The following is a 529,370-nucleotide window of genomic DNA, read 5'->3' on the forward strand; positions in this document are numbered from 1 at the left end:
GATCACAGTCTCACGTTACCAATGATCGGCTCCAGGATGATCAGTCTCACGTTACCAATGATCGGCTCCAGGATGATCACAGACAGTCTCAAGTTACCAGTGATCGGCTCCAGGATGATCACAGTGTCACATTACCAATGATCGGCTCCAGGATGATCACAGTCTCACGTTACCAATGATCGGCTCCAGGATGATCACAGACAGTCTCACGTTACCAATGATCGGCTCCAGGATGATCACAGACAGTGTCACATTACCAATGATCGGCTCCAGGATGATCAGTCTCACGTTACCAATGATCGGCTCCAGGATGATCACAGACAGTCTCACGTTACTAATGATCGGCTCCAGAATGATCACAGACAGTCTCACGTTACCAGTGATCGGCTTCAGGATGATCACAGACAGTCTCAAATTACCTGTGAGGACCGTGACAGAAGACGCCTGTGTGACGCTAATCTCCTACCAAGAAGTCCCCACAAAGTCCCACTGATGTAATTTCAGGTCCTGATGCCTATTTCTGCATTGAGGACCTGAAATTACGTCACGGCTTGCTGTGATTGGTCGTGTCGCGGTCACATGGGCGGCACGCAACCAATCACAAGCCGTGACGTAATTTTAAAAATGCGCGCGTCTCCTGCCTCCCGTGACGTCACGGCTTGTGATTGGTCGCGTCGCCCATGTGACCGCGACGCGACCAATCACAAGCCGGAACGTAATTTTAAATTCCTGAATGCCTAGAATTAGGCATTGAGGACCTGAAAATTACGTCACGGCTTGCTGTGATTGGTCGCGTCGCGGCCACATGGGCGGCACGCGACCAATCACAAGCCGTGACGTCACGGAAGGAAGTAAAAGCGCGCATTTTAAGCAAAGAACGCTGCCGGTTCCCTCGGTGAGGTCCAGGCTGCGTCGGAGAGGTGAGTATAGCAATATTTTTTATTTTAATTCTTAATTTTACACATTAATGTTGTTTCGATACCGATACCACAAAAGTATCGGATCTCGGTATCGGAATTCCGATACCCGCAAGTATCGGCCAATACCCGATACTTGCGGTATCGGAATGCTCAACACTACTGATGAATTAAAATTGTTCTTTTTGGGTCCAAGGGCCACCGACAGTTCATCAGACGACCCCCAAACTCTGCAGCCACAGTACCCTCTGAAGACAGTGAAGCATGGTGGTGAAGCATCATGACATGGGCAGGTTTCTCTTACTATGGTGCCTGACCTATTTACCGCATACCAGGGATCATGGACCAGACCATATATTACAATACTTGAAGAGGTCATGTTGCCTTACGCTGAAGAGGACATGTCCTTGAAATTGGGGTTTCAACAAGACGACCCTAAACACACCAGGAAACCAGAAAAATCTTGGTCCAACAAAATTGAGGTTATGCAATGACCAGCCCAATCCCCGGACCTTAATCCAATAGCGCACTTGTGGGGTGACATCAAAAATGCCGTTTCTGAGGCAAAGCCAACAAATGCCAAAAAATAGTGGGATGTAGTCCGAGCAGCCTGGGCTGGAGCAACAGGTGACAGCGGCCAGAAGTTGGTGACTCTATGCAACATAGATGTGAGGCAGGTCTAAAAAACTGAGTAACAACTAAATATCAGGTCAGTGATTCCAAGGAATGCAAAATCCACAAAATAATAGATATTGTGAGTTTGTGAAGACAAATGCAGACGCTGCTGTTTATTAGAACAGAAAAATGCTCATTATTTGTTACTTTCTGTAAAGTAGTTCTAAATTATCTACATAACAGTGAGCAATGGTCCCAATGCTGGAAATAACTAGGAGAGAGATTGCGTGATCACTCATGTTTCTGATCACGCGGCTGTTATTTTGAACATTACTGTATGTACATAATATATTGGGGAGATATGCTATGAAGGGGTGCCACATTAATGTTTAGAATACTTATGAAGTCTATGGAGAAAAATACTTCAGCATCGGCTTTTTAATGGGTGTGTGCCATGATATTGGTGAAATGTTGAACCTCAAAGGCCACAGAGACCTTTGGGACTTTGGCTCACCTTCTGCCTGTCTTGTGTTACAATACGTTTTGGCCAGTAATATTGAATTTCAAACAATGTGGTGAAGGTATTAGATTGTGATCTTCTGGGGACAGGGATCATGGGAGAGTTCTGACACTGTGTGGGTGAGAGCGTTCCATCACCTTTAATGCCTACCAGCAAGTATCCTCTAAACATCTTGTGTGTCTTCACCCGCCACCATGACCCCTCAAGCAGCAGATTATAATTACACCTTAGTTCACCTCTAATAAATGATTTATTCTGTGATTGGAGCCGGAGTCACCAGATGATCTCACAACCACAGCTGTTTGCTCTGTATCACTGCAGCGTCTATCAGAGTCGACTGTTTCATCTTATCTTGCAGTAACGGGGTCTTGGGTTTGGATTGGCCCTGAGGAGACATCTTATTCTGGGGTGTTGCCATTGGCTCCAGTGGGTGAAGTCATCATACGAGCCGGTAAGCACAGAGGCTAGAAATATTTCTGGCGCCTCACAGGCCAGTTTCAATCTATGTTCACAAGGCAGCACTCAGAGGATGGATAAAGAATTAGTGTCCAACCAATGTAAGGAGCATGGGCTTATCACACTGCTGACTCTTCAGGGACACTTTAAGTTACAGCTCAGCTCATTTATTGACAGGTTGTTACCAGGCCCAAGCCACATCCATCACATGGCTAAGTTGATCTCAACTTCTCCATGACAAGTTCTGTGGAGCAGAAATGCCACTATATTTTGTGGCCTTTTCAAAAACCTGTTTTCATAAGGTCAAGATACTGATTAATAAATAAGTCACCTAAAAAGAAACTATTGTGGAATAAAATGCACCAGAAAGGCATGGATATAATTAAATGTGGGTCTTGAGATCTTCAGGCCAAGGTTTTGATGGGGTAGAGGATCCTGATGTCACTGAACATGGCTGTTTGAAATCCATGGTGAAGGATTCACCATCACAGTAAAGTTTAGTGGATGAGACATCATATCATTAGCTGCTGAACATATTCAAGTGTAATCGGAGAGCTACCTTTAGGTCCAGAAATATTTGGGCAGTGACACAAGTTTTACCATTTTAGATGTTTGCCACGACATATTCAAGATCCAGTTCTATAACCAATTTAGGCTTAAAATGCTAACTCTCAGCTTTAATTTGAGTAGATTCACATCTTAATTGGAGGAAGGGTTTAGGAGTTATAGCTTTTAATATATAGCTTCCTCTTTTTAAAAGAAACAATAATAATTAGACAATTATTTCAAAAACTCTTTAATGAGCTGCATGGGCTTTTATCTTGTTAATTCATAATCAGTTAAGCATGTAAGAGGTCTGGAGTTGATTCCAGGTGTAATATTTGCATTTGGAAGCTGTTGCTGTGAACCCACAACATACGGGCAAAGGAGCTCTCGATAAGAGAAACAGATCATTATTAAAAGAAATCCATCAAAACAGAAATGTTAGTAGCTACCAAATCAGTGGTTTGGTACATTCTGCAAAAAAAGTGCACTGGTGAGCTTGGGAACTTAAAAAGGCCTTGACGTCCATGAAAGACAGCAGTGGTGTGTAATCGTAGTATCCATCCCATGGTGAAGAAAAACCCCTTCACAACATCCACCCAAGTAAAGAACAATCTCCAGGAAGTCGATGTCTCAGTATCTAAGTTTACCATATAGAGATTTCATGAGAACAAATGCAGAGGGATTGCCCCAGGTTGCAAACTATTAATCAGCTGGAAGATAGAAAGGGAAGATTAGACTTTGCCAAATGCCTAGTTCTGCGAAAGAAAAGCAAAGAACAACTTGTACAAGAATGATGGTAAAAAGAAAGTCTGGTTTGGAGCGGCTCCTGATCCTCTGCACATCCTATGTAACACATGGTGGAGGTTGTGTGATGACGCGGCAAGGCAGGCATCAAGTGGCCCCGGGTCACTAGTGGTTATTGATCATGTGACTGAAGATAGAAGCAGCGGGATGAATTCTGAAATGGCAGGGTGATTACTTTCTGCTCAGATTCACCCAAATACAGCTTGGTTGATTGGACAACGCTTCACAGGACAGATAGACAATGATCCAAAACATCCTGCGAAAGGAAAGATTCTGATATGGCAGAGTCCTCACCAGATCTTAGCCCATCTAGCTGCAGAATTGACACAAACAAGCAACATCTAAAGTCACTGCAGTAAAGGCAGCAAAGCCTCACACCGGAGGAAACCAGCGATGGTGACCTCCATGGCCTCCAGGCTGTCAGTGCTGCAAAGCCTCACACAGAACACCAGAGATGATGACGTCTGTGGCCTCTAGACTTAAGGCTGCAAAGCAAGGCAGTGGAGTGTGAATCAGTGTCCAATTTGGTGCAGTCAGAATAAAATAGACCGACTCCTAAAATATATAATAAATTGGGTACAGTATTTAAATTCAGTATGTGCTGAATATTTTTTCCTAATTTGGGAGTTATGAAATGTCCTATAAATTTCTGTTCTGTTCCTGATCTCTGCTTTTAGTTGAGATGAATCTGTGCTGCACTTTATGTCCATGCTCAGTAGTAAAGCTCCTCTACAGATCAGAACAATAAGCCACTGGCAAGGAATGCCTGCAGCCCTGCACTCATCTCAAGAACTGCTTGTATGAACAAGAAAACAGGATTAAGGCAAGTACTTCTTAAATATATCTAAACTTGCAATAAACTGCATAAATCTATACTCCAGTGAATGTTTCTCTTCATGTTTTAGTTTGCTTTTCCTCGGAGCTCATGTTCGGAGAGGTTAGTTGATCTGATGCTCTTCATGTTAGCTCTGCTAGCAGGTTCAGTTTCTTTCTGGGGTATGATTCAGCACAATCTTCCTCTTTATAGACTGAACCATCATGATGTGAAACATTTACTGAGCTGTACCCTGGGAAACACCCGAGATTGAAAGTGCAGAGTAAAGCTATCTAATGACAAATAAAATGTTTGTAACATTATTATTACTATTATAGCGCCATTTATTCCATGGTGCTTTACATGTGAGGAGGGGTATACATAATAAAAATTGCTGATTCTTGGTTTAGGAAAGTATGGATCTGGGAAATATTTTTGAGTTGAAGTTGGCAGGAAGTGGAAAGGGCTTGGATATGTGGTTTGAAGGAGAGATAAGTGTCAAGGATTACCCCGAGGCAGCGAGCTTGTGGGACTGGGGAGAGTGAGCAGCTATTTACTTTAATGGATAGGTCTTGGGGGAGTCGAGTGAGATGGGGAAAGATGATAAATTCTGTTTTGTCCATATTAAGTTTTAGAAATCTATCGGAGAAGAAGGAAGAAATAGGAAACAGACATTGTGGGATTCTGGTTAGTAGGGAGGTGATATATGGTCCAGAGATGTAGATCTGTGTCGTCAGCATAGAGATGATACTGAAAGCCATGAGATTCTATGAGCTGTCCCAGGCCAAAGGTGTAAATGGAGAAGAGCAGGGGCCCTAGGACTGAACCTTACGGGACTCCGATAGATAGGGGGCGAGGTGAGGAGGTGGTGTGTGAGTGGGAGACGCTGAATGTCTGTTCTGTTAGGTACGACGAAATCCAAGATAGGGCCAAGTCAGTGATGCCAAGAGATGAGAGGCTCTGTAATAGGGAATGGTCCACTGTGTCAAAGGCAGAGGACAGGTCTAGGAGGAGGACAGAGTAGTGTCGCTTGGCTTCGGCAGTTAATAGGTCATTGGTGACTTTAGTTAGGGCTGTTTCAGTGGTGATGCGGCCAGAAGCCAGATTGAAAGCAGTCGAAGAGGGAGCAGGAAGAGAGGTGGGAGGACAGTTCAAGATGGATGTGGTGTTCCAGTAATTTTGAGGCATAGGGGAGAAGTGATATGGGGAGATAGCTAGATGCTGAGAATGAGTCAAGAGAGGGCTTTTTAATAATAATAATAATAATAATAATCTTTATATAGCGCCAACATATTCCGCAGCGCTTTACAGTTTAACAGTTCCAAACACAACAGTCATAAGTAACAACATTAACAATACAATAATTAAAGCAAAATAAGATGACCCTGCTCGTGAGAGCTTACAATCTACAATGAGGTGGGGGAGATACAAAGTACAGGCGTGTATTTATAATGATGTATTTACAAAGATAGTCCAGCCATCTCCAGGGGGTGGGGGATAGATGGAAGTAGTGAATGGGCTACACACACACAAACATAAAATGACTTTGATTAGGGAACGTGATAGGCCGCTCTGAACAAATGTGTTTTGAGGGAGCGCCTAAAACTATGCAAATTGTAGATGGTCCTAATATCTTGGGGTAGAGCAATCCAGAGGATTGGCGCAGCACAGGAGAAGTCTTGGAGTCAGGAGTGGGAGGTACAGATTAGTGCAAAGGTTAGTCGAAAGTAGTTTGCAGAGTGCAGTCGTCGGTTAGGCCGCTAGACAGAAATGAGGGAGGAGATGTAAGGGGGTGCCGCACTATGGAAAGCTTTGTGGGTGAGTACTTTGAATTGTATCCTGTAATGAATGGGCAGCCAGTGTAACGACTGGGGAAGAGTGGACACATCTGAATACTGATTAGTTAGATGGACAGGATAGACTGGAGAGGGGAAAGTCGAGTAAGGGGGAGGCCAATTAATAGAGCATTACAGTAGTCCAGGTGGGAGTGGATTAAGGCAACAATGAGGGTTTTTGTTGTTTTCATGGTGAGAAAAGGGCGTATTCTAGAGATGTTCTCTAGGTGTATGCGGCACGAGCAGGCAAGGAATTGTATATGGTATGTGAAGGTGAGATCGGAGTCAAAAATAACACCCAGACAGTGCGCCTGCTGCCGGGTTGTTATTATAGTGCCACCCACTGAGAGGGAAATGTCAGATTTAGGGAGGTTAGTAGATGGCGGGAGCAGAAGAAGTTCAGTGTTGGAAAGGTTATTATTATTATTATTTATTGTTATAGCGCCATTTATTCCATGGCGCTTTACATGTGAGGAGGGGTATACATAATAAAAACAAGTACAATAATGTTAAACAATACAGGTCACGACTGGTACAGGGGGAGAGAGGACCCTGCCCGCGAAGGCTCACAATCTACAAGGGATGGGTGAGGATACAGTAGGTGAGGATAGAGCTGGTCGTGCAGCGGTTTGGTCGATCGGTGGTTACTGCAGGTTGAAGGCTTGTCGGAAGAGGTGAGTCTTCAGATTCTTTTTGAAGATTTTGATGGTAGGCGAGAGTCTGATGTGTTGTGGTAGAGGGTTCCAGAGTAGGGGTGATACGCGAGAGAAATCTTGTATACGATTGTGGGAAGAGGAGATAAGAGGGGAGTAGAGAAGGAGATCTTGTGAGGATCGGAGGTTGCGTGTAGGAAAGTACCGGGAGACGAGGTCACAGATGTATGGAGGAGACAGGTTGTGGATGGCTTTGTACGTCATGGTTAGGGTTTTGCACTGGAGTCTCTGGGCAATGGGGAGCCAGTGAAGGGATTGACAGAGGGGAGAGGCCGGGGAATAGCGGGGGGACAGGTGGATTAGTCGGGCAGCAGAGTTTAGAATAGATTGGAGGGGTGCGAGAGTGTTCGAGGGGAGGCCACAGAGCAGGAGGTTGCAGTAGTCAAGGCGAGAGATGATGAGGGCATGGACTAGGGTTTTTGCAGATTCTTGGTTGAGGAATGAACGGATTCGTGAAATATTTTTGAGTTGAAGTCGGCAGGAAGTGGAAAGGGCTTGGATATGTGGTTTGAAGGAGAGATCAGCATCAAGGATTACCCCGAGGCAGCGAGCTTGTGGGACTGGGGAGAGTGAGCAGCCATTTACTGTAATGGATAGGTTCGTTGGGGGGGTCGCGTGAGATGGGGGAAAGATGATGAATTCTGTTTTGTCCATGTTAAAGGTTGAGTTTCAGATAGAAAGCAGACATGATGTCGGCCAGTCACTGGGGTTCTGTAGTATAGCGGGGGTAAGGTCGGGATGACGTGTATAGTCATCCGTAAAGATGGTACTGAAAGCCAAATCTGTTGATGGCCTGTCCAATTGAGGCTGTGTAGAGAGAAGAGAAGGGAGCCAAGGACAGCCCTGAAGTACCCCGACAGCGAGAGGAAGAGGAGATGAAGTGGAGCCAGCAAACAAAACACTGAAGAAGCGATCAAAAAGGTAGGAAGAGAACCAGGAGAGAGCAGTGTCTTTAATGCCTAGTTACTGGAGCCTAGAGAGTAGGAGACGGTGGTCAACAGTGTCGAAAGCTGCAGAAAGGTCAAGAAGAATGAGCTGAGAGTAGTCACCATTACATTTTGCTGCCAGAAGGTCATTGGTCACTGATGAGTGCAGTTTCTGTTGAATCTAGGGGGCAGAAGCCGGACTGTGAAGGGTCTAGGAGGGAATGAGTGGAGAGGTAACGAGTAAGGCGGGAGTAGACTAGGCGCTCCAAGAGTTTAGACATAAGGGGAGATTGGAGACTGGTCTGTAGTTATTTGTGCAGGATGGATCGAGAGAGGGTTTCTTTAGTAATGGAGTAATGATAGTGTTTGATGGAGGATGGGAAAATACCTGAGGAGAGGGAGAGATTAAAGATTATAGTTAAGTGAGTTGTGACGACTGGAGAGAGAGACTGGAGATGTGAGGGAATGGGGTCAGTAGTGCATGTAGTCAGACGAGAAGAAAAGAGGAGCCTGGAGACTTCTGTCATGGGATTAAATGTGGAGAGTGAGCCAGGAAAAATGCCGGGATGGATGGGAATCACTGAACTTGGTGGTTGGGAGCGGATATCCTGACGGATGTTATCTATAAGTTTTCACTCCATTCAATGTCAGCAAGCAATGTGAGTGGTAATCATACCATTCAACCTCTGAACTGAACTATCTTGCATGTCTTTTCACTCCATTCAATGTCAGCAAGCAACCTCAATGGTATTTAAACTCAATCTGTCTCTGGCATTGAATCCTGCATGTATCTAGATTTGTTAGCCATCTTAGCAAGCATTTGTTTTGGTATGTAGCTATTGTACTCCGGCTTGTTTCTTATGCAGAGAGGTATATAACTGTTTTCACAGTGGTTTATGATCCATGTTGGCCTGGACATTTGTTTATCTGTTCACTACATTTATTGTGTCCTGCTGTCTCAACTTAGATCTTCCTTTTTTTTCTCTTGTGCAATCAATCGAACTAAAGGCCCCGTCTCACACAGCGACGCTGCAGCGATACAGACAACGATGCTGATCGCTGCAGCGTCGCTGTGTGGTCGCTGGGGAGCTGTCACACAGACAGCTCTCTCCAGCGACCAACGATCAGGGGAACGAGTTCGGCATCGTTGAAACTGTCTTCAACGATGCCGAAGTCCCCCTGCAGCACCCGGGTAACCAGGGTAAACATCGGGTTACTAAGCGCAGGGCCGCGCTTAGTAACCCGATGTTTACCCTGGTTACCAGCGTAAATGTAAAAAAAAACAAACAGTACATACTCACCATCTGTTGCCCGTCAGGTCCCTTGGCGTCTGCTTCCCGCTCTGACTGAGCCGCCGTAAAGTGAGAGCACAGCAGTGACGTCACCGCTGCGCTCTGCTCTCACTGTACGGCGGCTCAGTCAGAGCGGGAAGCAGACGCCAAGGGACCTGACGGGCAACAGATGGTGAGTATGTACTGTTTGTTTTTTTTTACATTTACGCTGGTAACCAGGGTAAACATCGGGTTACTAAGCGCGGCCCTGTGCTTAGTAACCCGATGTTTACCCTGGTTACCAGTGAAGACATCGCTGGATCGGTGTCACACACACCGATTCAGCGATGTCAGCGGGACCTCAACGACCAAAAAAAGGTCCAGGCCATTCCGACACGACCAGCGATCTCGCAGCAGGGGCCTGATCGCTGGTACGTGTCACACATAGCGAGATCGCTACTGAGGTCGCTGTTGCGTCACAAAACTTGTGACTCAGCAGCGATCTCGCTAGCGATCTCGCTATGTGAGACGGGGCCTTAAGAGCTAGCCTCCTATTAATTTAGACAATCTCCTCCCTGGTCTCAGCCTACCACCCTACCCGTGCTCTCCGTTCTGCTAATGACCTCAGGTTAGCATCCTCAATCAGAACCTCCCACTCCCGTCTCCAAGACTTTTCACGTGCTTCGCCAATTCTTTGGAATGCACTACCCAGGTTAATATGATTAATCCCCAATCCCCCCAGTTTTAAGCATGCCCTAAAAACTCATTTGTTCAGACTGGCCTACAGCCTCAACGGATTAACCTAACTATCCCTGGATGGCCCATTCACAAAACTTAAACCATAATCAGGTTCCTCGCATCATGTTCTCATGCACTTCATGCAGTTAATAGCCTCTGTGTCTGTACTGCTACATACTTAGGCTGATAACTGGTTCATGCAGCTTTACATGAACACCCGAGCCTTACACTATGGCTGGTCCAAACAACGAAAGCAATTGTTACCATCCACCTCTCGTGTCTCCCCTTTTCCCCATAGTTTGTAGCTTGCGAGCAGCAGGGCCCTCATTCCTACTGGTATCTGTTTTGAACTGTGATTTCTGTTATGCTGTAATGTCTATTGTCTGTACAAATCCCCTCTATAATTGTAAAGTGCTGAGGAATATGTTGGCGCTATATAAATAAAATTATTAATATTAAAGTGGGAGGCCAGGTCATCAGCACAAATGTCTGTGATAAGGGCTTGTGCTTTTGGCCAGAGGAGGGAGTAAAAGGTGTCAAAAAAGTTTCTTGGGGTTGTTGGATAGTGAGGACATCAGGGTGGTGAAGTAGGTCTGTTTGGCGAGGTGAAGGGCAGAGTTATAGGTTTTTATAATAAATTTGAAGTGGATGAAGTCTTCTGGTGTGCGAGTTTTCCTCCATAAGCGTTCAGCACTCCTAGAGTATCGCTGGAGAAATAGAGTTTGCAATGTGAGCCAGGGCTATTTTACTCTGTTTGGAGGTTCTGAGGGTGAGGGGAGCTACTTGGTCCAGGGCTTCTGAGTGTATCATTGTAGTGGTGTACAGCCAGATCAGGACAGGAAAAAGAGGAGATTGGGGACAGTGATGAGTTCAGAGAGTCTGAAAGTGTATGAGGGTTAATAGCTTGTAGATTTCTGACTATGGTAGGTAGGAGTGTGCTGGGGTAGGCGAGGATTTGTGAGCGTGAAGGAGAAAATGTTGTGGTCAGAGGAAGCAGTGAGTTATTTAGGTAAGAGATTAAACAGAGCCGGTCAAAGACAAGGTCAAGGGTGTTGCCGTCCTTGTGTGTCTGAGGTTGAGAGCTGTGAGAGGCCGAGAGAAGTGATTAGTGATAGAAGTTGGGATGCAGATGTGGAAGTGGGGCTGTTAATGGGGATGTTGAAGTCTCCCAGGATAAGGGTTGGGAGTTCTGAGGGCATAAAGTGTGGCAACCAGGCTGAGAAATGGTCCAGGAAGTGGGTGGGTGAGCCTGGGGGCCGATATATGACCGCCACTCTGAGGGAGAGGGGACGAAAGAGCCTGATGGTGTGGACCTCAAAAGAAGGGAATGAGTGATGGAACATCTCTATACTATAGCACCTCTCTCATGATAATATCTACAGAGATCCTCCCCCTGGATCTACAACAGTAAGTACTGAGAACCATGTAACTGATGAATTCTAGAAAAGGTGTTGAATGACATGAATACCATTCAGGCTGCCTGCTATCATTGAATGGAGTGTAAACACATGCAGGGTAGTTCAGTTCAGAGGTTGAATGCCATGATTACCATACAGGCTGCTTGCTAACATTGAATGGAGTGAAAATACATGCAAGGTAGTTCAGTTCAGAGGTTTTTTGAGCATGGATGTGATTGAGGCATGTTTAAAGCTTGAGGGGAAATACCACTTGTTTGTGATAGGCTGAAGAGATGGGTTAGGGTTGGGACGAAGACTGGTGAGGTTTGGAATGAAGTGGGATGGGATCGGGTCAAGTGCAAAGGTGGTGTAATAATTATAGGGGATAACTCAGGAGACTCTGCGTGGAACAAGACAACTACAGGACACAGTTTTATAAGTGGTAAAGTCTATATTATCACACGGTGATTCAAACGGGTGCAGAGAGAAACTCAAGTCCACAACACTTGGTGCAAATAATAAACGCAGCTTAGCAGTCTATAGGAAACTTCAGAGGAAAATGCAATCAAGCAGAAAGTCTATGAAGCACAATTATTCTTGAGGATACTTGACACGAATAAATCCTTGTCTTAGTCCAGGCACAGATAGATATGCTTATTAGGCAGTTCAAATCATATCTTAGCTCAACCAGGGAGGCCTGGTTAATAGTCTCAGGTTATTGCAAAGCAGCAACAGTTACATGTCCAGCAAATGCAGATGGAAGTAAACACGAACAGCAGATGAAGGAGGATTAATGGAAACTTGTGTATGCAGCAGGAACTCAGAGCAGAGTAGCAGGATCACCACACAGGTTCACAGGAGCAGGTGTATAGCCAGGGAGTAATCAGAGGTCAGGAGCTGGATGCAAGGCAGAATACTCTAGCACAGACTGAAGGCTGGGGTGGAGTTTTATAGCAGGAAGACACAGTGCACATGAGACCAAAGACGCCATCTTGGAAAAGGGCAGTAATGCACAAAAGGTAAAAAATGTTCAGAGTCCTGACAGGTGGTGACATGTGATCTTGAGATTAGAGTGGAGAGTATGGTAATATATGGTAATATGTTATCATCTGTGCTTTTGATTTTTGCAAAGTTTGTTTTATTTCTATTCGAAATCCCACATGATTCCCAATTCTTGCAGGAATTACAATATAACTTTTTTATGGGACAAAATTATTTTGAGAGTAAATTCATATGATTACAAAATGCCTAAGAAGCTTCCTATGAAGTCAGCGGTATCTGAGCATTTCACATTAACTCAAGATACAGAATTGTGTCAGTGTATGAAAGCTGAAAGCAAAGGCTGTTCTCTCCGTATCAACCCATACTAAGGCCACGATAAAAATGCTCCGAGAGCTTCCAGTCTAAAAAGACTGACAACGCTTACACTCAGAAGTGTTCAAAGCAGTGAGTGAGAAAGATCACAGCGACACCAAGAAACCAGTGTCCTGCACTTCTCGCCATGCAAAGGAGGAAAGAGAGTCTTGGACATCAGTTAGAAGATATTTTGTAAGTGACAAAGTGTTATGACTTTGTTGTCAGGTGTTCCAGGACCAGGGGCTCCTTTCCTGTCCCTAACTCTAGGGGCACCTTAGCTCGCCCTGTTCCCAGGATTATTTCTGATGGTGACTATGCCGGGATCACATACCTCGCCTTAAATCCTGAATCTGCCCTCAGTCTGTAACCTTCCCCCACCCAGGGAAGACGGAGTAGTAGTGTACCGTAATACACCAACCGGACTACAAGGTAATAAAAACAGGTGTAACGGAAAATACCAATCATTAAAATATACCCACACACATAACAGAGGATGCATCAGGGAGTGGCTAAATCCACCAAACGCCTTCTTAAATAACCTAAAGCCATGCAGCAAAAGCTTTCTCTGATGATGAGATTTAGCCAGGGCACAGATTATATAGGGAATGGCTAACAGTGAACAGCTGAGCGCCTTAATGGAGGAAAGCTTCCAGGAGCTCTTAACTGAGATTAACCCCAGCACTGATGGATGAAACCTGCACCATTTATTATGAAGGTGAAGTGCTTCTAATCTGTGCCCGAGTACGATAAATCAGATGCTTCGGTCTTCTGGCTCCTCTCTGTCACCTAAAACCCAAGATAGTACCCCCCCCCCTCCTACAAGAGACTTATGGAATCTCAGAACCAGGTTTATCAGGGAGTGCCACGTGAAAAGACCAGATCAGCCTGGCTCCATGGACGTCAGATGTTGGTACCCACATCCTCTCTTCAGGACCATATCCTTTCCCGTGTACTTGATCATAAAATCATAGAATGTTAGAGTTGGAAGGGACCTCCTAGCTCATCTGGTCCAACCCCCTGCTCAAAGCAGGATTCACTAAATCATCCCAGACAGATGTCTGTTCAGCCTGTTTGAACACTTCCATTGAAGGAGAACTCACCACCTCTCGTGGCAGCATGTTCCACTCATTGATCACCCTGTCAAAAAGTTTTTTCTAATATCTAATCTGTGTCTCCTCCCACTCAGTTTCATCCCATTGCTTCTAGTCTTTCCTTGTGCAAATGAGAATAAAGATGATCCTTCTACAATGTGACAGCCCTTGAGATATTTGTAGACAGCTATTAAGTCTCCTCTCAGTCCTCTTTTTTGCAAGCTAAACATTCCTAAATCCTGTAAACATTCCTCATAAGACATGGTTTTCAGACCAGTCATCATTCTGGTCGCTCGTCTCTGAACGTTGCTCCAGTTTGTTGATGTCTTTTTTAAAATGTGGTGCCCAAAGCGGTAAACTCTCCCCAAGGTGTTATCAGTCTACCTAAATCTCTCAGGTGGTGCTGTCATGGGAGAAGGGAAAAATCTTTGTTACTTACCGGTTATGGGATTTTACAGTGCCCATGACAGCACCCTTAAAAAAAAAAGTTTATTGGTGATGGTTGTTTTTACTAACTGTCTGGAGGTCTCATGCTCTGAAACCCAACTGATGCAGAGGTACCGCCTTTTTATTTGGTAGATTTCCTGCCCTTGATGGGCAGATCCCCTCTCTCAAGTGGTGATGTCATGGGATCTGTAAAATCCCGTTACCAGTAAGTAACTAACATTTTTAACTGTGGATGAGGCCTGTGTACAATCGAATATATACTCCAAACAATTTCAAATTCAGATCTAGCCTGCTGTATCATGTTTGTAACAGAAAAAATTAGTTGTTTTTTTTTTTAACGTGCATGTAGTCTGCAGACAGCTGAATTTCACTGCCACAAAATTACAACGTGGGATGTGGTGGGCTGTATCATGTTTAGCAACAGAAATTTTTTTTTTTAACGTGCATGAGCTGTGCAGACTGGCTATATCATGGTAGCAACAGCCAAAATATTTTCTTTTTACTGGGCAACAGCTCAAATCACAGAGCAATGTCACCACAGCACTAAATGACAAGGCCTGGGATATCGCGGGTTGTTTCACATTTAGCTAGTGATTAATTAATTAGAATGCTATAGTCGTGCATGGAGCACAATAGAAACAGTGTATAACACACTTGTAGGACATGGGCCCTGCTGGCTTTGTCTGTGGACCTCTGCAATGGCCAAGAAAAAGTGCTGGAAGGTAAATTTTACAGCCACACTGGACAGTAGCGCACTACACTACCTGACTGATATACAATCGCCTAACTAGCTAAAATCTTGCTGCTAACAGTGCCAGCATCAGGAGCAGCCTCTCTGCGCTGTATCAGTGTCAAAATGGTGCTAAAACAAGATGTTCTTTATATAGAGAGGGACATGTGATTTCAGTAGACAATGACACAAGCCGTTGTGTCAGGGCATTGTGGGTGTTTCCTGCGCTAGCTGCAATGTGCGCACAAAAAGTTAGGGGGGAAAAAATTACTGGTTACAAGAGCCTCTGAGCTCTGCAAACCCCATCCCCTCATCAAGCACGTGCCAAACGCTCATCATACACCACCATTATTCCAGCTGTAAATGCTTTAGTGACACCGCAAATATTGTCCCGCACTTTTACCAAATGTTATCAATTTTTCACGATTTGATAAAATTTTGCTCGGGTTTCAGATCACGAATCCGAATGTGCCATATTTGTGCTGAATTTATGTTCGGTGTTCGTTTTCCGAACAAATTCGCTCATCACTTCTTATAACCACATAAAACGACAGTGGTCATAATTGGCCAGTCATTAATGTGCAAACCACCTTCGGGGATAAAGGGGTTTAACTCCTTTCTGCCATATGACGTACTATCCCGTCGGAGGTGACCTGGGACTTAATTCCCAGTGACGGGATAGTACGTCATTGGTGATCAGCCACGCTCACGGGGGGAGCGCGTCCGATCGCGGCCAGGTGTCAGCTGATTATTACAGCTGACGTCCAGCACTATGTGCCAGGAGCGGTCACGGACCACTCCCGGCACATTAACCCCTAGAACACTGCGCTCAAACATGATCGCAGTGTTCCGGCGGCATAGGGAAGCATCGCGCAGGGAGGGGGCTCCCTGCATGCTTCCCTGAGACCCTCGGAACAACACGATGTGATTGTGTTGTTCCGAGCGTCTCCTCCCTGCAGGCCCCGGATCCAAAATGGCCACGGGGCTGCATCCGGGTCCCGCAGGGAGGTGGCTCACCAGCGCCTGCTGAAAGCAAGCGCTGGTAAGCCTGCAGCACTGCCTGTCAGATCGTGATCTGACACAGTGCTTTGCAAAGTGTCAGATCAGCGAACTGACACTATATAGTCATGTCTTCCCGGGACAAAATGAAAAAAAAAAAGAAAATCCTAGAGTAAAGAAAAGAAAAATATTGTTCCCATAAATACATTTCTTTATCTAAACAAAAAAAACCCCAAACAATAAACATATTTCGTATAGCCACGTCCGTAGCAACCCGACCTATAAAACTGTCCCGCTAGTTAACCCCTTCAGTGAACACCATCAAAAAAAGGCAAAAAACAACGCTTTATTATCATACCGCCGAACAAAAAGTGGAATAGCACGCAATCAAAAAGACGGATATAAATAACCATGGTACTGCTGAAAACGTCATCTTGTCCCGCAAAAAACAAGCCGCCATAAAGCATCATCAACGAAAAAATAAAAAAGTTATAGTCCTCAGAATAAAGCGATGCAAAAATAATAATTTTTTATTTATAAGTTTTTATCGTATAAAAGCGCCAAGACATAAAAAAAATTATATAAATGAGGAATCGCTGTAATCATACTGACCCGAAGAATAAAACTGCTTTATCAATTTTACCAAATGTGGAACGGTATAAACGCCTCCCCCAAAAGAAATTCATGAATAGCTGGTTTTCTGCCTCACAAAAATCGGAATAAAAAGCGATCAAAAAATGTCACGTGCCCGAAAATGTTACCAATAAAAACGTCAACTCGTCCCGCAAAAAACAAGACCTCACATGACTCTGTGGACAAAAATATGGAAAAATTATGGCTCTCAAAATGTGGAGACGCAAACTATTTTTGCAATAAAAAGCGTCTTTTAGTGTGTGACGGCTGCCAATCATAAAAATCCGCTAAAAACCCGCTATAAATAGTAAATCAAACCCCCCTTCATCACCCGCTTACTTAGGGAAAAATAATAAAATGAAAAAAGGTATCTATTTCCATTTTCCTATTAGGGTTAGGGCTGGGGCTAAAGTTAGGGTTAAAGTTAGGGCTGGTGCAAATGTTAGGATTACATTTACAGTTGGATTAGGGTTAGGGGTGTGTCAGGGTTAGGGGTATGGTTAGGGTTGGGATTAGGGTTAGGGGTGTTTGAGGTTAGGGGTGTGGTTGGGTTAGTGTTTCAGTTAGAATTGGGGGTTTCAATGTTTAGGCACATCAGGGGCTCTCCCAACGCGACATGGCGTCCCATCTCAATTCCAGCCAATTCTGCGTTGAAAAAGTCAAATGGAGCTCCTTCCCTTCCGAGCTCTGCCATGCGCCCAAACAGTGGTTTACCCCCACATATGGGGTATCAGCGTACTCAGAACAAATTGTACAATAACGGGTCCATTTTCTCCTGTTACCCTTGGGAAAATAAAACAAATTGGAGCTGAAGTAAATTTTTTGTGAAAAAGTTAAATGTTCATTTTTTGTAAACATTCCAAAAATTCCTGTGAAACACCTGAAGGGTTAATAAACTTTTTGAATGTGGTTTTGAGCACCTTGAGGGGTGCAGTTTTTAGAATGGTGTCACACTTGGGTATTCCCTCAAAGTGACTTCAAATGTGATGTGGTCCCTAAAAAAAATGGTGTTGTAAAAATGAGAAATCGCTGGTCAACTTTTAACCCTTATAACTCCCTAACAAAAAAAATGTTGGTTCCAAAATTGTGCTGATGTAAAGTAGACATGTGGGAAATGTTACTTATTAAGTATTTTGTGTGACATATCTCTGTGATTTAAGGGCATAAAAATTCAGAAGTTGGAAAATTGCGAAATTTTCAGACTTCGCCAAATTTCCATTTTTTTCACAAATAAACACAAGTTATATCGAAGAAATCTTACCACTATCATGAAGTACAATATGTCATGAGAAAACAATGTCAGAATCATCGGGATCCATTGAAGCTCCAGAGTTATAACCTCATAAAGGGACAGTGGTCAGAATTGTACAAATTGGCCCGGTCATTAACGTGCAAACCACCCTGGGGGTAAAGGGGTTAAAAAAAAGGTTTTTAGGAATATTAAAAATTACAATCACCCCTGGTTTTTCTCAAGAGTAAAACATATACAGAAAATTATTTAACCTGTAAACACTATAAAAAATATATATATATCAAACCGCCAGAAGTCGGTCAGTCACCGCTGAAAACTAATACAATAAAAAGTGATCGAAATATCGTGTATTCCCCAAAATGATGTCAGTAAAGACCTTCAGCCTGAGCCACAACATAACCTCACAGCTCAAACTAAGGGACAATTAAGTTACAGCCCTCAGAAAATGGAGATTTTTTTTTTTAAATTTCTTACAAATTTCTAAAAAATGTTTTTGCTAAAAAAAAAATTAATACAGATTTGGCATTGCCAAAATCCTACTGACCTGGACACCAGAATGCCAGCCGATTGTTACTGCACACGCAAAAGAGGATAGGGACGCGCATGAGCAGGACCAGTGGAGCAATAGACTATGGGTGAAGATGTGTAGCCACTAACCTTAACCCCTTAATCCCATTGGACGTACTATCCCGTCAAGGTGACCTGGGACTTAACGCCCAGTGACGGGATAGTACGTGATATGCGATCGGCCGCGCTCACGGGGGGAGCGCAGACAATCGCGGCCGGGTGTTAGCTGACTATCGCAGCTGACATCCGGCACTATGTGCCAGGAGCAGTCATGGACCGCCCACGGCACATTAACCCCCGGCACATTGTGATCGCAGCATTCCAGGGCCATAGGGAAGCATCGCGCAGGGAGGGGGCTGCCTGCGTGCTTCCCGGAGACCCTCGGTACAAGTCGATGTGCTCACCTTGTACCAAGCATCTCCTCCCTGCAGGTCCCAGATCCAAAATGGCCGCGGGGCTACATCCGGGTCCTGCAGGGAGGTGGCTTACCAGCGCCTGCTCAGAGCAAGCGCTTGCAAGCGTCCCTGCAGTGCCTGTGTGCTCGCTGATCTGACACGTGCACTGAAAAGTGTCAGATCAGCAATCTGTCACTATATAGTGATGTCCCCCCCTGGGGCAATGTAAAAAAAATATATATATATTTAGAAGTGTAAAAAAAAAAAAAATTCCTAAATAAAGGAAAGAAAATATTGTTCCCATAAATAGATTTATCTAAATAATAAAAAAAACAATAAAAGTACACATATTTAGTATTGCCGTGTCCGTAACAACCCGACCTATAAAACTGTCCAACTAGTTAACCCCTACAGTGAACACCGTAAAAAAAAAAATGCTTTATTACCATACCAACGAACAAAAAGTGAAATAACGCGATCAAAAAGACAGATATAAATAACCATGATACCGCGGAAAACGTCATCTTGTCCTGCAAAAAACGAGCCGCCATACAGCATCATCAGCGAAAAAATAAAAATGTTATAGTCCTCAGAATAAAGCGATGCCAAATAATTATTTTTTCTATAGTTTTTATCGTATAAAAGCGCCAAAACATAAAAAAATGATATAAATGAGATATCGCTGTAATCGTACTGACCCGAAGAATAAAACTGCTTTATCCATTTTACCAAACGCGGAATGGTATAAGCGCCCCCCCCCCAAAAGAAATTCATGAATAGCTGGTTTTTGGTCATTCTGCCTCACAAAAATCGGAATAAAAAGCGATCAAAAAATGTCATGTGCTCACCGCCGGAGCCCGCATCAAAGAGGGGCTTCTGACCTCGGACGTACTATCCCGTCCAAGGCCAGAAAGGGGTTAAAACAAAACAACCTCAGAATTGTGGGGATTATTTTAGCAATTTTATCACAGTTGGATTTTTTTACCCGTTTTTCAGTATATAACATGGTAAAATGAATGTTCTCCGTCATAGAAAATATAACAAAAATCCTTGAGGTCGCTCATGTCCTCCTCCCTTCTTTCTTCTCTGCACCATTTGTCGTGAGGAGACAGGAGATAGCATTCAAACCGGCCTTTATGTAAAATGGCAGTGACAAGAGATTTGACGCAGATTAATTACAATGAGCGGATCCCTCTTTATGTCCAGGCAGCTGAAGAGGAGGTCTATTGTCTAATGAGCGAGACAGGAAAGTGGATCAAAGAAGATCTGACACCTTTACAAATAGCCACGGTCACTGCAGTTACAATAAGTCAGCTCAGAGAGTACGTCTCTGCCAGAAAATATAGAGTATTGGATTTTCTATCCATCCGATATTAATGAGACGTACATTTTCTGCACTAGGCAAAAATACACATATTTTCTTATAATTATAACCCCCACCAAAAGGCCTCAAATCCATAGGGGCCATGCTAGGCCATGTCTGGTCTCTGAGCATATGTACAATCCTGATACGACAGATGACATCAATCTCAAGCTTCTGTGATCGCTCTATGAGGAGTTATTGCATAAATCATGAAGGGCTGAGTCCGGCCCACAGCCGGGACCTTGTGAGGTGATCACGGGGGTGTGTGGGTGGGACTCAGCGTCTGATAAAAGATCAATCCCAATTATCATCAGTGTTCCTGCAGAGAGTTACATGTCATGTATGCAGGGACCCTGTTTATCGACAGCCAAATCAAAGCGCTCTCCTTCAACTAAACTGAATCGCCTCTGCGATCGGTGTAATAAGTTCTTCTGTTAATCCCTTTTATTCTATGTAAGGCCAGGTTCACATTGCGTTAAAGCAGCCCGTTCAACACATAGCATTGACGGGCTGTGTGAACGCTATAGCATACACGCCATCGCGTTATGCTATACCGCTAGCGCAGATCATTCATCTGTGCCAGCGGTGACGGAGCCTCAGACGCTGCAGCCCGCGTCCGAGACTCCGTCACTGAATGACGGCACATCGCTAGCGTATGCGATTATGGCATGCGTTGGGGATGCGCCCGATAATAGGGGTTAACGGATTGCATTACAACGCGTTATGCCGTGGTGTAACGCAGTCCATCTAACGGACTGCATTAACGCAATGTGAACCCAGCCTAACGGTTTATGCTGTGTTGTTTTGTCCCCCTTGCAAAATCTTTTGTATATTTTTCAGAAACACTGCCCCCTTTGGATTATATATAAAATTTAATAGTTCTGTAAACTACGCCTTCGAAGGCATAAGTTACCATAGGTGTCTAATCAACCGAGACGAATGGTGGTAACAGCGAGTGGTCTGGGGTTATCGAAGAGTTAGTGGTGACCTTACCAGGGCGTATACACATATTCCATGTGTTGGAATCCGGAGGTGTATATACCAAACGCTCCCTGTTTTCCGATAGCCGGCCCAGTGGTATGAACAGGATGCGGCCTTCTCCGTTGATCGTTGGCCAGAGATCACAGCGGGTGGTACTCGTGCCCTTCCCGGCCTGTGATATCAGGGATTTGTGGGATTAAGTCCTGACGAATTGATATCCTTGACAGTTTCATTGAAAATTAGAAATAGTCTCGCAAAGTACAATCCACCATACGGCTGTAACAGAAAAATAATAACTGGCCATGAAATTAAGGAGTTAATGTCTATGGATGTAGAATGGGAGATCCAAAAATATCTAGCAGGTGGAATGTGGAGGGGATCACATAATTGTCTACATCATCTCCATTTTAAATCTTTTTTTTTTGGCTTTTAGTAGGTTTTGACATTTTTTGGCCAAATTCTTCAACATTTGGCCGTTCATGAATTTTTGCACACAATAAAAAATGCTCTTTATTTCTGTCTTTATACGTTTTTGTTCCTTTTTAACGCATGAAGTCACGTGCTCCACTAGAATGCTGCAAAATATGCAGCAGAAATTCAGACGTGCAAAAAAATCTCTTTAGGATGATTGGAGACAGTTTTGCAATTTCTTTCACACTTTTTAAAAAGTCACAATTGATGAATCAGTCGAAAACACCTGGAAACCCCAAAATCGCCCACAACATGAAAAATTACAAAAATAGGTGCACACTAAATAAACTAAAAAAACAATTAAAAGAATGACGAGCAAAAGAAAAACCGCAAAAAAACAGACAAAAAAGGCAATAATCGCCCAGAGTGCGTAGATTGTGGATCAATTCATCCTTGGAAGACAAAGATCTAAACCGAAGTCCCGATTGTAACCGGAGAACGAGAAAATAAACAATTCTGGACGTAAATTAGGACACCCCCCCTTGTAGCTGCTTCACCTGTACTGACACAGAGATCTGAGCAGACCTGGACACAGCAGAATCCCAATCTCAGAAATACATACATGATGTGATGATTATATTCCAGCAAGGACACAAGAAAACAAACTACCAGTACGGAAACCCAGTATATGCTTCTCGTACTGGGGAAGAGCAGCAAAATATAATCACAGAGGCGGTGGTAGCAGCACGCCATGTCTTCAGAGCCCAGTTGCACTGCTGCTCAGGTCAGGATGGCAGGATGTCCCTGCGGCCATACAGACATCAACAGGACTTAACCAATAGAGCGGATGTCCCTGCGGCCATACACGGACCATACAGACATCACCGGGACTTAACCAATAGAGCGGATGTCCCTGCGGCCATACACGGACCATACAGACATCACCGGGACTTAGCCAATAGAGAGGATGTCTCTGTTGCCCTACAGACATCAATGGGACTTGGCCAATAGAGAGAGGATGTCTCTGCAGCCATACAGACCTCACCGGGACTTAGCCTATAGAGAGGATGCCCCAGCAGCCATACACAGACCATACAGACATCAATGGGACTTAGCCAATAGAGCGGATGTAGAGCGGATGGCCCTGCGGCCATACACGGACCATACAGACATCACCGGGACTTAGCCAATAGAGCGGATGTCCCTGCGGCCATACAGACATCACCGGGACCTAGCCAATAGAGAGGATGTCTCTGCCGCCATACAGACCTCACCGGGACTCAGCCTACAGAGAGGATGCCCCAGCAGCCATACACGGGCCATACAGACATCACTGGGACTTAGCCAATACAGAGGATGTCCCTGCGGCCATACACGGACCATACAGACATCATCGGGACTTAGCCAATAGAGTGAATGTCTCTGTTGCCATACAGACATCAATGGGACTTAGCCAATAGAGAGAGGATGTCTCTGCGGCCATACAGACCTCACCGGGACTTAGCCTATAGAGAGGATGCCCCAGCAGCCATACACAGACCATACAGACATCAATGGGACTTAGCCAATAGAGCGGATGTAGAGCGGATGTCCCTGTGGCCATACACAGACCATACAGACATCACCGGGACTTAGCCTATAGAGAGGATGTCCCTGCGGCCATACACGGACCATACAGACATCACCGGGACTTAGCGAATAGAGAGGATGTCCCAGGGGCCATATATGGATCACACAGACATCACGAGGGACTTAGCCAATAGAGAGGGTGGGCCTGGTCTACTCCAGTCTTTATCTGCACACTGGTGGAATTCACTCTGGAAATACTCTTGTCGATTCCTACCATTTAGGTCAATTCCCACCATATATTTTACATAAACAAGGGAAAGTAACCAAAAAGCCCAAAGAACAGAGTACATGATGCGCACCAAATTTATTGTGTTTTGAACACTTTCTTTTCTCAAGAGTCGCTAAATGCAAATTCTATTAATTTATGGATCTTATTGATAAATCACATAGAGAGTCTGAGAATTTCACTAGGACTTTGCCGGTATAAACCAGGAGCTTGATGCAGGACACACAAGAGGTTCACATCTCGTGTGATTGTAGGAGGGCTGGGTGACTATACCACCGATGTCACTCCAGGAGCATCATATGGCACTTACGGCTCTGGCACCAATCGTCTGCAGTTATGGTCCATGCTCATGGAAGACCTTACTGTGATTTTGGCAGACCATCATAGTATAGAGCCTGGCATAGCTTAGTACGCTATAAAATAAAAGATAAGTTTAGCAAATGAGAAGATGTACTGGGCAAGGAAGATCATGCCGTCAAACTCAAATCGAGCAAAGGCAGTCCCACGATTGCAGTGAAGAGTCAACCAAGCAACATTGCTATCTTTACAGTGTGTTCCTCCTTGGTTTAGCAAGACTTACAGGTTCAGATTTTTGCAGATGAACCTTCTAGCCTAGGCTTCGTGGGCCTCTGTATGTTAGTCTCTCCACTAGTAAGTTCTACTGTGGGATTTCTCATGCTTAACAAGGGTTGAGCTTCGACTGAACCTCTTGCCACACTCAAAACATGAGTACGGCTTCTCACCACTGTGGATGCGCATGTGAATAGAAAGATGCGAGTGCTGTATGAAGCTTTTGCCACATTCTCGGCAGGTGTAAGGCTTCTCTTTTGTGTGGGTTCTACAGTGGGTCACCAGGTAAGTGCTCCGGCTGAAGCTCTTCCCGCACTCTGCACAGGTGTAGGGTTTCTCTCCTGTGTGAGACCGTATATGGTTATTATAATCAGACACCTGAATAAAGCTCTTGCCACAGTCAGAGCAGGCGTAGGGCTTCTCCCCGGTGTGAATCCTCTGGTGTCGGATGAAAGCTGATTTGCAGGGACAGCTCTTTCCACAGTAACTGCAGATGAACAAGGATTCTTTATGGGGTTTCTCTAAAGTGTTGATAATAGACATATTGTCAGAGGCCGTGAACACGTTATTGTACGTCGATTCCACAATGTCATTAGGATATTCTATCTCCTCAAACTTGGTGACCTTTCCATTTACAACAGAGTAATGATCTTCAGAGTCATCTAATTGAGTGTCCCTCACATGGTCGGGCTGCGGTGATGGACATGATCCCTCTGGGTTCAGGTTCTCACTGTTCTCACTCATCTGGTTTACTTCTTGAGAAGGTGAATAGTTACACTCAATTTTTGGACTTTTAACACTTCTCATTTCAATGCCAGTTTCAGGCACACCATTGTCTGATGCCTCCATTTTTCCTACATCAGGCCCCTCTTCATTGTCCTTGCCCGGTTGCTGGGACTTCTTCTTCCATATAAATTTCTTATGGTGCAGCAATAGTGGATGATGATCTTCTCCTGCTGTCACGTCAGTGATCAGGTATTTTTCTAACGTGATTCGTATGGGTTTGTGGACAGTTTTCTTACTGTCCTTGTGAGGTTTTCTACAATTTGCTGCCAGTTGACCACACCCTGCTGCATCATCTGTTTCAGATTTGACATGTGGCGTTTCCGCTCTAGGTGGGGATTCGGGTGGTTCATCCTGGTCTGGGACTGTTCCCCAAGTGGGTGGGTTGTTATGGGTGAATTTTTGAGGAATATCTTCATTATTTTTCTTACTGAAGTGAAGCGTTTTCCTCCTGTGGGACTTCTTATGTTTTACGAGGGTTGAACTCCGGCTGAAGCTGTTGCCACATTCAATACAGATGTAGGGCTTCTCTCCACTGTGGATGCGCAGATGCAGCGAGAGATGGGAGTGCTGGATGAAACTTTTGTTGCATATACTGCAGGTGTACGGCTTCTCTTTTGTGTGGATTCTCGAGTGTGTCACCAAGTAAGTGCTCCGGCTGAAGCTCTTCCCGCACTCTGCACAGGTGTAGGGTTTCTCTCCTGTATGAGACCGGACATGGTTGTTGTAATCAGATACCTGAATAAAGCTCTTGCCGCAGTCGGAGCAGGCGTAGGGCTTCTCCCCGGTGTGAATCCTCTGGTGCCGGACATATGCAGACTGACAAGGACAGGTTTTACCACATTCTGAGCAGATGTAAATCTTAGTGTTCAATTTCTTCTTGAAGTTTGATCCCATATTTCCAAATTGATAATGCTTGTCGACAACTTCATCATAGAGATTTGCCTTGAGATTCGTCTGATTGTCACTACTGTCTCTTAGGCCAGAACCTGCGGACCCCACATTTCGTTGGCTGAATAAACTATCAGAGGTACCGGAACTTTCGGCCTCTGCACTTTGTTTTGACACAGATTTCTCTGTTTCAGCTTTGGAACAATTATTTGAGGTTTCAGTTGCAAGACTTCGGAGATGTGCGATGATGCTGGTGATATCACTGGGACTGCGTTCCTCCTGGGTGGCTTTATCCATAGAGCTGCTTGGGGGAGTTTGGGGAAAATTACTGGAGTTGCAAACGCCCCAGGATGAATCTCTAGGAAAGCCTAAGGAGACATCGTTGTTCGTAATTGGAGCTGCATGGGACATTAACTGAGAGGGTCCCAAACCATGCTGAGCAGAGGTTGTGGAGGTGCCCCCTGAAAGAGAGAACGAGACATTGCTAAGTAACGTCAGAGCAAAAATGTAACCCCACTCCTGATGTAATGTAGTGCTGCAACACCTACACTCTGTAGATAGGAACACTACACGTACAAAGCCACGGGCCCCGAGACTGAACAGTCTTTAAGGTTTAACTCCTGACACACAAGTTCTTTCTTTCCCTTTGACCCAGTCGTGAGACATCTTGTCTTTGTATCAATAGTTGTAGTTTTGACTTCCACCGTATGATGGGAAACATCCTAACCAGGGTAAAATGGCGGAAAGCAATGTCATCCTACAAATGTGCTTTGCTTTGCTTTTTTATTTGTTCATTGTGCGGCAAAAGTGACCTGATGCGATTTCTGCAGCTCAGTGCGATTACAGACTAAAATCTCCAACAGTTTTAGGCCATGTGCACACGTTAAGTATTTTTCGCGTTTTTTTCGCGTTTTTTCGCTATAAAAACGTGATAAAAACGCGAAAAAAACGCTTACATATGCCTCCCATTATTTTAAGTGTATTCCGCATTTTTTGTGCAAATGTAGCCTTTTTTTCCGCGAAAAAATCGCATCGCGGAAAAAAAAGCAACATGTTCATTAAAATGCGGAATTGCAGGGGATTCCGCACACCTAGGGGTCCATTGATCTGCTTACTTCCCGCACGGGGCTGTGCACACCATGCGGGAAGTAAGCAGATTATGTGCGGTAGGTACCCAGGGTGGAGGAGAGGAGACTCTCCTCCACGCACTGGGCACCATATAAGTGGTCAAAAAATAAGAATTAAAATAAAAAATAGCGATATACTCACCCTCGATGTCTTCCCGCCTCCACTGCACGCTGTCGCTTCGGTTCCTGTAGCTGATGTGCGGCGAAGGACCTTGCCGATGACGTCACTGTCCTGTGATTGGTCGTGAGCGGTCATGTGACCGCTCACGTGACCGTGACGTCACGGAAGGTCCTGCGCGCACACACCAGCTATAGGAAGACGAACGGACGCCGCTGATGAGATGTCTGGGTGAGTATAAGCATTTTTTTATTTTTTTTAAACATTCTCTCTTTTACTATAGATGCTGCATAAGCTGCATCTATAGTAAAAAGTTGGTCACACTTGTCAAACAGTATGTTTGACAAGTGTGACCAACCTGTCAGTCAGTTTTCCAAGCGATGCTACAGATCGCTTGGAAAACTTTAGCATTCTGCAAGCTAATTACGCTTGCAGAATGCTAAAAAAACGCGAAAAAAACGGAAAAACGCAAAAAAAAAATGCGGATTTCTTGCAGAAAATTTCCGGTTTTCTTCAGGAAATTTCTGCAAGAAATCCGCAACGTGTGCACATACCCTTATAGTTTAGTGGCTTAAAAAAATTCTAACATTTGGAAAAAATATATTTTGTGTCACCACTTTTTATATATGGGCCTGGGTAAGGGCTTGTTTTTTTGGGGTGCATACGACATTTACATTGCTTTTGTGTGTGGGGCAGGTCTGTGCGGTGACCGTAAAGCATCAATTCTAATTTTTCTTTGCAACGTTTATCATACGGATTAATTAATTTTATTTCTGAAGATCAGACTTTTACAGACCCAGCCGTATCGAACGTGAATTTTTTTGTATTTTGTTTGTTCATTTCCCAATTTGAAAATAAATACAATTTTAAATATTAAGGTGTCTGATTCATATAATTTATTTTTTATTACTTTTCAGTTATTTTCCCACCCAGACTTGAAGTACATCCTGCATTAGGTGTTATTACTATACCAAATTTTGGCATCGGGGGTCTTCATTAGTAGCTTGGTTACCATGATGACCCATTAGTATCTTATAGTCACGCTGTGGGGGGTGGGATGGACACTGGAATAGACATCTACTTTGATCAAAACACTAAAATTCTCTCGAAGATTGACTGCGGCACTGATTTGATTTAAACAGCTGGTGCTTTATAAACTACTAAGAGACTAGGTTAACCCTAAAATTCGTACACGCCAGTCACCTCCGGATCTGGGCACAGAAGGCATTGTGAATGCCGAGATTACAGTCACCTCCAAATCTGGAGGCAGAATGCATTGTGCACGCCGAGACGCCAGTCATTCCAAATCTGGGGACAGAAAGCGTCGTGCACAACAAGAAGCTAGTCACATCCGGATCTGGTGTTGCATGTCATGCACACCGAGACGCCAGTCACATCCAGATTTGGGGACAGAAAGCGGCATGCACACCGAGATGCCAGACACATCGGGATCTAGGGACAGAAGGCGGCATGTCCACGAGATACCAGGCACATCCTGATCTTTGGACAGAATGTGGTGTGGCCTCAAACATGGGAATGGCACACAGATGACCTCGGTTTTGTTAAACACATTAAGACCATGACATATACAAGGAATACCTGTCCATTAAGGGGGTCACCTACTCACCAGGGAGTCCATATACAGCAGCTCCACCGGCCATCTGCATGTTGCTGGCACAGGACACAACTCCCTTTTCTAACATGGAGGCTGGAGGCATCTCCGGGTGTACGGCTGAAGCCTCTGTGCCTGGAGAAAGAATCAACACTCAGAGTCTTCGAAACGTGCAATGTAATGGACCTCCACAAAGGAAAACACTTCTCCCACCCTATACAGCATTAGTGCAACATTACCAACGTACCGAAGAAGGAGAACAAACCAAGGTCGAACATGCCATCATCCGGTCCCTGAAGAACGCCATCGGCCATCGTTCATAGCATCCATGCAAACTCTACTGAGGATCTCACAGAGCTACAAGAGTCCTGCGGGCAATTAATGATCAGTTATCAGACTAATGGTAACTCACAGCACAAAACAGTCAATCATTGTGGACCTCACCAAGTGGCATGGTAGAGTTGTCAGCATGTGATCAGACCTGTTGGGGGGGGGGCACATGACAGAAAATACTGCATCATAGCAGCCATACACCACATGGCCTCCCACTGACCAACTATACGTGGCCGGGAAGAGGCCGGCACTCATCATAAGGCAGCCTCAGACAAAGAGGAGCCAGTTACAATGCAGGGCAGTTGTAGTCAGTCACCACCATCAGATAATATGGTCTGGTCTTCTGGGTTCAATGGAGCATCACAAGATAGGATAAAGGGTTAGATAGCCCCCAGCCATGCTAAGTAATATCATGGTATGAACCCCACATTTCTGTGCTGCTACCGGGACAAGGAAAAAAAGATTTTCTCTTGTTCATATCTAGTCTATAAACTGATCAATACTTTGATAACGCCCTTTGTCAAGGGACAACACCGGAGAGACCACGCAGCACCACCAATTGTCAAAGATCACAGCTGGGGAAAGAACTCAACACCCACACTGTTACTTTTGTGTCACAAACACCTCTCTGCTGCCCCCTATTGTCCGGACAGTTACGCGATTGACAGAATATTAACGGAGAAGGCCACAGGCTGTTTCCACTACTAGGCTGGTTATTGGGAAACTAACAGCACGCATATGCTATATACCTCAGATTCCAACGTGTGCGAGTGGGTATAAAATATATATATATATATACACACACACACACACACATACACTGCTCAAAGAAATAAAGGGAACACTAAAATCACACATCCTAGATATCACTAAATGAAATATTGCAAATCTTTATTCATAACATAGTGGGATGTGTTGAGAACAATGAAACCTAAAAATGATGAATGTAAATCACAACTAATATCCCATGGAGGTCTGGAGTTGGAATGATGCTCAAAATCAAAGTGGAAAATCAAATTGAAGGCTCATCCAACTTCAGTGGAAATGCCTCAAAACAAGGAAATGATGCTCAGTAGTGTGTGTGGCCTCCACGTGCCTGTATGACCTCCCTACAATGGCAGTGCATTGTCCTGATGAGATGGTGGATGTTATCCTGAGGGATCTCCTCCCAGACCTGGATTAAGGCATCAGTCAACTCCTGGACAGTCTGTAGTGTAACGTGACATTGGTGGATGGAACGAGACATGATGTCCCAGATGTGTTACATCAGATTCAGGTCTGGGGAACAGGCAGGCCAGTCCATAGCTTCAATGCCTTCATCTTGCAGGAACTGCTGACACACTCCAGCCACATGAGGTCTGACATTATCCTGAATTAGGAGGAAGCCAGGGCCAACCGCACCAGCATATGGTCTCACAGGGGGTCTGAGGATCTCATCTCGGTACCTAATAGCAGTCAGGCTACCTCTGGCGAGCACATGGTGGGCTGTGCGGCCCTCCAAAGAAATGCCACCCCACACCATTACTGACCCACTGCCAAACCGGTCATGCTGAAGGATGTTGCAGGCAGCAGATCGCTCTCCATGGCGTTTCCAGACTCTGTCATGTCTGTCACATGTGCTCAGTGTGAACCTGGATCATGGGGTGCATTAAAAGAGGTCTGGATACACATGATGAGAGCATTATACTGCCTCTGTACAAATCCCTAGTTAGACCGCACATGGAGTACTGTGTCCAGTTTTGGGCACCGGTGCTCAAGAAGGATATAATGGAACTAGAGAGAGTACAAAGGAGGGCAACAAAATTAATAAAGGGGATGGGAGAACTACAATACCCAGATAGATTAGCGAAATTAGGATTATTTAGTCTAGAAAAAAGACGACTGAGGGGCGATCTAATAACCATGTATAAGTATATAAGGGGACAATACAAATATCTCGCTGAGGATCTGTTTATACCAAGGAAGGTGACGGGCACAAGGGGGCATTCTTTGCGTCTGGAGGAGAGAAGGTTTTTCCACCAAAATAGAAGAGGATTCTTTACTGTTAGGGCAGTGAGAATCTGGAATTGCTTGCCTGAGGAGGTGGTGATGGCGAACTCAGTTGAGGGGTTCAAGAGAGACCTGGATGTCTTCCTGGAGCAGAACAATACTGTATCATACAATTATTAGGTTCTGTAGAAGGACGTAGATCTGGGGATTTATTATGATGGAATATAGGCTGAACTGGATGGACAAATGTCTTTTTTCGGCCTTAGTAACTATGTAACTATATATGTAACCTGCTTTCATCTGTGAAGAGCACAGGGCGCCAGTGGTGAATTTGCCAATTCTGGTGTTCTGTGGCTAATGCCAAGCATCCTGCACGGTGTTGGGCTGTGAGCACAACCCCCATCTGTGGACGTCGAGCACTCAGACCATCTTCATGGAGTCGGTTTCTAACCGTTTGTGCAGACACATGTGCATTTGTGGCCAGCTGGAAGACATTTTGCAGGGCTCTGGCAGTGCTCCTCCTCTTCCTCCTTGCACAAAGGCTGAGGTAGCGGTCCTGCTGCTGGGTTGTTGCCCTCCTACGGCCCCTTCCACGTCTCCTGATGTACTGATCTGTCTCCTGGTAGCGCCCCCAGCCTCTGGACACTATGCTGACAGACACAGGAAACGTTCTTGCCACAGCTCGCATTGATGTGCCATCCTGGATGAGCTGCACTACCTGAGCCACTTGTGTGGGTTGTAGAGTCCGTCTCATGCTACCACGAGTGTGAAAACACAACCAACATTCAAAAGTGACCAAAACATCAGCCAGAAAGCATTGGTACCGAGATGTGGTCTGTGGTCCCCACCTGCAGAACCACTCCTTTATTGAGGGGGTCTTGATAATTGCCAATAATTTCCATCTGTTGTCTATTCCATTTGCACAACAGCATGTGAAATTGATTGTCAATCAGTGTTGCTTCCTAAGTGGACAGTTTGATGTCACAGAAGTTTGATTCACTTGGAGTTAGATTCTGTTGTTTAAGTGTTCCCTTTATTTTTTTTGAGCAGTGTATATATACATACATACACACACACACACCTCACCCCCCCCCAGTACAGTCACTGCCAGCTGCCTGTCACTGCCAAAAAAACAAGAACCACTTGCTGCCAATACCATTCAATGTTTATACAAGCTGACTGGAGGCCTGGTTCTGGTGGCAAATGGCTTCGGGCCCAGTTTACAGAATGAAAGGAACAGAACTATTACATTTTATATTTAATCCAGAACGATAGGCAGTGTTTATAAAAATATAGAAAAGATTTTACAAAGGGGAAAAAACAATACAGTATAAACAGTTACATAAAATAAAAATGGATTAACAGAAGAACTTACTACACTGGACACGGAGATGGCTCAGCTAGCGGATGGAAGCAAATTGATCAATAAGTTTTGGTTAATGGGATCGAGCCTACACTGATATGTATCTTCATCAGCATTGAACAGAGATCATAATTCACCTTGGCCTTTTATCAGCACCTAAGTTACACCCCCCTTCCCCCGTGACCATGATGACCTCACGTGGGCCGGGTTGTGAGATGTTCTAAGCCCTTCAGGATTTTATGAAATTCCAAACATTAACAATATCTTTATTCCTGACGACTGCAGAAGTTCAAGTTAATCACTATATTTTTTATCGGGATTTTACCTTTCCATAGTTAATAAACAAGATATGGCTGGTGTCGGTTATCTGGCCACTATTGATTTGGGCTTATAGGCAGGTGTCTTAGTTATGAGAAAATATGCACATTCTTGCCCGATTAGACCTGAAGTTGAAGAAGTACAGTATGTCCCATAAATATCAGATGTATACAAACCCCAATCTCTCTATCTAGCCCCTGGAACTGGGTTGGCTACCAAAGATGTTTTGATGAAAGGCCCCAAGAGGGCAGGCACCAGGTGGCCCAGAGGCTGCACTGGACCCCAGGAGGGAGGGCACCAGGTGGCCCAGAGGCTGCGCTGGACCCCAGGAGGGAGGGCGGGCACCAGGTAACCCAGAGCCTGTGCTGGGCCCCAGGAGGGAGGGCAGGCACCAGGTAACCCAGAGGCTGCGCTGGACCCCAGGAGGGAGGGCGGGCACCAGGTGGCCCAGAGCCTGTGCTTAACCCCAGGAGGGAGGGAAGGCACCAGGTGGCCCGGAGCCTGTGCTGGACCCCAGGAGGGAGGGTGGGCACCAGGTGGCCCAGAGCCTGTGCTGGACCCCAGGAGGGAGGGCGGGCACCAGGTGGCCCAAAGCCTGTGCTGGACCCCAGGAGGGAGGGAGGACACCAGGTAATCCAGAGCCTGTGCTGGACCCCAGGAGGGATGGAGGGCACCAGGTGGCCCAGAGCCTGCGCTGGACCCTAGGAGGGAGGGCAGGCACCAGGTAACCCAGAGCCTGTGCTGGACCCCAGGAGGGATGGAGGGCACCAGGTGGCCCGGAGCCTGCTCTGGACCCCAGGAGGGAGGGAGGGCACCAGGTGGCTCGGAGACTGCGCTGGACCCCAGGAGGGATGGAGGGCACCAGGTAACCCAGAGCCTGCGCTGGACCCCAGGAGGGAGGGAGGGCACCAGGTAACCCAGAGCCTGTGCTGGGCCCCAGGAGGGAGGGAGGGCACCAGGTAACCCAGAGCCTGTGCTGGACCCCAGGAGGGATGGAGGGCACCAGGTGGCCCAGAGCCTGCTCTGGACCCCAGGAGGGAGGGAGGGCACCAGGAGGCTCGGAGACTGCGCTGGACCCCAGGAGGGATGGAGGGCACCAGGTAACCCAGAGCCTGCGCTGGACCCCAGGAGGGAGGGAGGGCACCAGGTAACCCAGAGCCTGCACTGGACCCCAGGAGGGATGGAGGGCACCAGGTGGCCCGGAGCCTGCTCTGGACCCCAGGAGGGATGGAGGGCACCAGGTGGCCCAGAGCCTGTGCTGGACCCCAGGAGGGAGGGCGAGCACCAGGTAACCCAGAGCCTGCACTGGACCCCAGGAGGGAGGGCGGGCACCAGGTGGCCCAGAGCCTGTGCTTAACCCCAGGAGGGAGGGAAGGCACCAGGTGGCCCGGAGCCTGTGCTGGACCCCAGGAGGGAGGGTGGGCACCAGGTGGCCCAGAGCCTGTGCTGGACCCCAGGAGGGAGGGCGGGCACCAGGTGGCCCAAAGCCTGTGCTGGACCCCAGGAGGGAGGGAAGGCACCAGGTGGCCTGGAGCCTGTGCTGGACCCCAGGAGGGAGGGAGGACACCAGGTAATCCAGAGCCTGTGCTGGACCCCAGGAGGGATGGAGGGCCCCAGGTGGCTCGGAGCCTGCGCTGGACCCCAGGAGGGAGGGAGGGCCCCAGGTGGCCCGGAGCATGCTCTGGACCCCAGAAGGGAAGGAAGGCACAAGGTGGCCCAGAACCTGTGCTGGACCCCAGGAGGGAGGGAGGGCACCAGGTAACCCAGAGCCTGTGCTGGACCCCAGGAGGGAGGGAGGACACCAGTAACCCAGAGCCTGTGCTGGACCCCAGGAGGAAGGGAGGACACCAGGTAACCCAGAGCCTGCGCTGGACCCCAGGAGGCAGGGCAGGCACCAGGTAACCAAGAGCCTGCGCTGGACCCCAGGAGGGATGGAGGACACCAGGTGGCTCGGAGCCTGCGCTGGACCCCAGGAGGGATGGAGGGCACAAGGTGGCCCGGAGCATGCTCTGGACCCCAGGAGGGAGGGAAGGCACAAGGTGGCCCAGAGCCTGCGCTGGACCCCAGAAGGGAAGGAGGGCACCAGGTGGCCTAGAGCTTACACTGGACCCCAGGAGGGAGGGCACCAGCTTATATACCTATGACGTATAGAAGAGCATTTAGAGTCCACTTCCTCACAGTGAAGCTGTGTGCCGCTGCCAGGGACCGGAGGACAATACTGTTGTAGTGCACCACACTGTTGTGTTGTAACTCATGATGAATCTGTGGGCCGAGCTTGGTCACTCCCCTCCCTGCAAAGTTCCACCCTCACTTCATTACAGAACTTGATGCTCAAAAACATATAAACATCAGGCAACATTATAAAATTGATCAATTCTCAAAAATAAAATCAGAAACACGAGTAAGGCTACTTTCACACTAGCGTCGTGCACTGCTCGTCGCAATGTGTCGATGTGGAGAAAAACGCATCCTGCAAAGTTGTCTGCAGGATGCGTTTTTTCCTCATAGACTAACATTACCGACGCATTGCGACGGTTGCGTCATGTTTTGGCGCACCGCCGTCACAAAAAAAGTTACATGTAACTTTTTTTGTGCGTCGGGACCACCATTTACGACCGCGCATGCGCGACCGAAACTCCGCCCCTCCTCCCCGGACCTTACAATGAAGCAGCGGAAGCGTCTTAAGACTGCTTCCGCTGCCAACGTCAGGCATTTTCTTCACAGTATGCGTCAGTACGTCGGGCTGACGCAGCGTGACGGCCCCGTACCGACGCTAGTGTGAAAGCAGCCTTAGATGAGTAAATTATACTTGTACACATCACCGGTGAACGGCTGCGGACAGTGAGTACTGCATGGGGGGGATGAGCCATGTGCGACCTGAGCGAAGGGCGGGGCGAGACTGAGCTGTAGATTCACGCGGACCCTTACAGTCAGCCCCACATCACAGACGCTGAGAAGGGGCAGACCGTGACTATTGAAAAAACACCTAAAAATGAAATATTTTTACTTTATTCCATTGTAATATTGGGCAACAGAAAACGGTAAACCCAGAGAGTAATTAATATTATTGTGGCCACAAATATATCCGGAAGGAAAGAACATGTGCCAGGACAAAAGCCTGAACACCAATCACCAAAATATAGAATAGACTTTATTACGTACAAATGTGTCATAGAGAGGAATTAAAATCCATAAAGACCTCTCCGGAGGGAACGTTTCACCCTCACATGGAACATATGGGATTAATTATATCTGGGGAAATGAGCGAAAGAGAGAGATCTGACACTACAACCTCCATTGAAGTAGGACCCCTGCCATGAACAGGTAATTACCACAGGGAATCTGATGAGAACCAGCTAGCAAGCCTAGGGTTCGTATACTCAGAGGTAGAGAAGTACTGGGGCTTCCTTTGTGCAAAGGAATCTCTGGAGCCAGTGATGAATATCGGGGTTTGCATGGACCAAATATTTATGGGAGATGTTTTCTATAACAGATGCTGAAAACATAAGATTCATAACATCTCCAGGGAGGGGCCCCTCCCCTCTCACAGAGACAGAGCTGGCAATCTAAGAGTCTCTTGGAAACAGAATTGTACAGTGGACATATGGGAAGTGAGGAAATTACATATGGCTGAGAAGGGAAGCCCAGACTCCCTGCAGTGCTCAGCTGACTGAAAGTGAATATCTATTGTGGAGAAACAGAAGTAGAGTCTAAGATTTGAAAGGAAACGAATAACTAACATTTAGAGGTAACTGGATGTCTGCACCTAGTCAATGGGAAGTTATGAATATTGTGGTTTGTATACATCAAATATTAATGGGATATAGGTTTTCAGCGTCGTAGCGAGGGTACGGACATGATGCACTCACTAACTTTGCTGTGAGTTAACTAGAATCCCTCCAATTAAATAACTGCCAGATGGTGCAAAACCGGTCATGTTTTGTCTCTGAGTAATGGTAAAAATCATGATAAAAAATATATGTCAGAAATATATCCTGCCTGTGACCTCCAGGGACGGAGATATCCTGGAAATGTCATAATTTTTGGAAACTGAAGCCACATCCCATGACCAGCACTGTTATGAGTCATCAAGAGGAGATGTATGGGTAACTTAGGTGCTGATTGGTCATGATTCACCTTGACCTGTGTTCCTGCAGAGAGATAAATTTCAGTGCATGCATGATCCCGTTCACCAGGGCCGCCATCAGGGCATTACTGCCCTTACTGCTGTATGGGACCCGATGAGCAGCGGTACACAGGGGAACCTGCAGGGCCCCGCCTCTTGTGCTTCTGCTCAATGGGCCACACCATGCACTAATGTGCTATGCGCTGCAGGCCTGTAGCGCACACGTCGGTGCTGGAGCCCTGGAGCTTTCTCGGAGTTGTGCACGGTCGTCTAACCTTGACGGCGACGCAGCTCCGACTCCCTCCACCCCTCCTTGGACTTCTGGTCAGGTGTCGTCATCGCGTACGCACCGACATGTACGAGGACACTGTGACCAGAAGTGGAGCTGCGCCTGCTGGGGATCGCTTATGAGGCAAGTACGAAAAACGTTTTCTTTTTAATAAAATGAATTAAATGGATGAGGAGGGGGATTAGGGGGCGGCTGCACATGATGGAGGAGGACTACAAATGATGGAGGGGGCTGCTAATGATGGAAGGGGACTACAAATGACGGAGGGGGCTGCTAATGATGAGGGGGCTGCTAATGATGAGGGGGGCTGCTAATGATGAGGGGGCTGCTAATGATGAGGGGGCTGCTAATGATGAGGGGGCTGCAAATGATGAGGGGGCTGAAATGATGAGGGGGCTGAAATGATGAGGGGGCTGCAAATGATGAGGGGGCTGCTAATGATGAGGGGGCTGCTAATGATGAGGGGGCTGCTAATGATGAGGGGGCTGCAAATGATGAGGGGGCTGAAATGATGAGGGGGCTGAAATGATGAGGGGGCTGCAAATGATGAGGGGGCTGCAAATGATGAGGGGGGCTGCAAATGATGAGGGGGCTGCAAATGATGAGGGGGGTTGCAAGTGATGGAGGGGGGCTGCAAGTGATGGAGGGGGGATGCAAATAATGGATGGGGCTGCAAATAATGGATGGGGGCTGCAAATGATGATGTGAGGGAGGGAACTGCACATAATGAAGTGGGGGAGGGGACTGCATATGAACGGAAGGTGAGGGACGGGAACAGCAATTGAATTGAACAGTTCCTGTGTATAATGTCACCGGTGATCACTGTATTACCTGCACGCTATATACAGAGCTCGTGTGTATAATGTCACTGGTGATCACTGTATTACCTGTACACTATATACTATATACAGAGCTCCTGTGTATAATGTCACTGTGATCACTATATTACCTGTACACTGACACTATATACAGAGCTCCTGTGTATAATGTAACTGGTGATCACTGTATTACCTGTACACTATATACAGAGCTCCTGTGTATAATGTCACTGGTGATCACTGTATTACCTGTACACTGACACTATATACAGAGCTCCTGTGTATAATGTCACTGGTGGTCACTGTATTACCTGCACGCTATATACTATATACAGAGCTCCTGTGTATAATGTCACTGTGATCACTATATTACCTGTACACTGACACTATATACAGAGCTCATGTGTATAATGTCACTGGTGATCACTGTATTACCTGTACACTGACACTATATACAGAGCTCCTGTGTATAATGTCACTGGTGATCACTGTATTACCTGTACACTATACACTATATACAGAGCTCCTGTGTATAATGTAACTGGTGATCACTGTATTACCTGTACACTATATACAGAGCTCCTGTGTATAATGTCACTGGTGGTCACTGTATTACCTGTACACTGACACTATATATAGAGCTCCTGTGTATAAAGTAACTGGTGATCACTGTAGTACCTGTACACTATATACAGGACTCCTGTGTATAATGTCACCGGTGATCACTGTATTATCTGTACACTGACACTATATACAGAGGTCCGGTGTATAATGTCACTGGTGATCCCTATATTACCTGTACACTGACACTCTATACAGAGCTCCTGTGTATGTCACTGGTGATCACTGTATTACCTGTACACTATATACAGAGCTCATGTGTATGTCACTGGTGATCACTGTATTACCTGTACACTGTACACTATATACAGAGCTCTTGTGTATAATGTCACTGGTGATCACTGTATTACCTGTACACTGTACACTATATACAGAGCTCTTGTGTATAATGTCACTGGTGATCACTGTATTACCTGTACACTGACACTATATACAGAGCTCCTGTGTATAATGTCAGTGGTGATCGCTGTATTACCTGTACACTATATACAGAGCTCCTGTGTATAATGTCACTGGTGATTACTGTATTACCTGTACACTGACACTATATACAGAGCTCCTGTGTATAATGTCACTGGTGATTACTGTATTACCTGTACACTGACACTATATACAGAGCTCCTGTGTATGTCACTGGTGATCACTGTATTACCTGTACACTATACAATATATACAGATCTCCTGTGTATAATGTCACTGGTGATCACTGTATTACCTGTACACTGTACACTATATACAGAGCTCTTGTGTATAATGTCACTGGTGATCACTGTATTACCTGTACACTATATACAGAGCTCCTGTGTATAAAGTAACAGGTGATCACTGTATTACCTGTACACTATATACAGAGCTCCTGTGTATAATGTCACTGGTGATCACTGTATTACCTGTACACTGTACACTATATACAGAGCTCTTGTGTATAATGTCACTGGTGATCACTGTATTACCTGAACATTGACACTATATACAGAGCTCCTGTGTATAATGTCAGTGGTGATCGCTGTATTACCTGTACACTATATACAGAGCTCCTGTGTATAATGTCACTAGCACCACCTTGTATGTGGTATTAACCGCTTTCTGCCATTGGATGTACTATCCCGTCCATGTGACCTGGGACTTAATTCCCATGGACAGGATAGTATGTCATACACTATCAGCTGTGCTCACGGGGGGGGAGCACTGCCGAATGTCAGCTGATTATCGCAGCTGACATCAGGCACTATGTGCCAGGAGCGGTCATGGACCACTCCCGGCACTTTATCCCCCAAAACACTGCTATCAAACATGATCGCAGCCTTCCGGTGGCATAGGAAAGCATCGCGCAGGGAGGGGGCTCCCTGCGTGCTTCCCTGAGACCCTCTGTCCACAACTCCTCAGTCCACTCCCTGCAGGCCTCGGATCCGAAATGGGCGCGGGGTCCTTCCAGGTCCTGAAGGGAGATGGCTTGTCAGTGCCTTCTGAGAGCAGGCGCCAGCAAGCCTCCAGCACTGCCTGTCAGATCGCGGACATAACACAGTGCTTTGCAAAGTGTCAGATCAGCGACAATGTAAAAAAGTAAAGAAAAAAAAAATTTACACTGTGTAAAAATATTTTCCAAAAATCTCCTAAGAAAAAAAAATATATTGTTCCACTAAATACATTTCTTTATGTACATAAAAAACCCAAACAATAAAAGTACACATATTTAGTATCGCCGCGTCCGAAACAACCCGACCTATAAAACTGTCCCACTAGTTAACCCCTTCAGTGAACACCGTAAAAAAAAAAAAAAAAAAAAAACACGAGGCAAAAAACGCTTTATCATCATACCACCGAACAAAAAGTGGAATAACATGCGATAAAAAAGACGGATATAAATAACCATGGTACCGCTGAAAACGTCATCTTGTCCCGCAAAAAACGAGCCGCCATACAGCATCATCAGCTAAAAAATAAAAAAGTTATAGCCCTCAGAATAAAGGGATGCAAAAATAATTATTTTTTATATAAAATAGTTTTTCATTGTATAAAAGCGCCAAAACATAAAAAATGATGTAAATGAGATATCGCTGTAATCGTACTGACCCAACGAATAAAACTGCTTTATCCATTTTACCAAACATGGAACGGTATAAATGCCTCCTCCCAAAAGAAATTCATGAATAGCTGGTTTTTGTTCATTGTACCTCCCAAAAATCGTAATAAAAAGCGATCAAAAAATGTAATGTGCCCGAAAAAGTTACCAATAAAAACATCAACTCGTCCTGCAAAAAACAAGACCTCACATGACTCTGTGGACCAAAATATGGAAAAATTATAGCTCTCAGAATGCGGTAATGCAAAAAATATTTTTTGCTATAAAAAGCGGTTTTAGTGTGTGACGGCTGCCAATCATAAAAATCCGCTATAAATAGTAAATCAAACCCCCCTTCTTCATCACCCCCTTAGTTAGGGAAAAATAATAAAATAAAAAAAATGTATTTCTATTTTTCCATTAGGGTTGGGGCTAAAGTTAGGGTTAGGGATTACATTTATGGTTGGGGTTAGGGTTATGGTTGGGATTAGGGTTAGGGGTGTGTTTGGGTTAGGGTTTCATTTAGAATTGGGGGTTTCCACTGTTTAGGCACATCAGGGGCTCTCCAAACACGACATGGCGTCTGATCTCAATTCCAGCCAATTCTGCATTGAAAAGTCAAACAGTGCTCCTTCCCTTCCGAGCTCTGCCATGTGCCCAAACAGGGGTTTACCCCAACATATGGGGTATCAGCGTACTCAGGACATATTGCACAACAACTTTTGGGGTCCAATTTCTCCTGTTACCTTTGGTAAAATAAAACAAATTGGATATGAAGTACTGTATATACTCGAGAATAAGACGACCCGAGTATAAGCCGAGACCCCTAATTTTGCCACAAAAAACTGGGAAAACTTAATGACGAGTATAAGCCTAGGGTGGGAAGTGCAGCAGCTACCGGTAAATTTCAAAAATAAAAATAGATACCAATAACAGTAAAATTAATTGAGACATCAGTAGGTGAAGTGTTTTTGAATATCCATATTGAATCAGGAGCCCCATATAATGCTCCATACAGTTCATGATGGGCCCATAAGATGCTCCATACAAAATACGCCCCATAAGGTTTATCATGGGCCCCATAAGATGCTCCATAATAAAATATGCCCCATATAATGCTGCACAAAAGTTAATAATGGCCCCACAAGATTCTCCATAGAGATATTTGCCCCATATAATGCTGCACAAATGCCGATTATGGCCCCATAATAAGATGCTCCATAGAGATATTTGCCCCATATGCTGTTGCTAAGATAAAAAAAAAAACATGACATACTCACCTCTCGTCGCTCAGGCTCCCAGAACTTGAGATATTCACCTGTCCTCGTTCCACCGCTGCGCGCCGCTGTGTCTTCCGGATCTCTGCACTGACGTTCAGGCAGAGGGCGCGCACTAAACACGTCATCACACCCTCTGACCTGAGCGTCACAGCAGAGGATGCGGAAGACGGAGCCCGGCGGTGGAATATCTCCGTGCTCCCCCATTATACTCACCTGCTCCCGGCGTGGTCCCATGTGACCACTCAACGCTGGAAGAAGCTGTCAGTGCCTTGAGACCATTGGAGATGCAGGGACTGCGCCGGGAGCAGGTGAGTATGTGACAGCCGCTGCTCCCCCTCCCCCACCGACAATGACTCGAGTATAAGCCGAGAGGGGCACATTCAGCCAAAAAAAATGGGCTGAAAATCTCGGCTTATACTCGAGCATATACGGTAAATTTTTGTGTGAAAAAAGTTAAATGTTCATTTTTTTTTAAATATTCCAAAAATTCCAGTGAAACACCTGAAGGGTTAATAAACTTGAATGTGGTTTTGAGCTCCTTGAGGGGTGCAGTTTTTGGAATGGTGTCACACTTGGTTATTTTCTATCATACAGACCCCTCAAAGTGACTTCAAATGAGATGTGGTCCCTAAAAAAATGGTGTTGTAAAAATGAGAAATTGCTGGTCAACGTTTAACCCTTAACTCCCTAACAAAAAAAAATGTTGGTTCCAAAATTGTGCTGATGTAAAGTAGACATGTGGGAAATGTTACTTATTAAGTATTTCGTGTGACGTACCGTATTTTCTGGCGTATAAGACGACCCCCAACTTTTCCATATAAAATATGGAATTTGGGATATGCCCGCTGTATAAGACTGGGGTCATCTTATACGCCCAATCATCTTATACAGCGTGTGGTTCCCAGGGTCTGGAGGAGAGGAGACTCTCCTTCAGGCCCTGGGATCCATATTCATGTTAAAAATAAAGAATAAAAATAAAAAATATGGATATACTCACCCTTCCGAGAAGCCTGGCTGTCACCGGTGTAAGCGTCTGCCTCCGTTCCTAAGAATTGCAGAGCGTGAAGGACCTTCGATGACGTCACGGTCAGGTGACTGGCCTGTGATTGGTCCATGACCGCTCATGTGACCAGTCACCTGACCGTGACGTCATCGAAGGTCCTTCACGCTCTGCAATTCTTAGGAACGGAGGCAGACGCTTACACCGGTGAGAGCCAGGCTTCTCGGAGGGGTGAGTATATCCATATTTTTTATTTTTATTCTTTATTTTTAACATGAATATGGATCCCAGGGCCTGAAGGAGAGTCTCCTCTCCTTCAGACCCTGGGAACATCCAGGATCGCTCCCTGCACACGCCGTACCCGGCGTATAAGACGACCCCCAACTTTTGGGACAACTTTTAGGGGTTAAAAAGTCGTCTTATACGCCGGAAAATACGGTATCTCTGTGGTTTAAGGGCATGAAAATTCAAAGTTGGAAAATTGCGAAATTTTCAAAATTTTCGCCAAATTTCCATTTTTTTCACAAGTAAACGCAGGTAATATCAAAGAAATTTTATCACTATCATGAAGTACAATATGTCACGAGAAAACAATGTCAGAATCACCGGGATCCGTTGAAGCGTTCCAGAGTTATAACCTCATAAAGGGACAGTGGTCAGAATTGTAAAAACTGGCCCGGTCATTAACGTGCAAACCACCCTTGGGTTAAAGGGTCATTCTAAAAAAATATATACGTTACTCATTCCCTTAAAGAAAAACAAATAAAACTATACCCGAAAAGAGTATTGTATATTTTAAGAAATGTTTAATAGAGTAGAGTAGGGCCCGGCCAAAAGAATCGACCTTGTTGTGGTGGTGGCTTAAAAAAAATTATTTTGGCCAAAACAAGAGCAGCTGTCTATTGATGTGATCTGGTGATGGGAACTGTTAATAGATTGGTGAAGATGTGTTGCAGAAGATGAGTTTTTCCATGAGTTGACTGTGAAACTGTGGATGGTTCGAGGTGTGGAAGTGGGGCTGGGGTGGAGCCTGGGCAGAGTCTCAAGGGGGCCTGGAAATTTTGCCAGTATGGGGCCCCAAAATTCCTAGTGGCAGCCCTGACGTTCACTGGATGTTTCCAATCAAAGCATTCTCCTTCGCTAAGCCCAATCATCTTGGTGACCAGTGCAGTAAGTTATCCCGTAAACCCCTTTTATTTTCTGTCATTGTTTACGCTGTATTGTTCTGTCCCCTTTTTGAAACCTTTTGGATATTTTCTATAAACATTGTCTATCATTCTGGATTAAATATAAAATGCAATAGTTCTGTTCCTTTTGTTCTGTAACCCGCACCCCGAAGCCATACAATACCTACCAGAACCTGGCCTCCAGTCAGCCTGTACAAAACACGAGTGGTGGTGGAGGTGAGTAGTCTGACAGGGGCCGTATCGGGTATATATACTCCATGTGCTGGAATCAAGAGGTGTAAATACCATATCTCCAATAACTGGGCGAGTACTGGAAGCCGCGGCCTCGTCCGTCACTTGTGTAATTGTCCTAACGACTGGTGGCGGCGAGTAGTCTGGCAGGGGCCGTACCGGGTATATATACTCCATGTGCTGGAATCGGAGGTGTAAATACCATACCCCAATAACAGGGCGAGTACTGGAAGCCGCGGCCTCGTCCGTCACTTGTGTAATTGTCCTAACGACTGGTGGCGGCGAGTAGTCTGGCAGGGGCCGTACCGGGTATATATACTCCATGTGCTGGAATCGGAGGTGTAAATACCATACCCCAATAACAGGGCGAGTACTGGAAGCCGCGGCCTCGTCCGTCACTCGTGTAATTGTCCTAACGACTGGTGGCGGCGAGTAGTCTGGCAGGGGCCGTACCGGGTATATATACTCCATGTGCTGGAATCGGAGGTGTAAATACCATACCCCAATAACAGGGCGAGTACTGTAAGCCGCGGCCTCGTCCGTCACTTGTGTAATTGTCCTAACGACTGGTGGCGGCGAGTAGTCTGGCAGGGGCCGTACCGGGTATATATACTCCATGTGCTGGAATCGGAGGTGTAAATACCATATCTCCAATAACAGGGCGAGTACTGTAAGCCGCGGCCTCGTCCGTCACTCGTGTAATTGTCCTAACGACTGGTGGCGGCGAGTAGTCTGGCAGGGGCCGTACCGGGTATATATACTCCATGTGCTGGAATCGGAGGTGTAAATACCATACCCCAATAACAGGGCGAGTACTGGAAGCCGCGGCCTCGTCCGTCACTCGTGTAATTGTCCTAACGACTGGTGGCGGCGAGTAGTCTGGCAGGGGCCGTACCGGGTATATATACTCCATGTGCTGGAATCGGAGGTGTAAATACCATACCCCAATAACAGGGCGAGTACTGTAAGCCGCGGCCTCGTCCGTCACTCGTGTAATTGTCCTAACGACTGGTGGCAGCGAGTAGTCTGGCAGGGGCCGTACCGGGTATATATACTCCATGTGCTGGAATCGGAGGTGTAAATACCATACCCCAATAACAGGGCGAGTACTGTAAGCCGCGGCCTCGTCCGTCACTCGTGTAATTGTCCTAACGACTGGTGGAGGCGAGTAGTCTGGCAGGGGCCGTACCGGGTATATATACTCCATGTGCTGGAATCGGAGGTGTAAATACCATACCCCAATAACAGGGCGAGTACTGTAAGCCGCGGCCTCGTCCGTCACTCGTGTAATTGTCCTAACGACTGGTGGCGGCGAGTAGTCTGGCAGGGGCCGTACCGGGTATATATACTCCATGTGCTGGAATCGGAGGTGTAAATACCATACCCCAATAACAGGGCGAGTACTGGAAGCCGCGGCCTCGTCCGTCACTCGTGTAATTGTCCTAACGACTGGTGGCGGCGAGTAGTCTGGCAGGGGCCGTACCGGGTATATATACTCCATGTGCTGGAATCGGAGGTGTAAATACCATACCCCAATAACAGGGCGAGTACTGGAAGCCGCGGCCTCGTCCGTCACTCGTGTAATTGTCCTGATGATTGGTAGCAGCGGTGGGCTCTGCCTCCATTCCACTCACATACAGCTCTGACAAAAATTAAGAGACCACTGCAAAATGTTCAGTTTGTCTGATTTTCCTCTTTATAGGTATATTTTTGAGTAAAATGTAAATTGTTCTTTTCTTTTATGAACTTCTGACAACGTCTCCGAAGTTCCAAGCAATAAATTTTGTATTTTTTTTTTCTGAAAATGGGAAGTGGTCAAAATAACAAAAAATACATTGCTTGCAGACCTCAAATAATGCAAAGAAAACAAGTTCATGATCATTTAGAAACAACAATATTAATGTTTTACCTCAGGAAGAGTTCAGAAATCAATATTTTGTGGAATAACCATGATTGTTAATCCCAGCTTTCCTGCGTCTTGGCAGCTTCCCACCAGTCTCTCACACTCTCCTGGGTGACCTTATGCCACTCCTGATACAATAATGTCAGCAGTTCTTCTGTGTTTGATGGCTTGTGACCATCCATCTTCCTCTTGATTACATTCCAGAGGTTTTCAATGGGGTTCAGGTCTGGAGATTGGGCGGCCATGACAGGGATTTGATGTGGTGGTCCTTCATCCTCACCTTGATTGCCCTAGCTGTGTGGCATGGCGCATTGTCCTGCTGGAAAAAACAGTCCTCAGAGTTGCGGAACATTGCCCGAGCAGAAGGAAGCAACTGTTTTTCCTGGATAACCTTGTATGCGACTTGATTCTTCACAAAGAACAAGCTGCCTAATTCCAGCCTTGCTGAAGCCTCCTCAGATCATCACCGATCCTCCACCAAATCTCACAATGGGTACAAGACACCGTGGCTTGTACGCCTCTCCAGGTCTCCATCTAACCATTAGAGGACCAGGTGTTGGGCAAAGCTGAAAATTAGACTCATCAGAGAAGATTACCTTACTCCAGTCCTCTATAATCTAATCCTTATGGTCTTTGGCAAACTTCAGCCTGGCTTTCCTTTGCTTCTCATTGACGAAAGGCTTTTTTCTAGCTTTAAATGACTTAAAGGGAACCTGTCACCCCTAAAATCGAAGGTGAGCTGCGGCCCCCGGCATCAGGGGCTTATCTCCAGCATTGTGTAATGCATTCTGTAATGCTGTAGATAAGCCCCCGATGTATCCTGAAAGAGGAGAAAAAGAGGTTAGATTACACTCACCCAGGGGCGGTCCGGGGCCTCCTATCTTCTTACGATGACGTCCTCTTCTTGTCTTCACACATCGGCTCCTGCGCTGGCGTACTGATTTGCCCTGTTGAGGGAGGAGCAAAGTACTGCAGTGCGCAGGCGCTGGGCCTCTCTGACCTTTCCCGGCGCCTGCGCACTGCAGTACTTTGCCCTCAACAGGGCAAATCAGTACACCTGTGCCGGAGTCGCAAGGTGAAGGCAAGAAGAGGACGTCATCGCATGAAGATGGGAGGCCCCGGACCGGACCACGACGCCCATCAGACCGGACCACAGCGGACCACCCCTGGGTGAGTGTAATCTGACCTCTTTTTCTCATCTTTCAGGATACATCGGGGGCTTATCTACAGAATTACAGAATGCATTACACAATGCTGGAGATAAGCCCCTGATGCTGGTGGGCTAAGGGTACTGTCTCACAGTGGCACTTTGGTCGCTACAACGGTACAATCCGTGACGTTCCAGCGATATCCATACGATATCGCTGTGTCTGACACGCTACTGCGATCAGGGACCCCGCTGAGAATCGTACGTCGTAGCAGATCGTTTGAAACTTTATTTCGTCGTTAAGTGTCCCGCTGTGGCAGCATGATCGCAGCGTGTAACAAAGGTGTGCACGATATTCCCAATGTCCCGTATGACTTCTACATCGCAACTACGTCATGAAATTATCGCTCCAGCGCCATGCATTGCAAAGTGTGACCGCAGTCTACGACGCTAGAGCGATAATCAAGCGACGCTGCAACGTCACGGATCGTGCCGTCGGAGCGATCAAAGTGCCACTGTGTGACAGTACCCTTAGCTCACCTTCGATTTTGGGGGTGACAGGTTTCCTTTAAGTCCTGCCTCTAGGAGCCTGTTACGACCTGTTCTTGCCGTGAACTTCACCCCAGCTGCCATTTGCCATTCCTTTTGTAGGTCACTTGATGTCATCCTGCAGTTGCTGAGTGACAATAGAATAAGATGACGGTCATCCCGGTCAGTGGAGAGTCGTTTTCGCCCTCTGCCGGTCTGTAGCTTTGTTGTCCCTAATGTCTGCTGCGTGACATTATTGTAATGGACTGCAGTCTTAGAAATTTTAAGGATGGAGGCAACATGACGCTGTGTCCCTCTGCTAGTAAAGCCAGAAATTAGCCGTTCTTTTCAGCTCCTTTGGCATGGTTGTTATTTTTTCATTCCTATTACTTTTGGGATATTACTAGCACTTGTTTTGCCATCCAGCTTGTCCTATTGCAGGAGGATTGTGAACACCACAGCAGGGTATTTTCCTTCGTTAAATGAGAAAAAAGAACCTGAAGAGCCACCTCTTCCGACAAGCCTACAATCTGCAGTAACCACCGATCGACCAAACAGCTGCACGACCAGCTCTACCCTCTCCTCCTGTATCCTCACCCATCCCTAGTAGATTGTGAGCCCTCGCAGGCAGGGTCCCATCTCCTCCTGTACACTGTGAGCCCTCGGGGGCAGGGTCCTCTCTCCTCCTGTACACTGTGAGTCCTCGGGGGCAGGGTCCTCTCTCCTCCTGTACACTGTGAGCCCTCGGGGGCAGGGTCCTCTCTCCTCCTGTACACTGTGAGCCCTCGGGGGCAGGGTCCTCTCTCCTCCTGTACACTGTGAGCCCTCGGGGGCAGGGTCCTCTCTCCTCCTGTACACTGTGAGTCCTCGGGGGCAGGGTCCTCTCTCCTCCTGTACACTGTGAGCCCTCGGGGGCAGGGTCCTCTCTCCTCCTGTACACTGTGAGCCCTCGGGGGCAGGGTCCTCTCTCCTCCTGTACACTGTGAGCCCTCGGGGGCAGGGTCCTCTCTCCTCCTGTACACTGTGAGTCCTCGGGGGCGGGTCTTCTGTCCTCCTGTACACTGTGAGCCCTCGGGGGCAGGGTCTTCTCTCCTCCTGTACACTGTGAGCCCTCGGGGGCGGGTCTTCTCTCCTCCTGTACACTGTGAGTCCTTGGGGGTGGATCCTCTCTCCTCCTGTACACTGTGAGTCCTCAGGGGCGGGTCCTCTCTCCTCCTGTACACTGTGAGTCCTCAGGGGCGGGTCCTCTCTCCTCCTGTACACTGTGAATCCTCGGGGGCAGGGTCCTCTCTCCTCCTGTACACTGAGTCCTCGGGGGCGGGTCCTCTCTCCTCCTGTAGACTGTGAGCCCCCGGGGGGCAGGGTCTTCTCTCCTCCTGTACACTGTGAGCCCTCGGGGGCGGGTCCTCTCTCCTCCTGTACACTGTGAGCCCTCGGGGGCGGGTCCTCTCTCCTCCTGTACACTGTGAGCCCTCGGGGGCGGGTCCTTTCTCCTCCTGTACACTGTGAGCCCTCGGGGCGGGTCCTCTCTCCTCCTGTACACTGTGAGCCCTCGGGGGCGGGTCCTCTCTCCTCCTGTACACTGTGAGCCCTCGGGGCGGGTCCTCTCTCCTCCTGTACACTGTGAGCCCTCGGGGGCAGGGTCCTCTCTCCTCCTGTAGACTGTGAGCCCTCGGGGGTGGGTCCTCTCTCCTCCTGTACACTGTGAGCCCTCGGGGGCGGGTCCTCTCTCCTCCTGTACACTGTGAGCCCTCGGGGGCGGGTTCTCTCTCCTGTACACTGTGAGCCCTCGGGGGCAGGGTCCTCTCTCCTCCTGTACACTGTGAGCCCTCGGGGGCAGGGTCCCATCTCCTCCTGTACACTGTGAGCCCTCGGGGCGGGTCCTCTCTCCTCCTGTACACTGTGAGCCCTCGGGGGCAGGGTCCTCTCTCCTCCTGTACACTGTGAGCCCTCGGGGGCAGTGTCCTCTCTCCTCCTGTAGACTGTGAGCCCTCGGGGGCGGGTCCTCTCTCCTCCTGTACACTGTGAGCCCTCGGGGGCAGGGTCCTCTCTCCTCCTGTACACTGTGAGCTCTCGGGGGCAGGGTCCTCTCTCCTCCTGTACACTGTGAGCCCTCGGGGGCAGGGTCCTCTCTCCTCCTGTACACTGTGAGCCCTCGGGGGCAGGGTCCCATCTCCTCCTGTACACTGTGAGCCCTCGGGGGCGGGTTCTCTCTCCTGTACACTGTGAGCCCTCGGGGGCAGGGTTCTCTCTCCTGTACACTTTGAGCCCTCGGGGGCAGGGTCCTCTCTCCTCCTGTACACTGTGAGCTCTCGGGGGCAGGGTCCTCTCTCCTCCTGTAGACTGTGAGCCCTCGGGGGCGGGTCCTCTCTCCTCCTGTACACTGTGAGCCCTCGGGGGCAGGGTCCTCTCTCCTCCTGTACACTGTGAGCCCTCGGGGGCAGGGTCCTCTCTCCTCCTGTACACTGTGAGCCCTCGGGGGCAGGGTCCCATCTCCTCCTGTACACTGTGAGCCCTCGGGGGCAGGGTCCCATCTCCTCCTGTACACTGTGAGCCCTCGGGGGCAGGGTCCTCTCTCCTCCTGTACACTGTGAGCCCTCGGGGGCAGGGTCCTCTCTCCTCCTGTAGACTGTGAGCCCTCGGGGGCGGGTCCTCTCTCCTCCTGTACACTGTGAGCCCTCGGGGGCAGGGTCCTCTCTCCTCCTGTACACTGTGAGCCCTCGGGGGCAGGGTCCTCTCTCCTCCTGTACACTGTGAGCCCTCGGGGGCAGGGTCCTCTCTCCTCCTGTACACTGTGAGTCCTCGGGGGCGGGTCCTCTCTCCTGTACACTGTGAGCCCTCGGGGGCAGGGTCCTCTCTCCTCCTGTAGACTGTGAGCCCTCGGGGGCGGGTCCTCTCTCCTCCTGTACACTGTGAGCCCTCGGGGGCAGGGTCCTCTCTCCTCCTGTACACTGTGAGCCCTCGGGGGCAGGGTCCTCTCTCCTCCTGTACACTGTGAGCCCTCGGGGGCAGGGTCCTCTCTCCTCCTGTACACTGTGAGCCCTCGGGGGCAGGGTCCCATCTCCTCCTGTACACTGTGAGCCCTCGGGGGCGGGTTCTCTCTCCTGTACACTGTGAGCCCTCGGGGGCAGGGTTCTCTCTCCTGTACACTTTGAGCCCTCGGGGGCAGGGTCCTCTCTCCTCCTGTACACTGTGAGCTCTCGGGGGCAGGGTCCTCTCTCCTCCTGTAGACTGTGAGCCCTCGGGGACGGGTTCTCTCTCCTCCTGTACACTGTGAGCCCTCGGGGGCAGGGTCCTCTCTCCTCCTGTAGACTGTGAGCCCTCGGGGGCAGGGTCCTCTCTCCTCCTGTACACTGTGAGCCCTCGGGGGCAGGGTTCTCTCTCCTCCTGTAGACTGTGAGCCCTCGGGGACGGGTTCTCTCTCCTCCTGTACACTGTGAGCCCTCGGGGGCGGGTTCTCTCTCCTGTACACTGTGAGCCCTCGGGGGCGGGTTCTCTCTCCTGTACACTGTGAGCCCTCGGGGGCAGGGTCCTCTCTCCTCCTGTAGACTGTGAGCCCTCGGGGGCAGGGTCCTCTCTCCTCCTGTACACTGTGAGCCCTCGGGGGCAGGGTTCTCTCTCCTCCTGTAGACTGTGAGCCCTCGGGGACGGGTTCTCTCTCCTCCTGTACACTGTGAGCCCTCGGGGGCGGGTTCTCTCTCCTGTACACTGTGAGCCCTCGGGGGCGGGTTCTCTCTCCTGTACACTGTGAGCCCTCGGGGGCGGGTCCTCTCTCCCCTGCACGTGTTGTTATTATGTACACCCCCTCCTCACATGCAGTAAATGCGCTATAGTAATAATAATGCGGGCGGATGAGGCCAGACATGGAGACAGGCGGACGGCTCCAGCCCCGGGCAGCGGTCTCCTCACTATTGCCGGCTGTATGCGGTGTACACGGAGGCCCCGGCCTGCTCTCCGCCCCTGCGGTCTCACCTGCTCCGCTCTGTCCCGCCGGGCCCGCACGGTGCCGCTCCTGTCAGTCCGGGGCCCTCCCGCGCCTCCAGGGGCCCCTCTCGCCTCTCACACACTCCAGGTTTACAGCTCAGCTGAGTCTCCGCACAGGACACAGGGAGTCACGCTGCGTCCTGGGATTTGTAGTCCTTTCTGCTCCTGAGGTTAAGGACTACCCAACTATCCGGACTACACCACCCAGAAAGCCTGGCGCGGAGAGCTCTGACAGGTGGTAACCGCAAGGGTCGCCGGGAGAAGTGTTGGAAGTCACTTGCGCTATAGAAGTATTGATTTCCGTAAAACTACAAATCCCAACATGCAACGCGAGCTCAGAGGCGGTGTCAGGGAAAGTAAGTGGGTGGAGACACCGCACCGGAAGAGGCGGAGCCACGCGGCACTTCCGATGAATGGAGCCTCCCTGTGCAAATCCCATCAAGGTAATAAGAAAGGTAAAAAGGAAACGTGCGGCAGCGACAGGAGCCCGTGCGGGGAGGCCGGGAGACCCCGCGTGTGCCGGAGGGAGGGGCGGAGGGTTAACCCCGTGTGTGCCGGGGAGGAGGGCGGCGGAGGGTTAACCCCGTGTGTGCCGGGGGGAGGGGCGGAGGGTTAACCCCGTGTGTGCCGGAGGAGGGGGCGGAGGGTTAACCCCGTGTGTGCCGGGGAGGGCGGAGAGTTAACCCCGTGTGTGCCGGGGAGGAGGAGGGGCGGAGGGTTAACCCCGTGTGTGCCGGGGAGGAGGAGGGGCGGAGGGTTAACCCCGTGTGTGCCGGGGAGGAGGAGGGGCGGAGGGTTAACCCCGTGTGTGCCGGGGAGGAGGAGGGGCGGAGGGTTAACCCCGTGTGTGCCGGGGAGGAGGAGGGGCGGAGGGTTAACCCCGTGTGTGCCGGGGAGGAGGAGGGGCGGAGGGTTAACCCCGTGTGTGCCGGGGAGGAGGAGCGGAGGGTTAACCCCGTGTGTGCCGGGGAGGAGGAGCGGAGGGTTAACCCCGTGTGTGCCGGGGAGGAGGAGCGGAGGGTTAACCCCGTGTGTGCCGGAGGAGGGGCGGAGGGTTAACCCCGTGTGTGCCGGGGAGGAGGAGGGGCGGAGGGTTAACCCCGTGTGTGCCGGAGGAGGGGCGGAGGGTTAACCCCGTGTGTGCCGGAGGAGGGGCGGAGGGTTAACCCCGTGTGTGCCGGAGGAGGGGCGGAGGGTTAACCCCGTGTGTGCCGGAGGAGGGGCGGAGGGTTAACCCCGTGTGTGCCGGGGTCTTGCTCCCTGGGTGGTCTCTTGTACTGACTCTTCTTCTTTGCTGACAGCCTCGTCTCCAGTCCTAGGAAGAGGCCATGAGTGAGCGGCTGCCCGGCGCACACGTGTGGGACCCGCCCGGCTCCGATGATGACGATGGCTGCCCCATGCCTTATACAGGTAGAGATGAGCGATGTGTAAGTGATGGGGCGTGCGGGGGAGGGGGGAATGAGGGGCCGGAGCCAGAGGGGAGAGGTGAGGGGCCCGGGGGAGTAAGAGGGGCCGGGGGGAGTAAGAGGGGCCCGGGGGTAAGAGGGGCCGGGGATAGGAGGGGCCGGGGGGGATAGGAGGGGTTCCAGAAGTAGCAGATTTCAGCAGTTAGACATTGTAGCAGGCTGCTCCGTCCTCTGCAGCTGTTGTATTCGCCCCTTCTCAGCAGTGCAGGCTCGCTTCATTTATCACATCCTCGATTGGGCAGCACCGTCCACTGAGAATTCCTGGTCTGAGAGGGTCCATTAGAAATCTCTTCAGACACATCACATAGGAGACGCCAAGACTGCTGTGTGTACGTCACATAGGAGGTGCCGAGACTGCTGTGTGTACATCCATAGATGTCGAGACTGCTGTGTGTACATCACATAGGAGGTGCCGAGACTGCTGTGTGTACATCACATAGGAGGTGCCGAGACTGCTGTGTGTACATCACATAGGAGGTGCCGAGACTGCTGTGTGTACATCACATAGGAGGTGCCGAGACTGCTGTGTGTACATCACATAGGAGGTGCCGAGACTGCTGTGTATACATCACATAGGAGACGCCGAGACTGCTGTGTGTACATCACATAGGAGACATCGAGACTGCTGTGTATACATCACATAGGAGACACCAAGACTGCTGTGTGTACATCACATAGGAGACGCCGAGACTGCTGTGTATACATCACATAGGAGACACCAAGACTGCTGTGTGTACATCACATAGGAGACATCGAGACTGCTGTGTATACATCGTAGGAGATGTCGAGACTGCTGTGTGTACATCACATAGGAGATGTCGAGACTGCTGTGTATACATCACATAGGAGACGCCGAGACTGCTGTGTGTACATCGTAGGAGACGTCGAGGCTGCTGTGCATATATCGTGGGAGACACAGAGACTGCTGTATATACATCATGGGAGATGCCAAGACTGCTCTGTATACATCACATAGGAGACGCCGACACTGCTGTGTATACATCATGGGAGATGCCGAGACTGCTCTGTATACATCACATAGGAGAAGTCGAGACTGCTCTGTTTACATTGTAGGAGACGCAGAGACTGCTGTGTATACATCACATAGGAAATAGATCAATGGCTGCACTCAACTGTACTAAAGCAAGGAAATGTGCGATACATGAAATGTGAATAGCTTAACGGCTTATGAAATCTATGAAAAAACACATGAGATGCTTAGCACAAGATTTGGCCAAAAAATGTGAGCCCATCCACCAAACGTCAAGATAATCTCAGATCGGATGGGTCCATTATGCTATTTAGTACAGTTGAGTGCAGCCATTGATCTATTTGCTATGTAAGTCTTTTTTGGTTATGCACCTGTTCAGACTAGATTGCTGTTCAGTCAGTTTACCTATATGTACATCACATAGGAGACACCGAAACTCCTCTGTATACATCGTAGGAGACGCCGAGACTGCTGTATATACATCGGAGGTGCCGAGACTGCTGTATATACATCGGAGGTGCCGAGACTGCTGTATATACATCGTGGGACACGCCGAGACTGCTGTGTATACATCGTGGGAGACACCGAGACTGCTGTATATACATCAGAGGTGCCGAGACTGCTGTATATACATCGTGGGACACGCCGAGACTGCTGTGTATACATCGTGGGAGACACCGAGACTGCTGTATATACATCGGAGGTGCCGAGACTGCTGTATATACATCGTGGGACACGCCGAGACTGCTGTATATACATCGGAGGTGCCGAGACTGCTGTATATACATCGTGGGAGACACCGAGACTGCTGTATATACATCGTGGGAGACACCGAGACTGCTGTGTATACATCATGATTACACCAATCAGACAAACAAAAACACAGGTTGAATGGAAAGTTAACCCCTGTGCCCGTTAGGAGATGTTAAAGCCATAACGGTCCCGTACAAAGAAATATATAAACCCATAAATAATATGTACAAATCAGACCTCAAAGTACAAAAAATACCAAACTTTATTAAGAACCAGAATAACAAAAGACAACAATGATGGTGACGTATACCAATGCAGATGACACCATAGACCTGAGGCACGTGTTAAAGTCAATTATCCCTGCTGCCATATATATAAATCTCCCATAGAGGATCAACTTGTTACGCCCAGTGGCATGTTAACATAGTACCCATAATGTTAAATCTCTAATATGGCATAGTAGTGAATACTGAAAGCTATCATGCTGCATTACCTCAAGTCTGATGGTGCCACGTCCCCTACGCGCGTTTCGGCCGCGTGAGCCTTCTTCCGGGGGAGTGTATACATCATGGGAGACGCCGAGACAGCTGTGTATACACCGTGGGAGATGCCGAGACTGCTGTATATACATCGGAGGCGCCGAGACTGCTGTATATACATCGTGGGACACACCGAGACTGCTGTGTATACATTGTGGGAGACGTCGAGACTGCTGTGTATACATCATGGGAGATGCCGAGACAGCTGTGTATACACCGTGGGAGATGCCGAGACTGCTGTATATACATTGTGGGAGACACCAAGACTGCTGTGTATACATCACATAGGAGACGTCAAGACTGTTGTGTTTACATCGTAGGATACGCCGAGACTGCTGTATATACATCGTAGGAGGCGCCGAGACTGCTGTATATACATCGTAATAGACGCCGAGACTGCTGTGTATACATCGTAGTAGACGCCGAGACTGCTGTGTATATATCACATAGGAGACACCGAGACTGCTGCATGTACATCACAGGAGACGCCGAGACTGCTGTGTATACATCGTAGGAGACTCCGAGGCTGCTGTATATACATAGTGGGAGATGCCGAGGCTGCTGTGTATACATCACATAGGAGACGCCGAGACTGCTGTATATACATCACATAGGAGACGCCGAGGCTGCTGTATATACATCACATAGGATATTTACAAAAATGTAGAAAAATTTGCCATTTTCAAACATTTCCCTCAGTGTATCCAGTTCAAATTACTAACACTGACCTACAAAGCCATCCATAACCTGTCTCCTCCCTATATCTCTGACCTAATCTCCCGATATCTTCTCTCACGTAATCTCCAGTCCTCCCAAGACCTCCTTCTCTCCTCCACACTTATTCGCTCCACACCCAACCGCCTCCAAGACTTCTCCTGAATATCCCCCATCCTCTGGAATTCTTTTCTCCAACACGTCCGACTATCAACCACATTCGGATCCTTCAGACGGAACCTGAAAACCCACCTCTTCAGGAAAGGCTACAGCCTGCACTGACCCCGCTGCCTCCCCACCACTACCGGAGCTACCGCCTCACCACTACCGGAGCTACCGCCTCACCACTACCGGAGCTACGGCCTCACCACTACCGGAGCTACCGCCTCACCACTACCGGAGCTACCGCCTCACCACTACCGGAGCTACCGCCTCACCACTACCGGAGCTACCGCCTCACCACTACCGGAGCTACCGCCTCACCACTACCGGAGCTACCGCCTCACCACTACCGGAGCTACCGCCTCACCAACACCGAAGCTCCTGTAACCCCCGACCTACTGTCTCCTTCCCCACCATCCTGTAGAATGTAAGCCGGCAAGGGCAGGGTCCTCGCCCCTCTGTATCAGTCTGTAATTGTTAGTTTACTGTAACGATATCTGTAATTTGTATGTAACCCCTTCTCATGTACAGCACCATGGAATCAATGGCGGTATAGAAATAAATAGTAATAAATGACCGCCAATACGTCTTTTAACTGACCTGAGATATGAGAGAACAGCCTCCCCATACAGGTGACAATCCTGCAGCTGTCGGCTGTCCACTATAGCTGACAACTTGCTGCATCAGCCACGATCAGTGTTTGCACCGTCCAACTCTGTTTAACCCCTTAGATGCTGCTGTCAATAGTGACTACATCATATAAATGGGTAACAGAGTGTGGGGTCTTCTCCCTCTTTATCCCAGTTGGTGCCCTCCGATCATGATTTTGTGGTCCTGATGTTTGCGATTGGCAATGATCATGACCAAATAGCGGCCTTAGAGTCTGACGGCTGTAGTAATCTGTTCAGAAGTTACCGACATTTAGGTGGTAAAAATACACAGTCATTTGTCATGTCACTTTGCATTAATTCCTGTAAAGCACCTGAAGGGTTAATAAACGACCTGACAGCCGTTTTCAATAGGTCAGGGGGTGCTGTTTTTAAAATGGTATCACGTTTGGGGGTTTCCCAATATATAGGACCCCTACAGGCGATTCAAACATGGATAAGTCCCTAAAAAAATACAGTTTGTAAATTTCCTTGAAAAAATGAAAAATTACAGCTACATTTTTAACCCTCATAGAATGCTAAGAAAATAAAATAAGATTTTACAAACGGTGCTGATGTAAAGCCGACATGTGGGAAATGTTATTTATTAATGGTTTGCTGTGGTATGACCATCTGGATTAAAGGGATAATCATTCAAAGTTTGAAAATTGCTAATTTTTAAACATTTTTCTCAAATTTCGGATATTTTTTATAAATAAACACAAAACATGTAGACAGAAATTGATCATTATCATAAAGTATAATGTGTCACGAAAAAACAGTCTAAAAATCACTAGGATATGTTGAAGCGTTCCAGAGTTATTACCACATAAAGTGACACCGATCAGATTTCAAAAATCTGGCGCCGTCACTAAGGGGTTAAATTTTGATGCCCATAAAACAGAAGTTCAGACCTCCCAGAAGAGTCAATCGGCAGCATCACCCCCAGACGGCAGCATCACCCCCAGACGGCAGCATCACCCCCAGACGGCAGCATCACCCCCAGACGGCCGCATCACCCCCAGACGGCAGCATCACCCCCAGACGGCAGCATCACCCCCAGACGGCAGCATCACCCCCAGACGGCAGCATCACCCCCAGACGGCCGCATCACCCCCAGACGGCCGCATCACCCCCAGACGGCAGCATCACCCCCAGACGGCAGCATCACCCCCAGACGGCCGTATCACCCCCCAGACGGCAGCATCACCCCCAGACGGCAGCGTCACTCCCAGACGGCCGCGTCATCACCCCCCAGACGGCAGCATCACCCCCAGACGGCAGCGTCACTCCCAGACGGCCGCGTCACCCCCAGACGGCAGCATCACCCCCAGACGGCCGTATCACCCCCCAGACGGCAGCATCACCCCCAGATGGCAGCATCATCCCCAGACGGCAGCATCACCCCCAGACGGCAGCATCACCCCCAGACGGCAGCATCACCCCCAGACGGCCGCATCACCCCCAGACGGCCACATCACCCTCAGACGGCAGCATCACCCCCAGACTGCAGCATCACCCCCAGACGGCAGCATCACCCCCAGACGGCAGCATCACCCCCAGACGGCAGCATCACCCTCAGACGGCAGCATCACCCTCAGACGGCCGCATCACCCTCAGACGGCAGCATCACCCCCAGACGGCCGCATCACCCCCAGACGGCCGCATCACCCCCAGACGGCCGCATCACCCCCAGACGGCCGCATCACCCCCAGACGGCCGCATCACCCCCAGACGGCAGCATCACCCCCAGACGGCAGCGTCACCTCCAGACGGCCGCATCACCCCCAGACGGCAGCATCACCCCTAGACGGCAGCATCACCCCCAGACGGCAGCATCACCCCCAGACGGCCGCATCACCCCCAGACGGCCGCATCACCCCCAGACGGCCGCATCACCCCCAGACGGCAGCATCACCCCCAGACGGCAGCATCACCCCCAGACGGCCGCTTCCCATCCACAGCGTGTTACAAAATACTTTTTTCTTGCTGGGATGTTAAAAGGGTTAAAAATTTTAGCAACAAGTTCTCATTTTTTAATAAATTGGAAAATCTGTATTTTTAGAGACCACTTTACTTAAGAAGTGGCGCTGAGGAGCTTGTAGGCCAGAATACCGCACTGTGGCTTCTTTTACACTTGCCGTATTGCTGCAATTTTCAAGGTCTGCCGCAATAATGGACCGCAAAAAGCTTTCGGATCGCTGTTTTCCAGGTTCCCAATACTATAGCAAAAGTATTGGGGGAAAAAACAGCGGTCCGCAAAGCCGGAAGTGACGGCGCACCGCAATAACTACCTTCCGTTGTTTTTGCGGCCCCATTGATTTACAATGGGGGCTGTGTCCGTAAGCAAGCTCGATCGGGGTTCACGACACATGTCAGGAGCCGGACCTGGGACCTTACTATGGGTAAATATTGTTGATAATTCATGCATTTAGGGGAACAGCTAGGTTATCTTCAACATATGGTATGAGTACCGCCTTACAAGTAGTAGGGAATGCAACTGCTGCAATTGTAGTTGGAGACATACCTTGTTCATATGGACACGTTGCCATCTAGTATTAAACATTAGAATCACCCCCTGAAATGCTGATTTATCCCGGTCTGATACGTTCCTCCGTGTGTCAATTTTAACACTTTGGTGTGATTCACACAATTGTAATTTTAGACCTATGTATTTATTGACTATGTCATAAAATTTGTTATTTAATAAAGACAATTGTTAGATTTGAACTTTGGTATATTATTTACTCAGTTTTCCTCCTGATAAAATTAATAACTACCTTCCGTTGTTTTTGCGGCCCCATTGATTTACAATGGGGGCTGTGTCCGTAAGCAAGCTCGATCTTTTTTCACGGCCGTAAATACGGCGCATGTCTCTCCGTGGAATTATTGCAGCCCCTTTTTTACGGCCCCATAGAAATGTATTGGGGCCACAAAGTCACAGCAAGTGTAAAAGAAGCCTAACAGTAAAAACTGCAGCCCTCCAAGTGTTCCCAGCCACATCCAGAGCGTTTGTGGGAGGGACCTGTAATGCGATGAGCTGTTAACCTGCAGATACGGGGTTAATAGTGCCGACTGCTGGAGGACGTGAACGTTCCTCTTCCCGGCAGTCTTTTAGGAGCTGCCGGCGCGGCTTCAGTCAGCGGTCAGTGTATACCAGCACTGACAGCCGGCTCTGCAGAGCATCAGTGCATAGCCAGCCATCAGTCAGTGATGGGGCGGTTACAGTGGCCGCTGACTCGGTAGTGGCCGGTGACTGGAGCCACGCGGCGGACTACTGGTGGAAATGAATGTTCTTCCTCCGGCTTTCACTTGGCTCCCGCAGACGGCAGTAAGGCTCGGTGCACATTATCCTGCACTCTGCTCTGAGCCCTTACACCAGGGCTTCCGTCTACCGTGATTTTGACAATACTGCTGAAGGAAGACTCCCTGTAATGAGGCAGATGGTGCTGTTTTGCACTTAGATCTGGCTGTGTCTGTATTTTAAAACACAAAATTGTACTTAACGACAGTTCTGTGCAGAAGTACATCTCTGTAAAGCAGCAACAGCGGCCAGACGGAGTCCAGAGTAACTCAAGTGAATGACTACATCAGAGGTTTAGATGTAAACCCCGAGGTGAGTGCTCAGCGTAGAGTGCAGGATAAATGTGATCCTAAACGTTCTGTACCCAAACCGCCCCCAATAAAACCTACTCTACTGACGGGCAGAAGCCCTCGCTCAGGTCTGTTCTCTGTTAGCGGGAATGCAGAGGGGCGTCCACATTGCTGGCCACACAAGGGCTCTGGAAAACCCATGCGGGCTCTGCTACTTTTACTCACTAAAACCACATCTATTTTTGCATCTCCATATGTTCAGAGCTTTACATTGTTACATTTGGCCGAGTCTTGGGTTTGTACTTTGCGCGATAAGTTGAAGTTTTTATTGATACAATTTTGGGGACAAAATATTTTTTAAATCGATTTCTAGGAGGCAGAAAACTCCAAAAGCAGCAGTTCAGGAATCATGTTCTCTGTTCACTGTGGGTGATAAGTGATTAGAAGACTTTCTTCTTCGGGTCGGTCCGATTACAGGGATACCAGATTTATTTGGTTTTATGTTTTGCTTTCTTTACACCTGCGAGTGCGACGCTGGCAGAACGCCGGTTATATCCCGCTTTTGGTTGGGCCTCACAAGCCACCGTAGCTGGCAGACCCGCAGGTCATTGTGTTACATGCCATTACTACCATTGGGTCCCATAACCACTTTGTGGGGAAGCAGATGGGGCAAGAGAGGGCGGCCACTGCCTCACATCGTCCGAAATGGCGCCATCGCTATTGATCACGGCATCTAGAAGATAAGGCCGTCGGGCGGGTTACATGGAGATGGCATCGTCCACACCGCAGACAATCAATTATAAAAATGTTATTTCTATAGCGCTGACATATTCTGCAGCGCTGTAGTTGGAGACATGTACAGAGAATAAGGACGTTACCCAGTAACACGCAGATCACCAGTCACCGGAGGAGCGAGGATCAAGTCTCGATGTCGCAGGTCCAAGGCAGCGCTCAGCACTGGAGTCCAGGCCCCAACCCCATATGACCGCCCACCGTAAATTTATGGTACTGCTCAAAGCCTGCCCCCTCTGCTGAGCACTCCTGCGCCCCCTCCGCTTTGCCGAACGTTCCTGGACTCTGCCGCCGTCCGCCCAGGATGTACCAATTCATCTCCTTGGAATTGTACATGAGTTCTTCAGCTGTCATACGCTTTATGAATAGCAGTCATTCTCCTAAACTGGACGCACGCAACATGTCCTTTACTGTGTGTGATGCTTCCTTGTCCCCAGAGCCTTCTGCAGTTCTGCTTCCATCAGTAAGAACTTTATGTACATGAAGTTGTGAAGAAACTTCTATCACTTGTTGTGACTTATCGATCCAGGACACTATTGTAGGTGTTTACCATAGGACAACTGGACAGACTAGAGATATTTATGAACTCTCTTTACATATACATCAGATACCTCTGTTCTCAAAAAAGTACAACATAGTGATCATGGGAGATTTTAACTATCCAGATATTTTTTGAGAATTGAGGTAAAAGTGATGGGTCCAGAAAATTCTTATCTTCTCTCGCTGACTTTATCTTTCAAAAGGTAGAAGAGAGAACAAGAGGATCTGCCATCTTCTATGATTGAGGAAGTAAAGGTGGCTGGGAATTTAGGAGGCAGCGATCATGCTATCCTCGAATTTTGGATTGCAAGAGGAGGAAGGCCAGTGAGGACTCTTAAGGATGGACTTCAGAAAGGAAGATTTTATTGGACTCAGAAAGAGGGTAGGAAAGGTCCAAACGGCCAGATGTCCTAAAGGACAGAAATGTCCAAGAAGGACGAGAGATTTTACTAACTGAAATTCTCACTGCACAATCAGTAACAGTGCCGAAAAGAAGGAAGAATTGGAAGCATTTAAAGAGACCAGGATGGATGAACACAGAACTTATCACTTGTTAAAAAGGAAAAATAAATATATATCAAATGGAAAGAGGTGGCATATCTAAAGAAGAATATAATGCTGTATGCAGGGCAAGAGTTAGGGTGCGTGTCCACAGTCCGTAATGACGACACTTTGGACGGAGCAGAAAACCTGCTCCACCCAAAGCTCCGCCACCTTCTGTACGCGCGGTGATTCCGGATGTGTTCATTGCACACATCTGGAATCTCCGCACCCCATACATAGGACCCTGTTATTTACCTTGCGGCGACATAGCGTCGCAGCAAAGTAAACAGACAGGCTGCGTTCTAAAATGACGCGCCGCATGTCTGGAAACGCAGGGCTGCCAGATGCGTGCTCGCACGCATAGTGGAGATGGGATTTCATAAAATCCCCTCCACTATGCTGTAACATCTGGACGCTGCGGATTGAACGCTGTGGTTGTATGCAGCGTCCAATCCGCAGCTAATCCAGATGTAATTCGGCATGTGGCAACATACCCTTAGAAGAGCTAAAGCCAGTAATGAAGTGAGGCTTGTAAGGGAGATCAAAAGCAATAAAAAAGGATTTGGGGGCTATGTCAAAAGAAAAGTAAAAGATGCTATAGGATTTTTACAGAATGAAAAGGGTGAAGTGGTCACAAATGATGTTGAGAAGCCGAACTTTTAAATTCCTATTTTGCATTTGTGTTCTCTAAGAAAGCAATTGTAACATCAACTGATCTTCACGGTGCCATCAAAGGAATAAAATAATCCACATTATCCATAAACAGAGTTTTGGTGAGGGAACTCTTAGCTAATTTACATGAATTTACATCTCTTGGTCCAGATGAATTGCATCCTAGGGTACTGAAACAGTTAGAAGAGGAAATTGCAGAACCACTTGCTAGAATCTCTGAAAAACCCTTTAGAACAGCAGAAGATTGGAGAGGGCAAATGTTGTCCCTTTCTTCAAAAAAGGTAAGAAGACAGAGCCAGAAAATTACAGGCCAGTGAGCCTTACTTCTATACCAGTTGTAAGGATTTGGAGGAGAACCCAAGAGTGGACCCTCTGGGTCGTGACTCTAGAGCCCCCGAGGATGAGTGGACCAGATGGAACCACCCCCTATACAGGGAGCGTTAGGAGCAGGCCCAAGGGGGATGGAGACGCAACAGCTGCAGCCAAAGGGACAGCTACTAAAACAAAAGAAGAGGAAAGTAGATAGACTGGAGGGAACAGGAACGGAAGAATACATGTATCTGGAGACTCAGGAGAGGGACACTTAACACCACAAAGCTGCAAAAGAAACAAAGAGAAAGGACTAGAGAACTGGGCTACAAACAGGAGGGGCTGAGAAACGGAAAACTAGCGTAGGACTGGGAAAGGACAGGTATGATTGGGTCACGGGTAAGACAAGGCTGGGAAAGAGGGCAGACACAGCGTAGACACAGAGTGGGCAAGACTGGAACATGGAGAAGGCACGGCGGAGACACTGGGCTGACAAGGCAGGAACGCAGGGCAGGCACGGCGGAGACACAGGGCAGACAGGAGCAGAGAAAGGTACTGAGACCGGGGAGCCTAGGACATAGGTACGCTGACGAGAAGTACAGAGAAACCTACAAAGCAAAGGCGTTTTACCTGGGAAGACGCCGGGAAGAAATACCCAATGGGCGCCGCCATGTTGGGGCGGAGCCATCGGGTTGCGACCTCCCAGGAGGCTGTGCGGCGCAGGAAACGTGACTGCGCATGCGCGGAAGAACTAAATGCCGCGACCCAGAGAGGGGAGAAGCAGAGCGGCGTGGGACAGAGTCGGGAGCGCCGAGGGATAGAAGAAGGCAGGTATGTGCGGTCGTAACAGTACCCCCCTCCTTACTCCCCCTCTTTTTAAGGCTGGAGAGAAATCTCTTCATGATAAGAGGAGCATTGATGTTCTCACGGGGCTCCCAAGATCTCTCCTCAGGACCAAATCCCTCCCAATCAATCAAAAAATAGGTCCTCCCCCTAACAACTTTTTTGGCAAGGATATCTTTAACATTAAAAATACCATCAGAAGTACTGAGTTGTGGAGAGTGAGGGAGAGATGGGTGGAAACGAACTTCTTAAGCTTAATATAGTGAGAAGATAGCCAAGTTCTATCACCGGGAATATATGGAGGAGCATCCAAACGCTTTTTGTCGGCAAACCTCTTCATTCTACAGTATAGCTAGCACTTTCGAGAGCCTCTTTGGTCTCACTCCAAATTTTAGAGAACTCCTGGGACAAGAAATCTGCCACCAGTACCCCCGAGGTGAGAGAAACAGGAAGAGGAATGCCCGGATGTTGATCAAAGACCACAAAGAAGGGAGATTTGGAAGAAGATTCTCTGGGAAGATTGTTATAAGTAAACTCAGCCCAAGGGAGAAGAGAAACCCAGTCATCCTGATGAGCATTGGAAAAATGTTGCAGGTATATAGTTAGAACTTGATTAACTCGCTCCACTTTGCCGTTGGATTGTGGATAATACGCGGAAGAAAAATCCAGGTTAATCTTCATTCGTCCGCAAAGAGCTCTCCAAAAACGAGAGGTAAATTGAACTCCACGGTCAGAGACAATATGCTGCGGGAAACCATGAAGACGGAAGACTTGATGTAAAAAGATTTTTGCCAACTTGAGGGCGGAAGGCAGACCAGGCAAAGCAACAAAGTGAGCCATTTTGGAAAACCAATCTACAATAACCACGATGACAGAGCAATTCAAGGAATGGGGCAAATCGGTGACGAAGTCCATGGCGATATGGCTCCAAGGGACGGAAGGCACTGGCAAAGGATGCAGGAGTCCCGACGGAAGCTGTCTGGGAACTTTGTTCTTGGCACAAGAAGGACAAGAAGCTATGAATTCCAGAGACGTCTTGACGGAGGGACGGCTACCAATAATGCCAGGAGATAAGGGAGAGTATCTTCTTGACTCCAACATGTCCTGCGATCTTGGAGGAGTGTCCCCAACGTAAAACTCTCACTTTGTCTTGATTCAACACCAAAGTCTTGCCAGGAGGCGGAGAGACCACCCTCAGAGGAGCAAGGGTGACTATTCTTGCAGGATCAATGATATGAGCCGGAGAGTCCTCTACGTCCATAGGCTGAAAGGATCTAGAGAGAGCATCCGCCTTGACGTTCTTATTTCTGGATCGGAAATAAAGCTCAAAATGAAACCGTCCGAAGAATAAAGACCATCTAGCTTGTCGTGAATTAAGTCACTGAGCTGACTGAACATAGGCCAGATTCTTGTGGTCTGTGTAAATGATGAACGGCTCCTTCAAGAAGATAGCGCCACTCCTCTAAAGCTAACTTGATAGCCAATATTTCCTTATCTCCAATGGAATAGTTCTGTTCAGGGGAAGAGAAGACTTTGGAGAAAAAAACACAGGTAACTAAATGGACAGAAGAGGATCTTTGCAAGAGAACTGCTCCGGCTCCGAAGGATGATGCGTCGACTTCGATGATAAATGGTCTATTTGCATCTGGGCGATGAAGCACAGGAGCTGCAGCGAACCTCGGCTTTAGAGTCTGGAAGGCTTCTTCAGCTTCAGAGGACCAAAGATTGGAGTTGGCTCCCTTGCGAACAAGAGCTGAAATAGGCTTAGCAATCGAAGAGAAATGAGGAATGAACTGTCTATAGTAATTGGCAAAGCCAAGAAAACGTTGGATTGCTTTTATTCCAAGAGGACGAGGCCAGTTAAGAACAGCAGAAACCTTCTCAGGATCCATCTCCAGACCAGACTCCGAGACAATGTATCCAAGGAAGGGCAGGGAGGACTGCTCGAAGATGCATTTCTCAATCTTTGCAAAAAGATGATTCTCCCTTAATCGTTGCAGAACACGATGTACATCTCGTCTATGAGAAGAAAGGTCCGGAGAGAAGATGAGAATGTTGTCTAGATAAACCACGACACTGGAGTAGAAGATTTCGGAATACATCGTTAACTAATTATTGGAATACCGCAGGTGCGTTGCAGAGGCTGAATGGCATAACCAAATACTCATAGTGACCATCGTGAGTGTTAAAGGCGGTTTTCCACTCGTCTCCAGCACGAATTCGAACTAGATTGTACGCTCCACGCAAATCCAGTTTGGTAAAAATTTACGCTCCTCTGAGGCGATCGAAGAGTTCAGGAATGAGTGGTAGTGGGTATTTGTTCTTCACCGTAATGTTGTTTAGGCCTCTATAATTAATGCAGGGACGAAGTGAGCCATCTTTCTTCTTTACGAAAAAGAAGCCTGCTCCGGCAGGAGAAGAGGATTTGTGAATGAATCCCTTTGCAAGATTTTCTTGAATATACTCCGACATGGCTTGCGTCTCAATAGGGGAGAGAGGATAGATTCTACCTCTTGGAGGGATAGCCCCAGGCACGAGGTCAATGGGACATTCATAGGGTCGGTGTGGAGGTAAACCTTCAGCCTCCTTCTTGTCAAAGACATCCGAGAAAGCACTGTAGACACAGGGTAAAGCAGAAAAGGAAGAAGAAGAGACACCCACAGGACGCACCGGCAGCAGACAACGTTCCCGACAGAATTCTCCCCAGTGCAAAATATTACCATTATGCCAATCTAATAAGGGCTTGTGATTCTGTAACCAGGGAAGACCAAGAAAAACAGGATGAGAGTGACCAGCTAAAACATAAAATGCAATTTACTCCCTATGCAAAGCCCCTACTTGAAGCTCCACCTCATGTGTAACTTGCGTAATGGTCTGCTGTAACAGTTTACCATCCACGGATGCAAGGAATAAAGGACTCTCCAAGGTTTTGACAGGGACAGAAAATTTTATGATCTCTTCAGGTCTAATAAAATTCCCTGCAGCGCCCGAATCCACATAAGCATCTAAAGAAAAGCCCTTACCAGAAATGTGCAATAAGACAGACAATGTAAGAGGTTGAGAGGTGTCAAAAACACCTAGGGAGGCCTCTCTTACCTGACCTAGGCGGAGAAGTTTTCTGGACATTCAGGACAGGACCGCAACAGATGAGAGGCACTCCCGCAGTAGAAACATAACCCTTGAGTACGCTTCTCCTTACGTCGTTGTTCAGACATTTTGAGACGGTCCACTTGCATCGGTTCTGGTGCGGACGCCATGGAGGAAGTTCCGAGCTGCGGACTGAACGGTTTGCGGGTAGCAGGGGAAGGCCGAAGAAGTCTCAGCTCCCAGGCATGCTCCTGGAAACGAAGATAAATACTGGTAGCCAAGGAAATCAAATCCTCCAAAACCATAGGAGTGTCCCGACCAGCTAGCTCATCCTTTATACGCCCGGAGAGACCTCGTCAGAAGGCTCCTACCAATGCCTCATTATTCCAGCCTAAATCGGAGGAGTACGAAACTGAATGGCGTATTGGCCCACAGTTAAGGATCCTTGATGGAGATAAAAAAGAGCCTCAGTAGTAGAGGCCAGACGTCCGGGTTCGTCAAAAACATGACGAAAAGTGTCTGAATTTTTAGAGAATCGGGAGACCATGGGATCGTCTTGCTCCCAGAGGGGATTAACCCATGCCAAGGCGTCACCCTCCAGATGGGAAATTAAAAAAGCTATTTTAGCCCGATCGGTAGGGTATTGCTGGGGCAGAAGTTCAAAATGAAGGTGACATTGATTTAAAAAACCCCAACATAATTTGGGATCACCATTGTACCGTGGAGGTTTAGCTAAGCGGGGAGGTGGGTGAGGAGCAGAGGCCGAGGTAGAGGCGGCCGTTTGCAAAGAAAGCAGCCCGTCGTCCACCGAGGCCATGTAGCTAAGAATATGAGCCTGGATATCATGTTGCTAAGCAAACTCTTGCTGTAAGCCTGCTAATTGGGAGGCGTTACCAGGGTCAGAAGACTGGAGCGAGGAAAGACGAGAGTCCGTAGCCTTCATGAAAGACATGATACGTGTTATGATCCTAGTGGTAGAGGATCTCTGGTATTCTGGCTCAGTGTGCAAAAAACATAGAACTGCTCTAGGGAGGTGGAAACTGGGCTAACCGCATACCTGATCCTGACACACAACTAGAAGTAGCTGGTGAACGTGCCTACGTTGATTCTAGACGTCTCGAGCCAGCCGGAGAACTGACTACCCCTAAAGGGAAAATAAGACCTCACTTGCCTCCAGAGAAATTAACCCCAAAGATATAGAAAGCCCCCAACAAATAATAACGGTGAGGCAAGAGGAAAACACAAACGTAGAGATGAACTAGATTTAGCAAAGTGAGGCCCACTAATCTAGAAAGGCAGAAAATAGAAAGTAAACTATGCGGTCAGCAGAAAACCCTGCAAAAACATCCACGCTGAGTATTCAAGAACCCCCGCACCGACTGACGGTGTGAGGGGAGAATATCAGCACCCTAGAGCTTCCAGCGAGCTAGAAAATCACATTTTGAGCAAGCTGAACAAAAAACACTGATAATGCAAATGATCCAAAGTATGCAAACTGGACTTAGCTTTTCTTGCATGAGACAGATGGCAAGGAATCAGGAGGAGACCAAATAGGACTGAATACATCGATACCAGGCAAGAGACTGAGTCCTAAGGAGGACTAAATAGGGAACACCCACAGATTAATGGAACAGCTGAAGTCCAGGCCTGCAGAAAGACATGACTCATACACTACCATTAGTGACCACAAGAGGGAGCCCCGAAACACAGCTCACAACAGATACGGGTCTGGTTCTCCCGCAAAAAGAGTTAGTCTCCAGCGGGGTCCATGGCCTTTGCTTACTGTAAGGTTTCGGAGAAGAACCTGAGAGTGGACCCTCTGGGTCTTGTCTCTAGAGCCCCCAAAGACGAGCGGACCAGATGGAACCACCCCCTATATACAGGGAGCGTTAAGAGCAGGCCCAAGGGGGATGGAGACACAACAGCTGCAGCCAAAGGGACGGCTACTAAAACAAAAGAAGAGGAAAGTAGATAGACTGGAGGGAACTGGAACAGGAACGGAAGAATATATGTATCTGGAGACTCAGAAGAGGGACACGTAACACCACGAAGCTGCAAAAGAAACAAAGAGAAAGGACTAGAGAACTGGGCTACAAACAGGAGCGGCTGAGAAACGGAAAACTAGCGTAAGACTGGGAAAGGACAGGTATGATTGGGTCACGGGTAAGACAAGGCTGGAAAAGAGGGCAGACACAGCGAAGACACAGTGGGCAAGACTGGGACATGGAGAAGGCACGGTGGAGACACTGGGCTGACAAGGTAGGAACGCAGGGCAGGCCCAGCTGAGACACAGGGCAGACAGGAGCAGAGAAAGGTACTGAGACCGGGGAGCCTAGGAGATCGGTACGCTGACGAGAAGTACAGAGAAACCTACAAAGCAAAGGCGTCTTACCTGGGAATATGACGGGAAGAAATACAAGATGGGCGCCGCCATGTTGGGGAGGTTGCGACCTCCCAGGAGGCTGTGCGGCGCAGGAAACGCGACTGCGCATGCGCAAAAGAACTAAACGCCACTACCCAGAGAAGGGAAAAGCAGAGCGGCGTGGGACAGTCGGGAGCGCCGAGGGATAGAAGAAGGCAGGTAAGTATGTGAGGTTGTAACACCAGGCAAGATCTGTGAACACATTATTAAACAGCATGTATGTACAGTAAGTACTCAGATAAGAATACAGTAATTAATCAGAGCCATTATGAGCTTGTAACAAACAAGTCATGCCAGACTAATCTAATTTCATTCTATGATGGAACCACTGACTGGGTGGATCAGGGAACTGCAGTAGATATACTATATCTTTACTTCAGCAAAGCATATGATAAAGTATCTCATACTATCTTTATTGGAAAAATGACCAAGTATGGGTTTAACAAGGCTACGGTTAGGTGGACTCGTAACTGGCTCAGTGATCGAACCCAAAGGATGGTCGTAAATGGTTGCATATCCAATTGGAAGAGGGTTTCAGATGGGGACCACAAGGCTCTGTCCAGACCCCAGTGTTGTGCAACATTTTTATAAATGATCTAGATAAGGGAACTGAAGGTAAGCTGATCAAATTTGTAGACGATGCAAAGCTAGTAGGGATAGCGAACACTAAAGACAGAGAGAGGATTCAGAAAGATCTAGATTATTGTCATAGCGCCATTTATTCCATGGCGCTTTACAAGTGAGGAGGGGTATACATAATAAAAACAGGTACAATAATCTGAAACAATACAAGTCACAACTGGTACAGGAGGAGAGAGGACCTTGCCCGCGAAGGCTCACAATCTACAAGGGATGGGTGAGAATACAGTAGGTGAGGATAGAGCTGGTCATGCAGCGGTTTGGTCGATCGGTGGTTACTGCAGGTTGTAGGCTTGTCGGAAGAGGTAGGTCTTCAGGTTCTTTTTGAAGGTTTCAATGGTAGGCGAGAGTCTGATGTGTTATGATAGAAAGTAAGCTTGATTAATGGGCAGCGACTAATAGAATGGTATTTAATAGGGAGAAATACAAGATTCTACATCTGGGCAAGAAAAACGAAAATTACATTTACAGAATGGGAGAAATAGAACTAAGCAACAGCACGTGTGAAAAAGACAGGTATACTAATAGATCACAGACTGCATATGAGTCAGCAGTGATGCAGCAGCAAAAAAGGCAAACACAGTTCTAGGATGTATTAAAAGAATGAAAAATCTACAAAGAAGAACTAGGATTAATGCAAATACATTTTATTAAGTCAAAGAACATACAAAATGACATTTCAATAAAAGGGAGATGCTAGAACAGAGACAAATCTAACCAAGGGTTGAGGTGTGCAATATTAATCAACTGCTGTCTTATCTCAGTAAAATTTGATCAGCGTATAGATAGCTTGAGACAAAAAAAAGACGCCTTCCATTGATTTAGGACATATTGTTTGCTTTTGTACTGAGCAGCATCCATAACAGAAGATTGGGTATACAGTGCTTATAGGAGGAAACACTCTCACCTGAATACACAGTGGGTATGTGCATATTTTGTGTTAATGGGTGGATAAAAAAATCCTACAAATAAGGAAATCCCACCGTAGATACAAGTGAGAGCTATCACACCATTAGTAATGGCATAATATGCAGATGGTCAGTATATTCAGACCCAATATTAGCGCACACAGATTCCAATAGAAATGCAGTCACAGCGGCATATTTACCCAGGGAGAGATCAAAGGTGCCAAGATCATCACCCCTAACGCGCGTTTCCATCTGGCTTCTTCGGAGAAGCATAGAGTCTAGGTCACGTGACGTAATTCTCCCCCTCTACTCCTCCTTGGTCAGGCCTCATCTGGAATACTGGGTCTAGTTCTGGGCACCACATTTTAAAAAAGACACTGAAAAACTGGAGCAAGTTCAGAGAAGAGCGACCAGGATGGTGAGCGACTGCAGAGTATGTCCTACGAGGAACGGTTAACCCCTTCCCGACATGCGCCGTATATATACTTCGCTGCTGGAGCTGCGTTCCCACAAATTGTCTTATATATACTGCATCATGATCGTGTAGCTTCACACTGAGCGCCATCGCAATCAAATGCAGGTCTCGGCTTTATATTATGGAAATACGCCAAAACACAAAAAAAAAACGATATAAATGTGGTATCGCTGTAATCGTACTGACCCAAAGAATAAAGCTTCCTTATCACTTTTACCACATGTGGAACGACTAAAAAAAACAATTCCTGACTTGCTGGTTTTTGTTCATTCTGTAAAGAAAGTGATCAAAATAATGTTATGTGCCAGAATTGGTACCAATAAAAACGTCAACTCGTCCCCCCAAAAAAACCAAGCCCTCACGACTCAGTGGGCCAAAATATGGAAAAATTATAGCCGTCTAAATAGGACGATGAAAAAAAGCTTTTTAGTGACAGCAGCCAAACATAAAAACCCGATATAAATCTGGTATCTCTGTAATCGCACCGACCCGAAGAATAAAGTCGCCTAATCACTTATACAGCAAGAGGAACGGAATAAAAAATAAAACCAATTCTTCACATGCTGTTGATTTGTTCATTCTGCCTCCTAAAGATCGCAGTAAGGCTCAGCGCACATTTATCCTGCTCTCTGCGCTGAGCGCTTACAGCGGGGTTTCCGTGTAAATCTCTGAAATAAGTGGTTCAGACAGATCCCCCCGGCAGAAGATTCCCTATAATGAGGTAGAGGGAAGCACTGCGGACGCCATAGGACCTGTGATCTGGAGGTGTCCATCTTTTTAGGATTGCATAAAAGTGCGGTCCACTACAGTTGTGGGCACTCCTAATAAGGATAACACTGAACAGAGGCCAGACAGAGTCCAGAGTAACTCTGCTGCATTATAGTGAATGGATCCCTCAGGGGTTTCATCTGAATCATGTCACTCAGAGATTTAGATGGAAACTCCAATGTAAGTGCTCAGCGTAGTGCGCAGGATAAATGTGATCCCAAATGTTATGCAAAATGTTCCCAATGAAAGCTTCAACTCAATCCACCAATAAAGCAAGTCCCCACTCAGGTCTGTCACCTGTCAATGGAAATAGAGGGCTTCCACGTTACTGGTAGTACAAAGGCTCTGGAAAAGTGAAATGGCTCCTCTCCCCCCAAAAGAAATTCAGTAAATTCTGAGCTCCCAAATCCAAAAGTTCCCCACCCTTCTGAGCCCCACAGTGTACCTAAACTACATATAGCGTCCATGCTTAACATTTCGGAAGCGATGAGAGCCTGCCTGACTTACTGGTGCATGTCTCCAGAAGCACGTGCTGAGCATAGCGTACTGGTCACTGCAACGTACTGGTCACTACAAGGTACTGGTCACTACAACGGCAGTTGGCAATTTTCAGTCGGCAACATTCATTGCTGCTTTTTTCTGGAAAACACCTATGGAGTCAAAATTGTCACCACACCTGTACATAAATTCCCAAAGGGGTATAATTTCCAAACTGGGGTCCCTTGAGGGGGGATTCTGCTCTTCTAGCACTTAGGGGCTCTGTATATGGAGTCCACAAACTACTCTATGAAAATCTGCGCTCCAGGAGGTAAATAGCGCTCCGTCCCTCCCGCGTATCGCCATATGGCTAAGCAGTACAGCCACATGAGGGGTATTGCCACGTTCAGTAGAAATTGTGGGACAAATTTTGGTGCCATTTTTACCCATTTCACAATGTGAAAATGGAAAATCTGGGGCTAAAACCAAAATTTGGATGGTAATTTTTTTCTTCACTTCTTCCAATGGTATAAAATTCTGTGACACACCTGTGGTGTCAGTATGATCACTGCATCCCTAGATGAATTCATTGAGAGGTTTAGTTTTTAAAATGGTGTCTCTTATGGGAGATTCTGCTTTTCTGGCACCTCAGGAGCTCTGCCAATGTGACATGGCACCCCCAAATCAGTCTAGCAAAATCTTAACATTATGGGGCTTCTTCCCTCCTGAGCTTTGCACTGTGCCTCAAACGTAGTTTTCGACCACCTATGGGGTATTTGAGTACTCAGGAGAAATTTTGCAAGAAATTTGGGGGTATGTTTTTCCCTGTTAACCTTGTGAAAAAAGTTTGGGGCTAAAAGAACATGCTCACCACACATATAAATTCCTTTAAGGGGACAGTATCCAAAATGGGGTCACTTGTGGGGAGTCTCCACTGTTTACGCACAGAACATTCCATCAAAATCTGCGTTCTAAAATGTCACTCCATTATTTGAACCCTGATGTGGGGCCAAACAGTAGTTCCCCCCCCCCCCCCCCCACATATGAGGTATCTGCATAGTCAGGATAAATTGTACAACAAATTTTGGGGTCAATGTACTCACCACACATTTAGTTAAGTTCCCTGAAGGGTTTAGTTTCCAAAATGGTGTCACTTGTGGGGGGTTTCCATTGTTTAGGCACATCAGGGGCTCTCCAAACGCGACATGGCAACTGCTAATTATGCTAGCAAATTTTGCATTCAAAAAGTTAAATGGCGCTCCTTCCCTTCCGAGCCCTGCCGTGCGCCAAAACAGTAGTTTTCTCCCACATATGGGGTATCTGCATACTCTAGAGGAATTGTACAACAAACTTTGGGGTCCATTTTTCCTGTTGCTCCTTGCAGAAAAAAAATTGGGGTCTAAAGTAAAATTTTTGTGATAAAAAGGTAAATGTTCATTTCTTTTCTTTCACATTCCATTAATTGATCTGAAGCACCTGAAGGGTTAATAAACTTCTTGAATGTGGTTTTGAGGACTTTGAATGATGCAGTTTTTAAAATGGTGTCACTTTTGGGTATTTTCTTTCTTATAGGCCCCTCATTGTTACTTCAAATGTGATGTGGTCCCTAGAAAAATGATTTTGTAATTTTTGTTATACAAATGAGAAATCGTAAAAATTGTCTTTCACAAATTGTGCTGATGTAAAGTAGACAGGTGGGAAATGTTACTAACTATTTTATGTGAATTAACTCTGATTTAAGGGCATAAGAATTCAAAGTTTGAAAATTGCAAAATTTTTACCAAATTTCCGATATTTTCACAAACACAAGTCATATCGAAAAAATGTTACCAGTATCATGAAAAACAATATGTGATGAGAAAACAGTGTCAGAATCACCGGGATCCATTGAAGCTCCAGAGTTATAACCTCATAAAGTGACAGTGGTCAGAATTGTAAAATTTGGCCTGGTCATGAAGGTGCAAATAGGTTTGGGGTGAAGGGGCTAAAGGATCTGGGAATGTTTAGCTTGCAAAAAAAGAACTAATAATTATAATATCAACTTTATTAAGGAACAGGTAAAACCAAATACATAAAAAATGAGACACCACAGAGAACAGACACAGCTGGCAGGGATGGCTGGAAACTAAGTGGCTAACATAGAACAACCACCTCCCAATATGATATTAAGGCAGATAGTAATAGCATTCAACCAGTACCAGAGTATAGCTACCGATATGGTGACTGACAAAAAAGTGCAAATCATACAATAGTAACAATTAATAAATATTCACAAATGTGATGTAGTACCAAGTGGTATACTATATACTATAAAAGTATGTAAAAGGCATCAGTCAACATATCGGAAAGCATAACATACATCCATTAGTAAATACCAGGAGGAACATATTTACCTAGTAGGTGCCACCAGCCAGGGACCCGACCACACCCGACGCACGTTTCGCTAAGGAAAGCTTCGTCCAGGGGTGGTGGGTAGCTGAGAAAGAGGCTTATTTATATCAGTCATTGGCCAATGACAGGAAGGCAAATTGCCTCCCCTTAAAAAACACACAAAAATTTAATGATCATGACCTAATAACCGTCACATATTATAAATTAACGGCGGACACAAATATCATATTAAAAAAACATTATATAAACCCATATAAACTGTTTTCAGCGACCACTAACAGAATCACTTCCTGAATGTCTAGCTTAACTTCCGGGTCACAATCAAAGAAGGGTAACCATAGTCATAAGATGCATTCTCATTGATAAGAAGAGTCCAAATGAGTAGGTATATCAGTCCAGCCTGTAGCCGTGGTGCTAGAGACAAAGCAGGTAAACAGCAGAAGGAAGTCCCAGGAAGACTGCAGGTTCAAGAACGTCCAAGCCATATATGACACAACATGCAAAATAAAAAATACCGCGAACACCAAAAGTGCTAGAGGAACGAAAGAAATATATGTTATTATATATTATTATATTATTATAATGATGTGTAAAAAAAAAAAAAGTGGGGAATTATAATATTTTGATATCAACATAAGAAGAGTAGAAAATATATATAAGGAACACATAACGTGCATAAGTGTGTAGGTGTAAACACACGTGAATAAATTAATAAATATGGCATGGAGTATCCGGCCAGATTTAATTCCAACCATGGCAGTCATCCTATAGTAGGAAATGGTGAATGGGGACAATGGCGAAGAATAAGCCTCTGAAAAAACAAAAAAATAAATTATTAATTAATTAAGACACATAAAAAAGACACATAAAAAACAATAACAAGCTACCCACGAGACAGAAGACTGACAAATAATAAAATATATATATAAAGGGAATATATATATATATATATATATATATAGTAATAAAAACATGAATAAAAGCAAATATAACTACAACCTCTACTTGCAAAATGGTGGTAATAGAACACAAAATGACAGAATAAAGACCAAATTATAAAAGGAGGTAAGTCAATAGTGTCAGGGGTCCAAAACTGTTTTATGTTGGAAGAAATGGGACGAAACTATTATGATCATTTAGGCCATATGGGGCAATGGTGTTTAACTTAAAAATCCACTGCGACTCCCTTTGCGCCAAAATCCTCTTCCAATTTCCACCCCGTGTGCCAGGAAATACCCTGTCAATTCCTCTCACTTGAAATTTCGATGAGTCACAACCATGAAACTTATGAAAATGGCGTGGAATAGTTTTCAAACTAGTGACATCTTCAACCTCACTGGCAGCCTCAATATCCAAAATATGTTCTCGAACCCGCCGACGTACCTGGTGACTTGTGACGTTGAGTCCTTGTATACGTCGATCCGCCATGAGGATGGTCTGGACGCTGTCAAATTCTTCCTGGATATGAGCGGTTTGGATGTTGATCTATGCCAATTTATTCTTAAGGCACTACGATTTATACTTACCCATAACTTTTTTATGTTTGGTGATGCCCTCTACCTACAGCTCCAGGGGACAGCTATGGGGGCGTCTTGTGCGCCCTCGTATGCTAATCTCTTCCTAGGGCTGTGGGAGAGGGCTATATTCCAAACTGATCCAGTCTTTATGCGAAAAGGCCATTTTTTGGGGCCGGTACATAGATGATGTACTGATGATCTGGCATGGATCCAAATTGGAACTGGAAGGTTTTCTTGTTGAGTTAAATCAAAATAACATTAATGTTAGATTGACGCACAAATCAAGTCAGACTCAGATTGACTTTTTGGATATTCTCATCCAGGTGGATCATGAGGGATATCTACAGACAGACCTATTTAGGAAGTCCACCTCCACAAACACTCTTCTTCATGCATCATCTCAGCATCCCAGACATCTTATACGTAATATTCCAACTGGACAGTTTCTAAGAGCTAGAAGAATTTGCTCTAACGAATCAAATTTTGCCAAACAAGCTGTTGATCTACACCAACGGTTCTTGGATCGTGGGTATAAACATCGGTACATTCATGAGGCCCACCTACGGACACTTAGGAGTAATAGAACCGAATTACTGAAGAGACGCTCTGACAGGCCAAGGCTTGATTCGAAGGTAAGATGCATATTGGACTTTCACTCTAGAAGTGATGAGGTATATTGTTGTGAACTCTGTTTTCAGGCTCCCTCTTGTGGTCACTGGTGGTATGGTGTGACTTTTGCTTTGGGCTCCCCCTGGTGGCTTTGTTTGTTATCCTGCTGGTCTCTGGCTATCAGCTGGTTCGTTATCCTCTGGGAGGTTCCTATTTAGCTCTGTTTTACTTCCACTTGTTGCCGGCTGTCGATGTAATCAGTGCTACTCAGATTCCTTCTGACTACCTTGCTCCCAGTCCATCCAGGACAAGCTAAGTTTTGTTTGCTCATTTTTTGATCAGCAGTGTTTATCATGTTGTCTTGTCCAGCTTGCTAAAATGTGATTCCCTCGCTTGCTGGATGCTCTAGTGGACTGAGTTTCTCCCCACACACCATTAGTTGGTGCGTGGGTTCTTGAAATCTCAGGATGGATATTTTGTAAGGGTTTTTTATTGATCGCATAGACCCCTGCTCTATTTTCTGCTTTCTAGTACTAGTGGGCCTCTTTTGCTGAATCTGATTTCATCCCTACGTATGTGCCTTCTTCTTACTTCACCGTTAATATTTGTTGGGGGCTTCTATATCTTTGGGGATTATTTCTCTGAAGGCAAGCGAGGTCTCTCTTTCTCTTTAGGGGTAGCTAGTTCCTCAGGCTGGCTCGAGACGTCTAGGAAATTTTTAGGCACGTTCACCGGCTACCTCTAGTTGTGTTACATAGGTTCAGATTTGCGATCAGTCCAGTTACCATCTCCCTAGAGCTTGTCCTTAGTTTATTCACTTGCTGGTCTATTCGTGATCCTCAGCCACTAAGGATCATAACAGTATATGCTATTTTGGCCAAACATTGGAATGTTCTACGATTGGACAATACTATTGCCAAGATTACTGATACTGTTCCATCCGTGACATTTAGAAGGGCAAACAATCTCCGTGACAAACTAGTTCATAGCCATCATAAAAGAGCCAAAGACAAGTACGTTTTCAAGTCCAAAGGCCCAAGTTGGGGCTGTTCTATGTGTGGTAAATGCGTTGCTTGTAAAAACATCATGACAACTAAGGATTTTGTTGACTCTTCTAATACTAAAAAGTATGTCATTACTCATTGCATTAATTGCACTACCATGGGCGTTGTTTATTATGGGACATGCCCATGTAATCTTATTTATATCGGCATGACATCTAGAGAATTACGTCGGCGGGTTTGAGAACATATTTTGGATATTGAGGCTGCCAGTGAGGTTGAAGATGTCACTAGTTTGAAAACTATTCCACGCCATTTTCATAAGTTTCATGGTTGTGACTCATCGAAATTTCAAGTGAGAGGAATTGACAGGGTATTTCCTGGCACACGGGGTGGAAATTGGAAGAGGATTTTGGCGCAAAGGGAGTCGCAGTGGATTTTTAAGTTAAACACCATTGCCCCATATGGCCTAAATGATCATAATAGTTTCGTCCCATTTCTTCCAACATAAAACAGTTTTGGACCCCTGACACTATTGACTTACCTCCTTTTATAATTTGGTCTTTATTCTGTCATTTTGTGTTCTATTACCACCATTTTGCAAGTAGAGGTTGTAGTTATATTTGCTTTTATTCATGTTTTTATTACTATATATATATATATATATATATATTCCCTTTATATATATATTTTATTATTTGTCAGTCTTCTGTCTCGTGGGTAGCTTGTTATTGTTTTTTATGTGTCTTTTTTATGTGTCTTAATTAATTAATAATTTATTTTTTTGTTTTTTCAGAGGCTTATTCTTCGCCATTGTCCCCATTCACCATTTCCTACTATAGGATGACTGCCATGGTTGGAATTAAATCTGGCCGGATACTCCATGCCATATTTATTAATTTATTCACGTGTGTTTACACCTACACACTTATGCACGTTATGTGTTCCTTATATATATTTTCTACTCTTCTTATGTTGATATCAAAATATTATAATTCCCCACTTTTTTTTTTTTTACACATCATTATAATAATATAATAATATATAATAACATATATTTCTTTCGTTCCTCTAGCACTTTTGGTGTTCGCGGTATTTTTTATTTTGCATGTTGTGTCATATATGGCTTGGACGTTCTTGAACCTGCAGTCTTCCTGGGACTTCCTTCTGCTGTTTACCTGCTTTGTCTCTAGCACCACGGCTACAGGCTGGACTGATATACCTACTCATTTGGACTCTTCTTATCAATGAGAATGCATCTTATGACTATGGTTACCCTTCTTTGATTGTGACCCGGAAGTTAAGCTAGACATTCAGGAAGTGATTCTGTTAGTGGTCGCTGAAAACAGTTTATATGGGTTTATATAATGTTTTTTTAATATGATATTTGTGTCCGCCGTTAATTTATAATATGTGACGGTTATTAGGTCATGATCATTAAATTTTTGTGTGTTTTTTAAGGGGAGGCAATTTGCCTTCCTGTCATTGGCCAATGACTGATATAAATAAGCCTCTTTCTCAGCTACCCACCACCCCTGGACGAAGCTTTCCTTAGCGAAACGTGCGTCGGGTGTGGTCGGGTCCCTGGCTGGTGGCACCTACTAGGTAAATATGTTCCTCCTGGTATTTACTAATGGATGTATGTTATGCTTTCCGATATGTTGACTGATGCCTTTTACATACTTTTATAGTATATAGTATACCACTTGGTACTACATCACATTTGTGAATATTTATTAATTGTTACTATTGTATGATTTGCACTTTTTTGTCAGTCACCATATCGGTAGCTATACTCTGGTACTGGTTGAATGCTATTACTATCTGCCTTAATATCATATTGGGAGGTGGTTGTTCTATGTTAGCCACTTAGTTTCCAGCCATCCCTGCCAGCTGTGTCTGTTCTCTGTGGTGTCTCATTTTTTATGTATTTGGTTTTACCTGTTCCTTAATAAAGTTGATATTATAATTATTAGTGCCGTTGAGCATTTTCTTTTGGTGTGTATAATTACTACTGCTTGGCTTAATTAATTTTGCTACTTATAGGTGTTTATTGCAAAAAAAGAAGTCTAAGGCTACTTTCACATTAGCGTCGTGCACTGCACGTTGCAAATCGACGTTGCAGCGCACAGACGCATGCTGTGCAAGCGCCGCTCAACGGGGGCAGCGGATGCTGTTTTTCAACGCATCCGCTGCCCCATTGTGACGGGCACGACGCACCAAAAAACGTTACAAGCAATGTTTTTTGGTGGCGACGGTCTGACGCAACCGTCGCTCGAGGGTTGTGACGTGTGGCAATGCGTCGCACTGCGTCGCTAATGCAAGTCAATGGAGAAAAACACATCCTGCAAGCACTTTTGCAGGATGCGTTTTTTCTCCGAAACGATGCATGGCGATGTGCAGTGCACGATGCTAGTGTGAAAGTAGGCTAAGAGGAGACTTAATCGCTGTCTACAAATATCTGAAGGGCTGTCGCAGTGTAGAGGGATCATCAGTATTCTCATTTACACATGGAAACACGAGAAGCAATGGGATGAAACTGAATGGGAAGACACAGATTAGATATTAGAAAAAACTTTTTGACAGTGATGGTGATCAATGAGTGGAACAGGCGACCACGAGAGGTGGTGAGTTCTCCTTCAATGGAAGTCTTCACAGAGAGGCTGGACAGACATCTGTCTGAGGTGGTTTAGTGACTCTTAGATTGAGCAGGGGGTTGGACACGAGGACCCTGGAAGTCCCTTCCAACTCTGACATTGTGGGATTATTTGTCACCAGAAAGGACACATTCCAGAAATCTGGCCGTACTTCTAAGATTGTAGTTTTGATCTTTGTTTAGTCCTTTTTGTAAACTACTTTCCCATATTGTATAGTCTTTCAGTGCCCGTGTTTGTGGCATCTGAACCAGGCTCGAGATTCCTTCTTCTGTGACTTTGTTTAAATCAGAGCGATTCCACCGTCGCCTTCTGTGGAGTTCTGCACTCGTTTCTCTCTTCTACTATTCCTCTACTACCATGGTCTGCACAGATCCTAATGTCACGTGTGTGTTGGGCCTCGTCTGCAACTTAGTAATCAGGTGAGCTGCACATCAATCTAGCTGCAGCATGTCCATCCTTTATCTCTTCACCCACTGATCTCAGTTGTGTTATCACTTCTTCCATTACATTTATTGCTTTTCTTTGCAGCGTCTTTTTGTAGTTTCTTTAGCATAACAACTTGCCACTTAGACTTGATCCTACGTGCAGCTCTCGCAGTTAATCCAAAATGCCTCTAGCAGTGTTCTCCAGGTCTCATGTCAGTCAGTTATAACAGCTCTTAACTGACTTTTTGCCTTGTCCCATTCTTGATTATTAATCTGTGATCTATTTAGTAATAACCTCCTAAAGGTCTCAATATATTCAACACCAGACATGTACAGGAAGAAATGAAGGGCAGGCACCAGACGTGTACAGGGAGGAATGAGGGGCAGGTACCAGACGTGTACAGGGAGGAATGAGGGGCAGGTACCAGACGTGTACGGGGAGGAATGAGGGGCAGGTACCAGACGTGTACGGGGAGGAATGAGGGGCAGGCACCAGACGTGTACGGGGAGGAATGAGGGGCAGGTACCAGACGTGTACAGGGAGGAATGAGGGGCAGGTACCAGACGTGTACGGGGAGGAATGAGGGGCAGGTACCAGACGTGTACGGGGAGGAATGAGGGGCAGGCACCAGACGTGTACAGGGAGGAATGAGGGGCAGGTACCAGACGTGTACAGGGAGGAATGAGGGGCAGGTACCAGACGTGTACAGGAAGAAATGAAGGGCAGGTACCAGACGTGTACAGGGAGGAATGAGGGGCAGGTACCAGACGTGTGCAGGGAGGAATGAGGGGCAGGCACCAGACGTGTACAGGGAGGAATGAGGGGCAGGTACCAGACGTGTGCAGGGAGGAATGAGGGGCAGGTACCAGACGTGTACGGGAAGGAATGAGGGGCAGGTACCAGACGTGTACAGGGAGGAATGAGGGGCAGGTACCAGACGTGTACAGGGAGGAATGAGGGGCAGGCACCAGACGTGTACAGGGAGGAATGAGGGGCAGGCACCAGACATGTACAGGAAGAAATGAAGGGCAGGCACCAGACGTGTACAGGGAGGAATGAGGGGCAGGCACCAGACATGTACGGGGAGGAATGAGGGGCAGGTACCAGACATGTACAGAGAGGAATGAGGGGCAGGTACCAGACGTGTACAGGAAGAAATGAAGGGCAGGCACCAGACGTGTACAGGGAGGAATGAAGGGCAGGCACCAGACGTGTACGGGGAGGAATGAGGGGCAGGTACCAGACGTGTACAGGGAGGAATGAGGGGCAGGTACCAGACGTGTACAGGGAGGAATGAGGGGCAGGTACCAGACGTGTACAGAGAGGAATGAGGGGCAGGTACCAGACGTGTACAGGGAGGAATGAGGGGCAGGTACCAGACATGTACAGGGAGGAATGAGGGGCAGGTACCAGACGTGTACAGGAAGAAATGAAGGGCAGGCACCAGACGTGTACAGGGAGGAATGAGGGGCAGGCACCAGACGTGTACAGGGAGGAATGAGGGGCAGGCACCAGACGTGTACAGGGAGGAATGAGGGGCAGGTACCAGACGTGTACAGGGAGGAATGAGGGGCAGGTACCAGACATGTACGGGGAGGAATGAGGGGCAGGTACCAGACGTGTACAGGGAGGAATGAGGGGCAGGTACCAGACATGTACGGGGAGGAATGAAGGGCAGGTACCAGACGTGTACAGGGAGGAATGAGGGGCAGGTACCAGACGTGTACAGGGAGGAATGAGGGGCAGGTACCAGACATGTACGGGGAGGAATGAAGGGCAGGTACCAGACGTGTACAGGGAGGAATGAGGGGCAGGTACCAGACGTGTACAGGGAGGAATGAGGGGCAGGTACCAGACGTGTACAGGGAGGAATGAGGGGCAGGTACCAGACATGTACGGGGAGGAATGAGGGGCAGTTACCAGACGTGTACAGGGAGGAATGAGGGGCAGGTACCAGACATGTACGGGGAGGAATGAAGGGCAGGTACCAGACGTGTACAGGGAGGAATGAGGGGCAGGTACCAGACGTGTACAGGGAGGAATGAGGGGCAGGTACCAGACGTGTACAGAGAGGAATGAGGGGCAGGTACCAGACGTGTACAGGGAGGAATGAGGGGCAGGTACCAGACATGTATGGGGAGGAATGAGGGGCAGTTACCAGACGTGTACAGGGAGGAATGAGGGGCAGGTACCAGACATGTACGGGGAGGAATGAAGGGCAGGTACCAGACATGTACAGGGAGGAATGAGGGGCAGGTACCAGACATGTACGGGGAGGAATGAAGGGCAGGTACCAGACATGTACAGGGAGGAATGAGGGGCAGGTACCAGACATGTACAGAGAGGAATGAGGGGCAGGTACCAGACGTGTACAGGGAGGAATGAGGGGCAGGTACCAGACGTGTACAGGGAGGAATGAGGGGCAGGTACCAGACATGTACAGAGAGGAATGAGGGGCAGGTACCAGACGTGTACAGGGAGGAATGAGGGGCAGGTACCAGACGTGTACAGAGAGGAATGAGGGGCAGGTACCAGACGTGTACAGGGAGGAATGAGGGGCAGGTACCAGACGTGTACGGGAAGGAATGAGGGGCAGGTACCAGACGTGTACAGGGAGGAATGAGGGGCAGGTACCAGACGTGTACGGGAAGGAATGAGGGGCAGGTACCAGACATGTACAGAGAGGAATGAGGGGCAGGTACCAGACGTGTACAGGGAGGAATGAGGGGCAGGTACCAGACGTGTACAGAGAGGAATGAGGGGCAGGTACCAGACGTGTACAGGGAGGAATGAGGGGCAGGTACCAGACGTGTACGGGAAGGAATGAGGGGCAGGTACCAGACGTGTACAGGGAGGAATGAGGGGCGGGTACCAGACGTGTACAGGAAGGAATGAGGGGCAGGTACCAGACATGTACAGGGAGGAATGAGGGGCAGGTACCAGACGTGTACAGGGAGGAATGAGGGGCAGGTACCAGACGTGTACAGGGAGGAATGAGGGGCAGGTACCAGACATGTATGGGGAGGAATGAAGGGCAGGTACCAGACGTGTACAGGGAGGAATGAGGGGCAGGTACCAGACGTGTACAGAGAGGATTGAGGGGCAGGTACAAGACGTGTACAGGGAGGAATGAGGGGCAGGTACCAGACATGTACGGGGAGGAATGAGGGGCAGGTACCAGACATGTACGGGGAGGAATGAGGGGCAGGTACCAGACATGTCCGGGGAGGAATGAGGGGCAGGTACCAGACGTGTACAGGGAGGAATGAGGGGCAGGTACCAGACGTGTACAGAGAGGAATGAGGGGCAGGTACAAGACGTGTACAGGGAGGAATGAGGGGCAGGTACCAGACATGTACGGGGAGGAATGAGGGGCAGGTACCAGACATGTACGGGGAGGAATGAGGGGCAGGTACCAGACATGTATGGGAAGGAATGAGGGGCAGGTACCAGACATGTACAGGAAGAAATGAGGGGCAGGCACTAGATGTGTACAGGGAGGAATGAGGGGCAGGTACCAGACGTGTACAGAGAGGAATGAGGGGCAGGTACCAGACATGTACAGGGAGGAATGAGGGGCAGGTACCAGACATGTACAGGAAGAAATGAGGGGCAGGCACCAGACGTGTACAGGGAGGAATGAGGGGCAGGTACCAGACGTGTACAGGGAGGAATGAGGGGCAGGTACCAGACATGTACGGGGAGGAATGAGGGGCAGGTACCAGACATGTACGGGGAGGAATGAGGGGCAGGTACCAGACGTGTACAGGAAGAGATGAGGGGCAGGCACCAGACGTGTACAGAGAGGAATGAGGAGCAGGTACCAGATGTGTACAGGGAGGAATGAGGGGCAGGTACCAGACATGTACAGGAAGAAATGAGGGGCAGGCACCAGACGTGTACAGGGAGGAATGAGGGGCAGATACCAGATATGTACAGAGAGGAATGAGGGGCAGGTACCAGACGTGTACAGGGAGGAATGAGGGGCAGGTACCAGACATGTACGGGGAGGAATGAGGGGCAGGTACCAGACATGTACGGGGAGGAATGAGGGGCAAGTACCAGATGTGTACAGGAAGAAATGAGGGGCAGGCACCAGACGTGTACAGGGAGGAATGAGGGGCAGGTACCAGACGTGTACAGAGAGGAATGAGGGGCAGGTACCAGACATGTACGGGGAGGAATGAGGAGCAGGTACCAGACGTGTACAGGGAGGAATGAGGGGCAGGTACCAGATGTGTATGGGAAGAAATGAGGGGCAGGTACCAGACGTGTACGAGATGGAATGAGGGGCAGGTACCAGATGTGTACGGGAAGAAATGAGGGGCAGGTACCAGACATGTACGGGGAGGAATGAGAAGCAGGGGCAGGTACCAGACGTGTACGGGGAGGAATGAGGGGCAGGTACCAGACGTGTATGGGGAGGAATGATGGGCAGGTACCAGACATGTACGGGAAGAAATGAGGGGCAGGTACCAGAGGTGTACAGGGAGGAATAAGGGGCAGTTACCAGACGTGTACGAGATGGAATGAGGGGCAGGTACCAGACGTGTGCGGCGAGGAATGAGAGCAGGGGCAGGTACCAAACGTGTATGGGGAGGAATGAGGGGCAGTTACAAGACGAGTGCATTGAGGAATGAGGAGCAGGTACTAGACATGTACAGGAAGAAATGAGGAGCAGGTATCAGATGTGTACGGGAAGAAATGAGGGGCAGGTACCAGATGTGTGCGTGGATGAATGAGAAGCGGAAGCAGGTACCAGACGTGTACAGGGAGGAATGAGGGGCAGGTACTAGACGTGTACGGGGAGGAATGAGGGGCAGGTACCAGATATGTACTGGGAGGAATGAGGGGCAGGTACCAGATGTGTATGGGGAGGAATGAGAAGCAGGAGCAGGTACCAGACGTGGAGGAATGAGGAGCAGGTACGAGACGTGTATGGGGAGGAATGAGGGGCAGTTACCAGATGTTTACAAGGAGGAATGAGGAGCAGGTACCAGACGTATACGGGGAGGAATGAGGGGCAGTTACCAGACGTGTACAGGAAGAAATGAGGGGCAGGTACTAGACATGTACGGGATGGAATGAGCTGCAGGTACCAGACGTGTACGGGAAGAAATGAGGGGCAGGTACCAGATATGTACTGGGAGGAATGAGGGGCAGGTACCACACGTGTACAGGAAGAAATCAGGGGCAGGTACCAGACGTGTGCAGGGAGGAATGAGAAGCAGGGGCAGGTACCAGATGTGTACAGGAGGAATGAGGGGCACGTACCAGACGTATGCGGGGAGGAATGAGGGGCAGGTACCAGACGTGTACGGGGAGGAATGAGGGACAGTTACCAGACGTCTACAGGAAGAAATGAGGGGCAGGTACCAGACATGTACGAGATGGAATGAGGGGCAGGTACCAGACATGTACGGGAAGAAATGAGGGGCAGGTACCAGACATGTACTGGGAGGAATGAGGGGCAGTTACCAGACGTGTGCGAGGAGGAATGAGAAGCAGGTACCAGACGTGTACGGGGAGGAATAAGGAGCAGGTACCAGACGTGTACGGGATGGAATGAGGGGTAAGGGCAGGTACCAGATGTGTACAGGAAGAAATGAGGGGCAGGTACCAGACGTGTACAGAAAGAAATGAGAGGCAGGTACCAGACGTGTGCGAGATGGAATGAGGGGCAGGTAAAAGACGTGTACGGGAAGAAGTGAAGGGCAGGTACCAGACGTGTAAGGGGAGGAATGGGGGCAGTTACCAGACGTGTATGGGGAGGAATGAGAAGCAGGGGCAGGTACCAGACGTGTACAGGGAGGAATGTGGAGCAGGTACCAGAAGTGTACGGGGAGGAATGAGAAACGGGCAGGAAATAGATGTGTACGGGGAGGAATGAGGGTCAGTTACCAGACATGTACAAGGAGGAATGAGGAGCTGGTACCAGACGTGTACGGGAAGAAATAAGGGGCAGGTACCAGACGTGTACGGGGAGGAATGAGGGACAGTTACCAGACATGTACGGGGAGGAATGAGAAGCAGGGGCAGGTACGGGGAGGAATGAGAAGCAGGGGCAGGTACCAGACGTGTACGGGGAGGAATGAGGGGCAGGTACCAGACGTGTATGGGGAGGAATGATGGGCAGGTACCAGACATGTACGGGAAGAAATGAGGGGCAGGTACCAGATGTGTACGGGAAGAAATGAGGGGCAGGTACCAGAGGTGTACAGGGAGGAATAAGGGGCAGTTACCAGACGTGTACGAGATGGAATGAGGGGCAGGTACCAGACGTGTGCGGCGAGGAATGAGAAGCAGGGGCAGGTACCTGACGTGTATGGGGAGGAATGAGGGGCAGTTACCAGACGAGTGCGTTGAGGAATGAGGAGCAGGTACTAGACGTGTACAGGAAGAAATAAGGGGCAGGTACCAGACGTGTACGGGAAGAAATGAGGGGCAGGTACCAGACGTGTGCGGCGAAGAATGAGAAGCAGGAGCAGGTACCAGACTTGTACGGGGAGGAATGAGGAGCAGTTGCCAGACGTGTACGGGGAGGAATGAGGAGCAGGTACTAGACGTGTACAGGAAGAAATGAGGGGCAGGTACCAGACGTGTACAGGAAGAAATGAGGAGCAGGTACCAGACGTGTGTGGGGAGGAATGAGAAGCAGGGGCAGGTACCAGATGTGTACAGGGAAGAATGAGGGGCAGGTACCAGACGTATACGGGGAGGAATGAGGGGCAGGTACCAGACGTGTACGGGGAGGAATGAGGGCCAGGTACCAGATGTGTATTGGGAGGTATAAGGGGCAGTTACCAGACGTGTACAGGAAGAAATGAGGGGCAGGTACCAGACATGTACGGGATGGAATGAGGGGCAGGTACCAGACGTGTACGGGATGGAATGGGGGGCAGGTACCAGACGTGTAGGGGAAGAAATGAGGAGCAGGTACCAGATATGTACTGGGAGGAATGAGGGGCAGGTACCAGACGTGTATGGGGAGGAATGAGGGGCAGTTACCAGACGTTTGCGGCGAGGAATGAGAAGCAGGAGCAGGTACCAGACGTGGAGGAATGAGGATATAGTTAATTAGAACAGAGCCACATATAAGTCCTCTCACGGACAGAAAAAAACTCCCAAGCAATATATATAATAAGAAGAAAGGAGTCAACAAGCTGCCAATTTAGTCTAAAGATTATAACATTTATTAAATGATATCAAATATTTTAGAATTCAAGTAAGCTGATGATACAAAACATCCAATCATTAAAGAATTAACAAATGCATCACGGATACAGGTAACAAGAACCACACATCACACCTATACCAAACGACTTGAGGTCACAGGTTCACTGGGATAAGTATGCTGATAGTAAAACACTAATTGCCCCACTGGGAACCGTTAATAGTGCAAGTATATAAGAAAATCTAGGACTGGACCTCACCCATATCAGTCGTGGTGTGTACGTGGAAACGCCAGCCCCTATGCGCGTTTCGCGTAGGCTTCTTCCGGGGGCCGTGAAATGAGAAATGAGGAGCAGGTACCAGACGTGTGCGGGGAGGAATGAGAAGCAGGAGCAGGTACCAGACGTGTACAGGGAGGAATGAGGGGCAGTTACCAGATGTGTACGGGAAGGAATGAGAAGCAGGGGCAGGTACCAGAAGTGTACGGGGAGGAATGAGAAACGGGCATGAAATAGATGTGTACGGGGAGGAATGAGGGGCAGTTACCAGACATGTACAAGGAGGAATGAGGAGCAGGTACCAGACGTGTACGGGAAGAAATGAGGGGCAGTTACCAGATATGTACGGGGAGGAATGAGAAGCAGGGGCAGGTACCAGATGTCTACGGGGAGGAATAAAAAGCAGGGGCTGGTACCAGATGTGTACGGGGAGGAATGAGGGGCAGTTACCAGATATGTACGGGGAGGAATGAGAAGCAGGGGCAGGTACCAGACGTGTACGGGGAGGAATGAGAGGGGCAGGTACCAGAAGTGTACAGGGAGGAATGAGAAGCAGGGGCAGATACCAGACTTGTACAGGGAGGAATGAGGGACAGGTACCAGATGTGTACAGAGAGGATTGAGAAGCAGGGGCAGGTACCAGACGTGTACAGGGTGGAATGAGGAACAGGTACCAGACGTGTACGGGGAGGAATGAGGGGCAGTTATCAGACGTGTACAGGAAGAAATGAGGGGCTGGTACCAGACGTGTGCAGGATGGAAAGAGGGGCAGGTACCAGACGTGTACGGGATGGAATGAGGGGCAGGTACCAGACGTGTACGGGAAGAAATGAGGGGCAGGTACCAGACTTGTGCAGGGAGGAATGAGAAGCAGGGGCAGGTACCAGACGTTTACAGGGCGGAATGAGGGGCAGGTGCCAGACGTGTACAGGAAGAAATGAGGGGCAGGTACCAGACATGTACGGGATGGAATGAGGGGCAGGTACCAGACGTGTACAGGAAGAAATGAGGGGCAGGTACCAGACATGTACGGGATGGAATGAGGGGCAGGTACCAGACATGTACGGGATGGAATGAGGGGCAGGTACCAGACGTGTACGGGAATAATGAGGGGCAGGTACCAGACGTGTACGGGGAGGAATGAGCGGCAGGTACCAGACGTGTACGGGAAGAAATGAGGGGCAGGTACCAGACGTGTACAGGGTTGGAATGAGGAGCAGGGGCAGGTACCAGACGTGTACGGGGAGGAATGAGGAGCAGGTACCAGACATGTATGGGTAGGAATGAGGGGCAATTACCAGACGTGTGCGGGGAGGAATGAGAAGCTGGCGCAGGTAACAGACGTGTGCGGGGAGGAATGAGGAGCAGGTACCAGATGTGTATGGGGAGGAATGAGGGGAAGTTACCAGACGTGTACGGGGAGGAATGAGGAGCAGGTACTAGACGTGTACTGGAAGAAATGAGGGGCAGGTACCGGACGTGTACGTGGAGGAATGAGGGGCGGTTACCAGACGTGTGCGGAAAGGAATGAGAAGCAGTGGCAGGTACCAGATGTGTACGGGGAGGAATGAGGAGCAGGTACCAGACGTGTATGGGAAGAAATGAGGGGCAGGTACCGGACGTGTCTGGGGAGGAATGAGGGGCAGTTACCAGGCGTGTGCGGGGAGGAATGAGAGGCAGGGGCAGGTACAAGACGTGTAAGTGGAGGAATGAGAAGCAGGGGCAGGTACCAGACATGTACAGGGAGAAATGAGGGGCAGGTACCAGACGTGTACAGGGAGGAATGAGAAGCAGGGGCAGGTGCCAGACATGTACAGGGAGAAATGAGGGGCAGGTACCAGACGTGTACAGGGAGGAATGAGAAGCAGGGGCAGGTACCAGACGTGTACAGGGAGGAATGAGAAGCAGGGGCAGGTGCCAGACATGTACAGGGAGGAATGAGGGGCAAGGGCAGGTACCAGACGTGTACAGGTGTCGGGGTCGTAACGACAATATACCCTCATTCACCAGTCATTCCAAATTAAACTATAAGCATGTGGTACCGGGTAAGAATGAGTCAGACAGGTAGCTGGTTCAATCTCAGTGCATGCTCATGTGACTATATGTGTCAGCCACAGTCATACCAACTGAACTTTATTTTCCAAATACACGGTACTAAAAAGGAATGCAATAGGCGGGGTTTAAGCAGTATACGTCTAGTGCTCAGTCCTTCTGATTCGTCGGACGTCTCCTGGTGGATTCCTCCTCTTCTTTCTATTTCCAAGTTTCGATTTCAGAAGAAATGAAACTTTAACCTTTCAGATTCTAAACGAAAGTGAAGAATGAACACTGGCAGCCATCTTTAATACAATTACATTTGCATTAACAAGGGAAAACTTATTGTTTCACAGTATAAGATATAAAAGTACAAAAAGTATATAAGAAAATATATTTTCACCTTGACACAGGGAGGAATGAGAAGCAGAGGCAGGAACCAGATGTGTACGGGGAGGAATGAGGTGCAGGTAGCAGACATGTACAGGAGGAATGAGGGGCAGCTACCATACGTGTTCGGGGAGGAATGAGAAGCAGGGGCAGGTACCAGACGTGAACGGGAGGAATGAGAGGCAGGAGCAGGTAACAGACGTGTACAGGAAGGAGTGAGAGTCAGGGGCAGGTAACAGACGTGTACGGGGAGGAATGAGAGATAGAGGCAGGTACCAGACGCGTACAGGGAGGAATGAGGGGCAGGTACCAGACATGTACAGGGAGGAGTAAGAGGCAGGGGCAGGTACCAGACGCGTACAGGGAGGAATGAGGGGCAGGTACCAGACATGTACAGGGAGAAGTGAGAGGCAGGGGCAGGTAACAGATGTGTACGGGGAGGAATGAGAGGCAGGTACCAGACATGTACAGGGAGGAATGAGAGGCAGGGGCAGGTACCGGACGTTTACGGGAGGAATGAGATGCAGGGGCAGGTACCACATGGGGAGGAATGAGAAGCAGGAGCAGGTACCAGACATGTACAGGGAGAAATGAGGGGCAGGTAACAGACGTGTACAGGAAGGAGTGAGAGTCAGGGGCAGGTAACAGACGTGTACGGGGAGGAATGAGAGATAGAGGCAGGTACCAGACGCGTACAGGGAGGAATGAGGGGCAGGTACCAGACGTGTACAGGGAGAAGTGAGAGGCAGGGGCAGGTACCAGACGCGTACAGGGAGGAATGAGGGGCAGGTACCAGACATGTACAGGGAGAAGTGAGAGGCAGGGGCAGGTAACAAACGTGTACGGGGAGGAATGAGAGGCAGGTACCAGACATGTACAGGGAGAAGTGAGAGGCAGGGGCAGGTAACAGACGTGTACAGGGAGGAATGAGAGATAGAGGCAGGTACCAGACATGTACAGGGAGGAATGAGAGGCAGGTACCAGACGTGAACGGGAGGAATGAGAGGCAGGAGCAGGTAACAGACGTGTACGGGGAGGAATGAGAGATAGAGGCAGGTACCAGACATGTACAGGGAGGAGTGAGAAGCAGGGGCAGGTAACAGACGTGTACAGGAAGGAATGAGAGATAGAGGCAGGTACCAGACATGTACAGGGAGGAGTGAGAAGCAGGGGCAGGTAACAGACGTGTACAGGGAGGAATGAGAAGCAGGGGCAGGTAACAGACGTGTACAGGGAGGAGTGAGAGATAGAGGCAGGTACCAGACATGTACAGGGAGGAGTGAGAGGCAGGGGCAGGTAACAGATGTGTACGGGGAGGAATGAGAGGCAGGTACCAGACATGTACAGGGAGGAGTGAGAGGCAGGGGCAGGTAACAGATGTGTACGGGGAGGAATGAGAGGCAGGTACCAGACATGTACAGGGAGGAGTGAGAGGCAGGGGCAGGTACCGGACGTTTACGGGAGGAATGAGATGCAGGGGCAGGTACCAGACATGTACAGGGAGAAATGAGGGGCAGGTACCAGACGTGTACAGGGAGGAATGATAGGCAGGGGCAGGTACCAGACGTGTACAGGGATGAATGAAGGGCAGCTGCGGGCAGGAGTGTGGGGGGTACAAGACATCTACGAAGAGGATTGAGGTGCAGGCACCAGATAGGTAGGGTGGAAATGAGGGGCAGGTGGGTACCAGACGTGAACAGAACTGGCGGAAATGAGGGGCTGGTGCGGATACCAGATCTGCACTAATAGGAATGAGGGGCAGATGCAGGTAACAGACTTCTATGGGGAGGATTGAGGGTCAAGTGTGCGTACCAGATGTGTACAGGGAGAGGAGGGACAAGGGGGCAGGTGTGGGTACCAGACATGGGTAAGATGGGATGAGAGTCTACACCTTCATTCATTGGAAGATTTTTATTTATTTTTGTTAGAATTTGTCAATTGATCTCACCTCTGCTGGCAATTTCCACGTCCCCCGTGTGCATAGGGGGCACATTAATATGCTGTTCACATATCCTGTTTTCAGATAAATGTACTTAATGGGAAATGCAATTGAAAGTGATATTCCGGTCTAAGTAGGTTATTTACAGAACAGTTGATAAATGCAAGATCAATCTAACACCACCTCCATGTTAGCCAAAATGGCTCCATTCTTTCTCATGTCTTTAGCACCATTGACTATACATGGCAGTAGCATCTTATTATCTATCACAAATTATTTGTTTTCTGGATCTTGGAAAAGAAGCCAAACAATAATGGAAAAAAGTAAAAAAACAACGTTGTGGTAAAGGTCAGGGTGAGGTACGAGCAGGGATGCGGGTGGTAAGGGAGGGCTGAGAGTAGGGATGCGAGTGGTAAGGGAGGACTGAAAGCAGGGATGCCGGTGGTAAGGGAGGACTGAGAGCAGGGATGCCGGTGGTAAGGGAGGACTGAGAGCAGGGATGCCGGTGGTAAGGAAGGGCTGTGAGTAGGGATGCCGGTGGTAAGGGGAGGCTGAGAGCAGGGATGCGGGTGGTATGAGAGGGCTGACAGCAGGGATGCCGGTGGTAAGGGAAGGCTGGGAGCAGGGATGAATCTCAGCTTTTTGTTAGTGACGTCTTCCTCTTTTGTAGATTCTTTTGGGACTATGAATGGAACTGAAGATGAGAGCTCGCTATATATTCAGCAGTGCGGTGTGCTATTGGATTGTCATGATGATGATGATATTTCGCAATCTGCTCCTGGTGAAGAAATTGAGGAAAGTTTCTTTGAGTCTGAAAAGAAGCACGGATCAACATACAGTGGATCAGTCAAAGCGGGCCCCAGTACCAAAGGGGCAAGTAAGCTGTCTAATATCATAGCTCATCTACAGAACTTGGCCAGCAAGCGTGAGTCGTCCCGCATGGAATCTGAGATTGAGGAGGAAGTCGCCTTTCAGATGGGCGAGAGCTCTTTTGCCTACGATACACATGGTATTTCTTTTGAAGGTCATGGTGACAATCTGGCCTCCCCTAGGGGGCGCTCACACTCTTCTGATCAACGCTTAAAAGCATTTAAGGCAATTAAAATATTACAGGACACGGACTCAAAGGATAAAAAATATATCTGTGTGGAGTGTGGTAAAACTAGCCGGTACGAGTCCGCGTATCTGCGACACAAGAGGACACACACTGGCGAGAAGCCGTTTACTTGTGCTGATTGCGGAAAGTGTTTCCGGAGAAGTTCTCAGCTAGTGACTCACCAGAGAATCCACACAGGTGAGAAACCCTACACTTGCCTGCGCTGCGGGAAGAGCTTCAGCTGTAACTCCACCCTGGTGACCCATCAGAGGACCCACACAGGCGAGAAGCCTTACATCTGCATTGAATGTGGAAAGGGCTTCATCCACAGTTCTGATTACAACCGGCACCACCGAGTGCACCGTGGAGAGAAGCGCTACACCTGCAAGGAGTGCGGAAAGAGCTTCAGCCAGAGCTCCTATCTGGTCATCCACCAGCGCATCCACACTGGAGAGAAACCCTTTGTGTGTAACGTTTGTGGAAAGTGTTTCAGTCGCAACTCTTCACTTGTGACACATCAGAGGGTGCACACGGGAGAGCGACCATACACCTGTGCAGAATGTGGAAAGAGCTTCCGCCAAAGTTCCCACCTCCTCATCCACCAGAGAACGCACACTCCAGACAGCCACCTGGCGCTGCGTGCCATGATGTGAGATCTGGGGCTGCCTGTGGTTAATGGGGATTATTGGGGTCACCCCATTCCAAAGATGATTTCATAAGAAAAAAAAAACCTGTCACGGGTGTAATCCACCTGCTTGATGAGCTGAGTGCTTGAATTCCAGGTGCTAATGGAAAGTAAAGGAGACCCCGTCCCCACAGTGTTCTCACTTCAGGCCATACTCTGCAGTCTGTTGGGACAGACAAGAGCTGGTTGCCCCCTTCCCGTCCCGTCCCCCTCACTATTTATACTTGATGGGTAGCCTACGCCTGTGTGTACTTTGGGGCGGACGCACCGTTCCTGCGCTCTGTAGTCCTGATTGCATGCCGCTCTTTCAGCCCGTGTACCATTTCTGCTCCAATCATTTCTCTTTTAATGTTTGTCCTATGAGGTTGTGTTGCGTTCCATGATGGACCTGGTGCTCAGCACGTTCCCCAATGTAAGAGGAGCATTATTACTAAGTTCTCAATGTCTCGACTTCCTGGGCAAATGCCTAAGTAAGGATGAAGATGGTGGGGTTCGTGTAAGAGGATATGCACCAGGTGCCCATTGCTACTGCCACAGTCATATGGAGTCTGACAACATCCAGTGTTCACCGAACATGAGACGCTGTAAGGGACAGCATGGCGTCCTGTAGATTTTATCCTGGGGCTTCTCATTCACAAACATTTTACAGAGTTATGGGTAGAGTTCTGAGGTGGGAAGATAAAGGTGAGTGTCTGCACCTACATATATGTCTGGGAAGAGGCAGGAGGACAACCCAGGACTGGTCAGTTGTTTACCACCAGTCTGTACTTATCACCAACCTGGTGCGTTCATCATGGAGGAACTTGTCGCTCCCATATTCTCCAGATATCGTAGCAGTTTCTGGATGTGCTGACCATAGACACATCCAGGATGCAGAGACGTGGGCGTTGTGGAGGACATTGGCTGCATCTCCGGTCTAGAGTGAAGGATCGCCACATGACACTATTATTTATTCTCTGATTATTCGTTGAGGGTGAAGCAGTCACTGCCGGGGCGGCTGACGCTCCCTGAACACTAAGACTGCTGTCCGTGCCCGCTCGGTGTACAATGTCTTCTCAGAAGCACTTTTATACTGTGATTGTTGTGTCATTAAAATATGTGAAATGACGACTCTGAAACCCGGGGTCGGAAACCATAACTCGTGAGGATGGGATCTTCTTTCTGCCGCCATACTCTCCATGACTATCACTCCAGTATGAGCAGCGTGGAAGCCCCATTCTACAACCAGGAGTGGCCTCGTGTTAGGTGTGATGTTTGGGGAGAGGGCCTGGCTCATTTGTGTAAGGGCCGGGCGTCCTGTAGACACTCCACTTACTTTACCTTATTCAATTTAAAGCATTAAAAGGATGCGAAGCGCGTAGATTAGCAGGACTGTAAACCAAACCTCCGATACTTCAATTTCCCTGACTCCGTCTCCACAGCACCACTCACTACTGAGCATGTGCATAATGTGCAGCTCTAGGGTATAAAACCGCACAGCACGAGACGCTACTGCGCATGTGAATAAAGTGCAACTCTGGGGTATAATACTGCCAGCACCACTCACTACTGAGCATGTGCATAATGTGCAGCTCTAGGGTATAAAACCGCACAGCACCAGATGCTACTGCGCATGTGAATAAAGTGCAACTCTGGGGTATAATACTGCCAGCACCACTCACTACTGAGCATGTGCATAATGTGCAGCTCTAGGGTATAAAACCGCACAGCACCAGATGCTACTGCGCATGTGAATAAAGTGCAACTCTGGGGTATAATACTGCCAGCACCACTCACTACTGAGCATGTGCATAAAGTGCAACTCGGGTATAATACTGCCAGCACCACTCACTACTGAGCATGTGCATGAAGCGCAACTCTGGGGTATAATACTGCCAGCACCAGTCACTACTGAGCATGTGCCTAATGTGCAGCTCTGGGGTATAATACTGCACAGCACCACTCACTACTGAGCATGTGCATGAAGTGCAACTCTGGGGTATAATACTGCCAGCACCACTCACTACTGAGCATGTGCATAAAGTGCAACTCGGGTATAATACTGCCAGCACCACTCACTACTGAGCATGTGCATGAAGCGCAACTCTGGGGTATAATACTGCCAGCACCAGTCACTACTGAGCATGTGCCTAATGTGCAGCTCTGGGGTATAATACTGCACAGCACCACTCACTACTGAGCATGTGCATGAAGTGCAACTCTGGGGTATAATACTGCCAGCACCACTCACTACTGAGCATGTGCCTAATGTGCAGCTCTGGGGTATAATACTGCACAGCACCACTCACTACTGAGCATGTGCATAAAGTGCAACTCTGGGGTATAATACTGCCAGCACCACTCACTACTGAGCATGTGCCTAATGTGCAGCTCTGGGGTATAATACTGCACAGCACCACTCACTACTGAGCATGTGCATAAAGTGCAACTCTGGGGTATAATACTGCCAGCACCAGTCACTACTGAGCATGTGTATAAAGTGCAGCTCTGGGGTATAATACTGCCAGCACCAGTCACTACTGAGCATGTGCCTAATGTGCAGCTCTGGGGTATAATACTGCACAGCACTGGTCACTACTGAGCATGTGCATAAAATGCAGCTCTGGGGCATAATATTGCACAGCATCGGTCACTACGGAGCATGTGCATAAAATGCAGCTCTGGGGTATAATACTGCACAGCACCGGTCGCTACTGAGCATGTGCATGAAGTGCAACTCTGGCATATAATAATGCAGAGCATCGCTCCTCCACCTCCTGACAGATACATAGTGATATATCCTGCAGATGATCACACCACTGCCCTCTCTTTGGGCCGAGCTTCCCATTACTCATTGTCATGTTCTCCGATGCACTCTCTTTCCTGGTTGCGGTGGTCTTTAGAGACGTTAGAGAGATGTTTACATCTGTCTCGCCCTCTCCGCAGCTGTCTCCATCTCTCACACTCAGTCTCGCCCCCTCTGCGGCTGTCTCCATCTCTCACACTCAGTCTCGCCCCCTCTGCGGCTGTCTCCATCTCTCACACTCAGTCTCGCCCCCTCTGCGGCTGTCTCCATCTCTCACACTCAGTCTCGCCCCCTCCGCGGATGTCTCCATCTCTCACACTCAGTCTCGCCCCCTCTGCGGCTGTCTCCATCTCTCACACTCAGTCTCGCCCCCTCCGCGGCTGTCTCCATCTCTCACACTCAGTCTCGCCCCCTCTGCGGCTGTCTCCATCTCTCACACTCAGTCTCGCCCCCTCTGCGGCTGTCTCCATCTCTCACACTCAGTCTCGCCCCCTCCGCGGCTGTCTCCATCTCTCACACTCAGTCTCGCCCCCTCCGCAGCTGTCTCCATCTCTCACACTCAGTCTCGCCCCCTCCGCGGCTGTCTCCATCTCTCACACTCAGTCTCGCCCCCTCTGCGGCTGTCTCCATCTCTCACACTCAGTCTCGCCCCCTCTGCGGCTGTCTCCATCTCTCACACTCAGTCTCGCCCCCTCTGCGGCTGTCTCCATCTTACACTCAGTCTCGCCCCCTCCGTGGCTGTCTCCATCTCTCACACTCAGTCTCGCCCCCTCCGTGGCTGTCTCCATCTCTCACACTTGGTCTCGCCCCCTCTACGGCTGTCTCCATCTCTCAAACTCAGTCTCGCCCCCTCCGCGGCTGTCTCCATCTCTCACACTCAGTCTCGCCCCCTCTGCGGCTGTCTCCATCTCTCACACTCAGTCTCGCCCCCTCTGCGGCTGTCTCCATCTCTCACACTCCATCTCTCACACTCGGTCTCGCCCCCTCCGCGGTATGTCTCCATCTCTCACACTCAGTCTCGCCCCCTCTGCGGCTGTCTCCATCTCTCACACTCAGTCTCGCCCCCTCTGCGGCTGTCTCCATCTCTCACACTCAGTCTCGCCCCCTCTGCGGCTGTCTCCATCTCTCACACTCCATCTCTCACACTCGGTCTCGCCCCCTCCGCGGTGTGTCTCCATCTCTCACACTCAGTCTCGCCCCCTCTGCGGCTGTCTCCATCTCTCACACTCAGTCTCGCCCCCTCCGTGGCTGTCTCCATCTCTCACACTCAGTCTCACCCCCTCCGTGGCTGTCTCCATCTCTCACACTTGGTCTCGCCCCCTCTGCGGCTGTCTCCATCTCTCACACTCAGTCTCGCCCCCTCTGCGGCTGTCTCCATCTCTCACACTCAGTCTCGCCCCCTCTGCGGCTGTCTCCATCTCTCACACTCAGTCTCGCCCCCTCCGTGGCTGTCTCCATCTCTCACACTCAGTCTCACCCCCTCCGTGGCTGTCTCCATCTCTCACACTTGGTCTCGCCCCCTCCGTGGCTGTCTCCATCTCTCACACTTGGTCTCGCCCCCTCTACGGCTGTCTCCATCTCTCACACTCCATGTCTCACACTCAGTCTCGCCCCCTCTGCAACTGTCCCCATCTCTCACACTCGATCTCTCACACTCAGTCTCGCCCCCTCCGCGGTGTGTCTCCATCTCTCACACTCAGTCTCGCCCCCTCTGCGGCTGTCTCCATCTCTCACACTCAGTCTCGCCCCCTCCGTGGCTGTCTCCATCTCTCACACTCAGTCTCACCCCCTCCGTGGCTGTCTCCATCTCTCACACTTGGTCTCGCCCCCTCTGCGGCTGTCTCCATCTCTCACACTCAGTCTCGCCCCCTCTGCGGCTGTCTCCATCTCTCACACTCAGTCTCGCCCCCTCTGCGGCTGTCTCCATCTCTCACACTCAGTCTCGCCCCCTCCGTGGCTGTCTCCATCTCTCACACTCAGTCTCACCCCCTCCGTGGCTGTCTCCATCTCTCACACTTGGTCTCGCCCCCTCCGTGGCTGTCTCCATCTCTCACACTTGGTCTCGCCCCCTCTACGGCTGTCTCCATCTCTCACACTCCATGTCTCACACTCAGTCTCGCCCCCTCTGCAACTGTCCCCATCTCTCACACTCGATCTCTCACACTCAGTCTCGCTCCCTCCGCAGCTGTCTCCATCTCTCACATTCTGTCTTGCCCCCTCTGCGGCTGTCTCCATCTCTCACACTCCATCTCTCACACTCAGTCTCGCCCCCTCTGCGGCTGTCTCCATCTCTCACACTCCATGTCTCACACTCAGTCTCGCCCCCTCTGCAACTGTCCCCATCTCTCACACTCGATCTCTCACACTCAGTCTCGCTCCCTCCGCAGCTGTCTCCATCTCTCACATTCTGTCTTGCCCCCTCTGCGGCTGTCTCCATCTCTCACACTCAGTCTCGCCCCCTCTGCGGCTGTCTCCATCTCTCACACTCCATCTCTCACACTCGGTCTCGCCCCCTCCGCGGTGTGTCTCCATCTCTGACACTCAGTCTCGCCCCCTCTGCGGCTGTCTCCATCTCTCACACTCAGTCTCGCCCCCTCCGCGGCTGTCTCCATCTCTCACACTTGGTCTCGCCCCCTCTACGGCTGTCTCCATCTCTCACACTCCATCTCTCACACTCAGTCTCGCTCCCTCCGCAGCTGTCTCCATCTCTCACATTCTGTCTTGCCCCCTGTGCGGCTTTCTCCATCTCTCACACTCGATCTTTCTTGCCCCCTTAGCGGCTGTCTCTTTCTTTCACACTTTGTCTCTATCGCTCGCTCTCTCCCTCTCTGCGGTTGTCTCTCTCTCACACTCAGTCTCGCCCACTCTGCGGCTGTCTCTCTCGCTCGTTCTTGCCCCCTTTGTGGCTGTCTCTCTCGGTCTTGCCCCCTCTGCGGCTGTCTCTCACACTCTGTCTCGCTCCCTCCGCGGCTGTCTACATCTCTCACACTCGGTCTCGCCCCCCCTGCAGCTGCCTCCATCTCTCTCACTCGGTTTCACCCTCTCTGCGGCTGTCTCCATCTCTCACACTCGGTCTCGCTCCCTCAGCGGCTGTCTCCATCTCTCAAACTCGGTCTCTCTCCCTCCGCTGTTGTCTATCTAACATTCGGGCTCTCTCACAGTAGGTCTCTCTCGCTAGGTCTCGTCCCCTCCGCATCTGTCTCTCTCACAATCTGTCTCTCTCGCTCGTTCTCGCCCCCTCCGTGGCTGTCTCTCTCTCGGTCTCGCCCCCTACGCCGCTGTCTCTCACACTCGGTCTCGCTCCCTCCGCGGGTGTCTCCATTTCTCACACTCGGTCTCGCTCCCTCCGTGGCTGTCTCCATCTCTCAAACTAAGTCTCTCACACTCAGTCACGCTCCCTCTGCGGCTGTCTCCATCTTTCCCAATCGGTCTTGCCCCCTTTCACAGTTTTCTCCATCTCTCCCACTCGGTCTCGCCCCCTCCGCGGCTGTCTCCATCTCTCACACTCTGTCTCGCCCCCTCCGCCGCTGTCTCTCACACTCGATCTTGCACCCTCCGCGGGTGTCTCCATTTCAAACACTCGGTCTCGCTCCCTCCGCGGCCGTCTCCATCTCTCACACTAAGTCTCTCACACTCAGTCACGCTCCCTCCGTGGCTGTCTCCATCTTTCCCAATCGGTCTCGCCCCCTTTCACGGTTTTCTCCATCTCTCACACTCGGTCTCCATCTCACACTCAGTCTCGCCCCCTCCGCAACTGTCTCCATCTCTCACACTCGGTCTCGCTCCCTCTGCGGCTGTCTCCATCTCTCACACTCGGTCTCGCTCCCTCTGCGGCTGTCTCCATCTCTCACACTCGGTCTCACCCCCTCCGCGGCTGTCTCTATCTCTCACACTCGGTCTCGCCCCCTCCGCGGCTGTCTCCATCTCTCACACTCGGTCTCTCTCGCTCATTCTCGCCTCCTCCATGGCGGTCTCTCTCGGTCTCACCCCCTCCGCCTCTCTCACACTCGATCTCGCTCCTTCCGCGGCTGTCTCCATCTCTCACACTCGGTCTCTCACACTCGGTCTCTCTCGCTCATTCTCGCCTCCTCCATGGCGGTCTCTCTCGGTCTCACCCCCTCCGCCTCTCTCACACTCGATCTCGCTCCTTCCGCGGCTGTCTCCATCTCTCACACTCGGTCTCGCCCCCTCCCCGGCTGTCTCCATCTCTCACACTTGGTCTCGCCCCCTCTGCAGCTGTCTCCATCTTTCACACTTAGTCTCTCACACTCAGTCTCGCTCCCTTGGTGGCTGTCTCCATCTCTCACACTCGGTCTCGCTCCCTCCACGGCTGTCTCCATCTCTCACACTCGGTCTCTCACACTCGGTTTCGCTCCCTACGCAGCTGTCTCCATCTTTAACACTTGGTCTCTCACACTCGGTCTCGCTCCTTCCGCGGCTGTCTCCAATTTTCACACTCGGTCTCGTCCCCTCCGCGGCTGTCTCCATCTTCTCCATCTCTCACAGTCGGTCTCGCCCCCTCCACGGCTGTCTCCATGTCTCACACTCGGTCTCGCTCCCTCCACGGCTGTCTCCATCTCTCACACTCGGTCTCGCCCCCTCCGCGGCTGTCTCCATCTCTCACACTCGGTCTCGCCCCCTCCGCGGCTGTCTCCATCTCCCACACTCGGTCTCTCACACTCGGTCTCGCTCCCTCCGTGGCTGTCTCCAACTGTCACTCGATCTCGCTCTCTCCGCGGCTGTCTCTATTTCTCACTTTCTGTCTTGCCCCCTGCGCGGCTTTCTCCATATCTCACACTAGGCCTCACCCCCTCCACGGCTGTCTCCATCTCTCACACTCGGTCTCTCACACTTGGTCTCGCTCCCTCTGTGGCTGTCTCTCTCACACTCGGTCTCGCCCCCTTAGTGGCTGTCTCTCTCTTTCACACTTTGTCTCTATCTCTTGGTCTCTCTGCGATTGTCTCTCTCACACTCGGTCTCGCCCCCTCCGCAGCTGTCTCTCTCACACTGTCTCTCTCGCTCGTTCTCGCCCCCTCCGTGACTGTCTCTCGCTCTTACCCCCTCCGCGGCTGTCTCTCTCACACTCGGTCTCGCTGCCTCCGCGGCTATCTTCAGCTAACACTCGGTTCCGCCCCCTCCGCGGCTGTCTCAATCTCTCACACTCGGTCTCGCTCTCTCTGCGGCCTTCTCCATCTCTCTCGCTCGTTCTCGCCCCCTCCGTAACTGTCTCTCTCGCTCTTACCCCCTCCGCGGCTGTCTCTCACACTCGGTCTTGCTCTCTCTGCGGCTGTCTCCATCTCTCACACTTGGTCTCGCCCCCTTCGCGGCTGTCTCTCTTTCCACTCGGTCTCTGTCACTCGATCTCTCCCTCCGCGGTTGTCTATCTAACATTCGGTCTCTCTGAACGTTGGTCTCTCTCGCTCGGTCTTGCCCCCTACGCCGCTGTCTCTCTCTCACACTCGGTCTCTCTCACTCGGTCTCGCTTCCTCCGCAGCTGTCTCCATCTCTCACACTCGGACTCTCACACTCGGTCTCGCTCCCTCCGAAAAAGTCTTCGTGTCTCACACTTGGTCTCGCCCCCTCCGTGGCCGTCTCCATCTCTCACACTTGGTCTCTCACACTCGGTCTCGCTCCCTCCGAAAAAGTCTTCGTGTCTCACACTTGGTCTCGCCCCCTCTGCGGCTGACTCCATCTCTCACACTCGGTCTCGCTCCCTCTGCGGCTGACTCCATCTCTCACACTCGGTCTCGCTCCCTCCGTGGCTGTCTCCATCTCTCACACTCTGTCTCGCCCCCTCCACGGCTGTCTCCATCTCTCACACTCGGTCTCGCTCCCTCCGCGGCTGTCTCCATCTCTCACACTCTGTCTCGCCCCCTCCACGGCTGTCTCCATCTCTCACACTCGGTCTCTCACACTGAGTCTCGCCCCCTCCGCAACTGTCTCCATCTCTCACACTCGGTCTCGTCCCCTCCGTGGCTGTCTCCATCTCTCACACTCGGTCTCGCCCCTTCTGAGGCTGTCTCTCTTTTACACTCGGTCTCTCTCGCTCGTTCTCGTCCCCTTCGCGGCTGTCTCTCACTCACACTCGGTCTCTCTCGCTCATTCTCGCCTCCTCCATGGCGGTCTCTCTCGGTCTCACCCCCTCCACCTCTCTCACACTCGATCTCGCTCCTTCCGCGGCTGTCTCCATCTCTCACACTCGGTCTCGCCCCCTCCCCGGCTGTCTCCATCTCTCACACTTGGTCTCGCCCCCTCCGCAGCTGTCTCCATCTTTCACACTTAGTCTCTCACACTCAGTCTCGCTCCCTTGGTGGCTGTCTCCATCTCTCACACTCGGTCTCGCTCCCTCCGCAGCTGTCTCGATCTCTCACACTCGGTCTCATCCCCTCCGCGGCTGTCTCCATCTCTCACACTCGGTCTAGTCCCCTCCGCGGCTGTCTCCATCTCTCACACTCGGTCTAGTACCCTTCGCAGGGGTCTCCATCTCTCCCACTCGCCCCCTCCACGGCTGTCTCCATCTCTCACACTCGGTCTCTCACACTCGGTTTTGCTCCCTACGCAGCTGTCTCCATCTTTAACACTCGGTCTCGCTCCTTCCGCGGCTGTCTCCAATTTTCACACTCGATCTCGTCCCCTCCGCGGCTGTCTCCATCTCTCACAGTCGGTCTCGCCCCCTCCATGGCTGTCTCCATCTCTCACGCTTGGTCTCGCCCCCTCCGCGGCTGTCTCCATCTCTCACACTCGGTCTCTCACACTTGGTCTCGCTCCCTCCATGGCTGTCTCTCTCACACTCGGTCTCGCCCCCTTAGTGGCTGTCTCTCTCTTTCACACTTTGTCTCTATCTCTTGGTCTCTCTGCGATTGTCTCTCTCACACTCGGTCTCGCCCCCTCCGCGGCTGTCTCCATCTCTCACACTCGGTCTCGCCCCCTCCGCGGCTGTCTCCATCTTTCACACTCGGTCTCGCCCCCTCCGCGGCTGTCTCCGTCTCACACTCGGTCTCGCCCCCTCCGCAGCTGTCTCCATCTCTCTCACTCGGTCTCGCCCCCTCCGCGGCTGTCTCCATCTCTCACGCTCGGTCTCGCCCCCTCCGCGGCTGTCTCCATCTCTCACACTCAGTCTCGCCCCCTCCGCGGCTGTCTACATCTCTCACACTCGGTCTCGCCCCCTCCGCGGCTGTCTCCATCTCTCACACTCGGTCTCTCACACTCGGTCTAGTCCCCTCCGCGGCTGTCTCCATCTCTCACACTCGGTCTAGTCCCCTTCGCAGGGGTCTCCATCTCTCACACTCGGTCTCGCCCCCTCCGCGGCTGTCTCCATCTCTCACACTTGGTCTCTCACACTCGGTCTCGCTCCCTCCGTGGCTGTCTCCAACTGTCACTCGATCTCGCTCTCTCCGCGGCTGTCTCTATTTCTCACTTTCTGTCTTGCCCCCTGCGCGGCTTTCTCCATATCTCACACTTGGTCTCGTTCCCTCCGTGGCTGTCTCTCTCACACTCGGTCTCGCCCCCTTAGTGGCTGTCTCTCTCTTTCACACTTTGTCTCTATCTCTTGGTCTCTCTGCGATTGTCTCTCTCACACTCGGTCTCGCTCCCTCCGCGGCTGTCTCCATCTCTCACACTCGGTCTTGCTGCCTCCGCAGCTGTCTCAATCTCTCACACTCGGTCTCATCCCCTCCACGGCTGTCTCCATCTCTCACACTCGGTTTCGCTCCCTACGCAGCTGTCTCCATCTTTAACACTTGGTCTCTCACACTCGGTCTCGCTCCTTCCGCGGCTGTCTCCAATTTTCACACTCGGTCTCGTCCCCTCCGCGACTGTCTCCATCTCTCACAGTCGGTCTCGCCCCCTCCACGGCTGTCTCCATCTCTCACACTCGGTCTTGCTCCCTCCACGGCTGTCTCCATCTCTCACACTCGGTCTCGCTCAGTCTGCGGCTGTCTCCATCTCTCACACTTGGTCTCGCCCCCTTCGCGGCTGTCTCTCTTTCCACTCGGTCTCTGTCACTCGATCTCTCCCTCGGCGGTTGTCTATCTAACATTCGGTCTCTCTGAACGTCGGTCTCTCTCGCTCGGTCTCGCCCCCTACGCCGCTGTCTCTCTCTCACACTCGGTCTCTCTCACTCGGTCTCGCTTCCTCCGCAGCTGTCTCCATCTCTCACACTTGGTCTCTCACACTCGGTCTCGCTCCCTCCGAAAAAGTCTTCGTGTCTCACACTTGGTCTCGCCCCCTCTGCGGCTGACTCCATCTCTCACACTCGGTCTCGCTCCCTCTGCGGCTGACTCCATCTCTCACACTCGGTCTCGCTCCCTCCGTGGCTGTCTCCATCTCTCACACTCTGTCTCGCCCCCTCCACGGCTGTCTCCATCTCTCACACTCGGTCTCGCTCCCTCCGCGGCTGTCTCCATCTCTCACACTCTGTCTCGCCCCCTCCACGGCTGTCTCCATCTCTCACACTCGGTCTCTCACACTGAGTCTCGCCCCCTCCGCAACTGTCTCCATCTCTCACACTCGGTCTCGTCCCCTCCGTGGCTGTCTCCATCTCTCACACTCGGTCTCGCCCCCTCCCCGGCTGTCTCCATCTCTCACACTTGGTCTCGCCCCCTCCGCAGCTGTCTCCATCTTTCACACTTAGTCTCTCACACTCAGTCTCGCTCCCTTGGTGGCTGTCTCCATCTCTCACACTCGGTCTCGCTCCCTCCGCAGCTGTCTCGATCTCTCACACTCGGTCTCATCCCCTCCGCGGCTGTCTCCATCTCTCACACTCGGTCTAGTCCCCTCCGCGGCTGTCTCCATCTCTCACACTCGGTCTAGTACCCTTCGCAGGGGTCTCCATCTCTCCCACTCGCCCCCTCCACGGCTGACTCCATCTCTCACACTCGGTCTCGCTCCCTCCGTGGCTGTCTCCATGTCTCACACTCGGTCTCGCCCCCTCCGCGGCTGTCTCCATCTCTCACACTCGGTCTTGCTGCCTCAGTGGCTGTCTCCATCTCACACTCAGTCTTGCCCAGTCCGCGGCTGTCTCCATCTCTCAGGCCGGCGTCACACATGCGAGTTTTACGGACGTAAGAGCGCAGAAACTACGTGCGTAAAACTCGCATAACATACGGCACAATGCTTCTCAATGGGTCTCGTCCTATCAGCCGTATATTACGGTTCAGTATTATACGGCTTTCTACGGCCGTACAAAATCACAGCATGCTGCGTTTGTCAGCGTATTGCGCAAAAAAATCGCCAATGAGGGGCGAGAAAAATACGGATTACACACGGACCATGCGTGTGCATTGCGAGAAATACGCAGCGGTGTTAGTGAAAAGCCGGTAATTCAATTGTCAAACCCGACAGGATATGAGACATGATTACATACAGTAAACCATCTCATATCCCCTTTTTTTGCATATTCCACACTACTAATGTTAGTAGTGTGTATGTGCAAAATTTCAGCGCTGTAGCTGCTAAAATAAAGGGTTAAATTGCGGAAAAAATTGGCGTGGGCTCCCGCGCAATTTTCTCCGCCAGAGTGGTAAAGCCAGTGACTGAGGGCAGATATTAATAGCCAGGAGAGGGTCCATGGTTATTGGCCCCCCCTGGCTACAAACATCTGCCCCCAGCCACCCCAGAAAAGGCACATCTGGAAGATGCGCCTATTCTGGCACTTGGCCACTCTCTTCCCACTCCCTGTAGCGGTGGGATATGGGGTAATGAAGGGTTAATGTCACCTTGCTATTGTAAGGTGACATTAAGCCAGATTAATAATGGAGAGGCGTCAATTATGTCACCTATCCATTATTAATCCAATTGTATGAAAGGGTTAAAAAACACACACACATGATTAAAAAGGATTTTAATTAAATAAACACAGCGGTTGTTGTAATAATTTATTGCTCTCTCAATCCATTTGCAGACCCTCGCTGGGCAAAACAATAAACGCACAATATACATACCTTCTGCTGACCCGTCTCGTCCCACGAGGTAATCCATCTGAAGGGGTTAAAATAATTTACAAGCAGGAGCCCTGCAAATGCAGCTGTGCTCGTGCCTGTAATCCCCGGCGAATGAAGGAAATGTAGGTCATTGACCTACATTTCCTTCAGTTGCGGTGATGCGACCCTGCTGGATGTTCTTATGAACTGCAGCCTGGGAACTTTTTCCCACGCTCCAGGTCATATGAGGACATCCACCAGGGGGCGCATCACCGCAACTGAAGGAAATGTAGGTCAATGACCTACATTTCATTAATTCGCCGGGGAATTATAAGCAGGAGCACACAGCTGCATTAGCAGGGCTCCTGCTTGTAAATTATTTTAACCCCTTCAGATGGATTACCTAGTGGGACGAGACGGTTCACCAGAAGGTATGTATCTTGTGCGTTTATTGTTTTGCCAAGCGAGGGCCTGGAAATGGATTGAGAGAGCAATAAATTATTACAACAACCGCTGTGTTTATTTCATTAAAATACTTTTTAATCATGTGTGTGTGTTTTTTAACCCTTTCATACAATTGGATTAATAATGGATAGGTGACATAATTGACGCCTCTCCATTATTAATCTGGCTTAATGTCACCTTACAATAGCAAGGTGACATTAACCCTTCATTACCCCATAGCCCACCGCTACAGGGAGTGGGAAGAGAGTGGCCAAGTGCCAGAACAGGCGCATCTTCCAGATGTGCCTTTTCTGGGGTGGCTGGGGGTAGATGTTTGTAGCCAGGGGGGGCCAATAACCATGGACCCTCTCTAGGCTATTAATATCTGCCCTCAGTCACTGGCTTTACTACTCTGGTGGAGAAAATTGCGCGGGAGCCCACGCCAATTTTTTCCGCCATTTAACCCTTTATTTTAGCAGCTACAGCGCCCAAATTTTGCACATACACACTACTAACATTAGTAGTGTGGAATATGCAAAAAAAAAGGGGATATGAGATGGTTTACTGTATGTAATCATGTCTCATATCCTGTCGGGTTTGTGCAGGAGAAATGAAAAGCCGGCAATTGAATTACCGGCTTTTCACAGATATCGCGCTGTAGTAAATATAAATACAGACTATATATATATATATATATGTGTCTCAATGACATATATATATATATATATATATACTGTATATATGTTTTCCCGAACATTTGAGCACATAAATCCATTAGATGTCTGTTTTGCAAGCCTGCGAGAAAATATCGCAGTACGGATGCCATACGGATTACATATGGAGGATGCCATGCACAAAATACGCTGACACACCCTGCCTACGGATGACATACGGATCACTATTTTGGGAACATTTCTCCGTATTACGGCCGTAAAATACGGACCGTATTGTCTTACGCCGAGTGTGACGCCGGCCTCACACTCGGTCTCGTCCCCTCCGCGGCTGTCTCCATCTCTCACAATTGGTCTCTGACACTCGGTCTCGCTCCCTTCGCGGCTGTCTCCATCTCTCACACTCGGTCTCATCCCCTCCGCGGCTGTCTCCATCTCTCACACTCGGTCTAGTACCCTTCGCAGGGGTCTCCATCTCTCCCACTCGCCCCCTCCACGGCTGTCTCCATCTCACACTCGGTCTCGCTGCCTCAGTGGCTGTCTCCATCTCACTCAGTCTTGCCCCATCCGCGGCTGTCTCCATCTCTCACACTCGGTCTCGTCCCCTCCGCGGCTGTCTCCATCTCTCACAATTGGTTTCTGACACTCGGTCTCGCTCCCTTCGCGGCTGTCTCCATCTCTCACACTCGGTCTCGCCACATCTGCAGCTGTCTCCATCTCTCACACTCGGTCTCACCCCCTCCGCAGCTGTCTCGATCTCTCACACTCGGTCTCATCCCCTCCGCGGCTGTCTCCATCTCTCACACTCGGTCTAGTACCCTTCGCAGGGGTCTCCATCTCTCCCACTCACCCCCTCCACAGCTGTCTCCATCTCACACTCGGTCTCTCACACTCGGTTTCGCTCCCTACGCAGCTGTCTCCATCTTTAACACTTGGTCTCTCACACTCGGTCTCGCCCCGTCCACGGCTGTCTCCATCTCTCACACTTGGTCTCTCACCCTCTGCAGCTGTCTCCATCTCTTACACTTGGTCTCGCCCCCTCCACGGCTGTCTCTATCTCTCGCACTCGGTCTCGCCCCCTCCACTGCTGTCTCCATCTCTCACACTCGGTCTCGCTCCCTCCGTGGCTGTCTCAATCTCGCACACTTGGTCTCTCACACTCGGTCTTGTCCCCTCCGCGGCTGTCTCCATCTCTCACACCACATTCGGTCTCACACTCAGTCTTGCTCCCTCCGCAACTGTCTCCATTTCTCACACTCGGTCTCTCCCCCTCCACGGCTGTCTCCATCTCTCACACTTGGTCTCGCCCCCTCCACGGCTGTCTCCATCTCTCACACTCAGTCTCATCCCCTCCGTGGCTGTCTCGTTCTCTCAGACTTGGTGTCACAAATCCCACCGGATATGTCAGGGATCCCACCAATATGTCACGGTTCACAGGAAGGATACCTTTATCATCCCGACCACTCACACCAATTGGTCATGAGACGGGGTTGTTTGGTTGCCCCTGGTTCTTTCTGAAGGGGATTTATCTATGTGACGGGGTGTATGGCAGAGCAAGAAGGGACAACAGGCCAAGGGATGATTCCACAGATTTATTATCCAGAACGCTGGAACAACACATGCAGGTAGATCTACAGAGTCCACAATTAGTCCACCGGAACCGGTTCGGGGCACTTCCCGATAATCTTTGTGCCAGCTAACAAAACAATAGTCCACACGAGTCCAAGGGATCCCAAAACAATCCCACAAACGACGAGATATGTCCTCAGCTCAAGTCTCGCCCCGTTCGCTTCCGCAGTCACAGATGGACATGGGGTCTTGCCTCAGCTAACAATCCCCACTCCTCCTTCAAGGATCAACTCACATCTGATCTCAAAATAAGAATGGCTTGTCTGAGCTCCTGGGATCCGCCCATGAAGGGGGTAGGGGTCACACCTTCTATTCAATGCTTGGGTCCATCAGAAGATTCTATTCTGGTCGGCTCCGCTTAGGGTACTGTCACACAGTGGCACTTTGATCGCTACGACGGTACGATCCGTGACGTTCCAGCGATATCCATACGATATCGCTGTGTCTGACACGCAGCAGCGATCAGGGACCCTGCTGAGAATCGTACGTCGTAGCAGATCGTTTGGAACTTTATTTCGTCGCTGGATCTCCCGCTGTCATCGCTGGATCGTTGTGTGTGACAGCGATCCAGCGTTGCGTTCGCTTGTAACCAGGGTAAACATCGGGTTACTAAGCGCAGGGCCGCGCTTAGTAACCCGATGTTTACCCTGGTTACCAGCGTAAAAGTAAAAAAAAAACAAACCGTACATACTCACATTCCGGTGTCCTTCAGGTCCCTTGCAGTCCGCTTCCCGCTCTGACTGACTCCCGGCCGTAAGGCAGTACAGAGCACAGCGGTGACGTCACCGCTGTGATCTGCTTTCACTTTACGGCGGCACTCAGTCAGAGCGGGAAGCAGATGGCAAGGGACCTGAAGGACACCGGAATGTGAGTATGTACGGTTTGTTTGTTTTTTACTTTTACGCTGGTAACCAGGGTAAACATCGGGTTACTAAGCGCGGCCCTGCGCTTAGCAACCCGATGTTTACCCTGGTTACCCGGGGCCTTCGGCATCGTTGGTCGCTGGAGAGCGGTCTGTGTGACAGCTCCCCAGCGACCACACAACGACTTTCCAACGATCACGGCCAGGTCGTACAGCTGGTCGTGATCGTTGGAAAGTTGCAGAGTGTGACAGTACCCTTAGTCTACCTAGTATGTACATTTGACTAGCCACCTGCTGTGAGGAAGAATGGCTATTCCTTCACTAGTTGACAAAGCTTAATTACATTAAAGCTTAGGGCTGCAAGTATTGGGGGAAGGAGACATTGTTACAGGTGACTCCCAGCACAAGAAAATACATAAATTACAGCTAATAGAAACCAGAGAACAGTTACATACATCAAATGGCATATTTTCAAATACAGGACAGGGCAAAAGTACATATCATGACAATCCCTTCCCCTCCCAATTTGTGTACGTACTAGGGACCTCTACAGGTCGCTGGTTAAGTACACACAGGCAGAGCGTAACTTACATGTGGCTTCATGCAGCCACGAATTGGCATCTTAGCTCTCCCACATCATTGCCCAGGAGAACATCTGCAGGCAGACCACCCATCACCCCAACCACACATCGCCTGACCCCAAAACCAAAGTTCAGATCCACAGTGGCTGTGGGAATAGTGCTCCATTGTCTACCAGCCAGTTCAATGACATTCCCAGGTCCTCTATGGATTGCCTCAGGCCGAACCACTCGGCGATCAGCCAGTGTGAGGAAAGCCCCCGAGTCACAAAATCCAATAAGTCTCTGTCCATCCAGCACGACCTCCTGCAAGTGCTTACCTCGATGAGCAGAAGTCGTCATAGCTGCAGGTCGCACACCATAAACTCCTAGTGGTGCAACATGGGTGGGTGAGGCACTAGGCCAGTCCTCACGTAGTGGTGACATGTATTCCTTCATGGCACTTGGCTGTACATAATTAATAATACGACTGGGTACAGGATCAATCCTCATTTGAACAGCTGGGCAGGAGGCTTGCAGATGCCCCGGCTGCCCACATCGATAGCATCTGTGCTGGGTCTCACTCCATCCAAGGCGTCCTCTTGGGCAAGGAGTAAGGGAACCTGGAGGCCGGCTCCCACCTGAAGGTGCTGGAGGGGTTTGAGGACGACTCCTCCATGAGCTGGCTGGGCATGAGGCCTGCAGATGCCCCGGATGCCCACAACCATAACACCTGCGCTCTGCTACTTCCTCTCCTCGTCGTATTCCAGAAAACGCAGTAGAAGCAACTGGAGGCACATTTACACGGGTATCAGCATGAGGTGGTGGCTTAGAGGAACGGGGAACAATGGGGACAGAAGAACTGGGGGCCACCGGTGTTGTGGAGCTGGTAGGCCTCTCTTCATCCTCCAACAGAACCCTCCACTGAGGCTTGATGGTGAGAGCCTCATCAGCGAGAGATGCAGCTTCTTCCACTGTCGCTGGTCTCCTCTCACGCACCCATTCCCGGATCTCAGCAGGGCACTTGAAGTAAAACTGCTCTTTTAGGATAACCTGGAGGAAGGTGTTCCAGGTTAAGGCCTCCTCTGCCTCCAGCCAGCGATGACATATTTGTTTGAGTCTATGAGCATATATCTTAAAAGACACTTCCCCATCACAGGCTAAAGTACGGAACTGAGTCCTATAAGTGTCTGGCGTCACAGCATAATGTTCTAGAATAGTCTGTTTAATCTCTGCATACTCACAGTTCCCCCGAGGGTCCATAGCTCTATAGGCTTCGGCAGCTCCACCCTCTAAGAGCTCCACAAGATGTCTGACTCGCTCCCTTTCCGGGACTTCCATTAATCGACACTGATGCTCAAAATCCTGGAAGAAGCCCTCAATGTCACCTGCAGCCTCATTAAAGGGCTTGAAGTCTTTGCGGGACACTCTGGGGAGTTCCCTCATGGTGGGTGCTGGGGTTACAGTCTGTCTGGAGCTTCTAGCTGCTTCCAAAGCGATCTGCCTCTCCAGCAATGCCATCTCCTGAGCTCTGTGAATGGCCTCCCTCTCCCGAGATCTGTGAATGTCCTCTCTCTTATCGTCTATGGTGGCCTCTTCTCCCAGCAATGCCAGCTCCTCCTCGTACCACACAACCCACTGACTTTTTTGGGTATTTACCTCCGGCTGCAGTCTTTCCTCCATTTGCTGTGAGGATCCTTCCTCAGCGTCATCTTGCAGGCGAACTCCTTCCAAAGCCTCAATTAGCTGCTCCTTGGAGAGTCCCTTAAAACGGACTCCTACTTCACGGGCCTTTGATTGTAGGCTCCCCAAAGTCCAGTTCTTGTACTCTGCGGTGCTGGTTCCCGATGTTGGGCCATTGTCCTCCATTACTTCTGCTCTGATCCCGCTGCTTGCCACCAGTTTGTGACGGGGTGTACGGCAGAGCAAGAAGGGACAACAGGCCAAGGGATGATTCCACAGATTTATTATCCAGAACGCTGGAACAACACATGCAGGTAGATCTACAGAGTCCACAATTAGTCCACCGGAACCGGTTCGGGGCACTTCCCGATAATCTTTGTGCCAGCTAACAAAACAATAGTCCACACGAGTCCAAGGGATCCCAAAACAATCCCACAAACGACGAGATATGTCCTCAGCTCAAGTCTCGCCCCGTTCGCTTCCGCAGTCACAGATGGACATGGGGTCTTGCCTCAGCTAAGAATCCCCACTCCTCCTTCAAGGATCAACTCACATCTGATCTCAAAAATAAGAATGGCTTGTCTGAGCTCCTGGGATCCGCCCATGAAGGGGGTAGGGGTCACACCTTCTATTCAATGCTTGGGTCCATCAGAAGATTCTATTCTGGTCGGCTCCGCTTAGTCTACATAGTATGTACATTTGACTAGCCACCTGCTGTGAGGAAGAATGGCTATTCCTTCACTAGTTGACAAAGCTTAATTACATTAAAGCTTAGGGCTGCAAGTATTGGGGGAAGGAGACATTGTTACAGGTGACTCCCAGCACAAGAAAATACATAAATTACAGCTAATAGAAACCAGAGAACAGTTACATACATCAAATGGCATATTTTCAAATACAGGACAGGGAAAAAGTACATATCATGACAATCTATATCCCACTTCCCAGTTCCGGTTTGGAACTTACAGCTCTGTGGTGCCCTCCTTACCATCAGGTCAGTCAGGGTACTGCACTTAGGGTAATTGGTCGCCATAAGGGCTGCCTGCTATGTACTGGCGATTGGGCATGCTGCAGTGGGGGCAATATAACTACTCCTACTCAGGCGGGAACAATAATTATCAACGCCTTCAGTCGCTACAAAGACTCCCAACTGCACAGAACAAAGTATGCTGACACCAGCTCCAATTATCAATTGTTAAAGGGGCCGGAGCCAACCCAAATCAGTAGCTTAATTCACCTCAGAGGACGCGACAGGTCATTATAGAACAAGAAAAGACAAAGTAGTAATTTTATATTTTACTCCAAAACGGTAAGCAGTGTTTACAGAGGTATAAAAAGTTATTATAAAGGAGACAAATCATATGTATAATACAATTACAAATAAAACAAGGATTAAAATTGAAAAGAACACTTACAGGTCGTTATGTCATTGCATCATCATGGCTGGCCGTGTGCTGAGGAGGGGCTTCATCTAGATGCATCACATATCTGTACAGCAGCGAGACCCCTGACAAAAGACACTGCAAGACTGCTGTCTCACTAAGTTATCTCCCAGCCCAAAACCCAGGCACTCCCCCTGTAGTGACCTCACGTAGAGGCTGAAACCTCCTCTTTACTTGGAGCTATGGCAACTATTTTATGCCTAGCTCGCTGTATGAATCTCGTATACTAAATACACAATCAGGATGTGCCCCACATCATGGGGATTCTTTTAAGTGTAAACACGGAGTAATTAGATGACCCGCTTATGGAGAAATCCACTCTTTGCGTTTAGCTGTTAGCGGGTTCAGTGAGTTATAGATCTATCGATGGACATCTGGAATATATAATTCTTATATCTCTAGCCTGGATCAATGCCCCTATATATCACTTTAATAGAACAAAGAATCTCAGGCTTTCTGAACTAGTTTCGGCCAGTACCAGATGGGAGGGGGAATGGGTAGTTTTACAGAGTCTGGTATTTGCAGCGTAGAGTTATATAAAATCTTGTGGGAGGAGGGAAACTGAGGGGTTTTGAATTACACACACAGGCAGCAGGCAGAGTGAGAAGAGGGGGGGTTGGAATGGCCCACAGCGTGTGTCTGCCATGGAACTTTCTAGAACTAAACTCACAATATGGCATTTTTACATTATCGTGACACCTCCCCCTTTTGGACTGTGCTATGAAGGCCGAACCTCTCGGTACTCCTCCATGCGCACCTCAGCAGGATCGCGCCGTGGGACAACCCATCTGCATTGCCATGCTCCCTGCCCATTTTGTGCTTGACTGTGGTTCCACACATGGCTTGTAGCTAGCGCAGAGGGTGGTGGTCTGTCACCACAGTGAAGTGCGACCGTACAGGTAAGGCTGCAAACGTTGCAGGGCCCAGACTATGGCCAGGCACTCCTTCTTGATGGTGAAATAGGCCACTTCCCTCGGCAGAAGCTTCCGGCTCAGGTACAACACGGGTGCTCTTGGTTCCCCGAGTCGACCTGGCTGAGCACAGCACAGAGGCCAAACTCACTGGCGTCGGTCTGCACCAGGAACGGTTGACTGCTTTCAACACAGGAGCGTTGTACAGGGCTGTTTTCAACGCCTGGAAGGCCCCCTCACTGCCGTCAGTCCAGTCGACTATTTGGGGTAGCTTCTTCCTGGTGAGGTCCGTCAAGGGTTTTGCCAGGCTACTATAGTTATGTACGAAGCGCCTATAGTACCCTGCAGTGCCCAGGAAGGACATCACCTGCTTCTTGGTCCTGGGGGTGGGCCTGGACACGATTGCATCCACTTTCCTAGGCACTGGCTTTATGGAGTTCCCGCATACTCTGTGCCCAAGGTAGTGGACCTCTCTCATGCCCATCTGGCACTTTTCCGGCTTGATGGTCAGACTGGCTCGGCAAATTCGCCTAAGCACCTCTTGAAGATGCTGCAGGTGTTCGTCTCAGGAGAAACTGAAGATGGCAATGTCATCCAAGTATGCCACCGCTTCTCTATTCCCTGAAGCAGGTGGTTGACGATCCGCTGGAAAGTGGCAGGGGCATTCTTCATCCTGAAGGGCATGACCGTGGACTTGTACAGTCTGAAGGGTGTGATAAAGGCGGACTTTTCCTGCGCCTCGGGCTCAGGGGAATCTGCCAGTATCCTCGACTCAGATCCATTATGGTCAGATATTTTGCACCAGCTAATCGCTCAAGCAGCTCCTCAATGCACAGCATTGGGTGCACCTTAGAGGCTGTGATGGCGTTGAGCCCCCTGTGGTCCAAGCAGAATCGGGTGGTCCAATCCTTCTTTGGCATGAGAAATACAGACGAGGCCCATGGCCTCTGACCGATGAATCACCCTCAGCTGTAACAGCTCATCGATCTCCTGGCGCATAACCTGCTGCACCTCGTCAGAGATCCGATAGGGTGTTCGCCGTAGTGGGGCATGATTCCCGGTGTATACTTCATGGACCGCTAACTCAGTCTTTCCAGGTCGGTTAGAGAAAAGGGCCCGGAAGAGTTCCAGCATGGTCCGCAACTGCATCCACTGGAGTTCAGTTAACAAGGCGTTTACCTCCACGTCCTCGATGGACCCACCGGCCTTGGCTTGTGCCAGCATGTCCAGTAGGGGGTCTTCCTCCCCATCTTCAGGCAGGCTGCAGACCGGTAGGACGAAGGCTTTACGTTCGTGATGAGCATCATATTGACGTGCAAGGCCTTTCGCCTACCCCGAGCGTGGTCAAGCGTGACCACGTAGGTGACTGGATTCAGCTGTTGGTGGATGACATACGGACCTTCCCAGGCTGCCTGAAGCTCCTTTGGTACGGGGATAGCACCCACACCTTTTGACCCACCTGGTATGTCCGCTCCCGGGCGTTCTGGTCGTAACAGTGCTTCTGATCAGCCTGAGCCTGCGTCATGTTGTCATGCACCAACTGCGTCAAGGTCTGCGTTTTGTCACAGAAGCGCATGACATAGTCCACTATGGACACTTTAGAAGGGTTCGGCTCCTCTTCCCAGGATTCCCTTATCAACCCAAGGGATCCTCGGACTCGCCTGCTGTACAGATGCTCGAAGGGGAAGAACCCCGTTGAGGCCTGCGGAACGTCTCGGTAAGTGAACAGCAGGTGTGGGAGGTACCACTCCCCGTCGCATCCTTGGGTCTTAACCAGCATACGTAGCATCTGTTTAAGGGTACCGTTGAAGTGCTCACACAAGCCATTGGTCTGTGGGTGATACGCACTCGATACCAGACGCTTCACCTGCATTCTCTTACAGAGAGCCTCCATTAGGCGAGACATGAATTGGGGCCCTTGGTCGGTAAGCATCTCCCTGGGAAATCCTACTTGTGAAAATATGGCCAACAGTGCATCCGCCACCTTATCTTCCCTAGTTGAGGACAGAGCCACTGCCTCTGGGTACCGGTTAGCGTAGTCTACCACAGTAAGGATGTATTGCTTTCCGAAATTGCTGGGGACGGCCAGCGGGCCCACAATGTCCACCGCGATCCTCTGGAAAGGCTCCTCTATCACTGGCAAAAGGATCAGGCGACCCTTAAAAGCAAGCCCCGCCTTCCCCACTCTTTGACAGGTTATACAGGTGCAGCAGTAGTCACATCTGTCCCCATCTTGGGCCAACAGAAGTGTCGAGACAGCCGGGCCTTAGTTTTGCTGATCCCCAAGTGTCTAGCGAGCGGGATCTCATGGGCAATCCGCAACAACTCACCCCTGAATTGGTGCGGGACGACCAGCTGTCTTTCCCTCAACCACTCCTTTTGGGATTTTCCGGGTACTGTCTCCTGGTACTGTTAATTCTGTCACACTAGGGTGCGACCCGTCTTAATTGTCTGCTTCCAAATTGGGTCTCTGAAAGAGATGATACGTGCACGGAGGAAAGAACACAAACACACAGTAGATCATGTGTCAAATGCTTCTCGCCTAATTTATTCGTCAGCAGAATGCCTCCTTTTATAAGAGGAATCGGGCAGTTACATTACATCATGGAGTTTTCTAACATAACAGTTATCAGTTCACAATTATCACAAGTAACTTTTGATTGATTATATTGTTTGTTGCTTATTCTGTACCGTTATCACCCTAATGACCTGTTCTAGGCCAGGTTGGCATCTGTCTATGCAGGCACTCTACTGATCTTCAGTTTGGGAATGATCTCCCTACAAACAGGTGTATTTACTCTTGATAACACTAGGTGAATTACAAAGTCCATCTAGACATTGGTATATCTTGGCACATCCTGGGATGGAATAATAAACAGAACTAAGTCTTATATAACAGTGAAACAGAAAAACCTTAAAGTGACATGAATCTAATATTCAGCAAAGCGTCCATATAAGTTTGATTCCAGTATATCTTCATATGCCATACATTCTCCCCTTAACAGTCCCCCCTTTGGAGATATGCAGAATCAAACCCTAATCTCGTCGAACCTATCGATCTGTCCTCCTGGCCTACCTGACTCAAAATGCTGGAACCTGGCTAACTAATTTTCACCGTGTACACGAGACGGTCCATCTCTAGTAGATGGACCCCCTCCTAACGGACTTTGCACAGGAGGAAGTCAGATCCTAGTCTCTCCCTCATCAGTGTGCTTCAAGTAGGCATATTCCGAAGGGTGTGGATATGGCATTCCTTTCATGGGCTCACAGCAGCATTTTTCATCTATTGGATCTTCGAAATCAGCATGTATGGTCATCATCACTTTGGTTTCCATGGTCCTCATCATCATTTTCTTAAGGCATGTAGCTATGCAGGTAGAGTATTAAGGCTAATACAGTTAAAGCAGATAAAATAGTTATTGAAAACTTAATGGCTCAATAAGTGCCTTTATGGCATCCACTGTATGTTCTTATTTATGGGAATGATGGGTTTAAGCCCAACTGCTGTCTCATTCCTGGCTTTGAATCCATCAGGTACCCCCTGTGTGCCCCCACTGGTACCTTTTTTTGCCACCATTCTCCCTCCCAAGTTTAATACTTGAACCTAGTACATATAACCCTTGGTCATTCTCTGAGGGGTTGTCAATGGTAAGGTACAGGATTATGCATCCCTCCTTGGGGCAATGAGTTGCAGGAATGTGGAGTATTGCAACTGGAAATGGGGCTTTGGACAGGGTCATGCGGGTTAATAGGCTGATTCCCCACCTGTCTCTGCGTTGCAGGGCCTGGACTGGTTGATATCCCCAGTCACTTTCACCAGTGTGCCACCCAACAAGTGACCAATTCTCACAGTTTGAACCTTCCCGTTTCAGCAGTGGTGACACAGATGAATTGTGTGTTTAGCCAGATGTCAAACTGTGCCATGGGGCCTGGGCATTTTACTATGAGGCAATAGTCAAATTGATATGTTACTCTTGGGGTGAAGATATTACACCAAAATGTCACTATACCCTCCTCATGAGTGACTACCCCTTGGTGACTGGCTACCCCTTGGGCTAGGTGAAGGATAAGTGTCAGACGGATGAAGAGTGGCAATCGCCACTGGACTCTGGGTCTGGCATCTGCTTGCAGTGGGAAGCGTGGACCCATGGACTGCTGTGGTAGGAGACCAGACTTGGAATGGGCTGTAATTTCTAGGTTCGAGGGTACATCTGTTGAACCTCTTGGTGAGGAGGAGTCAGTCATCAGGCAGGATCTGGTAGGCACCTTCTAGATCCTCAAGATCTGGGATGGATGGAACTTGAGAACAAATTTAGTCACATGTCTTATTTAACAATAAACTTGGTCTGCATATAGACAACTGTAGATATAAAAGGTATAATCCTAAGCTGTGAATATTAGTAGGATCTGCTAGTGTGTGTGTGTGCACATGCGTATGTGAGACCCAAGGGAAAGACTAAAACTCTTATGCTATAGCTCCACTGTTTCCCGTCTAGCATTAAGTATGTAGGGTCTTTTGTTCGAGGCCTTCAATTTCCCTTGTTCATCTTTAGGCGTGTCCTTGGATTACTACCCAACCTCCTAGAAAAGAATCAAAAACTTATTCATGCATAAGCAACAGCCTCTCCCAGGACTCTGGACACGGCTAGGAAGTTGCTTGGAAGGGAACATTTTCCTGTGACCTCAGTTGTATAACATTTTGTATTACCTCCCTGCTGTCGTAGCTTTTTGGCATCTGGAAGGCTTCTGGTCACCCTGGGAAGAAATCAACACACACGAGCACATACATTCCTACCTGGAGGTAGTTGTATGAAGTCAGTTTGCAGTCATTGAAACGGGTAGAGAGGCTTGGGCATGTGTCTATGGTGCATTGCCTATACTATCTGTGTTGTGCAATGTGGAACATGCCTGAGTAGAATCCAGTAAGGATCATTGTGAAACCAGGAGTGACCCTCTCATCTACCAGAGCACATGTATCCTTGGACCGGTGCATTAGATTGTGAGCCACTTGGGTCGTCACAGAGCACAAAGATCTTGGCAGACACACCCGCTGTCCCACCCTCCACAAACCTTCATGGTCCCGAGTACCACTCTGCAACCAGACCTTCGACTCCTTCCCGGTGGATCCCCGAGACAAGAGCCTGCAAGATACTTAAGGCCAGCTGGTTATACTCAGCGCTTACCATGGTCTGTAGAGGTGCCCCAGGGGTCTCGTGTCGCCTCACTCTTGCAGCTTCCTTGGCTGCTGGGTCCTCCTTGTTCGTGCCTCATGCCTCGTTGGTAGTGAGCCTTCTGTGTGCCTTTACCTTGACTATGGCAACCTTTTTCGGGAGCAGTAGTGAGTCCATCACCTGTTTAATGAGGTGCCAGTGTTTGACAGGAATACCTGCTGCTGTAAGAAAACCTCTTGCCCTCCATATGGGGCCAAAGTCATGGGTCACTCCCAAAAGATATCTTGATGTCACATTAATGTTATATCGTTCCCCTTCAGCCCCTCTAAGCGCCTCAATGAGTGCCGTCAACTCCACCTCTTTTGTGGACATGTGAGGAGGGAGTGGTTCTGCATTTATTACCTCATGTTGTGTGACCACTGCATACCCAGCGTAGAGCCGTCCATCCTTTCCGATGCTTCTTGCACCATCTACAAAAATCTCAACATCTGGATTAATGAGAGGTATACGAGAGACATGTGAGAAAACTGCAGTTTCTTGAGTCATAATGGCTATACAGCTTGCAAAAACACAGTGCTTTACTAGTACTCCTCCCCCCTTTTTAATCCACTACCTCAGTATAGAGAGTAGCTGGATTAAAAGGAAAAGAAAAATTATTTACTGGCACATAGCCAAAAATTTTAAACTTCAATAACTTTTTTAACTAAGCAAAAACAGAAAATTTTGTGTATAGGGCAACATGTACTTGGCACATAGAACCTATGTGCAAATTTCTGACAGTTGGCAGTGTCCGTACTTTACTGGGCGTCTTATCTTAGATAAATTTTCATTACTCTCGGAGTTCTTGCTTTTAATTCAACAATAGCACTTTCAGTTTCCTTTAACAATTTCTTTTACCAATTCACAGTGTACACTCTTTACAACCATACATTTGTTCCTACTTATCGACATACTTCATACATTCTAAATCAACATGACATTACCCTCTACTCATCTGTCTGGGTGACAGAGACAAACAGTTCTACATTCTAAACCCACAGAGGAGAGCAAAATGTTTTGCAATTTGGATATAATCTTCTGGTTTCCGGTTGTTCAGGGGACACTTGAAAGGTATGTTACTGGGATACCAGAGATTATTGTCCTCTATCTGACTCAACAATGTTCCAGGGGTCCACAGAATGGTCCCGTGAATGTTAAGTCGGAACACTTTAAAGTTGGGGCACGACATTTACAGAATATGTGCTGGGGGTCGGCCTTTTATAATATTCCAAGTAATCCTAATTCCTATACACCATGCAAATACAAAAAGTCCCAGAAAAACAAAGGCAAAACCTTCAGGACAATATAGATTAACGTATTTCAATGGGTGTTCACAATATTTAGTACTATTTTCCATATGACAAAAAACATCAAAACCTATATACGTATGCGTGTTAGAAAGGAGCTCTGTTTCTAACACATATACGGTGTGAAAAACCTGACCGTCTCACAGAAAAGTGCAGTGACGTTAGTCAAACATTAACTAAACAGTAATCATGGACTTCGGATCTCACACTACCAGAGATATCTGTACAAGTAAAAGCAATTACCATTCAAGGAATTCTCTTCCTACATGAACAGTTTGTAACACCTAACTTTACAATTCTAAAGTATGCAAAACTAAACCGGTTAACTAATCTCACAACATTTATATACAGAATGAATTCAAAACTTTAACCATATGCTTCCTGCCGGCAAACCATACACAATACAAACAGACTAAAGACAGCTTAAACCTGGCACTGATGTCAGATACTGCGAATCCCTGACAACAAAACACTTCACAATTTACCAATCTATATGCCAGCCTGATTTGTAGAGATAAAAAGTTTATACCTGGGCAAAACACACTTTAGGTAGACATGGAGAGAGCAATCACTCAGTCACATCAATACGGTAATTGTAATTACCCTTCCACCCTTATAGAATAAAACCTATGAACTTATGCTGCAGCCAAAACATCATCACCATAGCCAGGTGATCTCCGGTGGGCATCCGCAAGAAGTCACCAACCACTTAGAGGTTGTAAAATCACTCAGAGTAACCAAGCCGTTACTCCCACTTGCCCCTGGGAGAGACACAGTTCAGACTTCTGCGACCATCGGTCAAGCTGAGAGCAGGACCGGAACCAGAGTGACAGTGAAATTGCTTAGTACGTCTCCCTATCTTTTTCCAGGCTGGCTGAGGTAGTACCACATATGCAAACAAACAAAACAGCAAAGCAGAGAGGCAAAAACAGATAAGGCAGACAATTAAGGAAATCGTGACCAGGGTGGGTTTTTGGTGCTAGGACTTGTCAGAACGGTCACTATGTCCGAGTCTGACAGCCGACTGACCTTTATCTCAGCACGGAAACACTGGAGGGTTATAGGTAAGATGAATGATTTTCTTACCTAGTAGGAGGTGCACTTCTCCACCCTCGAGTGGTCCGGTCCAAGATTGGAGGTCTTCTTTGCGGCTGGTCAGGTTCGAACTTTCGTCCTAGCCCCACGTTGGGCGCCAACTGTTAATTCTGTCACACTAGGGTGCGACCCGTCTTAATTGTCTGCTTCCAAATTGGGTCTCTGAAAGAGATGATACGTGCACGGAGGAAAGAACACAAACACACAGTAGATCATGTGTCAAATGCTTCTCGCCTAATTTATTCGTCAGCAGAATGCCTCCTTTTATAAGAGGAATCGGGCAGTTACATTACATCATGGAGTTTTCTAACATAACAGTTATCAGTTCACAATTATCACAAGTAACTTTTGATTGATTATATTGTTTGTTGCTTATTCTGTACCGTTATCACCCTAATGACCTGTTCTAGGCCAGGTTGGCATCTATCTATGCAGGCACTCTACTGATCTTCAGTTTGGGAATGATCTCCCTACAAACAGGTGTATTTACTCTTGATAACACTAGGTGAATTACAAAGTCCATCTAGACATTGGTATATCTTGGCACATCCTGGGATGGAATAATAAACAGAACTAAGTCTTATATAACAGTGAAACAGAAAAACCTTAAAGTGACATGAATCTAATATTCAGCAAAGCGTCCATATAAGTTTGATTCCAGTATATCTTCATATGCCATACATTCTCCCCTTAACAGTACAACCTCCCTCGTTCCCAGAACATCCTCTCCTTATCCGTCACGGAGGTGGGCTTCTCGGCAAGGTGTCTCAAATTCTCCAGGCTTGCATCTGAGTGCAGAGCAGCCTGGAACTCCTGGCTAGGGACAGCTAGAAGCGACATCAGGGTCCCTTCCCCACGGGAACCCTCTGGGACCTGCTCTGGGTCCAACTCTGGTTCAGTCACGCCTGTGCCTGAGGAGAGTCCAGAAGGCAGAATGTTATCTGCATTCTGGGCACTCTGACTGCGGGTGACAGCAGCTATGTAGGCTGTCTCCCCGGGGATTTCCACAGACCCATCAGCCGGCGCTGCTATGGGTACTACCTCCCTATCCACCCTGTTATGGTTCTCAATGGCAAGAGAACATAGCCCAGCAAACATAAGAACTAGCTCTTGGAAGGATGGAAACTAAACTGACCATGAACTAAACCTGCCGCACAACTAACAGTAGCCGGGTAGCGTAGCCTGCGTTTTATCCCTAGACGCCCAGGGCCGGCCGGAGGACTAACTAATCCTGGCAGAGGAAAATATAGTCCTGGCTCACCTCTAGAGAAATTTCCCCGAAAGGCAGACAGAGGCCCCCACAAATATTGGCGGTGATTTTAGATGAAATGACAAACGTAGTATGAAAATAGGTTTAGCAAAATTGAGGTCCGCTTACTAGATAGCAGGAAGACAGAAAGGGCACTTTCATGGTCAGCTGAAAACCCTATCAAAACACCATCCTGAAATTACTTTAAGACTCTAGTATTAACTCATAACATCAGAGTGGCAATTTCAGATCACAAGAGCTTTCCAGACACAGAAACGAAACTACAGCTGTGAACTGGAACAAAATGCAAAAACAAACAAGGACTAAAGTCCAACTTAGCTGGGAGTTGTCTAGCAGCAGGAACATGCACAGAAAGGCTTCTGATTACAATGTTGACCGGCATGGAAGTGACAGAGGAGCAAGGCTAAATAGCGACTCCCACATCCTGATGGAAACAGGTGAACAGAGAGGATGATGCACACCAGTTCAATTCCACCAGTGGCCACAGGGGGAGCCCAAAATCCAATTTCACAACAGTACCCCCCCCCTCAAGGAGGGGGCACCGAACCCTCACCAGAACCACCAGGGCGATCAGGATGTGCCCTATGAAAGGCACGGACCAAATCGGAGGCATGAACATCAGAGGCAGTCACCCAAGAATTATCCTCCTGACCGTATCCCTTCCATTTGACCAGATACTGGAGTTTCCGTCTGGAAACACGGGAGTCTAAGATTTTTTCCACAACGTACTCCAACTCGCCCTCAACCAACACCGGAGCAGGAGGCTCAACGGAAGGCACAACCGGTACCTCATACCTGCGCAATAATGACCGATGAAAAACATTATGAATAGAAAAAGATGCAGGGAGGTCCAAACGGAAGGACACAGGGTTAAGAATCTCCAATATCTTGTACGGGCCGATGAACCGAGGCTTAAACTTGGGAGAAGAAACCCTCATAGGGACAAAACGAGAAGACAACCACACCAAGTCCCCAACACAAAGCCGAGGACCAACCCGACGCCGGCGGTTGGCAAAAAGCTGAGTCTTCTCCTGGGACAACTTCAAATTGTCCACTACCTGCCCCCAAATCTGATGCAACCTCTCCACCACAGCATCCACTCCAGGACAATCCGAAGATTCCACCTGACCAGAAGAAAATCGAGGATGAAACCCCGAATTACAGAAAAAGGGAGACACCAAGGTGGCAGAGCTGGCCCGATTATTGAGGGCAAACTCCGCTAAAGGCAAAAAAGCAACCCAATCATCCTGATCTGCAGACACAAAACACCTCAAATATGTCTCCAAGGTCTGATTCGTCCGCTCGGTCTGGCCATTAGTCTGAGGATGGAAAGCAGACGAGAAAGACAAATCTATGCCCATCCTAGCACAGAATGCTCGCCAAAACCTAGACACGAATTGGGTACCTCTGTCAGAAACGATATTCTCCGGAATACCATGCAAACGGACCACATTTTGAAAAAACAGAGGAACCAACTCGGAAGAAGAAGGCAACTTAGGCAGGGGAACCAAATGGACCATCTTAGAGAAACGATCACACACCACCCAAATGACAGACATCTTCTGAGAAACAGGAAGATCCGAAATAAAATCCATCGAGATGTGCGTCCAGGGCCTCTTCGGGATAGGCAAGGGCAACAACAATCCACTAGCCCGAGAACAACAAGGCTTGGCCCGAGCGCAAACGTCACAAGACTGCACGAAGCCTCGCACATCTCGAGACAGGGAAGGCCACCAGAAGGACCTTGCCACCAAATCCCTGGTACCAAAGATTCCAGGATGACCTGCCAACGCAGAAGAATGAACCTCAGAAATGACTTTACTGGTCCAATCATCAGGAACAAACAGTCTACCAGGTGGGCAACGATCAGGTCTATCCGCCTGAAACTCCTGCAAGGCCCGCCGCAGGTCTGGAGAAACGGCAGACAATATCACTCCATCCTTAAGGATACCTGTAGGTTCAGAATTACCAGGGGAGTCAGGCTCAAAACTCCTAGAAAGGGCATCCGCCTTAACATTCTTAGAACCCGGCAGGTAGGACACCACAAAATTAAACCGAGAGAAAAACAACGACCAGCGCGCCTGTCTAGGATTCAGGCGTCTGGCGGACTCAAGATAAATTAGATTTTTGTGGTCAGTCAATACCACCACCTGATGTCTAGCCCCCTCAAGCCAATGACGCCACTCCTCAAAGGCCCACTTCATGGCCAAAAGCTCCCGATTCCCAACATCATAATTCCGCTCGGCGGGCGAAAATTTACGCGAGAAAAAAGCACAAGGTCTCATCACGGAGCAATCGGAACTTCTCTGCGACAAAACCGCCCCAGCTCCGATTTCAGAAGCGTCGACCTCAACCTGAAAAGGAAGAGCAACATCAGGCTGACGCAACACAGGGGCGGAAGAAAAGCGGCGCTTAAGCTCCCGAAAGGCCTCCACAGCAGCAGGGGACCAATCAGCAACATCAGCACCCTTCTTAGTCAAATCAGTCAATGGCTTAACAACATCAGAAAAACCAGCAATAAATCGACGATAAAAGTTAGCAAAGCCCAAAAATTTCTGAAGACTCTTAAGAGAAGAGGGTTGCGTCCAATCACAAATAGCCTGAACCTTGACAGGATCCATCTCGATGGAAGAGGGGGAAAAAATATATCCCAAAAAGGAAATCTTTTGAACCCCAAAAACGCACTTAGAACCCTTCACACACAAGGAATTAGACCGCAAAACCTGAAAAACCCTCCTGACCTGCTGGACATGAGAGTCCCAGTCATCCGAAAAAATCAAAATATCATCCAGATACACAATCATAAATTTATCCAAATAATCACGGAAAATGTCATGCATAAAGGACTGAAAGAATGAAGGGGCATTTGAAAGACCAAAAGGCATCACCAAATACTCAAAGTGGCCCTCGGGCGTATTAAATGCGGTTTTCCACTCATCCCCCTGCTTAATTCGCACCAAATTATACGCCCCACGGAGATCTATCTTAGAGAACCACTTGGCCCCCTTTATGCGAGCAAACAAATCAGTCAGCAGTGGCAACGGATATTGATATTTAACCGTGATTTTATTCAAAAGCCGATAATCAATGCACGGCCTCAAAGAGCCATCTTTCTTAGCCACAAAGAAAAAACCGGCTCCTAAGGGAGATGACGAAGGACGAATATGTCCCTTTTCCAAGGACTCCTTTATATATTCTCGCATAGCAGCATGCTCAGGCACAGACAGATTAAATAAACGACCCTTAGGGTATTTACTACCCGGAATCAAATCTATGGCACAATCGCACTCCCGGTGCGGAGGTAATGAACCAAGCTTAGGTTCTTCAAAAACGTCACGATATTCAGTCAAGAATTCAGGAATCTCAGAGGGAATAGATGATGAAATGGAAACCACAGGTACGTCCCCATGCGTCCCCTTACATCCCCAGCTTAACACAGACATAGCTTTCCAGTCAAGGACTGGGTTATGAGATTGCAGCCATGGCAATCCAAGCACCAACACATCATGTAGGTTATACAGCACAAGAAAGCGAATAATCTCCTGGTGATCCGGATTAATCCGCATAGTTACTTGTGTCCAGTATTGTGGTTTATTGCTAGCCAATGGGGTGGAGTCAATCCCCTTCAGGGGTATAGGAGTTTCAAGAGGCTCCAAATCATACCCACAGCGTTTGGCAAAGGACCAATCCATAAGACTCAAAGCGGCGCCAGAGTCGACATAGGCATCCGCGGTAATAGATGATAAAGAACAAATCAGGGTCACAGAAAGAATAAACTTAGACTGTAAAGTGCCAATTGAAACAGACTTATCAAGCTTCTTAGTACGCTTAGAGCATGCTGATATAACATGAGTTGAATCACCGCAATAGAAGCACAACCCATTTTTTCGTCTAAAATTCTGCCGTTCACTTCTGGACAGAATTCTATCACATTGCATATTCTCTGGCGTCTTCTCAGTAGACACCGCCAAATGGTGCACAGGTTTGCGCTCCCGCAGACGCCTATCGATCTGGATAGCCATTGTCATGGACTCATTCAGACCCGCAGGCACAGGGAACCCCACCATAACATCCTTAATGGCATCAGAGAGACCCTCTCTGAAATTCGCCGCCAGGGCGCACTCATTCCACTGAGTAAGCACAGCCCATTTACGGAATTTCTGGCAGTATATTTCAGCTTCGTCTTGCCCCTGAGATAGGGACATCAAGGCCTTTTCCGCCTGAAGTTCTAACTGAGGTTCCTCATAAAGCAACCCCAAGGCCAGAAAAAACGCATCCACATTGAGCAACGCAGGATCCCCTGGAGCCAATGCAAAAGCCCAATCCTGAGGGTCGCCCCGGAGCAAGGAAATCACAATCCTGACCTGCTGAGCAGGATCTCCAGCAGAGCGAGATTTCAGGGACAAAAACAACTTGCAATTATTTTTGAAATTTTGAAAGCAAGATCTATTCCCCGAGAAAAATTCAGGCAAAGGAATTCTAGGTTCAGATATAGGAACATGAACAACAAAATCTTGTAAATTTTGAACTTTCGTGGTGAGATTATTCAAACCTGCAGCTAAACTCTGAATATCCATTTTAAACAGGTGAACACAGAGCCATTCCAGGATTAGAAGGAGAGAGAGAGAGAAAGGCTGCAATATAGGCAGACTTGCAAGAGATTCAATTACAAGCACACTCAGAACTGAGAAAAAAAAAAAAAATCTTCAGCAGACTTCTCTTTTCTCTCCTTTCTCTGTCAATTAATTTAACCCTTTTGGGGCCGGTCAAACTGTTATGGTTCTCAATGGCAAGAGAACATAGCCCAGCAAACATAAGAACTAGCTCTTGGAAGGATGGAAACTAAACTGACCATGAACTAAACCTGCCGCACAACTAACAGTAGCCGGGTAGCGTAGCCTGCGTTTTATCCCTAGACGCCCAGCGCCGGCCGGAGGACTAACTAATCCTGGCAGAGGAAAATATAGTCCTGGCTCACCTCTAGAGAAATTTCCCCGAAAGGCAGACAGAGGCCCCCACAAATATTGGCGGTGATTTTAGATGAAATGACAAACGTAGTATGAAAATAGGTTTAGCAAAATTGAGGTCCGCTTACTAGATAGCAGGAAGACAGAAAGGGCACTTTCATGGTCAGTTGAAAACCCTATCAAAACACCATCCTGAAATTACTTTAAGACTCTAGTATTAACTCATAACATCAGAGTGGCAATTTCAGATCACAAGAGCTTTCCAGACACAGAAACGAAACTACAGCTGTGAACTGGAACAAAATGCAAAAACAAACAAGGACTAAAGTCCAACTTAGCTGGGAGTTGTCTAGCAGCAGGAACATGCACAGAAAGGCTTCTGATTACAATGTTGACCGGCATGGAAGTGACAGAGGAGCAAGGCTAAATAGCGACTCCCACATCCTGATGGAAACAGGTGAACAGAGAGGATGATGCACACCAGTTCAATTCCACCAGTGGCCACAGGGGGAGCCCAAAATCCAATTTCACAACACCACCCCCAACATTTCAGGAGCAGTGCTACTTATGGGGCAGTTACCTTCCTCTGTGGCACTGGTCAGTTGCACGGCATCACCTTCACAGTTCCCATGCATCTCCCCATTTCCCTTAGCACCATCACGTGCTCCTGTTAGGGGTTCCTCAGCCATCCCACCCTGCAGGATGACGTGGCTGAGCACTCCTGCACCTGTGAACACATCATCCTTGGGACACAAATGGTTAGCAGGTAACACATGCACATTTTCATCATCCAGATTATCAGTATTACCTTCAGCATTTTCAGAAAATTGATTATCAGGTACATCGTTAATCGGTAAAGCCTTGTCAGGTAACATGCAATTTCCCATCGCTATCATCAGCATTCGATCGGGGAGGGGAGGGACATAATATACAACAATCCGCCCCAAATCAGTCCCCAATAAAACATCAGTGGGCAAGTTATCGGACAGTCCCACTTCCTTCACCTTGCTCCTGGCACCCCAATCTATATTGGCCCATTGGCAGGGGACAGCGGATACCCCCAATCCCGTTGACAGTCAGGGATTTCCCCGGAATAATCTCTTCAGGGGCAGCCAGTTCGGGTCAGATGAGGGTTCGTTCAGCCCAGGTGTCCTTGAGGCCTGTAGCGACATGGCCCCCCACAGTGACGTACTGCATGTTGTCACAGACCCTCCAACCGCCCCACCCACCAAAAGAACTGCTGCATTAGGCCCTGGGGCCTTGGCTGGGGGGTTCTTCTGCTTCTCCGGACAGTTGGTGCTGATATGACCAGTCCGTTTGCAGGAAAAACACTGGCGAATGTCGGTGGTAGGTCTGGGAGCTGTTGGCAACAGGGAGGCCCTCTGGTGAGTTGGCTGGCAGGGTTAGGCTAGGTTGACATTGCGTTAGTGCAGTCCGTTCAACGCCTGCATTATACGGACTGCGTTAACGCAAGTGCCAAAAAAGATCGCGTTATGCGATCGCGCTAGCGAAGATGCTCTATCTGTGCTAGTGGTGACGGACCACGAAACGCTGCAGACCGCATCCGAGGGTCCATCACAGAATGATGGCACATCGCTAGCGCATGCCGATTATGGCATGCGTTGGTGATGCGCCTGACAATAGGGGCAGCGTTAACGGACTGCGTTACACCGCGTTATGCCGCGGTGTAACGCAGTCCATCTAATGGACTGCCATAACACAGTGTGACCCCAGCCTTACTGGCGTTGGTTGCAGGATTACCCCCTCTCCAGCTGGCGGTGACTGGCTTCTGCACTTCCGATTTACGGTTGGCCTCATAGGCATTGGCAATCCGCGCTGCTTTAGTCACGTCTTTAGGCTCTCTGTCCATCATGACCTGTCGCACCTCAGGTGGGCAAAGATGTAAGAACTGGTCTTTAATCATCCAGTCCCGCAGCTGTGCAAAGATGGTCACTGACAGTCCTTGGGTGCACTGGTCAAAGTGGGTTCCGAGTCCATGCGCCACATCGCTATAGCTGTCGTGTGGGCCACGTTGGAGGTTCCGGAACTTTCTACAGTAAACCTCAGGTGTAAGCCGGTACTTTGTTATCAGGGCCTGCTTGATGGCCTCATAATCTTCGTCTTGGTCTGGAGGGAGAGAAGCAAACGCCTCCAGAGCTTTGCCTTTTAGCCCTAGGGTCAGGTATCCTTTTCTATCACAGGAAAGTGCTCTGGCCAGGGTTTTGGGAACTGCTCGTTGCTGGACTCACTGCTCTGCATGGTCAGTGGTACGGCTCTGAGTTGGGCCAGCTGCAGCTCATGTTCCCTCCGAGCTTGGGCCTCTCGCTCAGCTCTCTCCACTTCCCACTGGGCTCTCTGTGCCTCTCGCTTTTCCGCTTTCTCTTGGTATTGCTGGATCAGCTGCAGACGTCCCTCATGTTTGTCGGTGGGGAGTTGTTTCAAGGCCGCCATCAGGTGGGGGTCCAACCCACCCTGGTTGCAAGTATGGCCGGCATTCAGTGCTTGAACCTCTGCTGCAGTACCATCTTCGCGGCCATTGGGCTCGGAGACCGCTTCAAATTGCACCAGTTCCATGACCAATTGAGCCTTGGTTTTGCCATGGGCATCCAGGCCGTGGTACGTGCATACGCCAACAAGAGTGACCCTCTTCTGCTGGGTGTACCAGGCTTCTCTTTTTGCGGCCATCATTGCCAAATAAAAGATTAGAAAAACAAAGAGAAAGGGAGGGGGTAATCGCAAGTACACACAATTGTCTCAGGACTAGAAAACACTGAGCTTGTTCTCCAAAACTTTTTTGGGTCAAGTCCTCCCAAGAATTGTGCAAGTTTTTAGTGAGAGGAGTAATTTCTCAAGCCCGATCACTAATGCTCTATGATACCACTGCTCTGCCATCAATATGTCACAAATCCCACAGGATAGGTCAGAGATCCCACCAATATGTCACAGTTCACAGGGAGGATACCTTTATCATCCCCACCACTCACACCAATTGGTCATGAACTGGGGTTGTTTGGTTTCCCCTGGTTCTTTCTGAAGGGGATTTATCTACATCCCACTTCCTAGTTCCGGTTTGGAACTTGCAGCTCTCTGACGCCCCCCTTACCCTCAAGTCAGTCAGGGTACTGCACCTAGGGTAATTTGTCGCCAGAAAGTTATCTCACAGCCCAAAACCCAGGCACACCCCCTGTGGTGATCTCACTTAGAGGCTGAAACCTCCCCTTTACTTGGAGCTATGGCAACTATTTTTATGCCTAGCTTGCTGTATGAATCTCGTATACTAAATACACAATGATCAGGATGTGCACTCATTGCGTTTAGCTGCTAGCGATTTCAGTGTGTGATAGATCTATCGATGGACATCCGGAAAATATAATTCTTAGATCTCTAGCCTAGATTTGTGCCCCTATATATCACATTAATAGAACAAAGAATCTCAGGCTTTCTGTACCAGTTTTGGCCAGTACCAGATGGGAAGGGGAAAGAGTAGTGTTCACAGAGTCTGGTATTTGCAGCATAGAGCTACAGTTAGGTCCATATATATTTGGACACAGACAATATTTTTCTAATTTTGGTTATAGACATTACCACAATGAATTTTAAACAAAACAATTCCGATGCAGTTGAAGTTCAGACTTTCAGCTTTCATTTGGGGGTATCCACATTAAAATTGGATGAAGGGTTTAGGAGTTTCAACTCCTTAACATGTGCCTCCCTGTTTTTAAAGGGACCAAAAGTAATTGGACAGATTAAATAATTTTAAATAAAATGTTCATTTCTAGTACTTGGTTGAAAACCCTTTGTTGGCAATCACTGCCTGAAGTCTTGAACTCATGGACATCACCAGACGCTGTGTTTCCTCCTTTTTGATGCTCTGCCAGGCCTTCACTGCGGTGGTCTTCAGTTGCTGTTTGTTTGTGGCCTTACTGTCTGAAGTTTAGTCTTTAACAAGTGAAATGCATGCTCAATTGGGTTGAGATCAGGTGACTGACTTGGCCATTCAAGAATATTCCACTTCTTTGCTTTAATAAACTCCTGGGTTGCTTTGGCTTCATGTTTTGAGTCGTTGTCCATCTGTAGGATGAAACGAGGACCAATCAGTTTGGCTGCATTTGGCTGGATCTGAGCACACAGTATGGCGGCTCTGAAGACCTCAGAATTCATTCCTGTGTCACATCATCAATAAACACTAGTGACCCAGTGCCACTGGCAACCATGCATGCCCAAGCCATCACACTGCCTCCGCCGGGTTTTACAGATGATGCGGTATGCTTTGGATCATGAGCTGCACCACGCCTTCGCCATGCTTTTCTCTTTTCATCATTCTGGTAGAGGTTGATCTTGGTTTCATCTGTCCAAAGAATGTTCTTCCAGAACTGTGCCGGCTTTTTTAGATGTTTTTTAGCCTTTTTCTTCTTGATGCTTATGAGTGGCTTGCACCGTGCAGTGAACCCTCTGTAGTTACTCTCATGCAGTCTTCTCTTTATGGTAGATTTGGATATTGATACGCTGACCTCCTGGAGAGTGTTGGTCACTTGGTTGGCTGTTGTGAAGAGGTTTCTCCTCACCATGGAGATTATTCTGCGATCATCCACCACTGTTGTCTTCCGTGGACGCCCAGGTCTTTTTGCATTGATGAGATCACCAGTGCTTTCTTTCTTTCTCAGGATGTACCAAACTGTAGATTTTGCCACTCCTAATATTGTAGCAATTTCTCGGATGAGCTTTTTCTGTTTTCGCAGCTTAAGGACGGCTTGTTTCACCTGCATGGAGAGCTCCTTTACCGCATGTTTACTTCACAGCAAAACCTTCCAAATGCAGCACCACACCTCAAATCACCTCCAGGCCTTTTATCTGCTTAATTGAGAATGACATAACGATAACGAAGGGATTGCCCACACCTGTCCATGAAATAGCCTTGGAGTCAATTGTCTAATTACTTTTGGTCCCTTTAAAAACAAGGTGGCACATGTTAAGGAGCTGAAACTCCTAAACCCTTCATCCAATTTTAATGTGGATACCCTCAAATGAAAGCTGAAAGTCTGAACTTCAACTGCATCTGAAGTGTTTTGTTTAAAATTCATTGTGGTAATGTCTATAACCAAAATGAGAAAAATGTCGTCTCTGTCCAAATATATATGGACCTAACTGTATATAAATTCTTGTTGGAGGAGGGAAACTGAGGGGTTTTGAATTACAAAGGCAGCAGGCAGAGTGAGAAGAGGGGGGTCGGAATAGCCTACAGCGTGTGTCTGCCATGGAACCTTCTAGAACTAAACTCACAATATGGCATTTTTACATTATCGTGACACTTGGTCTCTCACACTCGGTCTCGCTGCCTCTGCAGCTGTCTCCGTCTCTCTCACTCGGTCTCATCCCCTCTGCGTCTGTCTCCATCTCGGTCTCTCTCTCTCGGTCTCTCTCAAAGTCGGTCTCGCCCCCTCCGCTGTCTCTTTCTCTCTCGGTCTCTCTCATAGTCAGTCTAACCCCCTCTGCGGCTGTCTCTCTCTTGCTCTCTCACAGTCGGTCTCGCCCACTCCGCGGCTGTCTCTCGTTCTCTCGGTCTTGCCCCCTCCGCAGCCATCTATCTCTCACAGTCGATCTCTCTCTCGGTCTCGCCCCCTCTGCTTCTGTCTGTCTCTCTCTCGGTCGCTCTCACAGTCGGTCTCTCAGTCTTGCCCCCTCTGCTGCTGTCTCTCACATAGTCAGTCTCTCTCCCTCCGCTGCTGTCTCTCGGTCTCTCAGTCAGTCGGTCTCTCTCCCTCCGCTGCTGTCTCTCTCTCGGTCTCTCAAATAGTCGTTCTCTCTCGCTCAGTCTCGCCCCTTCCGCTGCTGTCTCTCGGTCTCTCTCACATAGTCGGTCTCTCTCCCTCCGCTGCTGTCTCTCTCGCGGTCTCTCACATAGTCAGTCGGTCTCTCTCCCTCTGCTGCTGTCTGTCTCTCGGTCTCTCACATAGTCGGTCTCGCCCCCTCCGTTGCTGTGTCTCTCTCTCGGTCTCTCACATAGTCGGTCTCTCTTTCTCTCGGTCTCTCTCACACTCGGTCTCACCCCCTCCGCTGTCTCTCTCTTGGTCTCTCATAGTCAGTCTTACCCCCTCTGCGGCTGTCTCTCTCTTGCTCTCTCACAATCGGTCTCGCCCCCTCCGTGGCTGTCTCTCTCTCGGTCTTGCCCCCTCCACGGCCATCTCTCTCTCACAGTCGATTTCTCTCTCTCTCGGTCTCGCCCCCTCTGCTTCTGTCTGTCTCTCTCTCGGTCGCTCTCACAGTCGGTCTCTCAGTCTTGCCCCCTCCGCTGCTGTCTCTCACATAGTCAGTCTCTCTCCCTCCGCTGATATCTGTTTCTCGGTCTCTCACAGTCAGTCGGTCTCTCTCCCTCCGCTGCTGTCTCTCTCTCAGTCTCTCACATAGTCGTTCTTTCTCGCTCGGTCTCGCCCCTTCCGCTGCTGTCTCTCGGTCTCTCTCGCTCAGTCTCGCCCCTTCCGCTGCTGTCTCTCGGTCTCTCTCACATAATCGGTCTCTCTCCCTCCGCTGCTCTCTCTCGGTCTCTCACATAGTCGGTCTCTCTTGCTCGGTCTCGCACCCTCCGCTGCTGTGTCTCTCTGTCGGTCTCTCACATAGTCGGTCTCTCTCGCTTGATATCACCCCCTCCGCTGCTGTCTCTCCCTCTCGGTCTCTCCCTCAGGACTGGCGGTGTTGGGTTTCTTTCTGATCCATTAGCCTGTGGTCTGCTCCTCTAATGGCTCCGCTCCCTCCTCCTCCTCACTGAGTGCTGAGCAGAAGCCACAGAGTAAACTTTCCTCAGACACCTGGGCGTCCTCCATCTGCTGCAGCCCAGAAAGCCTCTGCTGTAGCGGACCCCCTGGCAGTAGACCCCCAGTGGCGGACCCCCTGGCAGTAGACCCCCAGTAGCGGACCCCTGGCAGTAGACCCCCAGTAGCGGACCCCTGGCAGTAGACCACCACCTATGGATACTGTGAAGCCTCCGCCAGACGAGGGAGAGGAGCAGGCTGAGAAGGCTTCCGACCTCACGGTGTTTGCCGGTAGCTCCACTCTGCACGGGATCAGCCACGTCTTCCTGCCGGGTGGGGTGACCCCGAGACGGGTGTTCTGGGCGTGCGCCTTCCTCTCCTCGCTCAGCTGCTTCCTCTTCCAAGTGGTGGACCGCATCATCTACTACTCGGAGTACCACCATGTCACCACGCTGGACGAGATGGAGAGCAGCCTCATGACCTTCCCGGCCGTCACCATCTGCAACTACAACAAGTTCCGCCTGTCGCGGATGACGACCCGAGACGTGGAGAACATGGGCGCGATCCTGGGGCTCCACAACCACATGGACGAGCTGCGGGGCGTGATCCAGAACGTGAGCGACCCGGAGGCCCCCTTCTCCCTGAGAGAGTTCTACGAGCGAACGGGCCACAGCATAGAGGACATGGTCCTGGAGTGCCGCTACCGGAACCGAGAGTGCGGGGCCAGCAACTTCTCTGTGGTGAGTGCGGAGCCGGCGACTTCTCTGTGGTGAGTGCGGGGCCGGCAACTTCTCTGTGTGAGTGCGGGGCCGGCCACTTCTCTGTGTGAGTGCGGAGCCGGCCACTTCTCTGTGTGAGTGCGGGGCCGGCAACTTCTCTGTGTGAGTGCGGAGCCGGCCACTTCTCTGTGTGAGTGCGGAGCCGGCCACTTCTCTGTGTGAGTGCGGAGCCGGCCACTTCTCTGTGTGAGTGCGGAGCCGGCAACTTCTCCGTGTGAGTGCGGAGCCGGCGACTTCTCTGTGTGAGTGCGGAGCCGGCCACTTCTCTGTGTGAGTGCGGAGCCGGCAACTTCTCCGTGTGAGTGCGGAGCCGGCGACTTCTCTGTGTGAGTGCGGAGCCGGCAACTTCTCTGTGGTGAGTGCGGAGCCGGCCACTTCTCTGTGTGAGTGCGGAGCCGGCCACTTCTCTGTGTGAGTGCGGAGCCGGCCACTTCTCTGTGTGAGTGCGGAGCCGGCAACTTCTCTGTGTGAGTGCGGAGCCGGCGACTTCTCTGTGTGAGTGCGGAGCCGGCCACTTCTCTGTGTGAGTGCGGAGCCGGCCACTTCTCTGTGTGAGTGCGGAGCCGGCCACTTCTCTGTGGGAAGACCCCTCACTTCATACTGCAGGGGGCACTGACTTTTCTGATCCGAAGGCCATAATATCAGATTTACACAGGGCAAGAGCCACAAAAAAGTAACATGGGTATTACCTGCCCATGGAAGGGGTCTGTATGGGGGGGTCGCACCTGCCCATGGAAGGGGTCTGTATGGGGGGTCGCACCTGCCCATGGAAGGGGTCTGTATGGGGGGGTCGCACCTGCCCATGGAAGGGGTCTGTATGGGGGGTCGCACCTGCCCATGGAAGGGGTCTGTATGGGGGGTCGCACCTGCCCATGGAAGGGGTCTGTATGGGGGGGTCGCACCTGCCCATGGAAGGGGTCTGTATGGGGGGGTCACACCTGCCCATGGAAGGGGTCTGTATGGGGGGTCGCACCTGCCCATGGAAGGGGTCTGTATGGGGGGGTCGCACCTGCCCATGGAAGGGGTCTGTATGGGGGGTCGCACCTGCCCATGGAAGGGATCTGTATGGGGGGGGTCGCACCTGCCCATGGAAGGGATCTGTATGGGGGGTCGCACCTGCCCATGGAAGGGGTCTGTATGGGGGGTCGCACCTGCCCATGGAAGGGGTCTGTATGGGGGGGTCGCACCTGCCCATGGAAGGGGTCTGTATGGGGGGTCGCATCTGCCCATGGAAGGGGTCTGTATGGGGGGGGTCGCACCTGCCCATGGAAGGGGTCTGTATGGGGGGTCGCACCTGCCCATGGAAGGGATCTGTATGGGGGGGTCGCACCTGCCCATGGAAGGGATCTGTATGGGGGGTCGCACCTGCCCATGGAGGGGTCTGTATGGGGGGTCGCACCTGCCCATGGAAGGGATCTGTATGGGGGGGTTGCACCTGCCCATGGAAGGGGTCTGTATGGGGGGGTCGCACCTGCCTATGGAAGGGGTCTGTATGGGGGGTCGCACCTGCCCATGGAAGGGGTCTGTATGGGGGGGTCGCACCTGCCCATGGAAGGGGTCTGTATGGGGGGTCGCACCTGCCCATGGAAGGGGTCTGTATGGGGGGTCGCACCTGCCTATGGAAGGGGTCTGTATGGGGGGGGTCGCACCTGCCCATGGAAGGGGTCTGTATGGGGGGGGTCGCACCTGCCCATGGAAGGGGTCTGTATGGGGGGTCGCACCTGCCCATGGAAGGGGTCTGTATGGGGGGGTCGCACCTGCCTATGGAAGGGGTCTGTATGGGGGGGGTCGCACCTGCCCATGGAAGGGGTCTTTATGGGGGGGTCGCACCTGCCCATGGAAGGGGTCTGTATGGGGGGGTCGCACCTGCCCATGGAAGGGGTCTGTATGGGGGCGGTCGCACCTGCCCATGGAAGGGGTCTGTATGGGGGGGTCGCACCTGCCCATGGAAGGGGTCTGTATGGGGGGTCGCACCTGCCCATGGAAGGGGTCTGTATGGGGGGGGTCGCACCTGCCCATGGAAGGGGTCTGTATGGGGGGGGTCGCACCTGCCCATGGAAGGGGTCTGTATGGGGGGTCGCACCTGCCCATGGAAGGGGTCTGTATGGGGGGGTCGCACCTGCCTATGGAAGGGGTCTGTATGGGGGGGGTCGCACCTGCCCATGGAAGGGGTCTTTATGGGGGGGTCGCACCTGCCCATGGAAGGGGTCTGTATGGGGGGGTCGCACCTGCCCATGGAAGGGGTCTGTATGGGGGCGGTCGCACCTGCCCATGGAAGGGGTCTGTATGGGGGGGTCGCACCTGCCCATGGAAGGGGTCTGTATGGGGGGTCGCACCTGCCCATGGAAGGGGTCTGTATGGGGGGGTCGCACCTGCCCATGGAAGGGGTCTGTATGGGGGGTCGCACCTGCCCATGGAAGGGGTCTGTATGGGGGGGTCGCACCTGCCCATGGAAGGGGTCTGTATGGGGGGTCGCACCTGCCCATGGAAGGGGTCTGTATGGGGGGGTCGCACCTGCCCATGGAAGGGGTCTGTATGGGGGGTTGCACCTGCCCATGGAAGGGGTCTGTATGGGGGGGTCGCACCTGCCCATGGAAGGGGTCTGTATGGGGGGTCACACCTGGCTATGGAAGGGGTCTGTATGGGGGGGTCGCACCTGCCCATGGAAGGGGTCTGTATGGGGGGTCGCACCTGCCCATGGAAGGGGTCTGTATGAGGGGGTCGCACCTGCCAATGGAAGGGGTCTGTATGGGGGGGTCGCACCTGCCAATGGAAGGGGTCTGTATGGGGGGTCGCACCTGCCAATGGAAAGGGTCTGTCGCACCTGCCCATAGAAGGGGTCTGTATGGGGGGTCGCACCTGCCCATGGAAGTGGTCTGTATGCAGGGTCCTACCCACCGCTTTGTACTGTAGAAAGGAGCATGGGAGCAGCGCTGTACATTGTGAGTTATGTCGAGTGTCTGGACGCCCCCCGCTGTATGTATGGCCGCCTCCCCACCCACCCGCTCACAGTCTGTGCTCCAGCACCGATCCCCTCCAGCATGGAGCATGACCAGATGTTGGGGGGACTGACTGGCGTTGTGGGCTGAATGTGGCCCCAGGTGACTGAGCACCCCGCTTTACAGGCAGATCCCCCATTATTACACCCATTATCTGTAAGAGTCAGTGGGCCGGCCTCGGGTGGAGATGATATCGGGACATTATTCTGTCCTCTTTTATGGGCTGCTGTGTGCCCAGGAGGAAACATTCCTGGAGTGAAGGGGTTTAACCCATAGAGCTCCACACCTTCTCATGCCTCCATCTCCACCGTACAGATGGCAGGAGGTCACCGGGGGGTGTCCGTGTTTTTGTCCCCGCTGGGGTCCACTCCACTTTATAGGATTCAGTATTCTCGGGTCTTAGGAAATATTTACACCAGGCAGATCTGCTGCTCGAAACTCCTCGAACACTTGGCTGAAAGGCCGATGAACCTCCCCGATCAGATGAGGGGGACGTCACAGGGACTTGTATCATGCAGAGTAAGAACAGGGCACAGGACCTTCCATCTTCTGGGACTGGTAGAGACCCTGTGATAACAGGAGGGGGGTCACACAGATGCCACCAGTTGTTCGAGGACGCAACTCCGCTGCCTCCAATCATCACAACAATATGTCAATGACTGACGAGTGATGGACGAGGCCGCAGCTGCTTCTGCTACTCGGCCGATTATTGGGGGAGTCACAGTGAGCGTATGGTATATACAGTGGCATGTAAAAGTCTGTGCACCCCTGGTCAAAATTACTGTTATTGTGAACAGTTAAGCAAGTTGAAGATGAAATGATCTAAAAGGCCTAAAGTTACAGATGACACATTTCCTTTATAGTTCAGGCAAATAAAAATGTAATCTTTTACATTTTAAAATTGCAAAAAGGTAAATGGGCCGATGCACAAGTTTGGGCACCCTGCATGATCAGTACCTAGTAGCGCCCCCTTTTGCAAGTATCACATTTTGTAAATGCTTTTGGTAGCCAGATAAGAGGCTTCCTATTTTTGTTTGAGGGATTTTCCACCATTCTTCCTTGGAGAATTCCTCCAGTTCTGTGAGATTCCTGGGTCGTCTACCATATTTTGTGGTCTAGTCTCAGATTATCAATGATGCTTAGATCAGGGGACTGTGAGGGCCATTGAGAAGCCTTCTTCTTGCGCCTTTTGAGGTCGTCTATTGTGGATTGTGACTTGTGTTTAGGATCATTCTCCATTTGTAGAAGCCATCCTCTTCCGCTTTTCACCTTCAGCTTTTTTACAGATTGTATTATGTTTGCATAACCATTTTGTTGAAATGTCATTGAATTCATTCTTCCCTCTACCCATGAATTGTTCCCGTTGCCATTGGCTGCAACACAACCCCAAAGCGGGATTAATCCTCCCCCACGTTTAACGGTTGGCGAGATGTTTTTTTCATGAATTTCTGTGCACTTTCTTCTTCCCATATATCTTTGATCATTGTGGCCAAAGAGATCTATTTTAACCTCATGGATCCACAAGACTTGCTCCTAAAATGCATTAGGCTTGTTTAAATGTTCCTTTCCATACTCTGACACTGAATTGTATGGTGAGGATGCATGAGAGGCCTTCTTCCATGAAGCAGGGATCTCTGAACAGTAGAACAATGAACCACAACTCCAGAGTCTGCTAAATCTTTCTGAAGGTCTTTTTCAGTTAAGTGGTGGTTCTGATTTGCCTCTCTAGCAATCGTACGAGCAGCTCGCACTGAAGTTTTGCTTGGTCTTCCAGACCTTATCTTGACCTTCACTGTTCCTGCTAATGACCATTTCCTGGACGTCCCTTGTTATGGACCTGGTGGTTAGGAGCACCCGGAATGACCTGATGAGTAAACTCAAAATCGGAACTAGCTCTGGGAAGTGGGAACTCTGCTGACCGCAAACTCTACTCCTATCACACACACTAGAAATAGCCGTGGAGCGTACCTAACTCTCCCTAGATGCCTCTTCACAGCCTAAGAGCTAACTACCCCTAAAGATAGAAATAGAAGCCTAACCTTGCCTCAGAGAAATTCCCCAAAGGTAAAGGCAGCCCCCCACATATATTGACTGTGAGTTAAGAGGAAAGTCACAAACACAGGAATGAAACAGGTTTAAGCAAAGGAGGCCAGACTTCACTAAATAGTCAGAGAATAGAAAAGGAAACTATGCGGTCAGCACAAAAAACTACAAAAACCACGCAGAGTATGCAAAAAGACCCCCACACCGACTCACGGTGTGGAGGTGCAACACTGCACCCCAGAGCTTCCAGCTAGCAAGGAAATATCATGATAGCAAGCTGGACTAGAATTTAGCAGTACTAAGAAATATATTCAGGCAGCAGTAACAACAAATGAACTAGCAGGGACTTAGCTTCTGCTGGAGTAGACAGGTCCTCAGAGAAGTCCAAGAGAGATCTGAACCAATACTGATACATTGACAGCTGGCATGAAGTAACGATCTGAGTGGAGTTAAATAGGGAAGCCAGCATAGCAATAAACGAGAGCAGCTGATAAAGCCAACCTCAGTGACCAGCAGTTCCGCTCGAAGCCACCAGAGGGAGTCCAAGAGCAGAACTAACCAAAGTACCATTCATGACCACAGGAGGGAGTCCGAGAACGGAATTCACAACAGTCCCTCCTGACAGCACCATGGAGGATCCTCCCTTATAGGGACAGGAAATACACGAGAGGTTAAAAGTCCCCTCACAGAAATACCTTCGGTTCGCCCTAAAGATAGGATGCAGATGTTACTGGAGCGGCCCCCAGACGCAGGACGGTGGGGTACTCGGTACCGGGTCTATCAGTTCTGAGGATGTCACGGTGGCCTGACCCGGTCCGTGGTCCTGCTAAGGGGCGCCCAATAAAAGGTGTAGGTGGTGGTGTAGGTCGCAGTAAATAACGAGGACACAGGGTTGCAGTCTCTTTACCTCTTTACTGAAGGCTTCGGCATCCGCAATCCAGAGCACTGCTAACAGGGCTGGCTGAGACCGGCCGGTCCGAAGGCACATCCAGAGTTCCCTTTACAGGTGGAAATCCGTGTCCTTCCTACCAGCGCCTGTGTGTTGTAGTACTTCCCTGCTGAGCACCACGGGATAGTCCTCACAACTGTCGTGTATGTTTCTGTTCTTTCTCTCCGACCCCCAGATGATATGGATAGGACGCACCCGTATGACGGGGTAGGCCTGGAGTTATTTTATAGGGACCCTAGAGATGCCCCTCTCCCACAATTGCCTCCGTTGTCTTCGTTAGGTGTAAAGGTGAGACAGCCAACCTGTAATTAACTGCCCAGCCGTAGTTCAAAGTAATGCGTGGAGTCTCTTACTTTCTCGGCGTTCCGGCCGCCGGCTACGCGCCTCAGAAGGATGTTGCTGATCTTGAGAAATGACTCCTTCTGGTTCTATCTCCTTTGTGCTGTGATCCCGTTTCTCACTTCTCCACAATATGCTTCGCTTCGTGTCCTTTCTTAGGAGTCTGCCGCTATAAGGCACAGGCACGACTCGGTAACGATCTGTCCCTTTCTAGGCCTCTGTCAGGATCCCACCCCTGACAGGTCCTCTCTCGAGCTCTTCCCAGCTACTTTCTTCCTAACTTCCTATCCAACCCCCAGTTTTACCCATGTGTGAGGAGTGGCCTAGTAGATAGGACCTTTTGCTCCCCCTGGCGGCCTGAGTGTGAAGTGTAATGTGTGTCTGTGATACCTGCAAGGTGAACTCCTTAAGTGCCATCAGACGTACCATCACTCCCCTTAGTGGCGGAGCAACAGTACTGCAACGACCAGGACTCTGGGGCGCTGCATTTCCACTTTCAATTTTGTGCTCTTCCATTTGGTCTCGCCTCTTCTCCTCGAGTATTTACAAAATTAGTGGCCAAGATCATGGCCTACCTGAGACGGAAAGACGTGGTTATTGTCCCATATTTGGATGACTTCCTACTGATATCCGCTTCAAAAGAGGAATTAAAAGAACATCTCTGTCTGGTGATCTCTACTCTAGAAGGTCTAGGTTGGATCTTGAACCTAGAAAAATCAGACCTGTTACCCGGAACCAGGAAAAAATTTCTCAGTCACACTAGACTCCAGACAGATGCTCTCACAACTTCAAGGAGAGAAGCAAGAGATGATAAAGAGCAGGATTCGCCTTCTGCTTTGGAACCGAACTTCCATAAGGACATCAATAAGCGTTCTAGGAACATTGACGGCCTGCATATTCTGCGTTTTGGTGGGGTCCGTCCCATACAAGAGGACTACAGAGAGAGATCCTGTCGGCCTGGGACAGAAAACAGACATCCTTGGACAAACAGATCCATCTATCCCCATCATTAAAATCATCCCTGACATGGTGGGCCAGTCCCAGGAACCTCTCGCAGGGCGTGCTGTGGATTCTGTCACCTTGCATAACAATAGTAACGGATGCAAGGAAGGATGGGGAGCCCATTTGGAAGGAAGATACTACCAGGGAAGCTGGCCCCCACACATCAGGTGCCAATCCTCAAATTTCAGAGAATTACGGGCAGTCTGGGAGACCCTGAAGCGAAATTAATCCTGCCTGCAAGATCAACATATAAAGGTCATGTAAGACAATATGACAACAGTGTCATTTCTGCGCCACCAAGGAGGCCCAAGACACCGGGCACTCCAAGATCTGTCAGCAAAAATATTTACGTGGGCAGAAAGAGTAGCCTTGTCTGTATCCGCAGTTCATCTCCAGGGGTCCAGAAACACAGTGGCCGATTTCCTCCGGAGACAAAGGATTCAGTCCACCGAGTGGGAATTATCCGGAGAGGCATTCGATTATCTCTGTCATCAATGGAGAACTCCCAGCTTAGATCTTTTTGTGACCAGAAAAAAACGCAAAAGTCCAGAGGTTCTACTCAATCCGGCAGACCACCCGGTAGGGATCAATGCCTTAAACCAAACATGGGGGGAGGAACTGCTGTATGCCTTTCCCCCCACGCCTTGATCCCAAGAGTCCTCAGGAAGAAGGCGCATTAGTGATGTTGGTGGCTCCATAGTGGCCAAAACGAAGCTGGTTTCCTCTACTAAAGAAAATGGCCCAGAGAGGTCCAATCCGGTTGCCGGAGAGGGAAGATCTGCTGTTCCAGGGCCCAGTTCTTCATCCAGGCCCGAAGAAATATTTAAACCACTCTCCATAATCTTTGAAAATTCTTGGAGAACAGGAGAAGTCCCAGAAGATTGGAGAAGAGCAAATGTCGTTGCTATCTTCAAAAAGGGGAAGAAGGTGGACCCAGGGAACTATAGGCCGGTGAGTCTGACTTCCATAACAGGAAAGATCTTTAAACAAATTATCAAACAACATGTATGTACGTACCTGGATAAGAATGAAGTGATTAACCAGAGTAAGCATGGATTTGTAACTAATAAGTCATGTCAGACTAACTTAATTTCCTTCTATGACAGAGTCACTGACTGGGTGGATCAGGGAAATGCTGCAGATATAGTATATCTTGACTTCAGCAAAGCATTTGACAAAGTATCTCACACCATCCTTATTGAAAAAAGGACTAAGTATGGAATGGACAAGGCAACAGTTAGGTGGATTCATAACTGGCTTAGCGATCGGGCCCAAAGAGTGGTCGTAAATGGCTGCACTTCCAGTTGGAAGAATGTCTCAAGTGGGGTACCACAAGGCTCAGTCCTGGGTCCTGTATTGTTCAACATCTTTATCAGTGATGAAGAAATTGAGGGTACGCTAATTAAATTTGATGACACAAAGCTAGGAGGGATAGCTAATACTACAGAAGAGAGAGAGAGGATTCAAAAATATATAAATACACTGGAGCAGTGGGCAGAAACTAACAGAATAGTTTTTAACAAGGAAAAATGCAAAGTACTACATCTGGGCAATAAAAATGAAAAAAGCATTTACAGAATGGGAGGGATAGGGCTAAGCAACAGCACATGTGAAAAAGACTTGGGTATACTAATAGATCATAAACTGAACATGAGTCAACAGTGTGATGCAGCAGCAAAAAAGGCAAATGCAATTCTGGGCTGTATTAACAGAAGCATACAGTCTAGATCACGCAAAGTCATTATTGCCCTCTACTCCTCTTTGGTGAGACCTCATCTGGAATACTGTGTCCAGTTTTTTGCACCACATTTTTAAAAAAGACATCAACAAACTGGAGCAAGTTCAGAGAAGAGCGACCAGAATGGTGACCGGTCTGCAAACCATGTCCTATGAGGAACGGTTGCAGGATTTGGGAATGTTTAGCTGCAAAAAAGAAGACTGAGAGGAGACTTAATAGTGGTCTTCAAATATCTCAAGGGCTGTCACATTGTAGAAGGATCATCTTTATTCTCATTTGCGCAAGTAAAAACTAGAAGCAATGGGATGAAACTAAATGGGAGGAGACACAGATTAGATATTAGAAAAAACTTTTTGACAGTTAGGGTGATCAATGAGTGGAACAGTCGGCCATGAGAGGTGGTGAGTTCTCCTTCCATAGAAGTTTTCAAACAGAGGCTGGACAGACATCTGTCTGGGATGATTTAGTGAATCCTGCTTTCAGCAGGGGGTTGGACCAGATGACCCAGGAGGTCCCTTCCAACTCTACCAGTCTAGGATTCTATGAAACTTCAGTTATCTGCATGGATCCTGAATGGAAGATCTTAAGATCTAAAGGTCTCTCCGACCAGGTGATCTCCACGATCCAGGCTAGCCATTTTGTTTGGAATGTGGTAGCTCTTTCATAGATTCATCCTGGCCTGATATCCCAAAGATCCTGGATTTCTTCCAGGTGGGCTTTAACAAAGGATTAAAACCAAGCACACTAAAAGTACAAATTGTGGCCCTAAGTATTTTTTTCGATTTCCCCCCCTTCCCCGGCAACTCCCCCTTGGGTAATGCATTTTTCTAAAGCCACACAAAGATTAAGGCCCTCAATAAGAAAATCAGTCCCGCCATGGGATTTAAATCTCGTACTCAATGCATCATGTAAGTCTCATTATGAGCCGATAGAACTCATTGACATTGCTAAACTTACATTCAAAACGGCTTTTTTTGTGGCCATTACTTTGGCCAAGAGGCTAGGAGAAATCCAAGAACTATCAATTCAGAACCCATATATTCAAATCTATGATGATCGCATAAAGGTACCTTCACACGAAACGACTTTGTAACGATATCGCTAGCGATCCGTGACGTTGCAGCGTCCTGGCTAGCGATATCGTTTAGTTTGACACGCAGCAGCGATCAGGATCCTGCTGTGATGTCGCTGGTCGCTGAATAAAGTTCAGAACTTTATTTGGTCGTCAGATCGCCGTGTATCGTTGTGTTTGACAGCAAAAGCAACGATACCAGCGATATTTTACACTGGTAACCAGGGTAAACATCGGGTTACTAAGCGCAGGGCCGCGCTTAGTAACCCGATGTTTACCCTGGTTACCAGCGTAAAATGTAAAAAAAACAAACAGTACATACTTACATGCGTCCCCCGGTGTCCGCTTCCCACACTGACTGAGCGCCGCAAAGTGAAAGTGAAAGCACAGCACAGCGGTGACGTCACCGCTCTGCTGTTAGGGCCGGGCTCAGTCAGTGCAGGAAGCGGACGCTGGGGGACGCGCTGGTGAGTATGTACTGTTTGTTTTTTTTACATTTTACGCTGGTAACCAGGGTAAACATCGGGTTACTAAGCGCGGCCCTGCGCTTAGCAACTCGATGTTTACCCTGGTTACCCGGGGACCTCGGCAACGTTGGTCGCTGGAGAGCGGTCTGTGTGACAGCTCTCCAGCGACCAAACAGCGACGCTGCAGCGATCGGCATCGTTGTCGCTATCGCTGCAGCGTCGCTTCGTGTGAAGGTACCTTAACTCTTAAGACTAAACCCCCGATTTTTGCCCAAAGTAGTTTCCCCTCGGAACCTAAACCAGGAAATGGTACTTCCATATAGTACTTCCCTCTTTCTGCCAAAATCCAAAAAACCCAAAGGAGAAGTTCTTCCACTCTTTGGATATTAGATGGGCAGTCATCCACTATCTCGAGGCAACCCGAGAGTGGAGGCAGGATACAAATTTATTTGTACACTACGGGGGAAAAAATAAGGGAAAGAAGGCCTCAAAACCTTCCTTAGCTAGATGGATTACAACCACCATTTCCCTAGCATACGAAACCGAGGGGTTACCCATTCCGGTAGGATTAAGGGCCCACTCTACCAGAGCAGTTTCAACCTCCTGGGCCAAGAGGGCAGGGGCCTCGGTGGATCAAATTTGTAGTGCGGCTACTTGGTCTAGCCTTAATACGTTCTGTAAACATTATAAGCTGGATACTCTGGTGGGGGATCAGTTGTGCTTTGGCCGTAAGGTTCTGCAGGCTGCAGTCCCTCCCTAAAATTCAGAGTACTTTGGTATTCTCCATGGTGCTGTCAAGAGGGACATCCTGGAAAACCAGAATTAGACCTACCAGTAATGTTGTTTCCAGGAGTCCATCCTGACAGCACAGCCAGTTCCCTCCCTTAATTTTGTATTTGTGATGTTAAACTTGTACAGAATTTGAATAAGTAACAATTGCATCCATCCAGATGGTACATGGAAAATCACTGGGGATGTGAGTGGGGAGGGGACTTTTAACCTCTTGTGCATTTCCTGTCCCTATAAGGAAGGAAGGACGTCCTCCATGGTGCTGTCAGGATGGACTCCTGGAAACAACATTACCGGTAGGTCTAATTCCGATTTTTATTTAATTACATTTCGAACTGAGGAAAGGACAACTTGAAAACACTGTGCTCTCTTCTTATAGCCTTCTCCTGCTTTGTGGGCCTCCACCATTTTCCTTTTCAGAGTGCTTGGCAGCTGCTTAGCAGAAAATATGGTCAATTTTTATTTTTTTTTGGGCATAAGGTTAGAGGAGGCTTGGTCTTTATAAAGCTGGAAATTTGCATCACCCGGCCTTTCCTAATGATGATGGACAAGCCATAAGCCTAACAGGCTACTTAAGGTCTGAAACCGTGGTCAAAGTTATCTGAGCACGCAAATCTCCATGGGTGCCCAAACTTTTGCATAGGCCCATTTTCCTTTTCATAATTTTTAAAATGTAAAATATTACAATATTTTTTTCCTAACATACAAAGGAAATGTGTCATCTGTAACTTGAGCCCTCATAGAGATCATTTCATCTTTAACTTGCTTTCACAATAACAGTATCTTTGACCAGGGGTGCCCAAACTTTTACATGCCACTGTACACTTTCGATTACAACACATAGAATATATACATACATACACATTATACCCATATGTACTTAACCCAGTACGGTCGCTGCCAACTCCACAATAACGAAAAGGAACTACCGTAACTGCCACAAGTCGTTTATACAGGCTGATTGGACACCAGGTACAGGTAGCGTATGGCTTCGGAGTGCGATTTACAGAGCAAAAGAAGCAGAACTATTAACTTTAATCCAGAAAGGTAGGCAGTATTAATAAAAATATACAAAGATGATACAAAATGGAAACATAATATGGTATATACAATTAGATAAGATGAAAAGGATAAATAAAAGAGAATTATTAAACCTGATGCTTCAGAAATGGCTCTTATTTTTATGGAGGGAAGCGCTCCGAATGTGATTCGCTGTGAGTGTTCCACTTTCTCAAACTCAAATTTTTATCAAAAGGTTAGACCCATGTACCTCCCCTTGGTGAGCTCGTATGGGGTCTGGTTGTAGGTTGTGCTAGGTCTTTTAGAAGTTTGAGATCCCCAATTTACAGGATATATTTTCCCTTGGTGGTCCCAGGTGGTAGATACTGTCGTCATGTTTCCTATCGCGATTTTATCTTTCTATAGAAATGAAACATGGGACTGATAGCATCATCCTCTCTTTATATTAAGTTGTTCTGCCGGTCTTACAGTGATGTGAGTGAATGTGTTATGTTCATACCGTCCCTACAAAGCCGAAAATATATCTCCCATAAATATCAGTTGGATGCAAACCCCAATATTCATCACTTTCCACCGGTTCCAGAAAATCTGGGACCAGTGCTTTGAAAAGAGGATGCTCTTGCCTCCGAAATGTAATTATCCGCCACTGTATATATGAATCCTAGCCTTGGTGTCTGGTTCTCAGAGCAGATCTCCTGTTGTAATTACCTTGTCAGTGCAGGAGGTCCTACTCCAGTGGAGGTTGAAGTGTCAGCTTTCTCTTGCTTCCCCGGTTATAATTATTAGTTTCTCACTTCCCCAAATATAATTAATCCCATATGTTCAATGTGAGGATAACAGGTCTTTGTCTTGGGCACACAATCAGCATTGTGAGATACAGGTGAACAATCCCAAGAACCGTTATTGCATGCAAACCAAAAGGTCCATAAAGCAATCCACTACACTGAGGATAAAATAGTCCAGGAACAATTATACAGTCCAGTAACAGGATAAATGTGCCAAATCCTCCACTTAGAGATAGATATAGCGGAGTAGCTCCAGATACTTCTCCATATAGGAGCCTCCAGCAGTATTTCCAGAGTAATCATGGTTTCACCACAGCTCTCTGGGGTGCTGGCCTTAGCATCAGCATCTCACAAAGAATCTACCTTACTTGTCTCTCATGTCCTCCTCAGGCCCCCTCCTAATATCCAGGGTTAGGAAGACAGGTTTAATGGATTTCAGCCTCCAGACCTGGGAAAGTGCCTCAGAGATCAAGGAATTACATGGGTGTTATTTGGAGAGCAGAGGGGTCTTGAATGGACAGTCAGGAAATGTCAGCAGGGGTTAATCAAGGCATGGACACATTCAGGCTGCAGATGGTAACTGAGCGAATTCAATTATCGGACATTTTGTAAGGTAATTAAGACTCTAGACAAGACAGGAATACACAGAATGATACAGAGCAAAAAGACAACACTCCTAAAATCAGTTAAAATATGACCATAGACAGGATGATTCCCCACACACCATATCACGCCATCACAACCTCTCCCCCTTTTAGTAAGTGAGCATGCCATGAGACATACACAGACCTTGTGCATGTGTCTGCACAAGGAACCTGCGCTTATAGTCAGGAGCAATGATGAGGGCAGTCTTTAATGCTGAAAAGGCCTCCTCGCATGCAGTCGTCCACGTCGCATTCTTAGGCATGTTCTTGCGGGTCAGGTCGGTTAGGGGCTTGGCCAAGGTGCTGAAATTAGAAACACATTTTCAATAGTATCAAGCAGTTCCCAAAAAAGCAAGTACCTTCTTCTAAGTCTGGGGTCTATACCAGTTGCTAATGGCTTCCACCTTGGCAGGCTCGAGCCTTAGGGTCCCACCCCCTACTCTATGCACGAGGTACTGCACCTCAGCCATCCCTATTTGGCATTTATCGGGACGAATGGTCAGTCCTGTAGTCAGAATATGGTCTAGCACTAGGCCCGAGTGTGTAAGATGTTCCCCCCAGCTTGTGGTAAAATGTCAGTCATCCAAGAAAGCACAGGCAAAGTCCTGACATTATTGGATCAGTCGACCTACAAGTCTATGGCATTTTTCATCCTGAAGGGCATTCCCAGGAACTCAAAAAGTCCAAATGGAGTAATGAAGGCCGGTAGGCAGCCTGCTAGATGGGGCGTTGAATGGAGGTTTCCACATGGTTGCTGGTGATGTAGTCCACCCTGGTTTTGAGAAGAAAGCAGAAGCCCTTGATCTTAATACAGAGAAAATATTGTCCTTTTATATATTCGATAAATGGGATCCCAGGGGCACTTGTCCCAGGGATCCTTCCGCTTGGGCATCCTGGAGGAGATCGGGGGAATTCTCATCCTCAGAGGTATCACTGGGGGGTGACAGAGGGCTAGAACAGGTAAAGATCAGTTGTAATGTTGTTTCAACATGTTGAAGTGAACGGTCTTCTGTTGTCGACCACAAGGGTCCTGGGCAATGATGGAGTGTCATTAACTCTCCTGACAACCTGATAAGTGCCTTCCCACATTGCATGAAGCTCGTTGGCAGGGAAAGCAATAATCATGAGCACCTGTTGTCCTTCCATAAATTCCCGGGTCCTGACATTAGGGTTGTACCAGACCTTTTGTCTGGACTGGGCCATTCGCTGGTGTTCTTTAGCCAAGATAGCAAGCTGGATGAGACGGTCTTGCAACTCTACAACATAGGGAATGAAACTCCCTCACAGTGTTTCTTCAAAAAAGTGAGAGGCCCACGGACCTTACGGCCAAACGGTAGTTTGAAAGAAGAGAACCCTGTGGACTCTTGGGGAACCTCCGTATAGGTGAAGAGGACAGGTGTAAGGTATTTTTCCCAGTCCTTTTCAAAGTCAGCAGCATATTTTTTTAGGGTTCCATTAAATCATTCCGTTAAGGTACCGTCACACTAAACAATATCGCTAGCGATCCGTGACATTGCAGCGTCCTGGATAGCGATATCGTTGTGTTTGACACGCAGCAGCGATCAGGATCCTGCTGTGATATCGCTGGTCGTTGATTAAAGTTCAGAACTTTATTTGGTCGTCAGATCGCCGTGTATCGTTGTGTTTGACAGCAAAAGCAACGATACCAGCGATGTTTTACAATGGTAACCAGGGTAAATATCGGGTTACTAAGCGCAGGGCCGCGCTTAGTAACCCGATGTTTACCCTGGTTACCAGTGTAAAATGTAAAAAAACAAACAGTACATACTCATCTTCTGATGTCTGTCACACGTCCCTCGCTGTCCGCTTCCTGCACTGACTGAGCGCCGACCGTAAAGTGAAAGCAGAGCACAGCGGTGACGTCACCGCTCTGCTGTTAGGGCCGGCACTCAGTCAGTGCAGGAAGCGGACGCCGGGGGACGCGAAGGTGAGTATGTACTGTTTGTTTTTTTACATTTTACACTGGTAACCAGGGTAAACATCGGGTTACTAAGCGCGGCCCTGCGCTTAGCAACCCGATGTTTACCCTGGTTACCCAGGGATCTCGGCATCATTGGTCGCTGGAGAGCGGTCTGTGTGACAGCTCTCCAGCGACCAAACAGCGATGCTGCAGCGATCGGCATCGTTGTCTGTATCGCTGCAGCGTCGCTTAGTGTGACGGTACCTTTAGTCTCTTGGTCAGCGGGTGGTATGGGGTGGTGCAAAAGGCTTGACTACCACAGGTATACCAGAGGGACTGGACCAGGTCTGACATGAACCTTCACTGCTGTAATACTGGACAAGATTCAGGTTTAGTGATGAGTGAACGTGCTAGGATAATGTCTTATCCGATCATTTCGGCGTGCTTGTATATTATGTTATTCCCTGCGGCTGCATGATTTGCAGCTGTTAGACAGCCTCAACACGTGACGATTCTTTAACAGCCACAAACTATGCAGCCGCAGGGACTCGATCATAATATACTATGTATACCCCTCCTCACATGTAATGCGACATGGAATTAATGGCGCTATAATAATAATATACGAGCATGCTCAGATAGTCGGATAAGACGTTCTCTGACCAAGTTCGATCATCACTACACAGGATATTGCGTGGCATAGTCCACCACTGTCAGAGTGGGTCAGAGGTCCAGTGATGTCTACACCTACACGTTGAAATTGTTCTTTAACTATGGGCAGGGATTGCTCCTGGATGCCGCATTTGCTGGCACACATCGCAGGTGCGGCAATTTTGGGCTACCTACTGCGAGATGCCAGGCCAGTAAAAACATTTGGTGAGTCTCTTTTCAGTCTTCTACTCCCTTGATGCCCAGCCAAGGGGATGTCGTGGGCCAGTTGGAGTAGCTGTGCCCTGTACTTCTGAGGGACAGTGATTTCCCTGGTCGCAGTGTAAGGGTTGCCCTGGTCACTGACCTTTGTTACTTCATAATACAATCCCTTTTCTTGGGTGAAGCTATCCCCATCGTCTCCCACATGCCCAGTTTCTGACCTTAGCCTAAGGTCCGCCAAAGTGGTGTCACCCTCTCTCTCTTCTAAACTCCTCCCAGTCCCAAGACCCTCCTGATTTAATAGCAGGGAATGTATTGCTTGCCAACTCTGATGGGAGACATGGTGGCTGCTCCCTGTTGAGCTCCAGATGACGTGGCCCTTGAATGGACTGTAGTCATTGACGGCGCCCACAAAATGGCACTGTAACGCCCCAGTGTTGTTTCCCAGGAGGATCTTTGCGGAACGTCCTCCCATAACTCCAATCCAGCACAGGTTTTCTCCATAAATATAATCCAAATGCACAGAAACATGTTGTATGTATTGGGGGGTCCCCCCGCCAGGGTTAAGATGCGGGTCAACATTACCAAACTCTCCTATGTGTATCATTATCAGCTGTGGCTCATAGATAAAGCTGCTGCTTGGAAACAGAGTTTCATTCCTGGGGAAACCCGATGGCTGGAGATGTGAAATTAATAAATTAAATGTGAACTGTGCGCTGAGCAGACAGAAGCGGCCCCGGCCTGAAGGAGGACAAGGAGCAATGAAGACGTCAGGCGAGTATAGAAGCTGGGACAAAGCAATGACAGGATGTTGGGGCTGAGCCCTCAAAGCGGGACAGTCTCATGAATCTGGGGCGGCTGGAAGCCATGCTATAGCCTGCCAGAGTTCCATCTGTCATATGGTTCCTCAGGAGGTTCCAGAAAAAGCTGGCATCAGAAAATTGAAATTCATGATGTGCTGCGGCCTGATTATAGGTGAGCAAAAAATTGTCAGGGTGAACTACCCAAAGAGGGAAAAAGACGTCTGCAAAGACGGAACCTGGGAATTGTAAACTGCGTTACTGCCACCTACACTGTACTTCTCTTAATCATTCTCATCTGAACTATTGTAACTCTATAAATCGGCCTCCCTCTTACCAAACTCTCCCCTCTCCAATCTGTCCTGAATGCTGCTGCTAGGATTATATTCCTCACCAACCGTTACACCGATGCCTCTACCTTGTGCCAGTCATTACACTGGTTACCCATCCGCTCCAGAATCCAGTACAAAACTACTACCCTCATCCACAAAGCACTCCATGGCTCAGCACCACCCTACATCTCCTCTCTGGTCTCAGTCTACCACCCTACCCGTGCCCTCCGCCCTGCTCATGACCTCAGGTTAGCATCCTCAATAATCAGAACCTCCAACTCCCGTCTCCAAGACTTTTCACGTGCTTCGACAATTCTCTGGACTGCACTACCCAGGTTAATACGATTAATTCCCAATCCCCACAGCTTTAAGCGTGCCCTTTTGTTCAGACTGGCCTACCGCCTCAACGCATTAACCTAATTATCCCTGTGTGGCCCATTTAAAAAAAAACCCATAATCAGGTTCCTCTCATCATGTTCTCATACACTTTATGCAGTTAATAACCGGTTCATGCAGCTTTACATGAACACCCGAGCCTTACACTATGGCTGGTCCAAATAACTAAAGCAATTGTTACCATCCACCTCTCGTGTCTCCCCTTTTCCTCATAGATTGTTAGCTTGCGAGCAGCAGGGCCCTTATTCCTCCTGGTATCTGTTTTGAACTGTGATTATTGTTATGCTATAATGTCTATTGTCAGTACAAGTCCCCTCTATAATGTAAAGTGCTGCGGAATATGTCGGCGCTATATAAATAAAATTATTATTACTTCTACACCGCGTTACTTTGCTAGGTGAAGAGAGTGGGGCATCAGACTGCGCTGCTCGCCTGTCAGGATAATGTACCAGTAGATGTAATAGAGAACAGACTTTATTTCTACGCGTTTCGTGGTGATCACAGCACTTCCTCAGGACAGTCTGATGCCCCATTCTCTTCACCTAGCAAAGGATCATCACATCGGGGCTTGCAGCAGCCGCCAATGCTAAGTGCGGTGGTTGTGTCTCGCACAACCATAATAGGTGAGTGAATTTATACTATCTCTCACGAATAGACCCTCTATCTCGGATAAGATCCTATGTGTGCTCTATATTCCTTCTAGCTACTTTATACCGCGTTACTGCAACCTACACCATGATCCAGATTGGATTTAAAGGGAATCCGAGCACATTTTTGCCAACTAGAGATAAGCCTATTATTCGGTCGCCCCTAAACAGTGCTCACAAGCATAGACGGCTGCAATGACCCTGACATGTATGAAGACTTATTGTAACACAGCCGTCATTACTGATGATTCCGTGCAACCCTGGATGCCCCAGATGGATGAAGTAGTGAATGGTTGTGGATGGCTACCATGTCCCAATAAAGCTGAAGGAGATGGTGGAGTCATGTTTTGAGTAGTGTAAGAGTCATGTCGGTTTGGTAGTCGGGGGCAGGTATATCTCGCCCAGGTATTTGTCCTATGTGAATTAGGCCGCTCAGTATCTTCAGGATACCGAGGGGTTAATAAGTGCAGGAATAAAGGCTGACCAGCTGGAGGTTTCAGGTGTCAGCCTGGGGCACACAGAATGCCTGTCTGTGTGAGACAACCGTGAGTGAGAGCTGTGCTCGTGACCTGTGTAATGTTAGCTGGGTGGGAGAAGCCCCCCAGTTGTTAGATAGGAACGTATTTGTATAGTTAGCGCCGGACAGGCAAGGATTTATTTTTATGTTTTGTTTTCTGTATTTGCTTTCACTTTAATAAACCTGACCGGAGGTCAGTCTACTTGGAAACCTGCTGTCGCCTCAGAGTTTAATGCACAAACCACGTGACCTTTGACCCCAGCAAAGGCGATCCCGGAGTGTTTTGTTACATTGTGGTGGAGAACGCGGGCACTCCGTGGCACAGGCGACAGTATGGAAGACGTGGTGAAAGCCCTAGTACAGTCCGCTGCCGTACAGCAGGAAGCTAATCGCTTGATGGCCGCACAGCTGAAGAAGTTGGTGGACGTGACGACTGCAGACCGCCAGCTTCTCCAACAGGTGGCGCAGCGCTTGGTGAACATGCCTGAGGTTAACCCGGAAGCAGAGTCCAGGAGAATCCATGTGAGTCGGTACTGGCAAAAGCTGACCACAGAAGATGACGTCGAGGCGTACCTGACAACGTTTGAGCGGACAGCGTTGAGAGAGAAGTGGCCGAAGGAACGATGGGCCGATCTAATTGCTCCGTTTCTCTCCGGTGAGGCCCAAAAAGCTTACCATGACTTGGACCCGGAAGTCGCTCAGGACTTTGAGAGGCTGAAAGCTGAGGTCCTGGCCCGGCTGGGTGTGACGACGGCTGTCCGTGCACAGAGGGTACATCAGTGGACCTATCAGCCAGATAAACCGCCGCGATCGCAGATGTTCGACCTGATCTACTTGATAAAGAAATGGCTGCAACCCGAGGTACTGACAACTCCGGAGATAATCCAGCGGATCGTTCTGGACAAGTACCTGAGAGTACTACCACCGGTGCTGAAAAAGTGGGTGAGCCAAGGAAATCCCGCGACAGCGGATCAATTGGTGGAGCGTTATTCCGTGGCGGAAGGACTTCCTGATGATACCGCTACTACCCGAACTGTACCTCCTCCTCGTGGAACCGGTAAGACTGTTCCAGGGACTGCGGGGGAAGGAAAATTGCCAAAAACTGTGGGGGAGGAACACGGGACTGCTCGCACCCCGAGATCAAGGGTGTCAGACTCTGGTTTCAATAGGGGGCCTGTTAGGTGTTTCCGTTGTCATGAGAAGGGCCATGTTTCTGCGAACTGTCCTGTTACCACTGAACCCATGCAGTGCGATGTTACGGACTCTAAAAAACGCATGTCTTTGGTTACACAGCTAGTAAGTGTGAATGCGGGTCAAAATGATACAGCGAAACACCTGCGTGAATTGTCTGTAGATGGGAAAAATGTTGTGGCATTGCTAGACTCTGGAAGTGTGGTGACTCTGGTGAAAGCCAGTCTGGTGGCACTTCCATCTGGTCCGTCTGATAAATTTTCTGTAACGTGTGTGCATGGTGACACCTGCTCATATCCTACAGCGGTCATATGTATCTCAACTCCCTATGGGTCTGTGCAACACAAAGTGGAACTCGTTCCCGCATTGTTACATGATATAATCCTGGGCAGGGATTTTCCTCATTTCTGGCAGTTGTGGGAGAATCAGTTGCTCCTTCACGGTAGCTGTAACCGTGAATCTTCCCCCATGCCATTTGGAGGTCCCGAGTTCCTAGACGAGACCCCACAGGAAGGTGTTGCTGGGGAGGTTATTGAATCTAACCTTCAGTTCCCCTTCTCAGTTATGGCGGGGGAAACTGAGGAAACTCAGCGAGAGGCGGAGGCAGACAGCCATCCAGCACCCTGCCTACCCGATTTGGGAGTCCAGGTGGATGACTTCCACAGCGAACAAATGAAAGATCCTACCCTGACTCAGGCTAGGAAAAATGTAAAAGTGATAGATAGCGTACCCGTAGAACCTGGCACTAGGCTAGCGTACCCGTACATGGTTCTTGAGAATGATTTACTCTACCAGGTAGAGAAAAAAGGGGAAGACACTGTGCAACAGTTAGTGGTACCCAAACCTTATCGGCGGAAGGTACTGGACCTGGCCCACGGACATATAATGGGGGGACATCTGGGGGTACAAAAAACCACAGAAAGGATATTGCATTGTTTTGTGTGGCCCGGAATACACAATGATGTGCGTAACTATTGTGAGTCCTGTCCAGAGTGCCAAATCTCGGCACCTAAACCTCGGTTCTGTAGCCCTTTGGTACCACTCCCTATTATTGGGGTCCCGTTTGAGAGAATTGGGATGGATTTGGTTGGGCCCCTTCCCCGGTCCGCACGTGGGCATCAACATATCCTCGTCATCATGGACTATGCCACTCGTTATCCCGAAGCCATCCCTTTGCGTAACACTGCTACCAAAACGATCGCCAAAGAGTTGGTACAAGTGTTTAGTCGGGTGGGAATTCCAAAACAGATACTCACCGACCAGGGGACTCCCTTTATGTCAAGGGTGATGAAGGAGCTCTGCAGGCTCTTACAAATAGACCAGTTGCGTACGTCTGTCTATCACCCTCAAACAGATGGCCTGGTTGAGCGGTTCAATAAAACCTTAAAACAGATGCTCCGGAAGGCGATAGACAAAGATGGGAAGAACTGGGATTACTTGTTACCCTATTTGCTGTTTGCCATTAGGGAAGTTCCCCAGTCTTCCACAGGATTCTCGCCTTTCGAGCTATTATATGCCCGTCGTCCCCGTGGACTGTTGGACGTCGCAAAAGAAACCTGGGAAGGTCAAGTCACTCCCTTTAAAACGGTGATAGACCATGTAACGCAAATGCAGGACCGGATTGCTGCTGTCATGCCCCTTGTTAGGGAACATATGTTACAGGCCCAGGGAGCCCAGAGGCAAAGTTATGATAGAGGCGCCAAGGTCCGTACGTTTGCACCCGCGGATAGGGTGTTGGTCCTAATCCCTACGGTGGATAGTAAATTTCTGGCAAAATGGCAGGGCCCCTTTGAGGTCATGGAACGAGTTGGAGAAGTGAACTATAAAGTGCACCAGCCTGGTAAGAGAAAACCAGAGCAGATTTATCATGTGAATCTGATAAAACCCTGGAAAGACCGCGCTGCCCTAACAGCGGATCTGCCCCGTCCAGTTTGCTCACCTACCATACCGGAGGTGCAGATTGCCGAGACTCTCTCTGAACGACAAAAATCTGAGGTTAAGCAGTTTTTGTTACAGAACCAACAGTTTTTCTCGGAAAAACCTGGCCAGACTAGGCTAGTGAAACATGAGATTGTCACAGAGCCTGGTGTCACAGTTCATGTGAAGCCGTACCGGATTCCGGAAGCACGCCGTGAAGCCGTCTCCCGGGAGGTGAAGGCCATGTTGGACTTAGGAGTCATTGAAGAGTCGCACAGCGCCTGGTCCAGTCCAATCGTGTTGATACCTAAGCCGGATGGCTCTATACGGTTTTGCAATGACTTTCGGAAACTGAATGCGGTTTCTAAATTTGATGCCTACCCTATGCCCCGGGTCGATGAGTTGATCGATCGGCTGGGTAAAGCCCGATATATTACGACCTTGGATCTAACAAAGGGGTACTGGCAGATCCCTCTGGCCGAGGCGGCCAGAGAGAAGACGGCATTTGCTACACCGGAAGGACTGTTCCAGTATATCTACATGCCGTTTGGACTTCACGGAGCCCCAGCAACGTTCCAGAGATTGATGGATCGAGTCTTGAGGCCCACAGGCAGTACGCCTCTGCCTACCTAGACGACATAATTTACAGCGTGGACTGGGAAGCTCACCTCCGGAAGGTACAGGCGGTGATTGATGACCTGAGAGACGCAGGCTTAACGGCAAATCCTAAGAAATGTCACATCGGCCTTGAAGAAGCCCGATACTTGGGCTACGTGATTGGCAGAGGAGTGGTTAAACCCCAGATCGACAAAATACAGGCAATTCAGGGCTGGCCGCAACCAGTGAACAAGAAACAAGTTCAAGCTTTCCTGGGCATTGCCGGCTATTATCGCCGGTTCATACCCAACTTTGCGGCCATGGCTACCCCCTTGACGGATCTTACCAAAGGGAGGGATTCCGTCATGGTAAAATGGACCTCAGCGGCTGAAGAGGCCTTCCACAGTCTGAAACGGGCTTTGTGCTCTCAGCCCGTACTAGTGACTCCTGATTTCAGCAGCGAGTTTGTGGTGCAAACGGATGCTTCTGATACTGGTATCGGAGCTGTACTTTCCCAGGTAAGGGACGGAGTCGAACACCCGGTCCTCTACCTCAGTCGGAAACTGAATGTACATGAGCAGAGGTATGCCGTGATTGAAAAAGAGTGCCTAGCCATCAAATGGGCTCTCGACTCCCTCAAATATTACCTGGCAGGTAGGAAGTTTAGGCTGGTCACGGACCATGCCCCTCTCAAGTGGATGCATCTCCACAAGGACCGTAATAGTCGGGTAACCCGGTGGTTCCTTGCTCTGCAGGCTTACTCGTTCACGGTGGAGCACCGCCCCGGGGTGCAGATGGGGAACGCTGATGCCCTGTCCCGAGTACACTGTTTCGAGAGTATTCTTGCTCGACCTGAGTGGTCTGAGCAGGGGGGGAGGATATGTAAGAGTCATGTCGGTCTGGTAGTCGGGGGCAGGTATATCTCGCCCAGGTATTTGTCCTATGTGAATTAGGCCGCTCAGTATCTTCAGGATACCGAGGGGTTAATAAGTGCAGGAATAAAGGCTGACCAGCTGGAGGTTTCAGGTGTCAGCCTGGGGCACACAGAATGCCTGTCTGTGTGAGACAACCGTGAGTGAGAGCTGTGCTCGTGACCTGTGTAATGTTAGCTGGGTGGGAGAAGCCCCCCAGTTGTTAGATAGGAACGTATTTGTATAGTTAGCGCCGGACAGGTAAGGATTTATTTTTATGTTTTGTTTTCTGTATTTGCTTTCACTTTAATAAACCTGACCGGAGGTCAGTCTACTTGGAAACCTGCTGTCGCCTCAGAGTTTAATGCACAAACCACGTGACCTTTGACCCCAGCAAAGGCGATCCCGGAGTGTTTTGTTACAGTAGGAATCATGGGGAGAGCTGGTCTCCCCTTTATGGTCTCTGAAGTGTGAAAATGACCTCTGGAAACGTACACTGACAAGCAAAAGGGTAACAATGGTTTGACCTTCTGACTTTCAGGCTCCATATCTCACCATCCACTACTGCTTCCAAAGTGAGACCACCATCATTTTATAGACAGTCATCTTTTCTATCTCATACATAAATTTGACTTGCAGCTATTTAGCCTATGATTATGCAGATTCTCGTCATGTCGCCGTATTGTTACTGTTTTTGTCCTGGTGGTGGAATAATCTTTTTCTTCCTGTATACTACAAATCACAACCTGTTCTAACTTTCCATAATAGCTCCATGTGTTATTAGGTTAATTAGAAGCAAAAGGTCACTGGTTCAAATAGAGGAGTGGCCATGAAAAAGATTTCCCAAGAAAAGAGACAGCATCATCTAGCTCATCGATAGTCGTCTCTCGGCCAAGAAAATTGCCAAACTGCACCATGACAATTCGAAGAATGCAAAATGAAGTCTGTCCATCGATTCAAAAGTCAAGAGGAGGAAAGTGAAGATCTGAGGTTGTGATTCCACTGCTGCCACCACTTGTGAAGATCTGAGGTTGTGGGTTGTAATAATCGCCAAGCCAGGAATAACAATGTAACTATTTTAATTGCTTAATGATTTTACAGCAACTCCAGGTAGATGGCCACAATGCAATGACCACCGTCCACAAGATCCCAACCCGTGGCCGGTAATTCCACTGCCCTCCTACCAGGAGATACCCACTTTCTCCCAACTTTTAGTTGGCCCACAGCTTTTGTATCTCTTGTCGGTATACTCTGCAGTCATGGCCCGTGTTCCTCCGGATGATGGATACCAGAGCATTCTCCACAGAAATGGGGAAAGGTAGGGGGAGTTAATCCCTCATTGTTCTATTGTACAATTTCTTACTTGTCCTTCTAGGTTTGTAGACTAGTAAACCACAAGGGGCTGATAAAATATGTAATCAGGCATTCCACAAATTAACATACAACAAGAGGCAACGTACAGGCTCATATGGCCAATGGCTCATGTCCCTTGACCTACTGAACAATATGTCTGGCACAATTTAGAATAAACGCAGAGTTGTCAAATTCCGTCTCCTTCGTAATTAGCCCCAGAGACTGCTGGATACTGTTGTGGGTCGCTGTTGACGGGCCTGCCACACGTGATAGTCCTCAGATCATCCTTCTCCACTTGTTGGGATAGGCCAATTGGTATTTCTTTCAGTACAGACACAAATGTAAGAGGTCTCACCTTCATAAGAACAAAACTTTGTATCACTCAGTTTCCTCAAATCATATTTCGTGTCTTCCTTGCAAATAAACTCCACATGTGTCTCACTGGCCTTCCTGTAAGCCCCTATTCCTGACTTGCTGGGGATGTCCTTCCACGTAGCCCTGTTTGATTAGCAAACCAATAATTGGCCAATCTTGCAGCCTCATCCAGGCTGAGTGGTCTTCGAGCAGCCCCCCTTTATTTGATGTCACCTGGGAGCTTGGACATAAATTGTTCCAGCATGAATATATCCAAGAGATATTCTGCTTCCCGAGCCCCCGATCCTTCTTTCCACCGAGTACAATCCGTACATAATGTGATTGCAAACTCCCGGTGTGTGTGTGCATCGGGCTTGTCAGTCTCCCGAAACTTCCTCCGGTAGGTTTCAGGCGTGATGACATACCTCTCTAGTAATGAGCTGCGAACGGCAGAATAACATCTCTGATCCCTAGAAGACAAGTTATTAAAGGGAACCTGTCACCCCCAAAATCGATGGTGAGGTAAGCTCACCGTCATCAGGGGCTTATCTCCAGCATTCTGTAATGCATTCTGTAATGCTGTAGATAAGCCCCCGATGTATCCTGAAAGATGAGAAAAAGAGGTCAGATTATACTCACCCAGGGGCGGTCCCGCAGCCGTCCGGTCAAATGGGTATCTTCACTCCATGACGTCCTCTTCTGGTCTTCACGCCGCGGCATCGGCGCAGGCGTACTTTATCTCCCTGTTGAGGGCAGAGCAAAGTACTACAGTGCGCAGGTGCTGGGCCTCTCTGACATTTCCGGCGCCTGCGCACTGCAGTACTTTGCTCTGCCCTCAACAGGAAAGACAAAGTACGCCTGTGCCGATGCCGCGGCGTGAAGACCAGAAGAGGACGTCATGGAATGAAGATGGGAGGCGCCGGAGCGGACCTGAGACGCCCATTGGAGCAGTACCGCCCCTGGGTGAGTATAATCTGACCTCTTTTTCTCCTCTTTCAGGATACATCGGGGGCTTATCTGCAGCATTACAGAATGCATTACACAATGCTGGAGATAAGCCCCTGATGCCGGTGAGCTTTCCTCACCATCGATTTTGGGGGTGACAGATACCCTTTAAAAACTTCTCTTGCTTTTCCAGTGAGGCCAACGCTCAGAAATCAGTAGTATAATAATAGTAGTGTAATACTGCTAGTGCCTGTAATCAGGAATCAGTTGGTGCAGGCTCATAAGGTCCGACTGTGGTAAAGTCTGGAGTGCCGTAAGTGGCCTGTGCTGTGATGTGTGTCCAGCGACAAGCGGATGCCGTCCATCTTGGAGAGAGAGACTACCTTCATAGTAATTAACCTGTGCCCATGGATGAAGAATACTTTTGTGGTGGCTGCCGCCCAGATGAATATAATGCGGCGCTGCTGGACAGAATTATCAGCTTTTTTGGATTCTGAATTTCCATGTGAGAGAAAAGGATGGCGGGGGGTGGAGTTCCCACTGAAGTAGGGGCGTGAAATTCCTAATACTTTTATACAAATGTGGTCTTCCTTTTGTCACCCAGACATATGTGTATAAGGCTATATGCCCCTCTCAAGTAAAGTTTGGAAAACAAGTTATCTACATATGATTGGTTGAAAAGGTCAGGTATAAGGGGCAAAGGGTAAGGATTGTGAACTGTGAGTGGATTAATCTCTCAGGCATGGACAGACACAAACCTCCATCTTTTTCTTAAAATAGACCTCCACAGTGCCTGGATAGGTGGATGACCTCGTACCACCGCTGGGCAGACTCATGAATATATCCTTCCAAGTAGATCAACTGACCGAACAATATATATATATAAATAGTTTGTAGCCAAAAAAAGTCAAATATACAATAGATCAATGGCCAAACTTATATGTGCTAAAAAATAGGGAAATGTGAAATATGTGAAATGTGAACAGCATACTGGCTTATGAACTTTATGAACAAACACATGAGATTTTTAGCACAAGATTTGCAAACGTTGTGAGCCCATTCACCAAAACGTCAAGGTAATCTCAGATCGAATGGGTAACTACACTGACTGTCTGGTGTGAACACTTACCTATGGTATCTGAGCTGACTGCCTAATGTGAACACTTAGGGTACTGTCACACAGTACCATTTCCATCGCTACGACGGTACGATTCGTGACGTTCTAGCGATATCGTTACGATATCGCTGTGTCTGACACGCTACTGCGATCAGACACCCTGCTGAGAATCGTACGTCGTAGCAGATCGTGTGGAACTTTCTTTCGTCGCTTGATCACCCGCTGACATCGCTGGATCGTTGTGTGTGACAGCGATCCAGCGATGTGTTCGCTTGTAACCAGGGTAAACATCGGGTAACTAAGCGCAGGGCCGCGCTTAGTAACCCGATGTTTACCGTGGTTACCAGCGTAAACGTAAAAAAACAAACAGTACATACTTACATTCCGGTGTCTGTCCTCCAGCGTCTCAGCTTCTCTCCACTGTGTGAGCGTCTGCCAGCCGGAAAGCGAGCACAGCGGTGACGTCTGACGTCACCGCTGTGCTTGCCGGCTATGGCGCTTACACAGTGGAGAGAAGGAGAACGCCGGGGACAGACACCGGAATGTAAGTATGTACTGTTTGTTTTTTTTACGTTTACGCTGGTAACCACGGTAAACATCGGGTTACTAAGCGCGGCCCTGCGCTTAGTTACCCGATGTTTACCCTGGTTACCGGGGACTTCGGCATCGCTCCAGCGCCGTGATTGCAACGTGTGACCGCAGTCTACGACGCTGGAGCGATATTCATACGATCGCTGCGACGTCACGGATCGTGCCGTCGTAGCGATCAAAATGGCACTGTGTGACGGTACCCTTACTTGTGGCTAATGACAGGGTAATGCCTACTTATATAGGAGGCTCAGAACCAATTGTGTTGAGATGTAATTAAAACATGGAGAAGGGCGGGACGTTCAAGTCAGAAAATAATATATAGTATTATGCTAAAAATCTCATGTGTTTGTTCATAAAGTTCATAAGCCAGTATGCTATTCATATTTCACATATTTCACATTTCCTTGTTTTTTAGCACAGATAAGTTTGGCCATTGATCTATTGTATATTTGACTTTTTTTGGCTACAAACTATTTATATATATATATATATTGTTCGGTCAGTTGATCTATTTACTATATACTATTTTCTGACTTGAACGCCCTGCCCTTCTCCAGGTTTTAATTACATCTCAACACAATTGGTTCTGAGCCTCCTATATAAGTAGGCTTTACCCTGTCATTAGCCATAAGTAAGTGTTCACATTAGGCAGTCAGCTCAGATACCATAGGTAAGTGTTCACACCAGACAGTCAGTGTAGTTACCCATTCGATCGGAGATTACCTTGACGTTTTGGTGAATGGGCTCACAACGTTTGCAAATCTTGTGCTAAAAATCTCATGTGTTTGTTCATAAAGTTCATAAGCCAGTATGCTGTTCATATTTCACATATTTCACATTTCCCTGTTTTTTAGCACAGATAAGTTTGGCCATTGATCTATTGTATATCCTTCCAAGGTCTGCCTCACTGGAAGAGAAGGGTTAAACCAACGAGATTTAGGAAATTTACCTCATGGCCTGAAGATGATAACAATGATTTGACCGATGCAACCGAACAACATCACACGAGTCCTGAATGCATTCTGAAGGACATCGGCAGCCATCCAGAAAAGCCCTCATCTCTTACTGGACTGTGCTTAGCTAACCTTGGCACACCTAACACTATGGCTGTGCGCCCACGTTGCGGATTAGTCTAAGGAATGTTTTGTGCGGATTCTGCATCTCTTGGCAGAAAACGCAGCTGCAGATTTGTCGCGTTTTTAGTGCGGTTTTGCTGCGGATTTTCTGCGTTTTTTACCCCTGTGGATTTCTATAATGGAATGGGTACAAAAATGCTGCAGATCCACAAAAAGGTGACATGCTCCTTCTTTTGATCCGCAGCATTTCCGCACAGAATTTTCCGGACCATTAGCACAGCATTTTTTTACATTGTACTGTAAATCACTTGCGGATCTGCAGCGTTTCTGCGCGGAAAAAACTGCGGATCCGCAGGAAATCCGCAACATGTGCACATAGTCGAACTTTGCAGGTAGAGAAGGAAAAACCAGGAATGGATCCAATGTGAAACACTCCTACTTTTATAAATTCATTCTCGACCTCCACAGTAAAATGACTTTGTGAGAGGAGAGTTATCAAAAGCCAAAACTTCAATGGGAAGAGACATTAAAAGCCCAGTTTACAGCAACGTCATGATCAATAAGATTCAGGGCAGAACCTGAATCCACAGCGGCGGCAGGTGTAAAGTATAACCCCACATGACCTGAATGACCACAGAATCCACAAAAACAAGCTGTCTGGATGTCTTCACGGAGCGTAAGGCTATGTGCACATGGTGCGGATCTGCAGCAGTGTTCCATCAGGTTTACAGTACCATGGAAAACCAAATCCGCTGTGCCCAAGGTGTGGAAAATACTGCGCGGAAACACTGCATTGTATTTTCCACAGCATGTCAATTCTTTGTGCGGATTCCACAGCGGTTTACACCTCAATAGGAATCCGCAGGTGTAAAACCGCAGGTGAAATCCACACAAAAAATGCAGGAAATCCGTGGTAAATCTGCAGGTAAAACACACTGCATTTTAACTGTGGGTTTTTCAAAAACAGTGCGGAAAAATGCGCACACAAATCCGCAACGTGGGCACAGAGCCTTACAGTATTGTGGTAGATCTGGGGATTTATGGTGATGGAACATTGGATGGACACATGGCTTTTTTCAGCCTTGCTAAGTTACTAAGCTGATGCTCCTAATTCTGCACCTCCCGGGGTTTCTACAAGCACCAATTTTCATAGGTTCACAAGTTTCATCTAATAGCGAGGAAGATACCTCCACCGTTACATGTGTCTCTATTTTTCAGGCATCTATCTAAAATGTGTCATAGCTTCCTCCAGGGACTGAGAACAAGGACTGTAGACCAACATGTCCTTAATCTGGTCTGAAAGTCCTTGGCCGGACTGACTCCGATGATCAGGGTCATTGCACGAGGTCTCTAGTGCCCATCGTCTAATCTCTGAGCAGTAGTCCTCAGCTCTATGGCCTCCCTGAACCACGTTTCAGATCTTTGATCCAGCCACAGTGAATTTGCCAGGGCCATTATACATGAGTTGTGTACATATAATCCCTTGAAACAACTTATTTATTCCAATACTAAACACCTACCCAGTGAAAACAATTGGTTAAATCCCAAAATCAAACCATAGACCAAAAAATATAGACAACCCTGCAATAATCCTGCTGCTGCACCTGCTTGGCACCCTAAGAGAACGAGGACTATCCCTCACTGCCCTGTAAAACCCTCCCAAGGCAGGAGGGAAAGCAATATAGATGAAAGAAAGATGAAACAAATGAAGGAAATTCCCAGGCAGCAGTTTGACATAAACCATCCCCTGCAGGTATTCTGTAGATCATACGGATAGAAGAGCAATAACTATAAAACATTGATCATCCGTCCCTATGACAACACCTCTGGAGAGATACTTTTGTTAGATACCTACCTATCCTGGCCTATAACATGATCATATGCTCAGGGATTCAATTCACTATATATATACAAAATTTCAGTGAATATAATAAAGAGTAGACTTATCCTAGACAGGATGTGCCCCAACGCGTTTCCCCGTTGTCATGGTTTATCAGGAGACGTGTGTGATGCTAGCGATGTATATAGCTATGTATGTATGTATGTAGCTAGATATAGGATGCCATGATGAATAAGTAGCATGCCTGGCCATAACTAAATTGTCCACCTCTTCCAGGGAGGAGCAATAGCCTGAGCCCACGTCGTTTTCTGATGAGGATGATTCTGAAGTATCTCGCAGAACCCCCTTGTCCGAATATACAGCAGACGATATGGGAAACACTTCAGCCCTATCCCTAAGTGATGTTTCCCCTGAGAGAGATTTGGACCTTAAGTTCTCCACCTCTGCTCTGATGAGGGTTCTTAAGGTGGAAGAGAAGTCTGGGGTCTCATTAGCCACCGTGTAATTTATACATGCCTGGCATAATTTTTTGGTCCATATGCTAGTCAGATCCTGCCCACACACAGCGCAGGCTCTGTGCTTCAATTTCCCTTTACATTTTCAAGGTGGATCCGGAAGAGCAGGCAAGATGTCATCCGAAATGTCTCCTTTAGGGACTGTGGAATCTCCCATCCTGGTAGACCTGTGCTAACTTGTCCTAGAGTCTTTGGACCGGCGTGCCCCGCTGGAACGTCCAGAACTCCTATCCTGGTGCAGTCGCTGCTGTTGCTCTGGCTCCAAATGCTGCTGCTGTGGCTGTCACTGTGGAGAGGGCTGCTGTGCATCCATCTCTGCACTGGTGCCCCTGTCTGGCCAGTGATCTACCCATAAGTATTGTGCCTGTAGGGGGATTTGCCGGTCGGCGTCTCCTGCAGCTTCCGGTACCAGCCCTCGGAAGTGAAAGGTCCTGGCCGTGTCATCAGAGCATGGCTTTCGGTTTCTGGCCGTGCTCTGTGCCCGGCCGGCATGCAGGGCTGCCAGGTAACCATGCGGTGATTGTGCCGCAGACTGCAGCACGACTGAGGATTGAGACCCCACCTGGCCCCCTCGCTGCGCTTCCAGTAACTCCGGCAAGGTCTGGGACTTGCTCTTCTTTCTTCTGCTGCCGTCTTGCAGGTGAAGGTTCCCCCTTCAAGGACAGGAAACCACTAGTGATGAGCGAGTACTCGTTGCTCGGGTTTTCCCGGTCATGCTCGGGTGGTCTCCGAGTATTTGTAACTGCTCGGAGATTTAGTTTTTGTTGACGCAGCTGCATGATTTAAGGCTGCTAGCCAGCCTGAGTACATGTGGTGGTTGCCTGGTTGCTAGGAAATCCCCACATGTATTCAAGCTGTCTATCAGCTGAAGATTTCCTGTCCTTGAAGGGTGCATCCTCTCTCTCATTGGTGCTGTCATGGGTGACTGGAAAAAATAAGATTTAGAATGCTATACTCGTGCATGAAGCACATTAGAAGCAGTGCACAACACACTTGTAGGACATGTGTCCTGCTGGCTTTGTATGTGGACCTCAGTAATGACACAAAAGAAAAAAATCTGCGGGAGGGTTGATTTCACAGCCACAGTGGACACTAGCTAGCTACACTATCTGACTAAGAAGCAACCACCTAGCTAACTAACTAAAATCTATCAGTCTCAGCGTCAGGAGCAGTCTCTCTGCGCTGTTATTGTCAAAATGGTGCTAAAACAAGATGTCCGCTCTATAGAACGAGAGGGACATGTGATTTCAGCAGCCAATGACACAAGCCCTTGTGTCTTGACATTGTGTTATTTCCTGCTCCCTGATTGGCTAGCCGCAATGTGTACACAAAGTTAAATAAATTTAAAAGCACGCCGCTCCTCTGAGCTCTCCCCTCATCAAACACATGCCCCAAGCTCATCATACACCACCACTAACCTAGCTAAAGTGCTCAAAATACTTTAGTGGCAACGCAAATATTTTCCCACACTAAACGAATGTTAGCGAATTTTCAGATTTTATCAAAATGTGCTTGGGTTTCCGATCAGGAATCCGAATGTTCCATATTCGTGCCGATTTTATGTATGCAATCGTTTTTCGAACATATTCACTCATCTCTACTAAAAGGCCATTAAGGGGTTTCTTCTACCTTCTGAGGAAACAAAGGGGAGGCCGCAAGACACTGCCAACAAGAGGACAGGAAAGTGTGCAGGAAGATACAAAACCCAGGGTGAGAAAATTAAAAAATGTTCATATAAGGCTGAGAGGTAAGCTAAGATTAATGGAACAAGAATAACCTGCCAGTAACCTAAAGAGGTGAAAAGAATAGGAATGGAGAAGAAAAGCACTCACTGGAGGAATTCAGCTAGTGTTTACCATGCAATGTAAACCCCTTAGCTGAAGAGTTGGAACTCCTAAACCCAAGTCCACCTAAAAGTATAGCCAGCAAGGAAGTACAGTGAAGGGTAAACATATTAAACCCCAAACAAAATGTGATAGGACAAACCAAAACAGGAAAAAGAAAAACCACTGGATAGGTGCAAAGATAATTAGAATCATCAGCATTTGGACAGGGAAGAAAAGGCAATAGCTCAGGAGACTCAGGAATTGTCCACACAGCAACAGGTCAAAGGATCAAATCTCCAAACTCAGCCATTACAGCAGAAGTAGGCAAAGCCTGGGATGAGTGGTTCAGGAATTAGGAGTAATAATAGAAGCCCAGGAATGAGGAGTAGAAGAAAAGCTTTGAGAAACAAGAAGAGAATGAGGGAACGAGGAAAAGGAGAAGAACAACCTAGAGAAGGAGGAGGAGGAGGAACCTGAGTGAAGGACTTTCTCCAGAAGAATTGCCACAAAAGCGTAGAACAGAAATAATAACGTCATGAAGGCAGTCCGAGGCTCAATGTCACTTCTGGAGATTTCTAGATTGGGACGGGACAAGCGTATAGCCAACACTACAACCCCCATCCTAACCATCGTTTATAAATAATGCAATATAAGGTGGCCATACACTGAACCCAGAGCTTTTGTATCTGGAAGGAAAATTATCACATGAGAGCAGTCCCTGATCTACAAATGTGAACAGTACAAACTGGGATCACAGGCCTCTACTGATCTGCAGAGCATTGCTTCACCTTTCTTTCTTCTGATCGCTATGTATCATCAGTGACCATTCTGTTTCTCTGTCCTCACAGCCAGGGACACATGGAAATCATCATTCAAATAGTCTGAGAACCATGCAAAATGGCAACTGAAACGTAATATAATGCCAGAAACTGATCTAAGATGATGGCGCAGCGTCTGCTGTACTGTACTGATCAGCACCACGGACACCGGGCGTACGACACTGACAGGGAGTCACAGGACAATGCCCTCCCGAAATTACAGGTACAGTGCCCCTATAATAACAGTGATATCCACAGTGCTCCATAATAACAGTGATATCCACAGTGCCCCATAATAACAGTGATATCCACAGTGCCCCCATAATAACAGTGATATCCACAGTGCCCCATAATAACAAGGATATCCACAGTGCCCCATAATAACAGTGATATCCACAGTGCCCCCATAATAACAGTGATATCCACAGTGCCCCATAATAACAGCGATATCCACAGTGCCCCATAATAACAGTGATATCCACAGTGCCCCATAATAACAGCGATATCCACAGTGCCCCCATAATAACAGTGATATCCACAGTGCCCCTATAATAACAGTGATATCCACAGTGCTCCATAATAACAGTGATATCCACAGTGCCCCCATAATAACAGTGATATCCACAGTGTCCCCATAATAACAAGGATATCCACAGTGTCCCATAATAACAGTGAGATCCACAGTGCCCCCATAATAACAGTGATATCCACAGTGCCCCCATAATAACAGTGATATCCACAGTGCTCCCATAATAACAGCGATATCCACAGTGCCCCCATAATAACAGTGATATCCACAGTGCCCCATAATAACAGTGATATCCACAGTGCCCCCATAATAACAGCGATATCCACACTGCCCCCATAATAACAGTGATATCCACAGTGCCCCCATAATAACAGTGATATCCACAGTCCCCCCATAATAACAGTGATATCCACAGTGCCCCCATAATAACAGTGATATCCAGTGTCCCCATAATAATAGTGATATCCACAGTGCCCCATAATAACAGTGATATCCACAGTGTCCCCATAATAACAGTGATATCCACAGTGCCCCATAATAACAGTGATATCCACAGTGCCCCCATAATAACAGTGATATCCACAGTGCCCCTATAATAACAGTGATATCCACAGTGCCCCTATAATAACAGTGATATCCACAGTGCTCCATAATAACAGTGATATCCACAGTGCCCCATAATAACAGTGATATCCACAGTGCCCCCATAATAACAGTGATATCCACAGTGCCCCATAATAACAGTGATATCCACAGTGCCCCCATAATAACAGTGATATCCACAGTGCCCCCATAATAACAGTGATATCCACAGTGTCCCCATAATAACAGTGATATCCACAGTGCCCCCATAATAACAGCGATATCCACAGTGTCCCCATAATAACAGTGATATCCACAGTGCCTCCATAATAACAGCGAGATCCACAGTGCCCCATAATAACAGCGATATCCACAGTGCCCCAATAATAACAGCGATATCCACAGTGCCCCCATAATAACAGTGATATCCACAGTGTCCCCATAATAACAGCGATATCCACAGTGTCCCCATAATAACAGTGATATCCACAGTGCCTCCATAATAACAGCGAGATCCACAGTGCCCCATAATAACAGCGATATCCACAGTGCCCCAATAATAACAGCGATATCCACAGTGCCCCCATAATAACAGTGATATCCACAGTGCCCCATAATAACAGTGATATCCACAGTGTCCCCATAATAACAGCGATATCCACAGTGTCCCCATAATAACAGTGATATCCACAGTGCCTCCATAATAACAGCGAGATCCACAGTGCCCCATAATAACAGCGATATCCACAGTGCCCCAATAATAACAGCGATATCCACAGTGCCCCCATAATAACAGTGATATCCACAGTGCCCCCATAATAACAGTGATATCCACAGTGTCCCCATAATAACAGTGATATCCACAGTGCCCCCATAATAACAGTGATATCCACAGTGCCCCATAATAACAGTGATCCACAGTGTCCCCATAATAACAGTGATATCCACAGTGCCCCCATAATAACAGTGATATCCACAGTGCCCCATAATAACAGTGATATCCACAGTGCCATCATAATAGTGATATCTACAGTGCCCCATAATAACAGTGATCCACAGTGCCCCATAATTACAGTGATATCCACAGTGCCCCCATAATAACAGTGATATCCACAGTGCCCCATAATAACAGTGATATCCACAGTGCCCCATAATAACAGTGATATCCACAGTGCCCCCATAATAACAGTGATATCCACAGTGCCCCATAATAACAGTGATATCCACAGTGCCCCATAATAACAAGGATATCCACAGTGCCCCTATAATAACAGTGATATCCACAGTGCCCCCATAATAACAGTGATATCCACAGTGCCCCCATAATAACAGTGATATCCACAGTGCCCCATAATAACAAGGATATCCACAGTGCCCCATAATAACAGTGATATCCACAGTGCCCCATAATAACAGTGATATCCACAGTGCCCCATAATAACAGTGATATCCACAGTGCCCCCATAATAACAGTGATATCCACAGTGCCCCCATAATAACAGTGATATCCACAGTGCCCCATAATAGCAGTGATATCCACAGTGCCCCATAATAACAGCGATATCCACAGTGCCCCATAATAACAGTGATATCCACAGTGCCCCATAATAACAGCGATATCCACAGTGCCCCATAATAACAGTGATATCCACAGTGCCCCATAATAACAGCAATATCCACAGTGTCCCATAATAACAGTGATATCCACAGTGCCCCATAATAACAGTGATATCCACAGTGTCCCCATAATAACAGTGATATCCACAGTGCCCCATAATAACAGTGATATCCACAGTACCCCTATAATAACAGTGATATCCACAGTGCCCCTATAATAACAGTGATATCCACAGTGCCCCCATAATAACAGTGATATCCACAGTGCCCCCATAATAACAGTGATATCCACAGTGCCCCATAATAACAGCGATATCCACAGTGCCCCATAATAACAGCGATATCCACAGTGCCCCATAATAACAGTGATATCCACAGTGCCCCCATAATAACAGCGATATCCACAGTGCCCCTATAATAACAGTGATATCCACAGTGCCCCCATAATAACAGTGATATCCACAGTGCCCCCATAATAACAGTGATATCCACAGTGCCCCCATAATAACAATGATATCCACAGTGCCCCCATAATAACAGTGATATCCACAGTGTCCCCATAATAACAGTGATATCCACAGTGCCCCCATAATAACAGCGATCTCCACAGTGTCCCCATAATAACAGCGATATCCACAGTGCCCCATAATAACAGTGATATCCACAGTGCCCCATAATAACAGTGATATCCACAGTGCCCCCATAATAACAGTGATATCCACAGTGCCCCATAATAACAGTGATATCCACAGTGCCCCATAATAACAGTGATATCCACAGTGCCCCATAATAACAGTGATATCCACAGTGCCCCCATAATAACAGTGATATCCAGTGTCCCCATAATAACAGTGATATCCACAGTGCCCCCATAATAACAGTGATATCCACAGTGCCCCATAATAAGTAGTATCCCCACTGTAGTGAATTCCTATTTGGGAGCATACAGTACAACCCACCATATAGCCCCCCTACATACAGTACAACCCACCATATAGCCCCCTACATACAGTATGACCCATCACATAGCCCCCTACATACGGTACGACCCACCACATAGCCCCCTACATACAGTACGACCCACCACATAGCCCCTTACATACAGTACAACCCACCACATAGCCCCCTACATACAGTACAACCCACCATATAGCCCCCTACATACAGTGTGACCCACCACGTAGCCCCCTACGTACAGTACGACCCACCACATAGCCCCCTACATACAGTACGACCCACCACATAGCCCCCTACATACAGTACGACCCACCACATAGCCCCCTACATACAGTATGACCCACCATATAGCCCCCTACATACAGTGTGACCCACCACGTAGCCCCCTACATACAGTACGACCCACCACGTAGCCCCCTACATACAGTACGACCCACCATATAGCCCCCTACATACAGTACGACCCACCACATAGCCCCCTACATACAGTATGACCCACCACGTAGCCCCCTACATACAGTATGACCCACCACGTAGCCCCCTACATACAGTACGACCCACCACGTAGCCCCCTACATACAGTACGACCCACCACATAGCCCCTACATACAGTACGACCCACCACATAGCCCCCTACATACAGTATGACCCACCACATAGCTCCCTACATATAGTACGACCCACCACATAGCCCCCTACATACAGTACGACCCACCACATAGCCCCCTACATACAGTACGACCCACCACATAGCCCCCTACATACAGTATGACCCACCATATAGCCCCCTACATACAGTGTGACCCACCACGTAGCCCCCTACATACAGTACGACCCACCACGTAGCCCCCTACATACAGTACGACCCACCATATAGCCCCCTACATACAGTACAACCCACCACATAGCCCCCTACATACAGTATGACCCACCACGTAGCCCCCTACATACAGTATGACCCACCACGTAGCCCCCTACATACAGTACGACCCACCACATAGCCCCCTACATACAGTACGACCCACCACATAGCCCCTACATACAGTACGACCCACCACATAGCCCCCTACATACAGTATGACCCACCACGTAGCCCCCTACATACAGTACGACCCACCACATAGCCCCTACATACAGTACGACCCACCACATAGCCCCCTACATACAGTATGACCCACCATATAGCCCCCTACATACAGTATGACCCACCACATAGCTCCCTACATATAGTACAACCCACCATATAGCCCCCTACATACAGTATGACCCACCACGTAGCCCCTGTGGCAGTTCAACTCACTCAACAGTGCAGAGGTAGAAAACAGAAACACTGTTTCTTTAAATCTTCGGCTTGTTTATTATATGGCTGCATAAACCAACATGAATGTGAAAGTAAACACAACCTTTCAGGCAAAAACAGGAAAACAACAAAGAAAACAAAATGCAGTCAGAGTCCATACGTTAGGTTCAGTCTGTCCTCCTCAGGACACAAACCATTGTAGATCCTCTCTCAAGTCCTGCTGAAGGAAGACTGCCTCTGAGCCCAGCAATTTAAGCCCCAGACCACACCCTGAGGTGGAGATAAGGTGGACATCCTCCCACCAGCTCTATGGATGTCCACATAAAAGCCAGCCCATTATGAAAATTAGCTTAACCCCTCTCCGCACTTAGTGTGCTGGAGGAAAATTCTCTGGGTTTCACATCACTGACACCATTAAGTGTAGTGACACACTTCTCCCCTCCAGCGCTTTACCAGTGACTTTGTCACACCCTCTACATACAATATAACCCACCACATAGCCCCCTACATACAGTGTGAACCCACACACATTCCCCTCATTCAACAACCAGTGTCATCAATCTAACGGGCCCTTATACATATAAACTATAACCAAAAAAACTGGAAAATTCTCTTTATTTAGTTTAAAGCCCCTATACATAGACATAAGTGCGCAGTAAACAAGTGATATAATAAAGGGCAGAAATGAGGGGAGATGGAGATGAGATTTTCCCTTCACAATTCCCTTCCCTGCAGGTTAACATCCCAAGTTTTAATGGCGCCCCTCTCTTGTCGTTCACTGCCCCTATGTAGCCCGACCACTACTCTGACCAGGCATCTTCTATAGGTGATCAGGTACTAAGTAATGAACATACATAAATATACAATATAGATACTAGCAGACAAAGGGATATATATACACTCACATATTGTGGTAGATCGGCTGCACACGGCGATAGAAACAGGTGCACTGTCTCTTTAAATCTGCTGTTTTATTATACGTGTGGCATAAATCAATGCAAAGTGAAAATAAACATGGCCCTTTGGGCAAAACAGGAAAACAAAATGAAATTGCATACAGTCTCTGCATCTGTGGGGGTCCGCCTGCTGAGGATATAACAGCCAAGTTCAGTACAGTTTAACACAAAAAAAACTTCTCTGAAGCTGCCGGCTTCAGATTCCACTGAACCCACTGAAGACTGACTACTTAAACACCAGACTACACCCTCGGGTGGATATAAGGTGAACTACCGCTCACCCACTCTATGGCTGTCCACAAAAACCCAGCCCTTAAAATGGCCGATTAACCCTTCTCAACACATAGTCTGCTGGAGCAAACTTCTGGGTTTCAAATCACTGAAGGTAAAAGCCTCAGTGAAACGTATCCCCCCGCCAGCACTTTGCCCATGACTGTCACATATCCCCCCTGCCTGGGGTTTTGGCATCTTTATTCACTAAGCAGGGAAGTCTGGACAAGGTATTTGCGTTACCATGTAGTTTTTCTGGCCTATGCTCAACGTGGAAGCTGAAGTCCTGGAGCGCCAGAAACCACCTAGTCACCGGGCATTCTTCCCCTTCATTTCCCTCATCCCCCTCATCCATCTCAGGGGCGCATGGTCTGATACTAATTTGAAATTCTGGCCTAACAATACCTCAGCATGTCAATCACCCATTTGATGGCCAAGCACTCTTTCTCTACTATAGCATAGTTCTTTTCACAGGAGGAGAATGTCCTACTCAGGTATAGGACTAGATATTCGTCCCCATTTGTATCCTGGGACAACACAGGTCCCAAACCAATCTCGGAGGCGTCCATCTGGAGCACAAACTCCTTAGTGAAACAGGTGCGAGCTTCAACTCCTGGAATGCCATCTCTGTTTCATGACTCATTTTGTGGAAGTCGTGACAGCTCTGATTCTGCTTTAAGTTAAACGTGCTTTTAACTTTTGGGCCAGCAAGGGTTAATGTCAGTTTCCTGACTGGCAGCTGCTGTGTTTACTGGTCAGCTGATGTGGGTGGTGACCACTCCCACCATCTTTTAAATAGTCACCTGACGTATCAGCTAACTTAGTGATAGTTTTTCTCTGGAGACCAGCCGAGGAGTTGAGAGCTCTATGGTACCAGTGTGTATCAGCTGCTTGAGGTCCTGGTTCCGTATCCTGTGTGGTGTGGAGCTTGCAGCTGAAGCTTGAAAGCTAAGTTTTTTTGTTCCCTGTCTTTGTCTCATGCTTGAAACTACCACATCTGTTTACACCATCTGCAGTGGTGAGGCTAGCATCCTTGCCAGCCAGTGCACTAGCCAGGGTATAGTGAGGTGACAGCCAGGGACTAGGCACGTGATGGCGGTGGGGGGAAGGACCAACATAGGGCGTTATGGGAGCTTAGGGATAGGCACAGGCTGTGTTAGGAGGTGCCCATCCCTCATTCCCTTTTGTTAGGAACTTCCTCTCCTTTCTTCCATCCCCGTTGGTGTTTGTTCTGCCGTGTGCTGGACCGACCCTTGTGGGTCGTGACACTCTGTGTGACTATTGGCCATTGAAGTCTTTGTGCCCTTGAGAAGATCAGTCAGGGGGGTGGCTATCATCTCGAAATTCCGGATAAATCGCTTATAGTATCCCACAATTCCAAGAAACACCCGAACAGGTTTCTAAGAGACTGCTTTCGGCCAATTTTGGATTGCCTCCACCTTATCTATTTGCTGCTTTATTTCACTCCTTCCGAAGCTGAAGCCCAATAATTTTGCTTCTTTCCCCATGGCGCACTTTGGATTTATGGTAAAACCTGCTTTCCTCAGTGCAACTAATACAGCCTGGACCTTCTACAGGTTACTTCCCCAATCTGGGCTGAATATCTCGATGTCGCCCAGATAAACAGCGGCATACTTTTGTGAGAGTCTAGGATCTGGTCCATGGCCCTCTGGAAGATAGCAGGGCTCCCTGCAGACCGAACTGCATCCTGGTGTATTGAAAGCACCCGTCAGGCGTAGAGAATGCAATCTTCTTGGCACTTGGGGACTGGAAAATTTGCTAGTACTCTTTCGTTAGGTCCAGGGTGGTGATATAGCTGGCTGACCCTAACCTCCCAATGAGCTCATCAACCCCAGGCATTGGAAATGCGTCAAACTTGGACACCCCATTTAGCATCCTATATTCGTTGCAGAAACACGATTCTCCATCTGATTTTGGCACAAGGATAAGGGTGCTAAACCAGCCGCTTTTTGACACCTCGATGATGGTCAACATTCTCCTCACCTCCTTGGAGAACACCTCACAGCAGGATTTGGGAATCCGATATGGCTTTTGGTTCACCCGCACATGCAGTTCTGTCAGGTCAGGATTTCATGCTCCATGACCTGCACACAACCTGAAAATTCCAAAACAAGTCGCGGTTCCGCTAAAGCAGCTCTCGGCACTGTTGCTTCTGGGCCGGTGACAGGACAGTCTCTCTCTCACGGTGACTTCCTCTTCACTGGCTTCAGAATTGGTCCACAGGCACGTAGCTTCCACCGGTTCCCTGTCTCGCCATGGGCAGGTTAAAGTGGTACACATGGTACTGTTTTCTTCTGCCTGATTGGTGGACTCTCATTTGGCCCTTGCCACTTGGCTAGTGTCACGATAATGTAAGAAATGTCATAATGTGAGATTAGTTCTAGAAAGTACCATGTCAGACACACATTGCAGCTTCGACCCCCCTTTTCTCCCCCCTGCATTAGCTCATACCACAAACAAAACCCTATGGCAGAGACACTGTGCAACTTGATACTAATGTGTGAGCAGGGTGTGGCTTTTAAACTGCAGGTGACCAATCCTGTAAAGCCACTCACCCTCCCTCTCCCCTGCTATATAGTGTAATGGGAGACCAAGGTGCAGCAGCTCCTCCCAGGAATGCCTTTGTCTGGGGACTCTCAAAAATGTAAATTCTGAGAAAAGAGTGCATATCATTACTTAGCCCACTTAGTGATGTCACGACAAGAGGGCATATCGTACGACTGCTGAGTTGTTTTAGTCTTGGTCCAGGAAGCGAGCTAACAACACCTCAGCAAAGGCGGTTCGTGACAAATTGGTGTGAGTAGTGGGGACGATAAAGATATCCTCCCCGGGATCCCTGACATACTGCTGGGATCCATGACATATCGTTGGCAGCACGGTGTGAACGTGACACATTGGTGGCAGAGCGGTGGGATAATAGAGCATTAGTGATCTGGTTTGAGCAATCATTCCTTTCACTAAAAACTTAGTTTGGAGAGCAAGCTCAGTGTTTACTAGATCTGAGACGATACTGTGTGTACTTGCGATTTTCTCCTCCATTCTCTTTGTTTTTCTATCCTATCTTTTATTTGGCAATGATGGCTGCAAAAGGAGAAACCTGGTACACCCAGCAGAAGGAAACTCTTGTTGGAGTATGCATGTACCACGGCCTGGACCCTCATAGCAAAACCAAGGCTCAATTGGTCACGGAACTGGTGACAATTTGAAATGGACCAAGCCGGTCCTCAGAGCCCAGCGGACGCAGAAGCCAGCACCAGCGCAGGTGGTGCTGCTGCCAAGGTCCAACCGCTGAATGCCGGCCCTACTTGCAACCAGGGGAGCACGGACCTCCGCCTGCAGCTTGCTCTGCAACAATGCTCCACGGATGATACAGAGAGACGTCTGCAGCTGGTCCTGCAAGTCAAAGAGGCCCAGCGGGAGGCAGAGAGAACCCAGTGGGAGGCAGAGAGAGCTGAACGGCAAGCGGTCCGGGAGCACCAGCTGGAGCTAGCCCAACTCCAGATGCAAAGGTCTTCCCAGTCCATCGGCCAGCCCAGCAGCGCTCAGATCCCTAATCCCCAGCCAGAGCACGTTCTTGTGATGGAAAAGGACGGGGACTTGGACACTTGTCTGCGGGCATCTGAGAAAGTCTGCAGACAGTACCGGCTGTATGGGAACCAATGGGCCGATACCTGACCCCAAGGCTAAAAGGCAAAGCTCTGGAGGCGTTTGCTTCTCTCCCGCCAGACCAAGATGACGACTATGAGGCCATCAAGCAGGCCCTGATAACCAAGTACCAGCTTACACCTGAGGTTTAAAGGAGAAAGTTCTGAAACCTCCAATGTGGCCCACACGACAGCTACAGGGATGTGGTGCATGGACTCAGGATGCACTTTAACTAGTGGATCCAAGGACTGTCAATGACCACCTTTGAGCACCTGGGAGACCTGATGATCAAAGACCAGTTCTAACATCTTTGCCCAGCTGAGGTGCGACAGTTCGTGATGGACAGAGAGCCCAAAGACGTGTATAAAGCAGCGCAGATTGCCGATTCCTATGAGGCCAACTGAAAACCAGAAGTGCGGAAGCCTGTCATTGCCAGCTGGAGAGTGGGTAAGCCTGCAACCAATGCCAGTACCCCTGCCAGCCAATTCACCAGAGGCCCTGTCCCCATTGCCAACAGCTTCAGACCTACCACCGACCCTCGCCAGTGTTTTTCCTGCAAGCGGACTGGTCACAGCAGCGCCCTGTGTCCAGAGAAGCGGAGGAACTCCCCAGCCAAGGCCACAGGGCCTTATACAGCAGTTGTTTTGGTGGGTGGTGCGGTTGGGAGGGTGTGTGACAACATGCAGCACGTCACCGTGGAGGGCCATGTCGCTACAGGCCTCAAGGACACCGGGGCTGAACGAACCCTCATCCGACCCGAACTGGTGGCCCTTGAAGAGATCATTCCGGGGAAAACCCTGACTGTCACCGGGACTGGGGGCATCAGCTGTCCCTTGCCAATGGCCCGGGGTTAAATAGATTGGGGTGCCGGGAGCGGGGTGAAGGAAGTGGGGCTGTCTGATAACTTGCCCACTGATGTTTTATTAGGGACTGATTTAGGGAGGATGGTACTATGTCCCTGACTCCCCTCCCCGATCAAATGCTGATGATAGCAATGGGAAATTGCATGTGTTACCTGACAATGCTTTACCGATTGATGATGTTGTTGATAATGATCTTTCAGAAAATGCAGAGAGTAATACTGATAATGCAAATGATGAACATATGCATGTTTTACCTGATAACCACTTGTTTCCTAGGAATGATGTGTTCACAGGTCCAGGAGTGCTCAGCCACGTCACTCTGCGGGGTGGGATGGCTGAGGAACCCCTAACAGGAGCAAGCGATGGTGCTCAGGGAAATGGGGAGATGCATGGGAACCGAAAGGAAGGTGATGCCATTCAACTGATCAGTGCCACAGAGGAAGGTAACTGCCCCATAAGTAGCATTGCTCCTGGAATGTTGGGGGTGGGTGGGGAGGTAGTACCCATAGCAGCATCGGCTGATGGATCTGTGGAAATCCCCAGGGAGAAAGCCTACGTAGCTGCTGTCACCCGCAGTCAGAGTGCCCGGAACGCAGATAACGTTCTGCCTTCTGGACCCTCCTCCATCACAGGCGTGACTGAACCAGAGATGGACCCAGAGCAGGTCCCAGAGGGTTCCCGTGGGGAAGTGACCCTGATGTCACTTCTTACTGCCCCTAGCCAGGAGTTCCAGGCTGCTCTGCACTCAGATGCGAGCCTCGAGAGTTTGAGAAAACTCGCCAAGACACCCACTCTCCGTGACTGATAAGGAGAGTTTGTTCTGGGAACCAGGGAGGTTATACCAGGAGACAGTACCCGGAAAATCCCAAAAGGAGTGGTTGAGGGAAAGACAGCTGGTCATCCCGCATCAATTCTGGAGTGAGTTGTTGCGGATTGCCCATGAGATCCCGGTCGCTGGACACTTGGGGATCAGCAAAACTAAGGCCCGGCTGTCTCAACACTTCTATGGGCCCAAGATGGGGACAGATGTGTCAAATTACTGCCCCTCCTGTATCACCTGCCAAAGCATGGGGAAGGCGGGGCCTACTCCTAAGGCTCCCCTGAACCCTTTGCCAGTGATAGAGGAGCCTTTCCAGAGAATCGCGGTGGACATTGTGAGCCCGTTGGCCATCCCCAGCAGCTCTGGAAAGCAATACATCCTCACTATGGTAGACTACGCTACTTGGTACCCAGAGGCAGTGGCTCTGTCCTCCACTAGGGCAGATAAGGTGGTGGATGCACTGTTGGCTACCTTTTCACATGTAGGATTTCTCAGGGAGATGCTTACCGATCAAGGGATCCAATTCATGTCTCGCCTAATGGAGGTTCTCTGTAAGAAAATGCTGATGAAGCGTCTGGTATCGAGTGTATATCACCCACAGACCAATGGATTGTGTGGGCACTTCAATGGTACCCTCAAACAGATGCTACGCATGCTGGTTGAGACCCAAGGACGTGACTGGGAGTGGTACCTCCCACACCTGCTATTCACTTATCGAGAGGTTACACAGACCTCGACGGGGTTCTCTCCCTACGAGCTCCTGTATGGCAGGGAAGTCCAGGGACCCCTTGGGTAGGTAAGAGAATCCTGGGAAGAGGAGCCCAACCCTAATGAAGTGTCCATAGTGGAGTATGTCATGCGCTTCCATGACAAAAAGCAGACCTTGACACAGTTGGTGCATGACAACATGACGCAGGCTCAGGCTGACCAGAATCACTGGTACGACCAGAACGCCCGGGAGCAGACCTACCACGTGGGTCAAAAGGTGTGAGTGATGGTCCACGTACCAAATGATAAGCTTCAGGCAGCCTGGGAAGGCCCGTACATTGTCAACCAACAGCTGAACCCAGTCACCTACGTGGTCACGCTTGACCACACTCAGGGTAGGCGAAAGGCCTTTCACGTCAACATGATGAAGGCTCATCACGAACATGAACCTTACATCCTGCTGGTCTGCAGCCTGCCCGAAGATAGGGGGGAAGACTCCTGGACATGCTGGCCCAAGCCAAGGCTGGTGGGTCCATTGAGGACGTGGAGGTAAGCGCCTTGCTAACCGAACCCCAACAGTCGCATTTGTGGACCACGCTGGAGCCCTTCTGGGCCGTGTTCTCCAACCAACCTGGAAGGACTGAGTTAGCCGTCCACCTTGTGGACACCGGGAATCATGCCCCACTACGGTGAACACTCTATCAGATCTCCGATGAGGTGCAGCAGGTTATGCGCCAGGAGATCGGATAAGATGTTACAGCTGGGGGTAATTCAACCGTCAAAGAAAGCGTGGGCCTCCCCTTTAGTTCTCATGCCAAAAAAGGATCAGACCACCCGGTTCTGCATGGACTACAGGGGGTCAACGCCATCACAGCCTCTGAATCACCCAATGCTGCGCATCAGGGAGCTGCTTGAGAATTTAGCTGGCACCAAATATCTGATCATAATGGATCTGAGTCGAGGATACTGGCAGATTCCCCTGAGCCCCAAGGAGCAGGAAAAGTGTGCCTTTATCACACCCTTTGGACTGTACGAGTCCATGGTCATGCCCTTCGGCATGAAGAATGCCCCTGCCACTTTCCAGCGGATGGTCAACCACCTGCTTCATGGACAGGAGAAGTACGCGGTGGCGTACTTGGATGACATTGTCATCTTACACCTGCAGCATCTTGAGGAGGTGCTCAGGCGAATTCACCAAGCCGGTCTGACCATCAAGCCGGGAAAGTGCCAGATGGGCATGAGTGAGGTTCACTACCTGGGGCACTGGGTAGGTGGGGGCTCCATAAAGCCAGAGCCTGAGAAAGTGGATGCGATCGTGTCCTGGCCCACCCCCAGGACCAAGAAACAGGTGATGTCTTTCCTGGGCACTGCAGGGTATTATAGGCCTTTTCTCCCCCCTACATTAGCTCATACCACAAACAAAGCCCTATGGCAGAGACACTGTGCAACTTGATACTAATGTGTGAGCAGGGTGTGGCTTTTAAACTGCAGGTGACCAATCCTGTAAAGCCACTCACCCTCCCTCTCCCCTGCTATATAGTGTAATGGGAGATCAAGGTGCAGCGGCCCCTTCCTCCTCCCAGGAATGCCTTTGTCTGGGGACTCTCAAAAATGTAAATTCTGAGAAAAGAATGCATATCATTACTCAGCCCACTTACTGATGTCATGGCGAGAGGGCATATCTCACGCCTGCTGAGTTTTGTTTTAGTCTTGGTCCAGGAAGCGAGCTAACTACAGCTCAGCAAAGCTGTGCTAATACACAGACCTGTAAGTGTTCTCTATTCAATGTACACATGAATTTGTCTCCTTTGTAATATCTTTTATACTTTGTACACACTGCCTAACTTTTTATGGGGTAAAATATATAATTTACTAGCTGTCTCTTCTTGCTCTATGAACGAACTGTCGCTTCCTCTGAAGTGAATTACGATACTTATTGGGTTGGCTCTGGACCTGTTAACCTTTGGTAGAATCAGAGCTGGTGGCAGCATACTTTGTTCTGTGCGATTCGGAATCTTTGTAGCAACGGCAGCATTGATAAATATTGTTCCCGCCTGTGTAGGAGTAGTTATATTGCCTTCGCACTCCCAATAAGCAGTACATAGCAGGCAGCCTTTCTGGCGACTAATTACCCTAGGTGCCATACCTATTCTGACCTGAGGGTAAAGGTGGCGCCAGCGAGCTGCAAGTTCCAAACCGGAACTGGGAAGTGGGATATAGATAAATCCCCTTCAGAAGGAACCAGGGGCAATCAGGTGGGGACGATAAAGATATCCTCCCCGGGATCCCTGACATATTGTTGGGATCCATGACATATCATTGGCAGCACGGTGTGAACCGTGACAGCTAGGAACTTACATTCCACTGTGGGGATCAACACCAATACCCGGTCTCCAGGGCTAAACTGTCTCAGTCTCGTCAACCGGTTGTAGACCCATGCCTGGGCCTCTTGGGCTTGAAAGAAGCTCTCCCTCACAATCGGCATCACTCTCGTAATACTGTCCTGCATCAGGCCACATATTCTATGATGCTTCTGTGGGTTGTTATTTCCACCTCACAGGTTTCCTTTATAATGTCCTGAGGTCCCCGAGGGTTCCTGCCATATAAAAGCTCAAACGCTGAGAACCCCGTAGAGGCCTGAGGGACTTCTCTAACGAAGAACAGTAGGTACAGCAGTAGGCAATTCCAGTCTCAGCCATTCTTCTCCATGACCTTCTTGAGCATAGATTTCAAGGTCTTATTGAACCTGTCCACCAGTCCGTCCATCTGCGGATGGTACAACGACTTCCGGAGTTGAGTAATCTGGAGAGCCTTACACAACTCCCTCCTCACTTGGTCCATCATGATCTCCTTTGGCAGGCCCATCCAGGAGAAAATCAGGCTAGCTCTCATGCTATACTCCTGATGGAGGAGTTTCTCAGTGGTACTTCCTCTGGTTACCATGTCACATAGTCCATTACCACCAGAATGTATTGGTGTCCCCTGGCAGACTAAACTAAGGACCTGACAAGGTGACAAGAGTTTGGACACCAGTATGCCATTTACTGTCACGGGACATGACTGCGACCCCTCCCCAGACTGATAGCCCACACTGCAGGTGGGATTGGCATAGTATGAACATCACTTCCCTAGGCTGCAGTCCATCTGCTTGGAGGACCTAGGACAATAGGCAGTTATATGTCCAGAACCATGTCATCTCCAGCATAGCAAGTCTTTATTAGTGGCCTTTGGCAACTCCTAGGCAACTCCTTGGGACCTCAGACTCCTCCCATTGGTGGCTTTTCTACCCCTCTTTGGGGTTTTGGGCTCCCTCTGGGTACCCCAGTATGGGGATGCAACACCACTTGGCTTTCTTAGGGACCTCTCAACCAAATGGTACCTTTCCAGTAGGTCCACCAAGTTGTCTGCATTTTGGGAGTCCCACTGGGCAACCCAGGTCTGCATCGGCCTAGGAAGGGAGTGTATAAATCAGGTCTATTACGACCTGCTCTACCATCTGGACTGGGGTGGAGATTTCTGGCTGCAACCACATCTGCACAAGATGCAGCAAATCGAACATTTGGGATTGAGGGGGTTTATCATTGCAATACGCTCATTGGTGGACTCTTTGAGCTCAGACAGACATAGTCACGCCTGAGCGTGCGAGTATCTCAGTTTTTAGTTTGCCATATTTCTGGGCATCTTGTAAGGCCAGGTCACAATAAGCCTTCTGGGGCACGTCTTGATGTGACACCTGGAGGATCTGGGATCAGAAGGTCAAAACGTTTAATAGATCGCAGGACCTCTTTATGATCCGTCTATCATTTACCTTCAATTGGAGTGGATTTACTTTCATTCAGTGCTAAAAGGGTTAAGGATCCTTTCTCTTCTGGCTATGAACTTGGAGCTTTAATTCTCAGCTGCAGCACCTTGTGACCACTCCGTTCCTCTCTATAAAAACACTGCTAGCGTGATTCCTTGCAGATTATAGTTGATCTATACTGTCCTCTTTGAAAGAGCCTGTCTCTGGAGAAGCTGAGTTGTTCATTACAGTTGCAGCAGTGAAGTTTCCTGTTGGTGAAGTAGAGGAGTGTTATTTGTTATGTCTTTTCCCATTGTTTGTCATACCTTCCTTGTGTTGTCTTTTTGTAGTAGTAGGACTAGTGTCTCTCTGGCCTATGCACTAGACAGGGTATGTTCAGCGCCAGCAAGGGCTAAGACACATGATCATGCAAGGGGGGAAGGACCCGTCAAGGAACAATAGGGAGTGCAGGGTTCAAACTCACATTTATGTTAGGAGATGACCCATCTCCCTACTCCCTATCACCAGGGTCTCCTTGTTCATCTTTCCTGGTGTTCCCCTTGTGTTGTGCTGCACGCTGGATGTCCTCTCGTATTCAGCGTGACAACAGCTTCTCCTGCTCTGCCTCCCTTTCAATCACAATCAAAACTTCCACATCATCATCCAGGATCATGTTTTGTATTGCTCGTCTTACCGCCTTCAGGATGTATGTGTCATCACCTTGACTTGGGGGAAGGGCGTTTTCTCTGCTGCTGACCTTCCCTGCCAGGAGTTCCATCTGCTGATGCTGTTGTTGGAGCTGCCGCATCAGGAGTTTATTTGTCTCCTGCTGTACTTGCTGCTGCTCCCAATGCTGCTGCTCTTGGCGCTACTGCTGCTGCTTTTGGTGCTGCTGCTGGCTTAAGATCAGGTGCTTGATCAGCTCCTGTATTTTGTCTGACCGTTTTTCCATGCCTCTAGCTGCCTTCATCCAGGACATGAGGTTTGTCCACCACCGCCACACTTGCTTCCTGGGGAAATTCGCTGCACTTCTAGCACAGACTGTGATAGAGCGGCTCACTCAGCTGCACACAGAGGTAGACAGGTGCACTGTCTCTTTAAATCTTCCACTGGTTTATTATACATGTAGTGCAGCGCCCCAGGGTCCTGGTCATTGCAGTAATGTCATTCTTCCACCAGGGGGAGTGATGTTACGTCTGAAGGCAATAAAGGAGATCTCACCAGGTAAATACAATGCATGCAACATGTTCACACTCCAGACCAGAAGGGGGAGCTCTAAGCCTGCTTAAGGTGAGCTCCCCTATAAAACATCCTGATCTGGAGGGAAAAGGGGTTCAGAGTTCAGTTCCTGTCAGGAAGACAGAGGGAGAGGAAGGAGTCCTGGAGCCTGAAGTGCTGCAGCTCCTGGAAGAAGACACTAAAGTGAACATATTGCAGAGAATGTGCAGGAAAGCTGAGCACAGGAGAGGAATATCAGAGGGAGATCAGCCAGGAGCAAGCTGCTTCCTTCTGAGGCGCAGGAATCCGGTAGCCAGAATACCGAGGGAGTAAGGATCTCTACGCTTTACTTCAGAGACTGGCAGGACAGATAATTCCACGTTACCTGCCCGACCTATACCCAGGAGGCACGGTGGCAACTTGTGGGGGCTGGGGTGTGCTAGAGTCCCTGTAAAAAGCCTCAGGCCACCAGTCATCTGGGGGACAGAGAGAAGGACATAACATCTAGAACATCTACAATAGTTGTGAGGACCTTATGAGAGGCTCAGCAGTAAGATATTACAACATCCAGGCGTTAGAGGAAGGCTACTGGTTTCCACCTGGATAAGGGGACACTGGATTTGCCTTCAGACCGGCCAGACTCTGCCTGCCCTGTGATCTGTACTCTGGACTGTGGATGCTGAAGTCTTCAGTAAAGGTAAAGAGACTGCAACCTTGTTTCCTCGTTCTTCACTGCGCCTCACACCATCTACCATCTGCACTCTGGGAAGCCCTGGGGAGACACTTCGCCTATGGGAAGGTATACCATCTAGCTGCCATAACATTACCCCAGTGGACCCCTAAGCAGCGTCGGTCGCCCTGACCGAATACCACAGGTGGCGTCACAAATACTATCCCTTTAAAGACCTTTCCCCAATTTACAACGGACATCCCTAGCCACCGTGTCATCCCCCTTGAGAACCGAAGGGCCCGGTACCGAGTACCCCATAGCCCTACTGGGGAGCTCCAGTAGCATAAAGTAATGTGAAGTGAAAATAAACACGGTCCTTTGGGCAAAACAGAAAAACAAAACAAAATGGTATACATTCTCTATAACAGCCAGGCTCAGTACAGATTAACACACAAAAAAACACTTCTCTGGAGCTTCACTCTCCAGACCCACTGAAACCTGAATGCCTCAGGAGGCTAACTATTTAAACCCCAGACAACACCCTGAAGATAAGGTGGACAACCTCCCACACACTCTATGGATGTCCACAAAAACCCAGCCCTTAAAATTGCCGATTAGCCCCTCTCAACACATAATGTGCTGGAGCAAACTTCTGCATTTCAAATCACTGAAGCTAATAGCCTCAGTGAAACTTATCGCCCCTCCAGCAGTTTGTCACAATATATGCAATATAGATACTAGTGAGCTCAGGGGTGTATATATAAATATATATAAACTTCCTTCTCATCCATTTTTGTCCTTTCTCATTCACGGGTCCTCTACCAGAGGCCTGGGAGTTTGAGGGTTCTGCGCAGGATCTTAGCTGTTCCCAGTTTTGCTCTTTTCTGGACAGACAGCTCAGATGTTGCTCCTGGGATCTGTTGTAGCCATTCTTCCAACTTAAAGGCCCCGTCTCACATAGCGAGATCGCTAGCGAGATCGCTGCTGAGTCACAAGTTTTGTGACGCAACAGCGACCTCCATAGCGATCTCGCTATGTGTGACACGTACCAGCGATCAGGCCCCTGCTGCGAGATCGCTGGTCGTGTCGGAATGGCCTGGACCGTTTTTTGGTCGTTGAGGTCCCGCTGACATCGCTGAATCGGTGTGTGTGACACCGATCCAGCGATGTCTTCACTGGTAACCAGGGTAAACATCGGGTTACTAAGCGCAGGGCCGCGCTTAGTAACCCGATGTTTACCCTGGTTACCAGCGTAAATGTAAAAAAAAAAAAAACAGTACATACTCACCATCTGTTGCCCGTCAGGTCCCTTGCCGTCTGCTTCCTGCTCTCACTGACTGCCGGCCGTACAGTGAGAAGTGAGAGCGCAGCGGTGACGTCACCGCTGCGCTCTGCTCTCACTGTACGGCCGGATCTCAGTCAGAGCAGGAAGCAGACGGCAAGGGACCTGGACACCAAAAGGCGAGTATGTACTGTTTGTTTTTTTTGGTAACCAGGGTAAACATCGGGTTACTAAGCGCGGCCCTGCACTTAGTAACCCGATGTTTACCCTGGTTACCCGGGTGCTGCAGGGGGACTTCGGCATCGTTGAAGACAGTTTCAACGATGCCGAAGTCGTTCCCCTGATCGTTGGTCGCTGGAGAGAGCTGTCTGTGTGACCGCTCCCCAGCGACCACACAACGACTTACCAACGATCACGGCCAGGTCGTATCGCTGGTCGTGATCGTTGGTAAATCGCTATGTGAGACGGGGCCTTAAGGGTCACTGCTCCAAGTACTTCTATCACCACTGGAATCACTGTTGCCTCCACCTTCCACATCTTCTCCAGTTCTCCTTTGAGGCCCTGGTATTTCTCCAGCTTCTCATATTCCTTCTTTCTGATATTGCTGTCACTTGGCACTGCCACATCTGTTATCATTGCTGTCTTCTGATCCTTTAAACACCAACTCGGTATACAATCAAAAAGAAAACCAATTGGAAAAACAAAAACCCGTAAAAGTTAACTTTTAACAATATATTAAAAAGTATCAATTTGACCAAAATTACCAAATGGTTCTTTTGACTGGAAAGGAGTAATGGAGGGTCAGGTAATGGTAGTATCAGTCGGCTTAAATAGTCATGATACAAAGCATGACATATTCGTTTATCAAATAACAATTATATATCACAGAGGAATTATCTAGGGAAGATAGAAAGTGCCTAACCCTATTCAGATATCCCTTCCTTACAGCTTAGGTTGGCACCGTGGGTATCGATTTGGCGCCCCTGCCCCCCCGACTGACCCTTATTGACCCTTAACAAAAGCCACCACCAAACACCTATATGACAAAATAAAGTGCTAATAGTGCAGATGATACAACTACTCTACTGTGCTTAGTCTGTACTGAGCCGTACAGTGATATGGCTCAACGTTAGAGATGGATTGACATGCATAAACGCAAACGCTCCTGATGTCTATTATCTCGTAGTGGTGTAAAGAGAGAATTACAGAATATCACTGGTCAGAGACAAAACATAGATATTATAAACCTAATAATCACATATGGTGAATAGCACAATAGATTTTTCATATATATAGCACAATACAGCACAATAGCAGGCCCACGATACAGATACAAAATTAGCTCGAGTGGGCTAGGCTCCAACCTATATACACATTTTAAATGACCCAAATAGCATAATAGTGTATAAATGTATGCAATATCAATAGCCCCAAAAAATGTATGTGGAAAACAGCACAAGAGAACGTGCTCAATGTATAACAACACGCTTATTATGGAGGGGCTGATACCCCAACCTGTATATACATCTTAGTGGTCATGGACTATGCAACCCAGTACCCTGAAGCAGTACGACTAAGAAACTCCTCGGCCAAGAGTATCACCCGTGTGACCAGTGACAACAGCCAGGTCATGTTTGGTCTCAGGGTAACCGTAAAATCCCAAATTATGCATGTGTGCAGTGATGGTGTGTGACTCCTGGGAGAGTGGGGTGTGCAGTGATGGTGGGTGACTCGTAAGACCTTGAGGTGCGCAGTGATGGTGTGTGACTCCTGGGAGAGTGGGGTGTGCAGTGATGGTGGGTGACTCCTGGGAGAGTGGGGTGTGCAGTGATGGTGTGTGACTCATAGAAGCATGGGGTGTGCAGTGATGGTGTGACTTGCTGGAGTGTGGGGTGTGCAGTGTATATGTGTGACTAGTGGGAGCTTGGGGTTTGCAGTGATGGTGTGTTACTCGTAATAGCTTTGGGTGTGCAGTGATTCTCTATGACAGGTAAGAGCTGCAGTAAAGGTATGTGACTCTTAGGAGCTTGGGGTGCACAGTGATGGTGTGAAACTCGTATGAGCATGGGGTGCACAGTGATGGTGTGAAACTCGTATGAGCATGGGGTGCACAGTGATGGTGTGTGACTTGTAGGAGCATGGGGTGTGCAGTTATGATGTACAACTCGAAAGAACTTGGGATGCACAGTGATGGTGTGACTCGTAAAAGTTTGGGGCTGTAGTGATTCTGCGTGACTCGTAAGAGCATGAGGTGTACAGTGCTGTTGTGTGACTCTTAAGAGCATGGGATGCGCAGTGATGGTGTGTAACTCGTATGAGCATGAGGTGCGCAGTGATGGTGTGTGACTCATAAAAGCGTGAGGTTTGCAGTGATGGTGTGTGACTCGTAATAGCTTGGGGTGTGCAGTGATTCTCTATGACAGGTAAGAGCTGCAGTAATGGTAATGGTATGTGACTCTTAGGAGCTTGGGGTGCGCAGTGATGGTGTGTAACTCTTATGAGCATGGGGTGCGTAGTGATGGTGTGTGATTTGTAAGAGCGTGGGGAGCACAGTGATGGTGTGTGACTTGTAGGAGCATGGGGTGTGCAGAGATGATGTACAACTCGAAAGAACTTGGGGTGCACAGTGATGGTGGTGTAGTGATTCTGCGTGACTCTTAAGAGCAAGGGATGCGCAGTGATGGTGTGTAACTCGTATGAGCATGAGGTGCGCAGTGATGGTGTGTGACTAGTAAAAGCGTGGGGTGCGTAGTGATGGTATGTGATTCATAAGAGCGTGGGGTGCACAGTGATGGTGTGTGACTCAAAAGAGCTTGGCATGGGCAGTAGGATGAGCATGGGATTTCCAGTAATGGTGTGTGACTTATAGAAGCGTGGGGTGCGCCGTGATGGTGTGTGAGGCTGTCAAGATGTTAGGGCTAGTGGAACGCACTGAGTAAATATTGAGATAATATAGGTGCATTCGCAGCCCGGGGTCCACCGTGCAGCTGTGGAACCTGCTTCTAGTAAATGGCGGAACTATATGGCGGTATAACACCTGAATAGACACGGGTTCCGTCACCTTGTCTGTATAGGAGCGAACTCTGTTGCCTCACAGAATCACCCAGATTCAGATAACGCTGTGCCCTGGTAACTTCACAGAGGATCACAGTGTGACGGGGTGTACGGCAGAGCAGGAAGGGACAACAGGCTGAGGGACAATCCAACGAGATTTATTAAAGCAGGGAGCATACAACATCAAATATCCATAATGTCCTTCAAGTCCACGAGAAGTCCACAATAAGTCCAAGTAAAGAAATAGATCTGGAGGTGCTTTCCAGTAATCCCGCACCCGATAAACGAAACAATAGTCCTTCCATGAGTCCAACAGAACAGGTTCGGGGGCACCTCCCGATAATCCTTGTGCCAGCTAACAAAGCAATAGTCCACACGAGTCCAAGGGATCCCAAAACAATCTCACGAACGACGAGATATGTCCTCAGCTCAAGTCTCGCCCCGTTCGCTTCCGCAGTCACAGATGGGCGTGGGGTCTTGCCTCAGCTAAGAATCCCCACTCCTCCTTTAAGGATCAACTCACATCTGATCTCAAAAATAAGAATGGATTGTCTGAGCTCCTGGGATCCGCCCATGAAGGGGGGTAGGGGTTACACCTTCTATTCAATGGTTGGGTCCACCAGAAGATTCTAGACTGGTCGGCTCTGCTTAGTCTATCTAGTATGTACATTTGACTAGCCACCTGCTGTGAGGAAGAATGGCTATTTCTTCACTAGTGGTGTTGACAAAGCTTAATTACATTAGAGCTTAGGGCTGCAAGTATTGGGGGAAGGAGACATATTGTTACAGGTGAACTCCCAGCACAAGAAAATACATAAATTACAGCTAATAGAAACCAGAGAACAGTTACATACATCAAATGGCATATTATTCAAATACAGGACAGGGCAAAAGTACATATCATGACAATCCCTTCCCCTCCCAATTTGTGTATGTACTAGGGACCTCTACAGGTCGCTGGTTAAGTACACACAGGCAGAGCGTAACTTACATGTGGCTTCATGCAGCCACGAATTGGCATCGTAGCTCTCCCACATCATTGCCCAGGAGAACATCTGCAGGCAGACCACCCATCACCCCAACCACACATCGCCTGACCCCAAAACCAAAGTTCAGATCCACAGTGGCTGTGGCAATAGTCCTCCATTGTCCACCAGCCAGTTTAATGACAATCCCAGGCATATTATTCAAATACAGGACAGGGCAAAAGTACATATCATGACACACAGCTCACTAACAGAGCAGATAGCATACAGTGGTCATATAGTCAGCATAAGCACACAAACAACTCTTCTCCGGAGGTGTCGGAATTCTACTGGCTATACACCAGCCCTAAATTCACACACACAAACTCCTCTCCAGAGGTACCAGAATTCTAGTGGCTATACAGCCGACCCTGAACACATGCAGACACTGACCACAAGGTAGCTAAGCTCATAAACATAGGATGATGCTAGTGCATGGCCGTGCGGCCATGCAAACCTTTTATAGAGAAATCTCTCCAGGACCTTCCTAGTGGTCCAAATGGAATCGCTTCAGAACCTGAGCATGTGACCCCCGACCTCCAATGAGAGGCCGTCCCTTGGGCATGCTCAGCAGCGGAAAAGCAGGACTTAGTCCCAGGAGCATCTGCTTGCCGCAGAACAGTGCTAGTTTGGCCAAGAACTGTCCATAGAGTCCATACAAGGTCCAAAGCCAGTTGACACGATGTCAGAGCTCCCAGGGTCGCTACTTCATCTGTGGATGAACGCACAGAGAAGGGGTAACGACAAGCATAGGGAGATGACCAAGAACTGTCCATAGAGTCCATACAAGGTCCAAAGCCAGTTGACACGAGAGTCACCACCTGGCTTATCTGACCATCTCCATGGAACCAGGCGACCAGTGGGTCACAACACTGGCATTCTCCAAACATCCACGGTTCAGAGATGGTCACTGGATCAGATCTGTGTCCTTCCAACCGGAGCCGAAAACCCCTAGGTTGTATCCTATAGAATCCTAGATCAGTGTCCCTCGTGATTGTGCCATGATGAATTGGCTGCAGTCCTTTCTCTTGTCTGTTGGGTGGTTTTCAGAATGTCTCGCTGGTAGCTGTGTCTTCTTCAGACTCTCAAGATCTCAAGATGTGAACTCTGAGTCATTTTATACCCAAGACATGTAAGCTATTTTTAGAATTACCCTGTGTCCTTTAGTTCAACATCAAGATATGGCAAACAATGGTGATGAGATTACCTAGTACTACTTGACCATTCAATCTATTTGCACAGTCTTTCCTTCTCTGCTTAAAGGCCCCGTCTCACACAGCGACGCTGCAGCGATACAGACAACGATGCTGATCGCTGCAGCGTCGCTGTTTTGTCGCTGTGTGGTCGCTGGGGAGCTGTCACACAGACAGCTCTCTCCAGCGACCAACGATCAGGGGAACGACTTCGGCATCGTTGAAACTGTCATCAACGATGCCGAAGTCCCCCTGCAGCACCCGGTAACCAGGGTAAACATCGGGTTACTAAGCGCAGGGCCGCGCTTAGTAACCCGATGTTTACCCTGGTTACCAAAAAAAACAAACAGTACATACTCGCCTTTCGGTGTCCAGGTCCCTTGCCATCTGCTTCCTGCTCTGACTGAGATCCGGCCGTACAGCGAGAGCAGAGCGCAGCGGTGACGTCACTGCTGTGCTCTCACTTCTCACTGTACGGCCGGCAGTCAGTGAGAGCAGGAAGCAGACGGCAAGGGACCTGGACACCGAAAGGCGAGTATGTACTGTTTGTTTTTTTTTGTAACCAGGGTAAACATCGGGTTACTAAGCGCGGCCCTGCGCTTAGTAACCCGATGTTTACCCTGGTTACCAGTGAAGACATCGCTGGATCGGTGTCACACACACCAATTCAGCGATGTCAGCGGGGCCTCAACGACCAAAAAAAGGTCCAGGCCATTCCGACACGACCAGCGATCTCACAGCAGGGGCCTGATCGCTGGTACGTGTCACACATAGCGAGATCGCTATGGAGGTCGCTGTTGCGTCACAAAACTTGTGACTCAGCAGCGATCTCGCTAGCGATCTCGCTATGTGAGACGGGGCCTTTAGAAGTCACCAAGCTAGTTCTGGAATTCAATGTGCAATTAGCATATCAGCACACATCAATAAACAAAGATAAACACACACTATGTACAAGTCACTATTACAGACTTACATTGTATGTTAAATGGTATCAGTTTGCAAGTCTGTCTTCTTGAACCACCAGACATAAACACTTAAATGCACAAGCCAAAATACAGACGAAAAGTCAGTTCTTTTGTTTTTGCAAAACATGGTTGTCTGGGAAATTAAGATACAATCTGTTTTTTTCACATTCCTCCCCCATCTTAATTAACCAGACATGATAGGCTTCCGATCATCCAGTTTCCTTAGAGCATATTCCACATGCTCCTTACAAAAATAAACTCCATACGTAATTGAAGAGTAACAACTGGTGTAACGGGGTCTACCATGCTGGAGTACCTCTTTCAATACCACCCCATATTTCAGGAGGTCCACTCTGCTTTAGCTGGAGTCTGAATGAAGGACGCTGGCTGGAATTCCTTGATTACATGGGCGCATATAAAAGGTCACTGCTTCTCCACGTATTTCCAGTGCGACAACACTCCACTCACAGGACACAGAATATAAGGACGCTGGCTGGAACTCCTTGGTTACATGGACGCATATAAAAGATCACTGTTTGTCCACGTATTTCGTAGCTCCTGCATTAAATTCTATTCAATCCGTTGAAGCTGGAACATCTCCTGTAGTTTCCGTTTCTTGTTGAGGTCATATTGCTACTCTGGTCCTCTTCCCAAGGCCGATTTGGTGGGGTTGGATATAGTGGCATCTGAAACCTGATGTGCATGCCTCATCAATGGTCTGCTGGGTCTGTCTGTATACCTTCCTGGTTGTGAAGCCCTGGACGGTGTCTACGAACACCAGTCCCCTGCAGCTACCCCGGTTCCGCCGGGCTGAGTAGTATCCCACTGCTGCCACAAATGTAACGGAGATGCGGGGTCAGTGGGTGCTCTCGTCCACTGGCCCGGCTGTCTTTAGCAAGACTGCATGGACCACGGCTCATACCACTGAACACCCGCTCTATCTCCCAGTGGGTAATACACTACACAGACAACACAGGGTTAAGGTAAAACTGGGTGGCAATACTTTATTGAACCACAGCACACAATAGCAAACAGAACATTCCCAACATGCCTGGAATTGTTTGGTTACATGGGCACATATAAAATATCACTGCGTCTCCACGTATTTCCAGTATGACATGATGTCAGGGCTCCCAGGGTCGCTACTCCATCTGTGGATGAACGCACAGAGAAGGGGTAACGACAAGCATAGGGAGATGACCAAGAACTGTCCATAGAGTCCATACAAGGTCCAAAGCCAGTTGACACGAGAGTCACCACCTGGCTTATCTGACCATCTCCATGGAACCAGGCGACCAGTGGGTCCCAACCCTGGCTTTCTCCAAACATATCCATGGTTCAGAGATGGTCACTGGATCAGATCTGTGTCCTTCCAACTGGAGCCGAAAACCCCTAGGTTGTATCCTATAGAATCCTAGATCAGTGTCCCTCGTGATGGTGCCATGATGAATTGGCTGCAGTCCTTTCTCTTGTCTTTTGGGTGGGTTTCAGAATGTCTTGCTGGTAGCTCTGTCTTACTTCAGACTCTCAAGATGTGAACTCTGAGTCATTTTATACCCAAGGCATGAAAGCTATTTTTAGAATTACCCAGTGTCCTTTAGGGTACCGTCTCACATAACGATTTACCAACGATCACGACCAGCGATACGACCTGGCCGTGATCGTTGGTAAGTGGTTGTGTGGTCGCTGGGGAGCTGTCACACAGACCGCTCTCCAGCGACCAACGATGCCGAAGGCCCCGGGTAACCAGGGTAAACATCGGGTTACTAAGCGCAGGGCCGCGCTTAGTAACCCGATGTTTACCGTGGTTACCAGCGTAAAAGTAAAAAAAAAAAAACAGTACATACTTACATTCCGGTGTCTGTCCCCCGGCGTTCTGCTTCTCTCCACTGTGTCTGTGCCAGCCGGAAAGCACAGCGGTGACGTCACCGCTGTGCTCGCTTTCCGGCCAGCCGGCGCTCACAGTGCAGAGAAGCAGAACGCCGGGGGACAGACACCGGAATGTAAGTATGTACTGTTTTTTTTTTTTTTACTTTTACGCTGGTAACCACGGTAAACATCGGGTTACTAAGCGCGGCCCTGCGCTTAGTAACCCGATGTTTACCCTGGTTACAAGCGAACGCATCGCTGGATCGCTGTCACACACAACGATCCAGCGATGACAGCGGGAGATCCAGCGACGAAAGAAAGTTCCAAACGATCTGCTACGACGTACGATTCTCAGCAGGGTCCCTGATCGCTGCTGCGTGTCAGACACAGCGATATCGTATGGATATCGCTGGAACGTCACGGATCGTACCGTCGTAGCGACAAAAGTGCCACTGTGTGACGGTACCCTTAGTTCAACATCAAGATATGGCAAACAATGGTGATGAGATTACCTAGTACTACTTGACCATTCAATCTATTTGCACAGTCTTTCCTTCTCTGCTTTAGAAGTCACCAAGCTAGTTCTGGAATTCAATGCACAATTAGCATATCAGCACACATCAATAAACAAAGATAAACACACACTATGTACAAGTCACTATTACAGACTTACATTTTATGTTAAATGGTATCAGTTTGCAAGTCTGTCTTCTTGAACCACCAGACATAAAACACTTAAATGCACAAGCCAATATACAGATGAAAAGTCAGTTCTTTTGTTTTTGCAAAACATGGTTGTCTGGGAAATTAAGATACAATCTGGTTTCTTCACATGCCATATTATGAGTTTAGTTATAGAAGGTTCCATGGCGCGCACACACACACGCTACACAATCAACTGCCCCACTGCATTCACTGATACAAAAACAAAGTCCTATGGCAGACACACAATGTGGGCTCTCTGACCCCCCTCTTCACTCTGCCTGTCAGCACAGTGAAATTCTAAGCCACTCTTTTCCCCCCTCCCTCAGGAATGTTTTTGTTAGCAGCCATGCGTCTTCTAAGTTGTGTGGGAATTATCCATGACAATAATTCGACCTCAGGTGGTGACAGAGATATGAAAGTTATATATTTTGGATGTGCGACAATCGGGCTACATGCCAGTGCGTTTTCTAGGTGCAGCACCTAGCAGGGATGGAGAGACGGATTGCTGCTTTAGCAGGTCACATATCTACCTCATGTTTATACTTAAATGAACCCCATGTCATGGTGAACATAATGATAATTGTGTCATTCTTCTGCGAGGTTCATACGGCAAGATATGTCTAGAGATGGTTTTCCATAACTTTGGAAAAGGGGAGTATTCAGCCTCCTAGTGAGGTCACCACAGGGGGAGTGCCTTGGTTTTGGGCACAAGTATAAGATAGTGAAACCTCATTTTGCTGCAATCTCTGTCCAGGGTCTAGCTGAGAGTCACATCTGTAATGAAACCTGATGTATCGCCGCTCCCCCTCCAGCCGCATGGTCAGCCATGATATGAAAGAACTGTAAGTCTATTTTCTTCCGTTAATCCCTTTTTATTTGTAATCGTTCTGTACATGTATACTTGTCTTATGTTATAATATCTTTTTTGGATTAAAATATATAAAATTACTAGCTTTGTTCCTCCTTGCTCTATAATGTACTGTCATATCCTCTGAAGTGAATTACACTACTAATTAGGTTGGCGTTATTAATTAAGAAATCAGAGGTGGGGGCAGCGGATTTGTCCTGAGCCTTTGGGAAACCTGGTAGCGATGGACGGCGTTGATAATAATGGTTCCCGCCTGTGTGGGAGTAGTTATATCGCTTTCGCTGCAGAGTGCCCATTAGTCAGTACATAGTAAGGCAGCCCTTCTGGTGACTAATTACCCTAGGTGTCCTTACTGACCCGAGGGTCAAACCGGAAGTAGGATACAGGTAAATCACCTTCAGAAAAGAATCAGGGCAACGAAACAACCCCTGTTCAAGACATATTGGTGTGAGTGGTGGGGACGATAAAATATCCCCCTGTGATTCGTGACAGACGTGTAAGAGCTTGGGGTGCACAGTGATGGTGTGTGATTCGTAGGAGCTTGGGGTGTGCAGTGATTCTGTGTGACACGTAGGAGCACAGCCCTCTGCAATACTACTGGAGTCTAGCAGACAAGCTTTGCTGTGCATTCTATAGGTCGATCACATACTCATGTCTTCACTTGAACTAATGGCATGCGTAATTGTAGAGTTTGGAAAGATATTTATTAAATACAAGAATGACATATTCCCTGAGAATCAGTGCTTTGTCGTCTAGGATCGGTGCCCTGCCTCCTGGAGCTGGCAATCACTAGGATCGGTGCCCTGCCCCTGGAGCTGGCAATCACTTGGATCGGTGCCCTGCCCCTTGGAGCTGGCAATCACTAGGATCGGTGCCCTGCCCCTTGGAGCTGGCAATCACTAGGATCGGTGCCCTGCCCCCTGGAGCTGGCAATCACTAGGATCGGTGCCCTGCCCCCTGGAGCTGGCAATCACTAGGATCGGTGCCCTGCCCCCTGGAGCTGGCAATCACTAGGATCGGTGCCCTGCCCCTGGAGCTGGCAATCACTTGGATCGGTGCCCTGCCCCTTGGAGCTGGCAATCACTAGGATCGGTGCCCTGCCCCTTGGAGCTGGCAATCACTAGGATCGGTGCCCTGCCCCCTGGAGCTGGCAATCACTAGGATCGGTGCCCTGCCCCTTGGAGCTGGCAATCACTAGGATCGGTGCCCTGCTCCCTGGAGCTGGCAATCACTAGGATCGGTGCCCTGCCCCTGGAGCTGGCAATCACTTGGATCGGTGCCCTGCCCCTTGGAGCTGGCAATCACTAGGATCGGTGCCCTGCCCCCTGGAGCTGGCAATCACTAGTATCGGTGCCCTGCCCCCTGGAGCTGGCAATCACTAGGATCGGTGCCCTGCCCCCTGGAGCTGGCAATCACTAGGATCGGTGTCATGGTTCTCAATGGCAAGAGAACATAGTAAAGCATACCAAAAGGACTAGCTCTTGGAAGATGGGAACTCGAGCTGACTGTGAGCTAAACCTACCGCACAACTAACAGTGGCCGGGTAGCGTGCCTACGTTTTATCCCTAGACGCCCAGCGCCAGCCGGAGAACTGACTGACCCTAGCAGAGGAAAATACAGACCTGGCTTACCTCTAGAGAAATTTTCCCCAAAAGGCAGACAGTAGCCCCCACATATATTGTCGGTGATTTCAGAGGAAATAGACATACGAAGTATGAAGATAGGTTTAGCAAATTGAGGTCCGCTTACTAGATAGTAGGAAGACAGAAAAGGGAACTTCACAGTCAGCTGAAAACCCTTTCAAAACACCATCCTGAAATTACTTTAAGACTCTAATATCAACTCATGACACCAGAGTGGCAATTTCAGCTCACAAGAGCTTCCAGCCTCAGAAATAATCAATCACAGAGAACTGGAACAAAAATGCAAAACAAACTTAGGACTACAAGTCCAACTTAGCTGATAGTAGTCTAGGAGCAGGAACATGCAACAGAAAGGCTTCTGGTAACATTGTTGGCCGGCATAGAAATGACTGAGGAGCAAGGTTAAATAGAAAACTCCCACATCCTGATGGAAACAGGTGAACAGAGGAGATGAAGCACACAAGTGCAGTACCACCAGAAACCACCGGGGGAGCCCAGAAACCAAATTCACAACAGTACCCCCCCCTCAAGGAGGGGGCACCGAACCCTCACCAGAACCACCAGGGCGATCAGGATGAGCCCTATGAAAGGCACGGACCAAATCGGAGGCATGAACATCAGAGGCTGTCACCCAAGAGTTATCCTCCTGACCGTAGCCCTTCCACTTGACCAGATACTGAAGTCTCCGTCTGGAAACACGGGAGTCCAAGATCTTCTCGACAACGTACTCCAACTCACCCTCAACCAACACCGGAGCAGGAGGCTCAACGGAAGGCACAACCGGTACCTCATACCTGCGCAACAATGACCGATGGAAGACATTATGAATAGAAAAAGATGCAGGGAGGTCCAAACGAAAGGACACAGGGTTAAGAATCTCCAATATCTTGTACGGGCCGATGAACCGAGGCTTAAACTTAGGAGAAGAAACCTTCATAGGGACAAAATGAGAAGATAACCACACCAAGTCCCCAACACAAAGACGAGGACCAACACGACGACGGCGGTTGGCAAAATGCTGAGTCTTCTCCTGGGACAACTTCAAATTGTCCACCACATGCCCCCAAATCTGATGCAACCGCTCCACCACAGCATCCACTCCAGGACAATCCGAACACTCCACCTGACCGGAAGAGAAACGAGGATGAAACCCCGAATTACAGAAGAAAGGAGAAACCAAGGTGGCAGAACTAGCCCGATTATTGAGGGCAAACTCCGCCAAGGGCAAAAAGGCAACCCAATCATCCTGATCCGCAGACACAAAACACCTCAAATAAGTCTCCAAGGTCTGATTAGTTCGCTCGGTCTGGCCATTAGTCTGAGGGTGGAAAGCAGACGAAAAAGACAAATCAATGCCCATCCTAGCACAGAACGCTCGCCAAAGTCTAGACACGAATTGGGTTCCCCTGTCAGAAACGATATTCTCCGGAATACCATGCAAGCGCACCACATTTTGAAAAAACAGAGGAACCAGCTCGGATGAAGAAGGCAATTTAGGCAAGGGAACCAAATGGACCATCTTAGAGAAACGGTCACACACCACCCAGATGACAGACATCTTCTGAGAAACAGGGAGATCAGAAATAAAATCCATGGAGATGTGAGTCCAAGGCCTCTTCGGAACAGGCAAGGATAACAACAATCCACTAGCCCGAGAACAACAAGGCTTGGCCCGAGCACAAACATCACAAGACTGCACAAAACCTCGCACATCTCGCGACAGGGAAGGCCACCAGAAGGACCTAGCCACCAAATCCCTGGTACCAAAGATTCCAGGATGACCTGCTAACGCAGAAGAATGGACCTCCGAGATGACTCTACTGGTCCAATCATCAGGAACAAACAATCTACCAGGCGGGCAACGATCAGGTCTATCCGCCTGAAACTCCTGCAAGACCCGTCGCAAATCTGGGGAAACAGCAGATAATATCACTCCATCTTTAAGGATACCTGTAGGTTCAGAATTACCAGGGGAATCAGGCTCAAAACTCCTAGAAAGGGCATCCGCCTTCACATTTTTAGAACCCGGTAGGTAAGAAACCACAAAATTAAACCGAGAGAAAAATAACGACCAGCGCGCCTGTCTAGGATTCAGGCGCCTGGCTGACTCAAGATAAATCAAATTCTTGTGGTCGGTCAATACCACCACCTGATGTCTAGCCCCCTCAAGCCAATGACGCCACTCCTCAAAAGCCCACTTCATAGCCAAGAGCTCCCGATTACCAATATCATAATTTCGCTCAGCGGGCGAAAACTTACGAGAAAAGAACGCACAAGGTCTCATCACGGAGCAGTCGGAACTTTTCTGCGACAAAACCGCCCCAGCTCCGATTTCTGAAGTGTCGACCTCAACCTGAAAAGGAAGAGTAACATCAGGCTGACGCAATACAGGGGCGGAAGAAAAGCGGCGCTTAAGCTCCCGAAAGGCCTCCACAGCAGCAGGGGACCACTCAGCAACATCAGCACCCTTCTTAGTCAAATCAGTCAACGGTTTAGCGACATCAGAAAAACCAGTTATAAATCGACGATAAAAATTAGCAAAGCCCAAAAACTTCTGAAGGCTCTTAAGAGAAGAGGGTTGCGTCCAATCACAAATAGCCTGAACCTTGACAGGGTCCATCTCAATGGAAGAGGGGGAAAAAATGTACCCCAAAAACGAAATCTTTTGAACCCCAAAAACGCACTTAGAACCCTTTACACACAAGGAATTAGAGCGCAAAACCTGAAAAACCCTCCTGACCTGTTGGACATGAGAGTCCCAGTCATCCGAAAAAATCAAAATATCATCCAGATACACAATCAAAAATTTATCCAAATATTCACGGAAAATGTCATGCATAAAGGACTGAAAGACTGAAGGGGCATTTGAAAGACCAAAAGGCATTACTAAATACTCAAAATGGCCCTCAGGCGTATTAAATGCGGTTTTCCACTCATCCCCCTGCTTAATTCGCACTAAATTATACGCCCCACGAAGATCAATCTTAGAGAACCACTTGGCCCCCTTTATTCGAGCAAACAAATCAGTAAGCAGTGGCAAAGGATACTGATATTTAACCGTGATTTTATTCAAAAGCCGATAATCAATACACGGCCTCAAAGAGCCATCTTTTTTAGATACAAAGAAAAAACCGGCTCCTAAGGGAGATGACGAAGGACGAATATGGCCCTTTTCCAAGGACTCCTTAATATATTCCCGCATAGCAGCATGTTCAGGCACAGATAGATTAAATAAACGACCCTTTGGAAACTTACTGCCCGGAATCAGATCTATAGTACAATCGCACTCTCTGTGCGGAGGTAGTGAACCAATTTTAGGCTCCTCAAAAACGTCACGATAATCAGATAAAAATTCCGGAATCTCAGAGGGAATAGATGACGAAATGGAAACCAATGGTACGTCCCCATGAGTCCCCTGACATCCCCAGCTTAACACAGACATTGCTTTCCAGTCGAGGACTGGGTTATGAGATTGCAGCCATGGCAATCCAAGCACCAACACATCATGTAGATTATACAACACAAGTAAGCGAATAATCTCCTGGTGATCCGGATTAATACGCATATTTACTTGTGTCCAGTATTGTGGTTTATTACTAGCCAATGGCGTGGAGTCAATACCCTTCAGAGGTATAGGAACTTCCAGAGGCTCTAAATCAAACCCACAGCGTTTGGCAAAGGACCAATCCATAAGACTCAAAGCGGCGCCAGAGTCGACATAGGCGTCCGCGGTAATAGACGATAAAGAGCAAATCAGGGTCACAGATAGAATAAACTTAGACTGTAAAGTGCCAATTGAAACAGACTTATCAACCTTCTTAGTACGTTTAGAGCATGCTGATATAACATGAGTTGAATCACCACAATAGAAGCATAACCCATTTTTTCGCCTAAAATTCTGTCGTTCGCTTCTGGACAGAATTCTATCACATTGCATAATCTCTGGCGCCTTCTCAGTAGACACTGCCAAATGGTGCACAGGTTTGCGCTCCCGCAAACGCCGATCAATCTGAATAGCCATTGTCATGGACTCATTCAGACCTGTAGGCACAGGGAACCCCACCATAACATCCTTAATGGCATCAGAGAGACCCTCTCTGAAATTCGCCGCCAGGGCGCACTCATTCCACTGAGTAAGCACAGACCACTTACGAAATTTTTGGCAGTATATTTCAGCCTCATCCTGCCCTTGAGACAGGGCCATTAAGGCTTTTTCAGCCTGAATCTCCAAATGAGGTTCCTCATAAAGCAACCCCAAGGCCAGGAAAAACGCATCCACATTGAGCAACGCAGGATCCCCTGGTGCCAAAGCAAATGCCCAGTCCTGAGGGTCGCCCCGGAGCAAGGAAATTACAATCCTGACCTGCTGTGCAGGATCTCCAGCGGAGCGAGATCTCAGAGACAAAAATAATTTACAATTATGTTTGAAATTCTGGAAGCGAGATCTATCCCCGGAGAAAAATTCAGGTAAAGGAATTCTAGGTTCAGATATAGGAGCATGAATAACAAAATCCTGTAAACTTTGAACCTTCACAGCGAGATTATCCAAGCCTGTAGCTAAACTCTGAGGATCCATATTAATCAGGTGAAATCAGAACCATTCAAGGATTAGAAGGAGAGAGAGACGAAGGCTGCAGTAAGTAGAGATGCAAGTGAATCAACTAATGAGCAAACTCAGGAAAAAAAAAAAAAATTCTCTGCAGGGTTCTTTTCTCTCCTTTCTTCTGCCAATTATTTTAACCCTTGGCCGGCCAAACTGTCATGGTTCTCAATGGCAAGAGAACATAGTAAAGCATACCAAAAGGACTAGCTCTTGGAAGATGGGAACTCGAGCTGACTGTGAGCTAAACCTACCGCACAACTAACAGTGGCCGGGTAGCGTGCCTACGTTTTATCCCTAGACGCCCAGCGCCAGCCGGAGAACTGACTGACCCTAGCAGAGGAAAATACAGACCTGGCTTACCTCTAGAGAAATTTTCCCCAAAAGGCAGACAGTAGCCCCCACATATATTGTCGGTGATTTCAGAGGAAATAGACATACGAAGTATGAAGATAGGTTTAGCAAATTGAGGTCCGCTTACTAGATAGTAGGAAGACAGAAAAGGGAACTTCACAGTCAGCTGAAAACCCTTTCAAAACACCATCCTGAAATTACTTTAAGACTCTAATATCAACTCATGACACCAGAGTGGCAATTTCAGCTCACAAGAGCTTCCAGCCTCAGAAATAATCAATCACAGAGAACTGGAACAAAAATACAAAACAAACTTAGGACTACAAGTCCAACTTAGCTGATAGTAGTCTAGGAGCAGGAACATGCAACAGAAAGGCTTCTGGTAACATTGTTGGCCGGCATAGAAATGACTGAGGAGCAAGGTTAAATAGAAAACTCCCACATCCTGATGGAAACAGGTGAACAGAGGAGATGAAGCACACAAGTGCAGTACCACCAGAAACCACCGGGGGAGCCCAGAAACCAAATTCACAACAGATCGGTGCCCTGCCCCCTGGAGCTGGCAATCACTTGGATCGGTGCCCTGCCCCTGGAGCTGGCAATCACTAGGATCGGTGCCCTGCCCCCTGGAGCTGGCAATCACTAGGATCAGTGCCCTGCCCCCTGGAGCTGGCAATCACTAGGATCGGTGCCCTGCCCCTTGGAGCTGGCAATCACTAGGATCGGTGCCTTGCCCCCTGGAGCTGGCAATCACTAGGATCGGTGCCCTGCCCCTGGAGCTGGCAATCACTAGGATCGGTGCCCTGCCCCCTGGAGCTGGCAATCACTAGGATCGGTGCCCTGCCCCTTGGAGCTGGCAATCACTAGGGTCGGTGCCCTGCCTTTGGAGCTGGCAATCACTAGGATCGGTGCCCTGCCCCTGGAGCTGGCAATCACTAGGATCGGTGCCCTGCCCCTGGAGCTGGCAATCACTAGGATCGGTGCCCTGCCCCCTGGAGCTGGCAATCACTTGGATCGGTGCCCTGCCCCTGAAGCTGGCAATCACTAGGATCGGTGCCCTGCCCCTGGAGCTGGCAATCACTAGGATCGGTGCCCTGCCCCTGGAGCCGGCAATCACTAGGATCGGTGCCCTGCCCCTGGAGCTGGCAATCACTAGGTTCGGTGCCCTGCCCCTGGAGCTGGCAATCACTAGGATCGGTGCCCTGCCCCTGGAGCCGGCAATCACTTGGATCGGTGCTCTGCCCCCTGGGGCTGGCAATCACTAGGATCGGTGCCCTGCCCCTTGAGCTGGCAATCACTTGGATCGGTGCTCTGCCCCCTGGAGCTGGCAATCACTTGGATCGGTGCTCTGCCCCCTGGAGCTGGCAATCACTAGGATCGGTGCCCTGCCCCTTGAGCTGGCAATCACTTGGATCGGTGCTCTGCCCCCTGGAGCTGGCAATCACTTGGATCGGTGCTCTGCCCCCTGGAGCTGGCAATCACTAGGATCGGTGCCCTGCCCCCTGGAGCTGGCAATCACTAGGATCGGTGCCCTGCCCCTTGAGCTGGCAATCACTTGGATCGGTGCTCTGCCCCCTGGAGCTGGCAATCACTAGGATCGGTGCCCTGCCCCTTGAGCTGGCAATCACTTGGATCGGTGCTCTGCCCCCTGGAGCTGGCAATCACTAGGATCGGTGCCCTGCCCCTGGAGCTGGCAATCACTAGGTTCGGTGCCCTGCCCCTGGAGCTGGCAATCACTAGGATCGGTGCCCTGCCCCTTGGAGCTGGCAATCACTAGGATCGGTGCCCTGCCCCTGGAGCTGGCAATCACTAGGATCGGTGCCCTGCCCCTTGAGCTGGCAATCACTAGTATCGGTGCCCTGCCCCCTGGAGCTGGCAATCACTAGGATCGGTGCCCTGCCCCCTGGAGCTGGCAATCACTAGGATCGGTGCCCTGCCCCTGGAGCTGGCAATCACTAGGATCGGTGCCCTGCCTCTGGAGCCGGCAATCACTTGGATCGGTGCTCTGCCCCCTGGAGCTGGCAATCACTAGGATCGGTGCCCTGCCCCTTGAGCTGGCAATCACTTGGATCGGTGCTCTGCCCCCTGGAGCTGGCAATCACTAGGATCGGTGCCCTGCCCCCTGGAGCTGGCAATCACTAGGATCGGTGCCCTGCCCCTTGGAGCTAGCAATCACTAGGATCGGTGACCTGCCCCTGGAGCTGGCAATCACTAGGATCGGTGCCCTGCCCCTGGAGCTGGCAATCACTAGGATCGGTGCCCTGCCCCTTGAGCTGGCAATCACTTGGATCGGTGCTCTGCCCCCTGGAGCTGGCAATCACTAGGATCGGTGCCCTGCCCCCTGGAGCTGGCAATCACTAGGATCGGTGCCCTGCCCCTTGGAGCTAGCAATCACTAGGATCGGTGCCCTGCCCCTGGAGCTGGCAATCACTAGGATCGGTGCCCTGCCCCTTGAGCTGGCAATCACTTGGATCGGTGCTCTGCCCCCAGGAGCTGGCAATCACTAGGATCGGTGCCCTGCCCCTGGAGCTGGCAATCACTAGGTTCGGTGCCCTGCCCCTGGAGCTGGCAATCACTAGGATCGGTGCCCTGCCCCCTGGAGCTGGCAATCACTTGGCTCGGTGCCCTGCCCCCTGGAGATGGCAATCACTAGGATCGGTGCCCTGCCCCCTTGGAGCTGGCAATCACTAGGATTGGTGCCCTGCCCCTTGGAGCTAGCAATCACTAGGATCGGTGCCCTGCCCCTGGAGCTGGCAATCACTAGGATCGGTGCCCTGCCCCTTGAGCTGGCAATCACTTGGATCGGTGCTCTGCCCCCTGGAGCTGGCAATCACTAGGATCGGTGCCCTGCCCCTGGAGCTGGCAATCACTAGGTTCGGTGCCCTGCCCCTGGAGCTGGCAATCACTAGGATCGGTGCCCTGCCCCCTGGAGTTGGCAATCACTTGGCTCGGTGCCCTGCCCCCTGGAGATGGCAATCACTAGGATCGGTGCCCTGCCCCCTGGAGCTGGCAATCACTAGGATCGGTGCCCTGCCCCCTGGAGCTGGCAATCACTAGGATCGGTGCCCTGCCCCATGGTGCTAGCAATCACTAGGACCGGTGCCCTTTCTCCAGGGCATCAGGGGTTAGTTTTAGCTATTTTTAATTCTTATAATGACAATTGCTTTTCCGTTATTGACCAGAGCAGAGAATGTGCCGATCCTGAGCGGCCCCAGGGGAGGATTGGGTGTGAGGACCAGAGGTGTCACATTCCCTGCAGGAAGTTAGTGAAATGGGAGAAGAGAGGAGGACTGCTGACAACTGCAAAACTCAACGACGAGCTCTGACACTGCATTAATTTGAACAGGATTATATACAGCAGACAGTATCACACATGATAGGAGAAAGTACACAGCTCAGAAGACATCAACACACATGATAGAATTAGATGCCGTAGCTCAGGAGTCATCACAATCACTGCACACCCCATGCTCCAATAAACCACACACCATCACTGCACACCCCCCCTCCAATAAATAACACACCATCACTGCACACCTCCCTCCAATAAATCACACACCATCACTGCACACCCCACACTCCAATAAATCACACACCATCACTACACACCCCCCTCCAATAAATCACACACCATCACTGCACACCCCACGCTCCAATAAATCACACACCAGCACTGCACACCCCATGCTCCAATAAATCACACACCATCACTGCACACCCCCCCTCCAATAAATAACACACCATCACTGCACACCCCACGCTCCAATAAATCACACACCATCACTGCACACCCCCCCTCCAATAAATAACACACCATCACTGCACACCCCATGCTCCAATAAACCACACACCATCACTGCACACCCCACGTTCCAATAAATCACACACCATCACTGCACACCCCCCTCCAATAAATCACACACCATCACTGCACACCCCCCCTCCAATAAATAACACACCATCACTGCACACCCCATGCTCCAATAAACCACACACCATCACTGCACACCCCCCTCCAATAAATCACACACCATCACTGCACACCCCCCTCCAATAAATCACACACCATCACTGCACACCCCACGTTCCAATAAATCACACACCATCACTGCACACCCCCCTCCAATAAATCACACACCATCACTGCACACCCCACGCTCCAATAAATCACACACCATCACTGCACACACCCCCTCCAATAAATCACACACCATCACTGCACACCCCCCTCCAATAAATCACACACCATCACTGCACACCCCATGCTCCAATAAATCACACACCATCACTGCACACCCCCCCTCCAATAAATCACACACCATCACTGCACACCCCACGCTTCAATAAATCACACACCATCACTGCACACCCCCCTCCAATAAATCACACACCATCACTGCACACCCCCCCTCCAATAAATCACACACCATCACTGCACACACCCCCTCCAATAAATCACACACCATCACTGCACACCCCATGCTCCAATAAATCACACACCATCACTGCACACCCCATGCTCCAATAAATCACACACAATCACTGCACACACCCTGTGAGGAAAATGTACGTCACGATAATGTAAAAACCATAGCTGACGGATTTTTGCACTTCTGACCATGGTCCCAAAAACACATGGCAGACACTGGGTAATTTAAAGCTAGTGTGTGAGCAGGGTGCGGCTTTAAACTGCAGGTGACCAATCCTGCAAAGCCACCTGTGGTCTCTCCCTTCTCAGTCAGGAATGTCTTTGTCTCCAGAGTCTCAGAACGTAAAGATCTCTGACCTCAGTGCATATAATTAACCAGCCCTTTAGTGATGCCCCGAGGCTAGAGTATATAAGTCTCCACTCTTAACCCAGCCCAGGTAGTCAGCAGAGTTTTACTGGAGGAGCTGTTTTCTAGCCAGACCTCCTGATGCATTGGGACATATGGTAACTTCCCCCCCACTAGCCTGGTTGCCTGCAAGGTCCTGAGAACATGTGAGTGTTACCTTTTCTCATTTAACCCCTTTATTTTATTATTATTGCCTTGTACATTTTCAATTGTCTCTTTTGTAACACCCTTGTAATATTTTTATGTAAACACTGCCTTTTTCAGAGTAAAATATATAAATTACTAGTTTCCGTTCTCCTGTTCTAAAACGTACCTTAACCCCTTAGTGAGCGAGCCAAATTTTTAAAATCTGACCAGTGTCACTTTATGTGGTAATAACTCTACAACGCTTCAACAAATCCCAGTGATTTTGAGACTGTTTTTTCGTGACACATTATACTTTATGATAATGGTAAATTTAGGTCAATATGTTTTGTGTTTATTTACAAAAATATCAAAAATTTGAGAAAAATGTTAAAAAATTATCAATTTTCTAAATTTGAATGATTATCCCTTTAATCCAGATGGTCATACCACAGCAAACCATTAATAAACAACATTTCCCAAATGTCGGCTTTACATCAGCACCATTTGTAAAATCTTATTTTATTTTGTTAGCATTTTAGGAGGTTTAAAAATGTAGCAGAAATTTTTCATTTTTTTCAAGGAAATTTACAAAAAAAATTTTCTAAGGGACTTATCCATGTTTGAAGAGACTTTAGGGTTCCCATATGTTGTGAAACCCCCAAACATGATGCCATTTTAAAAACAGCACCCCTAGACATATTGAAAACTGCAGTCAGGTAGTTTATTAAAGGTACCTTCACACGAAACGACGCTGCAGCGATAGCGACAACGATGCTGATCGCTGCAGCGTCGCTGTTTGATCGCTGGAGAGCTGTCACACAGACCGCTCTCCAGCGACCAACAATGCCGAGGTCCCCGGGTAATCAGGGTAAACGTCGGGTTACTAAGCGCAGGGCCGCACTTAGTAACCCGATGTTTACCCTGGTTACCAGCGTAAAATGTAAAAAAAACAAACAGTACATACTTACATTCGCGTCCCTGCGTCGCGCCGGCAGTAGCAGGGCACAGCGGTGACGTCACCGCTGTGCTGTGCTTTCACTTTCACTTTGCGGCGCTCAGTCAGTGTGGGAAGCAGACGGCGGGGGATGCGAATGTAAGTATGTACTGTTTGTTTTTTTTACATTTTACGCTGGTAACCAGGGTAAACATCGGGTTACTGGATTGTCACCTGTATGGGGAGGCTGTTCTCTTATATCTCAGGTTAGTTAAAAGACGTATTGGCGGTCATTAAGGGGTTAAGCCTTCTGAAGGGACACTGTTTTGGGTTAGCTTCGGACCCGTTTAATCGAAGCTGGTGGCAGCATCCCGTGTGCAGGCCTTTGGGTGTCGTTGTAGCGACTGCGGCGTTGATAATTATTGTTCCTGCCTGAGTGGGAGTAGTTATCGCCTCGCTGCAGCGTGCCCAATAGCCAGTACATAGCAGGCAGCCTTTCTGGCGACCAATTACCCTAGGTGCAGTACCTAATCTGACCTGACAGAAAGGGGGGCGCCAGAGAGCTGCAAGGTTTAAGTGGAACTGTAAGCGGGATACACAAATCCCTGCAGTTCATGGTATATGGAAGAGCAGTGGGATACCTAAAATAAGCCCCTGCTGTAAACTAAGAGGTCAATAGCCTTGTGTGTGTTTTTTCATCACATTGTAGCAGTGGAGGGATAACTAAGATAATCTATTTATCCTCACATCAATTATTCAGAATGTATTATAATTGATGTGAGGATAAAAAGATGATATTGTTGTCTTCCAGGGTTATTCAATGCGAATGTAATTCTTGTATGGATTATTGTTGATTGTAATATTTAGTTATGTTTGTTTCTTTCTATACCCTAGTCTGATGAAGGTCAAGTAGAGAGAAACGTTATATTGAACATACTGGGAAAATATGAATAAATAAAAATATATAAAAACATTCTTTTTTGAGTGCCGGACTTTGGATTATATTCGGATAACTAAGATAAGCCCCCCTGCACATGTGATAACCGTCTGTTGGCCTTAAGTCACCCCGATCCGTGAGGTAGGGGTGACGGTCACGGTGTGAATCGTGACATATTGGTGGCAGCGGTGTGGATTCGTAACAAATTGGTGGCAAGGCGGTGGGATCTTAGAGCATTAGTGATTTGGTTTGAGCAATCATTCCTCTCACTAAAAACTTGCAAAGTTCTTGCGAGGACTCTGCGCAAATAAGTTTGGAGAACAAACTCAGTGTTTATTAGCCCTGAGACAATTGTGTGTACTGGTAATTATCCCTTCCCTTTCTCTTCGTTTTTCTGACCTATCTTTTATTTGGCAACCATGGCTGCGAAAGGAGAAGCCTGGTACACCCAGCAGAAGAAGGACACTTTTGCTGGGATATGCACGTACCATGGCCTGATCTCCCAGGGCAAGACCAAGGCTCAAATGGTCGCTGAACTGGTGCAATTTGAAGCAGACCAAGCCAGGCCACAGAGCCCAGAGGCTGCAGAAGCCAGGACAAGCGAACCTGCTGCTGCAGCAGAGGACCAACCACTGAATACGGGCCCTACTAGCAACGAGGGTGGTTTGGACCCCAGTCTGCTGGCGGTCTTGGAACTACTCCCCGCCGATGACCGTGATGGACGTCAGCAGCTGATCCAGCAATACCAGGAGAGGGAGTACCAGCTGCAGTTAGCCCGACTGCAAATGCAGGGGTCGTCCCAGTCCAGCCGTGAGCCCAGAAACGCTCAGATACCGAAGCCCCGGCCCGAGCACTTTCCTGTGATGGAAAAGGACGGGGACTTGGACACTTTTCTGCGGGCCTTTGAGAAAGCATGCAGGCAGTACCAGCTGCCTACACAAGAATGGGCACGATACCTGACACCAGGGCTGAGAGGCAAAGCTCTGGAGGCGTTTGCTGCCCTCCCTCAAGAACAAGATGGTGACTATGAGGCCATCAAGCGGGCTCTGATAGCCAAGTACCAGCTTACACCCGAGGTGTACCGTAGAAAGTTCTGGAACCTCCAACGTGGCCCACACGACAGTTACAGTGATGTGGCACATGGACTGGGGACCCGCTTTGACCAGTGGACCCAAGGACTGTCAGTGACCACCTTTGCACAGCTGCGAGAACTGATGATCAAAGACCAGTTCTTACATCTTTGCCCAGCTGAGGTGCAACAGTTCGTGATGGACAGAGAACCCAAAGACGTGACGAAAGCAGCGCAGATTGCCCTTGCCTATGAGGCCAACCGTAGATCGGAAGTGCGGAAGCCAGTCACCACCAGCTGGAGAGGGGGTAAGCCTGCAACCAATGCCAGTACCCCTGCCAGCCAACACCCCAGAAGTCCTGTCCCCGTAACCAACAGCACCAGACCTACCATTGAACCTCGCCAGTGTTTCGTCTGCAACCGGACTGGTCATATCAGTCCCTACTGTCCAGACTAGCCGAAGAAACCCCCATCCAAGGCCCCCGGGCCTAATGCAGCAGTTCTTTTGGTGGGTGGTGTGGCTGGTAGGGTGTGTGACAACGTACAGCACGTCATTGTGGGAGGCCATGTTGCTACAGGCCTCAAGGACATCGGGGCTGAACGAACCCTCATCCGACCCGAACTGGCGGCCCCTGAAAAAATCATTCCGGGGAAAACCCTAACTGTCACTGGGATTGGGGGCATCAGCTGTCCCTTGCCAATGGCCCGGGTTTATATTGATTGGGGTGCCAGGAGCGGGGTGAAGGAAGTGGGGCTGTCTGATAATTTGCCCACTGATGTTTTGTTGGGGACTGATTTGGGGAGGATGGTTGCATACTACGTCCCTGACACCCCTCCCCAATCTGCTAATAAGGGTAACTTTAACCCTGATGATGACGATGATGATGGGAAATCGCATGTGTGACCATGCTTTATCTTGTAATGATGCATCTGATAACCATTTTTTCCCTAGGATTGATGGTGAAAATGTTGTACCTGTGCCAACTGAACCTGATAATGTTGTTTCTGTGAAAGTTGATGTGTCCATAGGTACAGGAGTGCTCAGCCACGTCGCTCTGCGGAGTGAGACGGCTGAGGAACCCCTAGCAGGGGCAAGTGTCGGTGCTACAGGAAATGGGGAGATACATGGGAACCGTGAGGAAGGTGATGCCATGCAATTGACCAGTGCCACCGAGGATGGTTACTGGCCCATAAGTAGCCCTACTCCTGAGGTAATGGGGGTGGATGGGGAGGTAGAGCCCATGGCAGCGCCGGCTGATGGGTCTGTAGAAATCCCCGGGGAGACAGCCTACGTAGCTGCTGTCACCCGCAGTCAGAGTGCCCAAAACGCAGATAACTGTCTGCCTTCCGGACCCTCCTCAGTCATCGTTGTGACTGAACCAGAGGTGGACCCAAAGCAGGTTCCAGAGGGTTCCCGTGGGGAAGGGACCCTGACGTCGCTTCTGGCTTCCCCTAGCCTGGAGTTTCAGGTTGCTCTGCACACAGATGCGAGCCTGGAGAGTTTGAGACAACTCGCCGAGATGCCCATCTCCGAGACTGATAAGGAGAGGGTGTTCTGGGAAAGAGGAAGGTTGTACCGGAAGACAGTACCCGGATAATCGCAAAAGGAGTGGTTGAGGGAAAGACAGCTGGTCGTCCCGCAGCAATTCCAGGGTGAGTTGTTACGGATTGCCCATGAGATCCCGCTAGCTGGACACTTGGGGATCAGCAAAAAAAAGGCCCGGCTCTCTCAACACTTCTATTGGCCTAAGATGGGGACAGATGTGTCAAACTACTGCCACTCCTGTGTCACCTGTCAAAGAGTGGGGAAGGCGGGGCCTGCTCTTAAGGCTCCCCTGATCCCTTTGCCAGTGATAGAGGAGCCTTTCCAGAGGATCGCGGTGGACATTGTGGGCCCGCTGGCCGTCCCCAGCAGCTCTGGAAAGCAATACATCCTTACTGTGGTAGACTATTCTACCCGGTACCCAGAGGCATTAGCTCTGTCGTCAACTAGGGCAAATGAGGTGGTGGATGCCCTGTTGGCTATCTTTTCACGTGTAGGATTTCCTAGGGAGATGCTCACTGATCAGGGGACCCAATTCATGTCTCGCCTAATGGACGCTCTCTGTAAGAGAATGCAGGTGAAGCACCTGGTATCGAGTGCGTATCGCCCACAGACCAATGGCTTGTGTGAACGCTTCAATGGTACCCTCAAACAGATGCTACGCATGCTGGTTGAGACACAAGGGCGCGACTGGGAGCGGTACCTCCCACATCTGATGTTCGCTTACCGAGAGGTTCCGCAGGCCTCGACGGGGTTCTCCCCCTTCGAGCTCCTGTACGGCAGGTGAGTCCGGGGACCCCTTGGGTTGGTAAGAGAATCCTGGGAAGAGGAGCCGAACCCTTCTGAAGTGTCCATAGTGGAGTATGTCATGCGCTTCCGTGACAAGATGCAGACCTTGACGCAGTTGGTGCATGACAACATGACGCAGGCTCAGGCTGACCAGAAGCACTGATACGACCAGAACGCCCGGGAGCGGACCTACCACGTGAGTCAAAAGGTGTGGGTGCTGGTCCCCATGCCAACGGATAAGCTTCAGGCAACCTGGGAGGGCCCGTACGTCGTCCACCAACAGCTCAACCCAGTCACCTACGTGGTCACGCTTGACCACGCTCGGGGTAGGCGAAAGGCCTTTCACGTCAACATGATGAAGGCTTTCGTCCTACCGGTCTGCAGCGTACCTGAAGACGGGGAGGAAGACACCCTCCTGGACATGCTGGCCCAAGCCAAGGCCGGTGGGTCCATTGAGGACATGGAGGTAAGCGCCTCGCTAACTGAACCACAGCGGTTACAGTTGCAAACCACACTGGAACCCTTCCGGGTCATGTTCTCCAACCGACCTGGAAGGACTGAGCAGTCCACGAAGTGGACACCGGGAATCATGCCCCACTACGGCAAACACCCTATCGAATCTCCGACCAGGTGCAGCAGGTTATGCGCCAGGAGATCGATGAGATGTTACAGCTGGGGGTGATTTGACGGTCAAAGAGCGCGTGGGCCTCACCCGTAGTTCTCGTGCCAAAGAAGGACCGGACTACCCGGTTCTGCGTGGACTACAGGGGGCTCAACGCCATTACAGCCTCTGACACACACCCAATGCCGCGCATCGAGGAGCTGCTTGAGAAGTTAGCTGGCGCAAAATACCTGTCAATAATGGATCTGAGTCGAGGATACTGGCAGATTCCCCTGAGCCCCGAGGTGCAGGAGAAGTCCGCCTTTATCACACCCTTTGGACTGTACGAGTCCACGGTCATGCCCTTCGGCATGAAGGATGCCACTGCCACTTTCCAGCGGATGGTCAACCTCCTGCTTCAGGGACTAGAGGAGTACACCGTGGCGTACTTTGATGACATTGCCATCTTCAGTCCCTCCTGGAAGGAACACCTGCAGCATCTCAGGAGAATTCACCGAGCAGGACTGACTATCAGGCCAGGAATGTGCCAGATGGGCATGAGGGAGGTCCACTACCTGGGGCACCGGGTAGGCGGAGGCACCCTAAAGCCAGAGCCTGAGAAAGTGGGAGCAATCGTGGACTGGCCCACTCCCAGGACCAAGAAACAGGTGATGTCCTTCCTGGGCACCGCAGGGTACTATAGGCGCTTCGTACAGCACTATAGTAGCCTGGCAAAACCTGTGATGGACCTCACCAGGAAGAAGCTACCCCACATCGTCAACTGGACCGATGGCTGTGAGGGGGCCTTCCAGGCATTGAAAACAGCACTGTGCAACTCCCCTGTGTTGAAAGCAGTCGACAGCAGTCGACCGTTCTTGGTACAGACCGACGCCAGCGAGTTTGGCCTTGGTGCTGTGCTCAGCCAGGTTGACTCGGAGGACCAAGAGCATCCCGTGTTGTACCTGAGCCGGAAACTTTTGCCGAGGGAAGTGGCCTACTCCACCATCGAGAAGGAGTGCCTGGCCATAGTCTGGGCCCTTCAGCGCTTGCAGCCCTACTTGTACGGCCATGCCTTCACGGTGGTGACTGACCACAACCCTCTGCTCTGGCTAAACGCCATGGGTGGAACCAACGGCAGGTAGCTACGCTGGAGCCTTGCCCTTCAGCAGTTTGACTTCACCATTGAACACAAAACGGGCAGGGAGCATGGAAATGCAGATGGACTTTCCCGCCGGGGTGAACCTGCTGAGGTGCGCATGGAGGAGCACCGAGCAGTCCTGCCTCCGTAGCGCACACCAGAAGGGGGAGGTGTGAGGAAAATGTATGTCACGATAATGTAAAAACCATAGCTGACGGATTTTGCACTTCTGACCATGGTCCCAAAAACACATGGCAGACACTGGGTAATTTGAAGCTAGTGTGTGAGCAGGGTGTGGCTTTAAACTACAGGTGACCAATCCTGCAAAACCACCTGTGGTCCCTCCCTTCTCAGTCAGGAATGTCTTTGTCTCCAGAGTCTCAGAACGTAAAGATCTCTGACCTCAGTGCATATAATTAACCAGCCCTTAGTGATGCCCCGAGGCTAGAGTATATACGTCTCTACTCTTAACCCAGCCCGGTCAGTCAGCAGAGTTTTACTGGAGGAGCTGTTTTCTAGCCAGACCTCCTGATGCATTGGGACATAAGGGAACTTCCCCCCTACTAGCCTGGTTGCCTGCAAGGTCCTGAGAACATGTGAGTGTTACCTTTTCTCATTTAACCCCTTTATTTTATAATTGCCTTGTACATTTTCAATTGTCTCTTTTGTAACATCCTTGTAATATTTTTATGTAAACACTGCCTTTTTCAGAGTAAAATATATAAATTACTAGTTTCCTTTCTCCTGTTCTAAAACGTACCTTAAGCCTTCTGAAGGGAATTACGCTACTGTTTTGGGTTAGCTTCGGACCCGTTTAATCGAAGCTGGTGGCAGCATCCCATGTGCGGGCCTTTGGGTGTCGTTGCAGTGACTGCGGCGTTGATAATTATTGTTCCTGCCTGAGTGGGAGTATTTATATCGCCTCGCTGCAGCGTGCCCAATAGCCAGTACATAGCAGGCAGCCTTTCTGCACACCCCGCTCTCATATGAGTCACACACCATCACTGCACACCCTGCTCTCATATGAATCACACACTATCTCTGCGTACCCCATGCTCCTAATAGTCTCACACCATCACTGCACACCCCACGCTCCAATAAATCACACATGATCACTGCACACCCAGCGCTCCGAAATAGTCTCACACCATCACTGCGCACCCCACGCTACTATGAGTCACACATACAGTAATCACTGCACACTCCAATGTCCTGAGTCACATACTATCACTGCACACCTCTCGCTCCAATAAATCACACACCATCACTGCACACCTCTCGCTCCAATAAATAACACACCATCACTGCACACCCCATGCTCCAATAAACCACACACCATCACTGCACACCCCCCTCCAATAAATCACACACCATCAATGCACACCCCCCTCCAATAAATCACACACCATCACTGCACACCCCACGCTCCAATAAATCACACACCATCACTGCACACCCCACGCTCCAATAAATCACACACCAGCACTGCACACCCCATGCTCCAATAAATCACACACCATCACTGCGCACCCCATGCTCCAATAAATCACACAACAGCACTGCACACCCCATGCTCCAATAAATCACACACCATCACTGCACACCCCATGCTCCAATAAATCACACACCATCACTGCACACCCCACGCTTCAATAAATCACACACCATCACTGCACACCCCACACTCCAATAAATCACACACCATCACTGCACACCCCCCCTCCAATAAATCACACACCATCACTGCACACACCCCCTCCAATAAATCACACACCATCACTGCACACCCCATGCTCCAATAAATCACACACCATCACTGCACACCCCATGCTCCAATAAATCACACACCATCACTGCACACACCCTGTGAGGAAAATGTATGTCATGATAATGTAAAAACCATAGCTGACGGATTTTTGCACTTCTGACCATGGTCCCAAAAACACATGGCAGACACTGGGTAATTTAAAGCTAGTGTGTGAGCAGGGTGTGGCTTTAAACTGCAGGTGACCAATCCTGCAAAGCCACCTGTGGTCTCTCCCTTCTCAGTCAGGAATGTCTTTGTCTCCAGAGTCTCAGAACGTAAAGATCTCTGACCTCAGTGCATATAATTAACCAGCCCTTAGTGATGCCCTGAGGCTAGAGTATATAAGTCTCCACTCTTAACCCAGCCCAGGTAGTCAGCAGAGTTTTACTGGAGGAGCTGTTTTCTAGCTAGACCTCCTGATGCATTGGGACATATGGTAACTTCCCCCCCACTAGCCTGGTTGCCTGCAAGGTCCTGAGAACATGTGAGTGTTACCTTTTCTCATTTAACCCCTTTATTTTATAATTGCCTTGTACATTTTCAATTGTCTCTTTTGTAACATCCTTGTAATATTTTTATGTAAACACTGCCTTTTTCAGAGTAAAATATATAAATTACTAGTTTCCTTTCTCCTGTTCTAAAACGTACCTTAAGCCTTCTGAAGGGAATTACGCTACTGTTTTGGGTTAGCTTCGGACCCGTTTAATCGAAGCTGGTGGCAGCATCCCATGTGCGGGCCTTTGGGTGTCGTTGCAGCGACTGTGGCGTTGATAATTATTGTTCCTGCCTGAGTGGGAGTATTTATATCGCCTCGCTGCAGCGTGCTCAATAGCCAGTACATAGCAGGCAGCCTTTCTGGCGACTAGTTACTCTAGGTGCAGTACCTAATCTGACCTGAGGGTAAGGGGGGCGCCAGAGAGCTGCAAGTTTCAAGTGAAACTGTAAGCGGGATATACATAAATCCCTGCAGTTCGTGGTATATAGTAGAGCAGTGGGATACCTAAAATAAGCCCCTGCTGTAAACTAAGATGTCAATAGCCTTGTGTGTGTTTTTTCATCACATTGTAGCAGTGGCGGGATAACTAAGATAGGCCCCCCTGCACATGTGATAGCCATCTGTTGGCCTAAAGTCACCCCAATCCGTGACGTAGGGGTGACGGTTACGGTGTGAATCGTGACATATTGGTGGCAGCGGTGTGGATTCGTGACACACCCCCTCCAATAAATCACACACCATCAATGCACACCCCACTCTCATATGAGTCACACACCATCACTGTGCACCCCACGCTTCAATAAATCACACACCATCACTGCACACCTCACTCTCATATAAGTCACACACCATCACTGCGCACTCAACGCTCCAATAAATCACACACCAGCACTGTACACCCCACGCTCCAATAAATCACACACCAGCACTGCACACCCCACGCTCCAATAAATCACACACCATCACTGCACACCCCACGCTCCAATAAATCACGCACCATCACTGCACACCCCACGCTCCAATAAATCACACACCATCACTGCACACCCCACTCATATGAGTCACACACCATCACTGCGCACCCCACGCTTCTAATAGTCTCACACCCTCACTGCACACCCTGCTCTCATATGAATCACACACTGTCTCTGCGTACCCTATGCTCCTAATAGTCTCACACCATCACTGCACACCCCACGCTCCAATAAATCACACATGATCACTGCACACTCAGCGCTCCGAAATAGTCTCACACCATCACTGCGCACCCCACGCTACTATGAGTCACACATACAGTAATCACTGCACACTCCAATGTCCTGAGTCACATACTATCACTGCACACCTCACGCTAATATAAATCACACGCCATCACTGCACACCCCACGTTCCTAATAGTCTCACACCATCACTGCACACTCCACGCTTCAATAAATAACACATCATCACTGCACACCCAACACTACTATGAGTCACACATACAGTACAGTAATCACTGCAATGTCCTGAGTCACATACCATCACTGCACACCTCGCACTCCTATAAGTCACACAGAATCACTGCACACCCCACGCTCCAATAAATAACACACCATCACTGCACACCCCATGCTCCAATAAATCACACACCATCACTGCGCACCCCACGCTACTATGAGTCACACACTCAGTAATCACTGCACACTCCACTGTCCTGAGCTACATACCATCACTGCACACCTCACGCTCTTACGACTCACACACCATCACTGCACATCCCGAGCTCTTATAAGTCGCACACTATCACTGCACACTCCATACCCCTACGAGTCACACACTGTCAGGAATGAATCCCTCAGCGCTTGTGCACCAGGCGAAAGCTCTTCCCTCTGAGCTATTCTGCAGTTGATTGCTAAATCAGATACTAGTACCTGTGTTGTTCCTGATGTCTCCAACCTGAATTCCTAATGTTTCCACCCTAAGTTTCTGATTGGCTCAACCTTGTGATTCTAATATATGACGAACCCGACAGATCACTGGAGCTAAGATCATTAACTTGGCACAACGGGGTTCCGACAGTGGTCCACCGAAGTTCTATGGAACGATGCTGCTCTCAGGTGCAAGTTTCAAAAAGGCCTTTCCGAAACCCTCAAAGATGCTTTGGACCTTCATGACGCCCCTTGTCTCTGATGGAAGTCATTACTCAGGCTATACAAATGGACTGCAGAATCCGTGAGAGACCTAGTGAACAGCAGGCTACTCTTGTACTTCCCCAGAGCAGGTCCATTTTGTAACGGGGTCTACCATGCTGGAGTACCTCTTTCAGTACCACCCCATGTTTCAGGAGGTCCACACTGCTTTGGCTGGAGTCTGAATGAAGGCCGCTGGCTGGAATTGCTTGGTTACATGGGCGCATATAAAAGATCACTGCTTCTCCACGTATTTCCAGTGTGACAACGCATTACTCACAGGACACAGAATATATCACACAGATGCAGAGGGCAGACCAACTGAAAAGCGGCAGGCCAGACATGCTGTCACGGGGAGACTAGGCGAGCGAGCTAAAAACCCGGGCCCCTGCAGTTTCCCTTAGACTAGGGAAATCCTGACTGACCCTCTACCTGGAGTTTACACTGATGGTGTGCATGTCAAGGCCTTGAACCTCACCCTAACTCCTGTTTTAACCATAGGCTGATACCTCCGCCCTCCACCCAGTGAAGAGATTATATTCCAATACCCACAGTTAGCACAGACAAGGATAAAGGAAAATATACACCACGCCGCAGTCACTCAGGAATACACTATAAATGTGCAGGGCAAAATAAATACAAATATAGGAAGGAGTAAATAAGACAGAGGAAAATACACCACCAGCAACGAATCTGCAACCACCAGCTCTCCTCACCAGACCGAGATAACAACGCACAAGACAGAAGCTATAATCGGCGACGCCCAATGAACAGGAGAACTATTTAAAGGCCATGGGAATGGCCCAGCTTCCAATCCGAGATTTAGCTCAATTAACCCCGGAACAGCTCGATAAAATCTAGCAGACGATAATGAGCAAATAGTGGTCAAAAGCGGAATTACCGCTGTCTGTCGGATGACCTGGTCTGAACAGCGTCCGACATGACAGTACCCCGCCTTCTACGAGGGACCCCAGGGCCCTCACGGCTTATAGGACCCGGCTTGTCTGGATGGCGACAATGAAAAAACCTGACCAGCCGATCCGCATGAATGTCCGAGGCTGGTACCCAGGACCTCTCCTCAGGCCCATGACCACGCCAGTGTACCACGTACTGTAAAGTGCGACGCACTACACGAGAGTCAACCACCTTGGAGACTTCAAACTCCAAATTACCATCCACCAAGACTGGAGGTGGCATAGGCGCTGCATCCACAGAACCCACCACCTTCTTTAGAAGAGACCTGTGGAACACGTTGTGTATGTTATACACCGTCGGGAGCTCCAATCGGTACGCTACTGGGTTAATGACGGCGGTGACCCTAAATGGACCAATAAACCGTGGACCCAATTTAAGGGATGGTATTTTGAGTCTTATGTTTTCTGTGGATAACCACACCCAGTCATCCACACTCAGGTCCGGACCTGGCACACGCCTACTGTCAGCCACACGCTTGTACCTAGCACCCACACTCAACAGGCGCTGCTTAACTCTCCTCCAGACTGATGACAATTGTGTCCCCAACTGGTCCTCCTCCGGAACGCCGGAAGAGCCCCTCTGACTCAAGGTACAAAATTGAGGATGTAGCCCGTAAACACAAAAAAATGGAGACTCCCCAGATGACTCCTGGCGGTGATTATTGATGGCAAACTCAGCCAAAGGAAGAAAGGTAGACCACTCCTCCTGGTTATCAGAGACAAAGCAGCGTAAGTACTGTTCCAAATTTTGGTTCATATGCTCAGTCTGACCATTTGACTGAGGATGAAACACCGAAGAATGAGATAACTTGATCCCCAGCCGTGAGCAAAATGCTCTCAAAAATTTTGCCACAAACTGAAACCCCCTATCAGACACGATGTCAGACGGAACCCCATGAAGTCTGACCACCTCCTGCACAAATACCTGAGCCAGAGTCTTAGCGTTAGGCAACGAAGGCAAAGACACAAAGTGCGACATTTTAGAAAACCGATCAACAATCACCAAGATGACCGTGTTCCCAGCTGATGAGGGCAAATCAGTGATGAAATCCATGGAGATTTGCATCCAAGGCTTACTAGGTACCTCAAGAGGAAGTAGTGTGCCAACAGGACGGGAGCGAAGCGTCTTAGCCCTAGCGCACGTGGTACAAGCTGACACGTATGAGACCACGTCCTGTCGGATCTTGGGCCACCAAAACCGACGTGACACCAACTCCAAGGTACCTCTAACCCCTGGGTGGCCAGCCAGGACAGCATCATGATGCTCCGCTAAAACCTTTAGGCGGAGATGAAGTGGTACAAAAGATTTGTTGACGGGAAGCTCAGATGGTACCTCCTCCTGAGCCTCGGCAATCTCAGCCTCAACCTCGGTAGTGAGAGCCGAAACCACAACACCCTTTTGGAGGATGGGTACTGGATCCTCCCGAGGTTCACCCCCCGGAAAACACCTGGACAGAGCATTTGCCTTAGTGTTTTTAGACCCCGGTCTGTAAGTGAGCACAAAATTGAACCGCGTGAAAAACAATGCCCAGCGAGCCTGCCTGGGGGACAGACGCTTGGCTGACTCCAAATACAGCAGATTCTTATGATCGGTAATAACAGTAACCTGATGTACTGACCCCTCCAAGAAGCGTCACCATTCCTCAAAGGCCAACTTAATTGCCAACAACTCCCTGTTGCCGATATCATAGTTACGTTCGGCGGACGACAGTTTCTTGGAGAAATAGGTGCACGGACGTAAACCACTCAAAGATGAGCCTTGAGATAGTACCGCCCCCACACCAACCTCAGACGCATCGACTTCCACAACAAAGGGTTTAGATACGTCTGGCTGCACAAGAATGGGGGCTGAAACAAAATTGTTCTTAAGAAATTCAAATGCGCGCACAGAAGCCTCAGGCCAAACGGAGAAATTGGTACCCTTTTTAGTCATGTCAGTTAGCGGTTTAGCAATGATGGAAAAATCCTTGATAAATTTCCTATAGTAGTTAGAAAACCCAAGGAACCGCTGAAGTGCTTTCAGGTTATCAGGACGTTCCCAATGCAGCACCGCCTGCACCTTAGCGGCGTCCATTTTAAACCCAGAAGCAGACACAATATAACCCAAGAAAGGCAACTCTTGAACAGAAAATACACATTTTTCAAGTTTAGCATACAGCTTATTGTCTCTGAGAAGCTGTAACACCTGCCTGACATGATCTAAATGAGCATCACGGTCGCAAGAATATATGAGAATGTCATCTAGATACACGATAACGAATTTCCCCAAAACATGCGAGAACACATCATTGATGAAATGTTGGAACACTGCGGGTGCGTTAGTCAACCCAAACGGCATCACCAAATTTTCAAAATGACCCTCAGGGGTATTAAAAGCCGTCTTCCACTCATCACCTTGACGGACTCTTATGAGGTTGTACGCCCCCTTGAGGTCAAGCTTGGTAAACCACTTAGCACCTGCCACCTGGTTGAACAAATCTGGTATCAGAGGCATAGGGTATGGATCACGAACCGTAATCTGGTTCAACTCCTTGAAATCCAAACACGGGCGTAATCCACCATCTTTCTTCTTCACGAAGAAGAACCCTGCTGCCACCGGTGAGGATGACGGCCTGATGTGCCCTTTGCTCAAGCTTTCAGCAATGTAATCTTTTAACGCTTGTCTCTCCGGACCGGAGATGTTAAACATCCTAGCTTTAGGCAATTTGGCCCCTGGTTTAAACCTGATAGAACAGTCATAAGGACGATGTGGCGGCAACTCTGAACAACCCTTCTCAGAGAACACATCCACAAAATCCAGAAGTGACTCCGGAACGCTTGAAGTCACCGAAGCCACACATGTGGCCAGGCAATTCTCCTGGCAGAACTAGCTCCACCGAATTATGTCCTGAGTTTTCCAGTCAATTACCGGGTTGTGCATAGACAACCAAGGAAAACCCAAAACCACCTGAGCAGGAAGATTCCTGAGCACCTTACATGTAACTCGCTCGGAATGTAGATCTCCTATGTGGAGTTTCACCTCAGCCACAAATTCAGTAATCTCCCCCTGAGAGAGAGGAGCAGCATTGATGGTGACCACGCGGATAGGATGAGACAGTTTTTCAATCCTAAAACCTGCTGTGCGCGCAAACTCCTCATCAATGAGATTTGTGGCTGAACCACTATCCACAAAAACAGTAATTGGCAGCTCACTGCCAGCAATAAAAACCTTAGCAGGGAGCATGCACTGAGAAATCATCATGGAGGATATACATAAGCTCAGATTGGCCTCCTCCACACCCTCTGAGCTTAGCAGAGGACAGATGTTAATAAAATGACCAGTTTTACCACAGTAAAAACAGGCTCCCTGCTTCCTGAGCTCAGGGGCTTGACGCTTGACATGTGACACCCCTGCGATTTGCATAGGCTCCGTGGGCTCACCTGCAGCAACCTCACGTGAACCTAAACCTTCTCCCACAGGCGGCGTCTCATGCTCCCCCTGGCGCAAACGACGATCAATGCGGACAACCTGACTCATGGCGGAATCTAGAGAAGCAGGAGTCTCGTACATCAGAAGGGCTTTTTTAACCCTTCCAGAAATCCCATGTATAAACTGACTCCGCAATGCTGGATCATTCTATTGTGTATAGATCGCCCAGCGACGAAATTCAGAACAGTAATCCTCTGCAACTCGCTCCCCCTGGCGAATAGTGCGTATCTTAGATTCTGCTAGAGCCATTCTGTCAGGTTCATTGTAGATTTTTCCAAGAGAAGAAAAAAAACTCTCCACAGAGTCAAATTCAACAGAATCAGATGGCAAAGAAAACGCCCATGCTTGGGGATCCCCGCTTAACAATGACAACACCAGGCCCACACGCTGAGCCTCATTACCCGAGGAGATCGGGCGCATGCGGAAATATAGTTTGCAAGCTTCACGAAAAGAAACAAATTTACTGCGTTCCCCAGTAAATCTTTCAGGCAAAGGAAATTTAGGCTTAGCAACTCTTCCTGTTGCTCCAGCCTGCACATTAGATACTGCTAGTCCCTGTTGCTGCACTGCCCCCCTCAACTCAGTGACCTGTAGGGACAGCGCCTCCAACTGGCGGGTTATGGAAGTCATGGGATTCATGACAAAACACAACCAAAAAAAAAAAAAAAAAGAAACCCCTTTTTTTTTGTTTTGTTGTTGGGCCGATTATAATGTCACGGGGAGACTAGGTGAGCGAGCTAAAAACCCGGGCCCCTGCAGTTTCCCTCAGACTAGGGAAATCCTGACTGACCCTCTACCTGGAGTTTACACTGATGGTGTGCATGTCCAGGCCTCGAACCTCACCCTAACTCCTGTTTTAACCCTAGGCTGATACCTCCGCCCTCCACCCAGTGAAGAGGTTATATTCCAATACCCACAGTTAGCACAGACAAGGATAAAGGAAAATATACACCACGCCGCAGTCACTCAGGAATACACTATAAATGTGCAGGGCAAAATAAATACAAATATAGGAAGGAGTAAATAAGACAGAGGAAAATACACCACCAGCAACGAATCTCCAACAACCAGCTCTCCACTCCAGACCGAGATAACAACGCACAAGACAGAAGCTATAATCGGCGACGCCCAATGAACAGGAGAACTATTTAAAGGCCATGGGAATGGCCCAGCTTCCAATCCGAGGATTAGCTCAATTAACCCCGGAACAGCTAGATAAAATCTAGCAGACGCCAATGAGCAAATAGTGGTCAAAAGCGGAATTACCGCTGTATGTCGGATGACCTGGTCTGAACAGCGTAAAAATCCAACCAAAGGAATAGGTCAAACCGCACCCAATACCAACATTGTCTCCATAGACATCAGGGCACATGTCCACACCAGGGGGTCCTCCCGGTCAAAGTCCACGATAAGAGTAAAAGCAGAGGACAGCGCCACATCAAGGAGTGTTAGGCAATAACACACTTTATTCTGCCTCCTGTGGCAACGTTTCGGTCCGAAGACCGTGCTTGATAAAGGTCTTCGGACCGAAACGTTGCCACAGGAGGCAGAATAAAGTGTGTTATTGCCTAACACTCCTTGATGTGGCGCTGTCCTCTGCTTTTACTCTTATCCTGGTCTGAACAGCGTCCGACATGACACATACATTACAATAGCCGCAGGTGGCCGGAGCCTGCCGATATTTACTGTGGGAATTACAAAGGTGGGGGAGGTCAGAAGGGGGATATCTTGTCCCCTCTGCCCAGTGGCGCAGCCTGTGGGCTGATGCATTAGGGACATGCATCTCACATGGAACCTATTATACATACATATAACTGCACAATATATTCTGGGTACTGGGGGGTTCTGTAACATGGCTCCCCTTTTCAGCGACGCGATCGGCATACACAGTCTGATCCTTAACGGATCGGTTTGGGGATGACCGAAGTTTATGGGGTTGGTACAAGTTCCGTTTGTCGACTTAGTCCATCGGCGTTACCGTTTTGTTTGCCAGGTCTGTAGTGGATGGTGAAGTCCAGAGGTTGTAGGGCTAAACTCCACCGCAGTAATCTGGCTTTGTCTCCGGAGACCCGATTAAGCCAGACTAGGGGATTATGGTCCGTTAGGAGGGAAAACTGTCATCCATACTAATATGGTTGCAACTTTTTGAGTACCCATACTACCGCCAGGCACTCCTTCTCGATAGCCGCATAGCTCACTTCACGGGGCAGTAGTTTCCGACTCAGGTAAGCTCCCGGGTGTTCTTGGCCGTCCGGCCCGACTTGGCTCAGTACTGCCCCAAATCCAAACATAGAAGCGTCTGTGTGAACAAGGAAAGTTTAGTTGGATCAGGTACGGCCAATACAGGGGTATTGGTGAGGGCGTCCTTTAGCTGGCGGAAGGCTTCCTCACACTATGGGGTCCAGGTTACCTGGCGGGGTTGGTTCTTACAGGTCAGATCAGTGAGGGGCTTGGCTACGCTGCTGTAATTGGGAACGAATTACCTGTAATACCCCGCTGTCCCTAGAAACGCCATGATGGGTTTTAGTGCGTGGGGTGGGCCATTTGGCTATGGCCTCAATCTTGGCTGGTTCTGGATGCTGTCTCCCACTTCCCACCCAATGCCCTAAATACTGAACCTCTGCTTTGCCCACGTGACACTTGTTTGGGTTCAGGGTGATTCCGGCCTTGTGGATCCTGTCCAATACTGTCTCTAGGTGATTTAGATGCTTTTCCCATGTCGCGCTGTAGATGGCGATGTCATCCAGGTAGGCACAAGCATAGTCCTGGAGACCATCCAGAAGCCGGTCAGCCAGCCTCTGGAAGGTCGCCGGGGCATTCTTCATCCCGAATGGCATAACTCGAAACTGGAATAAGCCGAACGGGGTGACAAATGCCGACTTGGGAATAGCAGGACTAAGGGGAATCTGCCAGTAGCCTTTGCATAGATCAATGGTGGTCACATACTTTGCCCCCGCCAGCCGGTCTAACAACTCATCCACACGCGGCATGGGATAGGCATCCGTTACCGTTTTCTCATTGAGCTTACAATAGTCTACACAAAACCGTGTAGTCCCATCCTTCTTGGGCACTAACACTACGGGGGATGCCCAGGGACTATCTGACTCTTCAATGACCCCTAAACGCAACATCTCTCGTATCTGTTGTCGCATCCCTTCTCGTACAGACTCAGGGACGTGGAAGGGGGTTGACGCAGGGGGGTCTGATCCTGGGTCTCAACCTTGTGTTGTGCCAGGTGAGTGTACCCTGGTCTTCCCGAAAACATCCTCTGTCGCTGCCTCAACAACGCCTCCGCCTGCTGTCTCTCCCGGGGACCTAGGTCTTCACCCAAGTGTACCTGGTCCCATGTTTTGGACTGAGTCCTTTTCCCTAAGACATCAGGCAAGGGAAGTCCGCCTAAATCCTCTGCTTCAGGTGCACAGATGGCCACTACCTCTTCAGGGTGCTCCAGGTAGGGCTTCAGCATATTCACGTGGAACATGCAGATAACCCTGGGGTCGTCACAATCGGCGACATTATAGGTGGTGTCGGCTATTTTCCCCACTACCTGGTAGGGCCCCTGCCATGCAGCTTTTAACTTCTTCTGCCTAGTGGGCTCTAACACCAGCACCTTCTGTCCTATTTCCAAGGTTCGTTCTTTTTTTGGCCCTCCGATCATACCATACGCGCTGGCGCCACTGGGCCACCTGCAGGTTCCCACATACAGCCTGGGTCAGCTCCTGTAGGCGGTCCCGGAATTCCAGCACATTGGGTACAATAGGTACCCCTTCTATGATGCCAACCCCTTCCCAGTGTTCTAGCACTAAGTCTAGGGGTCCCCTTAGCCTCCTCCCGTATGCCACTTAGAACGGGGAAAACCCAGTGGATTCTTGGGGCACCTCACGATAGGCAAACAGGAGGTGTGGCAAGAATTTCTCCCAGTCCCTGTAGGTCCTGGTAAAAGTCCCAATGAGTTGTTTTAACGTCCCGTTAAAGCATTCACACAACCCATTGGTTTGCGGGTGGTACGGGGCGCTTCTAATGAACTTTATGCCCCACAACTTCCACAGTTGGTTGGTCACCTCTGCTGTAAACTGGGTACCCTGGTCCGAGATAATCTCCCGGGGAAATCCAACCCGTGAGAAAACCTGGAGCAGGGCAGCCGCCACCGTCTCTGCCAATATGTTAGGTAACGCAACCGCCTCTGGATACCGTGTGGCATAATCTACCACTGTCAATATATACCTTTTCCCTGACGGACTGTGTTATGACCCCAATGGCAGAGGGTCTCAGAAATAATTACTGTCTGCAAACACAAAAAAACAGCTCATAGGGCAGTGGTAACTGAGCTGACCATATATCTAATCCTAGCACCACAAATAGCAGCAGCCGGGGAACGTGCCTACGTTGGTTCTAGACGTCTCGCGCCAGCCAGAGAACTAACTAACCCTAGAAGGGAAAAGAAAGACCTTTCTTGCCTCCAGAGAAAAGACCCCAAAAGTTGGATACAAGCCCCCAACAAATAATAACGGTGAGGTAAGAGGAAAAGACAAACGTAAGAATGAGCTAGGTATGTAGCAAAGAGAGGCCCACTAGCTAATAGCAGAATATAGTAAGATGACTTATATGGTCAGCAAAAACCCTATCAAAATATCCACGCTGGATATTCAAGAACCCCCGAACCGTCTAACGGCCCGGGGGGAGAACACCAGCCCCCTAGAGCTTCCAGCAAGGTCAGGAATCACATTTAGTACAAGCTGGACAAAAATGAGAGCAAGCAAATAACCAAAAAACAAAGAAGCAGGACTTAGCTTAATTTTGCACGAACCCGGACCAGCAGACAGGAGCAAACAGAAAGGATCTGATTACAACGATGCCAGGCCCTGGACTAAGGATCCAGGAAGCTTATATAGCAACTCCCCTGGACTAACGACCCAGGTGGGTGCCAAACTGAGGAAAGACAATCCCAGAGTAATATCACTAGTAACCACAAGAGGGAGCCACAAAGTCTAATTCACAACAGTACCCCCCCCCCTTAAGGAGAGGTCACCGAACCCTCACCAAGACCACCAGGGCGATCAGGATGAGCAGCGTGAAAGGCACGAACTAAATCGGCCGCATGCACATCAGAGGCAACCACCCAGGAATTATCCTCCTGACCGTAGCCCTTCCACTTGACCAGATACTGAAGCCTCCGTCTGGAGAGACGAGAATCCAAGATCTTCTCCACCACGTACTCCAACTCGCCCTCAACCAACACCAGAGCAGGAGGCTCAACAGAAGGAACCACAGGTACAACGTACCGCCGCAACAAAGACCTATGGAACACGTTGTGAATGGCAAACGACACCGGAAGATCCAAGCGAAAGGACACAGGATTAAGGATTTCCAATATCTTGTAAGGACCGATGAAGCGAGGCTTAAATTTAGGAGAGGAGACCTTCATCGGAACAAATCGAGAAGACAGCCATACCAAATCCCCAACACGAAGTCGGGGACCCACACCGCGGCGGCGGTTGGCAAAACGCTGAGCCTTCTCCTGTGACAACTTTAAGTTGTCCACCACATGATTCCAGATCTGCTGCAACCTATCCACCACAGAATCTACCCCAGGACAGTCAGAAGGCTCCACATGTCCCGAGGAAAAACGAGGGTGGAAACCAGAGTTGCAGAAAAATGGCGAAACCAAAGTAGCGGAACTAGCCCGATTATTAAGGGCAAACTCAGCCAACGGCAAGAAGGTCACCCAATGATCCTGATCTGCCGAAACAAAACACCTCAAATAAGCCTCCAGAGTCTGATTAGTTCGCTCCGTTTGTCCATTAGTCTGAGGATGAAAGGCAGACGAAAACGACAAATCAATGCCCATCCTAGCACAAAAGGATCGCCAGAACCTGGAAACAAACTGGGATCCTCTGTCAGACACAATATTCTCAGGAATGCTATGTAAACGAACCACATTCTGAAAGAACACAGGAACCAGATCGGAAGAGGAAGGCAGCTTAGGCAAAGGCACCAAATGGACCATTTTAGAAAAGCGATCACACACCACCCAGATGACAGACATGCCCTGAGACACCGGGAGATCTGAAATGAAATCCATGGAAATGTGTGTCCAAGGCCTCTTCGGGACAGGCAAGGGCAAGAGCAACCCGCTGGCACGAGAACAGCAAGGCTTAGCTCGAGCACAAGTCCCACAGGACTGCACAAATGACCGCACATCCCGTGACAAGGAAGGCCACCAAAAGGACCTAGCCACCAGATCTCTGGTGCCAAAAATTCCCGGATGCCCTGCCAACACCGAGGAATGAACCTCGGAAATGACTCTGCTGGTCCACTTATCAGGAACAAACAGTCTGTCAGGTGGACAAGAGTCAGGTCTACCAGCCTGAAATCTCTGCAACACACGTCGCAAATCGGGAGAAATGGCCGACAAGATAACTCCCTCTTTAAGAATACCAACTGGTTCTGCGACTCCAGGAGAGTCAGGCACAAAGCTCCTTGAAAGAGCATCAGCCTTCACATTCTTTGAACCTGGTAAATACGAGACCACAAAGTCAAAACGGGAGAAAAACAATGACCAGCGGGCCTGTCTAGGATTCAGGCGTTTAGCAGACTCGAGATACATCAAATTTTTGTGATCAGTCAAGACCACCACACGATGCTTAGCACCCTCGAGCCAATGACGCCACTCCTCAAATGCCCACTTCATGGCCAGCAACTCCCGATTGCCAACATCATAATTCCGCTCAGCAGGCGAAAACTTCCTAGAGAAGAAAGCACATGGTCTCATTACCGAGCAACCAGGGCCTCTCTGCGACAAAACGGCCCCTGCCCCAATCTCAGAAGCATCCACTTCGACCAGAAAGGGAAGTGAGACATCAGGCTGGCACAAAACAGGCGCCAAAGTAAACCGGCGCTTCAACTCTTGGAACGCCTCCACGGCTGCAGGAGCCCAGTTAGCAACATCAGAACCTTTCTTGGTCATATCCGTCAAAGGTTTAACAACGCTAGAAAAATTAGCGATAAAACGACGGTAGAAGTTAGCAAAACCCAAGAACTTCTGAAGACTCTTAACTGACGTGGGTTGAGTCCAATCATGAATAGCTCGGACCTTGACTGGGTCCATCTCCACAGCAGAAGGGGAAAAAATAAACCCCAAAAAGGGAACCTTCTGTACTCCAAAGAGACACTTTGAGCCCTTAACAAACAAAGCATTCTCACGTAAAACCTGAAACACCATCCTGACCTGCTCCACATGAGAGTCCCAATCTTCAGAGAAAACCAGAATATCATCCAGATAAACAATCATAAATTTATCCAGATACTTCCGGAAAATATCATGCATAAAGGACTGAAACACTGAGGGAGCATTAGAGAGCCCAAAAGGCATCACCAAGTACTCAAAATGACCTTCGGGCGTATTAAATGCTGTCTTCCATTCATCTCCTTGCTTAATGCGCACAAGGTTGTACGCACCACGAAGATCTATCTTGGTGAACCACTTGGCACCTTTAATCCGGGCAAACAAGTCCGACAACAGAGGCAAAGGATACTGAAATTTAACAGTGATTTTATTCAGAAGCCGATAATCAATACAAGGTCTCAAAGATCCATCCTTCTTGGCCACAAAAAAGAATCCCGCACCAAGAGGGGAAGAGGATGGACGGATATGCCCCTTCTCCAGAGACTCCTTGATATACGAACGCATTGCGGCATGCTCAGGTACAGACAGATTAAATAGTCTTCCCTTAGGAAATTTACTACCTGGAATCAAATTTATGGCGCAGTCACAGTCCCTATGAGGAGGCAGAGCACTGGACCTGGACTCGCTGAATACATCCTGATAATCAGACAAATACTCAGGAACTTCCGAAGGAGTAGAGGAAGCAATAGACACCGGCGGGGAATCAGCATGAATTCCCTGACAGCCCCAACTTGACACAGACATTGCCTTCCAATCCAAGACTGGATTGTGGGTCTGTAACCATGGCAGACCCAAAACGACCAAATCATGCATTTTATGCAGAACAAGAAAACGAATCACCTCCCGATGTTCAGGAGTCATGCACATGGTTACCTGTGTCCAAAACTGCGGTTTATTTTCCGCCAATGGCGTAGCATCAATACCTCTAAGAGGAATAGGATTTACCAACGGTTCAAGAACAAAACCACAGCGCTTGGCAAATGACAGATCCATAAGACTCAGGGCAGCACCTGAATCCACAAACGCCATAACAGGGTAAGAAGACAATGAGCAAATTAAAGTCACAGACAAAATAAATTTAGGTTGCAAATTACCAATGGCGACAGGACTAACAACCCTTGTAAGGCGTTTAGAGCATGCTGATATAACATGTGTAGAATCACCACAGTAAAAACACAACCCATTCTGACGTCTATGATTTTTCCGCTCATTTCTAGTCTGAATTCTATCACATTGCATTAAATCAGGTGTTTGTTCAGACAACACCACCAGAGGATTAGCGGTTTTGCGCTTGCGCAAACGCCGGTCAATTTGAATAGCCAGCGCCATGGAATCATTCAGACTTGTAGGAATGGGGAAACCCACCATCACATTCTTAATGGCTTCAGAAAGGCCATTTCTGAAATTTGCGGCCAGAGCACACTCATTCCACTGAGTAAGCACGGACCATTTCCGAAATTTTTGGCAATACACTTCAGCTTCATCCTGGCCCTGAGAAATAGCCAGCAAGGCTTTTTCTGCCTGAACTTCAAGATTGGGTTCCTCGTAAAGCAATCCGAGCGCCAGAAAAAACGCAGCAATATTTGCCAATGCCGGATCTCCTGGCGCCAGCGAGAAGGCCCAATCCTGAGGGTCGCCCCGTAAAAAAGAGATAACAATTTTAACTTGCTGAGCTGAATCTCCAGATGAACGGGGTCTCAGAGATAGAAACAATTTACAATTATTCCTGAAATTCCTAAACTTAAATCGGTCTTGAGAAAACAGTTCAGGAATAGGTATTTTAGGTTCAGACATAGGACTACTGGTAACAAAATCTTGTATGCCCTGCACACGAGCAGCAAGCTGGTCTACACTTGTAATCAAGGTCTGGACATTCATGTCTGCAGCAAGCACAAGCCACTCAGAGGTAAAGGGGAGGAAGAGAGGAAAAAAAAAAAAAAAAAAAACTCAGAATTTCCTTTCTTATAATCCCACTTCAGCAATGCATAAACATTCAATGTTGGCCTGGCATACTGTTATGACCCCAATGGCAGAGGGTCTCAGAAATAATTACTAAGTCTGCAAACACAAAAAACCAGCTCATAGGGCAGTGGTAACTCAGCTGACCATATATCTAATCCTAGCACCACAAATAGCAGCAGCCGGGGAACGTGCCTACGTTGGTTCTAGACGTCTCGCGCCAGCCGGAGAACTAACTAACCCTAGAAGGGAAAAGAAAGACCTTTCTTGCCTCCAGAGAAAAGACCCCAAAAGTTGGATACAAGCCCCCAACAAATAATAACGGTGAGATAAGAGGAAAAGACAAACGTAAGAATGAGCTAGGTATTTAGCAAAGAGAGGCCCACTAGCTAATAGCAGAATATAGTGTAGCGCCCCCACCGCCGCAGGGCTGAGGGGTACCCGGTACCGGGCCTGTGTGAGTCTCTGCTCTGGGGTTGTCACGGCGGCTAGGCCCCGGTCCGTGACCCTGCCGTGGGGCGCACAGGAAATAATAGGTGAGGATGATGTAGATGGGGGTGAGGCTGTAGTGGTGCGGTGCAGTAAATAACGAGGACACCAGGTTGCAGTCTCTTTACCTCTTTACTGAAGATCTCTGGGTCCTCAGTCCGGAATACAGTTCACCAGGCTGCGCAAGTCCGGCCGGTCCAATGGCACCTCCAGAGTTCTCCTCACAGGTGGAAATCGGTGCCTTCCTTCTAGCGCTATGTGTTGTGGTCCTTCCCTGCTGTGCTTACGGAAAGTCCCCCACAACTGTTGTGTCTGTTTCTTAAGTTCCCTCACAACTCGATTAAATGATGTTCTTCTAATCCTCCGTCCCTCCCTGATGTTCTGGTTGGAACAGCACCCGTTTGACGGGTAGGCTCGGAGCTCTTCCGGGACCCTAGCATCGCCCCTCTCCACAAGTTGCCCCCCAAGACTGCATAGGTGATTTGAGTTAGACAGCCCGCCTTAGACTGACTGTCCTGCCGCTGTTTAGAGTATTGCTTGAAGCTGAATGTTATGATACTCCCTCGGCGTTCCGGCCACCGGTAATGCGCCTCAGTAGGGTGTTGCTCCGGTCTTACAGCACGACCCCTACTGGTATTTCTCCTTTTGCTTGATCTCGTTTCTCACTCAGCACAATCTATCTCGCTTCTAGTCCTTCCTTGGGCACCGCCGCTACCCGGAGCAGGCGCGGTCCCGTTACGTTCGCTCAAGTTGCCAAGCCTCTGTCAGGATCCCACCCCTGACAGAGACCCTACTGTATCTTCCCCCACAACACCCTCTGCCACAAGGTGTTGCCTGGTTCCAACCCAGTCAGCTTTCTGATCTAACTTCCTGCCTGACCCCCAGTTTACCCACTATGGTGGGGAGTGGCCTAATGAATAGAACCCTTAGCTCCCCCCGGAGGCCCAGCTGTGAAATGTATTGGTGTCTGTGATACCTGATCAGGGGAACTCCTTCAGTGCCATCGGACGCACCATGGCTCCCCATAGTGGCGGAGCCACAGTACTGCAACGACCAGGACTCTGGGGCGCTGCAATAGTAAGATGACTTATATGGTCAGCAAAAACCCTATCAAAATATCCACACTGGATATTCAAGAACCCCCGAACCGTCTAACGGCCCGGGGGGAGAACACCAGCCCCCTAGAGCTTCCAGCAAGGTCAGGAATCACATTTAGTACAAGCTGGACAAAAATGAGAGCAAGCAAATAACCAAAAAACAAAGAAGCAGGACTTAGCTTAATTTTGCACGAACCCGGACCAGCAGACAGGAGCAAACAGAAAGGATCTGATTACAACGATGCCAGGCCCTGGACTAAGGATCCAGGAAGCTTATATAGCAACTCCCCTGGACTAACGACCCAGGTGGGTGCCAAACTGAGGAAAGACAATCCCAGAGTAATATCACTAGTAACCACAAGAGGGAGCCAAAAAGTCTAATTCACAACAGGACTGGGTTTGGCTAATGGCCCTATCAGATCGACCGCTACTCTGCTAAATGGTTCCTCCACAATGGGGAGGGGGCGTAATTTGGCCTTGCATCGATCTCCCCTCTTGCCAATGTGCTGGCAACTGTCACAGGTCTGGCAGTACTGACGAACATCATAGGTTACCCCCGGCCAAAAGAAGTTTTGTGTCAGACGATGCCTGGTGCGACTGACGCCGAAGTGCCCTGCCAAGGGTATGTCATGAGAGATTTGCAGTAACTCCTGCCTATACTTCTTGGGAACTACCAGCTGTCGTTTTATAGTGGGGCTCGTCCCTGTGTGGTGCTGCTCTGTGATCCGGTAGAGGAGTCCCTGCTTCCATATAAACTGTTCCCCTTCCAGTACCCCTCTCCCCTCCTGTGCCTTCCCATGATATCCCTCCAATGAAGGATCCTCAAGTAACTCCCTCTTAAATTCAGCTGGGGTGGCCCAAGAAATGTGTCTAGCTATGGGAATACGTGTACGGCTGGGATGTCTTACCTGGGCCTCCTCTGAGTGTGATTCCGCCTCCGCAGCTCGAGCTTGTCTCTGGGTGGTCACAGGATATGTCTCAGCCAGAGGGGCAACCGAGAAGGCAGACAACATGGGCCCCAAGTCATTTCCCAGCAAGACGTCTGCAGGCGAATCCTCCATCAAGCCGACCTCAACAAGGCCATCCCCGACTCCCCAGTTCAGGTGAATCCTGGCAGTGGGCAGTCTATGTATGGCTCCCCCTGCTACACGGACTGCCACTGTCCGGTCCGTCTTCTCTTGGTCCCGGACGAGATGAGGCTTCACAAGGGTCAAAGTTGCCCCGGAATCTCTTAGTCCTTGCAAACGTTTCCCATTAACCCACATGACCTGTCGATGCTGTTGTCGATTATCTGCCTGGGCTGCCTGCATGGGGTCTACTTCATGCAGCACTTCTTCCATCTCTTCCACCCCCTGGTTAGTCGTAGCCCCCAATGCCAGGTCAGCTTCGTCTTGGTAGCAGTGTACAGCGGCCCGGCTGAAGGTAGCTGCTCCCGCTGTTGGCCACTGGGTATGCTGAGTCTGGCTGGGACATTGTCTTTGCAGGTGGCCCAGCTGATGGCAGGTGTGGCATCGCGCCCCAGGGGGACTGTGGTAGGCCGGGTTTTTAGCTGGTCCCCCTACAATCTTCTGTGGTTTGGTGGCCTCCAGGTCCATGGGCGGACCCCTAGTGACCATCTTTGATCCGGACAACTGAGGCCTCCTGGCATCATGATGTTCATCGGCCAGACGAGCGGCCTCCTCAAGAGTCGTTGGCCGCCTGTCCCGAAGCCATTCCTGTGTCTCGGGGGTTAGTCCATTAAAGAATCGTTCTAACAAGAAGAGCTGGAGGACGTCTTCCTTAGTGGTTGCTTGGCTCCCTTGTACCCACAGTAGCAGTGACCGCCGTAATTTACAGGCCCATTCAGTGTGGGTATCGGTTACGCGTTTTATAAGTCCGTGGAACTTTTGGTGGTATGCCTCTGGTGTCAGCGCATACCAGGCCAAGATCACTTCTTTGATCCGCTCATAGTCCATACAGTTCTAATCAGGTACCGTGCGATAGGCATCCGCTGCTTGGCCTGTCAGCTTGCTGGCCAGAATCTGAACCCGTTCCTCCGGCTTCACTTGATGAAGGGCACACTGCTGCTCAAAGTCCTGCAGAAAGCCATCAATGTCTTCCTCTGCCTCCCCCAACTGTCGGAAGGCATTATACTGGATCTTTTTGTGGCTTACTGTTGAAGGTATCTGGGCGGAGGCCAGAGCTCCCCCTGCTCGCTGACTCTCCTCTCTCCGCTCTGCCATCTCCATCTTGGCCAGCTCCACTTTGGTCTGCTCTGCCATCTCCATCTTGGCTAGCTCTATCCTGGTCTGCTCGGCCATCTTTTCCTTCAGATCAGTACGCACATCAGCCATCACCTCTCGTATGATCTCTACTGCAGGGTTTGGGCCATAGAACGCCAGTCTGTTCTTTACCTCCCTCTGGAATTCAGTCTCCTCCATGTTCACATTGGGGGGCACTGCACTGTCGTGTTCCATGATGGCTGCTATCAAATCTGCTTTTGTTTTGTTGCTGGCGATTAACCCTCGGGCTTCCACCAGATCTTTTAATGTAGTCCTCTTTAACTTCTGGTAGTTGTTTTCCATTCATTCCTTTCTTCCTGTAGACGGGGTATCACATCTCGCTGTCTTCCACTAGTGTAACGGGGTCTACCGTGCTGGAGTACCTCTTTCAGTACCACCCCGTCTTTCAGGAGGTCCACTCTGCTTTGGCTGGATTCTGAATGAAGGACGCTGGCTGGAATTGCTTGGTTACATGGGCGCATATAAAAGATCACTGCTTCTCCACGTATTTCTAGTGTGACAATGCGTTACTCACAGGACACAGAATATATCACACAGATACAGAGGGCAGGCCAATTGAAAAGCGGCAGGCCAGACATACATTACAATAGCCGCAGGTGGCCGGAGCCTGCCGATATTTACTGTGGGAATTAAAAAGGTGGGGGAGGTCAGAAGGGGGATATCTTGTCCCCTCTGCCCAGTGGCGCAGCCTGTGGGCTGATGCATTGGGGACATGCATCTCACATGGAACCTATCAAACCATCGGGAGAACGTCTGAGTCTGGGTGACAGCTGAGGAGGTCACATAGACTCCCAGGTACCTTTTTCTTCCTCTGATAAAGTACTGATGAATAAGATGTTATCCTTTGAGAACCAGGTGTTGGCGTTCATTGACTGTGGGTTTGCTGCTAACTTTATTGCTTCGGGACTGGTTCTGAAGTTAGGGTTTGGAACAGTTAGTTTAGGAAGACCCATTCAAGTCATTGCCCTTGACAAGACACCATTAGCTCACAATTTGGTCAAGAAAACAATGCTGGATTTCACTCTCCAAGTGGGAACACTGCACTCTGAATCCATCTCCTGTTTTGTGTTGGATAATTTACCTGCTGGATTGGTATTGTTGTTTCCATGGTTGCAGATTCACAATCCAGTTATTAATGGAGCCCCAATTTTTACAAGAAATGTGTAAAAAACATACTAATATGCTCCACTAGTCTGGAGGGTCCTCTGGGGTACCTGAAGGACTTCGGAGATGTGTTCTCGAAAAAAGAGGCAGAGATTCTACCTCCCCATCATCCCTATGATTGTGCTGTTGATCTTATTCCTAGTGCCAAGTTGCCAAAAGCTCACCTTTACAATTTGTCAGGACCTGAAAGGATTACCAGGAAAGAATATGTTAATGAAAGTTTATGGAAGGGTCATATCAGTCCTTCCTCCTCCCCTATACCTGCTGTATTTTTTGTTAAAAAGAAAAATAGGTGTAACAACTCTGCTGGCATCACGGCATGGCCACTCATCTCTCACACTATCTTACCCACTGCTCCAGGTCATGTTGCAGTTTCTGTTTCTTGCCAGCTCCATATTCTGTGTCTCTGCTCTCTGCATGCTTCCTGGCTGTGTGCATAGGGGGGCGGCGCCTGAACTCTCTGGTTCTTATAGGAATCAGGTGCACCTGTCTAATCTTTTCCTGACCAATTACCAATAGGCCTCCAGTATTTAGTGCAGCTCCACCCAGTGGACTGGGCCTGTGTAATGTGTTAGCTCAGTTGGTGTTTAGCTTCTGGGTTGCCAGGCCTTGCTCTGTGTTCGTTCATCTCTAGAGGCTCTACTCATAGCTTTGCCTTGTTCTTGTTGGTCTGCCCTCCAGGAGGCTGTATATCCTGGTCTCTGTGTCTGTGTCCTTGCTTTGCCTTGTTTAGGTTTGTCCGCCCTCCAGGAAGCAGAATATTCTGGTCCCTGTGTCTTTGTTCTTGTACCTTGTCTTGTTCCACTACCTTGTCTGAACCTAGTCCTATCTCGGTCTCCTTGTCTGTGGCTTCCTTCCCTGCTGTGTCTTTCCTTGTGTTCTCAGTCTGCTTATGCACTGCACTCTTGCGGCTCTGCTTGCTCTGTACCTTTGTGGCTTTACCTCTGCTCCACACTCCTGCCATTCTGCCTTGTTCTACTCTGCTCCTGTTGCTGCAAGAATCTCTTGCTGCAGCTCCTCTCTGCATTCCTTGTGGTTCCGCTCTGCTTAGCTTCTCTGCTGCAGTAATCTCTTGCTGCAGCTCCTCTCTGCATTCCTTGCGTGTCATGATCTCTGCAGGCAGAGATCATAGCAAGCCTATAGGGGGACAAGCTCTCGGAAGATGGAACTATACTGACCATGAACTAAGCCTGCCGCGCAACTAGAAATAGCCAGGTAGCATTTCCTATTTATCGCTAGATGCCCAGCTCTGGCCTAAGACCTAAATAGCTAGCAGAGGGAAATATAAGACCTGGCTCACCTCTAGAGAAATATTCCAAAGAAGACAGTAGCCCCCCACATATAATGACGGTGAGTTCAGATGAAACAACAAACGCAGCAGGAAAATAGTCTTAGCAAATTTGAGGTCCGCTTACTAGATAGCAGAAGACAGATAGTATACTTTCATGGTCAGCAGAAAAACACTAACAAAACACCATCCAGAGATTACCTTAAACTCTGGCATTAACTCATAACGCCAGAGTAGCAATCCCTGATCAACGAGAGCTTTCCAGACACAGTAACAAAACTTCAGCTGTGAACTGGAACAAATAGGCAAAACAAAACATGGACAAAAGTCCAACTTATCTAGAGTTGTCTAGAAGCAGGAACAAGCACTGAGAGGCATCAGATAACATTGTTGACCGGCAAGAAACCACCAGAGAAATGAGCTTAAATAGCGACACCCACTACTGATGGAATCAGGTGAAACAGGAAAGAGGATGACAAGTCCAATTCCACAAGCGGCCACCGGGGGAGCCCAGAATCCAAATTCACAACAGTACCCCCCCCTCAAGGAGGGGGCACCGAACCCTCACCAGATCCACCAGGGCGACCAGGATGAGCCCTATGGAAGGCACGAACAAGATCAGAAGCATGAACATCAGATGCATTGACCCAAGAATTATCCTCCTGGCCGTAACCCTTCCAGTTGACCAGATACTGGAGTTTCCGTCTGGAAACACGAGAGTCCAAAATTTTCTCCACAACGTACTCCAACTCACCCTCAACCAACACCGGAGCAGGAGGCTCAACTGAAGGTACAACAGGTACCTCATACCTGCGCAATAACGACCGATGAAAAACGTTATGAATGGAAAAGGACGCAGGGAGGTCCAAACGGAAAGAAACAGGATTAAGAATCTCCAATATTCTATAAGGGCCGATGAACCGAGGTTTAAACTTAGGAGAAGAGACCCTCATAGGGACAAAACGAGAAGACAACCACACTAAATCTCCAACACAAAGCCGAGAACCAACACGACGATGACGGTTGGCAAAACGCTGAGTCTTCTCCTGGGACAACTTCAAATTGTCCATAACCTGTCCCCAGATGTGATGCAATCTCTCCACCACCGCATCCACTCCAGGACAATCCGAGGATTCCACCTGACCGGAGGAAAATCGAGGGTGAAACCCCGAATTACAGAAAAACGGGGACACCAAGGTGGAAGAACTGGCCCGATTATTGAGGGCGAACTCTGCCAATGGCAAAAAAGCAACCCAATCATCCTGGTCAGCAGAGACAAAACACCTCAGATATGTCTCAAGGGTCTGATTAGTCCGCTCGGTCTGGCCATTAGTCTGAGGGTGAAAAGCAGATGAAAAAGACAAATCTATGCCCATCCTAGCACAGAATGCCCGCCAAAATCTAGACACAAATTGGGTACCTCTGTCAGAAACAATATTCTCAGGAATACCGTGCAATCGGACAACATTCTGAAAAAACAGAGGAACCAACTCAGAAGAAGAAGGCAACTTGGGCAGAGGAACCAAATGGACCATTTTAGAGAAACGGTCACAGACCACCCAGATGACAGACATCTTCTGGGAAACAGGCAGATCTGAAATAAAATCCATCGAGATGTGTGTCCAAGGCCTCTTAGGAATAGGCAAGGGCAACAGCAGTCCGCTAGCCCGAGAACTACAAGACTTGGCCCGAGCACAAACGTCACATGACTGCACAAAGACTCGCACATCTCGTGACAGAGAAGGCCACCAGAAGGATCTTGCCACCAAATCCCTGGTACCAAAAATTCCGGGATGACCTGCCAATGCAGAAGAATGTACCTCAGAGATGACTCTGCTGGTCCAATCATCCGGAACAAACAGTCTATCAGGCGGACAACGATCCGGTCTATCCGCCTGAAACTCTTGCAAGGACCGCCGCAGATCAGGAGAAACGGCCGACAAAATTACTCCCTCCCTAAGGATACCTGTAGGTTCAGAATTACCAGGAGAGTCCGGGTCAAAACTCCTAGAAAGGGCATCTGCCTTAACATTCTTAGAACCCGGTAGGTATGACACCACAAAATTAAAGCGAGAAAAAAATAAAGACCAGCGCGCCTGTCTAGGATTCAGGCGTCTGGCAGTCTCAAGATAAATCAAATTTTTGTGGTCAGTCAATACCACCACCTGATGCCTAGCCCCCTCGAGCCAATGGCGCCACTCCTCAAACGCCCACTTCATGGCCAAAAGCTCCCGATTCCCAACATCATAATTCCGCTCTGCGGGCGAAAATTTGCGAGAAAAGAAGGCACAAGGCCTAATGACGGAGCAGTCGGAACCTTTCTGCGACAACACTGCCCCAGCTCCAATCTCCGAAGCGTCAACCTCAACCTGAAAAGGCAGATTCACATCAGGCTGACGCAACACAGGGGCAGAGGCAAAACGGCGCTTAAGCTCCTGAAAGGCCTCTACAGCATGAGGGGACCAATTAGCAACATCAGCGCCTTGTCTGGTCAAATCAGTCAGTGGTTTAACGACATCCGAAAAACCAGCAATAAATCGGCGGTAAAAGTTGGCAAAGCCCAAAAATCTCTGAAGACCCTTAAGAGAGGAGGGCTGAGTCCAGTCACAAATAGCTTGCACCTTGACGGGATCCATCTCAATGGAAGAGGGAGAAAAAATATACCCCAAAAAGGAAATTTTCTGGACCCCAAAAACGCACTTAGACCCCTTCACACATAAAGAATTAGACCGCAGAACCTGAAAAACTCTCCTGACCTGCTGGACATGAGAGTCCCAGTCATCAGAAAAAATCAGAATATCATCCAGATATATTATCATAAATTTATCCAGAAAATCGCGGAAAATATCATGCATAAAAGACTGGAAAACCGAAGGGGCATTAGAAAGACCAAAAGGCATGACCAAATACTCAAAGTGGCCCTCGGGCGTATTAAATGCGGTCTTCCACTCATCCCCCTGCCTGATCCGCACCAAATTATACGCCCCACGAAGATCAATTTTAGAGAACCACTTAGCACCCTCTATACGAGCAAACAAATCAGTAAGCAATGGCAATGGGTATTGATACTTAACAGTGATCTTATTCAGAAGCCGATAATCAATACATGGTCTCAAAGAGCCGTCTTTTTTTGAGACAAAGAAAAACCCAGCTCCCAAGGGAGAAGAAGATGGACGAATATGTCCCTTTTCCAAAGACTCCTTTATATATTCCCGCATAGCAGCATGTTCCGGCACAGACAAATTAAACAAACGACCCTTTGGATATTTACAACCCGGTATCAAATCTATGGCACAATCGCACTCACGGTGCGGAGGTAACGACCCAAGCTTGGGTTCGTCAAAGACGTCTTGATAATCAGAGAGGAACTCAGGGACTTCAGAGGGAATGGACGACGAAATAGAAACCAAAGGTACGTCCCCATGAATACCCTTACATCCCCAGCTCAACACAGACATTGCTCTCCAGTCCAAGACTGGGTTGTGAGACTGCAACCATGGCAATCCCAGTACCAAATCGTCATGTAAATTATACAGCACCAGGAAACGAATAATCTCCTGGTGATCCGGATTGATACGCATGGTTACTTGTGTCCAGTATTGTGGTTTATTATTAGCCAATGGGGTGGAGTCAATCCCTTTCAGAGGAATAAGAGTCTCCAAAGGCTCTAAATCAAAACCACAACGATTGGCAAAGGACCAATCCATAAGACTCAGAGCGGCGCCAGAGTCAACATAGGCGTCCGTGGCAATGGATGACAAAGAGCAAATCAGGGTTACAGACAAAATAAACTTAGACTGAATGGTGCCAATGGAAACAGACTTATCAAGCTTCTTTGTACGCCTAGAGCATGCCGATATAACATGAGTAGAATCCCCACAATAGAAACACAATCCATTCTTCCGTCTAAAATTCTGTCGCTCGCTCCTGGACAGAATTCTATCACACTGCATACTTTCTGGCGTCTTTTCCATAGACACCGCCAGATGGTGCACCGGTTTGCGCTCCCGCAGACGCCTATCAATCTGAATAGCCATTGTCATTGACTCATTCAGACCTGCAGGCAAAGGGAACCCCACCATAACATCCTTAACGGCATCAGAGAGACCTTCTCTGAAAGTTGCCGCCAAGGCGCACTCATTCCACTGAGTAAGCACAGACCATTTACGGAATTTTTGGCAGAAAACTTCAGCTTCGTCTTGCCCCTGAGATAGTGCCATCAAAGTTTTTTCTGCCTGAAGTTCCAAATGAGGTTCCTCATAAAGCAAGCCCAAGGCCAGAAAAAACGCATCCACATCGCGTAACGCAGGATCCCCTGCTGGCAATGAGAAGGCCCAATCTTGAGGGTCACCCCTGAGCAAGGAAATCACAATCCTAACCTGCTGAGCAGGGTCTCCAGCTGAACGAGACTTCAGGGACAAATAAAGCTTACAATTATTTCGGAAATTCTGGAAGCTAGCTCTATTCCCTGTGAAGAACTCCGGCAAAGGAATTCTCGGCTCAGATACCGGAGCATGTACCACAAAATCTTGTAAATTTTGTACTTTCGTGATGAGATTATTCAAACCCGCAGTTACACTCTGGAGATCCATTATTGTCAGGTGCACACAGAGCATACAGAGATTAGGAGGAGAGAGAGAAAAAAGACTGCAGCAAGGCAGACTGGAGGAAAAAAAAAAAAAATTCCAGCAGACTTCTTATAACTCTCCTTTCTCAACCTGGGTCTTTAACACTTTATTGGCCGGTCAAACTGTCATGATCTCTGCAGGCAGAGATCATAGCAAGCCTATAGGGGGACAAGCTCTCGGAAGATGGAACTATACTGACCATGAACTAAGCCTGCCGCGCAACTAGAAATAGCCAGGTAGCATTTCCTATTTATCGCTAGATGCCCAGCTCTGGCCTAAGACCTAAATAGCTAGCAGAGGGAAATATAAGACCTGGCTCACCTCTAGAGAAATATTCCAAAGAAGACAGTAGCCCCCCACATATAATGACGGTGAGTTCAGATGAAACAACAAACGCAGCAGGAAAATAGTCTTAGCAAATTTGAGGTCCGCTTACTAGATAGCAGAAGACAGATAGTATACTTTCATGGTCAGCAGAAAAACACTAACAAAACACCATCCAGAGATTACCTTAAACTCTGGCATTAACTCATAACGCCAGAGTAGCAATCCCTGATCAACGAGAGCTTTCCAGACACAGTAACAAAACTTCAGCTGTGAACTGGAACAAATAGGCAAAACAAAACATGGACAAAAGTCCAACTTATCTAGAGTTGTCTAGAAGCAGGAACAAGCACTGAGAGGCATCAGATAACATTGTTGACCGGCAAGAAACCACCAGAGAAATGAGCTTAAATAGCGACACCCACTACTGATGGAATCAGGTGAAACAGGAAAGAGGATGACAAGTCCAATTCCACAAGCGGCCACCGGGGGAGCCCAGAATCCAAATTCACAACACTTGCGGTTCTGATCTGCTTTGCTGCTGCAGAAACCTCTTGCTGCAGCTCCTCTCCGCATTCCTTGTAGTTCCACTGTGCTTAGCTTCTGCTGCTGCTGTTGTAGTAATCTCTTGCTACAGCTTCTCTCCGCATTCCTTGCTGTTCTGCTCTGCTTTGCTGCTGCAGAAACCTCTTGCTGCAGCTCCTCTCCGCATTCCTTGCAGTTCCGCTCTGCTTAGCTTCTGTTGCTGCCCCATCTCCTGCTGCTCTACCACTCCTATCCGCAGCCTTGCGGTTCTCTTCCTGTGTGAACAGGTCTCAACCTGTTCCTTTGCACTTCATTCCTTCCTGCTTGTTTCCTTGCCTGCACCTCCAGTGTGAACAGGTCCCTACCTGTTCCTTCATACACCACACCAACCAGCCCTGTGTCTCTGCCATTCCTGCCAGCCCTGTGTCTCTGCTGTTCCTGCCAGCCCTGTGTCTCTGCCGTACCTGCCAGCCCTGTGTCTATGCCATACTTGCCAGCCCTGTGTCTCTGCCGTACCTGCCAGCCCTGTGTCTCTGCCGAACCTGCCAGCCCTGTGTCTTTGTCGTTCCTGCCAGCCCTGTGTCTGTGCCATACCTGCCAGCCCTGTGTCTGTGCCGAACCTGCCAGCCCTGTGTCTCTGTCGTTCCTGCCATACCTGTGTCTCTTCCAGCTCTGTGTCTCAGCCGTGCCAGCCTACTCGTCTGAGTTTCATCCATGCTCATCTGCTAGTCCTGCCTGATGCCCGCACCAATCCTGGTGTTCCTGTTTCCCAAGTGGGATCAGCAGCCACAGCCAAACACCACCCTGGAGTAGCACCTGGCAGCTGGCTGCCGCACAAGCCTGACCTCACCATCAGAGGCTCCAGTGAAGACCAAGGCAGCTGTCATAGTCACGCCCCTTCCAGGGTAGTCTGGTTTGTGGCTCAGTGGGGCCACAAACCCCCTGAGCTCATGCCCACCAGTCAGGGTGCGAGCGTGACAATAGGAGTCTCCGTCCTTGCCTTGTTTTCTGAGAACTAAATAAGATCACAGTTAAAAATACCCACTTCCACTCATCCCTGACCTCTATAATCAGCTTCTGGGGCCAGGGTGTTTTCTAAACTTGATCTTAGAGGGGCTTGATTTGATCCACATCCAGGAGGGTGATGATTGGAAAATGGCGTTTTTAACTTCTGAGTGTCTTTTTAAAAACCTTGTCATGCCTTTAGGATTATCTAATGCACCTGCTGTGTTTCAAAATTTTAAGAATTATATTGTCTCTGCATTGGAAGATTTGTTATTCTGATGATATTCTAATTTTCTCACCAGACTTGGACACTCACCAGGAACATGTCCTTGTGGTGTTACAGAGCTTGAGGGAGAACACTCTGTTTGCTAAATTGGAGAAATGTGTTTTTTTATGTTCAGGAAATCTCTTTCTTGGGGTTTATCTTGTCAGCAGAAGGGTTTAAGATGGACCCTGGGAAGGTGTAGGCCATAATTCATTGGGTTCAACCTCATGATCTTAAGTAGCTTTACAGAGTTTTCTGGGATTCACCAACTATTATAGGAAATTTATCCAGGGGGTTTCACAGATTGTTAAACCTCTTACTGACCTTACACGTAAGAGGGCGAATCTCAAGGTTTGGCCGTCGGGTGATATCAGGGATTTTGAAACATTAAAAGAGTGTTTTATATCTGCACCCATTCTGATCCAACCTGATCTCCAACAACCGTTCATTGTGGAGGTGGATGCTTCAGAGATCGGAGTGGGCGCAGTATTATCGCAGGGGCCTAAAACTCTGTCTAACCTGCATCCATGTGCTTTTTTATCTAAAAAATTTTCAACGGCGGAGAGAAATTATGATGCTGGAATCAGGAATTACGTGCTGTCAAATTGGCTTTGAGGAATGGAGACTTTTTTGGAGGGGGCGGTTCATCCAGTTACGGTGATAACAGACCTCAAGAATTTAGTTTACATTGAATCAGCTAAAAGGTTAACTCCTAGACAAGCCAGATGGTCCTTGTTTTTCTCTCGGTTTAATTTTTCTATTACATTCAGGCCAGGGTCTAAGAATGTGAAAGCTGATGAATTATCTCGTAGTCTAGATTCAATTTCTCCTCCAGAACCTCCACCCTCCATTGTTCCTCAGGCTATTGTGGTTTCTATGGTAAACTTGGAATTGGAAGGGAAGATTTGTAACGTCCAGTCGTTGGCTCCTTCCGCATCCCCTGGATCCAAATTATTAGTGCCTATGTAGCTAAGATTGCGGGTGTTACAGGAATTTCATGATTCTGTCTTAACTGGTCATCCTGGAGTTACTGCTACACGGAACGCCGTTGCTAGACTTTTTTTGGTGGCCGTCCATGCATGATGATATTAAAGATTTTTTTTCGGATTTTGAAGTCTGCGCATACGTCAAAGTCAGTTATAGCCGGCCGGCAAGAGAATTGACTCTATTGCCGATTCTAGAACAACCATGGACTCTTTTGTCCATGGATTTCATTACAGCTTTGCCTCTGACTGATGGGAAGACTGCTATCTGAGTGGTAGTTGATCAATTTATCAAACAAGCTCATTTTGTTCCTTTGTCAGACTTATCTAATGCAGAGACACTCTCCAGTTTATTTTTCATGTTGTAAGGTTTCATGGGATCCCTCTGAACATTGTGTCTGACAGGGGAGTAGAATTTGTCTCTAAATTCTGCAGAGCTTTTCATAGTAAACTCGAGATTGACTTGTCCTTTTCATCTGCTTATCACTCTGAAACCAATGGTCAGACTGAGAGGACAAATCAATCTTCGGAACAAATTTTAAGGTGCTTTGTGGCAGCTTGGTAGGAGGACTGGTTTTCCTTCTTACCTCTCGCTGAGTTTGCTTTTAGTAGTCGAGTAAATGAATCTACTGGAACCTCACGATTCCTTTGTAATTATGGTTTTCATCCTCATTTTTGTGAATTTTATAGGATTAGTTCTGTATGCCCTGGGCTGGAGATCACTGTGCAGAGACTTGGGAATGACTAGAGGGACGTTCAAAAGAATATTGGTGGCAAGAATAACAGCGACACTCCAAGAACTGATGCACAAGTAGGATCCCAGACGATATAGTATTATGAAGGACTTGGCACTCAGATAAGTAGAAATATAAAGATTTATTTACAGTGTAGTAGTACAGTGTGACGTTTCGGTCAGAAAAGAACTTCATCAGAGTACACACTGATAAATTGTGAGTAGAAAAGACACAATATATGGTGGTGTCATGGTTCACACCGTGCTGTCAACACTATGTCACGGATCCCAGCAGTATGTCAGGGATCCCGGGGAGGATATCTTTATCGTCCCCACCGCTCACACCAATTTGTCACGAACTGGGCTTTTTTTGTTGCCCCTGGTTCCTTCTGAAAGGGATTTATCTGTATCCCACTTCCCAGTTCCGGTTTGGATCTTGCAGCTCTCTGGCACCCCCTTACCCTCAGGTCAGATTAGGTACTGCACCTAGGGTAATTAGTCACCAGAAAGGCTGCCTGCTATGTACTGGCTATTGGGCAGGATGCAGCGAGGGCGGTATAACTACTCCCACTAAGGCGGGAATAATAATTATCAACGCCGCCATCGCTACAGAGATTCCCAATCGCACAGAACAAAGTATGCTGCCACCAGCTCCGATTATCGGGTCCAAAGCCACCCCAAATCAGTAGCGCAATTGACTTCAGAGGACACAGTTTGTTATAGAGCAGAAGAGACAAGGTAGCAATTAAATATTTTACTCCATCAAAAATTAGGCAGTTTACAAAGTATAAAAAGATATTAGAAAGTAGGCAATTCATATATACATTACACATTATAAAATAAAATAGGATTAACGGAAGAAAAACACACTTACAGGTCATTAGATCATGTCATATCAGCAGGAGATACATCCAGGTGCATTGGAAACAGCTTGAAGAGCTGTTGTTAGCTGCTTCCTGGGCTAAGACTGAAGGCTGGGCTAAGAGTATAGTGACTTGTACTTCTACGCTTGTGACATCACTAAAGGGCTGGTTAATGATATGCACTGATCTTGGTTCTTTATGTTCTTAGAGTCTGGAGACAAAGGCATTCCTGAGTGAGAGGGGAGGGACAACTGGTGGCTTTGCAGGATTGGTCACCTGCAGTTTAAAGCCACACCCTGCTCACACACTAGGTTCAAGTTACACAGTGCATCATCTTAGGGCTTTGTGTCTATACCAAGGAATGCAGTGGAAGCTGGAAGGGGAGGTCAAATCTGCAGCATGTGTGACATGGTACTTTCTAAACTATTCTCACATTATGACATTGTTACAGTATCGTGACACCTCCCCTTTTGCTACGGAGGCAGAACCTCTCGGTACTCCTTGATGTGCACCTCAGCCAGTTCACCCCGGCGGGACAACCCATCTGCATTGCTATGATCCCTGCCTGTTTTGTGTTTGATTGTAAAATCGTACTGCTGGAGGGCAAGGCTCCAGCATAGCAACCTTTCATTTGTTCCACACATGGCGTGTAGACAGCGCAGAGGGTTGTCGTCGGTCACCACAGTGAAGGTGCGACCGTACAAGTAGGACTGCAAGTGTTGCAGGGCCCAGACTATGGCCAGGCACTCCTTCTTGATGGTGGAATAGGCCACTTCCCTCTGCAGAAGCATCCGTCTCAGGTACAATACGGGGGTGCTCTTGGTTCTCCGAGTTAACCTGGCTGAGCACAGCACCATGGCCAAACTCACTGGCGTTGGTCTGCACCAAGAACGGTCAACTGCTTTTGACTGCTTTCAACATTAGATCTGAGACAATACTGTATATGTAGCAGTTACACCATACATCTCTTCGTTTTTTCTATTCTTTTATTTGGAGATCATGGCTGCAGTTGGGGAGTTCTGGTACACTGAGCAGAAAAAGGAGACTCTTGCTGGAATTTGTACAACCAAAGGCATTGACCCCTTGAGCTAAAACAAAGAACAAATGATCGCTGAACTGGTGCGACTTGAAGCAGAGCAAGCCCGTCTCAAGAGCTCAGCGGAAATAGGGGTCAGCCAAAGTATGGGCAATACTGCTCCAGGGGTCCTACCTGTAGATGCAAGTCGCATCAGCGACCAGGGCAACGTGGACCGATATCTGCAAACGGCTCTACAACTATGCCCCGTAGAGGATCATCAAGGATGGCTGAGGATAATTCGGCAACACCAGGAGAGAGCCAAGCGAGAGGCCGAGAGAGCTGAGAGGCAAGCCCAAGCTTAGAGAAACCATGAGCTTCAGATGGCCCAACTCGGGATTTCACCATTTACCCCACATAAGTGTGAGTCCAATAATTCCCCAACCTTTAAACCCCAGCCAGAGCACTTTCCAGTGATGGAAAAGGACGGGGACATGGACACCTTTCTGAGGGGATTTGAAAAGACTTGCAGACAGTACTTGCTGCCGCCTGACCAGTGGGTGTTGGCAGATATGCAACAGATACAGACTTATTTGTGTGCAGAAGGCATTTACACTTTTCTGACAGTAGATTGCAATGTTGTTAATGTTATATGATTAGTTGAATGTAATGCATATACTTGTTGTACTTTTGTTTCACTTTCTCTCTGGTAAAAGGTTCTTTCAGACTTCCTCTTATGCTGTATTAAGAAGATGTATGTACCTCATGTTCTGCGAAGATAAAACTTGAATTACCCCATATAATTTACTCTCATGAGTTTCTTCTGTGACCAAACTATGCAACAGTGGGCACTGCACTTAACCCCAGGGTTCAGAGAGGCAAGGCCCTGGTTGTGTTTGCTGCTCTTCCTTCAGAGCTAGATGGGAACTATGAGGCCATCAAGCAAGCCCTAATAAGAATTACCAATTGACTCCTGAGGTGTACCGTAAACATTTCCTCCAAAGTGGACCACACGACAATCAAGTGATCTGACAGAGTCAGAGCCCCTGGGCTGCTCCCATAGTCTTGGCTGGAAGAAGAATCCCTGTTGACATTGGGTCGGGCCAAGTATTTCGCAACGGTTGATTTGGCAAGTGGCTACTGGCAGGTACTAATGGCCGAAAGAGATCGGGCCAAAACGGAGTTTCTTACCAATAGGGCTCTATGAATTCAACCGGATGCCCTTCGGGCTCACTAACGCCCCAGGAACTTTCCAACGCCTGATGGAAGATTGCTTAGGCGATCTGAATTTTGAATCGGTCCTTATATACCTAGATGACATCGTGGTGTTTGGTACCTCATTTGAAGACCATCTTGAGAAGCTACGTCAAGTTCTCTGGCGGCTCAGTCGCTATAGCCTGAAAATAAAGCCAAAAAAAGTCAACTGTTACAGAGTCAGATTGAGTATTTAGGCCATGTGGTGACCCCGGACGGAGTGCTGCCTGCGGCCAGTAAGGCTAAGGCTGTACAGAAGTGGCCACCTCCCCACAACCTATGAGAAGTGTGGGCCTACTTGGTCTTAGCGGGGTATTATCGGCGATTTGTGCCTAAATTTTCACAAGTGGTGGGTCCTCTGAATTAACTTTTAAGAGGGACAGCGCTGGGTCCTCGAAACCGCCCCATTCAATGGGGGCCCCAGCAGAAAAAGGCATTTGATGAAGTGAAAACCGCCCAAACGAGTGCCCCACTGTTGGCGTATGCCCTGTTTGATGCCCATTTTCTACACATCAGGTAGTCTTCATGGGCTGGAGGCAGTACTAGTCCAGGTGCAGGATGGCTGGGAGCGGGTGATTGCCAATGGCAACACGTCTTTAAGAGACACAGAGCGTAATCCGACTGGAATTACTGGCTCTGGTGTGGACAATGACAGAACGCTTTGCTGAGTACCTAACAGGAGCTGAGGTACTAGTCATGATGGATAACAACCCGCTGGCTCATTTAGGGAATGCGAAACTGGGAGCGTTGGAGCAGAGGAGGGTCGCTCACCTTGCTAAATTTAATTATCGAATTAGGTTTCACTCTGGGCGAGAAAACGGAAATGCAGATGCATTGTCAAGGGTACCCCTTGGGTCCTCTGGGGAAAATGTTAAGGACTGACTGTTAAATATTAATTATTGGTTATTCATTTATTACACTCAATTCTATACTGAGCACATTGCATTTGGCTGACATTATTTCTATTGCTCCTGTATATTTAGCTCAGAGTAAAAGATAACACCATATAGTGAGAACACGTGCTCTATGGGCCTCTCTCGCTCTCTCTTGGGGGTCTCTCGCTCTCTGCGTACTTCACAGACACTCCACACAGACTTCAGATGGAATGAACAGCTGGTATGTGAGTTAACCATGTGCTTTTTGATGGCTTCTACCATGCTTTTGACAGAGACAGAAGCAATTTACCATTCAGAATCTCAGGAAAGAAGGGGAACAAACTTTGATATGGACAAATGGACAATCTCTTTGTAACTATTTCACCTATTTTATGTTTGCTGCAATGATGCTTTTTGGTGGACAATCCAATAAACCGCTATATTTTTTAAATAAGAAATATCATGACATTTTCTTTGGAGTATCGCATCTGGTAAGGAGTACTGAATAAATAAATATACAAAATAAGTATTTTTAACATTTGGAGAGCCAACCATACCTGATTTTTTGTGCTATTTTTTGTGGATTTCCTTCTACTTGCACACGGGTATGAGCGAAGAGCTTCGCCAAACATCAGTTGTGCAAGTTTTCAGGAATTCCACTATGATACTTCAAGTCACAAATATCGGACAGAACCTATGAGTGAGGACTAAGAGTTGCCAGATGGATTGACAAGTACCAGAAGTACAACAAGTGGCAGATGTACTGAAGATAGACGTGCTGATGACCAGAGCCCAGCGTTGTCCAACAAAGGAACTACAAGCTGAGATATTTCAAGGTAAGAAATATGGATGTCATTACGTCTTATTCTAAGCTAAGTTGACTGAAATTTATATCTTTAGATGAATCTAACTTAGAAGTTTTATGGCTCAGCTTATATGTAGAAGGCAAGATTGAGAATCTAAAGATAGATAATAAGAAGCTGATGTCCTTCAATAGCGAAAAAGAAAAATTGAAAAATATTTTACAGTTGGTCGACGTATTTCACAAGTTTGTGTCAGATAAATCCAAAAATCACAGTGTTAAAAAAGTGTCAGATGATACTAGTGATGTTCCCGAGATTGACTGTAATGTGGAGAGTGAACAAGATGTGAGACACGGGTCTTTAACAACCATTCAAGGTGACCTTGTGTCTCATGATGTAAAAAAAGATGGAGGAAATGTGGGAGGAGACATGAGAACTGACGTAGATGACATATGAGGGACAGATGCACAAAAACCACTAAAAATAGAAGACAACTCAGAGGCCCAATGTCACGGTTCACACTGTGCTGCCAACAATATTTCACGGACCCAACAATAGGTCAGGGATCCCGGGGAGGATGCCTTTATCATAACCACTACTCACATTAATTTGTCACGAACCGGGGAGGTTTGGTTGCCCCTGGTTCCTTCTAAAGGGGATTTATCTATATCCCACTTCCCAGTTCTGGTTTGGAACTTGCAGCTCTATGGCACCCCCCTTACCATCAGGTCAGATTAAGTACTGCACTTAGGGTAATTAGTCCCCAGAAAGGCTGCCTGCTATGTACTGTCTATTGGGCATGCTACAGCGAGGGCGATATAACTACTCCCACACAGGCGGGATCAATAATTATCAACGCCACCATCGCTGCAAAGATTCCCAATCGCACAGAACAAAGTATGTTGCCACCAGCTGCGATCCCACAAGGGTTAATGGGTCTGGAGCCAACAAAAATCAGTAGCGTAATTCACTTCAGAGGAAGCGACAGTTCGTTTATAGAGCATGAAGAGACAAGGTAGTAAATTATATATTTTAATCCAAAAAACAGGTAGGCAGTGTTTACAAGGTATAAAAAGATATTACAAAGAAGACAAAATCATGTGTACATTACAGATTACAAATAAAATAGGATTAACATTGAAAAGAGAACACTTACAGGTCGTTATGTCATGATATCATCTTGGCTGGCCTGTGGCTTAGGAGGATAAATACATCCAGATGCATAGCACCCCTCTGTATCAGCAGCAGGACCCTGGACACAAGACGCTGCTGGAATCCTGTCTCACTAATATATCTCACAGCCGAAAACCCAGGAACTCCCTCTGTGGTGACATCACTTAGAAGCTGAAACCTCCTCTTTACTTACAGCTATAGTAACTATTTTTAAGCATAACTCGCTGTGTGAACCTTGCATAAGTAAGACACGATGCTCATGATGTTCCCCACGTCAGGGGACTTCTTTTAAGTGTAAAAACGGAGTAATTACCTGAACCACTTACTGAGAAATCTGCACTTTGCACTCATTGCGTTTAGCTGCTAGAGCTTTCAGTGGGTGATAGGTCTACCGATGGACATCCAAAATAAATCATTCTTATCTTTCTAGCCCAATTCGGTGCCGCTATATATAAGTTTTATCAAACAGAAGCTCGGGGCTTTCATACCAGTTCCAACTAGTACTAGATGGGAGGAGGGATGAGTAGATTTCCCAGTCTGGTATTTCCAGGGTAGAACCATAAAACTTCAGTGATTCTAGTGGGGGGTTTTGAATTACACACATACAAGCAGGCAGAGAGAGAAGAGGGGGGTCAGAATGGCCTGCAGCGTGTGTCTCTATGCCATGTACCTTCTAGAGCTAATCTCACATGACATTCTTACATTATCGTGACACCCAACTTCAAATTAAAGTAAGAGAAAACTTGTTAAAATTATGCAAAATCATTCCTGCATATGATAACAAAATCCATGTCTGTAGAAATTCAGAGATATTTGAGAGTTTTGCTGATAAGTTTGATTTAACTAATGAGGAGAAAAATCAGTTGTTTAACCCCTTCATGACCCAGCCTATTTTGGCCTTAATGACCTTGCCGTTTTTTGCAATTCTGACCAGTGTCCCTTTATGAGGTAATAACTCAGGAACGCTTCAACGGATCCTAGCGATTCTGAGACTGTTTTTTCGTGACATATTGGGCTTCATGTTAGTGGTAAATTTAGGTCGATAATTTCTGAGTTTATTTGTGAAAAAAACTGAAATTTGGCAAAAATTTTGAAAATTTCGCAATTTTCACATTTTGAATTTTTATTCTGTTAAACCAGAGAGTTATGTGACACAAAATAGTTAATAAATAACGTTTCCCACATGTCTACTTTACATCAGCACAATTTTGGAAACAATTTTTTTTTTTGCTAGGAAGTTATAAGGGTTAAAATTTGACCAGTGATTTCTCATTTTTACAACAAAATTTACAAAACCATTTTTTTTAGGGACCACCTCACATTTGAAGTCATTTTGAGGGTTCTATATGGCTGAAAATACCCAAAAGTGACACCATTCTAAAAACTGCACCCCTCAAGGTGCTCAAAACCACATTCAAGAAGTTTATTAACCCTTCAGGTGTTTCACAGCAGCAGAAGCAACATGGAAGGAAAAAATGAACATTTAACTTTTTAGTCACAAAAATGATCTTTTAGCAACAATTTTTTTATTTTCCCAGCGGTAAAAGGAGAAACTGGACCACGGACGTTGTTGTCCAATTTGTCCTGAGTACGCTGATACCTCATATGTGGGGGTAAACCACTGTTTGGGCGCACGGCAGGGCTCGGAAGGGAAGGAGCGCCATTTGACTTTTTGAATGAAAAATTGGCTCCAATCTTTAGCGGACACCATGTCACGTTTGGAGAGCCCCCGTGTGCCTAAACATTGGAGCTCCCCCACAAGTGACCCCATTTTGGAAACTAGACCCCCCAAGGAACTTATCTAGAAGCATAGTGAGCACTTTAAACCCCCAGGTGCTTCACAAATTGATCCGTAAAAATGAAAAAGTACTTTTTTTTCACAAAAAAATTATTTTTGCCTCAATTTTTTCATTTTCACATGGGCAACAGGATAAAATGGATCCTAAATTTTGTTGGGCAATTTCTCCTGAGTACACCAATACCTCACATGTGGGGGTAAACCACTGTTTGGGCACATGGTAAGGCTCGGAAGGGAAGGAGCGCCATTTGACTTTTTGAATGAAAAATTATCTCCATCGTTAGCGGACACCATGTCGCGTTTGGAAAGCCCCTGTGTGCCTAAACATTGGAGCTCCTCCACAAGTGACCCCATTTTGGAAACTAGACCCCCCAAGGAACTCATCTAGAGGCATAGTGAGCACTTTAAACCCCCAGGTGCTTCACAAATTGATCCGCAAAAATGAAAAAGTACTTTTTTTCACACAAAATTTCTTTTAGCCTCAATTCTTTCATTTTCACATGGGCAACAGGATAAAATGGATCCTAAAATTTGTTGGGCAATTTCTCCTGAGTATGCCGATACCTCATATGTGGGGGTAAACCACTGTTTGGGTGCACGGCAAGGCTCGGAAGGGGAGGTGTGCCATTTGACTTTTTGAATGGAAAATTAGCTCCAATCGTTAGCGGACACCATGTCGCGTTTGGAGAGCCCCTGTGTGCCTAAACATTGGAGCTCCCCTACAAGTGACCCCATTTTGGAAACTAGACCCCCCAAGGAACTTATCTAGATGCATAGTGAGCACTTATAACCCCCAGGTGCTTCACAGAAGTTTATAACGCAGAGCCGTGAAAATAAAAAAATAATTTTTCTTTCCTCAAAAATGATTTTTAGCCCAGAATTTTTTATTTTCCCAAGGGTAATAGGAGAAATTGGATCCCAAATGTTGTTTTCCAGTTTGTCCTGAGTACGATGATACCCCATATGTGGGGGTAAACCACTGTTTGGGCGCACGGCAGGCTTTGATGGAATGCTCTGCGGGCATCAGGTTGCATTTGCAGAGCCCCTGATGTGCCTAAACAGTAGGAACTCCCTACAAGTGACTCCATTTTGGAAACTAGACCCCCAAGGGAACTTATCTAGATGTGTGGTGAGCACTTTGAACCCCCAAGTGCTTCACAGAAGTTTATAACGCAGAGCCGTGAAAATAAAAAATGTGTTTCCTTTCCTCAAAAATATTTTTTTAGCCCAGAATTTTTTTATTTTTGCAAGAGTAACAGGAGAAATTGGACCCCAAAAGTTGTTGTACAGTTTCTCCTGAGTACGCTGATACCCCATATGTGGGGGTAAACCACTGTTTTGGCACACGTCGGGGTTCGGAAGGGAAGTAGTGACGTTTTGAAATGCAGACTTTGATGGAATGCTCTGCGGGCATCAGGTTGCGTTTGCAGAGCCCCTGATGTGCCTAAACAGTAGGAACTCCCCACAAGTGACTCCATTTTGGAAACTAGACCCCCAAGGGAACTTATCTAGATGTGTGGTGAGCACTTTGAACCCCCAAGTGCTTCACAGAAGTTTACAACGCAGAGCCGTGAAAATAAAAAATCATTTTTCTTTCCTCAAAAAAGATGTTTTAGCAAGCAATTTTTTATTTTCACAAGGGTAACAGGAGAATTTGGACCCCAATATTTGTTGCCCAGTTTGTTGTGAGTACGCTCATACCCCATATGTGGGGGTAAACCACTGTTTGGGCGCACGTCAGGGCTCGGAAGGGAAGTAGTGACATTTGAAATGCAGACTTTGATGGAATGGTCTGCGGGCGTCACATTGCATTTGCAGAGCCCCTGATGTGCCTAAACAGTAGAAACCCCCCACAAGTGACCCCATTTTGGAAACTAGACCCCCCAAGGAACTTATCTAGATGTGTGGTGAGCACTTTCAACCCCCAAGTGCTTCACAGAAGTTTACAACGCAGAGCCGTGAAAATAAAAAATCATTTTTCTTTCCTCAAAAAAGATGTTTTAGCAAGCAATTTTTTATTTTCACAAGGGTAACAGGAGAATTTGGACCCCAATATTTGTTGCCCAGTTTGTTGTGAGTACGCTGATACCCCATATGTGGGGGTAAACCACTGTTTGGGCGCACGTCAGGGCTCGGAAGGGAAGTAGTGACATTTGAAATGCAGACTTTGATGGAATGGTCTGCGGGCGTCACATTGCATTTGCAGAGCCCCTGATGTGCCTAAACAGTAGAAACACCCCACAAGTGACCCCATTTTGGAAACTAGACCCCCGAAGGAACTTATCTAGATGTGTGGTGAGCACTTTCAACCCCCAAGTGCTTCACAGAAGTTTATAACGCAGAGCCGTGAAAATAAAAAATAATTGTTCTTTCCTCAAAAATTATGTTTAGCAAGTAATTTTTTATTTTTGCAAGGGTAACAGGAGAAATTGGACCCCAACAGTTGTTGCCCAGTTTGTCCTGAGTACGCTGGTACCCCAAATGTGGGGGTAAACCACTGTTTGGGCGCACGTCGGGGCTTGGAAGGGCGGGAGCACCATTTGACTTTTTGAACGCAAGATTGGCTGGAATCAATGGTGGCGCCATGTTGCGTTTGGAGACCCCTGATGTGCCTAAACAGTGGAAACCCCTCAATTCTAACTTCAACACTAACCCCAACACACCCCTAATCCTAATCCCAACTGTAGCCATAACCCTAATCACAACCCTAACCCCAACACACCCCTAACCACAACCCTAACCGCAACACACCCGTAACCCTAATTCCAACCCTAATCCTAACCCTAATCCCAACCGTAACCCTAATCCCAACCCTAACCACAACTGTAACCCCAACACACCCCTAACCCTATCCGTAACCCTAACCACAAGCCTAATCTTAACCCTATTTCAAACCCTAGCCCTAATTCCAACCCTAACTCTAATTCCAACCCTAACCCTAAGGCTATGTGCCCACGTTGCGGATTTGTGTGAGATTTTTCCGCACGATTTTTGAAAAATCTGCAGGTAAAAGGCACTGCGTTTTACCTGCGGATTTACAGCAGATTTCCAGTGTTTTTTTGTGCGGATTTCACCTGCGGATTCCTATTGAGGAACAGGTGTAAAACGCTGCGGAATCCGCACAAAGAATTGACATGCTGCGGAAAATACAACGCAGCGTTTCTGCACGGAATTTTTCGCACCATGGGCACAGCGGATTTGGTTTTCCTTAGGTGTACATGGTACTGTAAACCTGATGGAAAACTGCTTCGAATTCGCAGCGGCCAATCCGCTACGGATCCGCGGCCAATCCGCTGCGGATCCGCTGCCAATCCGCTGCGGATCCGTGGCCAATCCGCTACCGATCCGCTGTGGATCCGCGGCCAATCCGCTACCGATCCGCTGCGGATCCGCGGCCGATCCGCTGCGGATCCGCGGCCGATCCGCTGCGGATCCGCTGCGGATCCGCTGCGGATCCGCGGTCGATCCGCTGCGGATCCGCGGCCGATCCGCTCTGTGTGCACATGCCATAACCCTACCCCTAACCCTACCCGTAACCCTAACCCTACCCCTAACCCTACCCCTAGTTCTAACCCTAGTTCTAACCCTAACCCTAGTGGAAAAAAAAAATAAAAAATTCTTTATTTTATTATTGTCCCTATGGGGGTGATAAAGGGGGGGGGGGTTATTTATTATTTTTTTTATTTTGATCGCTGTGATAGAACCTACCACAGCGATCAAAATGTACTTGTAAGGAATCTGCCGACTGGCAGATTCGGCGGGCGCACTGAGCATGCGCCCGCCATTTTCCAAGATGGCGGCGCCCAGCGAGGAGACGGCCGGACACCGGGAGGATCGGTAAGTATGAAGGGGTGGTGGGGGGGTGGATCGGAGCACAGGGGGGGTGATCGGAGCACAGGGGGGGGATCCTGAGCAAGGAGGGAGCGGACAGGAGGACGGGGGAGCCGGCAGGCGGACGGAGGGGACCGGAGGACTAACGGAGGGCTGGGGGAGCGATCGGTGGGTGTGGGGGGGGTGACTTCAGGTTTTCCAGCCATGGCCGATGATATTGCAGCATCGGCCATGGCTGGATTGTAATATTTCACCAGTTTTTTAGGTGAAATATTACAAATCGCTCTGATTGGCAGTTTCACTTTCAACAGCCAATCAGAGCGATCGTAGCCACGGGGGGGTGAAGCCACCCCCCCTGGGCTGAAGCACCACTCCCCCTGTCTCTGCAGATCGGGTAAAATCGGAGTTAACCCCTTCACCCGATCTGCAGGGACGCGATCATTCCATGACGCATACGCTGCGTCATAGGTCGTTTTGGCACCGACTTTCATGACGCAGCGTATGCGTCAAAGGTCGTTAAGGGGTTAAAATGTGGCTTCCTGTAACTTTTTCTAGACGCTTAACATTAAAAATGCAGTGTGATAACGAGTTATATGGAGATTTAAATGACACAGACAGATTAAAAATTCTTATTTTCTGTGGATTAAATGAAAAGTATCCAGATATTGATATTCTTCAAAAATTAAGGATTGGCTGAAAAGAATGTACTTTTACATTCATGTCTATATTTGAACGGTTGTACAAAACTCTCATTAAAAATGTCAAAACACAATCAATGATAAAATGTTTTGTAAACAAATTTGGATTCCTAAATTCTGTATCTTGTGTTATTGCATCACAAAAAGATTCTTTATTTGAATGTGCCCAATCCCTTGACTTTGCTAAGAAACATGAGAATCTTGAAAGGAAAATAAATCGTACTAAGTTTGTAAAATCAGAGTAAAATCTTATCAGAAGCCAATATCAAAATCTCTGAGTTATTCCCAAATTCAAATCTTTGAAGTACGTAGAAAATTACATATTTGTCATAAGCCCTACCAAATGATCCAAGAGTCCACTGAAAAAGTTGCACAGAAAGAGATAGAAATTCAAGATTCTGACCTCTCTGTAAAAAGACAAATGTCAGAAATTGACAGACAGAAACCGGTGACTTCTGAGAGCGACATCATGGGGGGTAAACTGGAGACTCCATTATTGGAGATCTTAAAAGAATCTGTAAGTTTAAAAATGGCAATGATAAATCAAGCTATTCAGGACATTCTCGACAGAGGAATAAGATTTGGTTTAGGAATTGGCTAAAAATGTAATTATATGTTGTGTAAAAGTGCTATACAGTGTATTATTCAGTTATTTATAATTATTTTATACAGTATAATTCTGTAGTTCTATAGTTTTTATAGATCTTATCTTTTTTTTTCTTTAGAATTTTCATTTCAAAGCAGGAATTGATTAAAAAAAAACCTCTTACATGGATTTACAGTATGTCTTTATTTACACAGGAAGTTGTTATAATTACATGTCTTCATATATTGAACACGTAAAAGAAATAGTATATGACTAACTGAATCTAAATTTGGTTTTTGTGTGCTGTTAATTTTTCCTAACATGGTAATATATGTATCTTTACTGCATGGCATTACATGACAGTCACAGCAGGTGACATCAGAACCGTGGGCTAATAATATGGATACCATTCCCCTATTTCAGTATAACTTAAAGCGCTTCTAACCTCAGTGAAAAGAATTTGTGAGAGACGTCAACTTTTGCAAGTGAAAGCAATTCTTTAGGCCTAAGTTTCAAGGTTCGGATTCAATTGCAAATCCGGCACCAAATATATGGTTACAACTCATGCCCAATTTTCTTAGGAGTCTTTTTATCTATAAAATGGTTTGCAAAGTGTTATGCTATGTGTATTTGGGGAATATTCAAAGAAATATTAAGATATTAAATGTAATAGTGTTCAATGAATCGATAATTAGGATACAATAATTTGGGTTAGTACACGTCTTCATATGTGGAATATGTGGTTTGAACTTATATATTTGTCACTGAGTGATGGCTGACAGATGAGCGTAAGAGTAACATGGTATGTGTGATGTATGAGAAGCCTCATGGTATGCGAGGAAAAAAAACTTGTGTTTATGGGAAATAATACAAATCAGTTTAATTATTAGAACATTAAGATATAATGAAATATTATCTAATCAACATTTCTATATTTCCTTAGTAATTATTATTTCTTGATGTAGTTAATAGTGGATTAGTGCAATCACACATCAAAATGGTTTATCAAGAAAATCTACATTTAGAACATTTTTTCCAAATGATAATTTTATGGTATAAAGCAAGTATAGAATTTACACAAACTATTTCTAATATAATTATTCTTAATTTTGGTTTTGATAAAATAATTATTTCATAAAATAATATTTTTTCATATTAAGGGGGAAATGTGTTTTTGATCCTGATGACATCATCACATTTCATCAATACTTCTTCACACATTTTAATAAAGAGATATTAATACTATTGGGTATTATAAGATGAAGTGTTATAAAAGAGTCATTTCTTTAATGAAAGGTATTACATGCAAAGTTGCATAATTTATATATTTTAGCAATCCAAGGTTATGACAAATATGAAAACATCCAGATAATGGAAATATTAAGGTAATGTGTTACGGAGAACATAATTACTCTGCATTTGTCATCAACATATAAAGGCCTTATTTTTATTTGTTTTTAATTTTTATTCTTACTTCATTTTTATTCTTATTTTTTATTTTTTATCTCAAATTTTTAAAAAATCAATATTTAATAAAGTAATGTCTAATACAAGAATATTGCTTCATTAAATATTGTGATGATATGGTTCCATTATAAGGGACAAATGTTTCAATTCTGAGTTAAATACAACAATTCTTTCATTCATTCATTCACTCATATGTATATTCTTATTTTGGTTCATGGCTATGCATTTTTACATATTATTGGTGTAAGGTTTGAGCAATAAAGATGGAAACACTTGCTACATAAAAAACACACAGACATCTTTGGGTTGAAAAGGTAATTACATCGACATAAAAATGTTCTATCACATGAAGAATATGGTTAATATGGTTGTCATTTATTATTGTTTTACTATTCCAAATATGAATTCCATATTAATATTCTGATAATAATTATATGGATATTATTGATTGCTATGGTACGCTGTGATATTATAGGTCAGGAAAATTACCAGATTTAGAATATAGATATAGAATAGGGGATGAAGACTTCAAGCAAGATGCTAGAATTACGTTAATAAAGACTTTTCATATTTTTAAATTCAATTGATTCTTAAAAGTTGCAAGAAGTAAAAGCTGCTATCCAGAAGTTCCACAAGGTAACAATGCTATGATTGCTGAGTAATAATAGATTGTGTCAATTACAATTCATGTCACTACTGACAGCCACGACTGCAGCATCCATCGCTGACAGCCACGACTGCAGCATCCATCGCTGACAGCCACGACTGCAGCATCCATCGCTGAAAACCAAGACTGCAGCATTCATCGCTGACAACCACGACTGCAGCATCCATTACTGACAACCATGATTGTTATATCTAAACTAACAACCACAATTGCAGAGGATGATGATCCTATGATGCTAAGATGAACTGTGTTGTCACATTTTTATCACCTTCCAGTGGTTTCCTGTCACCTATAAAGCTTCAATGGAAACTGGTGAACAATAAGGTAATTGTGTCAGGACGCTACAATCCTGACATGTGTCCTGTGCATTAAGGACTGGTTATGGTGCTATGTTTAGTGAGGAAGAGTCATTTTAACCCTTGCTGTGCTGACCAAAGACGTCATACCTGTTCCAAGACCAGTGCGGATGACATGGAGGTTTCCACAAATTTCCAAGGCGAGCCAATGTAAGTCCAGGTCTCTAAAGGTGACACTGCACAGATATTAAAGCTACATTTCATCTATGGCCTTTGTTTTCTTATCAACATTTGAATTTATGGACATTGATTGACACATGATACACTGTCTCTACAATATCTACATGCCATTTCAAAAGAATTATAATAAAGATTGTTTTAAAAGAACCAAGATGAAGACCTCAAGATGAAGACCAGATGACATCAGATGATGATTGGACCTGTGTTGCTTCGATTTAGATTTAGGGAAGTATAAAGATACATTTTATATAAATATTGGTCACCGCTTACCATAACATGAATTCACATCATTGTGTTATTAAGTATGTTTAACAATATTCTAATATTATTATTATTATGGACATAAAATTATTTTGCCAAAGAAGAAGAAAAGATGAAAGAAGATCTTATTATCTATATATCTACTTTGAAGGTTCCAATCAATGTCTGTCACCCTCAAAAGGGGAATTGTTAAATATTAGTTATTGGTTATTCATTTATTACACTCAATTCTATACTGAGCACACTGACATTTGCTGACATTACAGCTATTGCTCTTGCATATTTAGCTCAGAGTAAAAGTTAACACCATATAGAGAGAACACGTGCTCTATGGGACATATACACTGCTCAAAAAATAAAGGGAACCCTTAAAAAACAGAATAACCCTAACTCCAAGTAAATCAAACTTCTGTGAAATCAAACTGTCCACTTAGGAAGCAACACTGTTTGACAATCGATTTCACATGCTGTTGTGCATATGGAATAGACAGCAGATGGAAATTATTGGCAATTATCAAGACCCCCTCAATAAAGGAGTGGTTCTGCAGGTGGGGACCACAGACCATATCTCAGTACCAATGCTTTCTGGCTGATGTTTTGGTCACTTTTGAATGTTGGTTGTGCTTTCACACTCGTGGTAGCATGAGACGGACTCAACAACCCACACAAATGGTTCAGGTAGTGCAGCTCATCTAGGACGGCACATCAATGCATGCTTTGGCAAGAAGGTTTGCTGTGTCTGTCAGTGTAGTGTCCAGAGGCTGGAGGCGCCACCAGGAGACAGGCCAGTACACGAGGAGACGTGGAGGGGGCCGTAGGAGGGCAACAACCCAGCAGCAGGACTGCTACCTCATCCTTTGTGCAAGGAGGAACAGGAGCACTGCCAGACCCCTTCAAATTGACCTCCAGCAGGCCACAAATGTGCATGTGTCTGCACAAATGGTTAGAAACCAACTCTATGAGGATGGTCTGAGTGCCCGACATCCACAGATGGGGTTGTGCTCACAGCATTTGCCACAGAACACCAGGATTCGCAAATTCGCCACTAGCGCCCTGTGCTCTTCACAGATGAAAGCAGGTTCACACTGAGCTCATGTGACAGATGTGACAAAGTCTGGAGATGCTGCGGAGAGCGATCTGCTGCCTGCAGCATCCTTTAGCATGACTGGTTTGGCAGTGGGTTAGTAATGGTGTGGGGTGGCATATCTTTGGAGGGTCACACAGCCCTCCATGTGCTCACCAGAGGTAGCCTGACTGCCATTAGGTACCGAGATGAGATCCTCAGACCCCTTGTGAGACCATATGCTGGTGCAGTTGGCCCTGGGTTCCTCATAATGCAGGATGATGCCAGATCTCATGTGGCTGAAGTGTCTCATCAGTTCCTGCAAGATGAAGGCATTGAAGCTATGGACTGGCCCGCCTTTTTTTCCCAGACCTGAATCCAATTGAACACATCTGGGATATCATGTCTCGCACCATCCACCAACGTCACGTTGCACCACGGACTGTGAAAGGAGTAGGTGGATGCTTTAGTCCAGGTCTGGGAGGAGATCCCTCAGGAGAACATCCGCTGCCTCATCAGGAGCATGCCCAGGCATTGTAGGGAGATCATTCAGGCACGTGAAGGCCACACACACTACTGAGCATCATTTCATTATTTTGAGGCATTTCCACTGAAGTTGGATCAACCTGTAACTTTATTTTCCACTTTGATTTTGAGCATCATTCCAACTCCAGACCTCCGTGGGATATTAGTTGTGATTTATGTTGATCATTTTTAGGTTTTATTGTTCTCAACCCGTTCCACTATGTAATGAATCAAGATTTACAACTGGAATATTTGATTCAGTGATATCTAGGATGTGGGATTTTAGTGTTCCCTTTATTTTTTGAGCAGTGTATATATCCATGACTCACAGGAGGGAGGGCCTCTCTCCCTCTCACTTGGGGGTCTCCCCAGCTCTCTGCGTACTTCACAGACACTCCACACAGACTTCAGACGGAATGAACAGCTGGTATGTGAGTTAATCATGTGCTTTTTGATGGCTTCTACCATGCTTTTGACAGAGACAGATGCAATTTATCATTCAGAGTCTCAGGAAAGATGGGGAACAAACTTTGATATGGACAAATGGACAATCTCTTTGTAACTATTTCACCTATTTTATGTTTTGCTGCAATGATGCTTTTTGGTGGACAATCCAATAAACCACTACTTTTTTTATAAGAAATATCATGACATTTTCTTTAGAGTATATACAATAGATCAATGGCCAAACTTATATGTGCTAAAAAACAGGGAAATGTGAAATATGTGAAATATGAACAGCATACTGGCTTATGAACTTTATGAACAAACACATGAGATTTTTAGCACAAGATTTGCAAACGTTGTGAGCCCATTCACCAAAACATCAAGGTAATCTCAGATCGAATGGGTAACTACACTGACTGTCTGGTGTGAACACTTACCTATGGTATCTGAGCTGACTGCCTAATGTGAACACTTGCTTATGGCTAATGACAGGGTAAAGCCTACTTATATAGGAGGCTCAGAACCAATTGTGTTGAGATGTAATTAAAACCTGGAGAAGGGCAGGGCGTTCAAGTCAGAAAATAATATATAGTAAATAGATCAACTGACCGAACAATATATATATATATATAAATAGTTTGTAGCCAAAAAAAGTCAAATATACAATAGATCAATGGCCAAACTTATCTGTGCTAAAAAACAAGGAAATGTGAAATATATATATATTCATATTTCACATTTCCCTGTTTTTTAGCACATATAAGTTTGGCCATTGATCTATTGTATATTTGACTTTTTTTGGCTACAAACTATTTATATATATATATATATTGTTCGGTCAGTTGATCTATTTTCTTTAGAGTGTCGCATATGTTAAAGAGTCCTGAATAAATTTACGAAATAAGTATTTTTAACACCAACTCGAGGACACTGAAACTCCGGCCTTGGGGCAGATACCTATTTTCCGAAGTGTGGTACACTCAAGTGGGGTGGCATCAGGGATGTCCTGTGTCCTGGGTAAAACACCCTCAGATTGGGCAAAAGACCAGGATAAATGCCCAGACATTGCACTTGTGCACCATTGGGTACAAAATGGGATCTGGCCCCATGCAGAGGACAAGGCTCAACTGTCCTCGGAAGGTACGAAACTACTGTGACAGTGGGACAAGTTGTGTGTGGAACAGGGCCTCTTGTATCATAAAGTGTATCTGCCATCTGAGCTGCATCACCGGTATCAACTGGTGATCCCTGTGGAGCTGGGTCTCGTGGTCGCTCGAGAGGCGCATGTGAAAGCCACTTTGGAAGTGAAAAGACACTTCAGTGGCTACAGCGACTCCTCTATTGCCCTGAGTTGGGAGGAATGCTGGCAGACGCATGTCGGCAGTGTCGGGTCTGTGGGCTCAGAAAAAGCCCTGAGCAGCAGGCCCCCACACAGTCTATTCAGACTTCTGCTCCTTTAGAGCTACTCATAATTGACTATGTTTTGATAGGGTCTTCCACTTCTGGGTACTCCTATTGTCTGGTAATGACAGATCACTTTACCAAGTATGCTGTAGCGGTGCCAACAAAAGACCAGACAGCAGAGTCGGCAGCTGAGGCCGTGTGTCAACATTTCCTCCAAGTGTTCTGGTGTCTGCAGAGAATACACTCAGATCAGGGGGCATGCTTCCAGGGGACGCTGATGAAAGAGTTGCACCAGCTGTATGGTATTGAACAGTCAAGAATGACACCTTATCACCCATGGGGCATGCGAGTGCTTTAATCGGACCCTTTTGCAGATGTTGAGGACATTAGAGGGTAAACAGCAAACGAGCTGGCTTGAGTATCTCCCCGAATTGATGTGGGCCTACAATATTAGAGTGCACAGCACTGCTGGCTATTCACCACACATGTTGATGTTCGGGAGGCCTGGCAGGGACATTGAGGATTTGAGCATGCTGGATCCCTCCTCCAATCCCCCTCAGACTGCATCCGAATGGGTACAAGAGCATCGGCGGTTATTAAGGGTGGTGCATCAGGTGGTGGGTGACCACCAACATCAGGTGGCCAATAGGGACACGCGACCCGTGCAAGCAGAGCCATTTTCTTCAGGGGATAGAGTGTTGGTGAGAGCCAAACTACGGTCATGGAAGCTCAGTGGCTGGTGGGAGGCGACTCCATATCTGATTAAAAAAATGGGTGAATCCTGAGATTCCAGTTTATGAGGTCAAGCCAGTGGGGACAAAGGGGCCAACCCGTAATCTTCACCATAACATGCTACAACGGTGCTGGTTTGAAGATTCAGCCCCCATTCCCACAGAGCCAGAGGCTGCATCTCAAGGGATGGGTACTCCTATTATTCTTGAATTTGATGGTGTGTCTTCTTCTGCTCCTGCTTACTTGCCCCCTGTGGTCAATCTGTCCCCATGTGAAGAGATTGTTGAGAATGCGGCATGTCCTGCTGAAGAGGAAGAGTCAAGTCAGTTACTTGACCCAGAAGTTGTGTCACAGGGCACCACACCTCAGGAGGAAGCAGCATCATTTGATCCCCCTGATAATCCAACAGAAGAGGCTCCCGCTTCCTGTGGGACTGAGCCTGTTGGAGTAGGTCTCTGGAGAATTACCTGACCTATGGCGGGAATACCACCTCGGTGCTATGCTCAGGACGTTTTTGAGTGGGGAGATATGTCGTGGACGCCAACCTCTAGTGGGGTGGCATGTAAGGGGGTGAACTGTGATAACATTAGGACCCTGCTGTTTCTGCATGTCTGAGCTGAGAGAAAAGACCCGGGAAACTGTGTGGGCGGGGAAGCTCATGAGAGAGGAAAGGAGGTGGAGAAGAGAAACTGCTGTGTGAGAAGCAACATGTGGCAGCTGATGTGAAGGTAGAAGTTTGGACTCTGTAAAGACTGTTTTGCTGCCAGCGTGTAAGTGAGGGTGTTAACCCCTTCCTCTGGTGAACCTGTGGTTCTGTTGTGGAACAATTACAGAGCATTCATGAGAGCTGTGTGACTTTGGAGCTCTGTGGAGTTCCTACTGTGCTGAGCTGAAAAGCAACAGAAAAAATTTATCCAGTGCAGATTCAGGCGGTTTGCTCTCAGGAAAATTTGTGAGTGACTGCTGGACGAGAGATGGTATCCTGTACCATTCGTATTGAGAGGGATCCTGACAAGCCCTGTTGAAATGCTATCCCAGACCATACCCTGAGGCTACAGAACTGTAAGTCCCCGGCGTGTGGGCTTTACATCGGCCAACAAGATGCTGAACCTTGTTTTCTTGTGGTTGTTTTTGGCGCCGAAGATTTTGTGACTGGCTGCAGCCAATGCAAATTATATGCCTGAGTAGAGACTCACCTCAGGTTAAAGGTACCGTAGTAATAGTTACCCAGGTGTCCCCAGATTAAGTGTTTAAGAACTTCTGTTATATTTATATGTATTGTTATTGTGGGTACTCAGTGTGCCATCTCATGGGGTCCCATAATACCACCTCATCCGATTTACACCTGTTTTCTTAGTACCATATTTGACCTTTTGGATAGGTAAATTTATTCTAAACATCAGTGTAACACACTCAAAGTGTGAACTTTGGGATTGGCACATTGATTTCAGCTCTGGCTGAATGAGTGTAATTGAAAGGGAATTTCAGTCTGTTTCCTTCAGTACTAAACCTCACTTTAACTGTAATTTTAGTAAAGACAGTATTGTTATTTCTGCCTCATTCTCGGTTTGTGACCCACTGGATCTTATTCGGACCTCTGGTCTTTACATCTATCTGTTATCTACCTGTTTTGTGCTTCAATAAAGCATTGCCACAGTGTATTACCCTCACCCTATGTTGTCTGAGTAGTATTATGCCCAGCCAACTATAAGGAGAGTGGGCGTTCGGTGGGACAATCCTTGGTACATGCGGTCTCGAGCTAGCAGACCAGACCACCCACTGACCCGTGTCTCCACACCTAAATGTAGGGCCTTTTTTCTGGGTTGCTTCTTCTCCTTGGACATGTTCATAATTATTGACTATTATGTCTGAGAATAAATCCTCCACTTTTCTGGGTGAGAATGGCCTTATCCTTATTGATGGTCACATCTTTACACTTCTCTTTGTGCAGATTTCTTGTTGTGTATTGGCTTCTAGTTTTTATCAATCTGGCATCATCTACTGTGCATTTATCAGCTTCAACTTCTATCTCCATGCATGCATGAGTCCCTCTCTCCCTTCCCTCCCGCAGTTCACGTCTTTGTGGGACGTGTCTCGCTTGGACATCTGCTGAGCCGCCAAACGTCCAGAAATTGCAGGGCAGTAAGTAAAAATTCATCACTTTTTTTGCGCTGTCCATTGTATATATTTAAGACGTCGGTGATTTTTTCGAAACTGAAGAAACTTCTCCAAATGATTCTGACTGTGTTTTGCCTCATCTTATAGCTCACAGTGACGGCAGCTGATGTCTGATATCAGAAGTATGGGCTGTAGACACGAATCACTTATAATCATGGATTTGTTGTGGCTTTCCTTTGTATCCATAAAAAAGTTGTCTGTCTTTGAATCTTTGATATGTTTCCCAGAAAAAATAAAGTTGAGTTGGCTACCCTGATTATGTGACCAATCCAGGTCATGTGTCCGTTGTGACTCGCGCTCTATGATGTACCTGGCGGGGCATGACTGGGCTAGTGACAACAGATACTTGGCCATGTGACTCTTTGGGATGCAATTTAGTGGAGGGATTTACGTTTATTCAGCTCCCTTCTGGGATGACGCCACCCCCAGACGAAGACATTACGCCGAAATGTGCGCCATTCCACAGTAGAGGGCATTTATGGGTAGATGTGTGCCAGTGTATATACTTCCACGTTGGTCTTTCTTTGCCCTGTCCTCTTATATTGCCCTATGAAATGTTGCATGTTCCATTACATGTCCTCTCCTGTGCTGTGTCTCTCATTACCGCTGTATTCAGGCCTCCATCTTCAGTGTTTTTATTTCAGAATGTTCTTTTTGTTACAGTCGTTAAGGCTCTTTACCATTTCTCCTTCTTTTTGCTTTGTTCTTTGATTTGTTCTACACTTAGTCCCCTACTATATACCCTCAGCTATATGTCAGTAGACTTTATATTATTTCCAGTCAGTTTATTTTCCTGTCCTGATGTTGGTAGTGACATCTTTGTCCCTGCGTTTCAGGAGTACACGAGTAATGGAAAGTGCTATACATTTAACTCTGGGAAGGAAGGTTTTGAACTCCTCAACACGTTAAAGGGGGGCACCGGCAATGGCCTGGAACTGATGCTGGACATTCAGCAGAATGAGTACATTCCTGTGTTTGAGGATACAGGTGAGTCATTTCGTGGGCAGGTGAGAATATGTGAAAGATGAGATTTATCTAGACATTTCAGGAAACCTTAACCACAGTGATCTGTAGGACATTATTATGTGTAGGACATTATTATGTGAGTAGTGAATGACATGAGGGTGACCATGTGTATGTAGAAGGCCTTTAGTAGACATACTAGTGACCATGATTCTATGCAGAAACCATCAAAATACCTGTTTATGTGAAAACCATTAGAGGACATAATGATGATCTTGTATCTGGAGACCACTACAGGACATGATGATGATCTTGTATCTGTAGACTACTAGAGGACATGATGATGATCTTGTAACTGGAGACCACTAGAGGACATGATGATGACCTTGTATCTGCAGAAAAATAAAGGCTATGACAATGACCTAGGATCTGGAAACCACTAGAGGGCATAATGATGGCCTTGTATCGGGAGACCACTTCAAAACATGATGAAGACCATGCATCTGTAGACATTACAGGACATGATGATGACCTTGTATCTGTAGACCACTAGAGAATATGAGTTGCCCGCCAGGGCCTAGGGGTACTCCGTACTGGGTCCGGTCGCAATTAAAGGGGTGGTCACGGTGGCAGTGACCCTTTCCATGGCCCTGGGCACCCAAGTAAAAGGGATAGTTTTTTTAAAGGGAGTTGTAAAGCAAAAGTTTGTGACGCCACCTGTGGTGTTCGGTCAGGGGTGACCGACGCTGCTTAAAGGGGTCCTCTGGGGGTGATGGTATGGCAGCAAGATGGTGTTGCTTCCCACAGGTGAATCTGGGTCACCAGGGCTCCCGGTATGCTGGGAAGGGATGGTGTGATGGATGCCGACAAATAAATGGAGGACACAGGGTTGTAACGTCTTTACCTGGTTTACAGGTGGTAGCAGGCCACAGTCCAGGGTACCAGCAACAGGTGGAGATGTGGTCCGGCCGGCCTAAAGGCAATGGTGGATCCCTCTCCCAGATGAGGTCCGTAAGCCTTCCTGCTCGCGCTCGTATGCGAGGTCCTTGCTGCCTGTGGCTCCCTGACAAAGTCCTCTCTCTCCTGTCCTGGACCAGTTACCCGTATGGTGGGCAGTGTAAGCCTTTTTATAGGGTCTCTATCACGAACCGGGCTCTTCATGTACTGCTGCACCTTCGGGTCAGGGTGTGGGCAAATTACATAAAGTCCTTTGCCCTCCGTTTCTGCTGTGCAACTTAGAGTTCAACACAACCTAGGGCTCCCGGTGCCCGGTTGCTGCGCTTCAGCTCAGAGGGTGCCCGGTCACAGTTCCCCTCTATACCCTTTCCTTCTCATTTGCTTCTTTCCTCAGATGCTCACTACATTCCAACCCTTCAGGTTATCTTCTGTTCCTGGAGCTGCAGCTCACTCCTGGCTGCACAGCTCCTCTCTGCTCTCCTCCAACTCCTCTCTCTTTCACTGTCTAACTCCTCCTCCACACCAGAATATATATATCTGGAGGAAGCTCCCCTTAATTCGGGTTCAGAGCTCCCCCTTCTGGCCTGGATACAGAATGTGTTGCATGTAGGTGTGTTACCTGGTAAAGGGAATCCTCCTTGCCTCCAAGCATGACATAACCCTCCCCGAAAGGAAGGCAACATCACTGTAACAACCGGTTACCTGGGGTGTTACACTCCCCCCGTTAACTCCAGTACTCCCGGACTGGGAAAAGAAAAACAACAATACAGGTTAAAGATGTAAACATTTTTGGACATGCATGTCAACAGGTTTAACTGGTTAATCTTAGGCTTCCCTTTATGGGAGGTACTTGGCTTAAACATTGCGTAGCTTATAATTACAAAAGTATAGATAGATGAAAAATGCAAACTTTTTAATATAAGGTGTCCTAGTGCACCAATAATAGCAATGATGCAGTGGACCCGTCATAAACCCCAAATGTTGGCTTGGGCGGGCTACAAAGCATAACAGCCAGACCTGGTCTTCAACCACGCCAGATGGTTTTTCTTAGGTCTGTAAAAGCAAACAAGGTAAACAGAGGTTCCACACACGCTGCTGGCACGTAGTAAAACCAATAAGGGGTACCTTAAGAGGTGCCAACTATTTACAAGTGAGTGTTCTCAGGTAAGCACTGTTCATTACCCTACTGTCTTTTTAAACTGTAAGAAACATCAATAAACACTAATAAAACATAATCAACAATATTTTCAAAGCCGGTATATGTCTCTTTATTTTCTTTTCCAGGGTAGATCCTGGTGTCCACTGCTTCCTGAATGGGGAAGTTCTTTGGTGTATGTCACAACTGGTGACTCAGCTGAAAACAGTCCATTAACAGGGGATTGTGTAGCCTGGTTATGCACTCCACTCTCAGTGGCTACATGGGTATTAGAACATTTCTATGTGCGCCTGGTTACATGTTAGGCATAGTATCCCCTTTCGCCATGGTGCCGGGTAAAGGTACTTTATCTCCAGGATAAAGGTCACAGTCAGGGTGTCCCTTAAGACAGGGGTAAGGAATCTTTTTTCTGCCAAGGGCCATTTGGATATTTATACCATCCTTCATGGGCAGTACAAATTCCACCCACAAAGCACATCCTGACTCGGGCACTGGTTTCAGGACAATCTTTCATTGCATGCCCTTCAGTGTTCAGTAGTGAACACTGCATGTGTGTGCTTGTCACGATAATACAAAAATGCCATATTATATTGTGTTTAGAAGGACATGGCTTTCTACACACACAATGCAGCTGTGACCCCCCTTCCCCCCTCTGCATTCCTTCATCCAAAGGCAAAGCCTAGAGCAGGGACCCTGGGTAACTTGAAACTAGTGTGTGAGCAGGGTGTGGCTTTAACCTGCAGGTGACCAATCCTGTAAAGCCACTCATGGTCCCTCCCCTCTCACTCAGGAATGCCTTTGTCTGAGACTTTGGAAAAGCGTAAATAACTATCAGATCAGTGCACATCATTAACCAGCCCTTTAGTGATGTCACAAGCTCAGAAGTAAGTCACTATACTCTTAGCCCAGCCTGCAGGTTTGGTCCAGGAAGCAGCTAACAGCTTTTCAAGCTGTTTCCCATGCACCTGGATGTATCTCCTGAGCACACGGCCGCCATGCTGATATGAAATGATCTAACGACTGTAAGTGTTCTCTTTTCAACGTTAATCCTATTTTATTTTGTAAAAAATGGTGTATAATCGCCGCACTAACTGAACTGTAGTGGGGATGCACCGAAAGTGATTAGTACCGAAACTGAATTTAAAATAAGGTTTGCTTAGTACTCGCTTGTATAAGTGGCATGAAAATGTGTAGGTCAATCAGGGATTTCTGCTGGCGGGTGCAACTGTTAAAAAGGTTATAGCAGTTATACTGTTTCTGTGGTTAGCTTGAGGTATTCGTTAGTTATATCAAGTATGTACGGAATACTAGGATTGTAAATGTTGAAGTGTACTTACTAGTGATCTCGTTGGTGGTATAGCGTGCACTACAGGACCTGTGCAGGGGGTAGTGGATAGGCCGGCACAGCAACATAATACTGCCTTCAGTACCTAGTCTTACCTGAGAGTAAGGGGGCGCCAGAGAGCTGCAAGTTCCAAACCGGAACTGGGAAGCGGGATATAGATAAATCCCCTTCAGAAGGAACCAGGGGAAACCAAACAACCCCGGGTCGTGACAAATTGGTGTGAGTAGTGGGGACAATAAAGATATCCTCCCCGGGATCCCTGACATACTGCTGGGATCCGTGACATAGTGTTGGCAGCACGGTGTGAACAGTGACATATTGGTGGCAGAGCGGTTTGATAACAGAGCATTAGTGATTTGGTTTGAGCAATCATTCCTCTCACTAAAAACTTGCAAAGTTCTTGCGAGGACTCTGCGCAAATAAGTTTGGAGAGCAAGCTCAGTGTTTACTAGTCCTGAGACGATACTGTGTCTACTTGCAATTACCCGCTCCCTTTCTCTTCATTTTTCTTTCCTATCTTTTATTTGGCAATGTTGTCCGCAAAAGGAGAAGCCTGGTACACCCAGCAGAAGGACACTTTTGTTGGAGTATGTATGTACCATGGCCTGGACCCCCAGGGCAAAACCAAGGCTCAAATGGTCACTGAACTGGTGCAATTTGAAACAGACCAAGCCCGGTCTCAGAGCCCAGCAGACGCAGAAGCCAGAGCAAGAGAAAATGGTGCTGCAGCAGAGGTCCAACCACTGAATGCTGGCCCTACTAGCAACCAGGTCGGATAGGACCCCCACCTGCAGGCGGCCTTGGAACAACTCCCCGCCGACGACCGTGATAGACGTGTGCAGCTGATCCAGAAATACCATGAAAAAGCGCAAAAGTGGGAGGCAGAGAGAGCCCAGGGGGCTGAACAGGAGGGACTATGAACTGCTGCTAGCCCAACTCAGAGCCGTACCATCTACCACGCGGAGCAGTGAGTCAAGCAACGCTCAGTTACCCAAACCCCGGTCAGAGCACTTTCCTGTGATGGAAAAGGACGGGAATTGGACACTTTCCTGCGGGCCTTTGAGAAAGCCTGCAGACAGTACCGGCTGCCTGGCAACAAATGGGCCCAATACCTGACCCCAGGGCTAAAAGGCAAAGCTCTGGAGGCGTTTGCTTCTCTCCCTCCAGACCAAGATGACGAGTATGAGGCCATCGAAAAGGCCCTGATAACCAAATACTAGCCTGAGGTTTACCGTATAAAGTTCTGGAACCTCCAACATGGCCCACACGACAGTTACAGCGATGTGGTGCATGGACTCGGGACCCACTTTGACCTGTGGACCCAAGGACTGTCAGTGACCAGCTATGCACAGCTGCGAGACCTGATGATCAAAGACCAATTCTTACATCTTTGCCCAGCTGAGGTGCGACAGTTTGTGTTGGACAGGGAACCCAAAGACGTGACGAAAGCAGCGCAGATTGCCGATGCCTATGAGGCCAACCGTAAATTGGAAGTGCGGAAGCCAGTCACTGCCAGCTGGAGAGGGGGTAAGCCTTCAACCACGCAGATGCCCCTGCCAGCCAACTCAACAGAGGCCCTGTCCTCGTTGCCAACAGCACCAGACCTACCATCAACCTTCGCCATTGTTTTTCCTGCAAACGGACTGGTCATATCAGCGCCAACTGTCCGGAGAAGCAGAAGAACCCCCCAGCCAAGGCCTGATGCAGCAGTTCTTTTGGTGGGTAGGGCAGTTGGGAGGGTGTGTGACAATGTGCAGCACAACACCGGGGGAGCTATGTCGTTACAGGCCTCAAGGTCACCGGGGCTGAAGGGACCCTCATCCGACCCGAACTGGCGGCCCCTGAAGAGATCATTCCGGGCATAAACCCTGACTGTCACTGGGATTGGGGGCATCCGCTGTCCCCTGCCAATGGCCTGGGTTTATATAGATTGGGGTGCCAGGAGCTGGGTGAAGGAAGTGGGGCTGTCCGATAACTTGCCCACTGATGTTTTATTGGGAACTGATTTGAGGAGGATGGTTGCATACTATGTCACTGACTTCTCTCCCCGATCAGATGCTGATAATGATGGGAAATTGCATGTGTTACCTGACACTGATTCCCTGGGTAATGACGTATTGGATAATGATTTTTCAGAAAATGCTGAGAGTAATATTGATGATGCTAATGATGAACATAGGCACGTGTCACCGTGACAACCACTTGGTCCCTAGGAATGTTGCTGAAAATGATGTAAATGTGCCAACTGAACCTGATAACCGTTTTTCTGCAAAGGTTGATGTGTCCACAGGTGCTGAAGTGCTCAGCCACATCACTCTGCGGGGTGGGAGGTTGAGGAACCCATAACAGGAGCAAGAGTCAGTGCTCAAGAAAATGGGGAGGTGCATGGGAACCGTGAGGAAGGTGATGCCATGCAATTGACCAGTGCCACCGAGGAAGGTAACTGGCCCATAAGTAGCACTGCTCCTGGAATGTTGGGGTGGATGGGGAGGTAGTACCCATAGCAGCACCGGCAGATAGGTCTGTGGAAATCCCCGGGGAGACAGCCTACCTAGCTGCTGTCACCCGCAGTCAGAGTGCCCAGAACGCAGATAACGTTCTGCCTTCAGGACCATCCTCAGTCACAGTTATGACTGAACCAGAGATAGACCCAGAGCAGGTCCCAGAGGGTTACCGTGGGGAAGGGACCCTGACGTCGCTTCTGGCTTCACCTAGCCAGAAGTTCCAGGCCGCTCTGCGCTCAGATGCGAGCCTAGAGAATTTGAGACAAATTGCCGAGACACCCACCTCCGTGACTGATAAGGAGAGTGTATTCTGGGAACGAGGGAGGTTGTACCAGGAGACAGTACCTGGAAAATTGCAAAAAGGAGTTGTAGATGGAAAGACAGCTGGTCGGCCCGCAGCAATTCCGGAGTGAGTTGTTGCGGCTTGCCCATGAGATCCCACTTGCTGAACACTTGGGGATCAGCAAAACTAAGGTCTGGCTGTCTCAACACTTCTATTGGCCCAAGATGGGGACCGATGTGTCAAGCTACTGCTGCTCCTGTGTCACCTGTCAAAGAGTGGGGAAGACGGGGCCTGCTCTTAAGGCTCATCTGATCCCTTTGCCAGTGATAGGGGAGCCTTTCCAGAAGATCCCGATGGACATTGTGGGCCCGCTGGACGTCCCCAGCAGCTCTGGAAAGCAATACATCCTCACTGTGGTAGACTACGCTACCCGGTACCCAGAGGCAGTGGCTCTGTCCTCAACTAGGGAAGATAAGGTGGTGGATGCACTGTTGGCTATCTTTTCACGTGTAGGATTTCCCAGGGAGATGCTTACCGATTAAGGGACCCAATTCATGTCTCGCCTAATGGAGGCTCTCTGTAAGAGAATGCAGGTGAAGAGTCTGGTATCGAGTGCATACCACCCACAGACCAATGGCTTGTGTGAATGCTTCAATGGTACCCTCAAACAGATGCTCCGCATGCTGGTTGAGACCCAAGGACACAACTGGGAGCATTACCTCCCACACCTGATGTTTGATTACCGAGAGGTTCCGCAGGCCTCTAAGGGCTTCTCTCCCTTCGAGCTCCTGTATGGCAGGCGAGTCCGGGGACCCCTTGGGTTGGTAAGGGAATTCTGGGAAGAGGAGCCGAACCCTTCAGAAGTGTCCATAGTGGAGTATGTCTTGCGCTCCCGTGACAAGATGCAGACCTTGACGCAGTTGGTGCATGACGACATTATGCAGGCTCAGGATGATCAGAAGCACTGGTACGACCGGAACGCCCAGGAGCGGGCCTACCACGTGGATCAAAAGGTGTGGGTGCTGGTCCCCATACCAAAGGAAAAGCTTCAGGCAGCCTGGGAAGGCCCGTACGTCATCCACCAACAGCTCAACCTGGTCACCTACGTGGTCATGCTTGACCACGCACGGGGTAGGCGAAAGGCCTTTCACGTCAACATGATGAAGGCACATCACGAATGTGAACCTTACGTCCTACCAGTCTGCAGCCTGCCCGAAGACGGGGAGGAAGACCCCCTCCTGGACATGCTGGACCAAGCCAGGGCCGGTGGGTCCATTGAGGACGTGGAGGTAAGCACCTCGCTAATCGAACACCAGTGGTTGCAGTTGCAAACCAAGCTGGAACCCTTCCGGGCCGTGTTGTCAAGTCCTTGAATACTTACCTGCCTTCTCCCAACCCTCGGCGCGCTCCCTACTCGGTCCCTCGCTGCTCCTTCTCTGTCTTCTCCAGATCTCGTTGCGTCGTCACTTTGCGCATGCGCGGTCGCGCCTCCTCCGCCGCTGGGTTACCTGGGAGGTCGTGACCTGACGGCTCCTCCCCAACATGGTGGCGCCCATTGGGTATTTGTTCCCGGGCGTCTTCCTAGGTAAGACGCCTGTGCTTCTATAGGCATACACTGCATTTGTTGTCAGTGCTTTCTTTAAGTCCTCAGGCCCCCTGTGTCTCTGCCGTGCCTGCCCTGTATCTCTGCCGTGCCTGCTCTGTGTCTCTGCCATGCCAGCCCTGTCTCTGTCATGCTTGCCTGGTGTCTCAGTTGCGCCAGTCCTGTGTCTCTGCTGTGCTTGTCCTGTGTCTCAACCGTGCCTGTCTGGCATCAAGTCTTGTCTCCCAGTGTCCATCATTTTTTGTCTCCTTTTTTGCAGCATCGTATTGATCCTTGTCCAGTTCTTGGGTTCCCATCAACGTCCATATTCCCAGTTCTCCCTGCATCTGTCCATTCCCTTCAGTCCTCAGTCTCTTTTCCTCTCCTGCCTGTAGTCGCCCCTTTGGCTCTAGCAGTTGTGTCTCCATCCCCCTTGGGCCTGCTCATAACAATCCCTGTATAGCGGGTGGTTCCATCTGGCCCGCTCGCCCTCGGGGGCTCTAGAGCCATGACCCAGAGGGCCCACTTTCGGGTTCTTATTCTGAATCCTAATATGTGTTCTCCAACCGACCTTGAAGGACTGAGATAGCGGTCCACGAGGTGGACATCGGGAATCATGCCCCACTACGGCGATCACCATATCGAATCTCCAATGAGGTACAGCAGGTTATGCACCAGGAGATCGATGACGTGTTACAGCTGGGGGTGATTCAACGGTCAAAGAGCGCGTGGGCCTCACCTGTAGTTCTCGTGCCAAAGAAGGATCGAACCACCCGGTTCTGCGTGGACTACAGGGGGCTCAACGCCATCACAGCTTCTGACGCGAACCCAATGCTGCACATTGAAGAGCAGTTTGAGAAGTTAGCTGGCGCAAAATACCTGACCATAATGGATCTGAGTCGAGGATACTGGCAGATTCCCCTGAACCCCAAGGCGCAGGAGAAGTCTGCCTTTATCACACCCTTCAGACTGTACGAGTCTACAGTCATGCCCTTCGGCATGAAGAGTGCCCCTGCCACTTTCCAGCGGATGGTCAACCACCTGCTTCAGGGACTGGAGAAGTACGCAGTGGCATACCTGGATGACATTGCCATCTTCAGTCCCTCCTGGGACGAACATCTGCATCATCTCGAGGAGGTACTCAGGCGAATTCACCGAGCTGGTCTGACCATCAAGCCGGGAAAGTGCCAGATGGGCATGAGAGAGGTCCACTACCTGGGGCACCGGGTAGGTGGGAAGACTATAAAGCTTGAACCTGGGAAAGTGGGCACAATCGTGTCCTGGCCCACCCCCTGAACCAAGAAACAGGTGATGTCCATTCTGGGCAGTGCCGGGTACTATTGCCGCTTTGTTCAGAACTACAGTAGCCTGGGAAAACCCTTGCCGGACCTCACCAGGAAGAAGCTGCCCCACATCATCAACTGGACCGACGGCTGTGAGGGGGCCTTCAGGCGTTGAAAACATCACTGTTCAACGTCCCTGTGTTGAAAGCAGTCGACTGTTCTTGGTGCAGACCGACGCCAGTGAGTTTGGCCTCAGTGCTGTGCTCAGCCAGGTCGACTCGGGGAACAAAGAGCACCCCGTATTGTACCTGAGGCGGAAGCTTCTGCCAAGGGAACTGGCCTATTCTACCATCGAGAAGGAGTGCCTGGCCATAGTCTGGGCCCTGCAACGCTTGCAGCCCTACTTGTACGGTCGCACCTTCACTGTGGTGACCAACCACAATCCTCTGCGCTAGCTACATACCATGTGTGGAACCAACGGAAGGTTGCTACGCTGGAACATTGCCCTCCAGCAGTATGACTTTACCATTGAACACACAGGGAGCATGGTAATGTAGATGGGTTGTCCCGCCAGGGTGAACTTGCTGAGGTGCGCATGGAGGAGTACCGAGAGGTTCTGCCTCCGTAGCGCAGTCCAAAAGGGGGAGGTGTCACGATAATGCCAAAAATGCCATATTATATTGTGAGGTTAGAAGGACATGGCTCTCTACACACACACAATGAAATATATATGCAGCTAACTTATTCTCCAGCCAAGAAGGGTATATAAATATATATATATTTGATAGAATTTAATTGTAAATAAAATTAATAAGATAGAAGAGTAACAGCTGCATAATAAAATGAATGGTAGACCATTCGGAATATTTACAAAAACAAAAACATCAAGATTGGAAAACAAATATGGTAAACAATATATATAAAATATAAAATGTAAAATATCAAAATTAAGGCCAAGACATATAAACGTATGTAAAAGAATGCCCTTATTTATTATATGGCAAATGGCACTACATAATGTGCCTGTTCTTGGAAGAATTAATCAAAAAGTGTATAACAATAAAATAATGACCGGACGGACAAAAAAATGGAAAAATCATATAAGACTTGGACCGTGGTAGGCACAATACATGTATCTACATATATAAGTGTTGTGCAAAGAAGCAATAATAAATAAATAATAATAAATGCAGTAATAAAACTAGACAGGTGCAAATGCTATACTGTGAGGAGCCAAATAGTCAAGCTATGGGCTATTAAATAAAATATAATAATATAGGTGTGCATACCTATATCCTACATATATGCCATGTGCCAAATGCGAGATATATGACAAAAAATGAAAAAAGAACAGTGATCTGTAACATATGCTGAGCAAGGTAAAAACCTATGAAGAATAAGGGAAAAAATAAATGTGCCAGAATCCTACATGTAAAGTGCACCAAAGAACAAGAAGCTATAAACCTGGCAATATACCTGCAACGTCCGTCCCTCCAAGTACAGTGCACCCCGAAGCACGTTTCGGATTAAATCCTTCATCAGGGGTTGATGTGTTTCTACACACACACAATGCAACTTCGACCCCCCTTTCTCCCCCCTCTGCATTCCTCCATTCAATGGCAAAGCCTAGAACCTAGTGTGTGAGCAGGATCTGGCTTTAAACTGCAGGTGACCAATCCTGTAAAGCCACTAGTGGTCCCTCCCCTCTCACTCAGGAATGCCTTTGTCTGAGACTTTGGAAAAGCGTAAATAACTATCAGATCCGTGCATATCATCAATCAGCCCTTTAGTGATGTCACAAGCTCAGAAGTAAGTCACTATACTCTTAGCCCAGCCTGCAGTTTTGGTCCAGGAAGCCAGCTAGCAACAGCTTTTCAAGCTGTTTCCAATGCACCTGGATGTATCTCCTGAGCACACGGCTGCCATGCTGATATGAAATGATCTAACGACTGTAAGTGTTCTCTTTTCAACATTAATCCTATTTTATTTTGTAATCTGTAATATATATACGAATTGTCTCCTTTCTAATATCTTTTTATACTTTGTAAACACTGCCTAATTTTTCATGGAGTAAAATATTTAATTGCTAGCTTGTCTCTTCTGCTCTATAAGGAACTGTGTCCTCTGAAGTGAATTACACTCCTGATTTGGGTTGGCTCCGGACCTGTTAATCAGAGTTGGTGGCAGCATTCTTTGTTCTGTGCAACTGGGAATCTTTGCAGCGACTGGCGGCATTGATAATTATTGTTCCCGCCTGTGTGGGAGTAGTTATATTGCCCTCGCTGCAGTGTGCCCAATAGCCAGTACACAGCAGGCAGCCTTTCTGGTGACTAATTACTCTAGGTGCAGTACCTAGTCTGACCTGAGGGTAAGGTGGGCACCAGAGAGCTGCAAGTTCCAAACCAGAACTGGGAAGTGGGATATAGATAAATCCCCTTCAGAAGGAACCAGGGGCAACCAAACAACCCTGACTCGTGACAAATTGGTGTGAGTAGTGGGGATGATAATGATATCCTCCCTGGGATCCCTGACATACTGCTGGGATTCGTGACATAGTGTTGGCAGCACGGTGTGAACTGTGACAGTGCTAACAGGGCAAGAAGAAATTAATGAGCTGGTTGTAATCAAAATGCAGCTCCCTGCCCAAGAATGTGGTCCCTGAGAATCTGCTCGGGGGCCTGTTAAAAGGTCATCAAGGGCCGTAAATGATCCTGAGGCCTGAGGTTCCCCACCCCTGCTTTAAGAGGTGTGACTCCACGTCTCTGCAGTTTACAAACAGTTCTGTAGTTTCACACTTTTCTTTAACTTTTGGCTTGCTTCAATAGCCTCCAAGGGAGGCTAGAAGCTGGCATAGCCTGATCGGCTCTGCTACATAGGGGCGATGCTCAGATCGTCCCTAAGTAGAATTACAGCATTGCAATGAGCGCCGACCACAGAGTGGGTCTCATAGCAATCCTGCATCCGTCTTTCAAGGAGACCTCTGATTATTATGCTGATGAACCGATGACCCTCGATCACGTGACTGAGGTCAGCGGTGTGCATATTTCCGTCCCAATGGCCGGAAGCGCTCGTTAAATGCCACTGTCAGAGTTTGACAGCGGCATTTAACTAGTTAATAGGCGCCTATTGCGGGCACATGTCAGCTCTTCAAAACAGCTGACATGACCTGACTTTGATGCGGGCTCACGGCCGAAGCCCACATCAACTTGGGGAATACTGACATCGGGAGTACTATCCCGTCCAATGTCAGTAAGGGGTTAACTGTGTGTTTTTTATGGTTCACCTTCTGGGGAGGGGTTGGGGGTTATTTCAGGGCTGGCCAGGAGATGGGGACAGGTCGGTGACTGAGGCCTCCCTACCATCAAGGGTACCCCTGAGTTAACTGCAGGCAGAGCACCCCTAGACTATGGGGCAGTTCAAGGGCCCAGGTTCCTTATTTTCTGTCTTCCCATTGCTCCCCATGACACATTGTATCTGTAGACCACTAGAGGACATGATTTTGACCTTGTATCTGTAGACCACTAGAGGACATGATGATAGCCTTGTATCTGTAGATCATTATATAATATGAAAATGACCTAGTATCTGGAGACCACTAGAGGGCATAATGATGACATTGTATATGTAGACCACTAGAGGACATGATTTTGACCTTCAATCTGTAGACCACTAGAGGACATGATGATAACCTTGTATCTGGAAACCACTAGAGGGCATAATGATGACCTTGTATCTGGAGAGCACTACAGGACATGATGATGACCTTGTATCTGGAGACTATTAGACAACATGACGATGACATTGTACGTGTACATTAATAGAGAGCATGATGATAACATTGTGTCTGGAGACTATCAAAGGACATCACGATGATCTTGTACAGTATGTGTAGATTAATAGAGGACATGATGATGACCTTGTATCTGTAGACCTCTAAAAGAGTTGATTATCTTGTATCTATAGACTGCAAGAGGAAATGACGATGACCTTGTGCCTGTAGCGAAATATTAGGGGACATGACAATGACATTGTATCTATTGACCATTATAAGACATAATGATGACCATCCATGTATCTGTAGAAAAATAAAGGACATGACGATGACCTTGCATCTGTTATGTAGAATATTAGAGGATATGATGATGACATTGTATTTGCAGGAGATTGTTTGAGGGCATAATGATGACCTTGTATCTAAAGACCATTGTAGAACATTATTTTGACCTTGAACCTTGAAACCATTAGAGGTCACGACTTTGACCTTGTATCTAGGGAACATTAGAGGACAAGGCTATGACATTGTATCTGTAGGAGATCATTAGAGGACATGACTATGGTCATAATAAATCATTAAATCCCTTTCTTTTGTGTACTTGTACTTTGTTCCGGGCAGCTGACTCTTTACTAGAGGCTGGAGTGAAGGTTCAGATTCACAGTCAGGATGAGCCTCCAGACATAGGTCAGCTCGGGTTCGGTGTTGCCCCAGGGTTCCAGACATTTGTATCCTGTCAGCAGCAGAATGTATCCTTTACTACCATTGTGACATCTACGGTATATTGTGTTGAGCAATAAAGTACACAACTAATATGAAGACAATTACTAATCAAGGGCACAACACCAAGACTTCTAGAAACCAACCATATGTCTCTCTAACCAAAGAAAAACAATGGATAGGCGTTATCTAATAATAAAAAATTCTAGAGGCTTCATTAAAGATGCATAGCATTAAACATTCCACAAGCTCTATGACGTGGTTTTTGCACCACATTATTCCCTTGTGGTATTTTTAATGCCCTGCATCTTAATAAAGCTTGAAGAATGTTTTATTATAGGATGTGCCTTTCCATTGTTTCTCTTTGGTAGGACGTTTCTGGCCAGTCAGCAGAATCAGAATGGCACTCCTGAAGATAAAGACAGGTGTTTTCTAAATGGTAATGTTTTTTTCTTTTCTATGGAGTACATCATATGTTTCTCTACTAACTACCACTCTTCAAGTCAGCTTAGATGGTGATAGTCATAGTGGATGTCAGGAGGTTCTTTAAGATGATAGTCAATGTCTAAAAAATTATTTTTCAACATGTTGAAGAAATTGAACCCACCGTGCAAAGCAGCGTCGGACTAGAGCACCTTGGGCCCACCAGAGAAAATCATTCTTAGGGCCCACTATGTAGCTACATAGAAATACTGTAGATACAAGACCACCAATTGTGCGGTAAAAAGTGCTAATATCAGGTTATAATATAAGGTAGTTCATGTCTTAATTATGTAGCAAGGGTTGGGGTAGCCCCCTCATAAAATATAATGCAGTCCCCTCTCATAGAATATAATGCAGCACCCTACAAAATATAATGCAACCCCCTCAGGTATAACGCAGTCCCCACCATAGAATATAATGTAGCCCCCCTCATATAGTATAATGCAGCCCACCACAGACTATAATGTAGTCCCCTGAGAGAATGCAGCCCCACCACAGAATATAATGCAGCCCCCCATAGAGTATACTGTAGCCCCCTCATATACTATGATGTAGCCCCTCATAATATAATGTAGTACCCTGAGAATTATGCAGCCCCCCACAGAATATAATGTAGCCCCCTCATAAAGTATAATGCAGCCCCTCTCCACCCCCATCATTGTCCTCATCACCACCTCCATCATTGCCTTCTCCCCCTCCACCCCTTTCATTCTCCCCCACCACCTCCATCACTGCCCATTCCACCACCTGCATCATTACCTCCCCCACCACCATCATTGCCCATCACCTCCATCATAGCCTCCCCAGAAGCGTGAATATTCATTCTGCTTTAGCAGAAGGGACAGGATCCTATCTCCAGCTGCTGCTACTGGCACAGGGCGGGCCCCCTTGACTCAGGGACCCCATAGCCACTGGCTGGGGGCCCCTGGAGCAGTGGGGGCCCTAGGCAGCTGCTGGCCAGTATGCCAGCAGGTGTCAGTGCGTGGGCCCACCGGAGAATCCTCCGGTTCTCCGGTGGGCCAGTCCGAGTGTGGTGCAAAGAGACCCTTGAGAATATCACCAGCCAATATTTAGGGCTCACGAATCATGAGCTCATATTTAGTGGACCCATTGGCCTGGAGCCTTCACCTGTAAATTGGAATTTTGTGGTCTCACAATTAGTGATGAGAGAATATACTCGTTACTTGAGATTTCTCCAGCACGCTCGGGGTCCTCCGAGTATTTTTTAGTGCCCGGAGTTTTAGTTTTCATCGCCTCAGCTGAATGATTTACAGCTATTAGCCAGTAGCCAGGCTGAGTACATGTGGGGTTTGCCTGGTTGCTAGGGAATCCCCACATGTAATCAAGCAGGCTAGTAGCTGTAAGTCATTCAGCTGCAGCGAAAAAAAACAAAATCGCAGAGCACTAAAAAATACTCGGAGGTCCCCCGAGCGTGCTCAGGAAATCCCGAGTAACGAGTATATTTGCTCATCATCACTACTCACAATGCATCATATTTGTCCTTAACTTTTTTTTCCTCAGTTGTCATACCTGCCTCCACCGTGGGGGGACTGTAAGGATACTCCCTTCACGTCTCCTTACTTTGATAAGTACAGTATCTCTGCCTGTCGCATCAGTTGTGAGACTCGCCTTATTCTGGAAGCATGCGGTTGTCGCTTGGTCTATATGCCAGGTAAAGTCTATATACTATATGGAGGATGCAGTGAAATATGTACATGTGAGCACATGATGTCAGTGATTACAAGTATGGAGCCAGAAGTGTCTCGTAATCACAAGGGTCTGAGCAAATGTCCTTTCAGATCAAGGCCGTGTCAACCTTTTCCATAGATTGCAATAGTGTTTTTATTTTAACATAAAGTCATCATTCACCACACCGTTGAATGTCAAAAACAAGCGATGATGGGTAATGTGATAGGTAAGCGATATGTTACGTTTTGACCCTGCCTCGGTCTTTTTCAAACAGCGCTATGTCCAGTTATGTCATCACAGACAGCGCGTTTTGCTCTTTACACCTGGTCCTATCTGGCACCCTGCCTTACGCTCCCTCTCTTCCCCTTTGGGAAGCCATACTATTGTGGTCAATGCACAGTTCTCAATTATTTAATGTACCTGACATTACTGGGTAGCCAGGGTAGAAACGCAATCTATCGCTTAAACTTCACTTTATCCATCATTGCCAGCGTTTCATAATCAACGATGTGGTGAATGATGACTTTATGTTAAAATGTCGCTCACTGGCCTCAGTAATATGGAGATGTCCTCACTGGCCACAGTAATATGGAGATGTCCTCACTGGCCTCAGTAATATGGAGATGTCCTCACTGGCCTCAGTAGTATGGAGATGTCCTCACTGGCCACAGTAATATGGAGATGTCGTCACTGGCCACAGTAATATGGAGATGTCCTCACTGGCCTCAGTAGTATGGAGATGTCCTCACTGGCCACAGGAATATGGAGACGTCCTCACTGGCCACAGTAATATGGAGATGTCCTCACTGGCCACAGTAATATGGAGATCTCCTCACTGGCCACAGTAATATGGAGATGTCCTCACTGGCCTCAGTAATATGGAGATGTCCTCACTGGCCACAGTAATATGGAGATGTCCTCACTGGCCTCAGTAACATGGAGACGTCCTCACTGGCCACAGTAATATGGAGATGTCCTCACTGGCCACAGTAATATGGAGACGTCCTCACTGGCCACAGTAATATGGAGACGTCCTCACTTGCCTCAGTAATATGGAGATGTCCTCACTGACCACAGAAATATGGAGATGTCCTCACTGGCCACATAAATATGGAGATGTCTTCACTGGCCTCAGTAATATGGAGATGTCCTCACTGGCCAGAGTAATATGGCGATGTCACTCACTGGCCACAGTAATATGGAGATGTCCTAATTGGCCACAGTAATATGGAGATGTCCTCACTGGCCTCAGTAATATGGAAATGTCCTCACTGGCCACAGTAATATGGAGATGTCCTCACTGACCTCAATAATATGGCGATGTCCTCACTGGTCACAGTACTATGGAGATGTCCTCACTGGCCTCAGTAATATGGTGATGTCACTCACTGGCCACAGTAATATGAAGACGTCCTCACTGGCCTCAGTAATATGGAGATGTCCTCATTGGCCACAGTAATATGGAGATGTCCTCACTGGCCACAGTATTATGGAGATGTCCTCACTGGCCTCAGTAATATGGAGATGTCCTCACTGGCCACAGTAATATGGAGATGTCCTCACTGGCCTCAGTAATATGGCAATGTCCTCACTGGCCACAGTAATATGAAGACGTCCTCACTGGCCTCAGTAATATGGAGATGTCCTCATTGGCCACAGTAATATGGAGATGTCCTCACTGGCCACAGTAATATGGAGATGTCCTCATTGGCCACAGTAATATGGAGATGTCCTCACTGGCCACAGTAATATGGAGATGTCCTCACTGGCCTCAGTAATATGGAGATGTCCTCACTGGTCACAGTAATATGGAGATGTCCTCACTGGCCACAGTAATATGAAGATGTCCTCACTGGCCTCAGTAATATGGAGATGTCCTCACTGGCCTCAGTAATATGGAGATGTCCTCATTGGCCACAGTAATATGGAGATGTCCTCACTGGCCACAGTAATATGGAGATGTCCTCACTGGCCACAGTAATATGGAGAAGTCCTCACTGGCCTCAGTAGTATGGAGATGTCCTCACTGGCCTCAGTAATATGGAGATGTCCTCACTGGCCTCAGTAATATGGAGTTGTCCTCACTGGCCACAGTAATATGGAGATGTCCTCACTGGCCACAGTAATATGGAGATGTCCTCACTGGCCACAGTAATATGGAGATGTCCTCATTGGCCACAGTAATATGGAGATGTCCTCACTGGCCTCAGTAATATGGAGTTGTCCTCACTGGCCACAGTAATATGGAGATGTCCTCACTGGCCACAGTAATATGGAGATGTCCTCACTGGCCACAGTAATATGGAGATGTCCTCACTGGCCTCAGTAATATGGAGATGTCCTCATTGGCCACAGTAATATGGAGATGTCCTCACTGGCCACAGTAATATGGAGATGTCCTCACTGGCCTCAGTAATATGGAGATGTCCTCACTGGCCTCAGCAATATGGAGATGTCCTCACTGGCCACAGTAATATGGAGATGTCCTCACTGGCCTCAGTAATATGGAGATGTCCTCACTGGCCTCAGTAATATGGAGATGTCCTCACTGGCCTCAGTAATATGGCGATGTCCTCACTGGCCACAGTAATATGGAGATGTCCTCACTGGCCACAGTAATATGGAGATGTCCTCACTGGCCTCAGTAGTATGGAGATGTCCTCACTGGCCTCAGTAATATGGAGATGTCCTCATTGGCCACAGTAATATGGAGATGTCCTCACTGGCCACAGTAATATGGAGATGTCCTCACTGGCCTCAGTAGTATGGAGATGTCCTCACTGGCCTCAGTAATATGGAGATGTCCTCACTGGCCTCAGTAATATGGAGATGTCCTCACTGGCCACAGTAATATGGAGATGTCCTCATTGGCCACAGTAATATGGAGATGTCCTCACTGGCCTCAGTAATATGGAGATGTCCTCACTGGCCTCAGCAATATGGAGATGTCCTCACTGGCCACAGTAATATGGAGATGTCCTCACTGGCCTCAGTAATATGGAGATGTCCTCACTGGCCACAGCAATATGGAGATGTCCTCACTGGCCACAGTAATATGGAGATGTCCTCACTGGCCACAGTAATATGGAGATGTCCTCACTGGCCACAGTAATATGGAGATGTCCTCACTGGCCACAGTAATATGGAGATGTCCTCACTGGCCACAGTAATATGGAGATGTCCTCACTGGCCACAGTAATATGGAGATGTCCTCACTGGCCACAGTAATATGGAGATGTCCTCACTGGCCTCAGTAATATGGAGATGTCCTCACTGGCCTCAGTAATATGGAGATGTCCTCATTGGCCACAGTAATATGGAGATGTCCTCACTGGCCACAGTAATATGGAGATGTCCTCACTGGCCACAGTAATATGGAGATGTCCTCACTGGCCACAGTAATATGGAGATGTAAAAAGATAGTTTGTACCACTGCGCTACCCAGGAAAAGAGCAAAAGGACTATGACTTACTTGATAAGGAATCTGTTATTGAGTATACAAGCCACTTGTTCCTTTGGAAGAGGGGTAGAACCTAGTGGTAGTACATTACAAGAAGGGGATATCATAAAATCAATGATGTGGATGTAAATATAATAGTGCAAATAGACGGTAGGGGATATTACATGTGGACACTTACTTATTAAGTGAAGCTGTTATATGCTATGCTGTGGGGTATTCCTATGTAGATACTGATATTAATCCTTCCACAGGTTTTAGAAATGTTTCTGTGGAGAGATAGTATGTTGCGTATTATGGAACATAAATATACAACCTAAACCTAATGTTAGTATCGATTAGAACTACTCACTGCTTGTGTGCACTTTAGCGGCTGCACCCGTAGTGCTTGCTTGCCGTAGTGAGATGAAACCGGTACTAATGAAGAAAGGAATAGAGTGGTAATACAGGCGACCTAGCCTGATGTGAACAAGCTGTCCTCGAACTTGAGAGAACTAGCGCAATCAGAGGAATTAAATGTCCGTTCACTCACCAATTGTATGCTGGAGTCAGCGCTTGTGTATGTAGTTTGTAGCGCTGATAGCGTCCGGCAGTTGGTGGTGCAGGGTGATGTCAGGGGTTTCCTGCAGAGGCGCGTCCTAGCTGGAGCGCGGGTGGGCGGGAGAGCACCAGCGCCTCGCGTGCCCCGGCCGGAAGCAACGCTGAGGACGCGGTGGTGACTAGGGGGCGGAGCTGTTGTGACGTCACACAGAATAGGGACGGGAGCGTGGTGGAGACAAGCTGCCTACGCGTTTCGAGGGTTAACTTCCCTCTTCGTCAGGGCTATGTCTCCACTCTGAAGATCCGTCCTTAAGTAGCCGCCTAATTGCTAGATAAGCGCCCTTTGGAGCCCCTGATTGATGATTAGCACCCTGGTTAAGGCTAATTGCTCGTGTTTAATAATCACTGATTGTCAATTAGCCTGTTTTGAGCAAAAAATGCCGGATGGTGGGTTATTAACAAATGCTAACAGTCCATAGTTATAAAATAGTGAAAGGAACCCGGGGCTCTATATAATCACAAATGATAAAACGACAAATACTCCCACAAATGTCATTAGGTGTTTACATAAATACTAAAAAGACTTTTATTAATATATAAATTAAAAACTGCTATACTTGGAGTAGATATAGATTATATAAAAGTTAAAATTAATCTTTAATTTTTTAGAAATGCTAAAAACAAACTGAAAATATATAAAAATATATAAAAATGGATACAAATAGTATATAGTGGAAAAATAGGGATAGCTAAATATTACTTTTAGCCGTACCTTATATTTATTAGGACCTAAAGGGATTAGCAAGATTTAAATATGGATAAAAGATATACACTCACCGGCCACTTTATTAGGTACACCTGTCCAACTTCTTGTTAACACTTAATTTCTAATCAGCCAATCACATGGCGGCAACTCAGTGCATTTAGGCATGTAGACATGGTCAAGACAATCTCCTGCAGTTCAAACCGAGCATCAGTATGGGGAAGAAAGGTGATTTGAGTGCCTTTGAACGTGGCATGGTTGTTGGTGCCAGAAGGGCTGGTCTGAGTATTTCAGAAACTGCTGATCTACTGGGATTTTCACGCACAACCATCTCTAGGGTTTACAGAGAATGGTCCGAAAAAGAAAAAAAATCCAGTGAGCGGCAGTTCTGTGGGCGGAAATGCCTTGTTGATGCCAGAGGTCAGAGGAGAATGGGCAGACTGGTTCGAGCTGATAGAAAGGCAACAGTGACTCAAATCACCACCCGTTACAACCAAGGTAGGCCTAAGAGCATCTCTGAACGCACAGTGCGTCGAACTTTGAGGCAGATGGGCTACAGCAGCAGAAGACCACACCGGGTACCACTCCTTTCAGCTAAGAACAGGAAACTGAGGCTACAATTTGTACAAGCTCATCGAAATTGGACAGTAGAAGATTGGAAAAACGTTGCTTGGTCTGATGAGTCTCGATTTCTGCTGCGACATTCGGATGGTAGGGTCAGAATTTGGCGTAAACAACATGAAAGCATGGATCCATCCTGCCTTGTATGGAGCATCTTTGGGATGTGCAGCCGACAAATCTGCGGCAACTGTGTGATGCCATCATGTCAATATGGACCAAAATCTCTGAGGAATGCTTCCAGCACCTTGTTGAATCTATGCCACGAAGAATTGAGGCAGTTCTGAAGGCAAAAGGGGGTCCAACCCGTTACTAGCATGGTGTACCTAATAAAGTGGCCGGTGAGTGTATATGCATAATTAAAATGTATGATAGTAAAAATCTCCAACACCCAACCTGCTTACATGACTCCGCTAAAATGTGTGGTGGGGGAGAAAGGGAGGGAGAAATGGGAAGGGAGGGGGAAAAAAAGGGGGGAGGGGGGGGGCAATGTATTTTTTAGAAAGCATATAGTTCTATTTCTTGGTTTAAGCCAGTTGGAGCCAAACTGTCTAAGGTGAATATCCATCTGGACTCCTCCCGAGACATGGCTTTAATATAGTCTCCCCCTCGAGAATTGCGTGGGACCACTTGAATGCCTTTTGAAAGGGGGACAAGTGCATTGGCGACCTGTTACCCACAAAACCTAAGTTTGTGTATACCAAAGCACAAAACTTGGGGCTCTTACTTGCACCAACTACGAAACCTGTACTTCCCATCAAAAATCTTAAAAAACAGACATGTCTAACAGATCCCAAAGGGAAACTACAGGGTTTTATGCCATGTGGAAAATGCACATGCTGTAGACGAGTCTCTAGGAAGAATGAGATCCGCACGAGTTTCAAGGATGCGAACGAAATAAAGGAATATTCCATCCATGACTATATTACTTGCCAGACCACAGGGGTCATCTATATATTAAAATGCCCGTGTGGAAAGATTTATGTAGGCCGCACAAAAAGAAGATTAATGGATAGGATTAGTGAACATTTCAATAACATTAGTAAGGGGTTCATGGGACATCCATTATCCCGACATTTCTTTGAACATCATAATCATTCTATTTATGGAACATCCTTTTGGGGCATTCAAGTGGTCCCACGCAATTCTCGAGGGGGAGACTATATTAAAGCCATGTCTCGGGTGGAGTCCAGATGGATATTTGTCATGGTTCCCAATGGCAAGGGAACGTAAAAAACATATAAGTAACGAACGAGCTCTCGGGTGATGGAAACTCGAGTTGACCGTGAGCTAAATCTACCACACAACTAACAGTAGCCAGGGAGCATACCTACGGCTTCCTATATGCCACGCGCCAGCCGGAGGACTAACTACGCCTGGTAGAGGAAGAAACAGACCTGGCTTACCTCTAGGGAAATACCCCAAAAGATGATAGCAGCCCCCCACATGTAATAACGGTGAATTAAGAGGAAAAGACATACACAGTATGAAAGTAGATTTAGCAAAGAGAGGTCCACTTACTAGATAGCAGAAGGATACAAAAGAGGACTTCACGGTCAACTGAAAACCCTTTCAAAAACCATCCTGAAATTACTTTAAGACTCCTGTGTCAACTCATGACACAGGAGTGGCAATTTCAGCCCGCAAGAGCTTCCAGCTACAGAGAATTACAAAAACTGCAAACTGGACAAAAGGTACAAAACAAAAGGACAAAGTCCACTTAGCTGATCAGCAGACTAGTAGCAGGAACATGCAACCGAAGGCTCTGGTTACAATGATGACCGGCAAGGAAATGACTGGAGAGCAAGGCTAAATAGGAAACTCCCAAACACTGATGGAAGCAGGTGAACAGAAGAAGCAAAGTGCAAACAAGTCACCAGTACCACCAGCAACCACCAGGGGAGCCCAAAAAGCGGATACACAACAGTACCCTCCCCTTAAGGAGGGGGCACCGAACCCTCACAAGAACCGCCAGGGCGATCTGGATGAGCCCTATGAAAGGCACGAACCAAATCCGAGGCATGAACATCAGAGGCAGTTACCCAAGAATTATCTTCCTGACCATAGCCTTTCCATTTAACCAGATATTGAAGTCTCCGTCTGGAAATACGGGAGTCCAAGATCTTCTCTACGACGTACTCCAATTCACCCTCCACCAGCACAGGAGCAGGAGGTTCAGTAGAAGGAACCACCGGTACCTCATATCTCCGCAACAACGACCGATGGAACACATTATGGATAGCGAAAGATGCCGGGAGGTCCAAACGAAAGGAAACAGGGTTAAGAATCTCCAAAATCCTATAAGGACCGATGAACCGAGGCTTAAATTTGGGAGAAGAAACCCTCATAGGGACAAAACGGGAAGACAACCACACCAAGTCCCCAACGCGAAGGTGGGGACCAACACGACGACGACGGTTAGCAAACTGCTGAGTCCTCTCCTGGGACAATTCCAAATTATCCACCACTTGTCCCCAAATCCGATGCAACCGATCCACCACCGCATCCACTCTAGGACAATCCGAAGATTCAACCTGACCAGATGAAAAACGCGGATGAAACCCTGAATTGCAAAAGAAAGGAGAAACCAAAGTGGCAGAACTAGCCCGATTATTAAGAGCAAACTCCGCCAACGGCAGAAAGGCAACCCAATCATCCTGATCCGCAGACACAAAACACCTCAAATAAGTCTCCAAAGTTTGATTAGTTTGCTCCGTCTGGCCATTGGTCTGAGGATGGAATGCAGACGAAAAGGACAAATCAATGCCCAACCTGGCACAGACTGCCCGCCAAAATCTAGACACGAACTGGGTACCCCTGTCAGAAACGATGTTTTCCGGAATACCATGCAAGCGAACCACATTTTGAAAAAACAGAGGGACCAACTCAGATGAGGAAGGCAACTTAGGCAATGGCACCAAATGAACCATTTTAGAAAAACGGTCACACACCACCCAGATGACAGACATCTTCTGAGAAACAGGGAGATCCGAGATAAAGTCCATAGAGATGTGCGTCCAAGGCCTCTTCGGAATAGGCAAGGGCAACAACAACCCACTAGCCCTAGAACAACAAGGCTTGGCCCGAGCACACACATCGCAAGACTGCACAAAAACACGCACATCTCGAGACAGGGAAGGCCACCAGAAGGATCTAGCCACCAAATCTCTGGTGCCAAAAATTCCCGGATGACCTGCCAGAGTAGAAGAATGAACTTCCGAGATGACTCTAGTGGTCCACTCGTCAGGAACAAACAGTCTACCAGACGGACAACGATCAGGTCTATCCGCCTGAAATTCTTGCAAAGCACGTCGCAAATCTGGAGAGACAGCAGACAAAACCACTCCATCCTTAAGGACACCAGCAGGTTCAGAATTCCCAGGAGAGTCAGGCTCAAAACTCCTAGAAAGAGCATCTGCTTTCACATTCCTAGAACCCGGTAAGTACGAGACCACAAAATTAAACCGGGAAAAGAACAACGACCAACGTGCCTGTCTAGGATTCAGGCGCCTGGCAGACTCCAAATAAATTAAATTCTTGTGATCAGTCAAAACTACCACCTGATGTCTGGCACCCTCAAGCCAATGACGCCACTCCTCAAATGCCCACTTCATGGCCAAAAGCTCCCGATTACCAACATCATAGTTTCGCTCGGCGGCCGAAAATTTTCGCGAAAAGAACGCACAAGGTCTCATCACTGAGCAGTCGGAACTTTTCTGCGACAAAACCGCCCCCGCTCCGATCTCGGAAGCATCGACCTCAACCTGAAAGGGAAGAGAAACATCAGGCTGGCGCAACACAGGGGCAGACAAAAAGCGGCGCTTAAGCTCCCGAAAGGCCTCCACGGCAGCAGGGGACCAATTGGCAACATCAGCACCCTTTTTAGTCAAATCCGTCAGAGGTTTAGCAACGCCAGAAAAACCAGCTATAAATCGACGATAAAAATTAGCAAAGCCCAAGAATTTCTGGAGACTCTTCAGAGAAGTAGGCTGCGTCCAGTCGTAAATAGCCCGAACCTTGACAGGGTCCATCTCAATAGAAGAAGGGGAAAAAATATACCCCAAAAATGAAATTTTTTGAACCCCAAAAACACACTTTGAACCCTTTACACACAAAGAATTCTCCCGCAAAACCTGAAAAACCCTCCTGACCTGCTGAACATGAGACTCCCAGTCATCAGAAAAAATCAAAATATCATCCAAGTACACAATCATAAATTTATCCAAATATTCACGGAAAATATCATGCATTAAGGACTGAAAGACAGAAGGTGCATTAGAAAGGCCGAAAGGCATTACCAAATACTCAAAATGGCCCTCAGGCGTATTAAATGCGGTCTTCCACTCATCCCCCTGCTTAATTCGCACCAAATTATACGCCCCACGAAGATCAATCTTAGAGAACCACTTAGCCCCCCTTATGCGAGCAAACAAATCAGTCAGCAAAGGCAACGGATACTGATATTTGACTGTAATTTTATTCAGGAGACGATAATCAATACAAGGCCTCAGAGAGCCATCCTTTTTAGAGACAAAGAAAAAACCGGCTCCTAAAGGTGATGAAGAAGGACGAATATGTCCCTTTTCCAGGGACTCCTTAATATACTCGCGCATAGCAGCATGTTCAGGTACAGATAGGTTAAACAAACGACCCTTTGGAAATTTACTGCCAGGAATCAGATCTATGGCGCAATCACAATCCCTGTGAGGAGGGAGTGAACCAATCTTAGGCTCTTCAAAAATATCACGATAATCAGACAAAAATGCCGGAATCTCAGATGGAATAGATGACGAAATGGACACCATAGGAGTGTCCCCATGAGCCCCCCGACATCCCCAGCTTAACACAGACATAGCCTTCCAGTCAAGGACTGGGTTATGAGACTGTAACCATGGTAATCCAAGCACCAAAACATCATGTAAATTGTACAACACAAGGAAGCGAATCACCTCCTGATGGTCTGGAGTCATACGCATAGTCACTTGCGTCCAGAACTGTGGTTTATTACAAGCCAAAGGTGTAGAATCAATACCCTTCAGAGGTATAGGGACTTCCAGAGGCTCTAAATCAAACCCACAGCGCCTGGCAAAGGACCAGTCCATAAGACTCAGAGCGGCGCCAGAGTCCACATAGGCATCCACGGTAATAACTGATAATGAACAAATCAAGGTTACAGACAAAATAAATTTGGACTGTAAAGTGCCAATTGAAATGAACTTGTCAACCTTCCTAGTACGCTTAGAGCATGCCGATATAACATGAGCAGAATCACCACAATAGAAGCATAACCCATTTTTACGCCTATAATTCTGCCGCTCGCTTCTGGACATAACTCTGTCACATTGCATTTTCTCTGGCGTCTCTTCAGAAGATACCGCCAAATGGTGCACGGGTTTGCGCTCCCGCAAACGCCGATCAATCTGAATTGCCATTGTCATGGACTCATTCAGACCTGTAGGCGCAGGGAACCCGACCATAACATCTTTAACGGCATCAGAAAGGCCCTCTCTGAAATTTGCCGCTAAGGCGCACTCATTCCACTGAGTAAGCACAGACCACCTACGAAATTTTTGGCAGTATATCTCCGCTTCATCTTGCCCTTGAGATAGGGCTATCAAAGCTTTTTCAGCTTGAATCTCCAAATTAGGTTCCTCATAAAGCAACCCTAACGCCAGGAAAAACGCATCCACATTGAGCAACGCAGGATCCCCTGGTGCCAATGAAAATGCCCAATTTTGAGGGTCACCTCGCAGCAAAGAGATTACAATCTTAACCTGCTGGACAGGATCTCCTGAGGAGTGAGGTCTGAGAGAAAGGAATAATTTACAATTATATTTGAAATTCAAAAACCGAGATCTATCTCCGGAAAACACCTCTGGTGTAGGGATTTTAGGTTCAGAAATAGGAGCATGTATAACAAAATCTTGTAAATTTTGAACCTTCGTAGCAAGATTATTTAAGCCTGCAGCCAAACTCTGAGGATCCATCTTTAAACAGGTGAGCTCAGAGCCATTCGAGGATTATAAGGAGAGAAAGGCAAAGGCTGTAATTAAAGCTGAAATACAACAGATCCAACTATGGAGCAAGCATAGAGGAAAAAGGGAAAAAAAAAAAAAATTTACAGACTTCTTTTTTCTCTCCTTTCTTCTGCCAATAAGTTTAACACATGGCCGGTCATACTGTCATGGTTCCCAATGGCAAGGGAACGTAAAAAACATATAAGTAACGAACGAGCTCTCGGGTGATGGAAACTCGAGTTGACCGTGAGCTAAATCTACCACACAACTAACAGTAGCCAGGGAGCATACCTACGGCTTCCTATATGCCACGCGCCAGCCGGAGGACTAACTACGCCTGGTAGAGGAAGAAACAGACCTGGCTTACCTCTAGGGAAATACCCCAAAAGATGATAGCAGCCCCCCACATGTAATAACGGTGAATTAAGAGGAAAAGACATACACAGTATGAAAGTAGATTTAGCAAAGAGAGGTCCACTTACTAGATAGCAGAAGGATACAAAAGAGGACTTCACGGTCAACTGAAAACCCTTTCAAAAACCATCCTGAAATTACTTTAAGACTCCTGTGTCAACTCATGACACAGGAGTGGCAATTTCAGCCCGCAAGAGCTTCCAGCTACAGAGAATTACAAAAACTGCAAACTGGACAAAAGGTACAAAACAAAAGGACAAAGTCCACTTAGCTGATCAGCAGACTAGTAGCAGGAACATGCAACCGAAGGCTCTGGTTACAATGATGACCGGCAAGGAAATGACTGGAGAGCAAGGCTAAATAGGAAACTCCCAAACACTGATGGAAGCAGGTGAACAGAAGAAGCAAAGTGCAAACAAGTCACCAGTACCACCAGCAACCACCAGGGGAGCCCAAAAAGCAGATACACAACAGATATTCACCTTAGACAGTTTGGCTCCAACTGGCTTAAACCAAGAAATAGAACTATATGCTTTCTAAAAAATACATTGCCCCCCCCCTCCCCCCTTTTTTTCCCCCTCCCTTCCCATTTCTCCCTCCCTTTCTCCCCCACCACACATTTTAGCGGAGTCATGTAAGCAGGTTGGGTGTTGGAGATTTTTACTATCATACATTTTAATTATGCATATACACTCACCGGCCACTTTATTAGGTACACCATGCTAGTAACGGGTTGGACCCCCTTTTGCCTTCAGAACTGCCTCAATTCTTCGTGGCATAGATTCAACAAGGTGCTGGAAGCATTCCTCAGAGATTTTGGTCCATATTGACATGATGGCATCACACAGTTGCCGCAGATTTGTCGGCTGCACATCCCAAAGATGCTCCATACAAGGCAGGATGGATCCATGCTTTCATGTTGTTTACGCCAAATTCTGACCCTACCATCCGAATGTCGCAGCAGAAATCGAGACTCATCAGACCAAGCAACGTTTTTCCAATCTTCTACTGTCCAATTTCGATGAGCTTGTACAAATTGTAGCCTCCGTTTCCTGTTCTTAGCTGAAAGGAGTGGTACCCGGTGTGGTCTTCTGCTGCTGTAGCCCATCTGCCTCAAAGTTCGACGCACTGTGCGTTCAGAGATGCTCTTAGGCCTACCTTGGTTGTAACGGGTGGCGATTTGAGTCACTGTTGCCTTTCTATCAGCTCGAACCAGTCTGCCCATTCTCCTCTGACCTCTGGCATCAACAAGGCATTTCCGCCCACAGAACTGCCGCTCACTGGATTTTTTTTCTTTTTCGGACCATTCTCTGTAAACCCTAGAGATGGTTGTGCGTGAAAATCCCAGTAGATCAGCAGTTTCTGAAATACTCAGACCAGCCCTTCTGGCACCAACAACCATGCCACGTTCAAAGGCACTCAAATCACCTTTCTTCCCCATACTGATGCTCGGTTTGAACTGCAGGAGATTGTCTTGACCATGTCTACATGCCTAAATGCCCTGAGTTGCCGCCATGTGATTGGCTGATTAGAAATTAAGTGTTAACAAGAAGTTGGACAGGTGTACCTAATAAAGTGGCCGGTGAGTGTATATCTTTTATCCATATTTAAATCTTGCTAATCCCTTTAGGTCCTAATAAATATAAGGTACGGCTAAAAGTAATATTTAGCTATCCCTATTTTTCCACTATATACTATTTGTATCCATTTTTATATATTTTTATATATTTTCAGTTTGTTTTTAGCATTTCTAAAAAATTAAAGATTAATTTTAACTTTTATATAATCTATATCTACTCCAAGTATAGCAGTTTTTAATTTATATATTAATAAAAGTCTTTTTAGTATTTATGTAAACACCTAATGACATTTGTGGGAGTATTTGTCGTTTTATCATTTGTGATTATATAGAGCCCCGGGTTCCTTTCACTATTTTATAACTATGGACTGTTAGCATTTGTTAATAACCCACCATCCGGCATTTTTTGCTCAAAACAGGCTAATTGACAATCAGTGATTATTAAACACGAGCAATTAGCCTTAACCAGGGTGCTAATCATCAATCAGGGGCTCCAAAGGGCGCTTATCTAGCAATTAGGCGGCTACTTAAGGACGGATCTTCAGAGTGGAGACATAGCCCTGACGAAGAGGGAAGTTAACCCTCGAAACGCGTAGGCAGCTTGTCTCCACCACGCTCCCGTCCCTATTCTGTGTGACGTCACAACAGCTCCGCCCCCTAGTCACCACCGCGTCCTCAGCGTTGCTTCCGGCCGGGGCACGCGAGGCGCTGGTGCTCTCCCGCCCACCCGCGCTCCAGCTAGGACGCGCCTCTGCAGGAAACCCCTGACATCACCCTGCACCACCAACTGCCGGACGCTATCAGCGCTACAAACTACATACACAAGCGCTGACTCCAGCATACAATTGGTGAGTGAACGGACGTTTAATTCCTCTGATTGCGCTAGTTCTCTCAAGTTCGAGGACAGCTTGTTCACATCAGGCTAGGTCGCCTGTATTACCACTCTATTCCTTTCTTCATTAGTACCGGTTTCATCTCACTACGGCAAGCAAGCACTACGGGTGCAGCCGCTAAAGTGCACACAAGCAGTGAGTAGTTCTAATCGATACTAACATTAGGTTTAGGTTGTATATTTATGTTCCATAATACGCAACATACTATCTCTCCACAGAAACATTTCTAAAACCTGTGGAAGGATTAATATCAGTATCTACATAGGAATACCCCACAGCATAGCATATAACAGCTTCACTTAATAAGTAAGTGTCCACATGTAATATCCCCTACCGTCTATTTGCACTATTATATTTACATCCACATCATTGATTTTATGATATCCCCTTCTTGTAATGTACTACCACTAGGTTCTACCCCTCTTCCAAAGGAACAAGTGGCTTGTATACTCAATAACTGATTCCTTATCAAGTAAGTCATAGTCCTTTTGCTCTTTTCCTGGGTAGCGCAGTGGTACAAACTATCTTTTTACTTCTTGGTTATTCTTTTTTAACAGGGTTGGCACAGAACCTGTTGTAACCACTCGCAGCTCCCACAGCACCTTACTCTACCCTTTCAGGTGAATAGGCGCCAGTGTACAAATCTATATTTATCCCCTAATATGGAGATGTCCTCACTGGCCACAGTAATATGGCGATGTCCTCACTGACCTCAGTAATATGGAGATGTCCTCACTGGCCACAGTAATATGGCGATGTCCTCACTGACCTCAGTAGTATGGAGATGTCCTCACTGGCCTCAGTAATATGGCGATGTCCTCACTGGCCACAGTAATATGGAGATGTCCTCACTGGCCACAGTAATATGGAGATGTCCTCACTGGCCTCAGTAGTATGGAGATGTCCTCACTGGCCTCAGTAATATGGAGATGTCCTCATTGGCCACAGTAATATGGAGATGTCCTAACTGGCCTCAGTAATATGGCGATGTCCTCACTGGCCTCAGTAGTATGGAGATGTCCTCACTGGCCTCAGTAATATGGAGATGTCCTCATTGGCCACAGTAATATGGAGATGTCCTCACTGGCCACAGTAATATGGAGATGTCCTCACTGGCCTCAGTAATATGGAGATGTCCTCACTGGCCACAGTAATATGGAGATGTCCTCACTGGCCACAGTAATATGGAGATGTCCTCACTGGCCTCAGTAATATGGAGATGTCCTCACTGGCCACAGTAATATGGAGATGTCCTCACTGGCCACAGTAATATGGAGATGTCCTCACTGGCCACAGTAATATGGAGATGTCTTCACTGACTTCAGTAGTATGGAGATGTCCTCACTGGCCACAGTAATATGGAGATGTCCTCACTGGCCACAGTAATATGGAGATGTCCTCACTGGCCTCAGTAATATGGAGATGTCCTCACTGGCCACAGTAATATGGAGATGTCCTCACTGGCCACAGTAATATGGAGATGTCCTCACTGACCTCAGTAATATGGAGATGTCCTCACTAGCCTCAGTAGTATGGAGATGTCCTCACTGGCCTCAGTAATATGGAGATGTCCTCTTTGGTCACAGTAATATGGAGATGTCCTCACTGGCCACAGTAATATGGAGATGTCCTCACTGGCCTCAGTAATATGGAGATGTCCTCACTGGCCACAGTAATATGGAGATGTCCTCATTGGCCACAGTAATATGGAGATGTCCTCACTGGCCACAGTAATATGGAGATGTCCTCACTGGCCACAGTAATATGGAGATGTCCTCACTGGCCACAGTAATATGGAGATGTCCTCACTGGCCACAGTAATATGGTGATGTCCTCACTGACCTCAGTAGTATGGAGATGTCCTCACTGGCCTCAGTAATATGGCGATGTCCTCACTGGCCACAGTAATATGGAGATGTCCTCACTGGCCACAGTAATATGGAGATGTCCTCACTGGCCTCAGTAGTATGGAGATGTCCTCACTGGCCTCAGTAATATGGAGATGTCTTCATTGGCCACAGTAATATGGAGATGTCCTCACTGGCCACAGTAATATGGAGATGTCCTCACTGGCCTCAGTAATATGGAGATGTCCTCACTGGCCACAGTAATATGGAGATGTCCTCACTGGCCACAGTAATATGGAGATGTCCTCACTGGCCTCAGTAATATGGAGATGTCCTCACTGGCCACAGTAATATGGAGATGTCCTCACTGGCCACAGTAATATGGAGATGTCCTCACTGGCCACAGTAATATGGAGATGTCCTCACTGGCCACAGTAATATGGAGATGTCCTCACTGGCCTCAGTAATATGGAGATGTCCTCACTGGCCTCAGTAATATGGAGATGTCCTCACTGGCCACAGTAATATGGAGATGTCCTCACTGGCCACAGTAATATGGAGATGTCCTCACTGACCTCAGTAATATGGAGATGTCCTCACTGGCCTCAGTAGTATGGAGATGTCCTCACTGGCCTCAGTAATATGGAGATGTCCTCTTTGGCCTCAGTAATATGGAGATGTCCTCATTGGCCACAGTACTATGGAGATGTCCTCACTGGCCACAGTAATATGGAGATGTCCTCACTGGCCTCAGTAATATGGAGATGTCCTCACTGGCCACAGTAATATGGAGATGTCCTCATTGGCCACAGTAATATGGAGATGTCCTCACTGGCCACAGTAATATGGAGATGTCCTCACTGGCCACAGTAATATGGAGATGTCCTCACTGGCCACAGTAATATGGAGATGTCCTCACTGGCCACAGTAATATGGCGATGTCCTCACTGACCTCAGTAGTATGGAGATGTCCTCACTGGCCTCAGTAATATGGCGATGTCCTCACTGGCCACAGTAATATGGAGATGTCCTCACTGGCCACAGTAATATGGAGATGTCCTCACTGGCCTCAGTAGTATGGAGATGTCCTCACTGGCCTCAGTAATATGGAGATGTCCTCATTGGCCACAGTAATATGGAGATGTCCTCACTGGCCACAGTAATATGGAGATGTCCTCACTGGCCTCAGTAGTATGGAGATGTCCTCACTGGCCTCAGTAATATGGAGATGTCCTCATTGGCCACAGTAATATGGAGATGTCCTCACTGGCCTCAGTAATATGGCGATGTCCTCACTGACCTCAGTAGTATGGAGATGTCCTCACTGGCCTCAGTAATATGGCGATGTCCTCACTGGCCACAGTAATATGGAGATGTCCTCACTGGCCACAGTAATATGGAGATGTCCTCACTGGCCTCAGTAGTATGGAGATGTCCTCACTGGCCTCAGTAATATGGAGATGTCCTCATTGGCCACAGTAATATGGAGATGTCCTCACTGGGCACAGTAATATGGAGATGTCCTCACTGGCCTCAGTAATATGGAGATGTCCTCACTGGCCACAGTAATATGGAGATGTCCTCACTGGGCACAGTAATATGGAGATGTCCTCACTGGCCTCAGTAATATGGAGATGTCCTCACTGGCCACAGTAATATGGAGATGTCCTCACTGGCCACAGTAATATGGAGATGTCCTCACTGGCCACAGTAATATGGAGATGTCCTCACTGACTTCAGTAGTATGGAGATGTCCTCACTGGCCACAGTAATATGGGGATGTCCTCACTGGCCACAGTAATATGGAGATGTCCTCACTGGCCTCAGTAATATGGAGATGTCCTCACTGGCCACAGTAATATGGAGATGTCCTCACTGGCCACAGTAATATGGAGATGTCCTCACTGACCTCAGTAATATGGAGATGTCCTCACTGGCCTCAGTAGTATGGAGATGTCCTCACTGGCCTCAGTAATATGGAGATGTCCTCTTTGGCCTCAGTAATATGGAGATGTCCTCATTGGCCACAGTAATATGGAGATGTCCTCACTGGCCACAGTAATATGGAGATGTCCTCACTGGCCTCAGTAATATGGAGATGTCCTCACTGGCCACAGTAATATGGAGATGTCCTCATTGGCCACAGTAATATGGAGATGTCCTCACTGGCCACAGTAATATGGAGATGTCCTCACTGGCCACAGTAATATGGAGATGTCCTCACTGGCCACAGTAATATGGAGATGTCCTCACTGGCCACAGTAACATGGCGATGTCCTCACTGACCTCAGTAGTATGGAGATGTCCTCACTGGCCTCAGTAATATGGCGATGTCCTCACTGGCCACAGTAATATGGAGATGTCCTCACTGGCCACAGTAATATGGAGATGTCCTCACTGGCCTCAGTAGTATGGAGATGTCCTCACTGGCCTCAGTAATATGGAGATGTCCTCATTGGCCACAGTAATATGGAGATGTCCTCACTGGCCACAGTAATATGGAGATGTCCTCACTGGCCACAGTAATATGGAGATGTCCTCACTGGCCACAGTAATATGGCGATGTCCTCACTGGCCACAGTAATATGGAGATGTCCTCACTGGCCTCAGTAATATGGAGATGTCCTCACTGGCCACAGTAATATGGAGATGTCCTCACTGGCCACAGTAATATGGAGATGTCCTCACTGGCCTCAGTAATATGGAGATGTCCTCACTGGCCACAGGAATATGGAGATGTCCTCACTGGCCTCAGTAGTATGGAGATGTCCTCACTGGCCTCAGTAATATGGAGATGTCCTCACTGGCCTCAGTAGTATGGAGATGTCCTCACTGGCCACAGGAATTGTAGCCGGGAAACAAGACAGTCTGTATCCTTGGGCGAATGCACCGCCATGTACGCTGAGGAGTACCAGGCCGTTTGACTCTGTGTTGCTTCACACAGGCTGAAGCTTTGCAAAGCCACCTGCTCTGCAAGTTTGCAAACCCAGACTGACACCCCAACCCTTTGCTGTAGAGTTTTTTAAGGAATCTGTGGCCATGGGCCACTTGTAAGACCTGGCCTAGAGAAAACGGACCGCCCCACTACCATCCTGTGTTCGCTCCAAATAAAAGGCCATGCATTACTTTAAATTTGCACTGCAATCACAGCTATGCATGTGACTTCTTTGCGCATCCTGGGGGATACATAGCGACCCTCGCATATAACACCGGTCATTGCCTCACACATATACATCAGACTGTATTATAGACTCACAGTGCTGTGCAAAAGTCTGTCAGAGGTAGCATAAATGTTGTCAGGAGCTTCAGCCATAACAGGGTTAATAGTTTATTATCATTGAGCTAAAAACAGAGTGACTGAAAAAAAGAGAAATGTATCTGGTGACCGCTCGTCGCCTCCATCATCAGTATCTGGTGACCGCCCGTCGCCTCCATCATCAGTATCTGGTGACCAACTATCACCTTCATCATCAGTATCTTGTGACCGCCCATCTCCTCTATCATCAGTATCCGGTGACCGCCTGTCTCCTCCATCATCAGTATCTGGTGACCACCCGTCACCTCCATCATCAGTATCTGGTGACCGCCTGTCTCCTCCATCATCAGTATCTGGTGACCGCCCGTCGCCTCCATCATCAGTATCTGGTGACCAACTAACACCTTCATCATCAGTATCTTGTGACCGCCCATCAACTCCATCATCAGTATCTGGTGACCGCCTGTCTCCTCCATCATCAGTATCTGGTGACCGCCTGTCTCCTCCATCATCAGTATCTGGTGACCGCCCGTCCCCTCCATCATCAGTATCTGGTGACCGCCTGTCTCCTCCATCATCAGTATCTGGTGACCGCCTGTCTCCTCCATCATCAGTATCTGGTGACCGCCTGTCTCCTCCATCATCAGTATCTGGTGACCGCCTGTCTCCTCCATCATCAGTATCTGGTGACCGCCTGTCTCCTCCATCATCAGTATCTGGTGACCGCTCGTCACCTCCATCATCAGTATCTGGTGACCGCCTGTCTCCTCCATCATCAGTATCTGGTGACCGCCCGTCCCCTCCATCATCAGTATCTGGTGACCGCCTGTCTCCTCCATCATCAGTATCTGGTGACCGCCTGTCTCCTCCATCATCAGTATCTGGTGACCGCCTGTCTCCTCCATCATCAGTATCTGGTGACCGCCCGTCGCCTCCATCATCAGTATCTAGTGACCAACCATCACCTTCATCATCAGTATCTTGTGACCGCCCATCAACTCCATCATCAGTATCTGGTGACTGCCCATCACCTCCAAAGAGAACCAAAAAGACAGCGCCACAATGGACAGTGAAAAAATAGCTTACATTTTATTCTGCCTCCTGCTTTACCAAGGTCTTCTGACCGAAACGTCGCCACAGGAGGCAGAATAAAATGTAAGCTATTTTTTCACTGTCCATTGTGGCGCTGTCTTTTTGATTCTCTTTGGATATGGACTTTTATCTGGGATGGACCCCCTGGTGTTGACGTGCACCCTTATGTCCACAGAGGCTGTATGATTACAGGGTGCGGTTCAACTTCTTTTTTGTTGGATTTTTGCCCATCACCTTCATCATCAGTATCTGTTGACCGCCCATCACCTCCATCATTAGTATCTGATGACCATCCATCACCTCCATCATCAGTATGTGGTAACCACCCATCACCTCCATCATCAGTATCTGGTAACCACCCATCACCTCCATCATCAGTATCTGGTGACTGCATGAAGCCTGCATCATCAGTATCTGGTGACCGCCCGTTACCTCCATCATCAGTATCTGGTGACCGCCCATCACCTCCATCATCAGTATCTGGTGTCCTCCATCATCAGTATCTGGTGTCCTCCATCATCAGTATCTGGTGACCGCCCATCACCTCTATCATCAGTATCTGGTGACCGCCCGTTACCTCCATCATCAGTATCTGGTGAATGCCCGTCACCTCCATCATCAGTATCTGGTGTCCTCCATCATCAGTATCTGGTGTCCTCCATCATCAGTATCTGGTGACCGCCCGTTACCTTCATCATCAGTATCTGGTGACCGCCCATCACCTCCATCATTAGTATCTGGTGACCGCCTCCATCATTTAGTCAGGGAGTTAGGAGAGTAACGTCAAAGTGAGAGGATCGGTTGTGTTACCTGTCGTCTAGAAGAGTGTGGACTGTGACTACAGACTATATTGGCGGGAGATACAAGATCTGTGGCCAACCAAAAGTTAGGAGACAGTGAGTATCGCCTGGTACGGGAGCAGTGGGACCACCGGCCCCGGGGAGGGGATTTTGTGGACTAGGGGCAATGAATTTTGTCTGTCTAGCTAGAGTTGTTGTAAAACCATGGATGTAAGGAATAAAAATAGTCTGCATTATTAACCTGCCTAGATGATTATTACAGCCACAGCCTCAGATCTTCTCAGCCTCCATCATCAACATCTGGTGACCACTCATCACCTTTGTCATCGGTATCTGGATACCGCCAGTCGCCTCCATCATTAGTACCTGGTGACCGCCCGTCACCTCCGTTATCAGCCATCTTGGATTTGCCTTCGACCATCCGTTATCTTAGCCCCTTTGTCTTTATCCGCTACCTTTTTGAAATTCTGACCCCGAACTGTGACCCGATTATGCCTTTGCCTCATCCCTCTGTTTATGAAGAACCCTCCTGGCTTTCGACGCGAGTAGTGACATGCTTTACAGCTGGAATTAGTTGAGATTCATGGGACCTGTGGATGTATTTCTTGCTCATTCACCATCGGAGCCACCAGAATTCTCTCATCTTTATAGTTAACAAAAACTGACATATTGGAAACACATTGAAAATAATGGCCCCTGGGCCGGGACCTTCCTGAAAGTGCAAGAGCAACTCCACAACAATCATTCAATCCTACAGAGAAGAAGGAGCAATAGCCCTCAAAAATACCCAAACTAATAGAAAGCCAAGTGAGACAAAAGAAGTTTAAGTATAATACAAAGGTATCTTTATTAATGAAGCTTCATGCGGGCCTATAGCCCGAAGACAACATACAAGACGAGCGTAAAATGGGGGGACAAGACAATAGGAGTCACAAGCTACCAAAGAACCTCCACTGATATATTAATATCAAAAATGACCCAAAAGAAGTGCATAAGTAATTCTCCATGGAAGAAGGTCTAACCAGCAAGTGCTGAACAGGACCCAGGAGAAAAAAAAATAAATATTGCTCATAGTGCCTGATAAGATCTATTGCTTACCCATGTCCGGGGGAGGGAACCCGGCAGATGGTGGACGCACTAGCCCCGATGCGCGTTTCGCGTAGTTGGCTTCCTCCGGGGCCTGTGTGTATCACCCAAGTATGCTGAACATATATAGAAGAGGCTGTCAGGTGTATGTAATCAGCACCACGATCAATCACTGCACTAAATGTGGTGCATGCACAGTGTACCCACGACCCCATAACACGCCGCATCCGAGCCCGAAGGATGCCTTCACCAGTGCGAACCGGACGGGGAATCACCACGCACGCGCACAGCGCAGCAGCCATCTGAGATGCTGGAAAAAGTGTGGGCAGCCGAGTACACGCACGCCTGGTATGTATAGTCAATGCGGTGTGAGCTACAGTACAATGAAAATGTAAAGTATAAAATCTAAAAAAGGAGATGTCACAATGAGTAGGAGAAATTAGATCACAGGAGTACAAGCAGTCATATATCGATGGATTCAATGCTGAAAGACAGAAGTCAGCAGACATCATCTTGGGTACTCCATATAACATGCCGTCCGGTCAATCAGATGGATATCCCTCTGTTGTATTCAAATGAAGAGGTGAACAAAGTGGTGGTAGGATGGAGAGGGAACCTATAGACCTTCCTGTCATTATGGCACTATTACAAATATCAAGAAAGAATTAAAAACACATACAACATAAATGAGAAAAACCGTGAAGCTAAAGTGACCAAAATACCAAATGCAAAATGATACTTCATAATTCAAGCCATGAAGGAGTTGCAGCCAATTGATTAAAGAAAAGGAGCAAAAGACAACTCCTCATTGAGACCATGTGGGGACATCGTGCCTAAAGTCTCACGATCCACCGGCACTCAAGCTGTGCCAGGATCCGTTTATAATCCCCACCTCTAGTACCACAATGCACTTTATCAATCCTGCGAAGTTTAAGTGCGGTCGGATCTGAATCATGGCACAGCTTGAAATGAATGCCTGGGGATCGTTTTAAGTTCCACATCCTCATCCAAATGTTTGGCAGCCACGATGTCCCTCACATGTTCCCAAGTCCTAATCCTAAGTTTACGTGACATAAGTCCTACATAAATTAAGTTGCAGGTGCAGACGGCATAGTACACCACATGGGTGATGCTGCATGTAATGTAGCTCATAATCCGATAATCCCTAACACCTTCCGCTGATGTGCAGCTTGTCGGAATATTTTCCAAGCTACGTCGTTCACAAGATCCACAAGGAAAACAACCCTACTTCTGTTTACCTGCCCCAAATGGATTCAGGGGGTTTGCCACATAATGGTTCCTTACAAAGATGTCCTTCAAATTTCTACCTCTCCTTGCCATCAAAAGTGGGCGATCTGAGATCAATCGTTTTAAAGTGGGTTCCATTGTAAGCACTGACCAGTGCCTTTGTAAGATACTACGAGTGGATCCCCATTGATCATTAAAGTATTAATAAAATGTAATGGCGGATCCTTTTTGGCTCTGGTCCTTGTTGTACAAAGAAGTTGCTCTCTCAGTAACCTCCTAGCCCGTTGGTACCCCTGTTTGATGTTCCTGTTACTATACCCCCTCTCCCGGAACCTGCTGGAGAGGTCACGAGCCTGGGCCTCAAACATCCCATCCAATGAGCAAATCCTCTTCATCCGCAAGAACTGCCCAATCGGGACAGCTCATATGGTCGAGGAGATATGCGCACTTGATGCATGTAATAGTTCATTCACCGACATCTCCTTGCAGAATACGTTGGTCTGCACCACCCCCATGTCATCCACCAAAATCTTGATGTCCAAAAAATCTATTTGCTTAGACGCAATTTTGTATGTCAATTTTATATTGTAGTTACATAGTAACAAGGTTATTAAGGTTGAAGGAAGACTTTAAGTCCATCTAGTCCAACCCATAGCCTAACCTAACATGCCCTAACATGTTGATCCAGTGGTTCTGATTTAGCTCATGGATGAAACCATGAAGCCCTGGCTCACGGCCCTGCCATGTAATGATGATGTCATCTATGTAATGGTACCAGCACTGCGCATGGGAGGTGGCGCACGCGACATCTCTGAAAACCTCCCTCTCCCAGTACCCGAGAAAGAGGTTTGCATAAGATGGCGCACACACCGCGCCCATCACAGTGCCGCGTTGCTGCAGAAAAAAAGATCAACACAAACTCCAGCAGTTCCAGGATGAGGGAGCATAGGGCAGGGTCCAAATTGCTGGATTCAAGATAGAATTTGACAGCCCTTATACCAACTCGATGTCCAATACTTGTATAAAGGGACTCTACATCAATTGTAACGAGGAACATGTCTGGTTCCATCGTTAAGCCATTTAACTTCCTCGGGACATCCGTCGTGTCCCTAACATAAGAGGGCAGTGTTTCCACCAATGGGTAGAGGTAGTATTCAATGAATTTTCACTCTGGATCGCAAAGCCCTCCTATGCCAGACACAATCAGATGTCCCAGGGGAGTCAGGGGGTCCATGTGGATCTTGGGCAGCAAACAAAAAGTAGGGATTACCGGATCCTTAACACAAAGGCCATCATAGATTTTCTTGGGGATAATACCCAGTAAAAAGGCTCTTTCTAATATCTCATTAAAGAGTTCTGAAAAAGTTATTACTGGGTTCTTAGGTAATGAGATGTACGCTTCCCTATCCCTTAGATCCGCCTGCCAAATGACCACGTTCCCCCCCTTATCTGCCGGTTTAATAACCATATCCTTCATAGATCGTAATTCACCAAGTGCCTGTCATTGTGCCCTGGTTAGATTGTCACTCCCTCTATTCCTAGAGATGGTTTTGAAGTCTGGCAAGACCAATTTATTGAATATTTCAATCTGTGGGCACAGGGAAAAGGAGGGAAACGTGGTCGATCTGGGCACAATGGACGAAGGAAAAGTACCTTGAACAGGGATGATATTCTCATTCTCAAGTTCCTCCAAAATGGCCACTGCTTCCCAATCCATTGTGGTGTCAAGGCCATCCGCACCTGCTGGCTTTGTATCGAGTTTATGAAGGATCACCTTCCATAAAAAAAAAATCTGCAAATCCTTCATGGCTAGAAAAAAATCAAAGTTATTGGTAGGAACAAATGTCAACCCTAAGGGTACCGTCTCACAGTGGCACTTTGATCGCTACGACGGTACGATTCGTGACGTTCCAGCGATATCCATACAATATCGCTGTGTCTGACACGCAGCAGCGATCAGGGATCCTGCTGAGAATCGTACGTCGTAGCAGATCGTTTGGAACTTTATTTTGTCGCTGGATCACCCGCTGTCATCGCTGGATCGGTGTGTGTGACAGCGATCCAGCGATGTGTTCGCTTGTAACCAGGGTAAACATCGGGTTACTAAGTGCAGGGCCGCGCTTAGTAACCCGATGTTTACCCTGGTTACCATTGTAAATGTAAAAAAAAAAACAGTACATACTCACATTCTGGTGTCTGCCACGTCCCCCGGCGTCAGCTTCCCGCACTGACTGTGAGCGCCGGCCGTAAAGTAAAAGCAGAGCACAGCAGTGACGTCACCGCTGTGCTTTACGGCCGGCACTGACATAGTCAGTGCGGGAAGCAGACGGCGAGGGACGTGGCAGACACCGGAATGTGAGTATGTAGTGTTTTGTTTTTTTTACATTTTCAATGGTAACCAGGGTAAACATCGGGTTACTAAGCGCGGCCCTGCGCTTAGTAACCCGATATTTACCCTGGTTTCCCCGGGATTTCGGCATCGTTGGTCGCTGGAGAGCGGTCTGTGTGACAGCTCCCCAGCGACCACACAATGACTTACCAACAATCACTGCCAGGTCGTATCGCTGGTCGTGATCGTTGGTAAATCGTTTAGTGTAACGGTACCCTAAGCTAAGAACATCCCTTTGAGACCTTGATAACACATGCCCAGAAAGGTTAATTACCTCAAGATTAGTAGTCGTTTTGGACTTCTTTTTAAATGACTGTGGAGGAGTAAGTTTCCTCTTATTATGAGTTGAATCCTTCATGAAGGCATGTTTACCAAGTCCCAACCGTACATCATGTTGAACGGCAGAGTAGCTACTCATGGGTGCCTCCTCATCCATCGATGAAGCTGAAGAGAAAGTTGCGGTGGGGTCTGGGTGTTGTTATAGGAACTCCTTATTTCTTCCTCCACCTATACACCAGATTATTGGAGAAGTCTAACATGTCCTGTTGATATTTTTTCATTTTTAAGGCGACTAGCTCCTTTTCCCACTTAGCAAATTCCCCCTCAAGTTCTTTATTAAATTTCACCAATGCTTCTGTGGACAATTTGCTCATCAGGTCACCCTGAATTGAATTAATCTCCAATTCCACTTCTTTCAGGGATGTCTCATTGGATTTGATGAGTAGTTCCACAAAACCTCTTGAACAACTCGTGGAATAATCTTCCCACTCTTTTTTAAAAACCTCATCGTTAATGGTAAATGATGGGAAAACTTGGACCCTTAGGCCCCTAGGTATAAGCTCCTTAGCTATATAACGTTCAGGAACCATTTGTTCCATCATAAACGTGTTTTTCTGTTATATAAATGTTAAAGTTTGGTCACTGCATCATCTGTCTCTCAAATTGAAAACCACGGGTGGTTCCTCCCCAAACACCTCGTCAAGTTTCGTTAGCCACGTTTTCTCATGTGTTTTGTGATCCATGTGGTCAGATGGAACTGCTGTGAAAATACACAGAAACAATAGATAGTTAACAAAAACTGACATATTGGAAACACATTGAAAATAATGGCCCCTGGGCCGGGACCTAACTGAAAGTGCAAGAGCAACTCCACAACAATCATTAAATCCTACAGAGAACAAGGAGCAATAGCCCTCAAAAATACCCAAACTAATATAAAGCCGAGTGAGACAAAAGAAGTTTAAGTATAATACAAAGGTATCTTTATTAATGAAGCTTCATGCGGGCCTATAGCCCAAAGACAACATACAAGACGAGCGTAAAATGGGGGTGTCACAGATCCCAGGGAGGCGGAACAAAGAGCAGAGGAAAGAGAAGGCGGAGCCTAGAGCGGACCCCGTTGGAGACGGAGCCTAGAGCAGACCCTGCTGGAGGCGGAGCCTAGAGCGGACCCCGCTGGGGGCAGAGCCTAGAGCCAGAGAGCGCAGAGCCACAAGTTGTGGTGAGTGGAGCAGAGAAGCATAGGACCACTGGTAGTGGCAAGCAGAGCAGAGAGGAAACACAGAGGTACACACAGCAGAGTGGGAATGGCAAACAAAGAAGGAACAGGAACGGACACGGATACACAAACAGAACACGGATAAAGGCCTGCGTATTGCAGCCCTCAGAGACAGAACACGACCTGGCAGCTCAGTAGCAAGTACTAACTGAGGGAAATCGTTTGCTCAGGCATCCTCCAATGGGTGAGGACGATGTAAGTATCGGAGGCCTCTAGGCTATTGGCCAGGGACACCTTAGGGAGGTGCATACAGTCTCAATAAGTATCTGGATTTGCCAGCGCCGCCCCCTATGCACACAGCCAGGAAGTGTACACAGAGCAAGCGGCCATGAGGCACATGGCACGGAGCCGGCAGCCGACAGATCTCACAGCCTGGCCCGGGGTGAGTGAGTAGATGTATCAGGCAGGTGGGGGATGGAAGGCCATGCAGTGACGCCGGCAGGGTTGCTACAATAAGAAATTCTTCCAATTTCCTGACGGGGGAAAAGACAATAGGAGTCACAAGCTACCAAAGTACCTCCACTGATACATTAATGTAAAAAAATAATGGTGACCCAGAGCAAAGAAGTGCATATGTAATTCTCCATGGAAGAAGGTCTAACCAGCAAGTGCTGAACAGGTCCCAGAGAAAAAAATAAATATTGCTCATAGTGCCTGATAAGATCTATTGCTTACCCATGTCGGGGGGAGGGAACCCGGCAGATGGTGGACGCACTAGCCCCGACGCACGTTTCGTGTAGTTGGCTTCCTCGGAGGGCTGTGTGTATCACCCAAGCATTATGAACATATATAAAAGAGTCTGTCAGGTGTATGTAATCAGCACCACGATCAATCGCTGCACTAAATGCCGTGCATGCGCAGTGTACCCAAGACCCCATAACACGCCGCATCCGGCAATCCAGGCTGCGGCGCCGGTCAAGGAAAGCACTTCCTGTGACGTCAACTACCCAAGCCCGAAGGATGCCTTCAACAGCGCGGACCAGCCGGGGATTCACCGCGCACCATCTTAGATGCTGGAAAAAGTGTGGGCAGCCAAGTGACGCCTATTGTCTTGTCCCCCCATTTTACTCTCGTCTTGTATTTTGTATTTGGGCTATATGCCCGCATGAAGCTTAACTAATAAAGATACTTTTATATTATACTTAAACTTCTTTTGTCTCACTTGGCTTTATATTAGTTTGTGTATTTTTGAGGGCTATTACTCATCTTTATGTAGCTTCACTATATGACATCTGCAGAATGCCCATCAAACTGCACAATAGCCGTATTCTCTGAGGGAGGGGGCAATTACTGTGCAGCTGGGGAAGATAGTGTAGATAGTGACCTGGGACTGAGAGGGGCAATTACTGTGCAGCTGGGGAAGATAGTGTAGATAGTGACCTGGGACTGAGAGGGGCAATTACTGTACAACTGGGGAAGATAGTGTAGATAGTGACCTGGGACTGAGAGGGGCAATTACTGTGCAGCTGGGGAAGATAGTGTACATAGTGACCTGGGACTCAGCGGGGCAATTACTGTGCAGCTGGGGAAGATAGTGTAGATAGTGACCTGGGACTGAGAGGGGCAATTACTGTACAACTGGGGAAGATAGTGTAGATAGTGACCTGGGACTGAGAGGGGCAATTACTGTACAACTGGGGAAGATAGTGTACATAGTGACCTGGGACTCAGCGGGGCAATTACTGTGCAGCTGGGGAAGATAGTGTAGATAGTGACCTGGGACTGAGAGGGGCAATTACTGCGCAGCTGGGGAAGATAGTGTACATAGTGACCTGGGACTGAGAGGGGCAATTACTGTACAACTGGGGAAGATAGTGTAGATAGTGACCTGGGATTGAGAGGGGCAATTACTGCGCAGCTGGGGAAGATAGTGTAGATAGTGACCTGGGACTCAGCGGGGCAATTACTGTGCAGCTGGGGAAGATAGTGTACATAGTGACCTGGGACTGAGAGGGGCAATTACTGTACAACTGGGGAAGATAGTGTAGATAGTGACCTGGGACTGAGCGGGGCAATTACTGTGCAGCTGGGGAAGATAGTGTAGATACAGAGGCTTCTCACAAAATTAGAATATCATCAAAAAGTAAATTTATTTCAGTTCTTCAATACAAAAAAGTGAGTCTCCTATATTCTATATAGTCATTACACACAGAGTGATCTATTTCACGTGTTTATTTCTGTTAATGTTGATGATTATGGCTTACAGCCAATGAAAACCAACAGTCATTATCTCAGTAAATTAGAATACTTTATAACACCAGCTTGAAAAATGATTGTAAAATCTGAAATGTTTCCTACTGAAATGTATGATCAGTAAATACACTCAATACTTGATCGGGCTCCTTTTCCATCAATTACTGCATCAATGCGGCGTGGCATGGAGGCGATCAGCCTGTGGCTGCTGAGAGGTTATGGAAGCCCAGGTTGCTTTGATAGCAGCCTTCAGCTCGTCTGTATTGTTGGGTCTGGTGTCTCATCTTCCTCTTGACAATACTCCATAGATTCTCTATGTGGTTAAGGTCAGGTGAGTTTGCTGCCAATCAAGCCCAGTGATACTGTTGTTTTTACACCAGGTATTGGTACTTTTGGCAGTGTGGACAGGGGCCAAGTCCTGCTGGAGAATGACATTTCCATCTCCATAAAGCTTGTCGGCAGAGGGAAGCATGAAGTGCTCTACAATGTCCTGGTAGACGGCTGCGCTGACTTTGGTCTTGATAAAACCCAGTGGACCTACACCAGCAGATGACATGGCTCCCCGAACCATCACTGAATGTGGAGACTTCACACTTCACAAGAGGGAAAAGGAGGTGAGGAAATTACACAAGATGGAGGACGAGGCAAAGAAATAATACAAGATGGAGGAGGAGGTGAAGAAATAGTACAAGAGTGAGGAGACAAAAAATAATAAAAAGAAGAGAAGGTAATCAGGGGCGGATATACCGCATGTGCAGCTGCACCAAGGCCCGGAGGTGGACCTATAAGAGCAAATGGCAGCAGAGCGGAGCTGCAGCGATCTGTCCTGCTTCCTGCCCGTGCTTCCTGTCTCACACAGCAGTCAGCAGCGCGGCTGTGACTGCGGCTGCGGGAGAGTGTGCGCAGAGGTGAGAGGTGCTGTGTGTGTGTGTACCGCTGCGGGGGAACGTGCAGAGAGGTAAATGGTGCTCGGTGTAGGTGGAAGAAAGGGCAATGATGGGGTGGTGGGGAGAAGGCAATGATGGGGGTGATGGAGAGGGCAATGATGGGGTGGTGGGGAGAAGGCAATGATGGAGGTGGTGGAATGGGCAATGATATGGTGGTCGAGAGAAGGCCACGATGGAGGTGGTGAAGAGGGCAATGATGGGGGTGGAGGAGAGGACAATAAAGGGATGCGAGGGGAGGGGGACCATGAGGGGTGTGGGGGATTGGGATGTGAGGAGGGGGATAGGGATGTGAGGAAGGGGATTTATAATGCATTTAGGAACCGGGGGATGTGGAGGAAGACATTATTATCGCTTATTATGTCTAACACAGTCCCTTAGTATATAGTGTACTCACTTATGTATAGCGCCATCCCTCAGTATATAGTGTAGTCACTTTTTATGTACAGCACAGTCCCTTAGCATATGGTGTACTCACTTATTATGTCTAACACTGTCATATAGTGTACTTACTTATTATGTCTAACACAGTCCCTTAGTACTCTATATAGTGTACTCACTTATTAAGTATAACACCATCCTTAGTTACATAGTTTCCTCTTTTGTTATGTGAAACCAGCAAAGGTAAGGGTCAAAACCCGCAAATCTCTCACTTTTGACACGTGTCAGAAAAGAGAATATACTAAAATATAACTTTTAATGATAATTATATATATATATAAAAAAAACTGCCTATGAGAAAAAGTGATATTGTGCATATTAAAATCTCACTAATTATCTTACAGTGCTTATGAGTCAAACACAGGGATATCTGCATACAAATCACAGATTCCCTGACTATTATATGTGACTGATCCCAGTTCTAATTATCATTCAAATTGGATGCAAATTCATATAATAAATGACTGAGATCATAATACAACGTTCCCAAAATAATCAAAGAAATCCAACCTCCCCTCCTGTAGTTGGAAACAGAGACAGATATCACAGTCTGTATGTGAACATACATCGATGGGTGCACTTATTAAATCCATACCGTTTTATAATAAATACATGGAATGATCTCACCCATATGAAGAAATGGCACCGACTGTCAATTTTTCATCTCAGGACAGCCGAAATCCATAGAAAGGAGTGGGGTAGTCTTGCCCTATTAAGCCCTGTAAAGGCCATCATGGCCCTAAACCCCCCAAACTCCCACCCGAACAAGGGCAGTCCACAACTGACCCTTACAGTAATAGCCCTAATGTGTCCCGACACGTTTCATCATCACTATAAATCCTCAGGGGACCTATGCGCACTACTTGGGTACATTGCTATTGCAAGAGAAAAGGGGGGCTATGGCTCCTTTCACCTCTTTTGTTATGTATAACACCGTCCCTTATTATGGACCATCCTCTCTAGCTATATATGGTGCCGTCCCTTATTATATAGCTTCCTCTGCTGTTATGTACAGTGCTGTCTCTTACATAGTGTATTCTGGTCATTTTTGTTATTCACAGCGCCCTCTTTTATTACACAGTCCTCTCTCTTGTTAGATATAAAATGACTGCAGATGGAGGAACCGGTGACCAGACGACCAGTCCATCAGCTCCTCCATTAGAAAAGAAGCTTTCCCATGCACCATGATGCCTGGCAGTATACAGCTAACAAGACAGGAGGGTATGTAATAAAAAACAGGGCTCTATATAATCCAATATGTAAGGGACGGTGCTGTACATAACAAGAGAGGGCACTGTATAATAAGGGGCGGCAATATACATAATAAAGGAGACTATGTAATATATATATGTGTATGTGTGTGTCTCTCTCTCTATATATTTATTTAGCTTTGTCACCATAAAAGGAGGGGGGCCCAGACATTTCTTGCACAGGGGCCTCAAGCTGTCATTGTCTGCTCTTGGGTAATAATACAAGAGAAAGCAGACAAGGAAATACTAAAAGATGGACGAGGTGTGGAAGTAATCCTGGAAGGAGATGTTGGAATAATACAAGAGGGAGGAGACAAGGAAATACTACAAGAGAGGGGAGGAGTTGAGGAAATACACCCGATACTGATGATGAAGGTGATGGGTGTCACTAGATACTAATTATGGACACAATTGGCGGTACCAGATACTGAGGATGGAGGCAATGGGGGTGGTCAGCAGATGCTGATGATGGAGGGTGGTCATCAGATACTAATGATGGAGACGACAGACAGTCACCAGATACTGTTATAGGTGATGCGCGGTCACCGGATACAGATGATGGAGGCGACTGGTGGTCAGCCAGATCCTAACGATAGGTGCAGCAGGTGGTCATCGGAATCTGATGCTGGAGATGACAGGCAGTCACGAGATACCGATGATAAAGGTGATGAGCGGTCACCGGATTCGGATGATGGAGGGAGCAGGCGGTCACCAGATACTGATGATAGAGCTGACGGATAGTCACCAGATACTGATGATGGAGAGGACTGGAGTCACCAGATACTGGTGATGGAGGCAGCAGACAGTCGCCAGATACTGATGATGGATGCAGCAGATGGTCATCAGATACTGCTGATGGAGAGGACTGGAGTCACCAGATACTGATGATGGAGGCAGCAGATGGTCACCAGATACTGATGATGGAGGCAGCAGACAGTCGCCAGATACTGATGATGGATGCAGCAGATGGTCATCAGATACTGGTGATGGAGGCAGCAGACGGTCACCAGATACTGCTGATGGAGAGGACTGGAGTCACCAGATACTGATGATGGAGGCAGCAGATGGTCATCAGATACTAATGATGGAGGCAGCAGACGGTCATCAGATACTGATGATGAAGGCAGCAGACTGTCACCAGATACTGATGATGGAGAGGACTGGAGTCACCAGATACTGATGATGGAGGCAGCAGATGGTCATCAGATACTGGTGATGGAGGCAGCAGACGGTCACCAGATACTGCTGATGGAGAGGACTGGAGTCACCAGATACTGATGATGGAGGCAGCAGATGGTCATCAGATACTGATGATGGATGCAGCAGACAGTCGCCAGATACTGGTGATGGAGGCAGCAGACAGTCACCAGATACTGATGATGGAGGCAGCAGATGGTCATCAGATACTGGTGATGGAGGCAGCAGACAGTCGCCAGATACTGCTGATGGAGGCAGCAGATGGTCATCAGATACTGGTGATGGAGGCAGCAGACGGTCACCAGATACTGCTGATGGAGAGGACTGGAGTCACCAGATACTGATGATGGAGGCAGCAGATGGTCATCAGATACTAATGATGGAGGCAGCAGACGGTCATCAGATACTGATGATGAAGGCAGCAGACTGTCACCAGATACTGATGATGAAGGCAGCAGACAGTCACCAGATACTGGTGATGGAGGCAGCAGGTGGTCACCAGATACTGATGATGAAGGCAGCAGACTGTCACCAGATACTGATGATGAAGGCAGCAGACGGTCACCAGATACTGGTGATGGAGGCAGCAGATGGTCACCAGATACTGATGATGGAGGCAGCAGATGGTCATCAGATACTAATGATGGAGGCAGCAGATGGTCATCAGATACTGATGATGGATGCAGCAGACAGTCGCCAGATACTGGTGATGGAGGCAGCAGTCACCAGATACTGATGATGGAGGCAGCAGATGGTCATCAGATACTGGTGATGGAGGCAGCAGACAGTCGCCAGATACTGCTGATGGAGGCAGCAGATGGTCATCAGATACTGGTGATGGAGGCAGCAGACGGTCACCAGATACTGCTGATGGAGAGGACTGGAGTCACCAGATACTGATGATGGAGGCAGCAGATGGTCATCAGATACTAATGATGGAGGCAGCAGACGGTCATCAGATACTGATGATGAAGGCAGCAGACTGTCACCAGATACTGATGATGAAGGCAGCAGACAGTCACCAGATACTGGTGATGGAGGCAGCAGGTGGTCACCAGATACTGATGATGAAGGCAGCAGACTGTCACCAGATACTGATGATGAAGGCAGCAGACGGTCACCAGATACTGGTGATGGAGGCAGCAGATGGTCACCAGATACTGATGATGGAGGCAGCAGATGGTCACCAGATACTGGTGATGGAGGCAGCAGACGGTCACCAGATACTGCTGATGGAGGCAGCAGACGGTCACCAGATACTGATGATGAAGGCAGCAGACGGTCACAAGATACTGATGATGAAGGCAGCAGATGGTCATCAGATACTAATGATGGAGGCAGCAGACGGTCACCAGATACTGATGATGGAGGCAGCAGATGGTCATCAGATACTAATGATGGAGGCAGCAGATGGTCACCAGATACTGATGATGAAGGCAGCAGATGGTCATCAGATACTAATGATGGAGGCAGCAGACGGTCACCAGATACTGATGATGGAGGCAGCAGATGGTCATCAGATACTAATGATGGAGGCAGCAGATGGTCACCAGATACTGATGATGAAGGCAGCAGACGGTCACAAGATACTGATGATGAAGGGGACTGCAGTCACCAGATACTGATGATGGAGGCAGCAGATGGTCATCAGATACTGGTGATGGAGGCAGCAGACGGTCACCAGATACTGGTGATGGAGGCAGCAGATGGTCATCAGATACTAATGATGGAGGCAGCAGACGGTCACCAGATACTGATGATGGAGGCAGCAGACGGTCACCAGATACTGATGATGGAGGCAGCAGATGGTCACCAGATACTGATGATGAAGGCAGCAGACGGTCACAAGATACTGATGATGGAGGCAGCAGATGGTCACCAGATACTGATGATGGAGGCAGCAGATGGTCACCAGATACTGATGATGGAGGCAGCAGATGGTCACCAGATACTGATGATGGAGGCAGCAGATGGTCACCAGATACTGATGATGGAGGCAGCAGATGGTCACCAGATACTGATGATGGAGGCAGCAGACGGTCACCAGATACTGATGATAGAGGCAGCAGATGGTCACCAGATACTGATGATGGAGGCAGCAGATGGTCACCAGATACTGATGATGGAGGCAGCAGATGGTCACCAGATACTGATGATGAAGGCAGCAGACGGTCACAAGATACTGATGATGGAGGAGACTGCAGTCACCAGATACTCATGGATCTACATGTCTCTTTTCTTCAGTCACTTTTGCATTTAGCTAATTGATAAAAATAAATTATTAAAATTTCTATTTTGACAGTATTCTTACTCGACAGCATTTTTCCACAGCTGCCTAAATCTTTTGCACAGTGCTGTATTTGCACTTTGCCTAACCAGACACCATACCTCCCAACCGTCCCGATTTCAGCGGGACAGTCCCGCTTTGGCACCGGGGTCCCGCTGTCCCGCTTCGGGCATTTAAAATCCCGAATTTGCGGCCGCCGGTGAAGCCCCGCCCACTTCCGGGACGTAGAGAGAGCCAGCCTGTTTTTTTTTTTTTTTTTATAAAAGCTGCCTCCTGACCGCCTGCGCAACACCCCCCCCCCTCCCGCCCCCTGTGCGGCGCTGCCACGCTGAAGGAGAGAGCCTGCAGCAATCAAGAAGAAAGGTCAGCGATTCACTACCTCTGGCTGTGTGTGCACGGAGCTCCGGCTTCTGCTCTTAGCTGCTATCCCGGCAGAGAAGGAGAGACGGGGGAGGTGCCGGGATAGTGCAGAGCTGTGAGCAGGAGACTGAAGACTTCAGCAGAGAGCTGCACATGGACATCAGCCGCCCCTGCATCACAGAGGAGATTGTGTGTGTGTGATGTGTGTGATGGCTGCGTGTGTGTGTGTGTGATGGCTGCGTGTGTGTGTGTGATGGCTGCGTGTGTGTGTGTGATGGCTGCGTGTGTGTGTGTGATGGCTGCGTGTGTGTGTGTGATGGCTGGGTGTGTGTGTGTGATGGCTGTGTGTGTGTGATGGCTGCGTGTGTGTGTGTGTGATGGCTGTGTGTGTGTGATGGCTGTGTGTGTGTGTGATGGCTGTGTGTGTGTGTGATGGCTGTGTGTGTGTGATGGCTGTGTGTGTGTGTGATGGCTGTGTGTGTGTGTGATGGCTGTGTGTGTGTGATGGCTGTGTGTGTGTGATGGCTGTGTGTGTGTGATGGCTGTGTGTGTGTGATGGCTGTGTGTGTGTGATGGCTGTGTGTGTGTGATGGCTGTGTGTGTGATGGCTGCGTGTGTGTGTGATGGCTGCGTGTGTGTATGATGGCTGCGTGTGTGTGATGGCTGCGTGTGTGTGATGGCTGTGTGTGTGTGTGTGATGGCTGCGTGTGTGTGATGGCTGTGTGTGTGATGGCTGTGTGTGTGTGATGGCTGCGTGTGTGTGTGTGATGGCTGTGTGTGTGTGTGTGATGGCTGCGTGTGTGTGTGTGTGTGTGTGTGATGGCTGCGTGTGTGTGTGTGTGTGTGTGATGGCTGCGTGTGTGTGTGTGATGGCTGCGTGTGTGTGTGATGTCTGCGTGTGTGTGTGATGTCTGCGTGTGTGTGTGATGGCTGCGTGTGTGTGTGTGTGATGGCTGCGTGTGTGTGTGTGTGATGGCTGCGTGTGTGTGTGTGTGATGGCTGCGTGTGTGTGTGTGTGATGGCTGCGTGTGTGTGTGTGTGATGGCTGCGTGTGTGTGTGTGTGATGGCTGCGTGTGTGTGTGATGGCTGCGTGTGTGATGCATTTGTGTCAAAGCTGCATGTGTTTGTGAGCTGCGTGCGTGTGTGAGCTGCGTGCGTGTGTGAGCTGCGTGCGTGTGAGCTGCGTGCCTGTGTGTGAGCTGCGTGCCTGTATGTCATTATACAGTATGGAGCATCATGTGTGGTCATTATACAATATGGAGCATCATGTGCGGTCATTATACAGTCTGGAGCATCATGTGCGGTCATTATACAGTCTGGAGCATCATGTGCGGTCATTATACAGTCTGGAGCACATGTGCGGTCATTATACAGTCTGGAGCATCATGTGCGGTCATTATACAGTATGGAGCATCATTTGCGGTCATACAGTATGGAGCATCATGTGCGGTCATTATACAGTCTGGAGCATCATGTGCGGTCATTATACAGTCTGGAGCATCATGTGCGGTCATTATACAGTCTGGAGCATCATGTGCGGTCATTATACAGTCTGGAGCACATGTGCGGTCATTATACAGTCTGGAGCATCATGTGCGGTCATTATACAGTATGGAGCATCATTTGCGGTCATACAGTATGGAGCATCATGTGCGGTCATTATACAGTATGGAGCATCATGTGCGGTCATACAGTCTGGAGCATCATGTGCGGTCATTATACACTATGGAGCATCATGTGCGGTCATACATATGGAGCATCATGTGTGTTCATTATACAGTATGGAGCATCATGTGCGGTCATTATACAGTCTGGAGCATCATGTGCGGTCATTATACAGTATGGAGCATCATGTGCGGTCATACAGTATGGAGCATCATGTGTGTTCATTATACAGTATGGAGCGTCATGTGTGTTCATTATATATTATGGAGCGTCATGTGTGGTCATTATATATTATGGAGCGTCATGTGTGGTCATCGTACAGTATGGAGCATCATGTGTGGCCATTATACAGTATGGGGCACTGTGTGGCCATATTTTTTTGTTTATAATTATTGTATATGAAACTGTGATCGGCAGTGCTAAATGGGTGTGGTTGGGATGTGGATATGGGTGTGACTAATTATGAATGGGTGTGGTCAGAGGCGTGGCCTAAAATTTGCCGCGGCGCGCAAAGCGCGCCGCAAACTTTGTCCCTCTTTCCCATCTTCAAAAGTTGGGAGGTATGCCAGACACTAAGCAAGGTGAGTCACTAGAGTTGGAGGCCGTCCATTGAGGTCACCTTGTTGCTGGTGTATAGATTACATAATTATGATCAATGCTGTAAACGTGGCTGACTTGCACTCAGTAAAGGCAGAGCGCTGGGGATAAATGTCTGGTCATCAGACGAGGCATACCTGCCCTTTATCACTTAGAGAACAGACGCCTTAAAACTTTTTAAAACTAACATAAGAAAATGTGTGAGATTGCTCCTGCAAGACAGAGTCAGCATGTGAGTAAATGATGGGATCCATCCCCTTCTATCTCCAGGAACTGAAACCATATGTGAGCAGGAAAACGACATCATCTGTGCAGAGGACACTTTGAGGCTAATAGGTCAGTAATGGGGGTTAAAGCTTAGAGATGTTTACGTTGGGGTCAGTAATTCTGTGTGGAATCAAGGATTCAGTAAGGTGAGGGCAGTAGAGTCATGGAGGAAGGATGTTGATGGCAGTAAGGTTAGGGAAGCTGTGCAGTGAGTGGTGGTAGGTTCAGAGAAGCAAGGCATTGATGGGTGGTAGGGTCATACATGCATGCCAGTGGGGTCAAGGATGTGGTAAGGGTGGTAAAAAATGCAGGACATTGAGGGGCAGTGGATGGTGAAGAGTGCTGGATGATGAGGGGAGATTTTTTCAGGAATGCCAGATGGTGACAGTTGGTGGGGTCAGAAATGCTGGATGGTGACAGGCGGTGGGGTTAGGAATGCCAGATGGCGAGTGACTGTGGAGTCCGGAATTTCAGAAGGTGAGGGGCAGTGGGTCAGGAATGCCAGGTGGTGAGAGGCGGTGGGGTCAAGAATTCCATATGGTGAGGGGAGGTGGGGTCAGGAATGCCAGATGGCGAGGAGCAGTGGGGTCAGGAATGCCGGATAGTGATGGCAGTGGGGTCAGGAATGCCAGATGGTGAAGGGCGATATGGTCAGTAATGCCAGATGGTAAGGGGCTGTCCGGTCAGGAATGCTAGATGGTGAAGGGTAGTGAGTCAGGAATGATGAATGGTGAGGGTTGGTGGAGTCAGAAATGCCAATTAGTGATGGGCCGTGGTTTCAGGAATGTTGGATGGTGAGGGGCAGTTGGATAAGGAATGTCAGATGGTGAGGGGCAGTTGGATAAGGAATGTCAGATGGTGAGGGGTGGTGGGATCAGGAATGTTGGATGGTGAGGGGTGGTGGGGTCAGAAATTCAGGATGGGGAGCTGGGGTGGGAATGCTGGATGGTGAGGGGCGGTGGGGTCAGGAATGCCAGATGGCGAGGGGCGGGGGGATCAAGAATTCTGCATAGTTAGAGGTGGTGGTGTCAGGAATGCCGAATGGTGAGGGGTGGTGGGATCAGGAATGCAGGATTGTGAGGGGAGACATGGTCATGAATGCCAGATGGTAAGGGGCGGTCCAGTCAGGAATGCCAGGTGGTGAGAGTTGGTGGGGTCAGAAATTTAAGAAGGTGAGGGGCAGTGGGTCAGGAATGCCAGATAGTGAGAGTCAGTGGGGTCAGGAATGCAGGATGGTAAGTGGAGGTCCGGTCAGTAATGTCGGATGGTGAAGGGTGGTAGGATCAGGAATGACGGACAGTGGGAGTGGTGGGGTCAGTAATGCCGAATGGTGAGGGGCGGTGGTGTCATGAATGTCAGATGGTGAGGGGCGTTGGGGTCAGGAAAGGTGGATGGTGGAGTTAGGAATTTTGGATGTGAGGGGCGTTGGGTTTAGGAATGCCGGATGTTGAGGGGCGGTGGGGTCAGGAATTCTGAATGTTGAGAGGCGGTGGGGTCAAAAATTCCAGATGGTGAGCAGTGTGGCCAAGAATTCTGGTTGGTGACGGGCTGTGGGGCCAGGCATTCTGGATGGTGAGGGCAGATGGGTTCAGGAATGCTGGATGGTGAGGGCCGGTGGGTTCAGGAATGCCGGATGGTGAAGGGCGGTGGGGTATGGAATGCCGGATGGTGAGGGGGAAATGAGTTCCAGAATGTCAGATTGTGAGGGCGGTGGAGTCCAGAATGCCAGATGGTGAGGGGTGTTGAGGTCAGGAATGAAAGATGGTGAGGGGTGGCTGGGTCAGGAATTACAGATGGTAAGGTGTTGTCGTGTGGTGAGGAGCAGTGAGGTCAGAAATGCCAGATTGTGAGGGGCGGTGTGGTCAGGAATGCTGGATGTTGAGGGGCTGTGGGGTCAGGAATGCTGGATGTTGAGGGGCTGTGGGGTCAGGAATGCTGGATGTTGAGGGGCTGTGGGGTCAGGAATGCTGGATGTTGAGGGGCTGTGGGGTCAGGAATGTCGGATCGTGAGGGTCGGTGGGGTCAAGAATGTCGGATGGTGAGGGGCAGTGGGGTCAGGAATGCTGGATGGTGAGCGGATATAGGACAATGTAATCTGGTTTTCCCATAGTCTTGTCAGATAGTGAATTTTCTGGTACTCATGATCATGACTCACAATCTTCTGTTTTGTAGTAAATGATCCAATCTCCCATTTGTCTCCATCTGGGAATGTGGACGACGTCCCTCTGTAATGGGCCCAGTATCTGATGGGACAGAGCTCTGCCGGGTATCGGCACAGAAATAATGTTCTTTTCTCTGCCGTATTTAGAGACTTCATCAGATGTCGAAAAGCCGCTGTGTGAGTGTCAGACCCCGTGTTCAATGGTTCGATTTGGGAAAGAACTGTCCATGGTGAAGATACCGAGCAAGTCCGCGTCTAAATTCATGGCCATGAAATACAACCGGACTGAAGAATACATTAGGTGAGAACGCCCAAGCACTGGGCAGGAAAGAAACCTGAACCGAGAGGAGGCTATTTATGCTCTTTTCTATCTTGTCTTTTATCATCTTCTCATTCTTTTCCTTCTTATTCTTACCTTCATTCTGCCTCATTATATCTTCACCCTTCTTCTCAATCTTACACTTTCTTTAACTCCACCCTTTTCACCTATATCTCCTCTTCTCTCTTCTCTTTCTTCAGTCATTGTACAGTACTTCCATTTTTTGTCATCTTTTCAGCCTCCTTCTCCTTGTTCTTGTTCTCCTTCTTCTTAGGCTGGTTTTACACTTGCATTTTGATCTGCAGCGTTTTAAAAAAAAACGCATGTGGTGAAAAAACGCCGCGTTTTTTAGACGCATGCGTTTTTGCATGCAGAAAAAAAACCGCGGCGTTTTGCGGCGTTTACATGCGTTTTTTCCTGCGTTTGCGTTTTTTAAACGCATGCTGAGAAGTGTGTGACAGCTGCCAATCATCAAAATCAACTAGAAAACCCACTAAAAAGAGAAATAGCTAGGGTTAGGGTTAAACCTAACCCTAACCCTAACCCTAGGGATCCTAACCCTAACCCTAAGGGTTAGGATCGTAACCTTAACCCTAAGGTTAGGATCCCTAGTAACCCTAGGGATCCTAACCTTAGGGTTAGGGTTAGGGTTAGGATCCCTAGTAACCCTAGGGTTAGGGTTAGGGTTTTCTTGTTTTTTCTTGTGTTTAGGGTTAGGGTTTTCTTGTTTTTTCTTGTGTTTTTCTATAAAAACGCATGCGTTTACATAGACAGCAATGCATTTTTTGCCGCAAATAAACGCATGCGTTTTTTTGTGGCAAAAAAACGCCGCTAGAAATTACTACAGGTTGCATTTCTGCAAATGAACGCACGCGTAAAAAAAACCGCATATGTTGCCGAAAACGTGTCAAAACGCACGCTAAAAAACGCATGCGTATTTTAATGTTAAGTATAGAAAAAAACCGCATGCGTTTTTAGCGCTAAAACGCTGCAGATCAAAACGCAAGTGTGAAACCAGCCTTAGTAATAATATTCCTCTTTATTCATCTCTCTCTGCTGCTTCTTTCTTTTTTTTTATTTTTCTTCAGTATGTCCTTCTCCTTATTCCCTTGCTCCTGCTCATTTTTCCTTCTCTCTTTCCCCTTCTTTATTTTCTCCTTCTCCTTATTCCTTTGATGCTGCTCCTTCTTTCTCATTTTTCCTTCTCCTTTCTTTTCTCATGGCCCTTCTTCATCTTTTTCTCTTGCTCCTGCTCATTTTTCCTTCTTCTCCTTCCTTTTCACTTCTCCTGCTATTTCTTGTTATTCTCTTGCTCCTTCTTTCTCTCTTTCTCATATTTGCATTGATGGTTTGTGGCTCGAGGACCCTTTTGGCTTTTTGATTGAGTTAGAGGAGTCTATATTGAGCACAAATAGTAGAACCAGGACAGACGTGTCAAATATGTGTCAAATTCCTTAGTAGCAGTGTGCAATGCCACATCTAACTCCAGTCATTCAACATCAAAACAGGCATACGAAATGCCATTCATGATGAATTGTCCCAAACGCTTTTTATCCAATGGAAATGATCAGGACAATGGACTACGTCCTGGGCAGAACGGTGCCTCCCTCATGACCAACGTGTCCATAATTCACAAGTTGAGTGTCTACAATAGAGTCTCTGGTTTGTGGGGTGAGTCTCCAAAGTTGATGTAATTCAGATTCCCGGTCAAGTGCAAATAGTGAGGCACGGACCTGATGTGGCTCGGGAGACACAATCCTCACACTTTGTGCAGACAGAGTCCGTTGAGGTGGTTAAAAATAAGAAGTGTTCAAAATGAAACCATTTCAGGAAAGACACTTTGAGGGAGTTTTTAATTTCTTGAAGTGTTTCTGATGACTGTCTGCACGTGTCTGTTGAATGTTTCTATCTATTATGCTTGCTATAGCACTGACATGTGCCGCAGTGCTGTGCAAACTTAGATTCATAGAATCCTAGAATGCTAGAGTTGGAAGGGATTGTCACGGATCCCACTGTGCTGCAACCAATATGTCACGGATCCCACCGGATATGTCACGGTTCACGGGGAAGATACCTTTATCATCCCCACCACTCACACCAATTTGTCACGAACCGGGGTTGTTTGGTTGCCCTTTGTTCCCTCTGAAGGGGATTTATCTATATCCCACTTCCCAGTTCCGCTTTGGAACTTGCAGCTCTCTGGCGCCCGCCTTACCCTCAGGTCAGTCAGGGTACTGAATCTAGGGTAATTAGTAGCCAGAAGACCTGCCTGCTATGTACTGGCTATTGGGCACGCTGCAGCGAGGGCGATATAACTACTCCCACTCAGGCGGGAACAATAATTATCAACGCCACCATCGCTACAATGCCTCCTAACCGCACAGAACAAAGTATGCTGCCACCAGCTCTGATTCTCTTAATTGATAACGGGTCCAGAGCCAACCCATATTAGTAGCGTAATTCATCTTAGAGGACGCGACAGTTCGTTTAGAGCATGGAGAGACAAGCTAGTAATTGTAAACACTGCCTACCTTTTTTGGAGTAAAATATAAAAAGTATAAAAAGATATTATAAAGGAAGGCAAATCATATGTACAATACAATTACAAATAAAAGAAGGATTAAAATTGAAAAACACAATAGCGTTCAGATCATGTCATCTCCTGTATGCCCATGTGCTCAGGAGATACATCAAGATGCATGTCACATCTGTAGAGAAGCTGGACCCCGGGCAAAAAAGACTGCAAGAATGCTCGCTTCACTACTTGTTTCTTAGCCTAAAACACAGGCATTCCCCCTGCGGTGACATCACTTAGGGGCTGAAACCTCCCCTTTATTTAGACTTAGGAAAACTATTTTTTATGCCTAGCTCGCTGTAGGAATCTCATATCCGGAATACACTCGGATCATGAGGTGCACCATGTCTGGGCCATTCTTTTAAGTGTAAACACGGAGCAATTACCTGAACCGTTTACTGAGAAATCTGCACTTTGCCCTCATTGCGTTTAACTGCTAGCGGTTTCAGGGAGTGATAGACCTATCAATGGACATCCGGAATATACAATTCTTATATCTCTACCCCGTATCTGTGCCAGAATATATCACTTTAATAGAACAAAGAATCTCATGGTGGCTACACCAGTTTCAACTAGTACCATGTACCATGTGGAAGGGGGAATGAGTAGTTTTAGGGAGACTGCTCTGCCTGCAGCATAGAACCTGTTATGGTTCTCAATGGCAAGAGAACATAGCCCAGCATACATAGGAACTAGCTCTTGGAAGGATGGAAACTTAAACTGACCATGAACTAAACCTGCCGCACAACTAACAGTAGCCGGGTAGCGTAGCCTGCGTTTTATCCCTAGACGCCCAGCGCCGGCCGGAGGACTAACTAATCCTGGCAGAGGAAAATATAGTCCTGGCTCACCTCTAGAGAAATTTCCCCGAAAGGCAGACAGAGGCCCCCACATATATTGGCGGTGATTTAAGATGAAAATGACAAACGTAGTATGAAAATAGGTTTAGCAAAATCGAGGTCCGCTTACTAGATAGCAGGAAGACAGAAAGGGTACTTTCATGGTCAGCTGAAAACCCTATCAATACACCATCCTGAAATTACTTTAAGACTCTAGTATTAACTCATAACATCAGAGTGGCAATTTCAGATCACAAGAGCTTTCCAGACACAGAAACGAAACTGCAGCTGTGAACTGGAACAAAATGCAAAAAACAAACAAGGACAAAAGTCCGACTTAGCTGGAAGTTGTCTGGTAGCAGGAACATGCACAGAAAGGCTTCTGATTACAATGTTGACCGGCATGGAAGTGACAGAGGAGCAAGGTAAAATAGCGACTCCCACATGCTGATGGGAACAGGTGAACAGAGGGGATGATGCACACAAGTTCAATTCCACCAGTGGCCACCGGGGGAGCCCAAAATCCAATTTCACAACAAGAACCATAAAAATTCTTCAGGGTGTGGTTTAGGCACACACACAAGCAGCAGGCAGAAAGAGAAGAGGGTGGGTCGGAATGGCCCACAGCATGTTTGGAAAGCCATGTAACCTTCTGAAACTAAATTCACAATATGACATTTTTACATTATTGTGACACCTCCCCCTTTTGGACTGCGCTATGGAGGCAGAATCTCTCGGTTCTCCTCCATGTGCACCTCAGCAGGTTCACCCTGGCGGGAAAACCCATTTGCATTGCCATGCTCCCTGCCCGTTTTGTGCTTGATGGTAAAGTCGTACTGCTGGAGGGCAAGGTTCCAGTGTAGCAACCTTCCCTTGGTTCCACACATGGCTTGTAGCCAGCACAGAGGGTGGTGGTCCGTCACCACAGTGAAGGTGCGACCGTACAGATAGAGCTGCAAACATTGCAGGGCCCAGATTATGGCCAGGCACTCCTTCTCGATGGTGGAATAGGCCACTTCCGTTGGCAGATGCTTCCGGCTCATGTACATCACGGGGTGCTCTTGTTTCCCCGAGTCACCCTGGCTGAGCACAGCACCAAGGACAAACTCGCTGGCGTCAGTCTGCACCAAGAACAGTCGACTGCTGTTGACTGCTTTCAACACAGGAGCATTGCATAGGGCTGTTTTCAACGCCTGGAAGGCCCCTTCACAGGCGTCTGTCCAGTCGACTATGTGGGGTAGCTTCTTCCTGGTGAGGTCCGTCAAGGGTTTTGCCAGGCTACTATAGTTCTGTATGAAACGCCTATAGTACACTGCAGTGCCCAGGAAAGACATCACCTGTTTCTTGGTCCTGGGGGTGGGTCAAGATGCGATCGCATCCACTTTCCTAGGCTCTGGCTTTATGGACTTCCCACCTACCTAGTGCCGCAGGTAGTGGACCTCTATCATGCCCATCTGGCACTTTCCTGGCTTGATGGTCAGACCGGCTTAGTGAATTCGCCTGAGCACCTCCTGAAGATGCTGCAGGTGTTCATCCCAGGAGGAACTGAAGATGGCAATGTCATCCTGGTACGCCACCGCATACTTCTCCAGTCCATGAAACTGGTGGTTGACCATCCACTGGAAAGTGGCAGGGGCATTCTTCATGCCGAAGGGTATGACCGTCTACTCGTACAGTCCGAAGGGTGTGATAAAAGGCCGACTTCTCCTGCGCCTCGGGGCTCAGGGGAATCGGCCAGTATCCTCGACTCAGATCCATTATGGTCAGATATTTTGCGCCAGCTAACCGCTCAAGCAGCTCCTCGATGAGCGGCATTGGATGTGTGTCAGAGACTGTGATGGCATTGAGCCCCCTGTAGTCCACGCAGAACTGGGTAGTCCGATCCTTGTTTGGCACAAGAACTACAGGTGAGGCCCATGCGCTCTTTGATCGCTGAACCACCCCCAGCTGTAACATCTCATCGAGATGTAACCTTCTGAAACTAAACTCACATTTATGACATTTTTACATTATCGTGACAGGAACCTCCAGGGTCCTCGTGTCCAACCCCCTGCTCATTGCGGGAGTCACTGAACCATCTCAGACAGATGTCTGTCCAGCCTCTGTTTGAAGACTTCCATTGGAGGAGAACTCACTACCTCTCGTGGTCGCCTGTTCCACTCATTGATCAACCTCACTGTCAAAAAGTTTTTTCTAATATCTAATCTGTATCTTCTCCCTTTAAGTTTCATTCCATTGCTTCTCATGTTTCCATGTGTAAATGAGAATAATGATGATCCCTCTACACTGCGACAGCCCTTCAGATATTTGTAGACAGCTATTAGGTCTCCTCTTAGCCTTCTTTTTTGCAAGCTAAACATTCCTAGATCCTCGTAGGACATAGTTTGCAGTCCGCTCACCATCTTGGTAGCTCTTCTCTAAACTTGCTCCAGTTTTTCAGTGTCTTTTTTTTTTTTTAAATGTGGTGCCCAGAACTGGACCCAGTATTCCAGATGAGGTCTGACCAAGGAGGAGTAGAGGGGGATAATTACTTAACGTGATCTAGACTCTATGCTTTTCTTAATACATCCTAGAACTGTGTTTGCCTTTTTAGCTGCTGTATCACACTGTTTACTCATTTGCAGTCTGGGATCTATTAGTATTCCCAAGTCTTTTTCACAAGTTCTGTTGCTTAGTTATATTACTCCCATACTATAGATGTAATTTTCGTTTATCTTGCCCAGATGTAGAATCCGGCATTTCTTTCTGTTAAATACCATTCTATTAGTCACTGCTCATAGTTCAAGCTTATCTAGATCCCTCTGAATCCTTTCTCTGTCTTCTCTAGTGTAAAGGTACCTTCACACATAACGATTTCGTTAACGATATCGTTGCAACGTCACTTATTTTTGTGACGTAGCAACGATCCCGCTAACGATCTCGTTATGTGTGACAGCGACCAACGATCAGGTCCCTGCTGGGAGATCGTCGGTCGTAGGGAATGATCAGGACCTTTTTTTGGTCGCTGATCACCCGCTGTCATCGCTGGATCGGCGTGTGTGACGCCGATCCAGCGATGTGTCCACTTGTAACCAGGGTAAACATCGGGTTACTAAGCGCAGGGCCGCGCTTAGTAACCCGATATTTACCCTGGTTACCATTGTAAAAGTTAAAAAAAAAAAACACTACATACTTACATTCCGATGTCTGTCACGTCCCCCGCCGTCTGCTTCCCGCACTGACTGTCAGTGCCGGCCGTAAAGAAGAGCACAGCGGTGACGTCACCGCTGTGCTCTGCTTTACAGCCGGCGCTGACACAGTCAGTGCGGGAAGCTGACGGCTGGGGACGTGACAGACATCGGAATGTGAGTATGTAGTGTTTTTTTTTTTTAACTTTTACAATGGTAACCAGGGTAAATATCGGGTTACTAAGCGCGGCCCTGCGCTTAGTAACCCGATGTTTACCCTGGTTACCCGGGTGCTGCAGGGGGACTTCGGCATAGTTGAAGACAGTTTCAACGATGCCGAAGTCGTTCCCCTGATCGTTGGTCGCTGGAGAGAGCTGTCTGTGTGACAGCTCCCCATCGACCACACAACGACTTACCAACGATCACGGCCAGGTCGTATCGCTGGTCGTGATCGTTGGTAAGTCGTTTAGTGTAAAGTTACCTTTAGTTATCCCTCCTAGCTTTGCATTGTCTGCAAATTTGATTAGTTTACCTTCAGTTCCCTTATCTAAATCATTGATAAAAATGTTGAACAACACTGGGGCTAGGACAAAGCCTTGTGGTCCCCACTTGTAACACTAGGGCCAGGACAGAGCCTAGTGGTACCCCAATTTAAAAATTCTTACAATTGGATGTGCAACCATTTATTATCACTGTTTGAGAATGATCACTGAGCCAGTTATGAATCCACCTAACCATAGCCTTGTTACTCATACTTGGTCATTTTTTTCAATAAGGATTGTATGAGATACTTTATCAAATGCTTTGCTGAAGTCAAGATATACTATATCCACCGCATTTCCCTGATCCACTCTGTCAGTGATTCCATCATAAAAGGAAATTTGATTAGTCTGGCATGACTTGTTTGCTACAAACCCATGCTGGCTCTGGTTAATTACTGTATTCTTTTGCAAATACTTACATACATGCTGTGTAATAATTTGTTCACAGATCTCACTGGCCTGTAATTTCCTTTCGCCATATTCTTTCCTGTTTTGAGGATAGGGACAACAGCTCCGCCATCCAATTTGGTATAGGGGTGTGCTCAAGCTGCCATTGTGTTGATTGACAGCTCGACTATCCAATCTGAGACTGTGAGGCGTCGGCTGTCTCATATGTTCATTATTCCACTTACGATAATGGCCATGCTTCTTAACTGAGCAGAATTTCCTAGACCACTGCCAGACATACATTCATCTTGTGAGGTTTGTACTGTGCTCTCTGTGTCTTGAGTTCTATATGTTTGATCTGGTGCCTGACCTTGGACTTTGTTCTGACTACCCGCCTGTTTAAACCCTTCAGCTCTGATCCGTTATCCTCCCATAACTCTAACCTCGGAACGTTACCTGATTACACTTTTGTCTCTTCCTTCTGTTTATGACGTACCCTCCTGGCTTCTGACCTCGGAACATTACCTGACTACCCTTTTGTCTCTTCCTTCTGTTATGACGCTCCCCGCCTGGCTTCTGACCTTGGACTCCCTAACCACTCTGGCTCACGACTTGGCCATGAGAAGTGACTAGCGTCACACCTAGGATGTAATTCATCTGGACCAAGAGATGTAAATTCATGTAAATTAGCTAAGTGTTCCCTCACCATCTCTCTTTTTATGGATAGTGTGGATTTGTTTAGTACTTCAATGGCACCGTGAAGATCAGTTGATGTTACATTTGCTTTCTTAGAGAACACAGATGCAAAATAGGAATTTAAAAGATTGGCTTCTCAACATCATTTTTGACCACTTCACTCTTTTCATCCTGTAAAAATCCTATAGCATCTTTGACTTTTCTTTTGCTTTTGACATAACCCCAAAATCCTTTTTTTATTGCTTTTGGTCTCCTTTGCAAACCTCACAGCATTACTGGCTTTAGCTCTTCTCTTTCCCTACATTCCCTGCAGACAGCATTTTATTCTTCTTTAGACATTAACATCCCTGCCCCCATTGGGGCTCTTAATATAATTCACTATCACTATTTGTTTGGAGGAAACCCTCACAAAAACGCAGAGAACATGTAAACTCTGTGCAGATGTTGTCCTTGGTGGGACTTGAACCCATGTCCTAGAGCTAGAAGATGACGGTGAGGCACCGTGCCATTTTACAGACGTTTGAGTGTCCATGTGCTAAATCACTGTCGCATCTAACGTTTAATTGTGCTCGTACCTCTTGTTTCAGGGAGAACATTCTGGTTTTGGACATCTTCTTTGAAGCGCTGAATTATGAGACGATTGAGCAGAAGAAGGCTTATGAAGTCGCTGGTTTGCTTGGTGAGACCCAGAACTCAATGCAATGCAGATTCATGGTAACGTGTGTATGTGCAGAGTACGGCTGGGACCAGATGGGGACTGGGGAGGCCAATCCTTACAGTAGGTGCACATGGAATTTTTTAAGTTGGTGAAAAATTACATATTTTTCACATGGAAATCAATTCATCGATTCATAGGAATTTTTGAGGGCGTTTTTTGTTTCCTGAAGTGCTTCTGCAGTCTTTTGATTGGACAATGCCTAGTTTGGAGCAGATTCCATTAGGAGTCATTTAGAGAAGGGACGTGCGATTGTATTTTCCACTAAGCATTTTTAAAAACTTGAAATAAAAAAAAAAGTAAAAAAAAAACTGAGCAAATGAAGAGTAAAATAGATTAACATTAAGGTGAACAGGAATAGTCTTCCAAGAGTTTATCTTTTTTTTAACAAATTTTTTGTGTGGCATTTTTGGTGCTGCACATGGCCTAAGGAATGAGATTCACATGTGAAGTTTGTTTTGTCTAATGAATGAATTATGTCTCCAGGTGACATTGGAGGTCAAATGGGCTTGTTCATTGGGGCCAGTATCCTCACCATCCTGGAAATCATTGACTACCTGTATGAGGTGAGACTAGATACCACTCACCTATAGCCCCAATGTGTGCTGAGCCATGTGAAAGTACCGGCCCATGTGAGGGGCACATCATGTGACAAGAACAGGCCGGTGTGAGGGGGACATCATGTGACAAGAAAAGGCCGGTGTGAGGGGCACATCATGTGACAAGAACAGGCCGGTGTGAGGGGGACATCATGTGACAAGAAAAGGCCGGTGTGAGGGGGACATCATGTGACAAGAAAAGGCCGGTGTGAGGGGGACATCATGTGACAAGAAAAGGCCGATGTGAGGGGCACATCATGTGACAAGAAAAGGCCGGTGTGAGGGGGACATCATGTGACAAGAACAGGCCGGTGTGAGGGGGACATCATGTGACAAGAACAGGCCGGTGTGAGGGGGACATCATGTGACAAGAAAAGGCCGGTGTGAGGGGGACATCATGTGACAAGAACAGGCCGGTGTGAGGGGGACATCATGTGACAAGAACAGGCCGGTGTGAGGGGGACATCATGTGACAAGAAAAGGCCGGTGTGAGGGGGACATCATGTGACAAGAAAAGGCCGATGTGAGGGGGACATCATGTGACAAGAATAGTCTGATGTGAGGGGGACATCATGTGACAAGAACAGGCCGATGTGAGGGGGACATCATGTGACAAGAACAGGCCGATGTGAGGGGCACATCATGTGACAAGAACAGTCTGATGTGAGGGGGACATCATGTGACAAGAACAGGCCGATGTGAGGGGCACATCATGTGACAAGAACAGGCCGATGTGAGGGGGACATCATGTGACAAGAACAGTCTGATGTGAGGGGGACATCATGTGACAAGAACAGGCCGATGTGAGGGGCACATTATGTTAAAAGAACAGGCCGATGTGAGGGGCACATCATGTGACAAGAACAGGCTGATGTGAGGGGAACATCATGTGACAAGAACAGGCTGATGTGAGGGGGACATCATGTGACAAGAACAGGCCAATATGAGGGGGACATCATGTGACAAATACAGGCTGATGTGAGGGGGACATCATGTGACAAGAACAGGCTGATGTGAGGGGAACATCATGTGACAAGAACAGGCCAATATGAGGGGGACATCATGTGACAAATACAGGCTGATGTGAGGGGGACATCATGTGACAATAACCGGCTGATGTAAGGGGAACATGATGTGATAGTACTGGTCCATGTGAGGGGAACATCATGGGACAATAGCCGGCCCATGTGATGAAGATATCATGTGACAATAACCAGCACATGTAAAGGGGGCATCTTGTGATATTAACGGGCCCATGTGAGAGAGACATCATGTGACAATAACCGTCCCATTTGAGGGGGGACATCATGTGACAATAACCGTCCCATGGGAGGGAGACATGTGACAGTACTGGGCCATGTGAGAGGGATATCATGTGACAAGAACAGACTGATGTGACAGACCATGTGAAAATAACAGGCTGATGTGAGGGGGACATCATGTGACAAGTACAGGCCGATGTGAAGGGGACATCATGTGACAATATCTGGCCGATGTGAGGGAGACATTTTGTGATAGTACTGGTCCATGTGAGGGGGACATCATGTGATAGTATCCGGACCATGTGAGGGGGACATCATGTGACAATAACTGGCCCATGTGAAGGTGATATCATGTGACATTAACTTGCCGATGTGAGGGAGAAATCATGTGACAATAACCGACCCATATTAGGTAGACATCATGTGATAAAAACCAGTCCATGTAAGAGAGACATCATGTGATAAGAACAGACCGATGTAAGGGGGACATCATGTGACATTAACTGGCCGTTGTGAGGGGGAGATCATGTGACAAGAACCGGCCCATGTGAGGGAGACATCATGTGGCAAGAACAGACAGATGTGAGGGGGACATCATGTGACAATAACTGGCCAATGTGAGGGGGAAATCATGTGGCAAGCACAGACCGATGTGAGGGGGACATTATGTGACAACTACAGACCGATGTGAGGTGGACATCATGTGAAAAGAACAGGCCGATGTGTGGGAGATTTCATGTGACAATAACCGGCCCATGTAAGGATGAGATGGGAACATCATGTGAGAATAACCGGCCTATGTGATGGGGACATCATGTGACAGTACTGGGCCATGTCAAGGGGTATTATGTGACAGTATTGGGCCATGTTAGTGGCACGTTATGTGACAGTACTGGGCCATGTGAGGGGGACATCATTTGACAGTAACATGTGAAGGGGGCCTTATATGACAGTAATTGGCCATTTAAGGGGGACATCATGTGACATTACTGGGCCATCTGATGGGGGCATCATGTGACAGGACCTTACGTGACAGTACTGGGCCATGTGAGGGGGACATCGTGTGACAGTACTAGGTCATGTGAGGGGGTCATCATGTGAATGTATGGGACCATGTGAGGGGGACATCATGTGATAGTACCGGACCATATGAGAGGCAAATCATGTGACTAAACTGGGTCATGTGAGGGGACATCATGTGATAGCACTGGACCAAGTGAAGAGGACATCATGTGACAGTACTGGACCATGTGAAGAGGACATCATGTGACAGTCCTGGGCCACATGAGGGGGACATCATGTGACTATACATTACCATGTGAGGTGGACATCATGTGACAGTACTGGGCCATGTGAGGGGGCATCATGTGACAGTACTGGGCCATATGAGGGGAATATCATGTGACTGTACTGGACCAGGTGACGGAGACATCATGTGACTGTACTGGGTCATGTGAGGGGGCACCATGTGACAGTACTGGACCACGTGAGGGGGACATCATGTGACAGTACTGGACCATGTGAGGGGACATCATGTGACAGTACCTCTACTTCTTAGCCAAAGAATTTAGGTTTTACTTAAAATTTCACAGTCAGAGCTGCACCCTATGTTTATCTACCTCATGTCTTGTCCTCCCCAAATTTTTAGACCCCATGACTATACATGATATGTCTTATTCACTTTAAGTCTTGTCTGAGTCTGACCAATGTTTTATTCACTCTATGTCTTAAAAGCTTTCTCCCTGGCTCTTATGTACCTCTCTCTGTATCGTATATCTCTCTCCCCATGCCTTCTGACCCTCTTCCCATGGCTTATATCCCTCTCCCCATGGCTCATGACCATCTATCCATGCCTTATATCCCTCTCCCGATGGCTTCAGAATATCTACCTATGCCTTAAATCCCTCTCCCCATGCCTTCTGATCCTCTCCACATGCCTTCTGACCCTCTCTCCATGCCTTGTATCCATCCCCATGTCTTATGTCCCTCTCCTCGAATCTTATGTCCCTTTTCCCAGTGCCTTTTATCCCGCTCCCTGTATGTGATATCCTCTCCCCATTTCTTATATCCCTCTGCCTGTGTCTTTGTCATGCTGGTGGTTGTGGAACCACTGCACTACAGACCGGAGAGAGTCTAGAGAGGCGTAACTAAGCGACCACCTGGTTCTTAGCTGGAGCCCTTGATAGTGTGGTTAGAATTAGCCTCAGGAACACAGGGCGGACTCAGTTGCAGGATCACAAGAGTAGGTTCAGATTGGACAGGTGCAGGCTAGGTATAGGCAAAACAGGTTCAGGAACAGTTTCAGCAGGACGGACAGGACCAAGCTAAGACAGGATGGACAAGATTAGGTTCAGGGAGCATAGATACAGGGACCTTACAATGAAGTAGTAAGTGTACTCACTGATCACTAATGTTGCTTAGGCACCTCCCTATAGGGGAGGGTGCCTTAAATACTTGAGGTCTCCCAGCTATTGGTTGGGGACATTTTCAGAAGTATGCGTGCTGCCCTTTTAAGAAACAGGGGGGGAGCGTGTGCACTCTAAGCACTCTCCCATGAGACCTGCTTGCCTTGCACAGGTTCCTGGAGGAAACCGACAAGGTGGGGACCAGAGCAGAGCGAGTGCATGGGTGAGCATGTTGACGTTACTGCCGGGAGGAGTAAGAGGGATCATGCAGTGATAACGGTCCTCACATAACAGTACCCCCCACCTTACGCCCTCTCTTTTTCAAGCACATGAGGAATCTCTGTAGTAGCAGTGGGGCATGAATATTTTCTTTGGTTTCCCAAGATCTTTCTTCAGTACCAAATCCTTTCCAAACCAATAAGAAAAAGGTGTTTACTCTCACCTTCTTCATGGCAAGTATACTTTTTACTTCAAAGGCTTCCTCTGAGCTGATGAGAGCAGGTATAGCACCAGGATCCTTGAAGAAGGGGCTCAAAATGACTGGCTTGGGTAGAGATACTTGAAAGGAATTATGTATACATAATGAGGTTGGCATGGCATTAATTTGCTTGATGACTTCAAAGGGACCAATGAAGCGAGAACCCAACTTATAGGATAGAATGGGATCTTGAGACAGATGTACCTAGAAAATAGCCACACCTTATCTCCTAACCAGGTGGATCCAAGTTTCTTCTGTCTTTTAGTCAGCATGCCTCTTCATACGCTCAGATGATCTTTCCAGAGTGGCTTTGCTGTCCTCAGAGATTTTAAATAAATCCTTTGTGAGAGCATCGGCTGCTGGTACACCACAAGAGGCCGACATCGGAAGAAGGATTCCTGGCTGTTGCCCAAAGACAATGAAGAACAGAGAACTTGGAGAAGACTCACTTGCATGATTGTTATAGGAGAACTCCGCCCAGGGTAAGAGGATGATCCAGTCGTCATGGTGCACATTCCTGAAATACTGCAGGAAGTTGGCGGCCAGAACCTGGCCACTTGTCTGTTGGATTGAGGGTGGTATGCAGGAGAGAAGTCCAGCACCACATTTAGATGTTTGCACATAGCTCTAATCTTCGAGAAGCGATCCACTACTACTCAGATGACGGAGCATCCAGAGAGGTCTGTAATAAAGTCCATGGTGATGTGCTGTCAGAACGCAGAAGGCACAGGAAGTGATACAAGTCGTCCGGACTGGAGTTGTCTGGGAGTCTTTTTCCCTGCACAGGAAGTACAGGCAGAAACAAATTCCATGATATCCGGTAGTCCACCAATAGTGACATGAGATGAGTTGCAAAGTCTTTCGCTGCCCAGCATTGCCTGTCACTTTTGAGCAGTACCCCCATACCAGAACTTGCCTCTTATCTGATTACTAAACAGCAAAACCACAAAAAGAGGACTTAAAAATCCTCCAAAAATTTAAAAAACAGCAGAAAAAAGGCAGAGATGTTTACCTGCCCAGGCCTCCAAACAAATGCAATATCAGGATGCAGTGGACCCATGTAGTTAATATGGCGGCAACACAGGTGCAAAAATACCGATTAGACAACCACATTTAGGCTTCCAATCCATGGAGGGTGTGGTTGCCAGGTATATTGTAGCACAATAGAGGCTTGCATGCTGCGCTGTTCACATACACCTGTATAAGCATCTGGTTGCAGAGACTCTTACACAGGCCCAGAGACAACACTGTCGGGAACTGTTGCAGCAGAACTGTGACCTGTTCTCCGAGTTGCCTGGGCGCAAGCAGGTGGCAGAGCATGATGTGTTGACGGAGCCTCAAGTAAGGGTGAACCTCAGGACATATTGAATTCCCGAAGCACGTCGGGAGGTAATAGCCAATGAGGTGAAGAGGATGTTGGACCTTGGGGTGATCAAGGAGTCGAAAAGCAGATGGTCGAGTCCCATAGTCCTTGTGCCGAAGCTTAACGGAGAGTGGCGGTTCTGCAATTTACCGCAAACTGAACGAGGTCTTCAAATTGGATGCATATCCAATGCCCCGGGTGGACAAACTCATTGAGAGACTGGGGACCGTGAGGTACATTGCCACCCTCATCCTGATGAAGGGCTATTGGCAGATCCCCATATACCAGAGTGCTAAGGAGAAGGCTGCTTTCTTGACATCGGATGGGTGTTTCCAATAAACCAGGATGCCTTTTGGTCTACAAGGGGCCCCAGCAACCTTCCAGAGGGTTATGGATCGAGTGCTGGCTCTGCATAAGAAGTATGCCGCCACCTACCTGGATGACATTGTGGTCTTCAGCCCGGACTGGGGTAGTCATCTACCAAAGGTACAGGCTGTTCTGGATGCGTTGAGTAATGTGGGGTTCACCATCAATCCAAAGAAATGTGCCGTAGGAAAGGAAGAGGCCAAATACCTAGGCTATGTCGTCGGGAGGGGAGAGATCAAGCCCCAGACAAATAAGATTGAGGCAATCCAGAAATGGCCACTACCACGATCCAAGAAGCAAGTGAGAGAGTTTCTTGGAATTGTGGGTTATTACTGGCTGTTTATCCCAAGGTTCGCCATGATTTCCACGCCATTGACGGACTTCCTTCAAGGCACAAGGTCGACGTTAGTGAAGTGGTCTGAAGACACTGAGATGACGTTCCAGGAGCTGAAGCAGGCTATATGTAGGCATCCAGTTCTGGTCACACCAGACTTCACCAAGGAGTTCATTGTCCAGACAGATGCATCAGAAGTCGGCTTGGGAGCCGCGCTGTCTCAGGAGGTGAATAGGGAGGGGCATCTCATCATGTATCTGAGCAGGATATACAAAAATAAGAGGTGAGCAAAACTTACAACTGAATGAAACAGGCACGATGCTGGTAACAGGAACTCCCTGACGCCCCAACGCACGTTTCGTGTTAACTTCTTCAGTTAACACGCCTCCTGAAGAAGTTAACACGAAACGTGCGTTGGGGCGTCGGGGAGTTCCTGTTACCAGCATCGTGCCTGTTTCATTCAGTTGTAAGTTTTGCTCACCTCTTATTTTTGTTAATGCATTTCCAATAGGTCCACTTGGACATTGTTGCACTTTGCACTTTTTGTAAATGCTGCTGTTTGAGATTTAGTCTCTTTTTTGCACAGACCTTATATTCATAGATTGCATATGTTCAGCTAATGCGCTTCTAATAGGTCCACTTGGACACTGCTGCACTTTGCACTTTCTGTAAATGCTGTTGCTTTAGATTGACTCTTCTTTTGTTTGCACTAACCTTATATTTATTGGTCGCATATGATTAGCATTTAGGTCATGAGTATTCATTTTCTACTATGGCATTGATGATGCTGGTCACAGTACTCCCTGTGTTATGTGGTATCCAGTAGTTCTTTTATTATTCAGTAATATTTATTCTTGAGTTGTATTTTCATGTTACTCCATTAATAAAAATTATTTATGCAAGGCTTATACTCTGTGTGTGGTCTCTGTACCGCTTGTTGTAATATATATTAGGGTGGTAGATCTTTTCCTACTTAGTAAAAGGGTGTTTACTAGTTCCACTGAAAACCCCCTCGAACTTAATAGTTGCCTCTCAAATTCCATGCCTGTCACGACTCACACCGTGACTGTCACCAGTTGTCATGATCCCTTAGCCGCTGCCACCAATTGGTCACGAAATCCACAGGGATTCCTGACCACTGTCACCAATATGTCACGGATTGGGGTGACTTTAGACCAACAGACGGCTATCACATGTGCAGGGGGGCTTATCTTAGTTATCCCTCCACTGCCACAATGTGATGAAAAAACACACACAAGGCTAGGGACCTCTTAGTTTACAGCAGGGGCTTATTTTAGGTATCCCACTGCTCTTCCATATACCATGAACTGCAGGGATTTGTGTATCCCGCTTACAGTTCCACTTAAACCTTGCAGCTCTCTGGCGCCCCCCTTTCTATCAGGTCAGGTTAGGTACTGCACCTAGGGTAATTAGTCGCCAGAAAGGCTGCCTGCTATGTACTGGCTATTGGGCACGCTGCAGCGAAGCGATAAACTACTCCCGCTCAGGCAGGAACAATAATTATCAAGCCGCAGTCGCTACAACACCCAAAGGCCTGCACACGGTAGTGCTGCCACCAGCTTCAATTACACGGGTCCGAAGCTAACCCAAAACAGTAGCGTAATTCCCTTCAGAGACTTAGGGTACGTTTTTAGAGCATGGAGAAAGAACTGGCATGAAATAATATACCCCACAAAATGTAGGCAGTGCTTTATCAAAATATTTTACAAAGATGTTACAAAAGAGACAATTGCAAATATGTACAAGGTAATTATAAAAAAAACAGTGAATAACATGAGAAATAACACTTACAGTTGTTCAAAGCATTGCAGGCAACAGGCTAGGGGAACTTTCCATCTATCCCAGTGCATCAGGGCGTGCACTCTGGGCTCTTCAGGTAAAAACTCAAATCTGCCTCCTGAAAGTCTGCCAGCAACTTAAAACCTACAGTCTGTGACCTCACAGAAAGGGCTGGCTTTTCCAACCCCTCGTACCTCGTCAGTGGTACTCACTGTGCATTAAATATATCTGATGCCCGTAACTTCGCTCCAGGACATGTCATAGTCATATCAAACCCAGCATTCATCTCGGATTAACGTGAGCATTCTAATGAGATCAAATATGTCCTATCTGGGATACATATTTACAGATAAATCCCTACTTCTTCACCTGATGGAGTTAAAAGCTCATGTTTAGAGTGATGGGTAGATCCTTCGATGGAGATTACAAATATATGTTTTCGTGGTCTTAACTTAAACGATTTGCCTACTATCTTCCAAAAACAGAACAAAAGACTTTCAAGATTCTAGAAGTTTCTAATCCAGTTAAAGCTGGGCACTTTCCACTACAGGAAATGCCGGTCGTAAATACCTTGGTGCGGGGGATGAGGGCTTGTGAGCTGAAAGTCAGGTATTTGAAGCCACAAGCTGCCGCAGAATCACTCCAAGAAGGGGGGCTTAGCCCACAGCAGGCTAGCAAGAGAACTAAACTTATATGATATTTCATACCATATCGTGACAATGCCGTCAAGTGAAGACCTTTCACTTCGGGGTGGAAAAAGGGGCCCTGGAACAGCAGTTCCTTGTCTGATGGAAGAATCCACGGGTCGCATAGACACATGCTCTGGAGACAAGAGAACCATGGTCTCTTTGGCCAAAAAGGTGCAATGAGGATCACCCTTGCTTGTTCCCTCCTGATTTTTCTGATCACTAGTGGAATCAGAGACATCGGAGGAAAGGCATATGCCAATTTGAACTTCCAAGGGTGGTGAAGAGAGTCCAACATGTCTGGATGATCCATGAAGTTCAGGGAAGCGAACCTTTTTACTTGTCTGTTGTCCCTGGTGGCAAACAGATCTATCTGTGGTATACCCCATGTTCTTGTTATCATTCTGAATATGGTTCTGTTTAAGGTCCATTCCCCTTGGCGTAACATGTTTCGGCTGAGGTAGTCTGCTTTGATGTTTTCTACACCTCTGATGTTTAGGGCTGTTAGGGATAGGAGATGAGTCTCTGCTAGCTGGAAGATGTCTGCTGCTATGGTCATCAGACTTCCTGACCATGTACCACCTTGACGGTTCACATATGCCACTGTGGTGGAATTGTCCGAGAAAACCCTTACATGTGCTCCTTGAATCTGTGGAAGAAAATGATTTAAGGCGCATTCTACCGCTCTTAATTCTTTCCAATTGAAAGAACATGTTAATTCTGCCTGATCCCAGATATCTTGGGCCATATTATCCTCCATATGTGCACCCCACCCCATAGGGCTGGCGTCGGTGGTAATTATCTTAGACGGGTCTATTATCCATGGCACACCCTTTGAAAGGTGCTCCATATCTAGCCACCAGGATAGGGATTCTATGACATCTCTGGAAAGAGTTAGTTTACTTTCCAGATGTCCTTTTCCCTGAGCCGACAATACTTCATACTGTAATTAACGGGTATGAAATTGAGCCCACGGTACGGCTGGGATACACGAGGATAATGATCCCAGTAAGGACATAGCTTTCCTTAGTGTCATGTGTGGGTTGTCCATTGCCTCTAGATTGTATAGTCAATCTTTTTGACTGTGGGAGGAAGCATTTCTGACTTACGGAGTCTAGCTGGATTCCTAGAAATATTTGAACGGTTTCTGGATTCAGCCTGGACTTTTCGAAGTTGACGATCCAACCTAACTCCTGTAGGGACGAGATCGTATTAGATAATCGCATCTTACATTGAGGTATAGAATCTCCTACTACTAGAAAATCATCTAGGTAGGGTATTATCAAAGTGTCCCGTTGGCGTAGGTGAGCCATCACTTCTAATATCACTTTCGTGAAGATGCGAGGAGCCATAGAAAGCCCAAATGGCATTGCTACGTATTGAAAGTGACGAACCTGTCCCGCTAGGATGACTGCTACCCTTAGGTACTGCTGGTGTTCGGCATGTATGGGAAGATGATAGTAGGCATCTTTTAGGTCTATCCCGGCCATGACACATCTAGGGAACAAAAGCTTGATGGTAGAACTAATGGATTCCATTTTAAAAGTATGGGTACGCAAAAAAGAATTTAATTTTTTGAGATTTATGATGGTTCTGAATGAACCATCTGGTTTATTGATCAAAAATAAAGGGGAATAGAACTCCTTCCCTTCTTGATCCTGGGGAACCTCTATCAAGACTCTTTTAGATAGAAGAGATAGGATCTCTGATTCCAGAGCCCTTTGTTGCTCCCGTCCCTTTGGTGATGTTACTACAAAAGAATCCCAAGGGATTCGATCAAACGATTTAAACCGTATTGAATAATGTCCAGAATCCATTGGCTAGATGTTATTTGTTTCCATTTAGGAAAGAAAAATTTGAATCTGCCACCCACTTCATGGTCAGCGGTACTTGCTACGCTTCGTATTATAGGATCCGCTAAACAGAGCACCTTTTGGTTTTGGATCCTTTGTCTCCCAGCGCTCCCTTTGAGTCTCAAACGGTTTGTTTCTGGTAAAGGGGCGTCTTCTGAAGGCTCTCCTGTAAGATGGAAGAGATTGATTAGGGAAGCCTTTCTTTCTTTCTCCCGCTTTATTCAGGAGTTCATCCAACGTTTTCCCAAAAAGGAACTCACCCTGGCAGGGGATCGCACAAAGTTTTGCTTTTGCCTGTGCGTCCCCTTTCCAGTTTTTTAACCAGAGTGCTCGCCGGGCTGTGTTTATTAGGCCGGCTGATCTGGCTGCTAGGCGTAGCGAATCCACAGAGGCGTCTGCCAGGAATGCTATCGCTTCCTTTATTGGAGGGATTTTCGGCAAGATTGACTCTCTCGAAGTTCTACCTCTAATTTGTTCCTCCAGCTGTTCCATCCACACTAGTAGTGACTTTGCTTAAAAAAAAAAAAAAAAAAAGTGCAGTTTTCCGATACTCGTAGCGTCTCCATTTTTCGTGATCTCGGGTCGGGTGAGGGCTTATTTTTTGCGTGCCGAGCTGATGTTTTTAATGATCCAATTTCGGCGCAGGTGCGTTCTTTTGATCACCCGTTATTGCATTTTAACGCAATGTCGCGGCGACCAAAAAAACGTAATTCTGGCGTTTCTGATTTTTTTCTCGCTACGCTCTTTAGCGATCAGGTTAATGCTTTTTTTATTGATAGATTGGGCGATTCTGAACGCGGCGATACCAAATATGTGTAGTTTTTTTTTTTTTTATTGTTTTATTTAGGATGGGGCGAAAGGGGGGTGATTTAAACTTTTATATCTTTAATATTTTTTTCACATTTTTAAAAACTTTTTTTTTTCACTTTTGCCATGCTTCAATAGCCTCCATGGGAGGCTAGAAGCAGGCACAGCCTGATCGGCTCTGCTATATAACAGCGATCATCAGATCGCTGTTATGTAGCTAAAATGCAGGTGTGCTGTGAGCGCCGACCACAGGGGGGCGCTTACAGCCACCGGCGATCAGTAACCATAGAGGTCTCAAGGACCTCTATGGTTACCTTCCTGATGCATTGCCGACCCCCGACCATGTGACGGGGGTCGGCGATGACGTCATTTCCGGCCGCACGGCCGGATGCGGTAGTTAAATGCCGCTGTCTGCGTTTGACAGCGGCATTTAACAGGTTAATAGCGGCGGGTGAATAGCGATTTCACCCGCCGCTATTGCGCGCACATGTCAGCTGTAAAAAACAGCTGACATGTCGCGACTTTGATGTGCGCTCACCGCCGGAGCGCACATCAAAGCAGGGGACCCGACATGCGCAGTACATGTAAGGCGCATGTCGCGAAAGGGTTAAGAGAAGCATAGAGTCTAGTTCACGTGAAGTCATTTTCCCCCTCTACTCCTCCTTGGTCAGGCCTAATCTGGAATACTGGGTCCAGTTCTGGGCACATTTTAAAAAAGACATTGAAAAACTAAGAGCAAGTTCAGAAAAGAGCAACCAGGATGTTGAGCGAACTGCAAAGTATGTCCCACGAGGAACGGTTAAAGGATCTGGCAATGTTTAGCTTGTAAAAAAGAAGGCTAAGAGAAGAAATATTAGCTGACTACAAATATCTCAAGGGCTGTCACAGTGGAGAGGGATCATCTTTATTTTCATCTGCATATAGTAACACGAGGAGCAATAGAATGAAACTGAAAGGGAGAAGATACAGATTAGATAATAGAAAAAACTTTTTGACAGTGAGGGTGATCAATGAGAGGAACAGGCGGCCACGAGAGGTGGTGAGTTCTCCTTCAATGGAAGTCTTCACACAGAGGCTGGACAGACATCTGTCTGGGATGGTTTAGTGACTCCTGCATTGAGCAGGGGGTTGGATCAGATGACCCAGGAGGTCCCTTCCAACTCTGACATTCTATGATTCTGTGATTCTATTAATTGTACCTGTTTGATCTTGTTACCTGTATAAAAGACACCTGTAGACACACTCAATCACACTCCAACCTCTCCACCATCGTCAAGACCAAAGAGCTGTCTAAGGACACCAGGGACAAAACGGTAGCATGCACAAGGCTGGGATGAGCTGCAGGACTATAGGCAGGCAGCTAAGTGAAAAGCAAAAACTGTTGGCACAATTATTAGAAAATGGAAGAAACACAAGGTGACTGTCAATCTTCCTCGGTCTGGATCCCCATGCAAAATCTCGCCTTGTGGGGTAAGGAAAATTCTGAGACAGGTCAGGAATCAGCCCACAATTACACGGGAGGACCTGGTCAGTGACCTGAAGGGAGCTGGGACCACAGTCTCAAACGTTACTGTTAATAACACACTACACCGTCATGGATTAAAATCCTGCAGGGAACACAAGGTCCCCTGCTCACGCCAGCACATGTCCAGGTCCGTTTGAAGTTCGCCAGTGACCATTTGAATGACCCAGAGGAGGCATGGTAGAAGGCCATGTGATCAGATGAGAACAAAATAGAACTTTGTGGTATCAACTCCACTCGCCGTGCTTGAAGGAAGAAGGATCCGTACAACCCCAAGAACACCATCCCAACTGTGAAGCATGGTTGGGAAACATCATACTTTGGAAGTACTTTTCTGCAAAGGTGACAGGACGCCTGTACCGTATTGAAGAGAGGATGGATGGGGTCATGTATCTCGAGATTTTGGCCAACAATCTCCTTCCCTCAGTAAGAGCATTGAAGAAGGGTCATGGCTGGGTCTTCCAGCATGATAATGACCCAAAACACAAAGCCAGGGCAACTACAGAGTGCCTCCGTAAGAAGCATTTCAAGGTCCTGGAGTGGCCTAGCAAGTCTCCAGACCTGAACCTAATAGAAAATCTTTGGAGGAGCTGAAACTCCAATGTTGCCCCAAGAAACCTGAAAGATCTGGAGAGGATCTGTATGGAGGAGGGGGCCAAAATCCCTACTGCAGAGTGTGCAAGTCTGGTCAAGAACTACAGGAAACGTCTAACTTCTGTAATTGCAAACAAAGGTTTCTGTATAAATATTAAGCTCTGCTTTTCTATTGTATCAAATACTTATTTTATGCAATCAAATGCTAATTAACCCCTTCATGACCCAGCCTATTTTGGCCTTAATGACCTTGCCGTTTTTTGCAATTCTGACCAGTGTCCCTTTATGAAGTAATAACTCAGGAACGCTTCAACGGATCCTAGCGATTCTGAGATTGTTTTTTCATGACATATTGGGCTTCATGTTAGTGGTAAATTTAGGTCGATAATTTCTGAGTTTATTTGTGAAAAAAACGGAAATTTGGCGAAAATTTTCAAAATTTCGCAATTTTCAAATTTTGAATTTTTATTCTGTTAAACCAGAGAGTTATGTGACACAAAATAGTTAATAAATAACGTTTCCCACATGTCTACTTTACATCAGCACAATTTTGGAAACAATTTTTTTTTTTGCTAGGAAGTTATAAGGGTTAATATTTGACCAGTGATTTCTCATTTTTACAACAAAATTTACAAAACCATTTTTTTTAGGGACCACCTCACATTTGAAGTCATTTTGAGGGTTCTATATGGCTGAAAATACCCAAAAGTGACACCATTCTAAAAACTGCACCCCTCAAGGTGCTCAAAACCACATTCTAGAAGTTTATTAACCCTTCAGGTGTTTCACAGCAGCAGAAGCAACATGGAAGTAAAAAATGAACATTTAACTTTTTAGTCACAAAAATGATCTTTTAGCAACAATTTTTTTATTTTCCCAAGGGTAAAAGGAGAAACTGGACCACGGACGTTGTTGTCCAATTTGTCCTGAGTACGCTGATACCTCATATGTGGGGGTAAACCACTGTTTGGGCACACGGCAGGGCTCGGAAGGGAAGGAGCGCCATTTGACTTTTTGAATGAAAAATTGGCTCCAATCTTTAGCGGACACCATGTCGCGTTTGGAGAGCCCCCGTGTGCCTAAACATTGGAGCTCCCCCACAAGTGACCCCATTTTGGAAACTAGACCCCCCAAGGAACTTATCTAGAAGCATAGTGAGCACTTTAAACCCCCAGGTGCTTCACAAATTGATCCGTAAAGATGAAAAAGTACTTTTTTTCACAAAAAAATTATTTTAGCCTCAATTTTTTCATTTTCACATGGGCAACAGGATAAAATGGATCTTAAATTTTGTTGGGCAATTTCTCCTGAGTACACCAATACCTCACATGTGGGGGTAAACCACTGTTTGGGCACATGGTAAGGCTCGGAAGGGAAGGAGCGCCATTTGACTTTTTGAATGAAAAATTATCTCCATCGTTAGCGGACACCATGTCGCGTTTGGAAAGCCCCTGTGTGCCTAAACATTGGAGCTCCTCCACAAGTGACCCCATTTTGGAAACTAGACCCCCCAAGGAACTCATCTAGAGGCATAGTGAGCACTTTAAACCCCCAAGTGCTTCACAAATTGATCCGCAAAAATGAAAAAGTACTTTTTTTTCACACAAAATTTCTTTTAGCCTCAATTCTTTCATTTTCTCATGGGCAACAGGATAAAATGGATCCTAAAATTTGTTGGGAAATTTCTCCTGAGTACACCAATACATCATATGTGGGGGTAAACCACTGTTTGGGTGCACGGCAAGGCTCGGAAGGGGAGGCGTGCCATTTGACTTTTTGAATGGAAAATTAGCTCCAATCGTTAGCGGACACCATGTCGCGTTTGGAGAGCCCCTGTGTGCCTAAACATTGGAGCTCCCCTACAAGTGACCCCATTTTGGAAACTAGACCCCCCAAGGAACTTATCTAGATGCATAGTGAGCACTTATAACCCCCAGGTGCTTCACAGAAGTTTATAACGCAGAGCCGTGAAAATAAAAAATAATTTTTCTTTCCTCAAAAATGATTTTTAGCCCAGAATTTTTTATTTTCCCAAGGGTAATAGGAGAAATTGGACCCCAAATGTTGTTGTCCAGTTTGTCCTGAGTACGATGATACCCCATATGTGGGGGTAAACCACTGTTTGGGTGCACGGCAGGGCTCGGAAGGGAAGGCACGCCATTTGGCTTTTTGAATGGAAAATTAGCTCCAATCATTAGCGGACACCATGTCGCGTTTGGAGAGCCCCTGTGTGCCTAAACATTGGAGCTCCCGCACAAGTGACCCCATTTTGGAAACTAGACCTCCCAAGGAACTAATCTAGATGTGTGGTGAGCACTTTGAACCCCCAAGTGCTTCACAGAAGTTTATAACGCAGAGCCATGAAAATAAAAAATAATTTTTCTTTTCTCAAAAATGATTTTTTAGCCCACAATTTTTTATTTTCCCAAGGGTAACAGGAGAAATTGGACCCCAAAAGTTGTTGTCCAGTTTCTCCTGAATACGCTGATACCCCATATGTGGGGGTAAACCACTGTTTTGGCACACATCGGGGTTCGGAAGGGAAGTAGTGACGTTTTGAAATGCAGACTTTGATGGAATGGTCTGCGGGCGTCACATTGCGTTTGCAGAGCCCCTGATGTGCCTAAACAGTAGAAACCCCCCACAAGTGACTCCATTTTGGAAACTAGACCCCCAAGGGAACTTATCTAGATGTGTGGTGAGTACGTTCAACCCCCAAGTGCTTCACAGAAGTTTACAACGCAGAGCCGTGAAAATAAAAAATCATTTTTCTTTCCTCAAAAATGATGTTTTAGCAAGCTATTTTTTATTTTCACAAGGGTAACAGGAGAAATTGGACCCCAATATTTGTTGCCCAGTTTGTTGTGAGTACACTGATACCCCATATGGGGGGGTAAACCACTGTTTGGGCACACGTCAGGGCTCGGAAGGGAAGTAGTGACATTTGAAATGCAGACTTTGATGGAATGGTCTGCGGGCATCACATTGCATTTGCAGAGCCCCTGATGTGCCTAAACAGTAGAAACACCCCACAAGTGACCCCATTTTGGAAACTAGACCCCCGAAGGAACTTATCTAGATGTGTGGTGAGCACTTTCAACCCCCAAGTGCTTCACAGAAGTTTATAACGCAGAGCCGTGAAAATAAAAAATAATTGTTCTTTCCTCAAAAATTATGTTTTAGCAAGTAATTTTTTATTTTTGCAAGGGTAACAGGAGAAATTGGACCCCAACAGTTGTTGCCCAGTTTGTTCTGAGTACGCTGGTACCCCAAATGTGGGGGTACACCACTGTTTGGGCGCACGTCGGGGCTTTGAAGGGAGGGAGCACCATTTGACTTTTTGAACGCAAGATTGGCTGGAATCAATGGTGGCGCCATGTTGCGTTTGGAGACCCCTGATGTGCCTAAACAGTGGAAACCCCTCAATTCTAACTTCAACACTAACCCCAACACACCCCTAATCCTAATCCCAACTGTAGCCATAACCCTAATCACAACCCTAACCCCAACACACCCCTAACCACAACCCTAACCGCAACACACCCGTAACCCTAATTCCAACCCTAACCCTAATCCCAACCGTAACCCTAATCCCAACCCTAACCACAACTGTAACCCCAACACACCCCTAACCCTATCCGTAACCCTAACCACAAGCCTAATCTTAACCCTATTTCAAACCCTAGCCCTAATTCCAACCCTAATCCTAAGGCTATGTGCCCACATTGCGGATTCGTGTGAGATTTTTCCGCACGATTTTTGAAAAATCTGCAGGTAAAAGGCACTGCGTTTTACCTGCGGATTTACAGCAGATTTCCAGTGTTTTTTTGTGCGGATTTCACCTGCGGATTCCTATTGAGGAACAGGTGTAAAACGCTGCGGAATCCGCACAAAGAATTGACATGCTGCGGAAAATACAACGCAGCGTTTCTGCACGGAATTTTCCGCACCATGGGCACAGCGGATTTGGTTTTCCATAGGTGTACATGGTACTGTAAACCTGATGGAAAACTGCTTCGAATTCGCAGCGGCCAATCCGCTGCGGATCCGCTGCGGATCCGCGGCCGATCCGCTGCGGATCAGCGGCCAATCCGCTGCGGATCCGCTGCCAAATCCGCACTGTGTGCACATGCCATAACCCTACCCGTAACCCTAACCCTACCCCTAGTTCTAACCCTAGTTCTAACCCTAACCCTAGTGGAAAAAGAAAAAAATATATTTTCTTTATTTTATTATTGTCCCTACCTATGGGGGTGATAAAGGGGGGGGGGTTTATTTATTATTTTTTTATTTTGATCGCTGCGATAGAACCTACCACAGCGATCAAAATGTACTTGTAATGAATCTGCCGGCTGGCAGATTCGGCGGGCGCACTGCGCATGCGCCCGCCATTTTCCAAGATGGCGGCGCCCATGGAGAAGACGGACGGACACCGGGAGGGACATCGAAGCTAGGTAAGTATGGGGGGGTGGGATCGGAACACGGGGGGGGGATCGGAGGACCGGGGGGAGCGGACAAGAGGACCGGGGGAGCGGACAGGAGGGAGGAGGGGAGCGGACAGGAGATTGGGGCAGAAAGGACGACTGGGGGGGCGATCGGTGGCGGTGGGGGGGGGCAGATCGGGGTCTCCAGCCATGGCAGATGCTATTGCAGCATCGGCCATGGCTGGATTGTAATATTTCACCATTTTCATAGGTGAAATATTACAAATCGCTCTGATTGGCTGTTTCACTTTCAACAGCCAATCAGAGCGATCGTAGCCACGGGGGGGGTGAAGCCACCCCCCCTGGGCTGAAGTACCACTCCCCCTGTCTCTGCAGATCGGGTGAAAATGGAGTCAACCCTTTCACCCGATCTGCAGGGACGCGATCTTTCCATGACGCCACATAGGCGTCATGGGTCGGATTGGCACGGGTTTTCATGACGCCTACGTGGCGTCAAAGGTCAGGAAGGGGTTAATGATGTAAAAATCCTACAATGTGATTTTCTGGATTTTATTTTTAGATTCTGTCTCTCACAGGTGAAGTGCTCCTACTATAAAAAATTACAGACCTCTCCATTATTTATAGGACGGAACTGTGCAAAATCAGCAAGTACTCTTTTCCCCACTGTGTGTCCCTGTTGTCGTGCTTGGTTTCCCTCTACCCATGCATTATCTCTCTCTTCCCGAGTCATATGCCGCACGCATTGTATCTTCTATCTGTCTCATATTTCACTCTTCACGTGCCTTGTAACCCTCTTTCTCTGCCTAATATCCATATCCCTATGTCTTATATCACTTTTCCCTTGTCTTGCAGGTTTTCCGGGACAAAGTTTTCAGCTACTTAAAGAAAAGAAGAAATGCACAGAGCAAAGAAAGTGAACTGGTAAAAACTGGGAATTCTCATTGAGCTAGAGCACCCCCTATCTGTCAAATATGTGAAAACCTTGCCTTATTGCATGTGACCCATATACACAGCACATCAGTTCAGACATCAATCATCAACTCGCCTCATCTAGAGCTCATGTGTGGAGTCACCGGTCTTCAAAAAATATTTGCAAAGGGGCAGTGTTGGTGCACAGCTCCTTATAGGGCTGAGCATATTCCACAACTGATCTTTGCCAAAATATTGCAAAAAACACTCAACTAAGAGACACCACAGTCAGTCATGACTGTAAGACAATAAACTCAGTCATTCAGGAAAATGTCTAGAAACCTGAAAGTATCTTCAAGGGCAGCTATGAAATCTGTCAATTGCTGTGATGAAACTGGCTCTCATGAGGACCGCCCCACTAAAGGAACACCAAAAATGATTTCTGCTGCAGAGGATAAGTTGGTCAGAGTTTCTAGAAACAGAAAATTGACAGAAAATTGATTGCGCCCTCATGAATGATGCCCAGACATCAAGTAGCAGATACATCTCAATATCTATTGGCCAGAGGAGACTGCGAGGAGCGGCCTTTATGGTTCAATTGCTGCAATGGAGCTGCTTATGAGGACCTTTGTATGGACCGAATAACACAAGAACCAGACAGGAATGAAAACAGCGACATTGCCTCCATAATCACCCAACCCAACCAGATGGTCCAGCAGTAGATGGACGAAGAGAGAAGGCAAAGCAGCTGACAAGTCTACAATAGGGTTGTAAAGTTTTCACCGCAGTAGAACTGGAGCACCAGGAGGAATAGAAGGTGTGAGACATATTTGGGTTGTTTCACACATGTTTATTATTTGTTTCAATGTGTTCCATCCTAGCTTTTTTCACTTCAGTTTGAATTTACAATGCGCACATTCCAGCCAGAAGGACAATCCTTGCGCAAAGATGTGTTCAAACTTTTGACGTACACTGTTGGGGGAAAACAAACCACGTAATGACTAGTTCAGTGCAGGGATGGATCCCTTTCTCTATCTGGCATCTGACGGATGAGCCTGGGTTTGTTGAACCCCTAGAGAACATTACCCACCTTACTGCATAGTACAGTTTGTTGAAGGAGGACAATGCTATGGGCTTGTTCTTTATGAGGGTTGCCTCTGCCCCTTAGTTCCAGTAAATGGAAATCTTAACTCTTCAGCAGAAGACATTGTGGACAATTGTAGCTTCAGCTTTGTGGAAACAGTTTGCTTGATGCCATTTTCTGTTCTCCATGACTGTGCCCTATGCTCAAGTTCTATAAAGTTATGGTTGAGGAAATTTGGTGGAAGAATTTAAGACTGGACCTTAAACCTTTCCAACACCTTTAGAATGACTTAGATCATAGATAGTGATCCCAGCCCTCTCTTCCAACTTCAGTGTCTAACCTTACAAATGCTCTTCTGCATGAAGAGAAAAATTCACACAAGCACCTATGAAATTTTGTAGAAATCCTTCCCATAAAATCAGGGGCTTTTATATTTGCAAAGGGGCCAACTCCATAGGAATGTCTATGAATGAAAAATGAGGAATTAAAAAATCACCAGAACCACCATCAGTTATGTTACGGAGTGGGTGCTGGAACCACTGTACCGTGATCCGAGGAGAGCCTGCAAGGGAGTGACTAGGTGCCTCACCAAGTCCGACCTCGCATGCACGGCGGCTGACGATAACGCGATCTAAGGAAAGACGAGAGAGGAGAGACCTGATACTACACAAGGACTAACCTCTGGTGGATGGCAGCTGACCTCCAAGGGACAGAAGGCAGGAACGGTCTGAAATGGTTTTCAAGTAGTTGGTGGCACGGCTGATGTACAGGCAGGCAGACGGGCACGGCTGATGTACAGGCAGGAAGGTGGAGGTGCCTTAAATAATAAGTGTCTCCCAGCTATTGGCTGGCGACACTTTAGGATGGTGCGCACTGGCCCTTTAAAATTTTGTGGCCTCCTCCGACCTAATAACAGAGCCTGGGGGTCTGCGAGCAGTGTGCAGACCCCGGGCAGGAGCAGCAGGAGACAGAGGACTGAGCGCTGGGTTGCGATGGTTAGTGAGTAAGCTTTGCCAGGGGAGAGAAGCAGAGTGCAGAGACGCCGGCCCTTGCAGGCTCATGAATATGTCACCAGAAAAACATCAATATATGTAGTTGTTCTGGAAATGACTTTTTCAACGCAGAATTGAGATCGCACGCCATGTCACGTTTGGAGAGCCCCTAATGTCCTGTAGACTGTGAGCCCTCGCGGGCAGGGTCCTCCCTTCTTATGTACCTGTATGCCTGGTTTTTTGCTCATGTTTCTTGTATTTGTCTGTACCTGCCCCCTTTTCACATGTAAAGCGCCATGGAATAAATGGTGCTATAAAAATGTATGATAATAATAATAACAATAATAATAATAACAATAATAGTAATAATAACAATAATGTGCCTAAACACTGGAAACCCCCAACAAATGACACCATTTTGGAAACTAGATCCCCCAAGGAACTTATCTAGATGTGTTGTGAGAACTTTGAACCCCCAAGTGTTTCACTAAAGAGGTCTCTGCTACCCCCGGCAGCCGGGACCCCGGAGAAAATCCAACTCTAGGGGGTGCTATACACTTTTTCCACAGCGCCGTTAATTAATGGCGCTGTGGTTTAAGTACCCTTAACTACCGCTGTTAAAAGGCATGTCAGTGGTCATTAAGGGGTTAAAATTTCCTTCCAGCAATTTTTTTTGCCATTACATAAGGCCGGTTTCACATTTGCGGTTGTGTCCGCAGCGTTTCTTCTGCAAATATCCGCATGCATCGTGTATTCCTATCTTTAACATTAGGGACTCAGGTTCCTGCGATTGGTTGCGTTTTGCCGCGTTTGACGACGAATGTGTCGTTTCGTCGTCTGCGGCTTGGCGCGGTAAACGCTACATGTTGTAATTTTAGAGGCATCAATTTTCCGCCTAGAAACGTATGCGGTTGTTAGCGCAAGGAATGCGGCAAAAAAATGCATTACTGTCTATGGGAACGCATGCGTACACATGTCTTTGCGTACGCATGCGTTTGATGCACTTGCGTACTTCGGACTGCGAATGTCCAGGAACTGATTTAGACATGCCCATTAAAGACACACACTCCAGGAAATATCAAACACATGCGCATAAAAAGCGCAAACACATGTATAAACGCATGCAAACGCTGCGTTTTTTTTTACCATCATGTGTAAGCTGATGCGGATAAAAAACGCTGCGTTATCAGACGTTTGCATGCGTTTTTGCATGCGTTTGCAGACGATATGCTGCGGACTTAACCGCAAATGTGAAACTAGCCTAAGGTCCACCGACAAAGCCATCAGGGCACATTTTCCTATAAGTGTGTTGTGTACTGCTTCTATTGTGCTCCATGCATGAGTATTGAATTATTCTAATGTAATATATGTTAATGTATAGTATTGTGCACTGTGGGGACATCCCCTTTAAGTACTGTTGTTAGATCAGGGAAAGTATCAGTTAAACTGGTGGGCTGGGCCAGCAGCAAAGAGGCTGGAATTGCAGCCACCAGGGGAGAACTGCCTGGATACGTTGGCCAGGGCAGACGTGTATGACAGACGGGGCACTGCCAGACGCCCCGGATGGGAGAGGTCTGTTACCCTGGATTCTAAGCACTCTAACAACTTCAAGGACTCCAGGGACTCAAGAGGGGTCCCGAAGACTACAGAACTAATGACCGCAACACAGGTCTCAGGACTCTGGAAAGGCCCCCTGCTGAAGGGGTCTCAGGCGCCCAGATCCCAGCGTGTGAACTACTGCAGATCTTCGGCTGCTGTGGCCACGGCTGTAGAGAGTGTAGGGAGAGATCAGGAAATCCAGTGTTGTACTCCTGCCCTTCTTCATCTTTCATCATTGTTTAAATAAAGTTACTTTTCCCCGTTGGAGTACAGCTGCATCCCGGACCCTTAATTGCCTGGACTGCTGTGACCAGAGGAAGAGAATTTAACCTGTGGGGGAAAAGCTTTTTTGGTCCCGTCTATCTATGTGCAAGGGACTGGGGGTGTTTGCTGAATACGTGCCCAGTGGACTCTGAACTGTACCTTTAAATAACTCGGCCATAACTGCCACCCCCTATTGCCCTTGTTACACCCACTTCATAGAGTCCTATTGTAGCATTCCTGAATTTGGTAAGGTTGACAGAACACAACTCAAGTGTCCATGGAAGAAAAGACTATGGATGGATATCAGCTCATGGTTATGGAGGTCCTGTGGGATCCTGGTACTGGCGGCGACTCAGAGAGGAGCGGCCTATTCTGACGCAAGGCATAACCTACTGGGGTAAGCGTCAATTAATCAACAATCTGATGAGCAGAAAAAGACGCAGACAATCAAAAACAATAATTCTTTATTATAAAATAGAGCAAAACTAATACAATGAAAGAGTTAGAAATACGGAGAAGTGACAAAAAGCGGAATGTAGACCCCGAGATAAGATGCACAATCATGTGAGAATGGTCATCCTACTATGTCCGACCTACTAACCCAACGATCCGCTGAGTCTCCTTTATAGGCCATACTAGACATGATAACGCTAAATGTGTCAGGATAAATCCTAACATACACCGCAGTATACAGAATGAAATCCTAAGTACAAAGTAATAATACCCAAGATTAGAACAGAAGGTCATCATGACGTCTCGATGAGCCGAGAACGAATGATTCTACAGAGGAACATATGGTAAAATGGATGTGCATGGAGACCAGCTTTTATGTTCATCACAAGGTGTCTCTTTCTCTGTATTTTTGTCCTCGAACACCCCAGGGCCCAGAAGCTTCAGGTTACACCTTAGCTTCTCAAGGTTCTATGATTGATGAGACTGTGGGACCGGGCGTTAGGACTTTACTCTTGGAGACACCACTCAAAGACACTTCACTGTAGAGGATTTTTGTTCTTAGCCACCACGCAGGACACCATTATTTTACTTGGCACAGACATTGCCCAGGGCCAAGAAGCTTCAGGTTACACCTTGGCTTGTCATGGTTTTAGGATTGATGAGACTGTGGGACCAGGTGCTTAGACTTTACTCTTGGAGGCACCTCTCAAAGATTTTTGTCCTCGGCCACCCAACAGGACCTCAATGTTCTACTTGGCACAGAGATTACCGAGGACCCAAAAGCTTCAGGTTATACCTTGGCTTGTGAAGGTTCAATGATTGATGATACGGTGGGATTGGGCACTAGGACTTTAGACTCTCACACTTCTCAGAGTTTATTGGTGATACAATTTCTGTGATAACGAATTATGGGTGGTATATACAAACTCTTCATCAACCTTGGACCATGTCAGGTCATAATGCAGGACACATAAAAGACTATGCTCAAAAATTCAGTCCACCAAAAACTTACCAAATATCTGTGTTCACAACACACAAGGGTGACATGCTAATTCTGCCAACACGAACCACCTCCATCTGGTGTCCATCATTCATCCTTTTAGGCCCCCACGTGAGTCCAAGAAGGCACACAGAGATAATGGGCTCATTCACCAGCCCAGATCTGGCCACAAGAACTATTCGTCAGATCACCATGTGCACAGCAGAAGCCATGGAGATACTTTCATCATAACGGAGATAGAGAGGGACAATAAAGCCCCGCCATGTATGCTCCGTCCATTGTCTATGGTCCTCTTTGTCAATCCAAGTCCACGTTCCTTCTATTGTCAGTGCTAATCCCCCTGTCTCTTCTGCACAGGACTCATGGCCGTCTCTGCGGAGTGCACCATACTGCCCGAAATGTTCACCGCACCAAATACCTCGTCACCAGGCTGTGGGATCCATTCGAGAGTTCGCTTGCTGACTGCTCCTCCTGCTGTGTCCTCCGATTATCTACAGATGGAACCATGAAGCAAGAAAACCTGAACCAGAACATTAACCCGAGCTGACGATGTGCTCAATGAAAAAATACAAAAATATGCTAATTCCCTGAACTGTATCTAATCCTATCTTATATGTACACTGTATCTATACTACTTACTGCAACACTGCATCTCAGCATAAAGTATCCAACAATCTTACAAGTGCTTCTGTATCTAACTATATACCGTACATCACTAGTGAGAGGTCAGAACAGTGATCACTAATAGCCCCAGACCACCGGGATATAGAACGGAGATATCACTGTATATATATCACTTGTGAGAGGTCAGTATAGTGATCAGTACTACACCCAGATCACCAGGATATAGAGCGGTGATATCACTGTATATACATCACTGGTGAGTGGTCACTATAGTGATCAGTACTACACCCAGATCACCAGGATATAGAGCGGAGATATCACTGTATATACATCACTGGTGAGTGGTCACTATAGTGATCAGTACTACACCCAGATCACCAGGATATAGAGCGGTGATGTCACTGTATATACATCATTGGTGAGAGGTCAGTATAGTGATCAGTACTACACCCAGATCACCGGGATATAGAGCGGTGATATCACTGTATATACATCACTGGTGAGTGGTCACTATAGTGATCAGTACTACACCCAGATCACCAGGATATAGAGCGGTGATGTCACTGTATATACATCATTGGTGAGAGGTCAGTATAGTGATCAGTACTACACCCAGATCACCGGGATATACAGCGGTGATATCACTGTATATACATCACTGGTGAGAGGTCACTATAGTGATCAGTACTACACCCAGAACAACAGTTGAGCAGTGATATCACTGTTTATACATCACTGGTGAGAGGTTAGTATAGTGATCAGTACTACACCCAGATCACCAGGATATAGAGCGGAGATATCACTGTATATACATCACTGGTGAGAGGTTAGTATAGTGATCAGTACTACACCCAGATCACCAGGACATAGAGCGGAGATATCACTGTATATACATCACTGGTGAGAGGTCAGTATAGTGATCAGTACTACACCCAGATCACCAGGATATAGAGCGGTGATATCACTGTATATACATCACCGGTGAGAGGTCACTATAGTGATCAGTACTACACCCAGATCACCAGGACATAGAGCGGTGATATCACTGTATACATCACTTGTGAGAGGTCACTATAGTGATCAGTACTACACACAGATCACCAGGATATAGAGCGGTGATATCACTGTATATACATCACTGGTGACAGGTCACTATAGTGATCAGTACTACACACAGATCACCAGGATATAGAGCGGTGATATCACTGTATATACATCACTGGTGAGAGATCACTATAGTGATCAGTACTACACCCAGATCACCGGGATATAGAGCGGTGATATCACTGTATATACATCACTTGTGAGAGGTCAGTATAGTGATCAGTACTACACCCAGATCACCAGGATATAGAGCGGTGATATCACTGTATATACATCACCGGTGAGAGGTCAGTATAGTGATCAGTACTACACCCAGATCACCAGGATATAGAGCGGTGATATCACTGTATATACATCACCGGTGAGAGGTCACTATAGTGATCAGTACTACACCCAGATCACCAGGATATAGAGCGGTGATATCACTGTATATACATCACCGGTGAGAGGTCAGTATAGTGATCAGTACTACACCCAGATCACCAGGATATAGAGCGGTGATATCACTGTATATACATCACCGGTGAGAGGTCACTATAGTGATCAGTACTACACCCAGATTACCAGGACATAGAGCGGTGATATCACTGTATATACATCACTGGTGAGAGGTCACTATAGTGATCAGTACTACACCCAGATCACCAGGACATAGAGGGGTGATATCACTGTATATACATCACTGGTAAGAGGTCACTATAGTGATCAGTACTACACACAGATCACCAGGATATAGAGCGGAGATATCACTGTATATACATCACTGGTGAGAGGTCACTATAGTGATCAGTACTACACCCAGATCACCAGGATATAGAGCGGTGATATCACTGTATCTACATCACTGGTGAGAGGTCACTATAGTGATCAGTACTACACCCAGATCACCAGGATATAGAGCGGAGATATCACTGTATATACATCACTAGTGAGAGGTCAGTATAGTGATCAGTACTACACCCAGATCACCAGGACATAGAGCGGAGATATCACTGTATATACATCATTGGTGAGAGGTCACTATAGTGATCAGTACTACACCCAGATCACCAGGACATAGAGCGGAGATATCACTGTATATACATCACTGGTGAGAGGTCACTATAGTGATCAGTACTACACCCAGATCACCAGGACATAGAGCGGAGATATCACTGTATATACATCATTGGTGAGAGGTCACTATAGTGATCAGTACTACATCCAGATCACCAGGATATAGAGTGGTGATATCACTGTATATACATCACTGGTGAGAGGTCACTATAGTGATCAGTACTACACCCAGATCACCAGGATATAGAGCTGTGATATCACTGTATATACATCACTGGTGAGAGATCACTATAGTGATCAGTACTACACCCAGATCACCGGGATATAGAGCGGTGATATCACTGTATATACATCACTAGTGAAAGGGCAGTATAGTGATCAGTACTACACCCAGATCACCAGGATATACAGCGGTGATATCACTGTATATACATCACTGGTGAGAGGACACTATAGTGATCAGTACTACACCCAGATCACCAGGATATAGAGCGGTGATATCACTGTATCTACATCACTGGTGAGAGGTCACTATAGTGATCAGTACTACACCCAGATCACCAGGATATAGAGCGGTGATATCACTGTATCTACATCACTGGTGAGAGGTCACTATAGTGATCAGTACTACACCCAGATCACCAGGATATAGAGCGGAGATATCACTGTATATACATCACTAGTGAGAGGTCAGTATAGTGATCAGTACTACACCCAGATCACCAGGATATAGAGCGGTGATATCACTGTATATACATCACTGGTGAGAGGTCAGTATAGTGATCAGTACTACACCCAGATCACCAGGACATAGAGCGGAGATATCACTGTATATACATCACTGGTGAGAGGTCAGTATAGTGATCAGTACTACACCCAGACCACCAGGACATAGAGCGGAGATATCACTGTATATACATCATTGGTGAGAGGTCACTATAGTGATCAGTACTACACCCAGATCACCAGGACATAGAGCGGAGATATCACTGTATATACATCACTGGTGAGAGGTCACTATAGTGATCAGTACTACACCCAGATCACCAGGATATAGAGCTGTGATATCACTGTATATACATCACTGGTGAGAGATCACTATAGTGATCAGTACTACACCCAGATCACCGGGATATAGAGCGGTGATATCACTGTATATACATCACTAGTGAGAGGTCAGTATAGTGATCAGTACTACACCCAGATCACCAGGATATAGAGCGGTGATATCACTGTATAAACATCACTGGTGAGAGATCACTATAGTGATCAGTACTACACCCAGATCACCGGGATATAGAGCGGTGATATTACTGTATATACATTACTGGTGAGAGGTCACTATAGTGATCAGTACTACACCCAGATCACCAGGATATAGAGCGGTGATATCACTGTATATACATCACTGGTGAGAGGTCACTATAGTGATCAGTACTACACCCAGATCACCGGGATATAGAGCGGTGATATCACTGTATATACATCACTAGTGAAAGGGCAGTATAGTGATCAGTACTACACCCAGATCACCAGGATATACAGCGGTGATATCACTGTATATACATCACTGGTGAGAGGACACTATAGTGATCAGTACTACACCCAGATCACCAGGATATAGAGCGGTAATATCACTGTATATACATCACTGGTGAGAGGTCACTATAGTGATCAGTAGTACACCCAGATCACCGGGATATAGAGCGGTGATATCACTGTATATACATCACTGGTGACAGGTCACTATAGTGATCAGTACTACACACAGATCACCAGAACATAGAGCGGAGATATCACTGTATATACATCACTGGTGACAGGTCACTATAGTGATCAGTACTACACCCAGATCACCAGGATATAGAGCGGTGATATCACTGTATATACATCACCGGTGAGAGGACACTATAGTGATCAGTACTACACCCAGATCACCAGGATATAGAGCGGTGATATCACTGTATATACATCACCGGTGAGAGGACACTATAGTGATCAGTACTAAACCCAGATCACCAGGATATAGAGCGGAGATATCACTGTATATACATCACTGGTGAGAGGTCAGTATAGTGATCAGTACTACACCCAGATCACCAGGATATAGAGCGGTGATATCACTGTATATACATCACCGGTGAGAGGACACTATAGTGATCAGTACTACACCCAGATCACCAGGATATAGAGCGGAGATATCACTGTATATACATCACTGGTGAGAGGTCAGTATAGTGATCAGTACTACACCCAGATCACCGGGATATACAGCGGAGATATCACTGTATGTACATCACCGGTGAGAGGTCACTCTAGTGATCAGTACTACACCCAGATCACCGGGATATACAGCGGAGATATCACTGTATGTACATCACCGGTGAGAGGTCACTCTAGTGATCAGTACTACACCCAGATCACCGGGATATAGAGCGGAGATATCACTGTATATACATCACCGGTGAGAGGTCACTATAGTCATCAGTACTACACCCAGATCACCAGGGTATAGAGCGGAGATATCACTGTATATACATCACTGGTGAGAGGTCAGTATAGTGATCAGTACTACATCCAGATCACCAGGATATAGAGTGGTGATATCACTGTATATACATCACCGGTGAGAGGTCAGTATAGTGATCAGTACTACACCCAGATCACCAGGATATAGAGCGGTGATATCACTGTATATACATCACTGGTGAGAGGTTACTATAGTAATCAGTACTACACCCAGATCTCCAGGATATAGAGCGGAGATATCACTGTATATACAACACTGGTGAGAGGTCACTATAGTGATCAGTACTACACCCAGATCACCAGAAAATAGAGCGGAGATATCACTGTATATACATCACTGGTGACAGGTCACTATAGTGATCAGTACTACACCTAGATCACTGGGATATAGAGCGGTGATATCACTGTATATACATCACTGGTGAGAGGTCACTTGTTAAGATTGAACTGGTGGTTAGGAGCACTAGAAATGACCAGATGAGCAAACTAGTAATACAGGACGAGCTCTGGGAAGTGGGAGCTCTGCTGACCGCAACCCCTAATCCTATCACAACAACTAGAAATAGCCGTGGAGCGTTCCTGACTCTGCCTAGACGCCTCTTCACAGCCTAAGAGCTAACTACCCCTAAAGATAGAAAATACAGCCTACCTTGCCTCAGAGAAATTCCCCAAAGAAATAGGCAGCCCCCCACATATATTGACTGTGAGTTAAGATGGAAGTCACAAACACAGGAATGAAATAGGTTTCAGCAAACGAGGCCAGACTTAACTAAATAGACTGAGGATAGAAAAGGTATCTTTGCGGTCAGCATAAAAAACTAACAAAAAACCACGCAGAGTGTGCAAAAGAGAACACCGCACCGACTCACGGCGCGGTGGTGCCACTCTGCATCCCAGAGCTTCCAGCTAACAATACAAAATCATAATAGCAAGCTGGACAAAAACATAATGGTAACAAATAAGCTAGCAGGGACTTAGCTTTTGCTGAAGTAGACAGGTCATCTGAAAGATCCAAGAAAACTGAACCAGTACTAGGACATTGACAGCTGGTATCAGGTAACGATCTGACTGGAGTTAAATAGAGCAGCCAGCCAAGACCTAAACGAGATCAGCTGGGGAAGGAACCTCAGAACCAGCAGCTCCACTCACAGCCACCAGAGGGAGTCCATGGACAGAACTCGCCGAAGTACCATTCATTACCACAGGAGGGAGTTCGAGAACAGAATTCACAACAGTACCCCCCCCTTGAGGAGGGGTCACCGAACCCTCACCAGAGCCTCCAGGCCGATCCGGACGAGCCAAATGAAAGGCACGAACAAGACCGGCAGCATGAACATCAGAGGCAACCACCCAGGAATTATCCTCCTGACCATAACCTTTCCACTTGACTAGGTACTGAAGTTTCCGTCTCGAAACACGAGAATCCAAAATCTTCTCCACCACATACTTCAACTCCCCCTCAACCAACACCGGGGCAGGAGGATCAACGGAGGGAACCATAAGAGCCACATATCTCCGCAATAACGACCTATGGAACACATTATGGATGGCGAAAGAAGCTGGAAGGTCCAAACGAAATGACACAGGATTAAGAATTTCAGAAATCTTATAAGGACCAATGAAACGAGGCTTAAACTTAGGAGATGAAACCTTCATAGGAACATAACGAGATGACAACCAAACCAAATCCCCAACACGAAGTCGGGGACCAACACAGCGACGGCGGTTAGCGAAACGTTGAGCCTTCTCCTGGGACAATGTCAAATTGTCCACTACGTGAGTCCAAATTTGCTGCAACCTGTCCACCACAGAATCCACACCAGGACAGTCCGAAGGCTCAACCTGCCCTGAAGAAAAACGAGGGTGGAAACCAGAATTACAGAAAAAAGGCGAAACCAAAGTGGCCGAGCTGGCCCGATTATTAAGGGTGAACTCAGCCAAAGGCAAGAAGGACACCCAATCATCCTGATCAGCAGAAACAAAGCATCTCAGATATGTTTCCAAAGTCTGATTGGTTCGTTCGGTTTGGCCATTTGTCTGAGGATGGAAAGCTGAAGAAAAAGACAAATCAATGCCCATCTTAGCACAAAAGGACCGCCAAAATCTTGAAACAAACTGGGAACCTCTGTCCGACACGATGTTCTCCGGAATGCCATGTAAATGAACCACATGCTGGAAAAACAATGGAACCAAATCAGAGGAGGAAGGCAATTTAGGCAAAGGTACCAAATGGACCATCTTAGAGAAGCGATCACAAACCACCCAGATAACTGACATCCTCTGAGAGACAGGGAGATCTGAAATAAAATCCATGGAAATATGCGTCCAGGGCCTCTTCGGGACCGGCAAGGGCAAAAGCAACCCACTGGCACGAGAACAGCAGGGCTTAGCCCGAGCACAAGTCCCACAGGACTGCACAAAAGAACGCACATCTCGTGACAAGGAAGGCCACCAAAAGGATCTAGCCACCAAATCTCTGGTACCAAAGATTCCAGGATGACCAGCCAACACCGAACAATGAACCTCAGAGATAACTCTACTAGTCCATCTATCAGGGACAAACAACTTCTCCGCTGGGCAATGGTCAGGTCTATCAGCCTGAAACTCCTGCAGCACCCGCCGCAAATCAGGGGAGATGGCAGACAAAATTACCCCCTCTTTGAGAATACCAGCCGGCTCAGGAACTCCTGGAGAATCAGGCACAAAACTCCTTGAAAGGGCATCAGCCTTCACATTCTTAGAACCCGGAAGGTACGAAACCACAAAATTGAAGCGGGAGAAAAACAGCGACCATCGAGCCCGTCTAGGATTCAACCGCTTGGCAGACTCGAGATAAGTCAGATTCTTGTGATCCGTCAAGACCACCACGCGATGCTTGGCTCCTTCAAGCCAATGTCGCCACTCCTCAAACGCCCACTTCATAGCGAACAACTCTCGATTGCCCACATCATAATTGCGCTCAGCAGGCAAAAACTTTCTAGAAAAGAAAGCACATGGTTTCATCACAGAGCCATCAGAACCTCTTTGAGACAAAGCAGCCCCTGCTCCAATCTCAGAAGCATCCACCTCGACCTGAAACGGGAGCGAAACATCTGGCTGACACAACACAGGGGCAGAAGAAAAACGACGCTTCAGCTCCTGAAAAGCCTCAACGGCCGCAGAGGACCAGTTGACCACATCAGCACCTTTCTTGGTTAAATCAGTCAATGGTTTAACAACACTAGAAAAATTAGCGATGAAGTGACGGTAAAAATTAGCAAAGCCCAGGAATTTCTGAAGGCTCTTCACAGAAGTAGGCTGAGTCCAATCATAAATGGCCTGAACTTTAACAGGGTCCATCTCGATAGTAGAAGGGGAAAAAATGAAGCCCAAAAATGAAACCTTCTGAACTCCAAAGAGACATTTAGACCCCTTCACAAACAAGGAATTAGCACGAAGGACCTGGAACACCATTCTGACCTGCTTCACATGAGACTCCCAATCGTCCGAAAAGACCAAAATATCATCCAAATATACAATCACGAATCTATCCAGGTACTTTCGGAAGATGTCATGCATAAAGGACTGAAACACAGATGGAGCATTAGAAAGCCCGAATGGCATCACCAAGTACTCAAAATGGCCCTCGGGCGTATTAAATGCTGTTTTCCATTCGTCGCCCCGTTTAATACGCACAAGATTATACGCCCCTCGAAGATCTATCTTGGTGAACCAGCTAGCCCCCTTAATCCGAGCAAACAAATTAGACAGTAGCGGCAAAGGGTACTGAAATTTGACGGTGATTTTATTGAGAAGGCGGTAATCTATACAAGGTCTCAGAGAACCATCCTTCTTGGCCACAAAAAAGAACCCTGCTCCCAACGGTGACGACAACGGGCGAATATGCCCTTTCTCCAAGGACTCCTTTATATAACTCCGCATTGCAGCGTGTTCTGGCACAGATAAATTGAACAGTCGGCCCTTCGGAAACTTACTACCAGGAATCAAATTAATAGCACAATCGCAATCCCTATGAGGAGGTAGGGCACTGGATTTGGGCTCATCAAATACATCCCGGTAATCTGACAAGAACTCAGGGACTTCAGAAGGATGGGAAGATGAAATAGACAACAATGGGACATCCCCATGTACCCCTTGACAACCCCAACTGGATACAGACATTGATTTCCAATCCAATACTGGATTATGGACCTGTAGCGATGGCAAACCCAAAACGACCACATCATGCAGATTATGCTACACCAAAAAGCGAATATCCTCCTGATGTGCAGGAGCCATGCACATGGTCAATTGAGTCCAGTACTGAGGCTTATTCTTGGCCAAAGGTGTAGCATCAATTCCTCTCAATGGAATAGGATACTGTAAGGGCTCCAAGAAGAAACCACAGCGCCTGGCAAACTCCAAGTCCATCAAATTCAGGGCAGCGCCTGAATCCACAAATGCCATAACAAAATAGGACGACAAAGAGCAAATCAGAGTAACGGACAAAAGAAATTTTGGCTGTACCATACCAATGGTGACAGACCTAGCGAACCGCTTAGTGCGCTTGGGACAATCAGAGATAGCATGAGTGGGGTCACCACAGTAAAAACACAGCCTATTCTGACGTCTGTGTACTTGCCGTTCAGCTCTGGTCAAGGTCCTGTCACATTGCATAGGCTCAGGCCTCTGCTCAGAAAACACCGCCAAATGGTGCACATTTTTGCGCTCACGTAAGCGTCAATCGATCTGAATGGCCAAGGACATAGACTCATTCAGACCAGCAGGCGTGGGGAATCCCACCATAACATCCTTAAGGGCTTCAGAAAGACCCTTTCTGAAAATTGCCGCCAGAGCACATTCATTCCACTGAGTAAGCACAGACCACTTTCTAAACTTCTGACAATATACCTCCGCTTCATCCTGACCCTGACACAAAGCTAGCAAGATTTTCTCTGCCTGATCCACTGAATCTGGTTCATCATAAAGCAATCCAAGCGCCAGAAAAAACGCATCTACATTACGCAATGCAGGATCTCCTGGCGCAAGGGAAAATGCCCAGTCTTGAGGGTCGCCACGTAGCAAAGAAATAATGATTTTTACTTGCTGAATGGGGTCACCAGAGGAGCGGGGTTTCAAAGCAAAAAACAGTCTACAATTTTTTTTGAAATTCAGGAACTTAGATCTATCCCCAGAAAACAAATCAGGAATTGGAATTCTGGGTTCTAACATCGGGTTCTGAACTACATAATCTTGAATGCCTTGTACCCTTACAGTGAGTTGATCCACACAAGAGGACAGACCTTGAATGTCCATATCTACACCTGTGTCCTGAACCACCCAGAGATTTAGGGGAAAAGAGAAACAAAACACGCTGCAGAGGAAAAAAAAAATGGTCTCAGAACTTCTCTTATCCCTCTATTGAGATGCATTAACACTTTACGGGCCAGCTGTACTGTTAAGATTGAACTGGTGGTTAGGAGCACTAGAAATGACCAGATGAGCAAACTAGCAATACAGGACGAGCTCTGGGAAGTGGGAGCTCTGCTGAACGCAACCCCTAATCCTATCACAACAACTAGAAATAGCCGTGGAGCGTTCCTGACTCTGCCTAGACGCCTCTTCACAGCCTAAGAGCTAACTACCCCTAAAGATAGAAAATACAGCCTACCTTGCCTCAGAGAAATTCCCCAAAGAAATAGGCAGCCCCCCACATATATTGACTGTGAGTTAAGATGGAAGTCACAAACACAGGAATGAAATAGGTTTCAGCAAACGAGGCCAGACTTAACTAAATAGACTGAGGATAGAAAAGGTATCTTTGCGGTCAGCATAAAAAACTAACAAAAAACCACGCAGAGTGTGCAAAAGAGAACACCGCACCGACTCACGGCGCGGTGGTGCCACTCTGCATCCTAGAGCTTCCAGCTAACAAGACAAAATCATAATAGCAAGCTGGACAAAAACATAATGGTAACAAATAAGCTAGCAGGGACTTAGCTTTTGCTTAAGTAGACAGGTCATCTGAAAGATCCAAGAAAACTGAACCAGTACTAGGACATTGACAGCTGGTATCAGGTAACGATCTGACTGGAGTTAAATAGAGCAGCCAGCCAAGACCTAAACGAGATCAGCTGGGGAAGGAACCTCAGAACCAGCAGCTCCACTCACAGCCACCAGAGGGAGTGCATGGACAGAACTCGCCGAAGTACCATTCATAACCACAGGAGGGAGTTCGAGAACAGAATTCACAACAGTCACTATAGTGATCAGTACTACACCCAGATCACCAGGATGTAGAGCGGTGATATCACTGTATATACATCACCAGTGAGAGGTCAGTATAGTGATCAGTACTACACCCAGAACACCAGGATATAGAGCGGTGATATCACTGTATATACATCACTGGTGAGAGGATACTATAGTGATCAGTACTACACCCAGATCACCAGGATAGAGAGCGGAAATATCACTGTATATACATCACTGGTGAGAGGTCAGTATAGTGATCAGTACTACACCCAGATCACCAGGATGTAGAGCGGTGATATCACTGTATATACATCACCGGCGAGAGGTCAGTACTACACCCAGATCACCAGGACATAGAGCGGAGATATCACTGTATATACATCACTGGTGAGAGGTCACTATAGTGATCAGTACTACACCTAGATCACCAGGATATAGAGCGGTGATATCACTGTATATACATCACTGGTGAGAGGTCACTATAGTGATCAGTACTACACCTAGATCACCAGGACATAGAGCAGTGATATCACTGTATATACATCACTGGTGAGAGGTCACTATAGTGATCAGTACTACACCTAGATCACCAGGACATAGAGCAGTGATATCACTGTATATACATCACCGGTGAGAGGTCAGTATAGTGATCAGTACTACACCCAGATCACCAGGATATAGAGCGGTGATATCTCTGTATATACATCACTGGTGAGAGGTCAGTATAGTGATAAGTGCTACACCCAGATCACCAGGATATAGAGCGGAGATATCACTGTATATACATCACCGGTGAGAGGTCACTATAGTGATCAGTACTACACCCAGATCACCAGGATATAGAGCGGAGATATCACTGTATATACATCACTGGTGAGAGGTCACTATAGTGATCAGTACTACACCCAGATCACCAGGATATAGAGCGGTGATATCACTGTATATACATCGAGGAGAGGAGCCGGATATCAGTGTCTCCTCCTGTGTGACCGGGGTGTGAGGAGAGGAGCCGGATATCAGTGTCTCCTCCTGTGTGACCGGGGTGTGAGGAGAGGAGCCGGATATCAGTGTCTCCTCCTGTGTGACCGGGGTGTGAGGAGAGGAGCCGGATATCAGTGTCTCCTCCTGTGTGACCGGGGTGTGAGGAGAGGAGCCGGATATCAGTGTCTCCTCCTGTGTGACCGGGGTGTGAGGAGAGGAGCCGGATATCAGTGTCTCCTGTGTGACCGGGGTGTGAGGAGAGGAGCCGGATATCAGTGTCTCCTCCTGTGTAACCAGGATGTGAGGAGAGGAGCCGGATATCAGTGTCTCCTCCTGTGTGACCAGGGTGTGAGGAGAGGAGCCGGATATCAGTGTCTCCTCCTGTGTAACCAGGATGTGAGGAGAGGAGCCGGATATCAGTGTCTCCTGATGTGTGACCGGGGTGTGAGAGGAGCCGGATATCAGAGTCTCCTCCTGTGTGACCGGGGTGTGAAGAGAGGAGCCGGATGTCAGTGTCTCCTCCTGTGTGACCGGGTGTGAGGAGAGGAGCCGGATATCAGTGCCTCCTCCTGTGTGACCGGGGTGTGAGGAGAGGAGCCGGATATCAGTGCCTCCTCCTGTGTGACCGGGGTGTGAGGAGAGGAGCCGGATATCAGTGCCTCCTCCTGTGTGACCGGGGTGTCAGGAGAGGAGCCGGATATCAGTGCCTCCTCCTGTGTGACCGGGGTGTGAGGAGAGGAGCCGGATATCAGTGTCTCCTCCCGTGTGACCGGGGTGTGAGGGGAGGAGCCGGATATCAGTGCCTCCTCCCGTGTGACCGGGGTGTGAGGAGAGGAGCCGGATATCAGTGTCTCCTCCCGTGTGACCGGGGTGTGAGGGGAGGAGCCGGATATCAGTGTCTCCTCCTGTGTGACCGGGGTGTGAGGAGAGGAGCCGGATATCAGTGTCTCCTGTGTGACCGGGGTGTGAGGAGAGGAGCCGGATATCAGTGTCTCCTCCTGTGTGACCGGGGTGTGAGGAGAGGAGCCGGATATCAGTGCCTCCTCCTGTGTGACCGGGTGTGAGGAGAGGAGCCGGATATCAGTGCCTCCTCCTGTGTGACCGGGGTGTGAGGAGAGGAGCCGGATATCAGTGTCTCCTCCTGTGTGACCGGGATGTGAGGAGAGGAGCCGGATATCAGTGCCTCCTCCTGTGTGACCGGGGTGTGAGGAGAGGAGCCGGATATCAGTGCCTCCTCCTGTGTGACCGGGGTGTGAGGAGAGGAGCCGGATATCAGTGTCTCCTCCTGTGTGACCGGGGTGTGAGGAGAGGAGCCGGATATCAGTGTCTCCTCCTGTGTGACCGGGGTGTGAGGAGAGGAGCCGGATATCAGTGTCTCCTCCTGTGTGACCGAGGTGTGAGGAGAGGAGCCGGATATCAGTGTCTCCTCCTGTGTAACCAGGATGTGAGGAGAGGAGCCGGATATCAGTGCCTCCTCCTGTGTGACCGGGTGTGAGGAGAGGAGCCGGATATCAGTGTCTCCTCCTGTGTAACCGGGGTGTGAGGAGAGGAGCCGGATATCAGTGTCTCCTCCTGTGTGACCGGGTGTGAGGAGAGGAGCCGGATATCAGTGTCTCCTCCTGTGTGACCGGTGTGTGAGGAGAGGAGCCGGATATCAGTGCCTCCTCCTGTGTGACCGGGGTGTGAGGAGAGGAGCCGGATATCAGTGTCTCCTCCTGTGTGACCGGGGTGTGAGGAGAGGAGCCGGATATCAGTGCCTCCTCCTGTGTGACCGGGTGTGAGGAGAGGAGCCGGATATCAGTGTCTCCTCCTGTGTGACCGGGTGTGAGGAGAGGAGCCGGATATCAGTGTCCTCCTGTGTGACCGGGTGTGAGGAGAGGAGCCGGATATCAGTGTCCTCCTGTGTGACCGGGTGTGAGGGGAGGAGCCGGATATCAGTGTCTCCTCCTGTGTGACCGGGGTGTGAGGAGAGGAGCCGGATATCAGTGTCTCCTCCTGTGTGACCGGGTGTGAGGAGAGGAGCCGTGTTATGACCCCAATGGCGAGGGTCTCAGAGGAACGTGGAAGTCTGCAGAATACAAAAATCCAGCTCATAGGGCAGTGGTAACTGGGTTGACCATATATCTACTCCTAACGCCAACACTAGAAGTAGCCGGGGATCATTCCTACGTTGATTCTAGATGACACGCGCCAGCCGGAGAATCTAGCTACCCCTAGTAGAGGAAAACAAAGACCTTTCTTGCCTCCAGAGAAGGGGACCCCAAAGCTGGACAGAAGCCCCCCACAAATAATGACGGTGAGGTAAGAGGAAATGACAAACACAGAAATGAACCAGGTTTAGCACAGAGAGGCCCGCTTACTGATAGCAGAATAAAGAAAGGTAACTTATATGGTCAACAAAAACCCTATCAAAATCCACACTGGAAATTCAAGAACCCCCGAACCGTCTAACGGTCCGGGGGGAGAACACCAGCCCCCTAGAGCTTCCAGCAAAGGTCAGGATACAGATTTGGAACAAGCTGGACAAAATTACAAAACCAAAACAAATAGCAAAAAGCAAAAGGCAGACTTAGCTGATATAACTGGAACCAGGATCAGTAGACAAGAGCACAGCAGACTAGCTCTGATAACTACGTTGCCAGGCATTGAACTGAAGGTCCAGGGAGCTTATATAGCAACACCCCTAACTAACGACCCAGGTGCGGATAAAAGGAATGACAGAAAAACCAGAGTCAAAAAACTAGTAACCACTAGAGGGAGCAAAAAGCAAATTCACAACAGAGCCGGATATCAGTGTCTCCTCCTGTGTGACCGGTGTGTGAGGAGAGGAGCCGGATATCAGTGTCTCCTCCTGTGTGACCGGGGTGTGAAGAGAGGAGCCGGATATCAGTGTCTCCTCCTGTGTGACCGGGGTGTGAGGGGAGGAGCCGGATATCAGTGTCTCCTCCTGTGTGACCGGGGTGTGAGGAGAGGAGCCGGATATCAGTGTCCTCCTGTGTGACCGGGGTGTGAGGAGAGGAGCCGGATATCAGTGTCTCCTCCTGTGTGACCGGGGTGTGAAGAGAGGAGCCGGATATCAGTGTCTCCTCCTGTGTGACCGGGGTGTGAGGAGAGGAGCCGGATATCAGTGTCTCCTCCTGTGTGACCGGTGTGTGAGGAGAGGAGCCGGATATCAGTGTCTCCTCCTGTGTGACCGGGGTGTGAAGAGAGGAGCCGGATATCAGTGCCTCCTCCTGTGTGACCGGGGTGTGAGGAGAGGAGCCGGATATCAGTGTCCTCCTGTGTGACCGGGGTGTGAGGAGAGGAGCCGGATATCAGTGTCTCCTCCTGTGTGACCGGGGTGTGAAGAGAGGAGCCGGATATCAGTGCCTCCTCCTGTGTGACCGGGGTGTGAGGAGAGGAGCCGGATATCAGTGTCCTCCTGTGTGAACGGGGTGTGAGGAGAGGAGCCGGATATCAGTGCCTCCTCCTGTGTGACCGGGGTGTGAGGAGAGGAGCCGGATATCAGTGTTTCCTCCTGTGTGACCGGTGTGTGAAGAGAGGAGCCGGATATCAGTGTCTCCTCCTGTGTGACCGGGGTGTGAAGAGAGGAGCCGGATATCAGTGCCTCCTCCTGTGTGACCGGGGTGTGAGGAGAGGAGCCGGATATCAGTGTCCTCCTGTGTGACCGGGGTGTGAGGAGAGGAGCCGGATATCAGTGCCTCCTCCTGTGTGACCGGGTGTGAGGAGAGGAGCCGGATATCAGTGTCTCCTCCTGTGTGACCGGGTGTGAGGAGAGGAGCCGGATATCAGTGTCTCCTCCTGTGTAACCAGGATGTGAGGAGAGGAGCCGGATATCAGTGCCTCCTCCTGTGTGACCGGGTGTGAGGAGAGGAGCCGGATATCAGTGTCTCCTCCTGTGTGACCGGTGTGTGAGGAGAGGAGCCGGATATCAGTGCCTCCTCCTGTGTGACCGGGTGTGAGGAGAGGAGCCGGATATCAGTGTCTCCTCCTGTGTGACCGGGGTGTGAAGAGAGGAGCCGGATATCAGTGCCTCCTCCTGTGTGACCGGGGTGTGAGGAGAGGAGCCGGATATCAGTGTCTCCTCCTCTGTGACCGGGGTGTGAGGAGAGGAGCCGGATATCAGTGTCTCCTCCTGTGTGACCGGGTGTGAGGAGAGGAGCCGGATATCAGTGTCTCCTCCCGTGTGACCGGGGTGTGAGGAGAGGAGCCGGATATCAGTGCCTCCTCCCGTGTGACCGGGGTGTGAGGAGAGGAGCCGGATATCAGTGTCTCCTCCTGTGTGACCGAGGTGTGAGGAGAGGAGCCGGATATCAGTGTCTCCTCCTGTGTGACCGAGGTGTGAGGAGAGGAGCCGGATATCAGTGTCTCCTCCTGTGTGACCGGGTGTGAGGAGAGGAGCCGGATATCAGTGCCTCCTCCTGTGTGACCGGGGTGTGAGGAGAGGAGCCGGATATCAGTGTCTCCTCCTCTGTGACCGGGGTGTGAGGAGAGGAGCCGGATATCAGTGTCTCCTCCTGTGTGACCGGGTGTGAGGAGAGGAGCCGGATATCAGTGTTTCCTCCTGTGTGACCGGGGTGTGAGGAGAGGAGCCGGATATCAGTGCCTCCTTCTGTGTGACCGGGGTGTGAGGAGAGGAGCCGGATATCAGTGTCTCCTCCTGTGTGACCGGGGTGTGAGGAGAGGAGCCGGATATCAGTGCCTCCTCCTGTGTGACCGGGTGTGAGGAGAGGAGCCGGATATCAGTGTCTCCTCCTGTGTGACCGGGGTGTGAGGAGAGGAGCCGGATATCAGTGTCTCCTCCCGTGTGACCGGGTGTGAGGAGAGGAGCCGGATATCAGTGCCTCCTCCTGTGTGACCGGGGTGTGAGGAGAGGAGCCGGATATCAGTGTCTCCTCCTGTGTGACCGGGGTGTGAGGAGAGGAGCCGGATATCAGTGTCTCCTCCTGTGTGACCGGGGTGTGAGGAGAGGAGCCGGATATCAGTGTCTCCTCCTGTGTGACCGGGGTGTGAGGAGAGGAGCCGGATATCAGTGCCTCCTCCCGTGTGACCGGGGTGTGAGGAGAGGAGCCGGATATCAGTGTCTCCTCCTGTGTGACCGGGGTGTGAGGAGAGGAGCCGGATATCAGTGTCTCCTCCTGTGTGACCGGGGTGTGAGGAGAGGAGCCGGATATCAGTGTCTCCTCCTGTGTGACCGGGTGTGAGGAGAGGAGCCGGATATCAGTGTCTCCTCCTGTGTGACCGGGGTGTGAGGAGAGGAGCCGGATATCAGTGTCTCCTCCTGTGTGACCGGGGTGTGAGGAGAGGAGCCGGATATCAGTGTCTCCTCCTGTGTGACCGGGGTGTGAGGAGAGGAGCCGGATATCAGTGTCTCCTCCTGTGTGACCGGGGTGTGAGGAGAGGAGCCGGATATCAGTGCCTCCTCCTGTGTGACCGGGTGTGAGGAGAGGAGCCGGATATCAGTGTCTCCTCCTGTGTGACCGGGTGTGAGGAGAGGAGCCGGATATCAGTGTCTCCTCCTGTGTGACCGGGGTGTGAGGAGAGGAGCCGGATATCAGTGTCTCCTCCTGTGTGACCGGGGTGTGAGGAGAGGAGCCGGATATCAGTGTCTCCTCCTGTGTGACCGGGGTGTGAGGAGAGGAGCCGGATATCAGTGTCTCCTCCTGTGTGACCGGGGTGTGAGGAGAGGAGCCGGATATCAGTGCCTCCTCCTGTGTGACCGGGTGTGAGGAGAGGAGCCGGATATCAGTGCCTCCTCCTGTGTGACCGGGGTGTGAGGAGAGGAGCCGGATATCAGTGTCTCCTCCTGTGTGACCGGGGTGTGAGGAGAGGAGCCGGATATCAGTGTCTCCTCCTGTGTGACCGGGTGTGAGGAGAGGAGCCGGATATCAGTGTCTCCTCCTGTGTGACCGGGGTGTGAGGAGAGGAGCCGGATATCAGTGTCTCCTCCTGTGTGACCGGGTGTGAGGAGAGGAGCCGGATATCAGTGCCTCCTCCTGTGTGACCGGGTGTGAGGAGAGGAGCCGGATATCAGTGTCTCCTCCTGTGTGACCGGTGTGTGAGGAGAGGAGCCGGATATCAGTGCCTCCTCCTGTGTGACCGGGTGTGAGGAGAGGAGCCGGATATCAGTGTCTCCTCCTGTGTGACCGGGGTGTGAAGAGAGGAGCCGGATATCAGTGCCTCCTCCTGTGTGACCGGGGTGTGAGGAGAGGAGCCGGATATCAGTGTCTCCTCCTCTGTGACCGGGGTGTGAGGAGAGGAGCCGGATATCAGTGTCTCCTCCTGTGTGACCGGGGTGTGAGGAGAGGAGCCGGATATCAGTGCCTCCTCCTGTGTGACCGGGGTGTGAGGAGAGGAGCCGGATATCAGTGTCTCCTCCCGTGTGACCGGGGTGTGAGGAGAGGAGCCGGATATCAGTGTCTCCTCCTGTGTGACCGAGGTGTGAGGAGAGGAGCCGGATATCAGTGTCTCCTCCTGTGTGACCGAGGTGTGAGGAGAGGAGCCGGATATCAGTGTCTCCTCCTGTGTGACCGGGTGTGAGGAGAGGAGCCGGATATCAGTGCCTCCTCCTGTGTGACCGGGGTGTGAGGAGAGGAGCCGGATATCAGTGTCTCCTCCTCTGTGACCGGGGTGTGAGGAGAGGAGCCGGATATCAGTGTCTCCTCCTGTGTGACCGGGTGTGAGGAGAGGAGCCGGATATCAGTGTTTCCTCCTGTGTGACCGGGGTGTGAGGAGAGGAGCCGGATATCAGTGCCTCCTTCTGTGTGACCGGGGTGTGAGGAGAGGAGCCGGATATCAGTGTCTCCTCCTGTGTGACCGGGTGTGAGGAGAGGAGCCGGATATCAGTGTCTCCTCCTGTGTGACCGGGGTGTGAGGAGAGGAGCCGGATATCAGTGTCTCCTCCTGTGTGACCGGGGTGTGAGGAGAGGAGCCGGATATCAGTGTCTCCTCCCGTGTGACCGGGTGTGAGGAGAGGAGCCGGATATCAGTGCCTCCTCCTGTGTGACCGGGGTGTGAGGAGAGGAGCCGGATATCAGTGTCTCCTCCTGTGTGACCGGGTGTGAGGAGAGGAGCCGGATATCAGTGTCTCCTCCTGTGTGACCGGGGTGTGAGGAGAGGAGCCGGATATCAGTGTCTCCTCCTGTGTGACTGGGGTGTGAGGAGAGGAGCCGGATATCAGTGTCTCCTCCCGTGTGACCGGGGTGTGAGGAGAGGAGCCGGATATCAGTGTCTCCTCCTGTGTGACCGGGGTGTGAGGAGAGGAGCCGGATATCAGTGTCTCCTCCTGTGTGACCGGGGTGTGAGGAGAGGAGCCGGATATCAGTGTCTCCTCCTGTGTGACCGGGTGTGAGGAGAGGAGCCGGATATCAGTGTCTCCTCCTGTGTGACCGGGGTGTGAGGAGAGGAGCCGGATATCAGTGTCTCCTCCTGTGTGACCGGGGAGTGAGGAGAGGATCCGGATATCAGTGTCTCCTCCCGTGTGACCGGGGTGTGAGGAGAGGAGCCGGATATCAGTGCCTCCTCCCGTGTGACCGGGGTGTGAGGAGAGGAGCCGGATATCAGTGCCTCCTCCTGTGTGACCGGGTGTGAGGAGAGGAGCCGGATATCAGTGCCTCCTCCTGTGTGACCGGGGTGTGAGGAGAGGAGCCGGATATCAGTGTCTCCTCCTGTGTGACCGGGGTCTGAGGAGAGGAGCCGGATATCAGTGCCTCCTCCTGTGTGACCGGGGTGTGAGGAGAGGAGCCGGATATCAGTGTCTCCTCCTGTGTGACCGGGTGTGAGGGGAGGAGCCGGATATCAGTGTCTCCTCCTGTGTGACCGGGGTGTGAGGAGAGGAGCCGGATATCAGTGTCTCCTCCTGTGTGACCGGGGTGTGAGGAGAGGAGCCGGATATCAGTGTCTCCTCCTGTGTGACCGGGGTGTGAGGAGAGGAGCCGGATATCAGTGCCTCCTCCTGTGTGACCGGGTGTGAGGAGAGGAGCCGGATATCAGTGTCTCCTCCTGTGTGACCGGGGTGTGAAGAGAGGAGCCGGATATCAGTGCCTCCTCCTGTGTGACCGGGGTGTGAGGAGAGGAGCCGGATATCAGTGTCTCCTCCTCTGTGACCGGGGTGTGAGGAGAGGAGCCGGATATCAGTGTCTTCTCCTGTGTGACCGGGGAGTGAGGAGAGGAGCCGGATATCAGTGCCTCCTCCTGTGTGACCGGGGTGTGAGGAGAGGAGCCGGATATCAGTGTCTCCTCCTGTGTGACCGGGTGTGAGGGGAGGAGCCGGATATCAGTGTCTCCTCCTGTGTGACCGGGGTGTGAGGAGAGGAGCCGGATATCAGTGCCTCCTCCTGTGTGACCGGGGTGTGAGGAGAGGAGCCGGATATCAGTGTCTCCTCCTGTGTGACCGGGGTGTGAGGAGAGGAGCCGGATATCAGTGTGTCCTCCTGTGTGACCGGGGTGTGAGGAGAGGAGCCGGATATCAGTGTCTCCTCCTGTGTGACCGGGGTGTGAGGAGAGGAGCCGGATATCAGTGTCTCCTCCTGTGTGACCGGGGTGTGAGGAGAGGAGCCGGATATCAGTGCCTCCTCCCGTGTGACCGGGCTGTGAGGAGAGGAGCCGGATATCAGTGTCTCCTCCTGTGTGACCGGGGTGTGAGGAGAGGAGCCGGATATCAGTGCCTCCTCCTGTGTGACCGGGGTGTGAGGAGAGGAGCCGGATATCAGTGTCTCCTCCTGTGTGACCGGGGTGTGAGGAGAGGAGCCGGATATCAGTGTCTCCTCCCGTGTGACCGGGGTGTGAGGAGAGGAGCCGGATATCAGTGCCTCCTCCCGTGTGACCGGGGTGTGAGGAGAGGAGCCGGATATCAGTGTCTCCTCCTGTGTGACCGGGGTGTGAGGAGAGGAGCCGGATATCAGTGTCTCCTCCTGTGTGATCGGGGTGTGAGGAGAGGAGCCGGATATCAGTGTCTCCTCCTGTGTGATCGGGGTGTGAGGAGAGGAGCCGGATATCAGTGCCTCCTCCTGTGTGACCGGGGTGTGAGGAGAGGAGCCGGATATCAGTGTCTCCTCCTGTGTGACCGGGGTGTGAGGAGAGGAGCCGGATATCAGTGTCTCCTCCTGTGTGACCGGGGTGTGAGGAGAGGAGCCGGATATCAGTGTCTCCTCCTGTGTGACCGGGGTGTGAGGAGAGGAGCCGGATATCAGTGCCTCCTCCCGTGTGACCGGGGTGTGAGGAGAGGAGCCGGATATCAGTGTCTCCTCCTGTGTGACCGGGGTCTGAGGAGAGGAGCCGGATATCAGTGTCTCCTCCTGTGTGACCGGGGTGTGAGGAGAGGAGCCGGATATCAGTGCCTCCTCCCGTGTGACCGGGGTGTGAGGAGAGGAGCCGGATATCAGTGTCTCCTCCTGTGTGACCGGGGTGTGAGGAGAGGAGCCGGATATCAGTGCCTCCTCCTGTGTGACCGGGGTGTGAGGAGAGGAGCCGGATATCAGTGTCTCCTCCTGTGTGACCGGTGTGTGAGGAGAGGAGCCGGATATCAGTGTCTCCTCCTGTGTGACCGGGGAGTGAGGAGAGGAGCCGGATATCAGTGCCTCCAACTGTGTGACCGGGGTGTGAGGAGAGGAGCCGGATATCAGTGTCTCCTCCTGTGTGACCGGGGTGTGAGGAGAGGAGCCGGATATCAGTGTCTCCTCCTGTGTGACCGGGGAGTGAGGAGAGGAGCCGGATATCAGTGCCTCCTCCTGTGTGACCGGGGTGTGAGGAGAGGAGCCGGATATCAGTGTCTCCTCCTGTGTGACCGGGGTGTGAGGAGAGGAGCCGGATATCAGTGTCTCCTCCTGTGTGACCGGGGTGTGAGGAGAGGAGCCGGATATCAGTGTCTCCTCCTGTGTGACCGGGGAGTGAGGAGAGGAGCCGGATATCAGTGTCTCCTCCTGTGTGACCGGGGTGTGAGGAGAGGAGCCGGATATCAGTGCCTCCTCCCGTGTGACCGGGGTGTGAGGAGAGGAGCCGGATATCAGTGTCTCCTCCTGTGTGACCGGGGTCTGAGGAGAGGAGCCGGATATCAGTGTCTCCTCCTGTGTGACCGGGGTGTGAGGAGAGGAGCCGGATATCAGTGCCTCCTCCCGTGTGACCGGGGTGTGAGGAGAGGAGCCGGATATCAGTGTCTCCTCCTGTGTGACCGGGGTGTGAGGAGAGGAGCCGGATATCAGTGCCTCCTCCTGTGTGACCGGGGTGTGAGGAGAGGAGCCGGATATCAGTGTCTCCTCCTGTGTGACCGGTGTGTGAGGAGAGGAGCCGGATATCAGTGTCTCCTCCTGTGTGACCGGGGAGTGAGGAGAGGAGCCGGATATCAGTGCCTCCTCCTGTGTGACCGGGGTGTGAGGAGAGGAGCCGGATATCAGTGTCTCCTCCTGTGTGACCGGGGTGTGAGGAGAGGAGCCGGATATCAGTGTCTCCTCCTGTGTGACCGGTGTGTGAGGAGAGGAGCCGGATATCAGTGTCTCCTCCTGTGTGACCGGGGAGTGAGGAGAGGAGCCGGATATCAGTGCCTCCTCCTGTGTGACCGGGGTGTGAGGAGAGGAGCCGGATATCAGTGTCTCCTCCTGTGTGACCGGGGTGTGAGGAGAGGAGCCGGATATCAGTGTCTCCTCCTGTGTGACCGGGGTCTGAGGAGAGGAGCCGGATATCAGTGTCTCCTCCTGTGTGACCGGGGTGTGAGGAGAGGAGCCGGATATCAGTGCCTCCTCCCGTGTGACCGGGGTGTGAGGAGAGGAGCCGGATATCAGTGTCTCCTCCTGTGTGACCGGGGTGTGAGGAGAGGAGCCGGATATCAGTGCCTGCTCCTGTGTGACCGGGGTGTGAGGAGAGGAGCCGGATATCAGTGTCTCCTCCTGTGTGACCGGGGTGTGAGGAGAGGAGCCGGATATCAGTGTCTCCTGTGTGACCGTGGTGTGAGGAGAGGAGCCGGATATCAGTGCCTCCTCCTGTGTGACCGGGGTGTGAGGAGAGGAGCCGGATATCAGTGTCTCCTCCTGTGTGACCGGTGTGTGAGGAGAGGAGCCGGATATCAGTGTCTCCTCCTGTGTGACCGGGGAGTGAGGAGAGGAGCCGGATATCAGTGCCTCCTCCTGTGTGACCGGGGTGTGAGGAGAGGAGCCGGATATCAGTGTCTCCTCCTGTGTGACCGGGGTGTGAGGAGAGGAGCCGGATATCAGTGTCTCCTCCTGTGTGACCGGGGTGTGAGGAGAGGAGCCGGATATCAGTGTCTCCTCCTGTGTGACCGGGGTGTGAGGAGAGGAGCCGGATATCAGTGCCTCCTCCTGTGTGACCGGGGTGTGAGGAGAGGAGCCGGATATCAGTGTCTCCTCCTGTGTGACCGGGGTGTGAGGAGAGGAGCCGGATATCAGTGTCTCCTCCTGTGTGACCGGGGTGTGAGGAGAGGAGCCGGATATCAGTGCCTCCTCCTGTGTGACCGGGGAGTGAGGAGAGGAGCCGGATATCAGTGTCTCCTCCTGTGTGACCGGGGTGTGAGGAGAGGAGCCGGATATCAGTGCCTCCTCCTGTGTGACGGGGGTGTGAGGAGAGGAGCCGGATATCAGTGTCTCCTCCTGTGTGACCGGGGTGTGAGGAGAGGAGCCGGATATCAGTGTCTCCTCCTGTATGACCGGGGTGTGAGGAGAGGAGCCGGATATCAGTGTCTCCTCCTGTGTGATCGGGGTGTGAGGAGAGGAGCCAGATATCAGTGTCTCCTCCTGTGTGGCCGGGTGTGAGGAGAGGAGCCGGATATCAGTGTCTCCTCCTGTGTGACCGGGGTGTGAGGAGAGGAGCCGGATATCAGTGTCTCCTCCCGTGTGACCGGGGTGTGAGGAGAGGAGCCGGATATCAGTGTCTCCTCCTGTGTGACCGGGGTGTGAGGAGAGGAGCCGGATATCAGTGCCTCCTCCTGTGTGACCGGGGTGTGAGGAGAGGAGCCGGATATCAGTGTCTCCTCCTGTGTAACCAGGATGTGAGGAGAGGAGCCGGATATCAGTGTCTCCTCCTGTGTGACCGGGGTGTGAGGAGAGGAGCCGGATATCAGTGCCTCCTCCTGTGTGAGCGGGGAGTGAGGAGAGGAGCCGGATATCAGTGTCTCCTCCTGTGTGACCGGTGTGTGAGGAGAGGAGCCGGATATCAGTGTCTCCTCCTGTGTGACCGGGGTGTGAGGAGAGGAGCCGGATATCAGTGCCTCCTCCTGTGTGATCGGGGTGTGTCACGATTCACTCCGTGACTGTCAGGATCCCTTAGCCGCTGCCCACAATCTGTCACGGACGGGGGTGACCTTAGACCAGCAGACGGCTATCACATGTGCAGGGGGCTTATCCTAGTTATCCCTCCACTGCCACAATGTGATGAAAAAAAAAAACACACACGAGGCTATTGACCTCTTAGTTTACAGCAGGGGCTTATTTTAGGTATCCCACTGCTCTTCAATATACCATGAACTGCAGGGATTTGTGTATCCCGCTTACAGTTCCACTTAAACCTTGCAGCTCTCTGGCGCCCCCCTTTCTGTCAGGTCAGATTAGGTACTGCACCTGGGGTAATTAGTCGCCAGAAACGCTGCCTGCTATGTACTGGCTATTGGGTGTACTGCAGCGATGCGATAACTACTCCCGCTCAGGCAGGACCAATAATTATCAAGCCGCAGTCGCTACAGTGACCCCCCAAAAGCCGGCACACGGTCGCTGCCACCAGCTCCAATTGAACGGGTCTGGAGCAAACCCCAAAAAACAGTAGCGTAATTCCCTTCAGAGACAGGGTACGGTTTAGGGCAGGAAGAACGAACTAGTATTAAATAGGATACCCCATAAATGATTTTAGGCAGTGTTTATAAAATATTTTACAAAGATGTTACAAATGAGACAATTGCAAATATGTACAAGGTAATTATAAAAATAAAAGGATTAAAGGAAGAAAAGATAACTCACATGTTCTTAGATCATTGCATTGCAGGCAACAGGCTAGGAGCTTTCCATCTATCCCAGTGCATTGGGCACTCGCAGTCTGGTCGCTTCAGGTAAAAACTCACAACTCTGCTCTCTTGGATGCCTGCCAGCACTTAAAACCTACAGTCTGTGACCTCACAGAAAGGGCTTGGTTTTCCAACTCCTCCTACCTCTTCGGTTTCACTAACTGGGCATTAAATATATCTGATGCCCGTATCTTCGCTACAGAACATAAAATAATCGCACCATACCCATCGTTCATCTCATAGTATCGTGGGCATTCCGATGAGATCAAATATGCCCTGTCTGGGATACATATTTACAGAGAAATCCCTACTTCTTCACCAGATGGAGTTAGACGCCCGTATTTAGAGTGATGCGTAGATCCTCCGAGTGTGATTATGACGATATATTTTGGTGTTCGTAACTTAAACGGTTTGCATAATATCTTCCAAAAACAGGACAAAGAAATCCCATGCATTCTAGAAGTTTCTCTAACAGTTCCTGCTAACCCAAATTTCTCTTGCAGCTATGCCCGTCGTAAATACCTTTCGTCAATAAAACTCCCCCACAAGGCAAGCTCTTCTACACAGACAGCTAGAAACACAGGGAAAGAAAGAGAACCAGAGAGAAGGGGGGTTTAGCCCCCGCATGCTAGCAGGAAAACTAACTTATGATATTTCATACCATATCGTGACACCTCCCCCTTTTAGCGTGCGCTACGGCGGCAGGACCTCTCGGTATGCCTCCATGCGCACGTCCGTGGGTTCACCCTGGCGGGAGAGTCCATCTGCATTACCATGCTCTTTGCCCGCTTTGTGTTTAACGGTGAAGTCAAATTGCTGAAGGGCAAGGCTCCAGCGTAGCAACCTGCCGTTGGTTCCACACATGGTGCTTAGCCAGCGCAAAGGGTTGTGGTCGGTCACCACCGTGAAGGTGCGACCGTACAAGTAGGGCTGCAAGCGCTGCAGGGCCCAGACTATGGCCAGGCACTCCTTCTCAATGGTGGAGTAGGCCACTTCCCTCGGCAAAAGTTTCCGGCTCAGGTACAACACGGGGTGCTCTTGGTCCTCCGAGTCAACCTGGCTGAGCACAGCACCAAGGCCAAACTCGCTGGCGTCGGTCTGTACCAAGAACGGTCGACTGCTGTCGACTGCTTTCAACACAGGGGCGTTGCACAGTGCGGTCTTCAACGCCTGGAAGGCCCCCTCACAGCCATCTGTCCAGTTGACGATGTGGGGTAGCTTCTTCCTGGTGAGGTCCGTCAAAGGTTTTGCCAGGCTACTATAGTGCTGCACGAAGCGCCTATAGTACCCTGCAGTGCCCAGGAAGGACATCACCTGTTTCTTGTTCCTGGGAGTGGGCCAGTTCACGATCACGCCCACTTTGTCAGGCTCCGGTTTCAGGGTGTTTCCACCTACCCGGTGCCCCAGGTAGTGAACCTCCCTCATGCCCATCTGGCACTTTCCCGGCTTGATAGTCAGTCCTGCTCGGTGAATTCGCCCGAGCACCTCCTCGAGATGCTGCAGGTGTTCCTCCCAGGAGGGACTGAAGATGGCAATGTCATCTAAGTACGCCACGGCGTACTTCTCCAGTCCCTGAAGCAGGAGATTGACCATCCGCTGAAAAGTGGCAGGGGCATTCTTCATGCCGAAGGGCATGACCGTGGACTCGTACAGTCCAAAGGGTGTGATAAAGGCGGACTTCTCCTGCGCCTCGGGGCTCAGGGGAATCTGCCAGTATCCGCGACTCAGATCCATTATTGTCAGGTATTCTGCGCCAGCTAACTTCTCAAGCAGCTCCTCGATGCGCGGCATTGGGTGCGCGTCAGAGGCTGTAATGGCGTTGAGCCCCCTGTAGTCCACGCAGAACCGGGTGGTCCGGTCCTTCTTTGGCACGAGAACTACAGGTGAGGCCCACGCGCTCTTTGACCGTCGAATCACCCCCAGCTGTAACATCTCATCGATCTCCTGGCGCATAATCTGCTTCACCTGGTCAGAGATTCGATAGGGTGTTCGCCGTAGTGGGGCGTGATTCCCGGTGTCCACCTCGTGGACCGCTAACTCAGTCCTTCCAGGCCGGTTGGAGAACACGACCCGGAAGGGTTCCAGTGTGGTTTGCAACTGCAACCGCTGTGGTTCATCTAGCAAGGCGCTTACCTCCACGTCCTCAATGGACCCACGGGCCTTGGCTTGGGCCAGCATGTCCAGGAGGGCGTCTTCCTCCCCTTCTTCGGGTGCGCTGCAGACCGGTAGGACGAAAGGTTCACGTTCGTGATGAGCCTTCATCATGTTGACGTGAAAGGCCTTTCGCCTACCCCGAGTGTGGTCAAGCGTGACCACGTAGGTGACCGGGTTGAGCTGTTGGTGGACGACGTATGGGCCCTCCCAGGCTGCCTGAAGCTTATCCGTTGGTACAGGAACCAGCACCCACACCTTTTGACCCACATGGTAGGTCCGCTCCCGGGCGTTCTGGTCGTACCAGTGCTTCTGATCAGCCTGAGCCTGCGTCATGTTGTCATGCACCAACTGCGTCAAGGTCTGCATCTTGTCACGGAAGCGCAGGACATACTCCACTATGGACACTTCAGAAGGGTTCGGCTCCTCTTCCCAGGATTCTCTTACCAACCCAAGGGGTCCCCGGACTCGCCTGCCGTACAGGAGCTCGAAGGGGGAGAACCCCGTCGAGGCCTGCGGAACCTCTCGGTAAGCAAATAGCAGGTGTGGGAGGTACCGCTCCCAGTCGCGCCCTTGTGTCTCAACCAGCATGCGTAGCATCTGTTTGAGGGTACCATTGAAGCGTTCACACAAGCCATTGGTCTGTGGGTGATACGCACTCGATACCAGGTGCTTCACCTGCATTTTCTTACAGAGAGCCTCCATTAGGTGAGACATAAATTGGGTCCCTCGATCAGTAAGCATTTCCCTGGGAAATCCTACCCGTGAAAAGATGGCCAACAGGGCATCCGCCACCTTATCTGCCCTAGTTGACGACAGAGCTACTGCCTCTGGGTACCGGGTAGCATAGTCTACCACAGTAAGAATAAATCGCTTTCCAGAGCTGCTGGAGACGGCCAGCGGGCCCACAATGTCCACCGCAATCCTCTGGAAAGGCTCCTCTATCACTGGCAAAGGGATCAGGGGAGCCTTAAGAGCAGGCCCCGCCTTCCCCACTCTTTGACAGGTGATACAGGAGCGGCAGTAGTTTGACACATCTGTCCCCATCTTAGGCCAATAGAAGTGTTGAGACAGCCGGGCCTTAGTTTTGCTGATCCCCAAGTGTCCAGCTAGCGGGATCTCATGGGCAATCCGCAACAACTCACCCCGGAATTGCTGTGGGACGACCAGCTGTCTTTCCCTCAACCACTCCTTTTGTGATTCTCCGGGTACTGTCTCCCGGTACAACCTTCCTCCTTCCCAGAACACCTTCTCCTTATCAGTTTCAGAGAATGACGTCCCGGCGAGTTGTCTCAAACTCTCTAGGCTCGCATCTGTGTGCAGAGCGGCCTGAAACTCCTGGCTAGGGGAAGCCAGAAGTGACGTCAGGGTCCCTTCCCCACGGGAGCCCTCTGGGACCTGCACTGGGTCCACCTCTGGTTCAGTCACACTGATGACTGAGGAGGGTCCGGGAGGCAAACAGTTATCTGCGTTCCGGGCACTCTGACTGCGGGTGACAGCAGCTACGTAGGCTGTCTCCCCGGGGGTTTCTACAGACCCATCAGCTGATGCTGCTATGGGCTCTACCTCCCCATCCTCCCCCATTACCTCAGGAGCATTGCTACTTATGGGCCAGTTACCTTCCTCGGTGGCACTGGTCAATTTCATGGCGTCACCTGTCTCACGGTTCCCATGTATCTCCCCATTTCTTGTAGCACCGACACTTGCCCCTGCTAGGGGTTCCTCAGCCGTCTCACTCCGCAGAGGGACTTGGCTGAGCACTCCTGTACCTATGGACACATCAACTTTCACAGAAACATCATTATCAGATACAGTTGGCACAGGTACAACATTTCCCCCATCAATCCTAGGGAAAAAATGGTTAACAGATGCATCATTACAAGATAAAGCATGGTCAGGTAACACATGCGATTTCCCATCATCATCATCATCAGGGTTAACGTTACCCTTATTAGCAGATTGGGGAGGGGTGTCAGGGACGTAGTATGCAAACAACCTCCCCAAATCAGTCCCCAACAAAACATCAGTGGGCAAATTATCAGACAGCCCCACTTCTTTCACCCCGCTCCCGGCACCCCAATCAATAAAAACCCGGGCCATCGGTAAGGGACAGCTGATGCCCCCAATCCCAGTGACAGTTAGGGTTTTCCCCGGAATGATTTCTTCAGGGGCCGCCAGTTCGGGTCGGATGAGGGTTCGTTCAGCCCCGGTGTCCTTGAGGCCTGTAGCAACACGACCTCCCACAGTGACATGCTGTACGTTATCACACCCCCTCCCAACCACACCACCCACCAAAAGAACGGCTGCATTAGGCCCTGGGGCCTGGGATGAGGGGTTCTTCTGCCTGGCTGGACATTGGTGACTGAGGTGTCCAGTCTGCCTGCAGTGGTAACACTGGCGAAGTTCGGTGGTAGGTCTGGTGCTGTTGGCCATGGGGACAGGACCTCTGGTGTGTTGGCTGGCAGGGGTACTGGCGTTGGCTGCAGGCTTACCCCCTCTCCAGCTGGTGGTGACTGGCTTCCGCACTTCCGATCTACGGTTGGCCTCATAGGCATCGGCAATCTGCGCTGCTTTCGTCACATCGTTGGGTTCTCTGTCCATCACGAACTGTCGCACTTCAGTTGGGCAAAGACGGAAGAACTGGTCTTTGATCATCAGGTCTCGCAGCTGTGTAAAGGTGGTCACTGACAGTCCTTGGGTCCACTGGTCAAAGTGGGTCCCCAGTCTATGCACCACATCACTGTAACTGTCGTGTGGGCCACGTAGGAGGGTCCGAAACTTTTTACGGTACACCTCGGGTGTAAGCTGGTACTTAGCTATGAGAGCCTGCTTGATGGCCTCATAGTCACCATCTTGTTCTTGAGGGAGTGCAGCAAACGCCTCCAGAGCTTTTCCTCTCAGCCCTGGTGTCAGGTATCGTGCCCATTCTTGTGTAGGCAGCTGGTACTGTCTGCAGGCTTTCTCAAAGGCCCGCAGAAAAGTGTCCAAGTCCCCATCCTTTTCCATAACAGGAAAGTGGTCGGGCCGGGGCTTTGGTGTCTGAGCGCTGCTGGGCTCACGGCTCTGGGCAGTGGAAGGGTTCCCCCCCCGCCGGAGCATCTCCAGTTCATGTTCTCGCTGGGCTTGGCGCTCGGCTCGCTGGGCCTGGGCCTCTCGCTCGGCTCGCTGGGCCTCTCGCTCGGCTCTCTCTGCCTCTCGCTGGGCCTCTCGCTCGGCTTGCTCCTGGTATTGCTGGATCAGCTGCAGACGTCTCTCTAGGTCATCTGCAGAGCATTGTTGCAGAGCCAGCTGCAGGCGGAGGTCTGCGCCCCCCTGGTTGCCAGTAGGGCCCGTATTCTGTGGTTGGACCTCGGCTGCAGCACCATGCTCGCTTGTGCCGGCTTCTGCGGCCTCTGGGCTCTGTGGCCTGGCTTGGTCTGCTTCAAATTGCACCAGTTCAGCGACCATTTGAGCCTTGGACTTGTCCTGGGGTTTCAGGCCATGGTACATGCATATCACAGCAAGAGTGTCCCTCTTCTGCTGGGTGTACCAGGCTTCTCCTTTCGTTGCCATGGTTGCCAAATAAAAGATAGGATAGAAAAACGAAGAAAAAGGGAGGGGATAATCACCAGTACACACAATTGTCTCAAGACTAATAAACACTGAGTTCGTTCTCCAAACTTATTTGCGCAGAGTTCTCGCAAGAACTTCCTGCAAGTTTTTAGTGAGAGGAATGATTACTCAAACCAAATCACTAATGCTCTAATATCCCACCGCCTTGCCACCAATTTGTCACGATTCACTCCGTGACTGTCAGGATCCCTTAGCCGCTGCCCACAATCTGTCACGGACGGGGGTGACCTTAGACTAGCAGACGGCTATCACATGTGCAGGGGGCTTATCCTAGTTATCCCTCCACTGCCACAATGTGATGAAAAAAAAAAACACACACGAGGCTATTGACCTCTTAGTTTACAGCAGGGGCTTATTTTAGGTATCCCACTGCTCTTCAATATACCATGAACTGCAGGGATTTGTGTATCCCGCTTACAGTTCCACTTAAACCTTGCAGCTCTCTGGCGCCCCCCTTTCTGTCAGGTCAGATTAGGTACTGCACCTGGGGTAATTAGTCGCCAGAAACGCTGCCTGCTATGTACTGGCTATTGGGTGTACTGCAGCGATGCGATAACTACTCCCGCTCAGGCAGGACCAATAATTATCAAGCCGCAGTCGCTACAGTGACCCCCCAAAAGCCGGCACACGGTCGCTGCCACCAGCTCCAATTGAACGGGTCTGGAGCAAACCCCAAAAAACAGTAGCGTAATTCCCTTCAGAGACAGGGTACGGTTTAGGGCAGGAAGAACGAACTAGTATTAAATAGGATACCCCATAAATGATTTTAGGCAGTGTTTATAAAATATTTTACAAAGATGTTACAAATGAGACAATTGCAAATATGTACAAGGTAATTATAAAAATAAAAGGATTAAAGGAAGAAAAGATAACTCACATGTTCTTAGATCATTGCATTGCAGGCAACAGGCTAGGAGCTTTCCATCTATCCCAGTGCATTGGGCACTCGCAGTCTGGTCGCTTCAGGTAAAAACTCACAACTCTGCTCTCTTGGATGCCTGCCAGCACTTAAAACCTACAGTCTGTGACCTCACAGAAAGGGCTTGGTTTTCCAACTCCTCCTACCTCTTCGGTTTCACTAACTGGGCATTAAATATATCTGATGCCCGTATCTTCGCTACAGAACATAAAATAATCGCACCATACCCATCGTTCATCTCATAGTATCGTGGGCATTCCGATGAGATCAAATATGCCCTGTCTGGGATACATATTTACAGAGAAATCCCTACTTCTTCACCAGATGGAGTTAGACGCCCGTATTTAGAGTGATGCGTAGATCCTCCGAGTGTGATTATGACGATATATTTTGGTGTTCGTAACTTAAACGGTTTGCATAATATCTTCCAAAAACAGAACAAAGAAATCCCATGCATTCTAGAAGTTTCTCTAACAGTTCCTGCTAACCCAAATTTCTCTTGCAGCTATGCCCGTCGTAAATACCTTTCGTCAATAAAACTCCCCCACAAGGCAAGCTCTTCTACACAGACAGCTAGAAACACAGGGAAAGAAAGAGAACCAGAGAGAAGGGGGGTTTAGCCCCCGCATGCTAGCAGGAAAACTAACTTATGATATTTCATACCATATCGTGACAGGGTGTGAGGAGAGGAGCCGGATATCAGTGCCTCATCCTGTGTGACCGGGGTGTGAGGAGAGGAGCCGGATATCAGTGCCTCATCCTGTGTGACCGGGGTGTGAGGAGAGGAGCCGGATATCAGTGTCTCCTCCTGTGTGACCGGGGTGTGAGGAGAGGAGCCGGATATCAGTGCCTCCTCCTGTGTGACCGGGGTGTGAGGAGAGGAGCCGGATATCAGTGCCTCCTCCTGTGTGACCGGGGTGTGAGGAGAGGAGCCGGATATCAGTGTCTCCTCCTGTGTGACCGGGTGTGAGGAGAGGAGCCGGATATCAGTGTCTCCTCCTGTGTGACCGGGGTGTGAGGAGAGGAGCCGGATATCAGTGCCTCCTCCTGTGTGACCGGGGTGTGAGGAGAGGAGCCGGATATCAGTGTCTCCTCCTGTGTGACCGGGTGTGAGGAGAGGAGCCGGATATCAGTGTCTCCTCCTGTGTGACCGGGGTGTGAGGAGAGGAGCCGGATATCAGTGTCTCCTGTGTGACCGGGGTGTGAGGAGAGGAGCCGGATATCAGTGTCTCCTCCTGTGTGACCGGGTGTGAGGAGAGGAGCCGGATATCAGTGTCTCCTCCTGTGTGACCGGGTGTGAGGAGAGGAGCCGGATGTCAGTGTCTCCTCCTGTGTGACCGGGTGTGAGGAGAGGAGCCGGATGTCAGTGTCTCCTCCTGTGTGACCGGGGTGTGAGGAGAGGAGCCGGATATCAGTGTCTCCTCCTGTGTGACCGGGTGTGAGGAGAGGAGCCGGATGTCAGTGTCTCCTGTGTGACCGGGGTGTGAGGAGAGGAGCCGGATATCAGTGTCTCCTCCTGTGTGACCGGGGTGTGAGGAGAGGAGCCGGATATCAGTGTCTCCTCCTGTGTGACCGAGGTGTGAGGAGAGGAGCCGGATATCAGTGTCTCCTCCTGTGTGACCGGGTGTGAGGAGAGGAGCCGGATATCAGTGTCTCCTCCTGTGTGACCGGGGTGTGAGGAGAGGAGCCGGATATCAGTGTCTCCTCCTGTGTGACCGGGGTGTGAGGAGAGGAGCCGGATATCAGTGTCTCCTCCTGTGTGACCGGGGTGTGAGGAGAGGAGCCGGATATCAGTGCCTCCTCCTGTGTGACCGGGGTGTGAGGAGAGGAGCCGGATGTCAGTGTCTCCTCCTGTGTGACCGGGGTGTGAGGAGAGGAGCCGGATATCAGTGTCTCCTCCTGTGTGACCGCGGTGTGAGGAGAGGAGCCGGATATCAGTGTCTCCTGTGTGACCGGGGTGTGAGGAGAGGAGCCGGATATCAGTGTCTCCTCCTGTGTGACCGGGTGTGAGGAGAGGAGCCGGATATCAGTGTCTCTTCCTGTGTGACCGGGGTGTGAGGAGAGGAGCCGGATGTCAGTGTCTCCTCCTGTGTGACCGGGGTGTGAGGAGAGGAGCCGGATATCAGTGTCTCCTCCTGTGTGACCGCGGTGTGAGGAGAGGAGCCGGATATCAGTGTCTCCTGTGTGACCGGGGTGTGAGGAGAGGAGCCGGATATCAGTGTCTCCTCCTGTGTGACCGGGTGTGAGGAGAGGAGCCGGATATCAGTGTCTCTTCCTGTGTGACCGGGGTGTGAGGAGAGGAGCCGGATATCAGTGTCTCTTCCTGTGTGACCGGGGTGTGAGGAGAGGAGCCGGATATCAGTGTCTCCTCCCGTGTGACCGGGGTGTGAGGAGAGGAGCCGGATATCAGTGCCTCCTCCTGTGTGACCGGGGTGTGAGGAGAGGAGCCGGATATCAGTGTCTCCTCCTGTGTGACCGGGATGTGAGGAGAGGAGCCGGATATCAGTGTCTCCTCCTGTGTGACCGGGGAGTGAGGAGAGGAGCCGGATATCAGTGTCTCCTCCTGTGTGACCGGGGTGTGAGGAGAGGAGCCGGATATCAGTGTCTCCTCCTGTGTGACCGGGGTGTGAGGAGAGGAGCCGGATATCAGTGTCTCCTCCTGTGTGACCGGGGTGTGAGGAGAGGAGCCGGATATCAGTGTCTCCTCCTGTGTGACCGGGGTGTGAGGAGAGGAGCCGGATATCAGTGTCTCCTCCTGTGTGACCGGGGTGTGAGGAGAGGAGCCGGATATCAGTGTCTCCTCCTGTGTGACCGAGTGTGAGGAGAGGAGCCGGATATCAGTGCCTCCTTCTGTGTGACCGGGGTGTGAGGAGAGGAGCCGGATATCAGTGCCTCCTCCTGTGTGACCGGGTGTGAGGAGAGGAGCCGGATATCAGTGTCTCCTCCTGTGTGACCGGGGAGTGAGGAGAGGAGCCGGATATCAGTGTCTCCTCCTGTGTGACCGGGGTGTGAGGAGAGGAGCCGGATATCAGTGTCTCCTCCTGTGTGACCGGGGTGTGAGGAGAGGAGCCGGATATCAGTGTCTCCTCCTGTGTGACCGGGGTGTGAGGAGAGGAGCCGGATATCAGTGTCTCCTCCTGTGTGACCGGGGTGTGAGGAGAGGAGCCGGATATCAGTGTCTCCTCCTGTGTGACCGGGGTGTGAGGAGAGGAGCCGGATATCAGTGTCTCCTCCTGTGTGACCGAGTGTGAGGAGAGGAGCCGGATATCAGTGCCTCCTTCTGTGTGACCGGGGTGTGAGGAGAGGAGCCGGATATCAGTGCCTCCTCCTGTGTGACCGGGTGTGAGGAGAGGAGCCGGATATCAGTGCCTCCTTCTGTGTGACCGGGGTGTGAGGAGAGGAGCCGGATATCAGTGCCTCCTCCTGTGTGACCGGGTGTGAGGAGAGGAGCCGGATATCAGTGTCTCCTCCTGTGTGACCGGGGTGTGAGGAGAGGAGCCGGATATCAGTGTCTCCTCCTGTGTGACCGGGGTGTGAGGAGAGGAGCCGGATATCAGTGTCTCCTCCTGTGTGACCGGGGTGTGAGGAGAGGAGCCGGATATCAGTGTCTCCTCCTGTGTGACCGGGGTGTGAGGAGAGGAGCCGGATATCAGTGCCTCCTCCCGTGTGACCGGGGTGTGAGGAGAGGAGCCGGATATCAGTGTCTCCTCCTGTGTGACCGGGGTGTGAGGAGAGGAGCCGGATATCAGTGTCTCCTCCTGTGTGACCGGGGTGTGAGGAGAGGAGCAGGATATCAGTGTCTCCTCCTGTGTGACCGGGGTGTGAGGAGAGGAGCCGGATATCAGTGCCTCCTCCCGTGTGACCGGGGTGTGAGGAGAGGAGCCGGATATCAGTGCCTCCTCCTGTGTGACCGGGGTGTGAGGAGAGGAGCCGGATATCAGTGTCTCCTCCTGTGTGACCGGGGTGTGAGGAGAGGAGCCGGATATCAGTGCCTCCTCCTGTGTGACCGGGGTGTGAGGAGAGGAGCCGGATATCAGTGCCTCCTCCCGTGTGACCGGGGTGTGAGGAGAGGAGCCGGATATCAGTGCCTCCTCCCGTGTGACCGGGGTGTGAGGAGAGGAGCCGGATATCAGTGCCTCCTCCTGTGTGACCGGGGTGTGAGGAGAGGAGCCGGATATCAGTGCCTCCTCCCGTGTGACCGGGGTGTGAGGAGAGGAGCCGGATATCAGTGCCTCCTCCCGTGTGACCGGGGTGTGAGGAGAGGAGCCGGATATCAGTGCCTCCTCCCGTGTGACCGGGGTGTGAGGAGAGGAGCCGGATATCAGTGCCTCCTCCTGTGTGACCGGGGTGTGAGGAGAGGAGCCGGATATCAGTGCCTCCTCCTGTGTGACCGGGGGGTGAGGAGAGGAGCCGGATATCAGTGCCTCCTCCTGTGTGACCGGGTGTGAGGAGAGGAGCCGGATATCAGTGTCTCCTCCTGTGTGACCGGGGTGTGAGGAGAGGAGCCGGATATCAGTGCCTCCTCCTGTGTGACCGGGGTGTGAGGGGAGGAGCCGGATATCAGTGTCTCCTCCTGTGTGACCGGGGTGTGAGGAGAGGAGCCGGATATCAGTGCCTCCTCCCGTGTGACCGGGGTGTGAGGAGAGGAGCCGGATATCAGTGTCTCCTCCTGTGTGACCGGGGTGTGAGGAGAGGAGCCGGATATCAGTGTCTCCTCCCGTGTGACCGGGGTGTGAGGAGAGGAGCCGGATATCAGTGCCTCCTCCCGTGTGACCGGGGTGTGAGGAGAGGAGCCGGATATCAGTGCCTCCTCCTGTGTGACCGGGTGTGAGGAGAGGAGCCGGATATCAGTGTCTCCTCCTGTGTGACCGCGGTGTGAGGAGAGGAGCCGGATATCAGTGTCTCCTCCTGTGTGACCGGGGTGTGAGGAGAGGAGCCGGATATCAGTGCCTCCTCCTGTGTGACCGGGTGTGAGGAGAGGAGCCGGATATCAGTGTTTCCTCCTGTGTGACCGCGGTGTGAGGAGAGGAGCCGGATATCAGTGTCTCCTCCTGTGTGACCGGGGTGTGAGGAGAGGAGCCGGATATCAGTGTCTCCTCCTGTGTGACCGGGGTGTGAGGAGAGGAGCCGGATATCAGTGTCTCCTCCTGTGTGACCGCGGTGTGAGGAGAGGAGCCGGATATCAGTGTCTCCTCCCGTGTGACCGCGGTGTGAGGAGAGGAGCCGGATATCAGTGTCTCCTCCTGTGTGACCGGGGTGTGAGGAGAGGAGCCGGATATCAGTGTCTCCTCCTGTGTGACCGGGGTGTGAGGAGAGGAGCCGGATATCAGTGCCTCCTCCTGTGTGACCGGGGTGTGAGGGGAGGAGCCGGATATCAGTGCCTCCTCCTGTGTGACCGGGGGGTGAGGAGAGGAGCCGGATATCAGTGCCTCCTCCTGTGTGACCGGGGTGTGAGGAGAGGAGCCGGATATCAGTGTCTCCTCCTGTGTGACCGGGGTGTGAGGAGAGGAGCCGGATATCAGTGTCTCCTGTGTGACCGGGGTGTGAGGAGAGGAGCCGGATATCAGTGTCTCCTCCTGTGTGACTGGGGTGTGAGGAGAGGAGCCGGATATCAGTGCCTCCTCCTGTGTGACCGGGGTGTGAGGAGAGGAGCCGGATATCAGTGCCTCCTCCTGTGTGACCGGGGTGTGAGGAGAGGAGCCGGATATCAGTGTCTCCTCCTGTGTGACCGGGGTGTGAGGAGAGGAGCCGGATATCAGTGTCTCCTCCTGTGTGACCGGGGTGTGAGGAGAGGAGCCGGATATCAGTGTCTCCTCCTGTGTGACCGCGGTGTGAGGAGAGGAGCCGGATATCAGTGTCTCCTCCCGTGTGACCGCGGTGTGAGGAGAGGAGCCGGATATCAGTGTCTCCTCCTGTGTGACCGGGGTGTGAGGAGAGGAGCCGGATATCAGTGCCTCCTCCTGTGTGACCGGGGTGTGAGGAGAGGAGCCGGATATCAGTGCCTCCTTCTGTGTGACCGGGTGTGAGGAGAGGAGCCGGATATCAGTGTCTCCTCCTGTGTGACCGGGGTGTGAGGAGAGGAGCCGGATATCAGTGTCTCCTCCTGTGTGACCGGGGTGTGAGGAGAGGAGCCGGATATCAGTGTCTCCTCCTGTGTGACCGCGGTGTGAGGAGAGGAGCCGGATATCAGTGTCTCCTCCCGTGTGACCGCGGTGTGAGGAGAGGAGCCGGATATCAGTGTCTCCTCCTGTGTGACCGGGGTGTGAGGAGAGGAGCCGGATATCAGTGCCTCCTCCCGTGTGACCGCGGTGTGAGGAGAGGAGCCGGATATCAGTGTCTCCTCCTGTGTGACCGAGTGTGAGGAGAGGAGCCGGATATCAGTGTCTCCTCCCGTGTGACCGGGGTGTGAGGAGAGGAGCGGAGCAGTTAGTTGCTATGACAACGCAGGCGGGTCAATTCTGAAAGTACCAAGAGGGGAGTGTCTTCATGGGAACATCACACGCGCCTGCGCAGAGTGCACCTGTAGTAGAGGGGCGTGTTCTGGGTGGTAGCGATGTTTGCAGCTGTGACATGAATCACGTGATATGAATTTGAGGCGCGTGATTCCTTTAGCTTTAGTCACGTGGGTTACTTTGTAAGGGCGTGTTCTCTTTTGAAGTTGTCATGTGAGCAATGCAGGCGGGGCTTTGTACGTCCAATCATCTATGTGGGCGTGTCCGTTTTGTCGCTCTTCCTCCTTTTTTTTTGGTCCCGTCATGCTTTGCTGCAGGAGTCGGTGGTCCTGGTCGGTCCCGTTCTGTGTCCGGTGCTGAGGAGTGTGATGGCGGCCCGGGGGCGGGCGGAGGTGAGGGCCGCGGCGGCCTGGGGCTGCTCAGTAGCGTCCTGTACACACCGGGCGGCTCCTGTCACTGCCGCAATCACACTGGTGCATAATAGAGAGGGAGCAGAGGGGGCGGGGAATTATTACACGGGGGGGGCGTCTGTATTACACGGGGGGGGAGCGTCTGTATTACACGGGGGGGGGCGTCTGTATTACACGGGGGGGGCGTCTGTATTACACGGGGGGGGGGCGTCTGTATTACACGGGGGGGGCGTCTGTATTACAGGGGGAGCGTCCGTATTACACGGGGGGGGGGGGCGTCTGTATTACACGGGGGGGGCGTCTGTATTACAGGGGGGGCGTCTGTATTACACGGGGGGGGGGGGGGCGTCTGTATTACACGGGGGGGGGCGTCTGTATTACACGGGGGGGCGTCTGTATTACACGGGGGGGCGTCTGTATTACACGGGGGGGGCGTCTGTATTACACGGGGGGGCGTCTGTATTACACGGGGGGGCGTCTGTATTACACGGGGGGGGGGCGTCTGTATTACACGGGGGGGGAGCGTCTGTATTACACCGGGGGGGAGCGTCTGTATTACACCGGGGGGAGCGTCTGTATTACACCGGGGGGAGCGTCTGTATTACACCGGGGGGAGCGTCTGTATTACACCGGGGGGAGCGTCTGTATTACACCGGGGGGAGCGTCTGTATTACACGGGGGGTGGAGCATCTGTATTACACGGGGGGGAGCGTCTGTATTACACGGGGGGGAGCGTCTGTATTACACCGGGGGGAGCGTCTGTATTACACCGGGGGGAGCGTCTGTATTACACGGGGGGTGGAGCATCTGTATTACACGGGGGGTGGAGCATCTGTATTACACGGGGGGGAGCGTCTGTATTACACGGGGGGGAGCGTCTGTATTACACGGGGGGGGTGCGTCTGTATTACTTGGAGGGGGGAGCGTCTGTATTACACGGGGGGGGGAGCGTCTGTATTACACGGGGGGGGGAGCGTCTGTATTACACGGGGGGGGGAGCGTCTGTATTACACGGGGGGGAGCGTCTGTATTACACGGGGGGGGGGAGCGTCTGTATTACACGGGGGGGGGAGCGTCTGTATTACACGGGGGGGAGCATCTGTATTACACGGGGGGGGAGCGTCTGTATTACACGGGGGGGGAGCGTCTGTATTACACGGGTGATATTACACGGGGGGGAGCGTCTGTATTACACGGGGTGAGCGTCTGTATTACACGGGTGATTACACGGGGGCGCGTCTGTATTACACGGGGGGAACGTCTGTATTACACGGGTGATATTACACGGGGGGGGGAGCGTCTGTATTACACGGGGGGGAGCGTCTGTATTACACGGGGGGGGTGCGTCTGTATTACTTGGAGGGGGGAGCGTCTGTATTACACGGGGGGGGGAGCGTCTGTATTACACGGGGGGGGTGAGCGACTGTATTACACGGGGGGGGTGAGCGTCTGTATTACACGGGGGGGGTGAGCGACTGTATTACACGGGGGGGGGTGAGCGACTGTATTACACGGGGGGGGGTGAGCGTCTGTATTACACGGGGGGGGGGAGCGTCTGTATTACACGGGGGGAGCGTCTGTATTACACGGGTGATATTACACGGGGGGGGAGCGTCTGTATTACACGGGGGGAGCGTCTGTATTACACGGGTGATATTACACGGGGGGGAGCGTCTGTATTACACGGGGGGAGCGTCTGTATTACATGGGGGGTGGAGCATCTGTATTACACGGGGGGGAGCGTCTGTATTACACGGGTGATATTACACGGGGGAGCGTCTGTATTACACGGGGGCAGCGTTTGTATAAGTCTACGTTCACATTAGCGTACTGCGCCGCAGCGTCGCCGCATGCGTCATGCGCCCCTATATTTAACATGGGGGCGCATGGACATGCGTTGCACTTGCGTTTTGCGACGCATGCGTCCCTGCGGCGCACGCGTCATGGCGCAGAGGACGCTACAAGTTGCATTTTTTGTGCGTCCAAAATCAAGCAAAAAAAGGACGCATGCGTCGCAAAACGCAGTGTTGTTCGTTTTGCTGCGTTTTTGTTTGCGTTGTGCGTTGCGTCGCACAACGCAAATGTGAACGTAGCCTTACACGGGGGGGAGCGTCTGTATTACATGGGTGATATTACACGGGGGAGCGTCTGTATTACACGGGTGATATTACACGGGGGGTGCGTCTGTATTACACGGGGGCAGCGTTTGTATTACACGGGGGGCGTCTATATTACACGGAGTGAGCGACTGTATTACACGGGGGGGAGCGTCTGTATTACACGGGTGATTACACGGGGGCGCGTCTGTATTACACGGGGGGAACGTCTGTATTACACGGGGGGGGAGCGTCTGTATTACACGGGGGGGAGCGTCTGTATTACACGGGGGGGGAGCGTCTGTATTACACGGGGGGGGAGCGTCTGTATTACACGGGGGGGGGAGCGTCTGTATTACACGGGGGGGGGGAGCGTCTGTATTACACGGGGGGGGGGAGCGTCTGTATTACACGGGGGGGGGGAGCGTCTGTATTACACGGGGGGGGGGAGCGTCTGTATTACACGGGGGGGGAGCGTCTGTATTACACGGGGGGGGGGAAGCGTCTGTATTACACGGGGGGGAAGCGTCTGTATTACACGGGCGATATTACACGGGGCAGTGTCTGTACTACACGGGGGCAGAGTCTGTATTACACGGGGGGGCGTCTATATTACACGGAGTGAGCGTCTGTATTACACAGGTGATATTACACGGGGGAGTGTCTGTATTAAGTTTTCTCCCTTTTATTTTTGTAACTGTTTTGCATATTTGTAGGTCACTTTTTATTTCCATATTTTATACCTTTATTGTAAGCACTGTACCTTTTCTACTAAAGCGTAAAACTTTAATAAGTTTGAACCTTGTATGCTCTAAAGAATCCATAGCCTCAGGCTTCTTTTACACTTCCGTCTTCTGCTGTGTGTCGTTGTGCAGTAAAATGACGTGTCGACGGACGTTATGCAAATAGTAAAAAACGTGTGGAGGCCCTGCAGACAGATGTCAGTCTGGAGGAGCTCAGATGTCTTGCAGACCAACGCCCTGCAGCTTCTGACAAAGAGAGAGTATACTGGGACCAGGGCAGACTGTATACAGAGACTATCCTCAGTGATACTACAGAATCTTGGGACTATGAAAGGCGGCTGATCGTCCCTTATCTATTTAGGGAACAATTATTGAAAATTTCTCATGAAATTTCTCTGGCCGGACACCTTGGAATACAAAAGACTAAAGCTCGCCTGACACAACTTCTATTGGCCCAAGATGGGGACAGATATTGCCAATTACTTTCGATCATGTGTAGTTTGTCAGAGAGTTGGAAAGTCTGGGAATTGTGAGACAGCGACACCTGTTACAGCTAGGGGGCGCTGTTTGTTCTCCCTAGGGTGCGCACCGAGGTGTATTGAGGCCATGAGGGGGCGTTGCAGTCGCAGGTGTGGCTGTGATTACAATTGTTAAAAGCCCTGTAGTATAGAGAGGTTTTAGAATTGGGTCTGAGGAGTCTCAGGTGTGTCAGGGCCAGAGTGATGCCTGACAACCCCCAGCACACACAGTGGAGCTGCTGTCCACGATGACTGGTCACGGACGTGGACAGGTCTTGTGCCCGGAGGTAGACTGTCCTGTGCCCGAAGGAAGGACTAGCGTGTGTCACAGCTGCAGACAGGAGGATGTCAAGGTCTGTGTACGGCTGTGAGTAGAGACTGTGATACAGCGGTGAAGGACACCCATGGAACTAGTCAGAGGAGGACTAGCATGTGTAGTGTGTTGTGAAATTGGATTCTGGGCTCCCCCGGTGGCCACTTGTGGAATTTAACTTGTGTGCATCATCCCCTCTGTTCACCTGCTCCTATCAGGATGTGGGAGTCGCTATATAACCTTGCTCCTCTGTCAGTTTCATGCCGGTCAACAATGTAATCAGTAGCCTTTCTGTGCATGTTCCTGCTACTAGACAACTCCCAGCTAAGTTGGACTTTTGTCCTTGTGTGTTTTTGCATTTTGTTCCTGTTCACAGCTGCTGTTTCGTTACTGTGTCTGGAAAGCTCTTGTGAGCGGAAATTGCCACTCTGGTGTTATGAGTTAATGCTAGAGTCTTAAAGTAATTTCTGGATGGTGTTTTGATAGGGTTTTCTGCTGACCATGAAAGTGTCCTTTCTGTCTTCCTGCTATCTAGAAAGCGGACCTCGATTTTGCTAAACCTATTTTCATACTACGTTTGTCATTTCATCTTAAATCACCGCCAATATATGTGGGGGCCTCTGTCTGCCTTTTGGGAAAATTTCTCTAGAGGTGAGCCAGGACTGTCTTTTCCTCTGCTAGGATTAGGTAGTTCTCCGGCTGGCGCTGGGCATCTAGGGATAAAAAAACGTAGGCATGCTACCCGGCCACTTCTAGTTGTGCGGCAGGTTTAGTTCATGGTCAGTATAGTTTCCATCTTCCAAGAGCTAGTTCTCATATATGCTGGGCTATGTTCTCTCGCCATTGAGAATCATGACAGTTTGACCGGCCCAAAAAAGGGTTAAATTACTGGCTGAGAAAGGAGAGAAAAAAGAAGTCTGCTACAATTTATTTTTTTTTCCCTCTAGTTCTGAGTGTGCTCTTAATTGAATCACTTGCTAGTCTGCCTATACTGCAGCCTTCCTCTCTTCCTTTCCTTCTAATCCTTGAATGGCTCTGTGTTCACCTGTTTCAAATGGATCTTCAGAGTGTAGCTACAGGTTTGAATAATCTCGCCACAAAGGTACAAAATTTGCAAGATTTTGTTGTTCATGCACCTATGTCTGAGCCTAGAATTCCTTTGCCTGAATTCTTCTCGGGGAATAGATCTCACTTTCAAAATTTTAAAAATAATTGCAAATTGTTTTTGTCCCTGAAGTCTCGCTCTGCCGGAGACCCTGCACAGCAGGTCAGGATTGTAATTTCCTTGCTCCGGGGCGACCCTCAAGACTGGGCTTTTGCATTGGCACCAGGGGATCCTGCGTTGCTCAATGTGGATGCGTTTTTTCTGGCCTTGGGGTTGCTTTATGAGGAACCTCATTTAGAGCTTCAGGCGGAAAAGGCCTTGATGTCCTTGTCTCAGGGGCAAGATGAAGCTGAAATATACTGCCAAAAATTCCGCAAATGGTCTGTGCTTACTCAGTGGAATGAGTGCGCCCTGGCGGCGATTTTCAGAGAAGGTCTCTCTGATGCCATTAAGGATGTTATGGTGGGGTTCCCTGTGCCTGCGAGTCTGAATGAGTCCATGACGATGGCTATTCAGATCGATAGGCGTCTGCGGGAGCGCAAACCTGTGCACCATTTGGCGGTGTCTACTGAGAAAACGCCAGAAAATATGCAATGTGATAGAATTCTGTCCAGAAGCGAGCGGCAGAATTTTAGACGAAAAAATGGGTTGTGCTTCTATTGTGGTGATTCAACTCATGTTATATCAGCATGCTTTAAGCGTACTAAGAAGCCTGACAAGTCTGTTTCAATTAGCACTTTACAGTCTAAGTTTATTCTATCTGTGACCCTGATTTGTTCTTTGTCATCTATTACCGCGGACGCCTATGTCGACTCTGGCGCTGCTTTGAGTCTTATGGATTGGTCCTTTGCCAAACGCTGTGGGTATGATTTGGAGCCATTGGAGGCTCCGATACCTCTGAAAGGGATTGACTCCACCCCATTGGCTAGTAATAAACCACAATACTGGACACAAGTGACTATGCGTGTTAATCCGGATCACCAGGAGGTTATTCGCTTTCTGGTGCTGTATAATCTACATGATGTTTTGGTGCTGGGATTGCCATGGCTGCAATCTCATAACCCAGTCCTCGACTGGAACGCTATGTCTGTGTTAAGCTGGGGATGTAAAGGAACTCATGGGGACGTACCTTTGGTTTCCATTTCATCATCTATTCCCTCTGAGATTCCTGAATTCTTGTCTGACTTTCGTGACGTTTTTGAAGAACCCAAGGTTGGTTCACTACCTCCACACCGGGAGTGCGATTGTGCCATAGACTTGATTCCGGGTAGTAAATACCCTAAGGGTCGTTTATTTAATCTGTCTGTGCCTGAACACGCTGCTATGCGAGAATATATAAAGGAGTCCTTGGAAAAGGGACATATTCGTCCTTCGTCATCTCCCTTAGGAGCCGGTTTTTTCTTTGTGTCTAAGAAAGATGGCTCTTTGAGGCCGTGCATTGATTATCGACTTTTGAATAAAATCACGGTTAAATATCAATATCCGTTACCACTGCTTACTGATTTGTTTGCTCGTATAAAGGGGGCCAAGTGGTTCTCTAAGATTGATCTCCGTGGGGCGTATAATTTGGTGCGAATCAAGCAGGGGGATGAGTGGAAAACCGCATTTAATACGCCCGAGGGCCATTTTGAGTATTTGGTGATGCCTTTTGGTCTTTCAAATGCCCCTTCAGTCTTCCAGTCCTTTATGCATGACATTTTCCGCGATTATTTGGATAAATTTATGATTGTGTATCTGGATGATGTTCTGATTTTTTCGGATGACTGGGACTCTCATGTCCAGCAGGTCAGGAGGGTTTTTCAGGTTTTGCGGTCTAATTCCTTGTGTGTGAAGGGTTCTAAGTGTGTTTTTGGGGTTCAGAAGATTTCCTTCTTGGGATACATTTTTTCCCCCTCTTCCATCGAGATGGATCCTGTCAAGGTTCAGGCTATTGGTGATTGGACGCAACCCTCTTCTCTTAAGAGTCTTCAGAAATTTTTGGGCTTTGCTAACTTTTATCGTCGATTTATTGCTGGTTTTTCTGATGTTGTAAAACCATTGACTGATTTGACTAAGAAGGGTGCTGATGTTGCTGATTGGTCCCCTGATGCTGTGGAGGCCTTTCGGGAGCTCAAGCGCCGCTTTTCTTCCGCCCCAGTGTTGCGTCAGCCTGATGTTGCTCTTCCTTTTCAGGTTGAGGTCGACGCTTCTGAAATCGGAGCTGGGGCGGTGTTGTCGCAGAGAAGTTCCGACTGCTCCGTGATAAGACCTTGTGCTTTTTTTTCCCGTAAATTTTCGCCCACCGAGCGGAATTATGATATTGGGAATCGGGAGCTTTTGGCCATGAAGTGGGCTTTTGAGGAGTGGCGTCACTGGCTTGAGGGGGCCAGACATCAGGTGGTGGTATTGACTGACCACAAAAATTTAATTTACCTTGAGTCTGCCAGGCGCCTGAATCCTAGACAAGCGCGCTGGTCGTTGTTTTTCTCTCGGTTTAATTTTGTGGTGTCTTACCTACCGGGTTCTAAGAATGTTAAGGCGGATGCCCTTTCTAGGAGTTTTGAGCCTGACTCCCCTGGTAATTCTGAGCCCACAGGTATCCTTAAAGATGGAGTGATATTGTCTGCCGTTTCTCCAGACCTGCGGCGGGCCTTGCAGGAGTTTCAGGCGGATAGACCTGATCGTTGCCCACCTGGTAGACTGTTTGTTCCTGATGATTGGACCAGTAGAGTCATCTCTGAGGTTCATTCTTCTGCGTTGGCAGGTCATCCTGGAATCTTTGGTACCAGGGATTTGGTGGCAAGGTCCTTCTGGTGGCCTTCCCTGTCACGAGATGTGCGAGGCTTTGTGCAGTCTTGTGACGTTTGTGCTCGGGCCAAGCCTTGTTGTTCTCGGGCTAGTGGATTGTTGTTACCCTTGCCTATCCCGAAGAGGCCTTGGACGCACATCTCGATGGATTTTATTTCGGATCTGCCTGTTTCTCAGAAGATGTCTGTCATCTGGGTGGTGTGTGACCGTTTCTCTAAGATGGTCCATCTGGTTCCCTTGCCTAAGTTGCCTTCTTCTTCCGAGTTGGTTCCTCTGTTTTTTCAAAATGTTGTTCGTTTGCATGGTATTCCGGAGAATATCGTTTCTGACAGAGGGACCCAATTCGTGTCTAGATTTTGGCGGGCATTCTGTGCTAGGATGGGCATAGATTTGTCTTTTTCGTCTGCTTTCCATCCTCAGACTAATGGCCAGACCGAGCGGACTAATCAGACCTTGGAGACATATTTGAGGTGTTTTGTGTCTGCGGATCAGGATGATTGGGTTGCTTTTTTGCCTTTGGCGGAGTTCGCCCTCAATAATCGGGCCAGCTCTGCCACCTTGGTGTCCCCGTTTTTCTGTAATTCGGGGTTTCATCCTCGATTTTCCTCCGGTCAAGTGGAATCTTCGGATTGTCCTGGAGTGGATGCTGTGGTGGAGAGGTTGCATCAGATTTGGGGGCAGGTGGTGGACAATTTGAAGTTGTCCCAGGAGAAGACTCAGCTTTTTGCCAACCGCCGTCGTCGTGTTGGTCCTCGGCTTTGTGTTGGGGACTTGGTGTGGTTGTCTTCTCGTTTTGTCCCTATGAGGGTTTCTTCTCCTAAGTTTAAGCCTCGGTTCATCGGCCCGTACAAGATATTGGAGATTCTTAACCCTGTGTCCTTCCGTTTGGACCTCCCTGCATCCTTTTCGATTCATAATGTTTTTCATCGGTCATTGTTGCGCAGGTATGAGGTACCAGCTGTGCCTTCCGTTGAGCCTCCTGCTCCGGTGTTGGTTGAGGGTGAGTTGGAGTACGTTGTGGAAAAGATCTTGGACTCTCGTGTTTCCAGACGGAAACTCCAGTATCTGGTCAAATGGAAGGGATACGGTCAGGAGGATAATTCTTGGGTCACTGCCTCTGATGTTCATGCCTCCGATCTTGTCCGTGCCTTTCATAGGGCTCATCCTGATCGCCCTGGTGGTTCTGGTGAGGGTTCGGTGCCCCCTCCTTGAGGGGGGGGTACTGTTGTGAAATTGGATTCTGGGCTCCCCCGGTGGCCACTTGTGGAATTTAACTTGTGTGCATCATCCCCTCTGTTCACCTGCTCCTATCAGGATGTGGGAGTCGCTATATAACCTTGCTCCTCTGTCAGTTTCATGCCGGTCAACAATGTAATCAGTAGCCTTTCTGTGCATGTTCCTGCTACTAGACAACTCCCAGCTAAGTTGGACTTTTGTCCTTGTGTGTTTTTGCATTTTGTTCCTGTTCACAGCTGCTGTTTCGTTACTGTGTCTGGAAAGCTCTTGTGAGTGGAAATTGCCACTCTGGTGTTATGAGTTAATGCTAGAGTCTTAAAGTAATTTCTGGATGGTGTTTTGATAGGGTTTTCTGCTGACCATGAAAGTGCCCTTTCTGTCTTCATGCTATCTAGTAAGCGGACCTCGATTTTGCTAAACCTAATTTCATACTACGTTTGTCATTTCATCTTAAATCACCGCCAATATATGTGGGGGCCTCTGTCTGCCTTTCGGGGAAATTTCTCTAGAGGTGAGCCAGGACTGTCTTTTCCTCTGCTAGGATTAGGTAGTTCTCCGGCTGGCGCTGGGCATCTAGGGATAAAAAAACGTAGGCACGCTACCCGGCCACTTCTAGTTGTGCGGCAGGTTTAGTTCATGGTCAGTATAGTTTCCATCTTCCAAGAGCTAGTTCTCATATATGCTGGGCTATGTTCTCTCGCCATTGAGAATCATGACAGTAGTGACTGCAATGTAAAGGATGCTGTTATATGCACTAGTGTGTACTGAACACTGAAGTGATGTTCAGTGAAGTTATATGCTTGAAACCTTTTCTGTGTGAAGATAACGCATTAAAGAGACTTTTATGTTTGAACTTTGTGGGTCACTGCCTCTTCACTGCTACCGGTGCTTTACAGAATATACAGAAAGCTCCATTGATACCACTGCCTGTGATCGATGAGCCTTTCCAGCGAGTGGCTGTGGATATCATAGGGCCACTTGCAATCCCTAGCAGCTCAGGGAAAAAGTACATCCTCACAATGGTGGACTATGCTGCACGATACCCGGAAGCTGTGGCACTGTCCTCCATCCGAGCAGACAGTGGCGGATGCTTTAGGCTGGTTTCAAACTTGCAGCCTACTTCCTCCCTGAAACCACGCCTACGCCTCCTTGCGCCCTACGGTGCCCTGCGTACCTATATATATCATTGGGTATGCAGGGGCGTACGCTGTTTGCAGATACCTCCACATGTGCTGTTTGGATGCTGCGCTGACCACATCAAAATGCAACATGTGTTCTGCGCAGTTTGGCGCAGCGTCCAAACGGCGCATGCGGAGGTATCCGCAAACAATGTACGTCCCTGCGTACCGAATGATAAAGATAGGTATGCAGGACGCAAGTAGGCGTGGTTTCAGGGAGGAAGTAAGCTGCCATCCGCAGCACTCCCGTACGCAAGGCTGACTGTTCTCTCGTGTGGGTTTCCCCAGGGAAATGTTGACCGATCAGGGAACCCAGTTCATGTCCAATCTGATGAAAAGTCTCTGTGAAAAAATACAAGTGCAGCATGTTGTGGCCAGCGCCTATTATCCCAAAACCAGCGGACTCTGCGAGCGTTTTAACGGGACATTAAAACAAATTCTCAAAATGCTGGTGGAGACTGAAGGGAGAGACTGGGAGCGCTATCTCCCCCATCTGTTGTTTGCCTACAGAGAGGTACCCCAGGCGTCTACTGGATTCTCCCCCTTTGAACTGGTTTATGGGAGGAGGGTCAGGGGGCCACTTGATTTGATTAAGGACTGTTGGGAGGACGACCCCAAAACTACTGGAGTCTCAGTGGTTGGATATGTGCTGCGGCTCAGAGAAAGAATGCAAAAACTGAGCAACCTGGCCCATGAGAACGTGTCCCAGGCCCAAATCAACCAGAAGGTCTGGTACAACCGTAATGCCAGACTGAGGGCCTACAAGGAGGGGCAGAAGGTTTGGGTGTTGGTCCCTATGTTACAGAATAAATTACAGGCCGCATGGGAGGGACCATATACTGTACACAAGCGGCTAAATGATGTTCATTATGTCAGAGGTCTGAGCTGATGGGGGCGCTCAGCGAACTCACTGAAGTCTTCACAGGGGAGCCTGGGAGGACACACTTAGCAGCTCACCATGTGGACACTGGTACTAATCCCCCAGTGCGGCAGTCTGCATACTGGTTGTCAGCAGAGGTGAAGGCGCACAGGTAGAGGAGATGCTAAACCTCAAGGTAATACAAAAATCCCAGAGTGCCTGGGCCTTTCCTGTGGTTCCTGTCCTGAAGAAGGACCGTACTACCCGGTTCTGTGTAGACTACAGGAAGTTAAATGTACTGACTACATGTGAGGTCTACCCCATGCCGAGGATAGATGAGCTGTTAGAGCAGCTAGCTAAAGCATCGTACCTCACCATCATGGACCTAAGTAGGGGATACTGGCAGATACCACTGACCAGAGAAGCTCAGGAGAGGTCTGCCTTTATAACGCCATTCGGGCTGTTTGAGTTTCTGGTGATGCCCTTTGGTATGAAGAATGCCCCTGCGACCTTCCAGAGGTTGGTCAATCACTTATTGGAAGGATGTGATGGTTTTGCCGTCGCTTATCTTGATGATATAGCCATTTTTAGTGATTCTTGGGAGGAACACCTCGTACATCTTTCTCAGGTGTTGCAAAAGCTTAAAACTGCAGGTCTTACGGTTAAGCCAGGGAAGTGTCAGGTAGCCATGCGGGAAGTACAATACCTGGGGCACCGGGTGGGGGGGAAGACTGCTAAAACCTGAGCCACGGAAGGTAGAAGCCATTACAGCCTGGGCCACCCCACGAACCAAGAAGCAGGTACTGTCCTTCCTGGGTACGGCTGGCTACTATAGGAGGTTTGTAGCAAACTACAGTGCTCTGGCCAAACCATTAAATGATCTGACCAGGAAGAGACTTCCTAAAATTGTCTCCTGGAGTCCTCAGTGTGAGGAATCATTGTATGCCCTAAAGTCTGCATTGGTTAGTTCACCCGTCCTGCAGGCCCCAGATTTCACTCGCCGGTTTGTAGTGCAGACAGATGCCAGCACCTATGGGGTAGGTGCGGTTCTCAGCCAGGTGAACCAGCAAGGAGAGGAGCACCCAATTCTCTACCTAAGCAGGAAACTCCTGCCCAGAGAAGTGGCTTATGCCACCATTGAAAAGGAATATTTGGCAATTGTGTGGGCTCTGCAGAAGCTGCAACCATACCTCTATGGGCGCAACTTCACCATGATCACAGATCATAACCCATTGAGTTGGCTCAACAGAGTAGTTGGGGACAACGGGAAATTGATTAGATGGAGTCTGATATTACAGCAATATGATTTCACAATTCAGCATAAGGAGGGAGTCGCTCATGGCAATGCTGATGGCCCATCTCGCCAAGGTGGGGCGGAACCAGATACGTGCTCGGGAGCTGACCTGTAAGTCAACCCCCACTCACGTTCATAAGGAGGGAGGTGTGGAGAAATATGTATATGTAAGATGTATGACCAGCAGTAATTAACATCTGTCTTAGGCTGCAGCTCTACACAAAGGTCATAACCTGTTATCATGAGAAAAGACTATTTTCCTGCTCTCAGACCCCAGGGTGCCTTCCTGGGACACACAGAAGTGGAAACATTTCACACCACCTGATTCCTTGGAGAGAGACACCAAATGGGACCTAATTGCATCCTGACATTTTAATTTACTATTATTATTATTTATTTCTATAGCACCATTAATTCCATGGTGCTATACATGAGCAGGGGGTTACGTACAAAGTTATAGATCTCGTTACCAGTAAAGAGATTATACAAAGTTATAGATATCACTTACAGTAAACGAATGTACGATGACAGACCGGTGCAGAGGGGAGAGGACCCTGTCCTTGCGGGCTTACATTCTACTATGAGAAAGAAAGGTCCTAGAAAGAGCGTGTAGAGGAAAAAATAATGTATTCATTGGTAAAGTGACCATGATCCAGTCGCAGACCAGGAATTGGAATATTGACATGAGGCTGGTCCAAAAATCTGATCTCCAGGTTAAGTCTATAAATCAGGCCTTTACCCTTAGAAAATTGTTCACAGACTGAGCGGCAGCCAAGCTGGTGTGATTTCCCCCCCAGGGAGCAGAATACCGGACTACAAAGTTTAGATATTTCTGTAAGTTTCTCACTTTTATTTTACTACAGTTTTGCATATTTGTATGTCACCTTTTATTTCCATATTTTATATCTTTTATTGTAAGGACTGTACCTTTTCTATTAAAGCTTTAAACTTTGTTTGAACCTTGTATGCTCTAAAGCATCCATAGCCTTAGAGTGTGTGACCCTGGTGATTGGCATGTAGTGGTGGTCCGGTACTCATCGCCCGTGTGTTCGGTGAGTGGTGGCAGCGTGTGTCGGGTGTGATTTATGCTCCCACTGCAGCATAGAACAGAGGTTGAATGGTGGACTGAGTGAGAGGAGATAGATTAACCCTTGCAGGCGCGACCCCTAAGTCACGTGCTGAGAAGCGGGTACGTGACAACACGTGTGATATTATAGGGATGAAGGTCCGTATTGCACGTGTGATGGTACACGGGGGGGATTGTCTGTATTGCACGTGTGATGGTACACGGGGGGGATTGTCTGTATTGCACGTGTGATGGTCCACGGGGGGATTGTCCGTATTGCACGTGTGATGGTACACGGGGGGGATTGTCTGTATTGCACGTGTGATGGTACACGGGGGGCATTGTCCGTATTGCACGTGTGATGGTACACGGGGGGGATTGTCTGTATTGCACGTGTGATGGTACACGGGGGGGGGGGATTGTCTGTATTGCACGTGTGATGGTCCACGGGAGGGATTGTCTGTATTGCACGTGTGATGGTCCACGGGGGGGATTGTCTGTATTGCACGTGTGATGGTCCACGGGGGGATTGTCTGTATTGCACGTGTGATGGTACACGGGGGGGATTGTCTGTATTGCACGTGTGATGGTACACGGGGGGGATTGTCCGTATTGCACGTGTGATGGTACACGGGGGGGATTGCCTGTATTGCACGTGTGATGGTACACGGGGGGGATTGTCCGTATTGCACGTGTGATGGTACACGGGGGGGATTGTCCGTATTGCACGTGTGATGGTACACGGGGGGGATTGTCTGTATTGCACGTGTGATGGTACACGGGGGGGATTGTCTGTATTGCACGTGTGATGGTACACGGGGGGGATTGTCCGTATTGCACGTGTGATGGTCCACGGGGGGGATTGTCTGTATTGCACGTGTGATGGTACACGGGGGGGATTGTCTGTATTGCACGTGTGATGGTACACGGGGGGGATTGTCCGTATTGCACGTGTGATGGTCCACGGGGGGGATTGTCTGTATTGCACGTGTGATGGTCCACGGGGGGATTGTCCGTATTGCACGTGTGATGGTGCACGGGGGGGATTGTCTGTATTGCACGTGTGATGTTACACGGGGGGGATTGTCTGTATTGCACGTGTGATGGTCCACGGGGGGGGATTGTCTGTATTGCACGTGTGATGGTGCACGGGGGGGATTGTCTGTATTGCACGTGTGATGTTACACGGGGGGGATTGTCTGTATTGCACGTGTGATGGTCCACGGGGGGGGATTGTCTGTATTGCACGTGTGATGGTCCACGGGGGGATTGTCTGTATCGCACGTGTTATGGTACACGGGGGATTGTGTGTATCGCACATGTGATAGTACATTGGGGGAGTGTATAGTACACGGGGAGGGAGTGTCTGTATTACTCGGGTGATAGTACATGGGGGGAGTTTCTGCATGACACGTGTGATATGTGGGGGGAGTGACTTTATTACGTATGATAGTACACGGGGAGTGTCTGCATGCGGTCTCTGGTAGGGTTAGTGAGGTCGGTGGTGTAGGTATCGCACTGCGGGGTCTGTATTGGTGTTAGTGATGTCTATCACACGGGGGACTCTGTAGTCTGTCGTTGGTGTCTGTATCACACGGGGACTCTGTAGTCTCTGTCGTTGGTGTCTGTATCACACGGGGGACTCTGTAGTCTCTGTCGTTGGTGTCTGTATCACACGGGGGACTCTGTAGTCTGTCGTTGGTGTCTGTATCACACGGGGGACTCTGTAGTCTCTGTCGTTGGTGTCTTTATCACACGGGGGACTCTGTAGTCTCTGTCGTTGGTGTCTGTATCACACGGGGGGACTCTGTAGTCTGTCGTTGGTGTCTGTATCACACGGGGGACTCTGTAGTCTGTCGTTGGTGTCTGTATCACACGGGGGGACTCTGTAGTCTCTGTCGTTGGTGTCTGTATCACACGGGGGACTCTGTAGTCTCTGTCGTTGGTGTCTGTATCACACGGGGGACTCTGTAGTCTCTGTCGTTGGTGTCTGTATCACACGGGGGGACTCTGTAGTCTGTCGTTGGTGTCTGTATCACACGGGGGACTCTGTAGTCTCTGTCGTTGGTGTCTGTATCACACGGGGGACTCTGTAGTCTCTGTCGTTGGTGTCTGTATCACACGGGGGACTCTGTAGTCTGTCGTTGGTGTCTTTATCACACGGGGGGGTTCCGTATCTGACCTCGTTCTCTCGTGTGCCGTTCAGGTCATCATCCCTGTGACTTTCGATGAGGTTGCAGTTTACTTCACAGAGGATGAGTGGGAACAGCTGGACACTCAGCAGCGGCAGCTGTATCGGGAGGTCATGATGGACAACTTTGAGATGGTGACCTCCGTTGGTGAGTCCTCTCTGGGGTTTTCTGTTAATTGCTTCATTTTCTTATAAACCCAGAAACCGTATTTTCTTTCTTGTTTCAGGTCTCCTAAATAGCAGGGTTAATAGGCCGGACCTGGAATCTGAAAAGAAAAGCAAAGTGTGGAAACGAAGAGGGAGACCCCCAAAGTCACGTGATGGTGAGAGGGGTGAAGCAGCTGTCATGTGCTGGAGGAGGTGGTGGCGAGATGAGTGGGAGAGATCCATGGCTGGAAAATGGGATTGAGTGTTGGTGATGGTGGAGGCTTAGCAGGAGGTGCTGGATTATGGAGAAGGGCTGCAGCAAGGATGGGGGGCTGTCCCCAGGAACCGCCCTCTCGAGAGGGATCAGAAAACAATGTGGTGGTGAGGAGTAATGACATGAGTAAGTGTTGGGTGAATGAGGGTGATTGATGCTGACCCGCACGTGGAGGGGTGATCGAGGCAGCAGTCACAGGGCTGAGGTTTATGAGGCTTTGCTTAGTAGATAGGGAACTCTGGTTGTGTTATGACTGGCAAAGGGAATTTGGGGGATTATATATCTAATTTTCACTCAGGCAGGCCAAGGTTGAACATTGTTATAAAGGAAGAAGATGTGGACCCCCTGCCCCCCAGGCAGCGTGACGTGAAGGGCTGCAGCTACACTGGTGAGTTACCACTGCAGAATGTAGGGACACCTGGTGTATTACTGGTGTGAGTTGCTCCCTGTTTACTGCTCTAGTAGTGTGGTGTCCCCCCTCCTTTTACTATGATAGTGTGATGTGTCCCCCTGTACTGCTCTGGTAGTGTGGTGTCCCACCTCCCTTTACTGCTCTGGTAGTGTGGTGTGTCCCCCTTTACTGCTCTGGTAGTGTGGTGTGTGTCCCCCTTTACTGCTCTGGTAGTGTGGTGTCCTCCCTCCTTTTACTATGATAGTGTGGTGTCCCCCCTCCCTTTACTGCTCTGGTAGTGTGGTGTGTCCCCCTTTACTGCTCTGGTAGTGTGGTGTGTGTCCCCCTTTACTGCTCTGGTAGTGTGGTGTCCTCCCTCCTTTTACTATGATAGTGTGGTGTGTACCCCTTTACTGCTCTGGTAGTGTGGTGTGTGTCCCCCTTTACTGCTCTGGTAGTGTGGTGTCCCCCCTCCCTTTACTGCTCTGGTAGTGTGGTGTCCCCCCTCCCTTTACTGCTCTGGTAGTGTGGTGTGTGTCCCCCTTTACTGCTCTGGTAGTGTGGTGTGTGTGTCCCCCTTTACTGCTCTGGTAGTGTGGTGTGTGTCCCCCCTTTACTGCTCTGGTAGTGTGGTGTGTGTCCCCCCTTTACTGCTCTGGTAGTGTGGTGTGTGTCCCCCTTTACTGCTCTGGTAGTGTGGTGTGTGTCCCCCCTTTACTGCTCTGGTAGTGTGGTGTGTGTCCCCCTTTACTGCTCTGGTAGTGTGGTGTGTGTCCCCCTTTACTGCTCTGGTAGTGTGGTGTGTGTCCCACCTTTACTGCTCTGGTAGTGTGGTGTCCCCCCTCCCTTTACTGCTCTGGTAGTGTGGTGTGTCCCCCTTTACTGCTCTGGTAGTGTGGTGTGTGTCCCCCTTTACTGCTCTGGTAGTGTGGTGTGTGTCCCCCTTTACTGCTCTGGTAGTGTGGTGTGTGTGTCCCCCTTTACTGCTCTGGTAGTGTGGTGTGTGTCCCCCCTTTACTGCTCTGGTAGTGTGGTGTGTGTCCCCCCTTTACTGCTCTGGTAGTGTGGTGTGTGTCCCCCTTTACTGCTCTGGTAGTGTGGTGTCCCCCCTCCCTTTACTGCTCTGGTAGTGTGGTGTGTCCCCCTTTACTGCTCTGGTAGTGTGGTGTGTGTCCCCCTTTACTGCTCTGGTAGTGTGGTGTGTGTCCCCCCTTTACTGCTCTGGTAGTGTGGTGTGTGTCCCCCCTTTACTGCTCTGGTAGTGTGGTGTGTGTCCCCCCTTTACTGCTCTGGTAGTGTGGTGTGTGTCCCCCCTTTACTGCTCTGGTAGTGTGGTGTGTGTCCCCCCTTTACTGCTCTGGTAGTGTGGTGTGTGTCCCCCCTTTACTGCTCTGGTAGTGTGGTGTGTGTCCCCCCTTTACTGCTCTGGTAGTGTGGTGTGTGTCCCCCCTTTACTGCTCTGGTAGTGTGGTGTGTGTCCCCCCCTTTACTGCTCTGGTAGTGTGGTGTGTGTCCCCCCTTTACTGCTCTGGTAGTGTGGTGTGTGTCCCCCCTTTACTGCTCTGGTAGTGCGGTGTGTGTCCCTCTTTACTGCTCTGGTAGTGCGGTGTGTGTCCCCCTTTACTGCTCTGGTAGTGCGGTGTGTGTCCCCCTTTACTGCTCTGGTAGTGTGGTGTGTGTCCCCCTTTACTGCTCTGGTAGTGCGGTGTGTGTCCCCCTTTACTGCTCTGGTAGTGTGGTGTGTGTCCCACCTTTACTGCTCTGGTAGTGCGGTGTGTGTCCCCCTTTACTGCTCTGGTAGTGCGGTGTGTGTCCCCCCTTTACTGCTCTGGTAGTGCGGTGTGTGTCCCCCCTTTACTGCTCTGGTAGTGCGGTGTGTGTCCCCCTTTACTGCTCTGGTAGTGTGGTGTGTGTCCCCCTTTACTGCTCTGGTAGTGCGGTGTGTGTCCCCCTTTACTGCTCTGGTAGTGCGGTGTGTGTCCCCCCTTTACTGCTCTGGTAGTGCGGTGTGTGTCCCCCTTTACTGCTCTGGTAGTGTGGTGTGTGTCCCCCTTTACTGCTCTGGTAGTGCGGTGTGTGTCCCCCCTTTACTGCTCTGGTAGTGTGGTGTGTGTCCCCCTTTACTGCTCTGGTAGTGCGGTGTGTGTCCCCCTTTACTGCTCTGGTAGTGCGGTGTGTGTCCCCCTTTACTGCTCTGGTAGTGCGGTGCCCCCCTCCTGCAGTAGTATATAGTACAGTGTTCTTGCTGCAGGAGATTCGTTCATCCAAGCTTTCCATATAAGCAGCCGACCTTGAGATACTCCATATCGTCCTACCTGAGGCGTCCACTTCTTGCTGTAGCCAATCCTCACCTTCTAGTCAGGTTTATTCTGCAGGTCCCAGTCTTTGGGAATCGGTCCTTGTAAGAAGATTTCTTTAGTCTGTTGGCCCCAGTTCAGCCACAGTTTGGGGGTTTCAAGCCCTCCATTCCTCATCTCTGTTTGGATTTCTTCTTCGCTTTTGTGAGCTAGTAACATATCTCCATCTTGTCTGTGCTAGGTAATGATTTTCGGGTGGCTCCTGGTCTCCCGTTCGATCCCCGTGTCCCGAGGATGGACCTGAATGGCCTGGGTCTCCAGCAGAGCGATCGCACGTCTGTGGATCGGCCCTACCCCTGTTCAGATTGCCACCGTAGCTTCATTCGGAAGTCGCATTTGACCAGCCACCAGCGCACCCATCGAGGAGAGCGGCCATACCCCTGCGAGATATGTGGCAAGCGTTTCCACTACCGCCACCATCTCGTAGGCCACAAACGCATCCACACCGGAGAGAAGCTGTTCTCCTGCGAATATTGTGGGATCGGGTTTAACCATAAAGGAAACTACCAGACTCACCAGCGACTGCACACGGGAGAGAGGCCCTTCTCATGTGACCTTTGTGGCAAAAGCTTTAACCGCAAGGCTGACCTGATCACGCACTGCCGGATCCACACAGGAGAAAGGCCTTTCGCATGTTCTGACTGTGATAAGAGCTTTAGTCGTAAACAGCACCTGGTGACCCACAGGCGCAGACATACGGGCGAGACCCCATTCCCCTGTGACCAGTGTCCGCTGAGGTTTGCCCATCGGAAGGCTCTTCTGCGGCATCAGGAGCTGGTTCACTCTGCAGAGAGACCACACAGCTGCCCGGACTGTGGGAAAGGGTTTGCCTGCCGTTCGCATCTCCTCATGCATCAGCGCGCCCACCAGAATGGCGGCTGTGGAAATGGAGAAAAGCCGTTCTCCTGTGATCAGTGCCGCAGAAACTTCATAGCTCAGCCTCACCTGCAGGCACATAAGAAAAGTCACAGCGCAGTCCCGGGCGAGCGGCCATTCAAATGTACAGACTGTGGGAAAGGCTTCAATAGTAGAAAATACCTGAGCCGGCACCAGAAGATCCACACTGGCAAGCGCCCATTTCGGTGCAATGTGTGTGGAGATAGCTTTACCCAGAAGCCCAACCTGGAGCGGCACAAGAACATCCACAGCGGGCAGAGGCCTTTTACATGCTCGGTGTGCGGCGGAAGCTTCTTCAAGAAGCACAACCTTGTACGTCACCAGCGGATTCACACGGGGGAGAGGCTGCACTCGAGTTGTCGAGTGCTCCATCCTGTCGCCCCATGAGCTGTCACACTGAAAGAGAGCTGCCCATACAGCAGGGCAACTCCAAAGATTTAGTCCAAAAACATCTGTAGCTTCACTCAGAGATTTGAAGATTAGATTATAACATGTAGCCACATGTAAGGCTCAGACTCTGAGGAAGAACCGAAAACATAGAGGCGCAAGTTGTACAAGGCTTGAACCATTTATGAAGCCCAAATCAGGGGAAGACAATCCATGAGTGTCCTGCAGGAATAGGGATTCGGACCGGTGTGGTGTACTGGTGTGTCCTACATGAGGAGGGACACAATTGCCCTACTGAGAACATACTTAATTGACATAGTCTGATCTACATGGTGAGAGACTCTGACTAGTGGGGTGAGACCTGAACAAGAGGGTCACTGACCAGATGTTGGGCGGTAGGGTGTGACCTACACAAGAGGGGACACTGATAGCATAAGAGGATCAATGACCAGATGTAGACCGGTGGGGTGGGGTGTGACCTACACAAGAGGGTCACTGACCAGTTGTAGACCGGTGTGATGGGGTGTGACCTACACAAGAGGGGGCACAGATAGCACAAGAGGGTGACTGACCAGATGTGGACCGGTGTGATTTAATGTTACCTACACGGTAAGAGACCAGAACTATTGTGATGTGACCTACACAAGGGGGTACACAAATGGCACAAGTGTAACTGACCAGATGTGGTGTCACCCACACGAGAGGTGGACCAGTGTTGTGTGACCTACAAGGGTAGAGACGTGGCTCTTATGGTGTGATCTACAGTAGGGGGTGACACAAGCCCCAGGACGATCACTGACTAGTGTGGTGTGACTTACAAGTGTAGGGATGCATCCTGTGTGGTGTGGCCTACAAGGGGTAGACACATGGCTTTTGTGTAGTGTGATCAAGGTCACTGGTTAGTGAAGCGTGACTTGTGTGGGATGAGGTGCAACGTGACCTGCGATGAAAGAAACTGAAATGATGCAGGAGCCTTACTGGCTGGTCTCGTGTTACCTATATGAGGAGAGACCCTATTTGATACACGTGGGTCAGTCTTCTTTAGGCATGATCTAATACATTGACCACAGTAGACAGGGGCTTATGATGGTGGCTGGAAGTTCTCAGACTGAACCTTTCTGTTACTCGCACTGTCCTGACGCTGGAGCTGTAGATATGGCGTCCATTCTTTGAGATGACCATTTGAAGGAAGGGATCACAGTTGGAGGCAACGGAGCGGGTAATCCCTCACTACCTAGGCTGCTCCTGAAGTGCTTCTTGTTTATCCTGTGCACTATGGCGGCACTGTATATGATGTATATCCTGTGCACTATGGCGGCTGTATATATGATGTATGTCCTGTGCACTATGGCGGCTGTATATATGATGTATGTCCTGTGCACTATGGCGGCTGTATATATGATGTATGTCCTGTGCACTATGGCGGCTGTATATATGATGTATATCCTGTGCACTATGGCAGCTGTATATATGATGTATGTCCTGTGCACTATGGCGGCTGTATATATGATGTATGTCCTGTGCACTATGGCGGCTGTATATATGATGTATGTCCTGTGCACTATGGCGGCTGTATATATGATGTATATCCTGTGCACTATGGCAGCTGTATATATGATGTATGTCCTGTGCACTATGGCGGCTGTATATATGATGTATGTCCTGTGCACTATGGCGGCTGTATATATGATGTATGTCCTGTGCACTATGGCGGCTGTATATATGATGTATATCCTGTGCACTATGGCAGCTGTATATATGATGTATGTCCTGTGCACTATGGCGGCTGTATATATGATGTATATCCTGTGCACTATGGCGGCTGTATAGATGATGTATGTCCTGTGCACTATGGCGGCTGTATATATGATGTATGTCCTGTGCACTATGGCGGCTGTATATATGATGTATGTCCTGTGCACTATGGTGGCACTGTATATATGATGTATGTCCTGTGCACTATGGTGGCACTGTATATATGATGTATGTCCTGTGCACTATGGCGGCTGTATATATGATGTATATTCTGTGCACTATGGCGGCTGTATATATGATGTATGTCCTGTGCACTATGGTGGCACTGTATATATGATGTATGTCCTGTGCACTATGGCGGCTGTATATATGATGTATGTCCTGTGCACTATGGCGGCTGTATATATGATGTATGTCCTGTGCACTATGGTGGCACTGTATATATGATGTATGTCCTGTGCACTATGGCGGCTGTATATATGATGTATGTCCTGTGCACTATGGCGGCTGTATATATGATGTATGTCCTGTGCACTATGGCGGCTGTATATATGATGTATGTCCTGTGCACTATGGCGGCTGTATATATGATGTATATTCTGTGCACTATGGCGGCTGTATATGATGTATATCCTGTGCACTATGGCGGCTGTATACATGATGGATATCCTGTGCACTATGGCGGCTGTATATGATGTATGTCCTGTGCACTATGGCGGCACTGTATATATGATGTATGTCCTGTGCACTATGGCGGCTGTATATGATGTATATTCTGTGCACTATGGCGGCTGTATATATGATGTATATTCTGTGCACTATGGCAGCTGTATATATGATGTATATTCTGTGCACTATGGCGGCTGTATATATGATGTATGTCCTGTGCACTATGGCGGCTGTATATATGATGTATATCCTGTGCACTATGGCGGCACTGTACGATACGATACGATACGATACGATACACTTTATTGATCCCGTGGGAAATTATGGTATCACAGCAGCACAACTTACATCATAAGAATCATAAAATGAATTACATAATTGACATGACAGTTTGTTGACAAAGGACATTATACATTAGAATAGGACAAACACAGCGGGTGAACTGAAAAGTAGAAGGAATAAAGTAGACAATCCCCTTTATGATTTAACCCTAATGTTATTGTTGTACAATCCCATAGCAGTTGGCACAAACGATTTCCTAAATTTTTCCTTCTTACACCTCAGAAGTATTAGCCGGTTACTGAAGGTGCTCTTCTGTCTCATGAATAGCTCATATAGTGGATGTGCATTATTGTTCATGATTGCCATACACTTTTTCAGAGTTCTTCTCTCCACTACCTCCTCAGGAGTCCAGATTGCAGCCGACAGCAGAACTTGCCTTCTTGATAAGCTTATTCAGCTTATTAGCATCAGAGGCCCGCACACTATTACCCCAGCATATGATTGCAAAAAAGATGGCACTTGCCACTACAGATTGGTAGAACATTTCTAACAATTTGCTACACACATTAAAAGACCTCAGTTTCCTTAGGAAATACAATCTGCTCATCCCCTTCTTGTAGACAGTCTCTGAGTGGCATCTCCAGTCCAGTTTGCTATCCAAATGGACCCCCAAATATTTATAACTCTCCACCTGCTCTACCTCCTGACCAGCAATAGTATATGTATATGATGTATATCCTGTGCACTATGGCGGCTGTATACATGATGTATGTCCTGTGCACTATGGCGGCACTGTATATATGATGTATGTCCTGTGCACTATGGCGGCTGTATATATGATGTATATCCTGTGCACTATGGCGGCTGTATATATGATGTATGTCCTGTGCACTATGGCGGCACTGTATATATGATGTATGTCCTGTGCACTATGGCGGCACTGTATATGATGTATGTCCTGTGCACTATGGTGGCACTGTATATATGATGTATGTCCTGTGCACTATGGCGGCTGTATATATGATGTATGTCCTGTGCACTATGGCGGCTGTATATATGATGTATATCCTGTGCACTATGGCGGCTGTATATATGATGTATGTCCTGTGCACTATGGCGGCACTGTATATATGATGTATGTCCTGTGCACTATGGCGGCACTGTATATATGATGTATGTCCTGTGCACTATGGCGGCTGTATATATGATGTATGTCCTGTGCACTATGGCGGCACTGTATATATGATGTATGTCCTGTGCACTATGGCGGCTGTATATATGATGTATGTCCTGTGCACTATGGCGGCACTGTATATCTGATGTATGTCCTGTGCACTATGGCGGCTGTATATATGATGTATGTCCTGTGCACTATGGCGGCTGTATATATGATGTATGTCCTGTGCACTATGGCGGCACTGTATATATGATGTATGTCCTGTGCACTATGGCGGCTGTATATATGATGTATGTCCTGTGCACTATGGCGGCTGTATATATGATGTATGTCCTGTGCACTATGGCGGCACTGTATATATGATGTATGTCCTGTGCACTATGGCGGCTGTATATATGATGTATATCCTGTGCACTATGGCGGCTGTATATATGATGTATGTCCTGTGCACTATGGCGGCTGTATATATGATGTATATCCTGTGCACTATGGCGGCACTGTATATGATGTATATCCTGTGCACTATGGCGGCTGTATACATGATGTATGTCCTGTGCACTATGGCGGCTGTATATATGATGTATGTCCTGTGCACTATGGCGGCTGTATATATGATGTATATCCTGTGCACTATGGCGGCTGTATATATGATGTATGTCCTGTGCACTATGGCGGCACTGTATATATGATGTATGTCCTGTGCACTATGGCGGCACTGTATATATGATGTATGTCCTGTGCACTATGGCGGCTGTATATATGATGTATGTCCTGTGCACTATGGCGGCACTGTATATATGATGTATGTCCTGTGCACTATGGCGGCTGTATATATGATGTATGTCCTGTGCACTATGGCGGCACTGTATATCTGATGTATGTCCTGTGCACTATGGCGGCTGTATATATGATGTATGTCCTGTGCACTATGGCGGCACTGTATATATGATGTATGTCCTGTGCACTATGGCGGCTGTATATATGATGTATGTCCTGTGCACTATGGCGGCTGTATATATGATGTATGTCCTGTGCACTATGGCGGCACTGTATATATGATGTATGTCCTGTGCACTATGGCGGCTGTATATATGATGTATATCCTGTGCACTATGGCGGCTGTATATATGATGTATGTCCTGTGCACTATGGCGGCACTGTATATATGATGTATGTCCTGTGCACTATGGCGGCTGTATAGATGATGTATATCCTGTGCACTATGGCGACTGTATATATGATGTATATCCTGTGCACTATGGCGGCACTGTATATGATGTATGTCCTGTGCACTATGGCGGCTGTATATATGATGTATATCCTGTGCACTATGGCGGCACTGTATATATGATGTATTTCCTGTGCACTATGGTCGCACTGTATATATGATGTATGTCCTGTGCACTATGGCGGCTGTATATATGATGTATGTCCTGTGCACTATGGCGGCACTGTATATGATGTATGTCCTGTGCACTATGGCGGCTGTATATATGATGTATATCCTGTGCACTATGGCGGCACTGTATATATGATGTATGTCCTGTGCACTATGGCGGCACTGTATATATGATGTATGTCCTGTGCACTATGGCGGCACTGTATATATGATGTATGTCCTGTGCACTATGGTGGCACTGTATATATGATGTATGTCCTGGGCACTATGGCGGCACTGTATATATGATGTATGTCCTGTGCACTATGGCGGCACTGTATATGATGTATGTCCTGTGCACTATGGTCGCACTGTATATATGATGTATGTCCTGTGCACTATGGCGGCACTGTATATATGATGTATGTCCTGTGCACTATGGTGGCACTGTATATGATGTATGTCCTGTGCACTATGGCGGCACTGTATATGATGTATGTCCTGTGCATTATATACATGATACACTATGGCAGTTACGTATATGTATAGTGCGGTAATGTTTTATGTTCTGTCTGCTCAGGCAGTTGTTTGTTTTGTGTGCGATGTGTCAGTCGGTTGCTAGGGAAGGGCCTATGTAATGGTTTGCTGCCCCCGCCCAGGGGGCTGTAAATGGACCCTCTGGTGTCCGTGCTGTGTGGGAGAGACCTCCAGACATTTCTCACTCGTTTTGGTGACAGTTCATGTGGACAACGGCTGGTAAAGCCCATTCCAACCTCAGATTGATTGAAGAGCATTTCTAATCCTGCTGCAAAATCCGATCTGTGACTTAGAGAAATGGTAATCCTTGGAGAAAATGGCCGAGTTCTTCATATCCACCAAGAGACACTGGCTTCTAATCCACAGATGGTTTTAGCTGATGTAAAGCAGCTTCTCCTGCAGATCTGAGTATAGTCTACACATCAATAAATGATAATGTACAGACTCGAGTCCGTCGCTCATTGTTACCGGTCACCAACGTCTATGGGCACCTTAGGATTCTCAGATGATTATTATTCTACCTAGAAATGGGAGCAGTTCTATGCACCTAGGTCCACAAATCTTTAGTGACGGGTTCTCAAGATTTCAGCTCTGCGGGACGTTAATATGCTATTTTGGGTGTAAAATGAAACTACTAAGATGCATTTGAAGTGGAGACTTTCAGGTTTAATTAAACGGGGTGAACAGAAATCTCCTGTGAAACGTTTAGGAATTGCAGCCATTATTCTACAAATCTTCCTCGTTTCAGGGTTCAGAAGTAATTAGACAAATTAACTTTCCCATAAATGTTCATTTTTAATTCTTTGTAAAGAATCCTTTACAGCAAGGACGGCCTGAAGTCTGGAGGCCATGTATGTGACCATTGCTGGTGTTCTTTGCGACGCTTTGCTGCCTTTTCTGCAGGGACTTCAGTTGTAGCTTGTTTGTGGCTCATTTTGTCTTCAGCCTGTGAAATGTGGCTGAGATCTGGGGAGGACTCGGCCATTGCAGAATATTCCACTTCTTTCCTTTCGCGGGATGTTTTGGATCATTGTCCATCTGTCCTGTGAAGCGTTGTTCAATCAACCTGTGAAGACTATTGGAGATACAAATGATTGGAATGAAATTATCTTATGTGGCATGGGCTTATAAAATTCCCTTCAGTGTGCAGCTGTAACAGAACACCTAGACCCCCTACAGTGTGCAGCTAGCTCAGCAGCAGGGTCAAGCCTCAAAGGCTATTATGAGGGACAGCTCTCACACCTTGTCAGCTAACCTAAGAACAAAAGGCTTTCTTCCCATGTGGATACCATGAGGTCTAAACTGCTTTGTTGAGTCATAATATCTCCATAAGGAGTTATGAAATCATTTCTATGTCCTAGCTGCACAAAGTGTACATTTCCAAGATCCCTAGAACATGGCGAATTCCCGACTTGGTCTTAACATGTTCTAGCACACAGGGGTATGGAGATGCATAAAACAGTCAGTAGAAACCAGATAGCAAAGCTTTGTTTGGTCTTAACTTGTAGCAGCAGTCCGGCCGGATTCCATGGCGCCAAAACTTCCTCCCTAGGCCTGTCTATTAAGGAATAATGACTCCTATTCGGTTTTGGAGTTTTTAGCTGCCAGAATCATGGGGAGAGGGTTTAGGTTCAGCCCAGAGTGCAGAAGGGGAGTGACCCAAAGGTGTTAAATGCTCCTGTAAATTGTGCCCTATTGCTTTTTTTCTGAGGAGGTTGCAACGACAGTGTGGGGGGAGAACTCAAGGAACAGAGGGGACAACAAGCCATCCATGTGACAGCCCCTCCCCCAAATGCCAGACCTTTCATCTATTGGTAACTGACGTATACATTCTGCTTATATCTTTTGTCGTATCACTATCTGTATTTGCCTATCTGACCATTGTATAAGTGTAACCATCGTGAATATAGTTTGTCCAGTGTGCGCTTAAGGCAAAATATATATATATATATATATTTTAACCTTGGGCTGCTCATTTATCTTGATCCACACGTCTGTTTCTTGGTTTGTTTCCATTCTACCGTAACTAGTTACTGGCCTGTTATAATCCCATTAATGGACCGGGCTTGTATCGAATGAGGAACTGGTGGAAGTCCTGCCGTGCTGGCAACACTTTTTAACTGGTGCAGGTGAAAGGGGCCTCTCAGGTTTGTGAGCAAGTGTGGTGCCAAGTCAGTGACTGCGTGGGCCACGTCAGTGACTGTGTGGGCCACATCCTCTCCCTGGGCCCGTAGGGACAGGGGTGTCTGTAACCAAGCTGACCTTGCGAGTCCTCCGAGGGTTCGGAAAGTCATGCTGGTGATAGTGGGGAGACAGCATTGCTTGATCTGTCTGACATAATAATGAGATCAGGAGGGTGGCAAGATGCGGGTTCGTCACGTGACATCGGTGGGATTCTGAGTGATCGGTGTCATCCTTCAGAAATGATGGCAGAAGTGGGATTCTGCGTGATCTCTCTGGTATCATCCTTCAAAGTGGTGGCAGAGAATCGAGAAAATTGAGAGTGTGGGGCTTGTACTCCCAGACCCTAAAGACTACCAAAAGCAGCTTTTTCCCTCTGGGGTCTTAAGATCAGCTCAGGATTAGATAGTCCTAGTGCAAATTCTGTAAGGTGTGTGGGTGCATCAGGTCTGTGACGGTGACCAAAGATTTAAAGGTTGGCCAGGGGCCGGGCCAGGGAGATGCACAGTGCTTCAGATGGTGGGGAGGATCTGGAACACTATGTTGCTCAGAGGTAGAGTCCAGCCCAGGCTCCAAATGGAGCCAATCACTGTCAGTCAGTCTTGCAGTGGGTCACTCACCACCTGCCCATCCTCCCAGCGAGGCAGGGTCGGATACACTCCTGCAAGATGCCCTGGCCAGACTTGAAGAAGGAGACCAAGCCTCCTACAAGAGCCTCATAGCAGCAGCAGAATGTTTCAAGGCAGCGGGAGTGCAAGCACCAGCAACAAATGCTTCAGCTGTAGACCCAAGCCAGTCACGAGTCCCCCGAGATCCTGGTCCCGAAGCTACAGGCGGAGGACAAAAGGAGGGGACTTGGTACTGATAGCAAGTTTTTTCAAATGCCATCAAGAAAGTGTCCATCTGCCTGAGGACCAATGAGTCCGGTTCTTAACCCTTCGCCTCAGGGGTAATTCTCTGGTAATCTTTGGGTACCTGCCCAGCAAGACCACCCTGAGCTATGAGGACAAAAAGCTGGCTCTGGTTCAGCAGTACAACCTGACCCCTGAGATGTACCGGAAGATGTGCTGGAGCATGCAGCGGGGTCCTGCAGACACCTGGACCAATCACATGCAGGCCCTACTGAGAGCAGTCGATCACTGGACCACAGGATTGGAGCTTATGGGCCAGCAACTGAAGGAGCTCATCGCAACTGAGCAGTTTTGGAGGAATTGCCCAGAAGACCTCCAGCAGTATGAGACCATTGAGGACGTAGACAGTTACAACCAGGTCTTGTCTGACCAACGGTCTCATCTGTGGGCAACCCTTTATCCCTTCTGGTATTTGTTTAGCAACAAGTCCAGAAGGACAGAGTTGGCCGTCCATCACGAGGACACCGGGGATCACCCCCACTTCGGCTTTCACCATATCTGGTCTCTCTGGAGGTACAGCAGCACATGCACCATGAGATTGACTAGATGTTGAAGCTGGGCGTCATCCAACCATCCAGCAGCGCTTGGGCCTTGCTGCTTGTACTCCACACAGAGCTGACCGGTCTTTCTTTGAGACAACAGGGGCCTCAACGCTGTCTGTCACTGATGCGTACCCAAGGCCGTGCATTGATGACCAGTTCGTTCAGTTGGCTGGGGCCAAGTACCTAACCATTAAGGATCCGAGCCAGGCATTTTGTCAAATTCTCCTGACAAAGGACTTGAAGGGTATGCAGCTGGGTACCTGGATGACATTGCTATCTTCAGTCCCACCTGGGAAGATCACCTAGAGCAGCTGGCGCAGGTACTCTGGTAGACCAGGCAGGCTTGACCATTAAGCAGGAAAAGTGCCAGCTGGGTATGAGCGAGGTCCACATCCTGAAACACCGGGTAGGTGAGGGGAGCTCTAAAGCCAGAGCCCAGTAAGGTGGATGATATCGCATTCTGGGCCACCTGCAGGACCAAAAAACAGGTGATGTCCTTCCTGGGCACCATCGGGTACTATAGGAGGTTTATCCCTCACTATAGTAGCTTAGACAACTGTGAGAAGGCCTTCCAGGTGCTGGAGACCACCCTTTCCAGCTTCCCAGTACTACAAATTGCCAACTTTACACAGCCATTTGTAGTACAGACCGACGCCAGTGACTTTGGCCTCTGTGCTCTGCCAGGTCAACTGTACAGGCCAAGAAAACTGTCTTCTCTTCGCCACGACAGCATCCACTTGAGAGAGGGGATCCGCCCCTAGGAACAGGAAACCCTATAGAGAGATAAAAGGGGCAGTCCCCCTCGCTCCCACAGTTGGTTTCCTGTTCCTAAGGGAACTCATGGAGAGAAGATGCCTAGCCTGGATGCCGCTTGCGCCGTTACCTTGAGGATGGCAAGGGCTCCAGAGCTGGAAGCAGCGTCGGGGTTCCTGTCTTCAGCTCCCCCCTCTGCTGGCTGGCGCCGTGAGGCCAGGTTCGGGGAGTCGCCTGGCTCACGGAGGATGAGCGTCGTCTTGTGGCCTGCGGAGGGCGAAAACATGCAGGTAAGCGCATCGCCATGCCGTGCTTGGCGGACGCACGCGCGGTCGTGTGGTTCGGGGTGTCTTCCCCCGGAAGTGATGCGAAAGCTTCCAGGATGAATGAGGAGGAGAGACGCAGGCACATACATGGCCGCGACCCGAAGTACTTCCAGGTACAACAGGAAGAAGATGGCTTCCATTATAAAAAGACACTGGTGGTGATACTCTGGTGTCCAGCATGGCTTCTCCTAAGAACTCAGCAGTGTCTTCTTTAGAAGACACAGCAGTTGCAGCTCGCAGCCGTACAAGCAGCAGCGGGCGCTCCAAGCAGAGCAGATCCTCCACAAGGAGCTCTAACGAAAAGAGATCCGATCGATCTACCTCTCAGCCTGTACCTCCGTCTCCTCTTCAGCCGGTACCTTGACCGAAAGCTTCACTGGGGTGAGTGTATTTCCCACCCTATTAAGCTGATTGTTGTTCCCTCTTTCTTCTATGCAACCTAGGCAAAAAGAACTGAAAAATCGAAGCACAAACAATGTGCTTTATGCTCCCAGCCCCTCCAGTAAGGTCAGAAGATATTAGACAAATGATCAGAGAGGAAATATGAGCCTTAAGGGGTTCGGATAGTATTCCAGAAATTAAAACCAGGAAAAAATATGATTCACCAAAATCCGACTAATTCTGATAATGAGGATAGGGATACGGATATTTCCCAGGAATACCTTTCCCCAGAAGGTGAACAAGACATGCTTTCCAACAGAAAGCATTGATAATCTCATTAAATCTGTCCGAGACACCATGGGTATTAAAGATACCAAAGACCCCAAAACGCCACAGGACATCATGTTCGCAGGCTTATCAGAGAAAAAAAGACCAACCTTTCCAGTAATAGCAGCAATCAAAAATTTGGTCAAAAAGGAATGGGAAAGCCAGGGGCAAAAAGGGTTACCTTCATCATCAAAAAGGCGCTATCCCTTTAATGATGAGGATTTGTCTACATGGACAAAAGTAGATGCTGCAGTAGCATCCACGTCCAGAAAATCTTTACTACCAGTAGAGGATTTGGGTTCCTTACAGGACCCGCTGGATCGTAAAGCTGACTCCCTTCTAAAAAGGTCATGGGAATCGTACAGGGGCATTTAAACCGGCAATATCAGCTACATGTACGGCAAGGTCCGTGTTAGGGTACCGTTACACAAAAAGTCGTGTGGTCGCTGGGGAGCTGTCACACAGACAGCTCTCCAGCGACCAACGATGCCGAAGTCCCCGGGTAACCAGGGTAAACATCGGGTTACTAAGCGCAGGGCAAAAGTAAAAGAGCACAACGGTGACGTCACCACTGTGCTCTGCTTTCACTTTACGGCCGGCACTCAGTCAGTGCGGGAAGCAGACGGCGAGGGACCTGACAGACACCGGAATGTGAGTATGTATGGTTTGTTTGTTTTTTACATTTACGATGGTAACCAGGGTAAACATCGGGTTACTAAGCGTGGCCCTGCGCTTAGTAACCCGATGTTTACCCTGGTTACAAGCGAACGCATCGCTGGATCGGTGTCACACACCGATCCAGCGATGACAGCGGGAGATCCAGCGACGAAATAAAGTTCCAAACGATTTGCTACGACGTACGATTCTCAGCAGGGTCCCTGATCGCTGCTGCGTGTCAGACACAGCGATATCGTATGGATATCGCTGGAACGTCACGGATCGTACCGTCGTAGCGACAAAAGTACCACTGTGAGACGGTACCCTTAGTCTGGTTAAACGATCTTGATGAAGGTTTAAAAGGCAGTCTCTCCAGAGATAAACTAATCTCTTCCATACCTTTTGATTAGAGGTGCTACAGCCTTCCTGGCGAATTCCTTTGCTGACTCTATTCAGTTAGCAACTAAATCAGCAGCCCTAACCAACGCAGCACGCCGGGCACTTTGGCTAAAGGGTTGGAAAGGAGATGCTCAGACGAAATCTAAACTGTGGCCTACCATGCCAGGGTGAGTACCTGTTTGGTACAAAACTAGACAAAATTCTCACCAAAGTGGGCGAGAGGAAAAAGGGATTCCCTAATAATTTTCCGTCTTACAGGAGAGCATTCCGGAAACCCGTATTTAATAAGAGAAAGGATTTAAGAAGCCAGGACCGCTGGGCCAATAAAGATACTAAAGAAAAACGTGCATTTTTTGGAAAACGTCTATTTAAAATGGATGACAAACCACGTTAGGACAGATTTACCAGTGGGTGGTAGATTGTCTTTTTTTTCTCCCAACAATGGGGAATAGTAACATCCAACTCATGGGCAACTAGCCTCGTAACCTCAGGCTTAAAATTAAAATTTGCCCGAGTCCCTCCGGACTCCTTCCTGTTGACTTCTCTAAAATCTCAATCTCAACAGGAGTTTTTGGAGCAGGAAATAATGTCCTATCCAAAAGGGTATTAATAGAAGTCCCGTTTCATCAGAGGAGAAAGGGATTTTACTCCCCTTTATTTTTGGTTCCAAAACCAGATGGGTCATATAGAACTATAATAAATCTTAAGAAATTGAATATCTTCTTAGAAAACCAAACCTTCTAAATGGAGTCTATCCGATCCACTGTAAAACTTCTGTTTGCCAGGTACTTTATAGCAGTCCTCGACCTAAAAGATGCGTATTACAATCTACCAATTTATATTGAACATCAGCAGTATCTTCGTGTGGTGGTCATGAAAGGACAAGTATGTCATTTCCAATATACAGCAATGCCCTTTGGACTGTCAATAGCTCCCAGGGTCTTTACCAAATTAATGTCAGAAGTGATGTTATACTTAAGGTTAAAAGATACCCTCATAGTCCCATACTTGGATGACATTTTAGTGGTGGGAAATTCCCCTTCACAGTGTCAGCAACGCCTATTTGATACAGTTTCATCCCTGCAGGAATTGGGATGGTTAATTAATTGGGAAAAATCCAGATTGTCTCCAACAACCCGCCAAACATTCCTAGGTCTTCTCTTAGACTCCACAAGTCAGAGGTGTTTTCTTCCAGAATCTAAACAAATAACAATTAGGAATAAAGTACAATCAGTTGTTAATAACCCTATAATTTCCCTCAGGGAAGGCATGTCCCATCTTGTTTCCTTTACATCATGCATTCCGGCTGTCCCATGGGCTCAATTCCATACTAGACGGCTGCAGTATACCATACTAGAAGGAGAGAGACTACAGGGTCATTTAGGAAGTCTATCCGTACCAATAGAAGTAATTGAGTCCCTGACTTGGTGGCTAGACCCAAATCATCTTGTAGGTGGGGTCTCTTGGGTGGTTAAACCCTCAAAAACAATTTTTACTGATGCCAGTCCTAGTGGTTGGGGAGCACATCTAGGTGATCAGATAGTTCAAGGACAATGGTCTATTAGTGAGTCAGACATTTCATCTATTGAAAGGGAACTAAAAGCCATCTATCACGCCATGTGTAAATTCCTTCTGCAGTTACAAGGAAAACACAAGAATACTATCAGACAACATGACATCTGGTCGCGTACATAAATCGTCAAGAAGGAACGAGATCAGGAGCTCTCATGTCTATAGCAGACAACATCCTATCTATAGCCGAGAAACATCTATCCTTGTCAGCACTGCATGTCAGAGGAGTGGACAATTCAAAAGCAGATTTTCTCAGCCGTCACTCCCTCCACCAAGGAGAGTGGGTACTCAGCTGTCACATCTTCACAATGATAACCGAGAAATGGGACACACCCGAAATAGACATTTTCACAACAAGGAGCAACAGACAAGTCAAAAAGTTTGCTTCACTGTTTCTGACCGACAACCCCAATATCCTCGATGCCCTCCAAGTTCCGTGGTCATTCCGGCAAGCATATGCATTTTCTCCATTGATACTTCTTCAAACAATGATCAGGAAGATGAGGGAGGACAGAGCAAACGTGATTCTAATAGCACCATTTTGGCCCAAGAGACCATGGTTTTCCTGCCTCAGAACCATGTCAATCTCTGATCGATGGATTCTCCCAGAAGTTCCGGATCTCTTCTCCCAGGGCCCCTTCAACCACCCTCATGGGAAAGGCCTACGGTTGACAGCCTGGAATTTGAGAGGCAGCTACTAAAGCTAAGAGGTTTTTCAGATAAACTAATTGATACCCTTCTACGAAGTAGGAAAAGAACAACTATATATGTAAGGGTATGGAGAAAATTTCTTAGTTTCTACCCAGCAGCTCTGTCAAGATATTCCCATTTCCGCTGTCTTAGAGTTTCTCCAAAGAGGGTGTGATTTAGGCCTATCAGTACTTTGAAAGTACAAGTATCTGCTCTAGGGGCCTTATATAGTCACAATATTGCAGGAGACAGGTGGATAGCCCGATTTATTTCAGCATGCCAAAGGTCAGAACCAGTCCAAATTCCCCACATACCGCCATGGGATCTTAATCTACTCCTCGAAGCCTTAACGGCACCCATTCGAGCCACTACACTCAGCCCACATAAAATAAGTCTCCCTTAAGACAGCTCTTCTTGTTGCGCTAGTATCTGTAAGAAGAGTAGGTGACATTCAGGCATTGTCAATAGATCCTCCCTTTCTGTCAATATTCCAGGATAGAATTGTCCTAAAAACAGACCCTTCTTACTTGCCTAAAGTAGGTACCAAATTCCATAGGTCTCAAGAAATCTTCCTTCCTTCCTTCTATAGTAACCCCGCAAATCAGGAAAAGGAAAAATACCATACACTAGATGTAAGAAGGGCCATAATAGCTTACCTAGACAGAACTAGCCCCTGGAGGAAGAGCAGGGCTCTTTGTTTCCTTCCAGAGCCATAAGAAAAGATCTGGAGTCACGAAAAGTACATTATCCTGGTGGATTCGGGATGCAATATGCCTGGCTTATTCGTCAAAAGGGGAGAAGCCGCCTTAGATCGTAAGAGCACACTCCGCCCGGGCGATAGCATCATCCTGGGCTGAAAGAGCGGAGGTCCCAATAGAACTAATATGTGAGGCCGTAACTTGGTCTTCTCCTACTACCTTTTATAGTCACTATAGATTGAACTTGTCTTCGTCCTCTGACTTATCTTTCGGTAGATCAGTTCTTAAAATGGTGATCCTCCCCAAATTACTATCTCTGAAAGTCTCTCAAGTGGGTGCTGTCGTGGTGAAGAGAAAAAACCAGATTACTTACCAGTAATACTCTTTTATAGAGCCACGACAGCACCCTTTCACTTCCCTCCCTAATAAGTTATTTTGCATAAGAGCACTGATAATGGTGAACCATCATTTAGTTAGTCATGCTTAAGTTAACTAAATATAAATGACAATACTGGATTGCCTACTAAAACTAGAGGGTGGTTCCTCTCATTCTCTGTAACCCAACTGTGGGAGCGATGGGGACCACCCCTTTTATCTCTCCATAGGGTTTCCTGTTCTCAGGGGCGGATCCCCTCTCTCAAGTGGGTGCTGTCGTGGCTCTATAAAAGAGTATCACCGGTAAGTAATTCGTTTTTTTGTCTTGGAAACTCCTGAAGAGGGAGGTGGCCTATCCACATTGGAAAAGGAGTGTCTCGCAATTGTGTGGGCCCTGCTGTGTCTGCAGCCATAGTTGTACGGATTCCAATTCACAGTGGACCCTTTCTAGCACCCAGGGATATGCAGATACATAGAATAGCCAGTAGAAACCAAATAGCAGAGCTGTTTGGTCTTAATGCCTAACCGCAGCCCGGCCGGATCCGGTGGTGCCAAAACTGCCTCCCTAGGACCGTCTATTAATGAATTATGACTCATATTTGGCAGCTAAAAACTCCCAAACCTGAGGCAAGTGGAGGGGGGTTAGATTTCTAGATTGAGCCCAGAGTGCAGAGGGAGTAACCTAAATGGGTTAAATGCCTGTGTAAAGCGTGGCCTATTGCTTTTTCTGTGGCGAGGTGTCTAACACATTGTGAGAGGAGAACAAATAACAGAGGGGGACCATAAGCCTCCCATGTGGCAGCCCCTTCCCCAAAACCAGGACTTTCATTTACAGGTAACTGCCACATATATTCTGCTTAGATCTTTTGTCCTTCCACTATCTGTATTTGCATATCTGACCAATATAGTGTATGGTCTAGTGTGTACTTAAGGCGATTTAAATATATAATGTAACTTTGGGCTGCTCTTTTAGTTCGATCAAGGAATCCACATGTCCATTTCTTGGTTTAAATTTCCATGTTACCGTGGCTGGCTTCTGGCTCAATATAATCCTATTAATGGTTCGGGCTTATATCTAACGAGAATCTGGTGGCAGTCCCACCAGGCTTGCAGCGCTCTGTTTAACTTGTGCAGATGAAAGGGTCCTCTCGGGCTTGTGAGTGTGTGGTGCCACGTCAGTGGCTGCATGGGCCACATCCTCTCACTCCCCATGCCTTCCACGGCCCATGTGGACAGGATGCATCTGTGTAAAACTAGCATGCTGACCTTACATGTGCCCAGGGGTTGCGGAACGGTGATAGTGGGGGGAGACCCACTGATCCCCTGATGTGATAGTGATGTCAGGCAGGTGGCGAGGTGCGGGTTTGTCACCTGTGGTGACATCGGTGGGATTCGGCATGATTTCTCTGGTGCCATCCTCTACCCAACCTTGGTGAATCTGGGCAGAAAGTATCACTCTGTACACACAGGATTCATCTGACTGCTTGCGTCTTTAGTTGCATCAGTAACCATTAGTGACCACAGGGTGTGCTGAGGATCGGGAGCTGCTGTAAGCCTTCACCAGCTTTGATAGAAGATTCTAGTACAGTTTGATCTCCAGTTTGCTTTTCTGGGCGACTTCTTTAGATGGTTTTTGGTCGCTCCTCTTTCTTCTTTATTTTTGCAGTCTGATGATGGTTGGTTTCTCTTCCATTGACCACATGTGAGATCTCATCAACAGCTTGCAAGTGCTGCACATGCAATCAACTCCACACTTTTTCTTTCACTTAACCCCTTCATGACCAGAGGTTTTTTTTTTTTTGCTCCCCTTCTTCCCAGAGCCTTAACTTTTTTTTTTTTTTTCAGTCAATATGCAATACTTGCAGAACGAGTTGTACTTTTGCATAACACCATTGTTTTTAACATATCGTGTAGTGGAAAATGGGGGAAAAAAAAATCAAAGTGCGGTGAAATTGCAGAAAAAAATGCAATCCCACAGGTTTTTTTTGTTTTGTTTTTTTTTACTATGTTCACTAAATGCGAAAACTGACCTGCTATTGTGATTCTCCAGGTCATAATGAGTTCATAGACACCAAACATGTCTAGGTTCTTTTTTATCTAAGGCTACTTTCACACTAGCGTCGGGCTCGGCCCATCGCAGTGCGTCGGGCCGAGGTCACCGACGCTAGCGTTGTCTCCGCCGCACAACGGGGGCAGCGGATGCATTTTTCCAGCGCATCCGCTGCCCCATTGTGAGGTGCGGGGAGGTGGGGGCGGAGTTCCGGCTGCGCATGCGCGGTCGGAAAAAGCGGACCGTCGGGAGCAAAAAACGTTACATGTAACGTTTTTTGCTCCCGGCGGACCGCCACAACACGGCGCAACCGTCTCACGACGGTTGCGACGTGTGGCAATCCGTCGCAATGCGTCACTAATGTTAGTCAATGGAGAAAAAACGCATCCTGCAAGCACTTTTGCAGGATGCGTTTTTTCTGCAAAACGACGCATTGTGACGGATTGCAGTTAACGCTAGTGTGAAAGTAGCCTAAGTAATGAAAAAAAGTCCAAATTTTCTTTAAAAAAAAGACACCATTTTCTGATACCCATAGCGTCTCTATTTTTTGTGATCTCAGTTTGGGTGAGGGCTTATTTTTTGCGTGCCGAGCTAACGTTTTTAATTATACCATTTCGGTGCAGATACGTTCTTTTGATCGCCCGTTATTGCATTTTAATGCAATGTCGCGGCGACCAAGAAAAAGGAATTCTGGTGTTTTGACTTTTTTCTCGCTATGCCATTTAGCGATCAGGGTAATCCTTTTTTTTTTTATATTGATAGATCGGGTGATTCTGAACACTGAGATACCAAACGTGTAGTGCCTTAATCCCTGAGGCACCTTTATCAGGTCTGGGAGGCCTGAAAACCACCCCAACCTGTCTGACTACCCCTGGACATGAGGGGGCTGGGGAGGACTGAAGCTGGGAAGTCAGTTCCTGTGTGGTGAGGATGGTGTGAACACAGCACGTCAGAGAGAAAGGGAAGCATATGGACCATTTTTATCCTCTGCTGGATTATCGGACTCATCTCGGACATTTTTATTCTGTTACTGAACTGCATTCGTGTTCTGGACTGTTGTATCCTCAGTGTGGTGGACTGTTTATGGACCTTTTAGTTTTGCCTATAATAAAGGTCTTGGGATTGTTCACACTTCCCTTGCTCTGTTGATTGTGTGGTATCGGAGAAGGACTCCGTGACATCCATTCTCACTGCTGGTGATATCTCCAAATCCTGGCCCTCCTCACCACATTCTCACAGTCATTTCTATCTCCCACCCACGCTCTATCACAAACTTCCGTAACCTCTAACCTTATAACTATTCACCCAGCCCCTGCTTCCCCAGTCCCACTAACAGGAGCTCTGTGGAACGCTTGCTCTGTCTGCAACAAGCTTTCCTACATCCATGATCTTTTTGTTACTACCTAACTTTCCTTCCTCGCCATCACCGAAAAATGGCTCACCCCTACTGACACAGCCTCCCCTGCTGCACTCTTACGGTGACTTCCACCTTTCTCACACACCCCGCCCCAGCAGCAAACATGGTGGAGGAGTTGGTTTTCTTCTGTCAAATAACTGCTCCTTTACCCCAATTTCACTGCCACCCTCTGTCACCATCCCTTCCTTTGAGGTGCACTCTGTGCGCATCTACTCCCCCTCTAATCTCCAACTGGCTGTCATTTACTGCCCCCCAGGGCCAGCCACCACCTTTTTTGACCACTTCACCACCTGGCTACTTCATTTTCTTTCCGTGGACATCCCCACTATCATGGGCGACTTCAACATCCCCATTGACACTTCCCTCAGCTGCCACTAAACTTCTATCTCACTCAATGGTCTTCTACAGCCACCCACAAAGATGGCCACACACTGGACCTCATCTTCACCCTCTGCTCCCTATCTAACCTCTACCTCACCTCTTCCTCTCTCTGACCACAACCTTCTCACATTCTCTTCCCTCTCCACTCCTTGTCTACAATCCCCACCCCACAAACTTTCACATCCTCGCAGAAATCTTAAACATCTTGACCTATATTCATTCTCTGAATCCCTCCTCCCTCTCACAGATATAAGTTTCTTACACAATGCGGATGACGCTGCCGCTCTATATAGCACCACAATAGCTGTAGCTTTGGAATCTGCTGCCCCACTTACACATACCAAAGCTCGCAAAATCAACAGCCCTGGCACACCAGCCTGACCAAAGAACTGGGGCGAGCTTCCAGGGCTGCTGAGCGCAGATGGAAAAGATCCCACTCCAAGGAACACTTCATCGCATTCAAACAGTCCCTCACTACTTTCAAGACCACACTCGCCACAGCTAAACAAACCTACTATTCTCTCATATCCTCCCTGTCTCACAACCCTAAACAGTTATTCAACAACTTCAATTCTCTCCTCTGTCCCCCCCAGCACCTCCTCCCTCCCCACTTATCTCAGCTGAAGACTTTGCCTCATTTTTCAAGCAGAAGATTGATAACATCAGAGACAGTTTTGGTCAACAACCCCCAGAGCCCTTCCTCCCGACTTCCCAGCCCTCCACCTCCAAAACCAACTTCTCCACCATTACAGAAGATCCACTCCACTCTACTCTCAAGATCGCATCTCACCACCTGTGCACGTGACCCGCTCCCATCCCACTTCATCCCAAACCTCGCCACAGTCTTCATCCCAACCCTAACCCATCTCTTCAACCTATCACTAACAACTGGTGTTTTCCCCTCAAGCTTTAAACATGCCTCCATCACACCTATCATCAAAAAGCCTTCTCTTGACCCATCCTCTGTAGCTAGCTATCGCCCTATATCACTTCTCCCCTATGCCTCCAAACTACTGGAACAACACGTCTACCTTGAACTGTCCTCCCGACTCTCTTCTTGCTCCCTCTTTGGCCGCTTACAATCTGGCTTCCGGTCACACCATTCCACTGCCCTAACTAAGGTCACCAATAACCTCCTAACCGCCAAGAGCAAGCGACACTACTCTGTCCTCCTCCTCGACCTGTCGGCTGCCTTTGACACAGTGGACCATTCCCTATTATTACAGACCCTCTCATCCCTTGGCATCACAGACTTGGCCCTATCCTGGATCTCATCATACCGAACAGACTGGACATTCAGCGTCTCCCACTCACACACCACCTCCTCACCTCGTCCCCTATCTGTTGGAGTCCCACAAGGTTCAGTCCTAGGGCCCCTGTTCTTCTCCATTTATACCTTTGGCCTGGGACAGCTCATAGAATCTCATGGCTTTCAGTATCACCACTGCTGATGACACACAGATCTACATCTCTGGACCAGATATCACCTCCCTACTAACCAGAATCCCTCAATGTCTATCCGCTATTTCATCCTTCTCTGCTAGATTTCTGAAACTTAACATGGACAAAACGGAATTCATCATCTTTCCCCCATCTCACGCGCCCCCCCCCCCCCCCCCCCAACGAACCTATCCATTACAGTAAATGGCTGCCCACTCTCCCCAGTCCCACAAGCTCGCTGCTTCGGGGTAATCCTTGATGCTGATCTCTCCTTCAAACCACATATCCAAGCCCTTTCCACTTCCTGCCGACTTCAACTCAAAAATATTTCACGAATCCGTACATTCCTCAACCAAGAATCTGCAAAAACCCTAGTCCATGCCCTCATCTCTCGCCTTGACTACTGCAACCTCCTGCTCTGTGGCTTCCCCTCTAACAATCTCGCACCCCTCCAATCTATTCTAAACTCTGCTGCCAGACTAATCCACCTGTCCCCCCGCTATTCCCCGGCCTCTCCCCTCTGTCAATCCCTTCACTGGCTCCCCATTGCCCAGAGACTCTAGTACAAAACCCTAACCATGACTTACAAAGCCATCCACAACCTGTCTCCTCCTTACATCTGTGACCTCGTCTCCCGGTACTTTCCTACACGCAACCTCTGATCCTCACAAGATCCCCTTCTCTACTCCCCTCTTATCTCCTCTTCCCACAATCGTATACAAGATTTCTCTCGTGTATCACCCCTACTCTGGAACCCTCTACCACCCTCTACCACAACACATCAGACTCTCGCCTACCATCGAAACCTTCAAAAAGAGCCTGAAGACCCACTTCTTCCGACAAGCCTACAACCTGCAGTAACCACCGATCGACCAAACCGCTGCATGACCAGCTCTATCCTCGCCTACTGTATTCTCACCCATCCCTTGTAGATTGTGAGCCCTCGCGGGCAGGGTCCTCTCTCCTCCTGTACCAGTTATGACTTGTATTGTTTAAGATTATTGTACTTGTTTTTATTATGTATACTCCTCCTCACATGTAAAGCGCCATAGAATAAATGGCGCTATAACAATAAATAATAATAATCCATATAGGAAGGATGATCCTACTGATAAGTTCACTTTTAATGGGCTGTAATTCCTAAACCCTTCCTAGCTTTGAAACTCACATCCTAGCTGAGAGTCGACATTTTAGGCCCAGAATGATTATAGGACTGGATCTTGAATATGTTGTGGTAAACAGCTAAAATTTTGAAAGAAGGAATATAAACCAGCTCACCCGTGATGCATAAGCCAAATTTCGGGAGCACGGACCAGCTGTGTCCAGGCGTGTAGAATCCAAAAGAAGAGAATGTCCAGATTCACCGAATCCGTGAAAATTTTTTTTCTTTATTCACAAATTTAAACATGGAGGATACAAACTTCAGCACAAACCATATGGGTAAGAATCTCAAAGCGTTTCTGGAGACTGAGCTCCCTTAATCATGACCAAAGACTGAAAGATTTGTTGAATTGCTCCACTGAACGAGCTGTATGTGTCCCGAGGAAAGAATCGCTGATTGATTTCATGCGGCATCAGATTGCCCTGAACTAGGCCTTGTTCACGTGATCACCTCCTACATTGTGACCTCAGTAGTGGTGAGTTTCCTGGAGCATGAAGTTCTGGCTGCTTCTTCCATTGTGTGTTCTTCAGCTGTTCTTGGACAGTGATGGTCTCCTGAAGTTTAAAGTTTCTCTTCACCTCACGTCTTTCTGGACATAGTTTTGACCGCAGCGATGCTGGAATAGTAACAGTCCAACTCCAAACTGTTATGAAAAAGTTTAAGCAAAAATGGAATAAATGTTTTGTTTCCTGCAGCATAAAATCTTCATAGGAAATAAGAGTAAACCCTGAAAATCAAATCAGACTATTTCCTATTAAAGTTCATAGTTCCTAATGATGGATCTTGTGGTAAAGTTCTCTGGACCCCTGCAGAACCTCGATTCATCCATCAGCAGATCATCCACTAGGGAACATATTTCACACTTCCAGAAAACATTGATGACCTGTCAGTCTCTCCAGCAGAGGCTTGCCATTGTGTATACTGAGTTTTTAGTTTGTGTGCGGCTGCTCCAGCGTCTGGTGATTATATGCTTTATACCACTCCAGCTGATGCTTAGTATTCTGCATGCAAGGAAGATTCATCAATGCAGCTATTATAATCTGGCAATACTTAAGATGGCTTAATATTTGCCCGCATACTCCACCACTTGATATGTAAAACTGTGTTCGTAAAGGAAAAATAGAGAGAATAGCGGCACACCACTGATGAAAAAATGAAAAAAAAAAAAAAACTATTCAGGCATAGCAAGCATTATTAAAAACATGAAAAGCACGCAGCACCTTTAAAATCACAGTCAGAATAAACATCAATGAACAACCAATCACAGATGACAAATGATTAATTACATATGCACAAGGTGTGGATGCAAACACAGCAGAAAAAAACCAGGTATCAATAAATATAAAATAAATCATTTCTTGAGTTCATGCCCATCGGATATCTCGTGTGCAGCTTTAGAATCCAGAACGTCTCCCTTGAAGTCAATAGTTTGTTTCCACCCTGAATAGGATTAAAAATCTTTTCAAATGCGTAAAAAGCAAAATGTGTGACGTCTCCTAGGTGAATATTCACAAAGTGTTTTGAGGTTCCGGAGTAAGCCGCATTTTTGTTTTGAACGTTGGCTAGAAGTTCAGCCATGCGTTTCTTAGGCTATGTGCACACATTGCGGACTGGTGTGCGGATTTTTCCGCACTGTTTCTGCACAATCCGCACTCGCGGGTGTTCTGCGTTTTTTGTGTGGATTCCACCTGCGGTTTTACACCTGCGGATTCCCACTGAAGAGCAGGTGTAAACCGCTGCGGAATCCGCACAAAGAATTGACATGCTGCGGAATATACAACGCTACGTTACGCGGTATTCTCTGCAGCATGTGCACTGTGGATTTTGTTTTCCATACGTTTACATGGTACTGTACAACACATGGAAAGCTGCTGCAGACCCGCAGCAAAACCCGCAACGTGCACATGGCCTGAATCTTTCATGTAGTACAACCAACATATTGCATGACAAACAACAGATGCAGCTGGATACTAAAGCTGGACACGATGGGCATGAACTCAAGAAATGACTTATTTTGGGTGGGGTGTCCTAGCTGGCCATGTGAGTGGACACAGGGAAGAGTGCTCCCGCTGCTAAAGGGAGAAATATCCTGTGCAAACGTTGATTACCGGACTTTTTTGCCACAAACCGGTTAGCTGAAGGTCTGGGGAGCAAAGCGATGCTGAGTGGTGGATCCAGCATCAGAGGCAATGACCAGACGGAGGCAGAAGGATGCAGGTGCTGGTGATGCAGGAGCCAGCCAAGATGGCGCCGAGGTCAGAGAAGAAGCTGACAGGGAGAACGCCGCATGTCAACGGCATATGGAGGTGGCGGCGAAGCTTCAGCAGTATGCCAGAGTGGAAGCTGCGGAGGAGGCAGAGCAAGGAACTGGTGCTGGAGCTGATGAGGAGGATACAGTCCTGAGTGCAAAGCATGAGGTCAGTGGCGTAGGAAGGGGGGTGCGGGGGGGGCGGGCCGCCCCGGGCGGCACAATGCCGGGGGCGGCTCCGACCCAGGGAGGAGGAGGAAGAAAGAAAAAAAATTGAGACGCGGGCCCTTTAAATCTTCGGGCGGCGCCGACGCCACCGCCACAACCAGGGCCGCCATACCAGCTGGCATTGGGCCCCCCGTTCTAATCCTCACCTCTCCTGGTTCCTGCGGCAGCTGCAGCTTCTTCACCGCTCTCTGACTCTGCGACGTCTCAGGGCAGAGGGTGCGATGACGTCATCACTGCGCGCTCAGCCTCTCTGTCCTGAGCGTTGCAGAGCCGGAGAGACGCTGAGTGCACGGGACCTGCGCTGGGAACGGGAGAGGTGAGGATTTTACTTTTTTTTTTTTTCTTTATGTCTGACTCAGACAGACAGATTGCTGGAGACAGACTGGGGGCAGATTGCTGGAGACAGACTGGGGGCAGATTGCTGGAGACACACTGGGGGCAGATTGCTGGAGACACACTGGGGGCAGATTGCTGGAGACACACTGGGGGCAGATTGCTGGAGACAGACTGGGGGCAGATTGCTGGAGACACACTGGGGGCAGATTGCTTGAGACACACTGGGGGCAGATTGCTGGAGACACACTGGGGGCAGATTGCTTGAGACACACTGGGGGCAGATTGCCGGAGACACACTGGGGGCAGATTGCCGGAGACACACTGGGGGCAGATTGCCGGAGACACACTGGGGGCAGATTGCCGGAGACACACTGGGGGCAGATTGCCGGAGACACACTGGGGGCAGATTGCTGGGCACACTGGGGCAGATTGCTGGACACACTGGGGGCAATGCTGGACACACTGGGGGCAATGCTGGACACTGGGGCAGATTGCTGGACACACTGGGGGCAATGCTGGACACTGGGGCAGATTGCTGGACACACTGGGGGCAATGCTGGACACTGGGGGAGATTGCTGGACACTGGGGGAGATTGCTGGACACACTGGGGGCAATGCTGGACACTGGGGCAGATTGCTGGACACACTGGGGGCAATGCTGGACACTGGGGCAGATTGCTGGACACACTGGGGGCAATGCTGGACACTGGGGCAGATTGCTGGACACACTGGGGGCAATGCTGGACACTGGGGCAGATTGCTGGACACACTGGGGGCAATGCTGGACACTGGGGGAGATTGCTGGACACACTGGGGGCAATGCTGGACACTGGGGGCAATGCTGGACACTGGGGCAGATTGCTGGACACACTGGGGGCAATGCTGGACACTGGGGCAGATTGCTGGACACACTGGGGGCAATGCTGGACACTGGGGCAGATTGCTGGACACACTGGGGGCAATGCTGGACACTGGGGGAGATTGCTGGACACACTGGGGGCAATGCTGGACACTGGGGCAGATTGCTGGACACTGGGGCAGATTGCTGGACACACCGGGGGCAATGCTGGACACTGGGGCAGATTGCTGAACACACTGGGGGCAATGCTGGACACTGGGGGAGATTGCTGGACACACTGGGGGCAATGCTGGACACTGGGGCAGATTGCTGGACACACTGGGGGCAATGCTGGACACTGGGGCAGATTGCTGGACACACTGGGGGCAATGCTGGACACTGGGGCAGATTGCTGGACACACTGGGGGCAATGCTGGACACTGGGGCAGATTGCTGGACACACTGGGGCAGATTGCTGGACACTGGGGCAGATTGCTGGACACACTGGGGGCAATGCTGGACACTGGGGCAGATTGCTGGACACACTGGGGGCAATGCTGGACACTGGGGGCAATGCTGGACACACTGGGGCAATGCTGGACACTGCGCCTGTGCGGCCGCCCTGCTTGTGAATCCCAGCCCCGAACTCTGCATAATGCATAACACACTGCAGGGCTGGGATTACCAAGGTGGGTGGCCGCACAGGCGCAGTCTGCAAGCCTGGCTGTGACGTCAGACGGCCAGAGCTCTCTGCGCCTGCACCAAACAGCGATACACAGCGCAGGCACCGGATTTCATGGGTAAACAGTGCTGAGGGGACGGTGCCCGCGTTGAGTGACGGCAATGGGGGGGGGCGCCAAACTCGGAAACAGCCCCGGGCGGCAAAAGCTCTAGCTACGCCAGTGCATGAGGTACAGAGGGGGAAGGAGAGAGGCAGCATGGCGGGGCAGGAGGGGGGCCTGAAGTCTTAATGCAGAAAGAGGAGCCGACCCTCAGAGACATTGTGCTGATATCCTTGTGCCAGCAATCCTTGAATTCCCTAGCCCTGCAGATGCAGGAGGTAAAAGGGGACACAGCATAGATTAATGCAGCCCTGCAAAAGATGGACAGACGTGTGGGAGCGGTGGAGGAGAGGGTGAGCACTGCAGAAGACCACATAGTTAAACTGCAAAAAGCTGAGAAAAAGTTTGCCCAAGCAATATCAGAGCTCGCTGCCAAGAATGAGGATCTGGAAAATAGATCCAGAAGGAATAATATATGTATAGTGGGGCTGCCTGAAAAGACTGGGGAGAAACCCCACAGAGTTTGTTGAAAGCTGGCTGCTGGAGAAAATTGGGGGCACAGTGCTGACAAAAGTATTTGCTGTTGAAAGAGCTTATAGGGTCCCGCCGCAGCCCCCTGCCCCAGGAGCGAATCCCCGTACCATGCCAAAATACTAGAGAAATGGAGGATCTGACGGCTAGAGGTCAAAAGATTGCCATCTACCCAGATTATTCTGCTGCAGTTCAGAAACAACAGATGAAATTCACTGGGGTTAAGAGACGACTGAGGGAACTAGGAGTTCAATACTCTATGCTGTTCCCCGCAAAGTTGAGACTGGTGGCTTTTGATAAGACCCACTTTTTCCTGACACCAGAGGACGCTACCCAGTGGATTGATACTAATGTGAAAAAACTTAAAGGAAAATGCGATTGACATCTCGGCGAGATCCGAACGGGAGTTGTTTCTCTGTTGCTGGAGGAGGGATTTGCATTTAATGGCACATTGGTTAAAGGGTTGAGCAGCTGTTGAGGGCTCTGCTGTGCCATATTGAGTGATTGACCGGAGGGGATAGTAACGATTAATAAGTATGGGGGAGGTGGGTTTTGCCGGGTACTGCAAATTGGTTTGGTAATTTCTCTACATGTTTATTTAAGTTGGAATGTTGGAAAAAACAAAAACTGTGGAAAATTCGGTTTGTTACTGCAGCGGGAGGCGCATGGAGAGGGTTAAGTAAGGGAGAGTGTTCGCAATGGGCGGTGGAGCCCCACTCTTGATGAGAGGAAGAATGTGTTGTATTGGGTGGGTTAGGGGGGCAAGTTGGTGGGGGGGTGGGAGGGATTAGACAGCTCATACTTGGAAAAGTGGAAGATGAGCCGTATGATGGGGGACTGTATTAAAATATTGAGTTGGAATGTAAGAGGCCTAGCGGATAAAACTCGGCAGGCGACAAGTCTGCTGTATGTTCGAGAACAGAGGGTCTCAATGATATGCCTGCTGGAGACACATTTAGTGCGGGAAAAGGTGGATGTATTGAACAGGCTCTGGATACAGAGGGCATACCATTCTACCTTCTCTACGTACTCTAGGGGTGTGTCGGTGTTGGTACCTGTGGGAGTTCAGTATGAAGAGGTGATGGTACAGGAGGATGTGGATGGTCAGTATGTTGTGGTGCAATGCAAAGTAAATGGAGTGTTGATGTGTATAGCGGCGATGCATATTCCGCCTCCATACTCAAGTAAGAAAATTAGAGGTACTGGAGAGGGTGGAAAGCTGGGGTCCGATACCATTTCTAATTATTGGGGATCTTAATAATATATGTGATGACTTTTGGGATAAAAATAAAAACTCCCAGAATAGGACAGTGGGACACATTACTACGTTTGGGACTTATATTCGTGAAGTGGGTATGACTGATCTGTGGAGAGTTAGGCATGTTGGGGAAAGGGGGTATTCATGTTATTCACCGGCTCATGGTACTCTATCCAGAATTGATTTGGCACTGGGCAACTGTTGTCGCAGGTCTCAACCTACTCTCTGATGAATCCACTGTAGAGATGACGTCAAAGCACCGGAGAGATAAGACACAGTACACCAGGGCTGTATCTGAAGTATCTCTAGTTTTTAATAAGCTTACACACACTTTTATGCATTCTTGTGTTGGAGGCGGATTCTCCATATATTGGCTAAGCGTCGGAGTGTATTACTCCCTTGCCCCCCTATGGTTTTGCAAACACATTTTTACACAGTACATTATTCGTTATTTTACCAAGGACATTCCCTGCTACAATTAGTTCTTATGAATCAGCGATAACAGCACAATGAAGAATAGTGAATTATGTCTTATTTTGCTGACCTTAGGTAACACTTATACAAAATGGAGGCAAGCAAAATAAAATGAATTCTGCTCTAACATTCCCCCATTTTATTCACTATTCTGAATAAGCTGTACTGTTTCCTGGCTGTAGGATTTGTTAGTATATATCATCATCAGCTGTGTGAGTGCAGAATTTCCCAGCGCATACTACACCAAGGACAGAAAATACAGAGAAAACTGGAACGCAGCTACGAGCCCCCTCCATCAGGTATTTTAGAAATTTCACACAGAAACGGAATACAGCAGTTCTCAGACTTAATTAATTTCTACAAAACCTTCATCACACAAATTCAAAGTCGTCTTCTTCTACGGAAACTGATTATCTAGCAGGGAGACCCTCTGTCCCAAATTTTTAACTGTTTGCTTTCCCGACACATTAATCTCAGTCACTTTCTCAGTTCCTTCTTGCACCACAAAACATCCAGTTTTTTGTCATAGTAATAGACAACTTTCCTTTTTTCAACGTGACAAAAACAATCAGAATTCACTTCCTCTGTTGATCCTCAATTTGCTATATATCAACCACTCAACTTGAAGCAGGTAAATCTTTTACCAATCTTTCAATCACACTGATAACCAAACAATCACTTACAAGTTTCCTTCTAATACTAGGCACCATATTTCACCTTCAACTTCCAACTTCAACTTACAATATTTCTTTCTACTGCAAAACAATATTGTTGCTTTAAACAAAACACAGATCTCCCAGTACATACTGAGATACGCTTAAAAAAAACTATTTTGAACACTATATATGCAATAAGGACAATCGCAACTATATGCAATAAGCTTTGTAAAATCCCAGCTACCCAGCCCCCGATCCCCTTAAACCAATTGGCTGGGTTTAGGAAAGAGAAAGTATCTGACCACCAGCTGTCCGACGGTAGTGTTCCACAACTGAACATTGTTCGTGGCATTGTTGGCAAGTGTGTCAGAACAATCAGTCCAGGCAAGCAGTTCCTCAGGTGACACAGGGATAGCTAGGAAGGGGATACTTGTGGCTGACGTCAGTGAATGCGTACAGATCCGACTAGGTTTTCCTTCGAGCTTGACAGCTGTGGCTGTGGTCAGAAGCACTTGGTATAGTCCGTCAAATATTGGATTCAGGCTCTTCCGGACGTGCCGCTTTATCACTACCCAGTCTCCTGGCTCCAAGAGATGGTGTCCAGGAACCTTGTCTGGGTCTGGAAGAGAACTGAAGACAGTTAAATGCACTTTGGCAAGGTGTCCATGTAAGGCCTGCACATAGCTAGTCAAGTCCTGGTACTTGAGCTGCAACTGTTGTGGAAAGAAACATCCAAGATTGGGGCTCCTGCCAAACAGAATCTCATAGGGTGACAGTCCTGTCTTCCTGTTTGGGGTATATCTTACTGAAAACAAAGCTAGAGGGAGGCATTCTGTCCATGGTTTACCAGTCTCTGCCATTGCCTTCTGGATTTTAAGCTTAAAAGTTCCATTTAGTCTCTCCACTTTTCCACTGCTCTGTGGATGGTATGGAGTATGCAATGCTTGACTTACCCCCAGTGCTGCCATTACCTCTGACATGATCTCTCCAGTAAAATGGGAGCCCCGATCACTTTCAATGACTTCAGGAACTCCATACCTGCATATGATCTCAGCCATCAGTTTCTTCGCCGTTGTCTTTGCCGTAGCTTTGGCAACTGGGTAGGCTTCTGGCCAACCTGAAAATAAATCAATGCAGACCAACACATACTCATACGTCCCTACCCTAGGCAACTGAATATAATCAATCCGCAGTCTATGGAATGGGTAAAGGGGCCGGGAAGTGTGTTTGGATGGAGTTTTCACTGTCCTACCCTGATTATGTGTGGCACATATCATGCAGCTCTGTACCTGCCTTTCTGCGCAGGTGGAAAACCCGGGGGCAATCCATTGTTTCTGTAGGGTGTCACACATGGCCGTCTTCGAGTGATGCACATTCTCGTGCAGAACCTGTGCCATCATTGGGTACAGTACCTGTGGTAGGCAGACCTTTTCACCCCTCCCCCATAGTCCAGTGACGGTATCAGAGCAAGCCCCTATCTTTTGCCACCTATTTTTCTCCTCCTTACTTGCCTGTTCTTGTAACCGGGCTAAGATGTCTTTTGACACAAGTGGAGATGGTGGGGTGTCTAGGTGATGTACTTGAGAGGCTACAGGAGTGCTTGCTGCTTTCTTGGCAGCCTGGTCTGCCAGTGCGTTACCCTTTGTCCGTCCATCAGTGCCTTTGGTATGTGCCTTTACCTTTATGATGCCTGCTTGGGTGGGAAGCTGTAGTGCGTTCATAAGTTGCTGGACTGCCTCAGCATGTTTAAAGGGGTGGCCATTTGCTGTCAGGAAAGCCCTGGCTCTCCAGATAGGCCCATAATCGTGTGCAATGCCAAAAGCATACCTGGAATCAGTGTAGATATTTACAGTCTTATCTTCTGCTAGTTTGCATGCTTCTGTGAGTGCCTTGAGCTCTGCTTCTTGTGCAGACATATGAGCTGGCATTGACTCTGCCTTGATTACCTCATGTTCTGAGACCACAGCGTATCCGGTACAGAAGCGTCCTTGGTCATCTTGGTGACGGGATCCATCTACAAAAAGCTCAAAATCAGCATTAGAATAGGCACACTAGAGACAGTAGGGAGACCAGCCGTTTCCTGAGACATCAATTCTAGACAATCATGTGGTTTGGAAACCTGATCTTGTTCCTCTGGATCCATTCTAGAAAGAAAAAGAGTGTCCTTTTCCATGTCACCTACCCCTCCCCCATTTGGATCCATAGGAACTGGGAGAAGAGTAGCGGGGTTTAGGACAGTGCACCTTTTCAAAGTCACATTAGTAGGCATGAGAATAGCACACTGAAGTCGCAGCTGTCTGGCCATAGACATGTGGCTAGGTTGTACTTGGTTAAGGATACTATGTACATCATGTGGGGTATGGACCATCAGTGGGTGATCCCAAACAATCTCTGAAGACTTGTGTAGCAACAGCTGGACAGACAACACAGCCCGAACACAAGAGGGACTTCCTCTTGCCACTGTATCCAGGCGGCCGCTGTAATAAGCAACAGGTCTCTGTTTGTCTCCATGAAGCTGAGTCAGCACACCCGTAGCATGTCCTGCATTTTCATAAAGAAAGAGGTTAAAAGGAAGGGCATAATTGGGGATGCCCAAAGCTGGAGAAGAAACAATGCATCATTTCAGAGAGTAAAAACAGTCAAGTGCCTCTGGTGTAAGACAGAAGGGGACAGGTTGCATACGGTCATATAGAGGCTGCATTAAGATGGAGGCAGAACGAATCCATGGACGACAATAGCAAGTTAGTCCTAGAAACACACGGAGGCCCTGCACATTCCGCGGGGGCTGCATGTCCATGATAGCCTGTTTTCGCTCAGGGGTGAAGTGCTTTTTCCCTGGAGAGAGACAATGTCCTAGAAACACACGGAGGCCCTGCACATTCCATGGTGGCTGCATGTCCATGATAGCCTGTTTTCGCTCAGGGATGAAGTGCTTTTTCCCTGGAGAGAGACAATGTCCTAGAAACACAACAGTACTTAAGCAAAACTGTAATATTTGTTTGGATACCTTGCACCCCTGTTGATGGAGAAAAAAAAAGAGTAAAGAGATTGTGGCCATTTTACACAGAGAACGAGAAGGAGCACACAGCAATAGGTCATCAACATACTGAATGAGAACTGCTCCTTTAACATGCCAGCCTTGTGATACTGACAAACTAGGTGCAATAGAACACTGAAAAAGGCATTTGCTAAGTCAATCACTGAAAAACAAGTATTGTTAACAGGTATATGTGCCAACAAGGTGTGTGGGTTAGGAACCAAGGGAGCAAGCAGTTCTGTGCGGCATTGACTGCTCTGAGGTCATGGACCATTCTATAATTCAGCGGCTCCCCAGGCCTAACCTTCTCCTTTACTGGATACAGGGGAGTGTTGCAAACGGACTGTGTAGGCACAACTACCCCTGATTCCAGCAATTTTTGTAACTGTGCGTCTATTGCAGTCTCCTGAGCAGCACTCCAGGGGTACTGACGCAATAGGGGTGGTGCTACCCCTGGTTTCAATTTGACTATTATGGGAGGAACTTTGAGTTTTCCCACATCAGTTTTGCCTTATGCCCACAGATCAGTGGGGAGTTGATCCAGGGCAGGTGCAGTGAACAGATCACTTTCTGCAGTACTTGCAGCTGCATCCAGGGCCATAATCTTGCAGAGGGTACTGGGTTTAAGTTGAGGGGTCATAGTCACTGTTCCGTCATCATGGTAAGTCATAACTGCCTGTAGTTTCCGCAAAACATCAGCACCTAGCAAATTACATTATCCCCTGGGGGCTACCATTAACTAAGTCAGAATGGTCTTCCCACAAATGGAGAGGGGAATGGGTTCTGTCAGTCCCAAGGTTTGGGTCGGCGCATTGAAAGGTGTGGCCATGACAGTCGGTGGTGTCACGGAAGGGTAATGGACAGTCTGAAAGCGTGATAACTGAGTTGTCAGCTCCTGTATCAACCTGAAAGTCAGCTGTAGTTCCTCCTGGCAGGCCCACCTGTACTGTACAGTCGGGGGTGGGAGGTAGAGTGACTAGTGGACACAGTTGCAGGCTGCCAGTTATCTATTCATCGGCCTGGGGGGTAGCAGCGGTGGGAACCTTATCTGGGTATGGGTTTGTGCGACAATCTTTCCTAAAATGTCCTGGTTTCTTACATCCGTAACACAATCTAGGACCCATAGTGGGTCGTCCACGTCCTCCACCTCTCTGTGAGGGTCCACTCCTCTGAAAGTGAACCTTAGTCTTTTGCTTCTGTGAGTCCAAACTGACTCCATGCGCAATCTTAGCAAGATCGCCTGGGGGCAGGATCTCCAATCTGGTCTACTTGCCATCACCTTCTCTCTCACATACTTATCAATCCCTTGCATATATGCATGACTTAACAAACGTGTCGCAGTTCTATCACCTTCACCATAACCCATATCAGACCACCGTTGTTGCAACCTGTAGAAATAATCAATGGGGAGCTCCTTCGGGTCCTATATACAGTCTTCTAAATGCACTGATACTTCCTCCTGTCTAATCTTACAGGCTTTTTCTAGTGCCTCAACAAAGTCAGACCCTGACCTGGCATAGTTAGGTTCTCCATCTTGGGGACCATTTCCCCCTGGGTACATTTTAAATGTCTCAGCTGTCAGTTGGGTGGAAGGTGCTTCCCCCAGGGCTGAACGCACTAACTGTTGCACGTCCTGCCTGGTTGCCTGGTAAGTGTGCTGTATCACCCCACACTGTCTGGCAAAAGTCATAGGTTGTTGGTTAATGTCTGGTAGCTGTGCAGTCAAAGACATCTGTTCTGTGGGAGACCATGGCTGATACCTACTAGCAACATGGTAAGTCAGAGGTCCACTATCAGTTGCACCGTGTGGGTTTCCATGAAGTCATGCCATTTACCTGAATCTAATTCCCCTGAGGGGTGGAAGCCTCCTGCCTTCAAGAGCACACTAACCTGCTTCTGGGATTCCTTCCCTTCTGGACTATTCTCTGGACTAATTCTCTAGCACTATGGAACCCTGTACTTAGTTCCCAATTCTATTGCTAGTATACGTGCAGGCTGAAAACTTATCAGACGGACCTTTCCTCCTCACCTAGAGTAGGCTATATCCTCCTGCCTTAGTCCTAAACCTAAACTATAGGTTTACTGTGCTTACAGGTTATTGTATTAGCTTGCTTCCAAGATTGATAACAAAGGGTATATGAACAGACAAACAACAAACACTCCACAAGCACAACATACAAAGAGTCAATCATTTTAGTCTAACAGTGGAGTCATCAGTAACCACACATTGAGGGTTAACATCTGGGTTCAAGGTTACCTGAGCCGGGCAAAGCCCGTGATCTTACCTGGTCCCGGTCGACTAGAAGCAGGGGAAAACCCGTCCACAAGTGGAATGACGTAGGCAGAATATAATCAGTATTCTCACCCCAGCGCTGTGCCACTAGTCCCGGGAAGTCCCCTGGTCCATTACTGGAGTCGGTCGGGTCCCAGATGAAGCACTCAGGTCCCTGTTTGGGCAGCCAGAATTGTTGTCGCAGGTCTCGACCTACTCTCTGATGAGTCCACTGTAGAGATGACGTCACGGCACCGGAGAGATAAGACACAGTACACCAGGGCTGTATCTGAAGTATCTCTAGTTTATTTAAGCTTACACACACTTTTTATGCATTCTTGTGTTGGAGGCGGATTCTCCATATATTGGCTAAGCGTCGGAGTGTATTACTCCCTTTTGCCTCCCTATGGTTTCGCAAACACATTTTTACACAGTACATTATTCGTTATTTTACCAAGGACATTCCCTGCTACAATTAGTTCTTATGAATCAGCGATAACAGCACAATGAAGAATAGTGAATTATGTCTTATTTTGCTGACCTTAGGTAACACTTATACAAAATGGAGGCAAGCAAAATAAAATGAATTCTGCTCTAACATTCCCCCATGTTATTCACTATTCTGAATAAGCTGTACTGTTTCCTGGCTGTAGGATTTGTTAGTATATATCATCATCAGCTGTGTGAGTGCAGAATTTCCCAGCGCATACTACACCAAGGACAGAAAATACAGAGAAAACTGGAACGCAGCTACGAGCCCCCTCCATCAGGTATTTTAGAAATTTCACACAGAAACGGAATACAGCAGTTCTCAGACTTAATTAATTTCTACAAAACCTTCATCACACAAATTCAAAGTCGTCTTCTTCTACGGAAACTGATTATCTAGCAGGGAGACCCTCTGTCCCAAATTTTTAACTGTTTGCTTTCCCGACACATTAATCTCAGTCACTTTCTCAGTTCCTTCTTGCACCACAAAACATCCAGTTTTTTGTCATAGTAATAGACAACTTTCCTTTTTTCAACGTGACAAAAACAATCAGAATTCACTTCCTCTGTTGATCCACAATTTGCTATATATCAACCACTCAACTTGAAGCAGGTAAATCTTTTACCAATCTTTCAATCACACTGATAACCAAACAATCACTTACAAGTTTCCTTCTAAAACTAGGCACCATATTTCAACTTCCAACTTCAACTTACAATATTTCTTTCTACTGCAAAACAATATTGTTGCTTTAAACAAAACACAGATCTCCCAGTACATACAGAGATACGCTTAAAAAAAACTATTTTGAACACTATATATGCAATAAGGACAATCGCAACTATATGCAATAAGCTTTGTAAAATCCCAGCTACCCAGCCCCCGATCCCCTTAAACCAATTGGCTGGGTTTAGGAAAAGAGAAAGTATCTGACCACCAGCTGTCCGTCGGTAGTGTTCCACAACTGAACATTGTTTGTGGCATTGTTGGCAAGTGTGTCAGAACAATCAGTCCAGGCAAGCAGTTCCTCAGGTGACACAGGGATAGCTAGGAAGGGGATACTTGTGGCTGACATCGGTGAATGCGTACAGATCCGACTAGGTTTTCCTTCGAGCTTGACAGCTGTGGCTGTGGTCAGAAGCACTTGGTATAGTCCGTCAAATCTTGGATTCAGGCTCTTCCGGACGTGCCGCTTTATCACTACCCAGTCTCCTGGCTCTAAGGGATGGTGTCCAGGAACCTTGTCTGGGTCTGGAAGAGAACTGAAGACAGTTAAATGCACTTTAGCAAGGTGTCCATGTAAGGCCTGCACATAGCTAGTCAAGTCCTGGTACTTGAGCTGCAACTGTTGTGGAAAGAAACATCCAAGATTGGGGCTCCTGCCAAACAGAATCTCATAGGGTGACAGTCCTGTCTTCCTGTTTGGGGTATATCTTACTGAAAACAAAGCTAGAGGAAGGCATTCTGTCCATGGTTTACCAGTCTCTGTCATTGCCTTCTGGATTTTAAGCTTAAAAGTTCCATTTAGTCTCTCCACTTTTCCACTGCTCTGTGGATGGTATGGAGTATGCAATGCTTGACTTACCCCCAGTGCTGCCATTACCTCTGACATGATCTCTCCAGTAAAATGGGAACCCCGATCACTTTCAATGACTTCAAGAATTCCATACCTGCATATGATCTCAGCCATCAGTTTCTTCGCCGTTGTCTTTGCCGTAGCTTTGGCAACTGGGTAGGCTTCTGGCCAACCTGAAAATAAATCAATGCAGACCAACACATACTCATACGTCCCTACCCTGGGTAACTGAATATAATCAATCTGCAGTCTCTGGAATTGGTTAAAGGGCCGGGGAGTGTGTTTGGATGGGGTTTTCACTGTCCTACCCTGATTATGTGTGGCACATATCATGCAGCTCTGTACCTGCCTTTCTGTGCAGGTGGAAAACCCCGGGGGCAATCCATTGTTTCTGTAGGGTGTCACACATGGCCATCTTCGAGTGGTGCACATTCCCGTGCGGAACCTGTGCCATCATTGGGTACAGTACCTGTGGTAGGCAGACCTTTTCACCCCTCCCCCATAGTCCAGTGACGGTATCAGAGCAAGCCCCTATCTTTTGCCACCTATTTTTCTCCTCCTTACTTGCCTGTTCTTGTAACCGGGCTAAGATGTCTTTTGACACAAGTGGAGATGGTGGGGTGTCTAGGTGATGTACTTGAGAGGCTACAGGAGTGCTTGCTGCTTTCTTGGCAGCCTGGTCTGCCAGTGCGTTACCCTTTGTCCGTCCATCAGTGCCTTTGGTATGTGCCTTTACCTTTATGATGCCTGCTTGGGTGGGAAGCTGTAGTGCGTTCATAAGTTGCTGGACTGCCTCAGCATGTTTAAAGGGGTGGCCATTTGCTGTCAGGAAAGCCCTGGCTCTCCAGATAGGCCCATAATCGTGTGCAATGCCAAAAGCATACCTGGAATCAGTGTAGATATTTACAGTCTTATCTTCTGCTAGTTTGCATGCTTCTGTGAGTGCCTTGAGCTCTGCTTCTTGTGCAGACATATGAGCTGGCATTGACTCTGCCTTGATTACCTCATGTTCTGAGACCACAGCATATCCGGTACAGAAGCGTCCTTGGTCATCTTGGTGACGGGATCCATCTACAAAAAGCTCAAAATCAGCATTAGAATAGGCACACTAGAGACAGTAGGGAGACCAGCCGTTTCCTGAGACATCAATTCTAGACAATCATGTGGTTTGGAAACCTGATCTTGTTCCTCTGGATCCATTCTAGAAAGAAAAAGAGTGTCCTTTTCCATGTCACCTACCCCTCCCCCATTTGGATCCATAGGAACTGGAAGAAGAGTAGCGGGGTTTAGGACAGTGCACCTTTTCAAAGTCACATTAGTAGGCATGAGAATAGCACACTGAGGTCGCAGCTGTCTGGCCATGGACAGGTGGCTAGGTTGTACTTGGTTAAGGATACTATGTACATCATGTGGGGTATGGACCATCAGTGGGTGATCCCAAACAATCTCTGAAGACTTGTGTAGCAACAGCTGGACAGACAACACAGCCCGAACACAAGAGGGACTTCCTCTTGCCACTGTATCCAGGCGGCCGCTGTAATAAGCGACAGGTCTCTGTTTGTCTCCATGAAGCTAAGTGAGCACACCCGTAGCATGTCCTGCATTTTCATAAAGAAAGAGGTTAAAAGGAAGGGCATAATTGGGGATGCCCAAAGCTGGAGAAGAAACAATGCATAATTTCAGAGAGTAAAAACAGTCAAGTGCCTCTGGTGTAAGACAGAAGGGGACAGGTTGTATACGGTCATATAGAGGTTGCATTAAGATGGAGGCAGAACGAATCCATGGACGACAGTAGGAAGTTAGTCCTAGAAACACACGGAGGCCCTGCACATTCCGCGGGGGCTGCATGTCCATGATAGCCTGTTTTCGCTCAGGGGTGAAGTGCTTTTTCCCTGGAGAGAGACAATGTCCTAGAAACACAACAGTACTTAAGCAAAACTGTAATTTTTGTTTGGATACCTTGCACCCCTGTTGATGGAGAAAAAAAAAGAGTAAAGAGATTGTGGCCATTTTACACAGAGAACGAGAAGGAGCACACAGCAATAGGTCATCAACATACTGAATGAGAACTACTCCTTTAACATGCCAGCCTTGTGATACTGACAAACTAGGTGCAATAGAACACTGAAAAAGGCATTTGCTAACTCAATCACTGAAAAACAAGTACTGTTAACAGGTATGTGTGCCAACAAGGTGTGTGGGTTAGGAACCAAGGGAGCAAGCAGTTCTGTGCGGCATTGACTGCTCTGAGGTCATGGACCATTCTATAATTCACCGGCTCCCCAGGCCTAACCTTCTCCTTTACTGGATACAGGGGAGTGTTGCAAACGGACTGTGTAGGCACAACAACCCCTGATTCCAGCAAATTTTGTAACTGTGCGTCTATTGCAGCCTCCTGAGCAGCACTCCAGGGGTACTGACGCAATAGGGGTGGTGCTGCCCCTGGTTTCAATTTGACTATTATGGGGGGAACTTTGAGTTTTCCCACATCAGTTTTGCCTTATGCCCACAGATCAGTGGGGAGTTGATCCAGGGCAGGTGCAGTGAACAGATCACTTTCTGCAGTACTTGCAGCTGCATCCAGGGCCATAATCTTGCAGAGGGTACTGGGTTTAAGTTGAGGGGTCATAGTCACTGTTCCGTCATCATGGTAAGTCATAACTGCCTGTAGTTTCCGCAAAACATCAGCACCTAGCAAATTACATTGTCCCCTGGGGGCTACCATTAACTGAGTCAGAATGGTCTTCCCACAAATGGAGAGGGGAATGGGTTCTGTCAGTCCCAAGGTTTGGGTCGGCGCATTGAAAGGTGTGGCCATGACAAAGTCGGTGGTGTCACGGAAGGGTAATGGACAGTCTGAAAGCGTGATAACTGAGTTGTCAGCTCCTGTATCAACCTGAAAGTCAGCTGTAGTTCCTCCTGGCAGGCCCACCTGTACTGTACAGTCGGGGGTGGGAGGTAGAGTGACTAGTGGACACAGTTGCAGGCTGCCAGTTATCTATTCATCGGCCTGGGGGGTAGCAGCGGTGGGAACCTTATCTGGGTATGGGTTTGTGCGACAATCTTTCCTAAAATGTCCTGGTTTCTTACATCCGTAACACAATCTAGGACCCATAGTGGGTCGTCCACGTCCTCCACCTCTCTGTGAGGGTCCACTCCTCTGAAAGTGAACCTTAGTCTTTTGCTTCTGTGAGTCCAAACTGACTCCATGCGCAATCTTAGCAAGATCGCCTGGGGGCAGGATCTCCAATCTGGTCTACTTGCCATCACCTTCTCTCTCACATACTTATCAATCCCTTGCATATATGCATGACTTAACAAACGTGTCGCAGTTCTATCACCTTCACCATAACCCATATCAGACCACCGTTGTTGCAACCTGTAGAAATAATCAATGGGGAGCTCCTTCGGGTCCTATATACAGTCTTCTAAATGCACTGATACTTCCTCCTGTCTAATCTTACAGGCTTTTTCTAGTGCCTCAACAAAGTCAGACCCTGACCTGGCATAGTTAGGTTCTCCATCTTGGGGACCATTTCCCCCTGGGTACATTTTAAATGTCTCAGCTGTCAGTTGGGTGGAAGGTGCTTCCCCCCAGGGCTGAACGCACTAACTGTTGCACGTCCTGCCTGGTTGCCTGGTAAGTGTGCTGTATCACCCCACACTGTATGGCAAAAGTCATAGGTCGTTGGTTAATGTCTGGTAGCTGTGCAGTCAAAGACATCTGTTCTGTGGGAGACCATGGCTGATACCTACTAGCAACATGGTAAGTCAGAGGTCCACTATCAGTTGCACCGTGTGGGTTTCCATGAAGTCATGCCATTTACCTGAATCTAATTCCCCTGAGGGGTGGAAGCCTCCTGCCTTCAAGAGCACACTAACCTGCTTCTGGGATTCCTTCCCTTCTGGACTATTCTCTGGACTAATTCTCTAGCACTATGGAACCCTGTACTTAGTTCCCAATTCTATTGCTAGTATACGTGCAGGCTGAAAACTTATCAGACGGACCTTTCCTCCTCACCTAGAGTAGGCTATGTCCTCCTGCCTTAGTCCTAAACCTAAACTATAGGTTTACTGTGCTTACAGGTTATTGTATTAGCTTGCTTCCAAGATTGATAACACAGGTATATGAACAGACAAACAACAAACACTCCACAAGTAGTGTTGAGCGATACCGTCCGATACTTGAAAGTATCGGTGTCGGAAAGTATCGGCCGATACCGGCAAAGTATCGGATCCAATCCGATACCGATACCCGATACCAATACAAGTCAATGGGACTCAAGTATCGGACGGTATTCCTGATGGTTCCCAGGGTCTGAAGGAGAGGAAACTCTCCTTCAGACCCTGGGATCCATATAAATGTGTAAAATAAAGAATTAAAATAAAAAATATTGCTATACTCACCTGTCCGACGCAGCCTGGACCTCAGCGAGGGAACCGGCAGCGTTGTTTGTTTAAAATTCGCGCTTTTACTTGGTTACGTGAAGTCCCGGCTTGTGATTGGTCAGGGCGGCCATGTTGCCGGGACGCGGACCAATCACAGCAAGCCGTGACGTAATTTCGTCACGGCTTGCTGTGATTGGTCCGCGTCCCGGCAACATGGCGCCGTGACCAATCATAAGCCGGGACGTCACTGGAGGCTGGACACGCGCGCTTTTTAAAATACGCGCATGTCCAGCCTCCCGTGACGTCACGGCTTGTGATTGGTTAATGGCGGCCATGTTGCCGGGACGCGGACCAATCACAGCAAGCCGTGATGTAATTTCGTCACGGCTTGCTGTGATTGGTCCGCGTCCCGGCAACATGGCCGCCCTGACCAATCACAAGCCGGGACTTCACGTAACCAAGTAAAAGCGCGAAATTTAAACAAACAACGCTGCCGGTTCCCTCGCTGAGGTCCAGGCTGCGTCGGAGAGGTGAGTATAGCAATATTTTTTATTTTAATTCTCTCTTTTACACATTATTACATTAATGTTGTTGCGATACCCGATACCACAAAAGTATCGGATCTCGGTATCGGAAATTCCGATACAGCAAATATCGTCCGATACCCGATACTTGCAGTATCGGAATGCTCAACACTATCCACAAGCACACCATACAAAGATCATGGGGTCAATCATTTTAGTCTAACAGTGGAGTCATCAGTAACCACACATTGAGGGTTAACATCTGGGTTCAAGGTTACCTGAGCCGGGCAAAGCCCGTGATCTTACCTGGTCCCGGTCGACTAGAAGCAGGAGAAAACCCGTCCACAAGTGGAATGACGTAGGCAGAATATAATCAGTATTCTCACCCCAGCGCTGTGCCACTAGTCCCGGGAAGTCCCCTGGTCCATTACTGGAGTCGGTCGGGTCCCAGATGAAGCACTCAGGTCCCTGTTTGGGCAGCCAGAATTGTTGTCGCAGGTCTCGACCTACTCTCTGATGAGTCCACTGTAGAGATGACGTCACAGCACCGGAGAGATAAGACAGTACACCAGGGCTGTATCTGAAGTATCTCTAGTTTATTTAAGCTTACACACACTTTTTATGCATTCTTGTGTTGGAGGCGGATTCTCCATATATTGGCTAAGCGTCGGAGTGCATTACTCCCTTTTGCCTCCCTATGGTTTCGCAAACACATTTTTACACAGTACGTTATTCGTTATTTTACCAAGGACATTCCCTGCTACAATTAGTTCTTATGAATCAGCGATAACAGCACAATGAAGAATAGTGAATTATGTCTTATTTTGCTGACCTTAGGTAACACTTATACAAAATGGAGGCAAGCAAAATAAAATGGATTCTGCTCTAACACAACCGTCTGTTGGACACGATGGTAGGGGATGTGAGATATTTGCCTAGGGCCCTCTTGGACCATAGTCCAATTGAGGTGGAGTTTCGGCCGATGGGGACAGGGGCCATGAACAGGAGAGAGTGGAAGATTCACCCTAACTGGCTGCACAGTATAGATCTAGATAAGATAAAACGGGAGTTGGAATTTTTTGAGCTGAATGATGGGAGTGTAGATGCTCTTACTGTATGGGAAGCCATGAAGAGGGCTGCTGTTTAGAGACATTAGTAGATGTAAAGGTACCTTCACACTAAACGATATCGCTAGCGATCCGTGACGTTGCTGCGTCCTCGCTAGCGATATCGTTTAGTTTGACACGCAGCAGCGATCAGGATCCTGCTGTGATGTCGCTGGTCGCTGAATAAAGTCCAGAACTTTATTTGGTCGTCCGATCGCCGTGTATCGTTGCGTTTGAAAGCAAAAGCAACGATACCAGCGATATTTTACACTGGTAACCAGGGTAAACATCGGGTTGCTAAGCGCAGGGCCGCGCTTAGTAACCCGATGTTTACCCTGGTTACCAGCGTAAAAGTAAAAAAAACAAACAGTACATACTCACCTGCGCGTCCAATGCCGTCTGCTTCCTGACACTTACTGAGCGCCGGCCCTAAAGTGAAAGTGAAAGCACAGCGGTGACGTCACCGCTGTGTTGTTAGGGCCGGAGCTCAGTCAGTGTCAGGAAGCAGACGCTGGGGGACGCGCAGGTGAGCATGTACTGTTTGTTTTTTTTACTTTTACGCTGGTAACCAGGGTAAACATCGGGTTACTAAGCGCGGCCCTGCGCTTAGCAACCCGATGTTTACCCTGGTTACCCGGGGACTTCGGCATCGTTGGTCGCTGGAGAGCGGTCTGTGTGACAGCTCTCCAGCAATCAAACAGCGACGCTGCAGCGATCGGCATCGTTGTCGCTATCGCTGCAGCGTCGCTTCGTGTGAAGGTACCTTAAGCGGAAGTCGAGAGAGGCAGAGAAGGCAGCGATTGATGGGTTGAGGGCAGCGGAGGATGAGATGGTGACACTGGGTACTCCGGAAGCTGGGAAGAGATTAAAGGCAGCTCAAAGTCATCTGGAAGAAATTTTGCTGGGTAAAGCTGAAAGGAAGCGGGAATTCATGAAGCTGGCTTATTATCAGGAGGGTGAAACTGTAGGTCACATGCTGTCGCTGGTGGCTTCTGCACAGAGAAGTACTTCGTTTGTCTTTTCTCTGGTTTCCGGAAGTGGTACGAGTGTCTCTGAGACTCCAGAGATTTTGGAGGTTTTTGCGGATTTTTACGAGGACCTATATTCCTCTCGAGTGGATGGGACAGTGGGAGACACAGTGGCGTTCCTTGAGGGACTGCAGCTCCCGAGGTTGAATGATGCAGATAGAGAGGGCTTGGAGGCTGCTATCACGGAGGAGGAGCTGGGTCGGGCATTATAGTCTATGGCTAATGGGAAGGCGCCTGGAGTAGATGGGTTTCATGCTGAGATCTATAAACATATGGGGAGGTGATAATTCCCAGATTAAAGGCGGTCCTAGAGGAGGCTAAGACTAGGGAGTGTCTGCCTACATCCATGAGAGAGGCCATAATAGCGGTGATTCCTAAGGAGGGGAAAGACTTGGGGCAACCTGAGTCATATCGGCCAATCTCCTTGCTCACTATAGATGTCAAGATTCTGGCCAAGGTGTTGGCGATGAGGTTGACGAGTGTAATCTCCGGCCTGGTGCACCCAGACCAATCTGGCTTTATGCCTGATAGATCCACGGCGGTCTACCTACGGAGGCTATTTATGAATCTGCAGCTTAGGTCTGATAACTGTGGCCAGAGAGTTATTGCATCTTTAGATGCCCATAAGGCGTTCGACAGTGTGGAATGGGGTTATCTCTGGCAGGTGTTGCAATATATGGGGTTTGGCTCTCGGTTTGTGTCCTGGATTCGGCTGCTGTTTTCGCAGCCAATGGCCAGAGTCCGGGTGAATGGGGAGTTATCACGGACTATACAATTAGCTACAGGGACAAGGCAGGGGTGTCCGCTCTCTCCTCTTTTGTTTGCTCTGGCCGTGGAGCCACTGGCTGCTAAACTTCGACAGTCTGGCGAGGTGTCTGGGTTTAAATATGGGATGATTGAAGAGAGGGTGGCGTTGTATGCGGACGATATTCTACTGTTTCTAGCTGACCCGGTTGCTTGCTTGGGGGGGCTATTGGGATTATTGAAAGGTTTGGCTCACTGTCAGGACTGACGATAAACTGGAGTAAGTCTATTTTGTTTAAAGTGGACGACGTAGGGGAGGAGGGGAGTGAGCTGCTGGAGGATGGGCGACTGAAGGTGGTAAGTCAATTTAAATATCTTGGGATATGGGTATCTATGCCGGTTACGGATTACATACATAGGAATCTGACTCCGATCTTAGGTGTTCTTAAGGCAAAAGTGGATGCTTGGGTTAAGCTGCATTTATCTGTGGTGGGCAGGGTGAATCTTATCAAAATGATTTTGATGCCGAAGATTCTGTATGTTCTTCATAATGCGCCAGTTTGGATACCGCGCGGGAAATTTCGGCAGATTAACTCCCTGTTCAGGAATTTGGTATGGGGGAGACAACATCCACGTATCAGACTGGAGACACTTCAGCGACCCAAGGAAGATGGGGGCTTGGCATTGCCTAACCCTGAAGTATATTTTCTTGCAGCCCAGAGTCAGCACTTAAAGGGCTGGGCGCATAAAGGGTCATCTGGGGCGGTACAGCAATTAATGGAAAAGGTGACAAAAAGAAGGCCAGCAGTACAATGTCTGGAGGATGGCTCCCTGTGGGCTTTGGGGAAACTGTATCTGACTATGTTATTGACATGCAAGCTGTGGGGTAGACTAAAACATATAAGTGGGATTACTGGTCTGACCAGATTCTCCCCGCTATGGCATAATAATTCTTTAAAGGAGTTTGTGGCAATGGGGGTACTACCAGAATGGCAGGCCAAGGGGATTCAATATGTCTATCAGATAATTGAGCAGGGAGAGTTGAAATCCTTTTCCCAATTGCAGGTGGAATTTGATCTCGGGCCTGCGGGGGAATATCAATATTTGCAGATGAGACACGTATTTGGAGCTCAGAACAGAGACGGAGGCATCAGAATTCAAAGGGATATAGTGCTAGAGTATGTGTGTGGTGAAGGGACTACTGGGGGGTTATTTCCACTCTTTATAAAGACTTGCTGCACACTTTCCTGTTAAGGTTTCCAATACTGGCGAGAGCTATGTGGGAGAGGGATCTGGGCCCAATGGAGAATGAAACTTGGGAGTCGGTGCTGGAGTGGGTTCCACGGCTGTCTCTGAGCGAGCCGTATAGGCTGTCACAGCTTTATGTAATGCACAGAGTTTACAGATCTCCGAAGGTCAGGATTGCGTGATGATTCTGAGTGCCCGAGGTGTAAATCTACAGATGCAGATATATCTCATATGATGTGGACGTGTCCGAGACTGGCTGCATTTTGGTTGGTAGTTTTGAGTCGTGTGGAAGGAGCATACAGATGCACGGTGCCAAGGGACCCGATGGTGTGCTTGTTGGGGTGCTTGTTGGGGTGCGTGGATGAGATTGGAGTGGATAACAACCTGGAGACAGCTATTGCCAGATTGCTGTATATGGCCCGGAAGGTAATAGCGCGAAATTGGATTAAGGACGAGCCGCCTTCAAGAAGAGAATTCCTCCAATATGTGAAGCAGGGCCTGAAGCTGGAAAAGGGGTTTTATCAGAAAAGAGGGAAAATTGAAATGTTCGATAAGCTGTGGTCTCCGTGGCTTGCCATGGGATAGGTTTGTTATAGAGACCGGGTGAATCAAGACCCTGAATTGGTGAAAACATAACACGTGGCCTATGGTCCTAACTGAGGGGATAGTCATCCTATAGATTTGAGTGTGGAGCTATTAAACAAGGTGGGCTGTCTTATTGGGGGGGCGGGATAATTTGGGATTGCGGGGTTCGTTTGGGGGGGAAAACTTTGTACTGAAAACAAGAATGTAACATGTCAATTGTAATGTTATTCTTAATAAAAAATTATTTGAGTTAAAAAAAAAAGAAATGACTTATTTAATACTTAGGGCTCCTTTTCACTTGTGAGAAATACGGCCGAATCTCGCAGGTTAAAACCCTCCTCTGGCGCCGGCACTCCAGAGCAGAGCGTGCGGCTGCACAGCAACACATGGAGCCGCACGCTCCGCTCCCAAGTGTCGGCACCAGAACTTGGTCTTAACCTGCGAGACTCGGACGTATTTCTCGCAAGTGAGATGGAGCCCTAATTGTCTCTTCCCTTTGCTGCTGTGTTTGCACCCACACCTTGTGCATATGTAATTAACCATTTATCATCTGTGATTGTTGTTCATTGATATTGATTCTGGCTGTGATTTTCATTGTATATCCTATGTAAGGGGGCTGCGTGCACCTGAGACACGTAAGGCTTTTTATGTTTTTAATATGGCTTGCTGTGCCCGAGTATAGTTTTTTTCATCAGTGGTGTGCCGCTATCCTGTGAATTTTTCCTGTTTGGCTATGCTCCCCAGCCTTGCGAGCTCCCACCTGCCTTTTCATTTGGCTCTACCCATTTGGTGCTGCATGTGGACCCCGTAGAATCTCCCAGACCTCCTTCTCCTGGATACTTCGTGAAGCCGTGAGCTCCGTGACTATTTGAAGCATTTTTTCACACTGCAATTTGCAACTGATTTTTACATTTGTGACTAAAATTATTATCAGACTTTTTTGAGCCTTTTTATTTAAGCACTTGGTTTGGGTACATTCCGCCATTTTGCCCAGATTTATACCTAGATGTTCTGTGTGTTCATTATGACCTCCTCTATTGACTCCCGGATGGCTAACCTAGCACAACTTTTTTCATGAACCTGATTTAGTAAATGATGAATCCTCACATATCCGAGACTTGATTACACAACTTGATAAATTATTGGGGCAGGAGTTGCGAACGTCGTGGGATCACAACATCTTGAAAAAATATCTTGAAAAGGAGATGATCCCACGTGGACTTCGCATTAAAAAACTCCTACCTATATTTTCTCTGACGATTTTCTCATCAATTGGAATGCTATTTTGTCACAATGTTCCTTTAAATTAATGGAACTTATCATTTCTCATGAAGAGACTCGTCTTGGCGAATTAAAAAATGAGATTGATGCGGTTAATGCAGATTTGAATGACTTTAAATCTTGGTCTGAATTTGATAACAGCATGAAAAAAGTCCAGGATGACATCATGTCCATGGAAGAGAGTATAATTAGGACTAAAATATCCAAACGCTCCAGAGACACTATGGATCATACAAATGTAGCGCCCCCACTGCCGCAGGGCCGAGGGGTACCCGGTACCGGGCCTCTGAGTCTCTGCTCTGGGGTTGTCACGGTGGCTAGGCCCGGTCCGTGACCCTGCTGAGGGGCGTACAGCAAATGATAGATGTAGATGGTGATGGTAGTGTAGTTATGAAGTGCCGGTCGCAGTAAATAACGAGGACACCAGGTTGCAGTCTCTTTACCTCTTTACTGAAGATCTCTGGGTCCTCAATCCGGAATACGGTTCACCAGGCTGCGCAAGTCCGGCCGGTCCAATGGCACCTCCAGAGTTCTCTTAACAGGTGGAAATCTGTGCCTTCCTTCTAGCGCTAGGTGTTGCGGTCCTTCCCTGCTGTGCTTACGGAAAGTACCCCACAACTGTTGTGTCTGTTGATTAAGTTCCCTCACAACTCGATTAACATAGTAACATAGTAACATAGTTAGTAAGGCCGAAAAAAGACATTTGTCCATCCAGTTCAGCCTATATTCCTATATTCCATCATAATAAATCCCCTGATCTACATCCTTCTACAGAACCTAATAATTGTATGATACAGTATTGTTCTGCTCCAGGAAGACATCCAGGCCTCTCTTGAACCCCTCGACTGAGTTCGCCATCACCACCTCCTCAGGCAAGCAATTCCAGATTCTCACTGCCCTAACAGTAAAGAATCCTCTTCTATGTTGGTGGAAAAACCTTCTCTCCTCCAGACGCAAAGAATGCCCCCTTGTGCCCGTCACCTTCCTTGGTATAAACAGATCCTCAGCGAGATATTTGTATTGTCCCCTTATATACTTATACATGGTTATTAGATCGCCCCTCAGTCGTCTTTTTTCTAGACTAAATAATCCTAATTTCGCTAATCTATCTGGGTATTGTAGTTCTCCCACTCCCCCCCGGTTAAATCCAGTACTCCTGGACTGGGAAGAAAACAACAATACAGGTTAGCAAAAAGACATACAATTTTGTTGAGTGCAAATAACAATAAGTATACTTGAACAGAGCTTCCCTTTATGGGAGGTGAGGACACTTGAACGTTACAAACATGGTTAAATACTTTTAAATAACTTTTCTATAAATAACTCACTTTACCCAACCGGGTATTCTACTAAGTGCAAAGTTTTTAGACATTAATTCAACGTTGCCTTTAAGGATGTACACTCTGAATCCACTAAAGACCTTCTTATACACATTATAAGGCTTAAGCAACTGTGCTACATTCTCCTACTTGATGTCTGCAGGACCGCCTGTCCTAACGGCTCCAGACCTACTGCCTCTCCTTTCTTTACAGGACCGCCCCGTTCAGCCCGGGTCTACTGCCTTTTCAACTACTATACACAGTATAGAACATAACATTTACTTTCAGTTTGAAATCACTGAGCCATCTCTATCTGGCTCCTAAGAGGACTCACCACTAACCCCTACGGGTTCACTTTCTGTCCTCGTTCTTCCATCAACATTATCAAACACTTTTCACATTTAACTAGTTAAGTACATTTAACGTGTTCACATCAACATTATTACTTTCTCTTTTCCAAGACATTATGGCCACCCAACTGTCTTAAGGCAATACGGTTCATCAGCGCAATACGTGAACATCCCCTTTAAGAGGGGACCAAGTCTCTATGAGGTAGCACATCTTCTCAAGCTACCAGTCCATACTCAGCAAAAGCTCCAGTGCGGTATCTTCACAAAGAGTCTCTCTTTAAGTAAAACCAGTAGGGAGCACCTTTAATAAGGTGCAAACTATTTACAAGCAGTTTGTATCATGCACTGTTCATGATTGCGGCAGTTCTTTTCAACAGGAACAAAAAGTGGAAAAAACAACCAAAAAGCAATAGGGATCCCGGGTCAACAAAGGGATCCCTTTAAGAGTTAACCCTAGACGGGTTTAGCAGCAAAACAGTAGAACAGTAACTATTTACATTTGCAGAGCATTACTATCTTACTTAAACCAATCAGGGGGCAGCACCGGCGGAGGCAATCCCTTAGGATATTGCCCGCCGCCTGGTACTGCGTAAGGTGGAGTACTGTCCCATCTGGGGGTTTGTGTACCCACTGTCTTTGATGCCGGAGCAGCAGGGGCACCACCCACCTGAGGAGGTGCCTCCTTGGCCACGATGGTGGTTGAGGTGACAATGCTGCACGTTGTGGTCTTGACCATAGTGCACGTTGGGGTGACCTCGGTGGTCCTGGTGGTGATCAGGGGCTGGCCACATGGGGGCACCTTGGCTACAGGAGTCAGCTTCACTGGCACCTCAATCGGGGGCGTCACAGGGTTCTGCCTCTTGTGGACGTTCAGGGCAAACCACCCCTTTTCCCCAAAGTGCCTGGTGTAACTAACCCCGTCCCCCGGGTAGAGATCCCGGCCTGGGTGGCCCTCTCTGAGGTGCGACTCAACATCCCGCCGGTTCACAAACACCTCCGCATACAGACCCGGCTCTTTGATGAAGCCCCAGCCTCCGCGGAGCTTGAAGGTGGTGATGATGCCCTGCCTGCGCGGGGCCTGGTGAGCGGTGGGGTCCTTGCGGGCCCGGTCCTTGACCGCCAATCATTCTGATGGTAGGCCTCCAGCCCGGCCTGGTACTTCTTTTCCTTCTCCTTCCACTGCTGTTCCAGCTGGGCCTGGTATTCCTCCCAGCTCAGGGCCTGCACCATCTCCCCTTCCCGTGTCTTCACCCCGGGGAACCCCATAAGGTTGGACCCTGGGTTCTCCCAGCGGCACACTGTGCGCTCTGCACGGACTTCACACAGCAGAGCAGTGGGTCGAAGCGGGGCTTTCATGCGGTGTTCCATACCCGTGGGCTCCTCCCATGGCAACAAGCGCTGAAGTCTATGGGTCCCAGGGAGAGGGGGTGCCGCGACGGGGCCTACTAGTAAGCCCTCGGCCGGTGGAACAGGGTCGGCGGACTCACCAGCCGATGCGGGCTCCTCCTCCGCGGCGGGTTCTTCTGGCGATGTCAGCGAGGGCCCCGGCAGCAGTATCGGATCTGATGCTAGGAGACTGCAGTCCGGCGTCGCCTGGTGCGGAGCCTGGGCCTTCACATTCAGCTGAAGGAGCTGGTCGAGCAAGCTCTCCTTCTCGACCTGCAGGAGTTCGGTGCTGTCCACGGAGAACGGGCTGCTGTGCTCATCCGGGTAGTTGGGGGAGACTTCCGCTTCAACCCCACTTTCGGGTTCAGAGCTGCTGGCCATGGCGTCCTCCACGTGGGTCGCTTCCTGGTCTCTTTCCCGCTCTCTCCTTCGTGGGCGGTGTCATTTTCTCGGTCTCCGCCCTCCGTTGAGGATCAGCAGGCGGATCTCCGCTGCTGACGGACACGTCCTCACAGTGCAGAAATATTTAGACTGGGCGGCCATTGTCTTTCGCGCTCTTCGGTTTGTCTACGCCTACTCCACGCCCCTCTTCTTCTCCTGCGCTCTCCTCAGCGCTGTAATGGCGGCGGATTTTGGCGGCAAGTGGCACAGCACAGTCTTTGCAATAAAGTACAGTCCAAGCACAATAAATCATAGTTCCAAGGCACACATGACCTGATTTTTCAGGCTTAAGTAGATCCTGTTCGTGACGCCAAAATTGTAGCGCCCCCACTGCCGCAGGGCCGAGGGGTACCCGGTACCGGGCCTCTGAGTCTCTGCTCTGGGGTTGTCACGGTGGCTAGGCCCGGTCCGTGACCCTGCTGAGGGGCGTACAGCAAATGATAGATGTAGATGGTGATGGTGGTGTAGTTATGAAGTGCCGGTTGCAGTAAATAACGAGGACACCAGGTTGCAGTCTCTTTACCTCTTTACTGAAGATCTCTGGGTCCTCAGTCCGGAATCCGGATAACCAGGCTGCGCAAGTCCGGCCGGTCCAATGGCACCTCCAGAGTTCTCTTAACAGGTGGAAATCTGTGCCTTCCTTCTAGCGCTAGGTGTTGTGGTCCTTCCCTGCTGTGCTTACGGAAAGTCCCCACAACTGTTGTGTCTGTTTCTTAAGTTCCCTCACAACTCGATTAGATGATGTTCTGCTAATCCTCCGTCCCTCCCTGATGTTGCGGTTAGGATGGCACCCGTATGACGGGTAGGCTCGGAGCTCTTCCGGGACCCTAGAGTCGCCCCTCTCCACAAGTTGCCCCCCAAGACTGCATAGGTGATTTGGGTGAGACAGCCCGCCTGTGACTGACTGTCCTGCCATTGGTTTAGAGTATTGCCTGAAGCTGAATATTGTAATACTCCCTCGGCGTTCCGGCCGCCGGTTGTGCGCCTCAGTAGGATGTTGCCTCGGTCTCACAGCACGACTCCTACTGGTATTTCTCCTTCTTGCTTTGATCTCGTTTCTCACTCAGCACAATCTATCTCGCTTCTAATCCTTCCTTGGGCACCGCCGCTATGCTGAGTAGGCACGGTCCCGTTACGTTCCTTCTTGTAGCCAGGCCTCTGTCAGGATCCCACCCCTGACAGAGACCCTACCGAATCTTCTCCCACAACACCCTCTGCCACAAGGTGTTGCCTGGTTCCAACCCAGTCAGCTTTCTCCTCTAACTTCCTGCCTGACCCCCAGTTTACCCACAATGGTGGGGAGTGGCCTAATAAATAGCACCCTCAGCTCCCCCTGGAGGCCCGGCTGTGAAATGTATTGGTGTATGTGATACCTGGTCAGATGAACTCCTTCAGTGCCATCGGACGTACCATAGCTCCCCTTAGTGGCGGAGCCACAGTACTGCAACGACCAGGACTCTGGGGCGCTGCACAAACAGCAAGGTGCATACCTGAAACAAAAACTCATTTCATGGTACTTTTAAAAAATCCATATTGAAAAATCAATCTTTTGACCGCCAGGCGGATATAAACATAATAGATCTGTTGTTTTCTCCTCATCTGAATTCAACAGTTCAGAATTTGATTGTGATAATTCCATTCATGGACATGATAACCGCCAACAAGAACCAAGACACCCTTCTACGACTCCGGCAGAAACGCAGGAGGTGCAGGAGGTCGGAGGAAGAGAAACCTGGAAACGTTATCCTGTGAGACACAGGCGAGCAAGGCATTAGTGTTGTGGGTTTGACACCTATTGTTCTGTCTCAGGCTCAATCGGGAGTTTTGGAAAAGGGACTCAGTTTTGTGCCTATCAAGAAATGTGATTTATTCCAGACTATGAAAGATGTAAACAGATTTACAAGATTATTGAGGGTTAAGACATTTTTCCCTGACAATATTGGTGTGCAATCATCATCTGATCAACGCCGTAAGACTATTGAGAATTCTGCTTTTTCCTTTCAGGAACCAAAAACGATCACAACTTTATTGTCTCTGCAGGATCCTAGATGTAATCCGGATGCTACACATGGCATTGATGTTCATGGAACTCCTCAAAATTCATCATATTATCCCTCGCAATCCAGAGTACAATCCCTGGATTTATTTCAGTCATTGGTAGAAAAAGAACTGAAAATTTTGGATCAGCAAACTAACACGTGTGACTATTTCAATAATTTGTCAGCAAATGAATCTCTGGCCATTAAGGAATTGCAAAATAATTCCAACGTTGTAATCAGACAATCGGACGGGGCGGGGGTGTACAGTGGTATTACGTATTGAGTTTTAGATCAGTTTGGTGCACAGGATACTTAATGATTAGTGATGAGCGAGCACTAAAATGTTTGGGTGCTCGGTTCGAGCAGATTGGAATACTCGGGTACTCGGCCAGAACAACGAGCCCAATGTAAGTCTATGGGAGACCCGAGTACTTTTACCGTGATCCTCCCCGGGGGTCCTTTTAAGGTCTAAAAACATCAGAAAATGATGAAAACACTGCTCAAATGACACATGGACGTCATGGGGATCGTCCATTCCTGACTCCTAGGTCACAGCCTTTATCATTTTTTCCAAGATTCATGCCATTTTTCCCGGTGCCACAAAAAACACATGAAAATGAAACCAAAACGGGTTTTGCTGGGAAATATGTCAAGGTCCATCCTTTGCAGGTTAATGACTTGCTTGTAAGGCCAAATATTTCACCCCAGACCGAAAATTTCCTCTCCCACTTAGGCTTCGTTCAGACTCTGAAAGCAATGTTAAAGTGGAAAAACGCTTCAAAAGCGCAACCACTACAAATGCATCACTGGGAAATGTCATTGTAACATGTAACACCCCTAGCTGGCCATGTGGTGTGTGACACATACGCAGACCCATCTTGTTTCATGTACGAAGGAGGGACTCTTAAAGTCACAGAGCCTATTTTTACTGGTGCATCAGGCGGCATTAACCTTCTTAAAGGGCCATTATTAAACTTTGGGTCTCCTAAGCTGTTGTAGCCTATGCTGAGAGTGGCTGGGCTGTCAAGAATTACGACGCACCGCAATACCCCTGTCATAAGATGTCCAGGGGGGACTCCAGAAAAAGGCCTGCCCTGCTACCAATTCATATGCACCCCAATACACCACCACCAGCATAGTTTCAGTAAACCTTAATGTTTTACAATGACAAACAGCAAACATATAGAGGCTTAGAACTGTTTGTGAAGTGAATAAACATTTATCAAGATTGTGTCACTATGAGCATTGTCTGTCACATCTGTAAATGTTTTACAAGAAATGCAGCTATGTGATAGTCTGAATGCATTCGGTATACAGTAGTTCAATCTTGTTTACAAATCGCCATTTGTATATTCTCCATTTGTACTTTTGATGGAGCCAAAGTTATGGCTCTCAAGGAGAGAAAGTAATATAGTGGACAAAACTATATTTGTAATGAACTACTGTGCCAAACTAACAGCATTGCTTTATCAAATTTATATGAAGTGTATTGTGTCGAATAAGAGCAACCAGGCAACACAAAAAGGAGCTTTTCAAGTGAGCTCTTTAAGGTACACAAATGTTATGAAGTCTTTGCCAACAAGGATGTGGTTTCACCAGTGGGGGTACCTTTTTTAAAAATATACTATTGCCATCACAGCCCCCCTTGCCCAAACTTCACCGGCCTATAACAGTACAAAGCACATTCACCCTGGTGATCTAGTGGCAGTTAAAGGACACATTGCAGGAGACAGAAGGAAGAAGTAGGCCCAATGTAATGTCATGCCCAATTCCCCAATGTGGGGTCCTATTTTTACTAAACAAAATAGTGCCTTCGCAGCCCCCGTGCCCAAAATTCACCTGCCTATAACAGTACAGAGCACATTCATCCTGGTCATCTAGTGGTTCTGGAGGATGAGAATAAGGAGGAGGATAACAACAAACAGACCAAATCTGGAAGCGCATACCCATGTGTGGTTGTCAAGAGGTGCATGAGAATATGGAGCGCCCCCAAGGGCGGCGGGGTACTCGGTACCGGGTCCTTCGGTTCTCGGGGGAATGTCACGGTGGCTGACCCGGTCCGTGGCCCTAGGGACGTCCGTTGTAAATGGGGGCAAGGTCTTTAAAGGGATAATGTTCGTGACACCACCTGTGGTGTTCGGTCAGGGTGACCAACGCTGCTTAGGGGTCCACTGGGGTGATGTTATGGCAGCTAGATGGTGTACCTCCCCACAGGTGAAGTAGGTCCCCAGGGCTTCCAGTGTAAATGGTGGAAGGTGTGAGGCGCAGTGAAGAACGAGGACACAAGGTTGCAGTCTTTTTAAGTAATGTTATTGAAGAGAAGATCCAGCTCAGAAAGTATTTAAAGATAAAAATTCTTTATTCCAAAAATTACTAAAAATGGAAACACTGCATGTCAAAATCAGCGAAAAACATATTTACAGAGGGACATCCATGAAATAGCTGAATGCGTTTCGAACACTCTCGGTGTTCTTAGTCCACAGCAAGTTACCATTGGAGTTGGCTCTGTGGCCACGACAGTTTCTGTGGTAGTGACAGTGCATACAGTGGTCCTAGTGAAGGTACATGTTGGAGTAACAGTAGTGGTGGTGGCAGTTGTCTTGACACATGGTGGCGCTGTTGTCACAGGAGACAGCATAGCTGGAGCTTTTCTTTGCTTATGGACATTCAGGGCAAACCATCCTTTTTCACCAAAATGCCTGGTATAAGTGACATTGTCTCCCGGGTACAAGTCTCTATCTGGATGTCCTTCCCAGAGGTGAGATTCCACATCCCTTCGGTTAATAAAGATCTCCGCATAGAGTCGCTGTTCCTTGATGAAACCCATCCTCCTTGTAGTTTGAACGTTACGACTGTGCCCTGCTTACGCGGGGCCTGGTTAATGGTGCGGTCCTTACGGGCCTGGCCCTTAACTCGTAAGTCACATTGGTCAAAGGCTCTGCGTTGGGCCTGATGTCTTTCCTCTGTTTCCTCCCACTTGCGGGCAAGCTGGGCCTGGTAGTCCTCCCAAACTTCCACAGTCTCTCCCTTCTGTTTTTCTGCACCGGGGAACCCCATAAAGTCTGATCCGGGATTCACCCAGTGGTATACAGTCCGCTCTGCATATACCTCACCCGGCAGGGTGGTGGGTGTAATTGGGGCCTTCAGGAATCGCTCCATCCCCGTGGCCTGGTCCCAAGGCTCGAGACGCTGGAGGCGGTGAGTACCACGGGGAGGTGGCACTGCTAAGGGGCCTATCAGCAGTTCCTCTGTCACTGGGGCAGGGTCAGCATTCTTACCTGCCACAGTGGTGTCTTCGGTGCCGGTCAGTTCTGCTGGCGGCGGCGTCTGCAGCGGTGCTGGCAACAGCTCCTGAAGCGGTGTTGGTGGCGGTGCCGGTGGGTCCTCCGCAGGTGTTGTCCGGCATGCGGCCTTGGTGTTCACCAGCAGCTGCAGGAGCTGGTTGATCAGCTCGTCCACTCCGGCCTGCAGGAAGTCAGCGCCAACTGTGGATGCCTGGTTGCGGTGCCTCTCCAGGTGGCTGGGGGAGTCCTCTGCTCCGACCCCACGCTCTGGTTCCGGGTGACTTGCCATGGTGTCCTCCACGTGGCTGGCTCCTTCCTCATCCTTTTCCCACTCTCTTCTCCTGGGGCGGTTTCTTTTTCTTTGTCTCCGCCCGCCATTGAGGATGAGGAGGCGGATCTCGGCTGCTGACGGACACGTCCTCAAGGTACAGAGATATTTAGACTGGGCGGCCATTACTTTTTGCGCTTCTCAGATCATTTCATGCCCACGACGCCATGCCCTTCTTCTCCTGCGCTCCTCGTGGTGCTGTAATGGTGGCAGTTTTGGCAGGAATTTTGGCGGTCTTTTGCAATACACAGCTTTTCAGTAAATCACAGTTCAAATACAATTCTGGCACAGTTCTTAGGCACACATGACCCGATTTTCAGGCTTAAGTAGATCCTGTTCGTGACGCCAAAAGATTGGAGCGCCCCCAAGGGCGGCGGGGTACTCGGTACCGGGTCCTTCGGTTCTCGGGGGGAATATCACGGTGGCTGACCCAGTCCGTGGCACTAGGGACGTCCGTTGTAAATGGGGGAAAGGTCTTTAAAGGGATGATGTGTTCATGACGCCACCTGTGGTATTCGGCCAGGGTGACCGACGCTGCTTAGGGGTCCGCTGGGGTGATGTTATGGCAGCTAGATGGTATACCTTCCCAGAGGTGAAGTATGTCCCCAGGGCTTCCCAATGTGTAAATGGTGGATGGTGTGAGGCGCAGTGAAGAACGAGGACACAAGGTTGCAGTCTCTTTACCTTTTATGGAAGGCTTCAGCATCCACAGTCCATGGTACAGACCACAGGGCAGGCAGAGTCCGGCCGGGCCAAAGGCAGTTCCAGAGTCCCCTTATCCAGGTGGAAATCAGTAGCCTTCCTCTAGCGCCTGGGTGTTGTAGTACCTTACTGCTGAGCTTCTCATAAGGTCCTCACAACTGTTGTAGATGTTCTAGATGTTATGTTTTTCTCTCTGTCCCCCAGATGAATAGGAACAGCCCATATGACTGATGGCCTGAGGCTTTTTACAGGGACTCTAGCACGCCCCAGCCCCCACAAGTTGCCACCGTGCCTCCTGGGTATAGGTTGGGCAGGTAACGTGGAATTATCTGTCCTGCCGGTCTCTGGAGCAAGGCTTGGAGACTGATGCTCCCTCGGTGTTCCAGCTACCGGATCCTGCGCCTCAGAAAGGAGGCAGCCTTTTGCAGGGCAGAACTTCTTCTGGTTTCCTCTCCTTTTGCTATGACTTCGTTTCTCAACCTCTACAATACAATTCGCTGTTCGTGTCTCTTTCTTAGGATGCTGCTGCACGCCAGGCCGACGCAGCTCCGTGGCCTTCTGTCAAGGCCTCTGACAGGATCCCACCCATCAGGGACCCACTCTGTTGGCAACTGTTAGGTGTTCCTCTGTCCTCTCTGCCTGACAGGTGCTGCCTGGGTGAAGCCCAGTCAGCTTCTGACTAACTTCCTATCCAGACCACCAGTTTTACCTAATTGTGAAGAGTGCCCTAATAAATAGGAGCATAGCTCCCCCTGGTGGACTGGAGTGTGAAGTGTGTTGTGTGGTTTATGATACCTGGTAAAGAGATCTCCTTTATTGCCCTCAGACGTAACATCACTCCCCCTGGTGGAAGCGGGGGCGGATTATCAGAGGGTCAATCTGTGCGGTAGCCCAGGGCCCCCCCACACCACTGGGCCCTGGGCTACTGCCCATATTGTGTGACTGTGAATGCCCGCCGGCATTTATGTGCCCCCGGACCCGGTGGGCAGAGAGAGGGGGCCCGCATCGGGCCCCTTCCGGCGCTGTGGCGGTTTCCTATTGACTTGCGGGCGCGCGCCCGCACGTCAATAGTTAACAACAGCCGCCAGACAATTGGAGGCTGGCAGCTGAAGTCGGCCGCAGCGCACACGTCACCGGCGCCTGACGTCTTTGTCAGTCGCCGGCGAGTGTGCGCTGCTGGAGGGAGCTCGGCGCCTGGAGCGCTGGTCAGGTGAGGAGACTCTGGTTTTTTTTGTTTTGTTTTTTGATAAGCTAACAGTGGACACACTGGGGGCAATGCTGGAGGACACACTGGGGCAATGCTGGAGACACTGGGGCAAAGCTGGAGACACTGGAGCAGATTGCTGGACACACTGGGGGCAATACTGGAGACACTGGGGCAGATTGCTGGAGACACTGGGGCAATGCTGGAGACATTGGGGCAGATTGCTGGACACACTGGGGCAATGCTGGAGACACTGGGACAGATTGCTGGACACACTGGGGCAATGCTGGAGGACACACTGGGGCAGATTGCTGGAGACACTGGGCCAATGCTGGAGACACTGGGGCAGATTGCTGGAGACACTGGGGCAGATTGCTGGACACACTGGGGCAATGCTTGAGGACACACTGGGGCAATGCTGAAGACACTGGAGCAATGCTGGAGACACTGGGGCAGATTGCTGGACACACTGACGGCAATGCTGGACATACTGGGGCAGATTGCTGGACACACTGGGGGTAATATGCTGGAGACACTGGGGCAATATGCTGGACATACTGGGGCAGATTGTTGAACACACTGTCTGGGGGCAATGCTGGAGACACTGGGGCAATGCTGGAGACACTGGGGCAATGCTGGAGACACTGTGGGCAATGCTGGACAATTGGACATACTGGGGCAATGCTGGACACACTGGTGGTAATATGCTGGACACACTGGTGGTAATATGCTGGACACACTGGGGCAATGCTGGACACACTGGGGCAGATTGCTGGACACACTGGGGCAATATGCTGGACATACTGGGGCAGATTGCTGGACATACTGGGGGTAATATGCTGGACATACTGGGGGTAATATGCTGGACACACTGGGGGCAGGACTGGAGGCATGGGCAGAATGTAGACACGGGGCATGATTGGAGACACGGGGCAGAATGAAAGACATGGGGCAGGATTGGATCATGGGGCAGGATGGATACGATGGAGACAGATGGGGCAGGATGGGGAGATCATATGGTGTAGAATGGACACTCATGAGTGCAGGATGGGAGAACATATGGCAGGAGCCAGGAATGAGACACACCGGGCCAGTGTGGGGAATATTATTACCATAGGGGCTAATTAAGGGATATTATTACTGCAGTGATGTATTTATTTTATTTTTTGAGTATACTGTTTTAAATGGGGGGGGGGGGCGGTCCTGTTACTGTGCAAAGTGATTCTATATCACCTTTTTTTCTCCATGTGGTGTAATGTAGAAGTTGTGAAAAATTAAGTAATGTGTTCTGCAAGCGGAGCTCGAGATAACTGTGTTATTTCCTGCAGAAACGAGTCCTGGCTGGAAGAAATGATGGCGGTCTGTGCTGGATGAAAGATGAAGGACTTCACCTAGAGACGTCACTGGTGAGTCAGTGTTACCTATACATTGGCACTATACACTGTATACTATATACAGAGCTCCTGTGTACAATGTCACCAGTGATCACTGTATTATCTGTACACAGACACTGCATACTAAGTACAGATCTCGTGTGAATACTGGCACTTATGGTGATAGTATTGTGTTGTTTTTTTTTAATTACTGATCAGTATTGTAGTATTCAGTCACTATGTGGTGGTAATATGTGGTCTGGAAATGGTGTTTGTGGTATTTGTCCCTTGAATGTGCCATTTGGTCACCAAGTGGTGGTAATATGTGGTCTTGACATGGTGCGGTGGTATTTGTTCCTTGTATGTGATATTATTGGTCAAAATATACCTAAATTGTATTGCAGATTTTAACAAATATTTAATAGATACAGTAGAGTAGGGCCCGGCCATTTTTCTGGAATAATCTGGTTCGGGTATAACATGACCCCCGTCACATGACCCCCGTCACATGACCCCCGTCACATGACCGGGGGGGCCCACAGTCTGAACAGCCCGGGGCCCTGGCTACCCTTAACCCTCCGTCAGGGGCAATATGTTTCATAACGAGTTTAGGGGCATTGCGCCTGTCCGGCACAGGCTAGAAAATTGGCTATATTTTCCTTTTTTTTAAATTTCAATGCTCTAAAAGTGATCAGTTACCTTAATAGGAATGTAATAAATGAGAATACATATAATCAGGTGGAAAAAAAATGTTTATTAACCAGAAAAGTGATATGTTTCTATGTCTTGAGCATCCTCCTCACTCTCTCCATCTTGATCTGTATCAGACACATCCGGACATTCTTCCACATCATCTTCTGAACCAATGTCACTTTCTTCCCCTAAATCTTCTAGCTGTAAGGGGTCGGTCTCATCAGCAAGCAGGATATTTTGCACTTGCTCAACATGAAGGGCATTGGACAAGTCAGATATTCTCCTCGCCATTTCCGAAGAAAAGCTGAAGCAAGAGGGAGAATATGTGTTAGGGCGCAATGTGCCTGAGAAGCACAATCTTATTTCTAACAAAACCTTCTATGACAAATCCACAAATTTAGCACTAGCTATTCATAAAACAAGCTAAAAAAACAATTGGGATGAATAAAAAGAGCAAATTGTAACCGTCAAAGGTGTGACGCATTCAGGGGCAATGAGCCGGAGAAGCCAAAACACTGATATCTGATCTCCTGCAGCTCTGCAGCACAAGAGGCTTCTCAGGGTTCACACAGCCTTTACAGGAAGGTTCTGGGAGGAGGGGGTTTCCCAGACAATTAGTGAGCTGCGCCTGTCAGATCAGTTGCCCCTGACGGAGGGTTAATCCACCCCTGGGTGGAAGAATGACATTACTGCAACGACCAGGACCCTGGGGCGCTGCAAATACACCTCCCCAAAAGAGAGAATGTATTTGAGGTTATGTTTCACTGTTTTCACTTGGTGGTGTACAGAAGTCTTTCCCAATCCAGCCCTTGTTCATTTTTATAAGAGTCAGCCTGTCAGCATTTTCAGTTGACAGGTGGATGCGCTTATGTTATAATTCCACCAGCGGCACTAAAAACCTGTGACATTTCTTGTGACAGCACCCCTTGCCTCTGTGCCGTCACGATGGGAGGGTCTGAGAAAACTGTCCCAGAACTTGGCCATTGTTCCCCTGCCTGAGCTGCATTGCACTTCTGTCTCTCTTGCTTTGACTCCTTGGTTGTACAACAAACTCTGACGCTTGCTGCCAGCGTTCTCACATGGGAACTTTCTAAGCAATTCCGCTACAAGGGTCCTCTGATACTGCAACATTTTAGTACACCTGTCTACCTCTGGTAGAAGAGATTGAAAGTTCTCCTTGTAGTGTGGGTCTAGACATGTCACCAACCAGTAATGAGCGTCACCCAAAATTTTCATAATGTGAGGGTCATGTGAAACGCAGCACAACATAAAGTCAGCCATGTGTGCCAGACTGCTAACAGGCAAGACTTCCGTGTCCTCACCAACAGGATGACTGACCATGCTGTCCTCCTCCTCATCCTCCCTGTCCTCAGGCCATCCCCATTGAACAGACAGTATGACAGCTGTGTTTGTAGTACCATCTATAGCGCATGAAAGTAGCTCCTGTTCCTCCTCCTCCTCATTGACTACCAATCCACAATGAGAAGACATGAGGCTGGGCTGAGTGTAATCTCCCTGTATGGTTCCTTGCTCCATGTCCTTGTGCTCTGCCTGCAATGCATCCTCTTGAATTGTGAGCAGAGGTTTTCAGAATGCTGAGAAGCAGGATGGTGACACTAATTATGGCGTCATCGCTGCTCACCATCTTGGTGCAGTCCTCAATGTTTTGGAGGATGTTACATATGTCGGACATCCATGTCCACTCCTGAGGTCTTATGTGTGGAGTCTGAACTGAATATCGATGGCCTTATTGATGTTGGTAGTCAACAACTGCCCTCTTCTGTTCACACAGCCTTTCCAACATAAGCAGCATAGAGTTGCAGCGCGTGGGGACATAACACACCAGCCGGTGAGCTGGAAGCTGCAAACGCTGCTGAAGCATGGCAAGGGCAGCTGAAGCTGTAGCTGACTTCCTAAAATGGGCAGACAGACGTCATACTTTCACGAGCAGATCCGGCAGCTCCGGGTAGCTTTTCAGAAAATGTTGAACCACGAGGTTAAGCACATGGGCCAAGCAAGGTACATGTGTGAGCTCACCTTGCCTCAGCCACCACCTGATTACAGCCATTGTCACACATGACCATGCCTGGCTGTAGGTTCAGCGGTGTCATCCAAACATCTGACTGCTCTTTCTGCGCTGTCCACAACTCTTCTGCTTGTGCTAGTCACCTATGCAGATTAGCTTCAGCACAGCCTGTTGCCGCTTGGCTGAGGCAGTGCTTCCAGCTTCTGACTGATGTATTGATTTCAGAGATGGAGGAGGAGGTGCAGGAGCTGTAGACTGTGGGAGAAACCCTGATTGACGTAGAGCCAGCAATCCTCTGCGTGGGAAGGATGTGTTCCATCCCAAGGTCCGACTGGGTCCCGGCTTCCACTATGTTAACCCAGTGTGCCGTCAGTGAGATGTACCGTCCCTGCCCACAAGCACTTGTCCATGTGTCTGTGGTTAGGTGGACTTTCCCTGTAACAGCATTGTTGAGGGCACGGGTAATGTGGGACACATGCTGGTGTAATGCCAGTAGGGCACACCGGGAGAAAATAGTGGCGACTGGGGACCGAGTACCTTGGGATGGCTGCCATCTCAACGAGACTAAAAGGCAGCATTTCTCGCGCAAGCAGAAAAGAAATTTTAGAATTTAGGACTGTGGGGTGTTGGCTGGGTATTTCCAAAGACTGGGTTATAGACAACTGAAGGCTGTGCTGGGACAAGGATGTGGACGGGCTTGATGATGGTGCTGCTTGACTGTGGGCCACAACAGGTGCAGGGCTAGTGGCATCTTCACATGTATGGTGTACTGGGGATTGTCTTCTACGCAAAACAGTGGAAGAAGCAGTGGTGTGACCTACAGGCAGTGGTCCTGGAGCCGGGGGTTCGGCCCACAAAGTCAGGTGCTTAGCTGCCATGTGCCTGATCATGCTGCTGGTGGTCAGGCTGGTCGTTTTGCTACCCCTGCTGATGCGCGCATGGCAGGTGCTTGAAATGGCCTGTTTGGGATTATCGGCAGTCCTTAAAAAATAGCCAGACTTGGGAAGATCTAACAGTTGGAATGGCAACTTCCCTCTAGTTGGTGTTACTGGGAATGGATGCACACCTTCTGTCTGTGGCCACCACACTGCTTCTTCCTGCCTGTTGGGGTGATATGCCTACTTCCCCATGTGTGCTGCTGCCCTCCCTCTGCATGTCCTCCTGCCAGATTGGGTCAGTCACATAGTCATCCACCACGTCATCCACATCCGCACCCTGCTCCTCCTCCTGACTTTCTGGCAATTGTGTCTCATCGTCCACCTCTTCTGACGCTTTCCCACCATCGCCTTCGCCTGACTGGGGCTGCTCAAAGCTTTGGGCATCTCTACATGCGATCTCATCTGTCCCCACTTCAAGTTGACCGGCCGAGAGTTCTGAATCTTGAAATGGAAAACTGAACAGCTCTTCAGAGTGTCCAAGTGTGGGATCAGTTGTTTCAGGGCACTTGTCATGGTGGGAGGAAGGAGGATCAGGGTGAGGAATATCCGGGCCACACTCACAGCTATTCAGACTTGACTGTGTGGAAGACATGGTGGTAGTTAAGTGACTGGAAGCATTATCCGCTATCCAACCAACAACCGTTTCACACTGCTCTGGCTTCAATAGTGGTCTGCTGCGGTCACCTAGAAACTGGGACAGGAAGGTTGAGCGAGAAGATGTGGGTCTTTGTTGTTGCCCACTTTCACCTTGGCCACGGCCTCATCCTCTGCATGCACGATCATCATCACGTCCACTTCCCTGTCCCTTGCCTTTCCCATTTTAAATGGACTACTGCACTATTTCAAATGCTAAACACAAATATATTTATTAGTAGCGAAATAATATCTGATCAGTATGCCTGCAAATCTACGATTTTTCAAACCCAAACACCAAGCAGGCCTCAGCCTGATATAACAGACTCCATTCAATTTTGGGAGCTTTTTTGTGAAGTGAATTTATGCAAAATAGTGCTGTATATAAGTAGAGTAACAGACATAAAAAAAAGGGGTCTACCGGCCTACAATGCCCAAACTTGGAGCACGCAGATATATGAGGGCTGTCACAGAATACCACATTGGGAAATATGTGGCCTGTTTTTTTTTTTTTTTAAATGAAAAATAGTGCTGTATAGAATTAGAGTAACAGACATAAAAAAAAGGGGTCTACCGGCCTACAATTACCAAACTTGGAGCACACAGATATATGAGGGCTGTCACGGAAATACCACACTGGCAAATATGTGGCCTTTTTATATTTTTTGAAGCTAAATAGTGCTGTATATAATTAGAGTAACAGACAGCAAAAAAAAGTGGTCCACTGGACTACAATGCCCAAACTTGGAGTGCGCACACATATGGAGGCCTTTTTCGGTGAATTTAAAAACACACACACAAAAAAAAGTGGCACAAGGCTAGCACGCACAACTATGCTACATATACCTGACAAAAGCCGGATTACTTACTGGTAATGCTCTTTTAGAGAGTCCATGACAGCACCCACAAGAGAGGGGATCCGCCCATAGGAACAGGAAACCTACAGAATAAAAGGAGGTGGCCCTCTCCTCCTCAGTTTGGTTTTCAGAGTACGAGAGGAACCACAAGTTTTTAGTTCAATTCATATCAGATAATGCTAATGCCTTAAGATACTTTATACAGCAATCCATTTGTCAGTGTTAAAAAGGAAAACCCGTGTATGACTAGGGAGGGTAGTGAGTGGGTGCTGTTGTGGATTCTCTAAAAGAGCATTACCGGTAAGTAATCCGGCTTTTTACCCTTCGCCACAACAGCGCTCACATGAGAGACTTTCAGAGAACCGTCACCTAGGTGGGATTACCGTGCTAAGGCCAGCTCTACCAAAAGCCAAGTCAAAAGATGTGGATAGACAGTCTATAGTGGTTGTAGAAAGTGAAAGGCGTTGACCAAGTTGTGGCCTTACATATTAAATCAATTGGCACGTCTGCTTTCTCAGCACAGGAGGAAGCCATGGCCCATGCAGAATGTGCTTTTATGCCTTCCGGAGGAACTTCGCCTTTTGACAAATAAGCCAAGCAGATAGCTTCTCTGATCCATCGGGATAAGGTAGCTTTTGTGACCCCATGTCCTTTCCTGTGGCCCTGAAAGACACAAAGCCCTACTCTGCCTCCAGGCCTGAGTTCTGTCTATATAGGTCTGGATGGCTCTTTTAACATCTAAGGTATGAAACTTTTCTTCTTCTGGACTTAAGGGAGTATCAAAGAAGGAAGGAAGAAATATCTCCTGTGACCTATGATAGCTGGATGCAACCTTAGGAAGGTATGAGGGGTCTTGGTTAAGGATTATCTGGTCTTGGAATACTAACAAGAAAGGTGGGTATATGGGAGAGGGCCTGGATGTCACTGACCCTTCTGGCTGATGTCAAAGTTACCAGTAGAGCTACCTTATATGACATGTTATTTAAGGGGATAGATTCTAGTGGCTCAAACAGGGAACTAGTTAAGGCATCAAGGACTAGATTCAAATCCCATGATGGTAAACGTGGAATGTGGACCGGGTTACTTCGCTCACATGCCCTAATGAATCTTGCGACCCATCTATCTCCTGCTATATTGCACCCATACAGGGCCCCCAAGGCTGAAACCTTGACTTTTAAGGTGCTTACTGATAACCCCAGTTCTCGACCTTTCTGTAAAAATTCTAGGATGGCCAAGATTGGAGCTCGTCTAGTAAAAGGTTACGTATGAAAGTTTAGAAATTTTCTCCACACCCTGCTATATATTAACGTAGTAGATTTTTTTCTACTTGACATCAGAGTGTTTACAAGGTCATCAGAGAAGCCTCTTGAACTTAATAGCTGCCTCTCAAATTCAACGTCAAGAAGTGTAGTCCCTTCACCTGAGGGTGGAAGAATGGGCCTTGAGAGAGCAGCTTCAGGTCTGATGGAAGAATCCAAGGGTCGCATAGTGACATGGCTCAGAGACAAGAGAACCACGGTCTCTTCGGCCAAAAGGGTGCGATAAGGATCGCCCTTGCTCTTTCCCTCCTGATTTTCCTGAGCACCAGCGGAATTAGCATCAGCGGAATTAGCATCAGCGGAATTAGCATCATCGGAGGAAAGGCATATGCTAGATCGAACTTCAAGGGAAGCTGAAGAGAGTCCAACATGTCCGGATGGTCTATTTAGTTTAGGGACGTGAACCTTTGTACATGTCTGTTCTCCCTGGTCACGAATAGATCTATTTGTGGAATCCCCCATAATTTTACTATTTTTTTGAATATATGGGCGTTGAGAGTCCACTCTCCCTGGCGCAGCATGTTTCGACTGAGAAAGTCTGCTTTTGTGTTTTCTATTCCTTTGATATGAAGGGCTGTTAGGGATGAAAGATGGGTTTCTGCCAATTGAAAAATATCTGCTGCTATCAACATTAGATTTTCCGATCATGTTCCACCTTGATGGTTCCCACATGCCACTGTGGTGGAATTGTCCGACAAGATTCTTACATGTGTCCCCTGAATCTGTGGAAGAAAATGATTTAAAACATGATCAACTGCTTTTAACTTTCCAATTGGACGAGTGATTCTGTAGGACTCAAGTGATCCTGTGCTAGACTATTCCCCATGTGGGCTACCCATCCCGAAGGGTTAGCGTCAGTGGCGATTATTCTGGAAGGCTCCATTATCCAGGGTACTCCTCTGGAAAGGTGGTCTGTATCTAACCACCAGGCCAGAGACTCTATTACATCTTGGGAAAGTTATCTTCCTTTCTAGATGTCTCCGTGAGATTTCCTGAACATATAAGATTTCATGTTGTAAGGCCCTGATATGATACTCGGCCCATAGAACTGCTGGAATACATGAGGTTAGGGATCCAAGTAAAGACATGGCCTCCCTTAGTGACATCTTAGGATTCTTCCTTGCTAGTCTCACTTTTGATATTATAGTCAATTTTTTAGACTCTGGAAGAAAACACCTCTGACTTACGGAGTCTAGATGTAGTCCTAGGAAGGACTGGAAGGTTTCCGGAACCAATCTGGATTTTTTTTTAAATTGACGATCTATCCTAACTCCTGCAAGGATGAAATTGTATAAGATAGACGATCCTCACACAGAGACAGATCTTCACAAAACTAGAAAATCATCTAAGTAGGGTACAATTAGCGTATCCTGTTGGTGTAGATAAGCCATCACCTCTAGCATTACTTTTGTCAATACACAAGGAGCCATCGAAAGACCAAAGGGCATTGCTGAATATTGGAAATGACGGATGTGGCCTGCCAGGTTGATTGCCACTCTCAGGTACCGTTGGTGCTTGGCGTGTATGGGAAGATGGTAATTGGCATCTTTGAAGTCTATTCCTGCCATCACACATCTAGGAAATAAAAGTTTGATAGTAAAACCAAAGGTACGATTATATAAAAAGGTATTTAATTTTTTTAGATTTATAATGGTTCGGAATGAACCGTCAGGTTTGGTGACCAGGAATAAAGGGAAATAAAATCCCCTTCCTTCCTGATCCTTGGGAACTTCTAGTAAGGACAAGAGCTCCAATTCAAGAGCATTTTTTTTGTTCCGGCCCCTTAAGAGATGTTACTATAAATTAATCCTGGGGAATTCATTCAAATTCTAGTTTTAATCCAAAACTTATGATGTCAAGGAGCCACTGGCTTGATGTTATATGTTTCCATTTCTGATTTTTTTTTTAGCCTACCACCAACTTAGGGATTAATGGTACTTATTACGTCTTGCCCCAAAGGATCCACCAAACAAGGCACCTTTCTCTGCTTTGTGTCCTTTGTCTCCCAACGATCTCTCTGGGTTTCAAATGCTTTGTTCCTATCAAAGGGTCGTCTTCTAAATGCTCTCCTGTAGGAAGGAAGAGTGATTAGGGAATCCCTTCTTTCTCTCCCCTGCTTTGGTCAGATCGTCTAGCGTCTTTCCAAAGAGGAAATCACCCTGGCACGGGATTGCACAAAGTTTTGCTTTTGTCTGTGCGTCACCTTTCCAGCTTTTTAACCAGAGTGCTCCTTGGACTATGTTCACCAAACCGGCTGACCTGGCTGCTAAACGTAGGGAGTCTGCTGATGCATCCGCCAGAAATGCCACAGCCTCTTCAATTAGTGGGATTGTTGGCAGAATATTTTCTCTGGCTATTTTGCCTCTAATCTGTTCCTCCAACTGATCCACCCAAACTAGTAATGACCTTGCAGGACATGTACTAGAAATGGCGGGTTTGAATGCCCCTGTGTTGGCCTCCCATGATCTTATTAACATATTTTCTGACTTACGATCCAGAGGGTCCGGTAAAACTCCTGAATCTTCCACTGGCAGTACCGATTATTTTGATGTGGATGCTACAGCGGCATCCACCTTGGGGACCTTAGACCAGGTAGTACGCTCTTCATCACTAAAAGGATAGCGTCTTTTAGAGGATGATGGTAAAACTCCCCGTAAGTTCTGCTTATCCCATTCCTTTTTAATCAATTCTTTTGAGGTTGAAATTACCAGGAAGGTGCTATGTTTTTTCAGTGCCGGTCCGGCAAACATTATGTCCTGTGCGGACTTAGATCCTTTTGGGTCAGGGCATCCCATTGTATTTCTGACGGATTTAAATTATCTATACTGCAGACAGGAAGGCAGAGGCAACCTTCATATTCTGATGAACTTGATTGAGATTTTGGAGTATCAGAAGATCTACCCTGCGCATCATCCAAATCTGAACTGGCAATTGGTGAAAGGGATCTATCTGTTCCCTTGAACCGCTGACCTGCCCCAAAGCCTGTATTTCTTCTCTAATTATGGCTCTAACATCTATTGGCATCATTACCCTTTCTTCCCGTAAGGTTAGATTGATGCAGTCGGGGCATCTTTTTTATATATGAATCCGGAAGGAGCTGTGTGCATAGGGCACATTCTTTATGTTTGGACTTGTGTGTCCTTTTCTTAGTCTAAAAGAAGAGGGGAATATAGGAGGAATAGATCAGCTTAATAGGAAGAGGATATTTACTCACCCAGTGAAGCTGAAAGGTCCCGGTCCTGGAGGCGGGGACACCTGGGTTTTAGGTAGTTCGTCTTTTCTACCCTGCAGTCTGCTCGTAGATCGCTGTTCTCTAGGGTGACCACTTTTAGCGCTTCCCTCCTTGCTGGGAGGACGCTGCGCTGCTGTGGGTAGGTGCGCTTCAGCCGGCGAAGACATGTTGCACACGCCGGCTCCATCGCATGCAGCCTTTAAAACTGGTGCTACATCTCCTGCCTCACCGGTCCTTCCCCGAAAGTGCTCCGGTCACTTCCGGGTCAGGCGCGCCGGCTCCCCTCACCGCGCGGCAGACGCCGAAAGTTTTAAAGCCGGCCGGCGTCCCACCGCTGCAGTGTACCTGTGCGCGTCCTTGTGGAAGCGGGCGGCCCACCCCAGACCCTGGATAGGAGGACAGACAAGGGGGGAGGCTGCAAGCAGGGACTCCCCCATCGCTGCATCTGGTACCGCAGCCCCTGCTGTTCCCTCAGATACCACAGGTGGATGCTCTGGCCCAGGAATCCTCTTCTCTGCAGGTATCTTGAGATTCCAATAGGAACAGGAAACCTAAACTGAGGAGAGGGGGACCGCCTCCTTTTATTCTGTAGGTTTCCTGTTCCTATGGACGGATCCCCTCTCTCATGTGGGTGGTCGTGGCGAAGGGTAAAACTATGATTTTCAATAGGCCTCGGTCTTACAGAACAGACTGTATATTTTTTTTTTTTATGGGTGAATTTTTGGAAAAAAAATGCCACTAGGTATATAGTAAAGAAGCTGCAGCAGCAGACCGTTATGGAGCTTTGGGAGGGATGCAGTGGGAGCAATGGACGCACATACAGTGCCTGCAGGCCTTGCACTGATGTGGATATGCTGTGCCCTGCCTGCCTAGTGCTGCAATATCGGGACCCACGAATTAGCTCTAAAAAGGACTGTTGGCTTCTCAGGAGTTGTGGATGTAAGAGTTGCAGACCTACACTAACTCTAAAACCACGATTCTGACCCTATCTCCGCAGCAGCTCTCCCTACTCTCGCTGAACCCGGAGCTGAATGTGACGAGCAGGGCGGCGCCAGATCTCTTATACTCGGGATGATGCTGTACGGCCCAGCCAATCACTGCACGACCACAACAAAGATGGCTGCGGCGTTTCATGGCCTGGCAGACAATCCCTGCAGCGTGATTGGGTCTCTAAAGTCCAACAAAAATGCTGGGTGGAGACTGCAGTTACCACCGAATAATCCCGGAAATGCTCGGTGCTCGCCGAGTACCCCGAGCACAGTGATACTCGGGCGAGTACGTTCGCTCATCACTATTAATGATTCATTCACCTACCACTTTCATCTGATCCAACTGCACCATACAAATCCGAGCTTCTGTGTTTGGTGCAGGATGGTATTCAGACCGGTGATTTAAATTCTAAAATTTGTAAATGGCTAATACCTGATCACCCTATTGTGTATTTTTCATGGCCTTCCCAAAACCCACAAATGTTTTTCCCCCTTCCCTCCGTCCTATTATATCTAGCATCGGATCTTTAAACGAGAATCTGGGTTCATGAGGCGATAGTCATTTGCATCCATTGGTTGTCAGAACTCCAGGGTACCTTAAGGATACATCTTCTATTTTGACAGCATTTAATGATCTGTATTGGGAAGATAATTATCGTTTCACATGTGATGTAGTGAATCTTTATTCATCTGTCCCTCATTCTTTGGCTGTTATAGCGATCCTTACAGTGATTATTCTGCACAGTTGAAGCACTTCATTATCGGATCGCTCACATATCTGCTCAGGCAATTTTTTTTTTTGAAATTATTAATTTTTTTTTTACCACCAATTTTTGGTGCTCCTATGGGCTCGAAATTTTCACCTTCTCTTGCAATCTTGTACATGGCTTGGTGGGAGAAACATTTTCTTTTCAATAATTCTAATCCTTTTGCTGATGATATATATTGGTTTGGCAGATATGTGATAGGTGAACTCGGCAGCGTGAGAAAAAGTTCAGAAACTTTCCCATGCAACAGAATTCATGTCCAGTCAGGCTGTGAGTCTGCCCATGCTCAGTGACGTCAGCGGTAGTCAGCCTCGCCTGACCCGAGGTGAACTTGACAGCGTGGGAAAATGTTCAGAAGCTTTCTCACGCTAATGAGTTAATGTCCGGTCAGGCGGGGAGGCTGCGCAGGCTTTTCATTCATTCCGCTATGGTTTACAGCCCGGTCGGTAGCATTAGCACAGCTCCCGAATGTAAATTATTTAACCCCTTGAGATGGATTGCAGCACGGGCCTTGACTATACAGCGGACAGGTATGGGATATTGTTGCTTTTTTATTTTGGATTTTTTACAGAAGAGCGAGGGCTTCACTTGGATTGAGAGTGTAATAAAAGATGGAAAACCAGTTTGTTTATTTCATTAAAAGACTTTATTCTTAATGTGTTTTTTTTTAACCCTATCATACTATTGGATTAATAATGGATAGATGTCTTATTGACACCTCTCCATTATTAACAAGGCTTAATGTCACCTTACAATAGCAAGGTGACATTAACCCCTTATTACTTCATATGCCACCGCTACAGGGCAATGGGAAGAGAGAGGCCAAGTGCCAGAATAAGATGCGCCTTTTCTGGGGTGGCTGGGGGTGATGTTTTTAGCCGGGGGGGCCCCAATAACCATGGTCCCGCTCTAGGCTATTATCTGCCTCACTCACTGGCTTTCCCTCTCTGGCGCAGAAAATTGCACGTGAGCCTCCGCCATTTTTTTTACATGATTATTAAATACATACAGGTCCCAAATTTTACACACACATAGTACTATTAGTATTAGACACTGACATCTATAAATCTAACTGTTCTGCAATGGTTTACTGCATGTAAACCCGGGTCTCCTACCCGGTCAGCTTCTGAAATCATTACACTGGTCTACAAAAAAAAAAAAAATTTCTGGCCTGGACTTTAAGAACAGTTTTAGGCTAATTTGAGGGCGCTGTATTCAAATCTGATCTTATACTTTATCACATCACGTTTTTGCGCTACAGGTATATAGCCCATTTTCATGAATTCCATGATAAATATAAGTAGTGTATGAAAAGTGCCGGTTTATACGGTTCACTAAGGTAAATTTAGTTTTCATTTAGTCTCCCAATAAATGTGAGAATATCTTTGTTTTCTTTGAACATGCATAATTCCCATTTGTTATGATAACACCCTTGTTTTCTGTGCTACTGGGACAGTAGAGCTACAGCAGAGCATTGGGTGAAAACTGAATGGCCTCAGCGACAGAGTTTGGCGTCTGGCGATAAGAATGTCATCCATGGTCCTCTAGTGGATAGGAAGGACATTGTCTTTCCTCCCTTACACATAAAACTTGGATTGATGACGCAGTTCGTCAAAGCTCTCAATCACAGTGGAGAATGCTTTATATATGTTCAACTTTTCCTGGTCTTCGTGAAGAGAAGAAAAAGGCTGGAATATTTGATGGACCTCAAATAAGAACACTTATGAGACACCCAAATGTTATCACATCAATGAATGAGACAGAAGAATGGAATGCATTTTGTAATGTGCTGCAGAATGTTCTAGGGAATAAGAAAGCCGACAACTATGAAGAGATTGTGGAAGAGCTACTAATGAGTCTGCGAAATCTGGGATGGAGAACGAGGATCAAGATTCACCATTTACACAGCCATGTGGACTTTTCTCCAGAGAACCTTGGGGATGTGAGCGAGGAACAAGGGGAGCGTTTTCATCAGGACATTAAAACGATGGAAGAACGGTATCAAGGCCGGTGGGACTCACATATGATGGCTGACTATTGCTGGGGCTTGATGAGAGACAACCCAGAAGCCGTACATCACAGATCAGCCAAGAAAAGAAAGTGACAATAACTGCCATTTGTCATTCATCTGTGTGCCATATATGTGTGCTTTTATATTTTGTAGTTTAATTCTGTAAGTAGATTTGATTTGCTGTACATAGACTTTGTAATCTTTGTTATTCCTTGATTAAAAATATACAAAATGTAGCACCGAAAAAAATCAATGTTTTTATCATAAAACATTAGGGGTAATTTTCATCAAAAATTGAAAATTTCAAAATCCTGATGTAATAGCCAAAAACGGAGTTCATATTCGTAATCAGCAGCCAAAATTTTCTTAAAATATGTTATAAAACCTTTTGCCAGAAAAATTGCGTTGACCAGTGTTATGCAGAAGCCGACAAATGAATTATCGGCTATCCTATCTATGAGATGTGTGTGTGTGTATATATTTTTCTGTATTTTCATGACTATGAAAATTGTACATTCACACTGAAGGCATCAAAACTATGAATTAACACATGTGGAATTATAGACTTAAAGTGTGAAACAACTGAAATTATGTCTTATATTCTAGGTTCTTCAAAGTAGCCACCTTTTGCTTTGATGACTGCTTTGCACACTCTTGGCATTCTCTTGATGAGCTTCAAGAGTTAGTCACCGGGAATGGTTTTCTCTTCACAGGTGTGCCCTGTCAGGTTTAATAAGTGGGATTTCTTGCCTTATAAATGGGGTTGGGACCATCAGTTGTGCAGAAGTCTGGGGGATACACAGCTGATAGTCCTACTGAATAGACTGTTAGAATTTGTATTATGGCAAGAAAAAAGCAGCTAAGTAAAGAAAAACGAGTGGCCATCATTACTTTAAGAAATGAAGGTCAGTCAGTCCGAAAAATTGGGCACATTTTGAAAGTGTCCCCAAGTGCAGTGGCAAAAACCATCAAGCGCTACAAAGGAACTGGCTCACATGAGGACCGCCCAGGAAAGGAAGACCAAGAGTCACCTCTGCTTCTGAGGATAAGTTTATCCGAGTCACCAGCCTCAGAAATTGCTGGTTAACAGCAGCTCAGATTAGAGACCAGGTCAATGCCATGGAGGTGGTGTGATGGTGTGGGGGTGCTTTGCTGGTGACACTGTTGGGGATTTATTCAAAATTGAAGGCATACTGAACCAGCATGGCTACCACAGCATCTTGCAGTGGCATGCTATTCCATCCGGTTTAAGTTTAGTTGGACCATCATTTATTTTTCAACAGGACAATGACACCAAACACACCTCCAGGCTGTGTAAGGGCTATTTGACCAAGGAGGAGAGTGATGGGGTGCTTGGCCAGATGACCTGGCCTCCACAGTCACCAGACCTGAACCCAATCGAGATGGTTTGTGGTGAGCTGGACTGCAGAGTGAAGGCAAAAGGGCCAACAAGTGCTAAGCATCTCTGGGAACTCCTTCAAGATTGTTGGAAGACCATTCCCGGTGACTATCTCTTGAAGCTCATCAAGACAATGCCAAGAGTGTGCAAAGCAGTCATCAAAAGAAAAAGGTGGCTACTTCGAAGAACCTAGAAAATAAGACATTTTAGGGTGTTTCACACTTTTTTGTTCAGTATATAATTCCACAGTTTTAATGCCTTCAGTGTGAATGTACAATTTTCATAGTCATGTAAATACAGAAAAACATTTAAATGAGGTGTCTCTAAACTTTTGGTCTGTACTAATAGAATGAATGAATATATATATATATATATATATATATATATATATATATATATATATATATATATATATATATATTCTCTATCTCTCTCTGAGATATAGATATATACACTACCGTTCAAAAGTTTAGGGTCACTTAGAAATTTCCTTATTTTTTTAAAGAATGGGCAGCACGGTGGCTCAGTGGATAGCACTGCAGCCTTGCAGCGCTGGAGTCCTGAGTTCAAACCCCACCAAGGACTACATCTGCAAAGTTTGTATGTTCTCTCCGTGTTTGCGTGGGTTTCCTCCGGGCACTCCGGTTTCCTCCCACATTCCGGCACTCCGGTTTCCTCTCACATTCCAAAGATAGGGAGTTTAGATTGTGAGCCCCATTGGGGACAGCGATGATAATGTGTGCAAAACTGTAAAGCGCTGCGGAATATGTTAGTGCTATATAAAAATAAAGATTATTATTATTAAAGAAAAGCTGCTTTTTCCAATGAAGCTAACATTAGATGATTCAGAAATACACTCTCTACATTGTTATTATGGTAAATGACTATTCTAGCTGCAAACGTCTGGTTTGTAATGCAATATCTTCATAGGTGTATAGAGGCCCATTTCCAACAAACATCACTCCAGTGCTCTTATGGTACTTTGTGTTAGCTAACTGTGTAAGAAGGCTAATGGCTGGTAAAAGTAGCCTATTACTCCATTTTGTAATGCCATACCCTGTGCACAGCGCTTGACTGGAGCCAATTTCATCCTACAACAGGACAATGACCCAAAGCCACCTCCAAATTATGCAAGAACTATTTAGGGAAGAAGCAGCAGCTGGTATCTATCTGTAATGGAGTGGCCAGCGCAGTCACCAGATCTCAGCCCCATTGAGCAGCTTGACCGTATGGTACAAAAAGTGTCCAGGAAGCATGGGGGGAAATGTCTCCAGATGACCTCAGCAAATTAACTGCTAGAATGCCAAAGCTCTGCAATGCTGGAATTGCTGCAAAGGAGCATTCTGTGACGAAAGCAAAGTTTGAAGGAGAAAATGATTTCAAATAAGGTTAAAAAAAAAAAAAAATTGTCAATGTCTGGACTAGATTTTACATTCATTTGGCAACTCATTGGATTAATAAAAGTATGAGTTATCATCACACACACAAAATTGTCTGGGTGACCCTAAACTTTTGAACGGTAGTGTATGTATATATATTCTATGCATATATATCTATTCTAACCTGTCAGTGTGATTTTACCATACGCCAGACATAAATTACCGGCTTTTCAAAGGACACCGCTGCGTAAAAATCAGACAGCAATCGTATGGTGCGAGTGCTGTATAATTGGATTCTCGCACCCATTGACTTACATTGGCGAGTCTCGTCCGAGAATCGTAGCAATACGCAGCATGAAGCGACTTTTTTCTCAGTCCGATTTCAGCAAAAGAAAAAAAAAAAAAAAAATCGCAGATGTGATGTAACTCATTGAATAACATTGGTCCGAGTGCAATCGATTTTTTATTGGATTGCACTCGTCCGTTTTTCTCACAAATGAGTATGAGCTCTAATACACAGACTCAGAAACCTGCAGATCATGAATGCGGAGTCTGGGGGTTCTCTTAAAAACCATTGCACCAACTGGTAGATTGGTATAAATTCTATCACCACGCGTCACACAAACACAAGGGTTAATCTGGTTAGTTCTACTGGACGGCTGGTATTCTGAACACTACTGTATAACACGCGGGAAGGCAACCCAAGCAGAACTCCATGCTGGCCCCCGTTCACCGGACGCAGATGTCAGGGCCACTGGCATTGGCCGATGACCGAGCAGCTACAGTCAATATGGGGAGAAGAAAATCCAGGAAAGGGACTGCCAGCACAGAAAGACTGTTCATACAAAGCACTAGTGCTCGATGGATCATGGAGGCGAGACATTTGACTACACCATCCCACCAGCTGGTTTCTCCTCTATGAAGCCAGAACAGTCAATTAAAAGAGGACATGGGGATATGTGGGAAAACCCATGTAGGTGGGAAGGTGGAAATAAATATTTGGCTGCACCATGATGCATAGCACCTGTGCTTGGTTTGAACAGTCATTCTGTGCTGACAGACTCGCTTTAAGGCCAGGGTCAGACTTGCGAGTGTGACGAGTCTCTCGCATCAATAGCCAGCACTGCCGCCGGCACTTGGGACCGGAGTGTGCGGCTGCATGTATTTCTATGCAGCCACACACTCCAGTCCCGAGTGTTGGGGGCAGCGCCGGGTATTGATGTGCAAGCTTCTCACATCACACCCGCTAGTGTGAGTCTGGCCTAAGGCATAAAAGAAGCCATGTATGAAAGTCTCCGAGGCCTACCAGGTGTAATATTCTCCTCTACAGCCCAATCAGAGAGACAAATGCTCATATACCAGGACAGAAAGGAGGGCGTACCAAGACATCTTAACTAGAAGTGATTTTTATTAAAAGAAACACAGCATTAATGTAACGGCATAATCATCAGACTAATATAAGAACACTGTTGTGTACGGTATGGGGGGTGGGCAGGTCCTGCTTACTCCTTGCTGCTCTTCCCCCCAGTCTTGGCTTTACTTGGCCCTTTTTTCTTCACCGTGACTTTCTTCTTTCCTCCACTTATTACGGCCTGTAATTTCCGCTTCTTGACAGTGGCAGCAGCAATTAACCTCCACTTCTTCAGGCTTTCACTGCCAACATTCTGACGTTTCTGCTTTTGGGGCACCTTCTTTATCACTTTCTTTACTTTTCCCACATCTTTCGGTTTCTTGTCTTTCCCGATTTCCTTCTCCTTGGTGGGAGTCTCCAGGAGTTTCTCGTCACTCTGCTCCTTTCCTTCGGCCTCTGGCTCCTGCTCAGCTTCAGTTTTTGCCTTTTTCGGCCTCTTGGTTTTACCCTTCTCTTTGCTTATGGCCAGCTTCTTTGCCTTGATTAGCTTTTTATTCTTCAGCTTCTGTGTAGCAGTCATGACTCTCCTGGTGTATTTTCTCTTCTTTGGAGGTCCTTCTTCAGCATTGCTTTCATCCTTATTTTTCCTCTTTTTCAGAACCTTGTCTTTCCCAAGGCTTTTTCTCTTGCTCCTCTTTAGACAAATCGGCACATGGTTCATAAGGGATTTCTGGAACAAGAATCTCTTTCCGCAATGTACACAGCTGAAGACTTCTTCACTGTGAAGGAGCTTGTGTCGGACAAGAATTTTCAACCGTGTGAATCTCATGTTACACACAGGACATGAAAACGGCTTTTCTTCAGTGTCTAAATTAAGTTCCTGGCCTCCATCGGCAGAACCATCCTGGCTGGCGTGTAGTTTCATGTGTGACAGGAGCCGGCCTTTAGTGGAATAGAGTTTGCCGCAGTCTTTACAGTGATACGGCTTGTCTTCCACTTGTGCCTGGGGTTTCAAGTTCTGATCACCCTCGGCCACTGCTTTATGCACTCTACGATGAAGAACAAGGCTCGCCTTGGTGGAGCAGACTTTATTGCAGTCTTTACATGTGAAAGGATGGTCCCCGGGTCCATCTTTAAGATTTAAGCTAGGCGAGGCTCTGTGCACTTTTCTATGTAGGACAAAGCTGCCTTTGGTTGAGCAGACAAAGCCACAGTCCTTGCAAACAAAGGTTTTTCGCTCCATGTTCGTTTTAAGCATATGCTGACTGCTAGCTGATGCTCTGTGAACCCTAAAGTGGAGAACAAAACTGGCTTTGGTAGAACAGATTTTGTTACAATCCGGGCAAGTGTAAGGGGGGTCCCCAGCAGTCACTTTGATATCATACATCAACTGAGACTTGTGTATTTTACGATGAAGAACAAGGCTGCCCTTGGTAGAGCAAACTTTATTACACTTTTTACAAACGAATGCTGGACTTCGACCATGCACTTTACCGTGGCGTACTAAGCTGGCCTTTGTGGAGCAAACCTTGCCGCAATCCTTGCAAGTAAAAGGATGCACTTCTGCTTCACTTTTGATGTCGAGCTCCTGCTTAGAAGCAATTAGGGTCTCTTTTGTTTCTTCTTCTGAGTTTTCCTTGTGGCCACCAGTTGGGTTAATAATGGCTGAAGACTTATGAACTTTGCAATGAAGAACAAGGCTTGCCTTAGTCGAACAGATCTTGCCACAATCCTTGCACTGGAAGGGCTGCCTGCCCGCCTCTTCTTTACAGAGTCCTTTTTTCTCTAAACTAGATGAAGCATCACCAACCCTGTGCAACTTCCGATGTACATAGAGTCTTGATTTACTAGGAAACACTTTGTCACAGTCCTTACAAGAGAATGGGCATTCTCCAGTGTGGAGGCGCTCGTGAATGACTAGCCTTTCCTTCTGCTTAAAGCTTTTCTCACATACTGAACACTGATAGGGTTTTAGCATCATGAACTGAAGGTTTCTATGCGTGTACCGATGAATGATCAGGCTACCCTTCTGTCGAAATTTGCAAGGGCAATCGGGGCAAGCATAGGGTCGTGACCCCGTGTGCACACGTCTATGTACACCCAGGTGATTCCTTCTTGTAAAAGTTTTATTGCATTCGAGGCAGCGGAAAGGGGGCCCTTCAGCGTGTGTGCCAATGTGAATAGTTAAATACTGCTCTGTAGAGAAACTCTGGGGGCACTGTGGACACACGAAGGGTTGATCGTGTACATGGCCTTGCTGGTGACTGAGCAGAAGGTCCAAGCTGGAGAAGATTTCGTCACATTCCAAACACTGGCTTTTTTCCTCCTCTTTAACAGATACTGGAGCAATGGATAGATCATCACTATATGGGGGCAGTTGGTGCTCTCCCACTTTAATAATATTCTTCTCTCTATACATACACTTTCTGTTCACTTTCTGTATGCCACCCAATACTTTTTTCTGGGAGATGTGCAAGCCTGAAGTCCCCGGGTCTTTGTCCTCACCCACTAAATTGACATTTGTGTCTGAGCTGTAACCAGTCTTCTCTTCGGTAGGACTCTTCATAGGCTGACCTTTCTTTTTTCTGGGTTTTCGGGTCAGGCCTTTTACTGCCAAAATCATGTTCATCCATTTAAGGTCTTTTTTGCGTTTGGCAATGGACTGGATTTTTCTACTTTTTACAATCTTTGACTGCTTCATTTTTAGTCGGTGCAATGTCATATTTTTCTCCTTGAAGATCTTTTCACATTGGAGGTCTTCCTCTATGGCGCTGTCAGCTAGGCCTTTATCTTTTGTGAGCAGTCTACAAACGCGGCACCTTTTTGACCAGCGACCTGCTCGTTTCTTTTTCTGCAGGCGACAACCGCAAGACTCGCACTGTGTCGCCGTATGACTCAATAGGTGAAGATTCAAAGATCTATTGCACTTAAATATTTTACCACACTGCGGGCATAAACGTGGCTTCTCACCATCTTGCAGTACCATCTGGTCACTTCTATCTAAATCTGTTAACGACTCCATCTCCTGTTCCTTACAGAAATCATCATCATCCTCCTCTTCCTTACCACGCTGCGATGACAGCGGTTTCTTGGTGGCCTTTAGAGTTGAAGGCTTGCCAGCGGAATGGGCCATCCGAGCTCGGACTGGTTTTTGGCAGTTCTTACATATCTTGGGTTGCCTTCTCCCACTCTTCAGTATTACATCACAGGTACAGTACAGGGCTTGTATGGCAGGATTCGTTTTCTTGCGCTTCCTCATGATTATAGAGTGTGGTAGCTCAGTATCTCTGTAAACACTTTTTGGCTTAGGTTCATTTTCAACTTGGTCCTGTAAATCTACTTCGTCCACAAACAGGGAACCACTATCAGAATCCAGGCTGTCATCTCCACCAGCGAGAGCCTTCTGTTTCTTCTTCTGCTGCTTTATCTTGTGGAAACATTTGCGACATCTTTTGGGAATGCGTTTGGTTTTATGCTTCAGCATCATTGGACATCCACACGTTATACATTGCGGCAATAAATGACATTTCATGTGACTGGTAAGTAGTGAGGGAATTCGGAAGACCTTCTCGCACTTCGGACATTTATACTTTCTCTGTGGGGCAGCAGACTTTTTCTTCATCAACTGCATATTGTGCACAGATTTTGCAGCCTGATAGAAAGGATCATCATGTGCAGGGCCTGCCTCCTTTTTGATATGGAAGCTTGAGAGATCTGAAGATCCCTTTTTCCTGTCAAAGCCTTTTTCCAACACAAAGTCTGGACTGCAACCCCCCACATCTCCTGCATGACGCTCCTCCCGCTTTGACTTTATCCGACACTTATAGCATGTGGGACGCCAAACCATCTCCTTTCTAGCTCGTCTGATCTTTCGCCCACATTTTATGCACTGGCTCCCGATACCCACATGTTTGTCATCTGGGTCTTCAGTACATTCACTTTCCTGGATATCAGGAGACAGCATGTCAGATAGCTCATGTACAGGACTCTGATCTACAGAAACTGCAGAGATATCATTTTCTTTAGGGGTATCATCCAGATTTGTAGCATCGAGTAAAATGGCATCAGAGTCTACGAAATCTTCAGCCAGGTCATTTTCAGTAAGGTTGGCATTAGACATCTGAATGTACTGCTTGTGTGGGACCTCCTGAGAAAGGTTCTTATCAAGGTCATGGTCTGTCAGGTCTTTCACATCATCACTGCTAAGTAAACATTTTTCAGATAAATCCTCAAGGTCAGGAGACAGACCTAGAGTCGGTTCTAGAAGACATAAGGTTGTCACAGAATCTTCAGTTTGAAGCTTATCTAGCAGCATAGCATCGTCTATAGATGTAGTGCTTATGAGGGTGTCATTAATCTTCAAACTTGTGACAGCATCTTGTTCTACAGGTTTAATTCCTTGTGTTAAGAAATGTTCTTGTGCCTTTACATAAGCAGATGTGATGCTTACCAGGCTCTGCACATTGAAGGCCACATCTGGACTTCTCAAAACTTCATCGCAAGGTGGCATGGAGACATTCCCAGCACTTCTCACCGCAGACTCAAAGAGACTGAGGAGATTACCTTCACATGACTCTAGTACTGGGGTTCTCTCTCCATCTTTACTTTTTAAGATGGGTACAGATGCTGGGACATTCTCTTCAGTGGGATCAAAAGTTATATTTTCTACATTAGCAAGGGACAAGTCTTCTAGAGAAGGCGCAGGGGCTTCTTCGGGAGTCTGACCTCGTTGGTTTTCTTTAGTCTCAGTGACAATATGCATCATGTCCACAGAGGAGACATTGGATTCCATCTCTGTGGTGTCTGTTAAGTTCACATCTGGGTCTAGGTGACTGCTGCTCTGAGGTTGAACATCGTGAAAAGGTGAACTCGAGCTCATACTTGTGTCATCAGCAGGATTTGACTCAGAAATATCAACATTCTTTTGAGATGTTTTGATGGTGAGCAGATCAATCTCATCATAGACATTCTGATCATCTCTCTTCTGACCATCTCCCATGTGCAGTTCTTGAGCCGGTTCTGGTAGACATTGTGCTTCTTGGAGGATTGGTACAGTACTAATGGCAATCTGTGATAATTTGTCAGGTTTGGCAATGGCCTCACTGGCTTCTTTTTCTACTAAAATATGGACCTTCTCACCAATGTCTTCAGTAATAGAATCTCCCTCCTGATTTGATAAGTCAATATTTTTCTGGTCAGGAAGGTCGAGACACATCACCACATTTGTTTTTGGGGAGTTTGGTTCTGAGGAGCAGACTTGTGCAGGACATGAATTACATTCAGTCTCATCATGGACGGTATGGCTGCAAAGCTCCAGTTCATTTATGGATGTGGTTTGCTTTTCATCGATTTTCTCTTCTGCATTATCAACAAGAGAGTTAGAGACTATGTTTGCAGGTGATCGGTCAGTCTGGAGGCCAGGATCATGTATTAGGCTGCTGGTATCGCTACTGACGCTCTTATGACACTCATTAGATTCAGACACATGTTCTTTTAGGGTCAGAGATGTTTGTAGGGCATTTGTCTGGTCATATTCTACCACCGCTTCATCATGCCTTTTATCTAGACAGTCAATCATCCCTTCTTTAGAGATCTGGGCACTTTCACTGAGGTTGGTACTCTCCAAAGCATTATTTTGAGTTATTATATGGTTTTCATCAACACTGCCAGGCAAACTCATGACACGGTCATTCTCTAGATCAATGCTGTCCCTTACACACGAGGTATCTAATTGACCAATGTCCTCAGTAATGTCCATGTCACTTAACGATGAAGTTGATTTCAGCGACGAATCTCTCTCATTTTCTGTGACCGGAGTGTGGCAAGGAGCATCACTGTCTTCTTCCTGGAGCTGGTCGGGAGAGACAGATTTAATTATACTGGGAATGTCCTCAGTGTGAAGACAAGCACTATGTAGCATCTCAGAATCCTCCAAATGTACAGAGCTGGGATCATCTAGAGAGACAGTCTTTAGAGATGGAGTGCCAGCAATTACTTCCGAGAGTTCATTATTACATACGCTCACATCCTCCACCATAGGACCTTCATTCTGATCATCTTTAATTATGAGAGAGTCTTGGGCACAGCTTGGGAGGATCCCCTCTTCCAACGAGTTCTGAGGTATTTCAGAGATTGGTTGATGTACTATATGTTCACTGTCTGTTATGTCCTTTGTATCGGATACATGAGGACTGTCTGTGGAGAGGACATCTTCAGCATCATTGATGAAATCAGGAGCAGGCTTTGGAGAGATACTGGCACTGGAGACAGACTCTACACCACACAACGGCAGATCTTCCACCGTCTCAGCATTATCTATAGGCTCAGAGGGCTCTGAAACTTCATTTGGAAGCTCCAGATCTTGTGCAGTCTCGTCTGCTATGTCCGGAGGGACAGGACTGGAGGAAGGTGCAACAGAGATCTCCGAGTCTCCAGTGGGGCTCACACTCTCATCGTCTTCAGATTCCCCGATAGTGTAGTTGTTGAAGACCTCAGCAAGGATCTCAAGGGTGTTTCCAAAAGGATCAATGACCTGAATGGTGCTGTCAGACAGCTTCGATATTCTCAGCTCAAAGGTCTTCTTGTCAGAGCTGTCTTTTCTTTGCCGGGCAGGTGGAGAAGTTCCTCGGGTGTGTCTTGTCACACATTGTCGGGGTGCAATGTCCTTGTTCACTTTTTCCCCGCTTTTGAATTGGACTTTAGAGTTAAGCTGATAGGAAGGTTTGGTGGGGATGGGTGCCACATGGATAACATCAGCTCCCAACGATGACTTGCTGCTTCGGGTGGATATGACACGACCTGCAGGCGCCTTTGTCAGCGAAGAGCGGGAGATGCCGTCTTCATGGCTTCTCTCATGCATTTGTAAGAAGACCTGGTGGTGGAATCCTCTTCCGCAATGGGAACACGTGAACTGCTTCTTGGTCACATGACTCTGACGATGAGAGTTCAACTCCAACTTAGTGTCGAATGTTTCGCTGCACTCAATGCACATATACTGTCCGGTGTCTGTGGGGGTGCTCTGGTTCTTTTGCGCTGCATCGGGCACAAATCTCTTGGAAGAGCGGGTGCTGCGCTCTGTACTCTGCATCCTACCGGTCACAGGACCCTAGAAGTAGAAAGAAAAAAAAGAGGTTATAATCCAGATGTGATATGGGTGGGGGGGGGGGCACTGATTTATACGGGAATAATAAACCAACAGACTGTATCCTGCATTTAACCCCAGTTACAGGGGCCCCAACCCATGCCCACCAAGTCAGATACACAAGACAATGAGCATGGAGAATGTACCTGGAGAGCAGACAGACCACCAGCTGATATACCATATATCTGATGATTATTATCTAAGGATATGTATATTACATACAGTGCCATGCGAAAGTATTTGGCCCCTGGAACTTTCCAACCTTTCCCCACATATCATGCTTCAAACATCAAGATACCAAATGTAAATTTTAGGTGAAGAATCAACAAGTGGAACACAATTGTGAAGTTGAACAAAATATATTGGTTATTTTAATTTTTTGTGGAAATTCAAAAACTGAAAAGTGGGGCGTGCAATATTATTCGGCCCCTTTACTTTCAGTGCAGAAGTTCATTGCGGATCTCTGAATGATCCAATGTTGTCCTAAATGACTAATGATGATAAATATAATCCACCTGTGTGTGATCAAGTCTCCGTATAAATGCACCTGCTCTGTGATAGTCTCAGGGTTCTGTGTGAAGCACAGAGAGCATCATGAAGACCAAGGAACACAACAGGAAGGTCCGTGATACTGTTGTGGAGAAGTTTAAAGCCAGATTTGGATACAAAATGATTTCCAAAACTTTAAACATCCGAAGGAGCACTGTGCAAGCGATCATATTGAAATGAAACAAGCATCATACCACTACAAATCTAACAAGACCCGGCCGTCCCTCTAAACTTTCATCTCAAACAAGGAGAAGACTGATCAGAGATGCAGCCAAGAGGCCCATGATCACTCTGGATGAACTGCAGAGATCTACAGCTGAGGTGGGACAGTCTGTCCATAGGACAACAATCAGTCGTACACTGCACAAATCTGGCCTTTATGGAAGAGTGGCAAGAAGAAAGCCATTTCTCAAAGATATCCATGAAAAGTGTTGTTTAAAGTTTGCAACAAGCCACCTGGGAGACACCAAACGTGGAAGAAGGTGCTCTGGTCAGATGAATCCAAAATCAAACTTTTTGGCAACAATGCGAAACGATATGTTTGGTGTAAAAGCAACACAGCTCATCACCCTGAACACACCATCCCCACTGTCAAACATGGTGGTGGCAGCATCCTGGTTTGCGCCTGCTTTTCTTCAGCAGGGACAGGGAAGATGGTTAAAATTGATGGGAAGATAAATGGAGCCAAATACAGGACCATTCTAGAAGAAAACCTGTTGGAGTCTGCAAAAGACCTGAGACTGGGACGGAGATTTGTCTTCCAACAAGACAATGATCCCAAACACAAAGCAAAATCTACAATGGAATGGTTCACAAATAAACGTATCCAGGTGTTAGAATGGCCAAGTCACAGTCCAGAGCTCAATCCAATCGAGAATCTGTGGAAAGAGCTGAAAACTGCTGATCACAAACGATCTCCATCAAACCTCACTGAGCTCGAGCTGTTTGCCAAGGAAGAACGGGCGAGAATTTCAGTCTCTCCATGTACAAAACTGATAGAGACAAACCCCAAGAGACTTGTAATCGCAGCAAAAGGCGGCGCAACAAAGTATTAAGTTACAGGGGCCGAATAATATTGCACGCCCCACTGTTCAGTTTTTGAATTTCCACAAAAATTTAAAATAACCAATAAATTTCGTTCAACTTCCCAATTGTGTTCCACTTGTTGTTGATTCTTCATGAAAAATTTCCATTTGGTATCTTTATGTTTGAAGCATGATATGTGGGAAAAGGGTGAAAAGTTCCAGGGGGCCGAACTTTGGCAAGGCTCGATCACACAGGACGTGTATATTATATATATATATATATATATGACCCCGATCACACAGGACGTGTATATTATATATATATATATATATATACTAGACTGTGGCCAGATTCTAATGCATCGGGTATTCTAGAATATGCATGTCCCCGTAGTATGTGATTCGCGGCAGACTGTGCCCGTCGCTGATTGGTCGAGGCAACCTTTATGACATCATCGTCGCCATGGCAACCATTATGACATCATCGTCGCCATGCTGTGCCCATCTCTGATTGGTCGAGGCCGCCCGACAAACCGCCGACCACTCCATATAAGGTATGGTCTACAAACCGCCGACCACTCCATATAAGGTATGGTCTACAAACCGCCGACCACTCCATATAAGGTATCCTGTTTGTAGACCATACCTTATATGGAGTGATTTCCAGGACAGACAGACAGACAGACAGACAGACAGACAGACAGACAGACAGACGGAAAAACCCTTAGACAATTATATATATAGATATGACCCCGATCACACAGGATGTGTATATTATATATATATATGACCCCGATCACACAGGACGTGTATATTATATATATATATATATATATATATATATATATATATATGACCCCGATCACACAGGACGTGTATATTATATATATATATATATATATATATATATATGACCCCGATCACACAGGACGTGTATATTATATATATATATGACCCCGATCACACAGGACGTGTATATTATATATATATATGACCCCGATCACACAGGACGTGTATATTATATATATATATATGACCCCGATCACACAGGACGTGTATATTATATATATATATGACCCCGATCACACAGGACGTGTATATTATATATATATGACCCCGATCACACAGGACGTGTATATTATATATATATGACCCCGATCACACAGGACGTGTATATTATATATATATGACCCCGATCACACAGGACGTGTATATTATATATATATATGACCCCGATCACACAGGACGTGTATATTATATATATATATGACCCCGATCACACAGGACGTGTATATTATATATATATGACCCCGATCACACAGGACGTGTATATTATATATATATGACCCCGATCACACAGGACGTGTATATTATATATATATATATGACCCCGATCACACAGGACGTGTATATTATATATATATATGACCCCGATCACACAGGACGTGTATATTATATATATATATATGACCCCCGATCACACAGGACGTGTATATTATATATATATATGACCCCGATCACACAGGACGTGTATATATATATATATATATATATATATATATATATATATATATATATATATATATATATGACCCCGATCACACAGGATGTGTATATTATATATATATATATGACCCCGATCACACAGGACGTGTATATTATATATATATATGACCCCGATCACACAGGACGTGTATATTATATATATATATATGACCCCGATCACACAGGACGTGTATATTATATATATATATATGACCCCGATCACACAGGACGTGTATATTATATATATATATATATATGACCCCGATCACACAGGACGTGTATATTATATATATATATATGACCCCGATCACACAGGACGTGTATATTATATATATATAACCCCGATCACACAGGACGTGTATATTATATATATATATGACCCCGATCACACAGGACGTGTATATTATATATATATGACCCCGATCACACAGGACGTGTATATTATATATATATATATGACCCCCGATCACACAGGACGTGTATATTATATATATATATGACCCCGATCACACAGGACGTGTATATTATATATATATATATGACCCCAATCACACAGGACGTGTATATTATATATATATATATATATATATATATGACCCCGATCACACAGGACGTGTATATTATATATATATATATGACCCCGATCACACAGGACGTGTATATTATATATATATATATATATATATGACCCCGATCACACAGGACGTGTATATTATATATATATATATGACCCCGATCACACAGGACGTGTATATTATATATATATGACCCCGATCACACAGGACGTGTATATTATATATATATGACCCCGATCACACAGGACGTGTATATTATATATATATATATATATGACCCCGATCACACAGGACGTGTATATTATATATATATATAAATGATCCCGATCACACAGGACGTGTATATTATATATATATATATATATATGACCCCGATCACACAGGACGTGTATATTATATATATATATATGACCCCGATCACACAGGACGTGTATATTATATATATATATGACCCCCGATCACACAGGACGTGTATATTATATATATATATATATGACCCCGATCACACAGGACGTGTATATTATATATATATATGACCCCCGATCACACAGGACGTGTATATTATATATATATATATATGACCCCGATCACACAGGACGTGTATATTATATATATATATATGACCCCGATCACACAGGACGTGTATATTATATATATATATGACCCCGATCACACAGGACGTGTATATTATATATATATATGACCCCCGATCACACAGGACGTGTATATTATATATATATATATGACCCCCGATCACACAGGACGTGTATATTATATATATATATATGACCCCGATCACACAGGACGTGTATATTATATATATATATGACCCCGATCACACAGGACGTGTATATTATATATATATATGACCCCGATCACACAGGACGTGTATATTATATATATATATGACCCCCGATCACACAGGACGTGTATATTATATATATATATGACCCCCGATCACACAGGACGTGTATATTATATATATATATATGACCCCCGATCACACAGGACGTGTATATTATATATATATATATATGACCCCCGATCACACAGGACGTGTATATTATATATATATATATATGACCCCGATCACACAGGACGTGTATATTATATATATATATATGACCCCGATCACACAGGACGTGTATATTATATATATATATATGACCCCGATCACACAGGACGTGTATATTATATATATATATATGACCCCGATCACACAGGACGTGTATATTATATATATATATATATATATGACCCCGATCACACAGGACGTGTATATTATATATATATATATATATGACCCCGATCACACAGGACGTGTATAATATATATATATATATATATATATATATATATGACCCCGATCACACAGGACGTGTATATTATATATATATATATATATATGACCCCGATCACACAGGACATGTATATTATATATATATATATGACCCCGATCACACAGGACGTGTATATTATATATATATATATATATATGACCCCGATCACACAGGACGTGTATATTATATATATATATATATGACCCCGATCACACAGGACGTGTATAATATATATATATATATATATATATATATATATATATATATGACCCCGATCACACAGGACGTGTATATTATATATATATATATGACCCCCGATCACACAGGACGTGTATATTATATATATATATGACCCCGATCACACAGGACGTGTATATTATATATATATATATATATATATATATATATATATATATATATATATGACCCCGATCACACAGGATGTGTATATTATATATATATATGACCCCCGATCACACAGGACGTGTATATTATATATATATATATATATATATATGACCCCGATCACACAGGACGTGTATATTATATATATATATATGACCCCGATCACACAGGACGTGTATATTATATATATATATATGACCCCGATCACACAGGATGTGTATATTATATATATATATGACCCCCGATCACACAGGACGTGTATATTATATATATATATATATATATATATATATATGACCCCGATCACACAGGACGTGTATATTATATATATATATATGACCCCGATCACACAGGACGTGTATATTATATATATATATATATATATATATATGACCCCGATCACACAGGACGTGTATATTATATATATATATATGACCCCGATCACACAGGACGTGTATATTATATATATATATATATATATATGACCCCGATCACACAGGACGTGTATATTATATATATATATATGACCCCGATCACACAGGACGTGTATATTATATATATATATGACCCCGATCACACAGGACGTGTATATTATATATATATATATATGACCCCGATCACACAGGACGTGTATATTATATATATATGACCCCGATCACACAGGACGTGTATATTATATATATATATATATATATATATGACCCCGATCACACAGGACGTGTATATTATATATATATGACCCCGATCACACAGGACGTGTATATTATATATATATATATATATGACCCCGATCACACAGGACGTGTATATTATATATATATATATATATATGACCCCGATCACACAGGACGTGTATATTATATATATATATATATGACCCCGATCACACAGGACGTGTATATTATATATATATATATATATATATATGACCCCGATCACACAGGACGTGTATATTATATATATATATATATATATGACCCCGATCACACAGGACGTGTATATTATATATATATATGACCCCGATCACACAGGACGTGTATATTATATATATATATATATGACCCCGATCACACAGGACGTGTATATTATATATATATATATATGACCCCGATCACACAGGACGTGTATATTATATATATATATATGACCCCGATCACACAGGACGTGTATATTATATATATATATATATGACCCCGATCACACAGGACGTGTATATTATATATATATATATGACCCCGATCACACAGGACGTGTATATTATATATATATATATATGACCCCGATCACACAGGACGTGTATATTATATATATATATATATATATATATATATATATATATATGACCCCGATCACACAGGACGTGTATATTATATATATATATATATATATATGACCCCCGATCACACAGGACGTGTATATTATATATATATATATGACCCTGATCACACAGGACGTGTATATTATATATATATATGACCCCCGATCACACAGGACGTGTATATTATATATATATATGACCCCCGATCACACAGGACGTGTATATTATATATATATATATGACCCCGATCACACAGGACGTGTATATTATATATATATATATGACCCCGATCACACAGGACGTGTATATTATATATATATATATGACCCCGATCACACAGGACGTGTATATTATATATATATATATATATGACCCCGATCACACAGGACGTGTATATTATATATATATATGACCCCGATCACACAGGACGTGTATATTATATATATATATATATATATGACCCCGATCACACAGGACGTGTATATTATATATATATATATATGACCCCCGATCACACAGGACGTGTATATTATATATATATATATATGACCCCCGATCACACAGGACGTGTATATTATATATATATATATATGACCCCGATCACACAGGACGTGTATATTATATATATATGACCCCGATCACACAGGACGTGTATATTATATATATATATATGACCCCCGATCACACAGGACGTGTATATTATATATATATGACCCCGATCACACAGGACGTGTATATTATATATATATATATATGACCCCGATCACACAGGACGTGTATATTATATATATATGACCCCGATCACACAGGACGTGTATATTATATATATATATGACCCCGATCACACAGGACGTGTATATTATATATATATATATATATATATGACCCCGATCACACAGGACGTGTATATTATATATATATATATATGACCCCGATCACACAGGACGTGTATATTATATATATATATATATATATATATATATATATATATATATATATATATATATATATATATGACCCCGATCACACAGGACGTGTATATTATATATATATATGACCCCGATCACACAGGACGTGTATATTATATATATATATGACCCCGATCACACAGGACGTGTATATTATATATATATATATATATATATGACCCCGATCACACAGGACATGTATATTATATATATATATGACCCCCGATCACACAGGACGTGTATATTATATATATATATATGACCCCGATCACACAGGACGTGTATATTATATATATATATGACCCCGATCACACAGGACGTGTATATTATATATATATATATATATATGACCCCGATCACACAGGACGTGTATATTATATATATATATATATATGACCCCGATCACACAGGACGTGTATATTATATATATATATATATATATATATATATATATATGACCCCGATCACACAGGACGTGTATATTATATATATATATATGACCCCGATCACACAGGACGTGTATATTATATATATATGACCCCGATCACACAGGACGTGTATATTATATATATATATGACCCCGATCACACAGGACGTGTATATTATATATATGTATATGACCCCCGATCACACAGGACGTGTATATTATATATATATATATGACCCCCGATCACACAGGACGTGTATATTATATATATATATATGACCCCGATCACACAGGACGTGTATATTATATATATATATATATGACCCCCGATCACACAGGACGTGTATATTATATATATATATATGACCCCGATCACACAGGACGTGTATATTATATATATATATATGACCCCCGATCACACAGGACGTGTATATTATATATATATATATATATGACCCCCGATCACACAGGACGTGTATATTATATATATATATATATGACCCCCGATCACACAGGACGTGTATATTATATATATATATATATATGACCCCGATCACACAGGACGTGTATATTATATATATATATATGACCCCGATCACACAGGATGTGTATATTATATATATATGACCCCGATCACACAGGACGTGTATATTATATATATATATATGACCCCGATCACACAGGACGTGTATATTATATATATATGACCCCGATCACACAGGACGTGTATATTATATATATATATATATATATGACCCCGATCACACAGGACGTGTATATTATATATATATGACCCCGATCACACAGGACGTGTATATTATATATATATATATATATGACCCCGATCACACAGGACGTGTATATTATATATATATATATATATATATGACCCCGATCACACAGGACGTGTATATTATATATATATATATATATATGACCCCGATCACACAGGACGTGTATATTATATATATATATATATATATATGACCCCGATCACACAGGACGTGTATATTATATATATATATATATATATATATGACCCCGATCACACAGGACGTGTATATTATATATATATATGACCCCGATCACACAGGATGTGTATATTATATATATATGACCCCCGATCACACAGGACGTGTATATTATATATATATATATGACCCCGATCACACAGGACGTGTATATTATATATATATATATATGACCCCGATCACACAGGACGTGTATATTATATATATATATATGACCCCGATCACACAGGACGTGTATATTATATATATATATATATGACCCCGATCACACAGGACGTGTATATTATATATATATATATATATATATATGACCCCGATCACACAGGACGTGTATATTATATATATATATATATATATATATATATATATATATATATATATATATATATATATATGACCCCGATCACACAGGACGTGTATATTATATATATATATATATATATATATATATATATGACCCCCGATCACACAGGACGTGTATATTATATATATATATGACCCCCGATCACACAGGACGTGTATATTATATATATATATATGACCCCCGATCACACAGGACGTGTATATTATATATATATATATGACCCCGATCACACAGGACGTGTATATTATATATATATATATGACCCCGATCACACAGGACGTGTATATTATATATATATATATATATGACCCCGATCACACAGGACGTGTATATTATATATATATATGACCCCGATCACACAGGACGTGTATATTATATATATATATATATATGACCCCCGATCACACAGGACGTGTATATTATATATATATATATATGACCCCCGATCACACAGGACGTGTATATTATATATATATATATATATGACCCCGATCACACAGGACGTGTATATTATATATATATGACCCCGATCACACAGGACGTGTATATTATATATATATATATATGACCCCCGATCACACAGGACGTGTATATTATATATATATATATATGACCCCCGATCACACAGGACGTGTATATTATATATATATATATATGACCCCGATCACACAGGACGTGTATATTATATATATATGACCCCGATCACACAGGACGTGTATATTATATATATATATATGACCCCCGATCACACAGGACGTGTATATTATATATATATGACCCCGATCACACAGGACGTGTATATTATATATATATATATGACCCCGATCACACAGGACGTGTATATTATATATATATATGACCCCGATCACACAGGACGTGTATATTATATATATATATATATATATATATGACCCCGATCACACAGGACGTGTATATTATATATATATATATATGACCCCGATCACACAGGACGTGTATATTATATATATATATGACCCCGATCACACAGGACGTGTATATTATATATATATATATGACCCCGATCACACAGGACGTGTATATTATATATATATATATATATATATATGACCCCGATCACACAGGACGTGTATATTATATATATATATATATGACCCCGATCACACAGGACGTGTATATTATATATATATATGACCCCGATCACACAGGACGTGTATATTATATATATATATGACCCCGATCACACAGGACGTGTATATTATATATATATATATATATATATGACCCCGATCACACAGGACATGTATATTATATATATATATGACCCCCGATCACACAGGACGTGTATATTATATATATATATATGACCCCGATCACACAGGACGTGTATATTATATATATATATGACCCCGATCACACAGGACGTGTATATTATATATATATATATATATATGACCCCGATCACACAGGACGTGTATATTATATATATATATATATATATGACCCCGATCACACAGGACGTGTATATTATATATATATATATATATATATATATATGACCCCGATCACACAGGACGTGTATATTATATATATATATATGACCCCGATCACACAGGACGTGTATATTATATATATATGACCCCGATCACACAGGACGTGTATATTATATATATATATGACCCCGATCACACAGGACGTGTATATTATATATATGTATATGACCCCCGATCACACAGGACGTGTATATTATATATATATATATATGACCCCCGATCACACAGGACGTGTATATTATATATATATATATGACCCCGATCACACAGGACGTGTATATTATATATATATATATATGACCCCCGATCACACAGGACGTGTATATTATATATATATATATGACCCCGATCACACAGGACGTGTATATTATATATATATATATGACCCCCGATCACACAGGACGTGTATATTATATATATATATATATGACCCCCGATCACACAGGACGTGTATATTATATATATATATATATATGACCCCCGATCACACAGGACGTGTATATTATATATATATGACCCCGATCACACAGGACGTGTATATTATATATATATATATGACCCCGATCACACAGGACGTGTATATTATATATATATGACCCCGATCACACAGGATGTGTATATTATATATATATATGACCCCGATCACACAGGACGTGTATATTATATATATATGACCCCGATCACACAGGACGTGTATATTATATATATATATATATGACCCCCGATCACACAGGACGTGTATATTATTTATATATATATGTGACCCCGATCACACAGGACGTGTATATTATATATATATATATATATATGACCCCGATCACACAGGACGTGTATATTATATATATATATATGACCCCGATCACACAGGACGTGTATATTATATATATATGACCCCGATCACACAGGACGTGTATATTATATATATATGACCCTGATCACACAGGACGTGTATATTATATATATATGACCCCGATCACACAGGACGTGTATATTATATATATATATGACCCCGATCACACAGGACGTGTATATTATATATATATATATATGACCCCGATCACACAGGACGTGTATATTATATATATATATGACCCCGATCACACAGGAAGTGTATATTATATATATATGACCCCGATCACACAGGACGTGTATATTATATATATATATATATATATATGACCCCGATCACACAGGACGTGTATATTATATATATATATGACCCCGATCACACAGGACGTGTATATTATATATATATGACCCCGATCACACAGGACGTGTATATTATATATATATATATATATATGACCCCGATCACACAGGACGTGTATATTATATATATATATATGACCCCGATCACACAGGACGTGTATATTATATATATATGACCCCGATCACACAGGACGTGTATATTATATATATATATGACCCCGATCACACAGGACGTGTATATTATATATATATATGACCCCGATCACACAGGACGTGTATATTATATATATATATATATATATGACCCCGATCACACAGGACGTGTATATTATATATATATATGACCCCGATCACACAGGACGTGTATATTATATATATATATATGACCCCGATCACACAGGACGTGTATATTAATATATATATATATATGACCCCGATCACACAGGACGTGTATATTATATATATATGACCCCGATCACACAGGACGTGTATATATATATATATATATATATGACCCCCGATCACACAGGATGTGTATATTATATATATATATGACCCCGATCACACAGGACGTGTATATTATATATATATGACCCCGATCACACAGGACGTGTATATTATATATATATATATATATATATGACCCCGATCACACAGGACGTGTATATTATATATATATATGACCCCGATCACACAGGACGTGTATATTATATATATATATGACCCCGATCACACAGGACGTGTATATTATATATATATGACCCCGATCACACAGGACGTGTATATTATATATATATATGACCCCGATCACACAGGACGTGTATATTATATATATATATATATGACCCCGATCACACAGGACGTGTATATTATATATATATATGACCCCGATCACACAGGAAGTGTATATTATATATATATGACCCCGATCACACAGGACGTGTATATTATATATATATATATATATATGACCCCGATCACACAGGACGTGTATATTATATATATATATATGACCCCGATCACACAGGACGTGTATATTATATATATATATGACCCCGATCACACAGGACGTGTATATTATATATATATATATATATGACCCCAATCACACAGGACGTGTATATTATATATATATATATGACCCCGATCACACAGGACGTGTATATTATATATATATATATATATATATATATATATATGACCCCGATCACACAGGACGTGTATATTATATATATATGACCCCGATCACACAGGACGTGTATATTATATATATATATATATGACCCCGATCACACAGGACGTGTATATTATTTATATATATATATGACCCCGATCACACAGGACGTGTATATTATATATATATGACCCCGATCACACAGGACGTGTATATTATTTATATATATATATGACCCCCGATCACACAGGACGTGTATATTATATATATATATATATATGACCCCGATCACACAGGACGTGTATATTATATATATATATATATATATGACCCCGATCACACAGGACGTGTATATTATATATATATATATGACCCCGATCACACAGGACGTGTATATTATATATATATATGACCCCGATCACACAGGACGTGTATATTATATATATATATATATATGACCCCAATCACACAGGACGTGTATATTATATATATATATGACCCCGATCACACAGGACGTGTATATTATATATATATATATATATATATATATATGACCCCGATCACACAGGACGTGTATATTATATATATATGACCCCGATCACACAGGACGTGTATATTATATATATATATATATGACCCCGATCACACAGGACGTGTATATTATTTATATATATATATGACCCCGATCACACAGGACGTGTATATTATATATATATATATATATGACCCCCGATCACACAGGACGTGTATATTATATATATATATGACCCCGATCACACAGGACGTGTATATTATATATATATATATGACCCCCGATCACACAGGACGTGTATATTATATATATATGACCCCGATCACACAGGACGTGTATATTATATATATATATATATGACCCCGATCACACAGGACGTGTATATTATATATATATGACCCCGATCACACAGGACGTGTATATTATATATATATATATATATATATATATATATATATATATATATATATATATATATATATATATATATATATATATATATATATATATGACCCCGATCACACAGGACGTGTATATTATATATATATATATGACCCCGATCACACAGGACGTGTATATTATATATATATATATATATGACCCCCGATCACACAGGACGTGTATATTATATATATATGACCCCGATCACACAGGACGTGTATATTATATATATATATATGACCCCCGATCACACAGGACGTGTATATTATTTATATATATATATGTGACCCCGATCACACAGGACGTGTATATTATATATATATGACCCCGATCACACAGGACGTGTATATTATATATATATATATATATATGACCCCGATCACACAGGACGTGTATATTATATATTATATATATATATATGACCCCGATCACACAGGACGTGTATATTATATATATATATGACCCCGATCACACAGGACGTGTATATTATATATTATATATATATATGACCCCGATCACACAGGACGTGTATATTATATATTATATATATATATATGACCCCGATCACACAGGACGTGTATATTATATATATATATGACCCCGATCACACAGGACGTGTATATTATATATTATATATATATATGACCCCGATCACACAGGACGTGTATATTATATATATATAACCCCGATCACACAGGACGTGTATATTATATATATATATATACATGACCCCGATCACACAGGACGTGTATATTATATATTATATATATATATGACCCCGATCACACAGGACGTGTATATTATATATATATATATACATGACCCCGATCACACAGGACGTGTATATTATATATATATAACCCCGATCACACAGGACGTGTATATTATATATATATGACCCCGATCACACAGGACGTGTATATTATATATATATATGACCCCGATCACACAGGACGTGTATATTATATATATATATATGACTCCGATCACACAGGACGTGTATATTATATATATATATATGACCCCGATCACACAGGACGTGTATATTATATATATATATGACCCCGATCACACAGGACGTGTATATTATATATATATATGACCCCCGATCACACAGGACGTGTATATTATATATATATATATACATGACCCCGATCACACAGGACATGTATATTATATATATATATATATATATATATGACCCCGATCACACAGGACGTGTATATTATATATATATATATATGACCCCGATCACACAGGACGTGTATATTATATATATATATGACCCCGATCACACAGGACGTGTATATTATATATATATATGACCCCGATCACACAGGACGTGTATATTATATATATATATATATACATGACCCCGATCACACAGGACATGTATATTATATATATATATGACCCCGATCACACAGGACGTGTATATTATATATATATATATATGACCCCGATCACACAGGACATGTATATTATATATATATATATATATATATATATATATGACCCCGATCACACAGGACGTGTATATTATATATATATATATGACCCCCGATCACACAGGACGTGTATATTATTTATATATATATATGTGACCCCGATCACACAGGACGTGTATATTATATATATATATATATATATGACCCCGATCACACAGGACGTGTATATTATATATATATATGACCCCGATCACACAGGACGTGTATATTATATATATATATATATACATGACCCCGATCACACAGGACGTGTATATTATATATATATATGACCCCCGATCACACAGGACGTGTATATTATATATATATATATATATATATATATATATATATATATATATATATATATATATATATATATATATATATATATATATATATATATGACCCTGATCACACAGGACGTGTATATTATATATATATGACCCCGATCACACAGGACGTGTATATTATATATATATATATATATATGACCCCGATCACACAGGACGTGTATATTATATATATATATATATATATATTATATATATATGACCCCGATCACACAGGACGTGTATATTATATATATATATATGACCCCGATCACACAGGACGTGTATATTATATATATATGACCCCCGATCACACAGGACGTGTATATTATATATATATATGACCCCGATCACACAGGACGTGTATATTATATATATATATATATATATATATATATATATATATATATATGACCCCGATCACACAGGACGTGTATATTATATATATATATATATGACCCCGATCACACAGGACGTGTATATTATATATATATATGACCCCGATCACACAGGACGTGTATATTATATATATATATATATATGACCCCGATCACACAGGACGTGTATATTATATATATATATATATATATGACCCCGATCACACAGGACGTGTATATTATATATATATGACCCCGATCACACAGGACGTGTATATTATATATATATATATGACCCCGATCACACAGGACGTGTATATTATATATATATATATATATATATGACCCCGATCACACAGGACGTGTATATTATATATATATATGTCCCCGATCACACAGGACGTGTACATTATATATATATATATATGACCCCCGATCACACAGGATGTGTATATTATATATATATATATATGACCCCCGATCACACAGGATGTGTATATTATATATATATATGACCCCGATCACACAGGACGTGTATATTATATATATATATATGACCCCGATCACACAGGACGTGTATATTATATATATATATATGACCCCCGATCACACAGGACGTGTATATTATATATATTATATATATATGACCCCGATCACACAGGACGTGTATATTATATATATATATATATGACCCCGATCACACAGGACGTGTATATTATATATATATATATGACCCCGATCACACAGGACGTGTATATTATATATATATATATATATGACCCCGATCACACAGGACGTGATATATATATATATATATGACCCCGATCACACAGGACGTGTATATTATATATATATATATATATATGACCCCCGATCACACAGGACGTGTATATTATATATATATATATATATATATATTATATATATATGACCCCCGATCACACAGGACGTGTATATTATTTATATATATATATGACCCCGATCACACAGGACGTGTATATTATATATATATATGACCCCGATCACACAGGACGTGTATATTATATATATATATATATGACCCCGATCACACAGGACGTGTATATTATATATATATATATATATATATATATATATATATATATATGACCCCGATCACACAGGACGTGTATATTATATATATATATATGACCCCGATCACACAGGACGTGTATATTATATATATATATGACCCCGATCACACAGGACGTGTATATTATATATATATATGACCCCGATCACACAGGACGTGTATATTATATATATATATATGTGACCCCGATCACACAGGACGTGTATATTATATATATATATGACCCCGATCACACAGGACGTGTATATTATATATATATATATATGACCCCGATCACACAGGACGTGTATATTATATATATATATATATATATATTTTATATATATATGACCCCGATCACACAGGACGTGTATATTATATATATATATATATATGACCCCGATCACACAGGACGTGTATATTATATATATATATGACCCCGATCACACAGGACGTGTATATTATATATATATATGACCCCGATCACACAGGACGTGTATATTATATATATATATATGACCCCGATCACACAGGACGTGTATATTATATATATATATATATGATCCCGATCACACAGGACGTGTATATTATATATATATATATATATATATATATGACCCCGATCACACAGGACGTGTATATTATTTATATATGACCCCGATCACACAGGACGTGTATATTATATATATATATATATGACCCCGATCACACAGGACGTGTATATTATATATATATGACCCCGATCACACAGGACGTGTATATTATATATATATATATATGACCCCGATCACACAGGACGTGTATATTATAATATATATATATGACCCCCGATCACACAGGACGTGTATATTATATATATATGACCCCGATCACACAGGACGTGTATATTATATATATATATATGACCCCGATCACACAGGACGTGTATATTATTTATATATATATATGACCCCGATCACACAGGACGTGTATATTATATATATATGACCCCGATCACACAGGACGTGTATATTATATATATATATGACCCCGATCACACAGGACGTGTATATATATAATATATATGACCCCGATCACACAGGACGTGTATATTATATATATATATGACCCCGATCACACAGGACGTGTATATTATATATATATATATATATATATATATATATGACCCCGATCACACAGGACGTGTATATTATATATATATATATATATGACCCCGATCACACAGGACGTGTATATTATATATATATATATATATGACCCCGATCACACAGGACGTGTATATTATATATATATATATATATGACCCCGATCACACAGGACGTGTATATTATATATATATATGACCCCGATCACACAGGACGTGTATATTATATATATATGACCCCGATCACACAGGACGTGTATATTATATATATATATATGACCCCGATCACACAGGACGTGTATATTATTTATATATATATATGACCCCGATCACACAGGACGTGTATATATATATATATATGACCCCGATCACACAGGACGTGTATATTATATATATATATATGACCCCGATCACACAGGACGTGTATATTATATATA

At 47.8% G+C, this 529,370-nt stretch overlaps 6 protein-coding genes and 1 long non-coding RNA gene across 11 annotated transcripts in view; 4 read left to right on the plus strand and 3 right to left on the minus strand.

The window, feature by feature from the left end:
- Positions 1-23,693: 23,693 nt before the first annotated feature.
- LOC143781257 (uncharacterized) lies at positions 23,694-52,046 on the minus strand. 2 transcript variants are annotated; one of them, XM_077267751.1, is made up of 4 exons: positions 51,901-52,046; positions 28,981-29,101; positions 28,749-28,868; positions 23,694-26,337 (listed from the first exon to the last, which is right to left on the minus strand). In XM_077267751.1, exons 2-4 carry the CDS (start codon positions 29,045-29,047, stop codon positions 24,281-24,283), a joined length of 2,244 nt encoding a protein of 747 aa, XP_077123866.1. In that variant the 5' UTR covers positions 29,048-29,101; positions 51,901-52,046; the 3' UTR covers positions 23,694-24,280. The 2 variants fall into 2 exon arrangements, with proteins under 2 accessions (XP_077123866.1, XP_077123868.1); XM_077267753.1 differs by lacking the exon at positions 28,981-29,101.
- Positions 52,047-52,240: 194 nt separating this feature from the next.
- On the plus strand, positions 52,241-96,806 carry LOC143781262 (uncharacterized). 4 transcript variants are annotated; one of them, XM_077267760.1, is made up of 3 exons: positions 52,241-52,355; positions 53,214-53,322; positions 94,339-96,806. In XM_077267760.1, the coding sequence occupies exons 2-3, from the start codon at positions 53,241-53,243 to the stop codon at positions 95,415-95,417; spliced, it is 1,161 nt and encodes a 386-aa protein (XP_077123875.1). In that variant the 5' UTR covers positions 52,241-52,355; positions 53,214-53,240; the 3' UTR covers positions 95,418-96,806. The 4 variants fall into 4 exon arrangements, with proteins under 4 accessions (XP_077123875.1, XP_077123876.1, XP_077123878.1 ...); XM_077267761.1 differs by having other exon boundaries at positions 52,258-52,367; XM_077267763.1 differs by having other exon boundaries at positions 52,290-52,367; positions 53,214-53,339.
- A 39,995-nt stretch (positions 96,807-136,801) lies between these two features.
- Positions 136,802-366,983, plus strand: LOC143781260 (acid-sensing ion channel 1C-like). The gene is made up of 10 exons (XM_077267758.1): positions 136,802-137,688; positions 275,430-275,580; positions 289,060-289,187; positions 291,163-291,313; positions 330,093-330,158; positions 332,398-332,551; positions 341,363-341,454; positions 341,977-342,056; positions 360,857-360,925; positions 366,663-366,983. The coding sequence occupies exons 1-10, from the start codon at positions 137,164-137,166 to the stop codon at positions 366,765-366,767; spliced, it is 1,521 nt and encodes a 506-aa protein (XP_077123873.1). The 5' UTR covers positions 136,802-137,163; the 3' UTR covers positions 366,768-366,983.
- On the plus strand, positions 305,838-306,270 carry LOC143781263 (uncharacterized). Its single transcript, XR_013216638.1, has 3 exons — positions 305,838-305,917; positions 306,023-306,083; positions 306,169-306,270. It is a non-coding gene; the product is annotated as an uncharacterized LOC143781263 (long non-coding RNA).
- Positions 366,984-375,601: 8,618 nt separating the features above from the next.
- LOC143782159 (uncharacterized) lies at positions 375,602-397,718 on the minus strand. The gene is made up of 2 exons (XM_077269299.1): positions 396,477-397,718; positions 375,602-375,627 (listed from the first exon to the last, which is right to left on the minus strand). Exons 1-2 carry the CDS (start codon positions 397,534-397,536, stop codon positions 375,602-375,604), a joined length of 1,086 nt encoding a protein of 361 aa, XP_077125414.1. The 5' UTR covers positions 397,537-397,718.
- A 7,484-nt stretch (positions 397,719-405,202) lies between these two features.
- On the plus strand, positions 405,203-425,755 carry LOC143781261 (uncharacterized). Its single transcript, XM_077267759.1, has 5 exons — positions 405,203-405,359; positions 420,779-420,911; positions 420,991-421,086; positions 421,483-421,572; positions 424,114-425,755. The coding sequence occupies exons 1-5, from the start codon at positions 405,336-405,338 to the stop codon at positions 425,214-425,216; spliced, it is 1,446 nt and encodes a 481-aa protein (XP_077123874.1). The 5' UTR covers positions 405,203-405,335; the 3' UTR covers positions 425,217-425,755.
- A 77,209-nt stretch (positions 425,756-502,964) lies between these two features.
- The window catches only part of LOC143781254 (uncharacterized), a 116,314-nt gene continuing 89,908 nt past the window's right edge, over positions 502,965-529,370 (minus strand). Inside the window, exon 2 of the mRNA XM_077267747.1 lies at positions 502,965-510,032. Coding sequence (XP_077123862.1) covers positions 503,079-510,014 — 6,936 coding nt within the window. The 5' untranslated portion in view covers positions 510,015-510,032 and the 3' untranslated portion in view covers positions 502,965-503,078. The remainder of the gene's footprint in view (positions 510,033-529,370) is intronic.

This window comes from Ranitomeya variabilis, chromosome 6 (genome assembly GCF_051348905.1).
Source record: "Ranitomeya variabilis isolate aRanVar5 chromosome 6, aRanVar5.hap1, whole genome shotgun sequence".
Classification (NCBI taxonomy): domain Eukaryota; kingdom Metazoa; phylum Chordata; class Amphibia; order Anura; family Dendrobatidae; genus Ranitomeya; species Ranitomeya variabilis.

Coding starts and splice junctions, on each gene's coding strand:
- LOC143781257 (XM_077267751.1), bottom strand. CDS start 29,047: ATGGCCGATGGCGTTCTTCAGGGACCGGATGATGGCATGTTCGACCTT. Junction 28,869..28,980: donor TGGTTTGTTCTCCTTCTTCG/GTACGTTGGTAA, acceptor TTCTTTCTCCAG/GCACAGAGGCTTCAGCCGTA. Junction 26,338..28,748: donor TGCTGTATATGGACTCCCTG/GTGAGTAGGTGA, acceptor TCTCTCTTTCAG/GGGGCACCTCCACAACCTCT.
- LOC143781262 (XM_077267760.1), top strand. CDS start 53,241: ATGAGTGAGCGGCTGCCCGGCGCACACGTGTGGGACCCGCCCGGCTCC. Junction 53,323..94,338: donor CTGCCCCATGCCTTATACAG/GTAGAGATGAGC, acceptor CCTCTTTTGTAG/ATTCTTTTGGGACTATGAAT.
- LOC143781260 (XM_077267758.1), top strand. CDS start 137,164: ATGGATACTGTGAAGCCTCCGCCAGACGAGGGAGAGGAGCAGGCTGAG. Junction 289,188..291,162: donor TATCCTGTCAGCAGCAGAAT/GTATCCTTTACT, acceptor TTTTTTCCTCAG/TTGTCATACCTGCCTCCACC. Junction 342,057..360,856: donor TCATTGACTACCTGTATGAG/GTGAGACTAGAT, acceptor CTTGTCTTGCAG/GTTTTCCGGGACAAAGTTTT.
- LOC143782159 (XM_077269299.1), bottom strand. CDS start 397,536: ATGGCAACGAAAGGAGAAGCCTGGTACACCCAGCAGAAGAGGGACACT. Junction 375,628..396,476: donor CACCACCAGCTGGAGAGGGG/GTAAGCCTGCAG, acceptor ACCTCCTCATAG/GGATTGCGATTGTGCTATTA.
- LOC143781261 (XM_077267759.1), top strand. CDS start 405,336: ATGGCGGCCCGGGGGCGGGCGGAG. Junction 420,912..420,990: donor TGAGATGGTGACCTCCGTTG/GTGAGTCCTCTC, acceptor TTCTTGTTTCAG/GTCTCCTAAATAGCAGGGTT. Junction 421,573..424,113: donor GAAGGGCTGCAGCTACACTG/GTGAGTTACCAC, acceptor TGTCTGTGCTAG/GTAATGATTTTCGGGTGGCT.